We start from the raw sequence: 407500 nt of genomic DNA on the forward strand, positions 1-407500 counted from the left end.
TGAGGCTGGCATGGGGACAAAGCCTCAGGAGCGGAGGCAGCCTGGTGTTGTTTGCTCCGCTGCAGCTGTGGTTCATCCTCTGATGTTTCATCCTCCTGCCCACCCTCCCCACCTCACTCTGTTGCTGGGCACGGAGGACAGCTGACCCCAGGCCATCCCTGCAGAGTGCCGTGTGCTGCTGTGGTCCTGGGTGCCTCTGCCTCAGGCCCCACAGTGCATTCGACGCCCTAGAGCCCTGTCTCCATGACCCAGTCCTGGTCTTCCGTGGTGGCACAGGGCTTTTGGTGGCTACTGTGGGTCGGTGCTCACTGCAGGATGTATCCGTGCGTTTGTTCAGCTGTTGGGGCCCACGCAGGGATGTGAGGACTGCCAGGACTGGGGCCAGCGTCTGCAGGGTGGGACTGTTTCCGCTTGCCTGAGGATATGAAACAGCGGCTGGTCTACATCAAGGCCGGGGTGCAATCACATTGGCCTACCCATGGTCCCTGGGCCTGGGCAGGTGCATGGCTCTCACTTGCCAAAAAACACTCTGGGGTCAGAGTCCAGGCTGCTGAGTCCTTCCGGCCAGGTCTGGGGGCCACAGTGAGGGCAAAATTTGCCCCCAGGAAGTGCCCATCGGGATAGTGAGGTCAAATTGGAGTCTTCGCAAGATAGCTGGGACCACAACCCTCACCTCTGGCTCCCTGCACCGCCGAAGGCTAAGGCAACAAACAGGGCTGGGATGGACTTTGGAACTTGGAGCACAGGTGGGTATGGGTCGCAGAGTGTGCTGAGGGGACGTGCAAGGCTGCTGGGCAAGCAATGGCCATCCCCAGGACCCATGCTGGGAATGGCACCTGCCCAAGATGCCTGAGGGACAATGGCACACACTGTGGCCCCCACTGGATCCCTGTGTCTTTCTGGCCTCGTGCTGGAGGTGGAGGGTGTGTGGCTTGGGCACTATGAGCTGTGGGCAGTAGAGCTGTCAGGGGGCAGTGAAGGCCCTGGTCATCCTCAGCAGATGGAGAAGCACTGGGCTGCAGGCTTCCTGGTGGGGTGGCTCCTTCCAGAGGTGGGAGCTTTGAGAGCAGCCCCTGCGCATCCTCCTGCCCTACAGGGTTGTGTAAAGACCTCACTTGGGCAAGTGTTGTAGAACTCATAAGGGTTGGCGTTGGGCACACTGGGTGAAGCTGCTGCTTGGGACTCCTGCATCCCACATCAAAGTATTGGTTCAAGTCCAGCTGCTCTGTGTCAACGCAGCTCTCTGCTAATCCACCTGGGAGGCAGCAGGTGATGACTCACTGACGTGGGACACCTGGGTGGAGTTCTTGGCTCCTGGCTTCATCCTGGCCCAGCCCTGGCTGTTAGGCTGTTAGAGCCATTTGTGGAGTGAACCAGCAGATGAGATTCATATTCCCTCCCTCTCTCTCTCGCTCTCGCTCTCGCTCTCGCTCTCGCTCTCTCTCGCTCTCTCTCAAGAGAAAAGGGAATCACAAATTCAGTTGCATTGGTGCTCAAAATTTTCAGATCTCTGCATACATGTTGTCCCCAGAAGTGAATATCATCAACAAGCCATGCCTTGCTTGAAAATATATTGCCACTTGGGGCCAGCACTGTGGCGTATTGGGTAAAAGCCACCGCCTGCAGTGCCGGCATCCCATATGGGTGCCGGTTCGAGTCCCGGCCACTCCACTTCTAATTCAGCTCTCTGCTGTGGCCTGGGAAAGCAGTAGAAGATGGCCCAAGTCCTTGGCCCCTGCACCCGTGTGGAAGACTCCTGGCTCCTGGCTTCGGATCAGTGCAGCTCCAGCCATTGCAGCCAACGGGGGAGTGAACCATCGGATAGAAGACCTCTCTCTGTCTCTGTAACTCTGACTTTCAAATAAATCACTCACTGGCACATTAGCCCAGCCCACATAGACCCCTGAGACTTCACAGGGCACATGAACTTTGACCTAATTTCCCTTGCCACCTGCTCTTTGGACAGGAAAACATCTTTAAAATAAACTTTCCTCAGAACTGGTGTATGGCACAGCAGGTTAAGCCTCTGCTTGCAAAGCCCAATCTCATATCAGATTGCAAGTAGAGTCCTGGCTACTCCAATTCCAATCCAGCTCCCTGCTAACAGACACTCTGGAAGGCAGCAGGTGATGGCTCAAGTCCTTGGGCTCCTGCCGCTCATATGGGAGTTCAGGATTTAATTCCTGCCTCCTGCCTTTGACGTGGCCTGGAACTGGCTCTTGTGGCTATTTGGAGAAGTGAACCAGCAGATGGAAGATCTATCTATCTACCTGTCTATCATCTCTCTCTCATGAAATAAATACTAAAGTAAAACCAAAAGCCCACCTACTCATTTAGACATGCGTAAAGTATCTCTGTAAATATTTCTGCAGTAAGATATATAAATGGCCAACAAGCACAAGATAGACTGCTCAATGTCATTACTCATTAGGGAAATACAAGTTAAAGCTGCAATGAGATATTATCCAGCAGACAGATAATAGCAAGTGTTGGCAAGGATGTGGGCAGCTTGAAGCCCTATACCATGGCTGGTGGCAATGCACAAGTGATGCAGACACGTAGAGGAACTGTCAGGCAGTTCCTAAAATGTTAAACACAGGATACCATTTGATCCAGCAATTGCACTCCTAGGTACATTTCCAAGATAAATAGAACATTTATTCCAACAACTTGTCTAGGTGCATTCATAGCAGCATTGTGCAAAATTTAGGAACACTGAAATAGGTAACAATGATTAATGGATCAGTGAAAGGCAGTGCATCTGCACGATGGGAGATTGTTTAGCAAATAAGCAGAGTGAGGGCCGGCTCATGCTGCAGCGTGAGAGAGCCCCAGACATGATGTGCTTGGTGCAAGGACAATGACGCCATTTCTAGGAAATGTCCAGGGTGAGTGAATCTATGCAGACAGGAAGTAGATGACTTGATTGACAGGGGCTGGGGGAAGGGGTAGGGAGAAATGGGAAATGACTGCTCATGGGAATGCCTTTCTTGTGAAAGTGCTCTGGAAATAAAGTCAAAGTCTGTGGACTCAAGAGGCTTCCATAGCCTTGGTAGCTCATGACAAGAGCCTGGGGTGATCACTGACATCGTAAATAAGAGTGTCATTGTAAATCAACAACAGGAGTCACTGTGCACTTGCTCCCCATGTAGAACCTCTGTCCTTAATGTGTTGTACTATGAGGATCAATGTACAACTAGTCTTCAAACAGTACTTTATACTTTGTGTGTCTGTGTGGGTGCAAACTGTTGAAATCTTTACTTAGTATAGAGTTGATCTTCTGTTTATAACAATAATTTAAAAATGAATCTTAATGCAGAATGAGATGGGAGAGGGAACAGGAGGTGGGATGGTTTGGGGGTGGGAGGGCGGGTATGGGGAGAAATTTATAGGTATCAATTTATATTTCTTAAATAAAAGCTTTCTATTAAAAAATAAAGTGCTCTGGAACAGATTGTGGCAATGGTTACAAAATCCTGATTATACTAAAACCATCGAAATGTGTACCTGCATAGGTAGGCTGTAGAGTGTGTGAATTACTTGTCAATAAAGCTCAGTAAACACTTAATCTAAGGTAGGGACCCATCAATCAAAGGGTGAAGATGGAAAAAGTTTTGAACGTTTATTGAGAACCTACCACGTGACCTGTGCTGTCACATATACACGTGTCTACCCCAGCCTCAGCAGGTTCACCATTCGCTGTGCACCTGTCTGCACAGATGGGAGTAGGGTCTCCCTCACGCCAGTTTCTCCCACTGCTTCCACACTGCCTGCTCAGGTGCTTGAGGAGTGGAGTCTCCGGAGGAAGGTCTTCTTCATAGCATTCTTCAGCTCCTTGTTTCTGAGGCTGAAGATGATGGGGCTGAGAAAGGGTGTGAGGACCGTGTAGGTGGTAGCCATCAAGGTATCACCTTCCTGAAAGCGGGGACCCTTGGGCTTGAGATAGATGACCGAGGCAAAGCCATAGTGCACCACGACCACGATCAGGTGCGAGGCACAGGTGGAGAAGGCTTTGTGCCGACCCTCAGCTGATGGGATCTTCAAGATGGCAGCCACGATGAAGGCATAAGAGAGGAGAATGAGGAGGAAGCAGCCCAGGAGGGCGGTGATGCACACCAAGCCCACACCCAAGGCCACAGCTGGTACGTTGTCTCCACAGGCCAACTTCAGCAGTGGAGGCACATGACACAAGAAGTGCTGGATCTCGTTGGACCCGCAGAAGGAGAGCCTGAAAATAGCTGTGGTCACCACCAGCCCCACCGCCGAGCCGCACGCCCAGGAGCCGGCCACCAGGCAGGCACAGCCACGGGGGCTCATGAGCACGTTGTAGCGCAAGGGGTGGCAGATGGCCACGTAGCGGTCGTAGCCCATGACCGTCAGCAGCAGGGAGTGAGTGAAGCCAAACGTGAAGGAGAAGCACATTTGGCAGGCGCAGGCCAGGAAGGCGATGGAGTGGTGGGTGGAGAGCAGGTCAGCCAGCATGCGCGGGATGATGGCCAAGGTGTAGAGGATCTCAGAGATGGAGAGGGCACACAGGAAGAGGTACATGGGTGTGTGCAGGCTGCGCTCGCTCCAGATGGTGGCCATGATGAGCAGATTCCCCAGCAGCGTGAACAGGTACATCAGCAGGAAGAGCAGGAAGAAGACAGGCAGGAGCTGCTGTGGGAAGGTGGAGAAGCCGATGAGGATGAACTCGGACACAGAACTGTAGTTTAGCCCCAGCATGGCTGCTGCACCTGCTGGGAGAGAGGGTGGGGGAGAGGAACCTATGTATGGGAACGTGGTGACTCCTGTGAGCCCAACCTGGGAAGACTTCCTGGAGGGGGTGATTCACCTGTGCGTGCCACAGCTAGTCTGCCTGCAAAAAGGGCATTAGTAGATGCATCTTGCCTGCCGACGCATCGGAAGAATTCAATAAATAAAAGTTGATAATAAGCATTGACTGTTGGAGTTATTGTCTCCTATTATTACAACGATTGGCCCCATGCAGCCCAACCCTGCCTTACTTCTCTGTCCTCTCTGCAGTTCTCGGATCCTGCCTGAGGAGCAGGCGTTTGGCACAGCAGTGAAGATGCTCCTTGGGACACCAGCGTCCTGGGTCACAGCGCCTGGGTTTCAATCCCAGCCCTGCCGCTGATCCAGCTTCCCGCTAATGTGCACCCTGGGAGGCGGCACAGGAGGCCTCACGTTGTTGGTTTCCTGCCACCCACGTGTCAGACCCACGTGGCGTTCACGGCTGGCTCTCAAGTATCTGGGGAGTGAGGCAGAGGATGGGAGCGATCTCTCCTCCTCCCTCCCGTCCCCTCCCGTCTGCTCTCCTCTTCTCTCCTCTCTTCTCCTCTCCTCCCTCCTTCCCCTCCCCTCTCTTCCCCTCTCCTCTCCTCCCCCTCCCCTCTTTTTTTTTTGACAGGCAGAGTGGATAGTGAGAGAGACAGAGAGAAAGGTCTTCCTTTCGCCGTTGGTTCACGCTCCAATGACCTCCACGGCTGGCGTGATGTGGCCGGCGCACTGCGCTGATCCAATGGCAGGAGCCAGGTGCTTCTCCTGGTCTCCCATGGGGTGCAGGGCCCAAGCACTTGGGCCATCCTCCACTGCACTCCCTGGACACAGCAGAGGGCTGGCCTGGAAGAGGGGCAACCAGGAAAGATTCCGGCGCCCTGACCGGGACTAGAACCGGGTGTGCCAGTGCCACTAGGCAGAGGATTAGCCTATTGAGCCGCGGTGCCGGCCCCCTCCCCCTCTCTTCCCCTCCCCTCCCCTCCCCTCTCCTCTCTTCCTCCCTTCCCTTCCCCTCTCTTCCCCTCTCCTCCCCTCCCCTTCCCCTCCTCCTCCTCCTCCTCCTCCTTCTTCTTCTTCTCTCTCTCTCTCTCTCTCTCTCTGCCCACTGGAAAATGGAATCCTAATGCCTGCCTCAGTGGTCTTCACTGATGTAACGCATCATAAGCATTCAGCTGCTGCTGAATCTGTCTTGGGTGAGTGCCTCACAAGGGCAAGGCGCCGGGGGTGTCACTGTGCAGTCGTGCCATCCGGGCCCTCTATCCCTGGTCATGTACCAGTGCTGTTCTCCGAGTGTCCCTCCCTCTCCTTAACCCTTCTCCCAGTCCTCCCATATGCCACCTCCTGCTTGCTGCAGAAGCCGTGGCTCTCAGCTGAGCGTTCTCTTGTCTCCCTCCCCGAGTAGCAACAAAGCCACGTCTGCCCCAGCTCCGGCACCTTCTCCAGTCAGAGCCCTGTTCTCCTCTCCGACGTCCTCTCCTCCCTGTCTCTCAAGGCTACAAACGGGCTTGATGGAGAACACAAAATGTGGAGCAGACATTGTGACATAGCTGCTTGAGATGCCTGCTTTCTGTATCAGAGTGCCTGGGATCAGGTCTCACCTCCACCTCTGAGCCAGCTCCCAGCTAGCATCCCTGGGAAGGCTCCAGTTCTTGGGTCCCTGCCACCCACAGGGGTATGGGAGTCCTTGCTTTGGCCTGGCCCAGCCCTGGCTGTAGTGGGCACAGGGTTTTCTTGTGGGGGGCCATCAGAATGTTTGCCAGCTGAACAGCGCCAACAGCTGCACAGCACTGTGAATGCACGCAACACCCCCTGAATCATATGATTTAAAACACTTCATTCTGCATCCTGTGAGTGGCAATTTCTAAAAAACAAAGCGGATCTCAGACTTCCTCTGCCTCTTCCCCACTATCCTGGGTTCCAAGCCCAGCCTGTCCACAGCAAGGGAGGGGGCAGCTGGCAGCCCTGCTCGCATACCTGCTACTCAGGGAAGCCCCTGAACCTCCACACAGGTGTGTGTGAGAGCTGTGGGGAGGGAAGGGGTCCTCTCAGGGTAGCTCTGCTCAGGGTTGGGAAGTCTCCTGTCTGCACAGGTTGTGGACAGAGGCACCCACCATGCCTCACACATACCTGCACCTGCTTCTGCCTCTCTCCTCCCCGGACATACTCAGGTGCTGTAGGCTCTGTTCATTAAGCCAGACGTGCACACAAACTGCACACACTCTAGCCTTGTTCACACACCAGCCCTTCCCAAGACACTGAGAACCCACACACACATACACAGAGACACACACCCGCACAGCCCCACGCACACCCAAAGAGCCACCCAGCAGGTACATGCAATGGTGGAGAGATGTGGCTGGTGTCCCTCTCACACAACTTTCCCCACCCCAGAGGCCAGCTCTGTGGCATAGTAGATTAAATCTCCACCCTTCAAAACTGGCACACCAGTTCCAGTCCTGGCTGCTCCTCTTCCAATCCAGCTCTCTGCTAATAGCCTGGGAAAGCAGCAGAAGATGACCCAAGTGCTTGGGCCCCTGCACACGTGTGGGAGGCCTGGAAGAATCTCCTGGCTCTTGACTGCAGATCAGCCCAACTCCAGCCACTGTGGCCATTTGGGGAACAAACCAGCAGATGAAAGACCTCTCTCTGTCTCTCTGTCTCTCTGTCTCTCTCTCTCTCTCTCTCTCTCTCTCTCTCTGTAACTCTGCCTCTCAAATAAATAAATAAATCTTTAAGAAAATAAAAGTTCCCCCAGATAACCTGTTCCGGCAATGACAGAAGCACAGGAAGTGCCTGACTCCGGGGGCCCAAATTGCCTCGGACATCATTTGTTCCATCCTAGTGCCAAGATCCATCCCCCAACACTCCTTTGACCCTCAGCCCTCCCCACATTCTGCGCTTGTGCCACCTCCTCCAGGAAGGCAGCAGGGTTGCACACTCACCTCTCAGTGGTCACAAGGTGGGGTCTACCTTTCTGGGGCAGCAGAGGAGAGACCCCGGGCCTCTCACCTACAGAGAGAGCTCAAAGAGGGGAAGGGCGGGACAAGAGTCTGTGCTCTTACTTTATCCTTGTTTCCTGCAGCAACCTGCTTCAAAGGAACCCCAGGAGGGGCAGGTGCTGGATGTGGGCGGGGCTGCCCTGGGGACCCAGACAGGCAGGGGCCTCTGGGAGCCTTGGGGATCACTGGTTTGCCTGGAGTCAGCCCGCACTGTGTATGTTTCCCCTAGTCCTTTTCTCTGCCCAGGTCAGAGCTGGGCTCTTCTGAAACTCTCTCTCTCTCTCTCTCTCTCTCTCTCTCTCTCTCTGCTTTTCAAATAATTAAATCGGTTTTTTTTTTGACAGGCAGAGTGGACAGTGAGAGAGAGAGACAGAGAGAAAGGTCTTCCTTTGCCGTTGGTTCACCCTCCAATGGCCGCCGTGGCCGGCGCGCTGCGGCCGGCGCACCGCGCTGATCCGATGGCAGGAGCCAGGTGCTTCTCCTGGTCTCCCATGGGGTGCAGGGCCCAAGCAGCTGGGCCATCCTCCACTGCACTCCCTGGCCACAGCAGAGGGCTGGCCTGGAAGAGGGGCAACCGGGACAGAATCCGGCGCCCCGACCGGGACTAGAACCCGGTGTGCCGGCGCCGCAAGGCGGAGGATTAGCCTAGTGAGCCGCGGCACCGGCCAATTAAATCGTTTTTTAAAAAGCATACAAAAGGAGGCCTGGCTCCTCCTCTTCCCTCCCAACCCCAGGCTCCTTCTCCCATTGAGAGGGACTACAGCACCCCAGAAGCCCAACCTCCAACCACAGCCCCCCACCACACACACACACACATACACACACACACACATACACACATACACATGCACACACGTACACACATACATACACATACATACACATATGCATACACATGCGTGCACATGCACATACACACATACACATACATACACATACACATGCACACACATACATACACATACACATGTACACACATGCGCACACATACATACACATGCACACATACATACACATGCACACATATACACATGTACACACACATGTATACACATGCACACACATACATGCATGCACATACACAGACATACACACATACACACACATACATACACACATACATACACACACATACACACACAACACATACACACATACACACACATACACACACAACTCCTAGGCCATCCCTGGGAGGGCAGCCCAGGTTCCAGCTGCAGGTGTGGGCCCCTTGGATGCTGATGTTCAAGGTCCCATTTCCCAAAGCAAGGACTCCCCTGGTGACCTCTGGGCTGCAGAGGTGCGGGCCCAGAGCAAGACTGTCACACACCAGGTGCAGGGGGCCCACACTTCCCGAGCCAGCCCCCCAGCCCTTCTGCCCTGAAGCTTTGGGGGGATCTTCGTATGCTCCAGGCTCAAACTGGGCCATGGGACAAAAAAGAGCACAACACCCAGGAGCCTCCTCGACCCGCTTCCTTCCCCATGTCTTTATCAGAATGCTCCCCAGCCCGCAGCAGGGGCATCCCACCTGGAAAAAGCACTGGCCCCTATATTCACTTTCTGGGGATTCCCTAATAAGTTACCACACATTGAATGTTTAAAAAAAAAAAAAACAGAAATCAGGGCAGCCCTTTGGTGCCTCAGAATGTTGCTATGGATACCTGCATTCAAGTGCCTGGGTTCAAGTCCCGGCTCCAGCTTCCTGCTACTGTGTGCCCAGGGAGAAGGCAGGTGATGACTCAAGCACGTGGGTATTTTCCACCCATGTGGGAGACCCAGATTAAGTCCCAGGCCCCTGGCTTTGACCCAAGCCACTCCAGCTGTTGCAAACATTTGGGAGGAGAACCAGGGGGCCAGTGGATGGATGATCACTGTGTCTGTACTTCTCTCTCAAGCAAAAGTGGAAAGAAATGAATGAATTTTTTAAAAGACAGGCACAGGCATTGTGGTGCAGTGGAATAAGCTTTTGCCGGGGATGCATGCATCCCATGTCGGAGGGCCAGCTTTAGTCCAGGATTCTGATCCAACCTCTCGGCTGAGGAGACTGAGAAGGCGGCAGAAGATGGCTCACTTGGGTTCTCCCACATGGGAGACCTGACTGGAGCTCCCGGCTCTAGCCTAGCTTAGACCTGGCTGTTGGAGTAGTTTGGGGAATAAACTAGTGGATAGAAGATTCTATCATCTATCTATCTGTCTATCTATCTATCTGTGTCTAACATCTCTATCTCTGTATCTCTTACATTTATATATATAATCTCTATCTTTATCTGTATCTCTCTCTCCACTTTTGCCTTTCAGAAAGATACATGATAGATAGTTATATGTCATTTGAAATTAAAACAGGGAACTAGTACTATAGATAGTGGGTAAAACCACCACCTGCAGTGCCAGCATCCTTTATGAGCACTGGTTTGACTCCTGGCTGCTCCACTTCCTATCTAGTTCCCTGTTAATGGCCTGAGGAAAGTAGCAGAAGATGGCCCAAGTGCTTGGGCCCCTGCCACCCACGTGGAAGACCCAGAAGATTCTGGTTTCTGGCTTCGATCTGGCCCAGCCCTGGCCATGGCAGCCATCTGGGGAGTGACCCAGAGGATGGGAGACCTCTCTCTCTGCTCTCTCTCTCTCTCTCTCTCTCTCTCTCTCTTTGTCTCTCCTCTATCTGTGGCTCCAACTTTTAATATAAATGAATAAATTTTAAATGAATTACAAAATGACCCTCTCCTTTCTAAGGGGTAGCTTCGGAAGCTACCTCATCTTATTAAAAAATAAATGAATAAATAACAAAAACATGTAAGCGTGTTTGCTGTGTCTGAAGGCCTGGTGTGCAGGCAGGGTGCTTCCCTCTGCAGGCTCTGAGGGGTGGGGCCTGCTGCGCCTCTCCCCTGACTTCCAGTGGCCACTAGCGCCCTATGACAGGCTGTCAGTTGTGGACATGTCACTCCAGCATCTGCCTCTCTGCATTCCTTCCCAGAGTGTCCTCCACTGCTAACGAGAACCCCAGAGCATCCTAGACCCAAGATGTTTCCATCCCAAGATCTCAACTGATGACATCCACAGACACCCAAACCCACATCCTGAGACTCCAGACGGATGAACCTCAAGGAGGCTCCTGCACAGCCCATTAGAGCCCCTTGTGGGTCTCCTGGCATCAGCTCCACCCCTACTACACCTACACATTTGCAATACCAGCGAGAGCCTGCTAACCATCTCCCCGCTGCTTCGAACCAGCCAGTAGAGAAGAAGCAAAAGTCCACTTGAACTGCAGCCTTGTGGCTTCACTAAGGTTTTCTTCCTGGCAGGACTCATGCATTTCTGTGGCTTCCCCACTGGGTCCACCCAGCAGAGGCTCAAGTAATGTGAGTGTCTGTCATCTCCTTCCCCAAGCATGCATCAGCCCTTGCTGTGCGCCAGAACCTGAGCTCAGGGCTGCAGAGGAGGGGTGGGCCAGTCCTCATCGCTCCCCCTGGAAAAATCATCTCTACCAACTTCCATGCAGGACACCACACTCTATTTTATTTTTATTTTTATTTTTTTGACAGGCAGAGTGGACAGTGAGAGAGAGAGACAGAGAGAAAGGGCTTCCTTTGCTGTTGGTTCACCCTCCAATGGCTGCCGCGGCTGGCGTGCTGCGGCCGGCACACCGCGCTGATCTGAAGGCAGGAGCCAGGTGCTTCTCCTGGTCTCCCATGGGGTGCAGGGCCCAAGCACTTGGGCCATCCTCCACTGCCCTCCCAGGCCACAGCAGAGAGCTGGCCTGGAAGAGGGGCAACAGGGACAGAATCCGGCACCCCGACCGGGACTAGAACCCGGTGTGCCGGCGCCGCTAGGCAGAGGATTAGCCTAGTGAGCTGCGGCACCAGCCCACCACACTCTATTTTAAATGTTTATTCATTACTTATTTGAAAGGCAGAGTTACAGAGAGAAAGGCAGACACATACATACATACATACAGAGAGAGAGAGAGAAAGAGAGAGGAGAGAGGATCTTCCATCTGCTGGTTCACTCCCTAAATGGCCACAACAACCTATACATGGCCAGACAAACCAGGAGCCTCTTCGAGGACTCCCACATGGGCGCAGGGGTCCAAGAACTTGGGCCATCCTCCACCTTCCCAGGTGTATTAGCAGGGAGTTTTATTAGAAGTGTGACAGCCAGGACTTGAACCAGAGCCCATATGGGATGCCAGTGTCACAGGGGGCGTCTTTGCCCCCTACACTACAACATCAGAGCCAAAACCACACTCTCGAGTTAGGGAGCGTGTGACAATTCCCACTATATCTGTAATATGACCCCAAGTGCATGAAGTTGAGCTGACGCGTTCTGCATTTATGCTAATGTGATTGTTGGTGGATCCCCTTTTTGGATCTTTTTACCTGGAAGGGTTTCAGAGAAGGGGAAAAGCTGTGACCACCCTCAGGAGGCTGCTACACCTTGAATGTGTGTTTCTCACAGTATCTGATGGACTTGACGCTCATCCATCTACACCCAGGAGCTCTTAGACGTGGAATCAGGGCCTTAGTCACCCTTTGTCTCTAGCACACAGTAGGTGTGCTAAATACTCAGAAGATAAAAATTTCCACTACGGATTGGAAGGTTGAGTCAGGGGGCCGGCACTGTGGTGGAGTGGGTTAATGCCCTGGCCTGAAGTGCCAGTATCCCATCTGGTTGCCGGTTCGAGTCCCAACTGCTCCACTTCCCATCCAGCTCTCTGCTATGGCCTGGGGAAGCAGTGGAAGATGGCCCAAGTCCTTGGGCCCCTGCACCCATGTGGGAGACCCGGAAGAAGCTCCTGACTCCTGGCTTTGGAATTGCTGCAGCTCCGGCCGTTGCAGCCAGTTGGGGAGTGAACCAGTAGGTGGAAGACCTCTCTCTCTTTGCCTCTCCTCTCTCTGTGTAACTCTGACTTGCAAATAAATATATAAATCTTTAAAAAAAAAAGTTGAGTCAGGTAGAAGGGCTTTTCAGTGGCTTGGTCAACATCTTGTTTAAGAGCTCTCCTCTCAGGGGCTGGCCTTGTGGTGTAGTGGGTAAAGCCGCCTCCTGCAGTGCCGGCATCCCATACGGGTGCTGGTTCAAGTCCCAGCTGTCCCACTTCTGATAAAACTCACTGCTAATACACCTGGGAAGGCAGTGGAAGATGGCCCAAGTTCTCAGACCCCTGCACCCATGTGGAAGAGGCTCCTGGCTCCTGGTTTCAGTCATATACTGTATAAACAGTATATACTAAGTAAAGATTTCAACAGTTTGCACCCACACAGATACTCAAAGTATAAAATACTATTTGAGTAATTTTTACTGTTAATTTGCATAGTACAACACATTAAGGACAGAGATCCAACATGGGGTGTAAGTGCACAGTGACTCTCATTGTTGATTTAACAATTGACACTCTTATTTTTTTAAGAGTTATTTATTTATTTGAAAGTCAGAGTTGCACAGAGAGAGAAGATGCAGAGAGAGAGAGACATAGGTCTTCCATCCGCTGGTTCACTCCCCAATTGGCCGCAACAGCCAGAGCTGTGCCAATCTGAAGCCAGGAGCCAGGAGCTTCTTCCGGGTCTCCCATGTGGGTGCAGGGGCCCAAGGACTTGGGCCATCTTCTACTGCTTTCCTAGGCCATAGCAGAGGGCTGGATCAGAATAGGAGCGGCCACGTCTCAAACTGGTACCCAGATGGGATGCTGGCGCTGCAGGCCAGGGCGTTAACCTGCTGCACCACAGCGCCAACCCAACACTTATTTTTGATGTCAGTAAACACTTGAGGCTCTTGAAATGAGCTGCCAAGACTATGGAAGCCTCTTGAGTTCACAAACTCCGATCATATTTAGACCAGGCCATAAACAAAGTGGAAGTTCTCTCCTCCCTTCAGAGAAAAGTACCTCCTTTGATGGCCCGTTCTTTCCACTGGGATCTCACTTACAGAGATCTTTCATTTAGGTCATTTTTTGCCATGGTGTCTTGGCTTTCCATGCCTGAGAAGCTGTCTTGGGCTTTTTAGCCAGATCCGAATACCTTAAGGGCTGATTCTGAGACCAGAGTGCTGTTTAGGGCATCTGCCATTCTATGAGTCTGCTGGGACACCCACATTTCTAAAGGATCTCTTTTCAACTCTCCATGAGGTTGCAGTGAGAGAGTCCCCTTGGCTTGTTTTCTCCCAAGTATTTCTTGAGCACCTATTCAATGCCAGGCAGCGAGGACACAGAGCGATGGGTAAGTCAAAGGTGGTCGTATCCTATTGGGGCTACTGGTTTGGTGGGGAAAGAGGGTAGGTGTTGAAGCAGAATCCACATATGGAATGTGGTGAGCACTGTGACAGCAGCAGTAAATGGCTCATCCAACCTCAGGCCTCTGGAGACCTTGGGACCCTCCCAGGAGCCTTGCTCTGCACCAAGTACCACTCAAGCTTTGGTTCTGCTGCCTGGGATGTCATGCTAGAGGCTAGCATTTTCCATGAGGACTTCAGAGCCTTTTGTGTCTTGAAGGCAAAGGGTCACTCACTCCCAATTCCTGCATTCAGCTCCTCCCACTAGCTAGACACCAGAATTTGCAGCTGGCACTAATGGGGACCATTCCTCTAGGGTGGGGTGCACCTGTGATTCTGCCTCTGCCTTGGCCCTGAGCCGTGGATCGGGCTTTGTCTATCTACAGCTGTGTGGCTCTGATCTATAGTCTGCAAATGAAGTAGAGAGGAGATTGTGTGTGTCAACTTTTAATGAGTCCCCCAGGAGTCCCTGCAAACCCCATAGCTCGTTCACTCACAAAACTTGGGATTGGTTTCCTGGGGAGTTGTTATGTCAGGTTGAACTTGGCAGGTGGCACAGGCAGGTGTCCCATTGGGCTCCTTGATCCCAGCATAGACTCTAACCATGTTTGTCTCTGACATGTCCCCAAGAAGGAGACCCAGGGGCTTTGGCCAATAGGCACTGGGGGTTTGGGAGTGAGGCTGGAGGTGGCAGGTTCAGATGCATTTGACTAATTGCCCGCTCTGTAGACCCATGTCGACACTTCAGTTGGATTCTCTGGGGGCTGTTGCTTTCTTCTTTAAGCAGAGATCACTGTAGATCATTTGCTTTTCTTTCAGGTTCTTGAGCACAGATTAATAAGCAAAGGGAAAAAATAATCAAGGGAAAATTGTATAGCAGTCTGGATATCTTTGTGCCTCAGAGGACAGTGACTCACAGCAGAGGGACTTGGGTTCAAATCCTGGCTCAGCCACTAGCCGTGTGGTTGTGGTGATGGGGAAGCAACCTCTTTGTCCCCAAAAGGAGAGGTCCCTGTGAAAGTCGTGTGTCTTACGGTGAGGTCCATGTTACCTTGCGGTTACACAGTAAACGCTCAGTATATGCTGAGTGCTAGCTCCTGACTCACTGGAGTCCTGTGGGTATTTGCCAACTGACTGCCTCTTTTACTATACTCTGTGCCTCTCTCCATTCAGTTGAGCAATTTCTGCATCCCAGGCTCTGGGAACTCATGTGCAGAGCAAGCCAGATAAGGCCCCCTACCCTCCTGATGTTTACTTTCTGGTGGAAAGAAAACACTTCACATGAATATGGCCGGCGCCGTGGCTCACTAGGCTAATCCTCCGCCTAGCGGCGCCGGCACACCGGGTTCTAGTCCCGGTCGGGGCGCCAGATTCTGTCCCGGTTGCCCCTCTTCCAGGCCATCTCTCTGCTGTGGCCAGGGAGTGCAGTGGAGGATGGCCCAAGTGCTTGGGCCCTGCACCCCATGGGAGACCAGGATAAGTACCTGGCTCCTGCCTTCGGATCAGCGTGGTGTGCCGGCCACAGCACGCCGGCCGCGGTGGCCATTGGAGGGTGAACCAACGGCGAAAGGAAGACCTTTCTCTCTGTCTCTCTCTCACTGTCCACTCTGCCTGTCCAAAAAAAAAGAATATGAGCACCTAAAGGACAGTTACATGCATTTCATTGTCTTCAAGGAAAGTGGAAGCATGTGGTGATTTTAAAACTGGGAAACGGGGACAAGCATTTGGCCCTGGAGGTTAGGAATTCAGCTGGGTGGTCTGGGGTTGAGTCCCAGCTCTGCTGCTGACTCTAGCTTCCTGCTAATGTGCATCCTTGGAGGGCAGCAGGTGTTGGTTCACATACTTGGATTCTTGACACCCACATGGGTGAGCCACAGCTGTGGCAGGCATCTGAGGGTGAACCAGCAGATGAAAGAATCTCTCTCTCTCTCTCTCTCTCGCTCTCTCTCTCTCTCTGTGTGTGTGTGTGTGTGTGTGTGTGTGCTTAGGTGATAGCAATCTTCCTCTTCCTTCTACCTGGTCCAGTGTACAATGGCTCCTGCACATCAGGGTGGATGAAAGTACTTGACCCACACGGTTCCCTGTGCATGGACAGAGATTTTTCTGCCATCGGTATGAGACTGACTCTGTGTGACCTCAGACCCCAGCACCTGCCGTCAGCCATGGCTGCCACTGATTCTGCTCTGATTCAGCTCACCGTGCATGCTTGGTTATCACTGAAGACATCCCCAGCCTGTCACAGGCAGCGTCTACCCAGGGGCTTCCCTTCTCACTCAACAAGGTCCCCAGACTCTCTCCGTGTGTTCTCATTCATCCATGTTGGGGAGACGACCCTGGCATGTCCACCATGACACTGGGAGAAGGTGCCACACCCCATGTTCTCCCCACAGATTTTATATTCCTCCAAGTTGGTGGAGACAGGAGTTTCTCTCCAATGCACAAGGACATCGCTGGCAACCCCTCCCTCTAAAGTTCCTTAGGTAAAGAGCTTGCCCTTTGTCAGAGACAAAGCTGTGGTTATGAGAAATTAGCCTCGGATGAATGTGGCCAAGGTCATTCCTGACACACTGACTTACAACTTCAGGACTCCAATAGACAGCCACCGCTGTGGTGCAGCAGGCTAAACTGCAGCCTGTGATGTCAGCACCTCATATCAGAGATTGCTTCTCTTCCGTTCCAGCTCCCTACCAATGCACCTTAGCAAGCCGAGGAGGGTGGCACAAGGGCTTGTTGCCTGGCAACACACATGGGAGACCCAGATGGAGTTCTAGACTGCTGGCTTTGCCCTGGCCCAGCCCCAGCTATTACAGCCATTTGGGGAGTGAGCCAGGGGATGAAAAAATCTCTCTCTCTCTCTCTCTCTCTCTCTCTCTGTGTGTGTGTGTGTGTGTGTGTGTGACTCACTCTGCCTTCCAAATAAATCTCCTAAAACAGATTCAAATGCAGGATATGATGCAACAGGAAGGGACTTAAGGTTTGCAGGCAGCTCCCTTAAGGACCAAACACATCATTAGGACACTTCCATAGATTCATCATGGCTGTGCCTGGTTCTGACAACCTCATGGCCTTATTCTCCATCTTTGGCTTCTAGTAGTTTGGTCAGGCTGGGTCTAAAGCTGTGTGTGTGCACCTTCTGCACCTCTATTTTTGGGGGGTTGGATTTGCTAAGCTCCTTAGATCCGTGGTTGGATATTTCTCATAATCTCTAGAAGATGTTTTGAGCTCCTAAGCTGCAGAGCTACGAGTCCTGTTCTAGGTCCTCAGACAACTCACCTAAGCTCTGGAATCCAATTCTGACCCCTTAAGGGACAGCCACAAGGAGAACATGATGGCCAGGAGCTCAGGAGCCCAGGGCGAGGTCAGCTGTGGATTTTGCTTGACTTGGCACAGAGGATGCTTTCCTGGGTCCTGCACCTCTGCCTGCCTCTGGTGTTTCAATCAGCCAGGGCCAGTTCTGGACAGATTCTTGGGTGAGTCCAGTCACAGTAAGGAATTGCCTTGCATTTTTCAAAGTCTCCTTCTGGTGCCTGGAACCTGGTGATGCCAGCTCTGTTCCCCATCTCTTCTCATTGAAATGCTCTTTGACCCCCAGCTTCCAAGGAGAGGTCAACCAGATGCCCCACGCTGTTCTCCGATGTCCACCTGTGCCCTTTTGACATGGTACACTTAAACCAGGGCTCACCTGGGATTCGGCAGTCCATGTGTGCTAACCAGTTATCGGGGTGGGGGTGGACACTGATCTTGGAAAAGAATGAGTTACAGATGGTTCAACACTTGCACATGAGTTGTATGTGGCCCTGTGCGTCCACTCCTGTGTGTTCCTGTCCAGGTGCCATCTCTGGTCTACAGCATCCACAGCAGACAGCAATGGTGGCAAGAGTCCTTTACCCTGTGTCCTCTCAGCTGCTGACCACAGGCATGGCCACCTCTAGGCTTGCATGGCCATCTTTCAGTGGTGGCCATGCCTCTCTCCTAATGCTACTGATACTGTGACTGTATGACACCAGTGAGACCTCCGATGACTGCCCTCTTCAGGGGCTTGGGATGGGTCCCCAGTTCTGTCACTAACTGGCCATTAACCTCAGGGGGACATGGCCCTGTCTTAGTTCAGTCCAGCTGGTATAGCAAAACATCATAGACAGGTGGGTTAAAAATAGCAAAAATGCGTTTCTCATATTTCTGGGAGAAAAGAAGTCCATGATGAGCCCCTGGTAGTGGCTGGCATCCTGGACCACAAAGGGACCTCTTCCCACATTGTCACGTGGTGGAAGACTCAAAAAGTCTCCCTGGGGTCTCTTCCAGACCTCCCATTTGTGAGGACTCTGCCATCACAGCCTCATCACAACCCAAATTCTGCATGTGCTATGTCTGTTACTTCTGGGTTAGGATTTCAATGTAAGGATTTTGGGGACACACAGGGGCTGCGCTGTTGAACTCCATGCATAAGGCCTATATGAGGTCACTACTATGTGAACTGCACTGCTTCAGGTCCTGGGGACACAGAAATGTCACACACACACACACACACACACACACACACGATCCAGCAGCCATAGCTGTTGTGATGGAGGGATGTGATGGAGACATCTGCTGGAAATCGTGGGGAAACATGGAAAAAGGAATGTTTTTTCTGGGTTTTGAGGGATGAGTAGGAGTTTTCTACTCTGCAACACACAGTGTCAAGAGAATGAAAAGAGAAGACACAGACTGGAAGAAAAATATCTGCAAGTCATCGCTGATACAGGACTGTCGCCCTCAACATACAAAGACCTCTTAAAGCTCAACAGTGAGACAATGAGCAACCCTAGGAAGACGAGCAGATGTCTGGACAAGCTCCTCACCAAAAGCATATAACGAGGCGAAGGAAACCGTAAGAAGGTTTCTGCATCCCACGTCACCAGAGAAATGCAAACTGTCAACGAGGCCCACTGCACACTTGTTAGATCGGCCCAATCCCAGAGAAACAACGCCAAATATGGGGAAGGAAATGGACCAGCAGGAACTCCGACTCATTGCTAAGGAGAATGCAAAATGCCACAGTTACTTTGGGAGACATTGTAGCAACTGTTACAAAACTAAACATCCTCTCATCATACATACAATAATCCTAAGGTCAGGCCCTTCAGTGTTTCCCCATAAGAGCTGACAACTTATATCCTCACAATGCTGATAGCAGCACACAGTTTATAGCAGCTTCAGCCACAGTTTCTGGAACTTGGAAGAAACCAGTAGGTGGACAGAGAGTTAAACTCTAATGCATGCATCCCATAGAAGATTCTTCAGCATTTTTAAAACATGAGCTATGAAGCCATGAAAAGAGGGGGAGGAAACCTAGATGCATATTAGTGAGTGAAGGCAGCCAATCTGGGAGAGCTCCCTCTGTGTGCTTCCAGCTGTCTGGTGGACTAGGAAAAGCAGAGCTATGGAAACAGCATGGAGATCAGCGGTTGGCAGGAGGTAGAAGAGGGAGTGATGGATGGTGGCACTCAGAGAATTAGTAGGGCTGTGAGGTTTCTGTGGGACACGGTACATGTGGATATGCGTCGTTATACTTGTGTCCAATCTACAGGGTATTTAAGGCCAAGAGCGCCCCCTGGGGTAGACTTGGGAGGAAACACGTGTCTGTGAAGGTTCATTCACTGCGCTGAGTGTAGCACTCTGACGGTGGGTGTTCATGGCGCCCTGGTGTGTGTGTAAGAGGAACAGAGGTATACAGAACCCACCTTACTTTCTGCTTAACTTGCTGTGAACCCAGAACCGCTGCTCTCAAAACAAAGTTTGTTCGTTAATTTTGAAAGTTAATGCAGTGAGAACACACACACATGCACAGGAATTAGGACACCGCTAAGTGATCTGTGAACACTAAGTCACCCTCCACCTACAAAACTGCAACTCCAAGGTCAACTCCACGGTGACCATAGCGGTCTCACTGCACGCTTGTAACTGGCTTGTCTCCCAGATCCACTTGAACATCGGCCTCTCCAGTCTCAGGAACATCTTGCCAGCTTTTTCTTTTGGACTGTGATGAAGGGTGAGACTCTCAGCTCCAAAGAGGGAACATGGGACTGGGAAAGACTGAGATACTAGGAAATCAGAATCCAGGGGGCTGGCGCTGTGGCATGGCTGGGTAAGCCACCACCTGCAACACCGGCATCCCATAAGGGCGCCAGTTCAAGTCCCGGCAGTGCCACTTCAATCCTGCTCCCTGCTAACGTGCCTGGGAAAGCAGCAGAAGATGCTCCCAAGTGCTTGAGCTCCTGTGACCTATGTGGGAGATGCAGATGAAGCCCCTGGCTCCTGGCCCAGCTCTGGCCATTGTGGCTATTCAGAGAGTGAACCAGGAGGTGGAAGGTGTGTGTGTGTGTGTGTGTGTGCACACGCACATTGCAAATAAATCATTAAGTAAATATTTTAAAAAAAGGAACACAGCATCCAGGCGGGGCCAAGTGCAGAGGGAGGGGGCATCTGCTGGGGAAGGCGGAGTGAGAGCTGGCAGGGATCAAGGTGCAGAGATGACATCGGTAGCAGGATAATATTCTGAGAAAAGAACTGAGCTGTCCCTATTCTCCCACCTCCGCGCCGCTCCAGGTGCCCCCAGCACTCTCAGAAACAAGCCCTCTACACACACTGCCCGGTGGGGCAAGGACTGGTTCAACCAACACCCAGGGTACACGTTTGCCCTTGAGTTCCAGGGCACAGAGACAACAGTCTTGAAAGAGGACTTGGGTCTGCAGGAGCCAGGCTTCCTGAGAGAGGACGGAGCAGTGGCCTCCTTTACGGGGCACTTTCCATGCACCAAGCGCTGTGCTCAGTCCCTCACACGGAGCCCCAGGGACAACCCTAGGGCAACAGGTGTGGCTGTCGTGCCCATTCGACCACTGGGGAGATGGAGGCAGGGAGGATTAACTTCTCCAAGTCTCGCTGTAGCATCAAGCCCGGGGCCCAGGCCCCAAACCCATGGGGGTGATTTTTGGTCTCCAGTGGTCTGGCTTTGAATCTCAAGAGTCCAAGGCTACGGCCCCCTGCCCCGACCCGCCCCAAGATGGGCACCTGGGATGAGAGGGAAGGAGGAGGCTGGGAGTGAAATGGGGGAAGGAGGAGCCCACCGTGGCGCACCCTGGGGCTTCAGCCAGTATCTGTCAGCCAGGCAGCCCGGGCAGCATCAGGGAGGCCAAAAAAGGGTTGGGGGTCCAGACCGGAGCAGTGGCCAGGGACACACATGCTGGCAAGAGCAGGGACGCAACTAGAATCCCCGAGGCTCCCGGGGTGGAAGCTGCAGGCACTTCCTGCCCTGGGCGGTGGGCAGGCCAAGGACCTCTGCCTTGGGGGCACTCCTAGGGGTCCAGCACGACCTTATATGGGTCTGTCCTTAACTCCAGTCCCTTTCCTGTTTCCTGTCGTGGGATGTGGTCCACGCTTCGCTGGAGAAGAGCCCACTGCCGGTATGGGGGCCCTGTCCCCAGCCAGAGACATACACCAGCCCACCCTGCACCCTCCACGCCCATCCTGGGTCCCTGTAGCTCCGCAGCGCCCCCTTCTGGATCCCTAGCAAAGCACAGGCAGAGGAGACAGCAGTTTATTCCTGGTTTGTGGGTTGTGCAAAGGTGGATGCGTGGGTTCAGGTGAGGCCCAGACCCGGGCGCAGTGGTCACTGCCGGCTCGAGCTCAGCGGCTCCACCCACAGCCACAGGCCGCCCTCGGCGCGCATACCCAAATCCGGCTTCCTGCGCGTCTCGGTGCTGTCGGGCAGGAAGCGGAAGTGCAGTAGCAGGAGAACCAGCGCCACCTTCATCTCGATCATGGCGAACGTCTGCCCGATGCAGTTCCTATGGGCGGGACGGCCTTCACATTGCACCCTGGGACCCCAGCCCGGGACCCGAACTTCATCCTCATGCTCCTGAGGCTCAGAGGAGGGGGCTGCCCTGCCTGGGACCCCACTCTGAGCTTGCACATTGACTAACTCAGCCCCCTACTCAGACTAGCAGATCCAGAGGGGTAGCTGACTGAGCACAGGATCCTCATCTGGGAACTTGACCCGACAGCTCCACCCACACCCTGAGGAGCCCGTGGGGCAGAGTCGGGGGTCCCCTTGTCTGGGGCCTCCTGTAGGTTTCTGTATCCCCCATCCTGGCCCAGACTCCGGCCCCAGCACAGAATGGGGGAGGGGCTCTGCCTGCGCTTGAACCCCTCTTGGGCCAGGCTTTGGGCTCCAGGCCTTTGCCCCGACCTCCAGCTTAGGGGAGGGAAGGACACCCAGACTAAGGCCTCAGCAACGCCCCCTCCTCACTTCCTCCCCACTCTCACGCCCAGACCCCGCCCCGTCACTCAGCACTGCGTGGACACCCACCGCCCTCACCTGGGCCCGGCTGAGAAAGGGATGAACGCAAGCGGCGACCTGTCCTTGACCTTCTCTGGCTCGAAGCGGAAGGGGTCATAGACCTGGAGGCCAGGAAGGGACAGGGATGCTGGGCGGGGTCTCCCAGCACAGCCGGGCCTGGAGACACAGGCGTGTGTGCGTGCGTGGTGGGGGAAGCTGGTGTCTGATTCACTGACCCATACCCTGCCCCCTCCTCCCTCTGAGACCCCGGGTATGGGCAAGGGTGGAGGTGGGGAGGGCACCTCGGGGTCCGGCCACACAGCTGGGTTGTGATGGGTCCCGAAAATATTGATAAAGCAGATGACACCTGTGGGAGAGGGGACAGGGCAGTGAGGACAAGGCCCCTGCGCCGGGTGGACTCCCTTCCTGCCCTGCCCCGGAGGCGCCCCCTACTGGTGTGCGGGCACCTTTGGGGATGACCCGGCCGTCGGGGAGCGTCATATCTTGGGTGCAGCTGCGGGAGATGCCCAACAGTGGGGGGTGCAGCCGCAGGCTCTCCTTGATGCACATGGTGAGGAAGGGCAGCTGGGCCAGGTCGTCCCTGAGGAAGACACAGACATTGTCCAGGGAGCAGCACAGAGTCCACGGCCCACCTGGTATCCACTTTTCTCAATGTAACCAACTTTAGAGGGCTCAATTATGTGAGCTCAGAAAACAGGGGGGAAGATGAGAAAAAATACCAGGGAAAATTCAGCCAGATATTTTTAGAAGCTATTTTTGAAAAGAACAAAACATCCAAAAGCCAGACACAAAACCCAAAGAAATGCTGAGTGTCTGAAGCAGTTGGCTCAGCCAGTGACTTTGGTCTGATACCCCATTGATACCTACAATTGTGTGTCAGTGACAAATTCTGAGTTATGTATGAAATGAAACTTTAAACCAGTCAATCAAAGCTGTAACTCATTGACATAAAGAATGATCTCCAAAACTTGCATACAAATACTCTGTATAGTGAAAGAGCTAAACCAAAATGCAAAGGAAGAAGGAAGAGAATAAACACATCTAATGTTTGTCTAGCTTGTGGCATTGAACAGGAGATATTAACGAATGCAATCACACAAGGGAATGGAGGAGTATATAGAAATTTGTTCTAAGGAGGTAAATGTATTGATTCAGCAGATAGGAATTTTATACTTGGAAACCACAAGGGAATTCACTGGAACTTTTTCATGGGCATTGAAGCTTTAGTGAAGGGACTTCATTATCTGCCACAAAACCTCTTCCCCTTTCCCCACATGGGGGAGGGAGAGGACACTGGAACAGACCAGCAAGACTCACACTCACCACTCAATCTCTTCATCTCCACGGTCTCTCAAGAGTTCTCGCGCCTCCTTTCGGCAGCGCTCTTGGTATTCTGGGTGCTTTGCGAGGTTGTACAGGATCCAGGTGAGGCTACTGGCCGTGCTGTCATGGCCTGAGGGGCAGCCAGGCACTATTGGGCCTCTGGGCTGCTTCAGCACCAGAGCGTGGACAGAGCCCACACATGGAGGCCCTCAGTGGGGAATTCAGGTGGGTGCATGGAATGACCCAGGGCCCACTCAGCCCATCCCTGGGATGCAGAGACACCTGCCCCCACTGCAGGCCACCCCAGGACCCTCACCTGCAAACATGAAGCTGTCAGCCTCCGCCCGTATGTCCTCGTCTGACAAGCGCTTTCCATCTTCATCCTGGAGACAGCACAAGATGACCACATCACACCAGCTCCGAGGGCTCCTGAGTCTAACCTGAGAGAATCCTTAAACCCCCACCATTCACCCAGTGACCAAGCCACTGTGCACCCCTAGGCCTCTAGGACTCCCACCCCTCAGGCCTCGGCCTGGGCCTCCTTGGCTCCTGTTTTGTCCTTGGTGGGAAGAATCAGTGATCCGTGAGTATTGTCAAGTTCCTGCAACCTGCATCATAGCAGCACTGGATGGCAGCTTGCCTTGAAAGTCAGAGATTAAGTATTGCTGCAAGGAGGCTGGCTCATGTTCCAGAGTGGCAGATCCAGAGAGCCTTATCTTATCTCGCCTGAAGTTATTTTGTCTGGAAATCTATGGATGCCTTTGCACTGGATAGGATTTGTTTATTCTACTAGACAAAACCTCTCTCTCTCTCCCTCTCTCTCTCTCTCTCTCTCCCTCTGTCTCCCTCTCCCTCTCTCCCTCTCCCTCTCCCTCTCCCTCTCCCTCTCCCTCTCCCTCCCTCTCTCCCTCTCCCTCTCCCTCCCTCTCCCTCTCTCTCTCCCTCTCCCTCTCCCTCCCTCTCTCCCTCTCCCTCTCCCTCCCTCTCTCCCTCTCTCTCTCCCTCTCCCTCTCTCCCTCTCCCTCCCTCTCTCCCTCTCCCTCCCTCTCCCTCTCCCTCTCTCTCCCTCTCTCTCCAACTTACAAAAGAAATAAGGGGGACAGAGCTGCCATCCAAGACTGATAATGTGGGGTCTCACCTCCTGTTGTGCATAACCCACTGCACATACAGATAAAAGCATTTCATGGTCCTAGGGTAATCTGGGAATGGGCAGCCTGTGCAACCATCCTACTCTGGCTGCTGTGGCTGCTGTGAGCAAGAGATGGGATGCTCTGCTGGAGGGTTTTGGTGCATCTCTCAGTGGAGGGAGGGGACAGATATGGATATAAACCATGGCAGACCGCTGAACCTGCCAATAGAGGAATACTGTCGTCCCTTCCTAATTTCCAACTTAGCAGCCCTGATGCCTGCATTCCAGAATCACCTCTGAGATCTACTGATGGCAGCTCCCTCACTTCCTCTGATATGGTCCAATGCCACCTAGACCAAGTCCAAGTTCTCCCATCTGAATCTTGACCTTATGCTACCTCTTGAACTGAGATCCTTGGGACGCCCACCTTGGTCAGCAGAAGCACATCGATGAAGTCCAACGTCTTGGTCTTGGCCTTGGCCTTGAGGATGTCGTCGATCCCCTGACTAAGGAGCGTGCGCCGCCGCTCCTGGATGACAGCCTCTGTGAAAGCATGCACCACGCGGCAGGCCCTGCGGAAGCGTTGCCCGTCGGGGGTGAGGTAGTACAGGATGTCCGGGTACAGCAGGAAATTCTGTTGCCTTCTGGCAAAAAGGTAAGTGAGCTCCACGTTGGCGGTGATGTAATCACTGGGCTTCCTGCAGCATGAGGTCATAAAGAGAGGCAACAAGTGAGCACACCTGAAGCCTGTGCAATGTCAGCCCCCAGCAGCCAGCAGCTGCCTCCCGTCGGGAGACTGAGGGTCCAGAGTTAGCCCCCACTAACAGACGTGGCAGGGATAAGCACGAGACTTGTCTCTCCAGTGTCTCTCCTCGCCTGTGTTCTGCATCTGTGCCCCCAGAGCCCAGACTGAACATCATGTTCCTCTTCTTTCTCTCCTGCCCGGTGCCTGGTCCTGCCTCTTCTACTTCCTGAAACCATCCACACAGTAGAGACCTCATCCTCTTCCAAGCAGTCCGTGGCCTGGCCCCAGCTGTGCCTCATTCATTGCCTCCCATGTCAATTCCATTGAGCGTCTACTTGATGGTCAGTTCACAGAGATCATCTCTGACCAAGCCCATTGTCTCCTCAAGCTCTGCTAGGGTTCCTGGGAAACCTCGGGATAAACCTCACACCCTTGTTAAGATCTAGCCATGCCTACCCCTCCAACCACCATTCCCAGGTGTCTCCTCACCGCCTGCGCTGACTGTGCTCATGCTGGCCTCCCTGCCCTCACTCATCCAATTCTACCCCTGAAAGGACCACCTTTCTCTCTCCCTTTCCCTGTCCTCCAACACCCACACCTCACCCACCTCCTCCAGGAAGGCTGTCCTGGTTGCTGGTCAGTCTTCTTTCCCCCACCTCCTCCCTTGAGCCCATGATACAAGATCCCAGGCCCTGGACAAGGACTCACTCTTGACAATTGCTGTCGAAGCTAAAGATGCATTTCTGCAGACTGTCCAGGGTCATGAGGCTGATGTCCTCATACATTTCCAGACGGGCACTGCCCTCTGAGGTCAGGCGCTGCCACTTGGCCTGAGCAGACAATAGGACAGGGTTGGGGCTACCCTCTGGTTCACCAAACCCCCCATCCCAATATCTACCACCGGTGCGGACTCCCCAGGAACCAGGTAATAACTCCCTTGGAACAAATCGGACTTTTTTCTACTTGCCATAAAAATGGATTGCCTAAGCCTAATTCTATAATGCACTACACCATGTGATCAGGCAGCCGTTGAATCCCACTTGCGCTACCCAAATACATTTTGAATGGCTTGGAGAAAGTTGCCAGCCACGAGAAACACACACTGCTAGCTATGCCGTGAATAGCAACCTTCCATTTCTCTCTGAGCTGGGAGGCTCTTGTCTTCCGGCACAAGCCATGAAACAGTAAGTTATCAGCTTCTGTGTAACAAAAATTTTAAAAATCGTAGGCACTTTACAAAACCCTTACCCCCAAGTCCCCTTCTCCCTATAGCCACATCTTTCCCATGTGATTTCGCTGCAGCTTCTATGAAGGGCTGAAGAATACATTGTCCACTTGGAAAGTGTGCTGGATTGTTACTTTCTTTGGCTGACAAAATGTGGTGGAAATGATGAAATAACGACTCCAATAAACCAAAGCCTCCTCACGCTCCTTGGAAATCTTGTCTCTTACAATGCAAACAAGCACAGGATGTCCTTCCACAGGGGCTGACTTGGGCCTGAGCCCCAGACGTCCTGGCCTAGATCAGCCTAAAGCCAGCCAAGCCACAATCAGGAGAGATAATGGAGCCAGGGTCAGTAAAGCTGCCTCCTGACCCAGAACTTATGAGGAACCACGAGTGATCCCATCCACGCTAGAAGAACCAGCCACATGACTTGGCATCAATCAAAAATACATGTTGCTTTAAACCAGGAAGTTTTGAATAGCTCATGACTCAGTACCAGCCACTGTGAAAGCAGGGTGGAAACAGTTGCCCTCTGTGCACCTGTTGTGTGCCAGGGACATGATTCCAGGACCTCTTCATGCCCATATTTTCCATAATGATCGTAAAGCTTCATTGACTTGTTTGAGAAGCAAGGATGTACAGAGAGACAGAGACTCATCCACTGTTTCACTTTCCAAATGCTCTCAGGGCTGAATCATGGAACTGGAAACCCAGCCCAGGTCTCCCACACCTGGGGCGGTGGGTCACTAGGACTTCAGTGACCTCCCAGTGTGCACAGAAGGGGAAGATTGAACAGGGAATAGAGATGAGCAAAGCGAGGCTAAGGAACAGAGAATGATGGCTCCGGAGCCTTCATTCCCCCCAAGATTCCACCTGGCACCCTAGGCTGAAGGCACTTACAAGCATGATGTTTGTAGCATTGTTGAATATCTTCACGTAGGGTTTCAGGATGTTGAAATGGAAGGTGGGTGCCAGCATGCGGCGATGTCTGCTCCACTTGTCACCAGCACTCACCACAAGCCCATCCCCTAGGAGGGCAGCCGTGGGTAGACAGCAAAGTCAACACCTTTCCCTCTTGGCCTGAACCCCGCCTCCCACCTTCAGTGACTCACCCAGCCATGGTTTTAGGAAGCTGTAGAAGACAATATCCTTGGGTGCAATGGCAGCTGTTGGGGACAAGCACCATTAGGGGCCATGAGAAGGCAAGGAAGGGATTCTGGGTGGGGATGGGTGCTCCCAGCCTGAGGTCTGCACTTGCCCTCTACGAAGCCAACATAGCAGCAAGGGAGCCAAGAACAGGAAGAGGAAAGGAAGAATTGCCTCACATTGCCCAGTTCCCTGATCAATGTATGCAGGAGTGGAGAGGATAGAGGGTAAGGGGACAGTGCTGGGGTGACATGGAGTCCCCTAGGGGAGATTCCTGGGATCTGGAGCAGGTAGACAATGAACACACAGTAGATGTGTGCTCTGACCCACCAGAGGTGGCTATCACAGAAATAGCAGCCCAGAGCCTCCACCAGCCTCAAGCCCTCCTCTTTTTCTGGGTCTGGGCACCGGCAAGGTTGATCCCATCATATGCTACTGATGTCTGTTGCACAAACCTGCATTCTACTAAAAAAAACCCACCCATTATTCCAGACCCAGCTTCTGCAACTCCTCCCCCATGAAGCTTTCCAGCTGCCCCAGTAGAAAGCTTGTTTCTTCTATGAGCTGCCAAAGTCCAGCTTCCTCTGGACAAAGGAGATTGGGGATGTCTCTTTTCACATTCATCTCAGAGAGAAGGGGCTTCCTCCAGAGTTGGGTTTTGGATTGAGACTTTTTGGAGCCCCAGAGGTGCCCTGAACTCAGGACAGGGGTCAGATAGCAGTGGAGAGAAGAGACCAGGGTTGGAGGTGGGTGATTGCATGAAATAAAGAGGAAGATGGCTGGGAGAGAAGAGGGATGCAAGCCAGCGAAACGCAGGGGCTGCACAGCAGCTCGGGGGTCTGGAGAGGCTGGAAGGTGTTGGATGCACCATGACGCCCACCACCACATGCTCCACCTGGGTACCTGAGGCATTCAGGATAGGCCGGATGGTGTCAGGGTGGCACAACACGATGCTAGGGATGATGGGGCCCATCCAGTAAACAAAGCCCTGGGGGAAGGTGGCCACCAGCTGGGTCAGGATCCTCAGGCCCTCCTCTGTGAGGGTGATCTGCAAGCAAGGCAGGGGTGGTCAACTCCTGGTGGGGGGTTGACTTCAAGTGTCCCTGTCACTGGGCTAAGGGCTGCCCAGGAGCCCCTAGGACATGATCTCTGGCTGTACTGTGATTCCTGTGTGTGTGTCCAGAAGAGATCAGCCTGTGAGTGTATAGCTTTAGTCAGGAGCAGCCACTGTCCCCAGTGAAGGTGGGCACCTTCCAATCCACAAAGACCCAGGGAGGGCAAAAAGGCAGGGGGGGGGCAGATCCAGCTCCGTTCAGGAGCTGAGACCCTCATCTTCCGCCCTGGGACATCAGATCTCCAGGTTTGGGGCTTGGATTAAACCAGCATCTATCCCAGAATGATGGCTGGATGGATAAATAGGTTAATGAAGCATAGATAGATAGATAGATAGATAGATAGATAGATAATGATGACAAAGAAGACAAGGAAGAAATATGATTGATAGATGATAGAATTATGGATGAATGGATATGTGAGTAGAGGGATGGAGAGAGACAGAACTGATAAACTGATGCACAGTTGGGAGGATACATAAATAGGCAGACACAATGTTACAATGATGAATGGGTGTGTAGATAGCTGGATATATAGAAAGATGAATGAATGGGTAGATGATAGATGGACAGCTAAATAGATGATAGTCTATAGATAGGATGGTGGATGGATGGATGTATAAACAGATACATGCATATATACATACACAGAATGATGAATGGGAAAATAGATGGGATGCATAGAAACTTAAATTTATAAAAGATAAATTGATAGGATGATGGATGGACAAGTGGTTGAATGGAGTCACTAGCTGGATAGACAGATGTATATAGAAATATGATGATGTGATGAATGTAGACAGATGATAGGTAGATAATAGAAAGAGTAATAGACTGACATGTGAGTAGATGGAGAGCAAGAGAGAAAGATGAATGGATGTATGGATAGTAGGATATATACAAAGATAAACAGAAGGATGGATAGATGGGTAGGTGGATGGATAGATGGATAGGTAGGTAGGTAGATGGCTATATAAATAGGTGGATGTATAGAGTATACAGGTAGATGATGGATAAGACAGAAAAATAGAATGATGAATGAATGCATAGATGGGTGGATGGAGAGATGGGTAGGAGGATAGATGAAGAGATGGATTCATAGATGATGGATGGATGCTTCAGAGACTAAGCTGGGGAGCAAAACATTCAAAATATGAATGGTATCTGTACAGGGTATATACAGCACTTGTGTTCCGTCAATATATTCTGAACAACACAGTGCAACAACTATTCACATGGCTCATACATTGTATTAGATACTACGACTCATGTAAGAATTGCTTGAAGCAGATGAGAGGATTGTGTAGCTTCTATGCAAACACTGCCATTTTTATCTAGGATTGAGCTCTGGAATGACCCCCACAGTGGACACCACAGATCCGTATCCATCTGTGCTGTGGCGCTCTTTGGAGAAGCCCCTCCAGAAGGGAGGGTCATTAATGCAAGGTCCTCTATAGGATCCAGAGGAGGCTCAGCCTCTGCTCTGCACAGCACATATAGATTCTGTGTGATGAGAGGGGATGGCTGCTTCGGTTTGTTCCTTCCCTCTTGGGGCCAGCTCTAAGTCCAAAGGGTGCATGCCAGGGCAGAGGGTGTAGATTCACTGTCCACACAGAAGCCCACCTTGGCTCAAGAGCGCAGATTTTTCACCACCTGAGAATAGTATCAGCTCAAGAGCAGACACAAAGGCACGGTCTTATAGAAACAAGTTTTGTGACCTCAGGTTTCGTTTCAAGTCTACACCTGTATCCTTTCAGGTCCTGTCTGGTTCTCCTTCATGGAGGAGAATCTGCATGGCCAGGGACCTTCCAGCCTGGGCAAACACCAGGGAGCACAGGTGAACCCTGACCGTCTCTGAGAAATGAGGTGCCTAACTGTGGGCACCTGCTGGTCCCCGGGTTCTGTTGCTGAGTGCATCCATGCTTCCTCTCATTGAACCTCTGCACACACTCATCCATCATGCCCTGTACAAGTGAGGCAACTGAAGCCACTTTCCCCAAACGAGAGAGCAGGTCTGAGCCCAAAGAGGGACCAGGGATTCTTAAAGGGGAAGTCAGTGGCCAGTGTTCATGCAGGTGACCAAAGGGCCCCATGGGGCATCTTGGAGAGGAAAGGCGAGGTGACAGGAAGTGGCCAGGGAGGGGAGGCACTGATAGATGCCCACACCTCTGCCCTGGTCCAGCTGTGCCCCGTGTGTGTGGACATGGGGGGACCTCAGCAGCCAGACACAGGGCAGTCACCAGGAAATGGGCCAGATGGGGAACAGATCTAAGGTACACCCCTCAGGGGACTCCAAATCCTGCAGTGGAGAAAGGAGGAAGGCCAGGGGCCTCCACTCTACACGGTCTATCCTGGGAGACCCCTAGAGGAGCAGTAAGGGGGAGAAGGTGGCAGGAAAGGGACCCTAGCAGATTAGTGGGAGAGGACAAGGACGTGGGAAAGATGTGGAGTGGCTGAGTGGCCTCACTCACTCCCCTGCTGCCCCAGTCCCCAGACTTCTCCTGAATCTGCCTCCCTGAGCCCCACTGATCGCAACACTCAGGGAGTCCCTTCACCTGGACCCCCACCCTCTGTCGGCAGCCACACTCACCAGCCCCAGATGACCGAACAACCAGTTCTGTTTCGGAGGCTGTGGGAAACTTCGGAGCCGGCGACACTTGTTGTAGAAAGCGCAGGCCTGTGGTAGGATGCAGACCAGGAGCCCCGAGGCACCGATGAGCAGCAGGAGCAGCCACGGGGAGGTGGCCCCCAGGCTCCTTCCCAGCCAGGACAGGCTCAGCTGCAGCATCCTACAGGGCAGGTGGGATGGAAGGTGAGTCTGCAGCCCCGAGGGAACACAGGTACAATGGAGAGGGGGCAAGGGGTAAGAGTGTGGGGGCCAGGGCAGAGAGGGCTCAGAGGGAACTGAAGCTCAGAAAGACCCTGCCTGCAATACCCACCAGGTGCTCTCCAGTTACCCATAACCTCCCATCCCCTGCCCAGCTGGCTCCCGGAGCTGCCCCAGGCTTAGGCAGTCTCTCCCCATCCAGGTCCAGGACCCTCCAGTCCTGCCACCCCGCCCCCGGCTTGACACCTTCTGCTAGGAGCGTCTTGTCCCCAGCAACCTCCTCTGCCACCTCCTGGGAGGTTTGACCCAAGCCCTCACTCTGGGGTAGGATGTAGGACCAGGCTGGGCTGGGCTGGCTGGGCTGGGCTGGAGCCGCCAATCCCCGCAGGTCTGGCTGCCCCCACCCACCGCAGGAGGTGGTCAAGATGCAGGGACAGCAGCAGCTGGAGGCAGAGGAATCAGGTCAGGGTCACAGACCCTGGGCAATGGATCCTCGTGACACCTTCTGTTCAGACCAGGGGCCAAGGTAACTCTGGGGGACAAGATAACATATAAGCTTTCCTGTCCAGGTCAAGGGGAAGTGGGAAAAGAATGAACTGGAGAGAGTGCAAGCGCCAGGGGACATGGCTGGGTAGGACCTTATCTCAGATCATCTCCCCGGGGGTCTGCGCAATCATGGGCCAGGAGCACATCGGGTCCTGTGATCAGAGCACGGCTAGGAGGCTCAGGGGTGAACAGCGAATTCCTGGCCTCCCAGCTCACAGCCAGGCAGAAGTGCAAGGGCAGCCTCCAGGCATCCATGGCCCCAGGGTGAGCCGCGGCTGCCAGGAGCAGGAACCCAGAATCCAGTCTCACTGGGGTTATCTGGGGGTAGATCACTGGAGGCTGGCTCAGCCTCAGGGGCTTGGTGGGGAGCGGGCAAGGCTGAGTGTGGCTGAGCACATGGGGGGTCCACGTAGAGCAGGGAGGAGGCAGGGGAGCCTGAGTGGAGTCTTCCTTCTGCCCCATTCTTGCTCTGACCATGGGCAAGCCCTCCTGACTCAGTCTTCTTATCTGGGAAATGAGATGTTGGATGACAGCCTTAGAGGGGGACAGAGGAGGGCTCCATGGAGGAGGGGGCTCCAAACAGGGGGAGAGTGGGGGAGGGGCTGCCCCGCTCCGTGAGCTGTGTGCCGTGTGCCAGGGCCCTACTCTGTGCAACAGACTGCAGGGGACGTCCTGTCACTGCATTCGTGCCATAGAGTGGGCCTACTGTGTGCTGAAGGCTCTACATAATGTGAACCTACTGTGTGCTGCCTCTTCATCTAGTGTGCCTGAGTGCTGAGTGCTATCTATAAAGTGAACCTACTGTGTGCTGGCTAGGTGCCATAAAGCGGGCCTACTGTGTGCTGGGTACCCTCCATAAAGCCTGTATCCTATGTGCCTGGATGTATTAATCCAGTGCTTCCACATTAATCATGCCTACCATGTATCATGTAGTTTCCATAAAGTGGAACACACCTACTGTGCGCTAGGCATTCTATATAAATCCTATGTAGCATGTGCAGGTGTTCTACATAAACCCTGTATTCTGAGTGCCTGACACTCTACATAAAGTCTGCCTACTCTGTACAGGGTACACTACATAAAAATCACCTACTGTGTGTACATTGCTAGATATAAAATGTCTAACTGTGTGCCCAGCACAATATGTAAAGTGCACCTTCTATGTGCCAGGTAATGTCCATAAAATGAGCCTACTCTGGGTCAGGTGGTCACCCACATCATATGGCCCAAGGATTCCCGTCTGCCTCCTCTCAGCTCTCTGGCCAGAGCCCTAAGGATCAGCTCCAGGGACTCAGGCGAGCTTTCTCCAGCTGCCGCCAAGCGCTCAGTTCTTCCGAGGAAGCTGAGGCCGCGGTGGGGTGAGGCCTTCACTTCATCCAGCGGCACCTGGCACCATACCTGGCCAGCGCAACCGCGCTCCGCCCTCACCCTGCACGACAATGAGGTGACCGTCACAGAGGACAAAAATCAATGCCCTCATTAATGTAAATGTCAAGGCCTTTGGGCCCAGTTTGTTCACAAGGGCCCTGGCCAATGTCAACAGCAGGAGCCTCATACACAGTGTAGCAGCGGGTGCACCTGCTGCAGAAGCTGATGCCACCTCAGCAGGACGCCCTGCCCCTCCACCTCCACTGTCCCCAACGAGGAGAAGAAGAAAGGAGAATCTTGGGAGCCTCATGGTGACATGGGTTTCAGTCTGTTTGACTATTTTCTTGTTCGATCAAAAGCTGAACTCCTACCGAGAGAGAGAGAACTCAAGTGATGTCACCCAGAAGATGAAGGAAGTCACGGAACAGAGCAGTGAGCTGAGATTCAGAAGGGGTGAACCTCCAACACGTGCTACAGAGTTCACAGCAACCCAGGCTTTCCGATGCTCAGGCCAGCACTTGCCTCACTGCTCTGTCCCACTCGCTGGGGACCATGGCTTCATAATCCAGGGTCCTGGATGATGTGGGATCCCCAGGCAACAGGGTGGCCCGGGAGGAGACCTCTTGAGGCCCTTGTGTCAGCACCGGGATCATCCTCTCACACCCAGGATGCCCCCACCCAGCATATCCCATGCTCCCCAGAGTCTTTCCGGATATGACTGTGGGTGGCCTCAGGTGAGGGATGTCTTGGAAGATGGGGGTCCCGGCAGAGCTGCTGAACAAGAAGGGTGGGGAAAGACAGCACTCCTGACACAGATCAGGTGTGCAGGAGACCCCAAGACTCCCCCTGCTCCCACTACCACCTGCAGCCCAACTAGCCAGTGGGAATCAGGCAGCAGATCCAAGAGCCCTCAGGGGGGACTGAATCCACCTGTTGGCAGGGCCGTCCACCCACAGTGTCAAGATACAGGGCACAGTTTGATACACCAGGCAGTGGAGACACAGAAGAAAGAGCTGAACTTCCTGTGGACCTACTGTGTGCCTGGGATGGACAAGCAGCTTAGAGCAGGAGGATTGGTCACTCATGCACAACGCTCAGCCATCTCAGCCCATTTCCTGTCGCTGATAACACAGCACTGTGTGGGAAAGGACAAAGGAGAGAGGCTTCCTCAGGCTGAGGGCTCTGATCCAAGGTACATGTTGATATCGGTGCAAACTGTTGGGGCTGCAAAACAATTCTTCATACTCCATGGACTGTGTATACTGCAGAAACCGATGCACAGATTTCAAAATGCTTTGGGCACAAGGAGAATTTTTTGTTTTATTCCACTCTGTGAATGTTTGGAGTGCCCTCCTAAATCATACACGGAGAGGCATTTGTGTCTGTGAGCATGAAAGGAAACGGGCAGTTTTTTGGAGGAAAGACGCTATTCACAACCCATACATCTCTTTGGGTTGAGTTTTTCACACTGAGCTGCTTATCCCCTTAATGCAAACCAAATTTTAACAAGATATAGGGATCCGGTATAGTGAGGCACGCAGTAGTGCACCACACGAGGGCGCTGTTCTTGCGTTGTGTGCCTGAGAAGACACACCTCCCAGGAATCAGCTGCACTGGGACAGGCAAGCAGGCTGTGCACCTGCCGCAGTTTCACTTTCCCCTTCCCCAGCCATCGAGAAGGAGCGAGCAGCGCACGCAGCTGTGCTGGATTCAAGTCTCGGGTTGGCTGGGAGGCCTGGGACAAGACGCCCTCTCTGAACCTCAGTACTCATAGGTAAGATGGGGAGGGAGGGGGCCGGCGCCGTGGCTCACTGGTTAATGCTCCGCCTGCGGCGCCGGCATCCCATATGGGCGGCGGGTTCTAGTCACGGTGGCTCCTCTTCCTGTTAGCTCTCTGCTGTGGCCTGGGATGGCCCGAGTGCTTGGGCTCCTGCACCCACGTGGGAGACCAGGAAAAAGCACCTGGCTCCTGCCATCGGATCAGCGCGGTGCGCAGGCCGCAGTGCACCAGCCGTGGTGGCCATTGGAGGGTGAACCAATGGCAAAAGGAAGACCTTTCTCTCTGTCTCTCTCTCTCTCACTGTCCACTCTGCCTGTCAAAAAAAAAAAAAACAGCAAGTCTGATGGTGGCGGTCATGAAAGAAATTCACAGGGTGAGATGTGTGGACTTGTGGACTTGGTGGTCAGGGAGGGACTGCCCAAGAGGTGACCTTGGAGCAGAAACGGGGGGGAGGCGAGGAGAGGAGAGGAGAGAGGGGCTGTGGATAGGAGCCGCCCCTCCTCACCACCCCATCAGAAGCCAAAATAAGCTCAGGGTGAGCCATCGGATGTCCCAGAAGCAGGACTCCATCCCCAGTCCCAGGTGAACGGTGGGCAGAAATCACAGGCCGTGAAACAGACACGGATTCTGCAGCGACCACACGCGGTCTGTTTATTTAGTAACCATAGCAACACTGAGACGCACCTTGCAGCGGGAAAGACTCAGGGTTAGGATGATTGGCAGGCAGCGCTACGGCGAGTCTGCTTCCGGGACTGGGAGCCGCCAGTATCCCCTATGCTCATTCTGAACGCTGGTCCCTCTCCTGCTCCAACACCTCCCCTGGCTCCCTAGCGCCTGCGGGGCAAAGTTTATACCAGGGCTCAGGAAGAGCCCACCATCAGCATGGGGAGTGAGGGGCCTGTACCCAGCCAGAGACCCGAGCCTCGCCCAGGTCCAACGCCTGGGTCCCTGCAGCGCCCCCTGCTGGCTCCTCGCAAGGCTCAGTCAGAGGAGGCAGCACAGTTTATTCCTGGGATTGTGCAAAGCTGGATGCGTGGGCTCAGGTGGGGCCCAGGCCGGCCACAGTGGTCACTGCGCGCCTGCACTCAGCGGCTCCACCCGCAGCCAGAGGCCGCCCTCGGCGCGCAGGATCAGCTCCGGCTTCCTGCGCGGCTCGGCGCGGTCGGGCAGGACGCGGAAGCGCAGCAGGGTGAGCGCCAGCGCCACCTTCATCTCGGCCATGGCGAACGACTGTCCGATGCAGTTCCTGTGGGCGAGGCTGGGCTGAGACTGCGCCCGGGTCCGCGGCCTGGGACCCTCCCCACCTGCCGGGTCTGGGGGACACAGGAGGGGGCTACCCGTGCCTGGGACTCCCTGCGGGCTTGTGCATCCCCTGACCCAGCCCCCAGCCCAGATCAGTGGACCGCGAGGGGATGCTGACTGTGCCCAGGACCCTCTCCCACACCCTGAGGGGTCCTTGAGGCAGAGAAGGGGGCTCACCTTGTCTGGGACCCCAACCTCAAGGGAGTTCCCATATCACCCTTGGCTGGCTTAGCCCCCAGCTCAGACCTGTAGCCAGAGGTAGGGGCTCTGACTGCGCCCAGCACCACCAACCCCCATGGCCTGGGACCCCAGCCCCTCCTTGAGGGTGAATAAGCTTGCTGGGACCCCCGTGTGGGCCTGCATGTCCCCCGAGCCTGGTCCACAGTCCCGTCCTTTTGCTCAGACGCCTCCCATGGCTCCCTACCGCCTACTGGGAAGAGCCCACCACCAGCGTGGTGGGGAGCCTGTGCCCAGCGGGAGAGGCGCTCAGCGTTCGAGCTCAGAAACCCCAGTCCCGCCTTGTCCGCCACGCCCACTCACCCACCAGCCCCGCCCCCTCCTGCCACGCCCACTCCCCCAGTTCCGCCTCCATTCACCACGCCCACTTCGGGGTCCCCCCCCCGGCGACTCCCCAGCGCCCTCTGCTGGCTTTTACCGAGACTTAGGCAGAGGGGAGGGCACAGCAGGGCAAATGGGGAGGGGGCTGTGGGCCCACCCTTTCCCCAGGATCTTATTAAACCTCTGAGCCCCTGAAACAGGCGGCCCCAGGCCAGGCGTCATGGAGCTCTCTGACGAGGCCGCCTCCTGTACCACCGTCACTCCAGCCCCACCTGTGACGGCCCCTCTCTCACCTGGGCCCGGCCGAGAAGGGGATGAAAGCCAGCGGAGACCTCTCCTCGTCGTTTTCTGGGTCGAAGCGGGAGGGGTCATAGACCTGGGAGTGAGGGCGGGGCAGGGCTGCTGGGTGCGGTCTCCCAGGACACCCAGTCTTGACTTCCTGCATTGAGACCCCTACCCCCACCCCGGGCCCCGGGAATGCAGGTGGGGCAGGGGCAGCACCTCAGGGTCCCGCCACACCGAGGGGTTGTGATGAATCCCGAAGATGCTGATGACACACACGTTGCCTGTTGGGGGGGACGGGGTGTGAGAGGGGCAGTCAGGGCAAAGTCTGCGCTGCCGGCAGGACTCCCTTCCTGCCCTGCCCAGGAGGCGCCCCCTACTGGTGTGCAGGCACCTCTGGGGATGACCCGGCCGTCGGGGAGCGTCACGTCCTGGGTGCAGCTCCGGGAGATGACCGTGACCGGGGGGTGCAGCCGCAGGCTCTCCTTGATGCACATGGTGAGGAAGGGCAGCTGGGCCAGGTCGTCCCTGAGGGACCCCATTTTCAACAATTACCCGGGGAGCAGAAAACCAGAGACTTCCCCAGCCCACGGCTGCCCCCCTGAGACCCTCTCCCCCACCTACCCCTGCCCGAGATTCAGTCTTTTTTTTTTTTTTAATTTTTTTTTTTGACAGGCAGAGTTAGTGAGAGAGAGAGAGAGACAGAGATAAAGGTCTTCCTTTTTCCGTTGGTTCACCCCGCAAGTGGCCGCTACGGCCGGTGCGCTGCACTGATCCGAAGCCAGGAGCCAGGTGCTTCTCCTGGTCTGCCATGCGGGTGCAGGGCCCAAGGACCTGGGCCATCTTCCACTGCACTCCCGGGCCATAGCAGAGAGCTGGACTGGAAGAGGAGCAACCAGGACAGAATCCAACGCCCCGACCGGGACTAGAACTCAAGTTGCCGGTGCCGCAGGCAGAGGATTAGCCTATTGAGCCGTGGCACCAGCCCGAGATTCAGTCTTGCAACATCCTCAACCACAGGTGCACCAGATGTGGAAGCATGAGAAAAAATCTAAGACACAAAAGCACTAGAAGAAAAGCTTAGCCCGGGATTATTTATTTATTTATTTATTTTAGAGATTTATTCATTTATTTGAAAGTCAGAGTTACTCAGAGAGAGGAGAGGCAGAGAGAGAGAGAGACGGGTCTTCCATCCAATGGTTCACTCCCCAATTGGCCGCAATGGCCAGAGCTATGCGACCATCTTCTACTGTTTTCCCAGGCCATAGCCGAGAGCTGGATGGGAAGTAGAGAAGCCAGGTCTCGAACTGGCACCCATATGGCTTCAGGCCAGGGCATGTAACCCACTGCACCACAGCACCAGCCCCCACCCCACCCCACCCCAAGATTTTTTAGGAACACTTCTGAGCAAAACACAAGGATGCCCAGGGGAAAATTTTCCGTGAAGGGCTCATGAGGTGACCTGAATGAATTAGTCACACTCTAGGGTGAGATGACCTAATATTAGAAATGCATCTGTTATTTCTAAGTTAGTCTACATATCCAATGCAATTCGATAAAGGTCTACTTGGATATTTTTTAGTGTGTTGTCATTAATAATGCAATTACAGGACTCTTCAGTTGCTAGATCAGCTTAAAAATTAAAGTGGCAGGGCCAGCTGTGTTTTAAGCCACGACCTGTGACACCGGTAGCCTATATCGGAGCACTGGTTGGAGCCCCAGCTGCTCCACTTCCAATTCAGCTCCCTGCTAATGCACCAGGGAAAGCAGTGAGAGATGGCCCCCTGACACAGACGGGATACCCAGATAGAGTCTCAGGCTCCTGGCTTCTGCCCAGTCCAACATCAACTGGCCGCTGTGGCCATTTGAGGTGTGAACCAAAAGATGAAAGATCTCCTCTTCACTCTGCCTTTCAAATAAGCAAATCTTTTTCAACTTTTTAAAATTGAAATGGAAGGAAAGGGAACCTAATTTACTAGATATTTTAAACTGTTACAAAGTTTAATTACAATTTCCTGCCCACTCAAACCTGGGAAGCAGTGGTGATGGCTCAAGTGTTTGGGTCCCTGCCACCACTCACATGAGAGAAACAAATTGAGTTCCCGGCTTTCTGCTTCAGCCTGGTCCAGACTAGGCTGTTTGGGTATTTGGGGAATAAACCAGCGGGTATAAGAACTCTCTCTCTCAGCCAGCGCCGTGGCTCAATAGGCTAATCCTCCACCTGTGGCGCAACTGTCCTGGTTGCTCCTCTTCCAGTCCAGCTCTCTGCTGTGGCCCAGGAGTGCAGTGGAGGATGGCCCAAGTGCTTGGGCCCTGCACCCACATGGGAGACCAGGAGAAGCACCATGGCTCCTGGCTCCGGATCAGCTGCAGCGCGCCGGCCGCAGCAGTCACTGAGGGGTGAACAAACGGAAAAAACCTTGGATCTTTCTGTCTCTCTCTCACACTGTCCACTCTGCCTGTTAAAAAAAAAAAAAATGAAGAACTCTCTCTCTCTCTCTCCCCCCCCTCCCCCTCCCCTCTCCCTCTCCCTCTCCCTCTCCCTCTCCCTTTTAAATAATTAAAAATGATTTTTAAAAATTTCTTAAAGTGGGGCTAGCACTGTGGCATAGCAGGTAAAGCCACCGCCTGCAGTACCCACATCCCATATGGGCACCAGTTCAAGTCCTGGCTGCTCTACTTCCAAGCCAGCTCTCTGCTATTGACTGGGAAAGCAGTGGAAGATGGCCCAAGTCCTTGGGCCCCTACACCTGCATGGGAGAATCTCCTGGCTTCTTCCTGGCTTGAATCAGCCCAGCTTCAGCCATTGCAGCCACTTGGGGAGTGAACCAGCAGATGCAAGACTCTCTCTCTGTCTCTCCCTCTCTCTGTATGTAACCCTGCCTCTCAAATGACTAAATAAATCTTTTTTTAAAGTAGAAATTCTTAAAATGTCAAAAGTATAAACTGTAAGACCAAAAAGATGATAAATAGGCAGGACAATTAAGGATTTCTGGGTCATATGGGATACCATAGGTCAAGTTAGCATTCAGATGAGAGACTTAAATACGTCTTCAATAAATACATAGATCTGAAACACTGTCTTGAATAGACAAGGAATTCCTGCACATCCATAAGAGAAAAGGCAAGTGATAAAAGTAGAGGCAAAGGGTATGATGCAGGGTTTCACAGAAGCTCAAACCAGCTCTCTGCTAATGCACCTGGGAAATCAGTGGAAGATGGCTCAAGTGCTTGGGTTCCTACACCCATGTGGGAGACCAGGATGAAGCTCCTGGCTCCTGACTTTGATCTGGCCCAGCATTGGACATTGTAGCCATTTGGGAGGTAAACAAGCAAATAGAAGATCTCTCAACCTCTCTCCCTCTCCCTCTCCCTCTCCCTCTCTCTTCCCCTCCTCCTCCTCCTCCTCTCCTTCTCCCTCTCTGTAACTGTGCCTTTAAAATAAATAAATATTTAAAAGAATGCAAGCAAAACATTTTAAAAGCAAAATATTGAAAAAGGATCAACTTTGTCAAGAATGACAGTGTTTTCAGAGGTAGGCATTTGGCCCAGCACTGAAGCTGCCAATTCAGATGCCTGTGTCTCACATCAGAATCCCTGGGCTGGATACCTGGGTCCACTCCTGATTCCAGCATCCTGCTAAGCCAGACTCTGGGAGGCAGCTGTGATGATGGCTCAAGTGCTTGAGTTCCTGCCACCCATGTGGGAGACCTGGATGGAGTTTCTGGTTCCTGGCTTCAGCCCAACCTAGTCCTGGACACTGTGGGCATTTGAGGAGTGGATCAGCAGATGGAAGCTCACTCTGTATCTCTATATCTCTATCTCTATCTCTCTCTACCAATCTCTCCCTCCATCTATCTCTATTTCTATCTCTCCTTATCTCCTTATCCCTATCTCTAACTATATCCATCTCTCTCTATCCCTATCTCTATCTCTATATCTCTTTGTCTCTTTCTCTATCTCTATTTTTCCCAATCTCTATCTCTCCATCTATCTCTATCTACTTCTATCTGTCCTTATCTCTCTGTGTGTCTCTCTCTACTTCTATCTCTACATCTATTTCTATATCTCTATATCTCTGTCTCTAATCCTCTATATATCTATTTCTATCTCTATCTTTATATATCTATCTCTATATACCTCTATCTTTCGATCTCTGTCTATCTTGATCTCAACCTATCTCTATATCTGTATCCCTCTATGTCTTTCTCTATCTCTACCTCTGTTTCTCCCTCTTTCTCACCTTCTGGCTTTCTGCCTCTCAAATAAACCATGTTTCCAATAAAATGAAAGGAAGCCTTCCTGTGTTTATGAATGACAATATAAACAAGCAGAATAGAATAAAGTCCAGAGATGAAATCAAATATATATGTAAAGTTGGATTATTGTGAAGCTGCAAATATTTAGGATCATAAGACAACTACAGGCCGGCGCTGCGGCTCAATAGGCTAATCCTCCACCTCGCGGCACTGGCACACCGGGTTCTAGTCCCAGTCGGGGTGCCAGATTCTGTCCCGGTTGCCCCTCTTCCAGGCCAGCTCTCTGCAATGGCCAGGGAGTGCAGTGGAGGATGGCCCAAGTGCTTGGGCCCTGCACTCCATGGGAGACCAGGAGAAGCACCTGGCTCCCGCCTTCGGATCAGCGCGGTGCACCAGCCGCAGCGCGCCAGCTGCGGTGGCCATTGGAGAGTGAAACAATGGCAAAAGGAAGACCTTTCTCTCTTGTGCAAAGGACATTTTCCCACTCACAGAAGAGAAATGTGGTTCAGAAAAGGAAGTTGTGTTACTGATGTCACCTAGCAAATCAGTAGGGAAATCAGTATGAATTCCAAGTCCTTCTGTTCCCCAAACCCTGCAACTTTACCACTGCTGTCCAGGTTCAGTAGCATACCCTGACCTTGGGCCCTACTCCTATTCCCATGGGGCAAGAATGGCAGAATCTGCCGAGAGAACTTCCACCTGCCCCACCTGGCAAGCAAAGTCAGTGAGAGGAACAGGCCAGGAGGACCTGCACTCACCATTCAATGTCCTGAGGCTCCCGGTCCCTCAGGAGCTCTTGTACTTCCTTACGGCAGCGCTCCTGATACTCCGGGTGCCTCGCAAGGTTGTACAGGACCCAGGAGAGCCCACTGGCTGTGGTGTCATGGCCTGAGAGGCAGCCGAGCATGCTTGAGGATCCCAGAGTGGATGGAGGGTGGGGGACACACAGATCCAGCGCCCAAGGCATGGAGGACCCCAGGGTGGGTGGAGGGTGGGGGACAGATGGATCCAGAGCCCAAGGCATGGAGGACCCCAGGGTGGGTGGAGGGTGGGGGACAGATGGATCCAGCTCCCAAGGCATGGAGGACCCTAGAGTGGGTGGGAAGAGGGGACACACGGATCCAGCGCCCAAGGCATGGAGAACCTCAGGGTGAATGGGAGGAGGGAATACATTGATCCAGTGCCCAAGGCATGGAGGACCCCAGGGTGGATGGGAGGGTGGAGTCAGACTGACCCAACGCCCAAGGCATGGAGAACCCCAGGGTGGGTGGAGAGTAGGGGACAGACTGACCCAGTGCCCAAGGCAGGGAGGATCCCAGGGTGAATGGAGGGTGGGGTCAGACCGACCCAATGACCAAGGCACGGAGAACCCGAGGGTGGATGGAGGCTGGGGGTCAGACTCATCCAGCAGCCAAGGCAGGGAGGACCCCAGGGTGGATGGGAGGAGGGGACAGGTAGATCCAAGCTCCACCCACCATGTGCCTGGGATGGAAAGACCCCTGCCTCCACTGCAGCCCCACACACCGGGACCCTCACCCCCAAACATGAAGGTATCTGCCTCTGCCCGTATATCCTCGTCTGACAACTTCTTTCCATCTTCACCCTGGCGACAAAGCAAAGACCGCGAATCACACCAGCTCTGTTGGCACCTGAGTCATCTCCTTTTGTGATTGCCAGGTATCCTTTCACAGAGTCACCTCCAAAACCCACCACTCCCTTCCTCATCCACCTTCCTCTGGGTCAAGCTCAAGTTCTCTGATCCCACCTCTGACACCGGAGCCTGTGCTACCTCTCCAACCCGGACCCCAGAGAAGCCCACCTTGCTTAGAAGGAGAACATCGATGAAGTCCAAAGTCTTGGACTTGGCCTTGGCCTTGAGGAACTCATCCATACCCTGGCTAGCCAGAGCCTGGCGCCGCTCCTGGATGACGGCGTCCGTGAAGCTGTGCACCAGGTCACAGGCCTTGCGAAAGCGCCACCCGTCGGGGGTCAGGTAGTACAAGAAGTCCATGAACAGGAAAATCTGCTGATTCCGCTTCACTATGAGAGCGCTGAGCTCCAGGATGGCGGCAATATAGTCACTGGGGTTCCTGGAGGGCCAGACCAGAGAGAAAAGTGGCTCCTTGATGTGCTTGAAGCCCTGGAAACACCTCCCGACAAGAATCCCAGCACTGCTCCTTCCAGACATGGCATCATCTCAATGCACTTCTCCCTGCCTCCCTCTCTGTAAGCTCAGGCCTCCGGCCCCAGGTCTCCAGAGCAGAGCCTTGGGGTCACTTCATCTCCTCTCTCTCTCTCTCTTTCCTTTCCCTCACCAGCTGGTCCTGCCTACCCTGCCTTGGTTTCTCCCAAATCCGATTGGTTTTCTCCACCAAGCTCACAGCTCCTCTTACCCTTGCATCCCACATCTCCAAGACACTCTGCTCTCTAGGGAGAGATAAATGTCCAAGTTCAGCACTGCTCAAATCCCTTCCACAGCTTCCCAGAACTCTCAAGACCAAGTTCACTCCACTTCTGGCTAACTTTTCCATGTCCTTGATATCTAGACACTGGGGCCGGTGCTGTGGTGTAGTGGGTAAAGCCCGTTCAAGTGTATGGGTGCCCGTTCAAGTCCCCGCTGCTCCACTTCCAATTCAACTCCCTGCTAATGTGCCTGGGAAAGCAGCAGAAGATGGCCCAAGTGCTTAGGCCCCTGTACCCGTGTAGAAGACCAAGAAGAAGCTCCTGGCTCCTGGCTCCTGGCTTTGGCCTGGCCCAGCCCTGACTGTTGCAGTCATTTGGGAAGTGAACCATCAAATCGAGAATCAATCTCTCCCCCTCCCCCCGCCCCCTCCCCCTCCCCCTCTCCCTCTCCCTCTCCCTCTCCATCATCAAATTGAGAATCAATCTCTCTCTCCCCCTCCCCGTCCCCCTCCCCGTCCCCCTCCCCGTCCCCCTCTCCCTCTCCCTCTCCCTCCCCATAACTCTGACACTGCCAACCCCTGCCCATCTCACACACACACACTGCTCATCCTAGCATTCCAATCTTCACTCAAACATTTCTGCCTACCTGGAAGGACCACCCTTTCTCTCTCCCCTTCCCTGTCCTTCAACACCCACATCTGACCCACCTCCTCCAGGAAGTCTCTCCTGGTTGCTGGACTGTCCTCTCTCCCCTACCTGCTCCCTTGGGCCCACCATACAGGTTCCCTGGCCATGGGCAATGACTCACTCCTGACAATTGCTGTCGAAGCTGAAGATGCATTTCTGTAGGCTGTCCAAGGTCATGAGGCTGATGTGCTCAAACATGTCCAGACGGGCACTGCCCTCCGAGGCCAGGCGCTGCCACTTGTCCTGGCCAGAGAAGAAGAGAGAGGCGGGGCTGGGCTCTGGTTCTCCTGAGCCCTACTCCAATACCAAACACCAAGATGGACACTCCCACCCAGAGCCAGCCTTTGTTCCTCTGCCCCAAAACACCCAAAGGAATGACCAGGTTCGAATGGGAGTGGAAGCTGTTAACTATTCATGAATATACACAAGACTTGGAGTCAGCAGACCTGGGTCCCAGTCCCAGCTCTGCCTCCTACGCCCTGTGAGCCCTTAGTGGACTCACTGCCCTCCCGGGGGTCCCACCTGTCAAGGTGACCTGCCTTGGTGTCAGATAACCCAGGTGAAAATACCTGCTCTGCCACTCCTACCTTGGATGAACTTGGGTAAACTCCCTTAACGTCCGTGACCCTCAATGTCGTCCTAACCTGCGCCTCACAGCATTTTGAAAATGCCATTGCACAGTGTATGTTACCGAATGAGCACACCGCTTCTGCTAAACACCAAGTGCCCGGTGTCAGCCGTCGGCATCATCTTCAGCATTAACCTCCCTCCCTCTGTCCTCACCCTTTGCAACAATGCCGGGCAGCTCCTGCCGTGAGAAGGTGGAACCTGCTTCCCCATCTCTTGAATCTGAGCTGTTCTTGGCCCTTACTTCAGCCAAGGGTGTGTGACCCAGCCACTTGCTGTGCCAGTTCCAAAAACTAAACCTTTGAAGGCCCTGAGCACTGCCTCTCTTGGAATTCAACCTCTGCCATTGCTCCCAAGCCCTCCTGGAGGCTGAGAGATAAACAAATGCGTCCACTTGGCCCTCCAAGACCAGTGAGTGCTAAAAGAGTATGTTGTGCAGAAATAGTTTCCATGCAATGTTAACAGCTACTATGCACTGTTCAACACGACCATCTTGAGTTTGCAAGGCTTTCCCTGAGAGAGACGTATGCCTTCTATGCACCAACTGTGTGCAGGAATCTGACTCCATGGCATCACCTTGACCATCGCCCCCTTAAAGTAGGGGAGCATCTTTCCCATTTCTCAGATGGGTACACCAAGGCTCAGAAAGCCACAACCATGGCCCCAACCCGCCGTCAGAGCCATGGCTCCAGAGCAGGTGTGTGTGAAGCCACTCCCCCTTCCCACCCCCTGGTCCACAGGCCCAGGGGACTCACATGCATGATGCATGCACTCTTGCTGAAAATCTTCACGTAGGGCTTCAGGATGTTGAAGTGGAAGGCGGGCGTCAGCATGCGACGATGGCGGCTCCACTTGTCACCGGCACTCAGCAAAAGCCCATCCCCTAGGAGGGCAGCCATGGGCAGTGGGCAAGAACATCACCTCCCCATGACTCCCAAGGGTGGCCCCCAAAACCCTCTCCACCTGCAGTGACTCACCCAGCCACGGTTTCAGGAAGCCGTAGAAGTCCATAGTCTTAGACACAGCTGCAGCTGACATGAGCAACGACAATCAGGGGCCATGAATGGGGGAGGGGAGGGACTCTGGGTGAGGGAGGGGACTCCCAGCCAGAGGTCTGCACTTCCTCCCTCCAAACCCCACATAGCAGGAAGGGGACCAAAGGGCAGAGTAAGAAGGAAGGGGAGGGAAGGTGAGCAGAGACCAGACCAGGGTGTAGCAGCACAGGAAAGCAGAGGCACATGCTGACATGGCCCAATATGCCCCTAGCACACGTGGACACTCCTCCCACACAGTCCAACATGCATTGCAACTCTAAGAAGAGCATGGCACTCAGAGAACGCCTTTACCCAGACTAAGGACACCTGGCTAGCTCAGCACTCTCTGATACATCCTGACATGCACCTGGGGCATGTGACCTGGCCTCAACATGCACTAACATGTCCTGACATGGTCACCACATACATGACTTGCTCAGACATGACACACATGCTCTGACATGGCCCCAGGACCAGATGCCATGACCTCAGCATCCTGCACACACATGAGAATTTAAATGTGGAGCTTGGGGAGCTTGGAGGGCTTGGGGACTAGTGTTATAGCACAGTAGGTTGAATGCCACCTGTGATACCGGCATCCCATATGGACACCAGTTCGAGTCCCGGCTGCTCTGCTTCCCATCCAACTGCCTGCTGCATGGGAAAGCAGTGGAATGTGGCCCAGTCCTTGGGCCCCTGCACCCACATGGGAGACCTGGATGAAGCTCCTGGCTCCTCCTTTCGGCCTGGAGAATGAGCCAGCAGGTGGAAGATCTCTCTCTCTCTCTCTCTCACACTTTGCCTTTCAAATAAATAAAATCTTTAGGGGAAAAAAAGCCCACAGTTCTTACTTTTCTTTCTTTTCTTTAAAAGAAAAGTGTTGCTTGGGAGTTGGCATTTGCTCAAGAGTTCAGATACCTGGGTCCCACCTCACAGTACCTGGGTTCAATCCCCAGCTCTGGCTCCTGACTCCAGCTTCCTGCTAATGCAGTGGTGATGGCTCCAGTGACCAGGCCCCTGCCACCCATATGGGCAACCTGGATTGGGTTCTTGCTTCCAGGATTCAGCTGTGGTCCAGCCCCGGCTATTATGCACATGCAAGGAGCATATCTCTGTGTATGTCTTCCCCTCAAACAAATTTTATTTACTTAGTTGTTCGATAGGCAGGACAACACAGAATTGCATGGGTCTTCAAGTCACTGGTTCACTCCCCAAATAGCCACAACTTCCAGGACTGGGCCAGACCAAAGCCAGGAGCCAAAAACTCCATCCTGGTCTCCCACATGGGGAGCAGGGGCCCAAGCACACGGCCCATCATCTGCTGCTTTCCCAGGTGCATTGGCAGGAAGCTGGATCAGAAGTGGAGCAGCCAGGACTCAAACCAGCACTCTGCTATGGCATGCCATCATTACAAGCAGAGGTTTAACCCACTGCACCCAAATGCCAGCCCCAAAAATCATTTTTTCAAACTTTACTGGCTCCATGAATGTCCAAGGGGTTAACCTAAATTCCCCAGTATCCTCCTCCTCCTCTCCACACTGAGCCTGAAGTGTGTGGGGTCAGGGGCTCCTCTGTCCTTAACAAGAATGGAGGATGCTACCTCCATGCTGCTCACGCACCATGAGGAGATGCTGTTGCTCCATCCAGCCACCAGGGAAGCACCCAGGACCGACTAGACACTGCTGGCCTCTCTGATCTTCCCCCTCCACACTCTGGACAGCCCCTCCCTCCCATCAAAAGCAGCTGGGGCAGCCAAGAGTGTCCAGAATGCAGAAGGAGCTTCGAGACGCTGTGTGACCTTGACAAGTCATGGTGCCTGCCTGCACCTTAGCATCCTTGCTCTGGAGCTGCCCACGTGGCAGGGAGGCTGCGATGGGTGGATACTGTGCCACTTCTCTTGGAATCCACATCCACCCCCCAGCCACCCTCAGTGCGAACAGCTGAGAGAGTGGTCTTGCCCCCCACCCTGGCTCCAGAGCTGAGCCCATGATCTGAATCTTCAGCAATCACAGGGATTAAGATGAGGAACTGATCCTGGGGCCCTGTGTAGGTAAGTTTAAGGAACTCCAAGGACTCTTCCTGGAGATCCAGGGAATTTTTCTTGGGGGTTGGGCTTCTGGGCTCTGTCTTAAGCAGCAGGAGACAGAATCCCTCACAGAGGGAAACAAACTAAGAGAGGTAGACTTGCAGTGGCATGATTGATTTGAACAGCTGCATCCAACCGTACCTGAAGACCGCCCTCCCTGGACCACAAAGGGTCCAGTCTCCATCACTCACGCTGCAAGAGAGATCAGCAGCCAGAGAGCCAGGCCTGCTCAGAGTCACCCAGCAGGGACATGGTGTTGGCTGTTGCTACCCATTTGCCTGCTCAGCCTGGCCTGCCCCGGGATGGGAATGGCTGGGAACAGAGGAAGGGAAGAAACTGCAGGGTTGGGGTGGGGGGGTTGTGCACCTGCAAGGAGAGATACCTGGGGCCTGGAGCAGAGGGGCGACAAAGTTAGGGTGCACGAGCCGCAGGATGGGGTAGAGGGGCCCGAACCACCACAGGTGCACATCCCGGAAGTGGTAGGCTAGCTCCTCCACCAGCCGCATGCCTTCTTCGTTGCTCTGTGCCTGCGGAGGGGCAAGGCTGAGGCCAGGCCTGGCTGGGGGTCTTGGATGCTCCCGCAGCACCCTTCTCCCCACCTCTTCCCTCCCCCTCAGCCCTTCTGTCAGGATGACTGGGCTGTAGCTTCTTCTCAGTCAGCTTCTCTCTGTTGTGTCTCTGTCTTTATTTGTGAGTCTCCCTTTACCTTCACTCTGTCTCTCTGTTTCTTTCTCTAGATAGGTATACAGTTACAGACAGATGATAGATAGATAGATAATTAGGTAACTGGCTAACTGTATCGATAGGTAGATAAACAGATGGCTGGATGGAAAGATGATTGATAGCTAATTAGATTGATAGATAGATAATTAGATGATAGATTTGGATGGATAGAAGGAAAGTTGATAATTAGATAGATAATTAGATAGGTATGTAGATACATAATTAGATGTCTAAATAACTATATATAGATAGATTTGGATGGATATATTGATTGAAAGATGATTGAGAGATACAGATAGATAATTAGGGAGATAGATATATAGATAATTGGAATGAAATAACTATATATATAGGTAGATTTGGATAGATGGATGGATGGATGGATGGAAAATGATAGATAATTAGATAGGTATATAAATGAATGGATGGCTCAATTGATCAAAAGATGATAGATAGATAAATAACAAATACATTTATAGATCATTGACAGCTCATGAGTAGGTAGGTAGGTGATTAGATAGCTATGTAGACAGATGATGAATGGATGGATGGATGGATGGAAAATGATAGATAATTAGAGAGGTATATAAATGAATGGATGGTTCAGTTGATCAAAAGATGATAGGTATATAAGAGATACATTTATAGATCATAGACAGCTCATGAGTAGGTAGGTAGATGATTAGATAGCTATGTAGACAGATGATAGATGGATGGATGGATGATTAGATAGTTATGTAGGTATATGGCTACATAGGGATTGATTGACAGAAACAGATACCTATAGATGAAAGAGATGAGAGACTAGTGTTAAGATGGATATACAGACAAGGCGACACAGGAGCAATAGCACAGATAGAAACGGATACACGTGTGTGTGTGTGTGTGTGTGTGTGTGTATCTGTCTGTGTTTTACGCCCTATTTATGTCTCCATCTTTCCCTCCTATCTCTATGTATACACCTCTTCCTTTGTTGGGATCTTTCTGTCTCTCTCCGTCTTTGACTCTCCATCTCCTCTTTGTCTCTGCCCTCACCAACATCAGATGCTCCACCTCCACTAAAGGGGAATTCACAGCTAATCTCACCCACACCACTTCCTTCCTTACCCCCACCCAATTTAGCACAGCCCCTAGCTCTGTCCCAGAATCTGCCCCCCAGCTTTGCAGCAAACAAGCTTGGGGACAGGGTGGAGGGGGCACATCCCCAGGCTTGGCCTCCAGCTCAAAGGAAAAGTAAACTTGGAATTCACTTCTGGAGGAAGCTGATGGCCAACATGGGAGCTGGAGTCCTTGGTAAGGAAGTGAGGAGAGAGAGAGAGAGAGAGAGAGAGAGAGAGAGAGAGAGATGAGGGGTGAGGACCCCAGGGATCCCACATGGAAAGTCAGGGAGACTGGAGGAGATCAGGAGAGAGTGGTGCTCTCTTCCCAGAAGAATTGAGTAGCCACTGGGACGTGGTCAAGATAGCGCTGGGAGTTGTCCTGGGGATTTAGTGGAGACTGGCGGTCATGGCCATCTCAAGTACATTTGGTGGGGGTAGGGACTTCGGGATGAGTGAGCAGGGGAACAGAGTGAAAATGAGCCTTTGTCCAGGAGGAGCTGCCCAAGCAGGCAGGTGGGAGGTGTTGGCTCGGACTGCGGCACGTTGGAGTCAGGTGGGTAGAGTTTCCATGTCAGCTCACCCCATCCACCCCATGTCCTGTTTTGTGACCTTCCTCAGCAACACTGTGCATGTGACATCAGAGAACATGGCTGGTTGTATTCATCCGAGACCCCAAAGGGAAGGCCAACTGGCATTGAGTCAAGGGCAAGAAGCTAAACCACACCCAGCCAAGGAAGGGGCCCTGGAGGGAAGCTGGTGGGCTAGGCTATGGAGGGGGGCTGAGACCCCTGAGGTCCCGTGAGAGCAGACAAGGTGAACAAGAACCCTGCAAGGAGTGGTTGTGTTGAGAGAAGGCAGCACCGGAAACCAGTGGCATCAGAAGTGGCACCCTTCTAGGTGGTGTCAAAGTCCCAGGTGGTGTTGAAGTCCCAGGTATGATTCTGGCCACAGAGAGCCCAGGTAGCATGGGAAGTGGTGAGCAAGGAGCTCCCCACCCCACCCCATGCAACTCTAGGATGTTTTTCCACCAGGGTACAGGCCAGAGGGATCCCTTCAGAATGGCAAAGTGGTCAACTCTTAACCAGCTTGGGAAATGGCACCACTGATACATCTTGGAGGCAAAAAGTCAGACATCAAAAAGCACAAAAAGAGGAAAAGAGGGTGGGGGCGAAGGAGACTGCCCACCCCCTCTCTCCCCACCCAGCTGTGCCCTTGCAGGTGGGGCATGGGTGGCACAGCTCATTTTTGTGGGGAAGTGACAGCTTAGAGATGTAGACACACATCTGCAGCCAACAGATATGGGCCCAGGTGTGGAGTGGGATCCTGCAAAAAGCTCATGACAAGATCAAGTGTCAGGCTGTGGGCTGGCAGGGGGTTCCCCATTGTGTGCATTTTTTTAAAGATTTATTTTATTTATATGACAGAGAGATAGCGTATGGGAGGGGGGCGGAAAACAGAGAAACAGAAAGATCTTCCATTACTGGTTCACTTCCCCCAAAACAGCTGCAATGGCAGACATTGACTAAGGCCAGCCAGGAGCTCCATCTGGGTCTCCTATGTGCATGGCAGGGCCCAAGGACTTGAGCAATCATCTGCTGCCTTCCTATGTGCATTAGCAGGAGGCTGGATCAGAAGCGGAGCAGCCAGGGACAGGACCCAGCACCCCTGCTGCTGTCTCAGGAGGCAGCTTAACCTGCTGTGCCACAATGCCGGCACACCCCCGCCCCGACACCCCTGCCTGCTGCTGTGGGCATTCACGGGACAGGAATGAGACCAAAACAGGTTGTGGGAGGGAGCAGATGGGGAAGAGAAAAGAAGAGGAAGACCACAGGGCATGGGGTAGACAGAGAGGAGAGGGACAGATCCATTGCTTCCCTGTTACTCTGCTGTCCTAAACCCCAGCTCCCTGAGCTTCATTCCCAGCCCCTCAGGGGACTCCATCCACCCAAGGCAAGCCTCACTCACCAGGCCCAGGTGACCCAGGAACCAGTTCCGTTTCGGAGGCTGAGAGAAGCATCGGAGGCGACAGCAGTTGTCATAGAAGGCGTAGGTCCAGCTCAGGATGCGGGCCAAAAGCCAGGAGGCACCGATTAGCAGCAGGAGCAGCCACGGGGAGGCTGCCCAGGGCCCCAGTCCCAGCCGAGACAGGCTCAGCTGCAGCATCCTACAGGGCGGGTGGGACAGGAGAGTTCCTTAGGAAGTACAGGGGCCCAGTGGAGAGGGGCAGGGAGGGAGGCGAGCAAAGAAGGCCAGGCAGAAAGCGCTCAAGAGGAAGAAACAGGGAGAGAGGGAGAGAGAGAGAGATTAGAATACAGAAGGCAGGCCCAACTTGATCACAGCAAGGTGGCCAGGGCTCTGTTTTCCGGAAGCCCTGAGTCTGGGGGTGGGGGAACGGGCCAGCTCGCTCCCAACCAGAAGCAACGCCCCTCCCTCAGCCAGGCAGCCAGGTCCACTCCAGTCCCACCTCTCCCCCAGCCTGGCACCTTCTGGCAAGGAGCGGTTTGTCTCCAGTAAACTGTTCTTCCACCTCTCCCCCACAACGATATCTCTAGCTGGGCTCCAGGCCTCTGACCCTAGGAAGTCTGTGCACCACCGCGGGGCTGGGTGGGCGGGGCTGGGCTGCAGCCACCAATCCCGGAAAGTCTGGCTGTTTCCTCCCAGCCCTGGGCAGGTGGCCAAGCTGTGGGGGCGGAGCCAGCTCTGTGTGTGTGTGTGTGTGTGTGTGTGTGTGTGTGTGTGTGTCACCAGCTCCTCAGGGCAAAATCTGCTCAAAGCAGGGCAAAGGTGACATCTGGGTCCCCGAGTTGGCAACTACCCCTGCGGGACCAAGACCAGGGAGCAGCTAACAAAAGCATGAACTGGAGACGGTGCAGGTGTCCGGTGGGCATGGCCAAAGGGAACCTTGTCTTGGAAGCTCTGCAGAGCATGGGCTGGGAAGACACAGGGCACCGCGAGCCTCAGTCCAGATCCCCCCACTTCCACCCGACTCCAGCACGCACCCAGAGCTTGGCAGGAGTTCAAGTCCTGCCCCCAGGCAGCCCAAGGTTCAGTTTGAAGACATTGACTGTTGGGAGTTGGAACAAAGACTCCAGCCTCACTTGGGGCTGTCTGGCTGGAGCAAAAGCAGACATTCGGAGATCAGAGGATGAATGGAGGTGTGTGGAGAGGGGGGTCTCAACTAAGGGGGCTGTGCACAGGCAGGGGACCATGAGTGGGGGCTTCCTTCTGCCTGTGGGTGGCACCTGCCTTTCCTAGGTTCCATCTCCCACTTTGGGTCTCGAAGAGGGCCCCATCTTGTTCAAACGCTGCCTTGAATTCCCCTACAGGGTGGTCTTATCCCCCTCTATGGTCTCCCCCAAGAAGCAGGTGAGTGTGAAGGCTGGGGCTTGTGCTGGGGGAGAGAGCTGGGGGAGACATTCTTCTTGCAGCAGGTAGAATGTTGGAGAGAGCGAGACTCTGCTTCTGTCCACACCCATGTGACTCTCAGTCCTGCATGATGGTCTAACTTCTGGTTCTGGAAAATCCTGGAGCCCTCCACCCTGAGAAGCAAGAATCAGCCACACAGTGACTGATGAAAAAAAAAAATCTTACCCAACATCACGCCAGGTCAACACCACCACCAACTTGAAACCTGCATGAGCAGATTGGGAGCAAAAAAGCAGAGATGGATGGATGAAAGAAGAGATGGAGGGATGAGTTTTTGGAGGAGTGGTGAAGATGCCACTTGGGCCAGCTGCGTGGCCACCTAGGAGGGCCTGGGTTGGAGTAGACCCGGCTTCCTCCTCGTGTGGACCCTGGGAGGCAGTGATTGAGGAATGAGTGATGGCTCAAGTACGTAGGTCCCCGCCACCTGCACAGAGACCTGGACTGAGTGAATTCCTGGCTCTTGGCTTTAGCCTGGCCAAGCCCCAGTTGCTACAGGCATTTAAGGAGAGAACCAGAAAGATGGGAGATCACTCTTTCTCTCTCCCTTTCTGTTCATTAGCGATTATTGTTTGCAAAGTCTATCCTGACCACCCCAAGCTACAAAGGGGAGACTCCGCAAATGGACCTCCAAGAAGTATAGAGTTACAAACCAAGAAGTGGTTTCTTTCCTTGTCCTTCTTGCAGGCCAGACAGAAGATGGCAACAATGCCTTGGCTACTGCTCCTATGTAGAGAGCCTGGCTACAGTATCCACTTCTCTCCTCAAACACCAATGTACTTGTTGCTGCGAAAATGTTTTTTCCATCCCCAAGGGTATTTCAAAAAGTGCATGCAAAATGTTCATTATGGAAAAAACACCTGTATGGCTTTTAATTGTTTGCATCAAAATAAACTTTCTCTCTCTTTTATTAAAGATTTATTTATTTATGTATTTGAAAGTCAGTTACACAGAGAGAGAAGAAACAGAGAGAGAGGTCTTCCATCCACTGGTTCACTCCCCAACTTGCAGCAACAGCGGCAGCTGCTTTGATCCAAAGCCAGGAGCCTGGAGCTTCTTCCGGGTCTCCCACGCAGGTACAGGGGCCCAAGGACTTGGGCCATCTTCTACTGCTTTCCCAGGCCACAGCAGAGAGCTGGATCAGAAGAGGAGCAGCACGGACTTGAACTGGCACCCATATGGGATGCTGGCACTACAGGTGGTGGCTTAACCCACTATACCACAGTGCAGGCCCCAACTTTCTCTTTCAATTGCATCTTCCATGAACTGTTCTTCAAAATCCTCTTGCATAAGATGCTTATGTTTAGATAAAGATAGAATATCATTTTAGTTTGAGTATGATTGTCCTCCAGGGGTTTATGTGCCAAAGGTTTAATCTCCAGGTGCTGTGTTGAGCCCTTTAAATCCTGTCCTTTTCAACCAACAGGACACCATTATACTTAGTGAAATAAGCCAGTCCCCAAAAGACAAATACCACATGTTCTCCCTGATCTGCGGTAACTAATAGAGTACCAAAAATGCAATGTATAGGAGTGAAATGGACACTTTGAGATTCGATGATTTGTTTACAGCCCTTGTCTCTACTGTGGAGGAACAGTGTTGTTTTTTTTTTCTTCTTCATGTTTGTTGAACTCTTAGTGTATGGTTAATCTGAGGAGTATAAAGTAAACTGAAAATAGATCATTGTAAAAATTAAGAGAGGGAATAAGAGAGGAAGGAGGAGGAAGGGTGGGAGTGTGGGAGAGAGGGTAGGGTAGGAAGAATCACTGTGTTCCTAAATCTGTATATGTAAAATACATGAAATTTGTGTACCTTAGATAAAAATTTTGTAAAGATTTATTTATTTATTTGAAAGTCAGAGTTACAGAGAGGCAGAGGTGGGGATGGGAGGGGTCTTCATCCGCTGGTTCACTCCCCAGATGGCCGCAATGGTAAGGGCTGCACAGATCCAAACTCAGGAGCCAGGAGGTTCTTCCAGGTCTCCCACACAGGTGCAGGGGCCCAAGAACTTGGGCCATCTCCTACTGCTTTCCCAGGACATGCCAAAGAGCCGGATTGGAATTGGAGCAGCCGGGACTTGAACCAGCGCCCATATGAGATGCCAGCACTGTAGGTGCTGGCTTTACCCACTACACCACAGCTTCAGTCCCCAATGAATTTTTTTAAAAAGAGGTAGGGCTTAGTGGAAGGAGATTATAGTGATGGGACCTTTAAGAGGTGGGGCTTAGGGGCGTGGTCTTCAACAGGGATGCCTTCCCCTCTCCTGGAGTTAGCTCCTTGGATACTGGATTGTGTTTTTTGTTTTGTTTTGTTTTTGTTTTGTTTTTGACAGGCAGAGTGGACAGTGAGAGAGACAGAGAGAAAGGTCTTCCTTTGCGGCTCCTATCCACAGCCCCTCTCTCCTCTCCTCTCCTCACCTCCCCCCCGTTTCTGCTCCAAGGTCACCTCTTGGGCAGTCCCTCTCTGACCACCAAGTCCACAAGTCCACACGTCTCACCCTGTGAATTTCTTTTTCTTTTCATGACCGCCACCATCAGGCTTGTTTTTTTGTTTTTTTGTTTGTTTTTTTGTTTTTTGACAGGCAGAGTAGAGAGTGAGAGAGAGACAGAGAGAAAGGTCTTCCTTTTGCTGTTGGTTCACCCTCCAATGGCCACTGTGGCCGGCGCACCACGCTGATCCGAAGGCAGGAGCCAGGTGCTTCTCCTGGTCTCCCATGGGGTGCAGGGCCCAAGCACTTGGGCCATCCTCCACTGCACTCCCGGCCACAGCAGAGAGCTGGCCTGGAAGAGGGGCAACCGGGACAGAATCCGGCGCCCCGACCGGGACTAGAACCCGGTGTGCCGGCACCGCAGGTGGAGGATTAGCCTATTGAGCCGCGGCGCTGGCCTTGATACTGGATTGTTATAAAACACCAAGACTCGGGGGCAAGGAGTCTGTCCTAGCGGCAACCACCCTACCTGGGCTGCCTGCCTCCCATAGCTGGGTCCCAGCTCTGCTCCTGTCCACTGGGCACCCAAGGAGGCAGCGGTCAGAGCTCAGGTACAAGGGTCTCCACCGCCCTAGTGGAGCTCCTGGCTCTTGTTTTGAGCCTGGCCGCCCAGCCGCAGCTGTTCGGCGAGTATTTGGGAAAGTCAGCCAGCGTTAAGCGAGCTGCGTGGACGGTGAGCAGTGGTTCGGACACACACCCACATGCACACACGCATGTGTGCACACACCCCAGCATGTGCACACACAGCAGTGCACGCAGCAGCAGGTGTGTGGGAACCTGTCGTTTGCGGACTGTCCAGCAGAGGGCGCCTCCGCCACGCTCTGCAGAGGGAGATGCGGCCGCGGACAGGACCAGGCCCCCCCTACCCCAGTGCATTGCTCAGATTGACAGCTGCAGGTACAGCAGGGTCCCTCCGACCCACCCCTCCGCACCCCTCTCGTTCGTTCACCGTTCGTTCGAGCATTCAAGCATGGTGAACCCGCGTTATCCACAAGCCAGGGGAGAATGGAGGTGCGGAGAGGGACATTCACCTGCCCAAGGCCACCACTTAGGAAAACTGAACCCGCATAATGTCTGCTTCTTTGGTTGTTGGTTTATTTTACTTTTTGTTGGTGAACTGGGGGGTTGCAGGAGGTGTTGAGGGGGATGGTGCGCTCTTGGAGACTCTCTGTGGGGTCGGGGGTGTGGGAGAAGCAGCAGCAGCAGCAAAAACCAGGCGTCCCTGGGGCGGCCACGCAGGACTCGGGCTTTGGGATTCCGGCCGACGATCCCGGAAGCAGCCACTTGGGGGCACCCAAGACTCGCGTCACAGGCACCTGCAGAGCTGACTGCCTGCTTGGCCCCAGCCTGTGCGGGGGCACCCGCTTCCACACAAACAAGACGCGGGGTGTGTGGGGTGCAGACCAGGCCCGGGAGCCAGAAAGATAGAGGTGAGAAAAGACAAGATGCCCGCTGAGGCCCGGAACGTGAAGAGCCTTGGGTAAGTGACTTCCTTTCAAAGCCTGGCTTTCCACCTGTGACATCATTGAAAGTGATCTGGCCAACTTTTTATTTACTTAGCAGAGACAGGCAGAGGGGTTCACGCCTCAAAACCCCACACCAAGTGGAGCTGGATTAGGCTGAAGCTAAGAGCTAGAAAAAGTCCATCCAGGTCTCCCACAAGGGTGACAGGGACCCAAGGACTTGAGCAGGCAGCTGGGGTGGGTGGGAAGCAGAGCCAGGACTCAAGACCCATGCACTTAGACACTGGATGCAGGCGTCCATCCATCTCGGCCCTGTCACTGCCCCACCTTCCACATCCCCAAGCTCTGGACCACCCCACCATCGAGTTCCCCCAGCCAGAGATGCAACCAGCACCATGACCCCCTCTCCCCTCCGCAGCCCCATCCAGGCTGCTGCTGTCCTGCAGAGACCATCGCTTCCTTCTCCCGTGTCCCTAATCCTGCAGCTGGTGCATGAGCCACACCCCTCCCCTCTGACCTGACCATGTCCTGCTGTGTCCCTGCTCTCTCACACACACACACACTCCATGGCTCCCCAGGGCCCTGAGCAGCAAGGCTGCGCGTCTGGCCCTGTCCACTTCCCTGTGAGTTTCTCCATCTCTCTCTCTCTCTCTGCTCAGAGCACTCACAGTTGCTGTTCCTCCCCACCCCACCCCCGTGCTCTTCCCTGCATTTGTCATCCACGCCGTGTGTGCTCCCAGTTCAGCCACCATCCCCCTAATGACATTCGCCCAGCACCTGTCACAGGTATGGACAAAGGCTTACACATGGAATCATTTTCTCAGTATCTGACCCCAGTCTCTGCAAGAGCAGGAACTAGGGGAACTAAATTGAACCACCACCTGCAGCACCAGCATCCCTTATGGACACCGGTTCGAGTCCCGGCTGCTCGACTTCCGATCCAGCTCTCTGCTGTGGGCTGGGAAAGCAGTGGAAGATGGCCCAGGTCCTTGGGCCCCTGCACCCGCGTGGAAGGGAGAAGTCTGCATACCTCACTTTTATTCTTCAAAAATCAGCACCCTCAGCAAAGGGCCTGTGAGCGCCGGAAGAAGGCGGGGGCTTTGCGGGGTAGGGGTGTGAGTTTCCAGTGCAGCCACAGAAAACAAACAGCAGCTCCAAAGCTGGGCTGGGACCCAACGCCTGGGAGTTGGGGGTGTCCGCAAGAAGCTGATGGGGGTCAGCCTGCAGCTTGAGTCCTCAAAGCCTAAGCAGGCTGGGGCAGGGGGACAAGGGGTGGGGGTGTGGTCTCGCATCGGGGGCGGGGCTCTAGCAGAGGTAGGTCTTAGGTCCTGGAAGGCTCAGTGGGCGGGGCCTGGGGAACCGCAATCCATGGGATTACCGGAGGGCGTGGCCTAAACCCAAGAGGGCGTGGCCGCGTCTGGTCCCTCAAGCGGGACCAGGCAGGTGCAGGCACTCAGGGGGCGGGACCTGGACCTCAAGGGGAGGGACCAGACCCTCGGGGGCGGGGTCTTGGTCCTGAGTGGCGTGGCCAGCACCTTCAGGCTGCTCCCTAGCGCAGCCTGGTTCTCCGGAAGCAGAGCCTGGTCTGGTCTGTGAGCTCGGGGGTGGGCCTGGCGCCCCGGGGGGTGTCCGCAGGAGCGCGGCCCGACTCTCAGGCCCGCGGAGGCAGCGGCTCCACGTTGAGCCAGATCCCGTTCTCCGTGCGCAGGATGAGCTCAGGCTTCCGCCGCACCTTGCGCGTGCGGTCCACGCTCAGGCGGAAGCGCAGCAGGGTGAGCGCCACGACCACGCGCATCTCGGCCATGGCGAAGCTCTGTCCGATGCAGTTCCTGGGGAGGGGAGAGGGAGGGAGGGCTCAGGGCTGGCAAGCCTCGCGGGGCTTCCGTGAGACCCTGACACTTCGCTCCGTGTCTGTGCGCACTCTGGGTCGCGTATGCGCATCCTGACGCAGCCTCTCCTGAGCACACACGCCCTCTCCCCCCACCCACAGCCTCAAGTGCCTCATCTGTAAAATGGGACGGCTGAACCCCTCGTCGGCAGCACATGAGCACACAGCTCTCAGCCTAGTATACAGTAGGTGCTCAAACAGCAGTCTGGTTAGGGGCCTCCTGGTGCACGGGGCAGGGGGGCGCAGAGAGGCATGGGGGTTGACGGGATGGACAGTGTCCTGGGGCGTGGTCTCTGACCTGCGCACCTTTCACTGGCTCTGCTCCTCCCACACCTGGCTTTGGACTTGGGGGCAGGGCGGAACCGTGAGTTACCTGGGTCCTGCAGAGAACGGCACGTAAGCCAGCGGGGACCGCTGCTGTGGGGTGTCCGGGTCGAAGCGGTAGGGGTTGTATACCTGGCCAGAAACAGCCTGAGGGTGAGGCTGGGGGCTGGCCTAGCCACCCCAGCCCGTCCCCCTCCCCACCCAGCTAACAGGGAGGCCTCAGGGCCACCACCTCTTCCATTCCACCCACACATTCACTACAGCCCTGCCACACCTGCCTCCTTCCGTTCCCAGCCACCTCAGGGCCTTTGCACGTGCTGCACCCTCTGCTGGAACAGACCTATCCTTGCTGTTTAGAGCCTGCAGCCCTCAGCTCAGCATCTCCGCCTTGGAGAGGCCTTTCCTGGCGGCCTGGGCTAGCATGCACCTTCCTTGCAGGTTTTTCTTTCTTTTGTGCATTTATCCATAGCCAAAGTAAAGCTGTTTATGTTTGCTTTTCTGGCTCTTCTGGACTTCACTGTGAGATCCACAAGGGCAAAGATGGCATCAGCCTCTCTCAGTGCCTGACATATGTCTGGAACACAGTCAGTGCTTGAGAAATATTTGTTTTACGGCACAGCGGGTCAGGCCACCGCTTGCAACACCAGGATCCCATACTGGAGTGCAGGTTCGAATTTCGAATCCCAGCTGCTCTACTTGCAATCTACCCTCCTGCTAATGAGCCTGGGAGAGCAGTAGAAGATGGTCCAAGTGCTTGGGCCCCTGCACCTGCATGGGAGACCTGGAATGGAGTTCCTGACTCCTGGCTTCAGCCTGACCCAGCCCTGGCTGTTAGGGCCATTTGGGAAGTGACTTAGCAGAAGGAAGATCTCTCTCTCTCTCTCTCTCTCTCTCTCTCTCTCTCTCTTTCACAGAGTATAGGGCAGGGAGGTTTGGCACAGAAACTCACCTTGGAATCAGGCCACACCGTGGGGTTGTGGTGGGTCCCATAGATGCTGACCAAGCAGATGATTCCTGTGGGGATGGGTGGGGACAGGTGAGGGCAGGTGAGGACAGGGGAGGATAGGTGGGGACACGGGAGGACAGGGGGACAGGTTGGGACAGGTGAGGGCAGGTGAGGACAGGGGGGATGGGGGGAACAGGGGAGGAGAGAGGGGGACAGGGGAGGGCAGGGGAGGACAGGGGGATGGGGGAGGGCAGGAGAGGACAGGGAAGGCAGGGGAGGACAGGTGGGGACAGGGGGACAAGAAAGGACAGGGGAGGACAGGGGGGACAGGGGAGGACAGGTGGGGACAGGGGAGGGCAAGGGAGGACAGGTGAGGACAGGGGAGGGCAGATGGGGACAGGGGAGGGCAGGGGAGGACGGGGGGGACAGGGGAGGGCAGGGGAGGACAGGTGGGTACAGGGGAGGACCGGGGAGGACAGGTGGGTACAGGGGAGGACAGGTGGGTACAGGGGAGGACAGGGGGTGACAGGGGAGGACAGGGGGTGACAGGGGAGGACAGGTGGGTACAGGGGAGGACCGGGGAGGACAGGTGGGTACAGGGGAGGACCGGGGAGGACAGGTGGTGACAGGGGAGGACAGGGGGGACAGGGGAGGACAGGAGAGGACAGGTGGGGACAGGGGAGGGCAGGAGAGGACAGGTGGGGACAGGGGAGGGCAGGGGGGACAAGGGAGGACAGGGGAGGATGGGGGGACAGGGGGTGACAGGGGAGGACAGGTGGGGTCAGTGGGGCCAAAGGGAGCCAGGTCCTCCTCTGGAAGCATCCTGCTCTCTGGATCTGCAGAGACCCATCTGCCACCACCTCCTATCCTCCCGCCCCTGAGAAACTCCACCGCCCCCTTCACTGCCCAGCCTCCCCCTGAGAATCTCCCCATCATGTCTGTTCTGGCTGCATGCTGGCCACACAGGGGTCTTCCTCACTCCCAGAGCAGTCACTGCTTCCTCCTCAGCTCAGAGGCCCTCCCGTGGCTCCCTAGCACCCTCAGGGCCAAGTCCAAGCACCTCCACCTGTCATCCAAGGTCTCTGGCAGTCTGCACTATGCAGCTCAGCTCCACAAACACGCACACTCCTTCACCTCCAACTCCTGAGGTTTCACCTCCCACTTTCTCTCCTCCAGGCAGCCCTCCGTGCATTCTCCCCCAGAAAGAGCCGACTCTTATCTGGGCTGCACCAGTCCCTGTCTGTCCCTTTAGTCCACCCCTGGCACCCTGTAGCTGAGAATGCCTATGCCCTGCTGGGTCCTCCTCCCCTAGCTGGGTGGTGCTGAAAGCCTGGGCCTTGGAGTGAGGGCCTCTCTAGGTCCCCAGCATCAACCAAGACTGAACCACCAAGCCCCTTACCCCGACACCTTCCTTTCCACCTGGACGCCCCCACCTGTGTCTCTACACAGTGTCCCCACTACCCACCACCATCACCCCAGAAGCAGCAGAGACACACAGGGCTGCCTCTTGTCCTGGAATGGAGACACACAGAGCACAACCATGCCACCACCCTGGGCCCCAGCAGCCGGGCACCTTTGGGGATGATGCGTCCGTCTGGGAGCTTGACGTCCTCCGTGCAGCGGCGAGAGACCAAGGTCACGGGCGGGAACTGACGCAGGCTCTCCTTGATGCACATGGTGGTGAAAGGTAGCTGGGTCAGGTCGTCCCTGGGGAGAAGGGGGCAGGTGACTCCCCGGAAACACTGAACTCATGGGCAGGAGCAGAACACCCCGCCAGCAGGCCATCATGGCCCAGCATCTCCCGGTCTCATCTCAGCTGTCCCATGCATACTCCAGGATGCAAAATACCTGCTCGCCAACCAACATCTGTTAGCCCTGAGCCAGGCTGCAGGGCCTGGAGGGTGTGGGGGATGGGCAGCATGGGCCTTTCATGGATGATTAATTGTGTGGGGGTCAGGGGCATGCCTGGACAGCCAAGAGAGCTCAAGGCAACAGCAAGTTGAGCAGTCTGTAAGGATTGATCTCAGGATCTACCAGGCTGGGGCCAGCTGGGGGGGGGGGGGCAGCAGCTTAAGCCGCAGCTTTGGGACCCCAGCATTGCACGTCAGAATACCATGTTGGAGTCCTCTGCTTCTGACCCTGCTCCCTGCTCATGCGCCAGAGAGGCAGCAGATGCGGGTGCAAGTGCTTGGGTCCCTGCCACCCCCATGGGGCACCTGGATGGAGTTCCAGGCCTCTGGCTTTGGCCTGGGCCATTACAGCCATCTGGAGTGTGACCTGGTGAATGGAAGACCTCTCTCTCTCTCTCTCTCTCTCTCTCTCTCTCTCTCTCTCCCTCTCTCTTCCTTGCTCTCTGTCATTCTTTCTTTTTTTTTAAAGATTTTATTTATTTGAAAGAGTTACATAGAGAGAAGGAGAAGGACTGAGAAAGAGAGAGAGAGAGAGAGAGAGAGAGAGGTCTTCCAACCGCTAGTTCACTCCCCAGCTGGCCGCAACAGCCAGAGCTGCACCGATCTGAAGCCAGAAGCCAGGAGCTTCCTCAGGGTCTCCCATGCAGGTACAGGGGCCCAAGCATCTGGTCCATCTTCTACTGCTTTCCCAGGACATAGCAGAGAGCTGGATCAGAAGTGGAGCAGCCAGGACTCAAACTGGTGCCCATATGGGATACCGGCACTGCAGGCGGCGTCCTTACCCGCTATGCCATAGCACCAAACCCTCTCTGTCACTCTTTCAAATTGTTTAATTATATTGGAGTCCCCTGACCCTTATCCACTGTTTCACTTTCCATGGTTTTGGTTTATCCATGGTCTGAAAACATTAACCCAAACATGTCAGAAATAAACAACCAGGGCAGGTGCTGTGGCAAAGCAGGCTATGTGTCCACCTGGGGGCCATATAGGCATCAGTTCACGTCCCAGCCGCTCCTCATTTGATCCAGCTCTCTGCTTATGGCCTGGGAAAGCAGTGGACGATGGCCCAAATGCTTGGACCCCTGCACCCATACGGGAGACCCAGACGGAGCTCCTGGCTTCTGGCTTCAGCCTGACCCAGTCCCAGCTATGACGGCCATTTGGGGAGTGACCTCTCTCTCTCTATCTCTCCCATTCTCTCTGTGGCTCTGCCTTTCCAATAAATAAATAAATCTTAACACACACACACACACACACACACACACACACAACTTGACAGCTGCAGACACTGGAAGGCAGGGAGCTCAAGCAACTTCTCCAAGGCCCCACAATCCAGACACGAGAGCTGAGACTCACGCCCCTCCCAGTCCTGGGCCCCCACACTGACCACTGCAGCTCCTCCAACTCCCGGCCTTTCATAACCTCACGGATCTCTTCTCTGCACTTCTCCTGGTATTCTGGATACTTGGCCAGGTTGAACAGCACCCACGAGAGCCCACTGGAGGTCGTGTCATGGCCTGCGGGCACAGGTGAGCGAGGAGGCTACTGTGATCAGGACACTGGAGCTGCTTTCCCATCCTCCGTCCTCCGGCTCCCGCACCCTCACCCTCAAACATGAAGGTGTCAGCCTCGGCCCGGATGTCCTCGTCCGACAGCTCTTTCCCATCTTCATCCTGGAATGGGCAGTTGGAGAGGGCTCAGCACTCTCACCCCCTCCCCTACACATCCCAGGAGCTGCTCCAGAGTCAGTAACGCCCACCCCCTCCCCTAAGCTAAGGTCAGGGGGCCAGTGTCGCAGCACTGTGGGTTAAGCCATTGCCTGCAACATGGTCATCGCGTATCAGAGCATGGGTTCAAATCCCCATCATGGGCCAGCGCTGTGGCACAGTAGGTAGAGCTGCCACTTGCAATGCTGCCATCCCATATGGGCACCGGTTCAAGTCCTGGCTGCTCCACTTCCAATCCAGCTCCCTGCTGTGGCCTGGGAAAGCAGTAGAAGATGGCCCAAGTCCTTGGTCCCCTGCATCTGCATGGGAAACCCAGAAGTCCTGGCTCCTGGCTTTGGATTGGCTCAGCTCCAGCCATTGCGGCCATCTGGGGATGGAAGTGGATGGAAGACTTTTCTCTCTGTGTCTCCCTCTCACTGTCTGTAACTCCACCTCTCAAATAAATAAAATCTCTTTTAAAAATCAATTAAAAATAAATCAGTCAAAAAGAGGCTCTATTAACTTAAAAGGACTGAAACTCCTCATCCTGGCTGAGACTCGGCCCCTGACCTGCGGGAGTCTGGACACGGATCACCTTCTATGGCAGGTGCACGCCCTGGCCGTGGAGGCCGCCCCTCCCCCACCCTTCCACTCCCCTCCCAGAACCCAGCTCACCCTGGCCAGGAGCAGCACGTCGATGAAGTCCAGGGCCTTGCCCTGCTTGGCCTTCAGCCAGGCCTTGGGGCCCTGCTCGGACAGCGCCCGCCGGCGCTCCTGGATGACCTCTGTGGTGAAGCGGTGCACGGTACTGCAAGCCTGCCGGAAGCGCCGCCCATCAGCCGTGAGGTGGTAGTAGACGAAGTCCAGGTAGTGGTGCAAGCGGTACTGGCGCCGCACAACCAGCGCACTCAGCTCGATGATGGCTGAGATGTAATCGCTCATCTTCCTGCCCGGGAGAGGGCAAGGTCAAGGACACAAGGCCTCCCTCCCCCAACCAGACCACCTGGCGGAATATTCTCCTGCAACAGCTGGGCCAGACCAAAGCCAGGGCCCCAGAATGCATTTAGGAACCCAAGCCCCTGTTCTTATAAGTGGTTAAACTGACACACACTAGGGGGCCCCTGTATGGGGTCCAGTGTGAGATTAGAACCCGTGAATACTTAAGAGACAGCATATGACTTAGGCAAGAGCAAGCCCTCTGGGTGTTGTGGTTTGCACGTGGTCTGTCCCCCAGGATTCAAGTGTTGGAAGCTGGATCCCCAAGGTGGAGATGTTAGGAGGTGGTGGTCCCTTTAAGAGGCGGGGCCTTGTGGGAGATCATTCTGACTCAGCTCTGGCTACTGTGGCCATCTGGGGAGTGAACCAGCAAATGGAGAATATCTCTCTCTCTCTCTCTCTCTCTCTCTCTCTCTCTCTCTCTCTCTCTTCTTCCCTCCCTCCCTCCCTCCCTCTCTGTAACTATTTTTTTAAATCTTTTTTTAAGAGGGAAAGGACTTGAACGTGCCCATTTTCTGGATAAAGAAACTGAGGCTCAGGCATGCGTTTCCTGGAACACCTCGCCCCCAGAGCAGGCGGTCACACTCACTCCTGGCAGTTACTGTTGTAGCTGAAGACACATTTCTGCAGGCTGTCCAGGGTCATGAGGCTGATATGCTCAAACATGTCCAAGGAGACCACCGAGCCGTCCGCCAGACGCCGCCACTTTGCCTGGAGGAAGAGACACAAAGCCGGTTGGGCGTAGAGACCCCAGGCTGCTGGGGACCGGGCTGCACCCTCACCACCAGCCCCACCGCACAGGGGAAGCAACGGAAGCGGCGTCTTCACAGCTCGTGGCTTGCCCAGGAGCCAGAGCCCGGGGCCAGGCTCGCTCCCAGGCTGCCCTGCATCCAGGAAAGCCCAAGACTCACGTGCAGGATGTCAGTGCACTGGTTGAAGATCTTCATGTAGGGCTTGAGGATGTCGAAGTGGAAAGCGGGCGTCAGCAGGCGCCGGTGCCGGCTCCACTTGTTTCCCTTGCTAAGCAGCAACCCATCTCCTGGATCCAGAAGACTGAGGTCAGGGGCCTCTCCAAAGAGCTCTCCCAAGCCCCAGCCCACCCACATGGCACTCACCTAACCAAGGTTTCAGGAAGCCGTAGAAGAAGTCATCCTTGGGGGCTACGGCCGCTGTGGAGAGGGAAGAGGCAATAATGACACCCTCACTCCCACTCAAACACCTGCCATGGCTCCCTATTACCCTTGCCAAAAAAAAAAAAAAGAAACTTCAAGTTCAGTCTAGCACTGAAGGTCCTGCCCCCTCTGGCTCCTGTTGCCTCTCCCATCTTAACCTTCAGCCTACAACAGACAGCACCTCTCTCATGGCTCACCTCCAAGCCACTGGCCACCAGGAAGGGACCATTCCCCTAACCCGTCTTCCTCTTTTCTTCCAGCTCAAGCCAAATGTATTACACATCCTAGGCTCCCAGCCTCCAGCTTTGTCCTCCCCAGTCCATCCATCAGGCTGGTCCCAGGGAGATCTGACTGTCAGATCTGACCATGTCCTCTTCTTGCTCCCACACACCTGCCACCCCCAGGCAGCAGCTACTCAGCCCACGTCTGCCCAGTCCTCTCTCAAGACATCTCTAACCTCCATGCCTCTCCCATTTCATGTCCCAGCAGTTTTCTCAGCTCCTCAGAAAGGCCCCAGGTGCTCTCTGCTCTGTCTCTCTGTCAGCTGCCGTCTCTTCTCTAAGCACTCTTCCCTCTCCCCACTGCCTCGGCCTCAGCTCAGGTTGCAGCTCCCTTCCTCACTCATCACTCTGGACTGGATCTACACAGGGGAGAGACCACCCTGACTGCTAAAGATGTTTTGATTGAATTAATTAATCAAGCAATCAACCAAAGGATGGATGCATGAAGGAAGAAAGAGTGGGAGGGAGAGGGAGAGGGGGAGGGAGGGAGAGGTAAGTGGATGAGTGTATGTATATATGTATGTATGGATGGATGGATAGATGGATGGTCAAGTGGATAGGTGGATGGGTGGATGGGTGGATGGGTGAATGCATGGACAGGTAGGTAGATGGACGCATGAATGAGTGGATAGGTAGGTAGATGGATGGATGATGGATGACTAAATAGGTGGATAGGTCGATGGATGGGTGGGTAGATGGGTGGATAGGTGGATGGATGGACAGGTAGGTAGATGGACGCATGGATGAGTGGATAGGTAGGTAGATGGATGGATAATGGATGACTAAATAGGTGGATAGGTCGATGGATGGGTGGGTAGATGGGTGGATGGATGGATGGATGGGTGGGTGGATAAATGGTGGATGGATGGATGCATGGATGGGTGGATGGATGCATGAATATATTAATGGACAAGTGAACCACCTTCTATGCACCAGAGGTGAGGCTGATGGGCAAGGCTCGAAGAAGGTTGCATCTGAAACTCAAATGATGTCACTGTTACCTGAATGTGACTCAGCCACCCACACACATACACTCCCCAGAAATTGGCCAACTGTATGCACAGTCACCCATCCAAGTGTCCTCCCATCCAGCACACCTCCTGTGCCCAACCTTGCTGCGTGACGCTGGACACCCAGAGATGGCTCAGCTCCACGCCCTGCCTGGAGGAGTTCCTGGGTGGGGCAAGAAAGGGAAGCAGAAGTGCACTGTGCAACCACCAGGGAGGCAGACAGTGTGCCAGTGCTACAGGAGGCACAGAGAAAGGACTATTTCCTGGAGGATGTAGCTTAAGAGACAAAAGCAGGAGTCCACTCATCCATCCATCCATCCATCTGTCCATCCTTCCATCCATCCACCTACCCACCTATCCACCTGGCCATCCATCCATCCATCCTTCCTCCCTTCCACCTAGGCACTCAGAACTGACACCCAGGTATGGCCAGACATCTGCCATGGCTCCCTACCACCCCCATATCAAGTGCAGCTCACACACTCGGCAGCCCAGATCTTACTTAGCTCCCAGTCTTACTTCCTGCTTCCCCCACACAGCACCTCCATCCCATACCAGCTCACCTGAATTCTCTGACATCTTCACACACCCACACCTGTGCAACTGGCAAGACTCCACCCACTCACACACACACCCAGATGCTTCACCTCACAAACTCCTATGCATCCAGCAAGGCCCAATTCACTGATGCTCCCCTTCCCCCAACTGAGCTCTCCCTCTGCGGCAGGTCCCTCTTCCAACCCCAACCCTGACCACTCAATGCCAGCAAAGGCCAGGCTGCCTTTCCCCCAAGAGGAAAGGCGAGTGGTGATGCCTACCTAGGATGAGGCTGGGTAAGAAAAAGGTTCAAGCAGTAACCAGCTGAATAAACTTGGGCTTGAACCACTCTGCCCTCATCTTCCAGGGGAGAAGTAGACAAGCCTGAGACTCCCCAACTAATGTGTTCCCAGCACACAGTAGGTGCTCAGTTAATATGTGTGGGCGGCTGGCAGGTGCTCAGTGCAGCAGAGAAGTGACATCATAGGACACCTGCATGCCCTGTTGGATGCCTGGTTTGGGTCTCAGCTGCTCTGCTTCTGACCCAGCTTCCTGCTAGTGCACACCCTGGGAAGCAGCAGATGACGGTTCCAGTGCTTGAGTCTCTGCCACCCACGTGGGAAACAGGTGGAGCTCTGGATCCTGGCTTCAGCCTGATCCAAACCTGGCTGTTACAGGTATTTGGATGGAAGATTCTCTCTCTCTCTCTCTCTCTCTCTTTCAAGTAGATGAAAATAAACATTTTTAAAAAGAACTTATGAGGCTCAGGCATTGCGGTATGACAGATTGAGCTGCCGCCTGAAACACCAGCATCCCATATGGGCGCCAGTTCGAGTCCCAACTGCTCCACTTCCGATCCAGCTCTCTGCTATGGCCTGGGAAAGCAGCAGAAGATGGCCCAAGTGCTTGGGCCCCTGCCACTCGTGGGAGACCTGGAAGAAGCTCCTGGCTCCTGGCTTTGGATCAGCCCAGCTCCAGCCATTGCAGCCACTTGGGGAGTGAACTAGCGGATGAAAGATCTCGCTCTCTCTCCCTCTCTCTCTCCCTCTGTAGCTCTGCCTCTCAAATAAATAAATAAAATCTTTAAAAAAAAATTGTGGTCCATCTGTCTGTCAACACTCAGCCATCAAAAGGGATGGAAATTCTGCCCCCTGCTGTAACATATATGGACCTCAACACCACGATGGCTGAGAATACCAGGGGAGACAGAGGAGGGAGAAGGGAGGGAGCAATTACGTCATGGGGATAGGGTGCTTTATAGGACAATGGGAAATTTTAAAAAAGATTATTTATTTGAGAAGCACAGTTACAGAGATTGGGGGGAGAGAGAGAGAGAGAGAGAGACAGAGAGAGACAGAGAGAAATCTTCCATCTACTGGTTCAGTCCCCAAACAGCAGCAATGGCCAGAGCTGGACCAGTCTGAAGCCAGGAACCAGGAGCTTCTTCCACATGGGTGCAGGGGCCCAAACACTTGGGCCATTTTCCACTGTTTTCCCAGGCAATAGCAAGGAGCTAGATGGGAAATTGAGCAGCCAGAACTCTATCCAGTTCTCCCATGTGGGAGGCAGGGACGCAAGTACTTGAGCCAGCACCTGCTTCCCAGGGTGTGTATTAGCAGGGAGCTGGTTAGGAAGTGGAGCAGCCGGGGCTCAAACCGGTGCCCATATGGGATGCTGTCGCCGCAGGAGGAGACTTTAACCTATTATCCCACAGCACTGGCCCTGATGAGAAAGTTTTGAAACTACAGCCAGTGGTTTGCGCAAGCTGGGGAATACACTCAATCCCACTAATTGTTCACTTTAAAATGGTTAATGGTATGGTCCATGCAGTTCACCTCCATAAAAAAAATCAGGCATCAAAGCAAGTTGTAATTAAACACCTGTCTATCAGGATTCACTCTCTCAAGCCTTTTCACCACTCCCAGTTATCTTCTCCATTGCAAATGCCAATAAAACCAGGCACCAGTGGAGGAGCCCTGTGTGCCTCAGGGCAGCCGGCTCTGCAGGTGCAGAGCAGCAATCTCCTAGCGGCTGTGGCTGCAGCATAGAGTCTGGGGCTTGGAGCCAGGCTTATCCCAACCCAGGTGGGCAGGGACAGGGGTGGGGAATGCCTGCCCCCCCCCCCCCGCCCCGAGGTTTCACTCCAAGCTGACTCAAGCTCCCACCCTCTCGATCTGGGAGCTGCCTATGCGGCTCCTCTGGTGCACAGGCAGTGGGTGCTGTGCTTGTCCCAGGAGAAGGAGAGGAGTGGGGGGACAGGAGGAAGCCTGAGTGTGTCTATGTGCTAGGCTCATGCTGGGGGCTCTGTCCCTTGGGTTTACAGGGAGGGCACAGCCATACAGGAAAAGCACAGGAAGGAAACAGGTACTCGGGGGTCTGGGGAGGAGGAAGAGGAGGCAGAGGACAGAGGGGGAGAGAAAGTGAAAGAGTTCCTTTAAAAGACAGAAGAGGCCAGCACTGTGGCATAGCAGGTAAAGCCACCGCTTGCAGTGTTGGCATCCCATATGGGTGCCGGTTTGAGTCCCGGCTGCTCCACTTCCGATCCAGCTCTCTGCTGTGGCCTGGGAAAGCAGTAGAAGTTGGCCCAAGTCCTAGGGCCCCTGCACCCATGTGGGAGACCCAGAAGAAACTCCTGGCTCCTGGCTTCGTGCTGAAGTCAGGATTCAAACCCAGCCTACCTGGGGCCTGGGCTGAGACCCTTCCCAGAATGATGGCCACCTCCTAGCAAAGCCAGGCCCCAGGTGTGCCCTTAGTTCCTTGGGGATCATCATCCCTTCACAGACGCAGTTAATGGGGAAGCGAAGATGGCCGCTCCTTCCTCCCCCCCGCCCCCCCCCCCCGCCACAGCCCCTGCATGGCAGCCTTAAGGTGGTCCCCAAATATGTGTTTCTAAGGGGGCCCAAGCTGGAAGCCAGATATCCTAAAACATCTGGAGCTCTCTGTCTCTCATCCCCCTCCCAATGGTCCCCACCCAGAGCCCCACAGCTGGATCCAGACACACCCAGCCCTGAAGGGTTAGGACCGAGCCTAGGAGGTCAGGGAGGGCTTCCTGGAAGAGGCAGTAACTGGAGCTGAGCATTGAAGACTGAAGGTTGGCTGAGAGCTCACTGAGCCTGTTTAGGAGTCACACACAGTGGGCTTAGCATGGATGGCAGAAAGGAGGAGTATCCCTTTCACATCTTGCTCCCTGCTGAGCAGGATTAGCCTGGGAAATGCGGGAGATGCTGTGAGCTCTGGCCACAGAGGGGAGGTCACAGCATAAGCCATGGGAAATGCTACAACATCTCCTTAACAAACCACAGGTGAGGGGCCAGTGCTGTGGCCCAGGGGCCTAAACCACCAGCAACCATCAACCCCTATAAGCAACACGTCCAGCCCAGCTCCCTGCTAATGCACTTGGAAAAGGCAGGGAAGCTGGCCCCAGTGCTTGGGCTCCTGCCACCCACGGGGGAGACTCAGATGGAGCTCCAGGCTCCTGACTTCAGCCTAGCCCAGCCTCAGCTTTGTGTCCATTTGCAGAGTGAACCAGCAGAGGAAAGATCTCCCTCCCCCTCCCTCTCCCCCTCCCCCTCTCCTACTCCTATTCATCTGTGGAAACCCCACTGAAACAACCCTTCCTCTGGATCTTTGTGGCCTTGCCTAGAAGCCCAAGTGGGTTCTGGGAAAGGGAGGCAAGGGCTCACCCACAGCTCAGAGGCCCAGGGCACCTACCGGAGGCACCCACAACAGGTTTGATATAATCCGGGTGCACAAGGACCAACAGCGGCAGGACAGGTCCGATCCACACCAGAACCACATGGTGCATACTGTCCAGGACTTTCTTCTCATCTTGCAGGCCCGACTCGTTCGGAAGGTACTGTGGGAGGTGGGAATGAGGGAGGGGCGGTGAGGCGGTGCCCGGCCATGCTGTGTGACTGTGCACAGCTCACTGCCCCTCTCTGAGCCTCTGAAAAGAAAACAGGCAAGAGTCAACGCTTCCTTTGAGGTCAGCCAAGAGGATCAACGGAAGAACAGCAGGAGTCCAGCACTGCAGCAGACACATGGCTGAGAGTAAAGAAATAAAAACAGGGGCCGGCACTGCGGCATAGCAGGTAAAGCCACCGCCTGCAGTGCCAGCCCGTATAGGCACTGGTCCAAGCCCCGGCTGCTCCACTTCCAATCCAGCTCCCTGCTAATGCACACCTTGGTGCTGGCTCAAGTCCTGGGATCCCTGCCACCCACATGGGAGACCTGGATGGAGTTCTGGGCTCCTGGCTTCAGCCTGGTGCAGCCCTGGCTGTCAGACAAACCTTTTTTCTTCCTTTTTTTTTTTTTTTTTTTTGACAGGTAGTGTTACAGACAGTGAGAGAGAGACAGAGAGAAAGGCCTTCCTTCCATTGGTTCACTCCCCAAATGGCCACAACAGCCGGAGCTATGCCAATCTGAAGCCAGGAGGCAGGTGCTTCCTCCCGGTCTCCCATGTGGGTGCAGAGGCCCAAACACTTGGGCCATCCTCCACTGCCCTCCCGGGCCACAGCAGAGAGCTGGACTGGAAGAGGAACAACCGAGACTAGAACCCGGCACCCATATGGGATGCTGGAGCTGCAGGCAGAGGATTAACCTAGTGCGCCACGGTGCCAGCCCTAGCCTGGTGCAGCCCTGGCCATCAGACAAATCTAAGTTCAAACCCACTTCCAGTTGCTGTGTGACCGTGGGCGAGTGACTTAACCTCTCTGGGTTTGAATCCATTAAGAGAGCAAATCAGTGAGACAGGGCAGATCCATGGCTTGCTTTACAAGCTGTGAGAATCAGGAGACCGCTCGGGTACTAATGAGCCAGGGACAGAGCTATGATTGGCAAATGAGTGAGCAAAGCTTCTTGCTGCCCAGCCTCGAGCCTGTCCAATGAGACTGTGACATCACTCAGGCTGCCCCGGGCACCAATGCCTGACCACCGCCTCTAGGGCCAGTGTCCAGACACGGCTTTCTGGACTAAGGACATTCGAAGCAGGGCCTGAAAATGAGTAGAAGTTCATCTGGCAGAAAAGAATATTCTAAATGGAGGCCAAGGACCTTGCAGATGGGAAGCCAGGGCTTGGGACGGAGGAGGTGGCAGCCATTCCCTGGGACAAGAGGGACAGGGCAGAGCAGGTGAGGAGGGTGGGGGCAGCGTCGAGGACACTGAACACCAGCCTCTCTCTGAATGGCAACGGGGAGCCATGGAGGGTGTGTGAGCTGGGGGAAGGCGCAGGGTTGGATTCAAGAGTGGCTCTGGAACCAGGGTGAGGCACAGATTGGAGGGGTGGGGCTGGAGATAGGAGCCCAGCCAAGCAGCTGGGCTATGGTTCAGCAGCAGAGGGAAGAAGGAAGGGGAGAGATTCAGGCACGGGGGAGAAAGGACTGGGAAGTGCTCCCTGCTAAGTTCCCCACTGGGAGAAAAAAATTCCAATAGAACGCTCTTGATAGGAAGCAGGAATATGTGTGTCCTGGCTCCTTCTTCTGAGACGCCCAGACTGCAAGGCTTTGCCAGGGAAGGCACACACCTCCCCCTCGGCACCTGCTGGTACCCAAGGCATAGCAGGTAAACCACCTTCTGCAATGCTGGCATCCAATACGGGCTGCTGGTTCGAGTCCCAACTGCTCCACTTCCAATCCAACTTCCTGCTAATGAGCCTGGGGAGCAGTGGAGGATGGCCCAAGTGCTCAGGTGCCTGCTACCCATGTGAGAGACCAGGCTAGAGTTCCAGGCCTGGCTGTTGCAGCCACTTGGGGAGTGAACCATGGGTGGAAGAATTTCTCCCTCTCTCTCTCTCTCTCTCTCTCTCTCTCTCTCTCTCTTTCTCTGTCACTCAGCCTTTCAAACAAATTAATACTTAAAAAACAATCTACAGGCACCCCTTCCTGCCCCACCCCACCCCAGGACCCTAAATGGTACAGTGACAGCACCTGCTGCTTCAGGGACATAGAAAATTCGTCTCCAGACTCAGGTCTGCCTCCTTCTCCCAGCTGTGTGACCTTGGGTAAACGGCTTGCCCTCTCTGGTCCTCCGTCTCACTCTCCAATCAGCCTCCTGCGAAGCCAGCGGGCTCACCTCCTTCCCTGAGTCCGTATGGCCTGGGCAGCCCTGTTCCCCACCCTCTGCCCCGGCCACACTCACCATGCCCAAGTGGCCCAGCAGCCAGTTGCGCCGCGGCGGCTGCGGGAAGCAGCGGAGCTGGCGGCAGAGGCTGTGGAAGCGCCAGCAGAGACGCAGGAACCACAGCAACAAGCGGAAGAGGAAGAAGAGGAAGGAGAGCAGGAGAGCGGACACGGCGTAGACCCGGAAGGTTGTGTTTTCCAGTCCCAGCAGGTGCAGCAGGTGGTCCGTGATGGGCAGCATCCTAGGAGACAACGGGAGCCCACGGCGTCCAACGGTACCCAATACCCATGCGCGCGTACCAGACCCCGCCGGAGGCCCCGCCCACACGCCCTCCACCTAGACCTCTCACGCAGGGCTTCCTCCACCCCTGCACAGCTGGGCAGCGTCCTGGACATTCAGATCTCCATACACAGAAGCACCTGCCAGCCACTGGCTAACACCCTGGCGGATACACACCCCAGCCACACCCCCTCGGGGAGGTGGTAAAGCCGCCGCCTGCAGCTTCTGCATCCCATATGGGCGCCGTTTCAAGTCCCGGCTGCTCATCTTCCCATCCAGCTCCCTGCTAATGCACTTGGGAAAGCAGCGGAGGATGGCCTCAGTGGCTGGGTCCTTGCCACACACGTGGGAGACCTGGATGGAGTTCCTGGCTCCTGGCTTTTGCCTGGCCCAGCCTTGGCTGTTGTTGGCATTTGGGGAGTAAACCAAGATCTCTCTCTCTCTCTCTCTCTCTCTCTCTCCCCCCCACCTCCCCCTCCCTCACTCACTCCCTTTGAAATAAAATGAAAAATAAACTTTATTTAAAGATTTATTCCTTTGAAAGGCAATATGACAGAGAAGCAGAGACTGAAAAAGAGAGAGAGATCACCCATTTGCCTGTTCGCTCCCCAAAATTTCACAACAGCCAGGGCTGGTCTAGGCTGAAGCATCCGTCTGGGTCTCCACTATGGGTGGCAGGGAACTAAATACTTGAGCCATCCTCTGCTGCTTTCCTAGGGCCATCAGCAGGGAGCCGAATTGGAAGTGGAGTAACCAGGACTCAAAGGCGCTCTGCAAAATGGGATGGCAGCGCTGCAAATGGTAGCTTAAGCCAGCCCCAATAAATGAATGCTTAAGCTGTAAAAGGGATCAAGATTCTTCCATACGCAACATGAGTGAACACTGAGGACCCTCGATGTTGACAACAGAAAGACGCCAATGGACAAACATCGTAGGGTCCTCCTTTCTGTGAGATTCCTAGAGCATTGACGTTCACAGAGGCAGGAAGTGGAGCGGCCGTGGCAGGAGATGGGGGGGGGGGTGGGCAAGCAGGGAGTTGGTGTGCAATGGGGACAGAGTTGATGTTTTGCAAGGAAGTTCAGGAGATGGGGGATGGTGATGGTTGCACAATGCTGTGAATGCGTGTCACACTGATGAACTCCACATGGAGGCCAGCATTGTGGGGCAGGGAGCTATGCTATCACCCAAAACTAGCATCCCTTCCGGGAGCACAGGTCCAAGTCTCATCCACCTGCCCCGCTTCTGTTCTAGCTCCCCACTAATGGACCTGAGAAGGCAGCAAGTGATGGCCCGAGTACCTGGGCCCCTGCCACCCATGTGGATGACCTACGTGGAGCTCCAGGGTCCTGGCTTCAGCCTGGCCTAGCTCCAGCCATTGCAGCCATTTGGGGAGTGAACAATCGATGGAGGATCTCTCTCTCTCTCCCCTCCTTGTAACTCTGCATTTCATTGTATTTTTTTAAACAATTTTTTAAAATTTATTTGAAAGAGTTACAGAAAGAGGTAGAGGTCATGCATCTGCTGTTTTACTCTCCAAATGGCTGCAGTGGCCAGAACTGAGCTGATCTGAAGCCAGGAGCCAGGAGCTTCTTCTGGGTCTCCCATGCAGGTGCAGGGGCCCAAGGACATGGTCCATCTTCCACTGCTCCCCCAGGCCATAGAAGAAAGCTGGATCAGAAGTGGAGCAGCTGAAACTTGAACCAGCATCCATATGGAATGCCAGCACTGCAGGCTGGGGCTTTAACCCACTGCACCACAGCACCAGCCCCGTGTAACTCTGCATTTCAAATAAATAAATCTTTTTTTAAAAGGAGAGAGGTGAGCACATGGGGAGGAGGGTGATGGGAAAGTGGGTGCAGGGGTAGGTGGGAGCCTCCAAACTGGGCAGCAGTTTTTCACAGAAGAGGCAACCAGTTCTTTCCAAGCAGAAAAAGCTCGTGCTGCGGGTGCCCAACCTGGATCTCCCTAGGAGCCAGGGGCTTCTCATATATAGAATGGGAACCATTTCAAGAGGTCCTTCTGATACCCAAGAAGGTGGTTGGATAAAAGGTGAGGGGGGGCGGAGCTGTGGAGCGGTGGGTTAATGCCCTGACCTGAAGCACCAGCATCTCAAATGGGCGCCGGTTCAAGACCCGGCTGCTCCACTTCCGATCCAGCTCCCTGCTATGGCCTAGGAAAGCAGCAGAAGATGGTCCAAGTCCTTGGGCCCCTGCACCTGCGTGGGAGACCCAGAAGAAGCTCCTGGCTCCTGGCTTTGGATTGGTGCAGCTCCAGCCATTGCGGCCAATTGGGGAGTGAACCAGCAGATGGAAGATTCTCTCTCTCTCTCTGGCTCTTTCAAATAAATAAATGCCCACTATGCCACAATGCTTTTTTATAAATATGTATTTATTATTTGTTTGAAAGGCATAGTTACAGAGAGACAGAGGCAGGGAGAGAGAGAGAGAGAGAGAGAGAGAGAGAGAGAGAGAGAGAGGTCTTCCATCTGCTGGAAGATGGAAACCCACAATGGCTGGGACTGGGCCGGTCCGAAGCCAGGAGCCAGGAGCTCCATCCATGTCTCCCACATGGGTAGCAGGGACCCAAGTACTTGGGCCATCTTCTGCTTCCTTTCCATATGCATTCGCAGGGAGCTGGATGAGAAGCAGAACAGACAGGACTCAAGCCCACGTGTTGCCATGCAGTGCCAGCAATGCAACCTGAGGCTTAACCCGCTGTGCCCCAAGTCCAGCTCCAATCACTGCATCATCTTTTACCACGTGCACTTTTGAGGCTAACAGGTCCCAGTTCAAACCCCAGCCCTGCCCTTCCCCAAGGTGGAAGCAGCCTTGGTTGAGTAAGCCCGGTCCCTGCCCTCAGTCTCCGTTTGCCAATCTGTGAAATGGGTTAGCAACAGCAGCTCCTGCCACTTAAGGTTGATCAATAAGATGAGACCCACAAAGGCCTTGCCACCCAGTGCACGAAATGTGAGCCATTATTGCTATCTTATCCCTCTCCTTGCGATTTTTCTAGAAGCAAGTGAAATCCAGAGCCAGTGAAATCCTCAGAATGTTGTGGGTAGCTGGCTGCTCAGTTCCTCTCTAACTCGCAGTCTCATCTCTGACACTGGGCAACCATGGCCCGTGTTATCTTGGCAACAGAGGTGTCATCAACTGCTTCAGCCCACGCCCAAGGAGCACCTGTTTGTCAGGTTTGTTCGGCCAGATGCCAGCTGGGGACTTGTTATACAAGGTGTGTGGGCTCCGGGAAGGAATGTAGGACCTGGATGCAGGCGGGCTGGCGGGGCCAGGCACCACACACCTGCCTCTTGGGGAGTACCAGGCTCTGGGCCCATTGAGTGCCTGGCTTAGGAGAACCCCAATGCTGAGCGTTCTGTCACCCCATATCCCAGCCTCCTGGGTGCTCTCTTTCCCAGCCTACAGTCAAGACAGCCCGTCACTGCCCCACAAAGGATTCCCCCGACAAAGGACTCTATGAAGCTCTCTGCCTCTTTGCTGTGTGGTCACAAGGGAGTGTCTGCACCTCTCTGAGCCTCAATGCCTTCATTCCTACAACCGGATTTCCTCCCCCTACCTCACCTGGCTGAGATGATAATGCAGTGTTTGAAAACTGCCCAGCTCCCTGCCAAGGCACACACAGCTCCTAGCTAACTGTGGGCCTCCCCAACGCAGTTATTCAAGCGCCCCAGCCATCAGGGTTGTCAAGGAGGGGAGAGCTAGGGTCCCTGTGCCCTGAGTATCTCTCAAGTCATCCAAACCCCAGTGTAGATTCCAGCCTGGGGCTAATGTTACAGCTTTGAAACCCAAGCCCAGCTACACGGAGGTGCGGGGCCCTCAGAAAGTGGCCCAAGGATTTTGGGGTCAGACAGGGCTTGTTTGTTCAAATCCCAGCTACCCCACTGGGTGTTCCCGGGGAGGGAGGGCAAGTGCCTTCTCTTCCCCCACCCCACCCCCTCCTTCTCTGAGCTTCGAATTTTTTTTTTCCGCACCCATCACTCGCCCAGCACTTCTGCAAGCCTCTGCTAGCTACCTAATCCAGCCTGAGATTCCCCAAGTACTCCCCCCACCCTCTCCCAGGTAACTGGCTTCAGTAGCCCCTCCACGGGGCGCGCACATGGCCCCCACCCCGGATTTCCCAGAGATATAAGCCAAATCCCTGGGACACCAGATAGCGTGGTTCCTCCAGCATTTGTGGAACAAACAGCACTGAGGACCACATGCAAGAGCTCACGCTACCCTCACATCCAGCTCCTGGAGTCCCAAGGGCGGGGACCCTCTGTCCTCTGTGTCTGCCCCCAGGGTGGACAGAGTGGGCATGGATGTCCTGCCTAGGATGGGAGGGAGGGTCGCCTCGAAGCCCCCTCCCGGCAAAGACATTCCAGAGTGGAAGATACTCCCAGGACTCCCAGGCGCACGGTCAGGTGCATGCCACCACCCCCCAAGTCACCCACTCATCCAAGTGCACACATGCGCCCTGGGGTGGGCATGGGGGGCGATGTCACCGAGCCGCTGGGCAAAGACCCTAACCCGCCGCGCGCCTAGGATCATGGACCCCTCCACCCCCTACCCCACACGCTTCTCGGCGCACTCACCCCGCGGGTCTCCGAGCCTCCAGCTCTGAATCCGGATCCACCAGCCCCGCAACCTCGGCTCTGACCGCACCCGGCAGCCGGCGCAGCCCTTTAACCCCGCCCGGCCGCGCCTCGAGGCCCGCCCCCCAACCACCCAACCCCGGACACGCCCCCGCCCTAGCCGCGCCAGCCCAGCTGGGGAAGGTGGAGAGAACTCCAGAGACGTGTAGAGGCGTGGAGAGACACAGCAAGGGAGGGGGAGTCAGGAGGGAGAGACGGGGCACTGGGTGCAGACGCAGGGACTTCAAAAAGTTGGTGCAGAATGGAATTAACACATGAAAGCGACTTTGGTGGGAAGGAAGGATGGAAGGAAGGGAGGGAGGGAAGGAGAGAGAGAGAGAAAAAGAGAAAAAGAGAGAGAGAGGAAGCGAAAGAAAGAAGTTTTTGCACACTATGTATTTTTTTTGTTTTTCCAGGAACTTCCATGAAGACCCCCTGTATGCTCAGATTGCAAAACTTGCACCAAAATAAATGTATCTTTTAAAAATATATATTTATACATTTATATTTATACATGTATAAATATAAATATGTATAAATATAAATATAAATGTATAAATAGCCAGGGCTGGGCCAGGCCAAAGCCAGGAGCCAGGAGCATCTTCTGGGTCTCCCGCATGGGTGCAAGGGCCCAAGCACTCGGGCCATCTTCTGCTGCTTTCCCAGGTGCATCAACAGGGAGCTGGATTGGAAGTGGAGCAGCCGGGACTCGAACCGGTGCCCATATGGGATTCCTGCACTGGAGGTGGCGGCTTAACCCATGCACCACAGCAGCAGCCCCTAAACTACTTAGCTTTTAGATTCCCCTTTCTGCCCCCCTCCCTGTTTGTCCCTGGTGAGCTCAGGACCACCCTCCTTTTCCTCCAACAATCCTCTGCCCTGACCATGCTTACACAAAGGGTCCACTTCGGGGGCCCTTGGAGCCTCCCTCCCAGAAGCCTTCTCTGGGACCCTCAAGAATGCCCAGACTCCACATCCCTTGGGAACCCCCAAATCCTGAACCCCAACACACCACCGTGGGTCTCTGCGGTGATGACAGCCTCCTCCAGGCAGCACCAGACTGGTGCTGCTCCCCCCCCCCCCATCACCACCACCACTTTACCCACTCTTCTGGACAAGATATCACGCTTGGCCAGCCCAGCTGTCCCAGCCGGGTCCAGCCTGCATGTGAGACAGAGCCACGGGGAGTGGGTGGGTGGGTGGGTGGCTGACCCTGGCAGGTGATATAGTGAAGAAAGCTCTTTATCCCTCTTTGTGGCAATACTGCTCTCTGGTCTCAGAAGGTAGGCGGTGGCAGAGATCCATGGCAGGCTGAAGAAGAAGAGACACAAGTAATAGAAGCTGTGCCCCAGGCAGGACCCAGAAGCCAGGCCAGGGAAGGTGAGGACGTGAAGGATGTGACATCCGAGCTGAGGCTGCAGAGAGAGGTTCAGTTTCAACAGGTGCAGGGGAGGGGGCGGGGCATGGGCACAGACACCTGGAGGGAGTGGCTTCGTAGGTGGCTTTCCCTGGCCTTGGGATGAGAGAGGGTCTGCAGGGACTGACGATGAAGGGCCTTGGAGGTGAGCCTGAGGGGCTAGGTGTTGATCTGGTGGGCAGTAGGGAGTCATGGACAGTGCATGAGCAGGGGAGGCATCCTGTGTTGGTTGGTTGGTTGGTTGGTTTTAAAGCACATTTGATTTCAGTCCCGGTTGCTCTACATTCGATCCAGCTCCCTGCTAATGCACCTGGGAGAGCAGCAGAAGATGGCCCAAGTGCTTGGGCCCCTGCGCCCAAGTGGGAGACCCAGAAGAAGCTCCTGGCTCCTGGCTTTGGCCATTTGGAGAGTGAGCTAGCAGATGGAAGATCAATCTCCCCTCCTCCTCTTCCTCCTCTCTGTAACTCTGCCTTTTAAGTAAATAAAAAGGGGCTGGGTAAAGCCACCACCAGCATCCCATATGGGTACCGGTTCGAGTCTCGGCTGCTCCACTTCTGATCCAGCTCCCTGCTAATGCACATAGGAAAGCAGTGGAGGATGGCCCAAGTGCTTGGGCTCCCGACACCCATTTGGGAGACCCGGCAGAAGCTCCTGGCCTGGAGGTTCTAAGAGTAGGCTTCCTTGCTGTGTGGCTCCAGGCAAGTCGCGGGGCCGCTCTGATTCTGCATCCTCCTATAAAAAGAGAGGACCAGGAGGCGAGATCTCTCTGTCCCTCCCCTGCTACCCAGCACTGGCTGTTTGTTCTGCGAGTTTGCTCTTTGAGTTGGGCTACACCAGTGGTTCTTAAACAAAGAAGATCCCCGCCCTTTTGCCCCCTTCAACTTGGCAATGTCCAGAGATCCTCCTAGCTGCCACTCTGGGGAGACAGAAAGACCAGAGGTACTTCTTAACATTCCCCCAAAAAAGGCACAGGATGGCCCCGAGCCCGGACAGTCAACAGCACCCAGATTGGGAAAGCCTGGTCACCTTCAGGCTAGGAGGTCCATGGGAACATTCAGAGAGACACCCAGGAGGCAGCCTGAACCCCCCACAGGAGTGCCCATCGCGAGACACATGTCTGTGAGTCACCCGCACAGGTTAGAGAGTAGGCGCCACGGGCGTGAATCAAGAGGTCACTCGGGCAAGGGAGGTGGACAGAGACAAGGGCAGGGATGCAGAAGCGCGGGTCACAGCTGCGCTTTGAAAAAGGACAGCCAAGGCACAGGCAGGGAGTCGGAGGAGGAGATGGAAGACGGTTGGCACGGACACTGTCAGCTGCCCAGAAAGATCAGAGCCCTAGGAATGGACGGATGGGGTGGGGTGGGGTGATTGCCAAGGGCCAGCAGAGCCCTTAGCTCTCGGCGTGGAGCCGAGGGTTCAGCAGGCTGGGGGTCAGAGTGGGAGAGAGGGGAGGAGGAAGTGGAGGTGACAGCCAGACTCAGAGTCTGGGAGTGATAAGAAGCAGCAAGACAGGGCCCCACCCCACCCCGGGTGGCTGTGGCCCTGGGGCAGCAGAAGCTCCCTGGCTGCTGGTGGGAATGGGAAGTGGTGCAGGTGTGGGGCCAGCACTGTGGCATAATAGGTTAAGCCTCCGCCTACAGCACAGGCATCCCATGTGGGCGCCGGTTCGAGTCCCGGTTGCTCCTCCTCCAGTCCAGCTCTCTGCTGTGGCCCAGGAAGGCAGTGGAGGATGGCCCAAGTGCTTGGGCCCTGCACCCACATGGGAGACCAGGAGGAAGCACCTGGCTCCTGGCTTCGGATCGGCACAGCGCCGGCCGTAGCGTGCCAGCCGCAGAGGCCATTTGGAAGGTGAACCAACAGAAGGAGGTTCTCTGTCTCTCTCTCTCTTTCTCTCACTGTCTAACTCTGCCAGTCCAAAAAAAAAGGGGGGGTGAACCAGGCAAGGGGGTATATATTTCAAATTAATAAAAGTGAATAAAGTAAAAAAAAAAGTTTAAAGTCAGATAAGGCATAAATACTGTAACGTCACTCTCCTCCCTCCGACACCTGCTGTGGCTCCCTATGGATTGGACTCAGTCAGAAGCCACAGGCAAAGGAACTCATTGAGCTTGCTGGGAAGTAGAAGGGGGCCAGCAGGTGGAGGCAGGACAAGAGATAGCCTAGATCGGAAATGAGACCATGCCTCCCACCTCAAAGCCTTGGCACATGCTGTTCCCTCGGCTGGGAATGCCCTTCCTTGCATGGCACATAATCACTTCACAAATGCCAAGTTCCCACAGAGTTACTGGCATCAGATAAGAGACAGGAAAGGACTCTCTGAGCATGTGTTAAGTAGAGACCTTGGTGGAGATGGGGCGGGGGGCTGGAATTCAGGTAGCGGGCACAGCATGTGCAAAGACCCTGGGGCTGAAACAGGGTGATCAAGGGAGAAAGTGGAAGAAGGTGAGGGTGTGGAGGTGACAGGACAGACCATGCAGGTTCTCATAGGTCACTCGGAGGACATGGGTTATTTTACCCTGAAGAAGCTGGGTACCATTGAGTGTTTTGAGCAAAGAAGAATGTGGCCTGAATTCGGCAAGCTGTATTTTTTTTAAATTATTTATCTGTTTTGATTTGCAAGGCAAAGAGACAGCAGAGAAAAAAAACAGAAGCGAGGAGATTTTCCCTCTCTGGTCCACTCCCTGCAAATACCCACAACAGCTGGTGTTGAGTCAAGGCTGAAGCCAGGAGCGTGAACTCCATCCAGGTCTCCAGCATTGCTGGGGGCGGGGGGGGGGGGTAGCAGGGACCCAAGTTCTTAAGCCACCATCTGCTGCCTCCCAGGGTGTGCATTAGCAGGGAGCTGGGATGGGACATGGAGCCAGGACTCGAACCCAGGCCCTCTTAAACGGTGATCGGTAGTCCCATCAAACAGTGTCTTAATTGCCGCACCAAACACCTGCCCTAAATCAGGTTAGGTTTGGTTTTGAGTTTGTTTGATTCTGGAATATATATTCGGTAAAGCGCAATGGGGGCTGCCTCACAGCCTTGAACCGGCCCTCTCTGGCTGCAATACCGGGGGCAGACTATAGAGGGAGCAAGAGCTATGACAAGGAGTGGCATTGGGCTTTTGCTGAGAGGCGGGGGGGGGGGGGGGGGGGCTAAGTCTGGGGTTGGGGGAGGGGATGAGCAACCTAGAAGGGCCAGAAGGACCCCAGGGTGATTGGCCTGGGTCACACTGAGGCTGGAGTTTTCACTGGAGCGGACGGAAGGGAAGGCAGGGCAAAGGTTAAGAGAAAGCCAGTAGAGACCCAAGGGGTACCAAGGACACGGCTTGGGGACATCGTCCTTGTCCTCAGGAGCTCGGGTCCCAGGGAGGGGTCGTGTGCGGGTGGGGGAGAAGGGGGAGAGCGACACCTGTCCCTCCTGGTCCAGAAACCTACTGGCCAAGCCAGTGTGGCAGAAGTGTGATGGTGGTGGGGGGTGGGGACGAGTCCTTTCTCACCAGGTATATCCGGGTCGGAGCCTTCTTCTCGCGCCTTTGCCCAGACTAACCCAAGCCCCTGCCTTCCTACACACACACACACACACACACACGCACACACGCACACACGCACCTGCCTTCATTTCCCCATCATCCTCAGAGATTAGTCAGTTCCTCTCTGTCCCAGAGGCCAGGGACACAGGATTTGGAGAGGAGGCAGAAAGTGGCCTTGTTAAGAGGTCCCGCCTCCCCGTATGCCTTAATTCACTCCAATTCCACGCTCAGGGCTCCTTCAGCCAATCAAGTTCCAATCCTGTTGCATGTGCAATTAGGCTCCACCCCTCCCTTGCCCTCAGTCCATAAACTCTACAGGTTCCGACCACTTTCCTTTCAACCAATCAGATGTCCTCTTCAGACTCTCCCCACCCACCCACCCACCCCCGTCCCTGTTCTTTAGCCAGTTAAACCTCTCTAACACTCAGCCAATCAGAGCCCTAGCCCCTACTCCCCAGCCAATCAGACTTTGCCTGCTTGCTCACCTAACCAATTACCTCCACCTTCTGGTTCCTCAGCCACTTGGGTTCTTCCCTTCCTCCCTGCCCCCTGCCCCTGCCTCAGCCTATCAGAAACAACTCTCTTTACCCTCAGCCAATAAAAATGCCCCTGTAAGAGAAGCCAACCAGGCCTGGCTCTGCCACTTAGCAGCTCGCTGGCCTTTTGGCTGCTCAGAGCTTCATCCCCCTAGTTGTGACTTGGGGATGGTCTGAGGCTCTAACAGACAGGTGGGTATAAAACCGGTCCCTAGGAGAGTCTGTAAATATTTCTTATTATTTCTCCCCCTTCCCCAAAGTCCCCTAAAGCTATTCTCCATGCTAGATTGCTTTTCCTGGCCAGATCAACTCCTACTCATGCGTCCAAACCCCAGTTGCAGCAACCCCTCCTCCAAGAAATGTTCTATGCTGCTTTCCAGGCTGAATCCTGCTTCCTCCTCTAACCTGACCACATTGCGTTGATGGTATTTGGCTGCAATAATCCCCCTCCAAAAGCTCAGAGCCAAAAAGCCCTGTGCTGGGATCTCTTGCGGGCCCAGAAGTTCCCAGCAGGAGGCTGGGCACACAGTGCGGATGCTGACCAAGTAAGCCAACGTCAAATACATTTTAACACTGACCCAGTGAGAGCAGGTGAGGGGTGAATCTAAAATCAGGTGCAAAATCATGAGTTCACTTTTTGGGGGAGATTGGGAAGCATAGCTTCCACCAGCACTGTGGAGTAGGGGAACAGGTTAAGGGCTTTGTATTTTTTTTAAGATATATTTATTTATTTGAGAGGCAGTTAGAGAGAGAGAGAGAGAGAAGTGTCTAACATCCTCTAGTTCACTCCCCAAATGGCCACAATGGCTGGAGATGGGCAGATCTGAAGCCAGGAGCCAGGAGCTTTCTCTGGGTCTCCCACATGGGTGCAGGGGCCCAAGGACTTGGGCAATCTGCCACTGCTTTCCCAGGCCATAGCACAGAGCAAGATCAGAAGTGGAGCAGCCAGGACTAGAACCAGTGTCCATATGGAATGCTGGCATTGCAGATGGCAGCTTTACCTGCTACACCACAGTGCTGGCCCCAGGACTTTGTCTTTTAAGCTGGAGGCCCAGAGAGGGGCAGTGACTTGCCTTGAGTCACACAGTCTGTTGGAGACAGAAAACCGGGGACCCCTTTGTCCCTGGATTCTGACGCTGGGTGTGGAAAAGGCCTTAAACCCTTGTCTCCGGCCAGAGGATGCAGCTGGCACAAGGCAGGACGTGCAACCAGGGAAGGCAAATTGAAAAGGTAAATCCAAGGAGGGATCTGCCTAAGGCGATGTCTTGAGGAAGGGGCAGGAACCTCATTTAGATCATGTAGGTGGTCAGGGAGCCCTGGAGGAGACAAGTGACCCAGGAGGATGGGAAGATGTGAATTCAATGAGCATTCCCAGCCCAAGGAGCCAGCAGCAGGAGCAAAGGTCCTGGGGTTGGAATGAGAGTGATGGCTCGGTTTTTGTGTGTCAGGCAGACACAGAAGGAACAGAGGAAATATGGCTCCATGCAGAGGCCAGCAGAACTCAAATGACTGAAGGCAGGGCAGTGCCTGGCACCTACCTACCCCATTTCAGGGAAGCGGAAACCACCCTGCCTATGATGGCTGTGCTGATATAAACAGAGGAGGAGTGAGCGTGGCTTGGGGCAAAGGTGGCACGGCCACCTCCACCAGGAAACCGGTTGCTGCTGCTCATGACCCACAGGCCACCGCAGGCTGATGCAAACAAGATTGTGTGCTGTTAGAAGTCAGCATCCCACAGAGCCAGGCCATACAGCACCATGGCCCCTGCCCCCAGAGGACGTGGCTTGCAGAAGGCGGAAGATGCTTCTGAAAGCTGCTCAGAAATCAGTCAATTGAAGTAAATGATGCTCGCCCACCGGATCCAGACTTTGTGGGACTTTGGGCCACCTACTGCACCCCCTCTGAGCCATAGCTGTCCGCTTCGGTGGCCACCCGAGAAAATGGGTCTGTGAGCTCATCCCTACCCCTGGAGTCTCTCCTCACTGGCTCTGGGACATGGTGGAGACACAACGTGGGTACAAATGGGGCTGGCATTGGGCGCGGCAATTAAGGGCACCGGCATCTCCTCTCAGAGTGCCCGATTCCAGTCCTGGCAAACCCCACCGCCCATGCGGCTTCCTGCGCATGTGCACCCGGGAGGCAGCAGGGGGTCCCTGCCACCCATGTGGGAGATCCAGGATCCTGGCTGTTGGAAGCATTTGGGGGGTGAGCCAGTGAATAGAAGAGACTGTCTCCCTCTCCCTCCATCTCCTTCTCCCTCCCCCTCTCCCTCCCTCCCTCTCCCTCCACCTCTCCCTGCCTCCCCCTCCCTCCCTCTCTCCCTTTCCCTCTCCATCCCCCTCTCCTCTCTCTCTCCCTCTCTCTCCTTCCCCCTCCCTCCCTCCCTCTCTCTTCCTCCCTCCCTCCCCCTCCCTCCCTCCCTCTCTCTCCCTCTCTCCCTCCCCCATATTCCTCCCTCCCTCCCTCTCTCTCCCTCTCTCCCTCCCCCATATCCCTCCCTCCCTCCCTCTCTCTCCCTCTCTCCCTCCCCCATATCCCTCCATCCCTACCCCATCTCCCTCCCTCCCCCCTCCTTCTCCCCCTCTCTCCCTCCCTCTCTCTACCTCCCTCCCTCCCCCTCTCTCTCCCTCCCTCCCCCCTCTCCCTCCCCCTCTCTCTCCCTCCCTCCCCCCTCTCCCTCCCTCTCTTTCTCCTTCTCTCTCCCTCCCTCCCTCTGTTTCTTCCTCCCCCTCCCCCTCCCTCTTCCGCTGTTTCTTTCTCTGGCTGCAGCGTGGAGGAACCTCAGAAACACGGTGCTGAATGAGAGAAGCCAGGACATGACGCCACTGCGCTGGAACTTTCAGCACAGACAGATCTGCAAGGACAGGAAGCGGATTGGTGGTTATGGAGGGCCGGCGGGAGGAGGGACTGGGACATGATTGCTTCACGGATTTCCGTCTGGGGTGACGAAAATGTTTTGGACCTAGATAGCGCGGTTACACAATGCTGTGATGGACTAAAACGTAGCTGAGTTGTTTTCCAAGGGATACACTTGACGTTGTAGGAATCTCACCTCCTTAGATAAACAAATAACAGCAACAGAGGAGAAAATGGGTGGGTGAGAGAGAGGGAGAGAGCGATTATCATTCCCATTTTAGAGATGGGAAAAATCAAGGCACAGAGAAAGGCAGCTCTCCACCTGGACAGTGGGGAACCTGGACTGGCTCTAGGGTCTCCCTGGCCTTAGAGAGCTCCCACTCCACTGGCGGGGAGCATACAGTTGAGACACCCATGGTGGTTACCACCCTAGGGCACAGGTCACTCCGTGAGAGAACAGCAAGCCCTGGCACTTGACCTGGCCCAGGAGAGTCCAGCCAGAGAGGCCAGGAGCTCAGGTACTGCCCTGAATTGAGGCAGAAACCTCAGGGCAAAAAGATGGTTTCTTGGAAAGGGATTCTTTTTTTTTTTTTTTTTTTTTTTTTTGACAGGCAGAGTGGATAGTGAGAGAGAGAGACAGAAAGGTCTTCCTTTTGCTGTTGGTTCACCCTCCAATGGTCGCCACAGCTGGCGCGCTGCGGCCGGCACACCAGGCTGATCCGAAGGCAGGAGCCAGGTGCTTCTCCTGGTCTCCAATGCGGGTGCAGGGCCCAAGCACTTGGGCCATCCTCCACTGCCTTCCCAGGCCACAGCAGAGAGCTGGCCTGGAAGAGGGGCAACCGGGAAAGAATCTGACACCCTGACCGGGACTAGAACCCGGTGTGCCGGCGCTGCTATGTGGAGGATTAGCCTATTGAGCCATGGCGCTGGCCCCGGAAAGGGATTCTTAAGATGGGTTTTAAAGAATACATTGGTGGGGGGCTGTGGCTTAGCAGGTAAAGCAGCTGCCCGCAGTGCCAGCATCCTATATGGGCACAGGTTCAAGTCCCGGCTGCTTCACTTCCAATCCAGCTCTCTGCTAATGGCCTGGGACAGGGGTGGAAAATGGCTCAAGTCCTTGGGCTCCTGCACCCACACGGGAGACCTGGAAGAAGCTCCTGGCTCCTGGCTGCAGATCAGCCAAGCTCCGGCTGTTGTGACCATTTGGGGAGTGAACGAGCAGATGGAGGATGGAGGATCTCTCTCTCTCTCTCTCTCTCTCTCTCTCTCTGCCTCTGTCTCTCTATAACTCTGCCCTTCAAATAAATAAATAAATCTTTAAAAAACTGCATAGGAGGGGCTGGTTTCGGGGCAGAATGGGTTAAGCCACTGCCTGCAATGCCAGCATCCCTTATGGGCACCGATTCGAGTCCCGGCTGCTCCACTGCTGGTCCAGCTCCCTGCTAATGCACCAGGAAGGTAGCAGGTGATGGCTCAAGTGCTTGTGTGCCTGCACCCATGTGGGAGACCCGGATGGAGTTCCTGGAGCCCAGCTTCAGCCTGGCCCAGCCCTGGCTCTTGCGAGTATTGGGGAGTAAACCAGTGGATGGAAGAGATTCTCTCTCGCTCGCTCACTCTGGCTCTCGCTCTGCCTCTCAAATAAAGACGTATTAAAAGAAGAGTGTGGGGCCGGCGCCGTGGCTCACTAGGCTAATCCTCCGCCTAGCGGCGCTGGCACACCGGGTTCTAGTCCCGGTTGCCCCTCTTCCAGGCCAGCTCTCAGCTGTGGCCAGGGAGTGCAGTGGAGGATGGCCCAAGTGGTTGGGCCCTGCACCCCATGGGAGACCAGGAAAAGCACCTGGCTGCTGGCTCCTGCCATCGGATCAGCGCGGTGCGCCGGCCGCAGCGCGCCGGCCGTGGCGGCCATTGGAGGGTGAACCACCGGCAAAAGGAAGACCTTTCTCTCTGTCTCTGTCTCTCTCACTGTCCATTCTGCCTGTCAAAAAAAAAAAAAAAAAGAAGAGTGTGGGGAGTGAGTGTTTCATGGAGACAGTTTCAGCTGGAAGCATCGGAAGGTTCTGGAGACAAGCAGCTGGTGACAAGAACTGCACAAGGTGAATGCACTCACCTGGACATGTGAAAATCCTCAGGGGAACGCTGCCTCCATGTCCCTTAGTGAGTAACTGGCTTCCATCCGCAGCTCCTGAGGCCCGTTTCTGGCTAATGCAATCCCCGGGAGGCAGCAGTGATGGCTCGGGTACTTGGGTTCCTGCCCCCGACGTAGGAGACCTGGATGGAGTCTCCGGCTCCCGACTTCAGCCTGGCCCAGCCCAGCTGTTGCAGACATCTGGGGGAGTAAACCAGAAGATTGAGGTACTCGCTCTTACTCGCTCTCTTTCTTCTCCCCTCCCAAATAAGTAAAATCGTTTTGAAGATTCATTTATTTATTTGTTTGAGAGGCAGAGCTAGAGAGAGAGAGAGAGAATCTTCCATCCACTGGTTCACACCTAAAATGGCTACATTTGCCAGAGCTCAGCTGAAGTCAGGAGCCAGGAGCTTCCTCCAGGTCTCCCATGTGAGTGCAGAGGCCTAAGCACTTGGGCCATCTTCTACCATTTCCCAGGCCGCAACAGAGAGCTGGACCGGAAGTGGAACAGCCAGGTCTTGAACCGGCGCCCATATGGGATGCCAGCACAGCAGGTGGCGGCTCCACCTGCTATGCCACAGTGCCAGCCCCAAGGTGTAGCTTTAACTGATGGTGATATTTTTGAAAGTAAGGAAGGCAAGTGCCCGGTGAAGCAGTTAAGATCTCCCCAGGGCAGGGAGGGCTGGGGGAAGACGGCATTGTGGCCTGCTGTTTGGTACACCCAAATCCCGTAACCAAGTGCCTGTTCAGGTCCTGGCTAGTCCACTTCCAGTCCAGCTTCCTGCTAATGCATCCTGGGAAAAGCAGCAGGTAATGGCGCAGGTGTTGGATCCCTGCCACCCACGTGGGAGACCCGGATGGAGTTCTTAGTCTGGCCCTGGCTGTTGCAGGTATTTGGGGAATGGACCAGTTGATGTAAGATATCTCTCTCTCTCTCTCTCTCTCTCGCTCTCGCTCTCGCTCTCGCTCTCGCTCTCGCTCTCACTCTCGCTCTGTCTTTCATGCAGAAAATAAAATAAGGGGCTGGTGTCATGGCCTAAGGAGTAAAGTCTTAGCCTGCGATGTCGACAACCCATATGGGTGCTGATTCGAGTCTCGGCTGCTCCACTTCTGATCCAGCTGTCTGCTATGGCCTGGGATAGCAGTAGACATGGCCCAAGACCTTGGGCCCCTGCACCTGCCTGGGAGACCAGGAAGAAGTTCCTGGCTCCTGGCTTCAGATCAGTCCAGCTCTGGGCCATTGAAGCCATTTGGAGAGTGAACTAGTGGTTGGAAGACCTCTCTCTCTCTCTCTCTCTCTCTCTCTGCTTTTCAGATAAATACTATTTTCAATCAATGTCTATAGCTCTTTGCCTTGCATCATTCTCTTGCGTAGGGAAGCAGCTGGGAGCCTTTGGGTGCACTGCAAATCCTCCCTCGGGGGAGAGCCAGCGCTTTGCCTAACCACTTACCCCACACTCGTTCTTGGTCCCTGTGCACATGACCGAAGGCTGAGCACACCAAATCTCTGCAATACCCCGGAGTCCTCGGTTACAAAACTCCCTCCTCGTCAGCCCCAAGGATCAGGTGCCCCAGAGACGAGCTGTCACCTCCGCCCTTGTTCCACCAGAAGCATGCCCCCATGGTACAGGCTCCAGGCTGCGGGCTCAGCGGCTCCAGCTGGCTTTCCCCTTTGGCAAACTGGGCTCGAGCAATCCCTGGGCTGGCCAATGCTGGCTTTTGAATAATTTGGCTGCTGCTCCAGACTGGCTCAGGGCCCAGCCTTCAGGCCCAGCTGGCTGCTAGGGTTGGAGGGGCGGGTGCTGGGGGCCGGCAGACAAGCCCTGGGTTTGGACAGGTGCCGCAGCGGCAGAAATCATCCATGTAAGATGTGCGAGTCAGTCCAAAGAAAATTAAATAGATGAAGCCCCGTGGGCTGGACTGGATTCTGCTCAGGAGTTTGAGGACAGAAGGGATCCAGGTTGTCCCTGACCCCAGCTCCTCTCTCAGCCCCTACTAAGCACTGCCCTGAACCTCCTTTAACCTTCACAGTAACCCTGTGACCTCAGGACTATCCACCCATTTCAGAGACGGGCAAAATGAGGGCTCAAGAAGAAAGCCACCTGCCTGAGAGACGACGTGGCAGAGCAGGGGTTTGGTTTGGTTTGGTTTGTTCGTTCATTTTTCTGATGTGCAAGGCAGAGAGACAGAAGAGAGAAATAGGAGAAAGACAGACAGACAGGCTCACATACCGGGGTCCCTACCACCCAGGTGGAAGACCCAGCCTGAGTTCCCAGCTCCTGGCTTCAGTCTGGCCCAGCCTTGGTTTCTGTAGGCATTTGGGAAGTGAACAGCAAATGGGACATCTCTGTCTGTCTCTGAATCTGTCTCTCTGCTTTTCTCTATCTTTCTAATAAATGCACCAGCATCCTATACGGGCACCGGTTCGCATCCCGACTGCTCCACTTCAGTTCCAGCTCCCTGCTAATGCACCTGGGAAAGCAGTAGAAAATGGCCCAAGTGCTTAGGCCCTTGCACCATGTAGGAGACCTCTTAATAAGACCAAGTTTGAATAAGTAAGCACAGGTACATAAAATCTTAGCTCAGGGGGCCAAGTGCTGTGGCTGACACAGCAGGTTAAGCCACCTCTTGCTACACTGGCCTCTCATAGCAAAACACCAGCTCCAATCCCTACTGCTCTTATTTTTTTTTAAGATTTATTTATTTATTTATTTATTTGAGCGAGAGAGAGCAAGAGGTCTTTTATCTGCTGCTTCACTCCATAGATGGCCACAATGGCCAGAACTGTACCAATCAGAAGCCAGGAGCCAGGAGCTTCTTCTGGGTCTCCCACACAGCTGCAAGAGACCAAGCACTTGGGCCCTCTTCCACTGCTTTCCCAGGCCATAGCAGAGAGCTGAATCAGAAGTGGAGCAGCCGGGTCTCAAACCGGCATCCATAAGGGATGCCTGTATTGCAGGCGCAGCTTTACCCACTATGCCACAGTGCCGGCCCCCTGCTCTGCTTCTGATCCCAGCTAATGAGCCTAGGAAGGTCACAAATGATGGCCCAAGTATTTGGGCCCCTGCCACCCATGTAGGAGACCAGGACAGAGTTCTTATCTCCTGATGTCGGCCTGCACCAGCCGCAGCTGTTGTGGGCGTATGGGGAGTGAACCAACATATGGATGAGATATATATATTTATATATTATATATATATATATATCTCATATATATATATATATAACTCTACCTTTCAGATAAAATAAATAATCTTTAAGATCTGGGGCCTATGGCTGCACCTGCTGCTGCCAGTGTTTCCCCTGTTAGCGCCAGCCCCATGCCGTTGTTAGCAACTACTCACCCGAGACCACCTGTTTCTCTGCAGCCTGGAGGGGCCTGGACCCCTGCTGGCATGTGGGTCTCACGTGGGGAGGGGAAGGACTTCCCCCTGCCTCCTGGGTCCAGCCCAGAATGAATGTGGTGGGTTCCTGAAGGTGTGTGTGTGGTTGAAAGTCCAAACCCCAAACCAACCCCACATCCTCAATCTGACTGCCTGTGCTCACAGCCAGCCCTCTCTGCCATCCACGCTGAGCCTGTGCGAGGCCCTCCTGGTCCCTGCGAGGACACTCAGCATCTCACAGCACAGGCCTGGGGACAGAAGGAGGAACCCCGAGCCTGGGAGCCAGGAAGGGAAGTGAGGAGCGACGGATAACCCGGGGGGACTTCCTAGATGAGGGAGCCTGCCCCAGCAGACCCAAGCAGCCTGAGACGCACTTGAACACAACTCAGCCTCTGTCCCTCCTCCAAGATTTAAAAAAGAAGTTGGGGCAGCCCATGTGGCCGGCCCTGTGAACGCTGGGTGAGAAGTGGCTCTGAGGTCAGTCCGGGCAGGGCCTTTATGCCTCTGATTCTGATTTGGAAACCTCAGGGGTTAATGGAACAGCCCTTGGTTCTGGCTGTGTGACCTTGGGCAAGTTACCTAACCTCTCCAAAGCTGCCTCTCCCTTCTTTAAAGATTGGGCCAGGGCAAAGCCAGGAGCTAGGAGCTTCTTCCGGGTCTCCCACATGGGTGCAGCGGCCCAAGCACTTGGGCCATCTCTGCTGCTTTCCCAGACACATTAGCAGGGAGCTGGATTAAAAGTGGAGCAGACAGAACTCAGACCGGTGCCCATATGGGATGCTGGCGTAACAGATGGTGGCTTAACCCACTGTGCCACAGTGCCAGTACTGGCTGCTTTTTGCTTGTTTGTTTGTTTTTCAGATGAAATTTGTTCTTACCATTTGATGCAGCCAACATACTCCTTGGTATCGACACAACTGAGATGAAAAACTTAAATCCACACGAAGTCCTACACACTGTGGCTGGGATGATGGCACAGCGGGTTAAGCTGGACCTCGTGTGGCCTGTATCCCATATCAGAGCACTGGTTCCTGTCCCAGCTGCTCCATTTCCAACCCAACGCCCTGGTAATCCACCTGGGAAGGCAACAGATGATGGCCCAACTATCTGGGCTCCTGCCACCGCTGTAAGGAACCAGGCGGAGTCCTCGGCTCCTGGCTTTGGCCTGACCCAACCCTGGCTACCGCAGGCATCCGGGGAGCGAACCAGCGAATGGAAGAGATTTCTCTCTGCTTCGCTCTCTCTGCAGCTCTGCCCTTCAAATAACGAATCTTTTTTCAAAATTAAGTTTGGGGGCTGACACTGTGGCGTTGCAGGTAAAAGCCTCTGCCCGCAGTGCTGGCATCCCATATGGGCACCGGTTCCAGTCCCAGCTGCTCCACTTCCTAGCCGGCTCCCTGTTAATGTGCCTGGGAAAGCAGTAGAAGATGGTCCAAGTGCTTGGGCCCCCTGCACCCATGTGGGAGACCTGGAAGAGGCTCCTGGCTCCTGGCTTTGAATCGGCACAGCTCTGACCATTGGGGCCATTTGGGGAGTGAACCACTGGATGGAAGACCTCCCTCTCTCTCTCTCTCTCTTTCTCTTTCTCTCTTTCTCTCTGTAACTCTGCCTTTCAAATAAATAAATAAATCTTTAAAAAATTGAAATCATGCATAGTTTTCCATACTACATGTTTTCTATGAACTTTTTTTAAAAAAAGATTTATTTATTTGAAAGGTAGAGTTACAGAGGGGGTGAGTCTTCCATCCATTGGCTCACTCCCCAAATGGCCACAACACCTGGAGCTGTGCCAATCCAAAGCCAGGAGCCAGGAGTTTCTTCAGGGTCTCCCACACGGGTGCAGGGGCCCAAGGGCTTGGGCCATCTTCCACTGCTTTCCCAGGTCACAGCAGAGAGCTGGATCAGAGGAGGAGCAGCCGGGACTCGAACCAGCACCTATATGGGATGCTGGCACTGCAGGTGGCAGTTTTTCCCACTATGCCACAGCGTTGGCTCCTCCATGAACTTCTTGTAAACTCCCCCACCCACGCACACATGCCTGATGTGGACGATGGACTCTGGGTGATAAGCATGTGTCAATATGGGTTCATTGACTGCTACAAACGTGCTGCACTGGTGCGTGGCGTTGACGGTGGAGGAGGCTGTGCAAGTGCAGATTACAGGAACTCTCTGTACGTTATGTCTGGTTTTTCCCGAACCTAAGATGGCGCTTCAGAAAAATCTTGGGGCCGATTCTGTGGCGTAGTGGGTAAAGCTACTGCCTGCAGTGCCGGCATCCCATGTGGGTACCGGTTCAAGTCCCATATGCTCCGCTCCCTGCTTGGAAAAGCAGCAGAAGATGGCCTAAATGTTTGAGTTCCTACCACCCACATGGGAGACCCAGATGAAGTTCCTGGGTCCTGGGCCCTTGCAGCCACTGGGGGAGTGAACCAGAGGATGGAAGATTTCTCTCTCTCTCTCTCTCTCTCTCTCTCTGTGTGTGTGTGTGTGTGTGTGTGTCTCTCTCTCTCTCCCTCTCCCTCTGTCTGTCTGTAACTCTGCCTCTCAAATGAATCTTAAAAAAAAGGGGGGGGGGGGGCTGGCGCCGTGGCTCACTAGGCTAATCCTCCGCCTAGTGGCGCCGGCACACCGGGTTCTAGTCCCAGTCGGGGCGCCGGATTCTGTCCCGGTTGCCCCTCTTCCAGGCCAGCTCTCTGCTGTGGCCAGGGAGTGCAGTGGAGGATGGCCCAGGTGCTTGGGCCCTGCACCCCATGGGAGACCAGGAAAAGCACCTGGCTCCTGGCTCCTGCCATCGGATCAGCGCAGTGCGCCGGCCGCGGCGGCCATTGGAGGGTGAACCAACGGCAAAGGAAGACCTTTCTCTCTCTCTCTCTCTCTCTCACTGTCCACTCTGCCTGTCCAAAAAAAAAAAAAAAAAAAAAAAAAGGAACATCCGCCACTCTTGCCTCTGCCTCTGCCTCCCCTGGGGTGCGGCCCCCAGACACAGGGTCCCTCAGCACCCTACATCCTGAGTCCCTAACTGTGTGTCTGGGTTGCTGTGGAGGAGGGGTTGGAGCTGGGCCCCCAGGAAGAGGAGATCTCCCCTTTCCCATCTGAGCAGGTCCCAGTGATGGCTCCCAGGGGGATTCCCAGCTCTGGGCTCAGCCTGGGCTTTCCGAGGCCTGTACAGCGCCTGCCTGTCACTGAGTCTCCAGCCTGGTGGGTGCCTTTGGAAACTCCCTGGGCTGGTTTTGGGGTGGGAGGTCCATAAGGAAGTGATTCACAGGCTCAGCAGGTTACACACCTCGAGCCGCCCCCGCTGGCTCTGGGATAAAGGGGAAATTGACCCACACTCTGTGAAACGCGTTCACAGGCCCCGGGGCAGAGGAAGACGGAGGACCCTTGACTATCAGCCAAGCCAGGTGAGTCCAGGAGCCAACTCCTAGGACAAAGCTAGGCTCCCTAATACCCAGGCTGAACCCCCCCCCCGGGGGGGGGGGGGGCTTGGGATCATGGACTAGAATTAGGTAATGGGTGATATCTCCTGGCCCCTGCCCTCAGCCCCTGCACCCACCATCTGCTGAGACACAGAATGACAGCTCCTTCCCCCCCACCCTGTGCCTCCAGCCACAACACAGCCAGTCTTAACCAGCCCGGCAGGTGGGAAAATGAGAGTACTCTGCAGTGGTCAGCAGCAGCTATAGAGCTGTCACTGTTGGGAGAGAGCTGGATTTACTGGATGAGCCTCAGTTTACCTCTGTCGAGAATAGGCACATTGTTGGATTCTGAACCACCCCTCCTTCAGGCCCCTCCTAAGTTGAGCCTGGCTTACTGACCCTTGGTTTCAGCCTGAGAGGCACAGAACAGGATGGGAGAGCTGTTGAGCCCCAGATGACCTTGGCCTAGGGTACTCTGACCACCACCACCCCGCTGCCACTGCTGCTGCTGCTGCCTCCCGCCCACAGCTCTGCGAGGGGGTGACCGTGTCATTCACCGCTGGACTTTGAGAGGGCCAAAGACTCTGCTTGGTTCTCTGTGCCTGTCTCTGAACAGCACCTGCTAAGGTTCCCGGCTGAGACTGTCAGGGCACTGCCCCCAGGAAGCTGCGACCCCACAATGATGACCTGGGGTGTCTTCGGGATCCTGCTTGGATTGCTGTTGTGGCCGGAGCCAGGGAGAGGTGGGTCGGGTCGGGGTTGGGGGAAGGCAGAGGCCTGGAGCCGGGACTCTCCGCTCCCCTCTCTCTGGTCCTGTGTGAGGTGTGGCTGGAGATCTCAGGGGCCCCAGCTCTCAGTCTGGGGATACAGATGTTCCTAGCCCTGTGAAATCAGGTCAGGAATGGGTGGAAAGGACCTGGGACCTGGGACCTGGGACCTGGGACCTGGGAAGGAAGGCTTCCTGGAGGAGGAGGCACGGAGAGAGGACAGAAAGAATTGCATTTGGTAGAGAGGAAGAATGGAACTTTTTTTAAAAAAGATTTATTTATTTATTTGAAAGTCAGAGTTACACAGAGAGAGGAGAGGCAGAGAGAGAGAGAGAGAGAGAGAGAGAGAAAGAGAGAGAGAGAGGTCTTCCTTCCGATGGTTCACTCCCCAATTGGCCGCAAAGGCTGGAGCTGTGCCAATCTGAAGCCAGGAACGTCTTCTGGGTCTCCCATGCGGGTGCAGGGGCCCAAAGACTTGGACCATGTTTTACTGCTATCCCAGGCCATAGCAGAGAGCTGGCTGGGAAGTGGAGCAGCCAGGTCTCAAAACGGCACCCACATGGGATGCTGGCACTGCAGGCCAGGGCGTTAACCCGCTGTGCCACAGCGCCGACCGAAGGGGACATTTTTTATGCAGGGAAGAACAAGGTTATGGAGAAATTACAGAACAGGCTGTCTGGAGGAGAACTCAGATTCTGGACTGGGAGGGGATTAAAGCATCCTGGGTTCAAGTCCTGTCTCTGCCGTTTTCCCAGCTGTGTGGCCTTTGTGGGTAACTGAACCTCTCTGTGCTCCGGGTGGCTTAGCTATGAAAGGCAGCCGATAGGACCCAGCTTGCGGGGTTGTTGTGAAGATCACATGAGTTAAGTTACGTAAGCCACCCAGAGTGGAGCTTGGCACATGATACATATTGAATAAACATGATTCAACAACCCAACCACTACTCAGATGATCCTAGCCCTTCTGGGGCCCAGGTACAGCCACTGATACTTCCCCCCACAAGGCACAAGCCTGCCCCGCTCCTCCCCCTGGGGTTTCCTTTAAGACACTTTTCCCTGTAAAATCACCCACTTCTGCTCTGTCACCTAAACCTGTCCATCTTCCCCACCCCTTTAGTATCGGGGGACCCCTCTGCCATCTTCATCACTCACCACCCCACCACACCCTGGCTACCTTGTCTATCCCTGCACACACACACATACACACACACACACACACCAAAATCCAGCTCCACAAAGCAGCCAAAGGCACAGTCTTAGAATGCCAGCCTAGCTCTGGCCCTCTCCTGCTCGTAACCCCACTGTGTCTCCCCAGTGCTCACAGGTGGTCCAAACTCCTGGGCCAACACAGCCTGCCTCAGTTTCCCTGTCTGCCCAGGACAGTGCTCGGGACCCAGATCCTCAGAAAGAGAGCCGGGAGCGCCAGGAAAAGGCAGAATCGGCTGGGGAAGGTTTAGGAAGGCAGGAAGCTGCCCCTCTGGCCTCACACGTCCTCTCTTATCTGCAGCCTCTTTGCCCTTGAACATGGAATCTGTAATCCAGGCCCTGACCGAGCTGGAGCAGGAGGCACCAGCCACTGAGGCCAGACACACAGCCCCCGCATGGCTGTTGTCAGTGCAGGACGCTGGCCACCGCAACCCACTCCGTGGCTTCCTCCTGGAGGCACCAGAGTTCAAGGCTGCGGCGCGGGAGCCCCGCCCACTGAGCCCCGAGCTCCTAAGCTTCGTGGAGGAAGTTACCAGACATGATGTACGGGACGGGCAGGAATATGGGGTGGTGCTGGCCCCTGATGGCTCAACCGTGGCCGTGGAGCCTCTGCTGGTGGGGCTGGAGGCAGGGTTGCGGGGGCGCAGGGCTGTGAACTTGACCTTGGATAGCTATGCCGCTGCGTCCTGGGGTGCTGGAGCCAGCTTCCCAGCAGACCAAGCCGAGTCCCCCAATACTATGGACAGCCTCCTGGTGGCTACCCTGGCTGGAGACCTGGGCCTGACCTTCCTCCAAGACCCCCAAATCCCGAGCCAGCCAGGCCTGGGAACGGAGGGCTGCTGGGATGAGCTCTCTTTCCCAAGGAACTTCACACTCCTGGACCCCAAGCCGTCAGCACTCACCATGGCCTTCCTCAATGGTGCCCTGGACGGGATCCTCCTCGGAGACTACCTGAGCCGGAACCCTGAGCCCCGGCTACCCCTCAGCGACCTGCTGGGCCAGTACTATGGAGCTGGGGTTGCGGGAGACCCGGGACTCCGCAGCAACTTCCGACGGCAGAATGGGGCCACTCTGGCTTTGGCCCCTACCCTGGCACGGCAGGTGTTGGGGGCCCTTGTCCTGCTACAGGCCCTGGAGCCAGCCCACCCCCAGCTGCAGAATATGAGCCAAGAACAGCTGGCCCAGGTGGCTACCCACGCCACCAAGGAGTTCACTGAGGCCTTCCTGGGTGAGATGGCCCCCACCCTCTCTGACCCTCTTCCTCCCCACTCTTTGTGATCAAGAAAGCCCAGGACTAGGTGGGGTGGTGGTGGTGGGGGGTGCACACAGAAGGCACAACCAGGTATCTGGTTGGGAGGCAGAGACAGCTGCACAGGCGAGCCAGTGCTGTGGTGGAGCTTTGAAGGATGAGCAGGAGTTCATCTGATTAATTTTTTGATAATTTTTTAAGATTTATTTTAATTTTTAAGGCTGAGAGAGAGAGAGAAATCCTCCATCTGCTGATTTACTCCCCAGATGGCCCCAACAGCCACAGGCTAGGCCAGGCCAAACCCAGGAGCCAGGAGTTTCATCCGGGTCTCCCAAGTGGGTGGCAGAGGCCCAAGCACTTGGGGGCATCCTCTACTGCTTTTTCCAGCCACATTAGCAGGCAGTTGGAACAGAAGCAGAGCAGCCGGGACTCGAACTGGTGCCCATATGGGATGCTGGCACTGCGGTGGCGGCTTTACCTACTATGACACATCTGCCCCTGATTTTTTTTTTTTTTTTTAATGTGAGGAAGCGGATGTTCCCAATAACAGTCTCAGCCTCTGCTAAAGCAGAGTTGAAGTGCAAGGTCAGAGCGTCTTCAGGGAAGTTGCTTCACTTCTCTGGACCTCACGACATCTCAGCCACCTCTTGGGTTTGCTGAATCTCAACGGAGATTCCCCATCCTATAAAAAAATTTATATATGTATTTGAAATGACAGAGATCTTCCATTCACTGGTTCACTCTCCAAATGGTTGCAACAGCCTAGGTTTGGGAGCCAGGAGCCAGGAGCTCCATCCAGAGCTCCCACGTGGGTGGCAGGGGCTCAGGTATTTGGGCCATCCTCCGCTGTTTCCCCAGGTGCAGGGAGCTGGATGGGAAGTGAAGGAGCTGTTGGCCACGGGATCGCAGGCTTCCAGGGGAGGGGCTATGCCACAGTCTTATTTCCTCAGTGTGGCTGTTCTGTCCCAGCGCTCAGGGCAGGGCCAGCTGGAGAGACCGCAGAGCCTTGAAATCTGCTCTCAAAGTCTTGGGCTTTATCCTGAAGCTATTGCAGCAAAGCTAAGGATGGTGTTCGATTTTAGTCCAGCTGTCCCCCAACGGGGGCCAGGGTGCGGTGACACCAGACCCCTCGTCCCAAACCTGGGAGGAGGCTGGAGGGATGGTGCCGACCCGCGCTGTCACGGGGAAACGCTTGCTGACCCCAGCCCTGCACGCCCTGGCCCTTAGGATGCCCCGCCATCCACCCGCGCTGCCGCTGGGGCGCAGCGCCCTACCGGGGCCATCCGAAGCCACTGCAGCTGCCGCTGGGGTTCTTGTACGTGCATCACACGTACGTGCCGGCGCCAGCCTGCACCGACTTCGCGCACTGCGCCGCCGACATGCGCTCCATGCAACGTTTCCACCAGGACACGCGTGGCTGGGACGACATAGGCTACAGGTGGGCGAGGCCGGGCCTGGAGCAGGGGCGGGGCGGAGGAGCTCGGGTGGGAGGCTGAGGGGGCGGAGCCTTTGCGAGGGGGTGTGGCTTGACAGGGGAAGAGTTTGCTAAGCGTGGGACTAAGTTGGAGAGGGTCTATTCTCGGGCCGGGGCCTTATGGAGGACTAGAAATAGCTGAACCGTGGAAATCTGTTTTTTTTTTTTTTTTAATTTTATTTATATAACGAGACCAGATTTCATAGGCACAATTCTAAGAAGATAACCAAGGGTAGGACCCCTGAGGGCGGAGATGGAAGTAGGGCAGAGGCGGGGTTTGGGGGAGGGGCAGAGCCTATGAGAGGGTTGGGACTGGGGCAGGACATGCTAGACTTGAGAAAAAGTGGCGAGAGGGGCGCGACGCAGGGGGCATACCAGGAGAGGTCAATGCGGGGGGGGGTACCACGCTGCAGTCGGGTGTCCCCCGGGACTTGGGGGGGTCCCAAGGCTCCTGGCCAAAGGAGAAGGTGCCCCCCGGACGCCTACCTCTCTCGCTCCCCTCCCTGCGCAGTTTCGTGGTGGGCTCGGACGGCTACGTGTACGAGGGCCGCGGCTGGCACTGGGTGGGCGCACACACGCTCGGCCACAACTCCCGCGGCTTCGGCGTGGCCTTCGTGGGCAACTACACGGCAGCGCTGCCCACCGAGGCCGCGCAGCGCGCCCTGCGAGACCAGCTCCCCGCCTGCGCGCTACGCGCCGGTCTCCTGCGGGCCGACTACGCGCTGCTCGGCCACCGCCAGCTCGTGTCCACCGACTGCCCGGGAGACGCGCTCTTCGGCCTACTGCGCACCTGGCCACGCTTCGCCGCCGTGAGTCTGAGGCCCCCGACCCCCGCCTGTCACCCCCTTCTGCCAACACAACCTCCACCCAGCCATGGCCTCGCCCTGTCCCGGCCCCCCAGCCTCGACCGCTTAAGCACCTCTCAGTCACACCTGGACTATCTCAGGCTCCCTGCCTCCTCCTGCCACGCGCCTGCTCTGCCCACACCAGCCTGCAGTGGGCGCTCTGGCTCTGGGTCCCTATCCCACCTCCAGGAGGGCAAACCCAGCCACCCACAACCCCAGGCCTCACACACTCCCTTGCCTTTTTCTAGACTGTGAGGAGGAGAACGGCCAGGAGGAGCTCTCGCAGACGGAACAGAGCCCACCCCTCAAGGAGCATCCCCCCCACCGCAGACCTCCAATAAAGAGACCCTGGAGAGAAAGCACCTGTTCCTGCTTCCTCTGTGTTTGCACCTGTCGTCTTGCTGGAGTTTGCCCAGAGCAGACCTGCGATGAGAATTCCAGGACAGGGGCTGCGGCATGGCACATAAGACCCAGCTGTATCCATAAGACACCTGCATCCAGTATCAGCACTTGGGTTCAAATCCCAGCTCTGCTTTCTAGTCCAGCTTCCTGCTGTCGGTCATCCTGGGAGGCAGCAGATGATGGCTCGAGTTCTTGGGTTGCCACCACCCATGTAGATAACCTGGATTGGATTCTGGGCTCCAGGCTTTGGTTTAGCCCAGCTCCAGTTGTTGTGGGCATTTGAAGAGTGAACCAGGTAGATGGGATCTCTCTCTCTCTCTCTCTCTCTGCCTCTGTCTTTGTCTTTGTCTTTCAAAAAATGCGAATCAATAGGTTAGAAAAAATTCAAGATAATTCTACTTTGGTGCAAAAATGGTTTGAAATGTATGTATATAAGAAGTCTCTGGGCTGGTGCTGTGGCATAGTAGGCTATGCAGAGCCGGCATTCCATATGGGCGCCAGTACGAGTCCTGGCTGCTCCACTTCTGATCCACCTCCCTGACAATTCACCTGAGAAAGCAGTGGAAGATGGCCCAAGTCCTCGGGCCCCTGCATCCACTTGGGAAACCTGGAAGAAGCTCCTGGCCCCTGGCTTTGGATCAGCCCCACTCAAGCCATTGCAGCCATTTGGGGAGTGAACCAGTGGGTGGAAGACCTCTCTCTTTCTGTGTCTCTCCCTCTCTCTGTCTGTAACTCTACCCCCCAAGCAAATAAATAACATCTTTTTAAAAAAACAATGAAGTCTTCAGAAAGTTCATGGAAAAGTGTATTATGGAAAAATTATCCATATATTTCAAAATTTGGGGCACCAAAATAAACTTATTATTTAATTCTATTTTTCACAAACTTTTTAAAGGCCAGAGTTACAGAGAGAGAGAAAGAGAGAAACACAGAGAGAGGAGCTCTTCCATCCACTGGTTCACTATCCAAATGGCCACAATGACCAGCACCGGGCCAGGCTGAAGCCAGGAGCTTTATCCAGGTCTCCCACATAGGTGGCAGGGGCCCAAGTACTTGGGATCATCTTCTGCTATTTTCCCAGGCCATGAGCAGGGAGCTGGATGGGAAGTGGAGCAGCTGAGACACAAACCAGTGCCCATATGAGATGCTGGTGCTGCAGGTGGCAGCTTTACCCACCATGCCATAATGCTGGCTGCTTCCACAAACTTATTAAAAAGATTGATCAGGGCCAGCACTGTAGTGTAGCAGGTAAAGCTGCTGCCCACAGTGCCAGCATCGCATATGGGCACCAGTTCAAGTCCCAGCTGCTCCACTTCCGATCTAGCCCTCTGATGGCCTGGAAAAGCAGTAAAGATGGCCTGGGTGCTTGGGCCCCTGTACCCACATGAGAAACCCAGAAGAAACTCCTGGCTCCTGGCTTTGGATTGCCCCAGCTCCAGCCATTGTGGACATTTGGGGAGTGAACCAGCGAATGGAAGACCACCACCCCCCGCCTCTGCCTCTCTGTAACTCTGCCTTTGAAATAAATAAACAAATACTTTTTTCAAAAAAAGAGAGATTGATTGATTGATTGGAAAGGCAGCATGAGAGAGAGAGAGAGATCTTCCATCCACTGATTGACTGTCTAAATGGTCGAAACAGCCAGGGCTGGTCCAGGCTGAAACCAGGAGCCAGGAATACCATCTGGGTCTCCTGCATGGGTGGCAGGGATCCGGGTCCCTGGGCCATCATCTGCCACACTCCTAAGCACATTAGCAGGGAGCTGGACTGGAAGCAGAGTAGCCAGGACTTGACCCCAGACACTCCAGTTTGGGATGCAGGGGTTCCAAGCAGTGGCTTAACGTGCTGTGACACAGTGCTGGCCCCTTCACAAACTCTTGGAAGTGCACTTGTGTGTGCAGAGACACCCCCCACTCCTTAGCTTGCCTTTTTTTTTTTTTTTTTGAAGATTCTTTTTTTATCTGAAAGTCATAGTTACACAGAAAGAGAAGTAGAGGCAGAGAGAGGTCTTCCATTTGCTGGTTCACTCCCCAGTTGGCTGAAACAGTCAGAGCTGCACCAATCCAAAGCCAGGAGCCAGGAGCTTCCTCCAGGTCCCCCACATGGGTGCAGGACTTGGGCTATCTTCCACCGCTTTCCCAGGCCACAGAAGAGAGCTGGATCAGAAGTGGAGCAACCGGGTCTCAAACCGGCGCCCACATGGGATGCTGGCACTGCAGGCAGCAGCTTTGCCTGCTATGCCACAGCACCGTCCCCCTCAGCTTGCTTTGATCATTCCACCTTGTATGCATATATCATATGACATCACAACCCACAAACATATTCAATTACAATCTGATAGTCAAAAATAATAAAACAGGGGCTGGCATTGTGGTGTAGGGAGTAAAGCCACTGCCTACGACACCAGCATCCCAAACGGGGCATCGGTTTGAGTCCCAGCTGCTCCACTTCCCATCCAGCTCCCTGCTAATGCACCTGGAAAAGTGGTGGAAGGTGCTTGAGGCTCTGCCACCCATGTGGGAGACGCAAAGAAATCTTCTGGCTTCAGCCTGGCCCAGCCCTGGCTGTTGCAGCCATCTGGGGCATGAACCAACAGATGGAAGATCTCTCTCTCTCTCTCTCTCTCTCTCTCTCAACTCTGACTTTCAAATAAATGAATCAATCTTTATATAAAAGATTTTTAAAAAATAAAAGCAAGAAATAAAGACCTCCTACTCAGAATAGACTGCAAAGTTTACAAGACCCAGTGCAAAAGAAAAATGCAGGGTCCCTTGCTTTAAAAATGCAATAATTTCAGGAAAGCAGCAGAGTGGATCCTTCTGAGCCTAGGGTCCTTTGGGATTACACAGGCCACACACCCATGCAGTCTACCCTCTACATCCCATGGATTCTTGGCAACCCTGCCTTTGCAAAAACTATTTCCTCTACCTGGTATACACCTCCTGTTTATACGTCAGTGTAAATGTCACCCCCTCAGGAAAGCCCTCTCTGATTTTTCCAGCTCCAAGAGCAGCAGTCCTGCTCAACATCTACTCCAATCTATTTCCTTCCAAGTAATCTTTTATTTATTTACTTGAAAGGCAATTACAGAGAGAGAGAGAGAGAGAGAGATCCTCCATCCGCTGGTTCACCCGCCCCCCCCCCCCCAAATGGCCACAACAGCCCAGAACTGCATGTGGCCGAAGCCAGGATCCAGGAACTCCATGCCATTCTCCCACATGGGTAGCGGGGACTGAAGCACTTGAGTCATCTGCGGCTGCTTTCCCAGGTGCCTTAGCAGAGAGCTGGAGCAGAAGTGGAGCAGCCGGGACTCGAACCGGTGTCCATACGGGATGCAGCTATCTCAGGCAGTGGCTTACCCTGCTGTGCCTCAAGGCTCACATCCCAGTGCCCTTCACTAGCCACAAATGTCCTGTGCTCGCATTTAGGATCTGTCTCTCTCCGTGACCGGTGGGCTTCAGGAAGGCAGGAACCACAGTTATCTCATTCCCCGGGGCTTCTTCAATGTAGTAGACACTGAGGAGACATTTGTTGAATCAACAAAGACTCACCTTATGAACCTCTTGAAACTGATATTATCATCTTGCCATACAAACAAGGAAACCTAGTCTGAGAGAGAGGAAGTGACTCCCCGGACGTCAAACGGTGACACAGGGGCCAGCTGGCGCGCCACCCCCTGCAGTCCAGTTTCTGGGTCCGAATGACACCCGCTCACTTATTCCTCAGAAACACCGTGGACTCACCTTTTGCATTTTTATTTCTTCAAGGAACCATGGACAGGAGGAGTAACCAATACAGGATCACACAGCAGAATGCACGGCTGATGAGTTTCTGCTAGGAACCACACCCAGGCAGGCAGCACCCAGCTCAAAAAATAGAACGTGTTAAATGTGTGCTATGTGAATTTTCACTTCAGTAAAGAAAAGGCAGGGCTGGCTTGGTGCAGCCATTCAAATCCACTGCCTGTAGTGCTATCCTCCCATACCAGAGAGCCAGTTTCTTCCTGGCTTCCGATCCCGCTCCCTGCTAATGCACCTGGGAAAGCAGCAGAAGACGGCACAAGTGTTTGGACCTCTGCACCCGTGTGGGAGACCCAGATGGAGTTGCAGGCTCCTGGTTTTGTCCTGGACTCAACTATTACAGGCATTTGGGGAGTAAACCAGTCAATGGAAGTTCTCTCTGTGTCTCTCAAATAAGTAAAATATTTTTAATGGAATTCAGGGTGCTGGCATTGTGGCATAACAGGTAAAGCCACCACCTGTGACATTGGCATCCCATATGAGCACCGGTTCGAGTCCCAGTTGCTCCACTTCCAATCCAGCTCCCTGCTAATGCACCTGGGAAGCAGCAGAAAATGGCCAAGTGTTTGGGTCTCCCTATGTGGGAGACCAAGAAGAAGCTCCTGGCTCCTGGCTTCAGATCGGCCCAGCTCTGGCCACTGTAGCCAATTGGGGAGTGTACCGGTGGATAGAAGACCTCTCCCTCTCTCTGCTTCTCCTTCTCTCTCTCAGTAGCTCTGCCTTCCTTTCTAAATCCCAGAGGGGAAAAAAAAGGCGGCAGCAGCAGCAGGGAGCCTAAAACTCAATCCTGACTTTTTTTTTTTTTTAAGATTTATTTTATTTATTTGAAAGACAGAGTTAGAGAAAGAGGTCTTCCATCCGCTGGTTCACTCCCCAGATGACTGCAATGGCCGGAGCTGCGCCAATCCAAAGCCAGGAGCCAGGAGCTTCTTCTGGGTCTCCCACATGGGTGCAGGAGCCTAGGGACTTGGGCCATCTTCTACTGCTATCCCAGGCCATAGCAGAGAGCTAGATCAGAAATAGAGCAGCCGGGACTAGAACCTGCACCCGTATGGTCTGCTGGCACTTCAGGCCAGGGCTTTAACCCACTGCACCACAGCACTGGCCCCATCAATCCTGGTTTTGAACTATCAACTGCTGCCTCCCAGAATACCCACTGGCAGGAGACTGGATTGCAACCAGAGTTGTGACTCAAACCCGAACTCCTGGATAAAAGCCTCTTTTTTTTTTTTGAAAATTTATTTATTTGAAAGACACAGCATGAGGGCCGACACCGCGGCTCACTTGGCTAATCCTCTGCCTGCGGCGCCGGCACACCGGGTTCTAGTCCTGGTTGGGACACCAGATTCTGTCCCGGTTGCTCCTCTTCCGATCCAACTCTCTGCTGTGGCCTGGAAGGCAGTGGAGGATGGCCCAGGTGCTTGGGCCCTGCACCCGCATGGGAGACCAGGAAGAGGCACCTGGTTTCTGGCTTCAGATCGGCGTGGCGCACTGGCTGTAGCAGCCATTTGTGGGGTGAACCAACGGAAGGAAGACCTTTCTCTCTGTCTCTCTCTCTCACTGTCTAACTCTGCCTGTCAAGCAAGCGAGCAAGCAAGCAAGACACAGCATGAACAGCATGAGAGGGAGAAACAGAGGGAGGGATCTTTTATCCATGGGGGGGCGGGGGGGGGGGTAATTTTATCCACTGGGTCACTTCCCAAACGACCGAAACAGACAAGGGCTGGGCCAGGTCCAAGCCAGGAACCAGGAACTCCATCAGAGTCTCCCACATGGTTGACAGGACCCCAAGCACTTGAGCCATCACCTGCTGCCTTCCTATTAAAATTTTTTATTTATTTATTTGAAAGGCAGAACTACAGAGAGGCAGAGACAAAGAGAGATCCTTCATGCATTCACTCCCCAAATTGCCGCAACAGCCAGGACTGGGCCTCCCATGTGGGTATAAGCATCAAGGCACTTGGGCCATCTTCCACTGCTTTCCCAGGCACATTGCAGGGAGCTGGATCAGAAGTGGAGCAGTGGGAACTTGAACCGGTGCCCCTATGGGATGCTGGTGCTGCAGGTGGCCGCTTGACCCACTACTCTCCCATCTGCTGCTTTTCCAGGTGCATTAGAAAGAAGCTGGGTCAGAAGCAGAGGAATGGAGGCTCAACCCAGCACTCTAATATGGGACATTGGCAGCTGCTGGACCCCCTGTGCCCCAACACAGCCCCCCAAATAGCATCTTTTTTGAATTTTTTGACAGGCAGAGTAGACAGAGAGAGAAAGGTCTTCCTTTTTGCCGTTGGTTCACCCTCCAATGGCCGCCGCGGCCAGCATGCTGCGGCCAGCGCACCGCACTGATCCGAAGGCAGGAGCCAGGTGCTTCTCCTGGTCTCCCATGGGGTGCAGGGCCCAAGCACTTGGGCCATCCTCCACTGCACTCCCGGGCCACAGCAGAGAGTTGGCCTGGAAGAGGGGCAACCGGGACAGAATCCGGCGCCCCGACTGGGACTAGAACCTGGTGTGCTGGCACCACAAGGCGGAGGATTAGCCTATTGAGCTTCAGCGCTGGCCCCAAATAGCATCTTAATCACCGCACCTAACACCCTCCCCCATCTTTTAATTCCATGTTCCACAAACCAAGATAAGGTATCTTCCACTGTGTGACAAGACCATCATTCATCCACTGTACTATCATTGAACTAGGATTATTTCTAGTCTGGATCTATGGCGAACCCTAATATTTCTGGTGGACACATCTGTTTGGGGGCACCCCGCAGACATGACCCAGCCAGCCATGGTTGAGAGTTCAGGGTTCTCCATAATCTCACCGACATTTGTTCAGCATGTACCCATTGTACAGAGAAGGTAATTGAGGCTTTTGGGGAAAGCAGCAGGTGCTGCCGCCTGGTCCAGCGAGGCACGGTGGGTCCTTCTTGTCAGAAACCTGCTCTGCCACCTCCCTCGTCCCCGCCCCCTCATCCTGCCCCTACTGTGCCCTCCCAGCCTGGCTGTGGGGCAGGGAGGGACAGACAGGGTCACGTGGCCCCAGGCTCAGCGTGAGGAAGCCAGGCAGGGTACAGACGTCTGCCGGGTTGTGGGGCTCTTCAGGGAATTAGGTAAGGGCTCAAGTGCAAGGGGCCTCCCCCTGGCTAAGGGGCCTCCCTGGGGGGCAGAGTGGGAGTGGGAGAGGGTGCCAAGATGAGGGCAGACACTGGGCAGAACCGTGACCCTGTCTTGTGCCTCCCAGGAGAAGCCCCGCCATGGACCCACCACCATCACCGAGCCAGGCTCCCCAGCCCCAGCCGGCAGCCTCCTCGCCACTGACCTCCTACCGCTGGCACACAGGGGGCAACGGGGAGAAAGGGGCCGGAGGGTTCCGCTGGGCCCGGCTGGCAGGCTGGGGAAGGGCGCTGAGCCACCAGGAGTCCATGGTGAGTCCCCAGCCAGCCTCTCGCTCGCTGTTCCGTCGGGTGCTGTCTGCACCCCCCAAGGAGTCACGAACCAGTCGCCTCCGGCTCTCCAAGACCCTCTGGGGGAAACAGAAGACCCCACCACCGGAGCCAGAACCAGAGACAGACACCCCAGGTACGTGGCTTTCTCCCCTTCCCCCAACTCCTCTACCCTGAGCTTGGCCAGGCTAGGCGGCCGGATGCTTAGTCGTGTTTGCCTCCAAAGAAGCATCAGCCGCACAGACACAGGAAGTTGTGGGGAGTACGAAAGTCAGGCAGGAAGCGACTGGGGCCCCAGCTCTTCCCTCTTTCCACCTAGAGAGGGGCTGGGGGAGTAGCCAGGGAGGGGGTATCTGTGGGCATGGCGGGTGGTCCAGCCTGTGGAAGAGGCAGGACCATAGAGGCGCAGTAACTTCATCCAGACGTCAAACTGCTCTTGGTGCCGTTGGGTCTGTCCTTGGCGGGTCCTCTGCCTCCGCCTCCTTGCTCTTCTTCCTTTGAGCCTTTGTGTCTTAGTTTCTGCACCCCCTGGAGCCTGAGTTTGCCCCATCAGTTAAACGGGAATTCCGATCCCTACCTTGAAGGGTGCAACATTTCATTTTGTGTGCCAGACCCTGGTTTAGGCAATAAGAATACAGCAGGGACTGAGACAGCTGGCACTCTGCCTGGTACACTCACAGCAATGGTGGTGGTGGTGGTTGGAGGTGGGGGGAAGGAGGTGACAGCCAACAAACACGCCAACACTAAAATGATAGCTGGTGCCAGGACTCACACAGTGGGAATCCAGAGAGGACCAGGAGGCCATGGAAATGAGTGCCTTGGGACACTGCATACTGGAAGTGACCTATTCATGCATGGTGGTTGTCCCTTAACAGCCACTGGTGGTAAAGCTAGAGAGTAGAGGGCTAACTGCTGGAAGTTCATTTAACTCTCTCATTCATATCTCCAGCTTTAAAAAACAACTGTATTTATTTTTATTTAAGAGACAGATTGAGAGGGAGAGAGAGAGTTAGCTTTCATTTGCTGGTTCATTCCCTCAAATGCCCACAGCAGCCAGCACTGGCTCAGGCTGAAGCCAGAATCTGATGAAAAATGAACTTCAGAAGAAGGCTCTGGGAGCTGGCGCTGTGGCATAGCAGGTAAAGCTGCCACCTGCAGTGCCAGCATCCCATATGAGCACCGGTTCGAGTCCCAGCTGTTCCACTTCTGTTCCAGCTCTCTGTTGATGGCCTGGGAAACGGCAGAAGATGGCCCAAGTGCTTGGGCCCCTACACCCCCATGGGAGACCCAGAGGAAGCTCCTGGCCCCTGGCTCCTGACTTCCCCCAAGCTCCGACCATTGTGGCCATTTGGGGAGTGAACCAGCAGATGGAAGATCTCTCTCGATCTCTCTCTCTCTCGATCTCTCTCTCTCTCTCTCTAACTCTGTCTCTCAAATAAATGAATCGATATTTGAAAAAAGTGAGAAGCCAGGGATGTGGACCCAGTCACTGATATGAGATGCAAGTGTCCCAAATGGCCCCCCTCATACTCCCACTCTGCAACCAAGCAATCCCCACACCACGAGACCCGGAGACAGCTGACTCCTGAGCAGATCCTCTCATCACCTACCCTAACACCTCCCATTACTCCCAGGATAAAACCTAGTTCCTCCAACTGGCACCTGAGGCTTCTCTGGTTCAAACTCTTCTCCCCTGTTGGACGTCCTCCCTGACCTCACTGGCCAACACCGTCCCTTCCCCAAGAAAGTGACCCCCCCTTGTGGCCAAACTTTGTTCCTTTCTCAAACTTTGAATACTTTCTGCCTTAGATTAGTTGTTTAGGTAAGGAACCATAGTTCCCATAGTTCTTGGCTTCTGGTCTTTTTTTTTTTTTTAACCTATTAGATCTACCCACTGTTTTGATTAAGAGAAGAAATGTTTGTCTCTGAAGCCTGGCTCAGCTATTCACAAGCTGTGTGACCCTAGCAAGCCATTCAACAGCCCTAGGCTTCTGTTACAATAGTTTTTGTGGCTGGTGCTACGGCGTAGCGGGTTAAGCCGCTGTTTGTAGCACCAACACCAAAATATCATATGGGCCAGTTCGAGTCCCAGCTTCTCCACTTCTGATCCAGCTCCCTGCTAATGTGCCTGGGAAAACAGTGGAAGATGGCCCAAGTGCTTGGGCCCCTGGCATCCAAGTGGGAGACTTAGATGGAGTTCCTGGCTCCCAGCTTTGGCCTGGCCCAGTCCTGGCCATTTGGGTAGTGAACCAATGGATATAACTCTGCCTTTAAATTAAATAAATCTTTTTTAAAAAAAAACTTTTTTTAAATGTATTTAGTTACAGAGGGAGCCAGAGAGAGGTATCTTCCATCTGCTGGTTCACTTCTCAAATGGCCACAATACCCAGAGCTGTGCCAGGCCCACACCAGGATCCAGCAGCTCCATCTGGGTCTCCCATGTGGGTGGCAGGGACCCAAGCACTTGAGTCTGCTGCCTCCCAAGGTGCATTAGTGGGAAGATGCATTGGAAGTGGAGCAGCCAGGACTCGAACCAGCAATCATAATGGATGCCAACATTGCAGATGGTGGCTTAACTGTGTCACAATGCTGGCCAATGTGTTGGAATGAGATGGCCATGCCAAGATGGCCGCTGGCAAGCAAGCTTCAGTTACTTAGGAATGGCTTTGGAAACCACATGGCAATGGAGCCTGCCTGGCAATAGGTTGTGATTGGATGGCTTCGGAAACTGCCTGGCAACAGGCTGTGATTGGTTAGGGCATAAACCGCCCCTTGACCGGATTGGCTGCCTTGGCTATTTAAGCTGCTGTACCAACTGAAATAAACGAGTCTGCAGGCTGCTCACCTCTGGCCCACTTTCACCTGACTCCCAGGGTCTGTGTGGTGACTCTGTGTCTCCTGCACCCCCCCACACACTCCTCCTCTCAGAACGAATTCACAGCAACAGGATCTGATAAATAAATATTAAAAAAAAATGTTTATTTTCTCAGCTACTTGAAAGGCTAACAGAGAAAGAGAGTGTGCTATGTCATCTATCCTCTGGTTTACTCTCCAAATCAAATGCCCACAACAGCCAGGGCTGGGCCACGCTGAAGCCAGGAGCCAGGAACTCCATCCAAGTCTCACACATGGGTGCAGGGACCCAAGCACTTGCATCTGCTGCCTCTCAGGGTGCATTAGCAGAAGCTACGTTTGGAAATGGGATGTGAGCATCCCAAGGGATGGCTTAACTCACTGAACCACAACACTTGCTCTATAACAGCCTCATGATTATTTCTGATGGATTAACGGGAAGTGTGTGGAGAGATAGATATGGTCCCGTGGAACAGGGTTGGTGAGGACAAGGCCCAGGGAGAAGCAGCAACTGGCCCAAGGTCACACACGCAGCCTGGCATGGCTCCTGAGCGGCACCGAGGAGAGAATCTCAGATGGGGCTCGGCGAATGGAGAGGTTGGCTGGAGGGAGGAACAAGGAAGGGCTCCTGGGTCTCTGAGTGTGTCCCCCATCTTCCCAGAGCCGGAGCCCACTGTCCCACAGATTCCCGAGGCTCCCACTCCTGATGCACCTGTTTGGGACATCGGCAGCTTTACCCTGCTGGACGGGAGGCTGGTGCTATTTGGCGGGGAAGAGGAGGTGAGATGGGCGCCTGGGCAAGCAGGCAGCCAGGTCATTCACTGCCCACCCCCAGCCCCGCCCCCTCCCATGCTCCTCCTCCTCCTCCTCAGAGGTGGGGTGGGAGGGAGGATGACAGGCAGCTTTTGCCTCTCCCTCTGCCAGCCTCCTCTTTCTGACTGCCTACAGGGTCTTCGACGGCCCCGGGTGGGAAGTGCCAGCTCCGAAGGCAGCATCCAAGTGGCCATGGGGAACTACAGAGACCCAGGTAAGTTTGAATGTTGGGGCAGGGTGGCAGGGAGAAAGGTCAGGCTGGGGCATTGGGGGATCTCTTCGGGCATCCCCAAAATGATTTGACTTCCCAATCTCCCCAATACACACTCACACAGATCGGAGCCTGGGAAGGACTGAGACGGAGACTGCTAACCCCAACCAAGTGCACAATGTTAGGGTGAGTCTTCCATGATGGGGAGACAGGCGCAGCAGGGACTCCCAGGCCCACTGAGCTGAGAGGAGCCTCGCACTGGGCAGTGTGGGTCAAAGCACGGGCTCTCTGTGTCACCTGATGTCCCTAATAATGGGCTAGCCTCTAGGTGGGCTGTTACAAGAGATCTGTAGAGCTTCAAAAAAGTAATGATTGCTTTAGAAATGGGAGCTGTTGGCTGCCCTGGTCACTCCTACTAATATAGCCTGAGCTGGGCCTCATTTACCCAAGATCCTCTGGGACATCTCAGGTGGGGGTGGGTGGGATGGAGCTGGGGAGGAGGGAGCACAGGGTCTGCCCAGCCCCCCGACGCTCTCCTTCCTATAGGGATTGCTCAAGAGACTGAAAGAGAAGAAAAAGGCCAGGTCAGAGGCAGGATCCAACACTTCTCGGGACGGGTAAGGGTTGCCAAGGGGCTGGTAGCAAAGTTGGCCAACACATACCCAGGTCTGGACGGGTGAGGGAAGAAGGGACCCTTGAGCCGAGCACTGAAGGATGGAGGGAAGTCAAGTCGGCCACGAGAGGGGGTGGGGAAAAGCATTCCAGCAGAGGGAACAGCAAGTACAATGACCAAGAGGCTGAAGGAAGCGACAGAAGCAGGGTTGGGCAGCCGGGGTTCAGAAAGCAAGGAATTCAACCAAGGGGGATGAGCGCAAGGCTTGGACTACAGGAAGTCACGGGGGTTGGGTTTATCCTGAAATTGATGGGGCCTCATGTGAAAGGGGTGGAGAGAGAGCCTGGGGACCAGATCCTGTTTAGATCCAAGGAGTGTTTCCTAGCCTTCCTCTCCCTGTAGGGGCGACAGGGTGGTAGGGAGGAAGGAGGAGTGACCCCTTGCTCACCTCCTCCCTCCCCCCACCCAACCAGGCCCCCCAGGTCTCCCAGTGCTCTAGGCTCTAGGGAATCGCTGGCCACGCTCTCCGAGCTGGACCTGGGCGCCGAGCGGGACGTGCGAGTCTGGCCGCTGCATCCCAGCCTCCTGGGGGAGCCCCATTGCTTCCAGGTAAGTGCAGGGGGTGCACCCCCACGGGGAGTGGCCCCCAAGGTGCTGGAGGGTGGCTTAGGGGCAGAGCCCTGTGGCTCCACCTTTGGCTTCCACGTCACCTTGGAATCCCCTGGTGCCAAAGGTTACATGGGCAGGCGGGAGCCGCTGCTTCTCGTGTCGCTCTGCCGCTCAGAGAGACCGCTGGATTCAGGATCTTCGTCGTCAGTTCCAGCCCAGCCAGGTCATTCACTGTCCCCGCCATCCACCCCACCCCACCCCACCCCTGCACTAGAAGGCTGGACGTGGACACCCCGCCCACTCCCGGGCACGCCTCTCTTATGCTCCCCAAACAGCGTTCCAGCTCCGCCCCCTGACACACGCCTGCCCCGCCCACAGCTTCTGCAGCAGCGAGGAGACCCCCGCCCCTTCTAGTCTATCGATCCATACCCCAACCCGCGCCAACTCTGCGTGTCAGACCCGCCCCTTTCTATCAAGTCCTGGCACCGAAACCTGTTGTCACTCCTCCCGGGCACTCGCCAAGTCCTCACTCTGGGCCTCAGGAACCCCCCCGGAATCTCCCGCGACCCCCACCCTCATTCCCCCACTGATCTCCGACGCGCGCCCCCTCTCGTCCTCCCTCCCGCCACAGGACAACGTGGAGCGGGAAGAGACGTGGCTGAGCGTGTGGGTGCACGAGGCGAAGGGGCTGCCCCGGACGGCGGCGGCCGCGCCCCCGGGCGTGCGCGCCGAGCTGTGGCTGGACGGCGCCCTGCTGGCGCGCACCGCACCGCGCGCCGGCCCAGGCCCGCTCTTCTGGGCCGAGCGCTTCCACTTCGAAGCGCTGCCACCGGCGCGGCGCCTGTCGCTGCGGCTGCGTGGCTCCGGCTCCGGCTCCGGGGCTGCGGCGCTGGGCCGCGTGGCGCTGGAGCTGGAGGAGCTGGCCGTGCCCCGCGCGCCAGCCGCCGGCCTGGAGCGCTGGTTCCCGCTGCTCGGGGCGCCGGCGGGCGCGGCGCTGCGGGCACGGATCCGGGCGCGACGCCTGCGGGTGCTGCCGTCTGAACGCTACAAGGAGCTGGCGGAGTTCCTCACCTTTCACTACGCGCGCCTCTGCGGGGCGCTGGAGCCCGCTCTACCTGCTCAGGCCAAGGAGGAGCTGGCGGCCGCCATGGTGCGCGTGCTGCAGGCCACCGGACAGGCTCAGGTGAGGCGCGCGGACGGATGGACCCCGTGCGCTGGACAGCAGCGGGGAGACGAGGCCTAAACGGGGCGGAGCCACGGAGGGGCGGAGACTTCTTGGCAGGGGCGGGGCTTGAGCTGCACTTGTGGATAACTTGAGGGGCGGGGCCTGGGTTGAGTTTCATCACTCAAGACTAAGAGGGTAAAGATTCAGATCCGGCACTCCTTGTGCATCAGCTACAAGGGGCCGGGCCCGTGCCCCAGGTATGAGAGACGGTCCAGGGGCCTGGATTGCCCAGGCTCAGTCTGCGCCCCGCCGCCACGTGCTGTCCCTCCCCGCCCCGCCCCGCCCCGCCCAGGCTTTGGTGACAGATCTGGGCACCGCCGAGCTGGTTCGCTGTGGAGGCCGTGAGGCGCTGCTGTTCCGGGAAAACACGTTAGCCACCAAAGCCATCGACGAGTACATGAAGCTGGTGGCCCAGGATTACCTGCAGGAGACCCTGGGTGAGCTGGGGAGGGGGAGAGCCGGGAGTCTCCCGGGGAGCCTGGATGCTTCTGCCAGTGTGTGGTGTTTGCGGAGGTGGGAACCATCCCGGGAGCGGTTGGGGCCTCCTCCCAAGGATGAGTGGTGAGAGTTGGAGCTAGAGGTGAAGGCTGGGTGTGGTGCTTTGGCATGGTCGTGGCCCCAACCCCTGTGCGACTGTGCTGGGCTTTCAGGGCAGGTCGTGCAGCGTCTCTGTGCCTCCACTGAGGACTGTGAGGTGGACCCCAGTAAATGTCCTGCCCCAGAGCTGCCCCAGCACCAGACCAGACTCCGGAACAGCTGTGAGGAGGTCTTCGAAACCATCGTCCACTCCTACGAGTGAGAATCGGGGCCCCAGCAGCCCCGCTGCTAACCTTGACCAACCCTCCCCCCACCCTCAATTACGGTGGCCGGATGAAACTTGGGATGCTTACTTACATTTGATGTGATATTTGGGATGTGGTTCTGCAAAACACCATATTCAATGCTTATCAGAGATTCAAGTTTAACTAGGTGTCCTGAGGTTTTATTGGCCAGAGCTTGCAACCAAGGCCATACCACATGACCCAGGTAACTCAAACCAATGCCTTGTCCTTTAAGCACATTCCCTGACCCCTCCCCCAATCCCATGACCCCGCCTCCCAAACCCCACACAACTTGGCGTTCCACTTGCATGCCCAATCCCATGTCTCTTGGGACTTCAACCCCAATGACTTCTGACCCTCTTTGTGACCCTGTAACCCCTCCACCCCATCTTCCTTCAGTCTCAACTGCGTGAGTTTCCTGAAGGATCATGCTCCAACCACACGAGGCTTCCTGAGCCAGGTGGCCATGGTGGATGTGGATAGTAGCTCTGTCCTGTTTGAACCACATCTCAAGCTCCTGACATCTGTCCCCAAGTGACCCCACATCCCAAAATCTACACCCTGACCCCAAGTGCACTTGTAACTGCAAAGCCTGACTTTAGGTTGGAAGGGCAGAGTAACACAGATATGGAGAGACAAAAAGAGATCTTCCAACCACTGGTTCATTCGCCCAAATAGCCACAAAGCTAAGGCTGGGCCAAGCCAAAGCTGGGAGCCAGTAGCTTTATCCTGGTCTCTCATGTGGGTGCAGGGATCCAAGCACTTGGGCCATCTTCTGCTGCTTTCCCAGGTGCGTTAGCAGGGAGCTGGACCAGAATCGAGCAGTCGGGACTCAAACAGGTCCCCAGAAAGGATGCCGGCTTTTTGCAAGTGGTGGCTTCATCCACTGTGGCACAACACGGACCCCTGAGTTTAGGAGCTTGATCACCTGTGTGAACTTTATACTCTCTCTGACCACCACCCTGTTCTGCCTTTAGCTGGTTCCCGGCAGAGCTGGCCACCGTGTTCTCAAGCTGGCGAGAAGCGTGCAAAACTCGCGGCTCTGAGGCGCTGGGCCCCCGACTGGTGTGTGCCTCCCTCTTCCTGCGGCTCCTGTGCCCCGCCATCCTGGCACCCAGCCTCTTTGGCCTGGCCCCAGAACACCCGGCACCCGGCCCAGCCCGCACCCTCACGCTGATCGCCAAGGTCATCCAGAACCTTGCCAACTGTGCCCCGTAGGTGGTGGAAGCCTGGGCAAACCGTGCGAGGGGGCGTAGGGGGGTGGCCTGTGCCTGCCGTGACTCACCCAGCCTGGCCCTGACAACGCAGGTTTGGCGAGAAGGAAGCCTACATGGGTTTCATGAATGGTTTCCTGGAGGACCACGGGCCAGCCATGCAGCGCTTCCTGGAGCAGGTGGCCATGGTAGATGCCGGCGCAGCCCCCGGTGGTTATCAGAGCAGCAGCGACCTGGCGCTCCAGTTGGCTGTTCTGCACGCGCAGCTCTGCACCATCTTTGCAGAGCTGGACCAGGTACGACCCCGAGCCCAAAGCCCGTGATGCAGAGGAGGGAGGCAAGAAAGCTGGTGGGTTCTGAATGTTCCGCATCCTCCCTGCCTACCTGGCCAGGCCACTTGTGACAGCCTAGAACCCCTGCCCACCATCCTGCGAGCCATCGAGGAGGGCCGGCCTGTGCCTGTGTCTGTGCCGATGCGTCTCTTACCGCCCCCGGCCCAGGTCCACTCCAGGTAACCACAAGTCTGATCTGGATTCCAGTGGTGTGGGGGAGGAGGCAGGATCATATGCAGAGATTGGTGAGGAAATAAGTTCACACTGGGAAGAAAGACTTTTATGAGCAGAGGTCAAGTGCAGGGTCCCACTGGAATCAGAGGCTTTGGAAAGGGTCAGGTCAAGGGTCACATTACATCAGAGGTCAGAGGTCAGGGACTAGGCTCAGACAGATCAAAGGTTAGGTTGGAGTTACAGCAGGGGTCATAGAGAGAATGGTATAATAGAAGTTAAGGACTGGGTCATAAGTCAAAAGGAGTTTTATGGATCTAAAAGTCCAGAGGTGGTGCTCAGAGGTCGGCATAGGGTCACGTCAGGAGTCCTTCCAGGATCTGAACCTTCCCACCCCACCCGCAGCTTGTCCGCAGGGGAAAAACCTGGCTTCGTGGCCCCCCGGGACCTCCCAAAGCACACGCCCCTCATCTCCAAGAGCCAGTCCCTGCGTAGCTTTCTCGGCGCGGGGAGCTGGGCCCGGCCGCGGCCCGATGAGGACCGACTCCCGCGGCGGCAGCGGCCGGTGCAACGCACGCAGAGCGTCCCTGCCCGGCGCCCCGCTCGCCGCCGCCCGTCTGCGGGACCGCGGACGCGCCCCAAGGACTCCCTGCACTCCAGCGCCGCGCCCCGCGGCAGACCCCGAATCGGGGCTTCGGCCTCGCTGCCTCGGAAGCCGTCGGTGCCCTGGCAGCGCCAGCTGGACCAGCCGCGAGATCGAGACCACGCACCGGACACGCCGCGACCCCTGGGCAAGGTGGGGTGCAGCCCCGGTCGGCGCCTTGCTCCGGAGATCTCGCTTTCGGAGCCCGCCGTCTGGGCTTTACCCCCTCGCACGACCGCAGCCGTGCTTCCCCGGGCGGTGACGTGGCCCGAGCGCCCGGGACTCAGACGGGGAGGAGGACAGGGTCTCCCGGGAGACGAAGGGGCGGGACGATGGCGGGTGGGTCGGATTACAGCTGATGTCTCCCGCATAGCTAACGGAGCTGCAGGGCGAGGTGGCCGCCCTGCGCGAGGAGCAGAAAGCACTGGCCCGCCTGGTGGAGTCGCTGAGCACCCACATCCGGGCCTTGACGGAGCAGCAGCAGCAGCTGCGGGGCCAGCTGCAGGACCTGGACTCCAGGCTCCGCGCTGGGTGAGCCCCACCCCCGCCGCTAGCCCCGCCCCCGCCAAGACGGGCCTGCCCCCGGAGTGGAGGGGGGGCTGTGCCTGTCAGTCGCGCCTGGACGGCCATACCCCTAGGTCAGCCGCGCCCCCAGTAATCTGTTCAGGCCCCGCCTCTTGGTCAGTCCCGCCCCGAAGTGGGCCCACCCCCCACATACGCCAGTCCAGGCCCCCCAAGCAGCCAGGCTGAGCGCTTCCCTTACCCAGCCCCGGCTCCACTCAGGGTTAGCCAAGCCCCAGCTCCTGTTGACCGTTCCAAGCTCCGACATCCCATCTTTCTTCAGGGTCAGGCTGGAATCAGAGGCACCTTAGGCACCGCCCTCCAGTCTATACAAGCCCCGCCTCCAGCCCCAAGCCCCGCCCCTCTGAATGTCTGGGTCTCTAACCAGGAGCTGGAAGGGATTCCCTTAGCCTCTAACCTCTGGCTCTCCCGACACCCCCCACCCCCTTCCCCTGCAGGAACTCAGAGTCGGATTCTGAGCATGACTTTCCAAGCAGGGAGAGTCACAGGATGAAAAATCTGGTGAGATGCCAGCCCAGTCCTGGGACATGTGGGTCTGAGGGGTGTAAGAGTAAGGGTTGGGGTGCAGCCCTCTGCTGGCTCTAAGCCCCCTGCTGCTAACCCCCTCAGGAGCGGCGACTGGCTGAGATGGAGACCTTTCAGACCCACTTGGGGGACGCTGTCCAGCGCCTACAGCATCCAAGGACGCCATGCTCCCAGGGCCAGCCCCTGTCCTTCAAAGCACCTTGTGTCAATGGAGGCACTACTTGAGCCACCCCTCCACGGGGACCTTGAGCAGAGATTGACGTCTCGGGGGGGGGGGGTGTCCGATGCACCCAGCTTCAGCCTTCAGGGTAGTGTGGTTATCGTTGCAGATAGCACCCTGAGGTCACCCAGTAAAGTCTTGATTCCAGTAAAAAAAAAAAAAAAGTTGCTTCTTTGCCCCTAAGTGTTGCCGATCAAAGAGTACTCCAGCCTCCACACACACACACACGTACTCACACACACACACTCACTCCGAGCTCGCTCAACTTTTCTCTTTCAGCAAGAGAGCAATGTCAGCAGATTTCTCACCCATGCTAGGACCTACAGTGTCCACTGCCTAGGAGTCTCTGTTTCTCTCTAAAATGGATCCAACGTGCCCCATTCACAGGGGAAGATCCATAGTGAAAGGCGTTCCCGACATGGTATTCTTTGTTGTTATGGGCAAGCACCTGCTTTGCATGGAAGCCCCTGTCCCCAGCTCTGCCGACCCCAGATAGAATCATCTTCCTAGGTTTCTCCAAGTTCCAGACCAGCTCGCCTACAGCAGAGAAGGTTTGGGGGTCTGGCAGGCAGCTGGAGGGAAGTGTGGAGATGGTTGTGCTCTGAGTGAATGACTGGGTAAAGAAGTAGGCACTGGACTCATGCAGGAATGGATAGGTGAAAGGTGGCAACGTGCATTAGATAGCTTTTGCTGGGTGTTTGACCAGATAGGCAGTTCAGCCAGATAGACTGCCTGACGCATTTTAAGAAATATTTGAGTTAATTGGATAAGCGATTACATCGAACATATGTACTTTTATTTGAGGTCTCAGAACACTCTGAGCTGGGCGATGGGAAAACAACTCAGGATACACACAGTTTGGGGAGCTCACACACTAGCGGAGAGGACACACAAACTTGCAGTTGACCAACGGACATCTGGGAGCCGCGGTGGAAGGGTTTTGTAGGGCTTGTTGGGTACTTGCTGGTGTGGCATATGGATGGCAGGTGGATGGGATAGGGATGGGTGGGTTGGATGGGTGTTTGCTTGGATGATGGGGTAGCTGGGTGGGTGGTGGGTTGAATGGATGGGTGGTTGATGGATGGGGTACATGGATGAGTGGGTGGGGAAATGGCTGGGTAGTTGGGTTTATGGATGGGTGATGGATGGAAGAAGGCAACAGGCTGGTCCTGGAGACTGGGTGGAGACCAGGTGTTCAGCTTTGAAGACCTAGGAGTGTATGCAGGTGCTGAAGTCCAGTATGAATGATGGAGAAGGAGGGAATGAGTTTGGGATTGGAAGACGGCTGATTAGGGACGCGAGGACTGGCTGGGGAGAATCCTCGATGGCTTATGAGGTGCTGGAACTTCTCTGCCCCCTCCCCACTGTTCTGGTGCTAATAGTGAGCTTAGCAATGGAAGAACCATTGGGGTGATGAAAAGCCATTGGGGCCGAAGGGCAAGAGTGTTGTCATGACAACAGAGCCTTGCCCCCTCACCCCCGACTCTCGGTCCAGGCGGGCCCTTTAAGGGTGACCCGCCGGGCCACTCCCAATATGGCGGCGCGCCCGCTGGCCGCCCCCCCCCTCGGCGGGGTGGCGCGGGGGGAGGGGGCGCCCCGGACCTCCCCATCATGGCGGCGCGGCGGGGCTGTCGCGCTGAGGTCACGGCGGCGCGCCGGGGGGGCGGGGCGGCGGGGGGAGCGATTTAAAGGGACAATGTCCCCCGAGCGGTGGAGGCGGCGGCGGCTGCGGAGGCCGCGGCACCGGCACCGGGAGCGGCGGCGGCGGTAGCGGCAGCGACGGCCGCACCGAGGAGGGGAGCTCCAAGCCCCGGCGTCCAGCCGGCGGCGCCGCCTCCCCGGTGAGGCCCGGCCCGGCCTGGGGAGCCCGCGGGCGGGGCGGAGCCGGAGCGGGGAGGGGGAGGCCCGGGCCGGGCCGGGCCAGGCGGGACCCCCCGGGGTGGGGGGCGGGGCGGGACCTGTAGGGGCGGGGCCTGGGTGGGGGCGGGGCCGCGCAGGTGGGGGGAGGGGCGGGGGTCTTGGGGCAGGTGTCCCCCCCCACCTCGGCGCGTCCCGCGGGGTCTCCCGCCTCGAGGTGCACGGGCGGAGGGCACATCTCCCGGACCTTTTCCCCCCTAAGGGGTGCGCCAACGCGGCGCAGCCCCTACCTCTGCGACCCCCGGGGGGCGTCCGGGCGGGAGCCCCCTCCCCACGCTGCCAAAGTGCTCCGAAGTTGCGGTCCCGCCCGTTCCCCGCGGGCAGTGCCCACCCTGTGGGCACCTGCAGGTGCTTCCTTCGGGCCTGGGCAGGGACCCCCGCCAGGACTGCCAGCCCAAGGACGGGCCCCCTGGGAGCCCCCAGGCTCCCGAGGGCAGCGCCTGAAACCAGGCCTGGAGCCCCGGCCCCGCCCCGGTTGCCTGGGCCCGGCCTCCCCACCGTCTCCCCGGGGAGGGCGCCTCATTCCTGCCCTTCACTTTCCGCCGTTACCTTGAAGGTATTTATAGGTGGCGAGGACCGCCCCCCCTCCCCAGGGTCCTCATTTCTAAACCAGGGGCCCCACGGTTCCCTTTGGCCCAAGGACTAGAGCAATCTGCTGGTGGGGTGTGTGTTTGGGGGGGGTGGTCAGAATGGAGAAACCCAGGCTGGGTGTGCATGAAAAAGCGAGAGGGTTGAGACTAGGGTCACTTGAGGCTGTGTGTGGGGGTGAAGGGGTTAAAGCTGGAGAACCCTAAGGGCCGGAGGGGTGGGGAAGGGGGGAGGAGTGTGGGAAAAGTGCAGGGGATTGATTTGGGCAGTGGAAGAGAAGAAAGTGGACCCATAAGGACTGGGGGGGGGGGGACTTGTAGGGGCGGTGGGGGGAGGATGTGCATGTGCATGGTGAATGGAGACACAGCTGGGGAGAGCTCAGCCGTGTGTGGGTACCAGACAGCGTTGCAGGGAAGTGCTGGGATTGCCGATGGGTGTGTGTGGGGAAACTGAGGCAAGGCGGGATCTGGGTAAAGGGGGAGTGATTGATGGGGTCGGGGTCGTGTGTGGGGATGGGGGAGGTGTCAGAACCATTCACGGAGCTTACCTGGACTGGAGGTCAAGTCAGGCAAGCTGAGTGTTCGGGGTAAGGACTGGGGTTTTGCAAGAAGGGAAACTCGGGCTCTTTCCTAAGCATCTCCCTCTCTCTGCCCCTAGACCCACAATGTCCTGCTGAGCCAGCCCCCGCCACTGAGTGGAGCCAGACAGACAGTACTCATGGAGGGGGCCCTGACAGGTGGTCTGGCCACACCAGATCGTCCCCGAGGCCCCGAGAGACTGCCAGGCCCAGCGCCGCGGGAGGACATCGAGGGTGGGGCCGAGGCCACTGAGGGGGAAGGTGGCATCTTCCGGTCTGCCCGTTACCTACCTGTCACCAAGGAGGGCCCTCGAGACATTCTGGATGGCAGAGGTGGCATTTCTGGTAAGAGCGGGGGGCCCTGTGGCCCCAAGGGTATATCTGAGCTGGCACCTGAAACTCAGAGAGAGCCAGGTCACCCAGCCCAGCAGGGGCTGACTTGGGATTCGGATTCCTCTTGAGCCTTGTCTTCTCAAAGTGGCAGGGGCTGCGGGGGGGAGGGGTGGGCGCAGGAAACAGGTGCTCTGGGAGCTGGTGATTGGACCAAGGCCACCCAGTGAGTGGCAAGCAGCTGGGACTCAAACCCCAGGTTGGCTTGGCTCCATCTTCTGCGCAGAGTGTCCTCAGGGGGTCTAAGTGGCCACCTCAGCACCCCAAGCTCCCTGCCTCAAGGCCAACCTCGTCCCCAGGTACACCTTGCTCCCATCTATCTCCTGGTTGGTATCTTGGGTACCCCAGCTCCTGAATCACGAACCTAAACAGCTTGTGCCCTCTAGTGGCTGGGGAGAGAGTGGGGTGTCAGGGGCACCTGCCCCACTTCTTTGTGCCTTGGTCTACCCAGCAAAAATGTATCTCACATGGCGTCCCTGCTCAAAATCGGTTATTCATGCAGTCAATGCTGAGCAGGTGCTGTGTGCCAAGCTGTGTTCTAGGTGCTGAGTTAAACAGCCCATGAACAAATAAAAATCAAAGGCGAGAGCTCCTGCCCTCAAGGGGCTGGCATTCTGAGACAGGAGACAATCCAACAGCTAAAATATCCCAGGGGCAGGTGGTGACAGGTGCTGTGAGGGTATTAGGAAGGGAAGTGCCTGGGCTGGGGTTGGGGGTGGGGACCTGGAAGTGCCCCCAACTGTCACCCTGAGAGGGTGGCATCTAAGTGCAACAAGGAATGAATGGCATGCAGGGTGGTGGGAACAGCAAGTGCAAAGGGCCTGTGGCAGCGGGGAGGAGCCTCTGTGGCTGCAAAATAAGGAGCTGATGCACCACACCTCTGCCTTCATCGTCTTCTGCTCCAAGACTTTGGTTTGCAATCCACATCGCATCAGGGGTTTCCTCCATGCCAAGCCCTTTGAGTACTCACCTCATGCCATTCTCTGAGTGGGAAAAGCTTGTGGAGTAGCCCCGAGGATGGTTCCATTTCAAGATGGGGAAACTTTGAGACTCCAAGGGGTAATAAAGCTGCCGCGGTCACACAGCCCAGCAGCCGCATGACTCTGACACCCTTTATCTGGAATCCCCACGCTGGTGTCCTGCAGGACACTGGACCTGTCCCCAGCCACCTGCAACACTTACCCTGATCCTCAGAGGCTTATAGAGCAGCTGTCCCTTGGAGCCAGGCACTGGAGCACAGTGGTGACTGCGTGTGCGCACACACACACACATACACACCCCATTCCCTTTCTACCATCTGGGACAGAGGACACTGACACGCCACCAGGTCTGGTGGCATAGTGGTGGAGAAAGCTGCTAGCCCAGCCTGGGTGCTCCAGGAGGACAAGGGACAATGAGCCAGACAGAATGGAGCAAGAGATATCTAGGTAGGAGACACCCTCACCCGCACCCCTAGTGCACGCCACAGCTGCCACCGCCACCCGCCCTTATCCGTGCCAACGCCTGAAGGTGCTGGTGATATGTGTGTCTGGCAGCCACATGGCAGAGTGAAACCCCAGGAGGGCAAAAGGGCTAACCCGGCACCCTGGAAACCTTGGCAAGCCCTTCTTCCAAACCTGAGACTCAGAGAGGTGGCAGGACCTTGTCAGTCACACAGCCAGGCCAGGAAGGAGCAGACATCTTGACTGTGGGAGCCTGGGGTCCCCTTTGGTTCTGAGAAATGGGGTGTTTCTTCTTTCCCTAGCAGATACCCTAGGTCTGGAGGGAGGGGAAGGGCAGATCAGGGGCATCCTGAGTCCTCCCCTCCCCACCCCAGGGAGCCAACCAGGTATTAGTGCCAGCGTATCTGTCATATAGCCTCAGAATGACGGGGTGTTCTCTCCGGTAGCATGGAGTGCGGCTGGTTTGACTTGGAGTGGAGTTTCTGTCTGGAGGTTGGAGGAAAGCTGGGGCTTGGAACATTGTGTCTCTCTCACTGTCCTCTAGCCCGCCCCACCTGCCTTCCCCCATGCACCTGCTGTAGGTGCAAATCCCAAGAGCCTCTGAGGGGCGACTGGTGTACCCTGAAGCCCAGCCCTCCCTCACTCCCACTCAGCCCTCAGAGGCCCCAGGGACACCCTGGGAGGGCCACCTCACTGCTTGCATCCTCTGCCTCTCTAGCCGGGCCTTCCAGGTGTAGCTAAGGATCAGAGAGGATGATGTCTGGTGTGTGCTTGGCCTTGTGTGGGGGGACAGGGAGCTTAGGGACAAAAAATGCATCATTGCTGGGGATGAAACCAGAGTGTGGAGCGAATGGGAGGGTTCTGAGGCTTCAGGTCCTGTCTTTGGCTTCTGCTTGAACTAGCTCTTGCCCTGTCCCGCACCCCCCCACCACCACCTGGCACCGCCCCCAGAACCACCCTCTCCCCTGGCCCTCTACTGCCGCTCCTCTGGCTGGAGCATTCTGTGGGTTCTCACTGGCACCCATTACTGGCCCTGCACACAAGAGGAAACCAAGCCTGGGAAACGCAAGCCCTTCAGGTCACAGCACTGGGCCTTGAACTTGAATCTGTTCAGCTCCAAAGTCTAGATTCTTGGCAGCTCCACAACACCGCCTGGCTTCAAGCTGCTCATGGATGCCCTCCTCTCTATGGCGAGTCCTCCCAGGAGAGACCTCAGGTGACAAGAGCCAATGAGAGCCTCCCCCTTCTTGGCACGGCCACTAACCCAAGAACAGCTGTCCACAATGGGACTTCTGGATCCTTCCTCCTCCTCCTCCATCATCATCATCATCATCATCATCCTTGGAGGCCTCCAGGCATCTCGGACATGGGCCCTGCTTTGGCCTGCTTCCTCCAAAGTTATTAAAAACAGGAGCCTGCACTGGGAGCCCGTTCAGACAAAGAGGGCAACGCAGCACTGCCACCACCACCCCCACCCCGGCCCTGGCTTGAGAATTCTTAGTGGCAATCGTAGGATCATCAAATCTGGGACACCTTGGAATCTCAGGAGCAGGACAAACAGGACACCAGGCTCTGCCGGGGCTGGGTACCCAACCTACCGACCGCCTTCTCCAGAGAAGTTCGCATCTATGACTCGCCGGGGACCCTGTTTCTTGGGTTCTTGCTCACAGAGTTGATCAATCAACCAACTCTCACACCCTGCACAGCATCCCCATCTGCCCCACCCCAGCGGCTCTCAAACCAGGCAGGGTGGGGGGTGGGGTGGGGAAGCTGGGGGGTTGTTGATTCTGCCTACTGGGGGACACTGTTAACATCTGCAAAGATTGTCAGTTGTTATCACCATGCGGTGGGGAGGCTGCTCCTCCCATCTGGTGGGTGGAGACTAGAGATGCCACTTAATATCCTACTACCCACAGGACAGCTTCCCCCCACCCTCCCATGGTCTGGTCCCAAATGTCAGGGTTTTGGTTTTTTTTTTTTTTTAATCTGCTTCAGACATTGCAAACCTCCCTGCCTTTGCAGACCCTGTGTAGCAATCACAGCCTTTATAAGACTCAGCAGAAAGACGACCCTCCCAGCCAGGGTGGTAGCCCCCCCTTTTCTGGACACACACACACCCCTTCCTTCACGCTGCCCCCCACACCCCACCCTGGCTTCATTTTTATTTCTTGATTCCTAAATGGCCAGCTTTCAAATTTGCCTGGGCAAATATGGAATGGTGAGGACAGTGGCAAAAAAGAAAAAAATACCAGAATTCACCCCAGCAGCGGTCCTCTGTCTCTCTGGATCACCCTCAAGTTGAAGGTGATCCAGCAGTTGCATCTGCTGGGTTCTGGACAGGGCGCAAGTTCCCCCGCCCTCCGCCTCCCCCCCCCCCAACCCAGTGTGTTAACCTTGGCCCAGACAATTGGCCCGCGCCCCGATTGGCACGCGCTCACCGGCATCAGGCAAGCGCGGCGGGCAGAGTAGATGCAGGCCAGGATTCCTGTGGTCGCTCCAGGCCCTGGCTCTACAGGCGGATAATGGAGAGTTGGCTCTGTCTAGTGAGGTAGGGTGGGGGTCGGGGGGTGGAGGGGCAGTATTCCAGGAGGGGATTAAATTTAGGGCTTAGGGCCTGGAAGGGGGTCCAGAAGGCGGCAGGCACAGCTCAGGCCAACAAGGCTCGGTCACTGCACACGCCAGCCTGGCGAGTATTTTGTGAGTCGTCCTGTGGTGGCACCAGGTGTTGGATGGGCTCCTGTAATGAACTAGGCCAAGCAAGTCACTGCTGTGAGTGACAAGCAGCCATCCAGAGAGGGAGCCAGGCATCTCCAAGGGGCTGCTGAGAGAAAGAGAGAGAGGAAGGGAGAGACAAACCTCACAGGGGTTCCCTTTGGAACAAGTGGCCAGAGAAGGGTGTTCCAGGCAGAGCGAGGAGCACATGCCAAGCCCCTGAGGTCAGCCAGAGTTAGCTGGCCCACACAGGGGGCTCCACAAGGAAGGCAGGACAGTCAGACAGAGGCAGTGAGGGGCCCAGAGACAGAGGAGGGTGGTTGGACAAGTGCTGAGTCTGACCTCACAGGGCCTTGCAGGTGGCAGTTAGCAATCCGGCTCTTCCTGTAGGTAGAATGAGAAGCCCAGGTGAGTTCCTGCCAGGGCTTGACTTCTAAAACCCACCCTGGCTGCCAGGTGTTGCGGGGCTGGTGGGGGGAGGGAAGCAGAAAGCCCAGGGAGCTGGTACTAAGAAACCCCTTTCAGGGTTCAGGAGTGGAGAGAGGCCCAAAGGGCTCTCTGGGATGAGGGGTTGTGGGAGCCAGCAGGGCCCTTCCAAGGTGCCCCGGCAGGGTTCCTGGAGCTGGGGTGTGGAGGGCCCCAGCCAGGGGGAACCCCAGCCCCTCAGGGTCTCCCCTCTCTGTTGCAGATGGGCAGCCCCATCCCGGCCTCAGCGAAGCCCTCCCCTGTGCTACCTCGGCCACCCATCGGATCAGCAGCTGGTGAGTGCCATGCTGGCCCTGGCCTCAGGGAGGGCAGGGGGTAAGCTGCAGGTGCCCAGGCCCGAGAGAGAGAAAGAGAGAGAAAGAAAGTCCCCCTGGGGAGTGAGAGGGGACACAGTAGGGAATTAGGAGGCCAGGCAGGAGGAGGTGGCTCCCAGCAGGCCTAGTCCCTTGGTGGGGAGGGGTGGGAGAGGTCTGGAATGAGCACAGTCAACTCTCATTATCTCTGCCAGGAGCAGGGGCGGAGGGGTCCAGGCCTGGAGGTTGGACCCTTTGAAGTCCTGGCTGGTCTCTGCTAGGTGCCTCCCCACCTCCTCCCCACCTTGAAATGATGCTAGGGCCTTTCTGAGCCTCAGCTTTCTCGTCGGGCATAAAGGAATCCATGAGCTGCGTCTCACAGATGTGAGGATCCAGGGGACAGGATCTGTATTGGGTAAAAAGCAGGAAGTGATAACAGGGCCGACGGCCACTCCCTGTGTGAGGAAACGGCCTGGTGGGCGCTGGTGTAAAAATGATCGTCTTACCAGGATTCATGAGAGCTCTCCATATGAACGGCAGCCACCGCGCTAGGCTCTCGGCACCGTCCTGTGAGCATCGTGTGCCCCTGACGGGCCACACAGCCCAGCCCGCTTGTTGGAACCCACGTCCCAGGAATCCAGCGTCCCCCTCATGCAGGCGAGAACTTGGAAACAAAAGGAGCGGTGACCAGGAAGAACCGTAGTGAGGACTCACACTGGTCACGGGCAGGTGTCTTCTTCGCTCCGGGTTGTGTTGCCACCATTCCATGTCCCCCTTTGCAAAGGTTGTGGTTGCAAGCCTTTTATTATTTTTTTTAAAGCACTTGCCAGCTGGGGGTGAAACTTTCCTTGATGACGGCTGTGAGAAATCTCCCTAGGCTCTGGATAAGGACAAGGAGGGTGTTCAGTTCTTGGGAGTCACCCTCGTTTTTAGGATCAGAAAACTCAGGCCTGGAGGGGTTGTCTCGCCTCCCCCCGACCTCACAGTCACTGGGGCCAGAGACTGAACAGAGGGGTGTGGGGGGGGGGGTTGCCTCAACCTCTCCTTGCAAGAGCAAAGGTGCTCTCCTTGGAATTGCTCTGCCACAAAGGTGACATTCACCAAATCTGGGGAGAAGGGGGGACCAAAAGTAACTAAATCAGCCCCAGGACGCAGAAGCAGCTGGGACCACAGGTCAGCCTCTGGAGAGAGATGAGAGTTGACTGTGCCACCAGACTGGGAGACACTCCGTAGAAGTGGCCCTGGGTGTGGTCTCTCTGCATGTCCCCTCCCCCACCTCCCAGATAATGCACTAGGGCTGGTGCATCCCGGGAGCTGAACCTGGCTCTTGACCCACAGCTTGGGGAATGTCCAGAGGGACCGCCCCCCTCACCCACACAGCCCCTCTGAGGCTGCCTTCTGAGTGGATCTCCGGGGGGTCTGCATCAGACTGTCCGAGAGGATCCCACCACCACCCTAGGAAGGCAAACTAAGGCGTGTGGCTAACCTTTCCCTCATTGGCACTTCCTTGCAGCTGCTGGGATGGAGGCAGCCTGGACTTCCGGCCAGGCTCTCCGCCACCCCATCTCCTGGGCCACTTTCCTGAGCCCCCTGATGGCCAGGGGCCCTGGGAGCACCCCCTGGCTCAAGAAGCAGGGGAGGGCAACCCCTCTGAGCAGGGGTTCGAGGACTCGGTTATCGTGAGAACCCTGAAACCCCATGCTGAGCTCGAGGGCTCTAGAAGGTTCTTGCACCACCAGGGTGACCCAAAGCTCTTGGAGAAGGCCCACAGGGGCCGCCCCGGGTTTGAATGGCTCAGAGATACCGACGAGCAAAGGGCCCCCAGGGACACAGAGCTGCATTTGGACCTGCGCCCCCAGCTGCTCCCGCCCCTCCCCTCCTTCAGGAGGGTTCTGGTGCCAGTGGAGGACACGCCCAAGACGATGGACGTGGCCATGGTGGGCACCACGGAAGACCTGGAGGACCTTGATGGGCTGTCCCAGCGGTCCGAATGGGACCTGCCTGCCTCGGCCTCAGAGGTGGCCACACAGACCTGGACGGTGAACTCAGAGGCATCCGTGGAGCGGCTGCAGCCACTGCTGTCCCCTGTCCGGCCAGGGCCCTACCTGTGTGAGCTACTGGAGGAGGTGGTCGAGGGGGTGGCCAGCATGGACGAGGGCGAGGACGAGGATGAAGAGCCGGCCGTGTTCCCGTGCATCGAATGCAGCATATACTTCAAAGAGAAGGAACACCTCCTAGACCACATGACCCAACACCGCCAGGCCCCGGGCCAGGAGCCTCCCGCCCACGTGGCCCCGCTGGCCTGCGGGGAGTGTGGCTGGGGCTTTGCTGACCCCACGGCCCTGGAGCAGCACCGGCAGCTGCACCAGGCCTCGCGGGAGAAAATCATTGAGGAGATCCAGAAGCTGAAACAAGTTCCGGGCGATGAGGGCCGCGAGGCGCGGCTGCAGTGCCCCAAGTGTGTGTTTGGCACCAATTCTTCCAGGGCCTTCGTGCAGCATGCCAAGCTGCACGTGCGCGAGCCGCCGGGCCAGCCGGCCAAGGAGCCCCTCCCAGGTGGCAGCCGGCCCGCTAGCCCCAGCCTGGACGCCAGCACCCTTGTGTATCACCCCTACGGAGCCACCCCCGCCTCGGGGCTGAGTGCCTGCGTCGTGTGTGGCTTCCCCGCACCCAGCGAGAGCCTGCTCAGGGAGCACGTGAGGCTGGCGCATGCCCCTCCCCACTGGGAGGAGGGCAGGGAGGACACCTTTGAGGAAGAAGAGGAGGAGGAGGAGGAGGAGCAGGAGGAACAGGACCCTGCCAGCCAGCCAGGCACCAGCCAGGATGCCTACGCCCGCTTCCCCGATGTTGCTGTGGATTACTTTGGCAAAGCTGAGCCGTTCCTAGCCCCCGTGTGGCGGGAGAACCCTGCTGAATACGACCCTGGCCTGGACTTGCGCCCAGACTGCCCGCAGCTGGGCGTGAGGGATTTCCCAACGTCGAAGCCACTGGCGCATGGCTCCAGCCAGAGTCCTTTTGGAAGGCTGGCCTTTTCCTCACCGCTGGCGTCCACCCCATACTCCCTACAGCTCGGGAGAGGCAAAAGCATCCTCCGCCCGCAGAGGCTGGGGGACCGGAGGCGCCCGTGGAGCGAAGAGGAGGAAGAAGAGGAAGAGGAGGAAGAGGAGGAGGAGGCTGCAGCGCTGACCTCAGAAATGTATTGTTCCCCCCAAAATGGGCTCTGTCCAGCCCCAGCCACCCCCAGCCTCCTCCCACAGCCAGCCCTGGAGCTGAAGCGGACTTTCCAAGATGCGCTGCGCACAGCCGAGGCGTCGCGCGCGCAGCAGCAACAGCTCCGAGGGATGGTACCCATCGTGCTGGTGGCAAGGCTGGGGCCGCAGGTGATGGCGGCGGCGGCGGCCCGGGCGCCCCCGAGGCTGCCGCCGGAGGAGGAGCTGGGCCTGGCAGGCACCCACCCCTTGGACTTCCTGCTCTTGGATGCGCCGATGGGTGACCCCCTGGGGCTGGACACGCTCTTGGAGGGAGACCCGGCCGCGGCACTGAAGCCGGAGGAGCGGAAATGCCCCTACTGCCCCGACCGTTTCCACAATGGCATCGGCTTGGCCAACCACGTGCGGGGCCATCTGAACCGCGTGGGCGTCAGCTACAACGTGCGGCATTTCATCTCCGCCGAGGAGGTGAAAGCCATCGAGCGCAGGTTCTCCTTCCAGAAGAAAAAGAAAAAAGGTAGGGTAGGAGTGGGGGGACTTCGGTGCAGCACCCACCTTCCTCCAAGGCTCAGGAGGCAGGCGGCTGAGTTCTTCTTAGCTTTTTTTTTTTTCCTATTTATTTATTGGGCCAGCATTGTAGGATAGCAGGTAAAGCCGCAGCAGTGGCATCCCTGTTCTGATCCACTTCTTTGCTAATGGTCTGGGAGAAGCTGCGGAAGATGGCCCAAGTGCTTGGGCCCCTGCCACCCATGTGGGAGACCCAGATGGAATTCCTGGCTCCTGGCTTCCAGCCATCTGGGGAGTGAACCAGCGGATGGAAGATTCTCTCTCTCTCTCTCTCTCTCTCTCTCTCTCTGTAACTCTGCTTTTCAAGTAAATACATAAATCCTATTTGGAAGGCAGAGTTATAGAAGGAAAGGAGAGAGAGAGAGGGAGAGAGAATCTTCCATTCGCTGGTTCACTCCCCAGGATGGTACTTTCGGCTATCTTTTGTTGCTTTCCCAGGCACTTCATGGTGGGTGAGGGGTGGATCGGAAGTGGAGCAACCAGGACGCATACTGGTGGTCTCATGGGATGCTGGTGTCTCAGGTGATGGCTTACCCTACGGCGCCACAATGCAGGCATTGATAGCTGAGTTCTTAACCCACCCACTCTCACTCTTAACCCCTCCCTTACTACCAAGGAGGGTGATGTTGGGGCCTCCTCTGCTGAGAGATCTTTGAGTCAGGGCCAAGGTTACCACTGAAGGTCAGTGCCCTGGCTGTGCCAGCAGCTGGCCCCAAAGGAGAACAGGCAGCAGATCTCTCCCAGGGGAGAATTTAATCCCTTCATTGGACAAATAATTGATCCATCGAGATCTCCCCTGTCTGGGCACTGCAGATTCAGCAATGAATGCAAGAGTCATTCTTGCTGCCCTGGAATTCAGGTCCAGAGAGACTCTGCCCTCACCCCCAACACACACACACACACACACACACACACACACACACACGCCGGCTGGCTTAGAACCCCAGGAACTGCACTGAAGTACGCAGATTCCCAGGCAGTGAGATTCTGATCCCGGAGGTCCAGGGGTGGTTGTGATACTGGTAGACCTGGAGCCCACATGGGGAGATGCTGATATGGTGTGTGTATGTGTGTATGTGTGTGTGTGTGTGTGTGTGTACTCTAGAAGCAGACAACCAGAAAGCCGGGTGGGTGGTCAGGACATTGAGTGGTCCTGGTGGAGTTAGGGGAAGCTTAGAAGTCTCTAGGTGCACCTGCAGGAGGTGGGGGGGGGGGCGTGGAGGGGAGGATATCCAGAGGAGCGTGTGTTAGGTCCTTTTTGTCCATTTCATCCATTGCATATTTAACTGATAGCACCAGGATGACTACAAGCAAAAGTAGACAAGAGAAATCTGTTTACCGAATACTCACCGAAATGATCACAAGCCTCCCATTGGAGAATGTGCTTTGGGGACGGAGTTCCCTGATGTTGTCCAGATGTGTGAAGAGGGAAACCCCCAGGCAGGGGGATGCAGGTGCAGGTGCAGAGAGCCAAGGGGCGGGCAGGCAGGCAGGCAGGCCCTGAGCAGCCAAGGGGAGATGAACGGTACTGGCCGTGTGAACCTGCAGAGGATAAGAGGCCCTGGGGTCTGGCAGAGGCTGGGACTGGAGAGTCGCCCCTCCCCACCACTCCCCTCCCCAAGCCAGTCCACACGCCTCTCTCTTTCTCTCTCTGCAGTGGCGAACTTCGACCCAGGCACCTTCAGCCTGATGCGCTGTGACTTCTGTGGGGCCGGCTTTGACACGCGCGCCGGCCTCTCCAGCCACGCCCGGGCGCACCTGCGCGACTTCGGCATCACCAATTGGGAGCTCACCGTCTCGCCCATCAACATCCTGCAGGAGCTGCTGGCCACCTCAGCCGCTGAGCTGCCCCCCAGCCCCCTGGGCCGGGAGCCTGGCGGGCCCCCAGGCAGCTTCCTGTCCTCTCGTAGACCCCGATTCCCTCTCACAGTGCCCTTCCCGCCCACCTGGGCCGAGGACCCTGGGCCGGCCTACGGAGATGGTAAGAGGAGGGAGTGGACTGGGGCTGGAGCCCTGGTCCTTCCCTGGAGTTCAGAGGGGATGGTGGTGGGGTGGGTGGGGTCCCTGGGGGTTGGGGGGCAGGGAGCAGCCACTCAGTTTTCCTGAAAGTGTTTTGTGTCCCTTTCCAAAGAACGCTGTCAAATCACACAGCCACCCTTCCACTTAGGGGGTCATTTGTGGGCCAGGAATCTTTTCTGGATATGGTCTCTTCCTGCCCTTCCTAACACATTTTCACAAGTGCTTATGGAGCTCTAAGAGCCAAAAGCTGCACTTAGCAACTTCATATGCACGAACACACTGATTTCCTCAACATAACCCTAGAAGGCACTTTTATTATCATCATCATCATCACCATCCCCATTTTACAGATCACAGACTGAGGCACAGAAAGGTAATTAACCTGCCCAGGGTCACACAGCTGGAAGAAGTGGGGTCAGGGTTTTGGAACCCAAAAAGCAGTCTGATAGAACTTTCTGGAATGTGGGAGATGCTGTGTGGCTATCTGCGCTGTTCTGGAAGGGGTCCCCACCAGTCACTGGGAGCTGTTGAACACTTGAACTATGGCTGGTCGGAGGCTAGGGGTGAGCTTACTGGACAGCACAAATCTCGGGTCCCAGGACTGTTGCTCCAGCAGCGTGGACAATCCCCTCCCATAACCGTGCACGGGCTGAGTACTCAGTCTTCAAACTGTTGCTGTTCTGTTTGTGGTGGGGGTGGGGGGCTGAGGTCTGTAGGAAGGACCACAGCACAGGAAGCTGAGTGTCCTTTGCTTTGCCACAGTCGCCCAGCCAGCGGCAGTCTTGGCCTTGTGTCCTGATCCGTGGTTGTTTCCAGTAAGGGCGGGGGGCTTAAGAGATCGGGGTGTAAAACTGTTCTGTGAGGGAGCCTGGGGCTGGGCACCTGCACAGGGAGTGGAAAAGTGAGAGTCTACAAAATCTGACTTTGCAAGAGCCTTTGACCAGAGAGCTTGAGAACTAGCTGGGCTCTGAGGACCGGAGGATGCCTGGTTAGGAATTGTCTCCGGGGACTGCTTGGGGCAGTTTGCAAGATTCCATGTGGATCTGTACTGCAGGCTCCATCAGAACCCTTGCAGACTACCACTCAGGAGTGTGTAGAAGCGAAGTGTGTGTGTGGGGGGGGGCTGCCATAAGCCCCTTCTCTCCCCCCGGACAAGGAGGAGAGGCCGAACTGGGATGTGACCCGCAGCGTCCTGCCTCTGCTGAAGCCTAGGTGTTCAGCTCACCCACTTGAGCTATTTGGAGGCACAGCTGCCTTTGAGGATGGCTAAGGGTGCGCAGGGGGCAGTTTCTAGCTCCCATCCTGCCCCCTTGACTTCTGTGTTGCCCCAGCAGGGGCCTGTATATGAGACCCACAGTTCCCTACCTGGCACCTGCATCCCAAGGATGGGAGCACACCGTTTTTAGCTAAGATCAGCCCCCAGGTAGTGTTGAGCCTGCCGGTGCAGCCACTGGGTTGTGAGGAGTCAGCTTAAGACAGGAGGGGTGTGTGTGTGTGTGTGTGTGTGTGTGGCACTGTCCCTGCCCTGTCCCCGGGGAGGGGGCGCTGTGGCCAGTCTTTCAGCGAATGCCTTTGGGTGTCTGGGCTCTGTCCTTAGGCGCCTCCCCTAGAGGGCTGACGGGGGCGGGGCCAGGCTGGGGGCGGGGCAAGTCAGTTTGGCCCCACCCCAGCTGTCAAGGAACAGCTGGGGACAGTCAGTTTGGTGTTGGAGAGGGAGAAGCAGGCAGTGTGTTTAAATTGGGTGCCGACCGAGGGGAGGGGAGGGGTCCGCAAGAGTGTGGTGCAGCACCGTCGAGGGATGGCCAGGACGATCTTGGGGACTCCTCAGGGTTGTGGATCAGCTGTCTTCCAGGATCCTCGATCTGGAGGGGGAGACTTGCAAGACAGAGAATGAATGGGGCAGGGTCCGCGCCGGGGGAGGGGGTGGGGTCTTGGGGGCAGTCCTAGCTCTACCAGTCGGGGCTCTGGGAGGCTAGATGCTGTCGGGGTGTGGATGCATGCGGCAGGAGGATTCCCATCCTGGACGTCGCGATAGCCGAGGTCCCACCTGGGACGGCGGTTGGAGGTGGCTCCAGCCGCGACTCCGCCGGTCCCGCACAGGCGTTTTCGCTCATGGCGCTCTGCGCTCGGCAGGCCACCCTGGGCGCGCCCGAGAGGCGGGGCGGAGCGGCTCGGCGGCGGAGGCGCTCGGCGCTCGGCTGCTCCCGCCTGGGGCGGCCGCCCCGCGTGCGCCGGAGCCAAGATGGCCGCCTCCACCGCCCAGTGCCGAGTGACAAAAGCGGAGAGCAAGGCGGCGGCGGGGCCGCGCGCGGGGGGCGCCCGGGAGCGCGCGCCCACGGGGGCGCCCCCGTCCGGTCCCCCGAGCCCCGGCCCGGTGGCCCTCCCCGCGCCGCCGCCGCCGCCGCCGCCCCCACCCCCGCCGCCGCCGCCGCCGCCGCCGCCGTCGCGGGACGGGCCCAAGGCCGAGCCGGAGCCGGGCCCGGGGCCCGCGCCCCCGCCGGGTAAGAGCCCGCGCCCGGGAGGGTGCGGGGAGGGGAAGTCGGTGTCCTGCCTGCCCGTGCCGCCGCCGTCGCCCCCGACGCCCGCCGTCCAGTCTCGGGGATTCCCTCCCCTAGGCCGTCCAGGGGCGCGGGCTCCTGGGCTCCTGTCGCCGCTCGCAGAGTCCCCGGGCCCAGAAGCTCTGCGCCGCCGCTCCGCGACGCCCTCGTACTGCCTGACAGATGTCCCTGTCGCCTGGGGGCCCCCCGGGAGGGGCCCAGGCCGCGACCGCAGTCCCTGAGGCGCGGAGACCCACTTGGGCCGGGCCCCTTCTGACAGATGTGCCCACCCGACCCCGCGACTTTTGACAAAGTCCTCGGTGGCGCTGCGCCCCAGGGTCCCCTGGCCTGGACTGCCCTGTCCCTGGCTCTGGAGGACTCGCACTGAGCAGGGGACCTGGCTGGCCCTTCCGCCTGCCCCGTGCCTCTCTCCTGCCTCCAAGGCCCCAACTCCACACATAGATGCTTCCTGCTCTGAGCTGTCGCCATTCTCTCTCAACTCTCAACTTGGAGGCTCAAGCAGGCCTCCCGGGCTCCTTTCTTCCTAGCGATTCGGCCAAAATCCAGCCTTGCTCCTCCTCTGGCCACGACACCCGTCACCCCCGATGGGTGTCACCATCACTTCGCAGGAAGTTCTTTGGTTCCTACTCTTCCTGTCCACTGTTGGTCCAGGCTAGAGGGCCTCGCTTTAGCGTTATGACCAGTCCTAGCCCCAGGGTGGCTGGCTGGTGGCACTTTCTCACAAGGCCAAAGCTGACAAGGAGCCACCCGCCTCCGCATCCCCCACATTGGCTTTCGGGGCTCCTGACCCTGGCTGCCTTTTTGGGGTTCCCCTTCCGACCTCTCCCCACCACCTCCACCCTCTGGCCTGACAGGTGTTGCCTCCCTTTCAAGTTCTGTCCCAAGAGATGTTTAGTCTGAGGTGCCCACCAGGAGAGGCTCAGCTCAGGTTTGCGCTGCGTCCCCTCCCCCAAGTGTCCGTGCTGTCAGTGGGGCCGCAGGCTTCATGGAGTAGGAGCTGTGCCCAGAGTGAGCGCAGGCCCCCAGGATGGAGGAAGAAGGGCCGCCCCCTGCGGGTAGACAGGCTGACCGCCACCTGGGCTCAGCCTGTGTCCCCCCACCCCCACCCCGCAGGCCTGGGTTCTGAGGAAAACGCCATGGTGGCCGTGGACTTGGGGTCCCCCCCACTCCCTAAGAAGAGCCTGCCTGTCACTGGGGCCTTGGAACAGGTGGCCAGTCGGCTGAGCAGCAAAGTGGCTGCAGAGGCTTCTCAAGGCAGCAAGCAGGAGCTGCCAGACCTCAAGGGTGAGTGGCCCAGGTGGCAGGCGGGGGTGCTGGCCGGGCTGGTCCCAATCAGAGGGGAGCGCTTGGGCCTGGCGGGTTCATGTGGGGCCCGCAGGTTGGCCATGGCTCCCTGCAGGCACCAAGGCAACACCTGTCTTTTGCTCTTGAGCTTCCAGAGCACATGTGCCCCCCCAGCTGGGTGAGGGCGGGGCGTCCAGAGAGGCTGCGGGGTTTCTGGTTCAGACCCAGTTCCTTTGCCAACCCTGACCCTCCTCAGCTGCGCAGAATCTTCGCATGCCACCGATTCCTCTGTGTTTGTCGTGGTTGAGTAGTCTCGGGCCCTGGGCTAGAGCCCAGGTGTGTGAGAGGACAGACAGCCCTGGCCTTGCACTTGTGTGTGTGTGTGTATGAGCGGGGGGGCAGTCCTTGAAGCTTGGGGCCAGCGAGGCAGAGACGCAGTCAGGGCTAGGAGCTCTACAGAAGAGGGTGTGGGGTCCCGCTGAGGCTGTGTCTGGGGTCTGTGGCTCAGTCTGTGGGGCTGAGCCCAGGTGACCCTCGCTTGGTGGAGCATGTGGCTGGCAGGTCGGTGTTGGGCAAATGCGGTGCTTTGGGGCTCTGAAGGGGCATCCCCACTGGCTAGACCACACGTGGCCTCAGCCTCCAGCTGTGTGCCCTTGGGCGTAACTCTTCCCCTCTCTGAGCCTCAGTTCCCTTGCTTGCAAACCACACAGGCCCATCCCTGCCTCCTTAGAATCCTTATAAGAATGGGGAGTGGGGGGGTGGAGGGTGGAACTTGACAGAGGCAAAACACTTTCATGGAACCTGGCTGAGTGGGGCCCTCAGGGAGAGGAGAAGTGGGCGAGCTGGGCCCACAGGCCTCACAGCCCGCCCTCCCCCCGGCCCCCGTCTCGCCCTCCAGCTCAGAGCCTGACCACTTGCGAGGTCTGCGGCGCCTGCTTCGAGACCCGCAAGGGCCTGTCCAGCCACGCGCGCTCGCACCTGCGGCAGCTGGGGGTGGCGGAGTCTGAGAGCAGCGGTGCCCCCATCGACCTCCTCTACGAGCTTGTGAAGCAGAAGGGTCTGCCTGACGCCCCCCTTGGGCTGCCCCCAAGCCTGGCTAAGAAGTCCAGCTCACCAAAGGAGGTGGTCTCCGGGGGCCCCCGGCCCGGCCTCCTCACCCTGGCCAAGCCTCTGGATGCCCCTGCCATCCACAAAGCCGTCAAGTCACCTCCTGGCTTCTCAGCCAAGGGCCTGGCTCATCCACCCGGCTCTCCGCTCCTCAAGAAGGCGCCGCTGGCCCTGGTGGGCTCCCCTACCCCCAAGAATCCTGAGGACAAGAGCCCCCAGCTGTCCCTGAGCCCCCGGCCGGCCTCCCCCAAGGCGCAGTGGCCCCAGTCCGATGACGAAGGGCCCCTGAACCTCAGTGAGTGTGGGTCCAGGGAACCAAGGGAGGTCCCAGTGCCGGGAGGGCGGGAGCCTCTGGTCGGGCTCTAGGGCCCAGGGTAGGGGCAGAGGGGGACTTGCAGCCCCACGTCTTGGGTTGGCTGGGTCAGGCATCAGTGGTTGAGGCGCTCGCTTGCGTATGATCTTCTGTCTCCCTCACTCCGTTCTCCACCGCCCCCGCCCTGGAGGCTTGGCTACGGCTGCTGAGTCCTGCCAGGGTCATCCTCAGCACTGGGCCTCCTCTGGGCCCGAGGGTTAGGGGCCTGACTTCCCCGGTGGGAGCTCGGAGCATCATGGGTCTTGCAGATAGTCAAGGGGGGGACAGGAGATTCCCCCTGGGCAGCCCAGTTCTCATGGGAGGCGACTCCCCCTCTGTCAGTGCCCAGGGGTAGAGGCCCAGCCGATAGAGGCAGGGGAGCAGTGAGCGAGGGAACATCAGGCATCCCTTGGGAGCAGAGGCTGTAGTTTGTGGGCTTTAGTGTCTGGGGGCGACCCCACCCCACCCCCACACACTGGGGTCTGGCCTCCTGCTGGTGGCATCTCACGTTCCCCTGGGAACTGCTTCCCCTGAGTCTGCTCCAGGGGCCCTGACAGGTGTGCCCCTGGCTAGACGAGGAGCCTTCCAGAAAGTTCATGGGAAGCGTGTGTTATGAATCAGCTGTGCATGGACTTCACCATCTTTTGCACCAGAATATGCTTAACCTTGTCACTCCAATTTTCTGCACACTTTTTGAAGTGCCCTCATAGGGTGCTTGGCAGCAGGTGGGAACCCCTGCTCTGCACCCCCTCTCTGTCCTCACAGCTCCCTTGGCAAGGGTCCCAAGGCTGGAGGGAGGGGTTCCTGTCCTGTGCCCCCCGTATATTCCCTGTGGTGCCTGTGGCAAGGGCGCCGTGCGAGAGGGCCCAGGAGCATCAGGGTTTGAACTTGGTCGCCGCCTGTCCGCTCTGTCGTATCCTCCAGCTCTTCAGTACTCGCCTTGATGCCGGAGGGCAAGGCTGGGGAACAGGACCTCCAAATAATTCCTGTGGCATGGAACCTTGGACTCCAAAGTGCCTGGGCAGCTGGAAAGAAAAAAAAAGCAATCACACGAGACCCTCCTGCCTCAGTCCCCTAAAAGGCCGGCCAAGGTGGCGGCCGTGAAACTGCCCCCTCCCCTCCCTGTGTTTTGTCTCCGCAGCTTTAGATAGTGACGGGGGCAGAGAGCTGGACTGCCAGCTGTGCGGTGCCTGGTTTGAGACCCGAAAGGGCCTGTCCAGCCACGCCCGTGCCCACCTGCGCCACCTGGGCGTCAGCGATCCGGACGCCAAGGGATCCCCCATAGACGTGCTCCACGGGCTCATCAGGAGGGACGGTGTCCAGCTCCGCCTCCCACTCGGGCACGGTGCCCCGGGCCAGCTGGGGCAGCCGCCTCCCACCTCTTCGGCCCTCTCCTTGCTCCCCTCCCTACCGCCGGCCAAGAAGGCCAAGCTGAAGGCCGTGGGTATGGCCAGCCCCTGGGGGAAGCAGGACTTCTCGGCCGCCACAGCCGCCGGCATTTTCTGGGCCTCTGATGTGGAGCCGTCTCCTCTCAACCTCTGTAGGTTCTCTCTTCAGCCGTCCTCTCCTCCCTGTGGGCCCTGGAGCCCCTCCTGGGGGAGGGGAGGGTCACAGCCCCCTCCCGACTCTCTCCCTGCCGAGGCAGGGAGGAGACAGGCCCTTGGCAGTGACAGTTCTATCCAAGAGAGCTCGTTGGCAGGGGGCTGGCTCTGCTCAGCCCTTTCTCTTGGTCTTCCACCCCCTCCACGACTGTGACCCTGGTCTCTGAATCAGGGTCGAAGGCAGGGATTATGCCTCAAGGTGTGGCAGGCACCACAGCTGCCCCTGGTCCGGAGGCCCTGGGGCACCTAGGCCACTGCCTCCTGCCCTCCCCATCCTCCCTGGGACCCGCAGAGCTGTGGAGTTCTTGGTTCCCTCCTCCTGCACCAGATCCAAGGGCCGTGCATGCGTGCGTGCGTGCGTTCTCTCTGGAGCCTCCCCCCTCCCTTCTGCCAGGTGTCTGCCCCCCACCCCCATCCCACTCCTCAGCTCCCTCACTCACACCTACTCTCCACCACCACCCTCACCTGTGGGCACGTCGCTGCCCCCCCCACCTAGCCGTCCAGGACACTTCCTGCAGGCGAACACACCAGCAGTGCCCACGACACTAACTGCCACTCTCTCCTCTTGCCACAGCCTCCGGCCCTGAGCCAGCGCGGGACATCCGCTGTGAGTTCTGCGGTGAGTTCTTTGAGAACCGCAAGGGCCTGTCGAGCCATGCGCGCTCCCACCTGCGGCAGATGGGCGTGACCGAGTGGTACGTCAATGGCTCGCCCATCGACACGCTGCGGGAGATCCTGAAGAGACGGACCCAGTCCCGGCCTGGTGGACCTCCCAACCCGCCGGGGCCCAGCCCGAAAGCCTTGGCCAAGGTGGTGGGCAGCGGAGGTCCTGGCAGCTCTCTGGAAGCCCGCAGCCCCTCGGACCTTCACCTCTCGCCCCTGGCCAAGAAGTTGCCACCGCCGCCAGGCAGCCCTCTGGGCCACTCACCAACTGCCTCTCCTCCTCCCACGGCCCGGAAGATGTTCCCAGGCCTGGCCGCACCCTCCCTGCCCAAGAAGCTGAAGCCTGAACAAATGCGGGTGGAGATCAAGCGGGAGATGCTGCCAGGGACCCTTCATGGGGAGCCGCACCCCTCTGAGAGTCCCTGGGGGGCACCGCGGGAAGACCTGACACCCCTAAACCTGTGTAAGTGTGATCTTGTGGCAGGGCAGGGAGAGCAGCCGGAGGGGTCTCTTCCCTGCCTCCCCTTGTGGGTATCCAGAGCACCCAGGGTTGTAATGGAAGGGAGGCTGCACAGCTCCAGGGAACACAGGAGCCGACTGCGATCCTGAATACATGGGCTCCGGTCACCAAGCTGCTGCTTGGTTCTGTTAACACAGGGAAAGCAGAATTCTGTCATTTTGGTAGTAGGAAAAAGTTTCTGTCTCTTGCACCATCGTCAGTTGATTGGTAGTGGCTGCTTCCTGGATTCTTGGAGAGAAAGACAGCAGGAATCCATTTGTGATGCCTGCCATGGCAGGAGTATAGGGTCAGGTGATGGATGTCTAAACTGTGTCTTTCTGACATTCCTGGTAATTAAGTGCTCAGCATTTAGCATCAAGTGGAAGCCAAGATTTTTTTCCCTCCGTAATCTAGCAGTGTGAGACCACAGACAAGTCTGCTCCTTTGGAAGGTGGAGATCAGCAGAGTCCCCTGTCCATTTTGGTTTTCCTGAGAGTTAAGTGGGACCCAGCACTTGGCTTGGTGCCTGGTTACAGAGAACCCCATACGTGGCAGTCACTTGCTTCCTTGTTATGGCATCACTGTGCCCATTCTGCTCAGGTGGATTGAGTGCCTACTGTGTGCCCAGCAGGTAGGGGCGGCCCGGGCTGCGCCTGAGAGCTTATGTGTGCCACCTGCTGGCCCTGTGCCCCGGGCTCTGAGCTGTGCCTACTTTAGACTCTCCCAGGAAGCCCCGGGCCTGGGGGCTTTCATCTCCCAGTTTGCACATGAGGGAAACTGGCTCGGACAGGGGAAGTGGCTCGTCCAGCGTTATCACATGGGGAGAAGCCAGAGAGGCGGCTGGCCAGATGTGCATACGAGGGCCCCGGAGGCCCGTGTGAGGGAGCGGGTCGCTGGGGTGGCAGGGGCGTGCACAGAGGCAGGCAGGCAGGCAGCCGGCACTGGTAGGAGCTCCGAGCTTGGAGGCTTCCTGTCCGCAGCCGCCGCCTCCTTCTCCTCTGCCCCCCACCCTGGACCCTCTGCAGCGTCCCGGGCCGAGCCGGCGCGCGACATCCGCTGTGAGTTCTGCGGTGAGTTCTTCGAGAACCGCAAGGGCCTGTCAAGCCATGCACGCTCCCACCTGCGGCAGATGGGCGTGACTGAGTGGTCTGTGAACGGCTCGCCCATCGACACGCTGCGGGAGATCCTGAAGAAGAAGTCCAAGCCGTGCCTCATCAAGAAGGAGCCACCAGCCGGAGACCTGGCCCCTGCCTTGGCCGAGGATGGGCCCCCCACGGCAGCCCCGGGCAGCCTGCAGTCCCCGCTGCCGCTGTCGCCCCTGGCTGGCCGGCCAGGCAAACCAGGAGCTGGGCCAGCTCAGATTCCCCGTGAGCTCAGCCTGACACCCATCACTGGGGCCAAGCCCTCAGCCGCCAGCTACCTGGGCTCAGTGGCAGCCAAGCGGCCCCTGCAGGAGGACCGCCTCCTCCCCGCAGAGGTCAAGGCCAAGACCTACATCCAGACTGAACTGCCCTTCAAGGCAAAGACCCTCCACGAGAAGGCCTCCCACTCCTGTAAGCAGCGGGTGGCAGGGTCCTGGGAGGGCTGGGCAGTGCCTGAGCGTGCACACTGACCCCAGGTGGGGTCCCCCACGTCGAGGTCCCAGGCGGGAGGCGGGATTTGCTCGGCTTGTGGCAGAGCCATCTGAGTGCACCTGCCCTCCCTGGGGCCGTGGCTCAGCAGCACCCCCTCCGCCTGCAGCCACCGAGGCCTGCTGCGAGCTGTGTGGCCTTTACTTTGAAAACCGCAAAGCCCTGGCCAGCCACGCGCGGGCGCACCTGCGGCAGTTCGGGGTGACGGAATGGTGCGTGAACGGCTCGCCCATTGAGACGCTGAGCGAGTGGATCAAGCACCGGCCGCAGAAGGTGGGCGCCTACCGCAGCTACATCCAGGGCGGCCGTCCCTTCACCAAGAAGTTCCGCAGCGCCGGCCACGGCCGCGACAGCGACCAGCGGCCGCCCCTGGGGCTGGCCCCCGGGGGCCTGGCCGTGGTCAGCCGCGGCGTCGGCGGGGAGCCGGGGCCCGAGGCCAGCCGGGCAGCCGACAGTGGCGAGCGGCCTCTGGCAGCCGGCCCGCCGGGCACCGTGAAAGCCGAGGAACGCCAGCGGCAGAACATCAGTAGTGAGTGCTGGTGTGGGAGGGAAGCAGGCAAGGGGCTGCGGGCGCCCCGCCCACGCGCATCCCCACCCCGCCCCAGGGCGCCCCCATGCTCGCTGAAGGCTGGGAGATGCCAGGGCCCTGGTGCCCCTGCTCATCCGCATCCCCGTACCTTCCTTAGAGTTTGAGCGCCGACAAGCCCGGCCTCCAGATGCCTCGGCCGCCCGAGGGGGCGAGGAGGCCCATGACCGGCCACCGAAGTTAGAGGAGGCGCGGCAGCCCCCGCCCCGCGTGCGGCCGGTTCCCTCCCTGGTGCCTCGGCCCCCCCAGACATCACTCGTCAAGTTCGTCGGCAACATCTACACTCTCAAGTGCAGGTACGCTGTCCCCCAGGCCCCGGGGAGACCTCGTGGCTGGTCCTTGGCCACCTGGAGACTTAGAAAGGGACAGGGGCCGCCCTGGGGCACAGACCGAGGGCTCCTCCCACAAGGCGGTGCCTCAGAGCATCATGCTGATGCCCTGAGCTTCAGCCAGCAGGATCCTGGGTTCAAACCCTGGCCCTGGCATTTACTGGCTGCCCTGGGCCTCAGGCTCCCCAGCATTCAGACATTGGATAACAAACCCACCTAATGAATTTTTTGAGGACCAAGTTTAATATTTATAAAGCACATGGCACTGTGCCCCTGCCCAAAAGTTAAACCCTCAGCAAGAGCCTGATGAAGAAAAATAGAGGTTAATTCTTACCAAAGTGCCTCGAGTACGTCAGAGACAAGGAAACTGGGACTCTGGAGATGTGAGATGACTCGCCTTGGGCCACTCAGGCCCACTCAGGAGCTCTGGGCTCCAGGCCCTCGCGCTCTGAGGCCGCACTTGACGCTGCAGGGCCTGGTGAGCTGGGCAGGATCTGCTCCTCTGCCCCTGCGGCTCAGATCCCGCAGTCGGCGTGGAGGTGCCTGGGAGTGAGACGGCCTTTACCCAGCACCAACTGCTCCTCAGGAGACCTGCCATGACCCCGTGCTGGGGGGAGGGGGCTGTGCACACACAAACACGTGGTTTCTGGGCGCCGCCTCCCTCAAGCTTGGGGTTCTGAGTGGCAGCTCGGAGTGCCCAGGGCTACAGGCAAAGCCATGCTTCCACCTCTCCTCACGGCATTGGCCGCTTCCCCCCTCTCTCTTCCCCCACACAGGTTCTGTGAAGTGGAATTCCAGGGCCCTCTCTCCATCCAGGAAGAGTGGGTGCGGCACTTACAGCGGCACATCCTGGAGATGAATTTCTCCAAAGCGGACCCCCCGTCTGAGGAGCCTCAGGCTCCGCAGGCACAGACAGCGGCGGCACAGGCGCCCTAACACAGAAGCATTCCAGAGCCCGTCTTGTGCCACCTCTGTCTGCTCTCCCTCCTCCGTGTCCTCTTCCCTGTCCTTCCTCTTTCTTTTCCGTTTCCAAAGGAGCAAGCCAAAACCTCAAACCGGTGCCCCTCGGGGGCCGGGCACACTACAGCCGGGGCACCGGGAGCCAGCCAGCCAGCCGCCCTTCCCTCAAGCCTGAGGACTCTGGGGCCACAGGGTGTTGTCCTCCAGCCCATGGCCACCTGGCCCAGCAGGGGCAGCAGCCAGGTCTGGCAGGCAGGCAGGGCTGTGCCTGTCACCCGTGGCCCTTTGCAAAGACCCCAAAGACCCCTGTTTCTGGTTCCCTCTTGGCCCCCCTGAATATCCTCTCACCCACACGCACACGGCAAACCCACACGCACACGCACCTCGTGAGACCTGGGACCTGCCCTAGCCCCCCAGTTCCCAAGTTGAACGACCACATCACGCCACGGTGCTTGCTCAGGGGAAGCCATGCTCCCTCTGTGGCCCACCGGGGCCTGGGAGCCCCCGCTGAGCCCACAATGCCACGGAAATCCTTGTTGGCTGCCCCTTGAGAGGGGCCCTCCCAGCTGGGGAGAGCTCAGAGCTGACAGCTGCCTCCTGCCCTCGAGGACTCCAGGGGGCCCAGGAGGGTGGGGTGGGGGGTTGGACCCTCCTCCCCTACTCCTGGCCCCCCCTTCCCCCTTTTCACTGTTGCTTTCTATGTATAGCTCCCTAGACCTCTCACTTTTTTAAAAACGCGTTTTGTGTAGAGAATAAGGAACGTGGATCTTTTTATTTTGCAATCCCGGGCCAGCTAGAAACTGGGAGCTGATTGACCTTTTAACTTTTTCCAGTGGCCACATTTTGGTTATCGATGTACCTAGAAGTATGTAAATTAGATTAAATTTCTCTTCTGGAAACGCCCTGGGGGCAGGCGGCCAGCGTGTGTTTTTCTGTCGAGTGGACGGACAGCTGGCATTGGCTGGCGGTCGGGGTTGGGGACGGAGGCTGCCTCTTCCACCCGGAGAGCCTTGGGTTTCCCCCGTTGGCCGCCAAAGCTGACCAAACACAGCTGGGGAGGTGCCCTGGCTGGTGGGCAGCTCTGGCTAGGTGGCCAAAGTCCGGCTGCCAGGCTGGGACAGGAGCCAGGAGGGAGAGTCTGGTGAGGCTAGAGGGGCTTCCCAGGCAGGGTGTGAGGGGCCCGCGGCAACAGAGGGAGGGAGAAGGGCGCAGCTGCTGGGAGTGTGGGAGCCCGGTGGGGGAGGAGAGCTGGCACTCCCAGGGCGTGTGACTGCCATGGAGACACGTGCGCCCTGACCCCGAGTGACAGGAAGGGGTTGGGGGGCGGGGAAGGAGGAGCCATCAAGTCCTCTGCTGGGGTGTTTATTTGCTTGCTCTGCAAAGGTTTATTGAACATTTCTGAGATTTTTTTTTTAAGAGATGCTGTTGGCTGCTCCTTCTTGTTTACTGCCATGTGGTTTCTCAGCTCATCGTTTTCATGCAGCAGCCAAGTGCTGGAAAGTGGAAATGACCTCATGGGGTGTGGAGCTCAGGGGCTGCCTCCCTGCTGGGGCAGGAGGGGTTAACAGGCTGCACCAGCACCTCTCCCCCAGGGTGGTCTCAGTCCTCAGCCTGGGCTTCTGCGCTGAGGGGGTCAGGACGGAACAGCTTACCTGCTGGCAGAAGGCAGCTGCAGCACCTCCACCCACCTGCACGCCACATGCGTGTGTCCCAGGCTTAGGAAGCAGTGAGGACATCTCGTGGGGATGGGTGCATCCTCCAAACCTTTTTATACGATCAGTTTTTACAATCTGAATTATAGAGGCTGGGTGGGAAGCAAACGTTCAGGTAGTACAAGAGTTCACACAAGTAACATGCGAAGCCCCTTGCCTACCCAGTCATGCACCGATGGCCGGGTGGGTGTCCCGCCGGGGGTCACCTATGGCTCTGACCACAGCGGGACCTTCTGAGGTTTGCAAGCGCAGGCCCAGCGAGACCACCCATCTGTCTCAGAGTACTGACGCAGGCTCAGCCTTCGAGGGTGGGAGGGGTGTCCATGGAACCAACATCCATTCAGGGTGTGGCAGGTGCTCTGAAGGAAGCTGCAGGGTCCAGGAGGGGCATGCCAGGGAGGCGGGCCGCACCAAGAGTGACAGGGAGACACACCCCAAAGCCAGGATTCCTTGCTCAGGGCGGCACCTGCCCAAGTCCCCTTCTGGAGGGAGTCTGAGTAACACCTGTTGTCACTGAGTTCCACCTTGGCTAAAGAACCACGACGAGTCTCTCAGAACCCTTTATCCCTGAGTTGTGGCAAAGCCTATCCCGGCCAGCAGATCATTCGATCCCTTGTTTTTCTCTGAAGGACGTGGACTTTGCATAATGTCGTGATCGCACCTAAGGATGGATACCCCTCAGAGTCGGCAGTGGGAGCAGGCATTGTGGGGCAGTGGGTTAAACCACCGCTTGGGACACCTGGGTCCCACATCCGAGTGGCTGGGATCCAGTCCCACCTCTGCTTCTGACCCAGGTTCCTGTCAATGAGCCTGGGAGGCAGCAGATGAGGGCACAAGTGCTTGAATCCCTGCCACTCACATGGGAGACCTGGATGGAGTTCTGGGCTCCTGGCTTCAGCCTGACCCAGCGCTGCGTGTTGTAGATATTTAGGATGTGCATCAGCAGATGGAAAGATCCCTCTCTCTGTCTCTCTGTCACTCTGCCTTTCAAATAAATAAATTTAAAAAACTAAAAAAAAAAAAAACAAAAAACTAAGCTAAAAGGTCAACAACAGCATACTTAAAAAAAAACCCACATAATTGTACATCGTAGTGACACAGTATTAATTTCAGTGTCTGCACCTCCTCAAATCATCTAAAACTTTAGGAGATGACCCCGGCAGCATCTGAGATGATACACAATACAAGTTGACTTACCACATACATAACACGAACACGGTATGCACATACGGCAAGTGCATTGCCGTTATTTAATGATTAATAAAACGACATGACTTCGTGCACCTGGCCCTGGACGGATTGCTTCGTCTCTGTTACCTCATGTAATGTTTGAACACGCTCAACAGCTGCTCTGGTGCTTAATTTTAATTTTCTCATTCCAACATGGCTTGGAGCTGAAGGCCAGGGAAATGAAGAGACTGAGCCCAAGTTTGCATAGCACCTCCGTGTCAGAGCTGGGTTTCCAGACGGCACGGAAGACCCGGCTCCCTCTGCCGGGTCTCCACGGCACAGGCGCGCCTCCGTCCCACCCCAACCAGCTGCGTTTGAGCCTCGGGCCTTCCCGTAGGGCACAACTCCGCCCCCTCGAACTCCACAGGACGCCCCCTCCTCGCCGGCTCGGCTTGGCCAATCAACGCGGGCTTGGGATAACGGAAGGCGGGGATCCCATGAGATTGGCAGTGTCTTCAATCAGTAGAATCGGGAAGCACCGAGATAGACAGTGAGGCCGCCCAATAGGTGTGAATTCCGAAGCCGGCACTAGCCAATGCGGTCGGGAGGCGGGGCTCGGCTGAGAGTAGAAGGGGGCCCCTGGGGTTGTCGCCGCTATAGCAGAGTCAGTCGCGCAGAGAAGCTGTTGAGTCCTCTGGTCTAGTGTTCGCCGCACCCATGAGCTACACAGGTGGGCCTGGCGGCGTGGGGGCGGGCTCTGAATGAGGGGCGGGATAGGGTCGCGCCGTGGTCGAGCCTGGCTTGCCCACGCCCCCCAACCCCCTCCCCGGCTCGGGGCCCCCGGTCGTTGCCCTCTCTCCGGTCACAAAATGGCGCCTCGGGCCAGTCGGCTCGGGTCGCGCCCCTCGCTCCTCGACGGCGCCTTGGTTCCTCTGCTCGCCGCCTGGCGTCCGCGGACCCCCCGAGCCTCCCGCCACCTCCACCCCTGGCCGGGGCTCCTCACACCTCGACGCCTCGGGTTTGCGCTTTCTCGGGCAGGCCTCGGGACCCCTCGGAGGGCTCGGCGAGCTCGGCTTGCCGTCGCCATTGCTGCGGCCTCCCCCGCACTTTCCCTGTAGAACGCCGCCGCTCCTCTGCCTTCCGGCCGCCCACCTTCCCTTCGCCCGCGCCGGAGCTGGGAGAGGCGCGGGGGGAAATCGCGTAAATACGGCGAAGGGTTGGGGCTGAGCTGGAGCCGAGGCCGAGGCCGAGGCCTGGACGTCCTCCACGTCCATTCAAGCCAACATTCGCCCGGGTACTGGGGGAGGGGGCGCTGGGAGGACGGTGGAAGGCATATCTCTGAAGTAGCAAGTGCATGGGGTCGGGGGTCGACAGTCGACAGTGCTCGGAGGGGGTTGCTGCGTGGCCGGGCAAGCCTGGAGGCCTCGCGGAAGAGGTGGCGGTTTGAGCAGAGAGCGAAGTGGAGCGAGAGTGAGGACGTCTGGCTATGAGGGAAGGACCTTCGCCCTAGGGAGGCCAGTGGGGCTTGGCGGAGAGGGGCGGCCCGAGCCGAGGCCGCCCAGGTTTGCGTTGACAGTGATGGAGGGAGCCCCGCCAGCCAGGAGCCGCGGACTAGGCCGGAGACCCCTTGGCGGAGCGGCCACGGGCTTGGGCATGCGTGGTTGCTGGGTGACCCTGCGTTCTCCTAGGAACGTTTGCTCTTGTTCGGGGCTGAGGCTCGAACCGGAGCCTCTGAGGCTCCTGCAGCCCTCGTGATGTTGGCCTAGGCGGGAAGGTTTTTGTAGCCCCGCACCCCCACCTCCGCCCCCAGCCCAGCACCGGGAGCGGTTCTGCCCCCGCGCCACCCGGGGAGGTTTGGCCGCGTCTTGGAGACTTTCTGGGTTGTCACGTCTGGGGGAGGGGCTGCTACTGACATCTAGTGGATGAGGCTGAGGGTGCCGCTCGGGAATCCTCCGGTGTTCCCCCGTGGTGCCCGTGTGTTTAGGAGACCAGAAAATGAGTGGTTGGAGGCTGATGGGGCACTTGTTACAGACGAGGAACTGGAATTGGAGCACTCGCTAATGGCGAAGTCTGAATTCCAGCTCCAGGTCTTGTGCAGTCCGTATAATGCTGGTTTTGGCTGGGCAAGTGGGGCTCGAGATAGACTGCCGGTGTCTCCTTACTCTCTCTCTTTTTTTTTTTTTTTTTTTTTTTTTTTTTTAAGATTTATCTATTTATTTGAAAGGCAGAGTTAACAGAAAGGTAGAGGCAGAGAAGAGCGAGAGAGAGAGGTCTTCCATCTGCTGGTTCACTCCCCAGATGGCCCCAATGGTGCAGCTGTGCCGATCCGAAGCCAGGAGCTTCTTCCGGGTCTCTTATGTGGGTGCAGGGGCCCAAGGACTTGGGCCATCTAACACTGCTTTCTCAGGTCATAGCAGGGAGCTGGATTGGAAATGGAGCAGCTGGGACTCGAACCGGCGCCCATATGGGATGCCAGCACTGCAGGTGGCAGCTTTACCTGCTACACCACAGCACCAGCCCCTCTTGGTAACACTGGAAAACCCCAAGTTGCTTTATGCTGTGTCTTTCCCTGTGAAGACACAGACGGCTGAATTCGCAGGCAGCTTGTGTCATGGTTCAGACAGCTGCCTGGCTTTTGGGCTGACTCCTGGGAGCAGATGTTGCTGTCTTTATCAAGCAAAAAACGTGTTGCAAATAGTTTTACCTTCGGCGCGGCGGCTCACTAGGCTGATCCTCCACCTTGCGGCAATGGCACACCGGGTTCTAGTCCCGGTTGCCCCTTTTCCAGGCCAGCTCTCTGCTGTGGCCAGGGAGTGCAGTGAAGTCCTTAGGCCCTGCACCCCATGGGAGACCAGGATAAGTACCTGGCTCCTGCCATCAGATCAGCGCGGTGGCTGTTGGAGGGTGAACCAACGGCAAAGGAAGACTTTTCTCTCTGTCTCTCTCTCACTGTCCACTCTGCCTGTCAAAAAAAAAAAAAAAAAAAAAAAAAAAAGTTTTACCTTGCTCTATGCTTGGGAAAGGGAGGTGTTGTTGGTTTTCTTGTTTGATTTATGTAAACATGTGTTATCTCACAGCTTGCTTGTGTTAGGAATGCTCAGGTGGTTTAACTGGGTGATTCTGGCTTAGGATCCCCATGAGATTATGCCGGGGATGAGGGCTGCACCCCCCGGGGCTGCTGGAGGTGGCCTCAGGACATTACAATGGTTTCCCCCAGACTGAGTGAGCCAAGAAATAGCGAGGTGCTGATCTCAGAAGTCCCACACGGCCAGTTCCTTCCCCCAGATCATGTTGGTTATACTGGTTGCCTTTCTTAGTTTGGGGAGGGGGTCTACATTGTACAAGGAGGCAAGAATCATTGGAGACCCTCCCAGGATGGTTGCCTCCCTGCTCTTGATCTCGGATAGTAGAGGTTGGCGGTGACTTAACTGAATCCTGGCTATCCTCTAATTTCTGTCATGGTGTATTGTTCCTTCAAAGAGTATTACTTTAAGGGGGGGGGGGGGCAGGAACAAAATAACAGGACCAAAGATGCTCCTGTGTTGTTGAGCAGAAAGGTGGCAGAGGCCCTGAACTTTATCCGGCCTAGTGGGGCCTATTTTATTTTCGCTGCCATTACTGTCAGGCTGGTAAATCAGACCAAGAAAAGAACATGTTATGAGCCAGTTAAGAATTTGTTCGTAATGAGCTATAACTGGCTACAGAGGGCCTGCCGTGGAGACTGTTACCAGAACACATGCGGAGGACAGTGGGAGGACAGCGATTTTCATCGTGCTCTGGGAGGGTTGATAGCCTTGACCGATTGTCTTTTTCCTTTTTCTCCAGAAAGACCCTGGGGCTGTAACTTTGCAACTTGCTTACAGCATCCACTAGGTGTTCCTGTTAGGGTGTGATAGGCATTGGTTGTCTCTCTTATCAACTGGGGGCCAAAAATACTAAATGGAACATTCCAGAAGTAACACATAAGTTTGAAATTACATGCCATCCTGAGCAGTGTGGAAGTCCGCCTCTGTCCGCCCTGTGTTTGCTGCCTGCACAGCGGACACATAGCCAGCTCCACCACAGTGATGTTGCAGTGAGGGTTCAGGGTTCAGGTGACTGGGTTTGGTCACGCCCCCAGACGTGGAGTGTACTGATGCGTGCAGTTTGGGCGCACTAAGGAGAAGCTGTGAAGTGCATTCTTTCAGTGAGAAGGCCCATGCATTAAGGGAACTAACGCATGTATGCAGGGCTTCCGTACCATCCACGGTTCCAGGCAGCTGCCAGGGGGCTTGGGACATAGCCGCTGCTGTGTCCTACTGTACGAGCAGTGGAAAAGGCAGGGGCCGGGTACGTGGTACATTCCAAGACTTGGGAGTGGACTCTCCAAAGAACGCCTTCAGTGTTCTTGTGGATAGTTATTACATCATAAGTGCTTGGAACTTCAGCATTGCAGGCAAGTTCCAGGTCCCCTGGAAGAGGTCATTTTTATGCACTTTAAAAAAAAAAGATTTATTTATTTATTTGAAAGGCAGAGTTACAGAGAGCAGAGGAGAGAGAGCGAGTGCGAGACCGATCTTCCATTTGCCCACTGGTTCACTCCCCAGATGGCCGCAATGGCCAGAGTTGTGCCAATCCAAAGCCAGGAGCTTCTTCCAGGTCTCCCACGAGTAACAGGGGCCCAAGGACTTGGGCCATGTTCCACTGCTTCCCTAGGCCACAGCCGAGAGCTGGATGGGAAGTGGAGCAGCTGGGACTCAAACTGGTGCCCATATGGGATGCTGGCACTACAGGCAGTGGCTTTACCCGCTAGGCCACAGTGCCTGGCCCTTATGCACTCTCTTTAATTACAGAAGGCAGACTTCTATTTTCTCTGTACCCTTTGTCTAGTTCCCTCCTGTAGCATGTAAAGACAAAGGTGAGTCCCCAGCTCTTTATGTGAAGCCCTTGTTACCGGATTTTGAAGTATTTTGGACTTTGGAACATTTTGGGTTCTGGATGTTCAGCTTAGGGATGCTCAATCTGTATGTAGTGTAATACTTACAGTGTTCCATGGAAACACACCATCCCCCAAATAATGACAATATACCTTATTTATTTATTGTTTGAGAAACACAGAGATCTCTCCCCTGGTTCACTCCCCAAATCTCTGCAATAGCCAGCCCTGGGCCAAGCTGAAACCCGGAGCCAGGAGCTCAGTCCCCATCTTGGGTGTCCCACCTGGGTCTCCAGGACCCAAGTACCGGAGTCATCAGAGCCGCCTCCTGGGGCATGCATTAGCAGGAAGTGTGGGAGGTGGGTGCCATAGCAGCTGCCCCGAGTGCCCACCCCAGAATGGGAAAGCTAGAATACACAGCTGTGTCTGCTTTAGATTTGAGGCAGGGGAGGAGGTTTTGTTGGCTATCCCATCATTGCAGAACTCGCCACCTCCGGATTAGAATGGAAAATGCCCACCTTTCAGAGTTTTGCAGTGAGTGTTGTTTTTCCTCGTTGAATTGAATGGTAATCCGAGGCCGGCGCCGTGGCTCAATAGGCTAATCCTCCACCTTGCGGCGCCGGCACACCGGGTTCTAGTCCCGGTCGGGGCGCCGGATTCTGTCCCGGTTGCCCCTCTTCCAGGCCAGCTCTCTGCTATGGCCAGGGAGTGCAGTGGAGGATGGCCCAGGTGCTTGGGCCCTGCACCCCATGGGAGACCAGGAAAAGCACCTGGCTCCTGGCTCCTGCCATCGGATCAGCGCGGTGCGCCGGCTGCAGCGGCGGCCATTGGAGGGTGAACCAACGGCAAAGGAAGACCTTTCTCTCTGTCTCTCTCTCTCACTGTCCACTCTGCCTGTCAAAAAAAAAAAAAAAAAAAAAAAAGAATGGTAATCCGGGTACTCATTTGTCAAAATGTGTTGCTGACGTATGTGTTTACAGTTAAGGAGTTTGCCTTTCTTCCTGTTGGTTATACGTTCTGAGGGTCTTACTCAAGTGTGGACTCTACAGGTTCTGGTAGCTTTGCAATGAGGGGAGGGCTTGCCAGCCTGGCTGTGTTAAAGGGTGGTTTTGGGTCATTTTCCTGCAGCTTGGTGGGGGAAATTAACCATTCCATGTGTATGTTTAGGTTTTGTCCAGGGATCTGAGACCACCTTGCAGTCGACATACTCCGACAGCAGTGCCCAGCCCACCTGTGATTATGGTAAGTGGGGGCCCCGGGGCTCTGCCTTCTTCTGTTGGCAGAGCAGTCCTGCGTCTTCTTAGTTGCCTGTGGCTTTGCTGTCACTCTGCCCTGCTTTTCTGAACCGAACCGTGGGTGAATTGATAGAGTGGGCTAGTGCTTCTTTTGGGGACAGTTGTGGAAGAGAGATCTGTGTCAGTGAGCAAGCTAGAACGTAAGTGATTGATTCCTTCAATCCGAAGTACGTGTGTGCCCCCTCCCCCCCGCTTCCTTCCTTCCTTCCAGCAGAGACACAAGGAAGGAGAGAGAAAAAGCAAGAGAGAGTACAGGCGAGCTTGCTCACATCTCCTTGTTCACTCCCCTGATGTCCACAACAGCTGTCGGCGAGGCTGAAGCCAGGAACCCAGACGCAGTCTGGGTCACCTGCATGGGGGACAGGAACTCAAACTCCAGCCATCACCACTGCCTCCCAGGGTCTGCATTAGCAGGAAGCTGGAGTCAGGAGCCAGGGCCTGGGATCGAATCCATACTCTGTGGGGGATGCAGGGATCTCACTCCACATCTTTAGTGCTAAGCCCAGCATACAGGCGTGCATGCACACACGTGAATCTGTGCTCTTTGACAAAAGGTCTAGTTCTAGAAAATCCCCTTGAAGGCCTGGGAAAAAGGTCAGTTACACTCCCAAGGATTTGTCCAAGAGATGCCCTTCTGGCGTTGTGGTGCAGTGGGTTAAGCCACCACCTGGGATGCTAACATCCCTTATTGGCACCTGGGCACCAGTTCAAGTCCTGGCTGCTTCACTTTTGATCTAGTCCCCCACTAATGCTCCTGGGAAAGCAGCACATGATGGCCCAAGTGCTTAGGTACCAGAACCCACATGGGAGACCTGGATGGAATTCCAGGCTCCTGGCTTCCACCTGGCCCAGCCCAGGCAGTTGTGGCCTTTTTGGAAATGAACCAGTAGATGGAAGTTCTCTCTCTCTCTCTCCCTGTCTCTGTAACTCTGCCTTTCAAATTAAAAAAAAAAAAAAAAAAAAAAAAAAAAAGCTTTGCCCCTGTACCTTGTAGGTCCCCCTGTAGGAGAGGCTTAGATGTGAAACCAGCAGGCTTTTAGAAGAGAGACCCCGAGACCCCCTCAAGCCAACTGATCTCACACACAGGGTTGACTGGGAATCTCTGATTTTTCGGAGTGTGGCCAGATACACTTAATTCTGTAATCCAGAAGTAGCCACCCAGCAGTATTCACAGGTACTGCTTTGTTAACATGTTGGGGCACCCTGGAATGGATGCAGCTGGTATCGCAGTGACCTCTGACCCCAGGGGTGTCTGTTGAGAAGGAGCTCTCTTTGGAATGAGTAAGGAGAGTGTCTGGGTTATTGAGATGGGTAGTTTATATTAAACGGAGTCCCAAAGTGAGCATCTTTTAAAAAAAATCTTCTTCCAGCATTTCTATGTCCTGGGCACAAGCCTTTTATTGGAGGTGCCGTCTGCAAATATTTTCTCCCACACAGTGACTCACCATTTTATTCTCTTGTCAGTGTGGTTCAAAGAACACAGACTCTTAATTCTAATGCAGTCATATTGGACCCGTCTTTCTGCAGTGCACTGTGATGTTTGGTGTCTAAGAAGCCTATGCCTGACCCAAGGTCACAGTGGTGTTCTTCCAGGGTTTATGTGTACTAGGTTTTATATTTGGTCTGTGGTCCATTTCAAGTTAGTTTCTCTGCAGAGGGGGCTGGATAGACAGTTCCAGGGTCTCCTTTGTGGGAGGCACAAGTGTCCCGGCACCTTTTGTCCTTCCTGTACCAAACAACATTTGCACCTCCGCACAGGTGACTGTTGTAGTTTTGGTCCCGGCCTCCGTTTCTGTTCAGTTGACTTCTATATCTAAACTTTCTCCAGGATCCCAGTGTCTTCATTATTGGGTAGTGAGTACGAGGTTTGTTCTTCCAAAATTGTCTTGGATATTTTAATTCCTTTGCTTTTGTATATAAAGCCTAGAATCAGTTTGTTTTTATTAAAAATTTCTGCTGAGATTTAGGGGAGATAGCCTTGCGTTTGTAGATTCTGATGGATCTGTAGACTATAGAGATTAGTTTGGGAGATTTGATATATTAAAAATGTCATGTTTCCAGGTCCATGAACATAGTATTTCATTGCATGTGAGTCTTCAGGTCCTTCATTTCTTTCCTTAATGTCTTATAAAGTTTCAACACAGAGATCCTACATATATTTTATTAGGTTTATACTTAGTATTTCAGATTTTTTTTTTAGTGCTATGGTAAGTGGTACTTTTACAATTTTTCATTATTAATATATAGAAATTTGATTGCTGTTTGATTTGTATATTGGCTTTGTAATAAATCTTGCCAAGTTTACTTACTCTAGTAGGGTGTTTTTATCATGTATTTATTTTTTTGAGAATATCTTATTTATTTGAAAGAGAGTTACAGAGAGAAGAGGGAAAGACAAAGAGATCTTCCATCTGCTGGTTTGCTCCCTAGGTGGCCACAATGGCCAGGGCTGGGTGAAGCCTAAAGCCAGAAGCTTTATCTGCGTGTCTCATGTGGGTGACAGGGACCCAAACACTTGGGCTGTCTTCTGCCTTTCCCAGACCATCAGCAGGGAGCTGGAGTGGAAGAGGACGTGAACTGTTGCCTGTATGGGATGCCAGTGTTGCATGTGGCAGCTTCACCCACTGTGCTACCATGCCAGCCCCAAGGCTGTTTTCTTAGGTAGGCAGTTGTTGTGCAAGAATGAGGATGACTTTGTTTTGGGATATTCTGGCTTAAATTACAAGAACAATATAATAGCACTTAAACTATTTTGAAAATCAGCCAACTGATCAGACCCTGCCATTTTAATATTTAATCTTCGTCAGCTTGCCTGGCTTATGTAATAGAATAATTTACAGGTAGGTAGTTATGTATCCTTTTTTTTTCTTTTTTGCTATGCTATAAGCATTTTCCTGTGCTACGTGAGATACAATAAATTCTTCTCTTAGTATTGTTTTATGAGAGAGAAAAGAAAAAATTGCTGTCTACTTGTTCACTACCTAAATGCTCACAATGGCCAGAACCAGCCTGGGCCGATCCCAGGTGTCAAATGCAGGGACTCTGACGTGGAATACGAACATCTTCACTGGCATCTTAAAAAGCATTTTTGTCAGTGAAGTCGTTGCAGGTGGGAGGAACTCATCTTCTGGTTCATTCTCCGAACGCCTGCAGCAGCCTGAGTACTGAAGACACAAGTTGCTAACTCCATGTAGGCCTCTCATGGGGGTGGCAGGAACCCAGCTGTGAGTCAGCACTGCTACCTCCCAGGACACACCGTGGCAGGAAACTGGACTCAGTAGCTGGAGCCGGGCGGTCCTGGCTGTGTGGTGCTTACCCACCATGCCAACACCTTCTTAACCACTGGACTGAGTGCCCACCCCCATAAAGTGTAACACTTAAATGTTCTATTTTTAGTCTGTAAATATCACTTACTGTGGCCATTTCCTTTCTTCTTCTTCTTCTATTTTTTTTTTTTTTTTTTTTTTTAGATTTATTTATTTGAAAGTCAGATTGAGGCAGAGAGAGAGAGAGGGGTCTTCCATCTGCTGGTTCACTCCCCAGTTGGCCACAATGGCTGGATCTGCACTGATCTGAAGCCAGGAGCTTCCTCCGACGGTCTCCCACATGGGTGCAGGGGCCCAAGGACTTGGGTCGTCTTCTGCTGCTTTCCAGGCCATAGCAAGAAGCTGGATTGGAAATGGAGCAGCCGGGACTCGAACCTGTGCCCATATGGGATGCTAGCACTGTTGGTGGCTGCTTTGTCCGCTACATCATAGCACTGGCCTCATCTTTTCTTTTAAAAAGTGGTATCCTGGGGTGAGTGTTTGGTGTAGCAGTTAGGATGCCTTTTGGCGGGGGGGGGGGGGGGGGGCAATGTTGTGGTGTAGCAGATGAAACCACTGCCTCCAATGCCGGTATCCTGCATGGGCTCCAGTTTGTGTCCCAGCTGTTTCACTTCCAGTCCAGCTCCCTGAATGGCTGGGAAAAACAGTAGAAGGTGGCCTAAGTCCTCAGGCCCCTCCCACCCACTGGGAGTCCCGGAAGAAGCTCCTGGCTCCTGGTTTTTAGCCTATGCCAGCTCTGGCTGTTGCAGCCATCTGGGGAGTGAACCAGCAGACAGAAGATCCCTATCTCTCAGTAACTCATCCGAGTAAATGAATAAAATCTATTTTAAAAATAATATCTTTAAAAGCTTATTAAAGGGGCCGGTGTTGTGGCGGAGCAGGTAGAGCTACCGCCTGCAGTGCTGGCATCCCATATGGGTGCCAGTTCAAGTCCTGGCTACTACACTTCCAATCCAGCTCTCTCCTATGGCCTGGGAAAGCAGTAGAAGATGGCCCAAGTGCTTGGGCTCCTGAACCCATGTGGGAGACCCAGAAGAAGCTCCTGGCTTCGGATCTGCGCAGCTCCGGCCGTTGCAGCCAACTGGGGAGTGAACCAGCGGATGGAAGACCCATCCCTCCCTCCCTCCTTCCCTCCCTTCCTCCCTCTCCCTCTCTCTCTCTCTCTCTCTCTCTCTCTCTCTCTCTCTCTCTGCCTCTCCTTCTCTGTGTAACTCTGACTTTCAAATAAATAAATCTTTAAAAAAAAAAGCTTATTAAAGGGGCAGGTGCTGTGGCGTAGCAGGTTAAGCTGCTGTCTGCAGTGCTGGCATCCCTTATGGGCACTGGTTTGAGGCCTAGCTGCTCCACTATTAATGTGCCTTGGAACGCAGTGGAAGATAGCTCAAGTACTTGGGTCCTTGAACCCAAGTGGGAGACCCAGAAGAAGCTCCTGGCTTTGGATCGGCCCCACTCTAGCTGTTATGGCCATTTGGGGAGTGAACGAGAGGATGGAAGATCTCGCTCTGTCTCCTCCCTCTGTAACCTTTGTTTTTGACAGGCAGAATGGACAGAGACAGAGAGAAAGGCCTTCCTTTTCCATTGGTTAACCCCCACAATGGCCGCTGCGGCCGGTGTACCACGCGGATCCAAAGCCAGGAGCCAGATGCTTCTCCTGGTCTCCCATGCGGGTGCAGGGCCCAAGGACTTGGGCCATCCTCCACTGCACTCTTGGGCCACAGGAGAGAGCTGGACTGGAAGAGGGGCAACCGGGACAGAATCCGGTGCCCCAGCCGGGACTAGAACCCAGTGTGCCGGTGCTGCAGGTGGAAGATTAGCCTATTGAGCCACAACGCCGGCCCCTCTGTAACCTTTGAAATAAATAAATAAACCTTTTTTTTTAAAGCTTATTAAAAAAATGATGCCTCTTGGGATACCTGCATTCTTTATTGGAGTGTCTGGGTTTGAGTCCCAGCTCCTCTTCTGATTGCAGTTTCCTGCTAACACACACTTTGGGAGATAGCAGGTGATGGCTCAAGATATTGGGACCCTGTCACCCATGTGGGAGAGTCAGAGTGAGTTACTGCCTCCAGGCTTCAGCCTAGCCCAGCCCTAGCTGTTGTGGGCCCTTGGGAATAAAGCATCAGCTAGAAGATCTCTGTCTCTCTGCCTTTCCCAAGGAATAAATAAATCTTAGGAAGAAGAAGAAGAAGGGGTGTATCTTGGAGCGTCCCCAGAGGCTACAGTCTAGATGCAGGCTTCCTCCTGAAGGGCCTTCAGGGTGGCGTTTGTCAGAAAGTCTGGGTTGCCCCAGGCATAGCACGGAGGCCACCTACCTGTCCTTGAAACGAAAAGTTCGGTCCGCAGAGTTGGTGCCCACTCCTGCCGTCTTTCCTTGTGCTGCTGTACTCTGCGTCCTGACAGGTCCTTGGCAGCTGCAGCCTGGGGTGCCCATATACTAGCTGCACGGTGGAGCCCCAGCGGTGGCTGCTTTATGATGGTCAGTGTCCACTGTCCACAGTACAGCCACGTTGCCGGGCTCCTCCGAGCTACTAGGACTAGCTCTGTGTTGCCCTCGGTGTGACTCAGCAGCTCACCTGTCAGAGTGGCACCTTTGCCACTTGTCTTCATGCGGCTTCCAGCTCGTGGCTGCTCCCTGCTGCCGTCTGGATCTCAGTGTTGCCTTCAGCAGCAAGCAGTGCTCGACCCTGAGTTCCCGGGACCAGCTCTGCTCAGAAGTGATAGTTGTGTGGATGAATGGAAGCAAAATCCCTGTTGGTTTCCCTGGCCTGAGAGGATCGCTCTTTGCTCACACACTTGGTCGTTGGCAGTTCCTCGGCTGGCCTCTGTCACCGTCCCTTTCTGTCTGTACACTGGGGAGTGGAGGCACCCAGCGCAACATACTCCCTGCTTCATCCTTCCAGCTTCTTTCACTTTCCTGTGGTCTGGACTCCGCATTCATCATGCTGCTGTCCCACTCGTATTGGTCCCCTGCGCTGGGGTGGGTGTGTCCTGTCAGGGACAGAGCTGTCATGCAATAGGAGGTGACTGTGGGATGTTAGCAGAGACACTGGGATAGTGGTCAGCTTTTATTTCAAGTCCCTCCAGGGGAGATCTATGTATGGTTGATTCCAGTGTTTGGGAGACTGTCAGATCTCAATGGCTTCATGATCCTGGAGAAATGAACTGTTATCATGTGTTTTAATCAGATCAAGAATACATTCTAGGCCGGCGCTGTGGCTCAACAGGCTAATCCTCCACCTTGCGGCACCGGCACACCGGGTTCTAGTCCCGGTCGGGGCGCCGGATTCTGTCCCGGTTGCCCCTCTTCCAGGCCAGCTCTCTGCTATGGCCAGGGAGTGCAGTGGAGGATGGCCCAGGTGCTTGGGCCCTGCACCCCATGGGAGACCAGGAAAAGCACCTGGATCCTGGCTCCTGCCATCGGATCAGCGCGGTGCGCCGGCTGCAGCGGCGGCCATTGGAGGGTGAACCAACGGCAAAAGGAAGACCTTTCTCTCTGTCTCTCTCTCTCTCTCTCACTGTCCACTCTGCCTGTCAAAAAAAAAAAAAAAAAAAAAAAAACAAAAAAAAAAAACAAGAATACATTCTAGTTTGGAACCCAGTGTGTTCTGGGCCTCCCTCCTGTAAGGCAGGTGCTTGCACGACCAGGGCTCCATGTGACTTGATTGGGTGACTTAAGTGACATGATTTCAGTGTGGATAGACTCTGTATGAGGTGCTGTAAACAGCTTACCTCTTCCTGTGGTTTGTGTTTAGCCAGGGCAGCAAGAGCTTTCCTAATTCCAGCGGGAGGCAGCTTCGTTGAATGAGTGTTGGGACCAGAGGCTCCTTAACAACATTCTCAGAGCCGCAGTAGGCCAGGCAGCAGGGCGGTGAGCAGCTTGGGTCGTCTGGGTGGTTTTCAGGCTCACGGCTTCTTTCTGCCTGTGGGTTAACTCTTGCTGCATTTTGAGTTTTAGATGTAATTGCCCTTTTCTTTTCCTGTAGGATATGGAACTTGGAACTCTGGGACAAACCGAGGCAAGTGTCATTCCCATGATACTGGAGTCTGTTATGGTTCCCTGTTGCTGCCCAGCTTGGTGTGGGGAGGGCTTTGGGGTCCCTGGCTTTTGGTCATGAGAGGTCCTAATTGGAATGGCTGGGACCCCAAGGCTGTCTCCGTGATAAGATGCGCCTGTTTCTGTTCCTGCCTGTCGGCCGCTTCTGTCTGTGCCCCCGCCATCTCTGTCTCTCTGTCTCCCTCACTGCAGGCTACGAGAACTATGGTTATGGCTATGGCTATGGCCAGGATAACAGCACCAACTATGGGTATGGTATGGCCACTTCAAACTCTTGGGAAATGCCTAGCTCTGACACAAATGCAAACCCTAGTGCCTCGGGTAGCACCAGTGCTGATTCCGTTTTATCCAGAATTAACCAACGCTTAGATATGGTGCCGCACTTGGAGACAGACATGATGCAAGGAGGCGTGTACGGCTCAGGTGGAGAAAGGTGAGTGGGCGCCTGCCTAGCAGCTGAGGCTCTGCACGGGCAGCTCCTGCCACCTGTCTGCTGGCATCTTCTCTGAATGCACCTCTGCTACCTCCGTCCTCGCTTGCCACTGCTGGGGCTCCCGGAGACTCTGCTGCTGATGGGATCCGTTGCACTGCCCTGCTCTGACCTGGGTCTCCTTTGCCCACCCCTGCTGTACACCCACTGCCAGGTGGCTGGCTTCTCCCCAGCTTGCAGGAGCAGGCCTGGACTGGGCGGCGTCACTGCACCCTCAGCATGGCTCCCCAGAAGCAGAGTGTTCAGCGACCCTCCCTCCTGGGACAGCCATTTGGCATCTCCAGGGCAGGACAGATGGGGCTTGGTGAGAAGGGTGGGGCAGATGTGGGTAACTCCTGGTCACTTTGTGGCACCTTGCAGACGGGTGTCTGTTGGAAGCACTCCTCCCCCACTCACGTGAAGAATTGTTGTGTTCTTTGCTTGCATGTGGGGATTGGAAGCACAGGCAGGTCCCACTCCTGCTTGAAGGCACCCAGTGAGTGGTGGCCTGGGACCTCTGCCATTGACTGGGCTGGTGTTGCCTCTGGTGAGGAGGGTACACACATTTCTGGCATTGGACCGAAGAGAGCTGCTGGATGGCTCTAGCTGACAGAGGTGGGGGAGAGAGCAGAGGTGCTTGGCCAGGTGCCGGTGGGGCCAGGAGAGGCCCAGAGCTGCTGCAGGGCAAGGGAGAGGACTTGCTGGCTTAGGCTCAAGTCCCTGCTATGGACCTTGTTGCCCTAGCTGGAAGGGAGCAAGGGTAATAGGACTGGCAGTGTGGATGCTGCTCCTCCATCTGCTGGTGCCTTCCTGAGACCCGGGTTTGGGGAGGAAAATGCAGGGAGGGCCCCTGCGCCTCGGAGGCCTGTGGAATCCAGGCCCTGGGCTCTGGGCTCTGGCCACAGGCCACAGCTCTGCTGTCTGTCTCCTAGACAGAAGATCTGGCTAACCCTGGGTTCTGTGGTTAATGTGCTGGGACTCTTGGTTGTCCCTGGTGTGTCCTGGACAGCAGTCCCCATTTTGTCTCACTTCTCTTGGGTGGTGAAGGGCTGAGGGTGTGCGGGTTTCCCCAGCGAGGCAGGAGACCAGCACCATGTTTCTTGTGGACATTATCCACCACACTGGCTGAACACTCACTGTACCCAGCTAATGCAGATGCCGGGCTGCTGAGCTCTGCCCACCGAGCCTCAGCTTGGGGTCTCGGCTGCCACAGTGCACTGAGACTAGAACATTCTGCACCAGTAGTCAGTCCTTCCTAGCGTCCTCATGCTGCTGTGTAGCCACATTTGAACTTGGGGCAGTGGGGCCCCTCTGAAGACATCAGCTGAGAATCCCCTCCTGCTTCTAGAACACTGTTGCACAGAGGCCAGAACTTTTTCCCTAGCCTTTCTGCACATTGAGCCACCCTGACAATGTGGAGTGGGTGCTGGAGCGGGGCTTCCTGTCCCAGGACTGGGAGGTCATGGGGATGACAGGGGCAGTTGACTCAACTTGGGCCGGCTGCTGGTGTCAGATTGTAGGGGCTCTTTGCCTGACACTTGCCACTGTCTCTGCAGATACGACTCCTATGAGGCCTGTGACTCGCGGGCCGTCCTGAGCGAGCGTGACCTGTACCGGTCAGGCTACGACTATGGAGAGCTTGACCCCGAGATGGAAATGGCCTATGAGGGCCAGTATGATGCCTACCGTGACCAGTTCCGCATGCGTGGCAGCGACACCTTTGGTCCAAGGGCTCAGGGCTGGGCCCGGGATGCTCGGAGCGGCCGGCCAGTGGCCTCAGGCTATGGGCGCATGTGGGAAGACCCCATGGGGGCCCGGGGCCAGTGCATGCCTGGTGCCTCCCGGCTGCCCTCCCTCTTCTCCCAGAACATCATCCCTGAGTACGGCATGTTCCAGGGCATGCGCGGCGGGGGCGCCTTCCCTGCTGGCTCCCGCTTTGGCTTCGGGTTTGGCAATGGCATGAAGCAGATGAGGCGGACCTGGAAGACCTGGACAACAGCTGACTTCCGGGTGAGTGAGCAACCTTGCCCCTGGCCTCCAGATGGGATATAGGACCCCCCTCCCGATTACCTGACCCCTCCCCCCATTTTTGCCCCAGACCAAAAAGAAGAAGAGAAAGCAAGGTGGCAGTCCCGATGAGCCAGATGGCAAGACCCCCCGGACGGATGGCTCTGACAACAGTGATTCAGACAATGGTGAGTGGCAGCCCTGGGCCTGTCCCCTACTCCCGTGGGGCTCCTGGGCCAAGTTCCTCTCCTCTCCCCTTACAGATGACGGCACAGAGGGAGAGGCTGCGGAGGGCACCGAAGGCCCTGAGGCTGTGGAAAAGGGCTCCAGAGCAGTAAGTGGCCCCTGGCCCCACCCCGTTGTCTTTGCAGGCGGGGCCCGTGAAGATCAAGCTGTATGTGTGTGGCGACCGAAGGCAGTGCTGTCCAGTGGAATGTGTTGGCCGCCTAACCAGAGATACTGGTTTTATGGTGGGGCTCAGGTTGGGACATTGAGCTCCTGGCCTGTAGCTACGTGGGCCTTGTTATTTAGAGCCATTTTAAATGATTAGGTCAGGGGCCAGCATGGTGGTGCAGCAGGTTAAACCTCCTACAATGCCAGCATCCCATTTGGGCACCCTTTGTAGGCCCAGCTATTCCAGCTCCCTGCAAATTCACGTACTTGGGCCCCTGCCAGCCAAGTGGGAGACCCAGATGGAGTTCCAGGCTCCTGGCTTTAGCTTGGCCCACCCCTGGCCATTGTGGCTAGTTGGGGAGTGAACTAGCAGATGGAAGATACCTCTTTCTCTTTCTCTGTCTCTGTCTCTCTCTCTGCCTTTCCAATAAATAAATAAGCCTTTAAAAAAATGATTACACCGTTTTAAAGTTGGATTTTGAAATTGTGTGTTAGGAAGGAGAGGATGAGGAGGGAAAAGAAGATGGGAGAGAAGAAGGCAAAGAAGATTTGGAGAAAGGTGAGTCTCGTGGCCTGTTGCTGCGCCGGCTCTTCCAGCGGCTCACAATCGGGGGGCGGGGTTGTCCTGCCAAGGGCAGGGTTGTGGCAGAGACGCGGCCTGCTAGGGACTCCCTGGCAGGGCTGGGCATGTGCTGGCAGGGGCACTTCCTCCCCTGCCCCCTCTGCACTGTTCTTCCCAGGCTGTGGATGGAGGTGGCCCCTGCCTGGCACACTGGATTTGCCTTCAGGTGGGGACAGTAAGCAAAGCGTGGGGAGCCCCAGGCCTACCCCCTGCCCTCCATCCCTCAGCAGTGTGCCACTCCAAGTCCCCCGTGGCTGGTGTCTGAGCTGGGACCCTTGGTGTGGTTTTTATGGCTCTGGTTTGCGTGTCCTCTCCCTTAGCGCCTCTCCAGCCCCTGTTGGGAGTCCGTGTCCCCCCACCTGAGTGATGAGCGCCAGCAGGTACCTAACAGTAAATCCAGCCTCAGCCCACTGTTGCCGCGGTGCCCGGTGGGGGGGTGGGCAGGGCCATGTGAGCGGCGTCCCTGCACCCCGCCGCCAGTGTCCCCGGGACAGCCCCTCTTTGCCTTCCAGCCTCCCCGTGGCCCACTCTGCAGAGAGTGGGGGTGTCCTGGAGAGTGGAGGGGTCAGCGCGTGTGCCCCTCTCCTCGGTCCTAGGCCAGACCCACTCCCTGCCCTGCTCAGGGTCCCCAGCCTTGCCTGTGGTCAGAGGCCTTGCGTGGACAGCAGCTGCTCTCAGAAGGACCCCCTGGAGTGGACAGCGGGTGACTCAGCCAGAGGCCACAGCACCTGCCCTGTCTTGGCAAAGCTGAGCTGGTGACTGTGCCATTCTGTTCCCACAGGGGCCCTGACCACCCAGGATGAGAACGGCCAGGCCAAGCGTAAGCTGCAGGCGGGCAAGAAGAGCCAAGACAAGCAGAAAAAGCGGCAGCGAGACCGTATGGTGGAAAGGTAACCGGCTTCCCCTCCACCCTCTGCTCTGCCTCACTCTGGGGCTGCCTCCAGGAGAGCAGGGCCATAGCTCTGCCATCTCGCCGCCCTCTGGCCTCCCTTGGGAGCCACCACCTGCTCAGCCGTGCATGGACCCTGCTTCGTGTCAGGCCCAGCTCCCAAGGCCTGGCTCGTCCCCCTGTCCCTCCGCGGCCGCCTGGCGACCGCTGGCGACTGTGGCCTGAGATCCGACCCTGCTCGGCACCGTTGCCCAGAAGCTCCGGCACTAGGTTACTGGGGGCCGATGCCCCTGAGGGAGGGGGCCAGCTCATCAGAGACTCAAGGTCCAAGGCGCCTGTGTCGCCCCAACTAGCTGCTGAGGCCGCCGCCGCGCCCAGGAGAGATGGCCCCTGTGGGCTGTGGCAGCCTTGGGCCTGCCCTGTGCCCTGCCCGCCGGCCCCGTCCGGCCGGGCCTGTGTGCGGCTGAGCCCTTCACGCGCCGGGGTCGGGTCTGTCTGCCTTCAGGGCTCCCGCACTGGCGCTTGCCTCCTCCTCCTCCGCCTCAGACTCTTGCTCTTGCTGGACCTTCCTCAGCCTCGCCGGCGCCCGGCCCCTGGGCTCTCCAGACAAAGCTGACCCCGTGGCCCAGATAAGGACGTGCGGCAGAGGTAGGGACCCGCCCCGAGGTCTCGGCGGCGGCTGGCCTCCTCCAGCCCAGGCCCCAGACCCCGGGCTTCTGCTGTGGACACCAGGCCCAGACAGAGCACCTCGCCCGGGTGGCTCCAGGGCGCCCTCCTTCCAGCTCAGACTGGTCTCTTCTCGGAAGAGGAAGATGAGGCAGCAGGTGCCCAGGCCTGCTCACCTCCCGTCCCTCCCGACACCATCCCCAAACGTTCTGAGCAGAGGATGGTCTGGGCCTTTGAGCCCCTCAGACCCCAGAAGGAAGATGCAGCACCTTTTCGGGCGCGGCCTCGGGACTGCGTGCTCCACTCTGCGCCTCAGGGCCACCTGGCTCACGCCAGGGCATCCTTCCTTCCAGTCCCCAGCTGGGCCATGCACACAAGCTCCTGGCCAGCCTTGGTAGAGAGGCCCTCCGGCAACCTTCCAGCGACTCCTTGCCTGTTGCCGCAGCTGCTGCCTCAGGCGTCCGCCTACTGCCTGTGGGAAGGAAGAGCTCCTCCCTGGCCCCTACGTTGCAGTAACTGCAGCCTGCAGACTCTGTCCCTTTCTCCTCCCAGCCCCACTGGTCCCAGCCTGGCCCTCCGCTGGGCCCGCACCTCAGAGGCCCGTGAGCAAGGCCTGTTCCAGGGCTTGCAGCTGGGTTGGGTGAGGCGGCCACACTGTGACCTCGGACCCGTGCAGCCTCAGCCCCTTGTTTCCCTCCTGTGGCAGGATCCAGTTTGTGTGTTCTCTCTGCAAATACCGCACCTTCTACGAGGACGAGATGGCCAGCCACCTTGACAGCAAGTTTCACAAGGAGCACTTTAAGTACGTTGGCACCAAGCTCCCTAAGCAGACAGCCGACTTCCTGCAGGTAAGCCTTGGGACAGCATAATAGCTATTCAGAGCTTCTCGGGCCCCTCAGGGGCACAATTGCCACCACCACCACCACGAACATCGGTGTCTCTGGCAGGAATATGTCACCAACAAAACCAAGAAGACAGAGGAGCTCCGCAAAACGGTGGAGGACCTTGATGGTTTGATCCAGCAGATTTACAGAGACCAGGACCTGACCCAAGGTGAGGAGGCCCCAGCCCCACCCCCACCAGGCAGGGCTCAAGAGCCTACTGTTTGCTTCTCAGGGAGAGTCTATGAGAATAGTGGCAGGCCCATTAGAAGTGGTGAGGCGAGGCGAGGAGCTGTTCATTTGTGAGGGTTTGTGTTTTTGTTTTTGCTTTTGTCTTCGTTCATTTTTTTTGAGAGGCAGAGTTGGAGAGAGAGAAAGCAAGCTGTCACTGGTTCACTGCAGGTGCCCACCATAGCAGGGGCAGGGCTAAGCTGAAACCAGGAGCCAGAAACTCAGTCCATGTCTTGCATGTGGATGGCAGGAACCTGGCTACTGGAGCCATCACCTGCTGTTTCCAAGGGTCTCCGTCAACAGGAAGCTGGAAGTGGGAGCAGAACTAGGAACTCTGATAGGGGGTGCGGGGATCCCAGGTGGCGTCCTACCCGTTGGCCAGATGCCCATCGTTGGTCTTGGTCTGGTTTTTTTTTTTCTGAAGCATCTGGGTCTGGCTTAGTCACCAGTGCTGAGTCCCTGCTTCTCCTCCTGCAGAAATTGCCATGGAGCACTTCGTGAAGAAGGTGGAGGCAGCTCACTGCGCAGCCTGTGACCTCTTCATCCCCATGCAGTTTGGCATCATCCAGAAGCACCTGAAGACCATGGAACACAACCGAAACCGTAGGGTGAGTGGCCACAGGGCCTCCCTCCACCTGGGGCTGGCCGGAGGCCTCTGCAGGGACTGGCAGGGAAGCAGGGCCAGGTAGGAGGGAGATAGAGGTGAGAATCCTTCCTGGGAGACCGCACTCGAGGTGCACTGTGTGGGGGCAGCGACAGGCGGCAGATGGCGGAGTGCATGGTACAGGGGTTGCTGAAACGGGGGCGTGTGTCCTGAGGGCGTGCTTCCCTATGCAGCAAGGTTTCCAGGTGCAGGCTGATGGGTGTTGAGCTAGAGCCCTCAGCATCTCCGTGGAGGGGTTGGGGACCACGGTGTCAGGAATGCCTGTGCTGTGGGAGGAGGGGACAGGAGCCAGGGATGACTCGCGTTTATCCTCAGGCCACCCAGTGGACACTGGTGCTGTTCAGATTGTGGGTGTGGGGAAGGAGTGATTGGTCAAGAAGGACATTTTGGGGGAGAAAATGAACCTGTTTTGTCCAGTTTCCTGGCATCTCTGTAATGCACGGCGTGGACTGGACGCCAGAGTTGATGCTCCTTGGTGGAACAAGCTGAAGGGGGCTGTGCAGTAGAGAGAGGTCTGAGAGGCCCAGGACCAGTTCTGGCCAAAGACAGGTTTGGCTGTCGTCATTTTAGAAGAGGCCAGTGGGATTTAGGAGCAATGATAGCACCCCAGGGGCCTGTAGCCTTTTTCTGTGCTCAGCACTTCATCTCTGGTCTTTCTCAGTGTCGTGATTCTCAGGGAGCCAGGGTTAGAGGTTGGGCTTGGGCACAGAGTGAGGACTAGGAAATGCCACCAAGTAGCCAGGCAATACAAGTCCACTGGCCTTAGCAGCAGCAAGGCCAAGGGGGTATTGCCAAGCAGGTTCCTGGGCTGTGAGCTGAGAGACAGAAGGGAAGAGGAATCTGTGGGGATAGAGCACAATGACATTAGTAAAACTTTGGAAAATCTAGGAGAAATGAGTAATCGCTAGCAAAATAGAAATGCAAGATTGACCGTCAATGAAGTAAAACAAAAACAGCAACTAGTAACCATGGAGAGATCTAGAAGGGTGAGGAAAGCTCCTTAGAAGTTGCCACAAGGAGTTGCTTTATACAGATAACTTGAATGTATTTAATTCTGTATTTTGTTTTAAATTCCATACAGTAGAAATGAATAGAAAACTTCTAATTATTATTTTTGGGAGAGCTTTTCTGAGATACAATTCACATACTGTTTACCCATTTAAGATGACAGTTCAACAGTGTTGAGTATATTAAGAGTTTTGCAACCATTACCACAATTAGAGAGATCGTCCATCCATTGATTCACTCCTCAGAAACCTTCAATAGCCAGAATTAAACCAGGCCATAGCCAGGAGCTTGGACCTCATCCAGGTCTTCCACGTGTGCACAGAGACCCATATACTTGTACCTGTTGGCTGTCAGGACACATGTTATCAGGGAGCTTGATTGAAAGGAGATTAGCCAAGACTTGAACCAAGCACTCCATCTGGGATGTGGGTATCCCAAGCAGTGACAACCACTGTGCCAAATACTGCCCCCCCCTTTTAATTAAAAAGTAATTTTCAGTGTCATCTAAAAATCCACTGATAAATTCTAGGTGATGACGGTTTCCCTTTATGTTCTCTTCTGAGAATTGTGTGTGGTTAAGTTTTACAGTTAGGTCATTAATTTTTTTTCAAAGGACACAAGGTAAAGATCCAGCTTCTCTACTTTGCATGTGGATAACCAGTTGTCCCAGCATCATTTGAAAGAGAAATGAGAGGTGATTCTTTTCCTATTGAATGATCTTGAATGGTTGCTGAAAGAGAGAGGCAAGTGGTGCAGCAGGTTAAGCTGCCACCACTAGGGACACCCACATCCCATATTAGAATGGCTGGTTCAAGTCCCAAGTAGTCTATTTCCGATCCAGCTTCCTGCTAATGGGCCTGGGAGGCAGTGGATGAGGACTTGAGTTCCTACCACCCACATTGGAGACCTGGACGGAGCTCCTTGCTCCTGGCTCCTGGCTTCAGTCTGGGCTAGCCCTGGTGGTTGAGACGTTTGAGCTGAATCAGCAGATGGAAGATCTCTTTTTGTATCATCTGTCACTCTACCTTTCAAATAAATATTTAAAAGAGAGAAAAAGAGTTGACTAGAGCTACCTGATTTTATTCTGAGCTATCTTTATACCAGTAGGTGCTGTATCTTTGTAATAAGATTTGAAATCAGAAACTGAGACCTAATTTTTTTTCCCAAGATTTATTTTATTTTTTGAAAGGCAGAGTTGCAGAGAGAGAGAGAGAGCAAGTGAGCGCTCTTCCATCCACTGGTTTACTTCTGAAATGGCCACAGTAAAGGGGACTGGGCCAGACTGGAGCCAGGAGCTTCCTCCAGGTCTGCCGCATGGGTGCAGGAGCCCAAGAACTTAGGCCATCCTTTGCTGCCTTCCCAGGCACACTAGCAGGGAGCTGGATAGGAAGTGGGGCAGCCTGAATTTGAGCCTGCGTCTGTATTGGATATTGGTGTGAGTGCCCATTGTTCCTTTTCAAGGTTGTTTTGGTCATCCCTTGAGTTTCCATGTGAGTTTTGGATCAACTTGTTAGTTTTTCCAAAGAAGCCAGGTGGTATTCTGGTAGATTTACATTCAGTTTCTACATCAGTTTTAGAAATATTGCCCTGCTGACAATATTGAGCCTTCTACACCACTAATACAGGATCTATTTCAGAGAGAGGTAGAGTCAGAGAGGTCTTCCATCCGCTGGGTCACTCCCCAGATGGCCACAATGGCTGGAGCTGCACCGATCCAAAGCCTGGAGCCAGGAGCTTCTTCCGAGTCTCCCATGTGGATGCAAGGGCCCAAGGACTTGAGCATTCTTCCACTGCCTTCCCAGGCCATAGCAGAGAGCTGGATCAGAAGAGGAGTAGCCGGGACTAGAAATGGCGCCCATATGGGATGCTGGTGCCACAGGCGGAAGATTAACCTACTGCGCCACAGCACCGGCCCCAAGGTTTTTAATTTCTTTTGGCAGCATTTTGTAGTTTGCAGAGTATTAAGTTTTGCACTTCTTTTTAAATTTCAAGATATATGGGCCGGTGCCGCGGCTCACTAGGCTAATCCTCCGCCTTGCGGTGCCGGCACACTGGGTTCTAGTCCCGGTTGGGGTGCCAGATTCTGTCCCGGTTGCCCCTCTTCCAGTCCAGCTCTCTGCTGTGGCCCGGGAGTGCAGTGGAGGATGGCCCAAGTGCTTGGGCCCTGCACCCCATGGGAGACCAGGATAATTACCTGGCTCCTGCCATCAGATCAGCGCGGTGTGCCAGCCGCGGCGGCCATTGGAGGGTGAACCAACGGCAAAGGAAGACCTTTCTCTCTGTCTCTCTCTATCTCTCTCACTATCCACTCTGCCTGTCAAAAAAAAAAAAAAAAGATGTATGTTTGTTTAAAGAATAAAAATAAGTGGAATTTTTTTCTAAGATTTGTTTATTTATTTGAAAGAATTACAGAGATAGAGGAAGAGGCAGAGAGAAAAGTCTTCAGTCCACTTGTTTACTTCCCAAATGGCCGCAAAGGGCTGGGCCAGACAGAAGCCAGGAGCTTCCTCTGGGTCTCTTATGTGGGTGCAGGGGCCCAAACACTTGGACTGTCTTCTGCTGCTTTCCCAGGGGCATTAGCAGAGAGCTGGATCAGAAGAGGAGTAGCCAGGACACAACCACTGCCCATAGGGATGCCAGCACTGCAGGCGGAGGCTTAACCCACTATGCTGCAGTGATGGCCCTGGAATTGTTTTCTTAATAACATTTTTGGATTATTATTTGCATTTTTGTAGAAATACTAGTGACTTTTGTGTCTTACTACCTTACTAAACTAATAGTTTTTAATAAGTCATTTTAGTAGTATTTAAACTATTTCTGCTTATATTTTTATAGATTTTTAGTGAATTTCTTAAGATGTTCTGTGTATTTCTTACTTGATTGCCCTGTCCAGAACCTCCAGTACAATGTTGAATGGAAGTGAGAATGAATGTCCTCACCTCGTTTCTGATCTTTTACTGTTAAGAGTGATGTTAACTTTTTCTTAGCTGTCTTTGATTGAGTTGAAGTTCTCTTCTGTTGCTTTCTCGTAGAGTCTGTTGTAAAAGGGTGGTGGATTTTGCCAAATGCTTTTTCTGCATCTGTCGAGATGTTCATAGTGTTTTTGTTTTATCCTTCTGGTATGTCATTAAGTAGGATGTATCCTACAAGCTCAGAATTCCCTCTATATATCACATTAGTGCAAGCTCTTTTTCTTTTTTCTTTCTTTTTTTTTTTTTTTCTTGCGTGTGGTTTCGGTATCGGGTTAATACTGGCCTCATAGAATGAGTTTGGAAGTTTTCCTCCTCTTCTGGTTTTATCAAGGCTTTAGAATCTCCTGTGAAGCTGCCTGGGGCCTGGGTTTTTCTTTGTAGGTAGCTTTGTTATTTCTGCTTCAGCCAGTACTCCTTCCAGGTATGTTCAGGGTGTATATTTCTGTGTGAGTCAGTTTCCATAGTTTGTATAAGCTTTCTACTCTTTGGGCATGTGCTTGTTTACAATGTTTCTTTATAACCTCTCTTATTTCCACAAGGTTGGTAGTGGTATCCCCTCTTTCTTATCTCATTTGAGTCTTTTTTTCTTGGTCTTTTTTCTTTATAAAGATTTATTTATTTGAAAAGCAGTTATAGAGAGAGAGATAAGGAGAGGCAGAGAGAGAGAGAGAGAGATCTTCTGTCCACTGGTTTACTCCCCAAATGACTATAGTGGCCAGGGCTGGGCTGAGCCAAAGCTGCTTCCAGGTCTGCCGCGTAGGTGCAGGGCCCCAAGCACTTGGGCTATCTGGCACTGCGTTCCCATGCACATTAGCAGAGAGCTGGATTGGAAATGCAACAGCCAGCACTCAAATCTGCACCCGTAGGAGATGTTGGCATCACAGGTGGCAGCTTGGCTAGCTGTGTCACAATGCCAGCCGCCTGTTGGCGTCATTCTTGCTCAGAGCTTGTCGATACTTTGACTTTTAAGAGTACAGACTTTTGGTTTCGTTGACTTTTTTTCTTTTTCTATTCTCTATTTCATTAATTTCTGTTCTGATCCTTATTTTTTCCTTCTCCTTGCTTTGAGGTTTAGTTTGCTGTTCTCCTTTCCATTTTTCTCATTTCTTTATTTCCTTTTTTTTTTTTTTTTTTTTTTTTTTAAAGAAGATTTATTTATTTGAAAGCAGTGTTAGAGAGGAAGAGAGATCCATGTGCTGGTTCACTCTGCAAATGACTACCACAGCCAGAGCTGGGCCAGGCCTAAGCCAAGAGCCTGGAACTCCATCCAGATCTTCCACATGTATAGCAGGGGCTCAAGCACCCAGGCCATCTTCCAGTGGTTTCCCAGACACATTGACAGGGGGCTGGATTGGAAGTGGCGTCCATGTGGGATGCTGGCGCTGCAGGCAGCAGCTTAACCCGCTGTGCCACAGCTCCTGCCTCCTAATTTGTAATTTTATTCCATGTGATTGGAAAACAAATTATTCTGGTTCCTTTTTCCTGAGGTGTATTTTATGGCCTGGCATATGGTCCATCCTAGAAAACATTCTTGTGCAATTGAGAAGAATGTGTATTCTGCTGTTGGCAGGGTGTAGATCTCGTGCCCAGTGGCTTGCGCTGCTGTTCGAGCCTTTGTCTCCTTGTTGGTCTTCTGCTAAAATTGTTCCTTCTGTTACTTAACATGGGATTGTTGAATTCTCTCTCTGTTTCAGTCAGTGTTCCTTTTTATGTATTTTGATGTTCTGTTGTTAGGTGGGTATATACTTAGAATTGCTAGATCCTCCTGCTAGATTGACCCTTTTATCATTTTTAAATCTCTTATTTTTAAAGATTATTTATTTATTTATTTATTTGAGAGGTGGAGTTGTGGGGGGAGGTCTTCCACCTGCTAGTTCACTCCCCAAATGGCCACAATGGCCAGAGCTGCACCGATGCGAAGCCAGGAGCCAGGAACTTCTTCCAGGTCTCCCATATAGGTGCAGAGGCCAAGGACTTGGGCCATCTTCTACTGCTTTCCCAGGCCATAGCAGAGAGCTGGATTAGAAGAGAAGCATGCAGGACTTGAACTGGTGCCCACATGGAATGCTGGCACTGCAGGCGGCAGCGTTACCCACTGCACCACAGTGTCAGCCCCATGTCTCTTTCTTACTGCCATTTTTTTTGTTAGTCTTTTTTGTTTGATACTAGAATATCCAATTCAGCTTTCCTCCTTTACTTTTTTTTCCTAAAGATTTATTTATTTATTTGAAAGGCAGAGTTACAGGGAGAGAGAGTTAGAGAGAATGTCTTTCATCCACTGGTTCAGTCCCTAGTTGGCTGCAATGGCCAGGGCTGGGCCAGACTGCAGCCAGGAGCCAGGAGCTTCCTATGGGTCTCCCACGTAGGTGCAGGGGCATAAGCACTTGAGCCATCTTCTGCTGACTTCCCTGGTGAATTAGCAGGAAGCTGGATTGAAAGTGGAGCAGCTGGGACTCCAGCCAACACCCATATAGGATGTTGGCACTGCAGATGGCAGCTTTATCTACTGTACCCTTTTTCCAATACAAATTTAAAACTTTTTTATTTATTTGAAAAACAGAGATCTTCCATTTTCTGGTTCACTCCTCAAATGCCCATAATAGCCAAGTCCTAGTCAGGCCGAAACCAGGAACTGGAACACAATGCAGTGGGTTAAAGCCCTGGCCTGCAGCACAGGCATCCCATAAGGTGCTGGTTCAAGTCCTGATTGCTCCTCTTCTGATCCAGCTCTCTGCTAATGCACCTAGGAAAGCAGTGGAAGATGGCCCAAGTGCTTGGGCCCTTGCACCCACATGGGAGACCCGGAAGAAGCTCCTGGCTCCTGGCTTCGGATTGGCTCAGCTCTGGCCGTTGCAGCCATCTGGGGAGTGAACCAGCGGATGGAAGGCCTCTCTCTGTCTCTACCTCTCTCTATAACTATGCCTTTCAAATAAATAAAATAAATCTTCAAAAAAAAAAAAAAAAAAGAGCTTAATCCAGGTCTCCCAGCTGAATGGCAGGAGCCCATGTACTTGAGCCATCTTGCTACTGCCCTTGGTGCACATTTACATTTACAGGAAGTTGGACCTGGGACTCAAACCCAGGCACTTTTAAAATGTTTTGTGTTTATTTTCACTTGCCTAAAAGGCAGAGTGACAGAGAAAAAGAGATCCGCCATTCCGCAGTTCACTCCCCAAATCCCTACAACAGCCAGGGTTGGGCCAGCCTGAAGCCTGGAGCCTAGAATTCCATCAGCATCTCCCACATGGTTGGCAGGGGCCCAAGCATTTGAGTCAGCATGTGCTGTCTCCCTGGATGCATTAGCAGGAAACTGGATCAGAAGTGGAGTAACAGAGTTAACAGACTGGCGCTGCAGCACAGTAAGTAAAGCTGCTGCACTACAAGCATCCCATGTGGCTGCCAGTTTGGGTCCTCCACCTCCCATCCAGCTCCCTGTGAATGCACCTGGGATAGTGCTTGGACCCCTGCACCCCTGTGGGAGACCTGGATGAAGCTCCTGGTTCCAGGCTTCTGATTTGACCCAGCTTTGGCTGTTGCAGCCATCTGGGGAGTGAACCAGTGGATGGAAGACCTCTCTCTCTTTCTCTGTAATTCTGCCTTTGAAGTACATAAATAAATCTTAAAAAAGTAAAAACAATTGGAGTAACAGGGCCTCAAATCATCACTGTGATCTAAGATGTTCCAAGTGATGGCCTCATCCTGTATGCCACAACACCTGTCCCAAACACTTGATAAGGGATTTAGGAGTCCCAAGCAGAGCTTACCCTCTGCACCAAATACCCATGCCCAGTTCAGCTCCCTCAGGGTTGGTGTCTGCCTGTTTTCGATCTTTTTACTCCCATTTATTAGTGTCTTGGAATCCAAAGTGTGTCCTCAACGGACAGCATTTCATTTGACCTTGTGGCTTGTTTGTGTTTTGTGTTTTTTTTTTTTTTTAACTTTCATTTATTTAGAGAGACAGGGAGAGGAGCTCCCATCTGCCAGTTTGCTCCCCAAATGTCTGCAGCAGTGAAGCAAAACTGCCAGGCACTTGCCCATGGTGGCAGACATCCCGAGCGGAGCGGCATCTTAACTGCTGCTTTTTGTTGATTCGCTTTCACTGCATTTTTTTGGTGTTACTTCCTCCATGGTTTCTGTAGACCTTACCTTTTATGTATCCAGGAACTTCTTCAAGTCTGCCTCAGACAGAATGGCAATTCCAATGAGAGTACCTCCTTCCTACATTAAGTATGCACATCAATTTGTCTGTGTTATTGTTGCCATACATAGGTCGCATATATATACATTATTAACATTATTACTTTGCAAAACTAGGTCTTCTGAAGACCTGGGGGAGGGAGGGAAAGCGTTTAAATCGGTCAAGCTTATGTTCCACTTGCCTTAGCCTTCTGCTGCCTGCTGCTGGTTCTCTTTGTTCTAACGGACCCGAGTTACCATCTGTAGTCATTTCTTTTGTCCAGTATGGCTTTGCTCCCCACCCCGAAGCCTCCTTTGAACTGTCACTATCACCACTATTTATTATTTTTTTTTATTTTTATTTATTTGAAAGAGTTTATTTATTTGAAAGAGAGGTACAGAGGGAGCTCTTCCATCTGCTGGTTCACTCCCCAAATGGTCCAGGCTGATCCAGAGTCAGGATCCATAAGCTTCTCCGAGGTCTCCCACACAGGTGCAGGGGCACAAGGACTTGGGCTATCTTCCACTGCTTTCCCAGGCCATAGCAGAGAGCTGGATCGGAAGTGGAGCAGCCAGGACTCGAACTGATGCCCGTATGGGATGTTGGCACTGCAGGCAGAGGCTTAACCTTCTATGCCACAGTGCCGGCCCCTTAGCTGTTATTATCGACCATCTTACACTTCTGTGTGTTGTAATTGAAAAAGTTGAGATAGTTTTATGTAAATGGATTTTTAAATCCCTTGAGAAGAAAGGAAAAGGAATGAGAGTTTATAACGTCTTACTACGTAATCGTCTTCACCATTCTTTTGACGGGATTCACACTTTGTTCTGAGGTTACGTGCTTTCAGACTGAAGAATCTTCTCTAGTATTTCCTACAGTGCAGATCTACTGGCGATGTAGTCTCTCAGTTTGTTTACCTTGGAATGTCTAGCTTGCCTTTTCTTTGCTAGGTATGGGATTCTTGGTTAACAGGTTTTTTTTTTTAATTTGTTTTGTTTTCCTTGTGCATTTTAAATCTATTGTCCGACTGCTTTCTAGCCTTGTTTCTGATGAGAAATCAGCTTTTAACTTTCCTGGGGGTCCCTGCTAAGTGATGATGTGTTTTTCTCTTGCTGCTTTCAAGATTTCCCCCTTGTCTTTGACTTGTGGTGTTTTGTTACGTTATGTCTTGTCTTAGATCTCTTTGTGCTGGTTCCCCTTGTGGTTCGTTGAATGTCTTTGATGTGGGAAGCTTTTAGCAAACATCTGTTCCTGTTCAGATATTTCTTCCCCTGTTATCATCAGGGGTCATGTACATGTTGGGTTGCATACTGGTGTCCCATGCATTCTGTTTCTGTGTTCAGGTCGCGTGATTGATGTCTGCACTCTGCCTTTCACTTCCTAGATTTGGTTTCTTTCTTTCTTTTTTAAAGGTTGATTGATTTTAAAGAGTTTTATGTATATATATATAGAGAGAGAGAGAGAGAGAGAGGAGAGGGAGAGAGAGACAGAGAGACAGAGACATCTTCCATCTGCTGGTTCACTTCCCAGATGGCCACAACAACCCGAAAAGGCCAGGAGCTTCTTCCCGGTCTCCCACATGGGTGGCAGGGGCCTGAGCACATTTGGACCATCCTCCACTGCTTTTCCCAGGCCATTAGCAGAGAGCTGAATCAGAAGTGGAGGAGCCGGGACCCGAACCAGCGCCCATATGGGATGCTGGTGTCACAGGTGGCGGCTCTGGCTTTACGCACAGCACCACGGCGCCAGCCAGGTTGCTTTGTGTGAATTTTATCTCTGCTGATGTCTTCTGTTGACAGTGCAGTTGTGCCTTCTGCCTCTTCAGGCGTTTGTTCTTTGAAACACAGTAGCAATTGTGACCTTGCGGTCTGTAAAGCTGACATCTGGGCGCTGTCACAGGCATTTTCTGTTGGCCTTTTTTCCTACGTGTGGATCAGAGTCTCCTTTGGATGTCTTGTAATGTTTTGTTGGCAGCCAGATGTCTTGTATATCCTGGCAACTCCTGGTGCTGGTCTTGCTGTGTCTGCTTGTCTACTGTGAAGTGACTGCCACATTCTTTGGGTGAGGGCCCTCTTGCACCCACAGTGTACAGTGCTGTACCTTGGAAGAGGAAGCCGTGGGCAGGTGCACAGTCACCCTGGATGACAGTGGTGTGGGCAGAGCTCTTTCTGACTGTCTTCCCAGCTCACACTGAACTGTTAAAACTCCACTGATGGCCAGCTGGTTGCGTTAACGTGGGCTTCTGTACAAGGATCATTTCTGAGATGATTGAGATTTATTCCGACTCCTGTGAAGCTATTCTTAGCTGTCTTACTGAAACTCCCTGGCACTTAACTGGCCTGTGATTCAGATGACGTCCCTGTTAAATCTACCGGGTCTCCTCTGAATTCCTTTCTCCATTGTTTTGAGAGAGTCCACAGCGCTGGGACCTCCCCTCACTCCCCAGCCAAGGAAGTCAGTTCCTTTGGGAAGAGACCGAGCACTCATGGTGACCTGCCAGGCTCTCCCCTGGGCAAAATCTGAGAGCCAAGACGCTGGGGGCCGGGATAGTATAGTGCTTCTCTCTGAGTGACTGCTGCCTTAGGTGCTGGTGGGGCGCCTCTTCCTGATGAACAAGCCAAGCCCACAGTCAAGCCTCCACACCACGCACAGGGCCTGGGTGGAAGAACAGGAGCTGTCACCTCTCACCTTGTGCTTGCTCAGAACCAAGCCTCAGCGGCTGAGCAGTGTGGGCCGCAGTCTGGAGTGGTGTTTCCATCGTGCCCAGCTGGTAGCAACAAGTAGTGGGTCACGTTGCAGACGTCCCAGCCCGCTCTCCGCTTCCTGGGCCTCAGTCACTTTCCCCCCGTTAGGTGTTTCTTCACTTACTTGCCGTGTCCTTAGGAACCTTTCCAAAACCCCAACTGGTTGGTTGTGAGTAGCTTCTCCGTCAGTTGCACTGTGGAGTGGCTCTGAGGTGCACCTCTGCCTGCCTTCGGAGCAGTGAGTTCCCTAGTTGGTGTTTCTGAAGCCTTGTGCCTTAGTTTCCAAAAACCTCATGAAGACTCCCTCAAGATGAAACTGTAGATTTGTTTACTGTTGAAAGTATAAAAGCACTAAGTAATTGATAGAGTAGTGACTATCTATAAGACATTGTGCATAGAGTTTTATTTTTGGTTCAGTGAGAAATCCAGCAACATTTTGGATTAAAAAATACTAGAAATAAGAGCTTTGTGCAGTGAAGGTGATTGTGCTTTTAGAAAAGCTGAGTGGTTCCAGCAAAATGTTCTTAGAAGTAAGAGTTTGGTAAGAGATAGGATTCCAGAAAATATAGATAGGATTAAGTCTAACAATAGCCAGGATTAGACAGAGGGCATTAGTGAATTCAGGGGCTTGCTTAAAACTTTTTACAATGCTATTGCAATTAAAAGCAAAAAAGTGATCCTGGCAGAGTAGTAGGACAGTGGCCCAGAACAGAGAGTGGCCAAGGATCCTGGTGTGTTGTAGAACTTAGTGTTCCTTATGGTTAGTATAAAGACAGTATGGTATGACCTGTGACCCTGCCAGCAGGGTCTAGGAAAGTGCCTGGTAGCCGGACATCAGTAACTCCGCAGGTGACTGGTACAAGTGGGATGAAGAGAGATGATACAAAATGTGACCTCAGTTCACGTTTTGCCACCAAATGAGTTTAGGGGGGAAACGTGTGCTTCTGGAGCCTTTTGAATTTCGGAGTTACCAATAAGGGAGCATTCACCTTATATACCAATTTAGTAGGAAATAATGGTTAATAGTAATTTCCACAGAACAAAGTAGGACCCCTGCCTCATGTCAACTGTTAAACTCTAGAAAATTCTAGCGTGAAAAAGTAAAAGATCAGAAACAATTTAGGTTTGTTTGCCTTGAGGTTAAAGGAATCCTTCCTGGGCAAGCCAGGAGGTAAGTCCAGAGGCCACCAAGGAGTTGACCTGGAAACACCGAGCAAGGTGACCCAGCAGGCCTGTCAGATAACTCAGCTTTGCTGGAGTAATGCTGCAAGTGTTCTTCCCTCCTTTTTTTTTTTTTTTTTTTTTTTTTCCATTTTTATGTGAGAGCAGAAATGCCCAGCAGTGGTAAGATCCAGTGCTGACAGGCAGGAGGACCGATCAGTTTCAGTAGAGGTTTCAGAAGCAGCACCACTTGTGATGTTCTGGCAGTGACTGTCCCTTTACGGGGGGCCAGTTGGGTTAGAACTGAAAGCACCAGCAGGGAGGTCCATGTCGGTTTATTCTGGTGATGTTGTGTGGGAACATCTTTGGGGGCAGGTTGCAGTGTGTCCATCCGGGTGCCCAGAAGGGGGAGGAGCCTCAAGGAAGGACCCTGTGATGATGCCCTCTTAGCAGCGTGCAGAAGGGTTGTCCATCTTCTCCCCACGTAGCAGAAGACACACGCACCTAGAAAAAGGGAGTAGGGGGTGCAGCAGCCTGATTTATGGCTTTCTGAGACATCCATAGAGCTGGCTAGTGCTCTGTAGGGGTCCCGGAGGCAGGTGTGTGCTCTAGCTCCCTCGTTCCCATTCTGCCCCTGGCTTTCTGGTGATGACAGTGAGATGTGCCTGGACTCCCAACCACAGAGGAAATGACACGGGTCAGTGTGCATCCTTCCAGAGCCACTGGGGGCAAGTCACAACCACTGCCCTGTCACTCACCTTTCTTATGCCAGTGGACACATGAGCCCGATTTTAGGGGCTTGCGCAGTGTGCTTTTGAGTGTCTGATGTAATCATTTCCTCCACCAAAGAACATTCCAGTGCTTTCCAGTTTTTCATCACCATATAACTATTGTGCATGCATTTCCCGAATTTCTTTTTTCTTTCGACCTATTCATTTGAAAAGAGTGACACAGAGGGGGTGAGAGAGTGCTTCCATCTGCTGGTTTATTCCCCAAAAATGGCCATAAGAGCTGGGGCTGGGCCAGGCCAAAGCCAGGAGCCTGGAACTCCCATCTGGGCCTCTACGTAAATGGCAGTGACCCAAGGACTTGGGCCATGTCCTGCTGCTTTCCCCAGGCGCATTAGCCAGGAGCTGGATCAGAAGTGGAGCAGCGGGGACTTGAACCAGCACTCATTCGGGATGCCAGCATTGTAGGCAGTGACTCCATGTTTTCAGTTCTGTTTAAAGAGTTATTCATCTATTTATTTTGTTTATGTAAAAGGCAGAGTTACAGAGTGAGGAGAGACAGATGTTCCATCTGCTGGTTCACTCCCAGTTGGCCAGAACAGTCAGGGCTGGGCCAGGCTGAAGCCAGGAGCCAGGAGCTTCTTCTGGATCTCCCACATGGGTGCAGTGGCCCCAGCACTTGGGGGCCATCTCTGCTGCTTTCCCAGGCTGTAGCAGAGAGCTGGGTCAGAAGTGGAGTAGCTGGGTCTCGAACTGGTGCCCATATGGGATGCTGGCATCACAGGCGAAGGTTTAACCTGCTACACCACAGCGCCGGCCCATGTTTTCAGTTCTTAAACTTAGGATAAGTTCTGGAAAGGGGTTGAAACAAATTTTTACTTTAAAAAAAAAAAAAAACTTATGTGAAAGGCCGTGTGACAGAGACAGGGAGAGACAGAAAAGAGGGACCTTGTATCCACTGGTTCACTCCTCAGGGACCTGCAGCAGCCAGGGCTGGGCCAGGCCAAAACCAAGAGCCCAGAGAGCCACCTGGGCCTCCTGGTGGGTGGTGGGCCGTGGTCTGCCTCCCAGGTGCGTTAGCTGACCCCAGGCTCTGCAGCGCGGGATGAGTGGCCTCACGCACTGCACCGCGCTGCGGCTCGCGCCGCATTTAGCTCTTCAAGACTGGAACCCTGTGGGTTATGGTCGCTGGAGCTCACTGGCCTTGGACATGGGTGTTCCTGGCTTTCTGCTCTGTCGATGCTGAAGGCCTCTGCGCGGATCGGGACCTGTGGCTCCTCGTTGTGTGGGTTGTGCACGTGTGGGTTAGAAAGCTTCTGTGTGATTCCTGCAAGTCAGGGCCGAGCTCTGTAGGTGACCCTTGATCCCAGTAAGTATGACGGCCAGGCAGAGTGGGGCAGCGCAGAGCGGGCGGGCAGGCGCCCGGACAGCGTCTCCAGCCCTGCCCGCCCTGCCCGCAGCTCATGATGGAGCAGTCCAAGAAGTCCTCGCTCATGGTGGCCCGCAGCATCCTCAACAACAAGCTCATCAGCAAGAAGCTGGAGCGCTACCTGAAGGTAAGGCGCCGCCCGGCCCCGCCCCGCCCCGCCCCGGCCCCGGGCCCCGCCTCACTGCCCGCGCTCCCTGCAGGGTGAGAACCCCTTCACCGACAGTCCCGAGGAGGACCGAGAGCAGGACGAGGCCGAAGGGACGCCGGGCGACGCGGAGGCCGCGCCGGCGCAGCCCCCGGTGCCCCCGGAGCCGAACCCTGGCGCCGCGTCGCCGCCGCCGCCGCCGCCTCCCCCGGAGGAGGAGGAGGAAGGCGAGCCCCTCCTCGGCGGGGCCCTGCAGCGCCAGATCCGCGGCATCCCGGGGCTCGACGTGGAAGACGACGAGGAGGGAGGCGGGGGCGCCCCGTGACGCGGGCCCAGGGCGGGCAGGGCCTGCGTGGCCAAGGCTGGAAGTCAAGTCGAATAAAGTTCTTCCCACCCAAGTCCTAGTCGGCCTGTCAGTGTGCGGGCGGGCGGCGGGCGGCGGGCGGCGGGCGGCGGGCGGCGGGCGGCGGGCGGCGGGCGGCGGGCGGCGGGCGGCGGGCGGCGGGCGGCGGGCGGCGGCGGGGGGGCGCAAACCACTCTCTGGGCGCCGGAGTAGGCTGCGCCTGCGCACGGGGGAGGTGCGAGTTGCGCCTGCGCGCCGGCGGCGGGCGGGGCGTGAAGTGCGCCTGCGTGTGGCCTGGGCCCCGAGACGCCGGAGTCCAACCACAATTCCCGAGAGGCTGCAGGCGCCAATCGCAAGCAACCCGGAAGGTTAGCTGGAACGGCCGTGGGCGTGTCTTCCGGAAGACCAGCCATTGGCAGCGCGCGAAGGGAGTGACGTGATACGTGACTTCCAGTAGCGGAAGGCGGGAGGTGCGTTGAACGCATGCGTCCTGTGGCAGCCTAGATAAAAGGGGCTGCTGGCGGGCCGCGTCGAAGACATGGAGCAAGGCTACGGAGGTCAGTACGAACTGCTCGGCGCGAGTCGGGGAGGGCAGGTGCCATCCGGGCGACGCAGCTGCCGCTGCGCAGAAGACCACGGGCCTGGCCTACGGGGCGAGCGCAGTTGCCCCAACGCAGCCCTGCCAGGAGGCGGCCGGGGCGCGCGCGCTGCTCATTGGGCCTTGGCGCCGTCTCTCCCGGGGCGCTGCGTGCCGATTGGCCAGCAAGCCCGAGGGGCGGGCGGCGCTTCGGGGGGCGCCGTGGGTCGTCCGGGCCGTTTTTTCCTCGCGGCGCAGCGGGAGCTCAGCCGGGCTTCGGCGACTCTAGTGCTCGCCGTCCCGCCGCCTCCTCCTCCTCTTCCTCCTCCCCTCCCCTTTACAGACGCCACAAAATGGCGGCTCCGGGGGCGGGGCCACGACGTGGGGTCCGGCCCGGGGGTGCTTGATCGACGGCTGGGGACCCGCCTTTCCCGGGCCCGCTGGGCTTGGTAGGGCCTTTGCTGAGCGTTGTGGCTGCGAGCACATCCGGTCTGCGCGGGGTCGGGTCTGTGGCCGGCCGGGCCCACCGCGGCCTCTGCAGGGGTTAGCCTCTCCGGGCGCAGCTGTGTGCTGGCCGAGGGGGGCGGAGGCGCCCCCGGACGAGACAGCCGGGGGACAGGCCGAGGAGTTTGGTGTGCGAAGCCGGGGTGCAGCAGCCCCTCATGGCGGCCTGGAGGGGCCTAGGGACCGTGTAGGAGCGGACGCGCCCCTTCCCGCTTGGCTTCAGCGCCTGCCTGCGGTGGAGCCGACCTCTTCGAGCTCCCCGCTCCTGTTCTCGGGAATCAGAACCTTCCGGGAGGCCTTTGCTCTGTTCCTGGGGCCGGGTTCACCCGCCAGAAACCCGTTGGAACTTGCACGGTAGGGCTGGGCCGGGGAGAGAAGCTGGGGGCGGGGGATGTGGGGACGGGTCTGACCTGGGCTGCGGCAGCTAAGGCAGGCGCGGGTCTCTAGAGGTGACAGAGTGGGGGGGTCCCTGCAGCAGGGATTGCAGAGGGTGGGGGTCTCTGAGCTGCAACCTTGTGTGCGTGTGCGTGCGCGCTTGGGTAACCATAGCGCCCTAGGGGAGGGCTCGGCCCGCTCCCTGAAGCCTGGCCTGGTCTCTCTGCCTTGTCTTCCTTCGCGCCAGACAGCTCCTGCCAGTAACGCCGTCCTCCCTTCGTGTAGGCTGGAGAGGTTTTTCTCTCCTGCGCGTCCTAGCTGCGGAGACTTTTTTGAGTCCCCCCCGGGTGGTGTTTTGAGGGATCAGGGCCCCGGAGGTCGGTCGGCTGCTGTTAGGGTCTGAGCACGGTGGGTCAGGAGAGGGCTCCGTCCGCAGTGGAGCGAGTCCCCGAGCTCCTGCCGCACAGTAGGGCATCCTGTGGGCGGCGGGACGTCTTGGAGGCGAGCGTGTCTGCTCATCAGAGTTGAAGTGCGGTGGTGGGCACGGGCTTGGGGGACGCAGGTGAGAAGCCAGCTCCCTGCCCCGGAGGCGGGGCCTGGAGGGTGACATTTCCCTGCTCTGAGTGGCCCTGGGGTCCTTCGGGGGAGCTGAGCCCTGCTCTTAGCTTGCTGGGTGTTGCAGACAGCTGTAGGCTCCTGCTCATCCTTGACTCGGGTTTGAGGCTTGGAGGGGCCTTGGAGCAGCTCTGACCTCTTCTCCCCTCCTCCCTCCTCTCCCTTCCCCTTCCACCCTCCCTTCTCCTGCCTTGAGGCCTGTCAGCCGGCTGTGGGACGGATCCTTAGGGGATGATGCTGGCAGCCATGGCTGTCTTCTCTGGAGGCCAGCACCTCCAGGTCCGGGTGTCCCGTGCGTGCGTGACGGCTGACGCGTTAACCCGCAGCATCTTTTGTTCACAGGCTACGGGGCGTGGAGTTCAGGGCCTGCCAGCAACCAGGGTGAGTGGGTCGAGGGGGAGATGGTCCCCCGGGGGTCTACAGAGCGCTCTGTGGCTGCTCAGGCAAAGGAGCTGACTAGACTGCAAGCCACCTGCTTTTCTTGTTTTGAACGGGCAGTGAAATTTGAATGTCATGGTTTTGGCGTGTCACGAGATGCCGTTTGTCACAGCAGGCTCTCTCTCAGGGCTGTGTGTGGTGGGAGTGTTCCCTGTCCTCTAATGGATCCTGTGTGCTGCCTAGTGCAGCTTTGGGTTTAGGGTTGAGCGGATGATACTCGAGTTCCCTGCTTCCGCCTCCCCCCACCCCCCAGTGGTGCGGGACATTTCCCCTGCGTGTGTGCGGGCTGACCCTGCCGAGGGGCCGCGGCGAGGTGCTCAGTGTGTCCGGAGGACGGGGAGTGCTCTGTCTGCTGCCGGCCCCTGATGCCTTCTGAGCCTGGGACCTGTCCCAGCACCCGCTGGGGACACATCGCGTTCCCTCGTTCAGTTGAGTTGAGGACGTGATTTTTTTCCATCAGAGGCTCCCCGGGGCGGACTGGCAGTGCCCGAGAGCTGGCCCTTTATCAGGCTCCGCTTGGCAGCCTGGCTGGCCTCCTGGCTGGTGGCCCACAGGAGACGGACAAGCTTCCTGGGGGTTGTGTGCACCAAAGCACCCTTTTCCCGGCCCGCTAATCAGGAGAGAAGCGCAGGTTCCGCTCAGCCTGGTTCTGTGGGTCTTGGGTGCAGTGCAGTCTTGTCTCCCTGGAGCTGGGTTGCTGGTGCCTTCAGCCTCCAAACGAGGCTCTCATGTGTCTTTCTGTTTCTCCTAAGGTGCATATGGAAGTGGGGCGACCAGCTGGGGGTCTGCAGGTGGGTGAGGGGCTGAGATGCACACCCCTCCTCCTTTCCCTGTCCCCCATCACCCGGGTGTCCCCCAGCCAGTGGGGATGTCTGGTGTGCTCCCCCTCCCCCCGCGAGCATGGTGCTGGAGCAGGGTCATGGGTGGGTTCCAGGAGCAGCAGGCTCTTGACAGCCCAGACTCCCATTTGTGGGGGACTCTGCCAACTAGGGCTTGATGGGGAGCCACTTCCCGCTCTGGCCACCTCTTGCTGACTCCTTGACAGCTGTGTGCCCACACCACGCCAGCAGTGCCTGGTCTCTGCCAGTCCTTTGCCTTCTAGGTGGGCGGTGGGTTCTCCTTCACTGCCAGGGCCTCGGGCCTGCCCAGGTCTGACCTGGGGCCTCTACCCTCTGACAGGTTACGACAACTACAGTTATTACGGGGCCCAGGGCGCCGGCGTCACCTCGGGATCATCCTACAACTACGGCCCAGGCTCGTCCTGGGAGGCCTCCAAGGGCCACGATGGGGGCCCTGCCATGCACATGTCCTCCTCTTTCGGGCCAGAGCCGTGCGACAGTTCTGACTCCCTCATTGCCAAGATCAACCAGCGTCTGAACATGATGTCCAAGGAAGGAGGCAGGGGCGGGAACAGCGGCGGGGAGGGCATGCAGGACCGGGAGAGGTGATTATGGCCCTGAGCCCTTCCCTGGGTGGGGGGGTTCCCTGCACGCTGGCTTGGTGCTGGCTCTCGCTCGTTCTCTCTCTCATCTCCCTCTTGAGTGTGGCGTAGGTGAGGGAGCCGAGCCCACTGTGGGGGAGCGGGGAGAAGAGGCGCTAGGACTTTGTTGCTGGGTGTTCACGGGCTGGCTGGGGCAGACTCCTTGTCTGCACCGGGGCTGCTCTGGCGGCCAGAGGGCTTCAGGCCCCCTCCACAGTGCTGTGTTTCCCTGTGAGCATTTGGGTGGGGGTGGGAGGGTGGGTTTGCTGTTGCAGAGGGAGGGAGCAGCTTTGCAGCAGGCGGTGGAGGGTCTCAGCCATCCCTGAGGGCCTTTCATCGCCTCCTTTGCAGCAACTTCCGCTTCCAGCAGTTCGAGTCCTATGACTCCCGGCCATGCCTGCCGGAACACAACACCTATCGGCCTAGCTACGGCTACGACTACGACTACGACCCGGGGGCCGAGCGCAACGGCAGCTTTGGCGGGCAGTACAGTGACTGCCGGGACCCAGGCCGTGAGCGCGGCTCCCTCGACGGCTTCGCACGCGGTCGGGGCCACGGCCACGGCCGCTTCCCAGACCGAGGCAACTCAGGCGCCTTCGGACGCGGTGACCCCTTCCTGCCTCCCTCAGGCTCCTCCGAGCCCCTGTCCGGTTCCTGGAATGAGCTGAACTATGGGGGGGGCCGGGGCCCCGGCGGCCCCTCAGGCAATAGGCCACCGCCTTCCCTCTTCTCGCAGCCTGACTACGGTGGGATGGGCATGCAGGGGCCAGGCGGCTATGACAACTCCATGCCCTATGGGTGCGGCCGCGCCCAGGGGCGCATGCGGGACTGGGTAAGGCCTCCTGGGTGTTGGCTCCCCTCGTTTTTTAAGGGGGTGGCGCCACTTCTAGAGAGCGCACCCCACGGTTTAGTCTTAGCGGTTCCATCCCCCACTCTCCAGCCTCCGACCCTGCCCACTCTGCTTCCTGTCTCCCTGGCCATTTCCTGTTGCTGTGGCCGCTGGTGACTCCATGCCGCCCCACCACCCTTCCTCTCCCGCCCCTCCTGGATTTCTGAGCCTCAGTTCTTGGTCAGGAGGGGTGGGGGTATGGCGCGAGCCCCCAGTGCAGGGGGACCTGAGAGAGGTGTACTCCTGTTGTCCACAGCCCAGGAGGCGGGGCTTCGACCGCTTTGGCCCAGACGGCATGGGCAGGAAACGCAGGCCGTTTCCCCCGTACGAGGAGCCAGACACCAAGGTTGCCCGGGCTGACAGTGAAGGGGACTTATCTGAGAACGGTAGGCGCGCAGGGCCTGGTGGGTGTCGTGGACACGCTGGGAGCCCGGGCCAGACATCGAGCGCAGGGATGTGCAGACCAGGAGCAGGGGGGCCCCCTGCCGGGGCTGACCTGTCCTGCCCCTTTGTGCCTGGCAGAGGATGGAGCTGGTGACTTCCGGTCAGGAGATGAAGAATTCAGAGGCGTAAGTGCAGCTTTTTGGCCAAGTCCCCGCGTGCGGAAGGGCTGGGTGTTCCCTGTCTGTCCCCCTTCCTCACAAAGAGGCGGCACCAGCTATGTCCTCTCAGCCAGCTCTAAGCAGTTGGCCTGGGCGCTCGTTCCCTCCCTGAAAACAGCCACCCTCTGTTGGCCGGTCCCTGCCGCCAGCCCTGCAGGGCATCACCTGTGTCTGCGTCCCCCTGGTCCTTGGGGTGCCGGGTGAGCCGAGGTGGGCAGAATGCGCTGGGTTTGTGGCTTTCCTGAGGGTCTTCCTCTGCTCCCCACTGGGCGGGCACCTGGGAGTCTTCAGATCCCTGGCACCCGTGGCTGCTTAACCTGGCACATGGTGGCAGGGGCTGGACTGCTTGTAGAAAGTTCTGGAGCCACCACCTCACCACCCAACTTTGCGTTGTACCCTTCTTCCAGGAGGACGAATTCTGTGACTTCGGGAAGCAAAGAGGTAGGCATCACCCCGTGGCCTCTGTGGCTGCCCCGTGTCTTCCCAGCTGGGCCTCTAAGCAAAGCTGGATGGGGCGTGAGAGTGGGTGGGGGCTGCAGGCAGAGGAAGAGCTGCAGTCACTGGAAGCTCTGCTCTGAAGTATTTGGGGCCACGTGTGCCGAGAGCAGGTCTGTTTGCCTCTCGGTGTGTGGGCTGCAGTGTGGGTGGGAGGGGCGGTGAGAATCCCCAGCTGGGTGTCTGCAATTCTCACAATGGCAGGGAGGGGAGGGCCCCGCGGCGGGCACAGTCCCTGTGCTGTTATCCGCTGGACGTCACTGTCCCCCTTTTTCTCAGTTGCCAGCCCAGAACTGCATCCCTGGGCCCCAAGGTGGGGATCCTGGCAGCCGTGTGCCTGTCCACAAGTGTGGGACAGGTGGCGGACACCACCCAGACACCACCCAAGATCCTGCAGCAGGTCTTGTCTGTCACAGCACAGGAGACTCGCGTCCAGGTGCGAGGTCAGGGCAGGTCGCGGCTGAGCCCCTCAGAGGGTCACAGAGAAGCAGCCTGAGCTGCAGCGGCCATGGACTCTCCCACGGGCCACTTGTTTCTTGCCCCGCCCCGTGGGTCCAGCACGACCGCTTCCCCGCAAGGATCCCAGGCTGGCCCCGTGGGCGGCCATGCTCCTGTACCTTCTGGAAGCCTTGGGTTGAGATGCTCCTGCTTGCCGTGCTGCCGGGCCCAGCCGAGCCCGAGGTCCTCCAGCCCCGGCACTGGAGCAGTTGTGTCCGTAGCTTGTGCAGCGGAGTCGATGCTGAAGCGAAGGTGCCGTGTCTGTTGCGCGCAGGTCCTGCTGCCTCCCCGGATGACGTTGCTCTTAAGCAGCAGTCATAGTTTCAGGCAGTGGCCTCTTGCCAAAAACCCCACACGCCCTTTTGAGAGGCTTCTGAGCAGCGCACACCCGTCGCCATCTTCGTGGGACAGTCGGGACTGGCATCAGGGGTAGGGGTTACAGTTCAGATGCTTATCCAACCTTTTTCAGTGTCCGCCGGCCCTGGCTGGCCCTGAGCCCCAGGGACCCAGCTTTGGCTCGATGCTGGGCTGCTGGCTGCGCCACACTCTGGAGGAGCCCCAGCGCCGGCCCCCAGGGCACAGACGGGAGGACCGCATGGGTCTCTTCCCATTTTTGTTTCCAGGATGGCTTCCTGTGCCACCCCGGGCAAGCCCTAGGCTGATGGTTTTTGAGAGTGGAAGATAGAGGTTGGGCCAGCAAGGACTCAGACACCTGCTGAGGCCCTAGTTGAGACGAGGCCGACGGGACGGGCGCCTCGGCCCCTGCAGGTGGGACGGTGGGTAGGAGAACGGCTGGCGTGGTTTCTGGGGGCCTTGCCGCTGCTGCCTCTGTGTTGGGAGAGTCGCTTTTCTCCTTCCTTAAGTGGCGTTGGGAGAAGACCCGGTGACAGCACAGCCAAGGACAGGCAGCCTGGGGCAGGGTCAGTAGGATGAGCAGGCCGTGCTCCTGGCCCATCCTGGCCTTACCAGGCCGTAGCAGGAGGTGAGGTGACTACTGTGGGGCTCTCTTGCAAGGCCCACAGCCATTGGGAGCCTCTGCCGGCCCCACGGGGTGTCCCGAGCCTGCTGTGTTGTGGAGCTGGCGGCCGGAGGACAGGGCACCACAGCCCTCCACGAGGCCCTGGCGTTCAGGTGCTTCTGCAGGCTCCTGGAAGGCACTTCTCTGTCACAGGAGAGAGGGACGACGAGGATGAGGAAGTGAAGAAGAGACGAGAGAAGCAAAGGAGGAGAGACAGGTTGCGGGACCGGGCGGCTTCCAGGTAAGGAGCAGGCCCTGGGTTCCTCTGCTGCAGGCGTCTGTTGGGAGCTTGTAGCCAAGCTGGGAAAGGGAGCGGGTGGAGTCAGGGGTGTGCCCTGGCCTGGAGAACCAGCTGGCTTCTGTGTAACCCACGTATGCCCACCAGGGGGCCCTCACCCTCCAGCAGGCCTGAGGAGTGTCGCTGGCCCCTGCCCAAGCTTGGTCCTGGCACCCCAATTCCGCAGAGCTGTTGCAGGGCCCTTGGTGCCTTCTCCGGCCTCAAACCACAGGGGCAGGGGGGTGGTTAATGTAGCAGAAGTGCACATGCAGATGGCCCTTCTGGCCCGAAACAGAGCAAAGGATGCAGAAACACCAAACTCCGCGCACCCTCGCCTCGTCCTGCTCAGCCCTACAGACAGCAGCTCCCCTCCCTATACAGGGGAGGCCGGGACTATCAGGCACAGATAGGACAGGGATTTTCCTTACAAAGAAATGCAAAAGTGACACCACAAAGCCTGGAGGCTGAGAACTGGAAGACACAAGCCCGATTCTGTTTATTTGAAAGGGAGAGCGGGAAAGAGATCTTGATCCTCCAGGTCACCCCGCAAATGCCTGCAGTAGTCAGGGCCGGGCCAGGTCAAAGCCAAGAGCCTGCAAGTCTCCGCCTGTTTCTTCCGGGGCGGGGGGGGGGGGCGGGCAAGCACTCTGGCTGTCTGCCTCTGATCGCCCAAGCGCATTACAAGCAGGGAGCTGGATCGGAAGCGGAGCAGCAGGTGCTTCAATATGGGATGCTGGCATCACAAGTGGCGGCCTAACCTCTGTGCTACAATGCCGGCCGCTTAGGGAACCTTTGGGTTTGGACCCTGCACTAGTCCCGAGAATCTGGAAGGGACTTAGGTTGTCGGGGAGGAGGTAAAGAGGCCGCAGCGAAGCCCAAGTGGCCCTGCGTGTCCTTGTAGCTTCCTGTGCTGTGCACATCCACATTCCTATGGGAGTACCAGTTCAAGTCTTGGCTATTCCACTTCCAGTCCTGGTCCCTGCCATGGGAGGCTGGGAGTGAATCCCTCCCTCCTGGCTTCCACCTGGCCCAGCCCTGACGGTTGGCAGCCATTTGGGGAGCCAGTGGAAGATACCTCTTTCTGTCCTCTTGCTTGCTCTGCTTTCAAATAAATAACAATGACGTCAGGAACAGAGATGGGAGCCAGGCCCTAGGGAGCCGACTGAAGCTTGAGGAGTGCCACGGGCCCTGCATCCTTCACTGAGGGAGGGCAGGGCTCCACTCTGCCCCACCACACAGCCCTGATGGCATGAGGAAAGCACGCAGAGTCTCCTGGGAGAGCTTTCCAGAAGTTTTTTCTTCGTATAAAAACAGTGGCTGCCCTCTTAAGGCATTGGCCACACAGGAGCATCTCCCCTGAGAAGTCCCTAGAGCTTGGTGCTGGTTAGCTAGAGCCTGGCGAGGCTCTGGTTCTGAGAAGCCACCACCTCAGGGGTTTCTCTTGGGGAACCTCAGGGTGGATCGTCTCCTGGAAGGACCCGTGGAGTGGGGCAGGCAGGAGCCCCCCATCCCCAGATGAGCTGCCAGGCTCAGGCTCCCTGCCCTGGGTCATTGTCTTCCCCCAGGATCCAGTTTGCCTGTTCGGTTTGCAAGTTCCGCAGCTTCGAGGATGCAGAAATCCAAAAGCACCTGCAGAGCAAATTCCACAAAGAGACGCTGCGCTTCATCGGCACCAAGCTGCCGGACAAGACGGTGGAGTTCCTGCAGGTGAGGACCCGCTCCGGAGGGAAGGGGTGGTTGCACTTGTCCCCGGGTCCCAGAGGCGCCATCCAAGAGCTTAGGCGACTGTAGCCGGTCCTCCCAGCGAGTAGCTGCCACGCTTACCTTCCTGCCCGGTGCAGCATGCCAGCCCCTCCACTGAGAACGTTGCCACCCCCTCCTCCAGGAATATATCATAAACAGGAACAAGAAAATCGAGAAGCGGCGGCAGGAGCTGATGGAGAAGGAGAGCGCCAAACCCAAACCTGACCCTTTCAAGGGTGAGTGGGGGTGGGGGTGGGCGGTGGTCCCAGGGTGCGCAGGCTGTCAGGGGAGGAGGAGGTGTTGCAGCGGGAAGTGTAGAGCAATGGAAGGTGTTTACATGTAGCCCTGGGCTGGTCAGTGCTCTGCCAGCAGCGGGTGGGAGCCTTGTAGCCATCTGTGGATGGGGAGGATGAGGCGCATTGAGGTGGAAAAATCCTGGGGTACAGCAGTGGCCAGGAGCCCTGAGCCCCGTGTTCCTGCAGCAGCATGCCAACCTAACTGAACCCTCGGCCCTGGCATTGCAGGGGGCTGATCTGGGCCTTGGATGGGAGGCGTGGCGGAGGGGGGTGGGGAGGAGTTTACCACGGGCTTGGCTTCTGGCACAGGGATTGGCCAGGAGCACTTCTTCAAGAGGATCGAGGCTGCGCATTGCCAGGCCTGCGACATGCTGATACCCGCGCGGCCCCAGCTCCTGCAGCGGCACCTGCACTCCGTGGACCACAACCACAACCGCCGGGTCAGTGCCTGCCTGCCATGGCGCTCAGCTGGGATTCTGCCTGGAGAATGCTCCCTGAAAACCAGCCGGGCGAGGGACTCACTGCTGGAGCACTTTGGGCTCCCCCTGGGAGTCGGGTGGTGGATGACGCCCTGCAGACAGGCTGTGTCTGTGCATTCGCATGTGTTAGGTGTCAGGAGGGGTAACCTAGAGCTGTCAGAGAGTCCACGGAGCACAGACGTGGGCTCTGCTGATGCAGATGTCCAGGTGTCCGCGCCAAAGCAGCCACAGATGAGGAGGGGTGGGTATGGCTGTGCCTGGTCTCCTGGAGCTTGCTGACCCCTGACCCCTGACCCTAGGTTTAGTCTTTGTCCTTACCCAGGTGTCCAGCGGTGACACCCAGAGCGGCCCTTCTGGTCTCCCAGAACCAGTTGACATGAACCTAAAAAGAGCACTGTGCAAATAAGGGGGTAACTGGCAGACTGCGTCTGCACTGTAGTTGCGCAGACTTAACAGGAAGTCGGTATAACCCAGCGAGTCCTAAGTAAGAAAGTTTCCTGCTGCCTGAATTTGAAAGGCAGAGGGACAGGTCTTCCGTGCGTTGGCATGATGCTCCCAGGTCCTTGGGCTGTCACCCTGCCATCCGCTGGCCTTCCTGCGGCTGGATGCAAAGCAGGGGAGCCGGGACTCGGGCTGGCCCAGCCAGCTACACCACAAGGCCGCCGCCACCCCTCAGTGTCGCGTTGTGGGACTTGCCCAGGGAAGTTGTGTCTCTGCTGGCCGTCTTCCTAAGAGCCCAGCTCTGCTTCCCTTTGCAGCTGGCCGCGGAGCAGTTCAAGAAGACAAGTCTCCATGTGGCCAAGAGTGTTCTGAACAACCGACACATAGTGAAGATGCTGGAGAAGTACCTCAAGGTTGGTGTCAGGAGGCCAGAGCACACGCAAAGCTTATTTATTTGTTTGTTTTAAGACTTATTTATTTGAAACGCGAGAGTTAGAGAGAGAGGTCTTCCATCTACGGGTTCACTCTCCAAATGGCTGCAACGGCAGGAATTGAGCCAATCCAAAGCCAGGAGCTGCTTCTGGGTCTCCCAGGTGGATGCAGGAACCCAAGCACCTGAGCAATCTTCCACAGTTTTCCCAGGCCATAGCAGAGAGCTGGATCTGAAGTGGAGCAGCCAGGACTCAAACTGGTGCCCATGTGGGATGCCGGCTCTGCCACAGCACCGGCCGCCAGGCACAGCTTGAGATTGGGAGAATTGAGCCCCGAGTGTAGTGCCCAGCACTTAAGAGGGACACTGGAGTGCCAGCATGGGGACAGGCTGGGGACTCACTGCTGGCCTGGGAGTGCTCTGGATGGGTCACCCTGCACTGTTGAGGACTCTTCGTCGAGAAGCCCCGATGCTGCGGCCATAAGATGCCGAGCAAATGATACTCAGGTGCTTTTTTATAAAACAATCCAGGGTAGATGATGATTATCCAGGAAAGAAGCAAAATGGAGGTTGTGCCAAGAGTGAGTGAGGTGGGCAGGAACAGGGGCTCCTGGGGAGGAGGGGCAGCGGGAGGTGCTCTTGCCCAGTGCTCACTTCTCTAGGGCTTCAGTGTTGATCCATAACCTTTAGGGCCAGTGTGCCTGGTGCCTGCGTGCCTCAGTGTCACAGTCCGTTACCGGTATGAGAGGCAGGCAGAATACAGTGCTCCCCAAAATGCCTGCAGTGCTTGTGGGGGCCGAAGCTGGGGAGCCCGGAGCAGGAACTCAGTCTAGGCTTCCCACAGGGGTGGTGGTCAACATTGCCTCTCACGGCCTGCAGTATTAGCAGGGCTGCGAATTGAACCCAGACTCTCAGATGGGGGACACAGGTGTCTGAGTCGCCAGGCCAAACAGCCACCCCAAGGCAGATTGTAGGTAAGTAACTTAAGAAAAACAAACTAAGGGGCTGGTATTGTGGCATGCCAGGTAAAGGCACCACTTGCTGTGCAGGCATCCCATGTGGGTGCTGGTTTGAGTTCTGACTGCTCCTCTTTGGATCCAGCTCACTCCTGATGGCTTGAGCGAAGCAGTAGAGGATGGCCTAAGTGCATGGGCCCCTGCACCCACATGGGAGACCTGGAAGAAGCTCCTGGTTCCTGGCTTCGGCCTGGGCCAGACCCAGCTATTATTGCCATTTGGGGAGTGAGCCAGCTGATGGAAGACCTCTCTCCCTATCTCTCTCTCTGGCTGGCTCGGAGTTTGAAATAAATCTTAAGAAAGAGAAAGAGAGAGAGAAGGAGAGAGAGAGAGATACAACCAAGCCAGCATTTTCCCTTTGTGGCTTAAAGAAGTTCCAGGTTTCTGGAGGCAAGTGTAGATGATATCTAAGCAGCACATTTTATTTTATGTTTTTTAAAGATTTATTTATTTCAAAGTCAGAGTTACACAGAGAGGAGAGAGAGAGAAAGACGAAAGTCTTCCATCCGATGGTTCACTCCCCAACTGGCCACAATGGCCAGAGCTGCGCCGATCCAAAGCCAGGAGCTTCTTCCAGGTCTCCCATGCAGATGCAGGGGCCCAAGGACTTGGACCATCTTCCATTGCTTTCCCAGGCCATAGCAGAGAGCTGGATTGGAAGTGGAGCAGCCGGGTCTCAAATTGGCACCCATATGAGATGCTGGTGCTTCAGGCCAGGGCGTTAACCCGCTGCGCCACAGTGCCGGCCCCTCAGCATGTTTTATTTTTATTTTATTTATTTGAAAGGCAGAGTTAGAGAAGGAGAGATCTTCCATCCTCTAGTTAACTCCCAAAAACGCTTCAACGGCCAGGGCTGGGCCAGGTGGAAGCCAGGAGCCAGGAGCTGCTTCTGGGTCTCCCATATGGGTGCAGGGGCCCAAGCACCTGGGCCATCTTCTACTGCTTTCCCAGGCTATAGCAGAGTTGAATCAGAAGTGGAGCAGCTGGTACTTGAACTGGTGCCCATATGGGATGCCAGCACAGCAGGCGCAGGTTTAGCCCACTGTACCACAGCCCAGCCCCTATGAGATGGCTTTAAATAGAGCAGTTGGGGTAGGAGATGCCAGGTCCTTGGGACCATTGCCGCACAGCTGCAGGCTGCCCTGACCCCACACGCTCTCTCTGGCCAGGGCGAGGACCCTTTCACCAGCGAAGCTGTTGATCCTGAAATGGAGGGAGACGACAACCTGGAAGGTGAGGACAAGGAAGAGAGCCCGGAGGAGGTGGCTGCCGAGGTCTTGGCCGAGGTGATAACCGCCGCTGTGCGGGCCGTGGATGGGGACGAAGCGCCTGATGCCGGGGAAGCTCCAGCTGCCGGGGAAGGCCCAGCCGACTCAGCAGAGGCCCCCAGTGACCCACAGCTGGAGGAGCAGACGTCCTGCGGGTCGGCAGCTGAGATGGGGACCGACCACGGCGAGGCCACAAGTGAGGGGATGACCCTGGAGGCTGACAGCGCTCCCGCCCCAGAAGCCCAAGAGGCACAAACTGATACATCGTGTAAAGCCGAGGCCCCTGCAGAGTGATGGGCGGGCGTGCGGGCAGCAGCACACAGGGGGACCCGCCGGCGCCCACACTGCGGCCGCAGTTGTAATAAAAGTCGGGTGATTAGATCTTGGCAGTACTCTGCGTGGTAGATGCAGCCCCTGGCTGAAAGGCCTTGGGGGGGTCTTCCTTTTTATTTTGGGGGGGGGTTTGCTTTTGTTCTTTTTTAGCTGGGAGCAGCTCTGTACTAGGAATAGCTCAGTCTTTATAAAGGGTTATTTTTTTATAAAGTTATTGGCTGTGGCTTCACAGGGCAGCCTTTGCGTGGCTGTGTGTGTGTGTGTGTGTGTGTGTGTGTGTGTGGCCTGCAAGCCTCAAAGGATGGGGCAACTTCCAATTCCCAAGGGACAGGTCCCACCCTGGACACGGCACTGCCGACCCTAGGCCCTTGGTGAATCACTGTTCTCAATATTTGACCTTGTTTTTGGGGTTTGACCTCCACATCACCTCTGTTCGCTTGTTTTCCTTTAAATTGAATGCTTCCCATGCAACATGATGGAGGCTTGCCCAGGTCTGAGTCCCGCCTGCAGTAAGTAGTCTTGGCCGTGCCAGATCAAGGGTTTTTTTTTGTTTTGTTTTGTTTTGTTTTGTTTTTTAATGGCGCAGATGTTCTTTCCTAACGAGCAGAAGGTGAAGGCGGCCTCTCCCTTGGAGTTGACACGGCTGTGTCTTGCTTCCCAGCCAGCCTGGGATTCAGCCAGAGGGCCTATGAATGGAAGAGAGGCAGTAAAGATGTACTTAGGCAGTACCTGTACCAGGTACCAGATGTACCAGGTGCCCCAGATGGGAGGCACCGCGGATTGGGAGAGGGAAAGTGAATATTTACAAGAAAGTTCACTATTAGAATTCAGCACTTGAAATAAAGCTGCTGGATTAGGAGTGGTCCCTCTGAGTCTTTTCTGTCCAGTGCGTGGCTAGGGGCTCCACAGCAGGTGCAGTGTGTGCTGCAGGCAGAGATGTCAAAGGCATAGAACACGAGGAAGGTGAAAAAGAGGAATGAGGGGCGGGCGTTGGGCCTCAAGGCTAAGATGGAGGCCCTGGGTTGGGGTCTGGCTCCCGCAGCTCCCACTTGGACTGCGTCTCCGGTGGGTCCCAGGTTTGGCCTGGTTCAGCCCTGGTTGTTAAACCAGAGGAGAGAAAATCTTCTGTCACTCTGCTTTTTGTAAATAAATCATTAAAAACATTCAGGATTACTCAAAAGTACTTTTACTTTTGCCTTTTGTTCTGAGCAAAAATTTACATAACTGAAGATGAACCCTTATTTATTTTTTTTAAATATTTATTTGAAAGAGTTAGTTAGAGGAGTGGGGGAGTGGGAGAGGTGTTCCATCTGCTGGCACACTCCCCAAATAGCGGTTATGGCCAGAGCTGGGCTGGTCCAAACCCAGGAGCTTCTTCCAGGTTTCCCTCATGGGTGCAGAGGCCCAATGAATTGGGCCATCATCCATTGCTTTCCCAGGCCAGAGATGCAGAGAGCTGGATTAGAAATGGAGCAGCCAGGACGTGCACCAGGGCCATATGGGATGCTGATGCTGCAGGCAGCTGCTTTACCAGCTACGCCATAGCACTGGCCCCTCCCCTTAACCATTTTTAGTGATCAATTCCATGGCATTTGGCACACTGACAGTGCTGTGCAGCCATCTTCATTTGCTGGTTCACTCCCCAAGTGGCTGCAGTGACCAGGACTGGGCCACACTGGAGCTACGAGCATAGAACTCCTTTCAGCTCTCCCGTATGGGTGCAGGAGCCCAAGTACTTAGCCCATGTTCACGCTCCACTGCTTTCCCGGGTGCAATAGCAGGGAGCTGGAACGGAATCGGAGCAGTGCAAAACCTGCTACTACGTCATTCCAAGGTGGTCTCATCCTGAAAGAAAGCCCCTTGACCCCCATTCCATATCCCCTCAGGCCTCACAGACCTCGTCTGTTTCTGCTTGTCTCTGGATTATCCATGTTGGGTATTTCATATAAAGGGAGCCATACAATATATGGTCTTTTAAAAGTTTTATATTTACTTAATAGATCTTCCATCTGCTGATTCACTCCCTAGATGGCTGCATCTGCTAGGGCTGAGCCAGGCCGGAGCCAGGAGCTCCATCCTGGTCTCCCACGAGGGTGCAGGGCCCAAATACTTGGGCCATCTTCTGCTGCTTTCCCAAGGCGCATTAGCAGGGAGCTGGATATCGGAAGTGGAGCAGCCAGGACTTGATCCAGCACCCACATGGGCTGCTGGTGTCACAGGCAATAGCTTTACCTGCTAGGCCACAATGCTGACCCTACACATAACTCTTCAGTCTTACCTGCAAGCTAAATATTTTAGATTCTTCTATGTTGGAACATCTGTTATAACTTCCTTTTAGGGCTAAATAATATTCCACAAATGTCCCAGAGAGGCAGATTTCTTTTAAGACTTGAATTTTATTTATTTATTTGAAAAATAGAGCAAGAGATAGATCTTCCATTTACTGGTACACTCTCCAGATGGCTGCAACAGCTGGGGCTGGGGCAGGCCAGAGCCAGGAGCTGCTTCAGGGTCTCCCATGTGGGTGGCAGGCGCTCAAGCACTTGGGCCATCTTCAATTGCCTTCCCAGGAGCATTGGCAGGGAGCTGGATATCGGAAGTGGAGCAGCTGGGACTTGATCCAGCACCCACATGGGCTGCTGGTGTCCTAGGCAGCAGCTTTACCTGCTAGGCCACCCCACCACCAGCAGGGTAACATGGACAGAGGAAGAGACAGAGTGAGCGAGTTGTCCATCTGCTAGGTTCAGTCCCCAAACAGCACTACACAACAGGGCTGGGCCAGGCCAAAACCAGGAGCCAGGTCATCCACATGGGGGGTAGGGGCATGGCAGGGGCAGGGCCCCAAATAGCTTGGGCTGTCACCTGCTGCCTTCCCAGGGGGCATTAGCAGAGCTGGATCCACAGCAGAACTGCAGGGGTTTGAACAGGCAGCAGCTTAACCGGCTGCACCAGAATGGCAGCCCCGAGACGGAGGTTCTTGTCCCTCCAACCGCCCCCACCCCACACCCGAAGAAAAGAATTTCAGACATGGGATGGATTGGCAGTAAACAGGCTTAGCCAAAAGACTTATGAAGCAATACAGCCTGCAGGCCGTGTGCCCAGTCTGCTCTCAAGAGTGTGAGGTCCACGTCTGCCTCCCACTCCTCTGACACGTCGCTGGGCACAGGGCTTCCTCCCAAGGTTCTATGACACCAGCAACCCCTCCCCCACCGTGTTATCAGACAGGATAAGCCACCTAAGTGCTGGGCCAGGAAGATTGCCCCTGGCAGGTGGATAGAGGAGGGGAAGAGTAGGAGCCTATGAGGTTAGCAGACATGGGTAGGATTCTTGATAAGTAAATACCAGGGTGCCTCCAAGCATGCTCTTAAGGTGGCTATGATCCTTCTGCACAAACTTTAAGATGTATTTATCTGAAAGAGTGACAAAGAGAAAGGGAGACAGATCTCCCATCTGCTGGTTTGCTCCCCACATGGCCAAAATGGCCGATGGAAACCAGGAACTCCATTTATGTCGCCCACATGAGTCGCAGGGGCTGAAGTACTTGGTGCATCCTCCCACTGCCTTCACAGGCACATTAGCAGGAAGCCAGGTCAGGAGACAATGAGTCAGGTTAGCCAGAATTAACCTTCTGGGGACCAGCACTGTGGTGCAGCAAGTTGCAATGCTGGCATCCTATATGGGCGCTGGAGTTCTGGCTGCTCCTTTTCTGATCCAGTTCCCTGCTAATGCACCTGGGAAAGCAGAGGAGGATGGCCCAAGTGCTTGGGCCCCTGCATCCTACACCCTAATGCACCTGCTTTCCCAGGCGCATTAGCAGTGAGTGGATCAGAAGTGGAGCAGCCGGGACTTGAACTGGTGCCCTTACGGGATGCCTGAATTGCAAGTGGCAGCTTAACCCTCTAAGCCACAATGTTGACCCTAAGTTATAGCAATTCTTTGTATCTCCTCTTTGGTCCTAGAAATTCCAAGATTGGCAAATATTTTCTCCCATTTGTGCCATGTCTTTCTTTTTTCCCTTAGATATATGTAATGTGCAAAAAAAATATTAATTTTGATGAGGCCCAATTTGTTGTCTTTTTTTGGTTATTTGAAACTAAGAAACCATTGTCGGGGGGCCAGCACTATGGTACAGGCCCCTAAGCCACCACCTGAAATGCCACCTGTTGAGGGTCCAGGGTGGGAGCCAGAGAGCCATCTGTCGGGTTTGCAGAGGACTTGGAAGTCCATGAGGGACACCAGGAACCCATGCACATCATCTGTGTTCTCTGAGTAGCAGTGAACAACCCAACAGCAACGGGAAGAAAGCATTTCCCGTGGCTGCTGTGTAGTGCAATGGTTAAAACACCTCTTGGAGGGCCTCTCTCTCTCTCTGCATCTGAGAGAGAGAAAGCTTCCAACTGCTGGTTCACTCCCCAAGTGGCAGCAACAGCGGGGGCTGAGCCAGATGGTCCAGGATCTCCATCCGGGTTTCACATGTGGGTAGCAGACCTAAGCACTTGGACCTTCTGCTGCCTTCCCAGGTGAGCTGGATCAGTAGAGTGGCTTGGTCTCTAACTGGAGCCCTCCTCCACAACAGGTGCCCTTGAGCTGAGAGCCTCCATGCCAGGGCTCAGGAGGACTGAGACAGAACCCAGGCGAGTTGCCACTGGCACTGACGGGGCCAGTGAGGTGTCTCTGCACATCATGGTTCAGAAGCCAAGTGTGAGGGAGAGATGTACTGGACAAGGAAGCATCCCAGTCACTGTCCCCAGAGGTGACCTGATGACACCCAGGACGCAGGGCAGGTGCCCTGGGCAGACCAGCCACGAAACTGTTACAGGTATCTTTTTTCTTTTTTTTAAGGTTTATTTATTTGAAAGAGTTACCGAGAGTTAGAAAGAGAGGTCTTCCATCTGCTGGTTCACTCCCCAAATGATCACAATGGCTGGGGCTGAGCTGATCAGGAGCCAGGAGCCAGGAGCTCCATCCAGGTCTCCCACATGGGTGCAGGAGTCCAAGCACTTGGGCCATCCTCCACTGCTTTCCCAGGTGCATTAGCAGGGAGCTGGACCACAAGTGGAGCAGCCGGAGGCTTTAACCCGATGTACCACAGCGCCAGCCCTGGTATCTTTATTTTCCTGATATCTCTATTTTTCCAAGTTCTTGCCCCCACAGAGAGAATTCAAAGCAGAGGTGTAAATACAGTGCATGAGGGACAGCAGGATAGAAAGAGCACACATTCATGCATGAGAGATACTCACCATGAGAGGGCCAGAGTTGCCTGTGAGGGGAGAAGGGAGAAAGAGGGAGGCGGCCAGAGAAGAACCCATAAGCATGGTCTTGAAGCCAAGAGCAAAAAGAGGGGGACCAGGGCTGCGGCCCAGCTTGCAGCACCAGCATCCCATACGGGCACCGGTTCAAGTCCTGGCTGCTCCACTTCAGATCCAGCTCCCTGCTACTGCTCCTGAGAAGGTAGCAGAAGATGGCCTGAGTGCTTGGGACCCTGTCACCTACATGGGAGACCCAGATGGAGTTCCAGGCTCCTGGCTTTGGCCTGGCCCAGCTCTGGCTGTTGTGGAATTTGGGGAATGACCAGCAGATGAAAGCTTGCTCTCTTCTCTTCTAACTCTGCCTTTCAAACACATAAATTTTATGTATGTACATTCTGTCAATAAATATATGGACAATTTTAAAAATACATAATTGATTCCTGCATATTATTGATCTTACTTCCTGCCAACTTTGGATTTTTTTTTTTTTTTTTTTTTTTTTAGGATTCACTGATATATTTGAAAGGCAGAGAGATAAATAGTCTCTCCACTGGTTCACTGCTCAGATGGCTGCAACAGCCAGGCCAAAGCCAGAAGCCAGGCAATCCATCCGGGTCTCCCATGGGGTGGCAGCCTGTGCTACCTTCCCAGGTGCATTACTGGGAAGCTGGGTCAGAAGAGGGCCAGGACTCGAACCAGTGCTCGGATGTGAGTGCCTGCCTGCATCTCCAGCCTCCGAGTTGGAGTGCATCAGCTATGGCGGTTTTGTTTGTTTGCTTTGCTGAATTCCTTAGAATTTTCAATCAACGAGATGATGTCATCTGGATGCCTGGTTTATCTTTTTCTTGCCTGATTGCGTAGGCCAGAGCTTCCAGGACTGCGTTGGCGTCCTTGTAACACTTTAAGGTTTATTTACGTCCACAACAACCTGTGAGTCAGAATCTCAGCCAACATCAGGCGGGTTATTTAAAGGAGAATGTAAATTCTAGGTCTAAGTGTGTGGGTCACATCACAGGCTGACACAGCGGCTACTTTAGCACCTGCAGGGCCCAGCCATTGTGGGTGCTTGAGTCTTACCCCTACTAACCTTTACTTGTGTGCTTTTGAGAGAGACTTTGTTATTTCAAAGGCAGAGTTAGAGAGAGGGAGGGAGGGAGGGAGAAATATCTTCCATCCAGAAATGGGTGCAACAGCCAGGAAGCAGGAACTCCCATGTAGGTGCAGGGGCCCAAGCATGTGGGCCACCATCTGCTGCTTTCCCAGCAGAAGCTGGATCCCGGGCCGGCGCCGCGGCTCACTAGGCTAATCCTCCGCCTTGCGGCACCGGCACACCGGGTTCTAGTCCCAGTCGGGGCGCCGGATTCTGTCCCGGTTGCCCCTCTTCCAGGCCAGCTCTCTGCTGTGGCCAGGGAGTGCAGTGGAGGATGGCCCAGGTGCTTGGGCCCTGCACCCCATGGGAGACCAGGAAAAGCACCTGGCTCCTGGCTCCTGCCATCGGATCAGCGCGGTGCGCCGGCTGCAGCGCGCCAGCCGCGGCGGCCATTGGAGGGTGAACCAACGGCAAAAGGAAGACCTTTCTCTCTGTCTCTCTCTCTCTCTCACTGTCCACTCTGCCTGTCAAAAAAAAAAAAAAAAAAAAAAAAAAAAGAAGCTGGATCCCAAGTGGAGCAGGCAGGACTCCAGCCGGAGCTCATATGGGATGCTGGCATTGCAGGCGACAGATTAACCCGCTGTGCAACAGCACTGGTTCTATCCCTGCTACTACTAACCTTTAGAAAAAAAAAATAAAGATTTATTTATGTATTTTAAAGGCAGAGAGAGAGGTCTTACATCCGCTGGTTCACTCCCCAACTGGCCACAATGGCTAGAGTTGAGCTGATCTGAAGCCAGGAGCCAGGAGCTTCTTCTGGATCACCCAGGCAGGTACAGAGGCCCAATCACTCGGGCCATCTTCCACTGCTTTCCCAGGCCATAGCAGAGAGCTGGATTGGAAGTGGAGCAGCCGGGACTCGAACTGGCACCCATATAGGATGCTGGCACTGCAGGCGGCGGCTTTACCCACTATGCCACAGCACTGGCCCCATGTACTATTCTTCAATGGGTTTAAATCAGGTCTGCTCCTATGCTTTTTTTTTTTTTAAACTTATTTATTTGAAAGATGGAGTGATAGAAACAGATCTTCCATCTGCTCATTCACTCCCCAAATGCCTGCAATAGTGGATCTGGGCCAGGCCAAAGCCAGGAGCCAGGAACTCCATCTGAGTCTCCCACGTGGGTGATGGGGACCCAAGCACTTGGGCCACCTTCCACTACCTTCCCAGGCACATTGGCAGGGGGCTGGGTGGGAAGCAGGGCATTGGTGACTCCCATATGAGAAGCTGTGACACAAGGCCAGTGCCACCTGCTCTCATTCTTGCGGTCTACATCTCGGAATTCCTCTCTCACTCAGAGATGAGAACTTGGAATATATCAGGCCACAGCATCTCTACTCAGTAACGTGCCTGTCCAAACCTGCTCACTCAGCACAGACTCTGAACCTGCTCTCTGGTACAAACAGATGGGGATTTTAGTTTCTCAGATGCCTTTAAAGATTTAGGACCATTTCTCTGAATATGGGTAAAGACACAGCTCTGTAATGTACACACATCTCCCTTATTTGGGCTGACGCTGTGATGTAGAGAGTTAAACCACTGCCTGTGATGCTGGAATCCATATGGGTGCCAGCTCCTATCCCAGCAGCTCCACTTCTGATCCAGCTCCCTGTTAATGGCCTGTGAAAGCAGCAAAAGATGGCCTAAATACCTGGGCCCCTGTCACCCACATGGGAGACTAATGAGGCTCCTGGCTCTGGCCTGGCCCTTTGTAGCCATGTAGGGAGTGAACCAATGGTTGGATTATTGCTCTTGCTCTGCCTTTCAAATAAATAAACCTGTTAAAAAAATTTCTCTGGGGCTGGCGTTGTGGCATAGTAGGCTAAGCCTCCACCTGGGATGATCCTGGCAGCTCCACTTCCAACCCAGCTGGCTACTAATGTGCCTGGGAAAGCAGTGGAAGATGGCCCAAGTCCTTGGGCCCCTGCATCCACATGGGAGACCCAGAAGACGCTCTTGGCTCAGGCCCAGCTTAGTTCTGGCCGTTGCGGCCATTTGGGGAGTGACCCAGCAGAAGGGATATCTGTGTATCCCTCTCTCTTTCTGCAATTCAACCTTTCAAGTAAATAAACATAAATGTTTTTAGAAAATAAAAATTGTTTAAAAATCCCTCTTATTTTGCTGCCAGGAAATTATGTCTGAAATAACGGATACATTCTGGCGGTCAGCATTGCGGCGTGGCAGGTTAATCTGCCACTTGCGATGTTGACATCTCCTACTGGAGTTCTAGTTGGAGTCCTGGCCCTTCTGCTTCTGATTCAGCTCCCTGCTGATGCGCCTGGGAAGGCAGCAGCAGTACTCAGGTCCCCCCCACCTATGTAGGAGACCTGGCTCCTGGCTTCTCTGGCCTGGCCCGGACTTGGTTGTTGGCAGTCATTTGGGAAGTGAACCAGCAGATAGAATCTGTCTCTCCCTCTCTGAGGCTCTGCCTTTCAAACAAATAAGTAAATAAATAAATCTTCAGGGAAAAAAAAAAAAAAGAACTGCTAAGAACTTACTGTTCAGGGCAACAGAATGTGTGAACAGGAGAATTTTTTTTTTTTTTTTTTTGACAGGCAGAGTGGACAGTGAGAGAGAGAGAGAGACAGAGAGAAAGGTCTTCGTTTGCTGTTGGTTCACCCTCCAATGGCCGCCGCAGCTGGCACACCGCGCTGATCTGAAGGCAGGAGCCAGGTGCTTCTCCTGGTCTCCCATGGGGTGCAGGGCCCAAGCACTTGGGCCATCCTCCACTGCACTCCCTGGCCACAGCAGAGAGCTGGCCTGGAAGAGGGGCAACCGGGACAGAATCCGGCGCCCCGACTGGGACTAGAACCCGGTGTGCCAGTGCCGCGAGGCGGAGGATTAGCCTAGTGAGTCGCGGCGCCGGCAGGAGAATTTTTTTTAAGATTTATTTATTTATTTATTTGAGGGGCAGAGTTACAGAGTGGAGAGAGAGAGGTCTTCCATCTGCAGGTCATTCCCCAAATGGCTACAATGGCCAGAGCGCCACTGATCTGATGCCATGAGCTCCTTCCGGGTCTCCCATGTGGGTGCAGGGGCCTAAGGACTTGGGCCATCCTCTGCTGCTTTCCCAGGTGCATTAGCAGGGAGCTGGTTCAGAAGTGGAGCAGCCGGGACTTGAACCGGCGCCCATATGGGATGCTGGTGCCACAGGTTGATGCTTAACCTAGTATGCCACAGTGCCAGCCCTGAGAGAATTCTTTACTGCAACGTCCTCCATGGTGTCTCCCCCGACAGGGCGGCCACACACACTGATGTCTTCCCACGTCAGATTTATTGGTCAAACACGTGTGCGTGTGCACGTGCACACACATACGAAACAGTCACAGCAAACACACAGGTAGTTCAACAGCACACACCACTCATACTGTGCAAAGAGAACAGGAAGAAGAAGATGTAGGGAGGCCCCGGATGTCAAGTTCACCGTCGCTGTGGTCCCTCCTCCGGACCCCAATCTCCTGGCACAGTGCTTCAGGGCAGCCGGCTCATCATTGGGCACCTGCACGCGGTGGGCTGGCACTGCCTGGAGCCCAGAACCAAGGGCCCTCCTCCCGTTCCTCATGTAAGGCCATTTTAGGACGAGCTGTCTCCTTATCGTAAGCCCACGAGGCTCTGTGCTGTCTGCTATCACCCGTAGGTTGGCTGTTCTTGGCCCCGGGTCCTGGTTCTCTATATGCTGGATGGAGCTGTCCCTCACCGATGTCATGTGGCTTAGTCTGAACCACTCAGTTTCAAAAGGCTAGCACTGGGCCCCGGTGTGTCCCGGGGGTTAAGCTGCAGCTTGTGATGCCGGTGTCCTGTATTGGAGAACCGGTTCAAATACTGGCCATTCCACTTCCAATCCAGTTTCCTGCTGATGTGCCTGGGAAGGGAGCAGATCATGGCCCAAGGCTGGGGCCGCCGCACCCAGGATGGGGTTTCTGGCTGCTGGCTGGGGCCTGATTAGGTCTGGCTGTTGCAGCCATTTGGGGAATGAACCAGTGGATAGAGGAGCTCGCTGATCTCTCCCTCTCTCCCTCTGCCACTCTGCCTTTCAAACAAATACTTTTTTAAAAAATATTTATTTATTTGAAATAAATAGAGTGGCAGAGAGAAAGACAGAGAGAGGGAAGTCTTCCCTCCATTGGTTCACTCCCCAACTAGCCACAATGGCTGGAGCTGCGCTGATCCAAAGCCAGGAGCCAGGAGCCAGGAGCCTCTTCCAGGTCTCCCACATGGGTGCAGGGGCCGAAGGACTTGGGTCATCTTCCACTGCTTTTCCAGGCCATAGCAGAGAGCTAGGTTGGAAGTAGAGCAGCTGGGCCTCGAACTGGCACCCATACAGGATGCCAGCAATGCAGGCAGCGGCCTTATCCGCTACACTACAGTGCTGGCCCCGTCCCCATCAGTTTTTTAAAAGGACTTATTGAAAGGCAAAGTGACAGAGAGAAGAGACAGACACACACCTCTGCTATCCACGGGCTCACTCCCCACATGCCTGCAACCACCAGGACTGAGCCAGGGCGACAGGGCCCAAGCACCTGAGGCATCAGCTGCTGCCTTCCTGGCGCAGTAGCAGGAAGCCGGAGAGGAAGCAGGGCAGCTGGCACTTCAGCCGGGTCCTTGGATCCTGGGTGCCAGGATCGCAAGTGGCACATGTGCGACAACACTGGCCCCTAGATATTCTGTTGGATTCCATGAGCTGGCTTCTTCAGTCTGTTTATTTACAGATTTACAGAGACAAAAGGGATGAAAGAGATTTGACCTTGACCTTTCAGTCCTGACAGGTACTTAGACAAATGGTGGTGGGGGGGGGTTCTTCCAAGGAAGCTTTATTCAAAAATTCATTTGAAAGGCAGAGAGCAAGAGCCAGAGCGGGAGGGGAGAGGAGAGGGGAGGGAGGGGAGGGAAGGGGAGGGGAGGAGAGGCAGGGGAGGAGGAGGGGGAGGAGGGGGAGAGGGGAGAGAGGAGGGGAGGGGAGGGGAGGGGAGGAGAGCGAGCGCGCATGCATGTGCCAGAGGCAGGTGTTCCATATGCTGATTCACTGTTGGGGTGTGCCAGGTGGATCTGCTGCGTCCCACGGTGCACACAGGCAGGAAGCCGGAAGTCGAAGCAGAGCCGAGACAAACCCCATCACTCCCTGATACAGGATGTGGGTATCCCAAGAGGCCTATTTTTTTTTTTAAGATTTATTTATTTGATGGCAGATGACAGAGAGAGAGAAAAAAAAGAGAGAAAGAGATCTTCCGTCAAACTGGTTCACTCCCCAAATGGACGCAACGGTCAGGATTCTGCCAGACCAAAGCCTTGAGCCAGCAACTACTTCCGGGTCTCCCACATGGGTGCAGGGGCCCACAGACTTGATCATCTGCTGCTGCTTTCCCAGGCACATTAGCAGGGAGCTGGATCAGAAGTGGAGCAGCCAGGACATGAACTGGTACCCATTTGAGATCCTAGTGCTACAGGCAGTGGCTTTACCCACTACGCCACAGCACCATCCCCCCCCCCCCGCCAATTTTCATAAAAAGGATTTATTTATTTGAAAGGCAGAGTGAGAGGGAGAAAAGAGAGGGAGTAAGCGAGAGAGATCTTTCATCCCCTGGTTCACTCCCCCAGATGGCCAGGTCTGGGCTCAAGTCCTTGGGGCCCTGTCACCCATGTGGGAGACCCAGATTGGGTTCTGAGCTCCTGGCTTTGGACTGGCCTAACCCCAGATATTATGTGTATTTAGTTAGAGAACCAACAGATGGAGATCTCTGTCTTTTAAGTAAAAGTGAAAATAAATATTAACAAATATACAATAAGGTAAAAAGTAGGACACTGCTATACCTTACACGAATACATAAGGTAAAAAAAAAAAAAAAACAGAATATTGCCACACCTAAGAAATCTGCCGCCCCCACACCCCTTCTCGCCCTTCCTGTTCACTCCATCAGCAAACAAGTGCTAATTTATTTGCTGTTTTTCTTTATAGTTTTTTTTTTTTAATTTTTTTTTTTTTTTGACAGGCAGAGTGGACAGTGAGAGAGAGAGACAGAGAGAAAGGTCTTCCTTTGCCGTTGGTTCACCCTCCAATGGCCGCCGCGGCCGGCGCGCTGCGGCCGGCGCACCGCGCTGATCCGATGGCAGGAGCCAGGAGCCAGGTGCTTTTCCTGGTCTCCCATGGAGTGCAGGGCCCAAGCACCTGGGCCATCCTCCACTGCACTCCCTGGCCACAGCAGAGAGCTGGCCTGGAAGAGGGGCAACCGGGACAGAATCCAGCGCCCCGACCGGGACTAGAACCCGGTGTGCCGGTGCCGCAAGGCGGAGGATTAGCCTAGTGAGCCGCGGCGCCGGCCTGTTTTTCTTTATAGTTTTACCAGTACAAATTGAGGGCCAGTGTTTGGCACAGTCACTAAGATAGCACTTGGGACACCAACATCCCATATCAGAGGGCCTAGGTTCAAGTCTCAGTCCCGTTCCTGATTCCCATTTCTGGTTAATGCACACCCCGGGAGGCAGCAGGTGATGGCTCAAGTCCTTGGGCCCCTGCCACCCACTAGGGAGACCTGGATGGAGTTCCTGGCTCCTGGCTTCAGCCTGGCACAGACCGGACTATTGCAGCCATTTGGGGAGTGAACCAATGGATAGAAGACCTCTTTCTGTCATGGCCTTTCAAACGTAAATAAGTAAGTCTTTTTTTTTATTTCATTCCTTTATTTTTTTTAAATTTTGGATTAACACGTAATATTGTAAGTTTTCATGGAGTACAGTGAAATATTTCAACATGTAACATAGTGTAAACTGATTATAGCAGGCAATTAGCCTATTTTCTTATTACTTCTATGTGCTTAGAGCCTACCAGTAAATAAATCTTTTAAGGGGCCAGTGCTGTGGCATAAGCGGGTAAAGCCACTGCCTGCAGTGCCAGCATCCCATATGGGCACCGCTTCGAGTCCTGGCTACTCCACTTCCAATCCAGCTCTCTGCTATGGCCTGGGAAAGCAACAGAAGATGGCCCAAGTCCTTGGGCCCCTGCACCCACATGGGAGACCTGGAGGCATCTCCTGGCTTCAGATCGGCTCAGCTCCAGCCGTTTCGGCCATCTGGGGAGTGAACCAGCGGATAGAAGACCTCTCTTTGTCCCTCTCTCTCTCTCTGCCTCTCCTTCTCTCTGTGTGTAACTCTGACTTTCAAATGAATACATAAATCTTTAAAAAGAAAAAAAGTAGGCCAATAGGGGTGGTCAGGATAAAACAAACACAGAGGAAGCTGTGTATGGTTTATTAATTGTGACGTACTAGTATGAGATGTTAATGCAGGGAATGTATCACTACCTCACAATTTTTGTTTGTGAACTTAAAATTAATAATAACCCCCCAAAAAACACAAAAAGCTAATTTTTGTACAAAAAACTGAAACCCATGCAGAGTTTTTCATAATGCACCTTTTTTAAAACATTTCTTTTTAATTTATTTGTTCTTTTATTCATTTCATTTGCAAGTCAGTGTGGCAGCCAGACCTGCAGTCTGCTAATTCACTTCCTAAAAGCTTGGGTAGCAGGGACTCAATCCAGGTCTCCCACATGGGTAGAAGGGGCTTGCGAACTTGAGCTGTTACCTGCTGCCTCCTAGGGTTCACGTTAGGAGGAAGCTGGATCAGAACTGCAGGAACTCCGTTGTGGGATGCAGATGTCTTTTATATATATATATATATAAAAATTTATATATATATATAATTATATATATAAAATATATATAAATATATATATATATATATTTACGTATTTGAAAGGCAGAAATACAGAGAAAGAATAAGAGAGAGAGAAAGTCTTCCATCTGCTAGTTCACTCCCCAAATGGCTGCAATGGCTGGAGCTGGGCCAATCTGAAGCCAGGAGCCAGGAGCTTCTTCTGGGTCTCCCATGTGGGTACAGGGGCCCACGCACTTGGGCCATCTTCCACTGCTTTTCCAAGCACATTAGCAGGGAGCTGGATTGGAAGTGGAGACGCTGGTACTCTAACCGGTGCCCATATGGGACGCTAGCAATGTAGACGGAGGCTTAGCCCACTACACCACAGTGCCCGCCTCAATGCAGCTGTCTTAAGTGGAACCCTAACTGCTGTGCCAAAAGCTGGCCCCTCATAATACACATTTTCAACTTTTTTAAGCCTCCCCACCCATAACAATGTATCAACAGTAGCTCATCAGTTCTAAGAAATGTACAGGTAACAGGAGTTCGGAGTTTCTGTGGTGCAGTGGGCTAAGCCTCTGCTGGCATCCCATATGCATTCCACACGGGAACACTGGTTCATGTTGGACAGCTCTGCTTCCGACCCAGCTCCCTGCTAATGTGCATGGGAAGCCAGGAGAAGACGGCCTAAGTACTTGGACTCCTGCCACCCCTGCAGGAGACTGGGAGAGAGTTCCTGGCTTCTGGCTTCAGCCACCATTGCAGTCATTTGGGGAGTGAACCATCAACTGAGAGATCTATCTCTCCTCTCTCATTCTGCTTTTCAAATACAAAAATAAATCTTTTGTTTGTTTGTTTGACAGGTAGAACTACAGATAGTGAGAGGGAGAGACAGAGAGAAAGGTCTTCCTTCTGTTGGTTCACCCCAAAAATGGCTGCTACAGCCAGTGCTGCGCCGATCCGAAGCCAGGAGCTTCCTCCTGGTCTCCCATGCGGGTGCAGGAGCCCAAACACTTGGGCCATCCTCCACTGCCCTCCCAGGCCACAGCAGAGAGCTGGACTGGAAGAGGAGCAGCTGAGACTAGAACCTGGTGCCCATATGGGATGCTGGCGCCACAGGTGGAGGATTAACCAAGTGAGCCATGGCGTCAGCCCCCAAAAATAAATCTTAAACAAACACCTGGGGGAAATGGAGTGGAAGGAATGATCTCTCTGCTATGGCCTGGGAAAGCAGTGGAAGATAGCCCAAGTGCTTGTGCCCCTGAATCTGCGTGGGAGACCCAGAAGAAGCTCCCAGCTCCTGGCTTCAGATGGGCACAGTCCGGCCATTGCAGCCATCTGGGGAGTGAACCACGTTTATTTTATTTATTTGAAAGGTAAAGTTACAAAGAGAGGCAGAGAGAGAGAGAGAGTGAGTCTTCCATTGGCTGGTTCACTCCCCAAATGGCCACAATGACTGGAGATGGGCCAGGCTGAAGGAAGGAGCTAGGAGCTTCTTCCAGGTCTCCCACCTGGGAGCAGGACTTGGGCCATCCTCTGCTGCTTTCCCAGGTGCATTAGCAGGGAGCTGGATGGGAAGTGGAGCAACTGGGACTTGAACTGGCATCCACAGGGGATGCTGGCACTATAGGCCAGGGCTTTAACCCACTGTGCCACAGTGCCAGCCTCTGAAACTGCACTTTCAAGTTTTATCTAAGCCAAAAACTGCTAAACAAACAAAAACAAAAAATCCCCACCAAACTACTGGGGTGGTGTTGTGGTATCATTGGCTAAGCTGCTGCCTGCGATGCCAATATCCCATATGGGCACTGGTTTGAGTCCTGGCTGCACTACTTCCAATCCAGCTCCCTGCTAATGCACCTGGGAAAGCAGTAGAAAATGGCCTAAGTCTTTGGGCCCCTGAACCTTCATGTGAGGCTTCCATCTAACCCAACCCCAGCTACTGCAGCCATCTGGCGAGTGAACCAGCAGATGGAAGATGTCTCTCTCTCTCTCTCTCTCTCTCTGTAACTTTCAATATATAAATAAATCTTTATATTAAAAAAAAGCCACTGAACTATTAAAAAACCCTGCAAGCAGGGGGTGGGAGTCTGCCCTGGTGCTTAAGATGCTGGTTGGATGCCCAAGTCCCACCAGTGCCTCCAGCTACCAAGTCCAGCTTCCTGCCCATGGGAACCATGGGAGATAGCCGGTGATGGCTCTGGTGATGAGGTCCCTGCCACCTATGCTGGATACCAGGGTTGGGATCCTTGGTTTCTGGATAAAACAAGACCCAGTCCCAGCCACTGTGGGTATTTGGGGGAGTGAACCAGCAGGTAGGACCTCTGTCTGTTGCTTTACATGTCTTTTTTTTTTTTTTTTTTTTTTTTTTGACAGAGCTAGACAGCGAGAGAGACAGAGAGAAAGGTCTTTCTTCTTTTGATTCACCCCCCAAATGGCCGCTACGGCCGGCGCTGTGCCGATCCGAAGCCAGGAGCCAGATGCTTCCTCCTGGTCTTCCATGCGGGTGCAGGGCCCAAGCACTTGGGCCATCCTCCACTGCCTTCCCTGGCCACAGCAGAGAGCTGGACTGGAAGAGGAGCAACCAGGACTAGAACCTGGCGCCCATATGGGATGCCGGTGCTGCAGGCGGAGGATTAACCAAGTGAGCCATGGCGCTGGCCCCTACATCTCTTTCTTATTTATAACTTAAAAATAGTTATTTGACAGGCAGAGAGATACAAAGAGAACAGAGATCTTCCATCGGATGGCTCACTTCCCACATGCCTGCAACAGCCTGGGTTGAACCAAGCTGAAGCAAGGAGCTCCTTACAGTTCTCCCACATGGGTGCCAGAGATCCAACTGCTTGACCCATCTCCTGCTGCCTCTCAGGGCATGCAGTAGCAAGAAGTAGGAACTGGGAGCTACAGCCAGAGCCAGGAAATGAAGCCAGGTACTCCAAAGTGGGACATGCAGCTGGGTAGGTGCAGCTGGGTCGGGCTGAAGCCAGAAGCCAGGAATTCCATCCAGGTTTCCCACAAGGGTGGCAGAGGCCCAAGCCCTTGGGCCATCTTCTGCTGGTTTCCCAAGCATATATAGTAGGGAGCTGGGTTAACTGGAGCAGCTAGGATTTGAACTGTAGCTCATCCAGGATGCCAGCATTGTAGGTGGTAGATTAACCCACTGTGCCACCATGCCAGTCCTGACATGGGCATCTTAATCTATATCCTAAGTGCTAAGCAAAATGCTTGCTCCCCTTCCCCCTGCCACTAGATAACCTGCTGTATGTTATTTCTAAGTTATCTTCAATGAGGGAGATTTGCAAGTATTCCTGAAGAATGGCTCCAGAAAAGGGGCATGCTACAAATAAATTCTTTTATGGGTACAAGAGTGCTGTTACAAGTGTGCACATTGATCCTGTTTTGTAACACAACTGTTTCCATACACAAATATATACTGATGCATACCACAAAAAAATTCAGGGCTAGGGCTGTGGTGTAGTAGATTAAGCTTCCAGCTGCAGTGCTGGCATTCCATATGGGTGCCAGTTCATGTCACGGCTGCTCCTCTTCTGATCCAGCTCTCTGCTATGGGTTGGGAAAGCAGTGGAAGATGGCCCAAGTGCTTGGGTCCCTGTACTGACATGGAAGACCTAGAAGAAGCTCCTGGCTCCTGGCTTCAGATCGGTTCAGCTCTGGCCATTGCAGCCATTTGGGGAGTGAACAAGCAGGTGCAGGGGCCCAAGCTCTTGGGCATCTTCTACTGCTTTCCCAGGCCATAGCAAAGCACTAGATTGGAAGTGGAGCAGCCAGGTCTCAAACCGGTGCCCATATGGGATGCCAGCACTGCAGGTGGTAGCTTTACCTGCTACACCACAGCGCGGGCCCTGTCACATCTTCCTTATTTCTGCGTGCCACCTACTCTGGTTCTGAGGCCACTCTCTGCTAAAGCACCTGGGAAGGCAGAGGAAGGTGGTTCAAGTACTCTGCTACCGACATGGGAGACCTGGAAGGAGTTGCTGGCACCTGCTATGGTCTGACCCAATGCTGGATGTTGTAGCTATTTGGGGGAGTGAACCATTGATGGCAGATCTCGTCCTCTCCCTGTCACTTTGCCTTTGAAACAAGCCTTTTTTAAGATAAAAAGGAGTGACAGGGGTGTGCGTTTGGCTGAGTGTGTGAGATACCGGTTAAAAAGCTGGTGTCCCGTGTCAGAGTACCTGGTTTGGGTTCTGACACCTAGGAGGCAGCAGGTGATGGCTCAGGTTGCCAGGTCTCTGCTATCCCCATAGGAGATCTGAATTGACTTCCCAGTTCCCTCCTTTGTCCATCTATAGCAATTGCCTGCATTTGGGGAAGTGAATCAGTGGATGAGACCTATCTTTCAAAATACATAAGTAAATAAAAAAGATATTGGGGTCAGTGCCATGGCACAGCAGATAAAGCTGCTGCCTCCATCCCATATGGGCACCAGTTTGAGTCCTGGCTGCTCCACTTCCAATCCAGCTCTCTGCTATGTCCTGGGAAAGCAGTAGAAGATGGCCCAAGTCCTTGGGCCCCTGCACCTGCGTGGGAGAACCAGAAGAAGCTCCTGGATCCTGGCTTTCAATTGGCCCAGCTCCAGCCATTGCAGCCATTTGCAGAGTGAACCAGCAGATTGAAGACCTCTCTTTCTCGTTCTCCTTCTCTCTAGAACTCTGCCTTTTAAACAAATAAGTAAATTTTTTTAAAAAAATAAAAGATATTTAAAACTATTTGTTAGCATTATTTATATTCCTAAGGGCCATTCTCTAATTCTCTCCTGGATTTTAGTATTGTGAATGCAGTACATAAGAGAAAGAGCTTATTTAAAATATGAACCATTGATGTAGGCTTTAGGTATGGTGGTTAAAATGCTGTTTAGGACAGGTAAATCCAGTATCAAGCCCTACCTCCACTTCCAATTCAGCTTCCTGCTAGTGTGTGCGCTGGGAGCCAACAGAGGATGGTTCAAGTGCTCGTGTCCCTGTCACCCATGTAAGGGACCCAGACTGAGTCCTGGGCTTTTGCCTTCAGCCTGGTCTAGCCCTGGCTGTGGTAGGGCACTTGGGGAGCAAACCAGCAGATGGAAGAGCTCTGTCTGCAAAAATAAAAACTATTAAGGAAAAATATAGAATGTGAAGCATTAAGTAACAAGGGTCTTTTTTTTTTAAATTTATTTGACCGAGTTATAGACAGAGAGAGAGAGAGAGAGATAGGGAGAAAGGTCTTCCTTCCGTGCGTTCACTCCCCAAATGGCCGCTACGGCTGGCACTGCGCCGATCCGAAGCCAGGAGCTTCTTCCTGGTCTCCCATGGGGTGCAGGGCCCAAGCACCTGGGCCATCCTCCACTGCCTTCCCTGGCCACAGCAGAGAGCTGGACTGGAAGAGGTGCAACCAGGACTAGAACTGGTGCCCATATGGGATGCCGGTGCCGCAAGTGGAGGATTAACCAAGTGAGTCATGGTGCCAGCCCCAACAAGGGTCTTTTTATTACATTTTATTTATTTATTACATTTTATTACATTTATTACATTATTCAACCAGATTGCTAAACATTTTTTGTGAGTTTGAGCTACCTGTGAGAAGTTAGGATAGGTACTGCAGCAGACAGAAACGAGAGGTCACTGCCCTAAATCATCTTTAGACGGGAGCCAGCTCTGTGGTGTAGTGGTCTCAGCCTCTGCCTGTGGTGCCGTCATCCCATATGGGCACTGGTCCTCGTCCCAGCTGCTCCTCTTCCGATCCAGCTTTCTACACCCACATGGACACCCCAAAGTAGCTCCTGGCTCCTGGCCTTGCATTGGCCCAGCTCTGGCCATTGCAGCCTTTTGGGGAGTGAACCAGTGGATGGAAGACCTCTCTCTCTCTCTGTCTCTCCCTCTCTCTCTGTAACTCTGCTTCTCAAATAAATAAATAAAATCTTAAAAAAAAAAAAAAAAAAAGGGCAGGTGCTGTGGCATAGTGGGTAAAGCTGCCACCTGCAGTGCCAGCATCCCATATGGGCACTGGTTCGATTCCCAGCTGCTCCACTTTTGATCCAGCTCTCTGCTCTGGAAAAGCAGTAGAAGATGGCCCAAGACCTTGGGCCCTTGCACCTGCGTGGGAGACACGGAAGAAGCTCCTGGCTCCTGGCTTAGGATTGGCACAGCTCCAGCCATTGTGACCATTTGGGGAGTGAACCAGTGGATGGAAGACCTCTCTCTCTCTCTTTCTGCCTCTGCCTTTCAAATAAATAAATCTTTTAAAAAAATAAAACAATAAAAAATGATTTTAGAAATAGCTTTTGGAACTGCCTTTGCAGTTCATAATGTTTTAAGATTTATTTGAAAGGTATAGTGAAAGAGAAACACACACACACACACACAGAGAGACAATCTTCGGGTGATCCAGTCCCCAAATTGCCTCAGTGGCTGGGACTTGTCCAGGCTGAAGCCAGAAGCCCAGAACTCCATCTAGGTCTCCTATCTGGGTAGCAGGACTCCAAGCACTTGGTTCATCACCCACTGCCTTCCCAGGTGCATTAGCAGTCAGCTGGAGTTGGAAGTAGAGCGGCTGGGACTGGAACTGGTGCTCCAATACGGGTGCTTCTGTCGCAGGTGGTAGCTTAACTTGCTGCACCATATCGTCAGCCCCAAGCTTACAGTCTTTTCAGGTTGGATTTCATTCCTAGTAATAGCTAATGAGTTGGATCCAGTATAAGAAGCTAGGGAAGTGGTTTTTTTCCAAAATGAATTTCAACTCAATAGGAAAATGTCAGATTTTATGTAACTTACAAAAGGGCTGCTCCCAATCACTTCCCAAACACTTATTGTCTGAAACTCTAAAGCGGACATATTCTGGTTTCCTTAGAAAAGTCGACAGGGGCTGGCGCTGTGATGCGGTGTGTTAAATAAGCCAGTTTAAATAACTCCATCAGTGTCTCCCACGTGGGTGGTAGGACCCAAGTGCCTGAGCCATCACCGCTGCCTCCCAGGGTGTACACTCACAGGAGGTTGGATCAGAAGCCGAGGCAGAACTCAGACCAAACCCGCACGCCAATTATGGGATCCACGCAGCGCAGCCTTAACCACTGGACCCCAACACCTACCCCAAGAAGAAATAACTTTAAATAATATAGTCTATCATTACATTTTGAAGTGACAGGGTATCAGGAAAATATCCTGTTATTTAGAATCTTGAGATCTGAGTTTCTCTCTCTCTCTCTCTCTCTCTTTAACATTTATTTATTTATTTTTAAAGAGTTAAGAGAGATCTTCCGCCTGCTGGTTCACTCCCCAGATGGCCGCAAGGGAGCTAGGAGCCAGGAACTTCCTCAGGTCTCCCTCGTGGGTAGCAGGGGCCCCAAGCACTTGGGCCACCTTCCGCTGGTTCTCCCAGGCGCATGAGCAGGGAGCTGGAGCCGAAGTGGAGCAGCGGGGGACGAGAACCAGGTGCCCCTATGGGATGCCGGCTTCGCAGGCTGCAGCCGGCCCCTGCCGCCGGAGACAGACGCCGCAGGCGGCAGGGCAGGGGAGGCGGCGATGTTTTCGGGTTGGAAAATTTCCGCAGCCTCCTAGCAAGCCGCGAGAGCCCCGATCCTCTTAGGGATCACCCAGCGCGGACCACACCGGGGCGGGGGTGTCCAGAGCCACCCACATCCAGTCCGGGGGAGAGTCGGGGCGCGGGGGTCCAGCCTGGCCGACGCCACCCCTCGCTCGCACCCTTCCCTCCGCTTAGTGCCTCGCCACCCAGCACCCCCAGGGCGGCTCTCAGCTGCCCTGCAGATGTGGGGGGCAGGTCTCGGGTCCGCGCCTCTCCCAGCCGTGCTGCACACCTCCGTCCAGGTCGCTTCCGCCGGGCCCCCTCGCTCGGCCGGCCTGCGGGGTCCTCCCTCGGGGTCTGCCCTCCGCGCGGCTACCCACCCACCCACCTCCCAGCCCCGCGAGTCTGCCGCCCGACTCACCTCAGCTCCACGGGTTCTCCCGAGCTCGCCCGCGCCCGGGCGCAGGGGCGGGGCGCGCACGGCGGGCGGTGGAGGAGGAGGAGGAGGCGGCGGCGGCGGTGGCGGCCGCGGCACAGCAAGCAGCGGCGGCGGCGGCGGCGGCGGCGGCGCGGGGCCGCGCGCGTAGCGTGCGCGGTGACGTCAGTGCGCTGGCGGCGGCGGCGGCGGCGGCGGCAGGGCTGTTTGTTCTGCTCTCCGCAGCCGAGGAGCCGAAGCAGTGGCGGCGGCGGCGGCGCCACGGCGTCGGCTGCCGGCGGTGCCCGCGGGCGAGCGGGGCCTGGGAGCGCGGCTGAGCGGCGGGCGCGGCGGGCGGGCCCCGGCGCCGCGGCAGGCAGCCGGGGAGGGGGCGGCGGCAGCGGGCGGCTGGCGGCGGGGGCGGCGTGCGGCCTAGCGTCTCAGGTGAGGACCAGCGAGTGCCCTTCGGGGCGGCGGGCGGCGCGGGGCGGGCGGCGGGTCCGCGGCACGGCCCGCGTAACCTGCATTGCGTAATGGGGCCGGTGCGCCTCCACCTACGCCATCGGCGCGGCGCGGGGGCGGGGAGCCGGGGCTACGCGGGCTCGGGCCTGCGGGCCTCCCGCGCCGCTTGCCCCGCGCCGGGGCCTGCCTGCGCCGTTGGCGTCGGGCCGCTCGCGGGCGTCCGGTGCGCGGCGCCGCCGCCGCCCTTTCCTCGGGCTGACCGGCGGGGTCGGGGCGCTGGGGGGCGCGGGCGCCGCGGCGGGGCGGGCGGCCGGGGGCGGGCAGGGGGCGGGTCGAGGCGCCCGGCACTTCCTGCCGCCGCCATTTTGTCAAGTGAGGAGGAGGAGGAGGAGGAAGAGGAGGAAGAAGCTGCGGCCGCGGGGCCGCGGCGCGCCCGGCCCCGGTAAGTCCGGGCCCGGCGTGCGGGCGGCGGTGGCCGTTCTCGGCCGAGGTGCCCGGGGCAGGCTCGGCGGTGACTCCCCTGTGGGCTGGGCCCCGGCGCACGCTCCCTCTGGCTCCTGGGTCCTTGTGCCGGGCCGGGGCAGCGCGCCCCCGCCCCCATGGATGTCCTCACCTTCCCGCCGTGCCCGCGGCTCTGCGGAGAGGGCCGGGGCCCCTCGGGAGGGAGGAAGCCGCCACCGCACGCTTGGCCGCAGACAGGCCCGGGCGGGGAGGTGCGAGCGGTGCCCGGGCGGACCGAGCGTGGCCCTGTTGACCCACCCACTCCCGGCCTGGCAGCCCCTTGGCCGAGCGCTTTGTGCTTTTTTTCTTTTCTTTTCTTTTTGCTAGGTTGGGGTTCGCTGGCGTCCTTGCAATGCCTTTTTTTTTTTTCTCCCTCCCTCTTCCTTTTCCCCCCGTGTGGTGGTTTGGGGTGGAGATGTGAAGGAGTTGTGATTCAGCGAAATAAAATGACACCCCCCACCCCTTCCAGCCTCCCCTTTTCCAAACGGAAGTAGCCCGACTTGAGCCGGGGGTGATGCCCCCGAGGGCCGGCCCGCGTTGAGGATGGGAGATCCCGGACAGTGGTGAACACTTGCGCTCAGGCCCGAGCATGAATCATGTGCTTCTGCTGGGCGGCCGGCCGGCCTGCCTGCCTTCCACTCGGCACCACGCTTTGTTGGTGTGGTTTTTTTTTTAGGGGGAGGCGGAGTGGTGGTATTTCGCTCGCTAGTTTGCTTGTCTGCATTTCCCGCGGCCTGGGGAGTTGGGGGGGGGGGTGCGTGGCCTTCCCGGAGTCTGCATGCTCAGGATGGAAACGTCTTTGCTCAGTTCGCGGTTAGGGGAAAATAATAATAATAATACCCGTGGCAGAGGGTGCCTCAGAGCCTGTGGTTCTTTGGTGCTGTAAATACTTGATCGGGGAGATTCTTGTGAATGGAGCAGTCAGGTTCCCTAAATTGTTAGTTCTTGGAATTTGTACTCCTTGGAACTTGTAAGACAGTAATAATAATAATAATACCCTGATGGATTTGCGAATGTGTGCTCAATTTCAGGAAAGTTTTAGACGGCACCGTTTGTCTTCGGACCTTGCCAGTAATTAATGAAACATTCCTTTGAGCTTAGTTTGCATGGGGGTTATCGTTCCACCGAGGCATTGTAGATAACCAATTTCTGCGCCCCCCCCCCCCACCAAGTTTCAACCAGAGACAGATAAGCCTCTCAGATGACTTGTGTTGATTAAATGGAGACTGAAAAGGCTAATCTGAAACAATGCATTGCCCGGTTATTATCCGCCATGTTTCTTACTTTGAGGGGAAACTTTAGGGCTCTCAGGCTGCAGTAGGAGAGTCCCTGGAGAGAGGGTTTCAGTTGGTGCCCACTGGAGGAACAGCCCACGGACCCGTGTCTTGCTCTCATTCAGCCCAGGCGGCCTGCTGGAGTTAGGGCTGCGCCTGCAGAGGAAAGTGAAACTGGAAAGGGAATGCCTTTCCTTAAGGGTGGGTGCCGGATCGCCTCACTTCCCTAGCCTGAACGGTAGCGAGGGGGAAAAAGAAGAGATTGAGCCAAGAATGGCGAGAGAATCATTGCTACTTAGTAAAATTTCCACCAAATTATTGGATTGTTTAAAGGAATTTAGACTTTGTTTCCCAAAAGTTACCTTTTGAGCCAGTGACTGTGATCTTTGTACTAAAATGTACTTGGGCTTTGGGAGGTTTGGGGGGTGGGAGGAAAATGCAGTATTTTCCTGTTGTACAGTTCAGGCTATTGAATGGCTTGAGCTTTATGGAGTTCTGACAAGACAGGTCAGGGTTAGGTTTTTGTTTTTGTTTTTGTTTTTTTTTTTTTTTTAGCAGAAAATGTTTGTCATCTCAGTGCTGCTGTCATCTGTCGAATTGGTCATAATTTCTGATTTCGGATAAACTTTGTCATTAGAAACTGCTGCTGATGTTTCAGATATCTGTGTGGTTGTTGGTATTTAGAAGAGACTGGACGTTGGCAAGGTGAGAATTGCTTGCTAATGCTCACATTCCACTTCATACATAACACGAGTTTGTAAAAAGAAAATTTCTTTTTTTTTTTTTTTAAACCAGAATGTAAGTTCCCCTGGGGCAGCGCTTTGTTTCCTTGGCTTGCGTATTTTCTGTTCTATCTAAAGTGCCTGGAAGAGCACCTAAATAGTCTTTGAATGAATTAACTGGAAGGATAATTGAGCAGGAATTTGGCCTGTCCACAATCCCAAATGCAAATCATTCCTCTGAAAAAAAAAAAAAATGTTAGCAGCGCGCATCCTTGGTCAACAGTGACATAGAAAGAATGTGAGTTTTAGCCGAGGGTGCCTGGAATTGCAGTGAAGTCGATAGCCCTCGGAGCCTGGCCGTGATGGCTTCCTTGCGCCGACTGCTGTGCTTTTCCCACTTAGCAGTTTGAAATGTGGTGAGTGGATTTGGGCTGTGGTTCAAGCCTGACCTGCAGAGAGTGCTTCAAGAGGGAGAAGTGGCAGTAAACAAGTGTGGGTAGTAGCTTTTCTTAATGTGAGTTTTCGCGTCAATAAAAACATGACCCCCCCCTTTCTTTTCTTTCTTTCTTTTTTTTTTTTTTTGCTTTTAAACCTCGCCTGCATTTTTTAGTGTTCTGCCTTCAGGTGTGTATGATCAGCCAGTCCCTGCACAGTTAGTGCCAGAGCTTTGGTTAGGCATAGGGGACGTTTGTGAGATGACTTTATTTGGGTATGTGCAGTCTTTGTATTAGTCTTTATTGTGAACATCGGCTATGTATGATTTGAGCGTAATGCCATCAGAAAATAATAGCAAACATCTTTTTTTTTTCCCGTAGCGATAACTTTGAGATACAATGCTCAGAATGCAGTTACCAATTTCTGGTAGTCACAGCCAATTTTTGGACATTCCCCCCCCCCCCCCCCCCCCCAAGAAACACTATCCACTAGCAGTCACTCTCTGGCCCCTAACCACTGATCTACTCTCCAGTTTCTATAACTTGGCCTGTTGCAGATATTTCTGGAAGCAAGCATGCAATATGTAACTCTTTGTATCTGGTTTCTTTCACTCAGCATGTTTTCAGGAGGTTCATGCTGTGTAGTACCCATCAGCCCTCCATTCCTTTTTATGACTGCATAATGCTTCATTATTTGGATGTACCATGTATTTCAGTTATCTTTCGTCAGTAGTAGACGTTGGGCTTATTTTCCCTGTTCGCTGTTGTGAATAGAGCTGCTGTAAACATTCATATACAAGGCGATTTTTTTTGTATTGATGTGGATAACTCACCCCTTCTGCAAGTGGGGGAGATGTTCCCCAAGACCCCAGACAACTGCCCAAAGCAGCAGGCCGTAGGAACCCTTTGAACCTTGGTGGTGTGCTGTGTCTCTCCCCGTGTGTTAGTGTCTCTCTGGAGGGTGTCTGGGAGTGGAGTTGCTGGGCCGGGTGGCAACTGGGCGTAATATTTTTAGGCTGAGCCGTGACTTTTAACTATGTTGATTTTAGAGTACTTTTTCAGAAGGGGTAAAAGGATGGGAAATGGTGTAATCATTTAAATTAATTAAAGGAAGATAGCGTGTGGACAGGATTGTAGTATGCTCGGCAAGGTTTAATTATTTTTGGTTTTTTAAAATTACAGACACTTAGAAAGCAGCTTGAAATGATAACAGGAAAGTTTCGAAGATGCACCTTTATGTAAAAGGCGATTTTTATTTAAAAACATGGTGTTTTCAGCCTAGGTAGGCTAGTAACCTTGATTAAACCTTATCCACCTGTCCCCGCAAAAGGCATGGGATGTAGCCCATTCTGAGGAAAGAGTTGAAGGGTGAGTCTGCTGTCAGGATTAGGGCAGATCAGCCATCTGTCCGTTCTTTTCCACACCCTGAAGGAAGGTAGTGTCCACTGGTCCACGTTATTGAAAAATGAGATTCTGAGGGTTTTTCCTTTAAGTAGAAGTAGAGTGTGTGCTGTTTTAAGGAATTTTAATAACTCAGGGTGTTAAAACAGTATTAGATGCTTAACCTTTTTAAATACGTGTATTTATTTATTTGAAAGGCAGAATGACAGAGATGGAGAATTTCCGTCCACTGGTTCACTCGCCAGATGGCTGCAGTAGCCGGGGCTGGGCCAGGCTGAAGCCTGGAGCCTGGAACTCCATTGGGGGCGGGGGAGTCTTCATGTTGGTGGCAGGGGCCCTAGCACTGGGGCCATCTGCTGCTTTCCCAGGTGAATTAGCAAGGAGCTGAATCTTAAGCGGAGCAGCTGAAGCTGAAACCTGTGCTCTGATATGGGATGTGGGCATTGTAAGCAGCAGCTTAATCTGGCTCCTAGATAGTAATTGTTATGTTTTTTGTTTTAGAGGTTTATGTATTTATTTGAAAGAGTTACAGGTGGGGAGAGCGAGAGAGTGATCTTCCATCCACTGGTTCACTCCCCAGTTGGCTGCAGTGGCCAGCACTGGGCCAGGCTGAAGCCAGGAGCTCCATCCAGGTCTCCCACATAGGTGGCGGCACAGGCCTAAACACTTGGGCCATCTGCTGCTGCTTTTCCCAGGCCATTACCCAGCAGCTGAATTGGAAGCAGAGCAGCCAACACAATACGGGATGCCTGCATTTCTGGCAGCAAGCGGCTTGACTTGCTGTGCTTCAACACAGGCCCCCACTTACTATCTTTTAATCCCATTTGTATTTCCTTTCAGTCTTTTTTCTACTTTTGGGTAGCAAAATTGTTATGTACTCAAAGCTTTTTTTAAGAAAAAAAAAAAAAAGACATTGTGAATCTTTCCAGACGTGGAAGCCTAGGTGTCATGCAATAGTACCATAATTTAACTTGTACGTGCTTTTTGTGTTTTCTCTTTTCACTAGATCAGTGTGTGTGTGTGTGTGTAAACAAGTTATTTCTCCAGAAAGGTGGCATGGATTTGTGTTTATCCATAATCACAGCTTGATTTTACATCTGTTTATAAGGATGAGGTTTTTAAAAATAACTCCCCCTCCCCCCAACACACAGATGACCACTGTGTGAACACAGTGCAGGGTCTCTGTTCTGAGAGTTTCTGAGGAGCAGGTGTACCTCTGGGCTCCTGCTCTTTGACCCTTCTCCTAGCTCCTGCCCAGGGTTGGACTTTGCTGCGTGACATCAAGTCTCTTGATCCTGGAATAGGAGTTGACTGCGTCTGACTGCTTGAGCAGCCCCTTGCCATCTGCTCACGGCAAGTTTGTGCTAGCCTGCCCCCACCCAGAGACTGCCACAGGCTGTGTGGCACGGTCAGACCCAGAGTTTGAATCCTGACCCTGCTTGCCTGCTGTGTGACCTTCAGTCTGTCACTCAGCCTTCCCTGCGCTTGGCTTGCCCAGCTCTTGGATGAGGGTAAAATGAGACACACCTCAAGAGGCACAAGGCACATGGCTTGGCCCCTAGGTCAACTGCTCACTGTCCTTGCCCAGGCTAAAGAATAGAAGCGTAAGGAGGAGGCAGGGATGGGCACAGACCTGCTGGCAGCTGGGGCAGGACCAGCAGAGCAGCCTTGGCTACCAGACAGGTCACCGGGTGCTTTCCACGAAGTCAGCTGTGAGTGGAGACCAGTGGTGGGGAGGTGATTTCAAGGGGGATTGCACTTGTTTTTATCCAATAATGAGATTAAGAGTGGTGATAATGGGATTAGTGGGGATGCAGCAACTCTCTGAGCACCCACCCGAGGATGTTTGCTGTCGATCCTGGGGAAAATGATCCAGCAGGAGAAAGTGGCTCCAGTCTCTCCTGGCCTAAAATGAGTAACTGACTCATTCTGTGCAAACCTGGTTATGTGAACAAAGACACGGTCAGGGGACCAGAGGCACTGGCGTTCTGATGTTTTTCCAGAGCACTGCTCAGCATCCCTTCATCCCTTCCTGCCTCCCTGGGCCCTGATTTGAATGTAATGATGTTCAGGCTCACAGAAAGGGATCTGGTGCCCTGGAAGGTGTGCACCACCAGTCAGGGTGTGTCTGGAAAGATTTTAGAAAGAGTGAACCCCCTGGGTGTGGCAGGGAAGTGGAGTTCCTGATGGGGAGGCTGGGACACTGCTAATGGACTTTGGCCCTTTGACTGTAAGAACCTGTTGATGTCAGTCTGTGTGACTAGGGACCATCAGGATTCCGTTCCATGAAGGATGCCTCGTGAGTGTGAGATAAAATTGGAGCATATGTTTCTTTCACAAGTTAGATGATCTCAGATGAAGAGAGCCTGTATAGATTTGCCATTTGTTCTGTGTGTGAGATACTTAGAAATAAAGACTTTGTTTATTTTATCGTGTAAATAGGCTATTCTGTGGTCGTTTTGCTTGACATGTGTTAGCGTGTTCTGCCCATTTTGGAAGATTCTGGGACCTTGGGCTGTGGCAAGCAGGTTTGGTTGGCTGGGGTGGAACTTGGTCCCAGAGAGGGAGACCAGTGGAGTCCTCTGTTAAGGTTTCGGCCCCATCCCCTTCTGGCCTTGATCTCAGGCAAGTTACATAATCCCTATAAGCCTCAGTTATCGCCCTTGTAAAATGGGATCTCCATGTCTAAGCATGGAGGGTGGACAAAGGTTGGGTACCTATGGGTACTGTCCAGGGCCTCATGTCTTAATGTAGTAAAGTGCCTTGGGACAGGCAGAGTGTAGCCTAGGAGGGCCCATTTTGCTCTGCCTGAAGCTGGGAATGTCTGTGCAGGCCCGCCCTTCTTTTCTTGTGTGCGGTCACTACCTTGTCTTGGTCTCAAGGCTGAAACTCCTTTTTTTTCCCAGCTGCTTTTTTTTTTTCAAGAGCCACCAGGGCCTATGGAGAGAAATAGGACTTGATGTTGGGCAGTTTACAGAAACATGAATTGGGTTAAAGCCTGTGTCTCTTTGTGTATGGCAAGGGTCCCCACTTGTCCCACCTCAAGCAGTAACACCTTGCACTCCTTGCAGGTGCTTTGTTCGTAAACGAAAGGGAAGAGAGAGAGGTAAATTTGGGGACTTTATACCCAAAACATCTCCCATGCAATTGAGGAACTGTATTTTGTGGTAATAGTTCCCTGTCAGGAGGTTTGAGACGAGAACTCCAGTGTGCCAGGTGCCATTAGGGCAGTGGATGGCAGCCCCAACTGTGCTCAGGCTACAAGGGGCACCTCAGACTAGCCATGTGGCCCTGTACCAGTGGCCTGGTCATCTGTGTCTCATATGTAAAATGGGGCAACTAGAACTTTGCTGGGAATTTAGATGCTAAGAGAAAGTGATTCTTTGTATCTGTGCTTTGCAAACCATGGGTCTTAGTGGGAGTGCAGTTAGTGTTTGGGGGTGGGGAGAGGGAAGTGTTAGAAGATGTCACACACATTGTGAGGAAGTCTCATAAAACCTGTGCTCAGAGCTTAGGTGTTGTGCACGTAAGAAAATGTGCTTCTTACTGTGGGTTGTACTCAGAAGTGTGGATAAGGTGGTTTTCATTGCTATTCGTTGCTAATTACAGATACTTTGATTCTGTGTGTGTGTATGGCCATTTTGCAATCTGTTTCTTGGTCATTTGCCCGAGGGTGACTTAACTGGATATGCTTTCTAGTAGCAGATGATCTGCCTAGTGGGGTGGGGAGGGGGAGGTTGAGGTGAGGAAGTGTGCGAGAGGTAAGGCTGTACGTCATAGAGTGCTGTTGTGTGTTGGGGGGGTGTCTGTTCTCAGATGCTGTCTACCCAACTTTGTTGTTTTTGTTTTTTTATTAAGGTAACAATTCTGTTAGGAAATGGTTTTGTTAGGTTGGTGTCTTTTTTATTTATTTGACAGGTAGAGTTATGGACAGTGAAAGAGACAGGTCTTCCTTCCGTTAATTCGCTCCCCCAAATGGCCGCTACGGCCAGCGCTGCACTGATCTGAAGCCAGGAGCCAGGTGCTTCCTCCCGGTCTCCCATGCGGGTGTAGAGGCCCAAGCACTTAGGCCATCCTCCACTGCCTACCCGGGCCACAGCAGAGAGCTGGACTGGAAGAGGAGCAGCCGTGACTAGAACCCAGCACCCATATGGATGCCAGTGCCGCAGGCAGAGAATCAACCTAGTGCACCCTGGCACTGGCTCCTAGGTTGGTGTCTTTCAGTAATAATAACGAAGACCTCTTGTCGGAGCAAAAGGAAATTTGTTGGCTAAAGTGACAAGGAAGCCTGGGGCAAGGCTTGGGCTTAAATGGCTGCCTTTAGAGCTTGCTCTGTGTGTCTGATAGGCTCAACTGCAAGGTCAAGAGTGAGTTGGCCGGGGCTGGCTGTGGCATAGGGGGTGAAGCTGCTGCCTGCAGTGTTGGCATCCCAACTGGGCACCAGTTTGAATCCCGGCTGCTCCACTTCCGATCTACCTCTCTGCTATGGCCTGGGAAAGCAGTAGAAGGTGGCTCAAGTCCTTGGGCCCCTGCACCCACATAGGAACTGGAGGAGACTTCAGACTCCTGGCTTTGGATAGGCACAACTCCAGCCGCTGCGGCCAACTGGAGAGTGAACCAGCGGATGAAAGACCTTCCTCCCTCCCTCCCTCCCTCCCTCCCTCTCCCTCTCTCTCCCTCTCCCTCTCCCTCTCCCTCTCCCTCTCTCTCTCCCTCTCTCTCTCTCTCTCTCTCTCTAACTCTGCCTTTCAAATGAATAAATCTTTAAAAAAATAAAAAAGTGAATCTTCCCTACTAGCTTGCTCTGATGGCAGAGCACTGTGGGTTGGATCCCTGCCAGAGTGGGGGTGCTGGGCTGGCTTGCCTCATCCATGGCACCTTTGGCCAGTGTCTGTCCTCCACATGCACCCCCAAAGAGGAGCTCCCCTGCATCTTGCTCACTCTTAGGAGTGGAATCCTTCATGGAAAAGAGCTCCTGCAGTTGGAGAACATGCCCCCATAGCCTCAAGCTCAAAATGGTGGATGGCTGAAAGGGAGGCTGGCTTTCCATACCAGCTCATAAGCCAGAACTTGCTGGACCCAAGAGAAGTGAAGCGCCTGTGTCACTCAGGTGCTGTGTTAGAGGTTGAAATGAAAGACATGTTTTGTCTTGGCTTGTGTTCAGTTGGGCAGAGGGTGCTGCTGGGGAAGTTCTGGGAGAGGCAGGCCGAGTCTCAGGAGTCGCTTGGCTGAGTGAGGGACTCAGGCCACCCCAGAGTGAAGTTAGCTTAGACCATCAATGGTGGACACTGGGTTTCAGTAGGAGCTTGCAAGGATGAAATGGCAATGGAGAGCCTCTCTGTAGATTGGAGTCTCTGTTGTTGCTGCCTACAAAAGCCACAGTTGTAATTTTGCTATTTACTAAGCTGTTTGTACACTCAAGCTCTTGTAAAGTCTGCTGCTTGTCATTCTTCTAGTATTACAGAAAGCCTGCTCAGATTTCCATAATCAAAAACAAGTGTTATGCTCTACCATAATTGGTCTCTCTTAGTTCTCACTATTAGAAATATTCAGGCCTTGAAGTGGCTCAAAATAATTGAGAGTCCAGTGGTCAGGAATGAGGCCATGCTGCCTCTCACCAGAGCATTAGTTCTTAACTTGCAGGGAGGTTGCTGTCCCCTTGAGAACATGAAGAATGCCGCGGATCCTCTCTGCAGAAGTGCACGAGCCCTGAGCCCTGAATACCAGCTAAGGAGCATGTACTGGAACGAATTTCCCGGACTCTATCTACTCCAAGCATCACAGATGCATTTTATTAATTAACAGGCTCTTGATGGTTTTAGCAGAAGTTAGGACTCAAACACTGTGAAGTACTCACTTGGGTTTGTCCTGGTAAAAATCCCTGAGAGGTGTTAGAGTGGATAAACAGTGGCAGGAGCCTACCCAGAGCCCTTGTGCCTCCTACTTTTCAGCTTGTGGTGCTCTTGAGGATGAGGAATTACAGAATGGGGCTGTCTGCAGAAACTGCAGATAAAGAGAGAAAAGTCTTTGTTCTGGAGCTCCTTGACGAAGGTGCTGCTATTTGTGAGAACGGCAGGATTTGGTGTTGGCCTGGAGCCTTTGCTGCAGAAGGTGACCCAGTGGGCCTCTGGCCAGCCTGGTCACTTATCTGGTGGTGTTGGATGTAGGGGATTAGAAACAGACTGTGGCTGTGGTTCCTTATGTGCCTTAGAGCCTGCTCTGAGCTGTGGGATGTGTGTTCACACATTGTGGTTCCTTGCGTGGCTTAGTGCTTTCTCTAAGCTGTGTGTGTGTGCGCGCAGCTCGTGGGAGAGTGCCATCGTTCAGTGTGAGAGGCTCCTGCTGACACGCTGCACCAGGCCACTCTGCTCTCCCTCCCTGCATCCTTGTCTGCTGGATGGAATAGGAAACACAATACCATAAACTTGAATAATTCATAGCTTTGTAATTGGGGCAGAGTTGAGTCAGAGGATGAAAAAAAAATCATTACTTCCAAGAATAGTGCCTATTACAAACTCCTTCACCTCTCCCTAATCTCTGAAGTTTGAAGATTAGATTTGTCTACACTATTGGAAGTTTTCCCTCCTTCGCTCACGGTTGGTGTTGACTTTAATTAATCCCACGTCTCTGCTCAGCTACACGGCACAGTCTTACTGTACGGGCATGCCTTTTGTTACATAAACAGTTTCCCCTTTCTGTCCTGTAATTAACAGAGTAGGATTGAGGATGTGAAAGGTGGTGCCATCCGAGTGTAAGTTGTTTTCATCTGTAAGGTTTCTAAAAATCTGCTTGACTCTCAAATGCTCTCAGTTTTAGAAAGCTGCCAGGTAATCAGAGTTGTGGTGTGTGTCTGATGACTCGTTGTTTCCCTTACTGCACTAAGAGATCATGGAGCTGTCAGATGGTCTGCCTGGAAATCATGCCGCCGTCATGCCCATCTGTGTCAAGGTTAGAACTGCTGGATCACTGTGGCCCCCAGAATGTGGTCCTGAGTTACCAGTGTTGGAACGGGGTCTCTGCTGGGCCTTTTGAGGTGCACTGCCTGCTGCCTGCCACTTGCCTGCCCTCAGAGTTACCTTCCAGACGCTTCTCTTGGCACTTGTGAGAGTTGGTTACCCTCTCTGGCCAGTGGCTCTGATCCACCCTCCCACCCCGCCACATTCTTATCTTTGATTTGTTGATGCTGACCCCCACTTCCCATGACTGGCCTCACCTCCCGCCAGTGCTTATCTTTGAGTGCTGGCGCTCTGTGAAGAGTTCAGAGGCTTTCCCCCCAATGCTGTAGCACTGCACTCTCTGAATGGGACACGTGAGGTCTTCATTTTTCTCCACTATTTACTGCTTGCTTCTTCTGAAGTGCTGAGACCAAACACGAGTTACCTCTGATTCCTGGAGGTTACTCTTCACCACCGTGGTCCCCTTCCCCGATGGAGCTTGAGTGCACTGCAGCTGATGGCTCTGCCGTGTTTGGTCACTGTGCCTGCAAGTTGCTGCACCTCAAAGGAACTGCCCCTGATGAGCCGTTTTGTGCTTGCCAGTCACCACCATCCCTGTTTTGCAGATTAAGAGGCTCAAGCCAGAAGAGCTTAGTCACTTGGGCAGGGTTGCCAGGTCTTGGAGCTGGTAGGTGGCAGCGCCTGTCTCAAGTCCATAAACTCCTGACTGCCACACTTCAGGCTGTTGGAGGAGAAAATCCAGTGTGTGGCTTCCCCCTCAGGGAACGCTGATGCTTTGGATGGTGCATCCTGAGCACAAAGTAGGCCTCTGAAGTGCTCTCTGGGAGGTACTGCAAGTCAGTGCAAGCAGAAAGAGGCCATCCATCTTTGAGTGGAGCAAAGGAGCCAGCATGTAGGCCACACCTTCCACGGCGATAGCTGATTCCTGGACACTGATTGAGCAGTCTTGCAGGCAAGCACTGGGTCTTTGGAGGTGCTCACCAAGGTTGGGGAGAGAGTCCAGGAGGAATGCAGGACACCTTCCCCCACACACACACCTTTTTTTTTTTTTTTTTTTTTTTTTTTAAGATTGATTTGAGAGAGTAACAGAGGGAGAGGCAGGGAGAGATGTCTTCCATTCACTAGTTCACTCCCCAAATGGCCACAGTGGCTGAGCTCAGCCGGGCCAAAGCCAGGAGCCAGAAGCTGCTTCCGGGTCTCCCATGCAGGTGCAGGGACTCAAGGACTTGGGCCATCTTCCGCTGCTTTCCCAGGTGCATTAGCAGCTGGATTGGAAAAGGAGCAGCCAAGACTCTAACCAGCACCCATATGGATGCCAGCACTGCAGGCGGCAGCTTTACCGGCTGTGCCACAGCACTGGCCCCGTGGTTGTAGGACTCTGTACTGGGCAGAGCTCCTTTCACCCAGACCTCTGGTCTGGAAAGGCACAGCCACCTTCCCTTGGAGTCTCCCATGAAGACACTCAGTCAAGAGGAATTCGACCTCCTCGAAACAGTTTCAGTAGCCACGGAGCTGCCCTGATTTGGTTTCACTTCCGGTTTTTCCTTTGTCGCTCCAGTGAAAGTCTGCGAGCGCAGAGCTGAGGCTGAGGGGAAGTGAGTAACCAGGTCTTTTTAGTTCAGGTGCCGCAGGCTTGTTAACATCAAGGGTGATGTGGCAGCCTTGAAGCACGGCTTATTGTAGGGTGAAACTGAGTTTCTACTCATTGGTGTGTTTTCTCGCCTTGAGGACTCTTTCTCTTCTTAGGGACTCTCGTGTCAAGGGAATTTCCTGCGTGGGGCAGACATGCTGAAATGGAACTCGGCTCAGCACTCATGTCAGCATTCATGCTAGATGTCCTAGGTAGTCCAGGCACTATGCTGTGTTCTGTGTGTGCATTGAGGACTTGATGGTGAGCAGAGGTGGTTCCCTAAAGCCGTGACTGTGGGAGTGAGGGAAATGTGTGAGGAATTCTGCCATCTCCATTGCTGGGCAGTGTCTCAGTGCTAGAAAGCTGGCCTTTCATTTAGCAGGTGTGCCTAGGAAGGACTTGTTATTGTACTTTTAAAAGACTTTCCTTTCACTTTGTAAACCGACAGATGATCTCATTCAGTAAGAGTTTGGCTCTGAGTAGCTGTGAGGAAAGCCAGGACAGAGAAGATGGTAAGAATCATTAAACGTGCTTCATGCAAAACTTGACGAGTAAGCTAGTTGAAAAGCACATGATGGAAATTCATAGACTTCTGCAGCACAGCCGTCTTCCTGCTCTAAAACACAAGTTCTCGCCCTGTGGCTCCCTGAACTCCTGATTGCATCTTCAGTTTCCCAGGTGCCTTCACCTCTAGTGCCCTCATCTTCCAGGTCCAGTTTGGATCTAACTTGCTGTAAGTTACCAGGTGATGAAAGTGTTCTTACCCCTGCGCTGTCCCGTCTTGGTAAGCACTGCCTCTGAGATATATGAGCCTTTGAAAGGAGCTGGAGCACTCATACTGCTGCCATCAACCTGCCTTGACAACCTTTAGAGAGAAAGTGGGACTTTCCTAGGGTGGCATCATTGTGGACACTGCCCTGGAGGCAGTTGGACATGCAGATCTGGAATGCATAGGTAGGTCTAGATCACATAGGGCAGACAACGGACATTGCTAGAAGGGTGAGTTATGCCTCCCTGGGGATAGGGGAAGAGGAGGGGCCAGTATTTAGGATGAGGAGCTAGTTAAGGATGATGGATTCTGCCTTTGGGAGCTAGGGCCACCCCTTTGTAGGAAAATGCATCCCAGAGAGGCCCTAGAGTGAGATAGCTGTGCCTGTAGGGGTGAGAACATGAGTTGGCTTCAGGGGGAAGGACTTTGCTTGTTTGCTTTCTGGAACTGTCCATCCTGAGTGAACTCTGGTTACCTCCTTAAGTGTCCTGTTCTTTAGTTTTGCCCTTCTGTTTGTTCTTGGAGCATAGAAAATTATCCACCTCTCTTTGGAATTCTCTTTATCTGATTATCTTTCACTTTATTCGTTCCATACCCTTCTCCCATCCCCTTCTTTTTTGATCAGAGCTCTGGGGAGGACTGGCCCATTATCTTTGCATATGGAGAATGAGATGGAAATTTCTAGCAGGGACTTAAGGTGAAAATGCCAGTGGCGGATCCACCTGAAGCAAGCAAGCCAGAGCACACGATGACTTCATGGCTCAGGCATTCCTGAGGCAGAAGTTCCAGAATCTGGTCTGCACACGCAGTCCCCCCCCCCCCCCCGGGCTTTTCTAGTTGCGTGTATGCTGAGTACTGGGTCCCACCAGATGCAGGCTGTCAGCAGCTAGCAGGACAAAGCCCACGTAATCAGACTGCAGAGCGGCTGGTGTGGCCTACTTGGTTCTGCTTCACGAGTGTGGGCTTATGAAATACAAACATTCTGAGATTATTATTCAGTTACGACACTCACTTTCATAAATGGTGGATGCTCATTGAGCACTTGGTGTAGCTTCCCGTTCTGCCATCACACTAGCTCTTTTAAAGTCTTATCTCCATTTTAGACTTGAGGAATCTGTGGTGAAGCCTCCTGCCCACTTTGTTTTTTCTTCGTGGTACAAAACACAACATAACTTTTACCATCATAATTTTTTTTTTTTTTTTTTTTTTAAGTTTAGCATTGTGGCAAGGTAGGTGGAGCCACCACCTGCAACACTGGTGCTGGCATCCCATGTTGACACTGGTTCATGTCCCAGCTGCTCCACTTCTGATCCAGCTCCCTGCTAGGTTGCCTGGGAAGGCAGGGGAAGAAGACCCAAATGCTTGGGCCCCTGCCAACCATATGGGAGACCCCGAAGAAGCTCCTTCATCCTGGACTGGCCTTGGCCATTACAGCCAGTGATTTGGGGAGTGAACCAGCAGATGAAAAATCTCTCGGTATCTCCATCTCTGTAACTCTGCCTTTCAAGTAAATCTTTTTTGGGGCACGGCACTGTGGCATAGCGAGTAAAGCTGCTGCCTGCAGTGCTTGCATCCCATATGGGCGCCTGTTCGAGTCCTGACTGCTCCACTTCTGATCCAGCTCTCTGCTATGGCCTGGGAAAGCCGTAGAAGAGGGCCCAAGTCTTTGGGCTTCTGCACCCACATGGAAGACCTGGAAGAAGCTCCTGGCTCCTGGGTTCAGATCAGCGCAGCTTCAGCCGTTGTGGCCAATTAGGAAGTGAACCACCAGATGGAAGACCTCTGTCTCTCTGCCTCCTTCTTGGTAGCTTTGGGATCTGCAAGGAGGGACGGCCTATACTTCTGGGAATGGAGAGTCCCTACCTGCACTTCCAGGGAAGAAAAGTCTTTGTCAAGGTCCCCGCAGGTGCCTAAAGGTCAACCAATGAGGATCAGACTTTTTTAACCTTTAACCCCCACGCCCTGTATCTATAAAAGGAGCCCTTCCAATATTTGACGCACAACTTCCCCAGTCCCCGCTCTGTTGCGACCGGGGAACCTAGCCTGGGAGCAGAATCTCAATAAAAGCTTGTGAATTAATTGATTCATCTGCCTGGGAAGATTGGTTACGTGCTGGACACCTTGCACTTCTCTCTGTGTGTAACTCTGATTTCCAAATAAATAAATAAATGAGAAAAAAATCTTCCATTCTGTTGTGTCAACTTCCAAAATGCCTGCAACAGCTGAGGCTGGGCCAGGGTGAACCAGAAGCCCAGAACTCCATCCTGGTCTTCGTGTGCAGATGGCAGAGACCTAACTGCTTGAGCCATCACCTGCTGCTTCCCTGCGTGCACATCAGCAGGAAGTGGGATGGGAAGTGTAGGTGGAGCCTGAACCAGGCACTCCCATATAGAATGGAGGCATCCCAGGCAGCTTTTACGCAGAGAGTAATGTTTATACTGCAAGTTCATGGTTGTGCCGCACATCTCTTTTATAGCATAGATCAAAATCTGTCAAACAGCTGCTCTCTCTTTGCCCCTTCCCTCAACCTTGGCAGCCATCTTTCTCCTTTCTTTTCTCGCAGTATTCTCCCCTCCAGTGAGTCTGTCTTTGATGTGCCAGTTGTGGGGTGACCTTGTGTGCAAACCTAATGTATGGTGCAGTAAGGAGGTGGGGCTGCTTCCCTCTTTCTTTTCTTTTAATTGGCAAGCCAGAGTCATGGGTTGGGGGAGGGAAGTAGATCTCTTCCATCTGTGGATTCACTGCCCAGAGTAGCCTCAACAGCCAGGGCTGCGCCAGGCCAAAGCCAGGAGCCAGGGACTCCCATTGGGGTCTCCTGTCCCATGTGGGTGGCAGCTGCCTTCTCAGGGGCATTAGCAGGGAGCTGGGTGGGAAGAGGAGCAGCTGGAGTTGCTGTATGGGATGCTGGACTCATAAGCAGTAGCTCAACCTGCTGTGCCACAACGCCTACCTTGTTTCAAAACAGCTATTAGTGTTGGGTGAAGACTTGACTCATTAGGGATCTTCTGTGGCACTGCCTCTTAACTTTTGAAACCAACTGTATCTTTTTGCTGTTGAACTGCTGTTGGCACTGTCTTGTGAAGGAAATGAGGTATTCAACTGTTGCATTTCGTGATTGGTTTAAAGTGCGTCTTGTATGTTTTTTGCTGCCAATGAGAGTTTGCTGCAGATAGAATGAACTACCCCAGGAGAGGTGAGCAGCTGAGTACTGATGTGCCTGCTGACACTGAAGTCGAACGTGGAGAGCCACTCACTGGGCTGTGGAGCTGTGTGGGCAGTGATCTGGGTCAGGCTGCTTGACCTCAGCCTGAGCCTTTGTTTCCCTGTTGGTAAAATGGGGCAGTGAACACTCCACCTCCCCCTCAAGGTTGTGAAGGTCCTGTGCTTGTTATTCCTGGTGAGCTCCTACCCCCCCCCCCCCCCGAAGTGCTCTGGTTTCACTGAAAGTGCACGGAGACTCAGTCACAGGTGATTGAAAGTGCAGTGGCTCAGATTGCACTTCAGATTTGAATGATTCTAGTTTGTGTCTCCCAGCTTGACAGCTTGGTCACCTCTGCTTCCTTTGTGTTCTTTTTGACCTCATTTCCTTGCCCCTCCTGATTTTGAGTTTACCAGCCTTTTCTAGTTTTGTCTCAGCTGTGAGTATCCCTAAATAGTTGCTTAATTCTGTTGTGTTTGAGCCTTATGTTAGTGGTGGTATACCATTTGCAGAGTTGTGCCACTTCCTCATTTTAAAATTCAGACAGGCTGTGGTAGCTATAGCTCATTCATTTTCACTGATGTGTGAGAATGTAGCTGTGTATGTATTCCTGTATGGGTGGACATGTGAGTCAGTAGCATTTGGGAGAGGTGCCATTAGGAGCATGCTGAGTGTTCTGCCTGCGTGCGTGCACCCAGGATGCACATGCAGGTAAATGTCATAAAGCAAAATTGTTTCCAGAAACAGTTGCAGCAGTTTTCCTCCCTGTGTCTCAAAATATTGAAGTACATTTCCATTGTCACTGGATTGACAGACTTGTTTATTGCTAGTCTTGATAAGTTGTTATGATTAATGACTGAGCATCGTTTCTCAGGTTGACTTGTCCTTGCTTGAAATGCCTGTTTCTGTCTTTTGCTCATTTTCTTTTGGGTAGCTTATCTTTTTATGTCGACTTGCAGGATTTCTTTGTAGAATTTGAGTAGCTGTTTTTGCAAAAATCTTCCTTCCCCACCTCCCCACTTTTACAGTATCTTTGGATAAACAAGATCTTTCTATAGGTGAATTAATGAGTGTATAATGGTTGTTGAGAAGAGCTCTACTGTGAAGTCAAATTTGTTGTATATTTTCTTCTAAAAGTTGTAAATGGGCAGGCATCGTGGCCCAGTGGGTTAAGCTGCTACTTGGGATGCCTGCACCCCACTTTGGAATTTCTGGGTTCAAGCCATGCTCTCACTTCAGACCCAGCCTCCTGTTGGGGCATTTGGGAGGTGGCAAATGATGGCCACAGTATTTGGGTCCCTGCTACCCATGTTAGAGACCCAGATGGAGTTTGTGACTCCTGGCTTTGGCCTAGTCCAGTCTTGGCTGTTGAAGGCTTTTGAGGACTGAACCAACAGGTGGAAGATTCCGCCCCCGCACACACACACACACACACACGCGCACACTCTGCGTTTCAAATAAACAAATAAGTCTTTACAGTTTAGGCCCTTGATCAGGAAAAGGTTTTTTTAGGTTCAGGGTGAGGAGTCCTGAAGATCCAGCTCCCTAGTGGACTGTGTGACCTCTGATGAACTGCTGGTTGCCTTTAGTATCCGCTTCCTCTGCCACAGCAGATTGTGGTCCCTCTGCTGTGCCAGGTTCTTGTGGGGTCAGAATGTAGCATATGCACACATGGGGCCCTGTGCCTCAGTAGGCATTCAGTAATTGCTCTTGGACTGAGTCCAGCTGCATTCCCTAGGCATGTGGACACTCAGGGGAAGTTGGCACTTAGCTGGGAAAGTTGCTACCAGTACTTGCCTGCCAATTACTACAGGCATCGTGGCCAGACTGGGTTTGGCTGCTCAGCAAATCCCCCAGCAGGGCACTGGCAGCTTGGAGAATGTATAGCTGTGTGCAGAGCGTGCCTGGCACAGGCAACCGCTCAGCCAGTCCTCGATCTGATTTCATGTGATAGCTAGTGCATTCTAGAAATGGAAGCCTATAGATGTGTTTTGACCACTGCTTTGGCCCTGGTGCAGTCACAAGGCTGCGTCCAACACTTCTAAGCATGATGGGGAGCCTCAGGGCTGGAGTAGAGCTCAGCCTTGTTGAACAGAAAAGCTTGTTTAGTGACTGCCAGTGACCACGTGTGCAGATACCCAGTGTACATCCCCGTGGGCAGACAGACAGCTGGGGATCTGGCGGGAGCCAGCATCTGTGCCACAGTGCGCCTTCTCTGAACTGCCTCTGAACGGGGTGGGCTTGTGTGGTGGATCTCCATATGTCAGTGATCAGAGAGACACTGTTTGTCTCTGGAAGAGAGCATTGACCGTGAAGGGTGAGGACATTTCTGCTTGTGCTGTGAGTGCTTTCATCCTGCCCAGGCTGTCAGATGTCAGAGCTTTGGGATGCCCTGATTCCTAAGGGCATCGACTCCTGGCATTGCTCAGAGAGGCTGTTGTGGATGTTCTTGCTGACCACGTTTCAAAAAAAAGTTATTTATTTGAAAGGTAGAGTGACAGGAGGAAGAGACGTCTTCCATCTTAATCCTCAAATGCCCCCAGGAGCCAAAAACTCCATCTGGAACGCACACTTGAGTGGCAGAGGCTCAAGTACTTGAGCCCATCATACTCTGCCTTCTCATGGGCAGGAAATTGGGTCAGAAGCGGAATAGCTGGGACTCAGACCAGGCCTGCAGTATGGGATCAAGAGCTTTATCAGGTGCCTTTAAGAGGGGACCATTGAGCTGGGCATGTAATAATCAGCCATCAGATGGACTACACTGTAATTTCTGTATCTGAAAAACTGGAAGCATCATGTTGTACAACAGAGAGGAGTGGTTATGTGAACTCTGGCCTCTGTGATAGAGGTAGTGGCTGTCACATCAGTCAGAGGTGACAGAGAGGGTCTGTGCACATGGTGTTCCCTCAGAACTGGGTTCCAACCAAACCCTTGGTGCTGTTTGTAGAAACAGGTGTTAATAATGGCTTCTCCTTCGTAATGCTGTTTTTTTCCTTTTAACCTGAAAAAATTCTGTGAGAACTAGTAGGGAGTTTGGAGTCTCTGGCACTTTGTTGCCTAGGAGCCCTCACCTGCCTCTTGCCATGCCTTCAGAGGCAAACATCTTTACTAATCATCACTTAACAATTGAGCCAAGGCTTTGGATTGGCACAGTTCCGGCCGTGGCGGCCAATTGAGTAGTGAACCATTGAATGGAAGACTTTCTCTCTCTCTCTGCCTCTCCTCTCTCTGTGTTACTCTAACTTTCAAATAAATCATTTAAAAAAAAAAATTGAGCCAGGGTCCTCCAGGAAGCATTAGTATGAGAAATATTCTTTCTTATTTATTTGAAAGGAGACACATACAGACACACACACAGATTTCAGCTGTTGGTTTACTCTCCAAATGCCCACAACAGCCAGGGCTGAATGAGGCTGAGGCCAGGAGTCTGGAACTCAACTCAGGGCTCCTGTGTGGATGGCAGGGGACCCAAGTACTTGAGCCATCACCTGCTCTGGAACCAGAACTCCAGCCCAGGCAGCAATGAGATTCTGGCATCTTGAGCACTAAGCCAGACGCCCCTAGTTAGGGTCCCCCCACCGCAGTGCTTTTGATGGAATAATACTGAGCTCCTCACACACCTCAGGTACCCTTTGGGAGCCTGCTGGTCTTAGAGAGGAGCTGTTCCATCTACAGTCTGTTGGTAGTCCCTAGGTTACCATTGAGCTCTGGTGTTCAGATGAGGTTCTGGTCTCCACACAGAGCAGCGCCCTCAGCCTTTGGGAGTCTCCAGCAGGTCTGAGGTAGAGGGGTGTGGGAACCCACATGGGATTTGTTGGTTTGTTTATTCACCTTCCTAAGTTTATATGCAGTAAAATCCACCCTTGCCAAACCACCAGATGAGAAGATACTGGAAGTTTCCAGCCCCACCCCCCAACCCAGTGCTGCACAGCTTTCTTTGCCTCTGTGTTTCCAGCCCTCTTCCTTCCTCCAGCACCTGACAGCTGTGAATGTGTTTCTGCCTCTCCTAGAATGTCACATCCAGTGGAGTCATACAGCGGGTGGTCTTTTGAGTCAGGCTACTGTCCCTTGACCTATAGTGCATTTGGCAAGTGCACTATGGAGTGTCTTAGTAGTTACCTTTGGTTGTTGAGTACCATTCCATTCCAGAGCTTCATCTGCACTCCCCAGTTGAAGGGCAAATGTGTGGTCCCTAGGTTTTTGGTGATTGTGAATGAAGTGACTGGATATTCATATATGTTTCCCCATGTGAATGTTCCCCCCCTTTTTTGGTTAAAGACCTGCAAGCAGCACGGCTGAGTCACTAGAGTAAATGTTCAGCTTCATAACTGTGAGGTGTTTCCAGGGAGTCCACCCGCCATTGTTCATTGCCATCAGCAGTGGGTGAGCGTTCTGAAGTTGCCCGTTTTTACAGGGACTAGGGCGGGGGCAGTGCTGTCACCTTATGGCTTTAATTCTCATTTCCTAAGCACATCTATTCCTGTGCTTATTGGCCTTACATAGATCTTGAGTGAACTGCTGAAGCTCTATGCGGTTTTCTTCTTCTTCTTCTTCTTTTTTTTTTTTTTTTTTTGAGTTTGGGAGTTTATATGTTCCAGATGCAAGTCTTTGTTGGATAAGTAATTTGAAAAATTTTCTCTCTGCCAGACCTTTTTTTCTTAACCAAATATATATCTATTCTTTTTTTGTTATTTGTGTGCATTTTATAAAATTCTGTTTAAATGATGCTTCCTCTACGCTACTTTTTTTTTTTTTTTTTTTTTTTTGAAAGGCAAAGTGACAAGAGGGATACAGAGATCTTCCACTGGCTTACTCTCCAAAAGGCACTGGGGCTGTTCCAGGCTGAGCTCCCAGGTGACTCTCTGCAGCCAGAAATGAGAGCCACTGCTTTGCAGGTTCTCTCCAGACCAGAAGTTAAGCTGTGTCTTCTGGGATGAGTCTTTAAAAGCCAGGGTGGGTGGGATGCAGAAGTAGGGGAACACTTGCTGAAAGGACAGAGAGGGAAAGCGAACAAGTGACCGCTGGCATATGGGGCCTTCCACTCCTGAGAGAGAGAGAAATGTAGGCTTGCTCTGGGAGGAGGGAGCAGGACAGCATGCCAGAGTCCCTCTGTTCAGTGTGCCTCTCCATGTTTGCCCCATCCTGGGAGTTTTGCTGGAAGCCAGGAAATCACAAAATGAACTGCAGCTCTTCCCCTAGGACTGGCCAAAGCCTGGGTGCCCCAGACCCTACCCACACACCCCACCCCCCAACCCTGCCCAGGTACTCCAAAGTTGATTACGGTGCTGACTGAGCACTTAAATCACCAAGAACGAATTGTGTGACAGTGGCAACAACCGTCAGTCAGAATTCTTTTTAGAGAGAGGTGGGGAGTGAGAATGTGTGTGTGTCTGTGCATGTTCTTGTGCACGTGGGGTGGGGTGTAGGGTACTCTGTTGTGTGATGAACGCCGTTTAAGAGAGCCATGAGGCCTCTTGCCTTAAGGCAGACACACGGGTCACAAACAAGCAGCAAGCAACCAGAACCACTTCTGCCTGGCACAGTGCACTGCCTGCTTCTGCAGAGTGGGGTGCCTGGCCTGCAGCCATGGTAGCTGAATGCTTTGGTTACCCGAGTCCACTTCTGCAAATGTTAGTGGTGCCACTGTGCCACAACTATGGTACCCAGGGCGTGACCATAAAGGGGTTCAGCAGTTACCCAATGCCAGAATCCCAGGCAATCAGACTGAGCTGCACGGGGAATCTGTGAGCATGGGGCCTGTTTTCTCTCTCTAGGCACCCAGTGGATTGAATTGAATGGTGTCTCATTTTTCTGTGAAATTGGTTTTCTGGTTATAGTAAGGGGTTGTTACGGTTTTGGTTCAGGTAGGTTAGGTTTGGTTAGGGTGGCTGTAGCTCTTTTACAAGGTGAGGTGGGGAAGAAGGGATGTCACTGAACACTTTTTGGTTAAGATTGCAAGAAGAGCATTTTGCTGTTCTTCTCTTGAAAGTCGTTCAAGTTAACCACAATCTTGTATAGGCATACCCAAGGTTCAGACAGACGCACACCAGATATTCCAGTGGAATCTGTGTGTGTGTCTTTTGCAGAACCCAGCGGTCAACCATTACTTGATATCGAAGTCCGAGTTGTATTGTGGGTATTTGAGCCCTGCAGAGGACTGGCACAGAGCGCCCTTGCTTGTGATTGTTGGCCGCTGCACAGTGGGGTGTCCGCCTCCTGGTGGCTCTCTTGGCTGAGAACACTACTGGTTTTAATGGCAGTTACAACCCTGTTTGCCTCCCTTTTGCTTGACAGATGAGATGGAGTTGGGAACACAAATAAGCAGCACCTCCTTGCCCTGCTCCTGGTCCCTCGGGAGCTCACAGTGTTTGGGTTTCCTGGGCTGGGTCCATGTGTGTTGCTTCAGAGGCTGCTTTCTGCCTCTTACATCATCTCCTGTGAGGAGGGCTGGTCTCATGCAGAGGAAATGAGGACTCTCCTAGTTGGAGCTCACAGCTGCTTTTTTTGCGAGGTGGGCTGGAGCAGGTGGAGCCTTTCCCACTGGACAGGAGCCTTGTGCAAAAGCAGCTGAAATGTCAGCATAACTCTTAGGAGACCCATTAGCTATGCAAATTCAAAGTTCCCTGTATGTGGCTAGTAGATACACAAAGAAAGGTGCTGAGAGTAATGTCACACTTCAGTGGGTAAATAAAAGTCCACTGAAGTCTGACCCCCACCTCCTCGTCCTCAGCAGTTGTAAAACTCTGTGAAGGCAGAGCCCTGAGTGTTTCTCTGTTCTGTTAATTTTGTATTCGGGAGGGCAAGGGAGCAGTGTATTCCATCTCCTATTTCCTCAGCAGCAGCAAAGGAAGAAAGCCCTCTCAGGTAGTGCATGCCCACAGAAGCAGGAGTGGGGAAGCTCTGCAGCCCATCTGGTCTGGTCAGTAGGAGAGTACAGGTCTCCCTGCCCTTCTGACATGTGGGGGTGCCACAGTGCAGGCCAGGCCTGGCTACTGAGCTGAGTCTTGTCAGGACGATGAGAATGTAATTCCAATGCTGCCACTGTTTCACATCCTGTGGCTACCCATTTGTATGTGAGAGAAGAAGAAACTAATATTTTTTAACCTTTTGCTAGAAGCAGTGTTGTTTACTTGTGCACTTTGGTTCAGTTCTTAGAGTTTAAATGTCCCTGGTTTTAGTCCTTAGTCGTGTAGGTGTCTCTAGGGGGTAGGAGCCTCTGTCCTGGGCTTTGGGTTTCTTCCTGTCTGTTTGTATATGGGAGCCTGTCACCTTGCAAACTCAGTGGTGTCCCCATCAGGATGGACTTAGAAGAAGGAGAGCAGTCCTGGTCACAGCATCGCAGGGTGGTGGGTCATGAGGTTGCCTCAGTCTCCGATTCCGATGCCCATGCTGCTTTGTCAGCCTTGTCTCTCTTACCCTGTGTTCTTAGTTCCAGGTGTTTTCTTGTCACTTTTTTGAGACCCTCTGTGTCAACAGTCTTCACCTGTGAACAAAGACAGCTTTGTTTCTTCTTTCCCGATCTGTACCCCTCTTGTTTGCTTTCCTTTTCCTGTATTGCACTAGTTTGAATGTGATTGAAAAGGTGTGGTGAGAAGGGACATCTCTGCTCTGTGCCAGGTCCTGGGGACACATCTGGTTTTTTGGCATTAAGTAGATCCTGTGATTGTGATAAGACGGACTTTGGCTTCGAGAACATTTGGGAAGGCCACCCAAGGCAGGGTTGAGATAGGCACAAGGGCGGGGCACTTGGCAAGGCTTCTCTTACCCAGAGAGTATGTCATGGAAGATAGAGCATTTCAGGCAGAGAAAGCTTAGTGTATGTATGCAAAGGGAGAGATCTCAAAGTCTCCAAAAGAGAAATGGGGAACCTGACACTATTCCTTGGTCTCTTGCCATGTGCTGGTGCCTTGAGGTGCCAAGGATAGTTCGTGTAGACACCAGACGTGTGCTGTGGCATCCCCAGTCTACAGTGGGATGTGGCATGGTTTCCTCCAGCTGCTCTGGGGTGGACACGGTGTATGAACAACCATCTGGTTTGTTCCCTGGGCTGCTGTCTCCTTCAGAAATTACAAACTAAGACAGCATGAAGTAGTATTACAGCATTGAGTGTTGAGACAATTGGGAAAATAATCATAGCCAAAGCACAGTTTTGTCTCTTCTCTTTTTGGAGCTGGATGGGCTCGTTCTTTGCTCCATGAATGGCCTTTCAGCATGGGGCCTGGGATAGCTTGCCCCCATCACTATTCTGGACTGCCATGCCACTTCTCACAGGGCCCAGACACCCTACACTGGCTCTGCCTCCCAGAGCTCTTGGACAGCAGCCAGCCCCTAGAGCCCCAGGCTCTGAGGGGATCAGCGAGTCTGTTCATTTTGGATTACCCCTGGCACTTAGCCATCATTTACAGCATTCTTCCCTGGGAACTCAGCGGAGGAGTCCCAAGAATTGGCTTGGAACGTGAGCCTATCCTAAATTGCTGGCTCCCTGTGGTTGAAAAGACTTCAAATTAGCCCTGGATTTCTGTGCTGGTTCTTTAAGCGTTAGCCTGCCCCCTTTCCCATCTCCCAGGCGTCAGGATAGCTAAGTTTCGGTCATATTTTGTGCTAGCAGCAAAGACATGTGTCGTCATTCGGTTTCTCATCCCCTTGGTTTTTGGACTGGAGAGGAAGTGAGTGGGCCCAGGAAATGTGCTATGCGTGAGGTGTTTCCACCTGGAGCCAGAGTCTCTTGCTGGTGTGAGCTGTGGGGCCAGGCATTTATCAGTTACAGTTGCAGAAACGGAGGACAGTGAGCATTCTGCCTTGGTATTTTCATTTCTGACTTGTTCAAGATGATGAGAAAATGGCTGTGAGTCACATTTGTGAAAATTTGTAGACTCCTGGTGTGTGTCCTGACCTGGTCTTGTGTTTCTTGATTGTGTAGAGATTTAGGTGGCTTGATGTTAGAATCTCCTGGGTGATTTTGAAACTCTTGAGTACTCACTCCACTGACGAGGGCCCCTTTTTGTTGAACTGTCTGTATGAAGGGCCTGAGGAATCAATATTTTTTTTTCCCTGAGGCTTCCCAGTGCCAACTGTGTATTCTGCACAGTGTTGCTCAGTATTGGTCTCTCCCCAGGGCAGGTGCTGAGCATTGAGAATTCGGAAGCTGCACAGTATGCCGAGGAGAGAATATTGCTGGGCAGGGTACAGGCGCTCCTGGGACTGCTGGGCTGAACACTTTGCAACTTTTTTTTTTTTTTTTAAGATTTACTTATTTATTTGAAAGCGTTACACAGAGAAGAGAGGCAGAGAGAGAGGTCTTTCAAGGTCTTTCATCCACTGGTTCACTCCTCAATTGGCTGCAATGGCCGGACCTGCGCCGATCTGAACCCAGGAGCCAGGAGCTTCTTCCAGGTCTCCCACTCAGGTGCAGGGGCCCAAGGACTTGGGCCATCTTCTATTGCTTTCCCAGGCCATAGCAGAGAGCTGGATCAGAAATGGAGCAGCCAGGTCTCGAACCGGTGCCCATATGGGATGCTGGCACTTCAGTCCAGGGCATTAACCCGCTGCACCACAGTGCCGGCCCCCACTTTGCAACTTTAACTGTGTCCTTGCTCGTGGATTTATCCCCCACTGTCTTCATTGCAGAAAAAGTCTGTTTTATAAAGGCCAGTCTGCTTTTTTGGATACGTGTTGACCCTGCTGGAATCTGGGAAAAGGAATCCTGACTGACTGATGTACACTGTTTCTGCTGCTGATTTGAGATGGGACATTGTGTGAAATGAGTGAGGTGCCAGCATCTGTGCCCTGGGGTGAAAATAGATGTGCCTTCAGCCACGTTCATGAAAGCATTAGTCAGTGCAAAAGGTAGGAGCCACCCCAGTGCCCATCAGTGGATGCATCAATTCTGGGGCCAGCGCTGTGGTGCAACGGGTTAATGCCCTGGCCTGAAGCAGCTGGCATCCCGGCTGCTCCTCTTCTGATCCAGCTCTCTGCTAATGGCATGGGAAAGCCATAGAAGATGGCCCAAATCCTTGAGCCCCTGCATTCACATGGGAGACTCGGAAGAAGCTCCTGGCTCCTGGCTTCGGATCGGCGCAGCTCCAGCCTTTGCGGCCATCTGGGGAGTGAACCAGCAGATGGAAGACCTTTCTCTGTCTCTACCTCTCTCTCTAACTCTCAAATAAATAAAATGAATCTTTAAAATAAAATAAAAGCTTGAGATTCTGAAATGCTACAACACTGGTGACCCTTGAGGACTTTATGCTAAGTGAGGGAGACCAGAAACAAAAGGGCAGGTACTGTCTGATAATTTATTCATTTGAAAGAGAAAGGTCTTTCATCTGCTGGTTCACTCCCCAAACAGCCACAGCGACTGTGCTTGGGCCAGACCTAAGCCAGGAGCTTCCTCCTGGTCTCCCACATGGGTGCAGGGGCTTCCAAGTATCTGGGCCATTTTCTTAGGCTTTTCAAGTCGTATCAGCAGGGAACTGAGTGGAGCAGCTGGGACTTGAACTGGTGCTCATAGGGATGCTGGCATTGCAGGCAGAGGCTTAACCTTCTACACCACAGCGTTGGCCCCTACAGGAGATACTTTCTATAGTTGAATTCATAGAGTAAAATAGAATGGACAGGGACAGAGGGAGTGAGGAGTTAGTATTTAATGGCAGAGTTTCGATGGTGGTTGCATAACAGAGTAAACATACTTAATGTCACTGAAATAGACACTTGAAAATTTGGCAAATTTTTTGTTTTACTGCAGCTTTTAGAAAGCATACATTTTCTTTTTTTTTTTTTTTAAGATTTATTGATTTATTTATTTGAAAGAGTTACACAGAGAGAGGAGAGACAGAGAGAGAGAGAGCCTTCCATCCAATGGTTCACTCCCCAGATGGCCGCAATGGCCGGAGCTGAGAAAACACAAATTTTCAAGATGGCTGTGTCTTCTTCCTGTGGGTGGCTGCCTCCTGGACCCCTCCTGGACACGTGTTCATCAGAGCCCATAATGGGTGGCCCCTGTGCACATCAGCTAAGCCCATTGCCTTCTGTGTGGCAGTTAAACTTTTGGCTCAGTTTGTTTCGGCACCACAGTGTCACTGCCTTCCTGCACACTATCACCTTGCCAGCTGCTGCTTCCTGCTCCTGGGCTTGAACTGCTTTGCTCCCCTTCTGATGAAGGGCGGCCGCTAATCCCTGTCCTGGGAACTGAGATAAGCCTGCTGTGGCGGTGGGAGGCTGTGTGGTGGCCTTGCCCAGTCCCACCCTTCTGAGACCTCTGTTCTGGCGCTACACTGTGAGCCTGAATTACCCAGAAATCCCTCAAAGCACGTGAAACTGTATGGTTTTAGTTTGTTTTTTTCTCTAAAGTTCCAGTTTTTACATTAGCATCTGGAGTCCAGCTAATTGTATTTTTTTTTAAGATTTTATTTATTTGAGAGGTGGAGTTAGAGAGGGAAGGAGAAAGGTCTTCCATCTGCTGGCCCACTCCCCCAAATGGCCGCATCAGCTGGAGCTGGGCCAATCCAAAGCAAGGAGCTTCTTCTGGGTCTCCCACATGGATGCAGGGGCCCAAACATGTGGGCCATCTTCCACTGCTTTCCCAGACCATAGCAGAGAGCTGCATTGTAAGAGGAGCAGCCAGAACACAAACCAACGCCCACAGCGCTGGTTTTTAAATCTAGATGTCAAGTGTCTTGACTGGTGTTGCCATTAGCCTCTCTTAGCTGTGGGCATGGATGCAGGAGCCCCCTCTCAAGGGCACTTAGCTACAAGAGGAGGTGCTTCCCCACCAGTGATGCCAGAGTTGCTCTCCTTCTTTTGCTGGGATTCTCTCAGCCCAAAATTGTGATTTAGACTGCTTTAGCTTGGGAATGTTTGGGCTTCTCAGAGAAACATCTCTATAGATGTCTTTTCTGATTTGCTCACAGTGCCTTGTCAGACTATCAGTTTCTTCATCATTTATTGTGTAGTCCCAGTAATGCCAAACCCTGCTTGCTCCAGCATCTCCAGCAGCAAGGAAAGACCCTTTGGGGTGTAGACAGGTCATGTGAGTTGGCAGCAATGGGCGATTAAGAGATGAAGTTCTGTTGCCTCTGGCTCATAGCTGCTATGAAACGTCCGAGAAGGGCAGCACACGGAGGACCAGAAGCATTTAGCATAGCGGCTTGTCCTCAGAACTAGAGGTCTTTTTGGTGGTTTGATTTCCAGATTAAAGGTAGAGTACTTTTGTGAAATGAAAAATCTGGCTTTGGTTAGCTGAGTTACTCGGCACTTGCAGCATTTATTTAGGGAATTTTGTTAATACCTAGCTAAACAACTGGTATACCAAGAGGAACTGCCTCTTTTTTTTTTTTTTAACTGTAACAATGGAAGTCTGGGAGCAGCTTTCACTGTAACCTGCATGAACGGTGGGGACAAGAATGACCTTCACATGACCCTCACTAGGAAAGTGTGCATAAGCTCATTATAATCTTAAGCAAATCAATTCTCAGTGGTAAGCAAGTCAAGTCCTTTTTCATTCTCTTTAAAGATGATAGTGTAGAGATGCTGTGGCATTTTAAGTGAGCCATGGGCCTCCAGTGTTCAAAATAGGTACTACCTAAGGAACAAGCTTGACAACAGTTTGCACGTGAGTGAGATGTTCCATGGGAGAAAGTTTGTTCTGGGTGCATTGTCATCTCACTTAATGCATGATGATATGGAGGACATGAGACCTTGTACAAGCTGAAAGGAGTGGAGACAAAAGGGCCCTGTCCTATATGCTCCGTTTTGTTGTTGTTGTTGTTTTCCCATTTGCCATTGTGATTTTATTTTTGTTCTTTGTTGATGTTTCCCTGTGAACCCATGAGCACAGATGTTTTGGGGATTGGATCCCAAGACCCCGCAGTCTTAAGAACACAGGCTGCAGGTGGTTTGTTCAGTGGATGGCTCAGAAATCCCAAGTTTTCATCCAAGCCAGGAACAGCCTCAAATAATGAAGCTGAGCCATCCAGAGGCTGCTTGGTTGTCCTCCACTAGGGTTACAGGCTGCTCTCGCCCCTAACAGGGAGGCTTGCTGTATTCATATGGGTAATCAAAGGAGCAAGGTAGCCACCACCATAACCCACTGACTTGGTGCTCTGCAGTGTCTTAAGTGCCCTTGTGCCTGCTGCTTTCCATCTGGGTCCTGCTGGGAGCAGCCAAAATTACTGTCTGCCTCTGCAATGCAATAGAGTTTTTCCTCTTTATGGAAAACACCTGTAAGACCTTTCAGTTCATTCCTTGAAATCCAGTCTATAATAGCTATATCACTATCATTATCCACTAGAGAACCTGTGTCTCCCTGGGGCTGGGGGTGGGGAACACGAGCATTTCATAAATACGAGTCAGTATAAGAATGGAGCAAACCAGAAACATGAAAAACTGCAGGTTCAGAGCTGGGAAGAAGTGCATTCTGGGAGCTTGGTCCCTCCAGGATACAGCCTGAGCTGGAGGCAGAGTGTGGTGGGATCCAGAGGGAAGGGAAGGCCAACCCAATCTGGTCTTTGTTGGCCTAGAGCATCTTCTGGGGTGGTGGCTCTGTAAGTTAAAAGAAAGGGGAGAAACCTCCCCTCTGCCCTGTCTGAATCGCATCTGTCTCAGCTTTGTTCTGGGCACACTTGTACCCATGTGTTAGTACTAAACAGGTCGAAGCATTTCATCTTTACCATGGTGCGTTTCTTCACCTGAAAGTATAATGCATTTTGATGCCATTTCTATGGCAACCAGTGAACTCCAAGGGAACAAGTTCTATTTTGGTGTTCTTGGTAACAGGATTAGAGAAGGCACGTCGAAAATGCCGTTATCAGTCAGTGCTGCCTTGGGAAGAGAACAGAAATGGTCCAGCACCGACTCTGGTTGCACTCTACTTGTGCATACTTCCAATAATCTGCAAATCAGTCAGCTTTGTTTTGTTAGGAGTTTTAAGAGGAAAAGAGGTCTTGCCTTGATGGAAGATTTTTTGGGGGGGTAGTTGTTTTTGGTTTTTGTTGTTTTGTTGTTTTCTTGTTGTTGTCATTGGTTTAATCCAAGTGGAGGGACCAGCATTGTGAAGTAGCAGGTTGAGCCACGGTGCCTGTGGTGCCATATGGGTACCAGTTGGTGTTTCAGCTGCTCCACTTCCATTCCAGCCCCTTACTAGTAGCCTGGGAAAAACAGCAGAAGATGGCTCAAGTACTTACACCTTTGTCACCCACATGGGAGACTCGGAAGAAGCTCCGGACTTCAGCCTGGCCCAGCGCTGGCCATTGTGGCCATCAGGGGAATGAACCAGCTGATGATGGAAGATCTTTGTCTGTCTCTCTTTCTCTCTCTTTCTCTGTAAATCTGAGTTTCAATAAATAAATAAAATCTTTAAAAAAAAAAATGGATCCTCAGTAAGGTTTTTAGGGACTTCATTCTTTGGGTTTCAAAAACACACAGACTGGGCATTGGGGGTTCATATGTCCAGTGACCCCTTCCCTGCAAAAGCCTGGTTGTCAGGCTGTTTTTACTTTTTCTTGCCTTGGCATCTAGCTTCTCTGAGAGCTAAGACCAGAATGTGAGTTCCTCCTGGTCTTTCAGGCCACTTCCTGAACTGAGATACTTACCAAGGGGCCAGTGTCTCCCTTGTCGTCTTCCTGTCAGCAGGCAGGCTTGTGGGGTGCACTCTGTGGACAGAACTCAGAGGCTAGGGCCTTCCATGGCCCCACCAGCCATACCCTCCCTGGCTTGGCTTCTCCCTGTCATTAGACTCAGCTGTCTGGGAAGCAGTTTTAGTTGGGAGAAATGTTCTACCCTTAAGCAAGTAAGAAATCTGGTTTTCTGCTGGACTCACTTGGAAACAACTCGGACCTTGCCAAGCTTTTCTCTTCAGGACCAGGCCTCTGGCTTGGGGCATGCTCCTGAACCCAGAACCCACATCAGCAGAAGCTGGAGAGGGAGGCTTGGGTAGGGCTGTGTGAGAGCTGAACAAGAAGCGGGCCAGAGAAGCATTTCTGAGGGTTCTCACAGTGTGCAGTTCCCTGGGTTGCTCAGATGAAGAGACTGCAGTTCCCTTTGTTCAGCTTCTCCTGTTTGGGTGTCTTGCCTGTTGCTGCCGCTTTGGCATGGTGGGGACCTGGTGGGTGGCTCTCTTGGCTGTGGGGAGCTGAGGAGTTGGGGCCTGTTCTCTAACCTTTCCCTCCCCTCAGCAGATGGTGCTGTTGCGTGTTCTTCAGCACCAGTGAAAGAGCTCATTCATGCCATTCACCGTGCCATGTGCCCTCCTCCATCTGCTGCGGAAGGCACCCACCTCCCTGCCCCGAGGCCACCCTTGGGCACTGCCTTCCTCCCATAGGCCAGCGCCATCCTGTGTAGCACTAGCTGCGCAGCTATTGGGGTATGAGCAAGAGAAGGCTGCAGTGCTGCATGTCCCAGGGGGAGAAGCCCTCCCAGCGTGTGGAGCGCTGAGGGCAGGTGAGCTGTACCCAACAGAACAGCTTCCAGGAAGGAGCTGATTCCTTTGTTCTCTTCTTCGAAGATTTATATGTTTGGGGGCCAGCGCCGTGGCTCACTTGGTTAATCCTCCGCCTCTGGCACCAGAATCCCATATGGACGCCGGGTTCGAGTCCCGGTTGCTCCTCTTCCAGTCCAGCTCTCTGCTGTGGCCCAGGAGGGCAGTGGAGGATGGCCCAAGTGCTTGGGCCCCTGCACCCGCACGGGAGACCAGGAGGAAGCACCTGGCTCCTGGCTTCGGATCGGCGTAGCACCAGCCGTAGCAACCATTTGGGGAGTGAACCAACGGAAGAAAGACCTTTCTGTCTGTCTATCTCACTGTCTATGACCCTACCTGTCCAATAAAAAAAAGAAAGCAGTGGCTTTAAAAAAAAGTATTAATATGTTTGAAACATATTAATGTTTCATGCCAACAACACCCAGATCTGGACCAGGCCAAGGCCAGGAGCCAGGAACCCCACTGGGTCTCCCATGTAGGTGGCAGGGGCCCACGTACTTGGGCCATCTTTGGCGGCCTTCCCAGGTGCATTAACAGATAGCTGGATCAGGAAGGAGTGGAGTATACAGGACTTGAGCTAGTACTCTGATAAGGGATACCTATGAGATGCTGGCTTCACCCGCTATGCCATGGTGCTGGCCTGCGGAGCTGCTCTCTGATGGGGTTAATCACCCAAATTTGTAATTGCACCCTGTGTTCCAGTCCTCCCTTGTAGTGATAAGGAAACAGGACCCAACAAGGCTCCAGAACCTTCTCTCTCTCTCTCAGATTTATTTGAAAGACAGAGTTACAGAGAGGGTAGGGGGCCTTCCCTCCACTGGTTCTCTCCCCAGATGGCTGCAACAGCCATAGCTGTGCCAGTCCGAATCCAGGAGCCAAGAGCTTCCTCCAAATCTTCCACATGGGTGCAGGGATCCAAGCACTTGGGCCGTCTTCCACTGCTTTCCCAGGCCACAGCAGAGAGCTGGATCAGAAGTGGAACAGCCGGGACTCAAACCGGACCCATGTGGGATGCCAGCACTGCAGGCGGTGACTTTACCTGCTACGCCACAGTGCCAGCTCCCAGAGCCGCCTTCTGAAGTTCATTTTTCATCTCCTCCCGTTTACTGTGCTCCAAAACTACTTCAGTTTCTGATTCTTGAAGGCTTTTATGTACCTCACCAGAAACAGTTTCCAAGGTAGCTTCCATTTCCTCTCCCTTTAACATCAGTTGATCAACATTTTTAAAAGAAAGTTTTTAATTTTTACTTGAAAGGCAGAATTAGAGCGCGCGCGCGCTAGCTTCCATCTACTGGTTCACTCCTCAAATGGCCACAATGGCCAGGGGAGGCTGAGGCCGAAGCCGGGAGCTTCATCTGGGTCTCCACGTGCGGGAGCCCAAGGACTTGGTCCATCCTCTGCTGCTCTCCCAGGTGCGTTAGCAGGGAGCTGGATCAGAAGTGGAGCAGCTGGGACTTGAACCCGTGCACATGTGGCTTGCTAGTGCAAGTCTGTCAAAAGTACATTCATCAGCTGACATTTTACCACATTGACATCTTCATCAGTGCACTTTCCCCCCTAAATTCTTTGAAACTCATGTCACAGATGTTTTCTCTCTTCTGCGCTTCAGCAGACATCTTTTTAAGAATAAAGGCATTCTTGGGGTCAGGTAGTGGGCTAAGCCTCTGCATGCAGTACCAGCATCCCATCTGAGGTGCCATTTCTAGTTCCTCTTTGAATCCAGCTCTCTGTTATGGCTTGGGAAGGCAAGGGAAGATTGCCCAAGTCCTTGGGCCCCTGCACCCACATGGGAAGCTTAGAATTTGTTCCTGGCTCCTGGCTTTGGATCAGCCCTGCTCCGGCCGTTGCAGCCATTTGGGGAGTGAACCAACAGATGGAGGATTGGTATCTCTCTCTCTCCCCCTCTCCCCCTCTCCCTCCCTCTCCCTCTCCCTCTCTGTAGCACTGCCTTTCAAATAAATAAATCTTTTTAAAAAAAGAATAAGGCACTTTTGGGACCAACATTGTGATGTAGCAGGTTAAGCCACTGCCTGTGGTGCTGGCATCCTGAATGAACACCAGGTTGTGCCCGGCTGCTCCACTTCTGATCCAGCTCCCTACCAATGTGCCTGGAAAAGCAGCAGAAGATGGCCTAAATGCTTAGGTCACTGTACCCCCAGGAGAGACTCAGATGAAGCTCCTAGCTTTGGCCTGGCCCAGCCCCAGCCATTGTGGCCATTTGGGGAGTAAACCAGCAGATGGAAACTCCATCTCTCCTGTAACTCTGCCTTTCAAATAACAAATAAATCTGTTTTTAAACGTGGGGAAAAGTCACTGTAAACCAGCGATTGAAGTGGATATTGACTTGCATTCGTGGTGGTGCATGTGCTCACTGGTAGACAAGTGGATAAGCAGCATTGACACATACAGATGCTCCTTACAGTGAGACTGGGGCACGGAAAGCCTCTCTCAAGTAGGGCATGTGGAGCCTCCTGCCACCTGTGACACCAGCAGCCTGTGTTGGTGTGCTGGTGCAAGTCCCAGCTCTCTGCTGAATGCCCCTGAGAAGGCAGTAGAAAATGGTCCAACCGGCACTGTGGTACAGCAGGTTAACACCCTGGCCTGAAGCACCAGCATCCTTGTGGGCGCCAGTTCAAGACCTGGCTACTCCACTTCCAGTTTGGCTCTCTGCTGTGGCCTGAGAAAGCAGTGGAGGATGGCAAAAAAAAAAAAAAAAAAAAGATGGCCCAAGTACTTGGGCTCCTGCTACCCAGCTGGAGTTCCTGGCACAGATCTTACTACTGTGGCCATTGGAAGAGTGAACCAGCAGATGGAAGATCCTAACCCTTCCTTTCCTCCTCCTCTGTTCTGCCTTTCGAATAAAAAAAAATTTTTTTTTTTTTTTTTTTTTTTTTTTTGGACAGGCATTGTGAACAGTGAGACAGACAGAGAGAAAGATCTTCCTTTACCGTTGGTTCACTCTCCAATGACTGCTGCTGCCAGTGCACCGTGCTAATCCGGAGCCAGGAGCCAGGTGCTTCTCCTGGTCTCCCATGCAGGTGCAGGGCCCAAGGACCTGGGCCATCCTCCACTGCACTCCCGGGCCACAGCAGAGAGCTGGACTGGAAGAGGGGCAACCGGGACTAGAACCCGGTGTACTGGCACTGCAGGTGGAAGATTAGCCTATTGAGCCGCGGCGCCGGCCTCAAGTAAATTTAAGATATATTTTATTTATTTGGAAAGCAGAGTTAGAAAGGGAGAGCAAGCGAGCTTCCATCTGCTGTTTCACTCCCCAAAGGTCCACAACAGCCTAGGCTGGGCCAGGCCAAAGCCAGGAGCCAGAAGCTGCTTCCAGGTCTCCCATGTGGGTGCAGGGGCCCAAGGACTTGGGCAGTCCTCTTCCGCTTTCCTAGGTGCATTAGCAGGGAGCTGGATCGGAAGTGGAACAGCCAGGACTGGAACCCAGCACACATATGAGATGCAGGCATTGAAGGCTGCGGCTCAACCCATTAGGCCACAACACTGGCCACCTTGAATAAATTTTGAAAAACAAAATGATTTACTGGTCAGAGCAGAGACTGTATATAGAATCAGCTTTTACAAGGAAGGAAACCCTGGCTGATGCTCTAACTTGGATGAGCCTTGAAGACATGCTGGGTGAAACAAACAGATCACAACCCATTAAAGTGTGTGACTCCCCTCGTAGGAGCTATCTAGAGCAGTCACATTGATAGAAGGCAGAGTGCTGGTTGCCAGGGGAGTTAGTGTTCAGCAGGGACAGGTTGATTTTTTTACCCCAAGAAAAAGTGTTGAGGTTTTTAATTGTTTCTTAAAAAAAAAAATTAAACATGGTTGCATCCCCTGTTAAGAGTTTTCAAGTTGTGTTTCCTCGAGTCACACACGTTCACCCATCCCATGCCCTGTGTCAGTGTCCTCTGAGAGAAAGACATCCTCCAGTCCAGCAAGCCGATGGCAGGCACAGCTGGAGCTGTGGGGGACGGAAGCAGTTTGTGTGTAGGTCCTAAAACCTGTGCTCCTGACCTCCTCACCCATGAAATCTTCTGGATCTTCAGGTCAGGTCGGCACTGACTTCACTGGGCTCTTGAGCATCAGAATGTTCACATTCTGTTCTTCAGGGAGCTGGATTGGGAGTGGCACAGCCAGGACCTGGGTGGGTGCTTACAAGTGATGGTGATGTTGCAGGCCAGGGCTTAACCTGCTGGCCCCTTATTTTAAGTGTGATTTTTTTCTAAACCGATGCAGTTGTAGGTACAGACCAGAGATTTTGGGTGAAAATTTGCTGCCCAAATTAAGCTGTGCTGCATGTGTGATATGTACACTTAGATTTCAAACATTTGAAAACAGTGTTAGCTGTCTCAGTTTTTCTTATAGTGATTATATGTTGAAGTAATACTTTGGCTTTATTGGGTTCAATAATGGGCATTAGCTTTTTAAGGTTTGTTTATATATTTGAAAAGCAGAATTTAGGGAAAGAGGGGTCTTTTTTTTTTTTTTTTTTTTTTTTTGACAGGCAGAGTGGACAGTGAGAGAGAAAGATCTTCCTTTTACCGTTGGTTCACCCTCCAATGGCTGCCGTGGCCAGCGCGCCGCACTGATCCAAAGCCAGGAGCCAGGTGCTTCTCCTGGTCTCCCATGCAGGTGCAGGGCCCAAGGACTTAGGCCATCCTCCACTGCACTCCCGGGCCACAGCAGAGAGCTGGACTGGAAGAGGGGCGACTGTGACTAGAACTCGGGGTGCCAGCACTGCAGGCAGAGGATTAGCCTATTGAGCCGCGGTGCCGGCCAAGAAAGAGTTCTCTCATCTGCTGGTTTCATTCCCCAAATGGCCACAAGAGCCATGGCTGGGCCAGGCAGGAGCCAGGAATTCCATCTGAGTCTCCCACGTGTGTGGCAGGGGCCCAAGTAGTTGAGTCATTGCTGCCTTCCCAGGCTCATTAGCAGGAAGCCACATCAGAAGTGGAGCAGCTAGTACTCCAGCCAGCACTCCTAAGGGATGCAGCAGGTTTGTGTTAGATACATGCATATACGGTGCAGGCATGAAGCTGGCATCCTCCATACAGGCTGGAGTCTCATCATCTCTCCTGGCCTCTGAGTGCCCTGGTGCCTGATTAAGGCCTCATGCCCCCACGCTGCATTGACTCCTCTGTTTGTGTCAGGGTAGGGGAAAGGGGGGGGTCATCTGGCACATCTCTTACCTGCTGGGGGTCCAGGGGAACAGGCCTGGTTGGCTTTACCACATACATGAAAGACACCCCTTTCCCCTTTTGTTGGGCTTCTGGCTCCAGGTCCTCAGGAGGGAGGTGGGGCACCTGCCCAGCGTGGCTCCCTCCCGAGGAGGTGTGTAGAGCGGGGAAGTGAGGGAAGGGCAGTAGGCCTCATACTGCCTGATGTCAGAGCTTGCAGACCACAAGGGCTGGTGACAGCACCACCACTGGCTGTTTTGCTAGTGTCACAGCTTGGAGGGCTTGGCTTCTACAGGTCTTTATTCAGGGAGGCAGGTGGAATTGAGGGTAAAGAGCAACTTGAGTCTGCACAGAGCCACAGCTCTTTGCTACATTGTTTGCTTCCTTAGCTATGATCATCTGATGTAGTGTGGATTTTGTCCCTTTTCAGCACCTTTACGTTCTGAAAGTTTCCAAGATTGAGAAACTGTTACTTAAATCCAAGCTTCCTTGTCACACCAACCTGAGTGAATCGAGCAGAAGTGCACTTTGGATGTTTGCTGAGGGCTCCCCAGCAGCACGTGGTGGTGGTTATCTGGGCAGTTTACTCAAGGTCAGGAAGTTGTGGAAGTTGAAGTCTGGCCGTTTAGGCATTGTCAGATCAGCTCTGGTTCTCTCTGGGCCTTGGGCCAGGCCTCAGTTCCCTCTTTGTAAACTGGGGACTTGGGGCCTTTCCAGCTGACAATTTTGTGACAGTTTTTGTGTTCCCTTTTCTTTGAGAAAAGTGATCATCCCCTCCCCATGGCCACTCCCACCCACCCCTCCACTACCCAGCTTACTTTTTTTTTTTTTTTTTATGTAGATTTTATTTACCTATTTAAGAGGCAGAGTTATGGATACAGCGAGGAGAGCCAGAGAGGTCTTCTGTCTGCTGGTTCACTCCCCAAATGGCCACAGCGGCCTGAGCTGGGCTGATCTGGAGCCAGGAGCTGGGTCTCCCACGTGGGTGCATGAGCCCAAGCTCTTGGGCCATCCTCCACTGTTTTGCTAGGCCACCAGTAGAGAGCTGGATCAGAAGAGGAGCAGCTGGGACACAAACCGGCACCCATATGGGGTGTTAGTGCCACAGGCAGAGGTTTAGCCCTTCTACAACACAGTGCTGGCCCCCCAGTTTGGGTTTTTGTACCTGATGAAAGGTGAGGTAGAGGACAGGTCGTCATTGCCAGATCTTATAAAATGCAGCTTCAAAGTAACCAGCCCAGCATAGTATTGTTGAAGAAAAGTCACCCGTCCCCCTTCACTGAGGAAAGCAAGCTTTGGTGTCTCACAGCCAACCAAGTGCGTGGCCTTGCCCTCGTGAACGTATCTGTTACTGGCTCCTTGGCTGTTGTGGACCTGCCTTGGCATTCCCTCTGGGATAGCACCCTGCACGGTCACGGCTGAGATAACACTTGGTGTAAGGCCCATGATGGCTGTGGGAGCACTTGCACTTAGCCTGTTCCCAGAGCCCCTGAGCCCCTCTAGTCTCCAGTAGGTGTGGTGGGTGCCGGGAGGCCTTAAGTTGTGCTGTCTCAGCCTGTGCTCTGCTGCTTTGAGAAGAAACTTAGAAGCACAGTGGGCCCCTGCCACCCAGACTGCTGTCTCCTGTGAAGTCTGCTTTCCCTCTGGGGGTCTGTGCACCAGTTCACAGGTGTTTCTGCTTACCCACCACAGGTCTCACTGTGCCCAGATGGCATTTCACTCATCTCCCTCTCATTGGCTTCCCAAAGCCCCAACGACTGCCTTGTTCACACACATGGAGGTTGACACTGACATGTCTCCTTGGTGTTTTCTGCTGGAAATGCCATGGCTATCATCATCATCATCATTTTAAATTCCATTCATGAAAAAGCTAACTTTTTTTTTTTTTTTTTTTTTTTTGACAAGCAGAGTGCACAGAGAAAGGTCTTCCTTTTCCATTGGTTCATCCCTCAGTGGCCACTGCAGCTGGTGCTCTGCAGCCAGCGCACCGCGCTGATCCGAAGCCAGGAGCCAGGTGCTTCTCCTGGTCTCCCATGCGGGTGCAGGGCCCAAGCACTTGGGCCATCCTCCACTGCACTCCCGGGCCACAGCAGAGAGCTGGCCTGGAAGAGGGGCAACCAGGACAGAATCTGCCACAGGCGGAGAATTAGCCTGTTGAGCCCCGGCGCTGGCCTAAGAAGCTAACTTCTTAAAACATACCTTCAAAAATTATTTTGTTTATTCAGAAAGGCAGACAAAAATCTTCCTCCTGCTGATTCCCTCTCCAAAATGCCCAAAACAGTTAGGGCTGAATCAGACCAAAACCCAGAGCCCAGAACTCAATCTGGGAGTCCTGTGTGGATGGCAGGGACTCAAATACTTGAGCCATCACTGCTGCCTCCAGGGACTCTGAAGTGGGATGCAGATGCTCCAAGCAGCATCTTAGTGCTGCACGAGTCACCCACCTAGAACTTGGCTTTTATCCTTTCTGTCTGTTCCAGGGACAGTCCACAGCTGTCATTTTTATTTTGACTAAACCTAGATTTATCACTCCTTTCAGACTTTTCATTTTAATTTTGTGTCCTCTAAGGGGCACATCTCCCATGCAGTAGTTAAGATAACCATTTGAGACGCCTGCATCGCCCACGTCACCTACATCCTATGCCTGTTTGAAATCGCCGTTCCATTTCCAATCTAGCTTCTTGCTAACATGCACCCTGGGAGGCAGCAGGTGACGGCTCAAGTAATTGGGTCCCTGCTACTCTTAGGAGACATGGAAGGAAGCCTCCAGGCTTTGGCCTTGCCCAGCCCTGGCTGTTGGTGGCATTTAGGTAATAAACAAGTAAATGGAAGTTCTCTCTGCCTTCTTCCCTCCCGCCCCCACCTTTAAAAAAAAAATCTTAATTCTGCATCCTCTAAGAAGTGAACCTCCCATTCGTGCTGTCCTGCAGAGTAGTCTCCAGTGTTTCCTTCCTACTAGGAATCCCCTAGTGATCAGTGGAGAGAAGTTCTTAGCCTCACTCCAGCCTCTGCCTTGTGATCTGCACTGCCCTCTGGCCATCTTGAGTCTCCGTCTCAAAGCAGAACTTTTGTTTCTAAATTAATAAATCATGGTACATTGTACTATAGATTAATCTCAGTGCCACATAGCCCACACCTTTTAGAAAATGGGATAAAAGGAGATGGAGTAGTAGCTTTAGAAGAGAGAGCCAGGAGGAAAATGTCACTCTTAGCTTTTGAAGGACACACCTGAGTCGGTGAGGAGCATGCAATTGTCAGATTTCTGTCATCATCTTTGCTGTCTGTAAGTTGGGGGCTTAGCAAGTACCAGAGCTTGGAGGCTGGCTCAGCAGGTGGAGGCAGCTGACACATGCCATGGAGCTTGTGCAAGGCATAGATGGCAAAGAGCCTGTTGGTCTCAGTGTCAGGAGGCACAGCCACCCACCAGCCTCACACCATGTCCCACTTGTTTGGTTGGTTTTTTTTTGTTGTTGTTGTTGTTGTTGTTGTTTTTTTTTTAGGATTTTTTTCTTTTGACAGGCAGAGTGGACAGTGAGAGAGAGAGAGAAAGGTCTTCCTTCGCCGCTGGTTCACCCTCCAATGGCCGCCGCGGCCGGCGCACCGCGCTGATCCGATGGCAGGAGCCAGGAGCCAGGTGCTTTTCCTGGTCTCCCATGGGGTGCAGGGCCCAAGCACCTGGGCCATCCTCCACTGCACTCCCTGGCCACAGCAGAGAGCTGGCCTGGAAGAGGGGCAACCGGGACAGAATCCGGCGCCCCGACCAGGACTAGAACCCGGTGTGCCGGTGCCGGTAGGCGGAGGATTAGCCTAGTGAGCCGCGTTGCCGGCCTAGGGTGTATTATATTAATTTGAAAGACAGAAGTCTTACATCTGCTGGTTCAACACTCCCCAAATAACTGCAACAGCCAGAGCTGAGCCGATCAGGAAGCTAGGAGCTTCTTCTGGTCTCCCACGTGGGTGCAGGGACCAAAACATCTGGGCCATCTTCCACTGCTTTCCCAGGCCATAGCAGAGGGAGCTGCCGGGATTCAAACCTGCGTCCATATGGGAAGCTGGCGTTGCAGGCAAGGGCTTTAACCTGCTATGCCACAGTGCCAGCTCCCATTCTATGATTCTGTTTTCTGCACACATGCACACCTCATTTGAGATTTTTGCATTTGCTTTTCTGTGTTAGCATTTCATCACATTTCCCTTGCCACAAAGTCTAGAAGTGTATGGAGTAGGGGCTGCAAACCGTGACCCTTGGGATAGTTTTATTGGCACACTGCCAGGCTCATCTGATACAAGATTGTGTGTGGCTGCTTTCGTGGTGTGGTGATGGCAGAATGAGGTGCTTGGACTCGTTCTGTGTCTTGCACAGCTGACAGTGTCTGTTTCTTGGTTGTCTTCTGTAAGACAAATTAGCCTAGCCTGAACTCAGGGCATTTTAAATTCTTGAGCCCATCTGCCCAGATTAGCTCATCAGTTTGTAACCCATTTCTAACAGTGGACTGTTTCCTTGTGCCTGAACTGCTCCAGGTGTTTCCCACTGCCACCAGTTGGAGAGGCAAGACCCTGTAATCAGGAGCCAGAGCTGGGGTCCAGCCCAGGCACTATGAGGTACGGCAAGGCATCCTGCACCAGCAAAACTGCCAGGCTAAACACCTGCACCTCAGTACTGCTGATTTAATTGGCCTGCTGTTTGGTTTCTACAGCAGAGGAACTGGAATTCTGATTGTTGGGCTTGTGGCCTGCCTAGGTCTGACTTCTGGTCCTTGTCCTGGCTGCAAAGTCCTTGTTGGCTCATGTCCCCTCCAGTGGGGGACAGAGAGCTTGAGTATGTTTCGTGTTCCCCTAGCAGGAAGGCTTGCTCATCTGCCTTGGCTCGCCTGGCTGAAGGCAAGCTGCAGGGTCTGTGGTCCTGCAGAGTCTCAGGTGCTGGGGCCCTGCTTGGCAGGGTGTGTACAAGCTACGCAAAGGAGGATTAAGGCCTCTCAGAGCTGCCTCGGCACACAGCCACTGGCCCAGCTCCAGGCCGTACAGTCTGGTGACACGACAGCGCTGTTCTCACCAGCTGCCTGAGCTGGTCAGATGGAAAAGTAATCCTGTTTGCGCCTCCCCACTGACATAGATTGCACAATTAAATGAGGCCGTCGTCGTGAATGTGAAGTAGCTGCTGCTCTGTGCCCAGGAGGGAAAGCAGGCCTGCTGTATCAGATTACCATGGTCAAGGACAAACCAAGACCTGCTGCAGATTGGCCAGTGTTGAGAGATGGCCAGGGTGATTGTGTGTGTATGTCTCTCTCCCTCCACGGTCACGGTCCCGCTCTTGCATCTGACCAGTGATGCTTTGTACAAGAGTCTTGCCTTGCTGGGGAGGTGACCTCCTGTCTTAAAGATACATGCGGCTGTGAATTTGTAATTTCGTGATAGACGAGTGGTCAGCTGACCCCTGCAGTCGCTTTGTTTGGCCTGAGACAAGGTCAAGCCCCATCTTCTCGGGCCTCTTGCACTTCGGAAGCATACATTACAACGTGCACCCTGTGTGGGCCGCAGCTCAGCTGATTTCTTTGCAAAGTTGGAATTGTTTAGAAGTTGCACAACTAGAAGGCAGGCTCAGGACCCCACTTGTGGCCCAGGTGATGTTCAGTAGCTTCTGCACTGCGCATAGGCCTGCCAGGGCCTATGCCCCTCATGGTGGTCGACCCCATGCCTTCTGGGCAGAGGCAGCTGCGAAACAGAGCACTTGAACTTCACAGCTGCTGCAAGTGACCTCCTGCCTCGCAGGCCACCACCTGCTCTACTGCTCTGTTGCCATGGGGATGATGATGATGATGATGCTGCTGCCGCCGCCATGGACCACTCTGTAGATTAACCAGGCCCCACACACATCAGATGCTCGCGTAGAATGTCAGCCCAGGGAGTGGCCAGTACCCTGCTGGTGAGCTTTCCTATGCCCAGTGCAGATGGGTGGTGGCAGCTGGCTTAAGGCTCTAAACAGGTCTCTGTTCGGCAGGAGAGCTGTTGTGTGGGCCCTCCCTGAGTCTGTGCCCTCTTCCCTGACCCTTCTTTTCTCTGTTCTCTGCCTGGTTTCCTGACTGTTCTGGGGCAGGCTTCTGTGTGATGAGTCAGCTCAGAACAGAGCTCATCCAGACCCCCGAAAAGCCATGTCAGGATAGCAGTCGGAGGGGCGACAGAGGGCTTGCTGTCACCTGCTTTCCAAGTAGGAGCCCCATCCTTGCAGAAAATGCTGGAACTTCACTGAACTTATTTGAGATGTGTTTGAAATAAAATGTTCCATATCTTTCATTTCTAATATGGATTGTTGGCTGGTTGACTGGTAAGAATGTCAAAGGAAATGAAAGTATTTTATGTAGAAAGATGAAAGATACTACAATTGTGTTATCCTCAGAGGTCTCTCAGACCCCCTGGGTGAGACACTATCCTTAAAAGCAAGCATGTTTCATCAGAGGTCTGTGAAATTAGGGACCATTAATATTTTACCTTCATCAGACCAAAAGTTCCCAAACAGGAGGTTCAGAATACCCCTAAGTGTCTGTTTTCATGATGCTCTGAGGCCAGAGGAAATACCCAGCAGTTTTAGTGGGTAGTTAGGTACAAGTTTTTGTCTCAACCACTGTGTTACTATTTTAAAGAAATAAAACATGTCAGTTGTAAGGACAAATTTTTGTTTTTGAAAGATTCATTTGATTGAATGGCAGAGAAGGCAGAGTTACAGAGAAATCTTCCATCCTCTAGTCTACTCCCCAAATAGATGCAGCAGTCAGGGCTGCACCAGGCCAAAGCCAAGAGTTTCTTCCATGTCTCCCATGTGGGCGCAATGGCCTGAGTACTTGGGCCATCTGCTGCTGCTTTCCCAGGGGCATTAGCAGGGAGCTGGATCAGAAATGGAGCAGCCAGGAATCAAACCAGTACCCATATAGGATGCTGGCTTCCCAGGTGGTGGTTTAACCACTGTACCATAGCGCTGGCCTCAGGATAAATAATTAATTTATTTGAAAGGCAGAGTTAACAGAAAAGGCAGAGAGAGAGAGATGTCTTCCACCTGCTGGTTCACTCTCAAAGTGGCTGAAACAGCCAGAGCCGAGCTGATCCAAAGGCAGGAGCCAGGACCTCCTTCCGGGTCTCCCACGCAGGTACAGGGGCCCAAGCACTTGGGCCATGTTCTACTGCTTTTCCAGGCAATAGCAGAGAGCTGGATTGGAAGTGAAGCCCAGGTCTTCAACCTGTGCCCATATATGACATCATTACAAGAGGTGGCTTTACCAGCTCTGCCACAGTGCTGGCCCCTGGATAAATATTCTTGTTTTATTCTTAGATAACTGTGGTTACTTATTTTAAAAAAAGAATCTATTTTACTTGAAAGTCAGAATTGAAGAGTCAGAGGCAGAGAGGGAAGTCTTCCATCCACCGGTTCACTCCCCAAATGGCCAAAACAGCCAGAGCTGAGCCAATCAGAAGCCAGGAGCCAGGAGCTTCTTTTGGCTCTCCAACAAGGGAGCAGGGGCCCAAGGACTTGGACCATCTTCTACTGCTTTCCCAGGCCATAGTAGAGAGCTGGATCAGAAGTGGAGCAGCCGGCACTCAAACCGGCACGCATATGGGATGCCAGCACTGCAGGCAATGGCTTTACTCGCTGCAGCGTAGCGCCAGCCCCTGTGGTTACTTCTTAATGGGACACATGTCCCTGTGCTCGGGTAGGACACCACCACTTGGATTTTCTGTTCATGTTGATTTTTTTATGTAGTATTTGCTTTTGTGTTGCACACAGCAGTAAGCTTTGCGAGTTGTGGTGTTGTTGAAGGGAGTAGAGCACTGTCTGACGGACAGCTGTCAGTCGCAGGTAGTGTCTGCCAGTGGCTCTGGTTTATCATGGCATCCTGGGGCACATGGGCTCTCAGTTTGGAAATCATGGAACTCCCTGACTTCTGTTTTTCCTTCTTCCCCCTCTAAACTGTTGGGAACAGGAACTCTTACCTAGGGAATGGTGGCTTCCGCCTCTTGGCCACAGGTCAGCAGAAATTCATTGGAGAGGGAGGAGCATTTTCCAGTCTTTTAGGTTGTGGTTGTAGACGGGGTGGGGTCTGCTCTGTCATGCGCACCCCATTTACTTTCCTTTTGCTCTGCGCATGTGCGGTACCCCTCTTCTCTGCAGAACTGTCTCACCCCTCACCCCCAGGTCTCGTTGATCGTCCCTGCAGAGCAGCACAGGGCAGCCTCTCCCTGTCTGCAGCCAGAGCAGCCCTCCCCTTCTTTGTGTTGTTTCCCCCAGTATGATTTTGCTTGATCGTTCAGGAGAATATCAGGTCAGCTGAGCCCGGCCCACCGGAGCTCAGGACACAATCACTGAGTCTTGGAGTCACCACACTGTGTGCCAGGGCATGGGCTGCTTTCCTCTTGCACGGCTCTGAGGCCTAGCTGGAAGCCCCTGGATGGTGAGCAGGGTAGCACCAGGTGTTGTGGGGCCTTATGTCATGTCCGTTTGTGTCCTGGCAGCAGGTGTAGCAAGAGAAAGGCTTAAGGCGGTGTGGTGTGGTGGTGGCCCCTGTGGAAAGATTTACCCAAGGAGGCTGGCCTGAGTGGCTTTGTGCCTCCGAATAGACCAACTCAGTGGTGCCTGTTCCTTAGCCCACAGCAAACAGAAAGTTCTGGCTAGTTCTCACACAATCCCTGCACCATAGGTAGTATGAGTGCGTTCTTGACATTTTCCTGAGGTGATGGGAAGGCTGAGTTGTGAGAGGTAGGCTGTGAGGCCAAAGCATTGTACTGGGTCAGAGTGTGACCTTGAGGCGTGGGGACTGCCTAGGCCCACAGTGGATGTAGGCCATGAGTGGCACCTGTCACTCTTGGCCCTCCCCATGTGGCATCTTCCCACATCATACCTTCCCATCTGGACTGCCATCCCCAGCAGTTTGTTACCAACTTAAACTGTCCAGGAACCAGAGGCCGGGTCCTGGGGCACTGTGGCTGCTCAGACTTGGGCTCCACCTCCTGGGTGAGTGGCTTCTCTCTGCCTTAGTTTCTCATCTGTGAAGTGAGGATGGGATCGGAAGCAATGTTGGCATTGTTGGGAGCATCTGGATGTTATCATGCATCGGATGTAAGCCGGCTGGCTGGGAAAGGCGATCTGTAGTTTGTAAAGGCTTAAACACCAAGAGCAGGCAAAGTTCGAGAGAACGGTTTTCTTTAGGAAACGTTGGTTTACCTTATGAGCAGAGAGTTCTGCTTCCTTGACTTGGGGGGGGCTGTCTGCGCCTGTTGTGAAGGAGAGGAAAGTGTTCAGGGCTGCTTCCTCTTGGGGGGATGAGCCTCACCGGGGCCCAGCAGCCTGTGTCCCTGCTCACCCGATGGGTGCTGGGTGTGCACTGTATCAGCACCTTAGACGTGCCTTCTAAACCCCACTGCACATCCCTGGCTCAAGCTTCTCCAGCGGTGAGAGGCCTCACCTCCTCCCCTCAGAACAGGGTCCTCTTGTTGTGCCCTCATCCTCTTCCATCAGTCCTGCTATGAGAGCCTCCCCAGCAGACACCAGGTATCCTGAAGCCCCACGATGCCCTTCCTTCCCCGACTATGGTGCTGTTCCTCCACCAGAATTTCCCCTGAGTGGTGTAGCTGTCTCTGCCTGGGCCAGAGGCTCCTGGTGCATGGTTCTTGTCTCACTGGTCCCTGCCTCCATGGCTCTGCTGGAGGCACTCGCCACGCCTCTCCTCTTACCCCTCCGGACTTGAGATTGGTGTACTTGGAAGTTACTTTAAAACCATTTACTCCTTTTTTGTTATTATTAATTCAGCTTAGATTTAAGCCCTTTGTACCATATGTTTAGGAAAGAATTTCACTTACCTGTTCCTTCCCTCATTCTGGAAATATCATTTGAAGAGCAAGTTTGTGTGTGTATTATATTTATTTATTGGAAAGGCAGAGAGAGAGGTCTTCCATGAGCTCTGCTGATCCAAAGCCAGGAGCTTCTTGCAGGTGTCCCACACGGGTGCGGAGTCCCAAGGACTTGGGTCATCTTCTGCTTTCCAAGGCCATAGCAGAGAGCTCGATCAGAAGTGGAGCAGCCAGAATGCAAACCAGTGCCCATATTGGATGCCGGCACAGCAGATGACAGCTTTACCCGCTATGCTACAGCACTGGCTCCTTTTTACTCTTTTTTAAATAGTATACTTTTTAAAAATGTTTATTTTCTTGAAAGGCAGCATGACACAGATCTTCCATCTGCTGGTTCACTCCCCAGATGCCCAGACTGAAGCCAGGAGCCCAGAACCCCAACCTGGTCTCCTGTGTGAGTGGCAGAGGCCTACACACTTGAGCCATCACCTTCTTGCTCCCAGAAGTTGGGTCAGAAGCAGAGAAGCAGGGATGCCACCCCAAACTCTGATAATGGATGTGTTCTTAGTCTGCTGTGCCACAGTGCCTACCCCGTGCGGTACCCTTAGCTTGAAAGCTACACATGAATATCAGTAAAATTAAGCCCCATAAGAACAAAGGGGTGTTGTTAAATTCTACAGATAATACAGTTTGCTAACACCTTAAACCATGACCTTTTGTACTAGCTCCAAACTTGGACTCTACATATTAATACCAGAACCTTAGTGAGTGACTTCACTTGCTCCCCAGTGGCCCCAGGAACCCGGTTCTGCAGAGCTTCCCACAGCCCCAGCCAGGTTTTGTTGTGTCACTTGAGGTGGCTGGAGACCCTGCATCTCTGAGGTCCTACCTGTTGGCTCTCACTCACCTAAGAGCTTGGAGAAACCCTGTTCTGTCTTGCTGCTCATTGCAGGAATGAAGGTGGCATGTCCTCTGGGCAAGGCTGCATGCATAGCCACATGCAGCTTCTGGAACATGGCCTCTATCCAACCCCTCCCTGGTTAGCAGCTGTGTGCTCTTGGCTGGAGGCCCTAGATCTCTCGTCTCTCTGTGTTCTCGATGCCTCTGACTTTCCCTCCAGCTCCTAGGAGTGCTCTCTTCCTGGTCGGTCGGTCTGGCTGCCTCCTGTCCACAGGCTGTGTTTCCTCTGACCTTTGCTTTCGGGAGCCCACACTGTTTTTTTCAGGCTTCTGTCCCAACCTGAGCTGCCATCACATAGCACACACCCTCCTCCTGTGCCTGTGTCTCCCCACCAGCAACATCTCCATCCCAGCTGCTGTGCCATGGTTCATGCTACAGGCACTTCTGAGACCACATGGCAGTCAGCCCTGGCCACACTTGTCCCATCAGTCCCCCAGTGGCATGAGGGAGTGTCTTAGGCAGCCCCATCCGGTGAGACATGGCTTCGGCTCTGCCAAGCCCACCCAGAACCCCCTACTGGGTTTTTCTGAGTTGGGCCTTTCCCAGGAAAACCACGTCTTCCATAAAGGTCGCCATCCCTTCTGTTCTTGGGTGCCAGGAGTTACCCTGGGAGGGTGCAGATTCTGAGTGCCAGCCTGGCAACCTGGTCCCGGCCAGGCCCCACTAAACACATGTGGAGTGGTGGATGTCCCTACACAGATGGCATGAGTGTGTTTTCTTCCACAGTGCAGTCTTCTCCCGTGAGCCAGAGGACTGATGAGTGATTCAGGTTTACCTTTCCTCTCTGAGTAGGCAAAAAGCACTCTTAAGTCTCTCTTCTATTTAGTGAGAAAGAGTGAAAAGAAGAGCAGACACAAAGTGTCCTCAGGCCAACTGCATGAGCTCCAGTGTGTAGTGTGTGTATCACTGCCAGTCACTCCCCTCCCTGCTTCTGAGTTGGCTTTGTTCCCGGCCACCTTGAAAATCTTATACGAGATGGCCTTGGACTGCTCCCATGTGGGTCCCCTTTTGTGGCAGCCTGTTAGTACAGTGCTTTCTCCAGCAGGGTGCTGGCTGTACCTCCAGTCAGCCAGAGTGTCAAGGGAGGAAGAAGCTGTCTTTCTGGGAAGGTTAGTGTTCCTAGTCCTTTGTCAGCGCTCAGATCCATGCCACAGCTGGGACCTGTGTGTGGGCCAGCCGTTCTTGCCACAGTGGACCAGGAGGTTCGGCTGTCCAGGGCTCCAGGATGATGGAGCACAGAGTTGCTTCATGTAACTAGTGCCCCCACCCTGCCCTGGTGCTTTTAAAATACGGTAATTTGTTGGCCGGCACCGCAGCTCAATTGGCTAATCCTCCATCTGCGGCACCGGCACCCTGGGTTCTAGTCCCGGTTGGGGCACTAGATTCTGTCCCGGTTGCTCCTCTTCCAGGCTAGCTCTCTGCTGTGGCCCGGGAGTGCAGTGGAGGATGGCCCAAGTGTTTGGGCCCTGCACCCACATGGGAGACCAGGAGAAGCACCTGGCTCCTGGCTTCAGATCAGCGCAGTGCGCCGGCAGCAGCACGCTGGCCGCCACCGCCATTGGGGGGTGAACCAATGGTAAAAGGAAGACCTTTCTCTCTCTCTCTCTCTCTCACTGTCCACTCTGCCTGCCAAAAAAAAAAAAAAAAAAAAAAAAAACAGTAATTTGTAAATCTCTGGGAGCCTGGGTCTAAATGACACTTGCACTGAATTACAATGTAATTCAGCAGCAGCTGGGGTGCCTGGTTTGGGCTGGGCAAAAAGCCGCAGCTCGACCCACGAAATGCACTCCATCGTGCCAGCTCTGATGGAGCCAGCCAGCTTGCCCTGTCTCTTCTTGTCCCCTCTGCCTCCCAGACTGCTGTGGTTCAAAAACCTGCCCCGTGTTCCTCAACTCTTGCCTTTTTCCTGGTTTTTTTACAATAGTGATGCTTTTTGGATGTGGCAGCTCCCCACTTACAGAGATTTTTTTTTTCCTCCCCTTGGGACTGGGGAACCTGAAGTTGGCCAGACCCTTTGCCTTGCCAATAGAAAAGTGTCATAAGCAGAATGTATGCAGGAAGTTGGCAAATGGCTAGTCCGTACTTGAGCAGATACTTCTTCGCATTACTGAAGTGTGGGGACTTTTGGGCCCCATAAGGGATGGGCTGCTATGTTTCTGGAGGGCATTTTGGCAATAGAAACATAGAAACCCCAGTCTGAGATTATGTGTGCCTGCAGGGGGTGCAGTGTTAGTGTGGCCCTCAGCAGGGAAGGGAGGGCACTGCCAGACCAGGAGTTTGAGGCAGGCACTGCTGCTGGGGGCGGGGAGGGGAGGGCTGTGTAGTTGCCAGGGGAGGCGCCCTTTGTAGTTAATAAAACAGTAGGTTAAGAATGGATTTATTTTTCTGTTATTAGCAGTAACCTTGTGGGATCTCTTTGATGAGCAGCAGACATACATTATTTAAACAACGGAGAAAATGCTCCTAAGTTAACAGGAGGCCATGGCCTGGAGCCCTTGGCAGCACACTGCATGGTCATTGGAGGTGGGCAGGCGCCACCTCCTGCCCCACAGCCCTTGTGAGCCACAGGGGCAAATGAGGGCTTGGATGTAAGTGCCGTGTCTGGAGGCTTGCAGATTCTCTTCAGCACACAGGCAGTGTCACTTCAGAGGTCGCAGGCGGGAGAGGGGATGGGCAGACGTGTGGAATGTGCTTTACTGTACCTCCTTCCTGAGAGGCTCCGTGGTGCCCAGAGCCCCTGCCAAGTCCTGGTCCACCCTCAGCCCTTGCCCTACCTCTCGCCTTTGGTATGGGATCTCTCTTCCCTGCTGAGTGGCAAATCTTTGAGAGCAGGCGCTCGGGCCCCTTTAGTTGGTGCATCAAGTGGCACTCCCCAACCTGAGCAGCCACCCGCAGGGCCTTCAGTCCTTGGAGGCTGCAGCCAGTGGGGACACCGTCAAGAGGGGTGCCCATTTGCTGGGTGGTCTCTGATGAGGACTTTTCTCTTCCCTTGTAGAGTGCCCAGTGAAGAATGTGATGGGATCACTAGCATGTCTGCGGAGAGCGGCCCTGGGACGAGATTGAGAAATCCGCCAGTAATGGGGGATGGACTGGAAACCTCCCAAATGTCTACAACGCAGGCCCAGGCCCAACCCCAGCCAGCCAACACAGCCAGCACCAACCCCCCGCCCCCGGAGACCTCCAACCCCAACAAGCCCAAGAGGCAGACCAACCAGCTGCAATACCTGCTCAGAGTGGTGCTCAAGACGCTATGGAAGCATCAGTTTGCGTGGCCTTTCCAGCAGCCTGTGGACGCCGTCAAGCTGAACCTCCCTGTGAGTAACCTGGGCAGGGCCCAGGGCCTGCAACCTCATGGCTTCTCTATGTATTTCCTGCAGACTCGGGGGGAAGGGTGCAGATAGATCTATCAGGACCCAGCTTTGAGTGCCAGTACTCAGCCCCACGAGGCCCTTGCTACATCCTGACGGACAGAGATGGGGAAGAAGAAAGAAGGAGTCCAGTGTCTTAAGATATCGGGCTCCTGGAGAAGATGTGGAGAAGCTGAAACGAGGGGGAAGGGTTACCTAGAGCTCTTTGATGGTCCTGGCTACCCTCCTCTTCAGCTGTGGCGGACCTGTAGGCCCTGTAGAAGTAGCTGTGCTCAGTCAGACCGTGGTGGAGGGAGTCTGGTCTGCTCCAGTAGAGGTTGCCGTTATCACCCAGAGCACCAGGTAGGAAAGGAAAGTGGATTTTTTTTTATTATTATTTATTTTAAAAAAAAATCTTACTTAGATTTTAGAGAGACAGATCTCTCTCGTGCTGGTTCACTATCCAAAAACCTACAATGGCTGCGACTGAAGCTGGGAGCACAATCGAGGTTGTAGGTCATGTGGGTGGCAGGGAGCTGGAGCAAGGGATCAAACCCATGCCCTTGTATACGGGACTTGGTGTCTTTTTTATTATTATTATTGATTTATTTTTATGTGTTTGGAAGGGAGAAATCTTCCATTCACTGGTTCACTCCACAGCAGCTGGGGCTGGGCCAGGCTGAAGCCAGAAGGGTCTTGCACATGGATGGCAGGTGCCCAAGTACTTGAGTCTTCCGTGCTGCCTCCTAAGATGCATTAGCAGGAAGTGGAGGAACCAGGACTTGGTCTCAGGCACGCTGATTGGGACATGAGTGTTGCAAGCAGCAGTTTAGTCTGTGATGCCCAACCCCGACTTGACTGCCTTCAGTGTTTGGCTACTCTCCTGCTCCAGGGGAAGTAAGATGATCCCCGGGGAGCAAGCGTGTGGAGATGGCCTTGACCAGAGGAAAGGCAGGTTGAGCAAGGCTGTTCGTGTTCTTTTTCATCCCTGTTCCTCTCCGCTTTCTCTAGAGAATTCGCCCTTGTTTGCATTCTAAGCAGGCAGCTCTGTAAGCACAGCTCGGCCTCGGGGAGCAGGCAGAATAGAGGTTTGCTTTCTTTTCTTCCACCTTCGAGGGCTGATTGTCTTTAAATTGCCTCTGCTGTGTGCCAGGTGCTGTACCCCTCTCCAGTGGGTGAATTAAGTGGTTGTAGCCACTGACCCAGTCTATGTCTGGAGTGCTGGCACTGCTTCTGAGGCGGAGTGACCCACCCTCTGCCACATTCACGCTTCCTGGCTGGAAGAAGCCAGAAGGGGGCCCCTTAGGTCTGAGTAATAAACTGGCTCAAGAAAAAGGCCAGAGGCAGAAAAGAGGCCAAGGAGTGTCAGCAACTGACCGTGGAGATCTGGGTCACTCAGGGGAGTTTGCAGTATTTGTTTTGAGCTATGCAGGGTCCACATTCAAAAGTAATGCTCTTGGAGCAAGTGCAAGGGGCTAGGAGAGCAGGAGCTGAGGAGTGGGAATAGGGGGCCCTTGTACCCTTTTTTTCAATGGTAGTTGTGGGGGACACAAAACAGCACCAGGGAGGATTCACCAGCAAGCGCAGTCCCCAGATTCTCATGTCATAGCCTGCAGGGAGGTCAGACTTCACTGAAGTGAAGAGCCCAGCCTGACATCCTGCTGGCCTTTAGGAGGGTGCTGGTGACCTTAGGAGTTGTGACACAGAGGTAGAAGCCAGATTGGCAGCAGTGTGGTGAGAAGGTGAGGATGTGAGACGCTCATTTCAAGAAACTTGGCTTTGAAGGGGAAATGGAAGAGGGGTTAGTTTGCTAGAGGAAAACTCAGAAGGGACAGACCCAGAGGGCTATGAGGGAGGTGAGGACAAAGGAGAAAGGGGGGACTAAGGGACTGTAGATCTCCAGGAAGTAGGGGTGGTGAATGAGGCCAAGGAGAGCGGGAGGCTGGGCTCTGACCAGCGGGACGTTCCTGCTCCAGGCAGGGTGTGTGTCTGCCTGTCTCTGACTTTTGATGTCACCCTAAGCAGTACCTTCCAAGGGGACCTGTGTTGCTGTGGAAGGTGGTCATGGGCTGCCCCAGATAGGCTGCTCAGCTGGAGGCACTGTAGCACTAAAGCCCTGTTTCCTGGGTGCCACTTCTCCAGGAGATGTTGGTAGGGTCAACCAAAAAGGTATTTCTTCTTTTTTGGTGTTCTGAAGATTTTCCGGCTTCAGCCTATGTGTTGGTTTCTTGCCACTCTTCCGTTTGTCCTTAAGCCTCTGCCACCCTGCCCAGTTCCATCATGAAACAAAACTCTGCACAGAGCTCTTCGCAGTAGGGGATAAGCTCGCTTTCTACTGCAGCCACATCTATCTAGGCTTGGCTGTCTTAGGGAAGGAACTCAGACATCATGTGGCATAGGAAGTTGGGGTGAATGCCCCTTCTTGGCCTTCTGCCCAAGGTGCTGAGGCATGCAAGGGCGCTCTTACCAGGGTGCTGCTTTTGTTCCTTTCTCGTGGGTGTCAGGAACTGCTCAAAACCCACAGCCACCTTGGTGCGTGCCTTCCTTTCCAGTGCCAATCACCACTGTTCCCGAGCAGGACCTCAGAGGGCTCGCTGAGGGCAGTTTGTTCTCTCCTGCAACAGCTTCCGTGCCCGTGGCTTACCCTCCTGCCATTGGGATCCAGCTTAATTACAAGCTTAAATCTGGGTGGCCCAGACCTCAGAGAAAGTTCTTGGTGGGTCTGGCCCAGTGGCCTGGACCACTGAGGGCTCGCTGTCTGTGGGCAGCCCTGCCCTCTCCCCGCAGCCGCCCTCTCACTTGGCATCTCTACATGCTGCTCGTTCTGTCCCCAGATTCCTCCTGTGGTTTTTAAAATAAAACATTTGAGAATAGGTTCACGTCTGGGGTGAAGTCGTGATGGTGCTGCAGAGTTTGCCGTGGTGGACTCTGAGACACTCGGAGCTCCTGTCTGGCACCTTCTCCGGGCTTGGAGGGCGAAATCTGAAGATTTGTGGACAAGGTCATGGGATCTTGGCACTGACCGTGGTGGCTGAGAGTTGACCTGGTCAGTCGTTCAGGCACGATCAGTCTTGAGTTGCAGGCTGTAAGTCCCATGAAATTGAATGAGAGTGGAAGTTCATGTTTGGCAGTGTTGTTTGTGGCAGGAAGTGAGGAGTGTGGTTGTTCTGGGTGGGCTGGAACACTAGCACCATGGGAATTTGCATTTCATGGGCATTTAAAACTTCAAATGGTGGGGGACAGTTTAGGGCCTGCTGTGGGTGGTTTTACAGTTAGGAACTGCTTTTTATAAGGCTGCTTCTCCCATTATTCATTAAAAACAAAAGGATCTGTTAACATCAAAAGGAAAGACACAAATTCCTATAAAGACAATATGTTCTGAGAGAGCAGTGGGTGTGTTTTACCTCTGAGTTGCCACCTTCCTCTGCCCACTTGAGGCCACGGACACCATGGAAGAAGGTTGGTCTGAACTGTGGCTCCTCGTTGAGCAGGACTGTGTGCGTGACCCACGGGCCCAGCCGGCCAGCCCCACGCGGGTGCCGTGGGGCGGCTGCGGTGACTCTGGCTTGTTCTGTCTGCTCTCCAGGATTACTATAAGATCATTAAAACGCCTATGGATATGGGAACAATAAAGAAGCGCTTGGAAAACAACTATTACTGGAATGCTCAGGAATGTATCCAGGACTTCAACACTATGTTTACAAATTGTTACATCTATAACAAGGTGAGACCCAGAGGCTGCTGCCCGGCTGCCCTGGGGGTGACAGCTGGAGAGGTAACGGGACCTGTGGTTCTGCCGGGACTGGGTGTTTGTTGTGGGAAGGAGGGGTGCCGGCCACAGTGAAGCACAGGCAGTCCTGTGAGCGGTGCTCCCCAGTTCTTGAGCACGGCTCTAAGCAGAGGTGTGAGGATAGTAGTGACTCCTGGCAGAGCCCCGTAGAGGGTGCCAGGTGTCAGCCAAAAGCCTACTCGGACAGAAACCTGGATACCACACAAGGCAGGAGGCAAGGCCAGGAGCACAGCTGCTCCATGGGTCCCAGGCTGCTGGGTCTGCAGATGTGACTACTGACAGCTAGCTCTTCCACGGAGTCAGCTTGCTCCCTGATCGTATCTGTAAACCGGAAGGTCCCCTTCTGACTCCATAGCCAAACCTTTTGGCTTGGCTGTGCCAGGAAGGCGGGTCACTTATTTTTAGTTCAGACCCCAGATGTGATTAAAACCAACCCTTTCAGCCGGCGCCGTGGCTCAATAGGCTAATCCTCCACCATGCGGCGCCGGCACACCGGGTTCTAGTCCCGGTTGGGGCGCCGGATTCTGTCCCGGTTGCCCCTCTTCCAGGCCAGCTCTCTGCTATGGCCAGGGAGTGCAGTGGAGGATGGCCCAGGTGCTTGGGCCCTGCACCCCATGGGAGACCAGGAAAAGCACCTGGATCCTGGCTCCTGCCATCGGATCAGCGCGGTGCGCCGGCTGCAGCGGCGGCCATTGGAGGGTGATCCAACGGCAAAAGGAAGACCTTTCTCTCTGTCTCTCTCTCTCACTGTCCACTCTGCCTGTCAAAAAAAAAAAAAAAAAAACAACCCTTTCAAATAGAACGACTGTGGAAGGAGACACTGTACAGAACTCTGCTGGTGTAGTGGGTAGAACTGCCCAGAAGAGACAGGTAGGTGAGTGTCTGGAGGTTCACCGTGTTTTGTGAAGTCTCAGCCCTCACCCCGTAGACTCTGAAGCACAGTGGCCCTCCCTTTACTGCTAAGTGCAAGAGCCCCATGCTCTGCATGAGGTGGCATAAGCCATGGGAGCCAGGCTTCCCCAAGCCCCACTGAGAGCTGGAGAGTGTCGTTGGTGCCCCACTGGAGTCCCTGGCAGGACAGTGCTGCATACCCAAGTATTCCAGAGAGGTCAGATTGTGTCACAGGAGGGCCCCTGTCACTTACTGCCTGAGCTTGGTTGACGGTTAAGGCATTAGGATGGTTTTCAAATAGGCCAGAGCTCAGAAGTCAAGGGTGGGGGAAGGGTAGATGGGCAGGTAGACTGGTGAAGACTCAGAACTCCTCTCCGGAGTTCTTCCCCTGGAAGCATAACTGTTTGGTCCCTTGGGATTCAGATGGAAGAGGGAGCCTGAATGAATGTGCTCCACTTTGAGGCAGAGGTGGCCCAGGATGTCCTGTGTTGCAGTGGTCAGGGAGGCGTCCTGACTCTGTCTGCCATTACCTCCTCCAGCCTGGAGATGACATAGTCTTAATGGCAGAAGCTCTGGAGAAGCTCTTCTTGCAAAAAATTAATGAGCTCCCGACGGAGGAAACTGAGATCATGATCGTCCAGGCAAAAGGAAGAGGACGTGGGAGGAAAGAAGCAGGTAGGCGCTGAGCTGGCAGCGGCCTGGCCTTGGGTCTCCCCAGCCCCTGCCCCCTTTGCAGGTTTGGGGACAGTCTGGGAGTGGTGGGAGCTTGGCAGTGGTTGTGTATCATTGCCGTGTTGGGTCTCTCCCACCTGGGAATGATTGGGCCCTGCCTGCTCTGGGGTAGTTGGTCGACTTCAGTTTAATTTACCTCACAGTGCCATAGATGGTCTTTCCTTTTCCATTTTAGAGAAAAAAATTAATCTGACCAACAGCAATTTTGACTAATAGTCCATCCTCCAGCCTTGGGGTTTGCAGTCGGAATGGCCTTGGTGTACATTTGTTGTGGCCATGCCTGCTTTGTATGAAACGCAGCCACCTGAACTCCAGGTCTCCTCTGCTGTCTCTCTGTGTCACTGTGTGTCACACATGCACACACACGTGATTCAGGAGGCTCTGAACAGAGTTGCCCCCTCCAGGGAAGGTCTCTGAAGAAAGCTCTGAAGGCTGCCTTCTGTGCTGCAGGAGGCCGACACTGGCCAGCAAGACCCTGGGTGTGAGTTCTTGATTCTCTGAGGCGCAGCCTTTCATCTGGCCTCCCACCCTACTCTGAAGCGGTAGCACCAGAGGCAGCCTAGGTCATCACCGGGTAGTCATGTGATCAAGTCATGTCCCTCATCTTCCTATGAGGACCTCTGTGCTCCCTCAAGCCCCCTGCTGTGACCAGGGATCTGGTGTGCACACTGGGCATCTCTTCCAGTTCCAGAAACCCCAGAGTAATGCTTCGGGGAGCAGAACTTGACTCAGCAGAACCTTGTTCTTCATGGGAACCTGGGCACTGCCCCAGTACGGCTCACAGATGAAGATGGCTTCTGTGGGTCCTTGCATGTCCGTCGCTTTTCATGACCACCAGCATGCAGGCCATTCAGGTCATGCCCTAGGCTCCATTTCCCTGGCCCACCTGCTCATTTTTGGAGCTGGTTGTGCAGGCCCTGGGACTCTGTTCAGGCTCGGTGCACAGCTGCAGGGAGGCTGCCTACGCCGGTCACAGAGGACAGCAGCTGTCTGGCCGTCTGCTGTGGCTCCCAGAGATTGGGGCCTGGGGCCTAGCCAGTTTCCAGAAACCTTGGCCAGAGCAGTCGGTCTGTTGCCAGAAGTACTTACTCAGAAGACAGTACTTCTGGGAACGAGGGCAGCTCTGGCCGGAACCTCCAAGGATCCGTTTTCCACTCCATAGTTTTGGTACTAACTCTGGGTGTGTGCTCCTGCTTTTTCAGCCCAGGCTCCCACAGGGGTCTTTGTGCCTAGATACCCCAGGAATCCTGAAGTGCAGTGCACTCCCTGTTCTGTGAGCACTGGGGCGGGTGGACATCTTTGGCACCAGGAAGGCAGAGGTGTGCTGGCGTACTGTCTCCTAGGTGACAGCGCCCCCACAAGGTCAGCCAGCACAGTGTGTCAGCACTGCCTCTTAACTCCCTGTCCTTCTTATAATTGGTAGCAACGGCAAAACCTGGCGTCTCCGCGGTACCAAACACAGCTCAAGCATCAACTCCTCCGCAGACCCAGACCCCTCAGCAGAACCCTCCGCCTGTGCCGGCCACGCCTCACCCCTTTCCTGCTGTCACCCCAGACCTCATCGTGCAGACACCCGTCATGACAGTGGTGCCTCCCCAGCCGCTGCAGACGCCCCCACCGGTGCCCCCCCAGCCACCACCCCCGCCCGCTCCGGTCCCCCAGCCCGTGCAGAGCCACCCGCCCATCATTGCGGCCACCCCACAGCCTGTGAAGGTGAGCGTCCTGGGTGCTGCTGGCCACCACCACCAGGGTCTGGGGCGGGGCTTGCAGGAGACAGGCGGCCCATCATCCAGTGCTTTCCACGCAGCCTGTCCTGGGTCCCGCACTGGCAGGTGTTTCTGGGGCATGTCTCTGTGTGTCACATTCCAGAGGTGGCCACCCTGCTGTCTCAAAGATCCTGTGATTGTGTTATATTTCCTAGTGTGTTCCTGCCCCCTCCCTGGTTGCAGTTTAGACTATGCAGGCCTCTGCGTGGCCTCTGAATGTGCTGCCCTGAGCACTCTGGGAGAACTCCCTGGCAACACGCAGCACAGGGGTTCCAGGGACCTCTGGCTGCATGGAGTGTGTCTTCCTGCCAGTGCCACGTCCTGTCCTGGTTGCAGCACACGGGGTGGGGCAGGTACAGGGACTAGAGACAGGGCCTCGCTTCAAGGGCGGGCGACCTCTGACTCTGCCACTGTGCCTGTGCTCTTGGCAGACAAAGAAGGGGGTGAAGAGGAAAGCAGACACCACGACCCCCACCACCATCGACTCCCTTCATGAGCCACCCTCGCTACCCCCGGAGCCCAAGACCACCAAGCTGGGCCCCCGGCGAGAGAGCAGCCGGCCTGTGAAGCCCCCAAAGAAGGACGTGCCGGACTCCCAGCAGCACCCGGCACCAGAGAAGAGCAGCAAGGTCTCAGAGCAGCTCAAGTGCTGCAGCGGCATCCTCAAGGAGATGTTCGCCAAGAAGCATGCTGCCTACGCCTGGCCCTTCTACAAGCCCGTGGACGTGGAGGCCCTGGGCCTGCACGACTACTGCGATATCATCAAACACCCCATGGACATGAGCACAATCAAGGTGAGCAGAGGGCCCTGGAGGGAGAGGTGGGTAGGACATGTTTAAGACTCTTTGCAGTCTTCTGGGAGTGGAGTAAGTCTGCCCAAGTCCAGTACAGAGACAGGCTGTTCCTGTGACCAGTTCTCTGCTCTGTGTCACCAAGATGAGTGTGCACCAAGTCACCTGGGCCCTTGTTTCCCTCTGGTGTAAGCTCTGCTGCCTTTGTGGAGTGTGTGTCCACTTGCCCTTTAGCCAGTCACTACGACCAGGTGGGTGGGCTTGGGACACTAGCACAACAGTTCTCAGACCTGAGGCTTGGTGGTGAGTGATCTCCTGGTCTGCCTCATGCCGAGAACTGGGGGGATAACCTGTCCTGTGCAGCCCTGGCACCTCCATGCTGAGGCTAACTGGGACCTGTGTTATTTTTCCAGTCTAAACTGGAGGCCCGTGAGTACCGAGACGCTCAGGAATTTGGTGCTGATGTCCGATTGATGTTCTCCAACTGCTACAAGTACAACCCTCCTGACCACGAGGTGGTGGCAATGGCCCGAAAGCTCCAGGTGAGGCCTGGGGAGGGCACAGGCAGGCCTTTCTGGGCCACAGCGGATTCTGGTTCTGTCAGTTGGTCTGGTCACGTGGCTTTGGGAGTCCTGGGTGGTGCGCACATGCATGGGGGCTAAGGGGGCGGATTGTAGCATAAATATGTAAACTGACTTCTTTTTCTTTAAAAAGAAAAGTACATACCAAGTTTCAGCAGCGGTTATCTTTGGGTAGCAAGATTTGTAGAAAGTCAACCTTTTTTAGTACTTTTATAATCTGCCTTTTAAACTTGTGTATAGAAAGATGCTGGCAGCCGGCGCCGGCACACCGGGTTCTAGTCCCGGTCGGGGCGCCGGATTCTGTCCCGGTTGCCCCTCTTCCAGGCCAGCCCTCTGCTGTGGCCAGGGAGTGCAGTGGAGGATGGCCCAGGTGCTTGGGCCCTGCACCCCATGGGAGACCAGGAAAAGCACCTGGCTCCTGGCTCCTGCCATCGGATCAGCGCGGTGCGCCGGCCGCAGCGCACCAGCCGCGGTGGCCATTGGAGGGTGAACCAATGGCAAAGGAAGACCTTTCTCTCTGTCTCTCTCTCTCACTGTCCACTCTGCCTGTCAAAAAAAAAAAAAAAAAAAAAAAGAAAGAAAGATGCTGGCACTTCCCAGCCTGTTCTCCCAGGGTCAGTGGCTTACTGCTCCTGCTCTGGAGGTCTGAGCGGGCCAAGCATGGCCCATGTAAATGATCTTTCAGAGGGGTGCTGTCTGTTCAGTTTGGGGCTGCCTGCTGTCTTTGTAAGGACGGTCCCTCCTTCCTCCCCCATGCCTTCAGGTCTTCTCCCCTTGAAAGGAGCCAGGCTCTTTAGCTTCCTGCAGTTCTTGCTCTCAGCCACCCAGTGGCAGTGGTGCTCTCCGCTGTGTGCCTCCCAGCCGCTGGAGAAAACCTCCCAAATTCCATGGGCCCTCCTGGCCCTCCCGGAAGCAGCCTGACCAGCCCACGAGCTGTTGCTCTTTTGAGGCAGTTTGTCAGAAAGGGAAAACAAAACAGTACACACTCTACATTCTGCTGCTCTTGTCCTGGTTTTTGTGTCTGTCTGCTCCATCCTCTACTGAAACTTCTGGAACTGTCGCCTTCTCATAATCTGGACTTCTCTGACAAAGGTAGCTTTTTGATTTTGCTTTTTTTCCCCTCCTCCTGGGAGTGGGATGAGCCTTCCCAGAAGTGGAGCTAACCTGTAGCAAGGCCACTGCAGTTCATCCTGGGTGCCACAGGGACTGTGCACAGTGGACAAGGCGGGCATTCCTGGGCAGTTTCTCTTGGGAAGGCAGTTGCGCAGCTGGGACGTCGGTCCTTGTTTTTCTGTCCTCTCTCTGAGGTTCTCTTGTGCCTGCGTGGTTTAGGGAGTTGGGTTATTTATTGGTGAGAGGAAGGAACAGAGCCCTGGCTCTGTTCACCTGAGATGGGTTGGGAGCTACTTAATCAATTGCTGTCTTCGCTGGGCTGTGCCCAAGAATGGAGTTCATACGGAAAGTCATATGGGAGGGGGTCCACTTCATTTTCCTCTTCCTGCCTCAGAATTCTGGGCATTGGAAGATGTCACAGACCCAGCCAGGAGTCCCTGGGCTGGTCTTGGTGGCGTCACAGCTGTGTCCCCAGCACCTGGCACTTGTGGCCCCACCACTTGCTGTGTCCACACCCCCACTGAAGGTCTCCAGCTCTGGCCCTTGGCTCAAGGGCTGGTTGGTCTGGGGGTCTTGAGTTCCTGAAGTCTCCTAGCACCTGAGCATGTTTGATTGATTAAGGGCAGGAAGATTTTTGCATCCATTATAGGCCTGTGACCCTGTCCAGCCTTCCATCTGGAATAGCTACCCTGAAACCAGCAAGGTGTGCTGAAGCCCGGAAGCACAGCGTGACCGAGCCACATTTCCTGCAGGGGTATGGGTTGTAGGTGCTCCTGGAGGTCGTCGTCCTCCCTCCTGGGCCCCAGATCTACCCAGGTGACAGCAGTCCGCCTGGTGCTGTCCTCATTGAGTCTCGGCACACCTTTTCAACTCTCCTGGTTCCAAGCCCCTAGCACTTAGGGCCCCTTCTGTCTGCTCCCGTGTCTGTTTGTCCTTCCCCTTCCCCTTGCCATTGGATTGTTCCTCAAGGGCAGGGAGTCGCCCAGGAAGCCCAGCCCTGTGGCCAGGGGGTTCACTGTCCAGCCCTGCCTCCCATTAGTTTCTCATCCCGGCTGCTTCCTGTCCGGCTCCTTGCTCTTCGATATTTTTTTTTTTTTTAAGATTTATTTATTTATTTGAGAGAGAGTTGCAGACAATGAAAGGGAGAAATAGGGACAGATATTCCATCCACTGGTTCACTCCCCAAATGGTCACAACAGCCAGAACTGAGCATATCCAAAGCCAGGAGCCTGGAGCTTCTTTAGGTCTCCCACACGAGTGCAGGGGCCCAAAAACTTGGACCATCTTCTGCTGCTTTCCCAGGCCATAGCAGAGCTGGGTCAGAAGGAGAGCAGCTGGGACTCAAACCGGCACCCAGGCGGGATGCTGGTGCCTCAAGCAGAGGTTTAGCCCACTACACCACTGCACCAGCCCTTTTTATTCTTGGGGCCTTTGGAGGGCCAGGGCCAGGAGCCCCCTTGGGAACGCAAGCGCACCTCAAAGAAGTGCCGCCCTCACCCGCATGTCACAGTGCAGTGGCAGGGCCACTGGGAGTCAGGCAGTGCTGTCTGGCAGCTGCCCTGAGGAGGTTGGGCACCCAGACAGATGCTGTACTGCGGCTCCTCAGAGAGGTCGTTGCCTCCCGTGTGTCTTCCAACCTTGCCTTTCAGACCTGCTCAGGGTTTCCTTTCTGAGCAGACAGCAGGAAGTCAGTGCTCTCTGAGCACTTCATGCCTGGGAGACAGACACTCACAGCACGCTGGCCCCAACAAGGGCACCCGCTCAGTCAGGCACTCCAGGGTTGACCTGAGGAAGAGGACTTGGAGACTCGGCAGTGAACTCAGTGCCAGACACGCTCCTGCTTCAGGGCCTTTGCACATGGCTGTTCCTGCTTCCATGAGCTCTCAAATGTAGGCTCTCCTGCTCCCTGTTGGAGTGGGTAGGGGAACTGGAGGTAGATACAGTCTCCCGTTTGAGGACCTCAGCCGGTGGGGGTGGGGATGAGGGCTGGTTGCCCACTGTCTCCCCCAGGGAAGGAATCCTTGGTCACATCAGGATCCCCTGCTCTTGTGAGTTTTAGAGAAGAGTGTTGGATGTGCTCCCAGAGGGCCTCAACCAGCCCCTTTCTCCCTACCTTGTTAGTGGGAGACGACACAGCCACCTTTCACCCTCTTCACTCAGTTCCCGTTGACCCCAGTGGATGAGGAGGCCAAGGCAGTGCTGGGCCGCAGTGTGGGTGTGCAGCAGCTCTCACGGGCGTGGCTTTCCCTCTGCAGGACGTGTTTGAGATGCGCTTTGCCAAGATGCCAGATGAGCCCGAGGAGCCGGTGGTGGCCGTGTCCTCCCCAGCAGTGCCACCCCCGACCAAGGTTGCAGCCCCGCCCTCGTCCAGTGATAGTAGCAGCGATAGTTCCTCAGACAGTGACAGCTCCACCGATGACTCGGAGGAAGAGCGAGCCCAGCGGCTGGCCGAGCTCCAGGAGCAGGTGAGGGCCTGCGTCTGTTCCTGTGTGAGCAGAGTGCCCACTGGGGTTGTGGTCTTTCCCTTTGGGGAGGGGTCAGCTAGGTGTGCCCATGTTAGTGGGCATGGCTGATTTTTGGCAACAGTGAATCTTCTAGATTCTTCCATCGTGTAGAAGGAGAAATTGAGCTAGGTGGTTCGTCTCTCCTGGGGGTGCCTAGCTGCTCCTCTCCCTACAAACTGGTCATAGGACCCTTGGTACTCAATACCTCTGTGCCCTGTTGCCCAGCCTGTTAGAGACCCTCCTGGGACCAGGGTGGCTTTGGGGGTTTAGCAGGGAAGACACTGGCAGGCCTTGGAGCTGAGGGAATGTGGTTATGGTTAACATGGCATGTCTCAGCTCAAGGCCAGCCTCCTCTACCCCGCTGGGCTCAGGAGAGAGGAAGGGCTCTTAACCGCCTCTGTGGTCCACAGCTTAAAGCCGTGCACGAGCAGCTCGCAGCCCTCTCACAGCCCCAGCAGAACAAACCAAAGAAAAAGGAGAAAGATAAGAAGGAAAAGAAGAAAGAAAAGCACAAAAAGAAAGAGGAAGTAGAGGAAAATAAGAAAAGCAAAACCAAGGAACTTCCTCCCAAGAAGACGAAGAAAAACAACAGCAGCAACAGCAACGCGAGGTCTGTGCAGTACGCAGCCGTCTGCTGGGACACGGGACCCAGCTGTGCACCGCCCCTCACTCTAGGGCGAAGCTTCACAGCTGCCAGTGCTTGGCCAGGGTTGTGGGCGGGAGCGGGGACCACAGGAGAGCAGGCCTGAGCAGCCCCTAGACGGCAGTCTGCTTCTGTCCCTGTTGGCTGCTCCCTAGGAGCCCTTTGCCCGAATCCTGTTTCCTGTGACGAGTGGTGGGGTCGGGTATGGGGCAGCCCCCCCCAGCACACACACACACACACACACACACACACGGGGAAGAATGTGTGACCTGTTCTTGACGGTGTCTGCATCGTCCCTTCCTAGCAAGAAGGAGCCAGCGCCCATGAAGAGCAAGCCCCCTCCCGCGTATGAGTCAGAGGAGGAGGACAAGTGCAAGCCCATGTCGTATGAGGAGAAGCGGCAGCTGAGCCTGGACATCAACAAGCTGCCTGGCGAGAAGCTGGGCCGCGTGGTGCACATCATCCAGTCTCGGGAGCCCTCGCTCAAGAATTCCAACCCCGATGAGATTGAGATCGACTTTGAGACCCTGAAGCCGTCCACACTGCGGGAGCTGGAGCGCTACGTCACCTCCTGTTTGCGGAAGAAAAGGAAACCTCAAGGTGCCCAGGCCCCTCTGGGTGAGGGGTGTGTCTCCCGTGGGCATCTGCTCAGTTAGCACCCCCTGCCCATCTCAAGTCTCGCTTTGAGAGCAGCGGTGGTCATCCACTGAGTCTTCCTCTTAAGTCCTGGCTCTGAGGCAGTGCCGGCATGGCCGGTGTCTGTCGTGTCACATGTGCCTCGTCTCAGAGTCCAAGCAAGGGCACTGCACAGTCTTAGTCCCGACCCCTTGGGTCCTCCTTGTAGCTGTGTCAGAATGGGCCAGCAGCACCTGCCTCACGTTGGGAAACCACTCCCGAATCTGCCCACAGAGGCAGCATCTCAGACATTGGAAGGGCCCTGGGGTTCTAGCATAAGCCAGGTCTCCCACTGGCAGGCAGCAGGCTACCTAACCCTAACCCTGGGGCATGTGGGGCCACTGGAGCGCAGGGACGCGGATGCTGGCCGGCAGGGCACAGGCCTCCCAAAGCTGGTTCTTCCTCCAGACAGGTGGGGCGTGCCGTAGCCAACAGCAGCCCCGGGGCTCTGGGCTGTCCCTCCCTGACCCAGTTGTGCTGTTTGGATTGCAGCCGAGAAAGTCGACGTGATTGCTGGCTCTTCCAAGATGAAAGGCTTCTCGTCCTCAGAGTCGGAGAGCACCAGCGAGTCCAGCTCCTCGGACAGTGAAGACTCCGAGACAGGTGAGCATCTCCTTAGACTCCTCCCACCTCCCTGCCTGCGCCCATTGCCAGCTCGGTCCTGTGTGCTGGCTATCAGGAGCCCAGAGACAGTGGTCCTGAGAGCTTGCTGGGCCTTTGCATCTGTCCATTTCCTCCCTGGGGTTTGTGCAGCTTGGGCCATTCTCACTGTCCCTGCTGAGGCCCCAGCTGGCTGGGGAGGAGCTCTGGGTAGGAGCATGCAGGGGGCGGGGCCGTGAGAACTGTGGGCAGTGGGGCCCAGATGGAGTCACTGGCCTTGGTGTAAGCCTGCCCAGCCTCCCACCCCAGAGGAGATGACACCCCGTGCTCTTGCCTGTACCACAGCTGCATTCCAGGGTAGGTGCTGGGCCAGACTGGCAGGCCTGGAGCCCCCTGCAGGTGACAGCCCTCACAGGCCCGTCTGCTCCCCTCCCTTGGGTGTGCTCCCTGCTGCGTTGGCTGCTCCTGTCTGCTCTTCACTCTGCATGTACCTGGCCAAGCACACCCTGCCCCTCTTAACAGTCTTCTCCATGCTCCTTTTCCAAGTGCCCTTCCAAGGAAGGGAGCCCACCTTCTAAGTAGCAGCTTCGGGGCAGGAGGTGGGGGCAGGTGGCAGTGTCGGGAGCTGGGTAGTCGTGTGGGGGTTGCACTTTCCTCACTGTTCTCAGGGGGAGCAGATGCTCAATGCTGGCCTGGCAGAGAGGGCAGGAAAGAAGCCACGGCCCACAGGCCCATTGCCCAGCTATGCTGTGCGGCAGAGCTGAGCGTTCTAGGGTCAGCAGGGTTGCCACATGCAGACAAGCCTGCGCCCCACCCTGGAACCAGCCGGAGGCTCTCAGGCACGCTCCCCTGGGTGAGCTGAGGTGTGGAGATGCCTGGTGGGAAATGTGTGTTTGGGCAGCAGACTGCTGGCAGGTTCTTCTGTGGACCTGCCATGCCTCTACCCTGTGATTCTCACTGGGAGTGAGTGCTCACCCCCCAGGTAATCTGCACACGTGGGAAATGACCTAATGGTGCCCAGGAAGGCCCAGAGGCCCCTGCACAGCAGTTGGAAAGAGCCCTGTGGCTCCAGGGTGTGTGCCAAGGAAGACGCAGGTTGAAGGGAGGAGTTCCCTGTGAGCCTGGAGTGTGCTCAGGGCTTCTTGGGTCTCCAGTGCCTTGGACAACCTTGTTTCACATGGACCAAGAGGAGGTGCAGCCCGTTAAGCTACATTTGTTCTGTACTCCTCTGACACCAGCTGGGTGCAGAGACTGCAGTGGGTAGTGTGCTGTCCTCCCAGTCACCCCTTTTCTTTTTTTAATCACTGTTCTCCAGCCCAGTGCTGTTGTAGCCAGCAGGGAGCGCTGTGCCCCCACCCTGCAGGGAAGGCAGGGCTGGCCCCAAGCAGGAGGGTATAGTGACTGGCCGTATTCTTGGACCCCATTAGCATTCTTGGTGGCCGCTAACTTTCCGTTTCCAGTCCCGACCAAGCCTTGTGCTTGCCTGCCCCTGGGTTTTTGCCCCTCTCACCATTCCTTGCTACCAGGGGGTTTGCAGCCTTTTCTTTAGAAGATCCAAGTGACCAAAGCTGACACTGGCAGGGGGCCTGATCTGATGCATCACCTTTTGAAGGGGGGAGGATGTGACCGCCAGGCCCGGATTGCGAGTGCGAGTGCATGACTGTGACTGCAGCCTTTGTCTCTGGCCCCGTAGCCCTGGCCCAGTGTGTGGGCTCCTGCCGGAGTGCCCCAGGCTCCTCCTGCCACTGCCTGCTGCCAGGGCCGCCGTGTGTTTCCAGCAGTTCTCTGCTGCTGCAGAGGTTTTTTATTTTATTTTTTATTTTTTGTATTTCTTCCCCCACTTTAAAGAAAGTGGAAAGATTGTGCAACAAGTAATCTGAGAGTCCTGGGAACAGCTGTCCTAGTGGGAAGGAGGGTGAGATTTACAGTCTCAGAGCTGCCTGCTCCCAGGCTCCCAGGCTCCAGCAACCAGCCCTGGCTGCTCGCTCGGCTGCCTTCGCTCAGACCCCCACCCCACCCCTCCCTGCGCCTCCCCAGTCCCTCTTCCCAGCTGGCCTCCACACCTTGGGTTTTGCCTGATAGATCCCTTTTGTCTTTGAGGTCCTGGCCAGCAGGGCTTCCCTTGGCCCCGTGTGTGCCGGGAGCTCTTGCAGGGCAGCTGCTCAGGAGGGGGCCTGCCGGGTGGGATGTTTGTGTGGACCCCACCAATCCCTCCCGCACAAGACTCTGCACTCTTCCTGGGGCAGGGGCCAGGGTGGGGGCCAGCAGCCCCAGTTTCTGCGGCCATCTTCCAAGGCAGCCCTGCCTTGCGGGAATGGGGCTGGGTAGGGGGCCACTGAAGGTATTTCCCTTTGGTCTTTTGGGGCTTAATTGTTTCCCCTTCCTTGTTCTTCTGTTTCCATTTGGCTTGGAGCCGAAATTCCTGAAAGGGCTTATTTTTGTCACTTGTATTGAGGGTCAATTTTGCTGACACGGCCCAGAGAAGGGACTCGCCAAAAGAAACTTAAGAGAGGCACTAGGTTGGGGTTGATGGGGGTTGGGGGGAGGGGTCCAAGGAGCCCTCCTGGCAGCTGTCCATGGACTGACTGATGGGGGCATGGGGCTGGTCCTCTGCAGTCGGGCTGCAGTGCAGGGAAGCCGTGCACAGACTTGGAGGATGTGGGGCTGCTCTGCAACCCCTGCCCAGGCAGCACGAAGCACCGTCCCCCGGTGCCACCACTCCCGCTGAAACTGGCTCCTACTTGGGTTGTGGTCCCTTATTGAGCTGTGGTTCTGCGCACAGCCTGAAGCTGCTTGGGAGTTCAGTATGAGCGGTAGGGCCCAAATTCTACCCTTGCCCCCACCCCAGGGCGCCTGCAGAACTGGGCTGGGTGACCAGAGGAGGACACCATGGTTCTCCCCTTGGACTGCCCTCTGAGGTGTTCTGGGAGCAGAGCTGTAGCTTCCCTGTTGCCAGTGCTAGGATCAGGTCTGCCTGGCCCACGGAGCAGGGAGAGAGCCCCTCCCTCCAGCTTGCATGCATCACGTTCTCACAGCTAGCTCTTCCCAGATGCCTGCATCAGGTGTTGGTTGGCAGAGGTGGCCATGAGACTTTGTGTCCCCTCAGGAGCAGCCCACATCCCCAGCTGCTGGACCGAGATGTGGGGTCCAAGGAGACGGCTCAGACCTTGGCCTGGTCTTCTCATTGCAGCAGGAGCACAGTGCTGCTATTTTAGTCTCTTGATTTCCTTTTCCCAGGACTGGAACACGTGGGCGTCTCTTAATAGCTCCGAGGGAAAAAGGAATGCTTGCTGTTTGGAAAGACTTGAGCTGGGAAGTGCAAACAGAGGCCAGGGGGCCTTACACACGGCCAGCTCCAAGTCTCGGGAGCCGGTCACGTCTCAGGGCCTCCTGCTTGCCTGCTCCCAGGTGTTGCACCCATCCTCAGGGAAGGGATGAGGCCCCTGGCGAGGGGTGGCAGGGTGGACTGGCCTGTTTGCGTAGCCAGGTGACACCCCCACCCCCACACATGTGCAGGAGTTGCAGCTGGAGGGATTCTAGGGCTTCACAGTAGGCGAGGGTGAGCCTCATGGAATGTGGCCCGCAGTGCGAGGCCAGGATGGGCGGGTTTTTCCCATGCGCACTCCGTGCCAGGAAGTAGGGAGTAGTGTGTCAGTGCATCCAGAACTCCAGCACAGGCGTCTGCTCTGCTGCGTGGGTGGGAACCGGCCCAGTGCCCCTCCCTGTTCCAGGGAGCTATTTTGAATGCCCTGGAAAAGGGAAGAAGTCCCTAGGCTTTCTCCTTGGTCTGTGTCTGTTTCTCTTCAACAGTCTGTGGCGGTTGGTTTGTGTTTGGGATCTGGGGGAACACAGGGGACAACGATGATCCCCTCTTGCCACCCAGGGCCGTGTTTCTCGGGCCTTTTTCTCCCCTCTCCCAGGCCACAAGCAAGGGCTGGCATCAGCCTGGGCCCAGAAGACAGGTGACCCGCTGGGTTCAGCTCCAACTCGGCAGGCCCCTGGCAGGCCTGATGAACCTGGCTGGTGGGACGGAGCAGGGCCACCTCACAAACTCAAAACGCACAGCTTCAGGAGTGGTACAGGGCGTGCAGTGTGTGCTGAGACAGGCACACGGGGCGCGCATAGTGGCAGCAATTGTCCAGTCGAGAGGTGTGGAAGGTTGCTGAGGGGAGGTGGTTGTCTCCACCGCAGGCCGGGCAGGGGCAGGGCTGCTGATCTGCAGCCCTGTCCTTGTGCACTGGCAGCCACGGGGGCTCAGAAGGCGGCTCGGTGTGCAGCTCTCTTCTGTTCTTGTGACTTGAGTGGCGCGTTCCACACCATTTCTCTCACACTGGTTTCTCTCTCCCTCTATGTAGGTCCCGCCTAATCATTGGACACGGACTCTTAATAAAACGGTCTTCAGTTCCAGATTCCTTCCCAGCGAGCTATAGCTTAAGTTCATATTTCTTCTGTGAAAGGGACAGGACTCCATCAAGTTATGGAATTCCTCAGAGCCCGGGCCTGTCCCCTGGGGTGGATTAGCTAATGGCCAGCAGCACACGCCTGCTCCCGCCTTCGGGAGAGGCTGCTGCCCGCTGTGTAAAGACTGCCCGCTGCCCTGCCCAGCCTCCCTGGTCATCTGGGTGGGAGGCACCCACCCTGGTGGGTGATGACAATCCCCCCCACACACACCTATACATGTGGTGCTGCTCCGTGTGCAAGGCCTGATCACAAGTGTGTGTTCTCTCTTCGTCCCCTCCCTCTCTTTCTGGGACTCCGGACCCTAAGTGCTTCCCTCTCGGACCTAGCAGTGCCATTAGCCCAGGAAAGCTCTCACTCCGCATGAGGAAGAAACTGACCTCCCGAGCGTTCCCAAAAGAGGAGTGGGGGCCTTAGAGGTGGGGCCAGCTGGGTCCTCGAAGGCTTGGTGGGGCTGTTCCTGCCCCAGGCCTGCTGTCTGGTGTCCCTGCAGCTCCGCCGGCTGGGGACTGTCACCAGCCATGCTCACAGAGCCTCCTGGAGTCCTCCTTCATCTCTGTTGTTCCCGTGTGTCTCTGACAGGTTTTGAGTGGCCTGGCTGCCTTTTTTTGCCCCCAGATTATCTGGCCTCTTCTCAAGGCATGTTAGGGAAAGGACTTCTGGGCTGCTGCCCTGTCCTCTCCCAGGAAACTGGAAGCCACTGCTCCTTAACCCTGACTGCAGTGTGCAGAGCTGCCTCGCTCGGCGGGCCACTTGGGCTCACCACGTGCATCCCCCAACCCCCAGCGTCGGAGTCAGGGCAGGCGGGCGAGCCAGGGTGGTCATGCTCCCACCCGCCCCTGCCTTGGGCTGTCCTGTGCATGTCTCTGCAGGCCATTAACCAGCGTGAGCGTGCTCCTAGTCTTCAGTTCCCTAGAAAGCCGACAGCACTGGGGCTGGGGCAGGCGAGGGCTGCCGCATCATCCAAGCCCTCCCAGAGGCTCCGGATAGGCATTTTTGCTCTAAAAATAAATATCGGCCCTTTTTTGGTCATGAATCCAGCATCTCAGCAGAAAACTGCCTGACATGAGAAGTCCCCTCAGGATTAGCATCTTGCAGTTTGGGGGCTTTCTCTCCCCCCCCCACCCTTTTTGAAAGCGTAGTTCGTGTGTACTTCTCAGAGGCACTTCTGTCTTCCTGGCCCGTCCAGGAGCTGGAAGCAGGCTTGGGGCGGTGCGACTGCTGGCCATGGGCAGCAGCTCCCCACCCCCACCCCGGTTCCTCTTGTTCTTTGAGACTCGGCAGCTGTCACTGCCCCATACCTGCAGCGATGCTCTCCACTTGCCCAGGCCTCCCCTGGGCGAGCTGCCCTGTGGCCTGCGCTTGATGTGTTCCCAGTAAATGTGGCTGGGCTGGGACTGGGGGGGCTTAATGCCCGGAGGCTCCCACAGGACGGTTGGGAAGCTGCTGGCACTGTTTTTCTGGGAAGATCCTGCTGTCTCGGACCAAATGGCAGCCTGTGTTCCCACAGTATCTTGGCGCCCGGGCCGCCCCGCCCCTCCCTGCCAATGTGCGTGCGGGCAGCTGGAACCCTGGGCCTTTACTGTCCAGGGGTCCCTTGCTTCCTGCCTGCGGTGGGGCTTCATCTGGCAGAGAACGCTCAGGGCTCGTTGAACTTGAAAGGTCTCTAGATGTAAACTGTCCCCCAGGAACGCAGCCAGAAGGGACATTGCCCACCCACTCCTATCGCTGGCAGCCTCCTGGGTGGAGGCAGCGGGAGGTGCCGGCCAGAGGCCTCCATGGACCAGCTGGCGGTGGGTCCTGAGGAGGACACGTAGGAGGGGCAGGGAGGGCGCCTCTGCTCTGCTCTGCCCTGCCCTCACCCCTCCAATCTGTCTCCTTTCCTGGAGGGGCCGGGATGGGGGCGGGGTGGGGGAAATCAGTGTTTTGATCAGATTTTACGAAAAACATTTTATTTCTTTGTACAATTTGCCATCCTATGTAAAGATACGTTTGTGTTGAGTTGAAGATTGTCATGGAATAAAGATCACACAGTACTCGAGGCCATCTTCATGTAACCCTTTCTAGAGAGTTTTGTGTGGGGGTGTCGGGGCTGGTGTGTCGTGAAGCTTGTGCACTTCCTGTCTTGTCTTTCTAATTGGTAATCCTGAACCACAGCTCGGGCCGGTCTGCCCCAAGCAGGCCTCTAGCACCCGCTGGTCTTCGCCGTTCCCTTCACTGGCCGGGTCCTCAGGGTCTGCCATGTGCCTCCCACCTCCCTCCCCCTACCTCTAGGCCTGCCCTGCCCCCAGGTTGCCCCAGCATTTCTGAGGGTCCCTGGAGACAAGGCTGGGGATCCTCGACATGCTCCCTGGAACCCTGCCAGCCTCTGCACCCTGTCCCACGCCTGCTCCAAGGGGCTGGGACGACCTGCCCTACTTTTATGCTTCCTCCCTTAGCTTTCCACTGCTGCCCCTCCCCACACCCCCAGGTCCCCTCAAAGGTGTGCCCAGCGTGCAAGCGGCTGCCCCTCCCCCAGTTCCCCTGGCTCCATCATCCTCGTGGGCTGGAATCTCGGTGCTGGGGATTGCTCCCTTGGTGCAGTGGTCTCTGCTGCTGAGGCACCGCCTCTGGGGTGCAGGGTCCCTCTGGGCCTTTGCTGCCCTGGTCCTGCGCATATACCTGGCCGTGCCTCTGACCCGCCTTCCCCCACAAGAGTAACCCAGCACCCTGGCATCTGGGTGTCCTCAGTAGCAACCTCTTGCCTCTTGTATGAGGATGTGACTGTGTAGCTGCTGAGGTCCGTGTCCACGTCTCTGTCTGTGCATGGAGTGTTGGACTCTCATGGAGCACGAGGTCCCTTCTTGGCACCCTTGGTGACATGCCACACCGCACAGCCGTCCTCCCCAGGGCAGCTTCCGAGCCGAGGTAGCTTGGACTCGGGCGAAGCATGCGTTCCTTTGGCGGCGGCAGGGAGCTCAGGGGACACCAGGCAAAGCCACGAGGTGCCTCTCAGGGTCAGGAATCCGAGAGACATCCTGCCGTGGGTGCCCGCCTCAAGCCTTGTTGATGGACAGCCTTGCACCTGCCCTCCCAGCCTGTGTGGCAAGGGACTTCCAGCTGCCGGGATTCCTTAGTGCTCACACCCTGCACACACACACACACACACACACACACACACACACACACACACACACCCCAACACAGCTTGCAGAGACAGGCACATCCAGGTGCGGGCCCTGAGGAATCCCTGGGGCCCAGTGCCGTGCATTGTGTCCCAAAGCAGGGACTTGGAGATCCGTCTTCCCCTAACCCCACAGAAGGAGAAATTGGCCAGTGCCGTCCACCTCCAACCAGCCATGGCAGTGAGCGCCTGTGCTGGTGATTCCTGGTCACTGGGGAGGCTGGCCCTGGCTGGAGGGGGGGTTGGGGTGGAGGGGCACATGCCCATTTGGCCAGTCCCATGGATCTGTGGCCAGGCCGTGCCCCGTACCAGCACCCCTGGTCTCCCTCAGCCCCACCGCAAGCATCTCTGCTTCCTCTTGGAGGGTGGAGAAGAGGGGCTTGGAGGCTGCATCATGGCTCCGTTTTAAGCTGTGTGACCCTGGACAAGTCCTCCCACTTCTCAGAAACCTCACTTTTCTCAGCTGTAACTAGAGTGGAATCCTTTCCAACATCACAGGTGGTTCCAGGGCAGAGAGTAGGTCGGGGTTCTGGGCGTGCGGTCACTCGGTCACCACAGTGGGTCTTAACCCAAGCATAGGGGGAGGCGCTGGGGCAGGGTCTCAGCAGCCAGGAATCATCTTTTCGTGGAGTGGGTGGGGGGAAGCTTCCTGAGGCCCGGGCTCCCAGTAGGAGAAGGGGCAGGCGGTACCATGTACATCCCCTCCCTCCCCAACAACCACCACCTTGTCCCTGACCCCAGTCTGGTCGCCAGCCCCTCTCCTGAGCGTGCAGCCTTGTTTCCAGCCCTCCTGCACCACAGCCAGCTCCTGGCCACCTCCCCCAGAGCCTCCCTCACCAGCTTCTCTTTTCCCTTTGCAGAAATGGCTCCAAAGTCGAAAAAGAAGGGGCATCCCGGAAGGGACCAGAAGAAGGTAACCGAGGCTCACAGGTGTCTTCCAGGCTCTGGGCCCTACCTCAACCCCTGCCTGGGGAAACCCTGGCTCTCCCTAACTAACATCTGCCTGTCTCTCCGCAGCACCATCACCACCACCATCAGCAGATGCAGCCGGCCCCAGCCCCTGTGCCTCAGCAGCCGCCCCAGCCTCCCCAGCAGCCTCCACCACCTCCACCACAGCCACAGGCACCGCCACCGCAGCCGCAACAGCAGCCGCAGCCACAGCCACAGCCGCAGCAGCCGCCCCCCCAGCCCCCGCCGCCCCCACCCTCCATGCCCCAGCAGGCAGCCCCGGCCATGAAGTCCTCTCCTCCGACCTTCATCGCCACCCAGGTGCCGGTGCTGGAGCCTCAGCTCCCAGGCAGCGTCTTCGACCCCATCCCCCACTTCAGCCAGCCCATCCTGCACCTGACGCAGCCTGAGCTGCCTCCCCACCTGCCCCAGGCACCCGAACATAGCACTCCGCCCCATCTCAACCAGCACACGGTCGTCTCTCCCCCAGGTGAGTTAGCGTGGCCACCCCAACTCTCCCCTGGAGACGGGAGGCGCCAGGTGACCATCCGGTCACCAGTGAGTCTGAGCTCGGGGCTGCCCTATAGGTTGAAGGAGGAGCCCTGGGACCTGCTGCGTGGGAGGGGTGAGCAGCTGTGGGTTCAGGTCTGCTGGACTGGGTATTGAGTTAGGTGAGAAAAGGGGTGGGGGTGGGGGTAGGCAGCTCCTCTTGAGTGCCCGCTGGCGTGGACCTGGGAGGTGCAGGACCAGTTCCGCCCACCAGAGGGGGTGGGGTAGACTGCAGAAGTCTGTGCTTGGGTGAGCAGCAGGGTCTGAGCTGGGACCTGAAGAGCCGTGCAGGAGTGAGGGTTGGGGGCAGAGTGTGAGCCCAAACAGCGCTGTCAAGGAGCCTGGTCCCATAGGCCTCACCTGAAACAGTGTGCCGGGAGCTTGTGGGAGGCCGTGGGGACTGGAGAGAGATTGCTGGTTGGAGGGAGGCCAGGATGGAGCAGCGAGGCCGGGCCGGGACTCGAGGAGGTACCCAGGCCTCACCACGCAGCATGCTGTGTCTTTCCAGCTTTGCACAATGCGCTGCCCCAGCAGCCATCGCGGCCCAGCAACCGAGCCGCCGCCCTGCCCCCCAAGCCTGCCCGGCCCCCAGCCGTGTCCCCCGCCCTGGCCCAGCCCGCCCTGCTCCCTCAGCCCCCCATGGCTCAGCCTCCCCAAGTGCTGCTGGAGGATGAAGAGCCGCCTGCCCCACCCCTCACCTCCATGCAAATGCAGCTGTACCTGCAGCAGCTGCAGAAGGTGCAGCCCCCCACACCGCTACTCCCTTCCGTGAAGGTGCAGTCCCAGCCCCCGCCCCCCTTGCCACCCCCACCCCACCCCTCCGTGCAGCAGCAGCTCCAGCAGCCGCCACCACCCCCACCCCCACCGCCCCAGCCCCAGCCTCCTCCCCAGCAGCACCAGCCCCCGCCGCGGCCCGTGCACTTACAGCCCATGCCGTTCTCCGCCCACATCCAACAGCCCCCTCCACCCCCTGGCCAGCAGCCCCCACACCCACCCTCAGGCCAGCAGCCCCCACCACCACAGCCCGCCAAGCCTCAGCAAGTCATCCAGCATCACCCTTCACCACGGCATCATAAGTCGGACCCTTACGCAACTGGTGAGTGCCCCTGCCCAGACTCTCGGAGGGTCAGGAAGCCCTTAGGGACCGTGCCAAGCTCCCAGGCGCTGAGTAGTTGGAGGCGGGGTCTGCACAAAGGGTTTCCTGGTGCTTCCTGCGGTTCTCAGCCAGGTGTCTGCTCCACTCCGACAGCCCAGGTTCAGCTTCTCTCGGTTCTCCTCTGGAGCTCCTTGCAGGCTTCCACACTGATTCTGCGGGACCCTGGGGGCTGAGTCCCTCATCGGCAGCTAGCTCAGTGCCCGTCCAGGACCCGTCTCACTGCCAAGTCCAGGCTCTGCTTTTCCCTTTGTGATGGGACAGGGGCCTCAATGCTCTGCTGGTGCTTGGGGGCTCTGGCTGCAGCAAGGGGCTGAAAGAAGGGCTCACTCGCCCTGTGTTCTTGTTTTTGAAGTGTTGGTGACCCAGATGTTCTGGCTGGCTCCAGCGGGAAACATGCCACTTGGTACCTCATGTCACCGTCAGGGCAGGGGTCGTGGCCTTGGCAGTGCAGACCTCCTGTCTTGGGGCTGCACCAGGTGCTGCCTGCAAACTGGGCCACAAGTCAGGACTAGGACTGCTTGCTAAGCCGCAGCAGAAGCTGCCAGATGCCAAGTGGATCATTGTGTGCCCTGAGCCAGGGGAGGGCAGCTGTCTGCCTGCCCTGGGAAAAGCCACAGCCCAGCTGCCACTCTTCCCCACCCCAGGGTAGGGAGAGGGGGCAGCTGTGGGCAGGTGAAGAGCTGGCACTCAGGGTCCACTCACTGGGGACCCTGGATCTCTACCTCAAGCTCGCAGGCCCCCTACAAGCTCCCGTAGCCTCCATCAGGGCAGTTGAGGCCTCTGGCTAAAAGCCAGGTTGTTAGGGTCGCAGCAGCGGGCGCCCGGCCAGCTTCCCGGTGGCATCCCTGGATCAGTGAGCCTCTTCCTAAAGCCAGCCAGCTAGCTGTTCCTCTAAAACGGGTGGGGAAGCTTTTCTCCGCCAGGGGCCAAAATTTGGGCGTTTGTGACGTCGTTGGGCCGTTACAAAACGAGCAGCTTCAAATGTTATCCTGCTGTGGGTTATTGAATGTCAGCTCTCACCTGCGGTTGCCGTGGCAGGACCAGGCTAAGGGATTTCACCGGCAGGACGGGCGCCCCCAGCCCAGCTCTAGTAAAACACAGGCCCCAGGTCTGGCTCAGCTCAGCTCACCACTCCTGAGAGTGCATCCGGATCAGAAGCCATCACAGTCCTGTCCTGTGGGCTGTGGTCTTGGTGGGGAGGGATCCCTGATAACTGAAATGGGAGGAAAGATCGGGGCGGGGCAGCCTAGCTCCAGGTGCTAGCTCCAGGAAGGAACAAAGGGACCCGCCACACCTGGAGCACTGTGTCCAGCTCCAGGCCCACCAAGACAGGTGGCTCTGGCCAGGGAGGCGTCCTCAGAGGCCCCGTGTCGACCAAAGCTCCGTATAGGGCACAGAGCAGGACACCAGTACAGAGGCATGGCGGAGAGGCAGTCTTCTCTGGTGGACAGTGGGGCTTGTCCTGAGCTGCAGCTGGCCGCGATGTGTGGCCCTCTCTGCCGCAGGGGTGCAATCCAGGGGGTGGTTTGTTGCTGGGGGGCTTGGTTTCCTTGCTGATAAAACCAAGGAGTCCAGATTGAGTGGTTCTTTTGCTGGAGGCTGGTAGCAGAGCTCGTGGCTTCTCCTGATCCATCCCAGGCACTTAGACCCTATGATTCCCTGGTTCCTCCTAGCCTTTGGTGGAAATAACCCCACCGGACCTGTTGTACGCCCTGCTGCCGTGGGGCGGAGTCAGGGAGCAGTCCTAAGGAAGGTCCTGAGGATCCCACTGCCTGCGGGGTCCTAGTCACCAGGCCGGGCCGATGCGCAGACTCCGTGCTTCCCGGGTGGTGGGGTGCACTGGGGCCCAGTGACTGCCGTGGATCTTCACATGAGCTAGACCAGGCTGCGCTGCTCTGTCCCAGGATGATTCTCTCAGGGCCTGCAGCCTCTGCTGTTGACCCTCACACACGCCTTGTCTCCTCTCCTAGGTCACCTCCGTGAAGCCCCTTCCCCGCTTATGATACATTCCCCCCAGATGCCACCGTTCCAGAGCCTCACCCACCAGTCTCCACCCCAGCAAAATGTCCAGCCTAAGAAGCAGGTAAAGATCAGGGCTGGGCCGCGGCCCGCAGGGTCAGGCACGGGCTGGGGCCGGGGGCGCCCACCTGCCTCACCGGCCACCGTGCCTGTGCTGTCCCAGGAGCTGCGCGCGGCCTCTGTGGTGCAGCCCCAGCCCCTGGTGGTGGTGAAGGAGGAGAAGATCCACTCGCCCATCATCCGCAGCGAGCCCTTCAGCCCCTCGCTGCGGCCGGAGCCCCCCAAGCACCCAGAGAGCATCAAGGCTCCCGTCCACCTGCCCCAGCGTGAGTGCCCTGCCCGCCCACAGCGGGGGCTCAGGCCCTGCGGCGTGGGCCGCACCTGAGCCCGCTGTCTGTGTTCCAGGGCCCGAGATGAAGCCTGTGGACGTGGGACGGCCTGTGATCCGGCCCCCTGAGCAGACCGCACCCCCACCGGGTGCTCCCGACAAGGACAAACAGAAGCAAGAGCCGAAGACGCCCGTTGCACCCAAAAAGGTAGGGATGAGAGGCCCAGGGTGCCCCTCAGCCCCTGGTGAGGCGCCCCTCTGACCGTCCCCTCTGCCCCGCAGGACCTGAAGATCAAAAACATGGGCTCCTGGGCCAGCCTGGTGCAGAAGCATCCAACCACGCCATCCTCCACCGCCAAGTCCTCCAGCGACAGCTTCGAGCAGTTCCGCCGTGCGGCCCGCGAGAAGGAGGAACGTGAGAAGGCCCTGAAGGCGCAGGCGGAGCACGCGGAGAAGGAGAAGGAGCGGCTGCGGCAGGAGCGCATGAGGTGGGCGGGGCTCCCAGCGGGCACAGGGTCCCCGGGCTGCACAGGCCCCTGCTGACGCGGGCCCTGCTGTGCCCAGGAGCCGAGAGGACGAGGACGCGCTAGAGCAGGCGCGGCGAGCCCATGAGGAGGCGCGCCGGCGCCAGGAGCAGCAGCAGCAGCAGCGCCAGGAGCAGCAGCAGCAGCAGCAGCAGCAGCAGCAGCAGCAGGCAGCCGCCGTGGCCGCCGCAGCCGCCCCCCAGGCCCAGAGTTCCCAGCCCCAGTCTATGCTGGACCAGCAGAGGGAGCTGGCCCGGAAGCGGGAGCAGGAGCGAAGGCGCAGGGAGGTGGTGAGTCAGGGGCCGCCGGACGGGTGGGGGTCCTGCCAGGAGCTGGGGTGGGGTGGGGTGGAGGTCGGGGCAGGCTCTCAGAGACAACCGCTGATGGGCCGGGGGCGGGGAGGTCTCAGCGTAGCTGCCGGAGCTCCACGCCTCACTCTACCTCCCTCCCTCCTCTCCAGATGACAGCTACGATCGACATGAATTTCCAGAGTGATCTATTGTCAATATTTGAAGAAAATCTTTTCTGAGAGCACCTAGGTGACTTGTGACTTTGATTTTCTGGCAAAACGTTGACTCTCCATAGTGTTAGGGGCGGCGGTGGAGGCGGCCACAGCGGCCAGGGGGTGATTTTCCTGGCCTGGCCCTCCTGCATGCTATGCCCGGGGCAGGCCTGACGGGCAGCTGAGGATCGCAGAGCCTGTCTGCCTTACAGCCAGCCGGAGCGACGGCCCACCACCCGCCACCCCCTCACGGGACGTCCGCCTGGCGCTCGCTCGGACCTGGCCCTGCGTTCTGCGTGCAGGGAGCCACACAGTAGACACGGGACACGGCTGCCGCTGCCACCATTGACTGGTTTTCTGTTCCTGAGAACGTGACGTTTGGTGACGTCCTGCCTGCCGGGGAGCCCTTCCCCCGCGCCCCTGCCATCGCCACCCAGTCCCCGGCGGCCAGGGCAGGCCCCCCGGGGGGCTGGAGGCAGGCGAGGGCCCCGGCCCACCCCTCGCTGGCACTGACTTTGCCTTGAACAGACCCCCTTCTCCCCCACAAGCCTTTAATGGAGAGCCGCTCTCTGTAAGTGTTCGCTTGTGCAAAAGGGAATAGTGCCGCCGAGCTGTGTGTCCTCGGGACTCGGTGATTTCGAGTGCGGCGGCCGCCCTCCCCCCCCACCGGCACGCGTGGGCGGGGCCTTGCCTGGGGAGTGCGGCCACCAACCAAAGTCAGTTCCCTGCCCACCTGTGTTTCTGGGTTTTTTTTTTTTTTTCTATATATATATATTTTTTGTTGTCGTTGAAGTCTATTTTATTTTTAACTCTCTCTTCTCCTCCAGACACAATGGCACTGCTTATCTCCAAATGGTGTGATCGTCCCTCCTCGAGCGGCGGCCGCGCCGCGCTGTGGGTAGTGTGTGACCGTGGCTGTACTGTGTAGTGAGCATAGTTGGCATACCTTTGTTGGAAGTTTGTTGGTGACTCCACCAAACTGGTGTAAAAAAAAAAAATTTACAAAAGGAAAAAAAAAAAAAAACACAAAAATCCACAAAAACCAAAACACACACACACACACACACACACACAGCCTATATTTTACTCAGTCTCCAACTTTTATTAGTCTGTTTTTAATTATAAAACCAGAAAGCTACAATTTCTTTTCCCTCCCCGCCACTGCCAATCTGTTGGCGGCAGCTTCTCTGTGTTTTTTTTTTTTTTTTTTTTTTTTTTTTTTTATGTCAAATCTGTTTGAATTTTTTTTTAAAACCAATAACGGGCAGGGCCAAGGGATGAAGTGGGCCCTGGGCAGTTCAGGGTCAAGGGATCAGGGGTGGAGGGGGCCAGAGACCTGAGGCTGACCCCCCAGCCCCCAGCCCCACGTGCCCGGCCCTGCCCCCCCCCCCACTGCTCCTTCCTCCGCTCGTTTTTTTAATTTTATAATTGGAGCCCTTAATGAGGTTACGCGTGCCATGAGAACCCACCCTACACCACGACGCTGGTGCCTCAGTGTTGGCCAAACTCTGGAGTCACTGACTGGTTTGAGTTTCATACGGTGAATATGCATTTGGTCTGTACTGATCATGGAATAAACACATCTCTCTTTTTTAATGCTGGCGTCTCCCTGACATTTTCTTTGTGAACCACCTGTTGCCTGGGTCAGGCCCAGGGCCCCAGCCCCACCCTGCCCCACCCCAGCCCTTCCCACAGCCTGTCCCCCTGGCCTGAAGCTGCGATTAGGGGACCCCAGCCAAGGTGGGCAGCCCAGCCTTGCAGAACCCTGGCCGAGCATACATAGACAGTATTCTCCTTTCCTCCTCCAGCCCCGCCCACTTACCAAAGGCCTGGAGCCGCTTCCCTCCTTTCATTTACGCTCAGGGTTACCCAGATTTCCTTAGAGGAAGTGGACGTCCCCACAGACAGGGCTTTCGCGTGTGCACACGCGAAAGGAAGACGCAGGTGTGCGATGCACGTGTGCGCAGAGACCTCGTCCTCCCCCTGTTAATGAACCCGAAAGCCCCTCCCCCTTCCCCCTTACTGCCCGTGTTCCCAGGGTCAAGTTCAGGCGCCCGGCCAGAGGCTTCTTCCTCCATTCTGCTTCCCACGTCCCGGGCGCGGGTTCACACGCCAGCGTGCTGATCTTAGTTATTTTGGATTTTCGGGGGTTTCTTCCGGCTCACCCCATCCCCACCCCCACCCCCCCAGCCTAACTCGCTTTTATTCAGAAACTTCCCCAGGCTGGGTCTCAGGGCCGGTGCTGCAGATGGTTCTGTGGGCACCTGCCAGGTGAATTGGGCCGGGGCTTTCTCTACCCTTCCCCCACCCACTTCCTCCGATGGGCGTGAATCTCTTTAACTGGGTTGCACTCAGAACCAGAACCGGGGTCTGTTCATTCCTCCAGCCACCTCCTGGAGCCCTCCCCGCGGTACTAGAAACAGCTGTAGTTGTTTTTTTGTTTTGTTTTGTTTTGTTTTTGTTTGTTTTTTTCCCCCTCTCCTCCCAAGAGTTAGAGGTGTGTACAAGCCCCTCCCCCACTGTACTGTATGCACGGATCGCTTGGCCAATAATTATGTCAGTGAACCTGAGACTTGTATTAAACACTTTAGACGTTTGTAGAAGGGAGTTCGTAGACTTTTCACTTATACTGAAGTTTTTTTTTTTTTTTTTGTGCAGTTCTCATTGCAAAAATAAACATTTGTACTGAATATAAAGTTACATTCCTGTGACTGTCTTGTTCCTAGGGGAAGGGGAGGGGGTGCCGTGTGGGAGAGGAGTGGAGGGGGAGGGAGGCCCCGTGGCACCCACCATAGCCAGGCAGCCCGGGCACACTGACAGAGTGATTGGAGAGCAGTGGATAGGACATCAACCTTGTGACACACACGGGCGGGGTGAGAGGAGGAAGGGTGGAAACCAGAGTGAGTGCAATGCAGGCTGCGTGTTCAGGACGCTGTAACTGGACGTCCCTGTGCTCCCAGGACAGGGCATAACGTGTAGCAGCTGTGACTAGACAGAGGGGTACACGGATAGCAATGCAAGGAGAGGAAGCAGTGTTTGAAATGAGGGGGCCATCACGGCCATCCTGTGTGAGTCCCGGCTGCTCTACTTCCCATCCAACCTGGGAGAAGAGCAGGTGATGGCCCAAGAAGATGGCTCAGGGCTCTGCCACCCACGTGGGAGACCAGGTGGAGTTCCAGGCTCCTGGCTTTAGCCTGGCCCAGCCCTTTGGAAACCATTGCTGCTGAGAGGTGAACCTGTGCTTGGAAGATCGCTGCCACCTCCAGTCTCTAACCCTGCCTTCCAGAAACACAAAGTGACAGACCTGAATAACCATCCCAAGAGATCGCCCAAGTGCGTGGGCCCCTGCACCTACGTGGGAAACCTGGAAGAAGCTCCTGGCTTCGGATGGGCCCAGCTCTGGCCATTGCAGGCATCCGGGGACTGAACCAGCCGAAGGAAAGACCTCTCTCTCTGCCTCTCTCTAACTCTGCCCATATATATATATATATATAATTTTTTTTAAAAAAAAAAGGATGGGTGTCCCCGGGAACGGATACTGGGGGAGGGTTGCAGAATAGGAAGCTGTGGCTTTGGACAGCGCAGGGCCAGGGCGCTGTGACCTGGGGGCCCCACCACGCCTGGCCCTGCCCAAACAGCTTCCTCTTTGAGCCAGCGCCCCCACGGACTCAACGGCCCAGTCCTCCTTTCTCAGCTGGTCGCCACCAGCGGAACCCCGCCGCTGTCCAATCACAGCTGCGCAGGGGCGGCCGCTGGGCTCGCTGGACCAACTGGACGGCGGCGCGGGGCCGAGGCCTCTGGACTCGCCGTTGGAACCAAAGCTGAGACGGTGCTGGGAGGTCCCTCAGAGCCAGGCCAGGGAGGGGACAGTGGCGCGCGCTCCAGGTCGGGGAGCTCCCAGTGCGGGGGCGGCCAGGAACCTCCAGAGCCCTCCTCGGGCCGCTGCGGCGCCCGCGCCCCACTCCTAAAGCCCAGCCGCACACCCTGCGCTCCTCTCCTTCCGCTTCCGGGCCCGCCCGCCCCGCCATATTAGGTTCCGGCCCCGCCTCCGCCCCGTCTCATTGGCTTGGCTCCAAGTCAGCCCGCAGCTCATTGGCCCAGCCTCCGCGCCCAATATTAGACTCCGCCCCCTTCCAGGCTACCTCCTACTGCTCGCCCAAGCCACGCCCTCATCCCCGACAACGCTCCTAGGCCGCACCCCCTCTGTACAAGCGCCGCCCCCTCTCTCTAAGCTCCTCCCACTTCAGCCTGAGGGGCGTCTCCTCTCGGTCCCTTCGGGGTTCCTAGTCTCACACCTACTGCGGGGAGCCCCGTCCTAGGTGCTCTCTAGGCCACGCCCACTGCCTCGCTTCCCACACCCGCTCCCCGCAGGCTCCGCCCCCGCACCCCGCACCCTAGACCGGTTCCCCGCCGCTGTCGCGCCCAGTCTTCACCTGGCACTGGGGCGAGCGCGTCGTGCGTTAGGGCCACCGCCGGCCCCCCGTTTCCGTCCACGCGTCCCCGCACAAGCCCGGCGGCACGGAGCAGCTCGGGGCCAAAGGCGGTGCGCGCGGCGGCCCGGATCCCGCGTCGCCGTCACCGCCGCCCGCCGCCCCCGACGACGGCAGCGCGGCCGCCGGCCCGCAGCGCGGCGACATGCCCGAGCTGGTGGTGACGGCGCTGCTGGCGCCGTCGCGCCTCTCGCTCAAGCTGCTGCGCGCCTTCCTGTGGAGCCTCGTGTTCTCCGCCGCGCTGGCCGCCGCCGCCGTCTACGGCTGCGTGGCGCTGGCGCACGTGCTGTGCCGGCCGCGGCGCGGCTGCTGCGGGCGCCCCCGGCGCGCCGCCCCCGCCTGCCTGCACGACCCGGCGCTGGGCGAGCACTGCGTGCTGACCCTCAGGGTGAGCGCAGGCCGGGTGCGTGTGGGAGGGGCCGGGGTCCCCGGGGTGGTCCCTGGGCCTCATGTGGCGCCTCTCCCCGTAGAGCTCCGGGCTTCGCCTGCACTACGTCTCGGCCGGCCGCGGCAACGGGCCGCTGATGCTATTCCTGCACGGCTTCCCCGAAAACTGGTAGGCCTGGGGCTATATATGGGGGTGGGATGCCAGGGGCAGGGGGCAGCCCAAGTGGAGCACGAAGGTGAGGTCCCCCAAAGATTCCTCCTGGACGTCGAGCAGGAGTGACATGGGTGGGAGACGGAGACGGGGTGGGGGGAAAGAGCCTGATTCAACTCCACCCCTCCCACCCCACACTACTCCACCCGCCCCGGCAGGTTTTCCTGGCGCTACCAGCTCCGGGAGTTCCAGAGCCGCTTCCACGTCGTGGCTGTGGACCTGCGTGGTTACAGGCCCTCGGATGCGCCCAAGGATGTGGATTGTTACACCATGGATCTGCTGATGGCCGACATCCAAGATGTCATCCAGGGCCTGGGTGCGGACACAGGGTTCCTTCCCCCATTCCTTCTTGCTTCCCACTGCCGCAGGAATCCGCCCCTGCCTGGCACACCCTCCCTCGCCTCTCTAAGCCAGTTCCTGCCACCTCTAGGTTATTCCAAATGTATCCTCGTGGCCCACGACTGGGGTGCCCTCCTGGCCTGGAATCTCTCCATCTACTTCCCGTCCCTGATCGAAAGGATGGTGGTGGTCAGCGCGGCCCCCATGTCCGTGTACCAAGGTGCGTGCAGGAGTCGGGGATGCACCTGTGTGCACTTGTGGGTCCTCCGGTGAGCACATTAGGGGGCTGGGAGTGTGCCCAGGTGAACTGGGGGCCCTCTTCCCCCAGGGCAACGCAGGTGGGAGGAACCCGGAATCTTGGAGCACGTTAATAACAGGGACAGGTTGAGGATCTCTTATCCAAAATGCTTGGCACCCGAAGTGTTTTGGATTTGCATTTTTTTTTTAATATTTGTGGGTGTGGTGGAATAAGAAGGCCATGCCAAGGTGGCCACTGGCAAGCGAGTGTCAGTTACTCAGGAATGGCTTTGAAACCCACCTGGCAACGGAGCCTGCCTGGCAACAGGCTGTGATTGGTTGGGGCATAGACCGCCCCTTGACCAGATTGGCTGGTCTTGGCTATATAAGATATTGTTCCAACTGTAATAAAGGAGTCTGTGGGCTGCTCGCCTCAAGCGTGGTTTCACCCCACTCCCGGGGTCTGTGTGGTGACTCCACGCCTCTTGCCCCCACCACGCTGCTCCTCTCAGAAAGGAATCCACTGCAACATTGTTGAGAAATCAACGGCAACATGCGGGTATCCATTAATGGGCTATCTTAGTGATGAAGTTCAAGTCTTTTTTAAAAAAAATATTTCATTTATATATAGATTTTTAAGATTTTATGTATTTATTTGACAGAGTTACAGAGAGAGAGAGAGAAGCAGAGAGAGAGACAGAAGTCTTCCATCCACTGGTTCAGAGAGACAGAAGTCTTCCATCCACTGGTTCACTCCCCAAATGGCTGCAACGGCGTTGAGCCAATCCAAAACCAGGAGCCAGGAGCTTCTTTCGGGTCTCCCATGTGAGTGCAGGGGCCCAAGGACTTGGGCCATCTTCTGGTGCTTTTTCCCAGGCACATTAGCAGGGAGCTGGATTGGACATGAACCGGCGCCCATATGGGATTGAGCTCATCAAACAGGGAACCTACATGCAGTAGCCAACAGGAGGCTCCTTGGCTTAGGAAAGCGTGATGTGGGCAAGCATTGTGGTGCAGTGGGTGAAGCTGCAGCCAGCAGTGCCAACATCCCATAAGGGCACCCATTGGAGTCTCAGCTGCACCACTTCCAATCCAGCTCCCTGCTAATGTGCCTGGGAAAGCAGCAGAGAACGGCCCGAGGGCTTGGGCTGCTGCACCCACATGGGAGACCTGGAAGAAGCTCCTGGCTCCTAGCTTTCAACTGGCCCAGCCCTGGCCGTTGCAGCCATTTGGGGAATGAACTAGTGGATGGAAGATCTCTCTCTCTCCCTCCCTCCCTCTCCCTCTCTCATTATAATTCTTTCAAATAAATCTTAAAAACAAACAAAAAAGGCAGAGCAACAGAGAGAGAGAGAGAGAGGGAGGGAGAGCTCTTCCATCCACTGGTTCATTCTCTAGATGAACTTCAACAGCCAGGGCTGGGCCAGGCTGAAACCCAGAGCAGGTGATGGCCAGGACTGGAACCCAGCACTCCCATACGGGGGACAGACACGTCCCCAGCGGTGGCTCCACCTGCTGTGCCACAGTCCCACCCGCCCGGCATCACCAACCACCTGCGTTTAATCCAACTGTGGGTCCCTTCCTCTCCTCTAGGTCCCTGAGGGTGGAGAATTTTATACCCTAGGGTCTGGAACCCAGCTCTGGCATATAGCAAGTGCTCGATAGTGTTTGTGAGATGGCTCAGAGCAGGTGCATCCAGGCCTAAGCACACCTGTGACTGTGAGGGCGTCCCCTCTTCCCTCCCTGGGGAACTGTCCAGGGGAGCGCCCACTCCCATCCTGTGGATACAATGGCAGGACGCTAGTGGCCCGGCCAGTGCCGCCGTGAAGACTCGCCCCCCACCCCGAGGCCTGTGTGCCCACCCGGGTGTGTGTAGGATTGCAAGGGCACCCCAGGCCCAGGCCCCAGGCCTCACATCTCCTCCCCACCCCACCCCCGCCTCCCCACCTCACCCTCCCCACCTCACCCTCCCCCAGACTACTCCATGCGCCACATCGGCCAGTTCTTCCGATCCAATTACGTCTTCCTGTTCCAGCTGCCCTGGCTGCCAGAGAAGTTGCTCTCCATGTCTGATTTCCAGGTGCAGCGGCTTGGGGAGGGGGTAGGGAGGGGCAGAGCAGGTGGGCAGCAGGGGTGGGCGGGGCGGAAGGCAGAGCTGGTGGGTGGGACTGAGCACAGAAGCCCGTGTACGCCCCAACCCCGCCACCACCCGCCGTGTGCCCAGATCTTGAAAAGCACCCTCACCCACCACAAGACGGGCATCCCCCGCCTGACTCCCGCTGAGCTCGAGGCCTTCTTGTATGAGTTCTCGCAGCCGGGTGGGCTCACAGGACCCATCAACTACTACCGCAACCTCTTCAGGTGAGACCCCCACCCCCACCTACCCAGGAGCAGCAGCAGCTCCAGGGATTTGGGGGGAGTTGGGGAAGGGGGTGGACCGGCTCTCCTGCCTTGTCTGTCTCGGCCACAGGAACTTCCCCCTGGAGCCCCAGGAGCTGGCCATGCCCACCCTGCTGCTGTGGGGGGAGAAGGACCCTTACTTCGAGCTGGGGCTGGTGGGAGCCATCAGCAGCCGCTTTGTGCCGGGGCGGCTGGAGACGCACGTGCTGCGCGGCGCGGGACACTGGATCCCGCAGAGCCACCCCCAGGAGATGCACCAGTACATGTGGGCCTTCCTACAAGACCTGGTGGACCAGTAGCGGCCCTCCTGGGAACTCCAGGCCCTGCCCAGGTGCATGCACCTGTCGTGGACTGAATGGACCTGGGCAGCACGCCCCTTCTCCCCGCCCAGGCCCGCACACACACAAGGCATTGTGGATGCCCCAAGGCACACCAAGCCCACTGCATTCACACCCGGCAGGTGTCACGACCCAGTCCCCCACCCCGCCCCTCCCTCCCTCCGATCCCTGAGGTCCACCCTTCTCCCTGCCAAGGTTGGGGCCCCCATGGCGCTCAGAGCACAGACCATCCCTTCCCTCCATGCTGCTCTGGCCAGTCCGTTAGTTCTCGGCCCCAGCCGGCTCTGGAGATCCACGCGCGTGAATTAATTAAAATGAAATACACCTTTAAGATGCGGTGCATCTGAGACGCTAGCCACCTCTGAAGTGTTCAGTTGCCATTTCCTGGTAGAAAGTTCTGTTCGCACTGATGATGAGGGTACTCCCATTCAAAGAGTAGTGTTGGGGGTGCAGAGTGGGTGTCTGATGTGCAGTGGTTCAGACACTGCCTGGGGTATCTGCATGCCATATGCGGGTGCCTGGGTCAAGTCCCAGCTACCCTGCCAACCGCATGGAAGACCCAGAATTGTGATCCAGGCGCCTAGCTTTGGCCTGGCCCAGCTTCTGGCTGTTATAGGCATTTGGGGAGTGAACCAGCCGATGGAAGACCTCTCTCTCTCTCTCTCTCTCTCTCTCTGCCTTTCAAATCCACTTCGCCAAGGTGGGTGGGTGTGCCAAGTTCTCCAGCCATGGCTCCACTTCCCCCCCATCATGATCCTGGCCTTTCAGGTCAAGGTCTCTTGCCTTGGGGGTGGGCCGGCCAGTCTCAGGTCCCTGGGAAAACGGCTCTGGACCCTGCTGGGATACTTCTCCTCCAGCTGCTGGCATCTTTTTCCAAATTAGCCTCCACGGTGGGGAGGAGGAGCCCCTCTGGCTCCAGCTTCCAAATGAAGGTAATCAGAGCATCAATTTCTATCTGTCTGGCTTTTTTTTTGGGGTGGGGGGGGGACGTGTCCTGCAATACAGAGGGTCCAGGGGCAGTCTCTGGAATACGCACAGGACTTTTTTAAGAAGTGCACGATAAAAAATGTGCTTGGCTTCTAAAACTTCTGCAGCGAAAATTAAAAATCTTTCCACCGCATTTTCCCACACATGTTTGGAAGTGCCCTTCCCCCTTCCCCATTCTTTGCAGTGGGCCTGCCAGGCCAAAGCCCACCCACGGGCCATTCCTGTCCCCAGTACGGACGGCCTCTTCCTCCCCCCGCCCCGCCACTCAGCACAGTCCTGCGTCCTGGGGACAGAAGCAGGACACACCCCGTGCTGGACAGCGAGCTGGGATGGGTAGGCTCTCAGGTAAAGGGGTCGCCCAGGCCCAGGGAGGGCCCAGGCGGGAAGGAGCCGGGGGCTGCCGCAGAGGCCACCGCCTTTCCACCCTGGCGCTGGGCTCCGAGTCTCAAGGGGCAGCCGGGGAGGGCTTTCAGCAGGGGAGGGACATGGCCTGCATGTTGAAGAGCTCCCCGCCGCGGCGGCTGGACGGTCCCAGCACGCAGGGGTCCGGGCGGGGGGCTGCGCGCGGCCTCAGCGCCCGGGGCGGCCCCTTGCAGGGCGGGAGGGGACGGGGGAAGGGGCGGGGAAAGGGGGGGACCCCGAGGATCTCGGCGTCCGGGGGGCGGCGGGACTGGCGGGGGGAGGGGAGGGGATCGGCTGGAGACGGTTGCCGGGGCGACGGGAGAACGGGTGATGGTTGACCGGAACGGGTAGCGGTTGCCTGGGCGACCGGAGGGGCCCAAGCAAAGGCTGACGGGAGGCCTCGGAGAGTTGCCAAGGAGACCAGGGGGGGGGTGTCCGCTGACGGTTGCCAGGGTAACGAGAAGGCGCCGTCTTCCGCCTCGGCGCTGGCGAGCGGGAGGGCGGGAGACGGGCGTGGCGGGGGAGGAGCGGCTGGAGGAAGCGATCGCGCTGATTGGGCAGAGGCCTGGCATCGAAACCAATAGGAACTCGCGGCTCGGCTGAGGCCCGCCTCCAGCCCAAGTCTGAGCCAATCCGAGCGCGTCTTGCTTGCGGGGGCGGCAATGAGGGAGGGGTGCGCCGTGCTTGGGCGGGAGCCGGGACCGGAGGGCTGAGCGGGCGTCCGCGCAGGCTCCGCCTCTCTCTCTCTCCTCTCTCTCTCTCTCTCTCTCTCTCTCTCTCTCTCTCTCTCTGCCCGGACTCCAGACCGTTTCCCATCACTCCCTTGGTTCATCCATTCATTCCCTCACACCGCCCGTCCCTGCCTAGCCGCTGGCGTGTCCCGTGTTGGAGCGCGCCGCAATGCGGAACGACAGGAGAGGGGGCAGGAGGGAAGGCTGCCTGAAGGAGGCGGCCTTGGCGTTGAGCCTGGCCAAGCTGCTGGTCGATGTGCGCACCGGGCGTTTAATGTTTTCCGTTTCAGTCTCTGGGCTAGGAAGATGCGGGACGCCAGCTAGCAAGGGGCGGGTGACCGCTCTGTGCGTCTGCCGAGGCACCAGAGCGGGAAGACCGAGCGTGAGGAGGCCTGGGAGGGAGATGGACGCGGGCCAGGCCAGAGAGACGGAGGCTCAGGTCCAGGCACTGAGGGAGAGGCAGGCATGTGCGAGGCATGTTCGGGGCATGTTCGGGGCATGTTCTGTGGAAGGGTCTGGTGCCCCACAAGCCTTTCTGCAGGCTCCCCAACAGCGGACGCCTCGGTGTGGGCTTGTGGGGGAAGGGTGGCACCAAGCTGCGACAAGTGGGACAGAGACCCCGGGGACACGTGTGGGGTTGGGGGTTGGGGAGCGCAGCCTGGCACCCCAGCAGGGTGAAGGAGCAGGGGCGTGGCCCTCGTGTCGATGCACGAGAGCCACCTTTCACCAAGATCGGGTGAGAGGCCGGCCGTGGGATGGGCCCTGGAGATACTTTAAGCTGGGGATGGGGAAGGGGGCACGAGGCCTTGGGGGTGTGGAGAATGAGCCACAGGCAGACGGGGCAGTTTGAGGCTGGCTTGGGGCAGGAATCACGGACATGGAGTGGCAGGCTCAGTGCCAGGGCCCTGGGTCAGAAGGGGGGGGGGGTGGCGAGGAGGCGTCGGTGCTATGGTGCGCTGGGTTAAGCTGCCACCTGCCACGCAGGTATCCCGTGTTGTAGCACCCGGCTGGAGTCTCGGCTGCTCCGCTTCCTGTCTGGCTTCTTGCTAATGTGCCTGGGAGAGGCAATAGAAGATGGTCCTTGTACTTGGGCCCCTGCTACCCCAAACTGAGTTCCTGGCTCCTGGCTTCAGCCTGACCCAGCAGCCATTTAGGGGAGTGAACCAGCCATGCAAGGATTCTCTGTGTGTGTATCTGTCCCTTTCTGCCTTTCAAAGAAATGTAAGTAAATAAATAAAAGTATTTTTAAGACAAGTGAGTTTCCATCCCTTCAGCTTTTTCTTCCCCATTTAGCTCTCCCGTCCCTGGGGAAATCCCACCAGCCCTCCCCTAATTCCTGGGACCCAGCCACTCCCTGCTGGGGCTCAGGGCTCCCTGTGCCCAGCCCCGGACGCACGCATTCAGGTCCCAGCTCCTGATTCATTCATTCAAGGGACAATTATTTCACCTCCCAGGCACCAGCTCCTCTGTGAGACATCTCGGAAGATCAGCTATGAGCCAGACGGATGCCTACAGGGCTCCGGAGGCGGCTGGGGAGTGGGGGCAGGGGGCAGGCAGGATCACACGGAGGGGTCAGAGCCTCGCCATGGAGGAGGCCGTGGGAGCGCAGAGGAGGCAGAGGAGGCGGGCAAAGCTTCCTCCTAGAGGGCTCCCTGGGAGAGGACAAGGCGGAGCTCATTTACAAACGGAATCCGATCAGCTTCCTCTGCTGGTGGCTTCCACGGTGCCTGGGCTACAATCCCAGACCCTGGAACCCCCTTTGGGACTTAGCTCCCACAAGCTGCCCTGGCCTCCTGTCCCCCACCCACCCAGCTCAGTCTGCACCCCACACCCTGACCTCTTTGCTCTTCTTTCAACCACCTGCCCATTTCTCCTCTGAGCCTTTGCATTGGCTGTCCCTTCTGCATGGAACACGCTTCCCCCACACTGTATAACTCGCCAAGCTCCTGTCTTTCAGATCTTGGGTTATAACTTCCCCTCCACTGCTTCAAGTGTTCGCTTATTTCTTATCTTTCTCCTCTAGCAGGGCAGGAACTGGCAGGCTAGTCCCTTGGGCCACCTGCATCTCCAACAGGAGCTGACACCAAGTAGGACCTCCATCAATGTTTGTTGAATGAGTGAGCGAACATGAACCTTTAGGGAAGCGAGAAGATGGAGGGACAGGGAGGTGATGCTGGGGAGAGCTAGGGAGAGGCTGAGCCACTCCGGGCAGCAGGGAGCTATGGGATGTTGGAGCACCAGAGCATCCCAGGGAGGCAGTGTCTCCTCCCACCCCCACCCCTCCCGCCCTTACCCCTGCCCCCTGCTGGTTCAGGGGCAGAGCACAAGGATCCGGTCTGCTGGGTCACAGCTTCCCTGGCGCAGAGGGCGGGCGGGATTACAGTCCCCAGGAGGAGCGCGGCCCAGGGCAAGTTCTCAGGTTCCTGGTCAGCATGCAGCGCCGTGCCGGCACAGCTGTGTCTTGGCCTGGCCCCAGGTCCCGCGTCCCCAGGGCCTGAGCTCATGCAGGAGAAATGCAGGCCCCAGCCAAGGCAGCCAAGCAGGGCCAAGGGGAGGGGGCTGAGGCCACGGGCTGTGGGGCCGTGGGAATGGTGGCTCTGCCTGTCCTATCCCCGAGGGACCTGGACACCTTGGGCGAGGTCTGCTACTGGAGCTGGACCCTCCACTCCTGCTGGGTGGGGGGTGGGGCTCTGTAGCTTTTTCCTCACTTTAGACCCCAACTCCCCTATACTGTCCCCCATTTCTGCTCTGCCCCTATGGCCGGCCCCTGCTGCCCCAGAGTCACTACTTCCTGCTTAGTGAAAAGTATGTCTGCATCCCTTGGTTGCTGCTTGCGATGGGAAGCTCAGTACCTTGCAGAGGTCTGGGAGAAAGATCTTTGCTCAGAAGACTCAGGGGAGGAGTCAGCCTTCCCTACCCCTGCCTCCCCACAAGGACCCTAGCTCTGCCTCTGGACCCCCAAACCCTGCTCAGAGCTCCCAGACACCTCCCACCTACCCCCGACATGGTACTAAAGAGAATGTCTCGGGCCCCCAACGGTGGCTTTTCTGGGCTGGGAGGACCCCATCCTCTGGCCACTCTGAGATGCCTCAAACTGTCCCAGGTCACCCTGTCTGCCCAATCATGCTGCCGGATGCGGGGACCCTCCGGAAGCCTCACTTTCTGCCTTGTCTCCGAGGAGCTCCTCATATTGGTGGAAGACAGGACAGGAGGCAGACACCTCCAACCCCTCATCAACAAGCTGAGCCTGGGGCTGGCACTGTGGTGTAGCAGGTAAAGCCACTGCCTGTGGTGCCAGCTTCCCACATGGGTGCTGGTTCCAGTTCCGGCTGCTCCACTTCCGATCCAGCTCCCTCTATTGCACCTGGGAAACAACAGATCAAGAACTTGGGACCCAGATGGAGCTCCTGGCTCCTGCCTTCAGTCTAGCTAGCCCAACCCTGGCTGGTGTAGGCATTCAGAGAGTGAACCAGTGCCTGGATTATCTCGCTCTCTGTCTCTGCTCTGCCTTTCAAAAAAATAAAGTGGGGACTCCCCAGTGACCCCTGAGGAAAGAACAGGAAGTCACCTGGTCGAAGAACAGGGACAGAAAAGGCAAAGCTAGGAGACAGGACCAGCACGGGCAGAGGCGCAGTGAGCGTGGGAACTTGCAGAGCAGGCACAAGGAAGCACGCTTCAGAGACAGCACGTTGGCTGTGAGTTCCTGTATGGGGGAGAAGCCGAGAGCGTCCTTCTGCCCAGCTGGGTGTCCCAGGCAGAGACAAGAGCCTGGGCACAGCCCAAGCTGGTCTGGGAGGGGGGGAGGTTTGATTTCTAGGGGGTGGAGATGCGGAAGGGGCCTGAGCTGTGCATGCCCCCAGGGGCATGCTGACTCAGCACAGCTCACTGTGACTCAGCAGGTGCCCCCTTCTTACGCAACTTTTTCTCTGCCCAACCCCTCTCCCATCTTTCCTTCCCTTCCCTTCCCTTTCCCCTCCCCCATTGCTGGGCTTTTGCAGGAGACCTGTAGCCTCTCAGATCTGGGTTCAAATCCCACTCGGCCTCTAGCAAGTCATCACTGGTCCCTAGGTGATGCGGCCGCATCTGTGAGGTGGGCAGATCTCTCCTCTCTCTGATAAGGGGTGGTGGAGGGGGCCAGGCTGGGAACATCCCAGGTGAGATGGAGCCTCCATTGCTCCTGCCAGCCTTGGGCCAGCCTCTGTCCCGTCTGCAACTTACACCCTTAGCTCTGCGTCTTTGTTCTTTCTCTCAGACACTCCTCTCTGCTCCTTTATCCTCTCTTTCAGCTTTCACCCAGGGAGGTGCCAGCATTGCGGCATACCACCTGCAACGCCAGCATCCCATAAAGGCAAGGGTTCGAGCCCCAGCTGCTCCACTTCTGATCCAGCTCCCTGCTAATGCACCTGGGAAAGCAGTGGAAGGTGGCCCAAGTGCATGGGCCCCTGCACCCACGTGGGAGACCCAGAAGAGGCTCCTGGTTCCTGGCTCTGGATCCGCTCAACTCTGGCTGTTGTGGCCACTTGGAGAATGAACCAGCAGATGAAAGACCTCTCTCTCTCTCTCTCTAACTCTGCCCCTCAAATGAAATAAATCTTTGAAGAAAAAGAAAAAAGGAGATCCAAGGCACTGACCCCCGCTGCAGTGCGGTTACAGCTCAAAAGTTAGGATGCTGAGCTGAGCGAAGAGAAGCCAGACAGTGTGTGACTCCACGGATAGGAGACATCCAGGCCAGGCAAATGCACAGGGACAGGAAGTAGAGCAGTGATCCCCAGGGACTGTGGGAAGAGGGGAAGCTGATGGGGGCAGAATTTCACTGGGTTGGGGAGGCGGAGTGGGGGGAAGCGTCAGAATGTTTCAGAATTAGATCGAAATGATGATGTGGGAATGTCACACTGGCACTGAATCGTGTGCTTTAAGGGGAATACACTGGAACCAGGCATTGTGGCGACTCTGCAGATGGCCCCACATCCCACATCAGCGAGCAGGTTTGAGTCCTGGCTGCTCTGCTTCCCATCTAGCTCCCTGCTAATGCACCTGGGAAAGTCAGCAGATGGTGGCCCGTGTACTTGGGTGGGTCCCTGCCACCCACGTGGGAGACAAAGATGGAATTCTGGGCTCCTGGCTTCAGTTTCTCTCAGACCTGGCTGTTGCAATCATTTGGGGGAATGAACCAGGGTAAAAGCCAGGCCAAAGCCAGGAACTCCGTCCTGGTCTCCCATGTACACAGTGCTTGGGTCATCTTCTGCAGTTTACCCAGGCATATTTAGCAGGGAGCTGGATGGGAAGTGGAGCAGCTGGGACTCGAACCGGATTCCATCAAAGTCGAGCACAGACAATGTTGGGCACCTGGGAGCACCTGTGCCTCCTGCAAAGCTGGACAGCATGAACTTGACCATGAGGAGTTAGCAGGTCCAGTGTTGCAGGATCTTGAGTTTCCTAACACTTCAATGTCATGGAAGACAAAGAAAGGCTGAAGAAGGTGGCCAGCACTGTGGCGCAGCAGCGCAGTGGTGCAGCAGGTTAAAACCCTGGCTTGCAGCAGTGTCATCCCATGTGGGTACAGTTTGAGTCCTGGGTCCTCCACTTCTAATCCAGCTCTCTGCTAATGCACCTGGGAAAGCAGTGGAAGATGGTCCAGGTGCTTGGGCCCCTGCACCCGCATGAGAGACCTGGCAGAAGCTTCTGGTTCCTGGCTTTGGGTGGGCTCAGCTTTGGTCATGTGGCCATTTGGGGAATAAAGCAGCTGATGGAAGATCTCTGTCTCTCTGCCTCTCTCTCTGTAACTCTGTGTTTCAAATAAATAAATCTTAAAAAAAAAAAAAAAGACAGAAGGATGGATTCAGCTGCAGGAGGCCAAGAGATATGAGGATGCAAAGAAACACACTGTACAGGATATCACTGGGACAACCGGTTTGAATATGGACTGTGGGATGGAAGCTCCAGTATGTGTCTCTAGGAGAATGCCAGGCTCTCTGGGTTAGGAAACACACCATCAAGTATCTGGGGCAAAGGAACATCACATCTGCAATCTCCATTCCAGTGGCTCGCCAAAAAGTGTGCATATATACATATACACATATATATATGCAAAATAAGGCAAATGTCACAAAATGGGAATAAATTGGGAAAAGGCTTATGATAATTGTATTTCCATTTTATTTGCTTTTTTATTTTAAATGAAAGATTTTCTTTAAAAAATACAGAGTGTTTATTTGAAAGGAAGCAGAGAGAGAAAGAGAGAGGGAGAGAGAGATCTTTCATCCACTGGTTCACTCCCCAAATGGCTGCAATGGCCAGAGTTGTGCCAATCTGAAGCCAGGAGCCAGGAGTTTCCTCTGGGTCTCCCACACAGGTGCAGGGGCCCAAGTAGTTGGGCCATCTTCCACTGCTTTCCCAGGCCATAGCAGAGAGCTGGATCAGAAGTGGAGCAGCCGGGACTTGAACCAGTGCCCATATGGGATGCTGGCACTGCAGGTGGCAGCTTTACTTGCTTCACCACAATGCCAGCTCCTGAAATTGATTTTATTTTCATTTATTTGAAAGGCAGAGAGCGAGAGAAAGAACCCCCATTCACTGGGTCACTCCCCAGATGCCGGAAACAGCTAGGTCTCCCACATGGGTGGCAGGGACTCAAGGACTTGGGCTATCACCTGCAGCCTCCCGGGGTGATCAAAAGCAGGAAGTTGGAATCAGAAGTGGAGGTGGAACTAGAACCCAAGATGCGGGTGTCCGAGTAGCACCTTCACTGCTATGTCAAATGCCTACCCCAGAAGCCGTACTTCTGTGTGGAACATTATTTCAAAATAAGAAGTATGGGGCTGGCTCTGTGGTGTAGTAGGTTAAGCCTCCATCTGTGACGCTGCCGGCATCCAATATGGGTGCTGGTTCGAGTCCTGGCTGCTCCACTTCTGATCCAGCTCCCTGCTAATGCACCTGGGAAAGCAGCAGTGATGGCCCAACTGCTTGGGCCCCTGCCACCCATGTTGGGAGACCCGGATGGAGCTCCTGGCTCCTGGCTTTGCCTGGCCCAGCCTTGGCTCTTGCAGCCATCTGGGGAGTGAATCAGCGGATGGAAGTTTCTCTCTCTCTCTCTCTCTAATCACTCTGCCTTTCAAATAAGCAAAAAAATTAATCTTAAAAAAAAAAAAAGAAGTTATTTTCTGGAGGTCCACATGATTCTCTCCCATCTGAGCAGCTCTGACACATTTCAGCCCCGGCTTTGAGTTTCTTTGTCTCTGCTCCTCTGGCTCCTCACCTCTGAGCCTCAGCCAACCCAGTCCTGGCTCTTATCAGACCCATCACCAGACCAGACTCCTCTGGGGTCAACTTGGCCTCTCTCTTTTCTCCTCCTGACTCCTAGCCTGCCCCTTGGCCAAGGACTCTGCTCCTTCCTCTGCTGGGACCCCTGGCACCCACAGTCCCCTAGAACTGAGTGGCAGCTTCATCCACGCTTGTTGGATACATGCACCAACAAATAAATTTCTTCCCAAGTAAAGCATCCTCCAGCCCTGGGTGTGCCCTGCCCTAGCCGGGCAGGTGCCTGGGGCTCTCCCTGCCCTGCATGCTCAGCGCTGGGCGGGGGCGGGCGCTCGCCGCGTGGCTGGGGGTGGGGTGGGGGGAGTCTGTACCTGGCTCTTCTTTCCCAGGCTGGGCTTGGAGGGGGGCTTTCCTAAGGACCCCATTCTTGCCACTGAGGCAGAGCGGGCTGCGGGGCTGGTCTTGGGTGTTGAATCCAGCGACAAAGCTGCGTGGGGTATGGGGGACCAGGCTGGACCTCTGAGGTTGGGGGAGGGGAGGGAGCTGCTTGGGAGGGGTGTGCGTGTGTGTGTGCGTGTGTGTGCACTCGCACGGAATGCAGGGGAGCGTGCGTGAGGGCTGGGCGTCCTTTTCAGAGTTGGGTTTGGGAGCTGAGAGTCTCGAGGGAACTCCGTGCACGCGTTCGCCTCGCTGTGCCCGTGGCTGTGCGTTCAAGACACCAGCCTGGTCTTAGGGTCCAGGGTCTGTGGGTGTCTCCGTCTCCTCCACCCCCGCATCCCGGGCTCTGGCAAGCACCGGTGTGTGGGGGAGGGGGGCATAAGCGCAGTGAGGGGTGGGCCCACAGCTCACCGCCAGGCCGGCTCGTGTTTCGGAGGGTCTGCAGTCACGGGCTCGCGCGGGTGCACGATGGGCAGAGACCCCCCTCGCCACTTCAATCCGCCCCCGGGAACCAGGCGGGGCGGGGGCGCGCAGGGCCGGCCCCGGGGCGGGGCGAGCCGCCGAGGGCTGGGGGCGGGGCGGCCGGGCAGCCTCACTTCGGCGAAGTTGGCGGCGCGGAGGCTGGCCCGGGACGCGCCCGCGGCCCGGGGAAGGAGGGAGGAGGGAGGAGGGAGGGTCGCGGCCGGCAGCCATGGGGCCGGGGGCCCGGGGCGGCCGCCGCCGCCGGCGCCGCCGCCGCCCGACGTCCCCGCCACCGCCACCGCCGCCCGTGCGGGCGCTGCCCCTGCTGCTGCTGCTGCTAGCGGGGCCGGGGGCTGCAGGTGAGGGGGCCGGCGGGATCGGGGCGGGGGTGGGGAGTATAGAACCCCTCCCCGCTAAGTCAAGGGTGGTGGTGGTGGTGGGGTGGGAGGTGGGGGGGGGGTCGTGGGCTCCAAGGCTGGGGCAGAGGTGCGCGAGCCAGGGGAGCGCATGCCAGTCCCGGGGGGCGCAGCGACTCGGAATGGGAGCACCAGGGTCCCAGAGGCCTAAGGAACGGGGACCCTGGAGCGGTCGGGGCAGGAGATCAGGGGGCCCAGGAGTCCGAGACTGGTCGGGTAGACCCAGGAGCCGGGGTCGCCCCCATCCCACGCCCGACCGAAGTCTTGGGGGGAGGTTTGGATGGGCTCGGCCGGGGACCCCTCGCACAAAAGCACTGGTCCTTCCTCACCCCAGCCCCAGCAGACATCCCGGGGCGGCCAGGGCCGGGCGGGGGGGCGGGGGGCTGGGAGGGGGGCGCGAAGTTCTCAGAGCCCGAAACTCGGGAAAAACTTCCCAGGCCGGAGCTCCGCAAGACCCGGAGCCGGATCGGGAGCTGGAGCCCCCAGCGGCGCCTGCGCCCCCTCCCCGCGCGCTGGTGCGTGTGTGTGTGCGCGCGCGCGCTCGCGGAGCCCGGCTGCTGCCTCTGGCCGTGGGGAGTCGGCAGCCCCGGGACCCCGCCCCTGCGCGGGGAGGGGAAGGGGCGCGAGTCCACGTGCTCAGCTCTGGCTCTGGCGCCCCCTTCCCAGCCGGGCCGGGGGCCCCGGCCCCTCCTCCTCCTCCTCCTCCTCCTCCCCTGCTCTCTCCCCTCCCCCTGCTCGGGACAATGGCCGCGCCGTCTAGACACCCCCTCCCCCTCGGCCGGCCTCGCGCTTTCTTTGCCAGACAAAGCGGGACCCGCGGCCGGGCCGAGCAGCGGCAGCGGGGGCGCCCCCTGTCACGGGAGGCCTGGTCGACGGGGGAGGGCCGTGGGCCGAGGGGGTCTGGGGGCGCTGCTGTGGGGTGGGTGCTCCCCCGGGTCGGGGTTTTGGGGAAGAATTGGAGTTCCTTTCCCAGCCCCAGGGCCCAACGGGGCAGGACCGGGCAGGAGCAGCTGCCCCCGCAGGACTAAGCACACACATGGCCTGTCACACAGCTCTGGGACACACACACACACACACACACACACACTGCGATGCAAACGTGCACGCACGCAGCAGATCCAGCATTAGGAGCTGGTCCCTGAGACACCCAGACCACGGGGCTCCCACGTGTCCATGCGCCCGGCCTGCTCACACTCAGACACATCCAGGCATAGGTTCAAGGATGGACCCACAACCAGCTGCCTGGTATAGAACGGGCACAACCAGTGCATTCACGCATGCACACACAACTGTATGCCCGATCCATGTTTCACACACACACACACACACACACACACACCACTCGGAAGCTGCCTGCCTGGGCAGATGTCATTTGCACACACGTGTACACCCCCCCCCAACGTGGACACACATGAGCTGACTCCCATGTTTCTGCGCAAGGATAGGACAAATGCACGTCCATGTCCACACACAGGCTGACCAAGGAGCCCATGCACAGGAAGTCTTGCAGCCTACAGTGTGAGTTCCGTGTCCAGCCAGTTTGTCCCAAGAGGAAGTGGACACGGGCTATTTGATCCATTCTCGATCGTTCTCTTTGTCTACCTGGTCTGGTTTCTTCTCTGATGTCTGATATTTGTTCCCAGTTCCTCTGGCTTTCCAGCTCTCGCTTGGACACACACGTGCACACACACACACATGCATGCACATGCAGATGCACACATGCAGACACGCACACGCAGACACATGCACAGACACACACACACATGGCCAGGTCCATGAACACACGCGCCACACCCTTGACCTGTCTGGCAGGACAGTTAAACTAGGCCACACCCTACAGGGACACAGGTTTAGGGGCTGGGGGATGCTGGACAGGGCAGCTCCTAATATTGCCTGCTGTGGAGTGTCTGAACCCACACGTGGCTGCCTGCCGTGGTCCCTCTGCTGTGGTCTGCGTCCCCTCCCCCTTTCCCCCTGCCGGGGCTTGTAGCCACAGTGCCACCCGCACTTCCTGTTCCGTTCCTGTACATCCTAAATTCTGGCAGCTTCCTGAGCCCCCACATCTGGCACAAGTCAGCCCCTCCTCCTGCCTGCCTACCCCTGCCTTGTGGTTCCCAGGGCTGGAGCTGGCAAAGACAGCTGCTGCCCCAACAGCTGGGGCTGGGGCGGGGGGCCGTGGGAACCTTGGATGGGGGGCCTTCCTACACCCACAGGGACACCCCCAGCCCATTGCAGCTGTTGCCTGGTGGAGGGATGGAGGGGGTCTGCTGCTGGGTGTAGGGGAGGGGTCCTGGGCACCCTGCTGACCCCCACCTCTCCCCCCTTCCTTCGCCTCTCCCCTCCTGCAGCCCCCCCTTGCCTGGACGGAAGCCCTTGTGCAAATGGAGGTCGGTGCACCCAGCTGCCCTCCCGGGAGGCTGCCTGCCTGTGAGTGCCTGGCTCTGTGCCATCCGCGGGCCCTGCGTGGGGAGGTGGTTTGTCTTCATATGCCCTGTGTCCACCACGACGCCTCCACCACTTCCTTACATGTGTGTGGCTTGGGGTAGTCTCATGTTTCTCCCATCGGGAATGCCAGCAGGGGCTCCGGAGTGTGGCCTGGCCGGGATTCAAGTCCTGCGTCATGGTGGGGGCGGGGAGGGAGGGGTGGGAGCTAGGAATTAAAGGCTTAGCACGGTTCAGTGTTCTCATCCAGGAAATGGGTCCAGTTAGGCCAGCGTTTTACACAGCCTCCCGAAGCCCTGTGTGTTGGAGGCAGGTATTACTCAGTTTAACTATATCCAGGGACCAAGGGCAATGTGGAGGACACCCTCACACATTCCCTCAGTGTTCACATTTAGACATTGCTACAGTAGGGTTCCCTGTGACGTAGGGTGATGGAGTCAATTCCTCTCTGAACCGCACCAACTGCGAAATGGCAGCTTTTCCTCAGGGTTTGTGGCTGGGGATGTGTGTGTGTGGGGGGGCGGCTCTGCGATGGGGTAGGGCTGGGGCTTCACTCGGAGCCACTCTGGGGGAGGCTGAGACGCTGTGGTCCGGGCGCTTGCGCAGTGGAAGTCCACGCCTGGAAGCCAGCCGACAGGTGAATGCGCCCGCGGCTGCCCCGCCCCCTCGACAGGTGAATCACCGGCGCGCACTGCCGCCCGGAGCCCGGATCCCCGGGAGTGGAGCGGGCTCAGTCTCCAGAGCTGGGTTGTGGGAACCACTCCCTACAGGTCCCCCCTCCCCCCTACCTCCTCAACCTCCGGATCTCCTTCCATGTCTCTGCTACCCCTAGGTCTTTCTGAGATGCTCCAAAGGGTGCCTCCCATCGGGGATCCGCCCAAGTCTCGAACGCCCCCCCAAAAAATAGGCTCCCCAGCACTGGTCCCCATTTCCTTTGGCCTTCCTCCCCCGCAAGTCCGCGCGCGCACACACACACACACACCCCACCTCCTCCCCCGTCTCCATCTCCCCCAAAGCTCGGGCCGTGGGGCGGGGCGCGGGCTGGGGCTGGAACCGGCCCGACCGGTCGGCGGGGGGGCGCGGGGCGCGGAGCGTGGGAACCCGCCCGGGGCGCCGGGAGGGGCCGCCCGGGCCGCGCCCTGCCTGGCTCCGGGACCCTTCGCTCCGCGGCGCCCCCTCCCGGCGCGCGATCGTGACCGCCGTGCTCACACTCCCTTTGGGGCTTTTTGGGGAGGGGGGCTGGGAGCTGCGCCCTGCCTGCCGTGCCCCGACTTGCTCCGCTGGAGACCTAGGTGGCGGGGGTGGGGTGGGGTGGGGGACCTTGTGGGTGACTCTAAGGACTGAGTCAGCTGCTCCGAGTTGAGTCCCTGGCGTCTGGGGCAAGCCGGGAGAGGGGGGGTACGGGAGCGAGGGGTGGGTGCTGACCTCATCGGGGGCGGGGCTTGGACCCTTTGGCGGCTGACTCCCCGCCCCTGTGCCCCGCGGAGGTTTCGTCTTAAAACCAGCTTCGTGCCAGTTTGCATTTCCCTGCCGTGGGTTTGGGGGTGGGGGTTGGGGAAGAGCACTGCGGGCTGAAAGACCGCCCCCCCCCCACAGACACACAAGAGGGCACCAACCTTGGTGCCTGCTCCAAACCTCAGCCCCCCACGCCTGGGTGTGCGCAGAGGCCCGGGGGCCAGGGGTGCAGGCTGCGGCTGAGGGACAGTGGCCCGCATCTGCGTGGGAGGCTGCGCCGCTCGCCAAGCCCAGGCGTCCAGCTGGCCCTCCTTTTGTTGGTTTCTGGTTTCTCTGCCCGTCTGGGTGTTCCCTGGGTGTCTCCTGGAGTTGAGACTACTTTTCCCACTGCTTGCTGTTCCCCCTTTCTGGAACGCCCTTCCCTGTACCTCCCTCAATCTGTGGCATACTCACGGCCTCTCTTTGTATCATTCGATTGTCCTTACCCTGTGTATCTCCACTCCCCACACACCCCGCTGTGGCTCCTATACCAAGTCCCCACCAACAGGCTGGCTTGAAACCACAGGAATAGAACCTCTCTCAGTTTGGGAGGCTGCAAGTCAGGTTAAGGTGCTCCCCTCCATCCCCCTGCCCCAAGAGGCAAACTTCATTGCCTCCTCCAACTTCCAGCAGCTCCAAACACTCCTTGACTAATGGCTGCCTCACTCCATCCCCTGCTTCTGTCTCCATGTGGCCTTCTCTCTTTTCTCTCTCCCTTATAAAGGACATCTGTCATTGCATTTAGAACCCTCCTAGATAAGCTGGGATGGTAACATCTGGATATCCTTCAATTAATTCTGTCTGCAAAAACTGGTTTTTAAAACAGATTTATTTATTTATTTATTTATTTATTTATTTATTTATTTGAAAGGCAGAGGCAGAGAGAGAAAGAGAGAGAGAAAGAGAGAGAGAGAGAGGTCTTCCATCTCTTGGGTCACTCCCCAGATGGCCACAATGAGCCAATCCAAAGCCAAGAGCCAGGAGCTTCTTCCGGGTCTCCCACGTGGGTGCAGGGACCCAACCACTTGGGCTATTTTTCGCTGCTTTCCCAGGCCATAGCAGAGAGCTGGATTGGAAGTAGAGCAGCTGGGACTCTAACCGTTGCCCATACGGGGTTCTGGCCCCACACCTCGTGGATCTTTTCCCCTCCTGCTGGCATGTTGTATATTAACTTGTTATTTGTGTGTGTTCTCTTTGCCTGAGCTGGCTGTGAGGATCGGGAGGGTAAGGACCCCTTGTGTTGGTTGTTGTCTTCCTGTTGCGGTAGCATGTGGTAGCTGCTTAGTTAACACGTATGGCGTGAGTGGCCCAGTGTGTGTGCTGGCCCGTCTGCCTGTGTGTTCCCAGCATGTCTGTTGTCTGTCTCTTCGTGCTGCCCCATCAGCCCATTCATCACCTCTGCCCACAGGTGCCCACCAGGCTGGGTGGGTGAGCGGTGCCAGCTGGAAGACCCCTGCCACTCGGGCCCCTGTGCTGGGCGTGGGGTCTGCCAGAGCTCCGTGGTGGCTGGCGCTGCCAGATTCTCCTGCCGGTGCCCCCGTGGGTTCCGAGGTGAGACGGGGAGGGGTGGAGGGGCAGAGCATGGCAGGCTGGGGTGTGGTTAGTCGCAAACTCACTCTCTTCCCCGGGGTCTCCTCCAGGCCCGGACTGCTCCCTGCCGGACCCCTGCCTCAGCAGCCCCTGTGCCCATGGTGCCCGCTGCTCCGTGGGGTCCGACGGGCGCTTTGTGTGCTCCTGCCCGCCGGGCTACCAGGGTCGCAGCTGCCGAAGCGACGTGGATGAGTGTCGGGTGGGCGGGCCATGCCGCCACGGGGGCACCTGCCTCAACACACCGGGTTCCTTCCGCTGCCAGTGCCCTGGTGGCTACACGGGGCTGCTGTGTGAGATCCCCGCAGTGCCCTGTGCCCCGTCGCCGTGCCGCAATGGAGGCACCTGTCGGCAGAGTGGCGATCTTACTTATGACTGCGCCTGTCTCCCTGGTGAGCAAGCTGTGTTCTGGGGGAGGCAGCCGGGGTAGGCACTGTGGTGGTGGTAGTGGGGACCCCAGACCTGCTTGTTTGTCACCAGCCTTGTCCCCTGCCACCTATCCTGGGTTTAGGGTTCGAGGGCCAGAACTGTGAAGTGAATGTGGATGACTGCCCGGGACACCGGTGTCTCAACGGGGGAACATGCGTGGATGGTGTTAACACCTACAATTGTCAATGCCCTCCTGAGTGGACAGGTGGGTGCTGGGGCTCGGTGGGAGAAGGAGGCAGGGAAGGAGGGGCGGAGCTGGGCTGTCAGGTCAGGTGGCTGGAGCAGACTCGTGTCTGTGCCCCCAGGGCAATTTTGCACAGAGGACGTGGACGAGTGCCAGCTGCAGCCCAATGCTTGCCACAATGGGGGCACCTGTTTCAACACCTTGGGGGGCCACAGCTGTGTGTGTGTCAACGGCTGGACGGGCGAGAGCTGCAGTCAGAACATTGATGACTGCGCCACGGCCGTGTGCTTTCACGGGGCCACCTGTCACGACCGTGTGGCCTCCTTCTACTGTGCCTGCCCCATGGGCAAGACTGGTAAGTGGCCCTTTTCCTGGTACCCAGTCAGGGGTCGCTGTTGAAGCTTCTGGAGTGAGGCAAAGATAGCTTATCTAGGAAGAGTGGGTTGGCAGCTGGATTTGGGGTCAGGGGTGAACCTAGAAGGAGGATCTGGGGCAAAGTCATTGGAAGGGGAAGCTGCTGGCAATAGGTTAAAAAAAATAGCCATTCCATACACGGCAGATTAATACACACACACACACACACACACACACACAACTATCCGAGGGGCTGAGGGACCTCAGGCAGAGCTGAGGTTTGCCTCTGACTTCTGCGTACCCCTGCCAGGCCTTCTGTGTCACCTGGATGACGCCTGCGTCAGCAACCCTTGTCACGAGGATGCCATCTGTGACACCAACCCCGTGAATGGCCGGGCCATCTGCACCTGTCCCCCCGGTTTCACGGGAGGGGCCTGTGACCAGGACGTGGACGAGTGCTCCATCGGTGAGGGCTGGGACCGGCTGGGGAAAACGGGGTGAGGTGGGGGCCTCAGCTGGCCACGCCCACACCTGCTGTGCCCCTCCCCCAGGCGCCAACCCGTGTGAGCACCTGGGCCGCTGCGTGAACACGCAGGGCTCGTTCCTGTGCCAGTGTGGCCGCGGTTACACGGGGCCACGCTGCGAGACCGACGTCAACGAGTGTCTCTCGGGACCCTGCCGTAACCAGGCCACGTGCCTCGACCGCATCGGCCAGTTCACCTGCATCTGCATGGCAGGTGCGTGGTGGGCGTGGCCAGGGCGGGGATAGGAGGGGCCGGGGGTAGGGCTGTGTAGTGAGGGCAGGACCCAGTGTGAGGCCAGGGACTTGGTCAGTGACTCAGTTGAAGCTCAGAGGGGCTAGGAGTGGACTCCGGGCCTTAGGGCTCACTTTGGGGAGACGTGGACCCTGCAGTCTAGCGCTTAAGGCTGGGAGGGATTTGAAGATGGGCCTAAAGCTATGGTGGGCTCTGAGGCTGGGGATGGTTTGACAGCAGGGCGCCCCTAGAGTCCCAGGAGGGTCCCACCTGTGGCTGAAGACTGAACGTCAGATTGGACTGAGAGCGAGGCCAAGGCCACCAGCCCGACCCCGCTCAGCCCAGGCAGCATCCCCACCGCCTTCCACTCTTTCCCGGCTCCTAGGTTTCACAGGTACCTTCTGCGAGGTGGACATTGATGAGTGTCAGAGTAGTCCGTGTGTCAACGGCGGCGTCTGCAGAGACCGAGTCAACGGTTTCAGCTGCACCTGCCCCTCAGGTGAGGACCCCACCCCAGCCCACCCCTCCCAGGCTAACGCATAATAGCAACCACATGTCCTGGAGATGGGGCTCAGGCGAGTGAGGCAGGGCAGGCGAGAGGGGATGGCTGGGTCACGCTCACCCCGCTCCCCACGCAGGCTTCAGCGGGGCCACGTGTCAGCTGGATGTGGACGAATGCGCCAGCACGCCGTGCCGCAATGGCGCCAAGTGCGTGGATCAGCCCGATGGCTACGAGTGCCACTGCGCGGAGGGTGAGCGTGGGCCAATTACAGCCCAACTATTGCCGGGAGGCGGGGCTGGCAGCAGAAGGAACCAATAACAGACTTGAGGAGAGCCTGGGGATGGGGCTGCAGCAACGGAGGCGCAAGGACTGCTAGGGGTGGAGCCAATGATGGACAAGGGATGAGATGAGGCAAGGGGTGGGGCCACAGGGTCTGGCTGGGTACAGGGTTGGCTGGTAGCTGGAGGGGGCGTGTCCAATCCTTTCTTCCCTATGCGCGCACCTCCCACTCCCACCCCCAGCTGTAGTTAAGGGCGGGGTTAGAACAGGGCTGAAGGCGGGGCCAAGAGAATCTTGGAGCTCGGAGGTGGTTGGAGAGGAGGTGAGGGGCGGGGCCTGCCTTGAGCACGCCTCCTGATGGCTCAGTGGGCGGTACCTGAGGGAAAGTTGAGCTCTGACTGGGCCGGGGGCCCCATCTGTGGGCGGGCCCTCCGCGGATGTGTGGAGCCTGACCCTCAGCGCCCCTTTCAGGCTTCGAGGGCACGCTGTGTGAACGCAACGTGGACGACTGCTCTCCAGACCCGTGCCACCACGGGCGCTGCGTTGATGGCATCGCCAGCTTCTCCTGCGCCTGCGCCCCGGGCTACACGGGCACGCGCTGCGAGAGCCAGGTGGACGAGTGCCGCAGCCAGCCCTGCCGCCACGGGGGCAAGTGCCTGGACCTGGTGGACAAATACCTCTGCCGCTGTCCCCCTGGCACCACAGGTGGGAGCTGGCGGCTGGGCTGCCCCTGGAGGGGCGGAGGAGGGGCTTCGGAGCCATGCATCCGTTGGAAACCCTGCTCCTCACCACGTGTCCCTCCCCCAGGTCTGAACTGTGAGGTGAACATAGATGATTGTGCCAGCAACCCCTGCACCTTTGGTGTCTGCCGAGATGGCATCAACCGCTATGACTGTGTCTGCCAGCCTGGCTTCACAGGTAGGCACGAGCTGGCCGGGGGAAAGGGAGTCCTTGCAGGGGCGTAGGTGCAGTCCACCTGCCTCTGTGGCCTGGGTCTTGGGCCCCTCTCTTGGTCTATTCTGCGCTCTTTCTCACTGACCCGAGGTTGTTTTCCCCCTGCGAGAACGAGGCTGGCCTTGATTCTGGGCTGTGCCACATGTAGGGGGTGAGGTGGTCCCTTCCCCATTGCCTCTGCCACCTGGACTTACCTCCCTAGGGCCCCTTTGCAACGTGGAGATCAACGAATGTGCGTCCAACCCCTGTGGCGAGGGAGGCTCTTGCGTGGATGGAGAAAATGGCTTTCGATGCCTCTGCCCACCTGGCTCCTTGCCCCCTCTCTGCCTCCCCCCGACCCACCCCTGTGCCCATGAGCCCTGCAGTCACGGAATCTGCCATGATGCACCTGGCGGGTGAGGCCCCCTCCCCAACCCCTGAGCCTCCCTGTCCCATCTCGCCTCCCTGTCCCCCTCCCCTCCCGCCCTTCCCCCACTGCCTCTCTGGTACATCTGCTACCCCTGACTTCCAACCCTACCAGGTTCCGCTGTGTGTGTGAGCCTGGCTGGAGTGGTCCCCGGTGCAGCCAGAGCCTGAATCGGGACGCCTGCGAATCCCAGCCCTGCCGGGCCGGCGGCACCTGCACCAGTGATGGATCGGGCTTCCGCTGCACCTGTCCGCCTGGTGTCCAGGGTGTGTCTGTGTCTCTCTTCCCTCCTCAGGCACCCACAGCCCTCAGTTCCTCTCCACTGGACACTGGCCTCTGTTTTGCCTTTTCTCTTTCTCCCCAGGAGCTTGGGGGATGGGTGTCAGGATGGGGACCCCTGTGTGTGTGTGTGAGCTGGAGTGGGGGCAGCTGGGAATGGGAAGCCCCCTTCAAGACCACTTCATTCCACCTACCCCACACAGGCCGTCAATGTGAGCTGCTGTCCCCCTGCACCCCGAACCCCTGTGAGCACGGTGGCCACTGTGAGTCTGGCCCGGGACAGATGCCGGTCTGTTCTTGCTCCGCTGGCTGGCAAGGTACACCTGCTTCCTCCTCCTCCTCTTCCTCCTCTTCCTCTTCTTCACCTCTTTGCACCCTGGGGCCCGAAAGGGGGGCTGAATCCCAGCTCTGCCTTTGAAAGGAGCTTCCTTCTGATAGAGGGTGGAGCTGGACACACACACTAGGAGCTCATGACTGGGGGAAGAGGATGCTGGGACTTGGGCTCAAGGGAGTCCTCTACTGATCGTAGAGCTGCTTGTTTTCGCCTTTCCCTCTCTCAGCCTGTGCATTCTCCCTGAGCCCCGGGTACCCTCAGACCCTGCCCTGCACCCTCCTAACCCTAGGTGTTACCTTGGTCTCCACTGCAGGCCCACGATGCCAACAGGATGTGGACGAGTGTGCTGGTGGTCCCTCACCCTGTGGCCCCCACGGTACCTGCACCAACCTGATGGGGAGTTTCAGTTGTACCTGCCATGGGGGGTACACTGGCCCTTCCTGTGACCAGGACATCAATGACTGTGACCCCAGTGAGTGTCCTGGAGCTGTGTGTGTGTGTGTGTGTGTGTGTGGTGCTTCTTAGCAGGCATATCTATCCAGCCTGTGTTATATGCTTGGCACAGTGTGTTGAAAAAAAAATTTAATATTTTAAAAACTTATTTAAAAGGCAAAGATACAGAGAGAGAAGGAGGGAGGGAGAGAGAGAGAGAGGGAGATCTTTCATTCGCTTGTTTACCCCCTCAAATGACTGCAACAGCCAGGGCTGGGCCAGGCTGAAGCCAGGAGCCAGGAGCTTCCTCTAGGTCTCCCTCATGGGTGCAAGGACCCAAGCACTTGAGACATCTTCCACTGCCTTCCCAGGTGCATTAGCCGAGAGCTGGATGGGAAGGAAGTGGGGACATTTTGGTTCTCCCAATAACCTCCGCTTCCACATTACTGAGGTTTCTGGATCATGGAAGGGCTGAGACCACAGAGCGGAGTAGAATATGCTCCCTGACCCACTGTGCCTGCTCCCGCTTGAACTGACATAACAGGGCCAAGGGGAGGGTCAGACTGGGCTGCTGGGGGAACCAGGCAAGAGATTAAACCCTCTCTCCCATCTCACCCCAGACCCCTGTCTGAATGGCGGCTCCTGTCAGGATGGCACGGGCTCTTTCTCCTGCTCCTGCCTGCCTGGGTTCACCGGTCCACGCTGTGCCCGGGACGTGGATGAGTGTCTGAGCAGCCCTTGTGGCCCAGGCACCTGCACTGACCACGTGGCTTCCTTCACTTGCACCTGCCCACTGGGCTATGGAGGCTTGCATTGCGAGAAGGATCTGCCTGACTGCAGCCCCAGGTGTGTGGGGGGGCGTGGCCTGCACCTGGGATGGAGGGCTGGGGGGTGTGTGATGGCGGAGGCTCGGCGATCCCTCTTTAGCTCTGAAATACAGGACCTCCGAGGAAGGGCGTGCCCTGCAAGGGGTGTGGCGGAGCTTGACCCCCCTCCCTCTTCACCTGCCAGCTCCTGTTTCAACGGTGGCACCTGCGTGGATGGCGTGAACTCTTTCAGCTGTCTGTGCCGCCCGGGCTACACTGGTGCCCACTGCCAACATGAGGCCGACCCCTGCCTCTCGCGGCCCTGCCTGCATGGGGGTGTGTGCAGCGCTGCCCACCCCGGCTTCCGCTGCACCTGTCCAGAGGGCTTCACGGGTAGCCAGTGCCAGGTGGGCGGGGCCGGGGTCAGGGGAGGGGTCTGGAGGGTGTTCTTGGTGCGGGGAGGGGGAGGAGGGGAGGCCCTGGGCACGGTTTCCATGTCTCCCCTCCTCCACCCCTGCCCCCAGCTCTGACGCTGAAACCCTTTCCTCCTCCAGACTCCAGTGGATTGGTGCAGCCGTGGGCTGTGTCAGAATGAGGGTCGCTGTGTCCAGACTGGAGCTTATTGCCTTTGTCCGCCTGGGTGGAGTGGCCGCTTCTGTGATGTGCGAAGTCTACCTTGCAAAGAGGCTGCAGCCCAGATGGGTGAGGAGGGGGCACGGGGTCAGGTGTGGGCCCAGATCTCCTGTAGGTGTGGGTCCAAGGAAGGTGCGCAGAGCAGGTGGGTGTAGTGGGTGGCGGGTGGAGGGTGCCCGTGTCACCAGGATCATTGGAGGCACAGCTGTGGACCAGCTGTGGGAATAGGGGGTGGCCACTCTGGGGTGTGTCGGAGGAGCCCCTGGGGACTGCGCCTGCAGGGGGAGCCACCCCACTGTGCCCAACGCCACTCTTCTTCTTCCCAGGGGTGCCCTTGGATCAGCTGTGCCAGGGGGGCGGGCAGTGTGTGAGCGAGGACAACTCACACTTCTGCCTGTGCCCCGAGGGCCGCACAGGCAGTCACTGTGAGCAGGAGGTGGACCCCTGCGGGGCCCAGCCGTGTCAGCACGGGGCCACCTGCCGCGGCTACATGGGCGGCTATGTGTGTGAGGTAAGGGGCGGGGCTGGAGGTGTGACTGTCTCTGCCTTGGCTTCTGCAGCTCTGGGTGTTTCGAGCCTTGGGGGCATTTGCATGCCTGTGTGTGCGTGTGCGCGTGTGTCCTTTGCATTGGGTTTCTCTGTATGGTCCTGCTGGGTCTGGGCATGTCTGGGTTTCTCAGAGCTGAGAGCATCCCCTCCCTCTTGTCCCCCTTGCAGTGTCCAGCTGGCTACACTGGTGACAAATGCCAGGATGATGTGGACGAGTGTGCCTCCCAGCCTTGCCAGCACGGCGGCTCGTGCATAGACCTGGTGGCCCGTTATCTCTGCTCCTGCCCTCCTGGCACTCTGGGTATGGCCCCCCTCCCACCCTCCTCCCGCCCTCCCCCGCCATGCCGTGCCTTAACTCCAGCTCCCCTCCTGCCTGCCCTCAGGCGTGCTCTGTGAGATTGATGAGGACGACTGTGGCCCGGGCCCTCCCTCTGACGACGCCGGGCCCCGGTGCCTGCACAATGGGACCTGTGTGGATCTGGTGGGCGGCTTCCGCTGTAGCTGTCCCCCAGGTTACACCGGTCTGCACTGCGAAGCCGACATCAACGAGTGCCGGCCTGGTGCTTGCCACGCGGCACACACCCGGGACTGCCTGCAGGACCCAGGGGGCCACTTCCACTGTCTTTGTCACCCCGGCTTCACAGGTAGGCACAGGGAGGAAGGGGGGGCCATGGCCATTGCCTCCACGCTGGCTGATGCACCTGCCCGTGTTTGTCTCAGGTCCCCGCTGTCAGACTGTGCTGTCTCCCTGCGAGTCCCAGCCGTGTCAGCACGGAGGACAGTGCCGGCCCAGCCCCGGCCCTGGGGGAGGTCTCAGTTTCACCTGCCACTGCCTGCAGGTAGGTGGGTGTGGCCTCAGGAGGGAGGTGTGGCTTTGGGGGGAACAAAATAAGAGGGGGCTCTGAGGTTACCTGGAGGCTTGGGAGGGGTGGGTGAGGTTGGGGTTGGAGGCGTGGCTTTCTGGGAAGGCGGGGCTTACCCTGAAAGTGGAGCAGGTGGGGGTCCGCCTCGCCCGGGTCTTGATCCCACCTCTCTCTCTTTCTCCCCCCACCCCCCTCGATTTCTCTCTCCCCCCTACCCCGGCTCAACCCCAGCCTTTCTGGGGCCCTCGCTGTGAGTGGATGGCTAGTTCTTGCCGGGAGCTGCAGTGTCCGGCGGGTGTCCCCTGCCAGCAGACGGCCCGCGGCCCGCGCTGCGCCTGCCCCCCAGGACTCCCGGGATCCTCCTGCCGCGGCGCCCGGGGGCCGCCCCCAGGGGCCGCCAACGCCAGCTGCGCTGCTGCCCCTTGCCTCCATGGCGGCACCTGCCGGCCCGCGCCGCTGGCGCCCTTCTTCCGCTGCGCGTGCGCCCCTGGCTGGGACGGGCCGCGCTGCGAGGCGCCCGCGGCGGCGCCCGAGGCGGCGGCGGAGGAGCCGCGGTGCCCGCGCGCCGCCTGCCAGGCCAAACGCGGGGACCAGCGCTGCGACCGGGAGTGCAACAGCCCGGGCTGCGGCTGGGACGGCGGCGACTGCTCGCTCAGCGTGGGCGACCCCTGGCGGCAGTGCGAGGCGCTGCAGTGCTGGCGCCTCTTCAACAACAGCCGCTGCGACCCGGCCTGCAGCTCGCCCGCCTGCCTCTACGACAACTTCGACTGCCACGCGGGCGGCCGCGAGCGCACCTGCAAGTGAGCCTCGCGCGCCCCGTCCGTTTGTGCGTGCACATGCGCCCTGTCTTGACCCGTCCAGCCTCTGCCCTCCACCTGCCACCCTGACCTCTTGTCTACCTCCCCCTGCCTTTATCTCCCCACCCAGGCGCCTGTCACTCAATCTGCTCCAGCCTCCTAGCCTCTCTGCTGGTCCTCCTGTACCCCAGGCCGGCTCGTGCCCCAGGGCCTTTGCACTGGCAGCTCCCACCACCTGGATAACTCTCCCCTCCTCCTCCTCAGCCCAAACCTGAGGTCCTCCTAAGCAATGCCGCTCGCTTATTTTCCTGCTTAGCATTGCAATTCCATGCTGCCTTGTTTGTGCTTCTGTTTGGCTTTTACTGGTGAGACGTTGGAAAGCTGTGCCCCAGGGACTTCTGGAAGTTTGTGGAAAGTGGAATTGAAAGATATGTTTATGTTGCTGCAAGACATTTTCAAATCCGTACACAGGAGGGATCTTCAGAAAGTCCCTGAAAAACGTATATTATGAAAAAAAATACATGCATGGATTTCCAAAAATTTTTTTTAAGATTTATTGATTGATTTGATATTGATTTGAAAGTCAGAGTTAGAGAGAGAGAGAGATCTTCCATCTGCTGGTTCACTCCCTAAATGTCCACATCAGATGGGGCTCCATCAGATGGAAGCCTGGAGCCAGGAGCTCCATCCGGGTCTCCCCTGCGGGTGGGAGGGACCAAACAATTGGACCATCACCTGCTGCCTTCCCAGGCGCATTAGCAGGGACCTAGGTTGGAAGTGGAGCAGCAGGGGACTTCAACCGGTGCCCACATGGATTGCCGGTACTGCAGGCCAGGGCTTTAACCCGCCGCGCCTCTCTTCTGTTAAGTCTGCAATGATCTGTAGGCTAGGGAGGTGCACAGGTGCACAGGTGTGTGGGGAAGGCTGGCTTTCCAGGGGCTGCTTGTGCCCGTGGAATCGGAAGCACTCGTGGTCCCAAGCGGTCTTTTTATTGGTTGGATAAAGGGTGCTCAGCTTGGAGTGAGCCTGAGAGTGGCCCGCTCCGAGCCGCTGCGTGCAAGCCCTGACCCCGGCCCCCTCCCCGCCCTTCTCTCTCTCTTGCACCCCGTCCCACCCACCCAGCCCCGTGTACGAGAAATACTGCGCCGACCACTTCGCCGACGGCCGCTGTGACCAGGGCTGCAACACCGAGGAGTGCGGCTGGGACGGGCTGGACTGCGCGCGCGAGGTGCCGGCGCTGCTGGCCCGCGGCGTGCTGGTGCTCACCGTGCTGCTGCCCCCCGAGGAGCTGCTGCGCTCCGGCGCCGACTTCCTGCAGCGGCTCAGCGCCATCCTGCGCACCTCGCTGCGTTTCCGCCTGGACGCGCGCGGCCAGGCCATGATCTTCCCTTACCACCGGCCCGGCAGCGTGGCCTCCGAGGCCCGGGCCCGGCGCGAGCTGGCGCCGGAGGTGATCGGGTGAGTGAGTGACCCGGGACGCGGGTAGGGTTCGGCCTTGGCGACGCGTCCCTGGCGATGCGTGGAGGTGGGGCTGGGGGAGGCGTTTGAACCCTGGTGGTGCTGCCCCTGGTGGTGAGAACTGGTAGTGCCCCGTGTTAAAGGGCGCAGCAGCGCCTCCCATCCCGGGCAGTGGGGGGTGGGGGTGGGGAAAGTGACCAAGACTGGGATGAGAGAGCAGTGTGCATCGGATTCAAAGCTGGACTGAAGGCCTTAGCGACGCGTCCCTGGCAACGCATGGGGGGGAGAAGGCGTTTGAACTCCGGTGGTGCTGCCCCTTGGTGGTGATAATTGGTAGTGCCCCGTGTTAAAGGGCACAGCGGCACCCTCCAGCCCAGGCAATGGGGGTGGGGGTTGGGAAAGTGACCAAGACGGTGACGGTGACGCAAGAGCAGTGCGCATCGGATTTAAGGCTAGGCCTGGGGGCGGGGATGGCGGATGCGGCTCGGTGCTTGGGGGGTGCCCAGGCGACCCTCCAGCCCTCCGTCCCACCCCTCCCCTGCTCTGTCCCCGCCAGCTCTGTAGTGATGCTGGAGATTGACAACCGGCTCTGCCTGCAGTCGCCCGAGAATGACCACTGCTTCCCCGATGCACAGAGCGCCGCCGACTACCTGGGAGCGCTGTCTGCGGTGGAGCGCTTGGACTTCCCGTACCCGCTGCGGGATGTGCGGGGTGCGGCCTGGGGGACCGGCCGGGGCGGGGCGGGGAAGGGCGGATGGGAGGCGAGGGGGCGGGGCCTTGTTCCATAGAAGCCCCGCCCACAAACTAAGCCCCGCCCCGAGACTGAGCCCTTGCTCAGATTCCACCCTAGGGCTGAAGCCCTGACTCATGGCTGAATCCTGGCTCCCCGGCTGGAGCCCCGCCCCATGTCGTGAGCTCCGCCCCGTGGCTGAAGCCCCACTCCACTGCTGAAGCCTGGCCCACAGTTGAATCCCCGCCCCTTGGCTGAGCCCCCCACCCTATGTATGAAGTAGGGTCCCACAGCTGAATCTCCTCCCCTTGGTTGGAGCTCCGCCCCCTCGGCTGCAAAGCCCCGTCCCTCAGCTGAGTTCCACACCCAGTGGCTGAAGTCCCGCCCCATGGCTTGTGACCCGCCTCTTGGTCGAAGCCCTGCCCCTTGGTTGGAGCCCTGCCCCTCAGCTGGAGCCCCTCCCCTCCTTTGGAGCCCCACCCCTTGGGGCCCTGCCCTCGGCTGAAGCCCCGCCCCTCAGCTGGAGCCCCTCCCCTCCTTTGGAGCCCCACCCCTCGGGGCCCCGCCCTCGGCTGAGTTCCACGCCCAGTGGCTGAAGTCCCGCCCCATGGCTTGTGACCCGCCTCTTGGTTGGAGCCCTGCCCTTTGGTTGGAGCCCTGCCCCTCAGCTGGAGCCCCTCCCCTCCTTTGGAGCCCCACCCTCGGGGCCCAGCCCTCGGCTGAAGCCCCGCCCCTCCCGCAGGGGAGCCGCTGGAGCCCCCGGAGCCGAGCTTGCCGCTGCTGCCGCTGCTGGCGGCGGGCGCCGTCTTCCTGCTGCTCATCCTCGTCCTGGGCGTCATGGTGGCGCGGCGCAAACGCGAGCACAGCACCCTCTGGTTCCCCGAGGGCTTCGCTCTGCACAAGGACGTGGCCGGTGGCCACAAGGGCCGGCGGGAGCCCGTGGGCCAGGACGCGCTGGGCATGAAGTGAGCACCCTGCCCGCCCCGTCCTGACCATAGGGGCCCTGCCTTCGCGACCTTGACTCTGAGCCCCGCTCACCCAGACTCTCGGTCCCTGCCTTGATGGTGTGGACCTGTGCCCTCAAGGACCCTGCATTTAACCTGCCCCGTGACCCCGACCCCTGACCTCACGCTTGGCCACGGCCCTGACCATCTCCCTAGGCCCCCATCACACGGCCACGCCCCCAGCCCCTTGTCACTGGACCCGGTCTCGCCACCTCGCCCGATTAACCCCTGCCCCCTGCCCCCTGCCCTTCACCCCTAGGACCTCTGCTCTGACCCCAGTCTCCCGCGTCCCTTCTCACATCCCTGCCTTCCCATTGTCCACACAGGAACATGGCCAAGGGTGAGAGTCTGATGGGGGAGGTGGCCACAGACTGGATGGACACAGAGTGCCCGGAGGCCAAGCGACTGAAGGTGCTGCCCTCTGCCCTCAGGGTTCTGGGTGGGCCTCTGATGGCCAGTGATGGGGCCCACGGGGCGTCTCTAATCTCCCACCTCCCTGGCTCCAGAAGACAAGTCACCTCCTTTTCTCCTTGGTGTGACTTTGGAGGGAGGGGAGCGATTTGTCACCTGGGCCCCTCCCCTTGGGGTCTTCCCAGGGGGGATTCCCAGGCTGTACTTTCTTTCTATTGTGTGTGTGTGTGTGTAGGAGGGGGGAGGAGAGAGAGAGAGAGAGAGAGAGAGAGAGAGAGAGAGGTATTAGATCTGGTGGGTCACTCTCCCAAAAGCCCAGGACCCAAATATCACACTATAGCATTCTGATTCCTGTACTTGGACATGAGTTGGATGAAATGTGAAATATTCCTACTATGTAATATTCCTTGTAAAAATTTATGAGAGGGAGGGAGGGAGGGAGACAGAGAGGCAGAGAGGCAGCAGTGAGCCTGGATTCACTGATTCAGTTCCTAAATGCCTGCAGTTGGACTGGGCTTATCCCAAACTGTGAGCTGAGAACTCCATCCAGGAGTCCCACCAAGGTGGCAGGAACCAATTCCTTGAGGGCCACACTCCTAGGTGTGGGTTAGCTGGAAGCTGGTATTGAGAGGCAGAGGTACTCGGATGTGGTACCTGGGCATCTTAACTACCAGGCCAAACACCTGCTCCTCCAGGTGACTTGGGGACTGCGGGAGCCTGGGCCCTGTCCCCTTTCTCTCCTTCCTCCTGACCCATCTATATGCCTTTCCCAGATTAATAGTGATTCTGAAAGGACCTCCCTTCCCCTGCCCCATTTTTTTTCTACCACTAATTTTTTTAAAAAAAGAAAAGGAGAGAGAGAGATATCTTCCACCCACTGGTTCACTCCCCAAATGGCCACAATGGGTGGGGCTGGGCCAGGCTGGAGCCAGGAGCCCAGAGATTCTTCCAGGTCTCCCAAGCAGGTGCAGGAGCCCAAGCACTTGGGCCATTTTCCGCAGCTTTCCCAGGCCATAGCAGAGAGCTGGATCGGAAGTGGAGCAGCCAGGACTTGAACTGGCGCCCACACAGGATGCTACAGGCAATGGCTTTACCTGCTCCACATAGTGCTGGCCCCTATCAAACAGACTACTGATGAATGTGCAGGGCTGTGTGTGGTGTCCATGTGAGGAGCCCAGTGAAAACCCAGCCCCGACCTGATTGTGTCTCTCCCACATCCCAAGGGTAAGGCCTGAGAACCCGGGTCCCTGTCCCCACAGGTGGAGGAGCCGGGCATGGGGGCCGAGGAAGCTGTGGATTGCCGCCAGTGGACCCAACACCACCTGGTGGCCGCTGACATCCGCGTGGCCCCAGCCATGGCGCTCACACCCCCCCAGGGCGACGCGGATACTGACGGCATGGATGTCAACGTGCGTGGCCCAGGTAAGGTGCCCCTTCCCCTGGCCCACTTGTGCATTGTTACGTCTGCGTTTGTGTAGCTGGAGAGGGCATGGGAACACACCTGCCTCCAGGATTCTGTCTGCCACTCTCGTGCTTCTTAGCTCCAGCCTTCTTCAACCTCCTGCCTAGCTGTACCTGCCAAAGTCCCAGGGTGCATTCTGATTGGACATCGAGTCACATGTGCATCTTTGAGCCAATTGGTGTGGCCGGGGGGTTGGAATATGCAGATTGACCGATTCCATGTGCACTTGCCTAGCCCTAGTGCCCCTAGGGAGGCACTTGAGGGTGAGGAATTGGGGTGCTGGTGGTGGCTCCCATGAGCAGAACCAGGGAAAATGCTCCCTGCTGACTGCAGCAGAGCGGGGTATCCAGAGTGGATCCATCTTTTGCCAGGATTCAGGCTCTAACACCCCTTAGCTGTGCTTTGCTTTTATTTTCTTTAAAGATTTATTTATTTATTTGAGAGGCAGAGTGAGAGGGAGGGAGAGAGGGAGAGAGAGAGAGGGAGGGAGAGAGGGAGAGAGAGAGAGAGGGAGAGAGGGAGAGAGGGAGAGAGAGAGAGAGAGAGAGAGGTCTTCCATCCACTGATTCACTCCTCAGATGGCCACAACGGCTGGAGCTGAGCCAATCCGAAACCAGGAGCCAGGATCTTCCGGGTCTCCCACATGGGTGGAGGGGCCTAAGGACTTGGGCCATCTTCTACTGCTTTCCCAGGCCACTAGCAGGGAACTGGATTGCAAATGGAGCAGCCGGGACTCGAACTGGCACCCCTATGGGATGCTGGTGACACAGGCAGTGGCTTAAGCTGCCATGCCACGATGCCGGCCCCTTGGATGGTGCTCTTTCTAATACTCTCTGGAAAGGCCCCCCCACACCATGTTCTTGTGACACACTGTCTCTTGACCCTCAGATGGCTTCACCCCGCTCATGCTGGCTTCGTTCTGTGGAGGGGCCCTGGAGCCCATGCCCACCGAGGAGGACGAGGCTGAAGACACGTCAGCCAGCATCATCTCAGACCTCATTTGCCAGGGGGCACAGCTTGGGGCCCGGACTGACCGCACAGGCGAAACTGCCCTGCACCTGGCTGCCCGCTACGCCCGGGCTGACGCGGCCAAGCGGCTGCTGGATGCCGGAGCCGACACCAATGCCCAGGACCACTCTGGTCGCACACCCCTGCACACAGCTGTCACCGCCGATGCCCAGGGCGTGTTCCAGGTGAGACAGACCTGACAGCCCTGGGCTGCGGTGTGTGGAACCTCGGGGTGGGCGTCGGGTTGCACTGGAATTGGAGCTCTGGTTTTGTCTCTGAGAAGACATTTTTACATGCTCGGTGTTTAAGGTAGGCTGGGCTAAACGGAGATGTTTTGGTAGGTTAGGCAGATGCAATGCATTTTTTTTTTTTTTTTGGCAAGGTTGCAGCCAGGAGCCTAGATCTCCATCTGGGTCTTCTAAGTGGGTGGCAGGGGCCCAGGCACTGGGTGAGCCTCTGCTGCTTTCCCAGGAGCATTAGCAGGGAGCTGGGTCAGAAGTGGAGCGGCGGGACTGGAACAGGGATGCTAGCGTTGCAGGTGGCAGCTTAACCCACGGCGCTGCAATGCTGGCCCCCACCCCCATCCCTGCCATGGGTGTATTGGGCTGTGACCCCGTCGTCAGCAAACCCAAGAGGCTCGGGTGGGCGGTGGTGGTTGGAGACTTCCCCCGGGGGGCTGCGGGGTGGTGGTGGTGGTGGTGGCGGCGGTGTTGGCTTCAAGCTGCTGCCTGCACTGGTCTCCTCTGATGTATCCCCTCTCTCTCAGATTCTCATCCGGAACCGCTCCACAGACCTGGATGCCCGCATGGCGGACGGCTCCACGGCGCTGATCCTGGCGGCCCGCCTGGCGGTGGAAGGCATGGTCGAGGAGCTCATTGCCAGCCACGCTGACGTCAACGCCGTGGACGAACTCGGTAGGCTGCCGATGCAGTGGGGGGCGGAGAGGGAAGGGGTCACGTGGGCACTTACCACCGTCCTGTGTGTGTGTGAACTCACCCCAGTCACGGAAGCTCCGTGCGCACCTCGCCAGGACTTAGCTGCAAACCGAATCTGGAGCAGGCGCCCTTCCTTTCCGCGTGCTTTCCGCTCTGCTGCCACCTGCTGGACCGTCGCAGTAACTGCGCAAACCTGCCTGATCGTCCCAGGGCACTTTGCAGGAAAAAAAAAAAAATACAATCCACGTATAGTCTTTTCATAATATGCATTTTCCTTGGATTATTTGAAGACCCCCTTGCTTGTATGGATTTCAAAAAAATTTTTTTATTTGACAGGCAGAGTTAGACAGTGAGAGAGAGAGAGAGTGAGAGAGAAAGGTCTTCCTTCCATTGGTTCACCCCCTAAATGGCAGCCATGGCTGGCGCACCACGCTGATCCGAAGCCAGGAGCCAGGTGCTTCCTCCTGGTCCCCCATGCGGGTGCAGGGCCCAAGCACTTGGGCCATCCTCCACTGCCTTCCTGGGCCACAGCAGAGAGCTGGACTGGAAGAGGAGCAACCGGGACTAGAACCCGGTGCCCATATGGGATGCCGGCACCACAGGTAAAGGATTAACCAAGTGAACCACAGAGCTGGCCCTCAAAAAATTTCTTTTGAATTGTTTATTTATTTATTTGAGAGGCAGAGTTACAGAGAAAGAGAGAGAGAGAGAGAGAGAAAGGGAGAGAGAGAGATCTTGCACCTGCTGGTTCACTCCCCAAGTGGCCACAAGCAGAGCAGCTGGGACTCTAACCAGTACCCATACGGAAGGTCCCATATGGGACTGCAGGCCATGGCTTAACCTGCTGTGTCACAGTGCCAGCTCCTCAAAAAAAATTTTTTTTGCACCAAAATGAGTGAGAGAGAGAGAGAGAGAGAGAGGAAGGATGCATCCACTGGCTCACTCCCCAGCTACCTGCATCAGCTGAGACTGGGCTAGGCTGGAGCCAGGAGACAGGAGCTCTCTCTGGGTCTCCCACAGTGGGTGTCAGAGGTCCAAGCACTTGAGCCCACTTGAGCCATCCCCTGCTGTGGATCAGGAGCAGAGCAGCAGGGACTTGAATCTGCACTTCCAATGGAGAAGCCAGTATTGCAAAGGGCAGCTTAACCTGCTGCACCGCAGCAGAACCCGAGAAGATGGTTCTTGGCGATACTTTTTTTTTTTTTTTTAATTTTGCTTGGTTTAAGTCTGAAGAGTCACACATGCGATTGTTACCTCCTGCATTGGACCAGACGGTGCTAGGTCCAACAGAAGGAGAGCCACACAGTGCCCCCCTGTGGACAGGGAGATGCATTGCACAGACTTACACACACCCGCACCCAAACACAGGTGCTCAGATCTTCAGGGCAATCCTGCCCCCTGACCTAAGCTCATCCTCCTGACCCCCACGGCTGCTACCATGGGGGCGGCCGGACGTGAGTCTGGCCCTGGGTCTGACCTCCTTCTGCACCCCCAGGGAAATCGGCTTTACACTGGGCTGCCGCTGTGAACAACGTAGAAGCGACCCTGGCCCTTCTCAAAAATGGAGCCAACAAGGACATGCAGGATAGCAAGGTGAGCTCTGGCCTTGGACCTGGCTGGGGGCCGGGGTCGGTGTAGCCCCCAGATGGGGCAGAGAGCAGGTGCAGTGAGCTTGGTAGGGGTATTCATCCTACTTTCAGGGGTTGGATTTGGGGCTCAGGGGCTCCAACAGTGAATCAGGGAGTAATGGAATTTCTGGCCATTGCTGTGTGACCTGGGCAAGTTGCTTAACTCCCCTGAATCTCAGTTTTCTCATCTGAGAAGTGGGGGAGTAACAGCAGCCCTGGTGAGTTCATGGGTTTAAGTGCTTAGTGGATTCTCACTGTTGTGACTGTAGCTTAAAAACCCTCCCAAGATTATATTACATCATCCTGTTTTACAGATGGGAAAAAGAAACTCAGAGGGGCTCAGAGACAGGTTCTGTCCTTACGTAAGATTTCAGGATTTTATTCATTGAGGATGTTTTTTTTAAAAAATTCATTGATTTACTTTAGAAGCAGAGTTAGAGAGAGAGAGATCTTCCACCTGCTGGTTCACTCCCTAAATGGCTGCAATGACCAGAGCTGGGCTGATCCAAAGCCAGGAGCCTGGAGCTTCTTTCGGGTCTCCCACGTGGGTGCAGGGGCCCCAGCACTTGGGCCATCTTCCACTGCTTTCCCAGGCACGTTAGAAGGGAGCTGTATTGGAAGTGGAGCAGCTGGGCTTCGAACCGGTATTCAGATGGGATGCTGGTGCTGCAGGCTGGGGCTTTAACCCGCTGTGCCACAGCGTGGACCCCAGGAAATGAAGCTTTTAACACATGCGCCTTTAGGGGGTGTAGCATATCCCAGCAAACTCTCAGCTCTGAGGTTCCCTCCCCACTCTACCCCCAGGCTACTGGAGGTCATCTTGCTGATCTTGACCTCTGTGGGTCCTGCCTGTCTCCCCCATCCCCCAGGAGGAGACCCCGCTGTTCCTGGCTGCTCGCGAGGGCAGCTATGAGGCCGCCAAACTGCTCCTGGACCACTTCGCCAACCGCGAGATCACAGACCACCTGGATCGGCTACCGCGGGACGTGGCCCAGGAGAGGTTGCACCAGGACATTGTGCGCTTGCTGGACCAGCCCAGCGGGCCCCGCAGTCCCCCGGGCCCCCATGGTCTGGGGCCCCTGCTCTGCCCACCCGGGGCCTTCCTCCCGGGCCTCAAGGCCACGCAGTCGGGGGCCAAGAAGAGCCGGAGGCCTCCAGGAAAGGCAGGGCTGGGGGCGCAGGGTGCCCGGGGGCGGGGCAAGAAGCTCACCCTGGCCTGCCCAGGGCCCCTGGCTGAGAGCTCGGTCACGCTGTCCCCTGTGGACTCACTGGACTCCCCGCGGCCCTTCGGGGGGCCCCCTGCATCCCCAGGGGCCTTTCCCCTCGAGGGGCCCTATGCGGCAGCTGCGGCTACCGCGGTGTCCCTGGCACAGCTTGGGGGTGCAGGCCGGGCAGGTCCTCTGGGGCGCCAGCCCCCTGGGGGCTGTGTGCTCAGCCTCGGCCTGCTGAACCCTGTGGCTGTGCCCCTCGACTGGGCCCGGCTGCCCCCACCGGCCCCGCCGGGTCCCTCGTTTCTGCTCCCCCTGGCACCGGGACCCCAGCTGCTCAACCCTGGGACCCCAGTCTCCCCCCAGGAGCGGCCCCCGCCCTACCTGGCGGCCCCAGGGCATGGTGAGGAGTACCCAGCTCCTGGGGCCCATGGCAGCCCCCCCAAGGCCCGCTTCCTGCGGGTCCCCAGCGAGCACCCTTACCTGACCCCATCCCCCGAGTCCCCTGAACAGTGGGCCAGCCCCTCACCCCCTTCTCTCTCGGACTGGTCCGAATCCACACCCAGCCCGGCCACCGCTGCTGGGGCCACGGCCACGGCCACGGCTGCCGGGGCGCTGCCTGCCCAGCCGCACCCTTTGTCTGTCCCTGGCTCCCTTGCTCAGGCCCAGACCCAGCTGGGGCCCCAGCCGGAGGTCACTCCCAAGAGGCAGGTGTTGGCCTGAGATGCTCCTGCGTGCTTGGAATCTTGGGGGGGCCGGAGAGACACCCCATCCCGACTCCTCTCCCCTCCCCTTTTCTCTCTCTGCACCTACCCTCCCCTGCCTTGCTGTGTGACCACCATGGGTCACCAGCCCAGGGCTCCAGTCTTCCTTATTTATAAAGGGTGGGATGACCTCCTACCCTCTCAGTCTTGGGATAAGTCTGGGACCGCCTCCCTCCTCCCTCCTCCCCCCTCCCTCGCCTCCCTTCCCCTCCCCCACTCTTTCTCACCCTATGTTGTTTCCTCATACTCGGGCACGAGTGAATTATTATTATTTTTCTTTCTTTATTTCTTTTTTTTTTTACATTTTGTATAGAAACAAAATTCATTTAAACAAACTTATTATTATTATTATTTTTTACAAAATATATATATGGAGATAGTCCCTCCCTTCTCTCTCCGCCCCGGGGGGCAAATCCCTGCACCCCCCAAGTGCCCCCATGGGGCTGAGTTTGTGGGCCCATTCGGCCAAGCTGGATTCGGTGTACTGAGTACACAGGCAGGACTGGGGTCCCGTGTACTGAGTACACGACGCCCTAGTGTGTACCAAGTAGGCACTCTTGGGCGCACCCTCTGGGGGCCAGGGGCCAGGGGAGACTTGGGAGCCCACCCCTCCCTACCCCACCTCCCTCACTTCACTGCATTCCAGATGAGATTTGTTCTGTAACCTTGAAGGAAGGGTTCTAATGGCCCCAGAGTCCGCCTCCTGGCCTCCACCCCCACCTCTCAAAGCCTGGGCCCTCTCCTCCCTTTGGGAACCCCGGGGTGGCAGTTAGGGGACAGCTGGGGGGGAATGGGAGCTGGGGGGGAAGGTGTGTGCATTTCATTTTGCCTCCTTATAAATATGGGACTGCAGGAAGGGGAGGAGCTGCCTGACGTCACTTCCTCCTTCTGGGATGTGGTCCAGCTTCAAGACAGCATTGATGTATGCTTAGACTATTTTTATAATATGGCTTCTGGTCACAATCCCTGCATAGCTGAATTCCCAGACCCTGCATTGTACAGTCCCGCTTCCCTCAACACCTAATAAAGGAATAGTTAACACTCAGTGTCACTGGTCTGTGTCTAGGCAAGACGGGGAGAGATGGTGGTGATGGGGCTACCTTGAGTTTGCCTGCCATTCAGGATTCCATTTTTGTCACGTGACTCCACTTGTTGGATCAGGGGTGGTCACCTGACTTACAGTGAGCCAATCATATTCCTTCATTCAAGAAATGTCTTTCTTTCGGGGCCGACACTGTGGTGTAGCAGGTAAAGCTGCTGCTTGTGGCGCCAGCATCCCATATGGGTGCCCGTTTGAGTCCTGGCTGCTGCACTTCTGATCCAGCTCTCTGCCATGGCCTGGGAAAGTAGAAGATGGCCCAAGTCCTTGGGCCCCTGCATCCATGTGGAGACCCAGAAGAAGCTCCTGGCTCCTGGCTTCAGATCAGTGCAGTTCTGACCATTGCGGCCATCTGGGGAGTGAGTCAGCAGATGGAAGATCTCTCTCTCTCTCTCTCTCTTTCTCTCCCCCCTTCTGCCTCTCTGTAACTCTGCCTTTCAAATAAATAAATCTTTTTTTTTTAAAGAAATGTATTTCATGGATGTGCTAAGAATTTGTCAGTTGGTGGAGCTTTTAAGGCCATAGGCAGATTTGAACCTATTGATAGTCAAAGACCAAACACAGAACAGAAGAAGAAGCTACTGTGCAGGGAAAATCAATGATTGAGGGCTAAAATGGTTCCTGAGAGCTGGAGGGAGCACAGGTCCAGGTGCAGCATTAATTCCAGTTAATTAAGTGTTCATTCCATTGATGCCAACAGGTATTCGTTACTTGCTTTGTAAATGCCTGATGCTGGGTCTGCACAAATCCCACCTTCATGCTTCCATGGGCTCTGCATGCATGTAATAGATACTTTATGTTTTTTTTTTTTTTTAGATTTATTTTATTTATTTGAAAGACTGAGTTATTGGCCGGCGCCGTGGCTCAATAGGCTAATCCTCCGCCTTGCGGCGCCAGCACACTGGGTTCTAGTCCTGGTCGGGGCGCCGGATTCTGTCCCGGTTGCCCCTCTTCCAGGCCAGCTCTCTGCTATGGCCTGGGAGTGCAGTGGAGGATGGCCCAAGTCCCGCATGGGAGACCAGGAAAAGCACCTGGCTTCAGATCAGCATGATGCGCCGGCGGCAGTGCGCCGGCAACGGCAAAAGGAAGACCTTTCTCTCTCTCTCTCTCTCTCACTGTCCACTCTGCCTGTCAAAAAAAAAAAAAAAAAAAAAAGACTGAGTTACAGAGCGAGGTCTTCCATCCACTGGTTCACTCCCCAGATGGCCGCAATGGCCGGAGCTGTGCTGATCCAAAGTCAGAAGCCAGGAGCTTCCTTTGGGTCGCTTCAGGCCAGGGCTTTAACCTGCTGTGCCACAGTGCCAGCCCCTAATAGATGCTATGTATCCCAGCTTGTGTGCCAAGGCTGGGTTGTGTTTACTGCACCAGGACCCTTCTAGAAAAGCAGGATGAGATTTAACAGACACGGATTCTCCCAGCTGGTTAGAGAGCTTTTATTTGCAAGTGAAGCAAGTCAACTCAACCAGCTTGAACAAGAAAGGGGTTTATTAGCCACACAAGTAACAAGCAACAGCTTCAGGGCAGAGCTGATGAGGGGGCTCGAGGGAGGTCAACAGGGGGTGGGTTCCTCATCCCTACAGTTTTTCTCTGAGCATCATCCTTGCACCACCTGATGCCCAACCCCATCTCTTTCTCCACACTGCACACCTCCACTCTTCTTTGTTAACAAAGGTCACAGGCCATATTGCACTTTCCAGGGAAGACAGAAACAGCTACGCTTGGCATGGACTTTCTGTTGATTCCAGTTGGCTCATGCATCCATCCTCCACCTAGGGTTTCTCAGGCTTGGCACTGCTGATACTTGAAGCTGGATACTTCCTGGCTGTAGGGAGCTGTCCTGTGCCCTAAAGGAGATTTAACAGTGGCCTCTACCCATTAGACAGACACCAGCAGCACCCCCTCTGCTGTGACAAACAAAATCTCCAGACCTTCCAGTTATCCTCTAGGGGGCAGAATCACCATCCCCCTGAGTGGCACTTTCTGCTTTAGCCAATCACTATGGCGATGGGATATGGGATGCACTGATCTCTTTAAAGCATTTATTAATGGACATTTGTTAGTGGACACTCGAGATTGTCCACATGGCGACTTTCTCATGTGTGAGTTAAAAGCAGCCTCAACAAATGAGGGGTGGGTGGGAGTTGTAGATACATTTCTTCCCTGGCTCCCTGGTCTGTCTCCGGTGGGACATTCTGGAATATGATCCACAGAGTCGTGTGAAAAATGCCCGTTGGGGTGAAGCTCCAGTTGCCCAAGGTAGCAAGTCTCTCTTCCTTCTTTTACTGGATCTTTCTGGAATGATCTGTCAAAGTAACTCTTTTTTTTTTCTTGACAGGCAGAGTGGACAGTGAGAAAGAGAGACAGAGAGAAAGGTCTTCCTTTTTGCCGTTGGTTCACCCTCCAATGGCTGCTGCGGCCGGCACACTGCACTGATCTGAAGCCAGGAGCCAGGTGCTTCTCCTGGTCTCCCATGGGGTGCAGGGCCCAAGCACTTGGGCCATCCTCCACTGCACTCCTGGGCCACAGCAGAGAGCTGGCCTGGAAGAGGGGCAACTGGGACAGAATCCGGCACCCCGACTGGGACTAGAACCTGGTGTGCCGGCGCCGCAAGGCGGAGGATTAGCTTATTGAGCTGCGGCGCTGGCTTTCAGAGTAACTCTTGACATTTGAGTCGTTGACCTGGGAGAATTCCACCTGTGCTATATGCATGAACAGACTCTTAGTGTAAACTCTATAATATCTGCTGATATTCAAGCAAGTTTAAGGACCCTTCTTTCTGAGAGCTGTACAAAGGAGAATATTATCATTGTCCCCTTGGCTTTATGTAAATGAGGGAGAGGTACCTGGTGAGACTGACTTATTTGTTTATATATATATATATATATATATATATATATATATATATATATATGTTTTTACCAGGCAGAGTTAGACAGTGAGAGAGAGAGAGAGAGAGAGAGAGAGAGAGAGAGAAAGAAAGGTCTTCCTTCCGTTGGTTCACCCCCCAAATGGCCACTATGGCCGATGTGCTGGGCCAATCCAAAGCCAGGAGCGAGGTGTTTTCCTCCTGGTCTCCCATGCAGGTGCAGGGCCCAAGCACTTGGGCCATCCTCCACTGCCTTCTTGGGCCACAGCAGAGAGCTGGACTGGAAGAGGAGCAACCGGGACAGAATCCGGTGCCCCAACCGGGACTGGAATCTGGGGTGCTGGCGCCGCAGGCGGAGGATTAGCCTAGTGAGCCGCAGCGCCGGCCGAGGCCGACTTATTTGTAAGCACATCAGAGGCTCTCCCATTCTGGGGGTTGCCTGGAAGGGATGCTAGTTGGGAGGTTAGGAATCGTGAAATGGTGGCTGGGGACAACTGAGCTAATGGGATGAAAAGATTTGTGTGTGTGTGACTTCACTGGTATCCTGAAGTTGGAAAGCTTTGAGGACTTGGATCTGATGTGCTGCTTGGCTGCTGGCCTGGGAGGTTCTGATTGTCTTCTCTTTGCCCTCTGGGTCTCGCTTTGTGCTTTGGGGAGATGGCTCAGGTCAGTGGGCTTTGGGGAAATGGCCCGGGTTGACAGCATCGAGAGGCTTCCTTACTCTGTGGCTTCCTCTTGGGCTTGGTGAATGAGGGGGCAGAGATGCTATCTTTTTTTTTTTTTAAAGATTTAATTTATTTATTTGAGAGGTAAAGCTACAGACAGTAAGAGTGAGAGACAGAAAGAAAGATCTTCCTTCCGTTGGTTCATTCCTCAAGTGGCTGCAATGACTGGAGCTGTGCTGATCCAAAGCCAGGAGCCAGGTGCTTCTTTCTGGTCTCCCATGCGGGTGCAGGGGCCCACACACCTGGGCCACCTTCCCAGGCCATAGCAGAGAGCTGGATTGGAAGAGGAGCAACCGGGACTAGAACCTGGCGCCCATATGGGATGCTGGCTCCGCAGGCGGAGGATTAACCTACTGTGCCATGGCGCCGGCCCCGAGAGATGCCTTCTATCATCTCTTTCTATGTATACATCAATTCCATCATTTTTTATGTGTATCATTCTTTCCTTCCTCTCCATTTTTCTATGACCTATCTTCCTTTCTACCTATATAACATTTATATTATCTATCATCATTGTCATCTATCTATATCAATCAATTATATATATATATCCACTCATATACTGTTTTTTTAAAAGATTTATTTTTATTTATTTGAAAAACAGAGTTACAGAGAGAAGTAGAGACAGGGAGAGAGAGATCTTCCATCCACTGGTTCACTCTCAAAATGGCCGCAACAGCCAGCGCTGAGCCAATTCAAAGCCAGGAGCCAGGAGCTTCTTCCCGGTCTCCCATGTGGGTGCAGGGGCCCAAGGACCTGGGCCATCTTCTACTGCTTTCCCAGGCCATAACGGAGAGCTGGATCAGAAGTGGAGCAGCCGGGACTCGAACCAGTGCCTATAAGGGATGCCAGCACTGCAGGTGGTGGCTTTACCTGCTATGCCACAGCACTGCTCCCCCCCATACTGGTTTATCATGTATTATCTATTCTTTTATAATCCATCATCTCTAAATCTTTTTGTTTTTCTGTTTATCCATTCACTCATTTTTTGCTCAGCTGTATGACCTATTACTAACATAGACCAAAGTTAATCAGTTTTTAATGTAAAGCTTGATGAGTTTTGATAAACACAGTCCTAAAACCACTGTCGCAGTCAGATTTCCCCGTCCCCCTTTGTACTCAATCCCCAATCCTAGTCCTTTTTTTTTTTTTTTTTTTTTTTTTTTAAATTTCAAATCAGTGGTGCCATGCAGTGTGTAGACTTTTGAGTCTGGCTTCTTTCACCTAGCATGACGCTTTTGAGACCCACGCATGCAGTTGGCTATGCCAGCTATTCTGTGCATTTCTGTTTATGCTGGCTAGGTCATGTACCACGTGTGGAATGGACACATCACAGCTTGTTTGTCCATTTGACAGCTGAAGGCATGTCAGCAGTGTCTGACTTTTGGTTTTATGGGTGAAGTTGATAGGAGCATTCATGCAAGTTATTTCATGCACATGTTCTCTTTTCTCCTGGCTATTTTTCTCAGGAGGGGGATGGCTGAGTGTCATTGAAACTGCATATGGGGGCCGGCGCTGAGGTGTAACAAGTAAAGCCGCCACCTGCAGTGCCGGCATCCCATATGGGTGCCGGTTTGAGTCCTGGCTGCTCCACTTCTGATCCAGCTCTCCGTTATGGCCTGGGAAAGCTGTAGAAAATGGCCCAGGTCCTTGGGCCCCTGCACCTGCATGGGAGACCAGGAAGAAGCTCCTGGCTCCTGGCTTTGGATTGGTGCAGCTCCAGCCATTGCAGCCATTTGGGAGTGAACCAGCGGATGGAAGACCTCTCTCTCTGCCTCTCCTCTCTGTGTAACTCTGACTTTCAAACAAATAAATAAATCATTTTAAAAAAAGAAATTACATATGAACTTTCCAAGAAATTCTCAAAGCAGTTTGCCTTGTGGCAGTGCCATGTTGCATTTCTACTGTTGATGAATGAGCATTCCTGTGGCCCCACATCTTCATTAACACTTGGTATTGCCAGTCTTCCAGGCTGTAGCTAGCCTAACGGTGCTCTCTCTTGTATGCTGCACATTTTAGTAATTTCTCCTTTTCACTGGTGAGTAGTATTCCATCACACAGCAATGCCACAGTGTAATCATTCACCCACTGAAGGACACTGCCCTTGTGTCTCATTTCTGGTGAAAAGACAGAGAGAGAGGGAGAGAGAGATAGAGAGAGAGAGAGTCTTCTACCTGCTGGTTCACTCCTAAAATGGCTGGAGCTGGGCTGATCTGAAGCCAGGAGCCAGGAGCTTCTTCCAGGTCTCCCACATGGGTGCGGGGTCCCAAGGACTTGGGCCATCTTCTACTGCTTTCTCAGGCCATAGCAGAGAGCTGGATCAGAAAAGGAGCAACCAGGACTAGAACTGGTGCCCAAATAGGATGCCAGTTCCTCAGGCCAGGGCTTTAACCCACTGTGCCACAGCACTGACCCCAAATTTTTCATTTCTTAGAAAAAAATGTAGGAGTGGAATGGCTGGGTCGAAGGGTAAATGCCTGTTTTTTTTTTTTAATGTGTTTTTATTTATCTGGAACACAGAGCAACACAGCGGAAGAGACAGAAAGAGAAAGAGAGAAAGAGAGAGCAAGAGAGCGAGCGAGTGAGCGAGAGATTGATCTTCCATCTGCTGGTTCACTCCCCAAATGTCCACAACAGCTGTGGCTGGGCCAGGCTGAAGTTGAGAACCAGGAACTTCATCCAGGTCTCCTATGTTTGTGCAGGGGCCCAAGCACTTAGGCCATCATCTGCTGCTTTCCAAGATGCATTAGCAGGGAGCTGGATTGGAAGTGGAGCAGCCAGGATACAAACCCGTGCCTTCTGGATTGCTAGCATTTCAGGAGGCAGCTTAACCCACTACCCCACAACATCACCTCCCTTGAAAATATTTAATTGAGAGTCAGAAAGAGAGAGCATGAGGGAGAGAGAGAGAACTCTCATTCACTGGCTCAACCCAGGTCTCCCATGTGGGTGGCAGGGACCCAACTGCTTGAGCCAGCACTGCTGCCCCCCAGGTCTGCATTAGCAGGAAGCTGGGGTGAGGAGCTGAGCCAGGGATGGATCCTAGGCACTGTGATATGGGAAGGAGGCATCCCAACCAGCACCTTAGCTTCTAGGCTAAACTGCAATCCACAGCAACCTTTGCAAATGATGTTGTGACCACATCCTTGGTTTCCTTTCCTTTCCTTTCCTTTCCTTTCCTTTCCTTTCCTTTCCTTTCCTTTCCTTTCCTTTCCTTTCCTTTTTTTTTTTGACAGGCAGAGTGGACAGTGAGAGAGAGAGAGAGAGAGACAGAGAGAAAGGTCTTCCTTTTGCTGTTGGTTCACCTTCCAATGGCTGCTGCCGGCGTGCTGCAGCTGGCGCACCGCGCTGATCCAATGGCAGGAGCCAGCTGCTTCTCCTGGTCTCCCATGGGCTGCAGGGCCCAAGGACCTGGGCCATCCTCCACTGCACTCCCTGGCTACAGCAGAGAGCTGGCCTGGAAGAGGGGCAACTGGGACAGAATCCGGTGCCCCGACTGGGACTAGAACCCGGTGTGCCGGCGCCGCAAGGCGGAGGATTAGCCTAGTGAGCCACGGTGCCGGCCCATCCTTGGTTTTCAATCCTGAAGATGCCGTTTCACTCAAATGGTTGCAATGGCCAGGGCTGGGCCAGGCTGAAGCCAGGAGCCCAGTGTGTTTTCCAGGTCTCTCACATGGGTGTAGGAGCCCAAGCATTTGGGCCATCTTCTTCTGTGTTCCCAGGTGCAGTAGCAGGGAGCTGGATTGTCAGTGAAGCAGCAGGTCTTGAACCAGCCAGCACCCATATGGGATGCAGGTGTCATAGGCAGAGACAACCTGCTATAACACAATGCCAGCCCTGTCCCTACAAATTCTTCTACCTTCACCCATTGTCCACTTCCAAAGCCCCTTCCACCTTTCCAGTATCTGTTACAGAAGTAACCCAACTCCTGGTACCAACTGTCTTAGCCCATGTGGGGCAGCTATAGCAGGACACCACAGACTGAGGGATTTATAAGGGATAAGGATTTATTTCTTACAGTTCTGGGGGCTTGGAAGCCTGGGAAGAGAAAGCAGGGGCTGTGTCTAGAATTCTTACAGTGTTATCCTATAGTGGAAGAGGAAAGGGCAAAAGAGTGTCCAGGGAGAGGGAGGAGGAGAGGGAGGGGGGGGAGAGGGGGTATGGGAGGGAGAGGGGGAGGGGAGGGGAGGGAGAGGGGAAGGGTGTAGAATCCACTCCCAGATGACTAAGCCACTCCTGGGGCGATGGCAGTAATCTATGCCAAAACTCCGAGCCTCATGACCTAACAAGGTCTTAAAGCTTAAAGCTTCCACTGCCAGGGGCTACGGCATAGTAGATTAAGCCCCTGCCTGTGGTGGTGGCATCCCATGTGGGCGCTGGTTCGAGTCCCGGCTGCTCCACTTCTGACCCAGCTCCCTGCTAGTGCAACTGGGAAAGCAGTGGAGGATGCTGGCTTCTGTCGGGGGTCCAGCTCTGGCTGTTGCAGCCATTGGGGATTGAACCCGTGGGTGGAAGACCTCACTCTCTGAAACTTTGTCTTTCAAATAAAACCAATCAATCTTTAAAAAAACAAAGGCCAGTGCTGCGGCTCAATAAGCTAATCCTCCACCTAGCGGCGCCGGCATATCGGGTTCTAGTCCCAGTCAGGGCACTGGATTCTTTCCCGGTTGCCCCTCTTCCAGGCCAACTTTCTGCTGTGGCCCGGGAAGGCAGTGGAGGATGGCCCAAGTGCTTGGGCCCTGCACACCATGGGAGACCAGGATAAGCACCTGGCTCCTGCCTTTGGATGAGTGTGGTGCGCCGGCCGCATCAGCCAATGGAGGGTGAACCAACGACAAAAAAGGAAGACCTTTCTTTCTGTCTCTCTCTCTCACTATCCACTCTGCCTGTCCAAAACAAACAAACAAACAAACAAACAAAAAAAAAAACAAAACAAAAACCAAGAAAGTAATTATCAAGAGGTGCACCCATTAATGGGGATAAGATGAACATATCCGATATCAGAGTGCTTGGGTTCAGTCCCTTGGCTCTGGCTGCCGGCTCCAGCTTCTCGCCAATGCAAGGCTGGCTCCAAGTGGTTAGGTTCCTGATGCCCACGTGGGCGATCTGGATTGAGTTCCTGGCTCCTGTGGTCTAAACTTTTGGCTCCAGGAGCAGGTGGGCATTTGGAGAGTGAACCAGTAAGATGGAGCCCTGTCTGTCTCTCTGTTTCTCTGGCTCCCTTATTTAGGCGGCCGGCAGGTGCGCGCCAGAGTCCTGCGCAGCGCCACGCGGACCTCCTGGTTGCGTAGTGTGTACACCACGGGGTTCAGCAGCGGCGTCACCACCGTGTAGAACACAGCCACCAGGCGGTCCCGGGCCGGGTGGCCGCCCGAGTCCGGGCGCAGGTAGATGATGGAGGCGCAGCCGAAATGCACCACCACCACGGTGAGGTGGGCCGCACAGGTGGAGAAGGCCTTGCGCCGGCTGGCTGCCGAGGGCATGCGCACGACGGCGGCCACGATGAAGGCGTAGGACAGGAGGATGAGGAGGAAGGAGACCAGGACCACCAGGACGCTCAGGAAGAAGATGGCCAGGGCCCGGCGCGCGCTCTGGGCGCAGCTGAGCCGCAGCACCGGGCCGATGTCGCAGAAGAAGTGCTCCACGCGCGGCCCGCCGCAGAAGGGCGCCGAGAAGACCAGGCAGGTCTCGGTCAAGGCCACGGAGAAGCCGGCGCCGAACACCAGGGCTCCCAGGCCGACGCAGACCGACGGCCTCATGAGGAGCGGGTAGCGCAGCGGCCGGCAGATGGCGACCGAGCGGTCGTAGCCCATCAGGGTCAGCAGGAAGCAGTGGCTGCAGCCCAGGCCCAGGAAGAAGAACATCTGCGCGCGACAGCCCGCGATGGAGATGGCCTGGCTGCGCAGCAGCAGGTGCGCCAGCATGTTGGGGATGGTGACCAGCGTGTAGCAGGTCTCGGAGAGGGACAGCACGGCCAGGAAGCGGTACATGGGCGTGTGCAGGCTGCGGTCGGCGTGGATGAGGGCGATGATGGTGGCGTTGCCGCCCAGGGTGACCAGGTAGGTGAGCAGGAAGAGCGCGAAGAGCGTGGGCCTCAGGTGCGGGACGCTGGAGAATCCCACCAGCACGAACTCGCTCACCAGCTCCGTGCCGTTTCCCGCCTGCTGCTCAGGAGCCTGCGGAGAGAGACGGGGGTCTGCTGGGGTCGCCTCCGCCTTCGCCATCAGACACGGAGAGAGACCCCGGAGGGGCGTGGCCCGCTTCCAGACATCTCCGGGCAAGCCTGAGGCTCTTGAGCGCCTAAGGGAATCTCCTTCCTGTTGGAGCGCACCCGGGGGGCAGCAGGGCCGGCGCAAGGGGCTGGGTCCCTGCACCCACGTGGGAGGGAGGGAGGCTGGGAGGAGGTCCCAGCTCCCGGCTCCCACCTGGTGCAGCCACGCTTGTTGGAATGAACTAGCAAGTGGGAGCTCTCTCCCGTTCTCTCTCCACCTTTCGAATAAATAAATACGTGCAGATTTTAGAATGAGAACTTCTGAGCTGGCATTGTGTGGCACAGTGGGGTAAGCTGCTGGTTGCTTTGTCTGCATTCCATACCAGGAGTCCTAACTGCTCCCCTCTGATCCAGCTCCCTGCTAGCGCAGCTGGGAGAGCAGCAGATGACGGCTCAAGTGCTTGGGCCCCCACACCTGCATGGGAGACCTGGAAGAAGCTCCTGGCTTCTGGTTTCAGATCAGCGCGGCTCCGGCTGTTGTTGCCATCTGGGGAGTGAACCAGCGGGTGGAATACCTCTCTCTTCAACTCTGTCGCTCTAACTTCCAAAATTTAATAATAATAATAATAATATAAAAAGCAATGCCCGGAACTATTCTTTCTCTCTAAATAAACAAACAAAATGTTGGCAAACCGAAAACCTAGATATCATGTGTTATAACTCTGCTGGTATAAAGATAAGTGATCTCTTTTTAGTTTTTTTTCTTTGGATGTTTTAAAAAAATTAAACAAATCCTCACACCTTGAAATAATAATGTGTGCTCTGGGCACTGCTTGATGGATGGACCTGAATTAATTAGCTAAAAATTAATTCTGAAACAATTGTTGATTTTTTTTTTTAGTTCAAAATAGGAGGCTTCAGTATTAACTCTGGATGGGGACATGATAAATCCATCCCATAATTTAATCAATTCACATAATTAATATTTTATAATTTTCTGATTAACTTGCTATCAAGTTATTTATATTTATATGAACATATTGTGTATAGTTGTATATAATATAAATATTTGGAAAACAATCTTTGCCTGTTTCTCAGGAGTTAGCTGATGAAATGCACATATCAAAGAGACTTCTGTGGGGGCCAGTGTTGTGTTGTGGTTGTTAAGCCACCACCTGGAATGTTGGTGTTATGTGGGCGCCAGTGCACGTCCCGGCTGCTCCGCTTGTGATCCAGCTCCCTGCTAATGCACCTGGAGAAGATGCAGTAGAAGATGGCCCAAGTGCTTGGGGTACCTGCCACCCATGTGGGAGACCCACGTGGAGTTCCTGGCTCCTGGCTTCAGCCTGGCCCAGCCCTGGCTGTTTTTCAACCATTTGGGGAGTGAACAAGCAGATGGATTCTCTCTCTCTCTCTCTCCCTTTCTCTCCCTCTCTCTCCCTCTCCCTCTCCCTCTCTCTCTCTCTCTCTCCCTTTCTCTCCATCTCTCTCCCTCTCCCTCTCTCTCTGGCTTTCCAATAATTAAATACATCTTCAAAAGGAAAAGAAAATCCCATCTTTTAAGGTGACAATGAGGAAAATTGACCAAGCACAGAGAGAACTAACACTGCCTGATCTCATTTATCGGGCAGAAAGTCAAAAAGTTGAACTTGTGGGAAGACTGTCTGGTCTAGGGGCTAAGATGCGGTTCAGTGCCCATGTGCCACAGGTGAGTACCTGGTTTGAGTCCCAGCTCTGACTCACGACTCCAGCTTCCCACTAACGCAGACGCGGGAGGTAGCAGGTGATGGCTCAAGTTACTGGGTCCTTGCTGCCCCCATGGGAAGCCTGGATTGAGTTCTGGGGTCCCAGCTTGGCCCTGGCTGAAACCCAGCCATTGTGGGTATTTGGGGGAGTGAATCAGCAGATGGGAGCTCTGTCTGTTTGTCTTTCTGTCTTACTGTTGGATAAAAGAAGTTGAACTCACAGAAGCAGAGAGTAGAATGTGGCTATGGGGTGTATGTGGGAGGGTGGGAGGCATTAAGGAGACATTAGTCAAAGAAGACAACATTTCAGTTTGATGAGAGGACAGATTTTAAGAGATCTATTGGACAGTATAGAGAATAAGAGTGTGTGGAATCTTGAAAATAGCTTGGGATTAATTTTAAGTGTTTTCAAAAGATTTGTTTATTTGAAAGGGTTACAGAGAGGAGGAAGAGGAGGAGGAGAGGAGAGGAGGGGAGGGGAGGAGAGGGAAGAGGAGAGGAGAGGAGTGGAGAGAGAGAAATCGAATAGAGAGATCTTCCATTCCATGGTTTGCCCCATAAATGGCTGCAACAGCCAGGGCTGGGCCAGGCGGAAGCCAGGTGCTTTATCTGGGTCTCCCATGTGGGTGTAGGGGCCCAGGGGACTTGGGACCCCACATGAGAGACCTTGATTAAGTTCTTGTTTGCTGGGTTTGGTTTGACCCAGCTCCGGCCATTGCAGCCATCTGGGGAGTGAACCAGAAAATGGAAGATACCTTCCCCTCCCTCTGCCTCTCCTACTAAGTAATTATGACTTTCAAACAAAAAATACATAAATCTTGAAAAAATACTTTTATTTTCAGAGAGAGAGAGAGAAATTTCCATCTGATGATTTATTCTTCAAATTCCCATGACAGCCAGGGCTGGGCCAGGCTAGTCCAAAGCCAGGAGCACGGAGCTCCATCCGGGTCTCCCATGTGGATGGTAGGGACTCAAATACTTGAGCCAGTACCTGCTGCCTTCCCAGGGTGAGCTTGAGGGGAAGTGGAGCAGTGGGGGCTTCAACCACACTTGGATACAGGATGTAGGAACCTGGATGGTGCCTAGACCTAATTTGCATGACACCAGCCCCCAGTGTGTGGCTTTTTAAGAACTCACAAATATTTTTCAAGAACAACAGATAAAAAACAGTAAAACTAAACAGGCATATGTTCTAAATTTCCCATCTTGGGGAGTAAATCAGTACTCTTGGAGTGCTAGCTTTTATAAACAGAAGCAATGCAATTTCTTAGAGGGCTTTTTTCCCTCCATGGTAAATTTTGTCTACTCTTCTTAAAAGGGTTGAACAAATCCGTTTTGACGCCAAGAAGTCCCCCATAGAGGCCAAACATGCTAAAATCATTTGTGATCAGCGTTGTCACTGAATGATCTAAGCAGCAGGTGTCTGAGTGACGCTGAGCTCTGTGGGAAGAGGCAAGAGCCAAGGAAGTCGAGGGAGGGGACGCAGGGGTGTGAGTGGCGCTTTCCAGAAGGAGCTGATGGATTTTACAGAGAGAACTTAAAGCCAGGCTGAACGGCACCCAGCTGTAACAGGTCACAGACAAGGGGACCCTCTGGGGACAGTGTCACAGGCTCCCCCAGGAATAGGTCAGTCCCTCCTGGGCGTGGCACACAGGGGCTTTGCAAAGGACACCAACAACAGGACACACTGAGTGCAGCAGTGGCCCCTCCCACAGTGATGCAGCCTGCTCTTGCTTACCTCTGGCTATGGGGAGGTCACTACCTGGCAACACACTCCCCATCGCAGTGAGCAGGCATCTGTGCAGTGCTGGGGCAGCCCTGGGGTGTCAGCAGAGAGAACAGGGCCCAGCTCTGGCACCAACTCAGGCTGGGTGTGAATGTCGGTGCCCTGGCTTCCTGGGGCTGGGTGACCCCAAGCAGCTGGCCCAGCCTCTCTGAGCCTGTGTCGTGAGAGCAGACGGTAAAGGGTTGGCATTGTGGCACAGTGGGTTAAGCTGCTGCCTGCAGGCCTGGCATCCTATATGAGTGAACACCAAGGGGAGTCCCGGCTGCTCCACTTCTGACCCAGCTCCCTGCTGACGTGCCCGGGGAAAGCAGTGGAAGGCGGCCCAAGCGCTTGAGCCCCTGCACCTGTGTGGGAGACCCAGCTGGAGCTCAGGGCTCCTGGCTGCAGCCTGACCCAGCCTTGGCTGTTGTGACCATTTGGTGCATGAACCATCAGATGAAAGATTCTCTCTCTCTCTCTCTCTCTCACACACACACACACACACACACACACACACACACACACACACGACAGAGAGGAGATGTGGATGCTGTGAGCTTGACGACAGAAGTCCTAGGGCTGGAGAGCAGGGCTCAGCCCTGTGCTCCAGGGCTTGGGGCCAGGGCGGCTGTGACTGTGTTTCTCTGGCAAGGCAGGGGCTGGGGCGGGGAGGGGTTGTGCACCCCCATCCTCCAGGGCTGGAGCTGGGCTCCGAGCCAGGGCTCTGTCTCTGTAGGCTGTGAGTTTCAAGGCTCCCCTTACTCCTCATGCCTTCACTGAGCACCTGCTCTGTGTGGGGAGCTCCCTGGACAGTGAGGACACTGCAGAGAACAGAACCCTGCACAGGAAGGGGGACAGAAGGTTCTAGAAGAGGGGCTCAGGCAATCAGCAGCCAACATGTGAACCAGCCTAGCCAGGCTGTGAGTTAGAAAAGGAACAGCAGAGTTGAACTTGGGGGAGCGGTGATTCGTGCTCTGCCCCTCACCCACTGCCAGGTGTCACCCCCAGGACTGGGCAGCAGCCGGTTGGGCAAAGACCCTGGATTCACACACTTGAGGGAAGTGAGGAAATCAGTGCAGAGGTTGTGTGAGGGCAGAGGAGTTCAGGTACAGCCAACAGCCTGTGCAAAGGCCCTGTGGCTGGAACACACCTGGAACAGCCTCAGCAAGGAGGGGCAGAGAGGAAGAGACAAAGAAGCAGAGGGAGGAGGTGAGGCGGGGAGGGGACAGGGCAGGCAGCACAGGCAGTCAGGAAGACCCTGGCTTTGAGTGGGAGGAAGGTGGGAGCCATGGAGGGTTGTGGGCAGAGGAGGGGCCTGCCCTGACTCAGGTGTGCTCAGGTGTCAGGACAGAGGGTGGGGGGACGTGGGGAGACCAGGAGGCCAGGGAGGATGATGAGGGCAACTCCTGGTTGGGGTCCTACCTGGATGTGTGTGGGCTTGCAGGGGGGAGTGTGAGTCTGGGTGTGGGTGTGCAAGGGTGAGAGTGGCAGTGGGTTTGGGTGTGCAAGGGTGAGCGTGTCACTGTAGATGTGTCTATCCAGGGGTGAGAGCGGGATTGTGACCAGCCAGGTGTTTGCTCACGCAGCACAAGGTTCCGCCAGCATCGCTCCTGGCCTCATGCTGAAACCACAGGTGAGTGGTGTACACATGCTCACCCCTGCGCAGGGCAGGTGTGGCTCCTTCCGCCGCCCCTCCCTGCCCCTGGCGGACCCGAGTCTCCCTCACCCCGAGTTCCAGCTCTGAGTATCTTTCTGCCACATTCCCCCTTCCCCATCCCCCAGCTGCCGCTCTCTGCGGGGGTCTCTCAGACCAGGACCCCTGGCCACAAACTCCTCCGCGCTCCCCGGCTGAGGCCGGCAGAGGCCCTGGCTGCCCACTCACCATGGCCGAGGCGTGCGCGCACCGTCCCTGTCCGCATCGCGCTCTGCCTGGCATCGGAGTTGGCTGTTGGGCTTGGGTCCTCATGCGCCGGGGGTCCCTGAAGCCCCACCGCCCCTGGGGCTTCGCAGCCGTTAACGAGCCCCACAGGGCGCAGGCGGGCGGCAATGAGGGGCTGCTCCTCCTGATACCCCAGCCCTCCCCCAGGTCCGCCTCCCCAGCGGGCGCCCTGCGGGGAGGGACAGGTGCAGTCTTCGTTTGCGATGGGGCTGCCCCACCCCAGCCCTCTCCTGACTCTGCCGCTGCGCCCAGCGCCCGCCCGTGCTGGGAAAGCAACCCCGGGCCCTGGCCGCGGAAGGTGGGGTGGAAGCAGTGGCCACGGCAGGCTGTCACAGAAACGGTGCCCAGGCTGAGTGCCCCCTGGTGGTCCCAGCCTCCTGGTCCCCACGCTCCCCGGACTGGGTCACCGGATCCCCGTCTCTCCTCCCGATCCTATCTCAAGGCTGTTCCAGGAGCCTGCAGTGTCGGTCCCTGATTCCAGTCTCGCCTCTGCCGGGGCCCCATCCTGTGAGAGAGAACATTGTTGTTCCTGGCCTCTCTCCAGCACCCTCCACGGCTCCCCATGGCCCTCGGAGCAAGGTTTAAAATCCCCCCAGCCTTGGGGCAGGCGCTGTGGCATAGTGGGTAAAGCCACTGCCTGCAGGGCTGGTATCCCATAAGGGCGCTGGTTCGAGTCCTGGCTGCTCCACTTCCCATCCAGCTCTCTGCTGTGGCCTGGGGAAGCAGTAGAAGATGGCCCAAGTCCTTGAGCCCCTGCACCTGTTTGGGAGACCCGGAGTAAATTCTTGGCTGCTGGCTTCGGATTGGCGCAGCTCCGGCCGTTGCACCCAATTGGGGAGTGAACCAGCGAAGGGAAGACCTCTCTCTCTGCCTCTCCTCTCTCTGTGTAACTCTGACTTTCATATAAATAATAAATCTTTTAAAAAATAAAATAAAATTCCCCAGCCTTACCCACAAGACCCTGGGCATCCGGCCCCTGCCACCTTCTCTGGTTCCAGACCTAGCCACTGCTCCCCTCACACCCACACTCAGACAGTGGGAGGGACATCCGTGAAGAACTGCCCCTGCCCTGCCCCTCACATCTTTGCCTCCCTCTCTCCAGCCTATTCCTCAGCAGGGGGTTTCTTTTCCCTCCTCCCACACTCCTGGTGACCTCCTGCTTCTTGCCAGCATCACCTCCTCCACGAAGCCCTCCAGGAAGCCCTCCATGGTGACCCCAGGTGGACACAGGCAGTGTCTGTGCTCCCAGGGGGCCCTGGATTCCTCTTTGTATTGTCCGTGTGATCTTGATTGCCTTCTTGAAGCTGATGGACTCTCAGGAACTGTCGACTATTCTCCTGACCTCTGACATCTTTGCTTGCACTTAGGTCTTGTTTTTTCATGAATGTTTTATAGTCTTTTTTTTTTAAATAATGCATTTATTTATTTGAAAGATCTTCCATCCATTGGTTCACTCCTCAAATGTCCACGATAGCCAGGTCTTGGCTAGACTAAAGCCAGGAGCCCAGAGTTCAATCCAGGACTCCCATGTGGGAGGCAGGGACCCCAGTACTGGAGCCATCACCTGAAGCTTTCCCAGGTGTGCATCAGCAGGAAGCTGGAATCAGAGGCAGAGCTGGGACTCGAACCCAGGCACTCTGATATGGGATGCAGGTGTCTCAAGCTTAACCTGCTGTACCTCATCGCTCACCCCTCCTTTTCTTCCTTCCAAAAGGTTTGACAATGTAGCTGATCTTTTTCAGCAGCTAACTTTTGTTTTCAATGGCTTCTTCTATGACTTCTCTATTTGGTGTTTCATGAATTTGCCCTCTTATATTTGTCTGCTTGTTCTATTCCTTATTTTTTTTTTTTTGACACGCAGAGTGGATAGTGAGAGAGAGAGAGACAGAGAGAAAGGTCTTCCTTTTGCCATTGGTTCACCCTCCAATGGCCGCCGCAGCCGGTGCGCTGCGGCCGGGGCACCGCACTGATCCGAAGGCAGGAGCCAGGTGCTTCTCCTGGTCTCCCATGGGGTGCAGGGCCCAAGCACTTGGGCCATCCTCTACCTTTCCCGGGCCACAGCAGAGAGCTGGCCTGGAAGAGGGGCAACCGGGAAAGAATCCGGCACCCAGACCGGGACTAGAACCTGGTGTGCTGGCGCCGCTAGGTGGAGGATTAGCCTATTGAGCCGCAGCGCCGGCCTTCTATTCCTTATTAAAACTGGGGTAATGAAGACTCCACTATTAGTGTTGAATTAACTAAGCTCCCTTCATTTCTGCCAGCTTTTGTTTTATGTATTTTGATGCCCTGTTGTTAGGTGCATATATATTCATAACTATTATATCTTCTTGTGCTACTGAGAATTGTATTATTATAAATGTCCTCTTGCAACAATTTTTGTTTTAAAGTCTATTTTGTCTAATCTTTTTGTAGCTTCTCAAGCTCTCTTGCGGCTACTGTTTATAACAAATATCTATTTCCTTTTTTTTTTAAGATTTATTTTATTTAAAAGGAAGACTGGCAGAGAGAAGGAAAGAGAGGGAGAGAGAGGGAGAAAGAGGAAAAGAAAGAGGGAGAAGGAGAGGGAGAGAGAGAGAAATGGAAATTCCATCCATTGGTTCACTCCCCAAATAATGCCCACAATTGTCAGACAAGTCTGGGCCAGGTCAGAGCCAGCTTCTCCATGGCTTAGAGGAGGAGGAGGCAGCATTCCGAGGTCATCACCACTCTGATGCTTCTGCTGGTATTGGAGCTCAGAGGGAATGCGGCCCTAGATGGGGGAGTCTGGGTTCTCCTGCACTTTGATAGGATGTGGATGCCGCAGGGGATGGGAGAGTCTAGCCCCTGGCTTGTCTCTCTCAAATCTGCCCACTGCTCCCCACTCCCGGGCTTCTGTTCTGCGGCTGTCACGCTGGAGCTGATCAGAGCTCTGACCTTGGCTCTTCTCTTTCTGACGGCTCTGTACCCTCGGAGGGTTTTAAACACCACTTTCACACAACACTCTCCTAATTTATATCCCACATCAGCCATTCCCTCTGGGTGCTCACACTCACACACTCACACCTGGATAGACACACACACACACAGTGTCCTACTCTCACACCTGCACAGACACACTCACACCCTCCACCTGCACACTTACACCCACACAATCACACCTGCACATTAACACACTCACCCCTGCACACCCACACCCAGACTCACACTCCCCCCTGCAAGCCCACACACATCCAGGTAGGACCCCAACCAGGAGTTGCCCCCATAATCCTCCCTGGCCTCCTGGTCTCCCCACGTCCCCCCACCCTCTGTCCTGACACCTGAGCACACCTGAGTAGGGCAGGCCCCTCCTCTGCCCACAACCCTCCATGGCTCCCACCTTCCTCCCACTCAAAGCCAGGGTCTTCCTGACTGCCTGTGCTGCCTGCCCTGTCCCCTCCCCGCCTCACCTCCTCCCTCTGCTTCTTTGTCTCTTCCTCTCTGCCCCTCCTTGCTGAGGCTGTTCCAGGTGTGTTCCAGCCACAGGGCCTTTGCACAGGCTGTTGGCTGTACCTGAACTCCTCTGCCCTCACACAACCTCTGCACTGATTTCCTCACTTCCCTCAAGTGTGTGAATCCAGGGTCTTTGCCCAACCGGCTGCTGCCCAGTCCTGGGGGTGACACCTGGCAGTGGGTGAGGGGCAGAGCACGAATCCCCGCTCCCCAAGTTCAACTCTGCTGTTCCTTTTCTAACTCACAGCCTGGCTAGGCTGGTTATATCATTCAGTGACTATGCTAATTACATAGGAGTGATTTTAGTACACTCGGCATTCAAAGTGGTGCCTTTTTGTTTTTGGTTTTTAGATTTATTTATTTATTTGAATGTCAGAATGAGAGAGAGAGAGAGAGACAGACAGAGAGAATTTTCCATCTTCTGGTTCACTCCTCAAATGGCTAAATGGCCAGGCCAAAGCCAGGAGCCAGGAGCTTATTCCAGGTCTCCTATGTGGGTGCAGGGGCCCTAGCACTTGGTCCATCTTCCACCGCTTTGCAGGCCATAGCAGAGAGCTGGATTGGAAGTGGAGCAGCTGGGACTGGAACCAGTGCCCATATGGGATGCGGGCACTGCAGGTGGCAGCTTTGTCTGCTGAGCACATTGCTGGCTCCACCTCTGAGACTATCACTACATTGAATGCTCCTTTAGCTTTACTTGCGCTGAATCAGGGGTTGGCAAGCTCCATTTGGCCCCTGGCTTGTTTTGCCAATAAAGTTTTATTGAAACCGAGCTGTGCACACTCATTTTCATAATGTCTATGGCTGTTTGCACACCAGCACTGAGCAGTTGTGACTGAGCTGACACAGCCCATAGATACTAAAATATCCCCCCCTTTACGAAAAAATATGCACACCAGCGTGAGATCCTCATGGCTGTCTGCCTCCTGCTTCCTGGTTTTCCTCCATTCATGAGCAATGGGCATCCCTCCCTCACAGCCCTTTTGTTCCCGTTAAGTTCTTTCATGGTCCCGAGATGTGATCAGAATAACTGGGGACTCCATCAGGCTCGCTGTATGTTGTCTTCCCCTTCCTTAAATATATCTTCGGAACCAGAATTTAAAATGCAAATTTCCAAAACAAAACCAGCCATTTCCCAGACATTGAAGCCATCATTTCCACTCCTGTTATCAGGCGGCTGGGGATGAGCTTGGGCAGGTGCAGGGCCATTGCATTTTTTCCCTCTCCTTAGAGTACACCAAATGGCCACCAGGTGGTGCAAAAAGCAGCCCTCTCCACCCTGTCCTTCCTCTTAAAACTCATAGCTGCATATCGGTGCTGTGGCGCAGCGGGTTAAAATCCCAGCCTGCAGTGCCGGCATCCCATATGGGCACCAGATAGAGTCCTGTCCACTCCACTTCTGATCCAGCTCTCTGCTATGGCCTGGGAAAGCAGCAGAGAATGAGCCGAAGGCTTGGGCCCCTACACCCACGTGGGAGAGGAGTCCTGGAAGAAGCTCCTGGCTCCTGGTTTCGGATCAGCTCAGCTGTTATACCCTAGTCTACATGGGGGGGGGGGGGAGTCATGCAATATTTGTCTTGCTGGGCTTGGATATTTCAATTAACCATGTCCTCCAGATTCACCCATATTCTCCCACTGAATGATTAAATAATGGGATTTCTTTTCTTTTTTTTAAGATTTATTTATTTATTTGAAAGAGTTACAGAGAGAGAGAAGGAGAGGAAGAGAGAGAGAGAGAGAGAGAGAGAGAGAGAGAGAGAGAGAAAGAGAGAGAGAGAGGTCTTCCATCCACTGGTTCACTCCCCAGCTGGCCGCAATGGCTGGAGCTGTGCTGATTCAAAGCCAGGAGCTTGGAGCTTCTTCTGGGTCTCCCATATGGGAGCAGGGGCCCAAGCACTTGAGCCATTTTTCACTGCCTTCCCAGGAACATTAGCAGGAAGCTGGTTTGGAACTGGAACAGCCGGGACTCGAACCTGTATCCATATGCGATACAGATGCTGTAGAAAGTGGCTTAACCCACTAAACCACAACACTGGCACCATCACATCGTCTTTTTTTACAGAAGAAATTTGCTTTTTTGAGAAAAACATTTATTACCTTGAAAAGCAGAGGAGAGAAGAGGTAGAGAGCGAGAGAGATAGAGATAAAGATAGATAGATAGATAGATAGATAGATAGATAGATAGATAGATAGAGAGATGTTCCATTTGGTGGTTCCCTAAATGTTTCAATTGCAGGTTCCCTAAATGCCTGCAACAGCCAAGGCTGGACCAGGAGCCAAGAGCTGGGAACTCCATCTGGGTCTCCCACATGGGTGTCAGGGGCCCAAGCACTTGAGCCGTCATCTGCTGCTCTCCCAGCTGCGCTAGCAGGGAGCTGGATCAGAGGGGAGCAGTTAGGACTCCCGGTATGGAATGCAGACAAAGCAACCAGCAGCTTACCCCACTGTGCCACACAATGCCAGCTCAGAAGTTCTCATTCTAAAATCTGCACGTATTTATTTATTCGAAAGGTGGAGAGAGAACGGGAGAAAGCTCCCACTTGCTAGTTCATTCCAACAAGCGTGGCTGCACCAAGTGGGAGCCGGGAGCTGGGATCTCCTCCCGGCCTCCCTCCCTCCCACGTGGGTGCAGGGACCCAGCCCCTTGCGCCGGCCCTGCTGCCCCCGGGTGCGCTCCAGCAGGAAGGAGATTCCCTTAGGCGCTCAAGAGCCTCAGGCTTGCCCGGAGATGTCTGGAAGCCGGGCCACGCCCCTCCGGGGTCTCTCTCCGTGTCTGATGGCGAAGGCGGAGGCGACCCCAGCAGACCCCCGTCTCTCTCCGCAGGCTCCTGAGCAGCAGGCGGGAAACGGCACGGAGCTGGTGAGCGAGTTCGTGCTGGTGGGATTCTCCAGCGTCCCGCACCTGAGGCCCACGCTCTTCGCGCTCTTCCTGCTCACCTACCTGGTCACCCTGGGCGGCAACGCCACCATCATCGCCCTCATCCACGCCGACCGCAGCCTGCACACGCCCATGTACCGCTTCCTGGCCGTGCTGTCCCTCTCCGAGACCTGCTACACGCTGGTCACCATCCCCAACATGCTGGCGCACCTGCTGCTGCGCAGCCAGGCCATCTCCATCGCGGGCTGTCGCGCGCAGATGTTCTTCTTCCTGGGCCTGGGCTGCAGCCACTGCTTCCTGCTGACCCTGATGGGCTACGACCGCTCGGTCGCCATCTGCCGGCCGCTGCGCTACCCGCTCCTCATGAGGCCGTCGGTCTGCGTCGGCCTGGGAGCCCTGGTGTTCGGCGCCGGCTTCTCCGTGGCCTTGACCGAGACCTGCCTGGTCTTCTCGGCGCCCTTCTGCGGCGGGCCGCGCGTGGAGCACTTCTTCTGCGACATCGGCCCGGTGCTGCGGCTCAGCTGCGCCCAGAGCGCGCGCCGGGCCCTGGCCATCTTCTTCCTGAGCGTCCTGGTGGTCCTGGTCTCCTTCCTCCTCATCCTCCTGTCCTACGCCTTCATCGTGGCCGCCGTCGTGCGCATGCCCTCGGCAGCCAGCCGGCGCAAGGCCTTCTCCACCTGTGCGGCCCACCTCACCGTGGTGGTGGTGCATTTCGGCTGCGCCTCCATCATCTACCTGCGCCCGGACTCGGGCGGCCACCCGGCCCGGGACCGCCTGGTGGCCGTGTTCTACACGGTGGTGACGCCGCTGCTGAACCCTGTGCCATGCACACTATGCAGGACCCTGGCACGCACCTGCTGGCCACCCCTGTAAGCACCTGCTCTACATTCCATGAAGCTCCAGGCGTTCGTTACCCCGTGACTCGCCCAGGACTCAGTCTTATTCATAAAGCAGAACCACTCTTTCGGGCCAGTGCTGCGGCATAGGAGGTTAAGCCTCCTCCTGTGGCGTTAGCATTCCACAGGGCGCTGCTGGTTGGAGTCCCAGCTGTTCCACTTCAGATCCAGCTTGCTGCTGTGGCCTGGGAAAGCAGTAGAAGATGGTCCAAGTGCTTCGTCCCCTGCACCTGCACGGGAGACCTGGAAGAAGCTCCTGGCTCCTGGCTTCGGAACAGCGAAGTTCTGGCCATTGCTTAGGGACTACATTCGATATCAGTTTTTTTTTTTTATTCACAGACATGTGCAAAAACTCACTGTTCTTGATAAATGCAGCTTTGCTTGTCACCAATCCAAAGTTTTTTTTTTTTTTTAATAAAGATTCATTTATTTACTTGAAAGGCAGAGCTACAGACAGAGAGAGAATGAAAGACAGATAGAGAGGTCTTCCTTCCACTGATTCATTTTCCAAACGGCTGCAACAGCTGAAGCTGGGCTGATCCGAAGCCTGGAGCCAGGAGCTTCTTCCAGGTCTCCCACGTGGTTGCAGGGGCCCAAGCACTTGGGCTTTCTTCTTCTGCTTTCCCAGTGCATTAGCAGGGAGCTGGATTAGAATTGGAGCAGCTGGGATTCAAACTGGTGCCCTTATGGGATGCCAGTACTGTGGAGGCTTAACTTTCTATGCCACAGTGCTGCCCCCCTTTATAAAATATTTATTTATTTACTTATTTGAAAGTCAGAATTATACCCACACATACATACATACACACACACACACACACACACACACACACACGAGGGACAGAGAGATCTTCCACCTGCTGGTTCACTCCCCAATTGTCTACAACGGCCAGGGCAAGGGCAGACAGAAGCCAGGAGCCAGGAGCTCCATCCTCATCTCCCACATCGGTGCAGGGGCCCAAGCTCTTAGGCCATCTTCTGCTGCTTTCCAAGATGCCTTTATTAGCAGAGAGATGGATTGGAAGTGGAGCAGCTTGGACTTGAACCCTCGCTCATATGAGATGCCAGTGACTCAGCTGGTGGCTTAACCCAGTACACCACAACGCTGGCCCCTGGGTCTGCTTCTGATTCCAGTTTCCTATTAACGTGCACCCTGGGAGGCTGCAGATGGTTCAAAGTTGCTTGGGTCCCTGGCACCCATGTGGGAGACCCAGATGGAGTTCCTGGCTCCTGGCTTCAGCCTGGTCCTAGCCCTGGCTGTCGCGGGCACTGAGGAGTGAACAAGCCCGATGGAAGATGTGGTGTGAAGCTATTTATTGCCACTGAGTTACATGTTTTTTTTTAAAAAAAAAAAAACATGGTTAAAACGGTAGATTTTTATGTGACATGTCTTTTTTTTTTTTTTTGCCACAGTTCGAAAATTTCAGAAAGAAACTAGAAAGTGCTTTGCTATGACAGGCAGTCTTCATGGGTGTGCTGGTGCTGCGAGGTCTATGGGCGCCTCCCTGAACAGGTAGAGCTGGACAGACAGGCGCCTGCTCCATCTCACACCCAGAGCACTGCTCTCCTACAGACATCCGGATGAGTCATTCACTCACTCACGGAGGTAGCGTGAAATATGAGATCTGTCCGTCAAACCCTGGCATCGCTTCTCATGCTCTAGTGACCTACAAACATCAAAACCCTGCAGTCTGCCTGCCGAATAGAACCATAGTTCAACAAAAAGAAAAAAAAAAAACCCCAAGCGACATGAAGACCCAACTCTCAGCAGAAGTGTGCAAACACACATGTTGCAGCACCTTAGCAACTTCCTAAGAAAAAAGATTTATTTGGGGGCCAGTGCTGTGGTGTAGCGGGTAAAGCCACCTCCTGCAGTGCCAGCATCCCATATGGGTGCTGGTTCAAGTCCCGGCTGCTCCACTTCTGGTCCAGCTCTCAGCTATGGCCTGGGAAAGCAGTAGAGGATGGCCCAAGTCCTTGGGCCCCTGCACCCACATGGGAGACCCAGAAGAAGTTCCTGGCTCCTGGCTTCAGGTCAGCTCAGCTCTGGCCGCTGCGGCCAGCTGGGGAGTGAACCAGTGGATGGAAGACCTCTCTCTCTCTCTCTTTCTCTCTCTCTCTTTGCCTCTCCTTCTTTCTCTGTGTAACTTCGACTTTCAAATAAATAAATCTTTTTAAAAAAGAAAAAAATTTATTCTAAAGGCAGAGGGACAGAGCAAGAGGGAGAGTCAGAGAGAGAGAGAGAGAGAGAGAGAGAGATCGTTCGTCTGCTGGTTCATTTCCCCAAATGGCTGCAACAGCCTGGACCAGGTCAGGCTGAGGCCAGGAGCCTGGAACTCCATCCAAGTCTCCCATGTGGTTGGTAAGGACCCAAGCACTTTGGGCCATCACCTGCTGCCTTCCTAGGTCTATTAGCAGGGAGCTGGATCTGAAGTGGAGCGGTCGGGACTTGAACCTGTGCTCCCATAGGGGATGCTGGGATCCCAAGGTAGCAGCTTAACCTGCTGCACCACAATGCCAGCCCCTGAGCCCTTAGCAACTTGAGAATCTCATTAGGCAGCCGTTGTGAGGATTTTTGCCTTGTGGGAGAGTAGGTTCCTTGTCTTTTGCTGGGAGAGGGGACAGTGGCGCTGTTCACTGCCTTCTGTGCTCCAAAGCACTTGTGAGACCTCCTCAATCTCATTTCCTCCTTGGTGTAATTTTTGGGGACTCATGGTACAAACTTGGGGGAGTGTTTTTTTAAAGTATTTATTTATAGTTATTTGAAAGGCAGAGAAGCAGACAGAGGCAGACGGACAGACAGACTGAATTTCTATCCTCTGGTTCACTCCCCCAAATGCTTCCAACAGCCAGGGCTTGGGCCAGGCTAAGGTCAGGAGCCAGGAGCTCCAGCCAGGTCTCCCACGTGGGTGGCAAGGACCCAAGCACTTGAGTCATCACCCGCTTGCTTTCCAAGGTGTGCAGTGCAGGAAGCTGGAATCAGAAGTGGAGCAGCTGGAACTGAAACCTGGGTGCTCTGATATGGGTTGGGGGATGTCCCGACAGGCAATTTAGCCACAACACCCAACACCCAATGCTGCAGGAGTTGCATTTGGAAGTCCTGTGAACTGGAGAGTGGTGAGTGAAATGAGCCAGACCCAGGAAGACAAATCTGAGGTTTTTCTCTTATTCGTGGAGGTTAATGCACAGAGTATAGAAATTGTGTGGATGTCATATCATTGGGTATTTAGTTATAAATACTGCCTCGCTGAAGTATACCATGTAGATGACAATGTACTCTTCTCTCCCCCCGTCATGGTCATGGTCATGAACCCTTCACTCTGTGATATTCATATCTCTGTTTTCAAAAGAAAACAGGGGCTGGTGTTATGGCATAGTGGACAAAGCCACCACCTGTGATGGTGGCATCCCCAAATGGTTGCTGGTTTGTGTCCCGTCTGCTCCACTTCCAGTCCAGCTCTCTGCTGTGGCCTGGGAAAGCAGCAGAAGATGGCCCAAGTGCTTGGGCCCCTGCACCCATGTGGGAGACCTGGAAGAAGCTCCCGGCTTTGGCCTGGCCCTCACGGCCAGCTGGGGAGTGAACCAGCTGATGGAAGATTTTTCTCTCTTTGTCTCTCTCTCTATAACTCCTTCAAATAAATAAATAATGCTTAAAATTGCATATATGTGTATGATGTCTACATGTGAAGTGAATATGACAAAATGTTTAAAAATTATAATAATTTAAGAAGTAAAAATTAATTAAAAAATAAAATACAACCAAATAACTCTACAAGAATTTCAAATATTTTTGCAACAAAGTAGACTTGCCTTTAATCCATTTTTCATGAAGTTTTTGAAGTACCTTTATGTTATTAAAAATATAAAGTCTTGAGGCCGGCGCTGTGGCGTAATGGGTAAAGCCAGTGCTGGCATCCCATATGGGTGCCGGTTTGAGTGCTGGCTGCTCCACTTCCAATCCAGCTCTCTGCTGTGACCCGGGAAAACAGTGGAAGATGGCCCACGTCCTTGAGCCCCTGTACCCACTTGGGAGACCGGGAAGAAGCTCCTGGCTCCTGGCTTCAGATCGGCACATCTCTGGCCATTGCAGCCAATTGGGGAGTGAAACAGCAGATGGAAGACCTCTCTCCCTGTCTCTACTTATCTCTCTCTCTCTACCTCTCTCTCTCTCTCTGTCTCTCCTTCTCTCTGTGTGTAACTCCGACTTTCAAATAAATAAATAAATCTTTAAAAAATGTGTCAGAAGAAAAACATGTCTATTATTTAAAAAAAAAAAAGTCTCGTGAGACCCTGAATTACAGACCTCAACCACTTACTGGCAGCCCGTGTGGAAAGACAGCGCCCCGTGGGACAAGCAGGTTCCCTTCCATCTCCATTTCTCTCACTCTCTTATCAACAGTGGTGAGATTAGGTGACATCCATGAGGAATCTGGCTTCTACCCATGCCTGCAAAGGCTACAGAGTCACTAGGCACCTGCTGTGTCACTCACGACAGCACAGGGCTACCTGAGGCTCTGTCCTCACATACATGAGCTCCTTGCTTTCTGTCTCTCTCCGGGTCTCTCTGGCCAGCTCCCTGACTGTCAGTTTATTGCCTTGTGGTCTGGGTTTCTAATCGCTGCCGAACCCCACTCCTGGTACTAACTTTCATATCAGGTACTTGCACAGCGTGAGCTGTTACGACAAAGAAACCCAAGATCCAGACGTTTCACCTGCATAGAAATAAGTGTCTTGCTCATGCTGGGGGTTCAGGGGTGTTGAATCACAGCTTCCTCCCAAAGTTACTTACGCGGCTGCACCCATCAAGTCTTCGTTCAGCTCAGGCCGCAGCAAAGTGTAGAAGCCTTAAAGGAACACATTCTCCAGGTTTCTGAGGGCTGGGTGTGGGTGTGCTGCCCATTGCACATTCACATCCGATTGGCCTGGACCACAACTCTCACCAGGGCATCTGGACCCATGGTTGATGCCCCTGGTTACATCTCAGACATTGTTTTACAAGGAAGACCAGGAGAATGACTTCTGGTCAGCATCTAACAATGTGTTACTTGTTTCACTCTCTGAAGAGAGGTTGTCATCCATTTCATTGAACATACTGAGGCTCAGAGAGTTTAACGAACCTGCCCAGGAATGCGCATTTGGTGCAGCATTCCAAGGCATTGCTTGGGGGAGGGGGCAGTGTTGTGGCATGGTGGGTTAAGCTGCTGCCTGCAATGTTAGCATTCTATACAAGCACAGGTTCAAGTCCCAGCTGCTCCACTTCTGATCCATCTGCCCATTAATATACCTGAGCAGAGGATGGCTCAAGTACTCCACATGGGAGACCTGGATGGAGTTCTTGGGTCTTGGCTTCAGCCTGGTCCAGCCTTGGTCATTGTGGCCATCTGGGGAGTGAACCAGCACATGGAAGCGCGCGCTCTCTCTCTCTCTCCCTCCCTGCCACCCTGTCCAAATAATTAACATTTTGTAGGCTGTCTCTATTTTTCCTTCCATCTTTAGGGATTGATTATTTATGGAATTACTCACAACTGCTTTACTCACCTTTTTTGTCATTCTTATCCATTTAAAAGTATGCCCAGTTGTGAGGATTTCTTGGTTTGCATTGCTTTGCTTGTGTGGATGGAAAATACCAGTCCCGCTGGCCCCTGTGAGGCAGACGCTCGTGCAGGTGTGGGGCCAGGTGTGGGTGACGCTGTATTGGTGGAGGGAGGTGGGACTGTGGCTTGGGAAGGAGCCCTTGCAGCCTACGTGAACATCTGTCTGAGACGCAGGCACTGAGTCAGACCTGGTGCGAGCCTGGCTGAGACCTGGGGAGGTTGCTCGGCCTTCGTGAGCCACGCAGGTCATTCCAGGGGGGAACTGGCCATGATGATCTCTTCTTCTTTGCTATTTCCAGACTCGTAAAGATGAGAATGGAGGAAGGTTCTGGAAAGTTTGTTTCCCAACACACAGACTTTTTTTTTGAAAGATTGATTTATTTGAAAAACAGAGTTACACACACACACACATGCACACACACATGCACACGTACACAAAATCTTTCATCTGCTGGTTCACTCCCCAAATGGCTGCAATGACCAGTGCTGGGCCAGGCTGAAGCCAATAGATTCTTCTGGGTCTCCCACATGAGTGCAGCAGTCCAAGCACTTGGGTCATCTTCTGCTGCTTTCCCTGGTGCATTATCAGGGAGCTGGATCAGAAGTGGAGCAACTGGGATACAAACAAGTGCTCATATGGGATGGTGGCATCGCAGCCGGTGGCTTTACCCACTGTGCCACAATGCTGACCCCAGACCTCTTTCTCCAACTCTCCCTTTCTCTCTGTAAACCTACCTTTCAAATAAATAAGTACATCTTAAAACAATTAATCTGTTTATCGCATGGTGTGTCCAAATTTACACTTATGTATAAAGTTCAATGTATGATTTTACTTTTAAGTGTCACACAATAAAACTGAATTATTTTGTGTTCAGCTCAATGAATTTTTAGCACATGTAACCACATCATAATCAGTTTTTTATGCTTTATTTATTTGAGAGGGAGAGGGAGAGGGAGAGGGAGAGGGAGAGAGAGAGAGAGTGAGAGAGAGAGAGATACGGAGGTCTCCTGTCGCTCCCCCTCTTCATGGAGGAACGACACAGGACCCTGTGCTGTTCTTTTGTCTGCTCGGCCCTTCCCGGGTTTGCTGCTGGTTCTTCCCGGGTTGGCTACCGACCCTTCCACCTCCGTGGAAGGGCGGTTCCCCCTGCCACTTTCCCCACTTCCGCGGGGGAGCGGCACACCGCCGGCCGGCTCTCTCGGGGGCTGCTCAGGTGTTCCTTCAGATAGATGTTCCTGGTGCATGTTGTCTCTCTCCTCCTTTATAGTCCTCTTCCACCAATCCCAACTCTGCTACCCACACGCCGAGTACGCTGCTCTCCTCCAATCAGGAGCAGGATCAGCTCCTGTAGGTCATCACTCAAGTTGGCGAGAGGCAGCTGCGTAGAAGTTGTTACTCCCTTCTCAGCGCCATATTGTGGGAGAGCAGATGCATAGAATAAGTCTTAATTCCAGTAACAGTCTAGTCCAAGTTGCTCCCCACAGTCTCCCATCTGCTGGTTCACTCCTCAATTGGCCACAACAGCCAGGACTGGATCAAGCTGAAGCTGGCAGCCAGCAACTCAATTGGGGTGTCCAACCTGGGTGGCAGTGCTTGAGCCATCACCTGCTGCCCTCCAGGGTCTGCATTAGGGCAGGAGAGTCGGCACCTAGACCCAGGCACTGCGAGGTGGGACTGCAGGTGTCCCCAGGGATGCCTTAACCATTGCAGCAAACATCTGCCCGTTCTTCTCCACGTTTAAGTGTCTAGTCCATCAGTCTTCAAGGCACTTGAAATGTTACTCAGCAGTCACCACGGGGCATTGCCAGAACTCTCTTCTGGCAAAACGGAAACCCTGTGTGCATTAAACAAGGACACCGCCCCCCCCCCCCCCCAACAACCAAGATACTCGTTACTTTTCAATATTTCTGTTAGAGTACATTAAAAAAACACCTAGATGATCAGAAAAGAGCTGTCTTTGGACCTCACTTCTTTTTCTTTAAAGACTTACTTATTTATTTTGCGAGAGAGAGAGAGAGAGAGAGAGAGAGAATTTTCTGGTCGCTGACTCACTCCCCAAATGACTGCAACAACCAGGGCTGGGTCAGGCTGAAGCCAGGAGCCAGGAGCTCCATCGGGGTTTCCCATGTGGGTGGCAGGGGCCCAAGCACTTGAACCATCTGTGCATTAGCAGGGAGCTGGAATGGCGTGGGGACTGGGACCCAGAACCCAGGCACTCCCACGTGGGACACAAGAGTCCCAAGTAGCAGCACCTTACCTGCTGCCCCAGGATGCCTTGATTTCTTGAGCCGGGACTTCTGGGCGGCCTATTTGCAGCCACTGGGTAATTACAGCAGCCCTGGGAAACACTGACAGGTGGACTCTGGCACTTTCTCTCCGTGGCGGCAGGCTGCCCATCGGAGGTCAACTCAAATAGCTTTGTGGCAGTCAGCAGACAAGAGGGTGCGAGAGTTTTGCAAACGGCTGGGTGTTGTTGCCAGGAGATGCAATCTTTGCCAGCTTCCAGGTTGGCTGCAGGCATTGAAACTGCCGACTGCAGAGTGGAGGCAGGCAGCTTCTGCAAGTGTGACGTGTGCTTTGCCCAGCATTTTTACAGGTGGGAAGATGTTATTTATCTGAAAGGGAGAGAGAGAGGGAGAGAGAGAGAGAGAGAGGGAGGGAGGGAGGGAGGGGGAGAGAGGGAGAGAGAGAGAGAGAGAGAGAGAGAGAGAGAGAGAGAGAGAGAGAGAAACATCTCTCATTCACTGGTTCACTCCCCAGATGCATGCAACAGCTAGGGCTGGGCCAGGCTGAAACTAGGAGGTAGAAATTCAAGCTCAGTCTCCCACATGGGTAGCAGGGACCCAGTTACTGAGCCATCATCTGCTGCCTGCCACACTGGAATCCAGCATTCCAACATGGGGCAAAGGTGTCCCAGGTGGGGTCTTTACCATTGTGCCAATGCATGCTTTTGTTTTTTAAGATTTATTTATTTGGAGCTGGTGCTGTGATGGAGTGGGTAAAGCCACTGCTGCGGTGCGGGCATCCTCTATGGGTACCAGTTTGAGTCCTGGCTGCTCCACTTCTGATCCAGCTCTCTGCTAAGGTCTGGGAAAGCAGTGGAAGATGGCCCAAGTGCTTGTGCCCCTGCACCCATGTGGGAGACCCAGAGGAAGCTCCTGGCTCCTGGCTTCGGATTGGCCCAGTTCTGGCTGTTGTGGCCATTTGGGGGGTGAACCAGTGGATGGAAGACCTCTCTCTCTCTCCCTCTCCCTCTCCCTCTCCCCCTTTGCCTCTATAACTCTGCATTTCAAACAAATCAATATATCTTAAAAAAGAAAAAGAATGCTTGAAAAAGTCAGGACTGGGCCAGGCTGAAGCCAGGAGCCAGGAGCTTCCTCTGGGTCTCCCACATGGGTGCAGCGGCCCAAGCACTTGGGTCGCCCTCCACTGCCTTCCCTTGGGTCTTCTAGATGCTTTACGAAGCTGGATTGGAATCAGGGCAGCGAGGACTTGGGAACCAGTTCCCCAGTATGTGACACAAGCATCCCAAGTGGGGGCTTAGCTTGCGGCCCCACAACACCACCTCCTCCCATACTTCTTGTTTTATTAGTGAGGCATTTATTTTGAAGTGTGTTAGAAGCGCATGACTCACGGAGCACACAGTGAGTTGGCGTGGATCGTATTGCTCAGGTTGAAGCCTCAGGACCAGGAGCCAAGATAAATCTCTTTTCGTTTGAAACAACCTTCTCTGCACAATTTTTGTGTTCTTAGCAACAGAGAGCTATGGTGCCCCTGCAGGTGCCCTTGTGCCCACTTCCACGGTAGCATCTGCTTGTCTTTGAGAATTTCTCTGGCCGAATGACCGGGAGAGAGGGAGAGAGAGAGAGAGCAAGAGCGAGCGAGATCTTCCATCCACTGGCCACTCCCCAAATGCCTTCAACACCCGGGTCAGCCAGGCCGAAGTCGGGAGCCTGGAACTCCATCTCCCAAGTGGGTGTCAGAACTGTGATACCGGGTGCTGGTGTCCCAAGCTGTGGCTTAACCTTCTAAGCCCCACCATGTCGGGCCCTGCCTCTTCTTTCTCCCTGGGGAGCCTCAATTAGAGAGGCCCTACCCTGATACATTTAACCCTAACCACTCCCCAAATGCCGCACCTCTAAACACGAGAATCAGATTTAAGTGTCCACCCTCGTTAATAGCTCACGGTGTAGACGAAACTTAAACACGAGTTCTCAGAGGGCACAGGCTACACACCCTGTGGCAGGCATGGGGAGGAAGGCAGAAATCACAGCATCGTTGAGATACTGTCGGTCCACGGGACCCAGGGTGGGGGGCCAAGGCGGAACCCCTTCCACCCTCCGCCTTAGGCCTGCCCCACCCAGGACTCCTCTAACAGGTGCAAAGCCCATGGCATAGTCCTGGCACGGCACAACTGGAATGACAACCACTCTTTCATGATAGAAGTTTGCATTTCATCCTGCTAACACAGGGCCGGGCTGGGGAGCCTGGGGCGGGAGGACCTGGAACGCCCCCCCCCCCCCCAGCAGAGCCTGTTTGGATCCGGTTCAGGAGGGGAACAGGACGCAGAGCGCACAGAAAACTCATGGAGTCTTGCTAAAAACAGCAGCTAAGGGGCAGCCTAACTAAGGCAGAGGGAGAAGGGCCAGCAGAGGTGACAGAATGACGCCCCCCTTAGAGATCCGAGGCCGGGAGCTGGCAGACGCTGGAATTCAGCGCGCGGAGACTCCCACGCAAATCAGCAAAAAAAAAATCCAGAAGGGGGCGTGGCTTCAGGCGAGGGCGTGACCGCGGGCGGGGCTTTTTGGTCGCGAGAGTCAGGGTCGTGGGACTCGGGAGGGCAGGCCTCTGGCGTTCCACGTCCGGATAACAGGAAGGAAGTTACGGCCTGGCTGCTGTGGGAATTCGCGCTCGGAGCCCGGCACCCACGGGCCGGCCATACGCGGCCACGGCAACGCCGAGGAAGTCTTCGCCTGCGAAGACGCTAATAGCAGACGCCTGGGGGCGTGGCCTCTTAGTTTACAAAAAAAAAACCAAAAGTGGGCCTGAAGCTTGAAGCGCGAGCCAATGAAAGGGGAAGGAGGGATGGGTCCTGTGCGCGGGACAGCCAATAGCAATGAGGCTCTTACGGGAGGGGGCGGGGCCGTGGGCGGAGTTCTGCGCACGCACATTGGGCGCTCTACGGAGCGCCGCTGAGCCAAGTAGCTGCAAGGGGCACCGTTGCGCACAGGGGTCACGTGACCCTCGGAAGCCGCCAAAGATCGCTGGAGTCAGCGCTGTTTCCTGTAGGTGAAGGTTACAGGGCCCCGGGATCCGAGCCAGCGTCGGAAGCAGCATCCTGATACGACTTTGACCTCGACCCGTGGCCCGGGGTCGAAGGTCACAGGCTCAGGCTACCGCCGCGCGAGGAAGCGTAGCTCGAGCCGCGAGGACCCTGCCGCTCTCCCGGTGGGAGTGGCCGCGCCCCTCTTGGTGACGTGAACGTGGGGGCGGGCTCACTCCTGGGGGCGGAGATTCGCAGCGAGGGTGGGGTGAGGGGAGGGCCTTTGGGCTTCCCCACCCTCCCCCGGCTCATTGACAAATCGGTAGGTGGGGAACAGAACGCCGGTCTGTGCCTCTGCCGCCGGACCTGTGGTGGGTTAGTCCGGGCAGCGGTGACGTAAGGGGCTGGCGCTGGCGTCCCGGGGGCGTGGCCTCGCCCCGGGCTGGCTCGCGAGGGGCGTAGCCTTGGGGGCGTGGGCACGCGGAAACGCGCTGCAAGGGGCGTGGCCCAGGGGCAGCGCGGGGCGAGACGGGGAAGGATGCGTCGCGCCCGGGTCTTGGCAGTGCCCTTACTCCCTTAGGTGCTTCCTCATGGAGACCCCAGCCTGGAGCTTCGTGCCCCCCTTGCTGCTGCTGGCCTGCGCGACGCTGGTGGCCGCCCTGCTGGGCGCCGCGCACCGCCTGGGGCTCTTCTATCAGCTGCTGCACAAGGTGTGTGTGTGGGGGGCGTGGAGGTAGCTAGGGGGGGCTGCCGGATACGGGGTGGAGGCTCAGCCATGTAGCATGGGAGGAAAAGCCGAGGGACCTGTCGGGAGAGGCTGCCCATTGCAGATCTGCACGCGAGGGTGTGGGTGGGGGGCACTTGGGGGAGGTTACGGGGGTACTGAGACTCCCCCCTCCCGGGGCCCACCCTCCTTCCCCAGGAGCGCTGATCGCTTTCCCAGCGTGGGGAAGACCCTCCCACTATGTTGAAACCCTGCCCCTCAACGCAGAGCAGGTGCGGTGACAGCTTTGCCGCTGTGGCTCCCTGAAGTGTATAATGCATTAGAGGAATTTTTTTCCCCGCCTGTCCGTGGAAAGCCAGTGTTTTAGTTTCTGCCTTCCCGGGAGAGATTGTTTGGGAGGGGCTGGCTGCTCCTCTGTTAAAAAAGACATTTGCCCGGCCCGCAGCCGTGCCTCTGCTGAAGTTTTCCTTCCTGACTCTGCTCTGGGCTCCTTCCTCTCCTTAGCAGGGACCAAAGGCCTCTCGGATCTGCAGAGGCGTGGAGGTTTACAGTTAAGGCAAAGTCCTCAAGGGTGTGTGTGTGTGTATGGGGTGCTGGGCAGCAGCCCGGGGCTGGGCTTGGGCCGGCGTCCTCCGCAGATAGGTTCCGTGCCAGGCACGTGGAGCCCAGCTCTGGGAGGGAGGCAGGCTGGCTGGCTGGCTGCCGGGCCCTGTGGGGATGGCCAAGGACAAGCGAGGAGTCACAGCCAGTGGCGCTGTGGCCCCTGCCCTACTCCCCTTGGGCCATGGATGTCTGTGCGGAGGCTCTTGTCTTTCTGATTGAATCACCCGATCTGGAAGTGAGACAGTGTGGCCGCGCCGAGGGGTGAGCTGTCAGGCTTTGGATCTCGTGTGGGTGCTGAGTTGTAAGAGCGTTTATAAGATTGGATGAGATCTCAGATCATGCGTGTGTGCCTGAGAATAAAGTTCCCTTGGTCTCCGACCCTGCTCCTGTCCCCTCTCCCCAGCCGTTCTGGCCCCTCCCTCCACACAGCCGGGTCCCATTCCCTGTGTCCCCAGGTGGACAAGGCCAGCACCCGGCATGGCGGGGAGAACGTGGCGGCTGTGCTGCGGGCCCATGGCGTGCGCTTCCTCTTCACGCTGGTGGGCGGGCACATCTCGCCGCTGCTGGTGGCCTGTGAGAAGCTGGGCATCCGTGTGGTGGACACACGTCACGAGGTCACGGCTGTCTTTGCGGCTGACGCCGTGGCCCGCCTCACGGGTAAGGGTGGGGGCCCATGGCATCGGGGCGGTGTCTTAGTCATTGGGTGGCCATGAGGGGCATGTTTTTTTTTTTTTTGGTGGGGGGGGTGGGAGGTGATGGACACTCCCTGTGTTTTCCAGGCACAGTGGGCGTGGCGGCAGTGACAGCGGGGCCTGGACTCACCAACACGGTGACGGCAGTGAAGAATGCACAGATAGCCCAGTCTCCGGTCCTGCTCCTGGGTGGCGCTGCGGGCACCCTGCTGCAGGTGCCCAGCCAGGAGGGTGGGGGTGGAGCGTGGGCAGGGACGCCCAGAGGGGCCGCTTGGAGAGCTCCCGTGATAACTCTGCCCTCGCCCTGCCCTTGCCTCACCCCTGCCAGAAACGGGGTGCGCTCCAAGCCATTGATCAGCTGTCCCTGTTCCGGCCACTGTGCAAGTTCTCTGCCTCCGTGCGCAGGGTGCGGGACATCGTGCCCACCCTGAGGGCTGCCATAGCCGCTGCCCAGTCGGGCACCCCAGGTAGGTGGGGGTGGGGAGAAGGGGAAGGTGTGCTGGGAGGTGCCGCAGGCTCAGGGGTCCTCCCTGCCCCCCTCCCCTGCCCCCGCAGGCCCCGTGTTTGTGGAGCTGCCCATTGACGTGCTGTATCCGTACTTCATGGTTCAGAAGGAGATGGTGCCAGCCAAGCCACCCAAGGGCCTGGTAGCCTGGGGGGTCTCCTGGTGAGCAGCCCCTCCCCACCTCGCCCTCCTCCGTCCCCTGCCTCCTCCCTGCATGCTTCCCTCCTCCTCTCACCCCTTCCTTGGTTTGCACATGGGCTAAGAGGAGCTAGGTAGCAGGGATGCCAAGGGCCTGAGGCAGGACAAGAGCCTGATGGTTGGGAAAGCAGAGGTGGCTGTGGGGCTGGCAGCAGGTGAGCAGAGAGGACAGGAGCAGATGTGGGCTGGGCTCAGAGCACTCCTCCCCCTCTTCTTCTGCCTCTCCTCCTCCTCTTCCTCCTCCTCTCCTTCCCTTCATTGTCCCCCTTGCTCCTCCTTCCCTTCTCTCCTTGTCTAGCTCTTTTTTTTTTAAATATTTATTTTATTTATTTGAAGGACAGAGTTACAGAGAGAGAGAGGCAGAGACAGAAACAGAGAGAGAGAGAGAGAGAGATCTTCCATCCACTGGTTCACTCCCCAAATGACTGCAACGGCCAGAGCTGAGCTGATGTGAAGCCAGGAGCCAGGAGCTTCTTCCTGGTCTCCCACGTAGGTGCAGGGGCCCAAGGACTTGGACCATCTTCCACTGCTTTCCCAGGCGCATTAGCAGGGAGCTGGATCAGAGTGGAGCAGCTGGGACTTGAACCGGTGCCCATATGGGATGCCGGTGCTGCAGGTGGAGACTTAGCTCACTACACCACAGCACCAGCCCCTCTGCCTTTTTTTTTTTTTTTTTGACAGGCAGAGTGGACAGTGAGAGAGAGAGACAGGGAGAAAGGTCTTCCTTTACCGTTGGTTCACCCTCCAATGGCCGCTGCGGCCGGTGCGCTGCGGCTGGTGCACTGCGGCCGGCGCACCGTGCTGATCCGAAGCCAGGAGCCAGGTGCTTCTCCTGGTCTCCCGTGGGGTGCAGGGCCCAAGCACTTGGGCCATCCTCCACTGCCTTCCTGGGCCACAGCAGAGAGCTGGACTGGAACAGGAGCAACCGGGACAGAATCCGGCACCCCAACTGGGACTAGAACCCGGTGTGCCGGCGCCGCAGGCGGAGGATTATTCTAGTGAGCTGCGGCGCCGGCCTTTTTTTTTTTTTTTTTTTTTGCCTGACTTCTTTCTCTGCATCTCACAGGTACCTAGAGAATCACCTGGCCAACCTCTTTGCGGGGGCCTGGGAGCCACAGCCTGAGGGACCCCTGCCCCTGGACATCCCCCAGGCGTCCCCCCAGCAGGTAAATACCACTTCCATCCCTGGCAGGCAGGGCCCAGTGCACTTGTCTCCCTGAGTGGGCAGGGCCCTGTGCGCCTGTCTCCCTGAGTGGGCAGGGCCCTGTGCACCTGTCTCCCTGATGGGTAGGGCCCTGTGCGCCTGTCTCCCTGAGTGGGCAGGGCCCTGTGCGCCTGTCTCCCTGAGTGGGCAGGGCCCTGTGCACCTCTCTCCCTGAGTGGGCAGGGCCCTGTGCACCTGTCTCCCTGAGCCAGGCTCCTGGATCTCAGGGCCCCAGGGTGACTCTCAGCTCCGGCCCCAGGTTCAGCGCTGCGTGGAGATCTTGAGCCGGGCCAAGAGGCCCCTGCTGGTGCTCGGGAGCCAGGCTCTGCTGCCCCCGACGCCCGCCGACAAGCTCCGGTGAGAAGCAGCCCCAGGCCGGCCCTTCTTAGCCTCTTCCTGGTCCCCAGTCCTCGGGGTGTCCCCTGAGAGAAGGGAAGGGCAGGCCAGGGCTGACCTCTGATCTACCTCACCCCTTAGGGCTGCCGTGGAGACCCTGGGCGTCCCCTGCTTCCTGGGGGGCATGGCCCGGGGGCTGCTGGGCCGCAACCACCCCCTGCACATCCGGCAGAACCGGGGCGCTGCCCTGAAGAAGGCAGATGTGGTCATTCTGGCAGGTGGGCCTCCCAAGGGTCCCCTCCTTCGCTGCTGCGACCCTATCCCTGCTTATAAGGGCCTCTGCTGGCTCACTCCCCAGATGCCTGCAACAGCCAGGGCCGGGCCAGGCTAAAGCCAGGATCCTGGAACTCATTCCCAGTCTCCCACGTGGGTGCAGGGGCCCAGGGACCCGGGCCATCCTTTACTGCTTTCCCAGGCACATTAGCAGGGAGCTGAAACAGAAGAGGAGCAGCAGAGACTTGAACTGGCACCCATACGGGATTCCGGTGCTGTAGACGGTGGCTTTACAAGCTACGCCACAATACTAGGCCACCCCCTCCAAGTTTTTTTTTTTTAAAGATTTATTTATTTATTTTTTAAGATTTTATTTATTTATTTGAGAGGTAGAGTTACCGACAATGAGAGTGAGAAACAGAGAGAAAGGTCTTCCATTCGTTGGCTCACTCCCCAGTGGCCGCAATGGTTGGAGCTGTGCCAATCTGAAGCCAGGAGCCAGGTGCTTCTTCCTAGTCTCCCATGCAGGTGCAGGGGCCCAGGGACTTGGGCCATCTTCTGCTTTCCCAGGCCACAGCAGAGAGGTGGATTGGAAGAGGAGCAGCCGGGACTAGAACCAGTGACCATATGGGATGCCGGCGCTGCAGATGGAGGATTAACCTACTGCGCCACAGCGCCGGCCCCTAAAGATTTTTTTATTTTGAAAGGCAGAGTGACAGAAAAGATGTTCCAGCCACTGGTTCAGTCCCCAAATATTCCCAACGGCCAGGGCTGGACTGAAACCAGGAGCCAGGAGCTCCACCCGAGTCTCCCATGCAGACAGGAAGGGTCCGAGGACTTGGGCGTCCTCCGCTGCCTTCCCACGCACGTTAGCAAGGAGCTTTCTAGGAAGCCGAGCAGCCGGGACTCGAACTGGTGCTTTGATGGGGGCCGCGGGCATCACAGATGGCAGCTTAACCTGCTGTGCCCCGTTGATTTAAAAAAAAATTCCAGCATTAAAAATAAACTTGCTTTTTGGCTAAGATAAGTGTAAAATCAGCTTGCTGTCGAACTCTGTTTTTTCAATGGCCTGTTGGAAATCCCCTGGCGCTTTTCCTGCATTGCTTAGCAATGGTGTCGTGTGTGTATACACATGGACTCACCGGGCAGTTAAACCACCCCACCGTAGACCCCTACATGACCACTGGGCTTGGGTGTGTCTGTCGCCCAGTGAAGATTTGTGCAGTGAGGGACCATGACAACCGTCCCCAAACTCAATGGCTTAAAGTGCATTTATGGTGTCTCGGGACCCTGCTGCAGGTGGCGGGTGGGATCGGTTCTTCGGGCTTTGGCTGGGCTCGGCAGCAGCAGGTGGGTGTCTGTGCTGATGCAGGAAGGGCTCTGAGCTGGGATCACTGGGTGCTCTGCCCTCCCCACCCTCCACTGCTCTCTGTGTGTTTCTCAACTCCCCTCCCCCCCCCCCCCCCCGGGCTGAGCTACTTGGGGGAGGAGGGCTGGGCAAACATGGAGTTAGGGGAGAGAGGTGGGGGTTAGGCCTCTTGAAACCTGTCTCAGGCTCGGGTCGTGTCACTTCTACCATGTTGGCCAAAGCCAGTCTAGGGCTGGTGTTGTAGCGTAGCGGGTAAAGCTACCGCCTGTAGTGCCCGCTTCCTATATGGGTGCTGATTCGAGTCCTGGCTGCTCCACTTCTGATCCAGCTCCCTGCTAGTGTGCCTGGGGAGAGGCAACGGAAGAGATGACCCAAGTGCTCGGGCCCCTGCACCTGCATGGGAGACCCGGATGGAGCTCCTGAATCCTGGCTTTGGCCTGGCCCAGACTTAGCTGTTGTGTGTTGTGGCCGTTTGGGGAGTGAACCAGCAGATGAAAGATCTCTGTCTGTCTCATTCTCTCTGTAGTTCCAGCTCTCAAATAAATAAATAAGTCTTAGAAAAATACGGTCATTGTCAAGGCCAGCCCAGCTCAGACGGTGGGGAGGGGGGCTGGGTGCAGGGCGGGGGAGAACCTTGTGCATCTGGGTCACTGTAGTGGGTCACCTTGGCATGTTGGCCCCGCACACCCCACGACCCTGGCCCCCTGTCCACATGGAGTTCTGCCTCCCCCGCCCCCCAGGAATCGTGTGTGACTTCCGCCTGTCCTATGGCCGCGTCCTGAGCCGCAGCAGCAAGATCATTATCGCCAACCGCAACCGGGAGGAGATGCTACTCAACTCCGACATCTTCTGGAAGCCGCGGGAGGCCGTGCAGGGTGAGCGCGCCCCCGGCCCCGCCCTCAGCGCGCAGGCACGTCCTCCTGGTCTCCATCCCTGCCTTCGCTGTGGCTGGGCTTGGGCTTGCCTTGGCTGTCCGGCAGATGGGTGCTTCCGTGGGCACCAAGGGAGGCCTGTGACTGCCGCCTCCTCCTCCATGTCCTTTGCCCCCTGGGGGACAGAGGCCACGCCCCCTTGACCCCTCTGCCATCTGGGCCCTAGGTCTCTGTCTCAGGCGGAGGTGGGAGGGGTGACCAGCCATTCATGGGCTCACTCTGGGCCCGGCTCAGGAACGTGCTTGGGGGATGTGGCTGGTTTGGGGGATGGTGTCTCCTGGGCAGGATTGACATGATCTGGGCTCCGAGGGGGAAGGGGGTAACAGGCGCCCTGGGGTGTGCTTGTGTCCCTGGCTTTTCCCTTCGTCTTAGCTCCCCCTGGGGTTGCCCACCTAGCTGGCTCAGGAGCACCCTCTCCCCCAAACCCTCCCTGCGGCTGCCCCAGCCCGTGTCGAAGCCTCCCCTCTCTTCCTTCCCCTCCAGGAGACGTGGGCTCCTTCGTGCTGAAGCTGGTGGGCGGCCTTCAGGGCCAGACGTGGGCCCCAGACTGGGTGGAGGAGTTGCGGGAAGCTGACCGCCGCAAGGAGCAGGCTTTCCGGTGGGGAGGGGGGTGCTGCGTGGGGTGGGCGGGGAATGGGGTGGGGCCAGGCTGGGATGGGCACTTCCAGGTGGGCAGTGGCCACCGCCGCCGGCCCTCCTCATGTGCCCCGCCCTGTCCCAGGGAGAAGGCAGCGATGGCTGTAGCCCAGCACCTGAACCCTGTGCGGGTGCTGCAGCTGGTGGACGAGGCTCTGCCCGACAACTCCATCCTGGTGGTGGACGGCGGGGACTTTGTGGGCACTGCTGCCCACCTGGTACAGCCCCGGGGCCCCCTGCGCTGGCTGGATCCAGGTAAGGGTCCCCCTCCCCCCCCGGGGGGTGGGGTGGCCTATCGGCACCGCCTGGGCCCCTTCCCACCACCTGCCCTCTCCGTGCGTCCATCCTAGGGGCCTTCGGGACTCTGGGAGTTGGCGCAGGATTTGCACTGGGTGCCAAGCTGTGCCGGCCGGATGCCGAGGTGAGGCCTGGGCTGATCCAGAACCGGGAGAGTTGCTGCTTCCGGGGCCGGGAACCACACTCAGCCATTCCCGGGTGTCTCTCTCCCGTCCCCAGGTGTGGTGCCTGTTTGGGGATGGTGCCTTTGGCTACAGCCTCATTGAGTTTGACACGTTCGTCAGACACAAGGTGACAGACGGGGCTGCTGTGGGAGGGGGCAGGGGTATGTGGGGTGGGTGGTGGGTGGTGCGGCTGAGAGCCTGGGGTCCTGAGATGTTGTTCCTGGGGGGGGGGGCTGAGTGAGGAGGGAGCTGCTGTACCCTGGAGGCTGTGACCTGGCCTTGTCTTCTTCCTGCAGGTCCCAGTGGTGGCCTTGATAGGGAACGACGCAGGCTGGACCCAGATCTCTCGGGAGCAGGTGCCCAGTCTGGGCAGCAACGTGGCCTGTGGCCTGGCTTACACTGGTGAGGGGCCTGGAGTGGGGTCAGGCCAGTGTGCAACAGGCTGGGTCTCCTCCACCATCTGACTTGGTTCCCAGGCCAGTGTGTGAGAGGCTGGGTCTCCTCCACCACCTGACTAGACCCCCAGGCCAGTGTGTTAAAGGCTGGGTTTCTGCCACCATCTGACTAGATCCAGGCCAGTGTGTGATGGGCTGGGTCTCCACCACTGTCTCACTCAGCCTCTTCTTTCAGATTATCACAAGGCAGCCATGGGGCTGGGGGCCCGGGGCTTGCTGCTGTCTCGCGACCACGAGGAGCAGGTGGCCAGCGTGCTCCGTGATGCCCAGGAGCAGTGCCGGGATGGCCACCCAGTGGTGGTCAACATTCTCATTGGGCGGACGGACTTCCGGGACGGCTCCATTGCCGTCTGAGGCCTGCTGGTCAGGATGCCCGGCCCCCTTCCCACCCTGGTCCCTGACCTGCCCACCTGCCCTGGGCCCATCCTGCTGGTCAGGACCTCCAGACCCCTTCCCACCCCTGCACGCTTCTCCCCCCACTCCGCCAGCCGGCGCTGGGCCCATCCCGCGGGTTTTGATCTCAGCCCCCTTCCCACCCCTGCATGCCGCCCCCTACCTGCCTGCCCTGGGCCCATCCCACGGGTCAGGATGCCCGGCCCCCTTCCCACTCCTGTAAGCCACCCCTTGCCTGCCTGCTCTGGGCCCAGGTCAACTCCGAGGGAGGAGGATTCCTGGTGGTCCCTGGAGATGTTTTGCCCCGCCCCCAACCACGCCCTCTCCCCATTCCCCTCTTACAGAGTGGACAAAACCACTTCTTGACCCGCGAGGGGGCCCAAAGGACCAGATTCTGGAACCCGTGCATATCGATTTATTGTCCACAAAGACGGGAGTGAAGGGGAGAAGAGGCAGGAGGGGACCTCGCTTGGCCACCGCGGGGGTGTGGGGTGGGGGGTCCTGGGGTGCTGGGCACCGCAAACCCCAGTTCCCTCCTCTGTGGTCACCTCCAGGCATCGTCCATGCACACGAGTCCTCACACACAGGACACGCAACACGCACGGAAGCAATAAATATTTTCCGTACCAAAAAGTCTTCCCCAGCCTGACGCCTCAGGGGTGGGGAACCCTCCCACAAGGGGAGGGGTTAAGTGCTCCATTATTTGAGGGGAAGGGGAGGGGCAGGGAGGGAGGACAAGGGCCAGACCCTGCTATGTCAGGTTGCTGGTGGGAGGTCAGTCCTGGACGGCGGGAGGGTGTAGGGTCCGATGTTCTCCCATCGGTCCCAGGTTGCCCCTGTGCAGCCAGAGCCCAGGGTAAGGGGCTGCCCCTCCACCCCCTCCCCCCGCGCGCACACACACAACAGCGCCTCGTGATAGTCCTTGTCCTTGGGGTTGGCCAGGGGAGGGACAGACAGTGCAGTGCTCAAAGCTAATACTGATCGGGTTGGCAGCAGCAAGAGGACTGACAAGGGGGTGTCTCGCCATCCCAGGGTGATGCTCACAGTAACTTCGGCGTATCCCCCTCTCCCCCCGGCCCCCCCGCTCCCGGGCCAAGGGGAGCAAGAGAGGCCGGCCTAGCAAAGCGGAAGTGCCTGTGGACACCAGCAAGAAGAGAAGCCCTCGGTGCTCTCGGGAGGAAGCCGCCACAACAGCGAATCCTGACAGGCCCCCTGCCCTAGGCACTGGACCCCAGGAGACGGAATGATTGGCAGCTGGTCCCTTGGCAACTCCCTAGCAACCAGGAGCTCCGCCCAAGCAACAGGTCTGGTCTGCCTCCGTCGTTGCTAAGGGCGCCGCCTTAGCAACCCAGAGCCTGGTCCTTGGTAACGTGGCATCGCCCCGCCCCGTCCTACCGGCTCAGAGGCACACGTTGATCTGCTTGGAGAGCTCCCTCTCCAAGTCCAGGATGAGAGCGTCGAAGTCTTTAAGGTTCAGGTGCGGGTTGAAGGGCGCGTCGAAGTCGTCCTCGAAGTCAGCGGCGCTCCTCGGCTCGCCTGCCTCGTCCTCATCCTCACTGTCGCTGCCTGGCACGTGGTCGTAGTCGGGCCCAGACAGGAAGTCCCGCCCACAAGGCAGGAAGTCCCGCCCGCAAACGCTCCAGTCGCCAGCGTAGCGGTTGCTAGGCGGGCTTTCTGGGCCTCCCCGGCCGCGCGGCCGAGTCACCACTTCGGGACCCGCTAACGGCAGATGCAGCTGTGGCTGCCGCTTGGGCCGCAAGTACGGTGCCACGTCCGGAGCCTCTGGGGGCCGGCGGGGATCTGAAGGGGGAGAGGAAGGGTTTGTGATAGTGTCACTCACGGCAGCAGCAGCCAGACCTTCCGGCGGCTGCTTTCATAACTAGGTGTCTGATTGGCTGTGGAAAGGTGGAGTGGGACCTGGTTGCTGAGGCAACCGGGCCTGTGATTGATCCATCCAGGGGTGGGGCCTCCGGCCACATCAAAGACGGATTGGCCGGATCTGAACTGGTTGCTAAGGCAACCATGTGTTTACCCCTCCCGGCGAGGGGGCGTGGCCTGCCTCTAATCCAAGCCTACGATTGGCTGCCGGGGAAGGGCTGTGCTCTCGCGGCCTGGCTGGGATTGGTGGCGCACGCCTGGGGCGGGCTCACCTGGCCAAGACTGCAGCAGGTAGTGCAGCACCTCGATGTGGCGCTTGAAGTCCACCGCGCTGGCAAGGCCTGGGCCCGAACCGCGGATGCGGGCTCGGGCGGGCGCCTGGCGCGCTGGCAGCAGCACGGGCCCGAAGCACACGGCCAGGTTCTGCGTGGTCATGCGGTTGTGGGCGTGGAAGGACGAGACGAGGCGCAGGTGGTCCAGGAGAAGCGTCAGTGTGGCCTGGGCGAGAGGGTTGGGGGGAGGGAGGCGTGAGGCGGGCAAGGTGGGACCCTTGCTGCACCTGCGGGAGACTACACCTGCTCGGCTCCAGGTGTCATAGGTGGGAGGTGGCTGAACTACTAAGGCTGGTTATCTGCGAGGTATTATAATCCCATGTTTTTTTTCTGGAGGGGAAGGCAGAGCCCTGCCTTGAACCCAATCCTGTGTGTGTGCATGTGTGCGGGTGTCTCCCACCAGGCCTGACTCACCCTTTCCACTTCGGGCAGGCAGCCGAGGAGCTGCCGGGTGCCTTCGGGGCCCGGAGGAGCTCTGTTTGGGGTTCCCTGGGCCATGGCTTCCAGCACCACCTGGTACAGGGGCTGGGTGATGAGCGGGGTGGGCAGCTCCCGGAGGTAATCCTTAAGGATGCCTGCGGAGACAAGGCCCCCACTGCGGTCAGAGCTGCCCGGGCCCTGGCAGGGGGAGGGGGTGGGGTGGGGGAGGGGTAAGGAGGGGAGGGCAGCAGGGTGAGGTTCCAGCGGGGGAGGGGTTGCCGTGCTGACCAGTGATGACATTGATATCAGGGTACAGGTCCTCAGAGAGGCAGACAGCGGCACTGTCCCGCTCAAAGGCGTCGCGAAGCTCCTTTTTGACTGCAGCCGAGCCGCACAGCCGGTACAGGCCCACTACCTGGGGGGCGGGGATGGACAGTGTGGGTGGGGGCGCTACAGGCTGATCAGGGCCCTCTGGTGGTGGGGCTGGAGGTCTATGCTGGGCACTCACCCGCAGCCCCCGGCGCTCGATCTGCCCCACACACTTCTGGATGATCAGGGGTACTTGGCCGGGGGGCCGCTCCCGCTGCACGAGCAGGGGCAGGGGCAGGCCAAAGACACGGGGCTCAGCCGTGGCCGCCGGTGGCGCCTCCTGCTGCTCGGACAGGGTCAGCTTGGCGTACAGCAGTCCCTGGGGCTCCAGGCGCACGGCCAGCTGCTGGGCCTGGGAGCCTGAGAGGACATAGGGTGGCGATGGGGCTCCTTGCTGTCTCCCAGCCACGCCCCTTCGTCTAGAGGGGGTCTTGTGCCCCGCCCCTCCCCCAGAGGCGGGGCCTGGCATCCCTACCTCGGAAAACGGTGGGCAGCAGCACAGTGCCCTGGGCACAGGGCCGGTGGCGCCTCACACCCGGGTCCCATGCCAGCACCAGGGCCCGCAGGAGCCGGGCGGCCTCGAGCTCCAGGTGGAAGGTGTGATCCAGCTGCAGGAAATCAGGGCCCCCTCGAAGGGGCCCGGTTCGGGCCCGGGCCACGCCGTCCACTTGCAGCAGGCAGCACAGGTCCCTGGGGGTGGCGCCGGGTGCCGGCCGCAGCCCCCCGAGCCCGTACAGGTGCAGACTGAGACGACCCCAGAGTGCAGCCGGGGGCGCCCGGGCGGCAGGGCCCACCTCGTAGGGCCGGAAGGCCGTGGGCGACGGGGGTCCTCCTGCTGGGCGCTCGGGTGAGTCCCCGTCGCTGAGGTAACCGGCCCTGGGGCCGCGAGCGGCCCCAGCCCCGGCCGCCCGTCCCCCGGGACCCCCGACGCTGCTGTCCAGGTGGTACCGGCTGATGACGGAGCCCGCGGGGGCGCTCCTGTCTCGCTCGCGGCTGACGCGGGTACTCCTGAGGCTGAGCCGCCGCCGCAGCTCCGGGAGCTTCTTCATCTTCATGGACAGGCGCCTGGCCGGGCCGGGGGACTTTGCTGTGCGGGATGCCTTGGTGGGCGGGCTGGCGGGGGCCGCACCTGTGGGGTTAGGGCACGCAGGCTCAGGGATTGGGGCTCTGGTGCTCACCTGGTGGGCTCACCTGGCGGATGCTGGTGGTTCTGGGTGACAGGTTCGCTCTTACCTTGTGCGGTCAGGCCATCGGGCTCAGCTGGGCTGGGCTGTGGACTCGAGGCCTCCGCAGCTGGGGGTCTGGGGTCTTCCTCAGGGATGGGGTTGTACCAGATCTCGCCGGCGGGCTCCCCGCCGCCGCTGCTACCACAGCCGCTGCTGCCAGGCGCCCGGGGCCCTGCAGCGGCCTCTTCGGGCGGCTTGGCCCCGCCCAGCACCCATCGCCGGCTGCTGGGCTCAAGGCTTTGCAGGTAGGCGCCGCGCCCTGGGCTCCTCGATGCCTCCGGGCTGGGGGGACCCGCCGCCACTGCCGCCGTCACAGCGGCTGTCGCCGCAGCCTGGGGTCCCTCGGGGGCCTGGGGCTCAGGCTCTGGAGGGCCAGGCTCGGGGCGCTGGGGTGGGCGGCCTGGTGGAGGGCGAGGGGAGTGAGACCCAGCTCCCCAGCCCCCCCTCCCCTCCCCGTGCCAGAGCAGCCTCCAGTCTGGGGCCATCTGCCCGGCCCCCTCCCCATGGTAGACCCAGCCCTGGGGGCCCTGCTGTTATGTTTGGAACTGAGAGAGAGAGAGAGAGAGAGAGAGAGAGAGAGATCTCCATGGTTAACTTAACAGCCCGCACCCTGCAGTATTAGGGGTCCTCGGCAGGTTCCCCCCATGTTTCCCTCACTCTCCTGAACCCTGGCACGAGCCCCCCCCTTCATCCGGTGACTCTGGGCAAGTAGTTTTCCTCTCTCCTCAGGGGCTCCGTGTCTCTCCCATAAAACGGGGGTCCCTCCCTTCCCTGATCTCAGCCATTGGAGACACACGGAGCAGGCCTGAGTGACAGTCATCAGCAGACCTGGGGGTCTCGTCCTCCTCCTCGCAGCCCCCCCCATCAGTGTGTTGAGCCTGCCCCCAGCCCCCTCCCCCTGTGACATCACAGGCCGTATCCCTGTGTGGGCACCTAATCCTCTCTCCTGGCCCTTCTGGGAAACCTTGGGCATCTTTGGTAACTGGGAGTGGGGGGTGGGGTGGGGGAAGAGGCTCTTCCTCCTTTAACTCATTCCCTCCGGGAAACCCCTGCCCAGTCCTGTTTCTCCAAGGTCTGGTCTTGCCAGTCTGCTGAAGCTACCCCCCTTCCTCTTCCTCCTCTTCTTCTTCCTCTGGTCACCTCCCTCAAGGTTCTTTCTGGTTGGGTGGGGTGGGGTCTCTCTTAGCAACAGCACACTCCCAAGAGCTGCTCTCCTGTGAAGTCAACTTTACCTGACCCCTGAGCAAATGGGCCAACTGCTGTGTGCCTCAGTTTCCCCGTTTGTTTCACGAGGACAGTATCCTGGGAGCTGCCCCCCCCCCCAGCTTCCTGCAGTCCCCCACCCCATCCCCTCCGCCTGCCTCCCTCGCAACCCCCCTCCCCGGGGCCTCCCAGTCCGTTCGTTGTGGCCCCGTTTCCTGTCGGGGCTAGGCCCCCCTCCCGGGCCTCCCTGGAGCCTGCAGCGCTGGCACCCCATGGGGCCAAGACGCACATAACGGTCCGCAGCCCCTCTCAGGGACCCCTGCCCGACCCAGGGCTCCAGGCTCCCCGGCCCGCAGCAGGGGGCGGAGTGGGGGGGAGCTGCCCCGCATTCTCCCCACCCCAGAGCCGTCCCTCCTCGGGGCGCCGAGGACCCTCACCCCACCATCCCAGGCCGCGCAGGGCCCGGCGGTCCCCGATCCTTTCTCCCCATGCCCTCCCGCTCTCCTCCTGCCCCGCCCCAGCCTCACCGCGCTCCTTCGCGTCGGACTTTTTCCGGGGAAGTTTCTCCCGGCCCCGCAGGCGGGAGAAGGTTTTCCTGAGCAGCGGCTCGGCCATGCTGGGCCCGGCCGGGCCAGTGCGCGCCCCCGCACCGCCCCCCCTCCCCACCCCGGCCCCGGCAGTGGCCGCGCCGTCCCCCGCCCGCCCCGAGCGCGCGCGCCCCGCGCGCCGGCAGGAAGCGCATTCCGGGAATGCTTGTCCCAAACTTTTTTTTTTTATTCCTCCCCTCCCCGCGGCCCGAGCGGGCGCTGCTGGGATATGTAGTCGTCCAGGGCTGTCCCGAGGGGCCAGTGGGCTCCGCGGGATCGCTGCGTCGGCCTGGCTGGGATCTCTGCCTCTTCTTAACGCGGGGGACCCTCCGCTCTCCCCCCAAAAAGGGATCCGCCTCTGAGCGCCTCTTTTGCTTCTCTCTCCGCCTTGCGCTCATCCCTGGTACAAGCCACAGGCCTCTGTGCTATCCACCTTCTCAAGTTTCTCACCTCTCCAGACGGAGTGGGGTGTAGAGCCGCCCCTTTCCGATGCTCGCGGTTGATGGAGGCCAGGGCGGGTCAGGAACTTGGCCAGGGCAGAGCTGGCATTGCGGAAGGGTCTGGGAGCTGATGGCAGCTGTGGCCTGCGACCCCCGGCTGGGGCCCGTCCACTTGCTCTGGGCTTCCTCCCAGCTTGGCAGCCTGGCTGCGGGCGCTGGGATTTCTTGGACCACACCCCACCCATCCACACGTACGCACACACACATACACACACTCCAGGGAATCCCAAAGTGAACAAGAAAGAAGCAGTCTTATCTTTTCTGAGCCAGCCAGACTGTCACACTGTGCCAGACCCTAGGAGAAGAGGATGTATGTAGATGCCACTTGTCATATGTCAAGGTGGCCATGAACAAGTGGGCATAGGATGGGGAAAATGGTGTGGTTGGTCATCTCGGGACATATAACCGGCCACACCCCTCCACCCTCTCATTCTCCATAGAGTGCCCAGAGTGGACTCAAAATGCAAATGCCATCAGAGCAAAGCCCGCCAAACAGCTGTACCCAGGTTTGCCCTCTCCCTGCTTAGAATAAAATCCAAACACCCACCGACACGCCTGGCCTCATCCCTCTCGCTGTTGCCTTCACTCACTGTGGTTTCCGTCTTGGTCCTCCTGCAAACTGTCCCCGCCCCAGTTCCTTCTGCCCCAGGGAGTCCTGGTTCTCCTCCCATCCTTAAGGTCCATTGGCACCTCCTTGGGAGACTGTCCTTGGCCGCCCTCTACTGTCCAGTCATCAGCACGTGACTGTCTTTCCTTTCAACGCTTGCCACATCTTGACCTTAGTAGGTCTCGTGATTCTGGGTTATCTACCTCCTTGTCTAGACCGGAGCTCCACCAGGTCATGCTTGCCTATCTTGTCCGCTGCTGAAGGTTCAGATAGGAGATGAGATGTCAGGTTACAAAGGCCTGGACAGAGGAAGTGGCCAAGAGATACAGATGGAAGAGACTGAGTGTATTTGTCTACCATACACGGAGTTGGTTGCACTCCTTGGGTATGCAGACTTTCTGAGGATTTTGGTCATTATTTCATGTCATGTATGTTTGGCAAACACTCTTCTCTCCTTGTGGGACTCCCATTATGCACACATGGGCACACTTGGTGGTGTCCTACACATCTCTCAAGTCTGTTCATGCTTCTTCAGTGTGTGTGTGTTTGAGAGGAGCTGGTCCAGAGAAGCATGGACTGCACCCTCCTTCCCCTCTGATCCCTGCCTTGGTTCCTTTGAAGCATCGTCTGACAATGGGAGAGGTGTGGGGGAAAGAGCCTGCCTTTTGAGTACCTGTTCTGTAGGACTCCAGGACTTTCTCCCCTTGGGGTACCTCGGAGCCTCAGAGGAATGGGGAGGCTGACATGGGGGTGAATGCAGCCCTTGGTTCCACCCATGAGAAAGGATTAAAACAAATTTACCATGTGTCTCATAAGTATTTATCACTGTGATGTGTTTATAAACCTTTTGGGCAACTTTGCTGTAGCTTTCCCTGTTGCATTTATTCACCCACAAATTAGCTTGTTCAATTTATGGTTAGCTAAAATTCTTGTTCACAAATCAGTTCTTGATAAATGGTAATGAATATGGTGAAATGATGGTGAATACTAAGTTTTGCACTTCATAAGTGTGTACTTATTTTGGATTCTGCTAGTTGATGCACACATGTGGAAGCCTGTGTGTATGTGTGTGTGTGTGCAATTGTCCTTCTGTATCCATGGGGTATTGGTCTCAGGACCCCTGAGGATCCCAAAACCCACAGATGCTCAGGTCCATGCTATAAAATGGCACAGAACCTTGCTTAGAATCTTGCACAGAACATGAATAGAGCTTTGCATAGCAACTCTTGCATAGAACCTTAGTATGGAACCTAAGCATGAAACCTAATCTAGAACCTAAGCATGGAACTTCAACAAGAACTTAACCATGGAATCTAGCATAGGAGTTAACCATAGAATCTAACATAGAACCTAGCCTAGAACCTCCTAAGCATGGAATCTCACATAGAACCTAGCCTAGAACCTTATGCATAGAAACCGAACCATGGAACCTAGCACAGAAGCCAAGCACAGCACCTAGCCTAGAACTTAAGCATAGGGGCCGGTGCCATGGCTCACTTGGTTAGTCCTCCACCTGCGGTGCCGGCATCCCATACGAGCGCCGGCTTCTAGTCTCGGTTGCTCCTCTTCCAGTCCAGCTCTCTGCTGTGGTCCAGGAGGGCAGTGGAGGATGGCCCAAGTTCTTGGGCCCCTGCACCTGCATGGGAGGCCAGAACGAAGCACCTAGCTCCTGGCTTCGGATCAGCACAGTGCCTGCTGTAGTGGTCATTTGTGGAGTGAACCAACAGAAGGAAGATCTTTCTGTCTCTCTCACTGTCTAACTCTATCTGTCAAAAAACAAACAAACAAAAAAAAAAAACAAAAAACCCAAAACTTAAGCATGGATCCTAACCTAGAAGCTAAGCATAGAATTTAACATAGAACTTAGAATAGAAACTGGTCTAGGCCTCAAGCTTGGAACCTAGTCTAGAATCTAGCCTAGAACCTAAGCATAGAACTTTGCCTAGAACCTAAACATAAAATCTAGCCTAGAACCTAAGCATGGAACCAAAACATGAAACCCAGAGTAGAACCTCAACACAGAGCTTAACCATGAAACCTAGCATAGTAGTTAACCATAAAATCCAGCCTAGAACTTAACCATGAAACCTAGCGTAGAATCTAAGCATGGAACACAGCCTAGAACCTCAACATGGAACCTAACCATAGAACATACCATAGGCGTTAACCATAGAAATTAGCATAGAAACTAGCTTAGAACCCAATTTGAAACCTAGCATAGAACCTACATAGACTCTAAGTGTGGAACCAGCCTAGAAGCTATGTACATTGTTTTTTTTTTTTTTTAAGATTTATGTATTTATTTGAAAAGCAGAGTTACAGAGGCAAAAAGAGAGAGAGAGAGAGAGAGAGAGAGAGAGAGATCTTCCATCTGCTTGTTCATTTCCCAAATGGCTGCAATGGCCAGAACTGGGCTGATCTGAATCCAGGAGCTTCTTCTGGGTCCCCCACATGGGTACAAGGGCCCAAGCACTTGGGCCATCTTCTATTGCTTTCCCAGGCCACAGCAGAGAGCTGGATCAGAAGCAGAGCAGCCAGGTCTTGAACCAGTGCCCATATGGGATGCTGGCACAGTAGGCAATGGCTTTACCCAACATGCCACAGTGCCAGCCCTGTACATCCTTTCATATACTTTAAATCACCTCTTAGCCTGCTTTTGACACATGATACAGGGGCTGGCACTGTGGTAAAGTGGGCTAAGCCTCTGCCTGCAGTGCCGGCATCCCATATGGGCGCCGGTTCATGTCCTGGCTACTTCTCTTCCAATCCAGCTCTCTGCTATGACCTGGGAAAGCAGCATAAGATGGCACAAGATTTTGGGCCCCTGCACCCACGTGGGAAACCTGAAAGAAGCTCCTGGCTCCTGGCTTCAGATTGGCCCAGCTCTGGCTGTTGCAGCTGTTTGGAGAGTGAACAAGCAGATGGAAGACCTCTCTCTCTCTCTCTCTCTCTCTCTCTCTCTCTCTCTCTCTGTCTCTACCTCTCAAATAAATGAATAAAATCTTTTTAAAAAAACCAATACAGTGAAAATTTTAGGTTATCCTCTATCATTTAGGGACTAACTGCAAGGGTTTTCCCTCCACGTTCAGTACAGGTGCAGTCCCCATGTGTTTTCTTTCCCTTTTTTTTTTTTTCCTTTTTTTTGACAGGCAGAGTGGACAGTGAGAGAGAGAGAGACAGAGAGAAAGGTCTTCCTTTTGCCGTTGGTTCACCCTCCAATGGCCGCCGCGGCCGGCGCGCTGTGGCCGGCACACCGCGCTGATCCGATGGCAGGAGCCAGGTGCTTCTCCTGGTCTCCCATGGGGTGCAGGGCCCAAGCACTTGGGCCATCCTCCACTGCACTCCCTGGCCACAGCAGAGAGCTGGCCTGGAAGAGGGGCAACCGGGACAGAATCCGGCGCCCCGACTGGGACTAGAACCTGGTGTGCCGGCGCCGCAAGGCGGAGGATTAGCCTATTGAGCCACGGCGCCGGCCCCCCATGTATTTTCAATCCGTGGCTGGTTGAGTCCACCGATGTGGATCACACAGGTAATAATGGCTGCCTGTTTACTTCCCTCTAAATGTTCTCATTGGCTGTTAGGCCTGTACTTATGGTGCTATTGGAATAACTAGTCCTCTTCCCACCCTGGAAGACAGGAGGACTTGTTAGAGGGACCGGTGCAGGTGGAGCAGGCTGGAACTCTGCCCTTCCGCGGAGGACATGCTGGGAGCTAGCAGATAAATGCCCCAGTCCGCTAGCCCATCCCTGGGGAGGAGGAAAGTGTGTGCTACACACCGCCCCCTGGTGGTCCTCAGCGGAACTGAGCTCCCACAGCTCACAGTGGGAATGAGCTTGGAAGCTCCCTGCGCCGGGGTTGTCGTTCCTAGTTGTCTCCACACCTAGCACCTTCCCAGGTGAGAAGGCGAGGGCCGCGGCCTGTGCAGGCCAGGAGTCCGACCTCCAGGGAGCCGTGGAAGAGGTGGCTGTCCAGAGATGAAGACAGTGGTCTCACCAGGTGTTCTCTTACCTGGGGTGGGGGTGGAGGGTGTGGGCAGTCAGCGGTGCTGCATTTCTTGGCTGGGACCCCCTGGTGGACGCCTGGAAGATCCCAGCCAGGCAGCTGTGCGGCTGAAGCAGAGTGCAATGGAGTCCCCGGTGAGCCCCTCCCTCCATTGGCTGTGCCCCCTTTTGTCAACTGAAGGCCTGGTGGGTTCTCCTGCTGGCCAGTCCCTCGCACAGGCCCCAAGACACACTTTTGGGAACCTGCAGACATGCCACAAGTGGCCCTGGTGTTCAGCTTTGCAGGCTGTGAGGTGTCAGAGTAGACAGCGTGGGGTGTGCAAGAGCAAGGGGTGGGGGTGGGACCTGGGCTGGGCCAAGCCAAAGCCAGGAGCCTGGAATTCCATCTGGGTTTCCCACATGAATGGCAGTGGACCTTAGTACTTAGGCCATCACCTGTGTCCTTCCCAGGTGCATTAAGCAGGGAGCTGGATCGGAAGCTGAGCTCTTGGGACCCCCAGCGCTCATAGGGGATGCCAGCATTGCAGGAGGTGGCTTAACCAACTGGGCCACAATGCTGGCCCCCAGCCATGTGATTTATGGGGTCAGGAGGGGTGGGAGAGGAGGGCCTGGGTCACACTGCATCTGTTGGGTCTCTGGGGCAAGTGGGGTTGGAGCTATGGTGCTCAGTCACAGGGGGGATGAGTTGGGTCCCTGTGGCTGGCAAGGCACTACCTCAGACATAAACCAAAGCATCACACAACCAGACACAAAACCAGAGCAGCGCCGAGGGGGAATGAAGGGGTCCTAGGTGTATCGGGGGCTAGGCTTGGGGAGGGGGCTTCCCTGAGGAAGCCAGGTCTGCACTGAGAGCTCAGAGCCCAACAGACATTAATTTTGGGAGGTGGTGAGAGTTGGGAACAGCATGTGCAAGGATCCTGTGGCATCATCTCACTCTGTCCCTTTTCATCCCACTGCTGGGATTCAGCCCATCTCACCTCTCTCTCTCTCTCTCTCTCTCTCTCTCTCTCTCTCTCTCTCTCTCATTCTTTTAGATTTTCCTCGCTTCTTATGCTTCCCATCTATTGACACCAAGGCTGGAAAACAATGTCCCCAGGTGAAATCCGATCCTGGAGCTGAGAACAGATTTAATATTTTTAATGGGATACATATTTTTTAAAGATTTATTTATTTAAAAGGCAGAGTCACAGAGAGGCAGAGGCAGAGAGAGAGAGGTCTTCAATCTACTGGTTCACTCCCCAGATGGCCACAATGGTTGGAGCTGAGCCAATCCAAAGCCAGGAGCTTCTTCCAGGTCTCCCACGCAGGTGCAGGGGTCCAAGGACTTGGGCCATCTTCAACTTCTTTCCCAGGCCATAGCAGATAGCTGGATCAGAAGTGGAGCAGCTGGGACTCGAACAGTGCCCAGGTGGGATGCTGGCACTGCAGGTGGTGGCTTTACCTGCTATGCCACAACGTCAGCCCCAATAATTTTTTTTAGAAAAGATTTCTTTATTTATTTGAAAATCAGAATGACAGAGAGAGGGGAACACACACACACGCGCGCGCGCGTGCAAAATCTTCCACCCACTGATTCACCCCTCTCCCCAAATGCCAGCAAAAGCCAGTACCCAGGAATTTAATCTGGGTCTCCCAGCTGGAGGGCAAAACTCCAAGCCCTGGGGCCATCACCTGCTGCCTCCCCAGGTGCATTACCAGGGAGCTGGATCGGCAGCAGGGCAGCCGAGGCTGCGGTCAGCTCTCCGATATGGGATGCATCCCGTTGCACCACAATGCCGGCCCCTAGTGTTAAAACTGTACTGCATGACATGTCGGTGTGATATGCATTCAAGCACCCACAGGAACCACGGCACCAGCGCACGCCACGTGCACACCTGGTGGTGTCCACGCTGCTCTCTCGCCTCACCGAGAGAATGCAAATCCCTGCAGGAGACCCAAGGGGTCGTTGACACAGGAAGACAAGCCCTCCTGTCCCCTCTGTGCAACTCCACCGTGCCTCAGATCACGCGGGTGGGTCTCCGTGATTTCTTAGGACAAGCCAGGCTGGATTCCACCACGCAAAGCTTGCCAGTGCCGCTGCCTCCCAGGGGAGCAGGTGGAGCTGGACCAGCAACCAGAGGTGCCTCCAGGTCGTGGTGGAAAGCGGCCTCTATCGCCCCCTGGTGGCAACATCCTCTAACGGGCGTTCCCCTTGCTTGATTTTCTGGTCCAACCTCCTGGGGGTGGCTCCAACGTGGAGACTCCCACTAATCCCCCGGGGGTGTCGCGTTCCCCGAGATGATGCTTCCAGTTTCAGTACAGGACCAGACAGTAAATATTTTATCACGTTTTGTGCCCGGACTGCTCAGAGCTGGCAGCGAAGAAATGGCTGTAGGTGATGGTGTGTTAATGACCAGGTGTGGCTATGTTACGCCAGAAACTTATTTAAGGGTACCAGGGTTATAACTTCATATGGGGCCAGCGCTGTGGTGCAGCGGGTTAAGCTGCCCTCTGCAATGCCGGCGTCCCCTATGGGTGCTGGTTCGAGTCCTGGCTGCTCTACTTCCCATCCAGCTCCCTGCTAATGGTTTGGGAAAGCAGCAGAAGATGGCCCAACTCCCTGGGCCCCTGCACCCAGGTGGGAGACCTGGAAGAAGCTACTGGCTTTGGTCTGGCTCAGCCCCGTTGCAGCAATTTGGAAATGAACCAGCAGATGGAAGGTCTCTCACCATCTCTCTTCTTTCTCTATAACTCTTTTTTAAAATAGTTTTATGCAACTTATTTATTTGAAAGGTACAGTTACAGAGATAAGGAGTGACAGAGAGCTATTTACACTCCCCAAATGTCTGTACCTGCCAGGGCTAGGCCAGGCTGAAGCCAGGAGTCAGGAACTCTTACATGGATGGCAGGAGCCCCAGACCTTGGGCCATCTTCTGCTGCTTTCCCAGGTGCATTAGCAGGGAGCATGACGATGCCAAAAACAAAAACCAGCAACTCATTGGTGCGCGTGTCCGAGCAGGACAGCTTCAGCAGGGGCATGAGGTCGCAGAAGAAGTGCGTGATCTTGTTGGCATGGCAGAAGCTCAGCTGAGCCATGAGGCAGGTGTGGACAAGGGACTGGAGGTTGGTGACCACCCAGGGGCCGTCCAAGCAGGGAGCTGGCTTGGAAGTGGAGCAGCTGGGACTCGAACTGGCACCATATGGAATGTTGGCACTGCAGGTGGCGGTTTAACCCACTACACCATAATGCTGACCGTAGACCTCCAACTTGTAGACAGTACTAAGTTGTCCAGATCTGGACTCTGGGGTGGGAGCTGTTTTGGAGGGTGACCGCTACTCACCGACAGCCTCTGTCCCCAAGCATGCTTCCTCATCTTTAACTGACGGGTCACAGGGGTCTTCAGACAGTTCGTGGAGATGTCCATTATCTGTTGAAGAAAGTGTTCAGGGGCTGGCCTGGTGGTGCAACAGGTTAAGCCGCCACCTGTGATGCCAGCATCCCATAGGGGGCGCCAGTTCATGTCCAGGCTGTTCCACTTCTGATCCAGCTCCTGCTGATGCACCTGGGAAAAGCACGGGAGGGTGGCCCAGGGACCCTGCCACCCACATGGGAGACCTGGATTGAGTTCTGGGCTCCTGGCTTTGGCCATTGCAAGCATTTGGGAAGTGATACATGGGAGTTTCTCTCTCTTTCTCTCTCTCTCTTTGTCTCATAAACAAACAAAAATTAACAAGGCTGGTCCCAGGGTCTGATGCTAGATTCATAGACACAGTTAGTTTGAGTCTCTAAGAGCCAGCATTATTGTCTAATTGTGTGGAGTAAGAGGAACCTTTTGCTGAGAGCAGTTGGTACTCAAGGTCATGGCCACAGCAGAGAGGTTTCAAGCCCCCCCGCCCGCCCCACCCCAGGAGGCCCAGCCTGGCCATGGCAGAAGCCAGCAGGTGTGGGCTTATGGCTGCAGATGCTGTCTAAGCACATCCCTCGGGGATGTCACCAGCTAAGAGTTGGGGTGGTCTGCCAGTATCCCAGTGATCATTGCCCTGTCTCTCTTCACATTTGTATGGTCCATGGAGCAACTTGGTGGCCATATTGAAGGCTTTCTGGCTACTTCATGGGGGTGTTCGGTTGGGAAACTTTTGTGTTTCCATGGCACTTCATTAATTTTTCTCTCTCTCTTTTTAAAAAGATTTATTTATTTATTTGAGAGGCAGAATTACAGACAGAGAGAGGGAGAGACAGAGAGAGTGTCTTCCATCCACTGGTTCACTCCCCAGAGCTGCGCTGATCCAAAGCCAGGAGCCAGGAATTTCTTCCAGGTCTGCCCACATGGATGCAGGGGCCCAAGCACTTGGGCCATCTTCTGCTGCTTTCCCAGGCCATTAGCAGGGAGCTGAATAGGAAGTGGAGCAGCTGGGACTTGAACCGGTACCCATATGGGATGCCGAAGCGGCAGGTGGAGGCTTAACCCGCTACGCCACAGCGCCGGCCCTGACTTTATCCATCTCTTGATGACCTGTTCACATCAGCATGCAGTCAGGCTTGATCGGTACATCTCTATTCCCTGCTGGAGTCTGAACCACTCAAGGGGTACACCCCCACCCCGTGTCACCAGCGCGCAGCCAGTAGTCTCGGAAACACAGCAGGCACTCCACATCTGCTCTGCCCTAGACGCTGGAGGAGGTGACTCTGCCGAAGAGCTTCCTCAGGGCTGCCTTCATGTCCTTGTTCCTTAGGCTGTAGATGAAGGGGTTCAGCATGGGGATGACCACCCCACACATCAGGGCGGCTGCCTTCTCTTTCCGGGAGGAGCCGTGCGCAGGCGCGGACTGCAGGTACACAGCGAAGATGGTCCCGTAGAAGAGCGAGACCACGGTGAGGTGGGAGCCACACGTGGAGAAGGCTTTCCACTTGCCCCGAGCAGAGGGGATTCTGAAAACTGCCCGGGAAATGCAGAGGTAAGAGACCAGGATGCACAAGAGCGGGCTGAAGCCCATGACGATGCCAAAAGCAAAAACCAGCAACTTGTTGGTGCGCGTGTCCGAGCAGGACAGCTTCAGCAGGGGCATGAGGTCGCAGAAGAAGTGCGCGATCTCGTTGGCATGGCAGAAGCTCAGCTGAGCCATGAGGCAGGTGTGGACAAGGGACTGGAGGTTGGTGACCACCCAGGGGCCGCCCACCAGCAGCCCGCAGACACGGGGACTCATGAGGACCTGGTAGCGAAGTGGGTGGACGATGGCCGTGAACCGGTCCACGGCCATTACCGCCAGCAGGAAACTGTCCATGGTACCGAAGAGGTGGAAAGCGTACATCTGGGCGAGGCAGCCCGCATAAGGGATGGCTTGGCTCTGCGTCTGGATGTTCACCAGCATCTTGGGGACGGTGGTGGAGATGAAGCAGACGTCCACCAAGGACAGGTTGGAGAGGAAGAAGTACATGGGCGTGTGGAGGTGGGTGTCTGAGAGGATGGCCAGGATGATGAGCAGGTTCCCAGCCACAGTGACCAGGTACATGGAGAGGAAGAGCCCAAACAGAAGAGTCTGGTGCTCTGGCTGTTGTGAGAGTCCAAGGAGGAGGAATTCAGAGACTGCTGTGTGGTTTCCCAGTTCCATGGACAGCTGCTGTTTCCTGGGGACATAATAGGGACAGTTAGAGAGGGGTTGCAGTCCCAGCTTCCCGATGAGCCCTCGGGGACCATCCATGCCATCCCTAGGCTAAGTTTCTTGGGGTCACGCCATCTTCAGACTTTCTCCCCAAGCTGCGCTATCTCAGTGTCTCCAAGACCTAACTCCACTGTTTGTTGTCAACTTGGACATCGTTTATAAACAGGAAGTCAAATAGAATTGAATGGGAACCCAGAGTGGCACCTAGCATTTTCTTTGTTTTCCTCTCTTAGGTTATGATTTTTCTAATAGTTTGGGTGTTTCCTCCAAAGTTCATGTGTTGGGAGTTTAATCTCAAAGTCTTAAACATTTTATTTATTTATTTTATTTGAAAGGGGGAGAGAGAGAGAGAGAGAAAGAGAGAGGATGAATCCATTGGTTCACTCCTCAAATGCCCACAACAGCCAGGGCTGGCTCAGCCTAAAGCCAGGAGCGTCAGGAGTTCCATCTGGGTCTCCCATGTGGGTGGCAGGGACCCAAGCACTTGAGCCATCACCTGTTACATCCCAGGGTGTGAATTAGCAGGGAGCTGGACTAGACAGCAGAAGTGGGACTTGAACCCAGGCACTCTGACAGGGGATGCGGGTGTCCCAAACCCTCCCCCAAAGTCTGTACCTAAAAACATTGCATCTATTGCATGCAACAAGGTGTTTTGAAAATGTATGCTGGGGTTGGCGCTGTGGCATAGCAGGTAAAACCACTGCCTGCCATGCCGGCATCTCGTATGGGCACTGGTTGTTGAATCCTGGCTGCTCCACTTCTGATCCAGCTCCCTGCTAATGCACCTGGGAAAGCAGTAGAAGATGGCCCAAGTGCTTGAGTCCCTGCACCCATAGGGGAGACCTGGAAGAAGCTCCTGGGTCCTGACTTTGGATTGGCACAGCTCTGGCTGTTACAGCCACCTGGGAAGTGAACTAGTGGATGGAAGACTTTCTCTCTCTCTCTCTCTCTCTCTCTCTCTCTCTCTCTCCCACCCTGCCTCTGCATAATTCTGCCTTTCAAATAAATAAATAAATCCTAAAAAAAAAGGAAAATGCATGCACTGTGACATGGCTACATTGAGGGACGTAACATATGCTGAACCTCACATTTTTACCCTTTTAGGGGCTGGGGTGAGCACATTGCAATTTACTTACGTGATTTTCCACAGTACAGGCATTGTGATGAGCTTCAGTCTGTGCTGTACAATATATCACTGCACTTATTCCTATCTAACTGACCTTTCAATTTTGAAATATTTTGACTATGGGGGGCAGCATTGTGGAATAGCGGGTAGAGTCACCATGTGCAGTGCTGGCATCCCATATGTGTGCCGGTTCGAGTCTCGGCTGCTCCACTTCTGATCCAGCTCTCTGCGATGGCCTGGGAAAGCAATAGAAGATGGCCCAAGTGCTTGGGTCCCTGCACTCATGTGGGAGACCCAGAGGAAGCTCCTGGCTCCTGGCTTTGGATTGGCCTAGCTCCCGCTGTTGCGGCCAATTGGGGAGTGAATCATCAGATGGAAGACTCTCTCTCTCTCTGCCTCTCTGTCTCTTTGTGTAACTCTGACTTTCAAATAAATAAATAAAATATTTTAAAAAGTGATTTATGGTCAATAACAGGAGTCACTGAGCACTTGCTCCCCATGTAGGACCTCTGTCCTTAATGTGTTTTACTATGAGAATTAATGGTAAAACTAGTCTTAAAACAGTACTTTATACTTGTGTGTCTGTGTGGGTGCAAGCTGTTGAAATCTTTACTTAGCATAGAGTTGATTTTCTGTATATAAAGATAATAAAAATGAATCTTAATGGAGAATGGGATGGGAGAAGGACTAGGAGGTGGGATGGTTTGGGAGTGGGAGGGCACGTATGGGGGGAAGAACCACTATATTCCAAAAAGCTGTACCTATGCAATTTATATCTATTAAATAAAAGCTTTCAAAAATGATTTATGGGGTGAGCAGTTGGGGCAACAGTTAAGCTCTCACTGAGTTACCTGCATCCCATATTGGAGTGCCTGGATTCCAGCCCTGCTCCGCTTCTGATCCAGCCTCCTGTAATGTGCATCCTTGGGAGGCTGGCTGTGATGGCTGCCCATGTGGGAGACCAGGATGGAGTTTCTGGCTTTTGGCCTTGGCCTGGCCCAGCCCAGGGTGTTGTATTCATTTGGGGAGTGAATTGGCAGATGGGGGAATCTCTCTTTCTATCTCTCTGCCTTTCAAATAAATAATAAAATTTAAAAATTCTGAAAAAGAATGTGTCAGGTACCATTTCTCTTATGATAAATCTAAGGGGACTTGAAAAAATTTATAGAAAATTGAATTAAAAGATAAGTTGATTTTGGGATAAAAATGTTGAAATTCACGCATAGTTTTTTTCCTAATATGCATTTCCATGAGCTTTTTGAAGACCCCTGGCAGGATGTGAAAACTTGTACTATCCCTCATGGTTCTTTCTCTCTAGAATAATAGGTTATGAGGTGTGAGGTTATTCTAGAATCAGGTAAAATAGAACACGATGAGACATCCTCACAGCATGACTTACCAGAGTCCTTGTAGAACCTTAATACAGTCTCTTCCCAGCTGAGAGGTTTTTCCTTTGTTAGCGCATTTCTTTTAAAAAATTATTGATTCATTTATTTGAAAATTTGAATTACAGCAAGATGGAGAGAGGCAGAGAGAAGTCTTCCATCTGCTGGGTCAGTCCCCAGATGGCCACAACACCCAGGGCTGGGCCAGGCTGAAGCCAGGAGCCAGGACTCCATCCAGGTCTCCCAGGTGTGTGCAGGGACTCAAGCACTTGGGCCATCTTCCACTGCTTTCCCAGGCACATCAGCAGGGAGTTGGATCGAAAGAGAAGCAGCCGGGACTCGAACCGGCACCCACATGGGTTGCTGGCATCACAGTTGGCTGCTTAACCCACTCGGTCACAGCACTGACCCTGGTCCTTGTGTTTTAAAAAAGCAGTTGCCAACGAGAATCCAGTGATAACTTTAATGACAGGATCTCTATGGGGTTGATTCTGCTCAGGAGCCAGGTCTCCCACGTGTTGGTCTCTAAGAGCTAGCAGGTGTTAGCTGTACTTTACCATCGGACTGGGGCTGACACAGGCGCTAGGGGTGTGCAAAGGCCCAAGTCTCTCACCGGCATTTAGGTGTCCAATTCAGCCACCAAATCTCACGGCTTCTTAGAGTTCCTGCTTGCAGACTCTGTAACTGGGTTTCCACCCTTTTGTACATCAACCAAGCACCTGAATGCTTTCACTGTTGACT

General features: G+C 55.6%; 17 protein-coding genes and 3 long non-coding RNA genes across 69 annotated transcripts; 10 read left to right on the forward strand and 10 right to left on the reverse strand.

Moving 5' to 3' along the window:
- Nucleotides 1–3774: 3774 nt before the first annotated feature.
- LOC100351208 (olfactory receptor 10H2) lies at nucleotides 3775–4725 on the reverse strand. The gene has a single exon (XM_002722804.2). It carries the CDS (start codon nucleotides 4723–4725, stop codon nucleotides 3775–3777), a length of 951 nt encoding a protein of 316 aa, XP_002722850.2.
- A 16884-nt stretch (nucleotides 4726–21609) lies between these two features.
- Nucleotides 21610–31891, reverse strand: LOC100351457 (cytochrome P450 4F2). The gene is made up of 12 exons (XM_002722805.5): nucleotides 31648–31891; nucleotides 28849–28993; nucleotides 27912–27965; nucleotides 27700–27827; nucleotides 26283–26404; nucleotides 25257–25527; nucleotides 24017–24083; nucleotides 23701–23830; nucleotides 22824–22957; nucleotides 22659–22723; nucleotides 22396–22478; nucleotides 21610–21865 (listed from the first exon to the last, which is right to left on the reverse strand). Exons 1-12 carry the CDS (start codon nucleotides 31843–31845, stop codon nucleotides 21688–21690), a joined length of 1575 nt encoding a protein of 524 aa, XP_002722851.3. The 5' UTR covers nucleotides 31846–31891; the 3' UTR covers nucleotides 21610–21687.
- Nucleotides 31892–36203: 4312 nt separating this feature from the next.
- On the reverse strand, nucleotides 36204–53251 carry LOC100351707 (cytochrome P450 4F3). Of its 4 annotated transcripts, none has more exons than XM_051837919.2 (13): nucleotides 53123–53251; nucleotides 52605–52803; nucleotides 49199–49343; nucleotides 46674–46727; nucleotides 46452–46579; nucleotides 45191–45312; nucleotides 43799–44069; nucleotides 43516–43582; nucleotides 42738–42867; nucleotides 38115–38248; nucleotides 37940–38004; nucleotides 37732–37814; nucleotides 36204–36824 (listed from the first exon to the last, which is right to left on the reverse strand). In XM_051837919.2, the coding sequence occupies exons 2-13, from the start codon at nucleotides 52800–52802 to the stop codon at nucleotides 36647–36649; spliced, it is 1575 nt and encodes a 524-aa protein (XP_051693879.2). In that variant the 5' UTR covers nucleotide 52803; nucleotides 53123–53251; the 3' UTR covers nucleotides 36204–36646. The 4 variants fall into 4 exon arrangements, with proteins under 4 accessions (XP_051693879.2, XP_069914882.1, XP_051693878.2 ...); XM_070058781.1 differs by having other exon boundaries at nucleotides 52605–52831; nucleotides 53123–53244; XM_051837918.2 differs by having other exon boundaries at nucleotides 53104–53231.
- A 5783-nt stretch (nucleotides 53252–59034) lies between these two features.
- Nucleotides 59035–90358, reverse strand: CYP4F22 (cytochrome P450 family 4 subfamily F member 22). Of its 2 annotated transcripts, none has more exons than XM_051837916.2 (13): nucleotides 90243–90358; nucleotides 74919–75141; nucleotides 72495–72639; nucleotides 66899–66952; nucleotides 66695–66822; nucleotides 66373–66494; nucleotides 65463–65733; nucleotides 64688–64754; nucleotides 64469–64598; nucleotides 62745–62878; nucleotides 61175–61239; nucleotides 60275–60357; nucleotides 59035–59842 (listed from the first exon to the last, which is right to left on the reverse strand). In XM_051837916.2, exons 1-13 carry the CDS (start codon nucleotides 90248–90250, stop codon nucleotides 59665–59667), a joined length of 1608 nt encoding a protein of 535 aa, XP_051693876.1. In that variant the 5' UTR covers nucleotides 90251–90358; the 3' UTR covers nucleotides 59035–59664. The 2 variants fall into 2 exon arrangements, with proteins under 2 accessions (XP_051693876.1, XP_002722843.1); XM_002722797.4 differs by lacking the exon at nucleotides 90243–90358 and adding an exon at nucleotides 79771–79864.
- A 6552-nt stretch (nucleotides 90359–96910) lies between these two features.
- On the forward strand, nucleotides 96911–102961 carry PGLYRP2 (peptidoglycan recognition protein 2). Its single transcript, XM_002722806.5, has 6 exons — nucleotides 96911–97044; nucleotides 97676–97802; nucleotides 99333–100259; nucleotides 101508–101718; nucleotides 102266–102563; nucleotides 102848–102961. Exons 2-6 carry the CDS (start codon nucleotides 97739–97741, stop codon nucleotides 102938–102940), a joined length of 1593 nt encoding a protein of 530 aa, XP_002722852.3. The 5' UTR covers nucleotides 96911–97044; nucleotides 97676–97738; the 3' UTR covers nucleotides 102941–102961.
- A 6768-nt stretch (nucleotides 102962–109729) lies between these two features.
- Nucleotides 109730–121235, forward strand: RASAL3 (RAS protein activator like 3). Its single transcript, XM_051837907.2, has 18 exons — nucleotides 109730–109905; nucleotides 110037–110374; nucleotides 113753–113871; nucleotides 114040–114118; nucleotides 114240–114301; nucleotides 114662–114732; nucleotides 115202–115337; nucleotides 115462–115560; nucleotides 115969–116520; nucleotides 116855–116999; nucleotides 117213–117357; nucleotides 118361–118597; nucleotides 118692–118893; nucleotides 118990–119108; nucleotides 119506–119896; nucleotides 120117–120274; nucleotides 120763–120826; nucleotides 120935–121235. Exons 2-18 carry the CDS (start codon nucleotides 110050–110052, stop codon nucleotides 121073–121075), a joined length of 3045 nt encoding a protein of 1014 aa, XP_051693867.2. The 5' UTR covers nucleotides 109730–109905; nucleotides 110037–110049; the 3' UTR covers nucleotides 121076–121235.
- Nucleotides 121236–122753: 1518 nt separating this feature from the next.
- WIZ (WIZ zinc finger) lies at nucleotides 122754–147739 on the forward strand. 12 transcript variants are annotated; one of them, XM_051837895.2, is made up of 13 exons: nucleotides 122754–122911; nucleotides 124233–124497; nucleotides 129385–129457; nucleotides 130989–133201; nucleotides 134909–135232; nucleotides 138942–139112; nucleotides 140011–140514; nucleotides 141713–142111; nucleotides 142747–143298; nucleotides 144360–144887; nucleotides 145075–145494; nucleotides 145652–145847; nucleotides 146657–147739. In XM_051837895.2, the coding sequence occupies exons 2-13, from the start codon at nucleotides 124293–124295 to the stop codon at nucleotides 146814–146816; spliced, it is 5745 nt and encodes a 1914-aa protein (XP_051693855.2). In that variant the 5' UTR covers nucleotides 122754–122911; nucleotides 124233–124292; the 3' UTR covers nucleotides 146817–147739. The 12 variants fall into 12 exon arrangements, with proteins under 12 accessions (XP_051693855.2, XP_051693858.2, XP_051693857.2 ...); XM_051837896.2 differs by lacking the exon at nucleotides 122754–122911 and adding an exon at nucleotides 123138–123543; XM_051837898.2 differs by lacking the exon at nucleotides 141713–142111.
- On the reverse strand, nucleotides 126937–137155 carry LOC103345684 (uncharacterized). 3 transcript variants are annotated; one of them, XR_011382840.1, is made up of 5 exons: nucleotides 135844–137155; nucleotides 134602–134793; nucleotides 129982–133178; nucleotides 129780–129881; nucleotides 126937–129080 (listed from the first exon to the last, which is right to left on the reverse strand). It is a non-coding gene; the product is annotated as an uncharacterized lncRNA (long non-coding RNA). The 3 variants fall into 3 exon arrangements; XR_011382839.1 differs by having other exon boundaries at nucleotides 126937–130355; nucleotides 131581–133178; XR_011382838.1 differs by having other exon boundaries at nucleotides 126937–129881.
- Nucleotides 147740–150299: 2560 nt separating the features above from the next.
- On the forward strand, nucleotides 150300–184896 carry AKAP8L (A-kinase anchoring protein 8 like). 11 transcript variants are annotated; one of them, XM_051837911.2, is made up of 15 exons: nucleotides 150301–150452; nucleotides 155805–155879; nucleotides 163242–163274; nucleotides 163505–163562; nucleotides 163665–163745; nucleotides 165338–165791; nucleotides 165880–165976; nucleotides 166052–166122; nucleotides 166677–166740; nucleotides 167585–167693; nucleotides 169065–169206; nucleotides 169306–169411; nucleotides 169948–170078; nucleotides 184385–184480; nucleotides 184554–184896. In XM_051837911.2, the coding sequence occupies exons 1-15, from the start codon at nucleotides 150440–150442 to the stop codon at nucleotides 184821–184823; spliced, it is 1800 nt and encodes a 599-aa protein (XP_051693871.1). In that variant the 5' UTR covers nucleotides 150301–150439; the 3' UTR covers nucleotides 184824–184896. The 11 variants fall into 11 exon arrangements, with proteins under 11 accessions (XP_069914896.1, XP_051693871.1, XP_002722844.2 ...); XM_051837913.2 differs by having other exon boundaries at nucleotides 150351–150452; nucleotides 163505–163567; XM_051837909.2 differs by lacking the exon at nucleotides 150301–150452 and adding an exon at nucleotides 154282–155171.
- On the reverse strand, nucleotides 174331–184390 carry LOC138845633 (uncharacterized). The gene is made up of 2 exons (XR_011382841.1): nucleotides 182955–184390; nucleotides 174331–182700 (listed from the first exon to the last, which is right to left on the reverse strand). It is a non-coding gene; the product is annotated as an uncharacterized lncRNA (long non-coding RNA).
- A 241-nt stretch (nucleotides 184897–185137) lies between the features above and the next one.
- On the forward strand, nucleotides 185138–198663 carry AKAP8 (A-kinase anchoring protein 8). Of its 2 annotated transcripts, none has more exons than XM_002722799.5 (14): nucleotides 185138–185398; nucleotides 187255–187293; nucleotides 188103–188141; nucleotides 188530–188794; nucleotides 189182–189662; nucleotides 189976–190105; nucleotides 190242–190288; nucleotides 190729–190762; nucleotides 192486–192573; nucleotides 194175–194316; nucleotides 194495–194588; nucleotides 194958–195088; nucleotides 195886–195981; nucleotides 198184–198663. In XM_002722799.5, exons 1-14 carry the CDS (start codon nucleotides 185380–185382, stop codon nucleotides 198574–198576), a joined length of 1998 nt encoding a protein of 665 aa, XP_002722845.1. In that variant the 5' UTR covers nucleotides 185138–185379; the 3' UTR covers nucleotides 198577–198663. The 2 variants fall into 2 exon arrangements, with proteins under 2 accessions (XP_002722845.1, XP_069914897.1); XM_070058796.1 differs by lacking the exon at nucleotides 185138–185398 and adding an exon at nucleotides 185608–186276.
- Nucleotides 197434–220804, reverse strand: LOC127488472 (uncharacterized). Of its 2 annotated transcripts, none has more exons than XR_011382836.1 (2): nucleotides 220608–220804; nucleotides 197434–201279 (listed from the first exon to the last, which is right to left on the reverse strand). It is a non-coding gene; the product is annotated as an uncharacterized lncRNA (long non-coding RNA). The 2 variants fall into 2 exon arrangements; XR_011382837.1 differs by having other exon boundaries at nucleotides 197434–201282.
- BRD4 (bromodomain containing 4) lies at nucleotides 220793–302068 on the forward strand. Of its 7 annotated transcripts, none has more exons than XM_070058791.1 (20): nucleotides 220798–221045; nucleotides 272388–272706; nucleotides 276326–276463; nucleotides 277960–278095; nucleotides 279708–279865; nucleotides 280350–280712; nucleotides 281123–281251; nucleotides 284659–284868; nucleotides 285318–285517; nucleotides 285855–286150; nucleotides 286718–286828; nucleotides 295307–295359; nucleotides 295464–295884; nucleotides 296452–297039; nucleotides 299070–299182; nucleotides 299282–299444; nucleotides 299524–299654; nucleotides 299729–299934; nucleotides 300011–300260; nucleotides 300431–302068. In XM_070058791.1, exons 2-20 carry the CDS (start codon nucleotides 272422–272424, stop codon nucleotides 300497–300499), a joined length of 4020 nt encoding a protein of 1339 aa, XP_069914892.1. In that variant the 5' UTR covers nucleotides 220798–221045; nucleotides 272388–272421; the 3' UTR covers nucleotides 300500–302068. The 7 variants fall into 7 exon arrangements, with proteins under 7 accessions (XP_069914891.1, XP_069914892.1, XP_069914887.1 ...); XM_070058786.1 differs by lacking the exon at nucleotides 220798–221045 and adding an exon at nucleotides 221360–221505 and having other exon boundaries at nucleotides 279576–279865; XM_070058787.1 differs by lacking the exon at nucleotides 220798–221045 and adding an exon at nucleotides 221360–221505.
- A 2205-nt stretch (nucleotides 302069–304273) lies between these two features.
- Nucleotides 304274–315606, forward strand: EPHX3 (epoxide hydrolase 3). Of its 10 annotated transcripts, XM_070058806.1 has the most exons (11): nucleotides 304274–305350; nucleotides 305433–305518; nucleotides 305719–305876; nucleotides 305991–306119; nucleotides 308113–308216; nucleotides 308361–308497; nucleotides 308607–310206; nucleotides 313021–313081; nucleotides 314098–314267; nucleotides 314993–315084; nucleotides 315281–315606. In XM_070058806.1, the coding sequence occupies exons 1-7, from the start codon at nucleotides 305108–305110 to the stop codon at nucleotides 308833–308835; spliced, it is 1086 nt and encodes a 361-aa protein (XP_069914907.1). In that variant the 5' UTR covers nucleotides 304274–305107; the 3' UTR covers nucleotides 308836–310206; nucleotides 313021–313081; nucleotides 314098–314267; nucleotides 314993–315084; nucleotides 315281–315606. The 10 variants fall into 10 exon arrangements, with proteins under 10 accessions (XP_069914907.1, XP_069914900.1, XP_069914902.1 ...); XM_070058799.1 differs by having other exon boundaries at nucleotides 311979–313111; nucleotides 314098–315084; XM_070058801.1 differs by having other exon boundaries at nucleotides 311979–313081; nucleotides 314098–315084.
- Nucleotides 315607–319340: 3734 nt separating this feature from the next.
- NOTCH3 (notch receptor 3) lies at nucleotides 319341–345299 on the forward strand. Its single transcript, XM_051837931.2, has 33 exons — nucleotides 319341–319510; nucleotides 321916–321994; nucleotides 324912–325054; nucleotides 325144–325482; nucleotides 325602–325724; nucleotides 325825–326058; nucleotides 326368–326523; nucleotides 326609–326794; nucleotides 327198–327311; nucleotides 327451–327564; nucleotides 328065–328298; nucleotides 328401–328511; nucleotides 328750–328942; nucleotides 329068–329219; nucleotides 329436–329549; nucleotides 329880–330038; nucleotides 330619–330844; nucleotides 331010–331211; nucleotides 331359–331506; nucleotides 331764–331948; nucleotides 332155–332287; nucleotides 332370–332630; nucleotides 332707–332825; nucleotides 333081–333649; nucleotides 334769–335104; nucleotides 335661–335815; nucleotides 336577–336799; nucleotides 337165–337249; nucleotides 338509–338671; nucleotides 339600–339904; nucleotides 340486–340633; nucleotides 342150–342247; nucleotides 343152–345299. The coding sequence occupies exons 1-33, from the start codon at nucleotides 319381–319383 to the stop codon at nucleotides 344211–344213; spliced, it is 6999 nt and encodes a 2332-aa protein (XP_051693891.2). The 5' UTR covers nucleotides 319341–319380; the 3' UTR covers nucleotides 344214–345299.
- An 8654-nt stretch (nucleotides 345300–353953) lies between these two features.
- On the reverse strand, nucleotides 353954–355214 carry LOC100352977 (olfactory receptor 10T2-like). Its single transcript, XM_051837932.2, has one exon. The coding sequence runs from the start codon at nucleotides 355166–355168 to the stop codon at nucleotides 354167–354169; it is 1002 nt and encodes a 333-aa protein (XP_051693892.2). The 5' UTR covers nucleotides 355169–355214; the 3' UTR covers nucleotides 353954–354166.
- An 11611-nt stretch (nucleotides 355215–366825) lies between these two features.
- On the forward strand, nucleotides 366826–367923 carry LOC100353225 (olfactory receptor 10T2-like). The gene has a single exon (XM_002722810.3). It carries the CDS (start codon nucleotides 366849–366851, stop codon nucleotides 367821–367823), a length of 975 nt encoding a protein of 324 aa, XP_002722856.1. The 5' UTR covers nucleotides 366826–366848; the 3' UTR covers nucleotides 367824–367923.
- Nucleotides 367924–378590: 10667 nt separating this feature from the next.
- On the forward strand, nucleotides 378591–388118 carry ILVBL (ilvB acetolactate synthase like). 5 transcript variants are annotated; one of them, XM_051837925.2, is made up of 17 exons: nucleotides 378591–378726; nucleotides 379285–379414; nucleotides 380487–380688; nucleotides 380811–380938; nucleotides 381052–381190; nucleotides 381279–381390; nucleotides 382493–382592; nucleotides 382890–382987; nucleotides 383108–383244; nucleotides 385349–385483; nucleotides 386024–386138; nucleotides 386262–386431; nucleotides 386527–386597; nucleotides 386693–386764; nucleotides 386934–387039; nucleotides 387268–387455; nucleotides 387830–388118. In XM_051837925.2, the coding sequence occupies exons 2-16, from the start codon at nucleotides 379295–379297 to the stop codon at nucleotides 387444–387446; spliced, it is 1884 nt and encodes a 627-aa protein (XP_051693885.2). In that variant the 5' UTR covers nucleotides 378591–378726; nucleotides 379285–379294; the 3' UTR covers nucleotides 387447–387455; nucleotides 387830–388118. The 5 variants fall into 5 exon arrangements, with proteins under 5 accessions (XP_051693885.2, XP_051693886.2, XP_051693887.2 ...); XM_051837926.2 differs by lacking the exon at nucleotides 378591–378726 and adding an exon at nucleotides 378735–378889; XM_051837927.2 differs by lacking the exon at nucleotides 378591–378726 and adding an exon at nucleotides 378906–379026.
- SYDE1 (synapse defective Rho GTPase homolog 1) lies at nucleotides 387885–394563 on the reverse strand. Of its 2 annotated transcripts, XM_051837923.2 has the most exons (9): nucleotides 394548–394563; nucleotides 393951–394295; nucleotides 391718–392110; nucleotides 390960–391613; nucleotides 390624–390844; nucleotides 390404–390530; nucleotides 390110–390270; nucleotides 389636–389861; nucleotides 387885–389285 (listed from the first exon to the last, which is right to left on the reverse strand). In XM_051837923.2, the coding sequence occupies exons 2-9, from the start codon at nucleotides 394183–394185 to the stop codon at nucleotides 388885–388887; spliced, it is 2418 nt and encodes an 805-aa protein (XP_051693883.2). In that variant the 5' UTR covers nucleotides 394186–394295; nucleotides 394548–394563; the 3' UTR covers nucleotides 387885–388884. The 2 variants fall into 2 exon arrangements, with proteins under 2 accessions (XP_051693883.2, XP_051693884.2); XM_051837924.2 differs by lacking the exons at nucleotides 393951–394295; nucleotides 394548–394563 and adding an exon at nucleotides 393441–393591.
- Nucleotides 394564–403252: 8689 nt separating this feature from the next.
- OR1I1 (olfactory receptor family 1 subfamily I member 1) lies at nucleotides 403253–404197 on the reverse strand. The gene has a single exon (XM_070059316.1). The coding sequence runs from the start codon at nucleotides 404195–404197 to the stop codon at nucleotides 403253–403255; it is 945 nt and encodes a 314-aa protein (XP_069915417.1).
- Nucleotides 404198–407500: the final 3303 nt, after the last annotated feature.

Source organism: Oryctolagus cuniculus, chromosome 16, assembly GCF_964237555.1.
Source record: "Oryctolagus cuniculus chromosome 16, mOryCun1.1, whole genome shotgun sequence".
NCBI classification, from domain to species: Eukaryota; Metazoa; Chordata; class Mammalia; order Lagomorpha; family Leporidae; genus Oryctolagus; species Oryctolagus cuniculus.

Excerpts from the sequence above, each read along its gene's own strand:
- AKAP8 (XM_002722799.5), top strand. Across the intron at positions 190,106-190,241 it reads AGGGGACTTATCTGAGAACG|AGGATGGAGCTGGTGACTTC; the intron begins GTAGGCGCGCAG and ends TGTGCCTGGCAG. Across the intron at positions 195,089-195,885 it reads ACCACAACCACAACCGCCGG|CTGGCCGCGGAGCAGTTCAA; the intron begins GTCAGTGCCTGC and ends TTCCCTTTGCAG.
- AKAP8L (XM_051837908.2), top strand. The coding sequence starts at position 155,036 with ATGGGAAAGCTAGAATACACAGCTGTGTCTGCTTTAGATTTGAGGCAG. Across the intron at positions 166,123-166,676 it reads TGGAAAAGGGCTCCAGAGCA|GAAGGAGAGGATGAGGAGGG; the intron begins GTAAGTGGCCCC and ends ATTGTGTGTTAG. Across the intron at positions 169,207-169,305 it reads AGACAGCCGACTTCCTGCAG|GAATATGTCACCAACAAAAC; the intron begins GTAAGCCTTGGG and ends TGTCTCTGGCAG.
- LOC100351707 (XM_051837919.2), bottom strand. The coding sequence starts at position 52,802 with ATGCTGCAGCTGAGCCTGTCTCGGCTGGGACTGGGGCCCTGGGCAGCC. Across the intron at positions 46,580-46,673 it reads CTTCCTGAAACCGTGGCTGG|GGGATGGGCTTTTGCTGAGT; the intron begins GTGAGTCACTGC and ends CTGCCCTCCTAG. Across the intron at positions 42,868-43,515 it reads AGATACCTTCATGTTTGGGG|GCCATGACACCACAGCCAGT; the intron begins GTGAGGGTCCCG and ends GCTGCCTCTCAG.
- CYP4F22 (XM_051837916.2), bottom strand. Across the intron at positions 64,599-64,687 it reads TGACACCTTCATGTTTGAGG|GCCATGACACGACCTCCAGT; the intron begins GTGAGGGTGCGG and ends CTGTGCCCGCAG. Across the intron at positions 59,843-60,274 it reads CCGTTCTCTGCAGGACCCAG|GAACTGCATCGGACAGAGCT; the intron begins GTAACTCACGGT and ends TCCCCTCCCCAG.
- WIZ (XM_051837895.2), top strand. The coding sequence starts at position 124,293 with ATGGAGGGGGCCCTGACAGGTGGTCTGGCCACACCAGATCGTCCCCGA. Across the intron at positions 124,498-129,384 it reads TGGCAGAGGTGGCATTTCTG|ATGGGCAGCCCCATCCCGGC; the intron begins GTAAGAGCGGGG and ends TCTCTGTTGCAG. Across the intron at positions 139,113-140,010 it reads GGAGCTGCCAGACCTCAAGG|CTCAGAGCCTGACCACTTGC; the intron begins GTGAGTGGCCCA and ends CTCGCCCTCCAG.
- SYDE1 (XM_051837923.2), bottom strand. The coding sequence starts at position 394,185 with ATGGGTGGGGTGTGGTCCAAGAAATCCCAGCGCCCGCAGCCAGGCTGC. Across the intron at positions 392,111-393,950 it reads ACCCCACTCCGTCTGGAGAG|GCCGCCCACCCCAGCGCCCC; the intron begins GTGAGAAACTTG and ends GCCCTCCACCAG. Across the intron at positions 390,271-390,403 it reads TGATATCAATGTCATCACTG|GCATCCTTAAGGATTACCTC; the intron begins GTCAGCACGGCA and ends TTGTCTCCGCAG.
- OR1I1 (XM_070059316.1), bottom strand. The coding sequence starts at position 404,197 with ATGGAACTGGGAAACCACACAGCAGTCTCTGAATTCCTCCTCCTTGGA.
- LOC100352977 (XM_051837932.2), bottom strand. The coding sequence starts at position 355,168 with ATGGCGAAGGCGGAGGCGACCCCAGCAGACCCCCGTCTCTCTCCGCAG.
- LOC100351457 (XM_002722805.5), bottom strand. The coding sequence starts at position 31,845 with ATGCTGCAGCTGAGCCTGTCCTGGCTGGGAAGGAGCCTGGGGGCCACC. Across the intron at positions 24,084-25,256 it reads ATGTGCTTCTGCTGACCAAG|GATGAAGATGGAAAGCGCTT; the intron begins GTGGGCGTCCCA and ends TGCTGTCTCCAG. Across the intron at positions 22,724-22,823 it reads CGGCCGGGTCATCCCCAAAG|GTGTCATCTGCTTTATCAAT; the intron begins GTGCCCGCACAC and ends CCTCTCCCACAG.
- EPHX3 (XM_070058797.1), top strand. The coding sequence starts at position 305,108 with ATGCCCGAGCTGGTGGTGACGGCGCTGCTGGCGCCGTCGCGCCTCTCG. Across the intron at positions 306,120-308,112 it reads CCCCATGTCCGTGTACCAAG|ACTACTCCATGCGCCACATC; the intron begins GTGCGTGCAGGA and ends ACCCTCCCCCAG. Across the intron at positions 308,498-308,606 it reads TACTACCGCAACCTCTTCAG|GAACTTCCCCCTGGAGCCCC; the intron begins GTGAGACCCCCA and ends TCTCGGCCACAG.
- PGLYRP2 (XM_002722806.5), top strand. The coding sequence starts at position 97,739 with ATGATGACCTGGGGTGTCTTCGGGATCCTGCTTGGATTGCTGTTGTGG. Across the intron at positions 100,260-101,507 it reads GTTCACTGAGGCCTTCCTGG|GATGCCCCGCCATCCACCCG; the intron begins GTGAGATGGCCC and ends CCTGGCCCTTAG. Across the intron at positions 101,719-102,265 it reads TGGGACGACATAGGCTACAG|TTTCGTGGTGGGCTCGGACG; the intron begins GTGGGCGAGGCC and ends CTCCCTGCGCAG.
- RASAL3 (XM_051837907.2), top strand. The coding sequence starts at position 110,050 with ATGGACCCACCACCATCACCGAGCCAGGCTCCCCAGCCCCAGCCGGCA. Across the intron at positions 116,521-116,854 it reads AGGCCACCGGACAGGCTCAG|GCTTTGGTGACAGATCTGGG; the intron begins GTGAGGCGCGCG and ends CGCCCCGCCCAG. Across the intron at positions 117,000-117,212 it reads TTACCTGCAGGAGACCCTGG|GGCAGGTCGTGCAGCGTCTC; the intron begins GTGAGCTGGGGA and ends CTGGGCTTTCAG.
- NOTCH3 (XM_051837931.2), top strand. The coding sequence starts at position 319,381 with ATGGGGCCGGGGGCCCGGGGCGGCCGCCGCCGCCGGCGCCGCCGCCGC. Across the intron at positions 319,511-321,915 it reads AGCGGGGCCGGGGGCTGCAG|CCCCCCCTTGCCTGGACGGA; the intron begins GTGAGGGGGCCG and ends CCCCTCCTGCAG. Across the intron at positions 326,524-326,608 it reads CGTGGACGAGTGCTCCATCG|GCGCCAACCCGTGTGAGCAC; the intron begins GTGAGGGCTGGG and ends CCCCTCCCCCAG.
- LOC100351208 (XM_002722804.2), bottom strand. The coding sequence starts at position 4,725 with ATGCTGGGGCTAAACTACAGTTCTGTGTCCGAGTTCATCCTCATCGGC.
- ILVBL (XM_051837925.2), top strand. The coding sequence starts at position 379,295 with ATGGAGACCCCAGCCTGGAGCTTCGTGCCCCCCTTGCTGCTGCTGGCC. Across the intron at positions 382,593-382,889 it reads CCCAGGCGTCCCCCCAGCAG|GTTCAGCGCTGCGTGGAGAT; the intron begins GTAAATACCACT and ends CTCCGGCCCCAG. Across the intron at positions 386,765-386,933 it reads ACACGTTCGTCAGACACAAG|GTCCCAGTGGTGGCCTTGAT; the intron begins GTGACAGACGGG and ends TTCTTCCTGCAG.
- BRD4 (XM_070058788.1), top strand. Across the intron at positions 284,869-285,317 it reads TGGCCGAGCTCCAGGAGCAG|CTTAAAGCCGTGCACGAGCA; the intron begins GTGAGGGCCTGC and ends TGTGGTCCACAG. Across the intron at positions 297,040-299,069 it reads GTCGGACCCTTACGCAACTG|GTCACCTCCGTGAAGCCCCT; the intron begins GTGAGTGCCCCT and ends CTCCTCTCCTAG.
- LOC100353225 (XM_002722810.3), top strand. The coding sequence starts at position 366,849 with ATGGCGAAGGCGGAGGCGACCCCAGCAGACCCCCGTCTCTCTCCGCAG.